The 560887-nt window shown below is 41.8% G+C and overlaps 9 protein-coding genes and 1 non-coding gene across 32 annotated transcripts in view; 7 read left to right on the top strand and 3 right to left on the bottom strand.

The window, feature by feature from the left end:
- Positions 1-6576: 6576 nt before the first annotated feature.
- Positions 6577-6648, bottom strand: TRNAE-UUC (transfer RNA glutamic acid (anticodon UUC)). Its single transcript has one exon. It is a non-coding gene; the product is annotated as a tRNA-Glu (tRNA).
- Positions 6649-11032: 4384 nt separating this feature from the next.
- ANAPC4 (anaphase promoting complex subunit 4) lies at positions 11033-38655 on the top strand. 6 transcript variants are annotated; one of them, XM_073342362.1, is made up of 28 exons: positions 11215-11424; positions 13416-13521; positions 14433-14565; positions 16152-16226; positions 16386-16412; positions 16500-16544; positions 18137-18221; positions 19104-19214; positions 19709-19792; positions 20017-20103; positions 21573-21637; positions 21732-21774; positions 21872-21948; positions 22441-22541; positions 22615-22666; positions 26944-26999; positions 27658-27704; positions 30109-30165; positions 30370-30426; positions 31070-31163; positions 32359-32456; positions 32984-33045; positions 33141-33179; positions 33265-33366; positions 33988-34065; positions 35896-36066; positions 36838-36961; positions 37426-38655. In XM_073342362.1, the coding sequence occupies exons 1-28, from the start codon at positions 11317-11319 to the stop codon at positions 37639-37641; spliced, it is 2400 nt and encodes a 799-aa protein (XP_073198463.1). In that variant the 5' UTR covers positions 11215-11316; the 3' UTR covers positions 37642-38655. The 6 variants fall into 6 exon arrangements, 4 of the variants coding, with proteins under 4 accessions (XP_073198465.1, XP_073198463.1, XP_073198462.1 ...); XM_073342361.1 differs by having other exon boundaries at positions 27658-27707; XR_012158700.1 differs by lacking the exons at positions 36838-36961; positions 37426-38655 and adding an exon at positions 34474-34827 and having other exon boundaries at positions 11033-11424; positions 27658-27707; positions 35957-36007.
- Positions 38656-109611: 70956 nt separating this feature from the next.
- Positions 109612-170006, top strand: SLC34A2 (solute carrier family 34 member 2). Of its 5 annotated transcripts, XM_073342356.1 has the most exons (14): positions 129939-129956; positions 130469-130695; positions 141465-141573; positions 141685-141807; positions 142420-142548; positions 145848-145991; positions 146647-146758; positions 148804-148999; positions 149837-149932; positions 153402-153522; positions 155374-155541; positions 156947-157063; positions 157148-157272; positions 166579-170006. In XM_073342356.1, exons 2-14 carry the CDS (start codon positions 130654-130656, stop codon positions 167158-167160), a joined length of 2064 nt encoding a protein of 687 aa, XP_073198457.1. In that variant the 5' UTR covers positions 129939-129956; positions 130469-130653; the 3' UTR covers positions 167161-170006. The 5 variants fall into 5 exon arrangements, with proteins under 5 accessions (XP_073198456.1, XP_073198459.1, XP_073198460.1 ...); XM_073342355.1 differs by lacking the exons at positions 129939-129956; positions 130469-130695 and adding an exon at positions 109612-109888; XM_073342358.1 differs by lacking the exons at positions 129939-129956; positions 130469-130695 and adding an exon at positions 120257-120350.
- Positions 170007-199122: 29116 nt separating this feature from the next.
- On the bottom strand, positions 199123-259836 carry SEL1L3 (SEL1L family member 3). 2 transcript variants are annotated; one of them, XM_073342340.1, is made up of 24 exons: positions 259604-259836; positions 254019-254586; positions 252485-252611; positions 250500-250621; positions 248912-249027; positions 246378-246433; positions 244956-245088; positions 235926-236058; positions 234923-235069; positions 234108-234319; positions 232216-232395; positions 229818-229937; positions 229040-229180; positions 227488-227550; positions 223762-223938; positions 221624-221751; positions 219106-219189; positions 214875-214965; positions 214685-214769; positions 212520-212629; positions 211097-211224; positions 203240-203342; positions 203073-203145; positions 199123-200297 (listed from the first exon to the last, which is right to left on the bottom strand). In XM_073342340.1, exons 1-24 carry the CDS (start codon positions 259664-259666, stop codon positions 200158-200160), a joined length of 3300 nt encoding a protein of 1099 aa, XP_073198441.1. In that variant the 5' UTR covers positions 259667-259836; the 3' UTR covers positions 199123-200157. The 2 variants fall into 2 exon arrangements, with proteins under 2 accessions (XP_073198441.1, XP_073198442.1); XM_073342341.1 differs by lacking the exon at positions 203240-203342.
- A 5588-nt stretch (positions 259837-265424) lies between these two features.
- Positions 265425-441105, top strand: SMIM20 (small integral membrane protein 20). Of its 5 annotated transcripts, none has more exons than XM_073342349.1 (4): positions 265425-265642; positions 270554-270610; positions 277913-277958; positions 348544-348722. In XM_073342349.1, exons 1-4 carry the CDS (start codon positions 265534-265536, stop codon positions 348713-348715), a joined length of 384 nt encoding a protein of 127 aa, XP_073198450.1. In that variant the 5' UTR covers positions 265425-265533; the 3' UTR covers positions 348716-348722. The 5 variants fall into 5 exon arrangements, with proteins under 5 accessions (XP_073198450.1, XP_073198452.1, XP_073198453.1 ...); XM_073342351.1 differs by lacking the exon at positions 348544-348722 and adding an exon at positions 439991-441105 and having other exon boundaries at positions 265426-265642; XM_073342352.1 differs by lacking the exon at positions 348544-348722 and adding an exon at positions 295448-295586 and having other exon boundaries at positions 265426-265642.
- LOC140910700 (small ribosomal subunit protein uS14-like) lies at positions 265652-270547 on the top strand. The gene has a single exon (XM_073342354.1). The coding sequence runs from the start codon at positions 266492-266494 to the stop codon at positions 266642-266644; it is 153 nt and encodes a 50-aa protein (XP_073198455.1). The 5' UTR covers positions 265652-266491; the 3' UTR covers positions 266645-270547.
- Positions 406207-502356, top strand: RBPJ (recombination signal binding protein for immunoglobulin kappa J region). Of its 6 annotated transcripts, XM_073342344.1 has the most exons (12): positions 406255-406320; positions 460225-460261; positions 464009-464047; positions 467922-468017; positions 477120-477285; positions 478339-478513; positions 481973-482110; positions 482317-482429; positions 485878-486018; positions 495128-495283; positions 496307-496410; positions 496594-502356. In XM_073342344.1, exons 2-12 carry the CDS (start codon positions 460227-460229, stop codon positions 496907-496909), a joined length of 1479 nt encoding a protein of 492 aa, XP_073198445.1. In that variant the 5' UTR covers positions 406255-406320; positions 460225-460226; the 3' UTR covers positions 496910-502356. The 6 variants fall into 6 exon arrangements, with proteins under 6 accessions (XP_073198444.1, XP_073198443.1, XP_073198445.1 ...); XM_073342342.1 differs by lacking the exon at positions 460225-460261 and having other exon boundaries at positions 406209-406320; XM_073342347.1 differs by lacking the exons at positions 406255-406320; positions 460225-460261 and adding an exon at positions 439991-440049.
- A 29005-nt stretch (positions 502357-531361) lies between these two features.
- CCKAR (cholecystokinin A receptor) lies at positions 531362-538505 on the bottom strand. The gene is made up of 5 exons (XM_073340116.1): positions 538385-538505; positions 537474-537725; positions 534605-534866; positions 532549-532676; positions 531362-531888 (listed from the first exon to the last, which is right to left on the bottom strand). The coding sequence occupies exons 1-5, from the start codon at positions 538503-538505 to the stop codon at positions 531362-531364; spliced, it is 1290 nt and encodes a 429-aa protein (XP_073196217.1).
- A 17934-nt stretch (positions 538506-556439) lies between these two features.
- The window catches only part of TBC1D19 (TBC1 domain family member 19), a 112294-nt gene continuing 107846 nt past the window's right edge, over positions 556440-560887 (top strand). For all 4 annotated transcript variants that reach the window (XM_073342334.1, XM_073342335.1, XM_073342333.1 and 1 more), the window contains exon 1: positions 556440-556656. In XM_073342334.1, coding sequence (XP_073198435.1) covers positions 556555-556656 — 102 coding nt within the window. In that variant the 5' untranslated portion in view covers positions 556440-556554. The remainder of the gene's footprint in view (positions 556657-560887) is intronic.
- Positions 560596-560887, top strand: part of LOC140910695 (zinc finger and SCAN domain-containing protein 20-like) — a 2739-nt gene continuing 2447 nt past the window's right edge. The window contains exon 1 of the mRNA XM_073342338.1: positions 560596-560887. This exon is cut by the window's right edge and continues 885 nt beyond it. The gene's annotated coding sequence lies outside the window, so the exon portion shown is untranslated.

Here is a 560887-nt window from a genome sequence, read left to right as displayed (position 1 = left end):
TTGACACGGTCTCCCACAGTATTCTTGCCAGCAAGTTAAAGAAGTATGGGCTGGATGAATGGACTATAAGGTGGATAGAAAGCTGGCTAGATTGTCAGGCTCAGCGGGTAGTGATCAATGGCTCCATGTCTAGTTGGCAGCCGGTATCAAGTGGAGTGCCCCGGGGGTCGGTCCTGGGGCCGGTTTTGTTCAATGTCTTCATAAATGATCTGGAGGATGGTGTGGATTGCACCCTCAGCAAGTTTGCAGATGACAGTAAACTGTGAGGAGTGGTAGGTACGCTGGAGGGTAGGGATAGGATACAGAGGGACCTAGACAAATTGGAGGATTGGGCCAAAAGAAATCTGAGGAGGTTCAACAAGGACAAGTGCAGAGTCCTGCACTTAGGATGGAAGAATCCAATGCACCGCTACAGACTAGGGACTGAATGGCTCGGCAGCAGTTTTGCAGAAAAGGACCTAGGGGTGACAGTGGACGAGAAGCTGGATATGAGTCAACAGTGTGCCCTTGTTGCCAAGAAGGCCAATGGTATTTTGGGATGTATAAGTAGGGGCATTGCCAGCAGATCGAGGGACATGATCATTCCCCTCTATTCGACATTGGTGAGGCCTCATCTGGAGTACTGTGTCCAGTTTTGGGCCCCACACTACAAGAAGGATGTGGAAAAATTGGAAAGAGTCCAGCGGAGGGCAACAAAAATGATTAGGGGACTGGAACACATGACTTATGAGGGGAGGCTGAGGGAACTGGGGATGTTTAGTCTTCAGAAGAGAAGAATGAGGGGGGATTTATAGCTGCTTTCAACTACCTGAAAGGGGGTTCCAAAGAGGATGGCTCTAGACTGTTCTCAGTGGTAGCAAGGAATAATGGTCTCAAGTTGCAGTGGGGGAGATTTAGGTTGGATATTAGGAAAAACTTTTTTACTATGAGGGTGGTGAAACACTGGAATGCGTTACCTGGGGAAGTGGTAGAATCTCCTTCCCTAGAAGTTTTTAAGGTCAGGCTTGACAAAGCCCTGGCTGGGATGATTTAATCGGGGATCGGTCCTGCTTTGAGCAGGGGGTTGGACTAGATGACCTCCTGAGGTCCTTTCCAACCCTGATATTCTATGATCTAGACCGTCCCTGACAGGTGTTTGTCCAACCTGCCCTTAAAAATCTCCAGTGATGGAGATTTCACAACTTCCCTGGGCAATTTATTCCAGTGCTTAACCACCCTGATAAACCACCTTTTCCTAGTGTCCAACCTAAACCACCTTTGCTGCAATTTAAGCCCATTACTTCTTGTCCTATCCTCAGATCTTAAGGAGAATAATTTTTCTCCCTCCTCCTTGTAACAACCTTTTATGCACTTGAAAACTGTTACGTCTCCTCTCAATCTTATCTTCTGCAGACTAAACAAACCCAGTTATTTCATTCTTCCCTCATAGGTCATGTTTTCTAGACCTCTAATCATTTGTGGTGTTCTTCTCTGGATTCTCTTCATTTGTCCACATCTTTCCTGAAATGTGGTGCCCAGAACTGAACACAATACTTGAGTTGAGGCCTAATCAGCATGGAGTAGAGTGGAAGAATTACTTCTTGTGTCTTGCTGACAACACTCCTGCTAAAACATCCCAGAATGATGTTTGCTATATTTTTTTTTTTTGGAAAGTGTTACAAACTGTTGATTTATACTTAACTTGTGATCCACTCTGAGCCCCAGATCCCTTTCTGAAGTACTCCTTCCTAGGCAGTCATTTCCCATTTTTTATGTGTGCAATTGATTTTTCCTTCCTAAGTGGAGTACTTTGCATTTGTCTTGATTGAATTTCATCCTATTTACTTCAGACCATTCCTCCAGTTTGTCCAGATCATTTTTAATTTTAATCCCATCCTCCAAAGCACTTGCAACTCCTCCCAGCTTGGTATTGTCTTCAAACTTTATAAGTGTACTCTATACCATTATCTAAATAATTGATTATGTTTATTATGTAAATCCTTCTAAGCATTTATATTGGCAACACAGTAGTGTAATGAAATTATCTGCCTAAAACTGGCAATTTATCTCTGAGGTCAGGAAGAATTCTGAGTTTGAGAGGCTGTTTCAGTAGAGCAAATAAGCTATTGACATGCATGTTGAAGTGTAGGTCTGAGGTTACAACCATTGATGGTGGGTATCAAAGGCCGAGGAAGTCTGATCCTCCCCAAACAGCTTTGTGTAGCCCTGCCCACGCTCCACATCCCGACCCTTTCCTGCTTCCCATCGCTGTGTTGTAGAGGGCTATTCCCCCATGTGGCCAGGGCCCAGGCTGCGGCTAATGGGGGCTGGCCTGAACTTTGGGGGTGGAGGTACATGCCTCCCATCCGGCACTCTGGGGCTGGGGGAAGCGTGTTGCTCGCCCAACCGTCCAGAACTCGGGCTAGGGGAGGAGGGCCATATTCCCTGCCCACCCACCTGGTGCTCTGAGGCTGTGGGGGGGCTGTGCCACCAGCCTGGGGCTTGGGGTGCTCAGACAGCCGGGGAAGAGGGAAGGCTAGCAGCTGCATGAGGGGACCTCTGCGTTCCGGTGAGAGGGGCAGGGCCCGGCGTTCACCCACCACCCATGGTTACAATCCAGGTTCACTCCACTTTCTTGATTGAAAAACATCAGTTTGCGTTTTATACTACTATTTTTTTTATTGATACATAGGTTTAATTATATCAGATATTCACACCAATTTTGTTTTGTAGCAGTGTAAGGTTCAAAGTTGAATGCTAGGCTGAATTTAAGGTGGTTTTTTTTTTAAAGTTTATAAAGCAGCCAAATACCTTGTTCTGAATGCTCAAACCTTAAAAGGAGAGAGTTATAAAAAAGTAATTTTCCTAGTACAGTGTTTATCGCTCACTCAAATTCCTTCACCTATGTGAACACAGGGAGAATATTATCCTGGGACAGGAAGAAAAAATAGTTTGATAAACAACTAAGCCCTGGTCTACGCTATGGGGTTAGGTTGAATTTAATCGCGTTAAGTAGATTTTTAAAATGACTGCGTCTACACAATCAACCCCATTCCGTCGACCTAAAGGTCTCTGAAAATTGACTTCTGTACTCCTCCCTGGTGAGGGGAATAGCGCTAAAATCGACCTTGCTGGGTCGAATTTGGGGTAGTGCAGACGCAATTCGACGGTATTGGCCTTCAGGAACTATCCCAGAGTGCTCCAATGTGACCAACTTTGAACTCCGATGCACTAGCCAGGTACATAGAAAAAGCCCCAGGAAATTTTGAATTTCATTTCCTGTTTGGTCAGCGTGACGAGCTCAGCAGCACAGGTGACCATGCAGTCCCCCCAGAATCGCAAATGAGCTCCAGCATGGACCAAAAGGGAGACACTGGATCTGATTGCTGTATGGGGAGACGAATCTGTGCAGGCTGAACTCCGATCAAAAAGAAGAAATACTAATATATATACCAAAATCGCACACGGCATGGTGGAGAGAGGCTACAACAGGGACACACAGCAGTGCCGCGTGAAAGTTAAGGAGCTCAGGCAAGCCTACCAAAAGACAAAGGAGGCAAACGGTCACTCCGGGTCAGAGCCCCATACATGCTGCTTCTACAATCAGCTGCATGGCATTCTAGGAGAGGACCCTACCACTACCCCACCATTGTCCATGGACATCTGCAAAGGGGTAGTCTCACTCAACAGGGAGGAGGATTTTGTGGATGAGGAAGAGGAGGAGGAGAATGCGCAGCAGGTGAGCGGTGAATCCATTCTCCCTGGCAGCCAGGACCTTTTCATCACCCTGGAGCCAATACCTCCCAAGGCAGGATCCCCAACCCTGAAGCCGGAGAAGGCAGCTCTGGTGAATGTACATTTGTAAGTACAGTACAGGGTTTAAAAGCAATAGTGTTTCATGTTTGATTTGCCCTGAAGAATTGGGATGCATTCGCGGCCAGTACAGCTACTGGAAAAGTCTGTTAACGTGTCTGGGGATGGGGCGGGAATCCTCCAGGGACATCTCCATTAAGCTCTTCTGGAGGTACTCTGAAAGCCTTTGCAGAAGGTTTCTGGGGAGGGCTGCCTTATTTCGTCCTCCACGGTAGGACACTTTACCACGTCAAGCCAGTAGCAAGTAGTCTGGAATCACTACAGCACAAAGCATGGCAACAAATGGTCCTGGGTTTTGGTCACATTCGAGCAACATTTGGTCTTTATCTTTCTGTGTTAGCCTCAGGAGAATGATATCATTCATGGTCACCTGGTTGAAATAGGGGAATTTTTGTAAGGTAACAGTAAAAGGACCCTGTTAATGCTGGGTTGTTTGTGCTTGGCTAAAAGGGATCATCCCACAGAATAGCCATGTTGTGGGGTGAGGGGAGGTGTGTACTGCACATCCACTCGAAAACCGCAGGCCCTCCTTTTTAAATGTGAAACCCAACCGGCATTGCTTGCTATGGGAAAGGATGGCGCTGCAGTTTGAAACCATTCCGACATATTATGAAGGTGGAAGAAGCCAACCCTGAGTACCAAAAGGCTTACCATGGCTGCTTAGAAACCAAATTCTGTTGCCCAGCCATTTGTGATGTGTCACCATACTGGCAGGTGCTCAATATAAAAGGCAAAATGCAACCTTGTACCTAAAGCACATGTGCTGTGTGCTGTGAATTGCTTGATTCACTGTGAAAGAGTCTCCCTTTTGTTCTCAGAAATGTATCATCTTAAATTTTACTCTCCCTTTTTATCTCCTCCCAGGTGCAAATGTTTCTATGCTCCCCCTATCATCTCCGTCCCTGAGGTTTTCACAGATTAGAAGGTGGGGAAAAAACGCACTCACGATGACATGTTTTCCGAGCTCATGCATTCCTCCTGCCCTGATAGGGCACAGCTTAATGCATGGAGGCATTCAGTGGCAGAGACTGGAAAAGCATTAAGTGAGCATGAGGCAGGAGGTGATGCTGAGGCTAATGGGGGAGCAAACAGACATGATGAAGCATCTGTTGGAGCTGCAGAAAAGCCAGCAAGAGCACAGACCCCCGCTACATCCATTGTATAACTGCCTGCCCTCCTCCCCAGGTTCCATATCCTTCTCACCCAGATGCCCAAGAACGCGGGAGTTAGGCTCCAGGGAACCCAGCTGCTCCACTCCAGAGGATGGCCCAAGCAACAGAAGGCTGTCATTCAAACAGTTTGATTTTTAGTGTGGCTACAATAAGCAATGTGGCCTTGTCCTTCCCTCCTCTCCCATCCCACCCCACCCGGGCTACTTGTCAGTTATCTCACTTTTTAAAAAATTAATAAAGAAAGAATGCATGGTTTCAAAACAATAGTGACTTTATTTCCTTTGCCAGCTGTGATTGAATGGGGGAGGGTGGTTGGCTTACAGGGAATTAAAATAAAAAAAGTTTGCAGCAAGGAGAAACACACACAACTGTCACACCAAAGCCTGGCCAGTCATGAAACTGGTTTTCAAAGCCTCTCTGATGCGCAGCATGCCTAGCTGTGCTCTTCTAATTGCCCTGGTGTCTGGCTGCTCAAAATTGGCCACTAGGCGATTTGCCTCAACCTCCCACCTCGCCATAAACGTCTCCCCATTACTCTCTCAGAGATTATGGAGCACACAGCAAGCAGCAATAATGGGAATGTTGGTTTTGCTGAGGTCTAACCTCATCAGCAGACAGCACCAGCGAGCTTTTAAATGTCCAAAGGCACATTCTACCACCATTCTGCACTTGCTCAGCCTATAGTTGAACTGCCTCTTACTACTGTCCAGGCTGCCTGTGTACGGCTTCATGAGCCATGGGAGCAAGGGGTAGGCTGGGTCCCCAAGAATAACTATTGGCATTTCAACATCCCAACATTTCAACATTTAATGGACTGGGAACCAAGAAACCTATAGTAATGGCTTTGTAAAGTATGTATAATTCCTGTATGGACACATGTATTTAAAGAACATTTTGTTACTACCTTTTGAGTTTTTGGCTAGCTGTTCTTCAAACTCCTTTTTGGCTCTTCTTCTTACATTTTTACACTTAATTTGGCAGTGTTTATGCTCCTTTATATTTACCTCACTAGGATTTGACTTCCACTTTTCAAAAGATGCCTTTTTATCTCTCACTGCTTCTTTTACATGGTTGTTAATCCACGGTGGCTCTTTTTCAGTGTTTTTTAATTTTGGGTATACATTTAAGTTGAGTCTCTATTATGGTGTCTTTGAAAAGTGTCTATGCAGCTTGCAGGGATTTCACTCTAGTCACTGTGCCTTTTAATTTCTGTTTAACTAACCTTCTTGTTTTTACATAGTTCCCCTTTCTGAAATTAAATGCCACAGTGCTGGGCTGTTGTGGTGTTCTTCTCACCACAGGAATGTTAAATGTTATTATATTATGGTCACTATTTCCAAGCAGTCCTGTTATAGTTACCTCTTGGACCAGATCCTGCACTCCACTCAGGACTAAATCGAGAGTTGCCTCTGGATTCAAATGTGCAAGAATTAGTACTTTTCTGCTAAAGTTTTTCAGTCAGATTACACAAGGATTCTTTCTCATTTCATAGAAGATTAGGGTTGGAAGAGACCTCAGGAGGTCATCTAGTCCAACCCCCAAAATTTCACTGTTCTCATACCGGGAGTTGAACCCAGGCCACCTGGGTGAAAACCAGGAATCCTAACCACTAGACCATATGGGAGCTGATATTTGAGGAGTTATATAGTTACATAAGTATATACAATGTAAATGTTTGCTATTACATTGTTTTCACTTATCTGTGTCCTGTTATAATGTATGTAACATTCAGTGGCACAAGTACAGTGGTACAGTCCGATAGGCCATACCAGTAAGATATTTATAGCTGGTACAGCGTACTGGAAAGACAAAGGAGAAGCCCGCCCCCAGCCCCGCTGTGACACTGTATTTCAGGGGAACACCCTGCATCCCCATGTTCATCCTTATGACATGGTTATGTTGGACTAGATTGATAACTGGTATATTTCTGATATGGGCAATGTAAGAAAGAGTGACTCCACAGCAGACCCCAGAATTTGGCCTGACCATTAGAAAGAAATATGTTTCTCAACCACCCTGCTGAGTCTGTGCTAATTGAAATTGCCTGTCAGTTTTACAAGATCAGTGTTAATTGTAGAAGCACATCCAGAGACAAAGAGATTGTTCTAAAAGTAACAAGATAATAGCTGCCTTTATGGCTGGTACAACTTTGTTTTCCTGAACTCTGAATAAGATGTGTGAACCCCTCACTCTTGCATGCTTATCTTGTTCGTTTCCTTTTAGATATAATAAGTGGGATGAATAGACTTATTGAAGTCTGCCATGTCCCACTGATTTTAGAACAGTTTGTTAAAGGATGGGTAGATGATAAAATGCAGATGTGACAGGATATACATTGGAGTGTGATTGTATGCATGTATGTATGATTGAATGAGGAATGAAAGATTAAAGGTTGAGGTGCCAGCCTTAAAATAAGATCGTCTGGCTAAAGAAAGCAGTGGACGAGATGGCACAGGTATGCCCTCAGGGTTATCAGGCTAAGGACAAGAGGGCTGAAGAACAAGATAACAACATACTGTCATTTTGTCATTTCTGTGCCATCTGCATGATTGACTATCACCTCAAACATGAGAACAGTGATTGATTATCATTTCAAACATGAAAACAACATGATGAAGCAAACCCTTTAAACTTGTATGAGAATAAATCCCTATAAGAACAGACCCTGAAGACTGAGGACTTTGGGTCTGATTCTGCAAACCAATCCCCAGCAGCATCGGATGCACATCTGACAAGGCCCTGCTCCACCCTCATGTCCAGGCCACCTGGCCAGTGACTTGGCACGAGCAACTCCTAGGCTGGTAACTATAACAACTTTGCAGAACTTGTGTGTGTGTATGAGTGAATGAGATGTTATAGCTATAACTGATTGCTTACTCTGATTCTTTCTGTATTCAAAATAAATGTGGCATTTTGCCTTATCCCCTTTAATAAGATCCTGCTGGTTTTTATTTTATTGGTATAACAATTGTGTGGTATCCAATGCAAAGTTTGTCATGTCGGGTGTCTTCGGAAGGCTCACAATGCACTGAGCATTGTTGTTATGGTAATATTACAGGTTGTAATTTCATGTATGTAGTTATGAGGCTGAAAATGTGTCGTCATGGCTTAAAACAAGTCCAGGCAAAACTCCAGAAAGAGGGGCAGTTCACACCTCATCAGGGCATGCAAGGGGCAAACCCAGCCCAGCCGCACAGGAACAAAGGACACTGGCCTAGGCAGCAACAAAGGATCTGTTGGACTCTCAAGTGAGTCACCCCCCTTCCCTTGGTCAGTTTGGGACTACGATGAGGTAATGCTCACCTGACCTTGAAGGGAGGGCAAAGCCAAGAGGGAAGAAAGAACATGATAAAAGGGAGAGACGTTTGCCATACTCTTCTTCTCTCTTCCACCTCCATCTACAGACACCACCACCAAACAATTGAAGCACTGATCAAAGGGGAGAGCCTGGCTGAAGGGCAACCAGCCAGCCTGTGGTGAGAAGCATCTAAGTTTGTAAGGGCACTGAAAGTGATAAGATCAGGTTAGAATGCATTTTGCTTTTATTTCATTTGACCAAATCTGACTTGTGCTTTGACTTATAATCACTTAAAATCTATCTTTTGTAGTTAATAAATTTGTTTGTTTATTCTACCTGAAGCAGTGCGTTTGGTTTGAAGTGTGTCAGAGACTCCCCTTGGGATAACAAGCTTGGTACATATCATTTTCTTTGTTAAATTGATGAACTCATATAAGCTTGCTGAATCCAGGGGGAATAATTGGACACTGCAAGACAGAGGTTCCTAGGGTTGTGTCTGGGATTGGAGATACTGGCTAGTGTCATTCAGTTGCACAATCCAAGCAGCAGCTGGCCAAAAGTGCTCACTCATGTAGCTGGGAGCAGCTTTCATGCCAGAGGCTATGTGTGAACAGGAGTGGGGGTTCTCACAGCAGAGTAGGGTAAGGCTAGCTCCCAAAGTTGAGGATTGGAGTGACCTAGCAGATCACTGGTTTAGATAACAACAAGGGAACATCACACCCGCCCCCTGCCCTTCCACGGAGCTGCGTCTCCTCCATCTGTACAGTATCCCCGCCGGAGGACAGGGCTGGGTTGGTTCTGGGGACGGTACAGGCACCAGAGGAGCTGCCAGAAGTCTGCTCCTTTCCCCACTGGGGACTGCAGTGGGGAAAAGGAGTAGAACACCAGCAGCTCCTCCGGCACAGCTGTACTGCTCCCAGCTCCACCCTCCGGCAGGGCTGCTGTACAGACAGAGGAGACACATCTCAGTGAAAGGGCAGGGGGAGGGGCTGGGGGCAGCACAGCTGTGCTCTCCCAGGAACACTATGGGGAAAGGAGCAGAACGTGCGGCTGCTGGGCAGCCCCACGCTGGCAGCTCCTCCAGCGCAGCTGCTGTACCACTCCCAGCCCTGTCCTCTGACCGGGCTGCTGTACAGACCCCAGGCAGGAGGACTCAGGAGATGCAGCTGCATGGAAGGGCTGGGAGTAGGGCTGGGGGCGATACAGCCATGCTGGTGGAGCTGCTGGTGTGGGACTGCCTGGTGGCCCCATGTTCTTGTGCTCCTTTTGCCGCTGCGGTTCCAGAGAGCCCTGATCTCCCGGGAACCGCAGTGGCTAAAGGAGCAGAATGTGGGGCCGCTGGGCAGCCCCATGCTGGCAGCACCTCCGGCGTGGCTGTACTGCCTTCAGCCCTACCCCCAGCCCTTCCACGCAGTGGCATTTCCTGAGTCCTCCTGCCTGGGGTCTCTCTGTACAGCAGCGGAAGGCAGGACAGAGCCCCCCCACCAACCCCTGGTAATTTGGGATGGATATTCATCATGAGAAGACTGCAGGGGCCCCAGGCTGGGGGGCAGGAGGCAGAGGAGTCACGTGGGGAGGTCATGTGCCCACCCCCACTTTGTGTCACTCCCATGAGTGCAGTGTACCAGCAAGAAATGAGTTCTACTTGCACCACTGGTAAAATTCCATTAATTTTCATGAACTTTAAGCACCAAATACACTCTTACACATTTAACAATCACTTTGATCTATACTAACATACAAATGAATTAGCTGGCTTCTAGCTATCCATCTGTAAGTATCCATCTTCTAGCTATCCATCAGTGAGGCCTGGGGGTTTGGCATGAGCTGGCACCTGGTCTGCTAGCATCAAACAGCACACAATCTCTCTACCATAAAAAATGGAAGATCAGAAATGAAAATACTCATTCCTATTTAGCATTACAGCTACAACTCCAATCTGTGAAACCACGGGAGCAAACTACCCCACACAAAAGCAAATGATAATTACACCCCCCACTTACACTAATATTTAAACAAGTGCTTTATTTTAAGCGAGTAGTCTAATTTAAGCCAAAGGGCCTACTCTCATGATTAATGTTAAGCATGTGTACTTGCAGAATAGGGAACTGAGACACTGATTCAAAATCCAAAAATATTGCTGAGAACAAAGTGATCAAAAGCAACTTGGCCTGAAGCAGCTCTCTCCAGTCTCACTGCACTGAAATCTGCAAAATGAGGGCAAACCCTGGGTTATTTTTTGCTGTCTATAGGGGAAAGCTGCATTGGTTTTTAAACGGATACAGTGAAACTGGCACAAACTTCTGTGTGGATGCTCCTGGTGCAGTTTGAGCGGCTTACTTCTGTTCCACTTCTGCTTGTTCCCAGCTGACTCAAACCCACTTACACCGACGGAGGAGCGTCCACACAGGCGGCTGCAGCAATTGCCTAACCCGGTTTACATTCCCCCCTTAGGCTGCTATCCCAAGGCCCTCCCCGAGATAAGGGGCTTTCTATGGCCCGAGTGGCAGCGGAGGGGTCCCCGCTTGGCAGCACGAGTGGGGCCCGCCCCAGGGCCAGGGCCAGCCACCCGCTCGGGCCTAGGCTGGGGCCAGCGAGGGCGTTGGGCCCCAGTCCGAGAGCGGCCCCCGGCGCAGGCCTAGGCGGGAGGCGCCGGCGGGAGCCTGGCTCCCCGGCACGGGCGGCCCCTGAGCGCCGCACGGCCGGCTGGGGAGGCGGAGCCGGAGCCGGCGGCCGCGCAGTGACGAGCGCAGGGCGGCCGGGAACTTGGGAAGGCGGGAGCGCCGGGCGGAGCTGCCTCTCGTGGGGGCTCTCGCTGTGTCCTGTGGGCAGCCGCCCGGTGAAGCCGGGGTCCCTGCTGGCTCCGGGCGCGGAGGGGGGCTGCCGGGGGAGTGGGGAGGGTTTAAGGGGGACGGAGATCGGCGGTGAGAGGAGGGGGCTTCCCAGCAGGCTGGGCCGCGAGCCCCGAGTCTGAGGGTGCCGGAGCCCCCCGCCATGCCGGCGTTCCGGCAGGTCGGGGAGAAGCAGCTTCCCCAGGAAATCATCTTCATGGCCTGGTCTCCCAAGAGGGATCTCATCGCCCTTGCCAACAAAGTGGGGGAGGTAAGGCGGGGCCGGGGGTAACGGGGAGCAGCTGGTCGGCCCGGCTCAGCCAGCTGGAAATGGTGGGTAGAGAAACCGCCCCCGGAGACAGGGCTGTTGTGATCTCTCCTGCTAGGGGGAGCGGGGTTCGCTGGCTGACAGCCCGTCTCCGCTCGCAGCGAGGGGCCTGCTGCCTGCCCCTCCACGAGCAGTTCCCTTAGGGCTCACCACACAGGGCTCCGCTCCATGGATCCAGTCCCGTGCCCTGCCTCTGGCAGGGCCCCGTACCTGGTACTCCAGAGAGAAAGAACTCTAGTCTTCCCCTTGGCAGCTGGGCAGTGCTGTGCCAAGGGGGCTAGCATTGGTTACCCTCAATGGCCATTACTGACATACCCCAAACACGCCTCCTTATTCCTTGTGGCCTCTTCAGCCACATGAATAGTGGTGCTTGGCTGTCTCCAGTGTTAGCGTGGCATGTGTCTTTATGAGTGTTTTGTTTTATTTTAAACCCTTCACATGAGAATGACTTGGTAAGTGCCCTGGGTTTACTATCTTGGCAGTTCCAGGAACTGTGTTCTTTTCATGCTGGCTGTATGGCACAGTTGCCAGCATCAGTGCAGGAGAGACCCAGGTTTACAGTAGCTGCTTGATGTGTTGCAAGGCAGAATTTGGTGGAACAGTGGTGTGAAGAATCTGGCACAATGCCTGAACACGCTGTATCTGAATCTATCTCAAATATTCAGTCTCTGATGACTTTGGGAAGCATCCTGTTTTCCTAAAGTGTATTTAAAAATTGCTTGCTGATTTTCTTCCTGTCTTATGTTCTCTCACAATCCTGATGTTCTTCAGATGTGTTCTGGAAAAGGGGTATCATTTAAATGTTCATCCTGTCACCATAAGATTCTGTACTCATCTTCAAAATGTTCAGGTTAAGATCCCTGGGAGTAAAGAGCAATAGTTGCTGGTGGGGGTGGAGTGGGTATATTGTCTCTCTGTGTTTTTTGCTACATATGTCGTCCTTTGTCCACAATATAATAGTTTTAGAATATATTTTGTGATAGGAGAATTTTTGCCTTACTTTTATCCTTTGTTAAAAAAACAGAATCTAAGTAAATGGTAATTCCCAGCTGAATACCTGGTTTTTTGTGTGTCCCAGCAGAGTGCATGTTTTTGTGTGTGATTTAACAAGTGTAGAAAAATTAATTTATATTTAAAATAATTTTAAAACCAATAGAAGCATCGAAAACTGGTTAGTGGTGCAGAGGCAGACTGTATGTCCTGGAACAACATGTTGTAGATCTCAGTTTATTTCTTGAGGTAACGTAATTCAGAGCTTCCCTTGCCAGTTTGCTACATATTGCTTCTGATCTTACGGCCGTGCTGTCTGCTGATGACAGGGTAGGGGGGTTGCTTCTGTCAGAGAGCATTGTTTTTTTAATGTCTTTTTCTGGTCTCTCTGTCAGTTCCTGTTTTCCTTGTTTCCCTCTATCCCTCCACAGCACATTCTTTTTGCTGTCTACACCAGTGGTTTTCAACCTGTGGTCCACAGACCCATGGGGGTCCGCATACTATGCCTAAGATTTCCAAAAGGGTCTGCACCTTCATTTGAAATTTTTTAGGGTGTCCGCAAATGAAAAAAGATTAAAAACCACTCCTCTGCACTTTGGTCTCCTCATGATGCATCTGGCTATGCATGGGAAGATCAACTGCAATGCTTCCACAATACAGTTGCTATCTACCATATTATTCCGATTAGCCAGGTTGATTGTAAACTTCAGGTCTTAACCTAAAACCTCTTTTCATTGCTTCATAGTAGACAGTATGCCCCAGAACTCTGTGTGTGTATGTAGAATGACTGCTTTCTTGATACAAATAGTTCTAGATCTGACTTTCAGGATGTGGGATTTTCTTAAATCTAATAAAAAGGAGTGATACTTTAGTGGCTGACTTACAAAATATTGTTAAAGGAGAAGATGTTCAAGTTTCCTACATTTAATCTATCTGCTTTTCAGGTTTTACTTCACCGACTTGCAAACTTTCAGCGAGTTTGGAGTTTGCCACCAAATGAAAATACAGGGAAAGAAGTTACAGCCCTTGCTTGGAGACCAGATGGCAAAAGTAATGTTAAATATATGATGTTTTGTGCTGCAATAAAAATGGTGTTGGAAATCAGCAGATACCTTTCGTGAACACAGCACCACCTGTCTCAAAAAGAAAATACTCACTACAAAATATTAATTTTATGTAGCAATACTATTAAAATAATAGTGAAAGGTACCCCTTTGATGTGTGATGTGATGTATAAAGAATGGCCAAATTATAGTGGCACTGAAGTAACAGGTGAAATCTAAAATCTGATTGCAATTATGGGAATATTATTCTTCAAATTGCATGGCACAGCTTTCAACTCTTAATAGTGCAGAGATGTTCCATGTCAATCATCCATCTGCATATGAATGAGCAGAATCTCCAATTATATTGTAACCTGGCATTCTTTGGGAATGAATTAGTTCAAAAAGATGAATATACTCATGTAAGTTCTTATGCAAATGTTGCCCAATGAATATTCGTGTCAGTGTTCTAATCAAGTAGGGATGAGTTCTTGTGAGAATCTTAGCATTATGTTACATTGCAATAAAATATCCTTGCTAATTGAACAGTGTGTCTCAAATGTATTTTTGGCACCAAATATGCTAAGACTTTAATCCATGCTTAGCTTATGTTTTCTCCCATGAGTAACAGAAAGCTAAGCATGGACCTAGGTTAAACATATGTGTAAGTCTTTGCAGGATCAGGTCATTTTGTCAGGTGTGACCCAATATGCCATTTTAAAATAAAAAGGTTGACTTCAAGTGTGCTTTTTAGTAAGATGGTTTAAAATTAGAAGTGACATTAGAAAAAGTTCAAATTGTATGTAGTATTTGGATTTAATGACTGAAGAATCATTACATTTCCTAACTTGTCATATGTTTGAGTAGCTGCAATGTTTTGTGTGTTGATTATTTAACATTATTCTGTTACTTCTCTAGTTTTGGCTTTTGGCCTAGCTGATACCAAGCGTGTTATCCTGTGTGATGTAGAAAAACCTGAAAGTTTACACTCTTTCTCAGTGGATGCTCCTATTACTTACATGCATTGGATGGAAGTAACTGAAGAAAGCAGGTAGCTCTAAAAACTTTACAGTTAAATAGTGGAATATAGTAGTTAAGCAAAAAAAAAAAAAAAGTAACTGTCACATAGGTCAGTCACTTTTCCCACCACTTCATTTAAAAAAATCCCCTTTTTTTTGTTTCTAGTGTAGGTTTTTCATACATTTATTGATAACAGTGCAGTTCTAGTGCTAAAAGTTTGATATTTTTGTTTTCTAGTTATAAGAACAAGAACACTTTTAATAGTATCTTGTGCGTCCATTTATTAATTTATAGTTTATTATAGCTTATTTATTTAGATATATGAGCTAGTATTGACTTGCATAATTGCTGCTCAGTTTACGTAACGGTGTTCTACCAATATCAAATGTATTGCTGTAATCTGCTTCATTGTACCTGGACAATGGAAGGTGATAAATTTAAAATATTATTTTTATCCACATTTTCAAGAATTTTAGTGATTTTGTTTATTTTTAATGCATTGATGGAAAACCCAGAGCTATTGGAAGTGCTGTCTTAATTATGTTTGTATCTCAGGACATAAGAGTACCCCCATTGTCTTGCAAGTTGTGTGCCATTAGTCATAAATTGTGCTTCTGTTCACTCTGACATTCGCACAGATCTGATATGAGCCCTTCATAGTTCCACATGCCATAGGGGAAGTTGGGGGCATCCCCGCCCCCATTTCTGTGTCCTCACAAACCAGTCTACATTGGCTGTATTAAAAAAACAAGAAATTCCATAAACAAAAATTTTGTTTAAAAGGGATTAAGGCTAGGTAAGTGTGACATTCTTCCCCCTCCCCATAAACACAAACCCTGAACCAGCAAGGAAATATTAAGCTAGGGGATATCTTTTAACCGTAGACTAATGCCCTTGTGGCCTGTTTCCACACTCAGCATCTTCATAAGTAATTTCCTGCAGAATATGTTGTGGGCTTCCTTAATCTCTTTTACAGTAATCTCTACATAATTTTAATTGCAACCTCATGCTTCCAGCATAAACATGTAATATGCTGGACACTTAACTTGTGGATATATGTTAACCTGAAATGAGGTTGTAAATAAGGCTTTGCTTTAGACTGACGAGTCTTTTTGTTGACTTCAGTGGGCTTTGGATCAGGCCCATAGACTTATGCTAGGAATTATTTAAAGCTGTTTAGGGCAGGGGAAATCTTTCTTTTTTTGGTGTTTGTACATTGTCTAGCACAGTGGGGTCCCGTGCTCCACGATCAGGGCCTCCCCGCACTGTTATAATGCAAATAATTAATAATAATGGAAGATTTGGGAAGCAAACCACTGAATCAGCAAATATAAACTTGTTCTTCGCCTTTCTATGTGGGAAACACTAAGTCAAAAGAAGAGGATATAAAAACAAAAAGAGAGCTCTTTAGCCATCTTGTATTGATGTGATTGTGTTTTAAAAAGACTTTACTTAGAAAACAAATGATATGCTTGTGAGATTTGTAACTCTTTGAACATACATGATATGTTAAGTCTAAATTACTACCTGGCATTTAATTTAAAAAAAAAATCTTTTACAATTTTTAAAGTCTGGCAGCAAAGGCAAAGAAATTCTTAATGATTCCTTTTTTTTCAGTGTTCTCACTTCATTTTATAATGCTGAGGATGAGTCAAATCTTCTCCTGCCTAAATTACCTGCATTGCCCAAAAAGTAGGTGTTAAATTAAAAAACCTAAATATCTTAATTTGTCATTTGGTGTCATTTTATGGGTTCTTTATGTTTAAAAGTACACAACTGTTCTGAAGTAAATAAGAAGACATCTTTACTAAAGGCACTTATTTCTCAAACTTTATTTTGCCTTCAATTTAGCTACAGTACCTCTGCAAAAATTTTCAGGTAAGAATTGATGACTTCATGTCTTCTTATAATGATGCTTATGGTTGCCTATGGGTTACCATAATCATACCATTTTTATATTTTTAGTGAAGAAAAATCAGATGAGATTATGAAGCTCTTGGGTGATGTAAGGTAAGTATTGTTCTTTGAAATCCATAAAATAACGGCAAGTTTGGATTTAAAATAAATTGTAACTTTTTTTCTTAATGGTGACCTACAAAAGGGGTGGCAGGAAAGTCTCTTGGCTTTTATAAAGTGCAAAGAAGGATTTAATGGACCCAGGTCTCTCTCTTTGCTGGAGGACTTCTTGAAGGAATATAGAACTGAAGTGGGAACTGTATTACCCTTTAATTGAAAGAGAGGGAGAGTTGGTTGAATATTTCAGAGAGCTTTCTTTCAAATTGTCTTAATCTTGAGTTAAATACATGTTAAGCAAAACTAAATCGTTCTGTAGTCGGATAAAGAATCCCTTCATCTCTCAGCTGATCACGTTTAAGTTTTTTGTGATGTCATAGTTCAGCTAATTCTCCATGCTTCCAAAGAATCCACTAGCAAAAAAACCCTAAAGCCCCTGACGTAGTTTATAAGCATTAAGCATACAAATTCTTGTAAAACCACCCTTTGTCTCATTGGCAGTATAATTAGAGTCACTTTAAAACTAGCCTATTTAAAACAAATGGAAGTGATGGGTATTCTTTAAAATCATTTTCCCTTCCTTTGTCTCCCCCATTTGCAGCTTGGATAGGTCCTCTTCTTAGATTAGAGAAATGTGCTATCAAACACACCATAAATGCTTAAAAAATAGCTAACTGCAGCTTCCTCCTCGTCCTCTAATATAATTGGAAAAAAAGATCTCTATTGACCTATTTTTGCAGGGAATGGTTTGTTTGTTACTTCAGCAGGGCCTGAAACCACTTGGAAATATGGTAAATACTTATTCAATTTAAAATTACAATTACAGGGTCAGATTCAGCCCTATCATAGATCACCTACCCCAAAGAGTTTACAATACAAATGGACAGACAAAGGATGGGAGAGGAAACATAGGCACAGAAAGATGAAGTGAGTTGTCCAAGGTTACACAGCAAGTTAGCATTACAGCCAGGAACAAAATGCCACTCTCTCAGGACCAGTCCAGTGCCCTGTCCACTGGATGGGATTCCCTCTTCTGTTGCTGTTGTCATTGGTGCTTGTTCTCAGGTGCTACATTTGTTTTCAGTTTTCATTGCATTTGAAATTGAGTGGGGCAATGCCATTGTGTGACTGCTGGTGATATATTCAGAGTTATATTAGAGTAAAATTAGCTGAATATAAGAGAAGATTTAAAAGAGGAAATATGCTGTTGTCTACTCTTTAGAAAGAAGATTGCTAGTTAGGGTGTATGTATAAATCAAATTTTCTCTCATCATCTATCTATACTAATAACATTGGTGCTAGTAACTTTTTTGTAGAGCTATTAATTTCTCTCTTTAAACAATATTTTAATGTATTTTAAATTTTTGTCTTGTTTTAATGTTGACTATATATTGGTGATAATCTTCACACTACAGACTTTGATTACTTTTAAATATTAAATCCTAAGAATAGGTATTCATGTGGAATAGAAATAGCCAACTAGTGATTTACTGACTAGGTTTGTCATAATCCAGTAAAATTTGATTCCCCCCCGTCCCCTCCCATTTGGACAACTCACTGAGTAATTTCTGAGTCTTATTTGTTATCAGGCTAAATGCCCTTGTTCTTGGAGGCAGTTCTGGATTCATTGAGGTTTATGCTTATGGAATGTACAAGATTGCTACAGTAATAGGGGTAAGTGTTTTTGTTTTGTTTTTATTTTTAACTTCCCTTGTTATTTCTCCTCTTAAAATACACTTTGTTAATTAAACACAGTTTTTAGTTCATCTTTGGGAGTGTAAAGTATTGCAACTTCAACACTTCAGTATTACTATGCTTAAAACCCAGAGAGAGGAATAGTTGTGTGGTTTTTATTTTGTTTTTTAATTAGTATTCCATCTGGAAATCTTCAAATCCTGTATCATTTGAAACAAAGTGCACCTTAATTGTACTTGTGGTACTTGTGGTACCTTGGAGACTAACAAATTTATTAGCCCGCTTCATCAGCTGTAGCCCACGAAAGCTTATGCTCTAATAAATTTGTTAGTCTCTAAGATGCCACAAGTACTCCTCCTGTTCTTTTTGTGGAAACAGACTAACATGGCTGCTACTCTAAAACCTTAATTGATTAGTCTCCTTAGTGTTGGTATGGCAACCCCCATTTTTTCATGGTGTGTGTGTGTGTCTGTCTCTATATATCTTCCTTCTGTATTTTCCGCTGCATGCATCTGATGAAGAGGGTTTTAGCCCACGAAAGCTTATGCCCAAATAAATTCGTTAATCTCTAAGGTGCCACAAGTACTTGTTCTTTTTGCTGATACAGTCTAACATGGCTACCACTCTGTAATTTAATATTGATTATACAAAACAAAACAGTATGCACGCATTTTTGTTTCCCCTCAATAGCTGAGATGTTTATTTCTCTTTTCAGGTGATACTTACACAGAAATAGAATGCAGTTTCTGTTTGAAATAAGGGCATGTGTTCAGTTCATCAGTTAATAGATCAGTGTACTTGTACCTATTGGGCTATTGAGAAAATGAGATACTTTAACCCCTTTACATTGGACTCTTTCAGGTGGCAGGTTCTTGCCTTGGATTATGCTTTTCTAGTGATTTGAAATCACTATCCGTCATTACAGAGGTGCAAGTTTCCCCAGACAGTGTACCGGAGATTACCTATTTCCAGGTGAGTAAAATGCAGACTGCAAACACACAAATAGTGGTGTTTTCTAAATGTTCTGTTAAAATATTTAAACTATTTATTTTTACTACTCATATGAAACAATTCTAATATATTGTCCTCATTTCTATTTACATAACGATAAAAATATTTTTATTCCCACCTTCTCTAAAGTTCATGTAATATTATTTAGGTTTTTTGGCTTCTCCATTTTGACTCAAATTGTTGTAATACGTGATTGACAGTGATGAAGCTCTGAAGTGTTTGCATTTTTCTGAACAGTAGCTGTATTCTAAAGGCTTTTTATGTACTGTCTCCTTTCTGCCAAACTAACAACTAAATAATTTCATTATTCCCTATTATAGTAGGAAATATATTTTAATATTCCCTATTTTAGTGACTGTGGTTTTTGCCTTAATGAACGTGATCGAGGCTATTGTTACAGAAAATAAAAAGACCATCCATCTGATTATAACTGTTGCTTATCTTGCATATTACAGCTGGACACCAGTCTGCTATCGGTTTATTTACCTGAGGTAACTCGAATGGCCAGGAAATTTACTCATATTTCAACTCTCCTACAGGTACATTTTTGTTATGACTTTTTTTTAATTCCACAGTTATTACAGGCATTGGATTTTGTAACCCTATTAGTATAAAACACTTGCTTACTTAGGGATTTAGGTTGATTTTAAGTTAATATAGAGCACCGCTTTAGAAATGTAAAGATAAGAGTCCTCTGAGAACATATGTATGTTTAGTCTCAATTTTAAAAAAGTCACTGCACTAACTTCTCTTTGCATTGCAGTATATAAAGTTATCATTGACATGTATGTGTGAAGCATGGGAAGAAATATTGATGCAGATGGACTCACGTCTAACCAAATTCGTACAGGTATTGTGGTATAAGCAATTATTTGGGGAAGGCAGAGAATGAATAGCTTTCTTATTTATATTAAATTATTTCATATCTCAGTTTTGTTTCTTTCATAGAATCATAGGTCTGGAAGGGACCTTGAGAAGTCATCTAGTCCAGTCCCCTGGACTCCTGGCAGGACCTAGTATTAGACCATCCCTGGCAGGTGTTTGTCTAACCTGCTCTTAAAAATCTCCAATGATGGAGATTCCACAACCTCCCTAGGCAATTTATTTCAGTGCTTAACCATCCTGACAGTTAGGAATTTCTAAACCTCCCTTGCTGCAATTTAAGCCCATTGCTTCTTGTCCTATCCTCCAAGGTGTTAAGAAGAACAATTTTTCTCCCTCCTCCTTGTAACAACTTTTTATGTACTTGAAAACTGTTATCATGTCTCCTCTCAGTCTTCTCTTTTCCAGACTAAACAAACCCAGTTGTTTTCAGTCTTCCCTCAAAGGTCATGTTTTCTAGACCCTTAATCATTTTTGTTGCTCTTCTCTGGACTTTCTCCAATTTGTTTCAGAGTAGCAGCCGTGTTCGTCTGTATCCGTCAAAAGTGCCACAAATACTCCTGTTCTTTTTCCAATTTGTCTATATCGTGTGTAATGAACAGCTATCACAGGATAATGGTCTCTGTAAATTCAGAGGCAAGCTGGAGTCCATTAGTAATTAATGTTTGTCAAGTGCTTTGAAGTTGAAAAAGCATTGTTTGAGAGTTCAGTAGTTTTATCCTGTGACTTTCTAGTCCATTGACAACAGTCAATTGGTATACCATCATCAATCTCATTATTTTAATGGATTCATGTTCATGCAGTAGTGATGGTTGTCCACTAATATAATTATTGGCTGATTGCCTTCTTATTAGATTTGTGTTTTCTAACCCACTGAGTATACTTCTGTTAGTGATTGACCAGCCTGTCCATGAAAGTGTACAACTTGAGCAGTACGTTTACACTCTTAATTTGTGAGTGGCTAAAGTTGAATTTCTTTTTTATAAGCAAATAATTTCCTAGCACAGATTCCAATTATCATAACTATTGAATTGGAGCACCTGCAGCTTGGTTCATCTCACTGGCTCTATGTCAAGTAGGAAAAAGTATAGTAGAATATGTATAAGGGAGCTACCAATGAGGTGCTGTTGGAGTGGCATAAATTTTGTAATCCTTGCTAGTATTTAACAAACAAATTTAAAAAATTGTTTGGTAACATACATTCTGAATTAATAAAAATAATGTTCAAAACTCTTATCGCTAATGGAATAAATGTGAAAGTAGTGAATATTTTTTCCTATTTTAATCATTGAGTTTCCAGTGGTCAAGAATGCATTTTCAGTGTTCAATGATGTATTTTGTTTCTCTGTATTTTAAATGAGGTGTTTGCAATTCTAATGTTGTAAATTGGTAATTTTTAAAAATCATCAGTTTATTTCAGTAATTTTTGATTAACAGGAAAAGAACACAACCACTTCTGTACAGGATGAGTTTATGCAGCTGCTGTTGTGGGGCAAAGCAAGGTAGTTGCTGCTTGGGTTTTTATATTCCTGTTTCAACTTGTAAATGCATATTCAGATTAAAGAAAGAACACTTATTTTAATTTTTGTCACTTAGCCTTGAACTTCAAGCACTTTTAATGAACCAACTAACAGTAAAGGTATGGTAATGTTTACTGTCTTTAAATGGTCTATTTCAGTATCTTTCATAAGTGTCGTATTAATATACTATAATGAAGCATGTCTCTTTTCTATCAGGGCTTAAAAAAGCTTGGTCAGTCCATAGAGTCTTCGTACTCCAGTATACAAAAATTAGTCATAAGTCACTTGCAGAGGTAAGTCATATAACACCTAATGAATTACAGAGATAAATTTATTAGTAAACCTTAGTTTAAAAGAAACTGAGCCCAATGAAAAACATAACCACTTCTTGTCATGATCGTGCAGAGTTTAGTCTGTTATTATTTTGTGACATCAGAAATTAAAATTTAAAATGTAATTTTGAATATTAACTCTTTTCTCCCTAAAGTATTGTAAGGGAAGAAATACTTGATTTATTTAACTGATTAGAGCTAGAAAAGTCTAACACTGTACAGGAAATGTGCTGTAGCTAATGTTTAAGGACTTGGGACTGTGATTCAAAAAAAGTAGGTAATGCTTTTGGACAGAATGCTTGCTCTCTGTAAAATGAGGATAATGATATATTTGAAAGAACTTTACAAAGTAGGGATGAGAAAGTGCTGTATAAGAGTAAGATATTATGTGTAAAATATTTGTCAGTTAAACGAGTCTCCACTTGATTAAGAAATTATGCTTTTCTGTAATAGTGGCTCTGAGGCATTGTTGTACCATTTGAGTGAACTGAAAGGAATGGCATCATGGAAACAAAAATATGAGTCTCTTGGACTAGACGCAGCAGGAATTGAAGGTACAGTAATTGGCTTACTACTCATCACGCTGATGTTCGTTGTGAAAACTAAAAATGGTTGCTCTCTTTGCAGATGCTATTACTGCTGTGGGCTCCTTCATCTTGAAAGCAAACGAGCTTCTTCAGTAAGTATTTATTTGGAGAGTTGCAACACAATTTTATTTTCAATAGGGCTGTCGATTAATCGCAGTTAACTCGTGATTAACTCAGAAAAATTAATCGTGATTTAAAAAATTAATCGCGATTAATCGCACTGTTAAACAATTGAAATTCATTACATATTTTGGATGTTTATCTACATTTTCAAATATATTGATTTCTATTACAACACAGAATACAAAGTGTACAGTGCTCTCTTTATATTATTATTTTTCCTTACAAATATTTGCACAGTAAAAATGATAAAAGAAATAGTATTTTTCAATTCACCTCATACAAGTACTGTAGTGCAATCTCTTTATTGTGAAAGTTGAACTTACAAATGTAGAATTAAGTACAAAATAAAACTGCATTCAAAAACAAACCAATGTAAAACTTTAGAGCCTACAAGTCCACTCAGTCCTACTTCTTGTTCAGCCAGTCTCTAAGACAACAAGTTTGTTTACATTTTATGGGAGATACTGCTGTCTGCTTCTTATTTGAAATGTCACTTTGTACTTAATTCTACATTTGTAAGTTCAACTTTAATGATAAAGAGATTGCGCTACAGCAGTGCTACTCAAAGTGGTGGTCCGCGGACCGGTGCCGGTCCGTGAGCCATCGGCTGCCAGTCCGCGTGCACATTGGGAAAAAAATTGCTGGTCCCCCCACATCAGATAGCTTGAGAAGCACTGCACTACAGTATTTGTAGGAGGTGAATTGAAAAATACTATTTCTTTTGTTTATCATTTTTACAGTATAAATATTGGTAATAAAAAATCATAATATAAAGTGAGCACCATACACTTTGTATTCTGTGTTGTAATTGAAAAAATGTATTTGAAAATGTAGAAAACATCCAAAAATATTCAAATAAATGGTATTCTATTATTGTTTAACAGTGCGATTCATTGTTTTAATTGCGCGACAGTCCTAATTTTCAAATATAAAAATGTAACATATAGCTGAAATGAATGTTTGAAGATTTTTCTATGTCATTTTATGTATTAGAATAATCCCCTCGAGTAACTGTTCTATGACCTCCTTTATTTAAAACATAACTGAAATGATCAAGTGAGATATTGGAATGATGAGTAGGGCAACCAAAATGGATCTTAGGAAAAGAAGAAATATAACTGGTACAATAGAGGCGTTTTATTCTACATTGTGAGTGCCAGTTTTGTAGACACTGGGGTCCTTTGGGAAAAATAGCATGTGATCATGTAATTGGAGACTGTATCATAATGCACAGGCACATGCAAATAATGCAAATGCACTTGACTTTGCAACCTGAATAACGGTTAACGTTAATCTTTTAACCGAGCTAAATTTGTGGGTAATATAAAATTTTTGATATTGTTTAGTCCACAGTTCATATTTCAACAAAATTAGTTCTCTTAATGAGTAATTTCCAATAACCAGAGCAGTTTTAAACTTAAGTATATAGTAACTATCTTAATTTTCCTTTCACATAGTTTATGTATGTGCAATTTCCTAGGTTATTAGAAAAGTAAACTGAAAAAAAATAGAAATTCCATTAGGTGGCATCATCTTGATACTCACATGGGTCATCAGCAGAGTTGGAACCTTTAGATCCTCTGCCATTTGAGGTAATGGAGTAACAGCAGTAGTAAGCTGTTACCCTCTGTATGGACCAGCACTACAAGAAGATGAGAAACACATTTTGCCACTGGGCTTCACAGATATTTACTGATGAGAGGAATGGTGAAACTTAGGAATTCTGAGCTCCATTCCAAGCTCTGGAGGGGAGTGTTGTCTAATGGTTAGACCCTTCTGTCTGTTCTCCCAGCTGTGATCCCTTCTGCCCCATCCCCTCCAACCTGTCTCAGTCCTTTCTCTCCCCTACCCTGTCTCCTTGTCCCAGTACCTTTCTCTTTACTTCCCAATCACCACTCCTCAGACTTTTCATCCTAGTCCATCTCCTTGCCCAGCCAATTCTAGGCTCCCCCTCTGGGCTTGTTTTTGGAATCCCATTCTTCCACTGACTACCAGTTTCTCCACTTCCCCACACCTAGTGCCAGTCTCCTTTCCCAGCCAGTACCTCTCTACCTCACCGTAGCCCCTTGTTCAATCTCTCTCCCCCTTTCTGCCCTCCAGCTGGGTCCCAGTCTGCCTCCTCAGTCTCCTGCCCCCCATTCTGTCCCTGGTTCACTGTCCCAGGCTTTTTGCCCAGCCAGTCCCTGCAACACCTCATCTGATTTGTGTCTTGTTCCTTCCCTGCAATTTGGCTCCCAGCCTCCCAACCCAACCAGTCTCAGTTTTTCCCCACCTCCAAGTCCCAGTTTCTCTCCCCTCTAGACCTAGTCTCACCAAACTCCTTGTCCCAATCTACTCCTTTCCCTCTCTCCTGTCTGGCTTTTATCCCCTCTGCATCTTACTCCTGCGGGCATTCTGCACCAAAAAATTATAAATTCTGTACACAATATTTTTAAATTGACAAATAAAACTTGCAGAATTTTGCACAATAAATCAATGTGGAGGCTCCAGCATGGCAGTGGGAAGCACAGTCCACTGGCTGCACAGAGGTGGGAGATCACCCTGCAGCCTCCCCCTGCCCCCTCCTGGGACACTGATTTGGCAGTGAGGCTGCACCCAACCCTGACACAATGCAAGGGCTGGGCCTGCCCCCAGAAACACCCCAGGGCTCTGCTCCTTCATGCCAGGCACACTAAGGTAGGGGGCAGGCAGGCTCAACCAGGCAGAATCCAAGTTTGGAGAGGCTTAGTGTGGGGGGGATCCAGGTGTGGGGTGAGAGGGTTCTGTGTGGGACAATCTGGATGCAGACAGCTTATTGTCGGGGTCCAGGTGTAGGGGGATCTGGATGCACAGAGGCTTGTTGTGGGGTTGGTTCCAGGAGCAGGAGAAGTGGGACTCTGCAGGGGGTTCCAGGTGAAGGTGGTTGGGGCTCAGGGGGAGGGTTCTGGGTGTACTGGATGAGGCTTGATGGGAGGGGTCTGAGTATGGGGAGGTCCAGATGCAGGGGGTTGGGTGGATGGGGGAGCAGCTTCTCGTACAGTGACCCCTCCTCCCGTGGCTGAAGAGTGATGGGGGTAGGAATCAAGGGAGGATGCTGAGCTTCCTGCAGCTGGGGGAGCTTTCTGGGGATGGGTCTGACCCAGCCCCAGCCGTTCCTTGCAGGGGAAGAGGAAGTCCTGTCCTCCCCCTGCCTCCAGCTCAGCTAGCAGCTGATCCCAGCTCAGGGTAGGAGCCACCAGCTGGGGTGTCCCCAGCCCTGTGGTGATTTACCTCCCCACCGGCTGCTCTGAGTGCCTGAAACAATATACCTGCACTGCTGAGGAAGGGTGAGTGACCATTCTTGCAGCTTCCCTTCTCTTCCCTGTCAGAAAGTAATTTTTCTGTAGGGAAGCAAAGGACTTTGTGATGGATGTGAATTTTGCGCACACACACACCAGGGTGCAGAATTCCCCCAGGAGTAGTATTTGAATCAAATGGCTTCCTCCTCCAGTAGATGTTAGTAGTGGGATGTTTGAGAGCACAGGAGAGAGATTTCCCTGCTCTCAGTTCCAGTGCGTGGCTCAGAGAGCAGCTGGGAGCAGCAATTACAAGAAAACTCTAACTTCACCACTATAGCCCTGGACTGGAGGGAGCATGCTCCACTGCTCTGTGGGGATGGTACATGCACCATCCTGTCATCTATAGGAGTTTTTTGGGGATGGAGCATGCTCAGTGAGGATGGAATCTACAGAGATTTTAGCTGTTAGGGTCTAGCAAGTCTGTACTGAGCATTTGTGAGCCATGATTTCCCCCCTCCCCCTCCGGCTTATAATTTGGCAAAATATTGGGTGAATTCTCATGCAGACAACAAAAGACATACCCCCTGACACAAGTTTCTGCCCTCCTTCCAAATTTCAAGTCCCTATTCCAAAACATGAGGGTGCTACAATGTATCAAAGAAAAGGTCACCAGAATCTTTTAACTGGGAAACATAGTTTTCACTAGCCTCGTTCTCCAAAATGACTGAACCAGTTTGACTGAAATTTTCCAAAACAATTCAGCCTGAGGCAGACATCTAGTATGGGAAAGTCCAGCTCAAAGAGTTAAAGTTTGGCAAAGTTATAAACAACCGAAAGTAGTATTGTAATGGGAAGCGAAAGGCCAACTTAACAAAACGGCATTGCTGCCATCCCCACCTATAATACAGTTAGAACTTCTGCATAAACTTGCAGCTTGTGACCTTTGTTTACATCAAGTCTTCTACCAATTTGCATTTTTTTTTATACAGAGTTATAGACAGTAGTATGAAAAACTTCAAAGCATTTTTCCGATGGTTGTATGTGGGTAAGCTTAATTATATCCTAAGTATTTCATATCTCCTTTATATTTTAATTATTTGCTTTGATATTCTATGACAATTCCAGAATTAGTGTAATAATATTTGCCTATGGGTTAATCTGTGGAATTGACTTCTAACAAATGTAGTTTGATAAGCTCCTTGATAGCTTTTTAAAAAAGAAATTAAATGATGAAAAGAGCCAGTATTGTATTTAAATACTGAAATGTTGGCAAAAAATAGATTGACTGACTAAATCCAGTTGTGGAGCTGCTGTTATGACTTTCTATTTATTGCTATCCTGGAAATTCATACAAGTTAAAGTGACTTTTTTTCCTTTATATAGGTGATTGACGGAGCGGAGGGAATCTTTGGCTATGGTTTAGCTCTGGTATATTAACAGTGGTAGCTCTTGGCCAGTCTAAATGAAGAGCAGTCACTTAATTGAGGAATCATTCCCTCTCCTCATTTCAAAACCTATATTAATACTGAATCATACTAATAAATAAAACCTAAGAATCTTGATTCCTTGTCCCCTGCGCTAGTCAATATTGCATCTAAAGAGTAAACTTTCCTGCTCTGTCATCTGTATCTTAATATTTTACCTTAGGAAAATTTTAAGTGTATTGGAAAAATAGCATTTTCGCTGTTCTTATTTTCCCCCAGCCATGCTGAGGATGTCAGAAGATCATGTTCTTCCAGAGCTAAACAAGGTAGTAGTAACTTCTTCCGATTAGATGCTTTTTTATAATAATGCAATGTAAAATCTAATTCTGAAGGTAGCCAGTGGTTTAGTGCAGTTAGAAACAAAAACCAACCTTTTAAGGTTGTTTCTTTAAAGTAAATTGCATTTAAAGAATAATGCTGTCCTGCTAGCCCTTTGGGATAGTTAGGGCATGAAATGCCCTCAGTTGCACATTATTGGCTGTAATGTGGTCAGCCTTATGTCTATTACTCTTCTGAAACAAATCTCACTTTTCTCTTTGAAATTGAGTAAACTATATGTTGACCATTTTAGTGAGTAGGCTGTATAGTGGATCTTTTCACCTCTTGAAGGAGGCTTACTCTCTGCTCCCCTCTCTAGTGGGCACCTTTGCCCTGACTGGGGTGTCTACTTCCACCACCCCCCCCGCCCCCGTCAGCATTGCTTCTGTTTCTTTGGGTCTAAGTTAATATCACTGCTGTTGCATGATCTTCTCTGCAGCAGTCCTTTAGACACTATATAAAAGCAGTTGCTGCCCATCTAAACTTTTACTAATGTGAAGCTTTGTGTTTGATTTGTTCCGAAGAAAATTGTTGCTTCCCAGTATTCTTCACTAGCAAAACTAGCTCTAACCAGCTCTAACTTTTTACCGTATTATCCTCTAGGTGCTTACAAATTGATTGTTTTAATAATTTTGTTCCAGTATATTTCCAGATATTGAAGTTAAGCTGACTGGTCTGTAATTCCCCAGGTTCTCTTTGTTCCCCTTTAGACAATGATATGTTTGCCCTTTGTCAGTTTTCTGGGACATCACCCATGTTCCATGAGTTCTCAAATATAATTGAGAATGGTTCTGTGATTTTTTTTTTTTTCAACTAGTTTCTTAAATACCCTAAGGTGCATTTCATCAGGTCCTGCTGACTTGAATTTATTTAACTTATCTAAATATTCTTGTTCTTTCCTTATTTTGGCTTGTGTTCTTTTCTCCTGGTTTAATATTATTTGTTTTAGGTATCTGGTCATAGTTTACCTTTTTAGTGAAGACTGAAGCAAAATTTGCATTAAACACCTCAGTCTTCTTGATGATGTCCATTATTAACTATCCTTCCCCACTAAGTAGAGGACATAAACTTTCCTTCCTCTTCTTCCTAATGTACATATAGAACCTCTCTGGATTGCCTTTTATGTCCCTCACAAGGTACAACTCATTTTGTCCTTACATATTTGTGCTGGGTTTTTTTACTTATCCTTAGCAATTTTTCCATGCTTCCACTTTTTGTACGATTCCTTTTTGATTTACAGGTCATTAAAGAGCTCTCAAGGGAGCCATATTGGCTTCTTACTATTCTTTGTATCTTCTTCCTTCACATCAGGATAGTTTGCTGTTGCACCTTTTAATATTGTCCCTTTGAGACAACTTCCAGCTCTCCTGAACTTCTTTTTCCCTCTGATTTTTCTTCTTACAGGACCTTATCTGTTAGATCTCCAAGTTTGTTAATATCTGTGTTTTTGAAGTCAATTTTTTTCTTATTCTGCTGCTCGCTCCTTCCTTTTCTTAGAATCATGAAATCTATCATTTCATGATCACTTTCACGCCAAGTATCTTCAGGTTCGCAACCAATTCCTCCTTGTTAGTCAGAATCAAGTCTAAAAGGGCTGGTTACTTCCTCCACTTACTGAAAGAAAAAGTTTTCCCCAATGCATTCCAAGAACTTATTGGACACTTTGATTTGTCTTATTACTTGTCCAGCAGATGTCTGGGTAGTTGAAATCCCCTATTACTATGATGTCTTATGTTTGGATATTTCTGTGTGTTTTTTTTTGTTTTTTTAGAAATTCCTCACCCACCACCACTTCCTTATTTGTTGGTGTGTAATAGATCACTGTAATGACATTGCCTCTGTTCTTTTCCTCCCTTTTATCTTCCTCACTTTTATCTTTCAATTGGTCTGCCTCTCTCGTCCTCTGGACCTTCATAACAAGTGTGTGTTCTTGACGTACAGTGCAACATCTCCCTTGTTCCTCTGTGGGCCCTTCCTGAGCAAGCTATGCCCCTCTATGCCAGTGCGGTAGTTAAGAGATTTATCCCACCAAGTCTCTGTGATGCCAGTTAAGTAATTTAATTTATGGACTAATACTTTCAGTTCTTCCTGTTTATTCCCAATGCTCTTTGCATTTGTGTGTAGACATCTGAAATGGTAAGCAAAGTCCCCCACTTTGCCCTGTTGTTGCTCTTATGACCGTCTTGTAATTTTCCATTTCTCTCTCCCAACATTTAGCTCTCTGTTAAGGTCACCTTTTTTTTTAATATCTACCTGTAGGCTTTTGTCACATGCCTCCTTGGAACCTATTACATTCTATATTTGTTTGAATTATGGTTATTTTATAGTCTTTCCCCTTTTTATTTCCATTAGATGACTCAAAAAGATATCACATTTGTTGCTGATTTTCTTACTGAACACTTCAATGAGGTAAGGTATTTCAGTTTACTGAGTGCTTTTATGCATGCACCCTAATTCTGTCTTCAGACAACTGAACTGGAAAGGCTGGTTAAACTAAATTGTCTTTTGTTTTTTTTTAAAGTGTCTCACTATGAAAAATCATCTAATTTCCCTTGTCTTAAGTACTGTCAAGTCAGTATTTTGTGTTTAAAATTTGTTTTATATTTGGTTCAGGCACCAGAGCTCTACAATCGTAAAGGAAAATACTTCAATGTCGAGAGAGTTGGTCAGGTAAAGTATCAGGCTGTATATTGAGATAAGAGAGACAAAGTATACGGACAAGCACCAGCTGGGGAAAGAGGGACAGGGGAGCAAGGGCTAGAGTATTAAGATGATGTAGTTACTAAAGAGCACTCCTTCTAACTCCCTTCCTGCTGCTCAACACACACACAGGTGTTATGAGTGGAGGATACTATTTTATCTCCCTGATTATTAGGGAAAATTAATTGGATTCATATCTTATAAATTATTTCCTTCATTTGTGTGGTGTATTTAAAAAAAAAAAAGTGGAACACGGTTGAAACTAATGTTGATGGAATGAAATTGAAATCTGTTTGCTTGATGTCCTTCAAATCCTGGGGCACTAGTATTAGAATCTAAAATTGCAGTTTCAAAGAGAAATGGTTTATAACTATCTCTGATAAGAAGTTCCACAGCATTTTGAGTAACCTGTTATAATCTGATTTAGAATGGACAATAAAACATTTTCTAAAGATGTGGGAAGAAGGCCCAAAAACTGGGTTATTTATTTTTTTAAAAGGCCAATTAAATGAAGATATTATGACACATATTCTTCTCACACAGTCCTTCAGTGAATGTGTCAGAAGTATCTTGTTCTTAAATGTTTACTGCATGGATCTGTCATTTCTTGCAGTACTTGAAAGATGAAGATGACGACCTTGTATCCCCACCTAACACAGAGGGAAATCAGTGGTTTAACTTCCTTCAAAACAGCACACATCTTAAAGGTATTGCATGCTGTGCAATCAAAGATACATGTGCAGATTTGATGATAATAATCATACTTGGGTAGGCATGAGTGCAAGTAAATTATACTGTGTCAGTTGCAAAGAATATCAGTGGTGTAGAAACAAACCTGCAGATCTCATTGCCCTATAAAGATGTTTCCATACAGGCCCCTGCTCAATCTAGAATAAGATCACAGTTTTGCAGACTGTTTTTCCTCAGGCATTATGGAATCCCTCTCCCTTTTATATTCTTCTCTCACTCATGTAAATTAGACATCAAGTAGTTGATGCTCATAGTAATTGTTTTTGATTGTCTTGGTGGTCTAAAACTCTTCCATAGCATGGACCAAATTATAACAGAGAGACTATCTTGTAAACCCTTTCTGCCTATTCACAGTCATGTAGCATCCTTATGGCAACTACAGCAATTGTTTATATGACAAAATATATCTAGAAAGTTATGTAATATAATTTAGGTATCTTTCCATTTGATTTAGTGGCTGGAAATAGCCAACACCGTGTAACTGGAAATAGCCAACACCGTGTAACCAGCCAGTTTTCTGCCACCAGCAGAGAACGCTGCACAGTTTGAGAATGATTGTATACACCAGCTTCTTGTTAGTATCACAAGTCAGCAAGTATTAAGGCATTCACTTGCCTTGTTATCTGCATAGAACTGTAAGCTTGAAGGAGCTAGGAACATAATAAGTGGTTTTGTGACTGATGCTATATTTCCAGTTTTTGGTAGTTTATATTACCTTCTAACTTAGCATATATTTATTATTTTTCCAGTAAAATCTTTGTATTGAAATGAATTAGATATACTTCAGAAGATAATTAGTAACAAATAATCTTAAATGTGTGTGCATCAAATGTATCATGTCTCAAAGCAAGGAAATTCTAGCTGAAAATATTTCCATTTTGCCCAGACAGTAGATTCGCTAAGAAGAAAAAAACATTTTTTGGTATAACAGGATGCTTCATGACACATGTATTGCTAGCTGTTGGCTGGATGCAAGTCTCATGTTTCTACTATTGGAATTAGTTGGTGGGGAAGAGAGCTACAAAGGGCAAACAAGACTCCAGTTCTGATTTCTATATCCAGACCCACACTTCTGCTAGAATGCAAACTCATTTAACTGTATCTTTACAGAAACTGTATTTTTCAGTAAAAACCCTAATTATTTGTTTGCAGAAAGTCCACTGCTGTTTCCCTATTACCCTCAGAAATCACTGCATTTTGTCAAAAGGCGAATGGAGGGTATTATTGATCAGTGTCTACAAAAACCAGCTGTAAGTCCTGTTTGTTACAAACTGTGTGCATTTTGGGCCATCAGTTGCTGCTGTTTTTTGATCTTGTCATTAATTACTCTAAATTGTTTAAAGTGAATTTAGTACTCATTGAAGGTGCCCCATTGCATGCCCTAAGGGCTGAAGTCCCCTAATATACATGGTGTACCACAAGGATGGCTGTAATGTAGCTTCCCCTTCCAGTGTGTCTTGAGCCTGTCATGGGGCTGAGAAGGTGGTTAAATCTCCCTGCCTCTTCAGTTCTTTGCTTCTCACACACACACAACTAGAATCCATTTTTAAATTTAATTCATTTTATTTTCCAAGAAACAGTACAGTGGTTTAAATAAATAATTTTTAAAAGTGTGTCAAGTGATACGAGATTTTGTGATAAGGACATTTATTCAGAAGGAACTGGGCTGAGTCAGTCTGTTTCAGGTAGGTTGTGATTACTTTAAAAAAGTCGGGAGGTGTGTGTGTAACTGAATAATTTTTTCTGCATTTTGGAATGTTTTCATGGTGTGTTTCAGGATGTGATTGGAAAATCAGTACATCAAGCAGTTTGCATGCCTCTATACAAAGGATCTAAAAGGTACATTTTTTTTTCTACATTATGTTTAGTGTTAATGAGCATAGAATTATTGTAATTGTTACCTTCTGACTTTCTTTTTTGGTTTTCTGTTTTAGTGAGGACTCTACCCCTCGATTATTTAAATTACCCTTTATGTAAGTATACTGCTTCTCGTACTGTATTTCATTTACCATGTTTTATGTTTGGGTCTAACTTTTTTGTTTTGTTTTTGTATTTTAGGTGGAATGACAAATCCTCCAACTTACATTATGTTCTCTTCACGATGTTAGAAAGTTCTCTTTCTAAAATTTACATTTTGAGGCGGCACACGGATGTTTCCAGGTAATAAATTGATTGGAAATGGAAAAGTATGCTCTTGGGGCCTGATTTTGCAGCCAGATGTATCTAGATCCAGTTCCAGGCTTAGGACCTTGCTCTTCATTGCTGGATTGAGTTATTTTACTCTTCTGTGATTGTATGCTTTATTGAAAAGGAAATGTGTCAAGTATTCTCTGCTCCTTCCTTTCAGTGAGCAGTAATGGTAATGTTAAGTGGGCTCTTCATCTTACTTCATCAATATTCACCTTGGTCAACACCTCAAACCTTGTGATAGACTTTGTATACTTATTACAAAGCTTATCACAGTCTGTAAAAATGGGAAGATGATCTCAGTGATACGGACAGTTATACTCTTAATTTCTTAATGCCAGTGGTTAGTAGCGCCTGATGCCAAGGTCTACAACACAATTCTGTAACTTCAGTCCTTTCATCCATATTGTCTTTTGCTTTTCTTCTTCCACAGCCCATCCTTCAGAGTGGAAGCAACATATAGCTTGCCTGTCTGTTCTCATCCAAATAGGCTCTGCAGTCTGTTCCAGTAGTTGGTGTAAATCTTTGGATTCTGGTATTTTGGCATGGAACTTCAAGGACGAGTAACACAGCTAGTTTTCTCCCTCCTTTTAGGTCTGCTGCTAATGGACTACTTGCTGTTGATTTTGGAAACTTTTTGAACAACAGTATAAATGAAAGCTCAGATACAAGGTTAGTATATCTGGGAAACAGGGTCTTTAATAATTTGTCAGATTATATTCCTTCAAGGGTTTGCTTATCCTACTTAATGTTTTTTTCAGCTGTTTACACTTAGAGCAACTTGCAGGATCAGGGTCTTTGTGGGCAGACCTGGGCACCTGCTTGCATCCTCATAGATCTTCATGAAGTAACTTACAGGATTTTGGGCAGGTGGCTTACTTTGTACTTGAACTCAAGTTCAAGGAAACTGTCAGAATTTGCTAGATGGAAACAAAATTAGTTTAGTTCTGAAACTGCTCTTGCCTAAACATGGAATACTGACACTTTAAAAACAGTGACACAAATAATAATATGCATGAAGTGTGTAATGGTTGGCCATAATTTTCTCAATGCAGTGTCTTTGGGGAATTCTCTTCCCAGGTTTTCCCTTTTCTCTGCTCTCCACATCTCAGAAAAGCCATGTCAGGCCAACTTCTCCTTCTAGCAAAGGAGGGCTAGATACGACTGCCTTCAGAGCTAACCAGCCAACACCTGTGTCATAAATATAAAGGGAAGGGTAAACCCCTTTGAAATCCCTCCTGGCCAGGGGAAAGCTCCTCTCACCTGTAAAGGGTTAAGAAGCTAAAGGTAACCTCGCTGGCACCTGACCAAAATGACCAATGAGGAGACAAGATACTTTCAAAAGCTGGGAGGAGGGAGAGAAACAAAGGGTCTGTGTCTGTCTGTAGTCGTCTTGGCCAGGGACAGAACAGGAATGGAGTCTTAGAACTTTTAGTAAGTAATCTAGCTAGGTATGTGTTAGATTATGATTTCTTTAAATGGCTGAGAAAAGAATTGTGCTGAATAGAATAACTATTTCTGTCTGTGTATCTTTTTTGTAACTTAAGGTTTTGCCTAGAGGGGTTCTCTATGTTTTTGAATCTAATTACCCTGTAAGATATCTACCATCCTGATTTTACAGGGGGGATTTCTTTATTTCTATTTACTTCTATTTTTTATTAAAAGTCTTCTTGTAAAACACTGAATGCTTTTTCATTGTTCTCAGATCCAAGGGTTTGGGTCTGTGGTCACCTATGCAAATTGGTGAGGCTTTTTATCCAACATTTCCCAGGAAAGGGGGGGTGCAAGTGTTGGGAGGATTGTTCATTGTTCTTAAGATCCAAGGGTCTGGGTCTGTAGTCACCTAGGCAAATTGGTGAGGCTTTTTACCAAACCTTGTCCAGGAAGTGGGGTGCAAGGTTTTGGGAAGTATTTTGTGGGGAAGGACGCGTCCAAACAGCTCTTCTCCAGTAACCAGTATTAGTTTGGTGGTGGTAGCGGCCAGTCCAAGGTGTAATATTTTGTACCTTGGGGAAGTTTTGACCTAAGCTGGTAAAGATAAGCTTAGGAGGTTTTTCATGCAGGTCCCCACATCTGTACCCTAGAGTTCAGAGTGGGGGAGGAACCGTGACAACCTGTTTCAGCAATACCAAATATTTCCTGGGGGCTTGCTTGCTGTCTTTTAGTATTCCCATTCCCTGCCTTTTTGTGTGAAGGATCAGACAAACTTTGGCCCTGAACATCTATCGCCTGCACATGGCATTGCCATAAAAACCATGGACTGCCAAGCTTTCTATAAGCTTAGGTTCATGACTGCGTATTTTTATGACCTTTATGATCATTAGCCCATTAGCAGGTTAAGAACACGTCATTTGTGGGCTGAGGCAAAATTTGGATCTAAAATGTGAAACATAAATACTGATAACTTACTTAAAGATCTTTCAGTATTTATTCATTCAGCTTTTTCATTTACTGTTTGTAAAACTTGATAGAATACAAATAAACATACCTGTTTTGCTATAGCTTCTACAGTTGTATAGATGCACATTTTTATGATGATGAAACTATAACCGTGGTTCTTAAGGAGAATGCGGAACAAGAAGGCAAAGAGAGAATCTTGGCTCAGTTGCCTTTATCTTCAGTGTATGTTGACGAGGACCAAGAAAGGGAATTCAGCTTGAATTCTAGTAAAAGGTATGAAAACATGACCCCCTGAAAATTAAGAGCTGAAAAGCGGATTATACAAGTATCTGATTTGTATACAGTTATACACTTAACACACACGTATTTTAAAGAGGAAAAAAATAACTTTTTCTCTTCCTCTGAGGGGAGATGATTACAATTGATTACAACTTCCAAATCTAATGTTTGTGCATATTTGAGATTGCATGCTATTTCTTATAATAGAACTTCGCATCTCTTTTTTTAATAAATGAGAGAGGCAATTTTGAGAATGTATTGAGGAAGTAGAAACTTTGTCTGCTTCTGTGTAAGAGGTTTTGTGCCTCACCACTCAAAAGAGTACTAGAGACTCAGGAACAGGAGTGAATGCACAAGATCTGCAGTTGCACTGAGAGGGATAGGGTAATAAAAGGTTGAGGGAATATTTCTTCCTCATTCTCCCAGTGGTTGTACCTATGAGTATTATCACTATCTGTTGAAAAAACATAACTAACTTATCTTTGGAACGAAACAGCAGGATCAATGCCTTCCTATACTTATTTATATTGCCATAATGGTTTCAGGGTGAGAAGAGAGATTTTCAGTACACTGTAAAGAAAAATATGTCCAGTAACAGAAATCTAGAGTATATGCAGTAGGAGAATCACAGCATTTATAAACCTGTTGCCTGTGGTACAGTAAAATTTTAATTCTGTCATTTTTGTCTGAGGTTACTCAGGGTAGAGTTGCTGCTTACACAAACACACACACACACAATGAATTTCTGTTTTTTACCAAATGTAGGCTGGATGAGCAATCTGATGATATTCCTACACGTACTATCTTTTTGGAAAGTCAGTGGAGAGTACTGGAGAATATGAAAGCTCAGTATGTTGCAGTGAATGGCATTCGGAAAGTTTCTTGTGTGGTAAGTATCATGTTTACAGTCTAGCATATAAATCGTTAAGGGAAATAGTCTGCTGGTGCAGTGACTGAAGAGATTGATACTCTGCATCAGTTACTCTTAGGGCACTTAATTTGTTTTGTAAAAAAATGTTTTCTATATCCTGTGTTCTACAAGATCCTTAGAAAGAAAGGAGGAGACAACTTGCATCTCCGCTCCAGAGTCGAAAAAATTATAATAATAGAACTTAAATGTTTGCTTGCTTTCTGTGTAGATAGATTGGAACAGGTTAGTTTAGTCATATTTACCTTATTCTTAATCAGCCGTAGCAATGAAATAGGTTTGTCGCTAACTTGTTACTTTACTTCACTCCATTTAAAAGAAAATCAGGGTTTTGGTAAGTGCTGTTTTTAAAGGCATTGGCCAACATTTTCAAATAATTTTTTTCTGTTTATTTTGTTAATGAAAACTTCTAAATATTTCCATAGCTAAGTTCGAATCTCCGTCATGTCAGAGTGTTTGAGATGGATGTAGAAGATGATGGAGAGGCAGAGGAAGAGGAGGAGGAGGAAGAAACCACTCAGATTGTGGGTGGTGAACATGAAGAGCTGAATCTGTCTGCAGTTAACCACAGTAGTGTGTGTGGTGGTTCTGCTGAGCTGGCAGATGAAACAGAAGAACATGAATCAAGCCTGGATTCTTGACCTGATCCTTGATATTTGTGCCTTCACTGTAACAAAAAAAAAAGGAGAAGAGACTAAAAGCTAGCTTCAAATCATTGATACTTTTCTTTGTACTGTACCAAATATTATATTAATGTTGTGGATGTTGTAGAATACTACACAATGCTTCAGACAAAACCATTTCTTTGCTCCAGAGTATGTTTACTGAATGTTCGTTCTGTTACAATTAGTTTGTAACAAACACAACAGTTTCTTCCTGGAGTATTGCAGTATTGAATATATATGGGGAAGGGGTGGTGGAGAGGGCTGCTGGAGTTTTAAAGAGACATAACCAATCTGTGTAGCCCATAAATTTACCTACCTGAGGAGAACGTGTTATAGGGGTCAGATTTTCAGATGTGTGCTTAATGTTTATGTCCAGTTGAGGGGTGCGAACACGCTGTGCCCTTGAAGCCAAGGTTTACATACGTATTTGACTAACACACAGGTTTGCAGACATGCATTGGGTATTTGGCTACCCAAGTTTAGCTAGTGCACATTTCAGAAGTTTGACTCGTGCTTTTGTAATTCTTGCTTGTATTACTGGGAACCCAAAAATTGTTAAAACAAACCCCCCTGACCAACCCATTAAAGTTGTTAGACCCCAGCTATGTCTGTGTTACTTTATATGCAACAGAAATATATTGCAACCCGTGGTGTGGTGCATGAGACAATTCTTGAACATTTTCCCCTGTGTATTTTATGATGGAAAATTTATATTATTACAGAGAATATATTTTTCTATTTTGATATGTTTGTATGTCTCATGTATGCTTTCAATTTTGCCATATTTATCTCCTTTTCTAATTTATGTTTATTGGAATGTTTTGGTGCTCAATGTGAAAGCTAGAAACCTGTTTAAAATCTGAAAATGTTTGCCTGTTGCTGACTAGTTGGTCTCCTTTGTGTTCTGTAACTGCAGCTCAACTCTTTGAATTAACAGTGCTGCTAAATACATAATTCTATAAAACTGTGAGTGAATTTGTGTAACTTGAATTGGGGGAAGTTAGTTCTTATGCATGTGTTCTGGTTCTACACTTTTTTTTAAATTAAAAAAAAACCCATAAAACTTGTACAACTATTCTCTATAAATTGCTTTTCTTTGGTTGTGTTGGTATGTCTAATGCCAATGAGTGATTCTAGAAATTATCATTCCTACCTTATCAATATGTAATTTGATTTTTTTTTAAATGGACCCTTATTGGATGTATAATTTTTTTAACTTCTAAAGAGAGTGTGTGGACTTTTTACTGGCAGAGAGAGCTTTGTAAATGTAAAGTGATTGGTATGCTTTGAGAGGTTTTAGGCTATGAAGCTCCTTAAAAATCAGCTCCCTCCCCTTGCCTGTTGGACTATCTAAAAGTTCAAAGGCTGCTCTCTGCAGAGTGGGCTTGCTTGTTGAAACATTCACTACTGCTGGAGAGCAGGCTCAGTCCAAGTCTTCCTTAGATTTGAATTGTGAAATGGCCTAGTTTGAGTGTTCTGGAAAACAAGTCACCTGGATCTGCCTTCTTTTTAAGTGGCTGTAGTGTGTGGGGTTTGAAGCATTGCTTTCTGCTTTGCCACAGTTCGTTTTTCTAAATCTCTGTAAGAGGTCCTAAGTCCTGCACTACAATATGCTCTTTAGAAATATTCAATTATTACTTCCGTTCATCTTCTCCAGTCTTCCTAACCCAATCTATTCAGCACATACATGTACCTTCACCCACTGAAATCAATCGGAGCTTTGCTGCCGGCTTCATTTGGTACATGACTGGTCCCTAAATCTCTAGTATGCATAATACAAATGATGTGTCAGTTTAGAAGTATTTCTCAGTCTATTTAGGTTGGCAACTCCTTAACTAAAGTAAAACATTTTCCTGACTCCCTTACATTTACCATGGAAGTGGAAGTACAAAAGTACTGTATAATTTGTGTGTGTGTGTGTTTGTTTCGAGACATTGACAGAATACATGGCCTCGAAAGGTTAGAGTGCACAGCAATTGGGGAGCAAAATTTTCTTTGTTTAAAATTTGTAATACATTTTTCAACACCTCACAGCCGCCTTGATCATCTTTTCTGACCCTCCTGGGGGTCACAACCCACTGGTTGAGAAACACTGATTTAGAGCCTTTAGTCTTTCCTGCTGATATTTCTTTGCAGGCAGTCCTCGGACTTACGATACAATTGGTTCCTGAAAATCGCATCTTAAGTTGAAACATTGTAAGTTGGAACTGAGCACGTATGAATGTAGATTGAGCGTCGTAAAGTCAAAACCAACATTGTAAAGTTGAAACAGTGTGTCAATTTATAAACAGCATAAGTGCCCTTCATCATAACTCAAACATCAAGTCGAGGACTGCCTGTACCTCTTAATCTTTGTACTGAATCTGATTGTTGGAGCCCATCACCTTCAGCAGACAGGACTCCAATCAGCCCAGTTGTTGCTATCATATCTTTCATTTTGATGGGTGGTGTGTGGCCAGTCATTTGATCGTATCTTCTCTAGGACTTGCTTGTACTCCTGGGGGAATTCTGTGCCACTGCAGGTGCAGCCTCACCCCTGAGTCCATGTCCCAGGGTGGGGGTGGGGAGGCTGCAGGGCAGTGGTGAGCTGGAGCCGGTTCCCACCGGTTTGCTAGAACTGGTTGTTAAATTTAGAAGCCCTTTCAGAACCAGTTGTTCCATGCGGGGGGGGGGGGGGGAGAAGCAGAGTGGAGCGGCGTGTTCAGGAGCGGAGGTGAGGTGGGCCGGGCGTGGGGCGGGGAGCTGCTGGTGGGTGCTCCAGCCCCAGAGCCCCCACGGAGTCGGTGCCGAAGGCGCCACTTTTGATGTGATCAGTGGAGGGAATGGCTACTCCCCCCCCCCCCAGCTATGCTCCCCCGCCCCTAGGAGCCAGGAGGCACCTGCAGGATGCTTCCTGGGAGCTGCCCCAGGTAAGCACCGCCGGGACTCCCCACCTTGCCCCCCGGCATGTCCTTCTGGCTCTTAGGGGTGGGGTGGGCACCCACTATGGTGGCCCACGAGACCCTCCTGCCCGGTTCTGGGGGCGGACAGGGAAGTGGGGTGGATGGGGAGGGGGGGCCTCAAGGAATGCAGGGGGGTTGGATGGGGCAGGAGTCCCGGGGGGCAGGGGTGGGCAATGACCCCCTCATGGGGTGAGGAGGGAACCAGTTGTTAAGATTTTGGCAGCTCATCACTGCTGCAGGGTGATCTCCCCACCTTCGTACAGCCAGTGGCCTGTGCTCCGCACTGCCATGCTGGAGCCTTTGCATTTATTTATTGACAAATAAAACTTGCAGATTTTTTTGGAATTTTAATATATGCACAGAATTTTAACTTTTTGGTGCAGAATGCCCTCAAGAGTAAAACTGCTTGTTCTCCAGTCACACTAGTGGCATTTCTACTCTGGGTACCATCTTATCTCTTCAACTATCATCCCTCTGCCATGTAGCCCTTCTGTGATTTCACAACTGCTGTTCTGTTCCCACTTTCTTCTTGCTCCACGGTTGACTCAGTTGCTAAATCCCTCTATTCTGCTTTCTCCTAAATTCCTTTGCCTCTCCCTCCCATTTTAAAGTCTGTCTCTTTTACCTCCAACATCTGATTTGTTCCATTCTGTGCCACTGAAGGAAATTCCCTCATTCATGCAGTCTTCCTCTACTACAGATGCGTTCTTTCCTACTTCAGTTTTAATACCTTCTTATTGGTCAGACAAAACCATTTCAGCAACAATCACGTCCAGAATCCCAGTTGCTTAATGGTAACCTTTTATTATAAAAGCTGCCCCCTCCTTTCTTATGTTCTTCTCCCTGCACTTGATCTTTCCAGCTTCTTCCAAAAATTAGACAAGATCTACCATATTTTCCTTCCTCTTATTCTATCACTAAGGGTATGTCTACACTACGGAATAAGGTTGAATTTATAGAAGTTGTTTTTTTAGAAATCGGTTTTATATACTTGAGTGTGTATGTCCCCACAGAAAATGCTCTAAGTGCATTAACTCGGCGGAGTGCTTCCACAGTACCGAGGCTAGAGTCGACTTCCGGAGCGTTGCACTGTGGATAGCTATTCCACAGTTCCCGCAGCCTCCGCTGCCCATTGGAATTCTGGGTTGAGATCCCAATGTCTGATGGGGCTAAAACATTGTCGCACGTGGTTCTGGGTACATATTGTCAGGCCCCCGTTCCCTCCCTCCCCCCGTGAAAGCAAGGGCAGACAATCGTTTCGCGCCTTTTTTCCTGAGTTACCTGTGCAGACACCATACCACGGCAAGCATGGAGCCTGCTCAGGTAACCATCACCGTATGTCTCCTGGGTGCTGGCAGACGCGGTACGGCATTGCTACACAGTAGCAGCAACCCATTGCCTTCTGGCAGCAGACGGTACAGTACGACTGGTAGCCGTCCTCGTCATGTCCGAGGTGCTCCTGGCCACGTCGGCTGAGAGCGCCTGGGCAGACATGGGCGCAGGGACTAAATTTGGAGTGACTTGACCAGGTCATTCTCTTTAGTCCTGCAGTCAGTCCTATTGAACTGTCTTATGGTGAGCAGGCAGGTGATACGGATTGCTAGCAGTCCTATTGTACCATCTTCTGCTGAGCAGCCATGAGATGTGGATGGCATGCAGTCCTTCTGCACCGTCTGCTGCCAGCCAAAGATGTAAAAGATAGATGGAGTGGATCAAAACAAGAAATAGACCAGATTTGTTTTGTACTCATTTGCGTCCTCCCCTGTCTAGGGGACTCATTCCTCTAGGTCACACTGCAGTCACTCACAGAGAAGGTGCAGCGAGGTAAATCTAGCCACGTATCAATCAGAGGCCAGGCTAACCTCCTTGTTCCAATAAGAACAATAACTTAGGTGCACCATTTCTTATTGGAACCCTCCATGAAGTCCTTCCTGAAATACTCCTTGATGTAAAGCCACCCCTTTGTTGATTTTAGCTCCCTGAAGCCAACCCTGAAAGCCGTGTCATCAGTCGCCCCTCCCTCCATCAGAGCAACGGCAGACAATCGTTCCACGCCTTTTTTCTGTGCGGACGCCATACCAAGGCAAGCATGGAGGCCGCTCAGCTCACTTTGGCAATTAGGAGCACATTAAACACCACACACGTTATCCAGCAGTATATGCAGCACCAGAACCTGGCAAAGCGATACCGGGCGAGGAGGCGATGTCAGCGCGGTTACGTGAGTGATCAGGAATGGACACAGATTTCTCTGAAAGCATGGGCCCTGCCAATGCATGCATCATGGTGCTAATGGGGCAGGTTCATGCTGTGGAACTCCAATTCTGGGCTCGGGAAACAAGCACAGACTGGTGGGAATGCATAGTATTGCAGGTCTGGGACAATTCCCAGTGGCTGCGAAACTTTTGCATGCGTAAGGGCACTTTCATGGAACTTTGTGACTTGCTTTCCCCTGCCCTGAGGCACATGAATACCAAGATGAGAGCAGTTCTCACAGCTGAGAAGCGAGTGGCGATAGCCCTGTGGAAGCTTGCAACGCCAGACAGCTACCGGTCAGTTGGGAATCAATTTGGAGTGGGCAAATCTACGGTTGGGGCTGCTGTGATGCAAGTAGCCCACGCAATCAAAGATCTGCTGATATCAAGGGTAGTGACCCTGGGAAATGTGCAGGTCATAGTGGATGGCTTTGCTGCAATGGGATTCCCTAACTGTGGTGGGGCCATAGACGGAACCCATATCCCTATCTTGGCACCGGAGCACCAAGCCGCCGAGTACATAAACCGCAAGGGGTACTTTTCAATAGTGCTGCAAGCTCTGGTGGATCACAAGGGACGTTTCACCAACATCAACGTGGGATGGCCGGGAAAGGCACATGACGCTCGCATCTTCAGGAACTCTGGTCTGTTTCAAAAGCTGCAGGAAGGGACTTTATTCCCAGACCAGAAAATAACTGTTGGGGATGTTGAAATGCCTGTATGTATCCTTAGGGACCCAGCCTACCCCTTAATGCCATGGCTCATGAAGCCGTACACAGGCAGCCTGGACAGTAGTCAGGAGTTGTTCAACTACAGGCTGAGCAAGTGCAGAATGGTGGTAGAATGTGCATTTGGACGTTTAAAGGCGCGCTGGCGCAGTTTACTGACTCGCTTAGACCTCAGCGAAACCAATATTCCCACTGTTATTACTGCTTGCTGTGTGCTCCACAATATCTGTGAGAGTAAGGGGGAGACGTTTATGGCGGGGTGGGAGGTTGAGGCAAATCGCCTGGCTGCTGGTTACGCACAGCCAGACACCAGGGCGGTTAGAAGAGCACAGGAGGGCGTGGTACGCATCAGAGAAGCTTTGAAAACCAGTTTCATGACTGGCCAGGCTACGGTGTGAAAGTTCTCTTTGTTTCTCCTTGATGAAACCCCCCGCCCCTTGGTTCACTCTACTTCCCTGTAAGCTAACCACCCTCCCCTCCTCCCTTCAATCACCGCTTGCAGAGGCAATAAAGTCATTGTTGCTTCACATTCAAGCATTCTTTATTCATTCATCACACAAATAGGGGGATGACTACCAAGGTAGCCCAGGAGGGGTGGTGGAGGAGGGAAGGAAAATGCCACACAGCACTTTAAAAGTTTACAACTTTAAAATTTATTGAATGCCAGCCTTCTTTTTTTTGGGCAATCCTCTGTGGCGGAGTGGCTGGTTGGCTGGTGGCCCCCCACCGCGTTCTTGGGCATCTGGGTGTGGAGGCTATGGAACTTGGGGAGGAGGGCGGTTGGTTACACAGGGGCTGTAGCGGCAGTTTGTGCTCCAGCTGCCTTTGCTTCAGCTCAACCATACACTGGAGCATACTGGTTTGGTCCTCCACCAGCCTCAGCATTGAATCCTGCCTCATCTCATCACACTGCCGCCACATTTGAGTTTCAGACCTGTCTTCAGCCCGCCACTTACTCTCTTCAGCCCGCCATGTCTCCTCCCGGTCATTTTGTGCTTTCCTGCACTCTGACATTATTTGCCTCCACGCATTCGTCTGTGCTCTGTCAGTGTGGGAGGACAGCATGAGCTTGGAGAACATTTAATCTCAAGTGCGTTTTTTTTTCTTTCTAAGCTTCACTAGCCTCTGGGAAGGAGAAGATCCTGTGATCATTGAAACACATGCAGCTGGTGGAGAAAAAAAAAGGGACAGCGGTATTTAAAAAGACACATTTTATAAAACAGTGGCTACGCTCTTTCAGGATAAACCTTGCTGTTAACATTACATACATAGCACATGTGCTTTCATTACAAGGTCGCATTTTGCCCCCCCCCACCATCGCGTGGCTACCCCCTCAACCTTCCCCCCTCCCTGTGGCTAACAGCGGGGAACATTTCTGTTTAGCCACAGGCAAACAGCCCAGCAGGAATGGGCTCCTCTGAGTGTCCCCTGAAGAAAAGCACTCTGTTTCAACCAGGTGACCATGAATTATATCTCACTCTCCTGAGGATAACACAGAGAGATAAAGAACGGATGTTGTTTGAACGCCAGCAAACATACACTGCAATGCTTTGTTCTACAATGATTCCCGAGTACGTGTTACTGGCCTGGAGTGGTAAAGTGTTCTGCCATGAAGGATGCAATAAGGCTGCCCTCCCCAGAAACCTTTTGCAAAGGCTTTGGGAGTACATCCAGGAGAGCCGCGAATGCCAGGGCAAAGTAATCCTTTCACATGCTTGCTTTTAAACCATGTATAGTATTTTAAAAGGTACCCTCACCAGAGGTCCCTTCTCCGCCTGCTGGGTCCAGGAGGCAGCCTTGGGTGGGTTCGGGGGGTACTGGCTCCAGGTCCAGGGTGAGAAACAGTTCCTGGCTGTCAGGAAAACCGGTTTCTCCGCTTGCTTGCTGTGAGCTATCTACAACCTCATCATCATCACCATCTTCTTCGTCCCCAAAACCTGCTTCTGTGTTGCCTCCATCTCCGTTGAAGGAGTCAAACAACACGGCTGACGTAGTGGTGGCTGAACCCCCTAAAATGGCATGCAGCTCATCATAGAAGCGGCATGTTTGGGGCTTTGACCCAGAGCGGCCGTTCGCCTCTCTGGTTTTCTGGTAGGCTTGCCTCACTCCTTCAGTTTCACGCGGCACTGCTTCGGGTCCCTGTTATGGCCTCTGTCCTTCGTGCCCTGGGAGATTTTGACGAAGGTTTTGGCATTTCGAAAACTGGAATGGAGTTCTGATAGCACGGATTCCTCTCCCCATACAGTGATCAGATCCCGTACCTCCCATTTGGTCCATGCTGGAGATCTTTTGCGATTCTGGGACTCCATCATGGTCACCTCTGGTGATGAGCTCTGCATGGTCACCTGCAGCTTGTCACGCTGGCCAAACAGGAAATGAGATTCAAAAGTTCGCGGTTCTTTTCCTGTCTACCTGGCCAGTGCATCTGAGTTGAGAGTGCTGTCCAGAGCGGTCACAATGGAGCACTCTGGGATAGCTCCCGGAGGCCAATACTGTCAAATTGTGTCCACAGTACCCCAAATTCGAGCCGGCAAGGCCGATTTAAGCGCTAATCCACTTGTCAGGGGTGGAGTAAGGAAATCGATTTTAAGAGCCCTTTAAGTCGAAATAAAGGGCTTCATCGTGTGGACGGGTGCAGGTTTACATCGATTTAATGCTGCTAAATTCGACCTAAAGTCCTAGTGTAGACCAGGGCTAATACTGAGGTTCTTCAGCTGCTCATCTCTAACCCCTCATTCTGCCTAACTGTACCTAACCCCCTCCTAATTTTGCTAGCTCCCATGCAGATTATATGACTTCCTTTCCTTTTCAAACCCTTACGGTCCTCTGCTTCCCTTCAGAATACAAGTATGCTATGTATAATTCAGGATCTTATAGGTCTCTTTATTATGGCATCTGATCACCTATGCACTCCCTTCAAAAATCCAACCCTTGACTGTCATACATCATTTGCTTTTGGAGGTGGCGGATCGGGGGAAAGATGGAATCTAACAACTCCCTGAAAAGCTAAGTACTTTTAAACCAGCCCCACAGTCTGGTTTTTTCCATCCTGCTAATAATAACTTTGGAGCGTTTTCCAGGTACATAGACTGTAGAGTTGGGCAGGAAACAGTTTTTCAGCTTGCAAAAATTTGAGATTTTGAAAAACTTTCCTGTTCCACAATGGGACAAAAGTGAGACCTTTTGCAGTCTTTCGCAAAAACCAGAGCAAGAGAGAGTCTGACTCTAGATTAGCCTATAGCATTGGTGCTGATCTTGGATTTGCGAAATCCAGCTTCAATTCCCATCTCTTCCTGACTTGAACTGGGGTCTTCTCCTATCCCAGCTGAGAGCTCTAACCAGTAGGCTATAGAGTCAATTTCCAGCTTACTCAAATTCTCTGGTTGGAGCTGTTCTAAACTCACACTTGGGATACAAAACCAGACCTCACTCTATAGCCAAGTGGTTAGGGAACTCAAGTGGGAGATGGGAGACCCAGATTCAAATCCCTGCTACCAAATTGGGCAGAGCAGGGACTTGAACCTTGATTTCCCCACATTGCAATGGAGTGCCCTGACCAGAGGGCCTTTTGGCTATTGTGAGGTAGGGCTCCCTGTGGTTTTTGATCAGCAGGTCCATCCTGGATCTGAGAAACCATTTTGTTGAAATTGACTCCCAAAGACAAAAAAACCCCAACAACAAAAAAACAACTGACCACACACATTTTGTTGAAAAATACTTGACCAGCTTTACTTATCAGGGATGCAGTTTTAAGGCTCTGAATAATTAAATTTATTTATTTTGACACAGTTTGAGTTTGGAAGTGTGGGAAATGAACCTTTTGCCTGTTTATTTTTTCAGAAATTTTGGAGAGAAGAAAAATGGCTTTTGTAAACTCTACTACTCAAGGATATAGACACATCACTAAGCATTGTGTAATTATATGAACAGTATGTGTTCCTTTGAGTCAGACTCTTATGTATGTTGTTACTGAAGGAAGCCTGTTCTGCTCTCAAAAGTGTCCGTGCTAATCTAATTAAAAAAATTCTAGCCCTTGTCTTGTTTCAGAACAAAATCTGCAAAATATAAACCTAGTGCTTGCTAGGGTTGGATGTTACACTGTGGGTTTTTTTCACTAAAAACCATGCTGCCCAGTCCAAGCCTTTGGCACCCACACATTCTGTGGTAGTAGATCACCTACATTTTGTTGGGACTTCTGGCTGATCTGTGGGTAAAGGAGCTGCTTACGCTTCCCCTGCTGCCTCTTGAGAAGAGCTCGCTTGCAGACTCAAATGGGCCATCTGCATTGCGCTAGCTCCTCTGTTGAGCTGATCTCCAGCCACAAGGACTCACTCACTATCAATGCTGGCTCAGGCATCCTAGTCCTAGGATGCATGGGGGAAGAGGAATGGGGTCTTCACAACCTGCTGTTGGCACCCTCCTTGGAGTCTGAGTAATTAGAAGAGGGATGAACCTCAGTGAGAGGAGACGAAGAAAGGTGTTGCTATATGGAACGTCTCAAAGGGGGAAGTGGAAGAGAATGGAGAAAGGGAAGCTTTAAAGAGGAGAGAGAACAATAAGGAAAAAAAGAGAATGGTGTGGAGGTGGGAGAGGAGAACTGTGACACTCCCTTTAGGACAGCCCAGACCTGAAGAAGAGCTCTGTGTGACTCGAAAGCTAGGCTGTCTCACCAACAGAAGTTGGTCCAATAAAACATATCTCACCCACCTTCACCCTTTAGGTTAGTGACTTGTATTTAATTATATGCTGCTTTAGTATCGCTCTAGCTACCCAGGCAATAGAATACAATTATGTCAGACTGATCACCAGTGAAATCACCCAAGAGACCTTTGGCCCCAGCAAAAGTGCAGGTTTAAAGTAGTTTATGCTATGGTGTCATGAGGACTGCCTTTTTAAGACAGACAGAGCCAGGACTCTTGGCATTCTCCCTGCCTCCAGGGGGCACCATGCACCTACCTCTGTATCTTGGAAGGTTAGTTTAGCAGCTTCTGCCTGCCTTGGGTATTGTGATCCCCAAAGGCCCTGCGATGGTGGGCAGCGCTGTGATCGCCTCAAGAGAGGATCCAATGCTATGGGCCAAAGGCACTTAGGCAGAGGGCAGTAACCACAGCAGCCACCTTCTAGCCTATGCCCTGGCACCGTGTGGCAGACTGGGCTGATAGGCGGCGGCTAGCAGCAGCGGCAACAAGGAACCCGGTCCTGCAGTCCAAGGACGCCGAGGTAGGTGAGAAAGCAGCCTGGGAAGTACCTGCAGGGAGGGGGCATTTCACTTGAATTTGGGGGTTGATTTGATTTGTGGAGGGTCTTTTGGTGGGAGGAGGAAGTGACAAATCAGACTGAGTGGGGAGGATTTATAAGAGAGGCTGTGTTGGAGGTGAGTGGGTCAGTATATGCATAAGGGGAGAAGCAGGATGAGCTATTCCACAAATTTTCTATGTGCTGTACTGAAATGTTTGTAGTGAAAGCACCTAACTAATTTGTAGAAGTCACTGGAGATGGGTAGTGGAGGGACTGGAGGATTTGGCAGCTGAAGAGGCAATAACCAGGGATCTGGCATTTGCGAAAGTACCTATTGACACTCTAGAGGTAGCTGTAGCCTTATGGCGAGTGGGAGGGGCTGGATCTCCTCTCTCCTTATAGGCATGGTCTATGGCAGTGACTCTCACCTTTCCAGACTATGGTATCCCTTTCAAGAGTCTGATTGGCTTGCGTACCCCCAAGTTTCACCTCACTTAAAAACTGCTTGCTTACAAAATCAGGCATAAAAATACACAAGTGTCACAGCACGCTATTACTGAAAAATCACCAGAACAGCTGGGCCTTAGTAGCCACCATCCCTCCTACATAATTGCCTACGTATTAGCAACTGGTGTCTGCATACATAATCCTTAACAGAAGTAGCTGGGCTTCCCTTCTGCTGCAGAGGAGGCTCTGGGGGCCCAAAGATGCCTCCTTCTTGAAAATGAATTGGTTAAATTCAAGAGTTTCCTCAGAGACTTATTTTGCTGGACCTCCCAGACTTCCATAGGTGAGCTCCTTAATAAGAGAGTCTATTAATCAAGCTGTAGACCTTTCCTAGGATGCATTCCACATCCTTCTTTTATCTGGTCAGTATATACAGATAAGCATTCAGGGGCAAAGGTAATGAAATACCTGATGAGATATTTATTTTAAACTAAATTTTTGATGACAGGTTTCAGAGTAGCAGCCATGTTAGTCTGTATCCGCAAAAAGAAAAGGAGTACTTGTGGCACCTTAGAGACTAACAAATGTATTTGAGCATAAGCTTTCATGAGCTACAGCTCACTTCATTGGATGCCTTTTTTTTATGAAGTAACCAACCATTTCCTAAGGGAAGCTCAAAGAGCAGCTGCTTAAAATGTTACTGTGAACTGAAGAACAATAAACTTTATCTCTTGGATGCAGAATTGATTAATTCCTATTTATCAGTTGGTGGGGGGACAGGGATGACTTATTAAAACAAAATGGATAACATTGTTCAGATTTCTCTTTTAGATACATATTTTTTAATTTTTTTATCCTACAGTAATACAACTATATTAGCATCTACGTCTCCATCCTTTAGTCAGTCCTCAGAATATTGGGAGTTAGGTTTGGGATTTTATGATGTGATACTGTTTTTAAATATGGATTTAAATTGTTTTCAAAGTGGGTTCATTTTACATGTTGATCATTTAAATGAAATCAATACTAACTTTTAATTATTTTTTAAAAAGTACTAAGGTAAGAAAAGCTGGTGAAGTAGAGCAGATGAGAGTTGAAATGCTATCATTACAGTACATAAAAATAATCTCCTTTAAATTGGCCCGTTTTCTGGAGCTTATTTCAATATGTATTAATCCTTTGAGAACCTGAAATTATATAATGAGGTAAATGTAAAATCTTATAGGCATTCTGTTTGATTAAACACAATTTAACATTAAAAAGAAAAGGAGTACTTGTGGCACCTTAGAGACTAACAAATTTATTTGAGCATAAGTTTTCGTGAGCTACAGCTCACTTCATTGGATGTATGCAGTAGAAAATACAGTGGAGAGATTTTATATATACAGAGAACATGAAACAATGGGTGTTACTGTACACACTGTAACAAGAGTGATCAGGTAAGGTGAGCTATTAGCAGCAGCAGAGTGTGGGGGGGAAGGAAACCTTTTGCAGTGATAATCAAGGTGGGCCATTGCCACAGCCAGAAGAGTACCAGAAGTTACCTACTACAGGACAGGCCCAACAAAGAAAATAACAGAATGCCACTAGCCATCACCTTCAGCCCCCAACTAAAACCTCTCCAATGCATCATCAAGGATCTACAACCTATCCTGAAGGATGACCCAACACTCTCACAGATCATGGGAGACAGGCCAATCCTTGCATACAGACAGCCCCCCAACCTGAAGCAAATACTCATCAGCAACCACAGAACAAAACCACTAATTCAGGAACCTATCCTTGCAACAAAGCCCGTTGCCAGCTGGTGTCCCCTGAATAGATATGTGGACACACCATAGGGCCTAATCACATCAGCCACACGATCAGAGGCTCGTTCACCTGCACATCTACCAGTGTGATATATGCCATCATGTGCCAGCAATGCCCCACTGCCATGTACATTGGCCAAACTGGACAGTCTCTACGTAAAAGAATAAATGGACACAAATCAGACGTCAAGAATTATAACATTCAAAAACCAGTTGGAGAACACTTCAATCTCTTTGGTCACTCAGTTACAGACCTAAAAGTGGCAATTCTTCAACAAAAAATCTTCAAAACCAGACTCCAACGAGAGACTGCTGAACTGGAATTAATTTGCAAACTGGATACAATTAACTTAGGCTTAAATAGAGACTGGGAGTGGATGCATCATTACACAAAGTAAAACTATTTCCCCATGTTTATTTCCCGCCCCCCACTGTTCCTCAGACGTTGTTGTCAACTGCTGGAAATGGCCCACCTTGATTATCACTAGAAAAGGTCCCTCCCCCACTCCCCCGCTCTCCTGCTGCTAATAGCTCACCTTACCTGATCACTCTTGTTACAGTGTGTACGGTAACACCCATTGTTTCATGTTCTCTGTGTATATAAAATCTCCCCACTGTATTTTCTACTGCATACATCCGATGAAGTGAGCTTTAGCTTACGAAAGCTTATGCTCAAATAAATGTGTTAGTCTCTCAGGTGCCACAAGTACTCCTTTTCTTTTTGCGGAAACAGACTAACACAGCTGCTACTCTAAACCTACAATTTAACATTATCGATGACTAAATTCTAGTTAGTTGCTTTTTTCATTTCTTGCCCTAAATAGTTGTGTAGTTTTGCTGTGTACTGTTAAAAGTTGCTGAGTTTCTCTCCAGATGTGACGGGATTTGCTCATAGAGTCATAGTTTCTAAGACCAGGAGGGACCATTATGATCATCTAGTCTAACTTCCTGTATAACACAGGCCATAGAACTTCCCCAAAATAATTCCTAGAGTAGATCTTTTAGAAAAACAAGCTAAGATATGGTCAGAAAAAGGTCATTTGAAACCTTAGATCACTTTTGGAGAGAATATAAAATGAAACTGGGGAACAGACAACTGAGGCAATGCTTCTTAATGATGTGGTAAGCTTTTAGGGTTTTCTATAGTATCTATGATCTTGGTATCTAAGTGTTGTTGCACTGGTTAAACAGAAACAAAACAGAAATCCTTACAGGCCAAATGCAACCCTCAGGTATACATGTAACATCTCACTGAAAATGGCTGGTTATAACTGAAAACAGACTTTGGCTTTAAATCCCTACTGTCTTTGCAACACCAATCTTTGGTCTCATCTCAGGATTCACAATAAGTGACTGGTTTCAGAGTAGCAGCCGTGTTAGTCTTTATTTGCAAAAAGAAAAGGAGTACTTGTGGCACCTTAGAGACTAACAAATTTATTTGAGCATAAGCTTTTGTGAGCTACAGCTCACTTTGTGTCCATTTATTCTTTTCCATAGAGACTGTCCAGTTTGACCAATGTACATGGCAGAGGGGCATTGCTGGCACATGATGGCATATATCACATTGGTAGATGTGCAGGTGAACGAGTCTCTGATGGCGTGGCTGATGTGATTAGGCCATATGATGGTGTCCCCTGAATAGATATGTGGACACAGCTGGCAACGGGCTTTGTTGCAAAGATAGGTTAGTGGTTCTGGTGTGTGGTGTGTGGTTGCTGGTGAGTGTTTGCTTCAGGTTGGGGAGCTGTCTGTAAGGAAGGACTGGCCTATCTCTCAAGATCTGTGAGAGTGATGGGTCATCCTTCAGGATAGGTTGTAGATCCTTGATGATGCATTGGAGAGGTTTTTGTTGGGGGCTGAAGGTGATGGCTAGTGGCGTTCTGTTATTTTCTTTGTTGGGCCTGTCCTGTAGTAGGTGACTTCTGGGTACTCTTCTGGCTCTGTCAATCTGTTTCTTCACTTCAGCAGGTGGGTATTGTAGTTGTAAGAATGCTTGATAGAGATCTTGTAGGTGTTTGTCTCTGTCTGAGGGGCTGGAGCAAAGGCGTTGTATCGTAGAGCTTGGCTGTAGACAATGGATCGTGTGGTGTGGTCTGGATGAAAGCTTGGAGGCATGTAGGTAGGAATGGTGGTCAGTAGGTTTCCGGTATAAGGTGGTGTTTGTGTGACCATCGCTTATTAGCACCGTAGTGTCCAGGAAGTGGATCTCTTGTGTGGACTGGTCCAGGCTGAGGTTGATGGTGGGATGGAAATTGTTGAAATCATGGTGGAATTCCTCAAGGGCTTCTTTTCCATGGGTGCAGATGATGAAGATGTCATCAATGTAGTGCAAGTAGAGTAGGGGCATTAGGGGACGAGAGCTGAGGAAGCGTTGATCTAAGTCAGCCATAAAAATGTTGGCATACTGTGGGGCCATGCGGGTACCCATAGCAGTGCCGCTGATTTGAAGGTATACATTGTCCCCAAATGTGAAATAGTTATGGGTGAGGACAAAGTCACAAAGTTCAGCCACCAGGATTGCCGTGACATTATCGAGGATACTGTTCCTGACGGCTTGTAGTCCATCTTTGTGTGGAATGTTGGTGTAGAGGGCTTCTACATCCATAGTGGCCAGGATGGTGTTTTCAGGAAGATCACCGATGGATTGTAGTTTCCACAGGAAGTCAGTGGTGTCTCTAAGATAGCTGGGAGTGCTGGTAGTGTAGGGCCTGAGGAGGGAGTCTACATAGCCAGACAATCCTGCTGTAAGGGTGCCAAAGCCTGAGATGATGGGGTGTCCAGGATTTCCAGGTTTATGGATCTTGGGTAGCAGATAGAATACCCCAGGTCGGGGCTCCAGGGGTGTGTCTGTGCGGATTTGTTCTTGTGCTTTTTCAGGGAGTTTCTTGAGCAAATGGTGTAGTTTCTTTTGGTAACCCTCAGTGGGATCAGAGGGTAATGGCTTGTAGAAAGTGGTGTTGGAGAGCTGCCTAGCAGCCTCTTGTTCATATTCCGACCTATTCATGATGACGATAGCACCTCCTTTGTCAGCCTTTTTGATTATGATGACAGAGTTGTTTCTGAGGCTGTGGATGGCATTGTGTTCTGCATGGCTGAGGTTATGGGGCAAGTGATGCTGCTCTTCCACAATTTCAGCCCGTGCACGTCGGCAGAAGCACTCTATGTAGAAGTCCAGTCTGTTGTTTCGACCTTCTGGAGGAGTCCACCCAGAATCCTTCTTTTTGTAGTCTTGGTAGGAAGCTCTCTGTGGGTTAGTATGTTGTTCAGAGGTGAGTTGGAATATGCTGGGCCCAAGTTGTGGAGTGATTTGAACATAAGGACAGAGACCTTGAACTTGATTTGATATTCTGTGGGAAGCCAGTGTAGAGAGCAGAGGGCAGGTCTGGTGTGTTCCTGGTAGCCTGTTTTGCTAAGAAGATGTTCTGCAGCAATCCATACTAGCTGGAGTTCCCTAAATGTTGAAGTCTTCATGCACAGGCATATTGCATTGCTGTATTCCAGCTGAGAGGTGATGAAGGAATGAATAACCAAGGCTGGATCTTTGCCTGGTAGGATGGAATGGCATTTCCTAGCCAAGTGGAGACGGTAGAAGGTCAGAACAGCCTAGCCATCCTCTTCAGACCCGCCCCCCTTCAGGTAGTTGAAGGCTGCTACCAAATCCCCCCTCACTCTTCTCTTCTGCAGACTAAATAAGTCCAGTTCCCTCAGCTTCTCTTCATAAGTCATGTGCTCCAGTCCACTAGCCATTTTCATTGCCCTCTGCTGGACTTTCTCCAATTTGTCCACATCCTTTCTGTAGTGGGGGGCCCAAAACTAGATGCAATATGTTGTTAGCCTTCTTGGCAACAAGGGAACACTGTTGACTCATATCCAGCTTCTCGTCCACTGTCACCCCTAGGTCCTTCTCTGCAGAACTGCTGCCTAGCCATTCGGTCCCTAGTCTGTAGTGGTGCATGGGATTCTTCCATCCTAAGTGCAGGACTCTGCACTTGTCCTTGTTGAACCTCATCAGATTTCTTTTGGCCCAATCCTCCAATTTGTCTAGGTCCCTCTGTATCCTATCCCTACCCTCCAGTGTATCTACCTCTCCTCCCAGTTTAGTGCCATCTGCAAACTTGCTGAGGGGGCAATCCACACCATCCTCCAGATCATTAATGAAGATATTGAACAAAACCGGCCCCAGGACTGACGCTTGGGGCACTCCGCTAGATACCGGCTGCCAACTAGACATGGAGCCATTGATCACTACCCGTTGAGCCCGACAATCTAGCCAACTTTCTACCCACCTTGTAGTGCATCCATCCAGCCCATACTTCTTTAACTTGCTGACAAGAATACTGTGGGAGACCATGTCAAAAGCTTTGCTAAAGTCGAGGAATAACACGTCCACTGCTTTCCCTTCATCCACAGGACCAGTTATCTCATCATAGAAGGCAATTAGATTAGTCAGGCATGACTTTCCCTTGGTGAATCCATGCTGACTGTTCCTGATCACTTTCCTCTTGTCTAAGTGCTTCAGAAGAGAAGAGGTAGATATGCTGGAGGGTAGAGATAGGGTTCAGAGTGACCTAGACAAATTGCAGGATTGGGCCAAAAGAAATCTGATGAGGTTCAACAAGGACAAGTGCAGAGTCCTGCACTTAGGATGGAAGAATCCCATGCACTGCTACTGGCTGGGGACGGACTGGCTAAGTGGCAGTTCTGCAGAAAAAGATCTGGGGATTACAGTGGATGAGAAGTTGGATATGAGTCAACAGTGTTCCCTTATTGCCAAGAAGGCTAACAACATATTGGACTGCATTAGTAGAAGCATTGCCAGCAGATCGAGGGAAGTGATTATTTCCCTCTATTCAGCACTGGTAAGGCCACATCTGGAGTATTGCATCTAGTTTTGGGCCCCCCACTACAGAAAGGATGTGGACAAATTGGAGAAAGTCCAGCAGAGGGCAATGAAAATGGCTAGTGGACTGGGGCACATGACTTATGAGGAGAGGCTGAGGGAACTGGACTTATTTAGTCTGCAGAAGAGAAGAGTGAGGGGGGATTTGGTTGCAACCTTCAACTACCTTGACAAAGCCCTGTCTGGGATGATTTAGTTGGGGTTGGTCCTGCTGTGAGCAAGAGGTTGGACTAGATGACCTCCGGAGGTTCCTTCCAACCCTAATCTTCTATGATTCTATGATATGTGGTGAAGGATGGGCAGAGCTGTGTATCACTTGCATATTGCTGGCATTTTAGTCCTTGTCATCTGGCCCGTTCACCTAGTGGTTGCATATAGATGCTGAAAAGGACCAGAGAGAGTTGATCCTTGTGGAACTCCACAAGTGAGGGGTATAGTGGTGAAGGTGCAGTTTCCCATCACAACTCATTGAGATCATCCTTCCAGGAAGGACTCAAACCGGGTTAGCACATTAACCTGCCACCCCTCTCAAGTGAGACAGCAGAATCTCATAGTCAAAAGTGTCAAATGCTACAGAGAAATCCAGCATGATGAAAATGGATGTTTGTCTTTTATCCATTCACAGGAGATCATCTGTGGTGGGATGTCTGCCCCACACTGGCAGAGAAGGGGTTAATAGAGCCCTAGGGAGGCTGCACTGGAAGCAGCCAATCAGAGGGGGGCTGTGGAGAACAGCCAATCGGGGCCCAGCAGGGCCATATAAAGAGAGCCACTGGGCAGAGCAGGGTCAGTTGCTATTGGGAGTCTGGAGAGCAAGCACTGTGTCCCTGGAGAGCTTAGAACTGTAACCACCTTGGATAGAGCAGTGGCTGGCTCCTGGGAATCAGCAGCTAAGTGCCTTGAGTTGAGGGCAAAGAAGGTTCTGGGGCCATGGGCAAGTGGCCCAGGGAAATAGAACAGCATTGACAGAGGAGTAGTAGAAGGCTGCTATTTAGAGGGTCCCTGGATGGAGCCCAGAGTAGGGGGTGGGCCTGGGTCCCCCCTGCCCCAGTTGCCATTGGGGAAGTGACTGGACTGTTGGACAGAGATGCTCACTCCTGGAAGGGGGAAACACAGATGATGACCTAGCCAGATCGCTGAGTTGAGAAGAGGATGCTGTGGTCCTGGGAGCTGACGGAGGAGCTGTAGGCAGGAGCAGAGACAGAGTGCCAGTGTGCAGACTGTGGATGTGGGTGTCTGCCTTGAGTTAATCCCCAGCATTACCAGGAGGAGGCTCCAGTCTGGTGATGAGGGCTGCATCCTGTGACATCATCCATCAAGGCAACTAAAGCAGTTTGGTTCCATGTCCTGTTATGGATCCAGATTTTGCCTGGGCTAGAATGTTGTCTTCAGTTAAGTGAGCATGTAGTCCATCTTTTGATAACAAGGAGTCTGGTGGCACCTTAAAGACTAACAGATTTATCTGGGCATAAGCTTTTGTGAGTAAAACACCACTTCTTCAGATGCATGGAGTGCCACCAAACTCCTTGTAGTTTTTGTGGATACAGACTAACACAGTTACCCCCTAATACTTGACAGTCTATCAAAAGATGTCTATGACCTTGCTCAGGAATGGGAGGCTTGACACTGGGCAATAGTTAGGTAGGATTTCTAATAGTTAGGGTGGATTTTTACAGTGTTTGAAGGAGGAAGGTAAAATTCTCTTCATGTGTCATTGGCTCTTTAGATAAGGATGGCACCAGTTGTTCATGATGCTCTTTCACAAACCAGGAAGGGAATGGGTGGAGACTCCTTTAGGGTGCCCAGAATTTCTTGATGAGTGTATTTACTGAACTCTATAAATGCATGTGGGCTGTTGGTTGGTGAGTGGAGGTGGAACAGATCATAAGAACGGCCACACTGGGTCAGACCATAGGTCCATCTAGCCCATTATCCTGTCTTCTGACAGTGGCCAATGCCAGGCGCCTCAGAGAGAATGAACAGAACAGGTAATCGTTAAGTCATCCATCCTCTGTCGCCCATTCCCAGCTTTTGGAAAACAGAGGCTAGGGACACCATCCCTGCCCATCCTGGCTAATGGTCATTGATGGACATCTCCTCCATGAATTTATCTAGTTCTTTTTTTAACCCTGTCTTGTCCTTCACAACATCCTCTGGCAAAGAGTTCCACAGGTTGACTGTGCATTGTGTGAAGAAATACTTGCTTTTGTTTGTTTTAAACCTGCTGCCCATTTTCATTTAGTGACACCTAGTTCTTGTGTTATGAGAAGAAATAAATAACACTTCCTTATTTGCTTTCTCCACACCAGTCATGATTTTATATACCTCTAGCATATCCCCCCCTTATTCGTCTCTTTTCCAAGATGAAAAGTCCATTTTATTAATCTCTCCTCATATGAAAGCTGTTCTATGCTCTTAATAACTTTTGTTGCCCTTTTCTGAACCTTTTCAAAGTCCAATATATCTTTTTTGAGATCGGGCGACCACATCTGCATGCAGTATTCAAGATGTTGGTATACCATGGATTCATATAGAGGCACTATGATATTTTCTGTCTTATTATCTATCCCTTTCTTAATGATTCCGAACATTCTGTTAGCTTTTTTGACTGCCACTGCACGTTGAGTGCATGTCTTCAGAGAACTAACCACAGTGACTCCAAGTTCTCTCTCTTGAGTGGTAACAGCTAATTTAGACCTCATCATTTTATATGTTTAGTTGGGATTATGTTTTCCAATGTGCATTATTTTGCATTTATCAACATTGAATTTTATCTGCCATTTTGTTGCCCAGTCACCCAGTTTTGAGATCCTTTTGCAGCTCTTCGCAGTCTGCTTGTGACTTAACTATCTTGAGTAGTTTTCAGAGTAGCAACCGTGTTAGTCTTTATCCATAAAAAGAACGAGTACTTGTGGCACCTTAGACGAACAAATTTATTTGAGCATAAGCTTTCATGAGCTACAACTCACTTCATTGGATGCAGGCAGTGGAAAATACAGTGGGGAGATTTTATATGCACAGAGAGGGTGTTACCATACAGACTGTAACAAGAGTGATCAGATAAGGTGAGCTATTACCAGCAGGAGAGAAAAAATAACCTTTTGTGAGCTGTAGCTCACAAAAGCTTATGCTCAAATAAATTTTTTAGTCTCTAAAGTGCCACAAGTACTCCTTTTCTTTTGTAGTGATAATCAAGGTGGGCCATTTCCCGCTGTTCACAAGAACATGTGAGGAACAGTGTGTGGGGGGGAAATAAACATGGGGAAATAGTTTTACTTTGTGTAATGACACATCCACTCCCAGTCTTTATTCAACAAAAAAAAAACTTCAAAAACAGACTCCAACAAGAGACTGCTGAATTGGAATTAATTTGCAAACTGGACACAATTAACTTAGGCTTGAATAAAGACTGGGAGTGGATGTGTCATTACACAAAGTAAAACTATTTCCCCCCGCCTAATGTTCCTCACACATTCTTGTCAACTGCTGGAAATGGCCCACCTTGATTATCACTACAAAAGGTTCTCTCTCTCTCTCTCTCCTGCTGGTAATAGCTCACCTTACTTGATCACTCTCGTTACAGTGTGTATGGTAACTGTTTCATGTTCTCTGTGTATATAAAATCTCCCCACTGTATTTTCCACTGCACGCATCCGATGAAGTGAGCTGTAGCTCATGAAAGCTTATGCTCAAATAAATTTTAGTCTCTAAGGAGCCACAAGTACTCCTTTTCTTTTTGAGTAGTCTTGTATCATCTGCAAATTTTGCCACCTCCACTGTTTACCCCCTTTTCCAGATCACTTATGAATATGTTGAATAGGACTGGTCCCAGTACAGACCCCTGGGGGACACCACTATTTACCTCTCTCCATTCTGAAAACTGACCATTTATTCCTACCCTTTGTTTCCTATCTTTTAACCAGTTACCAATCCATGAGAAGCCCTTCCCTCTTATCCCATGACCACTTACTTAGCTTAAGAGTCTTTGGTGAGGGACCTTGTCAAAGGCTTTCTGAAAATCTAAGTACACTATCTCCTCTGGATCCCCTTGTCCACATGCTTGTTGACCCCCCCTCAAAGAATTCTAGTAGATTGGTGAGGCATGATTTCCCTTTACAAAAACCATGTTGACTCTTTACCAACATATTATGTTAATCTATGTGTCTGATAACTTTGTTCTTTACTATAGTTTCCTCACACAGCATCGACCAACCAACAAATTGGTTGAGTCTTCTCAAATGTGTGTGGTCTTTTCAGTGAAGTAGTTCTTCACCTTGCCTGGTGCTCAGCTCTAATGTAGGCTGAAGGCATTCAGGACTGATGAAGCAGTTAACCACCTTGGTTAGCTCCTTTGGGCTGGATTTGGCACTTTCAATGGAAGCTGACAGGAAGGCTCTCTCAGCCTGTAATACAGCCTCAATATAGGCTTTGTCACATTCATTATGTTTTGTCCTCTCTGAATCAGCCTTTGTTTTCCAATATTTGCACTAAGTTTCTGGTCCTCTCTTCATCTGGCACACGGCATCAAAAACCAAAGAGATCTGTGTGGGTGATGTGGGGAGGGAGAAGAGGCTGTTTCAGGACCTGCGTGTCAACGGCCAAGACCAGGGTAGACTGGTAATGAGTAAGCAGGTCCTAGACTTCTTGTTCTGTGAGTGTCCCTTAGCAGGGTTTGGAATTTGTTGCACTCCATCAGTCTTTGTGATTGAATCAGGATGGTTTGTCTTGCCTTTTGCCTGCTCATCAGAAGGTCTCTGACCACTGCCCTAATGATGTGATGGGCTGTCCAAGACAGAGGACATCACAACCCAGGCACCATTTTGACATCTAGGCTGAAAATCAGAGACAGGGTGTGACCGACTGTGTGGGTTGGGCCAGAAATGATCTGTGAAGTACTAGGGAGGCAAGTGAGGAGATTAACTGTTTTGGGCTTTTGCATCTCTGGCCTTGTCAATATGCATGTGCCCAGGACAACAAGTCTGGGGTATTTCACCACCATCACCAACAAGGTATTGGTGAGCTCCTTTATGACTTCTTTTGGCTATGGTGGTCTGTAAGTGAGCACAGAATCAATATTAGCTTTGGTTCTGGTTTCTACTGTCAGATGAATCAATTTAAATAAAATTGTGGTACCTGAGACACCTTCTTTGTATTAGGTCTTTGCAGAGAAGATGAATGCAAGGTGGCCTGCCTAACTGTCCTGTCTAGGTGTGTGAAGTACTGAGTATCCTGGGGGGCAGAGGTGTACTAACTCTGGGCTTGCATCATCATCCAGCAGGGTCTCAGTGATGCAGGCTATATTAGATGTTTCATCACTCATAAGGTCCTCTATCATGTTTTTTTTTTACTAGCAACAGAGCTTGTGCGGATCAGCATCAGTTTTACTTTGTGTTGCTTTCTGCTGTCTGCTTTGGGTTTTAATATTCTTTTTAATGGGTCTTAATCTTCAAGGTCCTGTTGTCAGGATCTGATAACGTCATGATCCATCAAGACAGTTGCATTCTTTAGGGACAATTCAAACAGCAAGGCCAAAACAAAGCTTGTGAAAGTCAGATGCAAAGTGTTCTTGGTTGAGAGTGGTCTAGTTTGGAACAAGCTACCAGAAAGGGTAGACTAAATTAAACTCTACCCTTTTTCAGAGGACTCTGCAAAACTCATCTATTTTTCCATAGTCTTTCATGCTATTATCAAAGATAAGGAATTGCTGACACTCATGCATAATCACTAGATTCATTCTCATACATGCCATCTTCTCCCACTCTCCGACCAATAATCCTAAATAAAACCACAAAAAACAAACCAAAAAAAAGAACAAAAGCAAAGATTCTGAAAGTTTAGGAGAGGAAAAAAGCAGGATTCATTATGAAGTCTGTTTTGAACCATGATATGTTAATCTTAGTGTATTTAGTGCATGGATAGTGTGGTGATGGATTTTCTAGAAGTATGTAGAGGTCAAACATCCATCCTAGTAGTTCTATAACTATTTGCTAATTTTGAAACCATCTATTATGCAACACTGCAGATCTGCCAAAGGGACCTAGTTGGTTATATGTAATAATGGAAGAGTGTCAAGCTGGCTTTGCTCTCTTCTCTCATATCCTTCCAACTTGATAGGCGGCTGCTTCTGCTCAGCAAGGGCCCTCATTAGAGAGTTCTGCAGGTCTCAATCTTGTCACTTTTCCTGTTTGACAGACAGTATATGTGAAGCCACTGTGGGAGAGTATAAGGTGCTATGGGTTGCAGTAGCACCAGTATTCTGAAAACACCTACTTCTGTATCCTCTTATAAGCACAAGCAATACTGACTTCTTGCTATCCCAGTATTAGGGATCTGGATCAAGTTCAATCCAGATAAAATGGGGACATGATATCTGTTGGCAATAGGAAACACTTTGGCAAGTTAACAAGTGCTCTGAACATGCCCTCAGTTCATAACAGTTGCTAGAACAGTCTTTCTTTTGTCTGTCTGGCCAGGAGATTGCGCTGTTATCTCATGAATCAGGATTCTACCACATGTTGATGCTGATAATTTTGAGTCAGGTTGAAATGAACTATTGCAATCTAGTCTACTTTTTGTTTGACCTAAAAACCGCTTGGAAACAAGTTATTCAACATGAACAGATAGGAACACATCACACTATAGAATTCTAATTCACTTCCATGCCTACATTAATATCCTTTCCTTATTTCTAAAGCTCTAAATGTACTAGAACCTGGCTACCTCGACAGCCTTTTTTTCTCCTCCTCTATTTTGAAAGTACACTCTACAGGAGTGCTACATATGTGCCCAGCAACTCTCAGGACCCAGGACTTGGTATTCTCAAGTCAAGGACACGCTGCCACAGGAGATCATGTTGAACCGGTGTTGCAGTCTCTACGGCAAGTCTCATCTCTATCTGAGGGCATCTGAATAATCAAATGAGCTGTGGCACGGACCCAAAATTCTGCTCCCCAAGTATCTACCTAAATCCTAACTTCTCAGATACAATAATTTCCATAGAAAGAGAGAGTTTCCTTACAAATTGTATATTGATGACTTGATACTAATCATGAGTAGAAATGCGCATATATATATGTGTGTGTGTGTGTGTGTATAGTGTATTCTCAAAATTTTATGTCTCTGGTGGATATATCAAAAGTGTGCCTTAAATTTTAATTTAGTCAAAAAGGATTTGTGCGATCCATTAAGTTAAACTGAAGTCCAATGTGAAAGTTACTTTTTTTTTCCAGTTCAAAGATCAGCTATAAAAAGGTGGACTTGCTCCAAGTTCTTAAGTTGGCATTTTATCGTATCTGTTAGTGAGTATACTAACATTCACTGTATAGCTCCTCAATAAACTGACAAATCTGCTAGGGGAGAGAAAGCATCATGTAATCAGACATACTGTTTATGAGCCACTGCACAACAGAAGTCCATTCTGTTTGCCAGGAAATATTGGCAAGAAGGACCCAGAAAGTATTGTAGACACAACTCAAGGCTAATTAAATTGTTTTTCTCTCAGCCAAAAGGTGTCAAGGCAGCAATTTTGTGCATCCTTTCGTTATGCTGGCTCTGAGGGAAGGAAATAATATTCTGTTAAATATTCTGAGATGTTAAAGCTGGCTGGAGGGAGTCCATCAATTTGTAAATCACACTTCTGTCTAAAATTTTTTTACCTACTGTTGGTACATGTCTAACCTAAGATTAGAAGAAAATCTATTTTTGCAGTTAGTTTATTTTGTGCATTTGACAGCACTTTGTAGAGTATTCTACTGTTTCCCCTTTATAGTTTGTAAATTTCCTGTTTGTGTGTGTGGATATTTCACATGTTAGCCGGGGAGATAGAAGGGAGAATATTGTAAAACCATTACAATTGGAATCTGAACTTGGGGTCAAAAGTAAAGCCTGGAACTGCTGGGTGACTAATAGATGTTTTGGTTTACTGACAATTCTGAAAAATCCAAAGAAGTTTTGCTTTGGGTTGAACTGCAAATTAACTTTTTCCCCAAAAAATGTTCAGGTATTTGAAAAATAGAAAAATTTCACACTGGGTTGAAACACAACATTTTGATCTAATGTGAATTTTTTCATTTAGATTTCAGGCATCTTAACAAAAGCAAAGAAGGACTAAATGCACAAAATTCCAGGTTACTCACCTGAGATGTGGTAGACCCAAGTCTGTGCCCCTGCTCCAATGACTATTTATTTATAAAAAGTAGAGGCTGAACTCCAGACCAGAATATTCCATAGCCCAGTGGTTAAGGAATGTGCCTGTAATAAAGGAGAGCCCTGTTCAAACCCTTCCCCAAGAAGGTGGGGCAGGAATCGAACCTGAGGCTCCTATGTCCTAGGAGAGTACCCTGATCACTGGGCTAAAGGTTATAAAGGAGCTTATCTTTCTGGCCCCCCAGCGTTTTGTGAATCTAGTCCCCCCCCCTTTGCTTTTGTCAAAATGCCCAAAATTTTAAATGAGAAAATTTGAGTCAGGTTGAAATGAAATGTTTTGTATATTAGTTTCTATTGAGTAAACTTGATACAAACTCTTGAATAGTTTTGTGTTGATCAAAACTGCATTTTTCAGCAAATTTATTATAATTCATTTTTAATAATGGTCTTGTATCTTTAATGAATGCCAGATCAGTGCTGTTCATCCAAAACACATACTGTTTCCATAGCTAAGCTCTGTGTGTGTGTGTGAACTGTAAATCTTTATTATGACTTTATACAGCTGCTACTAAGTACAGTCCTACTAATTTTCCAAGTACAGTAACTGCATTGCTGTATTCTTGATACTGTAAGTTATTTATTTACTAGCATGCAGTAAATTGATTTACCTTAACCAACGTTATGGCTGAGCCTCATGGAATATTTTTATCATTGGGTGCAGCTGTACACTTTCAATAAAATGCTTATTTTTCCCTCTCCTTTGCCTAGATGACTTTCCTTTGCCTCAGAATTATCATTGCTGAGTGCAACTGTCTTGCTCCACCCCTCTGTCTGATTAATCTATTTAACTTGTTTAGTTTATCTATCCTCTACTCATAACATTATAGGAGCATTCTGATGATACTGCTCAGTTTCACAGATTCCAAATGAAGTGCTATTACAAACGAAGTTGGCATGTTCAGTATGAGTCCCTTAGATCTAACTTACTTTTAGGAGTTTATAATGTAGTGTTGTTCTCCAAGCACCCTGATAAGCTATGGTCCATCCTGGGCTCCACAGCCCATTCAACATTGAGGAAATCCCATTACTCCACCATGGAATTGGCCAGAACTTTCTTCACTCCTTCAGAACCCTCTGAAGACAGGATGGAAAAAGCATTGCTGACATGGTGACTGGAGATGTAGATCTCCCTCTCTGACCAGGAGCAGATACAGCCTAGCAAGCAGTCGAAAGCCTAGATCAAGTGCTGATGGTGCCTGAACACTGACAGGTCACTGACCGACCTTTGCACAGTCTCCAGAACAGTGGTGGGCAACCTGCGGCTCATCAAAGTAATCTGCTGGCAGGCTGTGAGGTGGTTTGTTTACATTGACCGTCCACAGGCATGACCACCCGCAGCTCCCAGTGGCTGCCTCTATAGTGCCTACATCTAGAAAAAGCAGGGAGGTGCTATGAAGACCCCTGCAAGGGTTTTGAGGATTTCTTCTACCACCTGACACTGGGCTCTAGTCATAGCCATGTCCAAGAGAAGTCCGCAGATCCCCATAAGCATTTCCAAAGGATAAGGAACAAAACAATGTTGGACCCCTTCTATTCCTCAGTCAGAAGTTGTATTCCTCAGTCAGTCTACAAATGTGCTTTATGAACTACCAAGTACTCCTGGCCAAATATGACTTCCTGAATTGAGACCCTGTTTCTCAATGTGCTGACAGACTCCTGAAAGAAAAACAGACAGGAAATCAAATCTCTGATGCAGGAGGGACAGCTGGATGCACGCACCTCATTGCAGGCCACATTTAACATCTCCAATATGGTGGCCAAGGGTATGGCTCCTGTGATAATGACGGCAGGGTCTCCCGATTACAGTTCTTGGGAACACTGAGGGAGATTCGCATAACAATCAAGGACCTCTTGTTTGAGGGTTGCAACCTTTTCAGTACAAACACTGATTAACATTGAAGGACTTGGGTTACCTTGTGTCATGGCTTCCAGAAAGAGACAGTACAAGCCTCAGCATTATTTGCGGTAGAGGTAACCATCCTCATGCTGCTACAGTAAGCAGATATCACCTGAGAATGGATGAGTCATTACACTAACTAAAAACTATTTCCCAATGCTAATTTTCCCCCTACTGTTACTTACACCTTCTTGTCAACTGTTTGAAATGGGCCATCTTGATTATCACTACAAAAGTGTTTTTTTTCTCCTGCTGATAATAGCCCATCTTAATTGATTGGTGGTGTTAAGAGTTGGTATGGTAACCCCCATTATTTTAATGTTCTCTCTCTCTCTCGTATTTTCCACTGCATGCATCTGATGAAGTGGGCTTTAGCTCATGAAAGCTTATGCTCAAATAAATTTGTTAGGGTCCTCAGATTCAATGAAGCATACTTGTGGCACCTTAGAGACTATCTACCTCTTTCTCCTCCTCTGCTGTACACCTTCCCAGCTACCTCAGAACAGCAGGTTTGATTGTGCTGCTGAGAGCCTTGCAGAGTTAGTGGATCCAATTCCACCTCCTCTCCTGTCCTTTCCTAATCTATGGGAAATGTTTAAGTTTTGTTTTTGGGAGTCATGAAACCAGATTATGTTGTAGAGATTGTGGATAAGGGATACTGTTTCTAGTTTTGAATCCTTCCTGACCCCTTTCCCCTTCAGGCACCCCACTCATGAAATATTGCTCACAGAAGAAGTAGACTCCCTCCTATAACTTGAAGTCATTGAAGAAATGCTTTTGGAATTCCACGGAAGGGAATTCTAGTCTCATTATTTCCTGGTAGCAAAGAAGAAAAGGGGATGGCACCCTATCCTGGACCTCAACCATTTCACCCAATGATTCAAATTCAGGATGGTGACATTGGTATCCATAATCCCTACACTAGATCCTGTAGACCAGTTCACAGGTCTCAATTTATAAGACCAGTACTTTCATATTGCTTTTCAGCTGGCCCACAGGAAATGTCTCAGGTTTCTCATTGAAAAGTGTCACTACCAATCTAGGGTGCTCCATTCAGTCTATCCACGCTCCTGAAGGTATTCACCAAGTGCCTAGCAGTGGTGGCAGTAGCCCTGAGAAGGCCAGGGATCTAAGTCTACCCTCTCGACAACTGGCTAATCTGAGGCCAGTCACTGCAACAGTGAACATCCTAATCTGAGTAATCCTCATCCTTTTAACTGAATTTGGCCTCAGAGTCAACAGAGCAAAGTGTTCATAGGGACCATGATGGACTCCTTAGTGGGAAAAGCTTATCTGCCACATAACATTTCTCACCATTCTAAATCTTGTCAAACAGCTTCAATCTCACCCAAGAACATCAGTCAGAACTTCCCTGAAACCCCAGGGTCACTGGGCCCCTTGCACCAGTATGATGCCATTTGCCAGGCTTCACCTGTGCTCCATACTTAGGTGGTTGAAATAAGTGTGTATGCCAGGCAGCTATCACATAGACATGTTGATCATGATTCCCCAAGAGGTTCTTTCTTGCCTTTCTCCAACTGGTGTCAGGTGTGTCCACAGTATGATGGAGAGCTCATCTGGCCCATCTTGGGACCCAAGTCCCCTGTTCCTCCCAGGAGATGAATTTTCACATAAATATTGTGGACCTGAGAGTCATTGGCATGGTGTGCGTGGCTTTCCTCCTGACACTTTGAGGTGCACAGTACAGGTGCTCATGGATGACACCACAGCAATGTAATACACTAACAAAGAAGGAGGAGTTTGCTCATTGCTGCTTTGCCAGGAGGAAATCTACCTCTGGGAATGGTGCTTTACTCATTGCATCTCTCCATTATGTTATACCAGAGGCCTGCACCTTCCTGACAGTGATTAGATTTCCCAAGGTTTTCTGTTCATATTTTCTCATCAGTCAGAGAACCTCCCTCCTGGGACTTCAACATAGTTTGAACAAGTTTAATGGGATCTCCCTTCAAATGCTTGGCTACCTGCTCCTTTGTTCCACCTCTCCATTAAGACTGTCTTCCTAGTGGCCATAACCTCAACCAGACAGGAGAGATTCGGGCCTTTGTAGTGGGGCCACTGCATACAGTTTTCCATAAGAATAAATGACATTAAAACCTCACCTTTTGCCAATCTGGCACCTGTTTTTAGCAAAGGAGCTGGGCTTTATGACCTAAGCTACAGGAAGCCAGAGACTATGCAGAGTGCATACATCACCCCAATGAACACTGGTGCTCTAAAACATTCTGATCTTATGTCCATGGGTGCATGCGCCCCAGAAATATAATACATGTGGACAACCCATAATAAAGAACAGTTGCTGCAGCATAAATACCCATTCATTTTCATATTAGGTCTATGGACCACCTATCTGTGGATCAGCAACCAGGCAGCTCATCACAATGCTTGTTCTCTTCCCTTTTCTAGCTGTTAGTAAGCATAAAAGATAGCTAAAAATACCTTTCCATATTAACAATTGTTATAACTGCCAAAGAGATTTTAAAGAGTGTGAGATGACCAATGTGATACTGGGTGGAGTAGGATAAACAACCTCTGTATTTAAATGTAATTCATACTCTGAAAAGAGTAGGAGGAATGTGGGATTAAGAGGCCTGTCATAGTTTGTGGAAACGGGAGGGGAGAATTTTGGGGCTGATTGCAGCCTTGGCAATCAATTTTTTTCACAGCATATAACATACTGCAAAGTTTTCTAAGTTACTGAGAACTTCTTGGTCTAAAGCCAAAGAAACAACCTTATCTCTTCATTGAGCGCATTTACAGATTTGCAGATACACAGCACTAACCAAAGTCCTGTGCCAGCATGTCCTGGGGCCCGGTAACACTGAGACATAGTCTCTTTTTAGTTGGTCTAAAGTCCTTGTTGCAACCCTAGTGATGGTATTCTAAGGACCTAACAATCCCTGCCCCCACCTAAATGAAATCTGACTGTTAATCTTTATGGCTGGTAGCTGCACAAGCAAAGTTTATAATAGAAGTGATAATGGACATCCCAGTCTGGTGGAGCTAAAACGATTAAGGAGAACAGGAAGCAGTAATCCTTTAGAGTTAATAATATCCAAAGGAAAAGACGAGAGAGCTCCAATCCATGCGGGAAAGCAACCCGAAAAGCCAATTTTATTTTATTTTTTATTAAAACCCTAAACAAATGTTTTAACAAAAACATGAATTACACTTAGTCTCTAAGGTGCCACTAGTACTCCTTTTCTTCTTGCAAATACAGACTAACACAGCAGCTACTCTGAAACTTTCAAAGAAGTCTATCAGGAAGTCTAATTGCAAAAGCTACCAGCCAATCTCCTTTATCTGTTTTAGTTGTAAGAGCTATGCCAAAGTCCTTGCAGCGAGGTTGGAATCGAGCCAGGATATAAACCATGATCAATTCAGATTTTTTTTCCCCCTTTAAATTTAGAAAATACAAAATTTAGTTTGTGAATTAATTTGATGCAAAAAAATCTAAATATTGCCATCACTGCTGTTTTCCTGGGTGGTGAAGGGGCATTTGATTGTTTGAACAGGATGCTGTATACACGGGAGCAGTGACAAGGCATTGGTTGGGACAGAAAGGATTTAACTTACTGACAAGGATGCCCTTCTTCCCCTCCTCTTTTATATTGGCATTAGCACCTGCCCATAAATCTTCTGTTTGTACACAGGGGGAGGGATAGCTCAGTGGTTTGAGCATTGGCCTGCTAATTGTGAGTTCAATCCTTGAGGGGGCCTGTCCAAGTTCCTTCCTCACTCTGAACTCTAGGGTACAGATGTGGGGACCTGCATGAAAGACCCCCCTAAGCTTATTCTTACCACCTTAGGTTAAAAACTTCCTCAAGGTACAAATTTTGCCTTGTCCTTGAACCATATGCTGCTACTACCAAGCGTTTAAACAAAGAACAGGGAAAGAGCCCACTTGGAGACATCTTCCCCCAAAATATCCCCCCAAGCCCTACACACCCTTTCCTGGGGAGGGCTTGATTAGAATCCTCACCAATTTGTACAGGTGAACACAGACCCAAACCCTTGGATCTTAAGAACAATGAAAAATCAATCAGGTTCTTAAAAGAAGAATTTTAATTAAAGAAAAGGTAAGTCACCTCTGTAAAATCAGGATGGTAAATACCTTACAGGGTAATCAGATTCAAAACATAGAGAATCCCTCTAGGCAAAACCTTCAGTTACAAAAAGACACAAAAACAGGAATATACATTCCATTCAGCACAGCTTATTTTACCAGCCATTAAACAAAAGGAAATCTAACGCATTTCTAGGTAGATTACTTACTAAGTTAACAGGATTTGTGAGGTTGCATTCCTGATCTGTTCCCGGCAAAAGCATCACACAAACAGACCAAACCCTTTATTTCCCCCCCCCCCCCCGCTCCAGATTTGAAAGAATCTTGTCCCCTCATTGGCCATTTTGGGTCAGATGCCAGCAAGGTTAACTTAGCTTCTTAAGCCTTTACTGGTGAAAGGATTTTGCCTCTGGCCAGGAGGGATTTGATAGCACTGTATACAGAAAGGTGGTTACCCTTCCCTTTATATTTATGACAGGGCCATTTAGGGATTTGGGGCAAAAATTGGGGATTGGTCCTGCTTTGAGCCGGCGATTGGACTAGATGATCTCCTGAGGTCCCTTCCAACCCGGATATTCTATGATTCTATGCTTTTGATCCCCCATTAACTTTAGTTTGCTGGACAATTTTTAAAAATGGGTACAAAATAAATTGGAAAAAATCCAAAGTCTGGCCTTTAAACCAACTGTTCAGTAAATCACTGTTCTTTTTTCTGCTTAACTAGCTCCACAGTCACTCTCAGCAAAAATACTTGGTTGCTATCTTGTGCTAATATTGAAGATACCATACTGCATCTCCAAATCAGCTACATTTGGAGTATATTATCTTTGCCATTTAAAACTCTAGAGAAACAGTGAATTAAGATAAAGCAACCTAAAGCCACTTTACTTCTGAATGAAAACATCTACATAGAAGTTTAATGTACTTTAACTAAGGCACTTTAAATTCACACCTCTATTTAATTTGGCTTAACCTCCCTTGTAGTCAAGCCATTTGATTTCCCCCACCTTTAAGCTGCCACTGCTGACTCTATCTATTACTATAAATTAGCCATATTAGAAAGATTAAAAAGACTGACATTTCAGCTTGGAAAAGAGATGGCTAAGAGGGGATATATTACAGAGAACATGAAAAGATGGGGTTGCCATACCAACTCTAATGAGACAAATCAATTAAGATGGGCTATTATCAGCAGAAGAAAAAATACTTTTGTAGTGATAATCAGAATGACCAATTTCAAACAGTTGACAAGAAGGTGCAAGTAACAGTAGGGGGAAAAATTAGCATGGGGAAATAGTTTTTAGTTTGTGTAATGACACATCCACTCCCAGTCTTTATTCAGGCCTAATCTGATGGTGTCCAGTTTGCAAATTTAATTCCAGTTCTGCAGTTTCATGCACCAGGTATGGAAACAACATGCAGCTCAACCAACACAGCTAGGCAAATGGCTCTGTGGCAAGTGGTAAATTTTGTTCTTCCTGATTTGGTCTAGGGAGTACTCACCAATTTGTACAGGTGAACACAGACCCAAACCCTTCGATCTTAAGAACAATGAAAAATCAGTCATGTGAAGACCCATTAGAACAAACTATGACTGTCAATGTCGTCCTTGAAATAGAGGTGACTAGCATCATAGTATTTATGGTGATGTAGACCTGGTGCTGTACTTCCAGCTGCTCAAACATGATTCTCCTCAAAGTTGTGGACACCTACCCCTACAGCAGGGCATCATGTGATACAATCAATTGCCAGTTTCATGTTGGAGTCTGTTTTTGAAGTTTTTGTTGTTGAAGAATTGCCACTTTTAGGTCTGTTACTGAGTGACCAGAGAAACTAAAGTGTTCTCCTCTTGGTTTTTTAATGTTATGATTCCTGATGTCACATTTGTGTCCATTTATTCTTTTGCGTAGAGACTAGAGACGGACGGATATATCTTCCTACTGTATTTTCTACCCCATGCATCTGATGAAGTGGGTTGTAGCCCACAAAAACTTATGCCCAAATAAATTTGTTAGTCTCTAAGGTGCCACAAGGACTCCTCGTTGTTTTTGCTAACACACTTTAGACGATGTATAAGAGTAATAGCACATATCAGGTTCAGATAAGATCTTATTAAACTCAATAGTTACTTAAGTTTCCTTTGGATTCTTAGGGTAGGAATTTCAAAAGCACTTAAGAGAATTATGTGCCCACCCTCTACTGAAAGTCATCTTCTGAATTACCAGTATTTAACTCTCAGCTTGCTGTGATTGTGCTGCCTCCACAGTATACAAAATGTATAAAATAGGATATCTTTAAATATTCAGATGTCAAAAGATTGTGCGTGAATATTTTCAGTGTCGTCATACTCAGCTAGAACAGGCATCTGCTCGTGCAAATGATGTGAGGATTACATATTGTGCAATGTGGACCCTACTAAAACTGAGCAGCTTGGGTTCCTCCAGTGTATGGTGTTCCTGTCACAATCATGTTCATTCACTATTCACCCCTTCAAAAGGTGTAGTGTGTCTAAACCCTTATTCGTCGATGGGACTTTATCTGAGGCGTGGCTACACCTCTGTCCTTTGCTTGAGTGACTCTGAAATCTACTGATTAAAACTGTCTAGAATGGCAAAGGGACCATTGGATCTCTTATTAACTGTTGCTCAAAATGAAATTTTGATCAACTGAAAAGACGCAACATACCTGTCAGTCAATTGTTGAACTGAGATGACCTATTGTGAAAACACAAGAGTGGCTACTAGCAAGAAGCTATCCTCACCATTTCCCTTCTTTGTTCTCCTCCACCCCGTGATCCTCATCTGACTGGAATCCTGAACTTCATTCCTTTGCAGTTCATCAACACCGCTTCCTGAGCTAGCTAGATGGTTCATTGCAGCACCAAGCAAATTCCTCCCTCACTGTAACCTAAGGAACCGAGGTATGCTCTCTCAGAAGTACTCCTACCACCTCAGAGAGGACAGCCTAAGTCTAAACTTTTGATTCAAATAAACAAGACATTAAAAAAGAATTAAGATTAGAGAGGGGTTTAAATCAGATTCTTGTAGCCACCTCCCCCCACTGAACTTTGCAGTTAAAATAAGGTGCAGGTCCAAACCCCATTCTGATCTTGGTTTTGAAGAATCAACACCTGATTGATGATTTGCAAAGCCAAAACAATCACCATTGATTTTTTTGCCCATCTCTAGCTAGGTCCTGGTCTTAACTTTGAATCTCCTGTTTTCATTTAGATGTTGTCAATATTTTGGGATGCATCCAACAGGAAATGGTGGCAACACGATGGTACTGTAATGTGAATGCCAATTCCTTCCTTGTTTTTACTCCTGTCATTTTGATAAGATGTGACTATTACAACTGGTTTCATAATCTAGCTCTATGGATTTTTAGCCAGGATGCACGGCGATTATATTAAATTATTTCATGATAAACCTATTTTGAAATATAATCTTACTGAAGTGAATAACTAACTTCAAATTTGCCAGTCCTTAAATGGTAATTTTTATGGCATTCAGCCAAACTACTGTGGGCTATATCAGATTTAACAAACTAAATATGATTGGGTTGAGTCAGGAGTTGCATGGGAAACCTCCAACGAAAAAAAACATGGGTGCTGAAGGGAGTGGTGCTGGTGATTCAGTAGGTGGCATTCTGCCTTGTGAACCTTCACTAAAATAAGGCTGTAGCATGTTATTAGTGTTATTAGACCCTGTGTTACTGCAGGTGCCTGTTTTTGGGTAAGATGTGAAATTGAGATTGACCATATGTGGTTTTAAAGATCCTATAAAATTTTTTGCAGAGTACAGGTGTTAAACTTGGTGACCTTGTCAAATTCCAGTTCAGGTAATTAATCATAATTTGCACATGTCCATCAACATCTGAGACTCCAAATGCTGTACAGATGCTAATCAGTTTCTTTGCAATACCCTGTGAGGTTGGGAAGTATTATTATCTCAGTTTTACAGGTTGGGAAACAACTGTGCTGTGGCCTGGATAATGGAATATGCAAACTTCCTTGCCCCTACTGTTCCCTCTGCTATTTGGATTATGATGATGGCTTTATCTATACTCCTGATTTGCCACAGTTGCAGCCACCAGTGTGGGTAGCTACCAATATAGCTGCACTGGTGAAATCCCTAGTAACGCCTGCTTAAAACTGGAGTAAGTTCCACTGGTGCAAATGGCCGCTTTTCCTTTACGTCCTAAGGGTTTGCACTCATACAGCCACACCAACGTTTGCAACTAGGGCAAATCCCCAGTGTATGCAAATCTTAGAGGGCCTGCTGAGCAGGCAGGAAAGGTGGCTTCCTAACCTTGTTGATGACTGAAATATGGAGAGATGGGAAATGGTCCTGCAGAATGTTGGACTATCCAAGAACTGTGCTGTTGTTGACCAAGCATCCTGTGCAAACTTCCTCTGAGGGATGGGCTGATACAGAGACTGAGTTAATGTTACTTTAGATCTGAGCTGTCCACTGCCACATGCTTGAAAAATGCTGCAAGATTCCTTTTTCTCCCACCTGAATATTTACCGCTGCAATACCAAGGGACGTCTGCAGCACTGTAAAAAGGATGGTGGTGACGACACTGTAGATGGCAGAAAGCATGAAAGCAGAAGGGATGATGGAGCTCAAAGAATTTGAGGCTTCCAGTAACATGCCAGATTAACAGAATTTCTTAGCATTCAAAGGGATGTCTATGAATAAATCTAAACCACTCACACTGATGGATAAGTAAAAGAAACTAATTGTAATTGCGTGCATTTCTTTCTTACTTGCATTTTGGACTCCCATTGTCAAATTATGTCAAATATTTGAAGAGATACTCTCTCACTGTTATGCCCCATACATGACCTGGCTTAGAAACTCTCCCACATTCTTGCATTTCCAGCAGCATATTGTTTTAGAACTGTTTTCTGTAGCTTTAAATTGAAAACACAAACCACCAAACTTTTTACATGCTTATCTGAACCTATCCAACAGACTTCCTGTTTCTAGCTGGTTGAATAGACTTTCTCTTATTATTTTGATATTTTGTCTTTTGGTTCTGGCTGAAAACAGAAAGTTGAGTAATATATGTAGACTTGAGTGAATAATAATTTTTTTGGTTCGGCTGAACTAAAAAATCTGAAAAAATACCGCCTCCCCCATTTTTTAACCCAAACTATTCCCCGCCTTGAGTTTTTCTATTTGAAATGAAAAACCAAAACAATGTTGCTCAAGTTGAACAAAAAGTTTTAAATGGTGTTTTGAAATGATGTTTTTTGAAATGACATGTTTAGATATATCCAAAACAAAAATCAGAGTGAGTTTGGCCGAAACAATTTTCTGAATTTAACCTGAATTCGTGAATAGTTTTGGTGCCCCCCCAAAAATGCATTTTTGGTAAATTTACTATGTCAATTTGCCCTCCCCCCTCGAACTTTAGACATAGGAGAGGAAAAAATAACCATGCAATTTTTTTCTGATCTTAAAATTTTGATTTAGTTTTGGTTGAAGGTTCAGATCAGCTCTGATTTTGTCCACTTAAGTGTTTTGCCAAGTCAGGATGAAATTACTCATGTGTTTTAATGTGAGCACATGGGTAATTTCATCCTGACTTGGCAAAACACTTAAGCATGCACTTAACTTTAAGCATATGAGTTTTCCCATAGACTAATTATTTTGTTGGAATTGGTGGTTGGTGATTTGAGAGTGATATATAGCAGGCTGCATCTGTGATTGACTAAATCTGTAGTCTTTTAAAAATAAAAAAATTAAGTCACTTTTATTTGGGGAGGGATAGCTCAGTGGTTTGAGCATTGGCCTGCTAAACCCAGGGTTGTGAGTTCAATCCTTGAGGGGGCCATTTAGGGAACTGGGCCAAAAACTGGGGATTGGTCCTGCTTTGAGCAGGGGGTTGGACTAGATGACCTCCTGAGGTCCCTTCCAACCCTGATATTCTATGATTTCCTATATTTTGTTTCTTCTCTTTGTGAGAGTCTGTAGAATAAAATGGGGAAAATGTTTTTTTTCCATAGTACCAATCTGACCAGTGGGAAAATTAGTATGAGCACTGCACTGGGCTCCCCAAACACTGTTTTTGCAGAGTTGAGGGATTCTTGAATTTTTGAAGTTTTATTTTGGCAAAAGCAGAAAGCAACTTTGGAGACTATAGATACCATCCACAGGAAATGAAACTGACAGCCTATGTACAGAATATCTATTGTTAAATGGACATTATCTGTATTATGGTGAAAGAATTTCTGATTCGGATGTTTCAGCCTTTGCTGTGCTGATCATTTCCTGGTGAGACACACTATTGTTGTATTGCTTTCAGTCATTTAAGAAAATAACGTAAGGGAGGCATTATTTTCATTACTGGATATGCAAAGCTGCTCCAGTGTTTGGATGGAAACTAATGTCTTAGTCTATAATGTAAACAATCCAGAAATATCCCCAGCTTCAAGTATCTTAGATTAATATAGATAATAAAGGGAAAATCCATTCTTTCTCAATGCTTTCTAAGCATACCAAGGAACTCAAGGAGCGGTTGTGGCTCCCTGAAACAATTTCTTCCTGAGTTACACTGCCCTCACTGCAGCCAACATACCTTATGTTCAGATGACTGTTTACAGGGTAAGATAAATAAGCTAAATAATTTAGATCCATACCTCAGTTCTTCAGGATATAAGCTGTTCACTTGCAGGGAGACCAGGAAAGAATTGTTCTCCTTACAGTACAAGGGGCACGTGGATAGGTGAGTTTTGGGAGGTGCAAAGTTTTGTGAAGCATAGGTCATAGGCCAATACTGAGACATGAAACCAAAGTAGTCTGGGGAAAAACAAAAATAAAAGTGAATTTTTCTTGAAATTTTTCAAGGTTTCATAAAAACCCCCCACAAAAAATAAAAATGAAAACCAACATATTTTCTGTGGCCAAAAATCTAATTTTTTTTTCAGTTTGGGGGTTTTAATTTTTTGATGAAAACCTGGAAAATGTTGTTGAAAATTGGTACTTCTAGTGAAAATTTCACTTGCAACAAAAAAATGTGATGGGATTTTTTTGACCAGCTCTAAATTCTGTTTTTCATTGGACCTACAAGTCAAAAGGTCATAGAAAAGTTAAAAGGCAGGTTTTTCTGTTTTTGGTGTGCAGGAAGATTAGTCAGTGACAGTGGGCAGCATCTTCATCTGGTTCCAAACCAACTGAATTGTTGAGACTTACACCACAGCCTTAAAGAAGGGAGATAACTGTGTTCAGAGGAGTTTTAAACCTTCTGAAGAAGAATCTGCAGTTTTGGATTTGATAATCCAAGTGAACCCACTGGACAAAACCCTCCTCAAGGCCAAAAGATGGTAGATCTAATCAATCATGTGATGAGTGACTCATTTAGCTGTATTGTTTATTCAATATGAATTCTTATTTAAGATTGTTTATGTAAGAATAAAAAGGGGAGAGGAAAGAGGTAAGGATATATATTGGTTTTTTAATCAATATTCTAACAAAGTGTTAAGAAAACGACACTTTTTATAATGCTTTACCATTGTCCCATGACAATACTGAGGGTTAAATGGTTAAATATATAAGTGTTTCAAAACATGCCTTTGGTAACAAATTCAAAGTGTAATTGTTGGATCATATTAAAGAAGTTCTGTATTAAAATCACAAATGAGTTTGATTCCCCAGAGTTTAAATTCCAGGGTATTACTAATTAAGAGGTCTCTTGGTTTTTGGTACTGTTTCTCTCCCTCTATGTGTGAAACTTGCAAGCTGCTAATTGTGTTAGTACATTCTAAGACAGAGTCTATTCTCAAAGCAATTCACAGAGAGAGAGACTCAAAGCAATACTCTAACAACAGAAACAGCACCCAGAGACTTTCATGCCCTTTTGTTGCATTAACAATTGTGATTAAAATAGAGATAGAGGATGTATGTGGATGGATGCTTGGTGTGGATAATAACTGAATGATCAGGGAGGTGCCAGCCTAAGAATCCAGTGTCCATCGGCTGAAGAAGGCGTCAAGTGGAAATAACCAGAGGACCCCCCCGCCCCCGGAGGGCAGACTGGAATCCACCCAACAGCCTCAAGAATGGGAGAACCAAAGAACAAGATAACATCTTGGAGCTGTCAGGAATGTGCTATCTGCTGATTGATTCAGCAACAGCATGATGAAGCAATTCCCATAGACTGGCATAGGAAGAAATTCCTATAAAAATAGACTCTAAAAAGTGAGAACTTTGGGGTCTGATTCTGCAAACCAACTTCCAGGAGCATCAGATGAGCATCTGACAAGGCCCTGCTCCCTCCTCATGTCCAGGCCACCTGGCCAGTGGCTTGGCATGAGCAACTCTAAGGCTGGTAACTATGATAACAACCTTGCAGAACCTGTGTGTGTTTGTATGAATGAATGTGTGAATAAATATGAGATTGGATGGAATGTTATAACTATAACTAACTGCTTACTATGATTCTTTCTGTATTCACAATAAATGTGGTATTTTGCCTTTTTCCCTTTAATAAGATCCTGCTGGTTTTTATTTTATTGGTATAACATAATTATAATGGACAGACAATGGAGAGGTGTAGAAAATGGAGGAGAGGTGTATGAGAATGTCCGAGTATAATTATTATTTACTGTATATAGTGCCAAACATAGAACAGATTTTACAGTCCAAGGCACAAGCCAGTACAATACAATACAGCGCAAACGCAGAATGGGGTGGGATCTTTAGAGCTAGAATGTTTCATAGAACAGGTGTGTCCTTAGGAGTTTTTAAAGGAAGTGATGGTGCTTGGTGACCAATAATTAGGAGGCTGTTCCTAATGTAATGGGTGGAATAAAAAGAAGCCCAGACTTGGGCGTGGACAAACGTGTCTAAGGGAAAAATAGAGACTAGCTTGGGCAGTGCATATGGAGTGTGTGGTGGGTGTAGAAGGAAATGGAGAAGAGACGTAGGTGGGGGAAGAATTATGCAGAGCCTAGAACGTGCAACCTTGTACCTTGAGAATGGGAGCTAGTGAAGAAACTCAAGAATGACCAAGACTTGACTGATTTGGCAGCAGAGTTTTCTGCACCACAGAGAAATAAATCTTTCTACAGTTTCAATAAAAAATTACACTGAGGCTAGCTGAGCTCTTGGAATTGTTCTCACATGATTCTGGTGATGGACCTTTAACAACACTGATAGACCAGGGATATGTGGATGCATTGCTGTTAGAATTCACAAACCTGTCTTTTTGACTTGATAGAAGTAACTAGAGAGGGAAGGACAAGGCTTACACAAAATAAGAGCATGTGGTGATGTCAACATAGTTAGGCCTCTTGTTTGTTCTGAAGGAATTTGAAGGAGGCATTTTAGGTTGTTAGGAACAATTGATAAGGAAATTCATACCAGGTTCATTTTATTCCAGGCTCAGTTAGAAGCTGCCTTTGGAGATTTAACCTCTTGACCGTTAAGACGAGAGAAGCACCTATGTGTTCTCTTCTGGATTTAGGGCACATTTCAAAAAAACCCAAACATTCTCAAGAGACAGACCAGTAAATGGAAAATTGTTCATGTTAGCTGGTTTCCCAATCCTTTCACGTTTGCCTTCCATGAATATTGAGACTTTGAGCATGGAGTGTGCTATAGGAATTTTTTTCCTGGATTTTTTTTTAAACATGAAATTAACAAAATGTCAATAAAAACGTTAGCCCTTTCCTTACAATAGCCCCATTGGACAGGAGAGTCAAACAAACTTCTGTTCTTAGCCAAGATCGGTATACATTGGTGAGCAACTGTGTGGAATTCAATTGAGGAAACTCTGTGTCTTAGTGTTTGCTGTTTAAAAGATGATGATGATTTACCTCAGTCTGTTGGTAAGATTATCAGTGCCAGAAAATGAAATTAACTCTAAAGTTACCACCAATGCCTGTATTCAGGTGCTAAGAGGAAATTGGCAGTAGGCTTAAGGTCTATTGTTTTTTATTTATGCACTATTTACTGTCTTAGGTAGTTTTAAAGGTGTGTAATGTTTTCCTAGATCCAATAGTAGGTGGCTGCAAATCAACGTAAGAGAATTCTTGTTCAAAGGATATGCAATGCAAATCAAATCTGGACATAATGAAAGATCTGTTCTTTAAAGTGGTATGGGCAAGCACCGGTTTTTAAGGCAGTACTGATCCACTGTCAAATGGATAATCCCTGTTTGTAACAAGCATCTAGAAAAATGTAAACTAGACTAAATCTGACCTCTTTTGGCTTCTCCTAGTGTGGCTGCTGCAGCTTAAAGCTAACAAGTCTCATTAGGAATTATTTTGAGGGAGTTCTATGGCCTGTGTTATACAGGAGGTCAGACTAGATAATCACAATGGTCCCGCCTGGATTTGGAATCTGTTAATCTAACTGTTAGCAACTGTGCACAGAGTGTCTCAGATACTTCTTTCATGAAGACAGGGAAGTACAGTACTCTGAATACTTCCCTGTACCGTCCCATTGAGAAACATAAATAATATTCCTGCTTCTCCCTTTCTGTGTAGCAATTACTACACCAACATCAAGTCTCTTAATTTACTATGGTGAGGAGTGCAGCAAAAAAAATCCTGGACTGATAGCAACAAATTCAGCACAGACCATCTCAGATTATTAAAATCCTAGATGAATAATCTAAGTAACTTTAATTAAAGCAGGTACTTGGTTTGCAGATGAGAGCAAGAAACTGCACCCTCTACTTTATTTGATTTGAGCATCGAGACATAACAACACATGGTGATTATGGGCTTCTAACAAGTTGTGAGTTAATTCATCTGTCCGCAGTTAAGGACAGTGAAGGTTTCAACCCGTCAGATGGGTAGTGCATGTGCATTTTTAGTGAGATTGTTGGACTACTATTGTAATTTAATGCTTTACACTTCTATAGAACAGGGCACTTTGCTAACATGACATTTGGAAGCCTCACAACATCCCATGTGAGGTGGGAAACATTATCACAAATGGGGAAACCAAGACACACAGATTAAGCAAGTTGCCCAAGATCATGCAGAGAGCCCATGGCAGAGACAGGGATGAATGGACAGGACTCTTACCCTCCTACTTCAGCTAACTACTTGGTGCATTTTCCCACTGGCAAAGATTGAAAATAGTCCATATCTCTCCCAACCATCCAGCTTTTTCTAAAATGTGAACTTCCTTCAAGAATCCCAGTGAACTAAGTATGCTGATGGGATAAACCCTCCCCCCGCCCCTCCATCTAGTGCAACCAAACATTCCTCTGTCTGTCAAAGCCAGCTTGCTCCTTCTTTATGAGAATAGTTTGCTCCTCTTCTGTCAGGACCAATTCACATTCCTCCTACCTCACTGATTTCACCTGTTCTACTCCCTCCTACAGCGTGCACAGGTAGTAATGGCTTCCACAGATTTAGAGCTGGACTTAGTTGAATGAGGAGCCCACACAGCTCTTGTTTCTCTACTAGAGATTAATGCCTTCAAAATGGAGTTCAGCCACTACTTTGATGTGGCAGGGATTGCATTTTTTTAAAGTGCTAAAATGTCTGTACTCCTCTGTGGCTGTACCTAGTGCATGAGACAGCACATGCTGGGTACAATGAGTAGCATTCACATACTTTAGTAGTATTATAATTGATTATTTGTTAAGCTCCAACTCGTGTACTTAGCACTGAACAAACATAAAGATACAGTTTGTCATCCAAGGAGACTAACCTAATTCACAAGTGACTGTATCAGCAGGACATACTGTATTTGTTTGTTAAGGCAAAAGATTTCAAAAAGTGATGTCAGAACATGTTATCTCAAACTGTATAGCTTGGAATGTATTATTCCCTCTATTATCAACTTCTGTAGATACTAGTGTGAATGTTTACCTACATTGATGCATATCAAGGTTCCTTCCCCACTCTGAACTCTGGGGTACAGATGTGGGGACCTGCATGAAAGACCCCCTAAGCTTATTCTTACCAGCTTAGGTTAAAAACTTCCTCAAGGTACAAACTTTGCCTTGTCCTTGAACCCTATGCTGCCACCACCAAGCGTGTTAAACAAAGAACAGGGAAAGAGCCCACTTGGAGACGTCTTCCCCCAAAATATCCCCCCAAGCCCTAGACCCTCTTTCCTGGGGAAGGCTTGATAAAAATCCTCATGAATTTGCACAGGTGAACATAGACCCAAACCCTTGGATCTTCAGAACAATGAAAAAAACAATCAGGTTCTTAAAAGAAGAATTTTAATTAAAGAAAAAGTAAAAGAATCACCTCTGTAAAATCAGGATGGTAAATACCTTACAGGGTAATCAGATTCAAAACATAGAGAATCAAGTTGCAGTTGGGGAGGTTTAGATTGGATATTAGGAAAAACTTTTTCACTAAGAGGGTGGTGAAACACTGGAATGCGTTACCTAGGGAGGTGGTAGAATCTCCTTCCTTAGAGGTTTTTAAGGTCAGGCTTGACAAAGCCCTGGCTGGGATGATTTAACTGGGAATTGGTCCTGCTTCAAGCAGGGGGTTGGACTAGATGACCTTCTGGGGTCCCTTCCAACCCTGATATTCTATGATTCTATGAATCCCTCTAGGCAAAACCTTAAGTTACAAAAAGACACAAAAACAGGAATATACATTCCATTCAGCACAGCTATTTTACCAGCCATTTAAACAAAAGGAAATCTAAAGCATTTATAGCTAGATTACTTACTAACTTTTTACAGGAGTTCTGAGTTGCATTCCTGATGTGTTCCCGGCAAGAGCATCACAGACAGACAGACCCTTTGTTCCCCCCCATCCAGCTTTGAAAATATCTTGTCTCCTCATTGGTCATTTTGGTCAGGTACCAGCGAGGTTCTCTTAGCTTCTTAACCCTTTACAGGTGAAAGGGTTTTGCCTCTGCCCAGGAGGGATTTTATAGCACTGTGGACAGAAAGGTGGTTACCCTTCCCTTTATAATTATGACAATGCATCCTACTCACAAAAATTGGAAAATTCTCCCACAACATTTTTTTAATTCACTTGAGTTTAGGTTGTTAATCTGCTTTTCTTATCAACACAAAGGTCAAGAAATTACCAGTTAATACAACATTCACATCCATGCCAACCTCAGTTCACATTAACTATTTTGTCTTGACAAAACCACTAAGAGGCGAGGAGGTGGCATTATTTCCATTTTACAGATGGAGGGCTGAGGCCCAGAAATTAAGGTCAGATGTTTTCACTAATTTTGGGTGCCTAATTTGAGATGATTAGGACCTGATTTTTCAGAGTTCTTAGCATTATATGGTACTTCATATATTCAAGCACAGCTCCTATTAACTTCAGTTGCAGCAGTAAGTGTCCAGCTCTTCTGCAAATCAGACTCCCAGGTCTCAAGTTGAGCACACAGAAAATGAGGAACACACAGTTAATGATCACTTGTGAAAAGTTTGGTTTAAGTGACTTGCCCAGCATCACACAGGAACTCTGGCAGAGTCAGGTCTGTTCAGGCAGTCTGGCTTACTGGGAATAATACAATGTAGGCAGGGTCCAGGGAACTGTATTGTACCAGAAAAAAACCAGTCAGGAGAGAAAGATGTGGGTCTCTGCCCAGGAGAGGTGATAGCTGAGGAACCAGGTGCTTAGAGTGGGTGTTCCTGAGGGACCAAGAAAGCATAAGCTTTCGTGAGCTACAGCTCACTTCATCGGATGCATACTGTGGAAACTGCAGAAGACATTATATACATAGAGACCATGAAACAAATAGCCCACCTTGATTATCATGCACATTGTAGGGAGAGTGGTCACTTTGGATGAACTATTACCAGCAGGAGAGTGAGTTTGTATGTGTGGTTTTTGGAAAAAAAAAAAGGGGGGGGGGTGAGAAAACCTGGATTTGTGCTGGAAATGGCCCAACTTGATTATCATACACATTGTAAGGAGAGTGATCACTTTAGATAAGCTATTACCAGCAGGAGAGTGGGGTGGGAGGTGGTATTGTTTCATGGTCTCTGTGTATATAATATCTTCTGCAGTTTCCACAGTTTGCATCCGATGAAGTGAGTTGTAGCTCACGAAAGCTTATGCTCAAATAAATTGGTTAGTCTCTAAGGTGCCACAAGTACTCCTTTTCTTTCTGTTTAGTTGTAATTGTAAAGAGTTCAGTTCTCCTCTCAGTTATCCAGGCAAAGTTAACAGGAGATGCACCTCTGTTAGAGGGGAGAAACAGATTTATGATCTGTGACCTGGGGATTAGAATTCCTGCATGCTAATATTCCAGACCCTGCCACAGATTTAACTGTGTGACCTAGGTCAAATCATCATAATATTTACCTACCTCACAGGTGTGTTATGACTCTTCATTATGTTACATAGGCATAGATCCTCCTATTGGCACTGTACTTAACACTATTGAGTATTACCACACATCTAGGGATTGCATCATTTTTTCCTAGTGCTCTGTCTTCTATGTCTTTCTTTTATCATATAAATATTTGGGGAAAAGATTGGCTTTATTTTATTTATTGTTGTACAGAGATAAGAAAATAGTTGGTGTTAAAAATAATAAATAATAGTAATGATTATAAGATTAAGGAACACTAAGAGGTAACTTGGGACCTGAGAGATTTGGTTATGTAGTATGTTGAGGGTTGCACGTTACTTAACCATTTGTATTTGCCATTGTTTATTTTTATTTTGTAATAAAATGAACCCTGAATAGATTTCCACCTAGGTGACTTCTCTTGAATCCCCCAAAACTCTGAAAGACTGTTTTATGATTCAGTGTAAACTGAAAAAAAAAGGAAAAAAAAAAGGGAAACACTAGGTGTATTCATTGGGGGTCTATTTAGGAGAATGTTAGACAAGGGGTCTATTTAGGAGAATGTTGCAGGTCATGCTGGAACTAATCTAGCTTTCTGTCAACAGATGATATCATATAAAGCATCTAAGTCTCTTTAACCCCATCTGCGGTTCATTTACTCCCCAGCTTGAGATCAGTTGGTCCCTCATAGCTGTGAACTATAACAAAAATAATAAAATTCAAGTTCTATATGTAAAATAAAAATGTAGTCCTGACTGACCTTATTCAGACTCGTACCCCATTATGTTGCAGAGAGACCATCTGTTACTGCATTGCTTTTGTCTGATTTATATATTTATTGTTAATACTAACTTCTGTAGCACCTACTGCTATGGCAGCTAGGAGCCTTAATTACACAGGATAAAATCCAAATAAGAGCAAAACAAAAACTCTTAGTAAAACACAAATGGATAAAGAATGCATCTTAACTCATGTCCTGACATTCATTACGCTTGGGTTTGATGGAAGGTATTACCTGAGTGTTACAAAGTTATTCTGTGGGACAGAGGAGGTTGGTCAGAATCATGGAAAAGGAAAGGGGTGATCCACAGAACTCTTGTTCAGGAGTGAACACTTGCTGCATTACTTTGAACGGAGGGTTGTATTAATTACAGTCTAGTGTGGGCTGAAAAGTAAACAAGAACATTTGTTTTCTCCACAGCTTTGGTTGGTGCAAAGCCAAGCTATTCAGAGAGAACTGTCGATCCCTTGCTGCAGATTGTTGGTGTTATGAGGGAGAAAGCAAAGGAATATAGAACACAGATGGAGGGATTCTAGATCCCAGTTACAAACATCAACCTTGCCCCAGCGTTCAAGCCTATCTCCATGGAAAACCACACGACTAAAAGCCTACTGAAAACCATGGAGGAAAGCCTTCTGTTGCAGACAAGCTGCATGACTGCAAGGTACAATTCCTGAATCCTTAATCAGCCTCTGTGACTAGAGGAGGTCTTGGGTTATGGGGATGAGGAGTACTGCCTTTGGCTATCATGGGGAAGAAGCTGTTGGGACCTATTTGCAGTGTTGCGTCTCTCTTTTTTTAGAATGTAAGCTCTTTGGTGATGGGATTGTCTTTATCTTGTTTACTGTACAAAGAAAGAAAATTGTTGGTGCTAAAGAAATAAATATGTATAAGATTAACAAACACTAATGATAGGTCTATTCTTGAGGCGGTATATAGAGTACATACACTGCATACCAAGATAACCTGGGTATAAATAGCAGGGTAGGTGGTGAGGCACAGCTTAGGCAAGTGGAGTAAAGCCATGCCATAACCTTTGGGTGTGTACCCTGCACGGCTCTCTGCATGCCCAAGCAGTGCCTCCCATGTCTATGCTGCTCTTTTTGGTAACGTTGGTCCTGCTGTCTCAGCAAAAGACTCTGGCTGTAACACGGGTCTCAAACCCAGGCTCGTGGGTTCCTAGGAAGCCCTCACAACTGGCTGTCACTAGGCAGCTCACCCAGAACCACAAGAAGTGAGGAGCTAGAAGAACTCTGACCTCCCTCCCTGAGGCACTGCCCATGAGGATCCTGTCTGTGGGACAATGAGAAGTCCCTCTACTTGGCCTGACCATGCTATTTAAGCCAGAAGGAGGCACAGGAAGTTGTCTGAGCAACTGAGAGACTTCCTGATTGGCTGCCGAACTGGACCTGACTTGTGTTGATCACTGTCTCTGACCCCTGGCTTGGTTCCTGGATGCTGATTCTGGCTCTGACCACTATGCCTGACTGCCCCTGCTATGACCACTAGTTCAGACTGCGCACATCCTAGTCTGAACATTGGCAGAGGGGAAGCAGCAGGGAAAGGCTCCAGCAGCTCCCTTTGCCAGAGCTTTCCTCATCGTCTTCCCCTTGCTAGAGCCTTTCATTGCAGCCTGTAGCTACACACCACAGTGTGGACGCAGCCTGCCTTTCACTGTGGCATGTAGCTACACGCTGCCGTCAATATAGACAAGGACTAAGTAGTAGCCTGGGACTTAGGAACTTTGAACATGTAGCTCTTCAAGTGTATGTGTTCAAGTGTTACTTGACTGTTTATATTTGCCAGCACAAGAGTGCTCATGGTAGTAAAGTTAAACACATGCGTAAGTATATGCAGGATTGGAGCCTTAGGAGCCTAGGCCTCATTGAAAGTCACTGGGATTTAGGTGTAATTTAGGCATTAAGTGCTTAAGAATGTTAACCTGAATCTTGTGATTCTCCTTAATTCCAAATCCTGCTTGCTTTACTGACAGGACTAATTTCAGTGAAGTCAGTGGGACTATTTATGTGAGTCAGGTGAGCAGGACTTGGCATCTAGTATTATACAGTCTGATCTAAATTAAAGAATTCCTGGTCACTTATTAATATCACAAAGCTAGACACATTATTGACACTTGCATATCTTTCCACATTTGTAGATACAATATCTGTCCTTAATGTTTAGGTTGAATTCTTTGAATTTTGCAATAGCTATGTATAGCCTGTGCATGGTATTTCCTTGTTTAATCACTGTCAACACCTCTAGCTCATAATAACAACCATGACAAGATTTGATTGCATTGTTTGTTATTTCAATGGATCATATAAAGTATAAATTTAACATACATATGACCAAGTATAAATAATGATTATGATGTATGCAGAGTAGGTGTAGCTGTGTTGGTCCCAGGATATTAGAGAGACAAGGTGGGTGAGGTAATATTTTTATTGGACCAACTTCTGTTGGTGAGCGAGACAAACTTTCAAACCACACAGAGCTCTTCTTCAGGTCTGGGAAATATATTCAGTGTCAGAGATAAATGCGCAATGGAACAGATTGTTTAGCATAATATTCTAAGGGACGATTCAAGGTAGAGTGGCCTGTTAATACCTCTGCAGTCACAGGACAAAAAAGGGAGGTTAGTGGGTTACAGATTGTTGTAATAAGTCATAAGACACTGGATTCAAAATGCCTGGATTCTAGGACCCTGTTAGCTAGGAGGGTTTCAGAGCTCAGGCTGCAGCTCAAGCCCGAATCCAAATATCTACACTACAGTTAAATAACCCCTTAGCCTGAGCCCGAGTCAGCTGGCATGGGCCAGCCAGAGGTGTCTAATTGGAGTGTAGACATACCCATAGAGTACTAGTTACAAATGTGACAAATTGAAGGTAAAATAAGGATGACATACCTGCCATGGATGGAGTTTGCCCACTACCAGGCTGCTGCTAATTCATCCCAGCTAGAGATGACTGGTCCCTGATGCTCATAAAAATACTTCTGAAAAGCAGTTGTTTGCCTTTTAAATGGATCGGATTGCATCAGATGGTATGTATTGTTAAAAACAAATCTGAGGGAAAGTTACCCCTAAATCTCTCTACAAGGTCACTTCAAATTATACAAGATGAAACCAGTAACATGTTCAGTAAAGTCAAGAACAGATGTGTACCCCTGTGTCCAGCCATTTCACAGGGTTATGATAAATTGTGTCTAAAGTATGCCTTGTTGAGGTATTGTTTGAAAACTCATAATTTGCTGATCATTACTGTCCTGGCAATATATGTGTGGCAACATTCTATATGAAGTTAGAAGATTCTTCTGTATCATATTACTAAGATGTGTTCCAGTTCCCCAGAGACAAAAGGAATGCTGATACCTCAGCCAGGTGTCCACAAAATCAAATGGACCATCACCAGTATAAGTGGCCACTCTTTGGCAGGAAAAGGGGGGTGGGCAAAAAATCTATAGCTTGGGGTTCCCATCCACAGAGACTTTCTGTCTCCTGAACCTCAGCTGAAGATGCTTCTTGAAGAAGAGAGAGAACTACAAGAAGGGAAAGTGGACACCCCAAATCATCTCTCCTTTTCCCTCTACCTATGGCATTCATGACACCTGAAGAACAAAGGAAGCAGCATTGGAATGGGGGTTGTATCATGACTGAAAGAAGTTCAGCCAGTAAGACTGCTGAAACTTGTGGTGAGAGAGACCTTGGCTTTGAATTCAGTCTAGTTTAAGTTAGGCATTAGTTACATTTTACTTTTATTTTTCGTGTAACCTGTTCTGACTCTTATGTCATTACTTGCATTAATTTAAAATCTATTTCTTTGTAGCTAATAAACTTGTTTTATAGTTTTATCTAAACTAGTGTGTTTGAATTTAAGTGTTTGGGAAACTCAACTTGAGATAACAGGATTTGTGCATATCATTTACTGTGAATAAAATGACAGATTTTTATATGAGCTTCTATTGCCCAGGAGAGAGCTGGGTAGTACAAGGCGTACATTTCTAGGGAAAGTCTGGGACTGGGAGTTTGCTGGTGTCACTCTGCAGTGTAATTCAAAGGTGGCTGGCAGTAGCACTCATATAATATGACAGGGAGTAAATTACATGCTCGAGGCTGTCTGAGGAGACCAGGAGTAGTAGATCTCACAGCAAAGCAGTGTAATAGGTACCCCAGGTTGGAGAATTGAGGGGACACAGCTGCCAATCAGCCCAGATTGTACCTGAGTATGACACAAAAGAGTAAATATTTTAAATTACTACACATTTTACCCTTCTCTGTTACTACTTTAACTTTTAAAAATAGGTTTGTTCTTCATTTATCATGACTTTTGTGTTTGAGTATAAACGTTGTTGACTTTCTAAGCTCCCAGCATGTGTTTTCTTAAGTCATTAGGTTACAATGTTAGTTTACCAGACCTTACTCACATCCTCAGTCCTTTTTTGTATGCAATGCGGTGTCAAGTGCTTTCAATGTGTCAAGCAAATGAACAGACCATAGTTTCCTATAAATTGATACATTCTATATCAGACCTGAAGAAGAGCTCTGTATGGCTTAAAAGCTTGTCTTTCACCAACAGAAACTGGTGCAGTAAAAGTTATTACCTCATCCACCTTGTCTTTTGAATATCCTGGGACTAACATGGGTACACCAACACAACAAACAACAGTCATACAGTACAATTTCCTGAATGTCCAGTGAAGGTGAAGTGAGAATTCTTAATATGATTAGCAATTGCATTCATTGCAATTTCCTCCATAATCCTTCTTCTAATGCGAAAGAACAACTACATGATGCGTGCTACCACTTACGGCACCTTGTAGTATTATAATGCAACAAGACAATGAATCCTACCAGGCCATTTGCCTTCCTAGGCTTTTATGTAAAATTTTAGAAAATTTGGTCTTTAAAAGATGCATACAAACAAACAAACAAAAAAAAACAAATAAGCAAACAAACAAACAAAAACCATGGTGGTGGCTCTAAAGCTGAATTTGCTTTTCTCACATAAAAGCTTTTTGGGTTCTGTATTTCACAAATACAAATAAAGCAGTATTGATCCTCCATATAACCTTTGAAGGCTGTGGAGTTATATTAGGCATGTATTTGGCAGGCCCATAAATCCATTCCAATGTTCTCCACAAAAATGTGGGTTCACTGGAAAGTCAGCAGGGTTCTCTCATTGTTCTAGAAGTCCTCGTCCAAGTCTGTGATACTGGGATTGTCATGTTTTATGTTGCAATCTCTAAAAATGCTCCATTTTCCTTATGGATAAACTGTTTGGTAGTGGTAATAAAGAAGCTGAAGTCATTGGGAATTGTTGTGACTAGACCCCCGAAACCCATACTATTTATTTTGGTACTTAGATTTGGATGTAAGGCCTGGATTGTTTAAAGGTATTGCTGGGTTCAGCATTGCAACCATGTAAGTCTCACTTTCAAAAGGGATTTAGGCACTTAGGAGCCAAAATCCCATTGACTGTCCCTTTTGAAAATATTTAGGCTCCTAAATCAGTTAGACATTGCTATGCTGAAAGCAGCCAACACCTAGATACCTTTAAAAATCTGGACTTAAGTGCCTAGCTATGGCATTCACTTTTGAAAACATTGATCTAAACGTAGACACTTTAGGAACATAGGATAAATAACTTCATAGTTGTTTCTCATGTTTGTCAGGATTTCCACGTATTTCAGGGCTCTCAAATCAAAGCCGACAAATCCTGTCTGAGCCTCAGGCTCCTCTCACCACTAAAAGGAAGAATGCAATACAAATACATTTCCTCCAAAGTGAATTGCTAATAAGGTTGAAGCAGGGTTCTAGATTTCTTATGTGAGAGAGCTGTGCACTGCTTCTTATGCCAACCACTATTGTTTGATTGTTTCCTTGTGCTCCCAGTCTGTATCCATTTGTTGTCTCTTGTCTTTACTTAGATTGTAAGATCCTTTGTTCTGTGTTTGTACAGTGCTTAGCACAGTAGGGTCCTGATTCAGGATGAGGTCTCCTATGTGCTACTGTAATAAAAATAATGTTGCTCAAATGCATATCCCCTGTCTTTACCCACCAATCCTAACACTGACTACATGACAGTTCTTAAAGTGTGCTGCTACTCAAGCCATAATATCCAAGGATCTCCAATAACACGGTATTTTCTTACCTCTCACCTATCCTTTGTAGTATAAGAGCAGCAGTTAAAATAACTCACTATCTCAGTGCTAATAGACCAGTGAAAGCTCTGCTATGTTTTGCTATCTATTCACTGAGGGCTGGTCTGCACACAAATTTGCACTGAAATAACTTTATTGGCTTTAATTCACTCCTTGTGTTAGTTTGGGTTGGTACAAGTTTGTGTGAGGACACTTTATTTCAGAACAAGTCTATTTTATCTACTTAAAAAAAGATACTTATTTTGAAAGATGAGTGTCCATATAGACTTCTATTGAAATAACACAAGGTATTAATTTAATTTAAACTTTTTTTTAGTTATTTTGGTGCAAGTCTGTGTGTGGACAAAGCTTTAAATGTAAATGACATTAGAGGGGAAGCTTGAGGACGTTGTGCCTGATTCTCCCCATATATGCTACACTGGTGTAAATGAGAAGTACCTCCATTGAGTTACACCAGTGTAAAGTTAGCTTAGGTGGGAGAAGGATCGGGTGGTGTTTGTGATCATGACGTTTAGGCATGTGGCTTTTTAAAATGTATTCATATATGCTAAATCTGTGACCTGGGTGTCCTGTTAGCCAGAACGTTAATGGAGCATCTAAGATCCACTGAAGTGCCCTCTAAGGGTACGTCTGTACAGGGACAGAAGACCCACAGTACAGCTGTGGCTGTTCCAGGTCAGCTGACTCAGGCTCATGGAGCTCGCAGGGTCCCCGAGCTCAGGCTCCAGCCAGAGCATCTACACAGCAGTATTTCAGCCATGGAGCCCGAGCCCCGTGAGCCCAAGTCAGCTCACCTGGGGCAGCTGCAGATTTTTTTTATCCCTGTGTAGACATAGCCTAAGCTACTTTGTCGCTAAGATTTTTTTTGTTGGCTACCAAAGGTTATGAGATTACCCGTATCTTCGTCTTGTGTAATCTATCATAGTTCTTCCAGACCCAGAAACCTCCATTTTAAGGACCACCATAGTCCTATTTATCTAGTAAGTGGTGGCCAGAATGTCCCTCGGCCTGCACCGCTTCCAGCAGCTCCCACTGGCCTGGAGCAGCGAACTGCGGCCACTGGGAGCTGCGATCAGCTGAACCTGCAGACGCAGCAGGTAAACAAACTGGCCTGACCCTCCAGGGGCTTTCCCTGCACAAGTGGCGGAACAAGTTGGGGAACCACTGGTCTAATGCTTGAGGACCTTTTTAAAAAAAAAAAAAAAATTCTTGCAACCAAACAGGCCATCTCCTGTTGCATTTTGGAGCACAGAATTATTACAATATGTTTGTGGGAAGATTAAATGGATGAAGGTACTGACATTTGTATTTCATTTCATCACAGTGATCTTAGGCCAGCTTTCAAGAACTCTCACGCTCTTGTAAGTTTCATCCTTGACCGAGTTGACAGTTTCATAGTTCCTGAGGAATGTAACTGTTGTGGGGAGAGATGCTTGGTCAGTGCCATGGAGGGCCTTTTAGATTATAACTGAGACTCTGAATTTGAGCAAGTGTATCAGCAGTAGGCAGTGTACCAGAGTATCTGGAGTGATGTGATCTCAGCAGCTATTTTTGATGAGGAGATGGACTGCTGCATTCAAATTAAATTTCTTTAAAGTCTGTGTGCTTATTCCTAAATTATAATGAATTGCAGTAGTCCATCTTGGGGATTATAGAAGTATGGATCATTTGGGGCCAGGTCATTTTTCTAACATTGTGATGTGCAGCTTCCCGCCTAGCCCCAGACAAAAGAAAGTATTTTTAGCAGCTGTGGCTTCACATGCAGTAATAAGGAGGACACAGCCCAGTGGATTCAATCCAGACAAGGCTGTGGCTACATGGGAAGGGTGTGTGGTGCAATTTACATAGTTTATGTCTGATTAAACAAATTCCAGGGTGGCACATTCCAGAAAGCTAGTGTGAAGTTTCAAAGCTATCGGCTGGCCACCTGGGAACTCCCCTGTTAATAATATACATCAAATTAACATTGAGGGCCGTTTTTTTTTTTAAGCCCCAAACCAAATAGCTTCGTTTAAACAAGAATTAAGGATGTTAATTTATCACCATAATAAAGCCTTTGTTGGAAAAAGTAGTTTTAAAAATCATAAGCATCTGAAATCCAGGAATGTAAAACAAAAATATTGTAAAATATGGAAATTTGGTCTTATAGTAACCCAGACAAACTTAACTTGCCCTCTGATCTGTGACTGCTCTTTACACACAATCATAAAATGACCATACATCTGCCAACCAGACATCTTCAGCATGTTACAAAACTGTATTCCTTCAGGATGGAAGTGCTATATATACATAAGATATGCATTTTCCTTGCAAACTACTTGAAAGATATAGCTTTATGGCTGGGAAGTTCCAGAATAAATTTTGCTTGGTTTAGTACTAACAATACTTATGTAGCACTTTAATCTTCAAAGTGCTGCAAATATTAACTAGTCTTCCCCTGAACCAGGTAAGTATTCTTCCTATTAAAGTTGTGGATTTGATACATTTGCAAAGATAATACAAGTCAGTGCCAGAGCTAGGATTACAAGTTCCTGTACTCAAACACCTAGACCATTCCCCTCTCTTTTAAACTTCACTTATACTTGATGCTTATCTTTACGAATACCAAATACTTCTGTTTCTTCCCTCTCAAGCTAAGCCTTGCTTTGAGGATCCTAGTTCTATCACCTGTAACCTCCATAATATCTGTATCCTTATACTCAGTGTTTTATCTTATCAATGGCATTTTTAATGTACATCTGACTTATTTGGTGTCTAATCACACCTGGTAACAAAGTTCATAAGAACTATCGGGGGTGGGGAGGGGAAAGGGATCTAGAGCAGTGGTTCCCAAAGTTTTATTGGTTCACATACTGTCTTCCTAAAAAGTTGATGTTTGATGAACAACATGCATATTTCTCTCTTTTTGTGCACATTTATTTTAGACCTCAATTGGCTTAATTTAAGTGTTTCTGGACTCTGTAGTAAAATAAATGTCTATGGAAGCCTAAAATGTTTGTTTATAACTAGGGCTGGCTGGAAAGCAAGAGTACTGTTTCACGAAAAATGTTGAGGTTTTGACCTTTGTTTCCTTTTTGATGTGGCACAAAACCAACCATTTCAAAATTTTGAGAGGGAGAGAAAGAGGCACAACACCAACAAGCGTGCCCCAGGCACTCACCTGGGATGTGGGAGAACCAGGTGCAAGTCTCTGATATGAATCCACACTCCTCTATTGGTTTGGATTAAACTTTTATAAGGAAGATTTCTCCAGTCCAGGATGGAACTTCATGGAAGGAGGGGTTGGAAGAGGAAGAGGATAGAGAAATCTATTCTGGGGCTGGGGGAGAGATCTACCCCAGAATGGGAAGGGGGGGGGGGGGGGGAGAAGAGAGAGAAACTTTTAAAACAAGCACAGTAAAAACAAGAAAAAAATATTTGCCCATCCCTACTAGTACAGAATGATTTCCAATAGCCCACAGTTGAATGAATTGATCCAAATAGCTTATAAGAGTATAATATCTAAACTTCAAATCAAAGTGTAAAACCACTAAAAATCTTAAAACACACACACAAAGAACATCGGAAGCCCCAGTACCAAATAATTTACATAGTTTACTTTTTGAAATGGCCATCTTTGCTTTACCCAACATAAACTTTGCAAGGCATCCCACAGATCTATTTATGAACCTATACTTAATTTTTCTGCTGTATTTATTTTTACTGTTGAGACAATAAACAAAAAATACCCTGAAGTAAAACAAATAATGGCTGTAACTTGGAACAAATAAGAAACATATGAAAACAGTCTCCTCCATGTCATAAAAAGGACATGACATGGACACCTTTGGAATCAAATGATGCATAGACACATTCATGGCAATAGCCTCGTGAAGAATTCTCCATTGGAGGCCACCTATCCTCTTTTCAATTGGAAGATTGTATACAGTGTGCCAGACTGGCATCCATCACCAGAAGCTGTTTTCTAATATCGTATTGGGATCATCAACAAGCATTTGAAAATGACAAATTTTTACCACAAGCATATACAATGACTTATGGCCTAAGCTATTAAAAGTAAATTCAGAAGACACACTGAAGGCAAGCAAGGTGCCAGGATTGTCAACATTCCAATCCACAACAGGAAAGAAAATAGAAATGCTAGTGTAATCAGGAATGGCTCGCTCAAGGAGGCAACTGTCTAGCCTGGCAATAGTGCCCCTTGGACGGGCTGATTCCACCTGTGATAAAAACCGAGAACCCCAGCAAACAGAATGAAAACGAAGCTTGACAGCCAAGATATCCTGTGAGACCCATATAAAATCAATTAAATGAACAAGTTTTGTTAAACCTGCTGCAATAAGGGACAAAACTAGAATTCTCTTGGCAGGGTTATAAACAAGGGGATCAGCAAGCAGTCCTGGGAACTCCAGCCACCTATCCTGTAGTAAAAGCTTTAAAAAAAATCTCCAAGCATTAAAAAGGTTTTGATAAGAACTGAGTAACACCTCAAAATTGAGATACCCAGGGTCCAACAAAAACATTCTCAATCAAAACCCAATCCCCCTCCCGACCAAAGAAAAAGGAAAGGCTAGTTGCTTCCAAGGAACAGGCACATACCCAAACAACAGCTGCTGCAGAGACTAACTGAAAAGTAGTGACTCCGCTCAAAAAAAAAAATCAGTGAAACTTTGAACCTCTTCCACAATGAGCAGATACAAAATACTCTGTCTTAGACAATGATGGCCATCCCAGAAAAAGCCTAAAAGAACCCTCTGAACTTTTTCTAAAAAGAGTGGAGGGGAATCCAAAACAATACACTTATGCCACAACACAGAGGCAATTTAATTAATGACTAACATCTGCCCTTGGAAAGAAAGTCAAGGCAAATACTACTTCCACATATGCAACCTCTCCTCCAATTTTTCCATAACTCCCTCTCAATTCTTACCCAAAATATCTTCTGGTCTCAGCATAATTTCCACTGCCTTAAAGCCAGTTTGGCTCCACAATAGCCCCCCAACCCCAGAAAAGTCAGAATGCAGGAGATCACCCAAGCCCCCAGCTGGAGTGTGTCACTCTTCTCCCAATTTATGGGAGTTGAGGAAACCTGCTTAAGAGAGCTGACATTCAGTCAAAACCTGGACATCACAATCATGAGTAATAAACACAGTCCCATTGACAGCATATGCAGACACTTTCACTGGAGTATAAACTGGAACAGGGAGAAAAAGGCCAGAAAGTGCTCACAACACTATTCACCTTAAATAGACTATATATATCATTATAGAGTAACTGAATGTAGGACACAAACCTGGGCTAAAACCAAAAGCAAAAAGGGTACAAAACAAATATCCATGATCTACAGGATCAATAGCCTTTTTGTGGGCAAGGAAAATCAACCCAATGTGCAAATCAAACATTTTTGAGGCTGAAATTACATCCTGCCATAGGAAAAGATTATTAAAAATGGACCTGTTGGGGGCGCAGTAGGTCTGATCAGGCTGTATGACTACACCAGCCATCCTTTCTGCATGTTTCTTTTCCAGGCATCCATTTGAGAAAGGAGCCAATTTCAGGGCCTAACCAGTGCACTCTGAACTTTACTATTCAACAGGTCTCTCAAGAGCTGTTTTCTACATTTCAAGCTCTCATGTGAACCAGCATCATTATTGCCATGAAAGATTTTTTCTTTCTACAGTCCCCAACACTAACTCCTCCATAGTTTGACACAGGCTCAGGGATGTAAACATTTAATATTAAACTCTACCCACTTCCCATCATAGCCTCAAGGAGGGGAAAACATCCATTGAGGCAACCCAGGCTCCCTAAAAATAATTGAGAGAGTCCCAAAAGTGAGTGTCTTGTAAAAGGTGAGTGTTAAAATGCCAATATGGATGACTTTTGTGTACAGAAGGAAGAAACACAAATAAGTCCAAACCATGATCTGAAATCCCAATAGGGTAAAAACATAAAAATGGTCCAAACAAGCCATAGAGAAAGAGCTGGTTTCTCTCACTCAGCCAGGCATACTGCTGCATGTAAGGGTGACAATGTTGTTTTACATCAGTCAGGTCAGAAGCCTGTAAAAGAGTTGCAAGTCACTGAGCAGACAGTGGATGTGGCTCCAAATGATTCCTATCCAATCTCTTATTACGTTTACAATTAAAAATTAAAATATCACTTGTCAAACAATTTGTCAAAAGAGCACCCCAAGCTCTGAACCCCCCAAAAACAACTGGCCCCCAAACCCCCCACACCCTGTCTTTTTCCTACTGTAGGAGCATAGACATTAAATCAAAAAGAGATGATATTGCTCAAAAGTAGCTTGAGCCATCCATAAATGGCCTGGAACAACTTCCTGTACAACCACCGAACTGAATCATGCTTCACCCTATCCCCCCCTCCAAAATTGGAACACCTGGGCTTGCAATGGAACCATGACTCAAAAAAAACCTTTCTTTGTCAATCAGCAAGCCCGTCGGTTTGGTTGCCTGCTTCTGTTTGCGGCTCTTGCAAAATGTAATGTCTACCTTTTTCTGGAACAGGTATTCAAAAAGAGCCGTATTTTTTTTAATGTCCCTGCACCCATTCACATTCAGAGAACCATATATAAAATTATCCATCAGACCAGCACTCATCAGGAAAAATAAGAAAAAGACAGACACAGAACCCCCCCCCCCCCCAAAAAAAAACCCCTCAAACAAAAACACCACATTCTCCTACATCCATTAAACCCCAACATTGCCATTGGCCACAGACACAAACTTTGGTCATCAGTTTTTTTTTTCCCCAGTCTGTACCACTTCTGTTTGTCGAACTCAGACACAGAAACACATCACACAGTATACTAAGCAGATAACGAAAACAGGTTTCCTGATCTTAATCTATCTGCCACCTCTACTCCACATTTTCCATTAGTCTCATCTGGAAGTCTACTAATAGTATCTGGGGGTATCCCCCCTCCGTGAGTTCAGGATCCAAAAGAATCTGAGTTCGTCAGACCCCACACGCTCAGACTCAGAGTCACTACTGACCTTGAGAGGGGAGAGAGAGAGAGAGACAAAAGAGAAACCAGAGGTAGGGGGCTGTTGGGACCAAGGGGGCAGAACTAACACTTGAAAATTCTCTGTGTCCCCAACCAAAGAACCACCCTCAGCAGGACCCTCAACAGTATGCTTCCCTACTGCTCTGACCAAACTAGTCTGCTTTACAGCACCCTCAGAAACTGGAGCTCCCTCTTGTCAGAGTTTATGCTCTTTTCTATTTTCTTCCAACTTCAACGGCCATATTTTACTTTGAAGCTGTCACAGGGTATTCACTCACTGTGGGTGTTGCCTCCTCCTGGCTGTTCTGGAGATTAGCTTTCTTCCAGGTCCAACGCCTCCCCTTGCGGTCTCTCCCCATTGTTGTCTTTTTCGCTCAGCAGCCCCTCTCTCACTCTAGGAGCTGCAGCTTCCTGTTTGTGACTTGACCCTTTGGCCAGATCCCTATGTGATTTCTGCTCCTGGAATATAGAGTCTCACTGGACCCACTGTTCGGGCAATGCCAGTCAATCAGTGGCTGGTAGGGGATCCCAGGCCCAGCCCAGGAACCCTACAACACGCAGCTAAGGTCTGCTCAGTTGCCAATCTTGCTGTTCTCTACCCACCACCCACAGGCTTTCTTCTCCACCATTCTCTCTTCTGGGTATGCCCTTACTCAGAGCCAGGCTCCTACTCTCTCCCTGTGTTCCCTCCTTCTGTCTCTAAAGCAGAGGGCTGCAGAAGACTTTCTCACTGCAGCCATTTCTGTTGCCAGCTTCCTGGCTTTATGCTAGCCCAGCCTATACCTGCTCAGTTGAGCTTCATCTTCTGATCAGGGGTGCTTCTCCAGCCTAATTCCCATATGTGTGATCTGTCTCACTAATTGGCCCTTTCTCAGCTTCCTTAACCCTTCCTGGGCTAGTGTGGGGGTAAATACCCCTTCATAGGGGCTTTGCCAACAAGCCAGAATCCTCAGCCAGAGCCAGTTTCCATAGCAACAGGCTCAACTTCCATTTTGCAATCAAGCTCAGGCCATGAGGCCACTGAGTCAGGAGCCACAGAACCAGTAATACCATCTCTCCCAGAGTGTAAAGGGGGCACTGACCTCCCAGAACCAACATCCCCAGAGACAGCTGGAGCCTGTTGGGACACAGTCTCTGTCACACCCACCCCACCTTGTGCTTTATTCTCAAATCCCAACATTCCCAGGCGCAGGGTCACCAAGCAGCCTTCTTAAGGCACTGATTAACCAAATGTCTCAGACTACCAGTACAAAAACAGGCCCTGGCCTCAGTGGCAATATAGAATCATAGAATATCAGGGTTGGAAGGGACCTCAGGAGGTCATCTAGTCTAACCCCCTGCTCAAAGCAGGACCAATCCTCAACTAAATCATCCCAGCCAGGGCTTTTTCAGGCCTGACCTTAAAAACCTCAAAGGAAGGAGATTCCACCACCTCCCCAGGTAACGCATTCCAGTGCTTCACTACCCTCCTAGTGAAAAAGTTTTTCCTAATATCCAACCTAAACCTCCCCCACTGCAACTTGTTTGACCATTACTCCTTGTTCTGTCATCTGTTACCACTGAGAACAGTCTAGATCCATCCTCTTTGGAACCCCCCTTCAGGTAGTTGAAAGCAGCTATCAAATCCCCCCTCATAGAATCATAGAATCATAGAATATCAGGGTTGGAAGGGAACCCAGAAGGTCATCTAGTCCAACCCCCTGCTTGAAGCAGGACCAATTCCCAGTTAAATCATCCCAGCCAGGGCTTTGTCAAGCCTGACCTTAAAAACCTCTAAGGAAGGAGATTCTACCACCTCCCTAGGTAACGCATTCCAGTGTTTCACCACCCTCTTAGTGAAAAAGTTTTTCCTAATATCCAATCTAAACCTCCCCCACTGCAACTTGAGACCATTACTCCTCGTTCTGTCATCTGCTACCATTGAGAACAGTCTAGAGCCATCCTCTTTGGAACCCCCTTTCAGGTAGTTGAAAGCAGCTATCAAATCCCCCCTCATTCTTCTCTTCTGCAGGCTAAACAATCCCAGCTCCCTCAGCCTCTCCTCATAAGTCATGTGTTCTAGACCCCTAATCATTTTTGTTGCCCTTCGCTGGACTCTCTCCAATTTATCCACATCCTTCTTGTAGTGTGGGGCCCAAAACTGGACACAGTACTCCAGATGAGGCCTCACCAATGTCGAATAGAGGGGAACGATCACGTCCCTCGATCTGCTCGCTATGCCCCTACTTATACATCCCAAAATGCCATTGGCCTTCTTGGCAACAAGGGCACACTGCTGACTCATATCCAGCTTCTCATCCACTGTCACCCCTAGGTCCTTTTCCGCAGAACTGCTGCCTAGCCATTCGGTCCCTAGTCTGTAGCTGTGCATTGGGTTCTTCCGTCCTAAGTGCAGGACCCTGCACTTATCCTTATTGAACCTCATCAGATTTCTTTTGGCCCAATCCTCCAATTTGTCTAGGTCCTTCTGTATCCTATCCCTCCCCTCCAGTGTATCTACCACTCCTCCCAGTTTAGTATCATCTGCAAATTTGCTGAGAGTGCAATCCACACCATCCTCCAGATCATTCTTCTCTTCTGCAGACTAAACAATCCCAGTTCCCTCAGCCTCGCCTCATAAGTAATGTGGTCTAGCCCCCTAATCATTTTTGTAGCCCTCCGCTGGACTCTTTCCAATTTTTCCACATCCTTCTTGTAGTATGGGGCCCAAAACTGGACACAGTACTCCAGATGAGGCCTCACCAATGTCGAATAGAGGGGAACGATCACGTCCCTTGATCTGCTGGCAATGCCCCTACTTATACAGCCCAAAATGCCGTTAGCCTTCTTGGCAACAAGGGCACACTGTTGACTCATATCCAGCTTCTTGTCCACTGTAACCCCTAGGTCCTTTTCTGCAGAACTGCTGCCTAGCCATTCGGTCCCTAGTCTGTAGCGGTGCATGGGATTCTTCCGTCCTAAGTGCAGGACTCTGCACTTGTCCTTGTTGAACCTCATCAGATTTCTTTTGGCCCAATCCTCTAATTTGTCTAGGTCCCTCTGTATCCTATCCCTGCCCTCCAGCATATCTACCACTCCTCCCAGTTTAGTGTCATCTGCAAACTTGCTGTGGGTGCAGTCCACACCATCCTCCAGATCATTAATTAACAAACCCAACATAGTCACACCCCCAAATCCTATACTTCAGGTAAACTTAAACTTTGGAAGCATTGTTTAATAGCATATAAACTTCCCTACGAAAGGGCAAGACATGCCAAATCATCCTAATAGGGCTGGTGATCTAACCATAACTCACCAGGTCTCTAGCCAGTTGCCCATTTTCTAAAATAGGAGGAACGTTAGTGATAGTGACTTTAACAGCAGGTGTTGCGAGGAGCACTACAGGGACAAAAATACCCTGCACAAAATCGCCTCCACAACCACCAGCTCAACAAGGCTAACAAGGCAACAAACACAACAGTCTTGCTCATGCAGGAGGCATACCACACATTGTTAAACCCAGTTACCTTCCCCACAACTGGAACACACTCCTCCGCAGAGGCCGAGTCTGGAAGCAAAACAAGCAGCCCATGGCCACAGGTTAAACCCTCACAATCCACAATAAATGGAGATCGCTCTCATCTTGGCCAGTCCAAAGGGCAGGCAGATAGCCTGCTAAAAAAGTGAAAGCCTGAAATGGAAACGAGCACAAAAGTAAACAAACATACAATAAACTTCAAACCCCATTTCCCTAACAGAAAGAAACACAGAGAACAGCAAAGCACACCACTCTCCATCTCACTCCCACAATCCTCAGAGAGAGAGAGAGAGAGAGAGCAAGCAAGCAAGAGAGAGATCTTCCTCAGAATGGGGAGAGGAAGAGTTGGTGGGGAGAGAGACTAGATGCTTGATAGATTGATATGTACTCACCCCAGAGTGCAGTGGGGTTATAAGAGGCAAAAGCTCAGGCGTTAAGGTACTCACCTCGGATGTAGGAGACTCCAGTTCAAATCCCTGGTTTGAATCATGCAGAGTGCCCTAATCACCGGGCTGTTTGGATTTTTTTTTTCTGTCTCTCATTTTGACTAGAAATTCTACTCTGGACCCAAGAAACCCTCCCAATATCTTTCTGCAAAAAGTTCTGGTTTTGATGATTCAGTATTTTCTGAAAAAAGAAAAGGAGTACTTGTGGCACCTTAGAGACTAACCAATTTATTTGAGCATGAGCTTTCGTGAGCTACAGCTCACTTCATCGGATGAATACTGTGGAAACTGCAGAAGACATTATATACACAGAGAGACCATGAAACAATACTTCCTCCCACCCCACTGTCCTGCTGGTAATAGCTTATCTAAAGTGATCATCAAGTTGGGCCATTTCCAGCACAAATCCAGGTTTTCTCACCCTCCGCCCCCCCCCCCCCACAAACTCACTCTCCTGCTGGTAATAGCCCATCCAAAGTGACAACTCTCTTCACAATGTGTATGATAATCAAGGTGGGCCATTTCCTGCACAAATCCAGGTTCTCTCACTCCCTCACCCCCCTCCAAAAAACACACACACAAACTCACTCTCCTGCTGGTAATAGCTTATCCAAAGTGACCACTCTCCCTACAATGTGCATGATAATCAAGGTGGGCCATTTCCAGCACAAATCCAGGTTTTCTCACCCCCCCCCGACCCCCATACACACACAAACTCACTCTCCTGCTGGTAATAGCTTATCAAAAGTGATCATCAAGTTGGGCCATTTCCAGCATAAATCCAGGTTTTCTCACCCTCTACCCCCCCCCCCAAAACAAACTCACTCTCCTGCTGGTAGTAGCCCATCCAAAGTGACCACTCTCTTCACAATGTGTATGATAATCAAGGTGGGCCATTTCCTGCACAAATCCAGGTTCTCTCACCCCCTCACCCCCCTCCAAAAACCACACACACAAACTCACTCTCCTGCTGGCAATAGCTCATCCAAACTGACCACTCTCCAAGTTTAACCAGAACGTCGGGGGGGGGGGGAGGGGGTAGGAAAAAACAAGGGGAAATAGGCTACCTTGCATAATGACTTAGCCACTCCCAGTCTCTATTTAAGCCTAAATTAATAGTATCCAATTTGCAAATGAATTCCAATTCAGCAGTTTCTCGTTGGAGTCTGGATTTGAAGTTTTTTTGTTTTAAGATAGCGACCTTCATGTCTGTGATTGCGTGACCACAGAGATTGAAGTGTTCTCTGACTGGTTTATGAATGTTATAATTCTTGACATCTGATTTGTGTCCATTTATTCTTTTACGTAGAGACTGCCCTGATAAGTGTTTCCTAGTCAACTTCCCAAGCAGCTCCTATAACATCTTCTTTAAACATTTAAAGTTGTTAGGTTTCAGAATAGCAGCCGTGTTAGTCTGTATTTGCAAAAAGAAAAGGAGTACTTGTGGCATCTTAGAGACTAACAAATTTATTTGAGCATGAGCTTTCATGAGCTACAGCTCACTTCATCGGATGCATTCAGTGGAAAATACAGTGGGGAGATTTATATACATAGAGAACATGAAACAATGGGTGTTACCATACACACTGTAACCAGAGTGATCAGGGAAGGTGAGCTATTACCAGCAGGAGAGCTGGGGGTGGGGGGTGGAACCTTTTGTAGTGATAATCAAGGAGGAACAGTGGGGGGTGGGAAGGGGGAAATAAACATGGGGAAATAGTTTTACTTTGTGTAATGACATATCCACTCCCAGTCTCTATTCAAGCCTAAGTTAATTGTATCCAGTTTGCAAATTAATTTAAATTCAGCAGTCTCTCGTTGGAGTCTGGTTTTGAAGTTTTTTTGTTGAAGAATTGCCACTTTTAGGTCTGTAATCGAGTGACCAAAGGGATTGAAGTGTTCTCCGACTGGTTTTTGAATGTTATAATTCTTGATGTCTGATTTGTGTCCATTTATTCTTTTACGTAGAGACTGTCCAGTTTGACCAATGTACATGACAGAGGGGCATTGCTGGCACATGATGGCATATATCACATTGGTAGACGTGCAGGTGAACGAGCCTCTGATAGTGTGGCTGATGTGATTAGGCCCTATGATGGTGTCCCCTGAATAGATATGTGGACACAGTTGGCAACAGGCTTTGTTGCAAGGATAGGTTCCTGGGTTAGTGTTTTTGTTGTGTAGTGTGTAGTTGCTGGTGAGTATTTGCTTCAGCTTGGGGGGCTGTCTTTAAGCAAGGAATGGCCTGCCTCCCGAGATCTGTGAGAGTGATGGGTCGTCCTTCAGGGTAGGTTGTAGATCCTTGATGATGCGTTGGAGAGGTTTTAGTTGGGGGCTGAAGGTGATGCTAGTGGCATTCTGTTATTTTCTTTGTTGGGCCTGTCCTGTAGTAGGAGACTTCTGGGTACTCTTCTGGCTCTGTCAATCTGTTTCTTCACTTCAGCAGGTGGGTATTGTAGTTGTAAGAATGCTTGTTAGAGATCTTGTAGGTGTTTGTCTCTGTCTGAGGGGTTGGAGCAAATGCGGTTGTATCGTAGAGCTTGGCTGTAGACAATGGATTGTGTGGTGTGGTCTGGGTGAAAGCTGGAGGCATGTAGGTAGGAATAGCGGTCAGTAGGTTTCCAGTATAGGGTGGTGTTTATGTGACCATCGCTTATTAGCACCGTAGTGTCCAGGAAGTGGATCTCTTGTGTGGACTGGTCCAGGCTGAGGTTGATTGTGGGATGGAAATTGTTGAAATCATGGTGGAATTCCTCAAGGGCTTCTTTTCCATGGGTCCAGACAATGAAGATGTCATCAGTATAGCTCAAGTATAGTAGGGGCATTAGGGGACAAGAGCTGAGGAAGTATTGTTCTAAGTCAGCCATAAAAATCTTGGCATACTGTGGGGCCATGTGGTAACCCATAGCAGTGCCGCTGATTTGAAGATATACATTGTCCCCAAATGTGAAATAGTTATGGGTGAGGACAAAGTCACAAAGTTCAGCCACCAGGTTTGCCGTGACATTATCGGGGATATGGTCTTGATGGCTTATAGTCCATCTTTGTGTGGAATGTTGGGGTAGAGGGCTTCTACATCCATATTGGCCAGGATGATGTTTTCAGGAAGATCACTGATGGATTGTAGTTTCCTCAGGAAGTCAGTGGTGTCTCCTGGACAGTCGGAGAACACTTCAATCTCTTTGGTCACTCGATTACAGACCTAAAAGTTGCAATTCTTCAACAAAAAAACTTCAAAAACAGACTCCAAGGAGAGACTGCTGAATTGGAATTAATTTGCAAACTGGATACAATTAACTTAGGCTTGAATAGAGACTGGGAGTGGATGGGTCATTACACAAAGTAAAACTATTTCCCCATGTTTATCCCCTCCCCCGCCCCATTGCTCCTCAGACGTTCTTGTCAACCGCTGGAAATGGCCCACCTTGATTATCACTGCAAAAGGTTTCTTCCCCCTCCCTCTCTCCTGCTGGTAATAGCTCACCTTACCTGATCACTTTTTTTACAGTGTGTATGGTAACACCCATTTTTCATGTTCTCTGTGTATATAAAATCTCCCCACTGTATTTTCCACTGAATGCATCCGATGAAGTGAGCTGTAGCTCATGAAAGCTTATGCTCAAATAAATTTGTTAGTCTCTAAGGTGCCACAGGTACTCCTTCTCTTTTTTCCGGATACAGATTAACACGGCAGCTACTCTGTAAACTGATAGAGGATTTATAAATAGCAGATCAATCAGATAAAGGTTCAGGGATCAAGGACAGTACAGAACATCTTTGTAAATGTGTTTTATATAATTTGACATTAACCTAAAATGGTACAGTTTTGCAGACTCTGTAGGTCCTTAGTTACACATCAGCTGTAACAGACACATCTGTTTAAATCGTAATATATGCTAAAACACACTTGTTGCCTTCAGGTAAAAATTGTCTCGCCAGTGTAAGTTAACAAGTAATTCTTGCCTGCTGAGCTGCATCACTTGATGGGTGATCCATTGCTGTGAAAGTAGTTAAATGACTTTTTTAAGGAACTGTCTTTTTATCTGTGGTCTTTCTAATGTTATGACCACTCTGACAAAACTTTCCAACAACAGATTCTTCTTAAGGTCATAATCCTGCAAACACTTATATAGGCATATAACTTTACTTGCATTGGGGTCATTAGGATTTCTCCTGCAAGTAAATTTATACTGATAGATAAGTGTTTGCAGAATCAGGCCCTAAGTTTGGCTTTTTAAAAGGTTTGGTGATTAGAAATCAGGGCAGACCTTTGTTTAGGAGGTTTGTTGGTTGCTATGTTTTAAGAATGTAAAGATATATTTTCCTGAGCCTGGAAATTATTTTATAATTGTAAGTATCTTACGCCTTACACATTTCACAACGGCAGAGTTGTGTGATGTTTCCCCACAAAGAGTTGTTCTCGCGCTGTGTTTACATTAAGATTTAAATAGATGTCTCCATTACTGCCTGCCAGTGGAAACACAAGCACGTATCTTTTAAAATCAGCTGCTGTCCAATAACAGGAGCTGATTTTCACAACCCAGGATATTATAAGCCTGTATATCTATGGACAAGATTGTGGGTAGGATTTTGCCACAGCAAAATTTTAGTGCTGGATTCTGCCAACCTGTATGCTGAGTGGTATGCAAGGTCCTGATCCAGCAAACATTTATGCACATGAGTAACTTCATTTGCATGGGTAGCATCAGTGTAACTACTAATATGAGCGAATGTACTCATGCATACATGTTTGCAGGACTGGACCCTTACTTTGGAAGGAAGTCCTATTGAAGTTGGTGCCATATTAGATTTTAATAATGGAAAACACTGAAACACTAAGGGCCACATTCTGCTCTTAGGTACACACATGCAACTACTACAAAAGTTAATGGGAGCTCTACTCATGTGTCTGTCAGGGGCAGCATTTCACTTTAAATAGTTTTCAGGAAATTATGAGGGGGGGGGCAGGCTTTAGAATAAGAACAACACTATTATCCCTACGTTCCTTATTTGATATTAGAAGAGAAAACTCTTTCTGGGACTCTTGTCAAGTGACACTTCCTTCCTTCCTTCTTTATGGTAATGAAAAAGTGTTTTTGTTTAAATTGCTAAATAAGTGTATAGATTTACCAGTTCACCCTCTCAGTGAACATATGTATGCTGATTTCACAGGATTTTTCACAGGCTACGTCGGGAAAATATTGTTATTGCCTTGTGTCAAAATATTGACAGTACATTGGGGGATTACCTAAAGGGGAAGTCTTTTAATGTTACCCTACCCTGTCCTGAATGCCATCTATCTAAATTAATCTTTAAAACGGAATATCCTCCCCAGTCTGTAATATGGGTGTGTAATTTAGGAATGGAAGTGGCTGGGTTGATGACATCGAGCAGTATATTGTCAGCACCCAAGGATAATTTGTCTTTTCTGTCTATTTGAGTACTGTGTAATGTTTGGTTGTTCACTATTGGCAAATGTCAATGGATGAGAAACACTCAGGATATTGGTCAACTCTGCCCACATGAAACAACCCCCTGAAGGCTGTTTAGAAGACACATGCTAGGATCTTGCAACTTGTAATAGTTTTCTTAAAGTTCAATGAATCTCTTACCAAAATGGAAATGCATCTGTGATGGTAGTTCATAGTGCACTCCAGACTGATAAGGGGTTGTGTCACCATGTGCCCTGCAATCTGGGTGCCTTGCAATGCTCTGCTGCTGGAGCTCCTAGCCTGGGATCTCACAGCCAGATTTCCAGCATGCAGGTCACGTCCTGAAGGTCTATGTGGTAGACAGCCCTGGTTCAGCAGCTTTGCCCCAGCAACCTGTCTATTGCCCCATAGCCCCAGTGTCACTGACTGTGGACTTCCCAGGCAGAGAGGTACAGTAGCAAGCCATTGGGAAGCACTCAGAGTTACAGTGTAAGAGGTGACACAACCCTTCACCAGTCTGGATTCCACCCCAGAATGTAACAACATCTAAGTGCCAAACATAAAATTTCAATTCACCCTGGCAAATGCTTTCTCTGCTTCTGTGGAGATGAAGAGAGTGGATGTGCTCTAAATTACCCTATTGATAAGAAAAGGAGTACTTGTGGCACCTTAGAGACGAACAAATTTATTTGAGCATAAGCTTTCGTAAGCGACAGCTCACTTCATCGGATGCATCCCCAATGAAGTGAGCTGTAGCTCACGAAAACTTATGCTCAAATAAATTTGTTCGTCGCTAAGGTGCCACAAGTATTCCTTTTCTTTTTGCGAATACAGACTAACACGGCTGCTACTCTAAAACCTATTGATAAGGTTGACTAGTTGTCAGACATCATTGCCAGAAAACTGCTATTAATGTAACCTACCTGGGTAGGAGCAGTTAAAGTGTGAATGACCTGTAGCTGAACAGCTAGGACCTTGTCCCAGATGTTTATATCTTTGTAGATAAGTGATATAGGCTTACAGGAAGCACAAAGCTCAGGATCTTTGCTTTTTTGTGTGAGTGTGTGTGAGAGAGAGTGAACAGAGTCTAACCTTCAGTGTTCCCGCAGGGAAGATTCTTCTCCAAATACTGTGGGAGGGGAAAAAGAGCAAAGATGGGGTGATAACACGTTAACAAAACTGGGGTGATAACGCATAAAATTTCACTTTAGATTATCCAGTTCTGGGCTATATCCACTGCCGTGATCTTGGTTACTTGTTGAAGTTCTTCGCCATCTAAGATGTATTCCACCGCTTATAATTTAGGGAGTTCTGCAGCTACAATGAGATGGATCTAATCTGTGTGATGAAAGTTGTGTCCTATGTGTATGGTTTAAAAGCTTCAGAATCTTTATTGATATCATAATGGGTGAAAATATTGTGCCATTAGACTTAAGGATGGCTCAGATAGTAGTGGGTTCTTCCCTATATTTTACAAAATTGCTCACATAAATATCGTGCTGGAAAAAAACACCACCACATGGAATAAGTCAAAGTGGTCTATTTTTTGTTTTTAAGGTAAGGAGAAGGATATTTTGGTTTTGCACAACCACATTAAATTTCAGAATATGGACCTGTCTGCTCTGGTTAAATGGTTGTAATATTAACTGGATGTGGTGTTCAAAGTAATTCATCTCTTTCCTCTAGATTCAATTGAATAAACAATTGGAATGTCGGTTTCCCTGCCAACTAGGCAATCAGAACCCTATAGGGCATGTCTGCACTTGAAACTTGTTGCAGGTTTTGTGTATCCACATTAAGCGATCCACAACAACTGTTGAGTGAGTGGTTTGTATTCACCATATTCAGAGGGGTAGCTGTGTTAGTCTGTATCCACAAAAACAACAAGGAGTCCGCTGGCACCTTAAAGACTAAGAGATTTATTTGGGCATAAGCTTTCATGGGTAAAAACCCCACTTCTGAAGTGAGATCCGAGGCTGGGAGCTCCAACAGCGGAGCATTGCAACGCACCCAGGATTGCAGGGCATATGGTGACACAACCTCTTATCAGTCTGGATTGCACCAAAAACCACCATCACAGATGCATTTTCATTTTGGTAAGAGATTCATAAACTTTATGAAAACTATCATAAGTTGCAAGATCCTAACATCTGAAGAAGTGGGTTTTTAACCCCTGAAAGCTTATGCCCAAATAAATCTGTTAGTCTTTAAGGTGCTTTGTTAGTCACCGTATTGTTATTTTCCAGTTACCGTACTTTTAGGTTATATTGTTGCGGCCAGATAGCACTGCAAAGTTTTGTAATAAGCATTCAGCTTCTCAGTAGACATCCCCTGGTGCATTACTCCACTGCTGTACTGCGTGCATTCAGGGATTTTTTGCACTGTGCAATGTGAGAACTACTGAAATTCAGGGGGTTGGGATCAAATTAAATAATTCCTATGATTCCTCTCCTTTCATCCCATCATCCGTTTGGTTTTTATGTGTGCAGCTATCAAGGAGGTGCTGCCATCCCAGGTCATATGGCTGGGCAAAATACAGGAGGTTATTAATTGGTTTCCATGGTTGGGGTTCCCCAGTAGTATTGAGGCCAGTGATGGGACACATACCTATTCTTTGCCCTCCCATACAGGGTCTCAGAGTACATGAACAGAAAGGCCATTTCACCATAGTGCTGCAAGGTTTGCTTGATCACAGTGGAAAGGCCCATGATCCAGGATCTTTAGAAAATTTGAACTGTTTTCTCCAGTGACAATAGAAACATTTACTCTGATGGTCATTGCAGACATTGATATTGTTGCATCTTAGAGACTAACAAATTTATTTGAGCATAAGCTTTTGTACGCTACAGCTCACTTCATCGGATGCATTCAGTGGAAAATACAGGAGAGTGATCAGGTAAGGTGAGCTATTACCAGCAGGAGAGCGGCAGGGAAAAAACCATCATAGGGCCTAATCACATCAGCCACACTATCAGAGGCTTGTTCACCTGTACATCTACCAATGTGATATATGCCATCATGTACATTGGTCAAACTGGACAGTCTCTACGTAAAAGAATAAATGGACACAAATCAGACATCAAGAATTATAACATTCAAAAACCAGTCGGAGAACACTTCAATCTCTTTGGTCACTTGATTACAGACCTAAAAGTGGCAATTCTTCAACAAAAATACTTCAAAACCAGACTCCAACGAGAGACTGCTGAATTGGAATTAATTTGGAAACTGGATACAATTAATTTAGGCTTGAATAAAGACTGGGAGTGGATGTGTCGTTACACAAAGTAAAACTATTTCCCCATGTTTATTCTCCCCTCCTCCCTCCCTCCCCCCTCCCCCGCCCCCGCTACTGTTCCTCACACTTTCTTGTCAACTGCGGGAAATGGCCCACCTTGATTATCAGTACAAAAGGTTTTTTCTGCCCCCTCCCCCCACTCTCCTGCTGGTAATAGCTCACCTTCCCTGATCACTCTGGTTACAGTGTGTATGGTAACACCCATTGTTTCATGTTCTCTGTGTATATAAATCTCCCCACTGTATTTTCCACTGAATGCATCCGATGAAATGAGCTGTAGCTCACGAAAGCTTATGCTCAAATAAATTTGTTAGTCTCTAAGGTGCCACAAGTCCTCTTTTTCTTTTTGCAGATACAGGCTAACACGGCTGCTACTCTGAAAATTGATATTGTTGCCATTCTTCCAGTCATCTGGAAGATGCTGCTTACTCTCTGTTTCCCCCAGGGAAGCAGAGCTTTTTACTTAGATGAGAAAAAAGAGCTGTTTAACTATATCCTGAGTGTTTGTAGAATGACATTGGAATGTGCATTAGGGAGATTAAGATGTAGATGAAGGAGCCTGTTGTTGCGGTTGGGGGCTGATGAGATATTTGCCTCTTTATGATACCTGCTTGCTGTGTTTTGCACAACCTTTTGTGAGAGCAAGGGAGAAAGCCTTGCGGCTGGATGGGAGGAGGAAGTGGACAGATTTGCTGAATGTTTTGAATTGCCAGAGAGGCGACCTCTATAGACTGCTGTAACTACTCAGGGGCACAGTTAGCAATGCATTTTGCTACTAACCTGAGTGTTGGGGCTGCATGTGAACAATGTATTGCTTTTGTATAAGGCTTTAATCATGATTATTGCACAGCTTCACGTGTATGTGCAGAGTAGCAGCTGTGTTAGCCTGTATCTGCAAAAAGAAAAAGAGGACTTGTGGCACCTTAGAGACTAACAAATTTATTTGAGCATAAGCTTTCGTGAGCTACAGCTCACTTTATCGGATGCATTCAGTGGAAAATACAGTGGGGAGATTTATATACACAGAGAACATGAAACAATGGGTGTTACCATTACCACGTTACCAAGGATTTTATCATGCTTCATATGTGCATTTTATCACACTTTATGTGAGGATTTAAGTATAGTAAATGTGAGGATTTTATGACAATGAAGCCAGGCATTTCAGTGAATTGTGTAAGACTCAAAACCATAAATGTAAAGATATTTTAAATGATTTCTTAATAAATTACAGTGAACACACGTTTGTGCTTTCAAAGCCCTGCGCTTCAGGTGGATTTTTGTTTTTCCATCATCCCCAGTGGCTGTGATGTGCTAGCAATTTCCCTGTCCTTTAGGAACTCAATTCAGGACCTCTGTCCATGGTTACCGCAACATGCCCGGTGCTTTGGGGAAAAGAGAGAAAAAGGACAGCTAGTTTTTGTCCAATTTATAGTCCTCCATGTCAACAATGATAAAATATTGCTTTTTTCCTAGATTTTTGGAATTCCAGGAGAAGAGATGAAAAGGAAAGGAGGCAGAAAGAGAGTGAGGAATGATGAAGAAGAGAGGAAATATGTTGGGTTATTTTAATCTTTAAAAATACCCCTCTCCACAAAGAATGGCATGGAAAGCAGTAATCTTTTATAGTTTTTATATAAGAAGTTTGGTTGGTAGTTCTTAAATAGCCTGCTTAAGCATTTCAGCTAAAATATAAAAAAATTAAAGCAGCCATGATTAAAAATTATTTAAAACATATAGCCAGACCAGTTATTTTAATCTTCTGCTGACATTGCTGCTGTGAAAAATGAAGCTATTTTATGCAAGTGGATTTGGTGTTTTAAACGTACGCTGTACATACACCCCACTTCCTTTCCTAGAGGGTAGGAAGATACCCAGCCACACTACAGAATTTATACAAAATTCTTTCCACATATCATAGAGAAACTGGAAAAGATCCAGAGGTGAGTGACAAAGTGATCAAAGGGATGGAATAAAAGCCATATGAGCAAAGGCTGAAGGAACTGGGGATGGTTAGTTTGGAAAAGAGGAGATTAAGGTGTGACATAGCAGTCTTCAGATACTTGAAAGGCTGCCATTAAAAAGATGGAGAAAAGTAGTTCTCTTTTGCTACAGAGGGCAAAACAAGAGGCAATGGGTTCAAACTGTAGCATAGCAGATTTAGATTAAATCTCAGGAAAAACTTCCTAACTGTAAGAACAGTAGGACAATGGAACAGACTGCCTCATGAGGCTTGTGGAAGCTCCTTCACTGGTGGTTTTCAAAAGGGGGCTGGATAGCCATCTGTCTTGGATGGTTTAGACACAACAAATCCTGCATCTTGACAGGGGGTTAGACTAGATGACTCTAGCAGTCCCTTCTAACCCTACGATTTTATCTATCCAAATGTCTGTATTCTAGAATTAGTAAATGAATTTATATGTTCCAGTGAACATCAAGAAATGGGTACTGACATGTCTATTAGTTGCAAAATATTTAATACTCAGAATGAAAATCAAATACACCTCGAGTTTATTCAGCATGGTAGAGAGAATTGTCAAACACAGCTTTGATGGAGAAAATAACTTTACACTGAAAACAGAAAAAATACACTAACATTTGGTATCCCATAGATGCATTTGTGCAGTTATGATATAACAAGAATCATATATGATCTCATTACTGAAACAACATTTGTAGATACCATTTTAAACTAGTGTAAACGGATCTTGAGGTCATGCACTGGGCTGATCCTGTGTAAAAATTAAAAAACAAACCAACAAAAAAAACCAAAACAAGTGCTAAAAGCATAAAGCAAAAGAACTCAGTGTTTTACTCTTTCATTGATTCTAATAGCTATTGTATTAATTTAAATATCGTACTCATTGTGTAGTATTTTCTTTGTTTTTTTCTTAAATTACCAATGAAAGAATTTTGTAAAAGAGAAAAGCACTGGCCTTTCAAATGCTTACATTAAATAAGACACATTTAAAACTGCATTTGACACATTTGATCCCCTCCCTCATTTAGAGATCACGTAAAAGGATTTATGAACATTAGGAATGAAACTAATGTAGCCCTAATTATGTCATATTTAAATTGACAGTTTGGGATTGGATGTTCCTAAGTCACTTAGCTGTTTTTGAAAATCTCACCTTTAAAGGCTTACATTTTTCTAATTTAGTTGTTTTTATAGATATCACATCTTTATACCATATGGCAGAACTGTTCTTTTCCTACACTAGAGAGACAAGCTGGATGAGGTAATATTTTTTATTGGACCAATTTCTGTTGGTGAGAAGGACAAGCTTTCAAGCTACACGTAGCTCTTCTTCAGGTCTGGGAAATATACTCAGAGTGTCACAACTAAATACAAGGTGGAACAGATTGTTCAGCATAAGTAGTTAACATACATTTCAAGGGACCATTCAAGGCAAAGTGGCCAGTTAACACCTCTCCAGTGACAGGAGGAGGAAAAAATGCACCACAAAACCAATGATATACCTGAGATACATTGGTGATATTTTCATCCTCTGGACAGATGACCTAAACTCCACATATTTCCATTGCTGTGATGATCAATAACCCTGAGAGCACACCTTTCAAGACCCCTGGGTCCTACCTATGCCTATAACAACATGTGGTATACCTCATCTGGTGCAGTAAATGCCCCAATAACAACTCTGTCAGTGAAATGAGACAATCACTATGCTCTCAGATGAATTCACATAGAAAACTGATACGACAGAAACATTGTATCATCCATAGGCAAACACTTTTCATAAAACATTTACTCCATATCGGACCTCTCAGTCCTCAACCTCAAAGGACACCTACCTAAAACCATCAAAAGATGAGCCTGGGCTGGGACCTTAAATTTATAACTTTGCTGGACACTGAAAATCATGGACTTAACAGAGACTTGGATTTATGGCTTATTACAGTGATCTATAACCACCCCCTCCCCATTTTCCCCTCTCCTATTATTGCAGAAGTCATAACTGGCCACATTGAAGGGTACCTTGAAATATGTGTTAACTACTTATGCTAAACAATCTGTTCCACCTAGTAATTAGCTGTGACACTCTCAGTACATTTCTTAGATCTGAAGAAGAGCTTTGTGTATAAAAATCTTGTCTCTCTCACCAACAGAAGTTGTCCAATAAAAGATTTTACCTCAGCCACTTTGTCTCTCTAACAACCTGGGATCCACATGGCTACAACTTTTCCTAAATTGGCTTTATTTCTCATGAGTATTGTTCTGAATCATTGGATACTGTTTTTGCTTCAGAAAAGAGTTAGAAATAATCTAATTATTGTTTTTGATAGGAATCTTAATAAAAATGTGTAAGATATAAGTTTTCCAGGAGTTCAGCTCTTTTGTGGCTTCCATTTTGGTTATTTTCTCAGCCTGCTATGCTTTTTTCTTCTTCCTCATTACTATTTCAGTACCTTCAGCCTTTTTGTGAGCCTTTTCTAGAGCGAGAACATCATCATCAAATGTACCTTATCTTTTCTAACTTCCTCCTTGACCCAGGCCTTCCATTTCTGAAATTAGTATCCATGCTTTCCTTTCCTCTTGCCTGGACTATTGCATGTCTCTGCCCATTTGACTCTCCAGAGACCAGCACATGCAGACTGCGTCTATTCACTTTCTCATATATACAAAGAAATGCAACATCAACTCCATCCTCAAGCAACTTTATTTCTAACTCCCCATTTATTTTAGGATTCTGTTCAAATTTGTCCTCTCATTATTAAAAGCTATCATGGAGTTGCTAAAAGATCCTCTCTATTTCCCCCTAGTGCTCTGGTTGTCTAACACTGGCCTCCTTTCTGTCCAATCAGAAAATCTTGTTCCATTTGGTGTGAAAGCCTTCTTTCCTCTTATTATCTGGAAAAGCCTTCCTGTGGTTTTTCACTTCATTGACTCTCCCACTCATTTCATATCTCACATTTCCTCCTTGACTATACCTGTCAAATGCTCTCTCTTTCTGACATTATTGAGTACTATATGTGTATTATTTACAATAACTCTGAAGAATTTTTGGATACCATTTATGTGATTAAAAACATTAAACTACAATGCAATTACATTTTGCATAACACATAGGATTGCCAATATTGTATTTCAAAAATAAGATACCGTTTTCTTAGCACCCCAGCCTACCCATTCTACCAAATATTATTATAATAATCATTAATAATAATTAATAAGCTGTACTTACTTACATTTGCCAGGGGTATTTCTTGCTGCTTTTTTGCAGCACTCAGCAACTCTTGATCTTGTTGTACAGAGATGAAACAATAAGGGATGTCGCTTGTAATAAGGGACTGTTGGTAATCCTAGTAACACACTACTCTGTGTAATATGATGCAGATACTTTGTCCACTAGGTTATGTTGCCTTTACATAATTTATATAGTCTTAAATTAGCCTCAGGAAGTCTCCCTTATTATTTTCTGAATACAATAGAAACATACTGGGCCAAATACTACTCTCAGTATATTTTTTCAATCTAACCCAGCTGACAGTAAAGTCATGTGGGAAACTAAAAGTAGAATATTGCCCTGTAAGAATGGTCTCAGAGGCATATATGTACTGAAGTGGAAACCTCAGGTATACTACCAAGGACAGAATTTGGTCTAAATATTATTTCCCAGTTCATACTGAAGCGTATGTGAATGCAGAATTTCATACATATCAACTTTAATTTACTGTGCTTTCCTTTTTGAACAAAAAAATTGTTTAAATATCATCCAAAAAGTAGTCTGTATTTAAATGAAACAGATAATTTGGGGTTAAATTCTACCCTGAAAACTGCACCATGGATGTCAAGAAAGAGCACTATTTCAGGTTGTTTCAAGGCTGACAGTGGCTGGCTCTGCACCAAATAATTTTTATATCATTATCCAAAATGCAATCAGCATGGGGCTCTTTTTTCGTATAGCCAACTGTTTTGTTTAAGATTGGGAGTGTGGGTGGCTAGGGGAAAGAGGAGGAAAGGAAGACATTTTAGGCCAAATATATGCACTTTCCAAACACAGATCAGTGGCCAGAATTTGGCAGAACAAGTTTCAGTGGACACTGTGTCCAGGAACTCTGAATCTTACAATATGCTCAACAGTAGCCACATAGCTATCTGTGAAAGAAAGTGACATCAGCCTTACCTCATTTATGTAATAAATGCATGGCAGTATATTATTCTGATCTGTGGAACATTAAAAGATTAAACTAAATGGTATATTGTATAAGAGGTGATTTTCTTCCTGGTGTGAGAGGGATATCTTGAAGATGCATAATAATTCTATGGGGACTATATCTAGTAATATGACCAGTGTGATCCTGTAATGTTACTAATGACAAAAACAAGCCCTGTGCTGCTGTGGAGTCTTTGTTAGGATTTATGTTAGTCAACTTTTAGATTGATTTAAAAAATTTTATTTTAACTGTATATGATCCACATTTTTCTACTGGAACATATGTGCCCATGCTCAGGAATGAATATTGTCCCTTGGGAACAGATGGATTTATACTTTTCTTGCTCTCACTGCAATCCTGTGTATCGCCAGTTTGTTTGGGGATGTTGTAAGAGAGCTTGTAGCATTCTGTGGTATGTATGCATGTGAGACATATTTCTCGACTGTTTTATAGGCTCCTGATGACAATAACAGTGTCTTGACAGAGTTCATAACTCACATAACTTACTGGCAGCCTGTAAATGAGCCATTGTTTGAGGTGGGGTTTCTACACAAACACGAAAGGACTTCAAATGGTGTTTGTTTCAAGTACCTTGAATTGTGAGTAACCACTTTCTGCAGAATAACTAACAGGACCTTGTGGCAGGTCAAACAAAACAGAAAACCACATCCATGGAGTGAATTTGTTAGTTAACTCTTTCCTTGCCCGAGATGTTTTTCCCCACTCCTCTCAAATAGGGTGATAGAATCATAGATGACTAGGGGTGAGAGAGATGTCAGGAGGTCATCTAGTCCAACCCCTGGCTCAAAGGCTTAAGGTATTGTTTCTGGAACAGCAAAATACTGGTCCAGGAGGGGTCACCCTCCTAAAATCTAAAAAGGTTGGTATACTCTATTAAAAGAATCATTCTGTGTTTGACAGCCAGAACAAAGTATCTTGAGTAAAAACCAACTGTTAAAAAGGTAGGCAACTACCTGGTTGAAAACTGGCCATGTGTTTGAATCTTGAATATCTAATAACTTTCCCAATATCAGAGCCGGTGTTTTACACCTAGAAAACCAAAGGAGGATATATGCATAGTTCACAGAACACATGGGTCTTCCTATTTTAAGTTGTTCTAATATGTATTTTTCTACAAGTGGGGGAATCAATTAAAATTATTTTGTATGTAAAATTAAAGTGCAGTTCTAGTAGGAAAAGTGACTATAAAAATGGCATTATGGATTTCCAGGTGTGGTTTTGTCATTTATTTATTTCCACTTCAAGTGTTTTCAGCTTTCACAAATAAAAAGTGACATGTTTCAGAGTAACAGCCGTGTTAGTCTGTATTCGCAAAAAGAAAAGGAGTACTTGTGGCACCTTAGAGACTAACCAATTTATTTGAGCATGAGCTTTCGTGAGCTACAGCTCACTTCATCGGATCTGATGAAGTGAGCTGTAGCTCACGAAAGCTCATGCTCAAATAAATTGGTTAGTCTTTAAGGTGCCACAAGTACTCCTTTTCTTTTTACAAATGAAAAGGTATTTTTAATAGTCAACTTTGCAAGCGCCATCTGGGATCTGAGATTAAAGCTGGATACTTTGCTCCTAGTGCATCATCATCAGTAATAAAGGTTATTAGACTTTTGGTTACACCTATACAGGTCCCTTGTCTTCAAATTATGTCCTACTCACTCCTGTGCCACCCCAGTGCCTCCATAGCATGGCATGAATTTAACAACTTAGAATTTAGTAAATAATTCTAGTAAATAACTGATAATGTATAAGAAGAATAAGATCCCGCTCACACCTTGTCAGCTGTATTGTCTCTGCAGGCTAACAAGAGTGAAAAGCAACAATAACTTGTTTTGTCACCAAACTATTTTTGTCAGTAGATATGACCTGCATACACAAAGGAAGCAGATCTCTTGGGTAAGACACTGCTTCACGTAGTCACTTTTCCAAGTGAAGGTGCTCTTTAAGAGTGCGTAGGTCTGTAAAGCAAAAAATAATTACAATGTTTGATGTTGCTTGGTCAGTACCCAGATTCCCTACAAACCCAGTCCTGTATAGTAGCTCTTGGTCTAACTTTAGTCATTTGTTTGTATAGTTCATGAATCTTTTATATCGTACTAAGCATCTTCGTATCTGTCCTACTTTCTAGACTTCGGGATACAATTACCAGGAACAGTCTAACATCTTTAAATCTCTGTCAGAATGAGAACCACACCAGCAATGGCCAAAATGCTAATTTCTCTTTAATTGGAAACACTTGAGCACTGATAAGAATGAAAATGACTCCTTTGTTCTGAAAGGGATTCTTACAGGTTTCCCAATGAGACTGTATTTTTTTTTTTTAATCTGATTCTCCTTCACTTCTCTTCTTAGACAGATCAATAGGCAGATGAAACAGACAGATAGATTAATAGGTGGATGAATAGACAAATAATAGTACCATATCCCAATCAGAACCCTTTTGTTAGACTTTTGAAACCACAAAATAGTTTTGGAAAATTCTTATTGGAGAGATTACTGAATGATAAGGTGCCCAGCAATTTGTCAGAGTGGAACAAACCACTTTACAGCATTCACAGGAACATATGAGCAACTCTGTTTTAATGGTGATGAGACATTTCCTAGAATATGACAGGTTTCAGAGTAGCAGCCGTGTTAGTCTGTATTCACAAAAAGAAAAGGAGTACTAGTGGCACCTTGGAGACTAACCAATTTATTTGAGCATAAGCTTTCGTGAGCTGCAGCTCACTTCATCGGATGCATGAAGTGAGCTGTAGCTCACAAAAGCTTATGCTCAAATAAATTGGTTAGTCTCTAAGGTGCCACTAGTACTCCTTTTCTTTTTCCTAGAATATGATGAGCCTGAAACAATTTGAAGTTTAGTACTGTTGGTTACTGCCCTACTGGAAAGAGCTGATTTGAGATCATTAAATTGCAGGTAGGCAGTGCCTCCAGAGTGTAAGGTAGGAATGTGAGTGTGTGGTGATGACAGTAGACTTTGCTCAATACCTGCGTCTATATATATTGTAGGTTTCAGTGGATACCTGGTTGATCCCTTCACTCTATTGTCTGGGAAGGAAGAAGTGGTAAGTAAAAGCCACTCAGACAAACTCTCCTTTTTAAAAAACTTTACCTTAGTTTGCAAGTCAGAATCACCACAGAATTCTTTTGCAGCTCACATGAGATAGCAGCAACTAGAGCTCATAAAGGGAAGTGGAATTGTACAATGCAGTATAATTCAGTTCTTAATTTTTTCAGCTTTTGTCCTTTAATTTGTACTCACAATATTTTAAAACAGAGGATAGAAATGTACACATTGTGGGGAAATGTATACATTGTGGCACAATAAATATTTTTAGAAAGACACTATATTTTTTATTGTCAAATCCTAAAAAGGAACTAAAAGTTATTTTAATAGTGGTAAAGAGTAAGAATTAACTCAGCTATCTATAGCCTGTGGAAAGTATTGTCTGAACCTTTTATTTGGTGAGATTTTAAAATACAGCACAGTGAAGAGTAGTATCCAATAGTGGGGAAAAAAGTCTAGAATGTAATAAATAAAGCATTATTTAAAGATATCCCTTTGCATTTCACTTCGTTAGTATAAATAATAGGGTAATGTCTATGTGCAGCACTGTTGCAGTATCAGGCGATTTGTCAAGGATACATTGTCTTATGCTAATTCAGTTTAATATACTGAGGTAAAAGGAATACATTAGTCTAATATAGTTAGCTGAACTAATGTGACAGGAAACAGAAGTCCACGGATATCAGAAGAACTTTTATTAGCGGCTCTTCTATTAGATCAGTAAGCCTTTTAATATCATTACTTTTTCCTTTCTTGAGATTCTTTACTATGTGCTTCAGGTTAAGTACTGGTAGGTGCCTGTTTTATTTTCATTGTTTATTATTAAGATTTTTTTTTGTTGCCATTTTTAAGAATTGTAACTTGTTTTATTTAAGTATCTTTCTGCCAGGTAGTTCATTGAAGTCTTTTATACGATAGTTGGTGTGGTTATTGCCGTTAGAGAGCAGCATCTCTGTTTGTTTGTGAGTTGATGGGTTATTACTGGGGATTTGCTTTATTTCTGCACTGGCTTAGACATTCATTTTATTTATTATTTCATGTTATCTATGTTTTAGTTTTGACATGCTTTAGATTCTATTTTGTGAGGCAACCAGAGGCCCAAGGGCTCAATATAATTGAAAAAATATATCATTATTTAGCATCCATTCACATCTATGAAGAGATGTTTAGAGGTTTTACATTGTGGCTAGATTCTGATCCCTTTATTCATGCCAATAGTCCTTTGCTAAAGCAAAGAAGAAACTTGTTCCTAGCGAGTTTGAGTCATTGTTTGCATGTATTTAAATTATTACCTGTTCTATCACGCTTATGGGAATGGGGCAGCAAAGTGACAGACTCTTGGACCAGATCCACAGCTAATATAAATGGGTATCGCTTCAATAAAGTTAATGGAGCTACACCGATTTACGCTGTCTGACAATCTGGCCCCCTCTGTCTTTACAAGTCTTAACTTTTATCTCAGATTATAGATTTTAAAGAAATATTCAATATTTATTCAGAGTGTATGCTGACAAGGGTTAATGCATACTTGCTACTAAGATGTTTAGGTGATGAAATAGTATTGATTCACATAGTTAGCACTGAATATCAGACTAGCTGTAAAAAATGCCATTTTTAAAACTAAAAATCTCTACAGCATGGTGAGTGACTATAAAGTATTGTGTATATGTAGAAAAGTTAAAAAAAAGAGGATACTTAGAAGAAAGCGTGAACAGCCTGCATGAAACAGATTTTCCATATCTTGCCTTGGAAACAATATGAAAGACCTGGAAAGAATTTACATGTATGATAGTCTAGCTGTTCATTGTGTTTATTAATAATTGCATATGAAGGTAGTGGTACTTTCTCTACAGAGAAAGCCCCTTTCCCCCCCCTCCACACCAGCATTTCATCTCAATTTTACTTTATCCCGTTCCCCTGTAATTTTGATTTCTCTAAACCTTACTGCTTTCCAGTACTTGTTTCAAGTACAGCTTGCCCTTTCACTGTACTGTCATGGATGGAAAGGTACAAACAATGCTTTGTAGACACATGGCAATTGGTAGTTTATATCTCCTTGTGTTAAGTCCAGCAAAATAAATAGACTTGTGACTGCTTTTACTGTAGAATTGAAAACTACTGAAAGTTTAGCTCTACCACACAGAAAATGTGGAAGCGGTTTAATGAGACACTTGGCAGTGTAATACAGGATAATTCCATGGTGCCTAGTGCTGCTCAAGTTATTCATCAGAGAGTTGAATTTTTGTGATTGTAGCACTGTAAGTTTCCATGCAAACTGTGGGCTCAGCCTTTGCTGGCATATGCCAATGGGCCACTCGTATTTCAATGTTGGTTTAAAATATTCCACTTTTTGTTCTGATGCTCTATAGGGTGACCAGATATCCTGATTTTATAGGGACAGTCCCGATTTTGGGAGTTTTTTCTTATATGGGCACCTATTCCTCCCCACCTCCGTCCTGATTTTTTACATTTGCTATCTGGTCACCCTAATGCTCTATGCTCTTTAAGGAAGGGACTTTGCCTTCGTTTATATTTGGAAAGCAATTAGCACACAGTGGGCACAACCAGAAGCAAGAGTTACAACTATAGGATCATATGCTTATGACTTGTGAGGATATATTGCAAGATTCACTGAGACAGATTGGATCACAGCTTGCATCAGCATTAGATTTCATACCTTGGAAATATTACTTTCATACACTGTGCAAAGAATCTTTTTTGACATATTACTTTAAAAAAGAAATCTTTTCCATTTCAGTGCTTGCATCATTGTAGGTGGGAGCCTCTCAAAGTAGCACTGAAAATCATGACTAAAGTAAATTACTATGTTAAGGACAGTGGAATTGATTCTCCATTCCCTTACCCTTTTTATAGGCATTTGTACCTGTGCAAAACAGATATAAACTGCTACTATTTTGATGTGGTGATGGAGGTGTTCACTGACTTTACACAGGTGTAAATAACATAAGGGCCAAGGAAGTGGACGATGAGGCCCTGCGACACTAGGTTTCAGCTTCTCTGCAGTGTCCACTTTTTCTTTGAAATATTGTTTCCAAAGTTTCAGTGCTTACCCTTGGGGAAGACAGTAAACTCGGAAGTGAATATTGCAGTGATAGTATTTACATTCTGCATCTGAATGAGAAAAGACCTTTATTAAATCAACTTGTGGGTAGCTGTGGGCCAGAATTCTGTTAATCAGCCTGTCTGGTGGCTGAAAGTTACTTGCTCAGATGCTTTCTGTTTCACTTAGCTAGAGGTTAGGGATGGGGGAAGTGTACATCTTTTGGTAACACTTAAGAAGTCCAGCCTCTACATGATTCTATTTTCAGAGACCCTTGATAACATCAGGCAGTCAGAGTTGGCTGCTACTGTAATATTCTTCCTGGAAACAGCTGCTGAGGGCAGTTACTTCAAGGAATTAGGGTATTCAGGTTGTATTCTCCATCTTGGACATTGATCAGACATCAAATTTAATATTTTTATGTATATATTTAGCTATATAGCACCTCTCCTCTGCCACCTTCTCCCTCCTTCACTCCTCCCGACCCCAACTTGCTCAATGTGCTTCAGGATAATGAAATAATAACATAAAAAAGCAATAATAAAAATAAATGATGTACCTGTGGAACTCCAGACACCTTAGTGTTATGAGGCATCCTCATTATGAAAATGTGTTCTGCCAAATTCTTGATCTTAGAAGATTTCTTGTTTAGTGGGATGAAAGAGGTTGTTCACCAAGTAGAGTTTTCAACCCTTCATGCCTCTGGAGATCACCCCAGTCTCATTTTCATGTTACCTCAGTAATAGGGGAGGCCGAATCCTTGAGTTACTCCTTGAATTTGGATATAGCAAAACAGTTTTAAATGTATTTTGTAGGTGATAGAACCTGTGATGGGTGGTGAAAACAAGCTGCCAGTCCAACCCTAAACCTGGATTTTAGACACTTTTTTTAATGTTTGCATTTAAATTTTAGAGGGCTGCTATTGCTAAGCAATTTTGTTGCAAGCTGTTTTAATGCTGAAGTTAACATATACTAATGCAGCTTGTCTAACAGGACTGGGTTGTTCTGACATGCATGGGACTATGAGAATGGCTCCAGGCAAATGAAAACACACTGTTCAAACAAGCAAGAGTGTTTTTTCCAGCTGTGTAAAGACCATTTTCTGTGTGCCCTCCGAGTTGCTATGTCTACACTACTGTTAAAACTTGACTAATAACAAATGTGTAAAGGCACAGTTGTTGCTATCAGGATATTACCATAATTTTCCTGAACAGTGTGGGAGGAGGAGAACGTTTTCCTTATGAATGTCATGATACTATGCTATAGAACGGTTTCAGAGTAACAGCCTTATTAGACTGTATTCGCAAAAAGAAAAGGAGTACTTGTGGCACCTTAGAGACTAACCAAATTTTTTGAGCATAAGCTTTCGTGAGCTACAGCTCACTTCATCGGATGCATACTGTGGAAAATACAGAAGATGTTTGTTTTTATACACACAAATCATGAAAAAATGGGTGTTTATCACTACAAAAGGTTTTCTCTCCCCCCACCCCACTCTGCTGCTGGTAATAGCTTATGTAAAGTGATCACTCTCCTTACAATGTGTATGATAATCAAGGTGGGCCATTTCCAGCACAAATCCAGGTTTTCTCTCCCCCCCTGCACACACACACAAACCCACTCTCCTGTTGGCTATAGAAGGCGGTGACTGTCTGTGACTTTCTCCCTCAGCCAATGTTGAACACAAATAGCCCTTGAAGGAGGGATTGGAAACTGACTCTCCTCCCTCCCACATGAGTGCCCTAGCTACTGGGCTATCAAGACATTCTCATTATCTCTCTGGCCCAATGACCATTTAATTATTTATACAAAGTGAAATAGTTTCAACAGGAGCAATTGCGTGACACCTACCCCTTAGCCCAGTGGTTAGTACACTCCCCAGGGAGACAGGGGAACTGGGGGAACAGGCAGAGTGGGGACTTGAACATGGTTTTCCTGCATCCTTGATGAGTGCTCTAACAACTGGGATATTGAATAGAAGGGGGGAAGAAGCACCACCATCTCCTCCTCTGATGTGGGCCCTGATCTGGACCAGATCTGGCTCTATAGGCAGTATAGGCAGGGGAACATCTAGTTTCAGACTCCAGCCAGGGTTTATATGTGAGCTTGGTGCTGAGCCTCAGGGCAGAGGTGGCTTTACACGTGTCCACCAGCAGAAATTTAGGCACCCAGAGAACTTTGCTGGCACAAATTTAGACAGCTAAAGAATTTAGGCACTTACAGGGTGAGGGGGCAACTCCACAGGGGTTTTGAGGATCTGATTTCTGGATTTAGGCACCTAAATCCCTTTGTAGATCTATCCCTGAGTTGTATAATGGCTCAGAGCAGGTCTATACAATACAGAACTTAAAATTCCAGTGGCCTCCACAGCTTTGTCCATGTTAATAATCTCATTAGTGTTACCACAGTTGGAGATGAATTGATGGTAGCAGCCAACTGATATTTTTAGCAAATATTTCCTACATACATAGCCTTTAGAGAACAACTTTCTGGAATATCCTTACTTTGTAAAGGGCCTGGTCAAAGGAAAGGCTCAAACGTTAACAATATTTAGCCATTTTTTTGCTAGAAGGGCTCTACCATGGTTCTTTTCTTATATCCATGCTATAATTGTAACTGCCCAGTGCTTAATTTGTGTCAGGACCAAGCCCTGGCACCTCTAGGCTTGGCAGTTCATAGCCCTGGCACCTCTGGGCTTGTTCCATCAGTTATTAATGTAAAAAATTGTTGAGTCCCTGCACCTAATTGCTTATGCCCTGGCACCTCTTTCATTACAAATTAAGCGTGGTGGTAACTGTCTGTACAGATGTTTATAACACTGAAGCTTTATTTACATGCAGTAATTTAGCCTTTGTTAAAAACAGCTGTCAGCAACAGATGTGGCTGAACCAATGCTAAAAACAGTTAAACTGCAGGTGAAGACAAGACCCAACCCTGATCAGCACCCAGAGTATAGGAATGTGCCTGAATGGCACAAATGGGCCCTATGATTTGGCTTCTAAAATAAACATCCTGGAAAGATTAATGGAAATGGAGAAAGCAGGGTTGTAATTCTCATATATTCAGCCAACACTAAAAATAGCAGGTCCCTCTTCAGATCCATACATTGGAATACTATTTCAGGACTACAATTACACAGTTAAGCACCAGAAAATAGAGAAAAAGTTACAGCAGTAATTTAAGTTGTTTTCTACAGAAGGCAAAATGAATGAAGAATTAAAACAACCTGTAAACTTAAACTTTAGAAAGTGTGACATTCTTTGCTTCAGTAGCAGCCAAAACTAAATACATTTACAAATAGGGAGAGGAAATCATATTCTCTGCTTCTTTTTCAACCCCAGCTGCTAGTCAAATTTCGGGGTCTTGAGGCTGTTCCAGTTGGACGTAGAAATTGATGGAGTCTGGTATTCTCGTTGTGCAATCTTATTTATTTACAAGGAATGTACAAAGTCCTCCTTTTCTGATTGCAGGAGGAACCAAGGACAAAAGAAGTTCCTTAGCGTACTGCTCCAAGCCTCTTTATCCAACAAACCTGAGGCTTTCTCTCTAGCTTTTCCCAGGTCACACCATACTCACAGGATATTGCTTGGCTTTCTTGCTTTTCACCTCTGCTACTCTTTTTGTTCTTTTGTGTTCTCAGTTTGTATGTGTTGTGCCTTCCTTCAGCTCCCGACCATTTTGCGCGCACACACACCTGGTTACAATACCCCGTGGAATCCCCCGGTCCACATGGTACTTGTTTCTGGGCAGACTTTATTGGCCTTGTTTTAGACTTTGTGGCCCCATAAATGTCTCTACAATGCTCTTAAATGAAGGCTTTGTTCACACATCCATTTGAATGAGGTTTTAACTCAGCCCATAACAAGCATTCACTCAGCTCATAACACCCCTCAGCTCCATTTTACTCATCTTCCCAATGAGGCCTAAAATGGTGCTATCCAATAACCCATTCCAAATAGGAAGAAAACAAACAATTTAACACAAATTATTACAAATGATACAAGCGTAGCTATTTACATAATCCTTGGGATAGACCCTAGACAGGCCTGTCCCAAATAAATGAAGTGGCATACAGAATGCAGTTGGGTCCCAAGACTAAATCCAAGCATAACTATTTACAGTGTCTTTCTGTCAGAGTAGTTTCACTTCACCAACATAAAATTTTATTCCCACCCAAATCTGTTAGGGGGCTTTTTTCTCCATGGATTTCCTTTCAGTGTGCTCCTGAGGTGTGTCATTTGTTTCTGTGGAACTGCTGGCAGTGACAGTCCCTGCCCATTCTGTCTGGGTATGGGACTCATTACTGTCACAACATTCCCAGCCTCAGTATCCACAGTTACATTCTCCAAATTGGAGAGTAACCTTGCTGAAATCCTATCTCCCTTATATTGCCTTCGATGGTCCTTCTGGATAACTTTGGGTTTAGTCCTGGGATCCAACTGTATCCTGTATTCCACTTTGTTTATTTGGGACAGTACTCTATAGGGTCCATCCCAAGGCTTATCCAGTTTAGGGGTCCTACCTTTCTTCTAGGAATGTGGAACCAGACTAGGTCCTTGCTTCTAAAAGATTCTCTATATGCCATGATGCCACAGAAGCTTTTCATTTTATCAGAGGCTATCCTCAAATTTTCTCCAGCAAAAGTGTGAGTTTTTTCAGTTTTGGGTTCCATTCCCTTTGTTCCTTTTCAGGAACTCCATACTAGAGGTTTGCCGGGGTCCATAGATCATGCCCAAACATGGGGAACACTTTTTGTACTCTCATTGCTATTTTGTATGCCATCAAAAGGAATCAGAGTAACAGCCATGTTAGTCTGTATTCACAAAAAGAAAAGGAGTACTTGTGGCACCTTAGAGACTAACCAATTTATTTGAGCACAAGCTTTTGTGAGCTACATCATCATGCATCCGATGAAGTGAGCTGTAGCTCACGAAAACTTATGCTCAGATAAATTGGTTAGTCTCTAAGGTGCCACAAGTACTCCTTTTCTTTTATCAAAAGGAATGGAATATGCTGGGCCCAGTCCCTTTGGTGGTGCTCTACAAATGTAGCCAGCTGAACCTCCAAAGTCCTATTGATCCCTCCACCATCCCATCAGATTGTGGGTTTGCTTTTGTGGATGCCTAGAATCTCACAAACCTGTTGAAACACTTTGGATTCCAAGTTTCTCCCTTGCTCTGTAACTCACTCGGGATCCAAATCTAGTGAATACCTTCACTAAGACCCCTGCTACCATCACAAGCTCTTGATTTCTTATTGGATATACCTCAGGTCATTTTTTGAAATCATCTCTAGCTACCAGCAAATATTGTTTGCCCACCTCTGTCTCAGGTAACAGCATAAGAGCATCAATCGCAATACTCTGGACTGGTGCATCCCACAAGATCCTGCTGCAAAGGGGCTCTCCCAGTTTTAGGGGGACCCTTCTTTGTAAAGCAAGCATCACCTTTCCTGCACCAACTTTTTATGTCCTGCCTTCATTTTACCCCATAGAAATTTTCTCTTGGCTAAGGTTTTGCAAATCCAAAATGTCCAGCAGTATTAAGATCATGACACACTGAAAAAGAAGGTTCTGATGTTATATCTGGTACAAACAGCTGTGTCCATCACCTGCTGTTTTCTCCCACCTTCTAGACAATATTTCGTATTGAAATTCCAGGCTTTCCCCGTGACCAGGAAGCTTTAATGGTGATAATAATATGGGAGGAGACCACATTCCAGGGTGGCTGTGTTTGCCCGTTGATTTTCTAATTACACACTATCATGAGATCAGAATCCTCTCTTTGGGAAGTTTTTAGTTTGTCCTGGGTTCCATTCCTGCAACCCTATCCCCATTGTTCCAGAGGATAAACTGGGAACACTGGGCACTTCTGCAAATTAGAGGAAGAGAGGCAGACCTGTTCCATTGAGCAACTAATTCCTTGCTCTCCTACTTGGGGCAGTGTTTTCAAATTAGTCTCCCAACAAGGCTATCTGGACAAGGCAGGAACATTACTATGCCTATGGCCACATCTGCGTGTGAAATCTTAACACTGCAGTTTTTCCAACCATCTGACAAGCTGTCCCAAAGACTTCCTGGATCTAAAGAGCCATTGCAGGGAAGCATTGGTTGGTCCTGACCATAATCTTCCTCCCATACAAATAGTGAGGAAAACATTGTGTAGATTTAACTGCTGCTGGAGTTCCTTTTGGTTGGTGCAGTAATTTCTCTCTGGGGAACATAGATTTTTGCTATAATAAGTTACCACCCGCTCAAGTCCCTTATGTTCTTGTGTCAATATTTTCCTCAAATCATAAGCACTAGCATCTGTGTCCAATAGAAAGGGGGTTTTGAAACATGAATAGGCCAAGAAAGGCACCATCACAAGAGAAAGGCCAAGAAATAGGCCAAGAAAGGCACCATCACCATCACCTCTGAAAATGCTACATCACACTGCTGACCACTGAAATGGTTTCCTTTTCTCACGCAGTCTATGCAGTGGTTTTGCAATAGTTGGAAACCGACAAATGAACTTTCTGTAATAGGAGCAGATCTCTAGAAAGGTACTGTCTGGGGAGTTGGGTAGCCTTTTTAGCATCTCTGGTCTAATAACCATTATGGCTGAGTCTGTGTTAACTATCCCTATACACAGCACGGATTGTAATATGCACTCGATAGCCAAACTCCTCTTACTGTTGTTTAGATCTGGGCTATGAAGCCAAAACTCTGGTCTGATCTTTGTACCTCCATAAGCTTTGCTCCTTCAACTTGGTGTCACCTGTTTCCTGGTCCAGGAGAGAGGCTTTCACTAGACACTTTAGACACTCTGTCTTGACCTGCCTTAAATTTATAATAGTCCTTCTTTTTGGGCCAGTTTTGTCACAGTACCAGAATTTAACTGACCTATTTTTGGATTATTGGCCATTTCCCCTTTTTTACAAACCACATATGTCATTTGTTCTAATCATTCAATATTGTCATGTACCAGATTTATATTCCCTCTTTCATCATATAGATTGGATTCAGAGCTGTACTTACAGGGCTAATGACAATCAGTTTCCATCTTCCTCACTAGCAGCTGCTTTCTCTTCTGGTGCACCATTGAAAGAAAAGCTTCAAGTTCTATGGGAAAATTTCACAGCCTCTTGGAGGGTCTTTGGTCTCCTTTTGCTGATCTTGATCAGCAAGTCCAAGTCCAGTTGAACATCTACAAATTGGTCCAATGCCAGTGTATCCTGGAAGGCCTCTGTAATATCTGGTATGCCAAGAACACAAGTCTCCACAGATACCCTGCCAGTTCAGGTAAGGGTTCTTTCCCTCTCCTTCCAGCTCCTAGCTGTGCCCTGGCCAGCTAAGATGATGCCTAGATCCAAACAACATGTCAAAAGTTTGGGTAAGTGTGACATTATTGACATAAGCTGGGACTATATAGATCATGGTTGCAACCAAAGTCCTGTAGTGGCTCCAAATCTTGTATGAAGGGAGTCAAATAAGGTGTCTAAGACAAGGTTATGGTTTGCTGGTTATGATTATGCTGTCTATGTGTGTGTATCATTTTTGTAGTTAAAGTTATGAATACTGACTGTATTTCAAACTTACGCTATGCTTCTCGGTGACACCCGGATAAGTTGGTTTCAGAGTAACAGCCGTGTTAGTCTGTATTCGCAAAAAGAAAAGGAGGACTTGTGGCACCTTAGAGACTAACCAATTTATTAGAGCATAAGCTTTCGTGAGCTACAGCTCACTTCCTCAGATGCATATCGTGGAAACTGCAGCAGGCTTTATATATACACAGAGAATATGAAACAATACCTATTCCCACCCCACTGTCCTGCTGGTAATAGCTTATCTAAAGTGATTTCCAGCACAAATCCAGGTTTTCTCACCCTCCACCCCCCCACACAAATTCACTCTCCTGCTGGTGATAGCCCATCCAAAGTGACAACTCTTTACACAATGTGCATGACAATCAAGCTGGGCTATTTCCTGCATAAATCCAGGTTCTCACATCCCCCCCACCCCCATACACACACAAACTCACTCTCCTGCTGGTAATAGCTCATCCAAACTGACCACTCTTCAAGTTAAAATCCAAGTTAAACCAGAACATCTGGGGGGGGGGGGGGGTAGGAAAAAACAAGAGGAAACAGGCTACCTTGCATAATGACTTAGCCACTCCAAGTCTCTATTTAAGCCTAAATTAATAGTATCCAATTTGCAAATGAATTCCAATTCAGCAGTTTCTCGCTGGAGTCTGGATTTGAAGTTTTTTTGTTTTAAGATAGCGACCTTCATGTCTGTGATCGCGTGACCAGAGAGATTGAAGTGTTCTCCGACTGGTTTATGAATGTTATAATTCTTGACATCTGATTTGTGTCCATTTATTCTTTTACGTAGAGACTGTCCAGTTTGACCAATGTACATGGCAGAGGGGCATTGCTGGCACATGATGGCATATATCACATTGGTGGATGTGCAGGTGAACGAGCCTCTGATAGTGTGGCTGATGTTATTAGGCCCTGTGATGGTGTCCCCTGAATAGATATGTGGGCACAGTTGGCAACGGGCTTTGTTGCAAGGATAAGTTCCTGGGTTAGTGGTCCTGTTGTGTGGTATGTGGTTGTTGGTGAGTATTTGCTTCAGGTTGCGGGGCTGTCTGTAGGCAAGGACTGGCCTGTCTCCCAAGATTTGTGAGAGTGTTGGGTCATCCTTTAGGATAGGTTGTAGATCCTTAATAATGCGTTGGAGGGGTTTTAGTTGGGGGCTGAAGGTGACGGCTAGTGGCGTTCTGTTATTTTCTTTGTTAGGCCTGTCCTGTAGTAGGTAACTTCTGGGAACTCTTCTGGCTCTATCAATCTGTTTCTTTACTTCTGCAGGTGGGTATTGTAGTTGTAAGAAAGCTTGACAGAGATCTTGTAGGTGTTTGTCTCTGTCTGAGGGGTTGGAGCAAATGCGGTTGTATCGCAGAGCTTGGCTGTAGACGATGGATCGTGTGGTGTGGTCAGGGTGAAAGCTGGAGGCATGCAGGTAGGAATAGCGGTCAGTAGGTTTCCGGTATAGGGTGGTGTTTATGTGACCATTGTTTATTAGCACTGTAGTGTCCAGGAAGTGGATCTCTTGTGTGGACTGGACCAGGCTGAGGTTGGTGGTGGGATGGAAATTGTTGAAATCATGGTGGAATTCCTCAAGGGCTTCTTTTCCATGGGTCCAGATGATGAAGATGTCATCAATATAGCGCAAGTAGAGTAGGGGCTTTAGGGGACGAGAGCTGAGGAAGCGTTGTTCTAAATCAGCCATAAAAATGTTGGCATACTGTGGGGCCATGCGGGTACCCATAGCAGTGCCGCTGATCTGAAGGTATACATTGTCCCCAAATGTGAAGTAGTTATGGGTAAGGACAAAGTCACAAAGTTCAGCCACCAGGTTAGCCGTGACATTATCGGGGATAGTGTTCTTGACGGCTTGTAGTCCATCTTTGTGTGGAATGTTGGTGTAGAGGGCTTCTACATCCATAGTGGCCAGGATGGTGTTATCAGGAAGATCACCGATGGATTGTAGTTTCCTCAGGAAGTCAGTGGTGTCTCGAAGGTAGCTGGGAGTGCTGGTAGCGTAGGGCCTGAGGAGGGAGTCTACATAGCCAGACAATCCTGCTGTCAGGGTGCCAATGCCTGAGATGATGGGGCGCCCAGGATTTCCAGGTTTATGGATCTTGGGTAGTAGATAGAATATCCCAGGTCGGGGTTCCAGGAAATAGCCCAGCTTGATTGTCATGCACATTGTGTAAAGAGTTGTCACTTTGGATGGGCTATCACCAGCAAGAGAGTGAATTTGTGTGGGGGGGTGGAGGGTGAGAAAACCTGGATTTGTGCTGGAAATCACTTTAGATAAGCTATTACCAGCAGGACAGTGGGGTGGGAATAGGTATTGTTTCATATTCTCTGTGTATATATAAAGCCTGCTGCAGTTTCCACGATATGCATCTGAGGAAGTGAGCTGTAGCTCACGAAAGCTTATGCTCTAATAAATTGGTTAGTCTCTAAGGTGCCACAAGTCCTCCTTTTCTTTTTCCGGATAAGTTGGTGTCAGCTCTGCCTAGCCTGATTGATGACCCATTAAGGACCATCAGCTATACAATTGACCCATTGAGAGAAGGCTTGTGACTCAGCAAGGTATGCAGGGACATGCCTATTGACAGAACTCTGAGGTTCTCACAGGGCATGAGAATATAAAAAGCTGCTGCAGCTCCTCCATCTTGTCTTCAATCCTGCTTCTTACCTCTGGAGAACTTTGCTACACTGAAGTCACTGAACAAAGTACTGATGACCCATCCCAGCACTGGATGTACTCCAGAGACTTGATTTGAACCTGCAGTTTATTCTATCACTGCTGCAAGCCTGAACCAAGAACTTTGCCATTACTGTATATAATTGATTCCATTTAACCAATTCTAGCTCTCATCTGTGTCTTTTTCCTTTTATGAATAAACCTTTAGATTTTAGATTCTAAAGGATTGGCAACAGCGTGATTTGTGGGGTAAGATCTGATTGTATATTGACCTGGGTCTGGGGCTTGGTGCTTTGGGATCAAGAGAACCTTTTTTCTTTTCCTGGGGTATTGGTTTTCATAACCATTTGTTCCCGTAACGAGTGGCACTGGTGGTGATACTGGGAAACTGGAGTGTCTAAGGGAATTGCTTGTGTGACTTGTGGTTAGCCAGTGGGGTAACACCAAAGTCGTCTCTGTTTGGCTGGTTTGGTTTGCCTTGGTGTGCATAGAAACCCCAGCCTTGGGCTGTAACTGCCCTGCTTTTAGCAATTTGTCCTGAATTGGCACTCTCAGTTGGGTCCCGCCAGAAGCAGCATCGTTACAGTGACGTAGTCGTGCTAGGATCCACAGAACCAGGTCAATTAAGCTTTGGGTCAAAACCCAAAGCTATCCAAATTTGAATTTTGGTATTGAGAGTTTTGTTGGTTAAAGAGCAGTTGCAACGGGTGAGCAAACAGCATATGAGGGCCTTGGCAAAAAAGCCCCGGAAAATTTGTGTTCAGAAAAGGGGATAAGCTTTAGAAAGAAAGCTACAAACCAAGAACTGAGAAATCTGTTAATGGCCAGTGATTAGGAGGCAGGAGCACAGCCCTTACCTGATGCTACAGAAGCTGCAGAAGCAAGTGGAATGCAAAAGGCAGCAAACAAATGGCAACTTGAGCATGAACAGAAACTAGAGAAATTCAATGGGTGAGAAAGCAAAGGATTGCTGCTGAGGAGAGGGTTCACCAGCTGCGACAAGAAACTGCCAGAATTCAGTTGGAAGTCAAAAAAGCAATCGAGAAACTGTATCCTCTTGAAATTTCAGTTTATAACAATGTTTGTATGTTATATTGCTCTGACCAGGGGGAGGAGGTGGGAAATAGCTGCTTGTCTGTGGAAAAAAGCAGTTTGTCTGTGAATGAAGTTTCTGAATATCTGTCTAATGTCTCAGAAGTGAATCTGGAATTAGATCAAGCACAGAACTCATTGGTCAGGACAATGTTTCTCAGGAGCACATTAAAGTGGATGGTCAAGTGGAAGCCCAACTGAGGAAGGAAAGGGTAGATTTTTGATGGGTAATGTATTATAGGCTAGTACAGCTTATAAAAGTGAACCTGAAAAGGGTAACTGGACTATAAGGTGGATAGAAAGCTGGCTAGATTGTCGGGCTCAATGGGTAGTGATCAATGGCTCCATGTCTAGTTGGCAGCCGGTATCAAGTGGAGTGCCCCAAGGGTTGGTCCTGGGGCCGGTTTTGTTCAATATCTTCATAAATGATCTGGAGGATGGTGTGGATTGCACCCTCAGCAAGTTTGCCGATGACACTAAACTGGGAGGAGAGATAGATACGCTGGAGGGTAGGGATAGGATACAGAGGGCCCTAGACAAATTGGAGGATTGGGCCAAAAGAAATCTGATGAGGTTCAACAAGGACAAGTGCAGAGTCCTGCACTTAGGACGGAAGAATCCAATGCACCGCTACAGACTAGGGATCGAATGGCTCGGCAGCAGTTCTGCAGAAAAGGACCTAGGGGTCGAGAAGCTGTGGACGAGAAGCTGGATATGAGTCAACAGTGTGCCCTTGTTGCCAAGAAGGCCAATGGCATTTTGGGATGTATAAGGAGGGACGTGATAGTTCCCCTCTATTCGACACTGGTGAGGCCTCATCTGGAGTACTGTGTCCAGTTTTGGGCCCCACACTACAAGAAGGATGTGGAAAAATTGGAAAGAGTCCAGCGGAGGGCAACAAAAATGATTAGGGGACTGGAACACATGACTTATGCGGAGAGGCTGAGGGAACTGGGGATGTTTAGTCTACGTAAGAGAAGAATGAGAGGGGATTTGATAGCTGCTTTTAACTACCTGAAAGGGGGTTCCAAAGAGGATGGCTCTAGACTGTTCTCAGTGGTAGCAGATGACAGAACAAGGAGTAATGGTCTCAAGTTGCAGTGGGGGAGATTTAGGTTGGATATTAGGAAAAACTTTTTCACTAGGAGGGTGGTGAAACACTAGAATGCGTTACCTAGGAAGTCTCCTTCCTTAGAAGTTTTTAAGGTCAGGCTTGACAAAGCCCTGGCTGGGATGATTTAATTGGGGATTGGTCCTGCTTTTGAGCAGGGGGTTGGACTAGATGACCTCCTGAGGTCCCTTCCAACCCTGATATTCTATGATTCTATGTTTCTATGATTCTATGATTTGCTGGAAGTAGCTGAGTGTAGTGAGAAGAGCAGCAGTTTATCTGTTGGGAGTGGCAATGTGCCTGGTAAGGAAAGTTTGGATGAGCCTAGGCAGCCTTGTGAGCTGATGGCTTTGTCCAGTTAGCAGTTTGGGAAGGCAAGGATAGTGGAAGATGAGTGTCCCTATAATTTACCTGTTACCTGTGTGGAGAATTGTGACAGTGAAGGGAAAGTGCCTGTGTCTGTCGGGGTATTGACTTGCTTATGGAGGGAGCTACGCCAGGCTCCAAGCAGTTGTCTGTGAACAGCCCTGTGTGCTGGGACAAGGGAAATGAGATCCCAAGCTGTGTGTCTGGTAAAGGAGAATGTGTCTCTGGCTCTTCTTTGTCTGTGGAGCAGACAGAAGGTGCCTTTCTGCCTGTGATGGCTGAGAATATTGCAGTTGTCTCAGAGTTAGTTCTGGATTCAACTAAAGCCCAGGAAGGGAATGGTCCTAAGTTTGTGTCTGCTAGGGAGAATGGCATGTAACTAGGTCGCATCCAGTTAGTGTCTATGCAAAATCCCAGAGACCAGACAATTCTGGTGCTTGTATTTTGCCTGTTGCTAGTGTGTTGTTGGGAAAGGGTGTAGCAACTCTGTCTAATCACGGTGAGATCCTAGCCAGGGCACAAGGAGAGCAGAAAGGTGATTTGATTGTGTTACCTACTGAGGGTGTGTAGCAAGAAGGAAAAGATTCCTGAGCTTGTGTGTGGCAAAGGGAAGGAGAATGCCTCTAACCTTTTATCTAGGAAGTCTAGAAGTTTGCCTGAAAGGGGATTGTGAAGGAATCCGCCTGATGGGCCAGAGTTGATTCTGGATGTAAGTGAGACCCAGAAAGAGTCTGTTGTTGCTCAGAGAAGTGTTCCTTTAGAGCAAGCCCTAGGTGAAGAGGGTAAAGGCAGAATTGCTGTGAGGGTTGAATTGCTGCTTAGAAAAGCTCCTGGGGAAAGGAATCCTCATGGTAGTCTGTGCAAGCAGTTTACTGCAACTGAAGGGTGTGAAAGTGATGTAATCAAGAAAGTTTCAGTTCCTAACAGCCAGAAATTTTCTGTTGTGAATGGATCCACATGTGTGAATGACTTTCCTTTTGAAAGATCCAGTGTGGATAGCTTTGAGAAGGTCTCAGATGGAGTGAAAGCTGTTAAGAAAGTTGAACAGTCCTATAAGGAAGTGGCTGTGTTTGGCCAGCTTGTTGGGGAGACAAGGTTGTGGAGAGAGGAATGTCTCCATGCTGATTCTGTAAGTGGACAGTCTGTGTCTCAGGTTCAGAGGGAAGACTGGGTAGCTGAGTCTGCAGAGCAGAACAGCTGTGCAGTTAATCTCTCGAGAATGCAGGGGATGGCAGGTAAACTCTCATCTCTAGACACTTTGGATATGACTTGTCGTCTCTCAGTGAACTTAACATCTAATTCCATGTGGAATCAGAGGTTGGTAAGGGAAGGACAACAGAACGTTGAGTCTAGCTTGTCAGTGAAAATGGATGATTTCTCTTTAAGACAGAGTCCAGCCTTGGAATTGGTAGCAGTGAAGGATCTGAACACTGGTGAACAGGCTCCTGTCTGTTTGAATGCAAATTACCTGACTGACTGGGAGAATAAAGACTTGCTAATATTTAGCCCTTAGCAGAGAAAGCGCACCCAATCAGCCAGTGAATTCTGTTAAGCAAGGGAAATCAGGGCTTGATCCTTCAGGTCAAGGAGGAAAGAGAGACATTAATTTTGCAAAGGGAAGCCACAGGCTGACCCTAAAAGGCCCAAACCCCAATGGTATTGAGCCAGAGGTGTGGCAAGTCAAACCTGACTGTAGATGGACTTGAATTTGTTGTTATTGCTTATGGTAATTTTTGTAACTAATGTGTTGCTATTACCAAGAACTGTAAAGATGTACAATGTGCCTAATCTTTTGAAAAAACCCTTGAATACGTTAAAAGTGATACATAAGAACACACTTTATGTTAAAAGGCCTTGTAATACTGATGATGCAAAGTTAATGCCTATAAACCGTCTTGACACTTTTCACAGGGAAAAAGACATTCCAAACCTGATGTGCTGTATGAAAGGGGAAACTGAGGCACAGTACCACATTGCTTTCACGGCTAAATGCCAAGATTCCTGTACTATGGACAACATTAATAGCTACATTGACTCGATGTTAATTGGGTTCCAAACATTTGCCAGAGTTTGTATGAATAAAGACAGGTTTCAGAGTAATAGCCATGTTAGTCTGTATTCGCAAAAAGAAAAGGAGTACTTGTGGCACCTTAGAGACTAACCAACTTATTTGAGCATAAGCTTTTGTGAGCTACAGCTCACTTCATCGGATGCATACTGTGGAAACTGCAGAAACATTATATCTGTCTAATCTAATTATATTTGTGTATATAATGTTTCTGCAGTTTCCACAGTATGCATCCGATGAAGTGAGCTGTAGCTCACGAAAGCTTATGCTCAAATAAATTGGTTAGTCTCTAAGGTGCCACAAGTACTCCTTTTCTTTTTGTATGAATAAAGTAGCTATGTTCTTTAGCTCTTGGCAAGATCACACGAGACTGACAGGAACCATGCTGCAAAAGCAGATCCAATCCACTATTGTTCTAACCAAGTTTTACCTTGAATTTGTAAAGAGATTCAATCATGTTATTGAACATGACTTTGATAAACCACTTCTGTTATACACCAATACTCGCTGTAGTAAGACAGAACCAAGGATAGGAAGCTCTTGGGATGCAGTCAGTGATGTTTGTGTCATCCCTTTCTGAATCAATTTTGCGTTGGGGCTGTGACGTTATTGACATAAGCTGGGACCGTATAGATCATTGTTGCAACCAAAGTCCTGTAGTGGCACCAAAGCTTGTATAAAGGGAGTCAAATAAGGTGTCTAAGACAAGGTTATGGTTTGCTGGTTATGATTATGCTGTCTATATGTGTGTATCATTTTTGTAGGTAAAGATATGAATACTGACTGTATTTCAAACTTACGCTATGCTTCTCGGTGACACCCCAGATAAGTTGGTGTCAGCTCTGCCTAGCCTGATTGATGGCCCATTAAGGACTATCAACTATACAATTGACCCATTGAGAGAAGGCAGACATGCCTTGTAACTCAGCAAGGTATGCAGGGACATGCCTATGGACAGAACTCTGAGGTTTTTCCAGGCCATTTGATGGACTGCTTGTCTTTGGAACAAAGAAAGAAAGACCACACGGCATGAGAATATAAAAAGCTGCTGCAGCTCCTCCATCTTGTCTTCAATCCTGTTTCTTACCTCTGGAGAACTTTGCTACGCTGAAGTCACTGAACAAAGTACTGATGACCCATCCCAGCACTGGATGTACTCCAGAGACTTGATTTGAACCTGCAGTTTATTCTCTCTCTGCTGCAAGCCTGAACCAAGAACTTTGCCATTACTGTATATAATTGATTCCATTTAACCAATTCTAGCTCTCATCTGTATCTTTCTCCTTTTATGAATAAACCTTTAGATTTTAGATTCTAAAGGATTGGCAACAGCGTGATTTGTGGGGTAAGATCTGATTGTATATTGACCTGGGTCTGGGGCTTGGTGCTTTGGGATCAAGAGAACCTTTTTTCTTTTCCTGGGGTATTGGTTTTCATAACCATTTGTTCCCGTAACGAGTGGCACTGGTGGTGATACTGGGAAACTGGAGTGTCTAAGGGAATTGCTTGTGTGACTTGTGGTTAGCCAGTGGGGTAAAATCAAAGTCTTCTCTGTTTGGCTGGTTTGGTTTGCCTTGGTGTGCATAGAAACCCTAGCCTTGGGCTGTAACTGCCCTGCTTTTAGCAATTTGTCCTGAATTGGCACTCTCAGTTGGGTCCTGCTAGAACCAGCATTGTTACAGTAAGTTCTAAAGCACAATCAGAGCTGGGTCTCTCAAGTTTGCTGCTAGTAACCCTCCTTTCTATCCTTCCTCTCAGCCATTCAGCTACAAGGTTGAACTGGGCCAAAAAAGCTTCCCCGGGAGTTTTTTTTCCTCAAAGATTTTGCCTTATTTGAGCTGAGACAGCCTGACCTCTCCCCCTAGGTCTCTGTAGGTTACAAATGGGGTAGAAAGCTGTTGTAAATGTCCAATCTTAACCAAGTGTGCTAGGTAGCTCAATTCTCTCCAGGTTGCTGCCTTCCACTGGTCTGTGACCCTTTGATTTACTTCCAGAGGTGAATTTTTAGCTCCATAAGTCCTTGCTGCAGCTCATCTTGGTTGGCAAATTGAAGCTTGGCTAAAGCTTGCTTAGCCTCCACTATTTCATAGAAGAAATGCTGGTCTATGCCAGTCAGATTGCTGGTCACCTCATCACTATTCCAGCACGGACATGTCCAGACCAATCTGTCTGGATGCTTTGTAGTTGTTGCTCCCACAGAGATTTCATTTCTTTCTGGCAAACCTCCGGGTGCTGCTTCAATTCCATTTGTGAAGCTTCCAGCTCCTGTTTCGGGTCTTGTTTTAAGTTCTTCTGGCTACTTCTGATTTTTGCAAGCATCCTCATTATTTGTTCCATCTTGGTTCAGCAGAAATACCAGCTCACAATCTTTCTCCTTGGAAACTGGATCCCAAGGCGGACACCAGTGTTGCCCCTTTTTGAGCCAAGTGGCTAGTCAAATTTTGGGGCCCTGGGGATTTTCCAGAAATTGATGGAGTCTGATTGTCTCTTTTACCCAATCTTGTTTATTTACAAGTAATGTACTAAGTCCTATTTCTCCAAACACAGGAGGAACCAAGAACAAAAGGAGCAGTTTCTTAGATTACAGCCCCAAGCCTCTTTAGCCAACAGATCCAAAAGCTCTATCTCTAGCTTTACCCAGGGTCACACCATGCTCACAGGCTATTGCTTCGCTTTCTTGCTTTTTGCCTCTGCCTCTCTCCGTTGTTGTGTGTTCTCAGTTTCTGTATGTTCTCCCTTCCCTCATCCTCCCATACCTCCCCCCAGTCACAATACCCAGTGGAACCCCTTGCCCCCATGGTGTTAGTTTCTGGGCAGACTCTGTTAGATCTTGTTTTAGGTGTGACTTCTTAACTGTCTCTTAAAAGTCTCTTAAATGATGGGCATATTCACACATCAGCTTGAATGAGGTTTTAATTCAAATCATAACAAGCTTTTATGCAGCTCATAACGGTATAGCTTGTATTGGCCTAAGTTTCACAAGTAAAGCTACAATATGGGTTCACAAAGAAAATGCATTAATTCAATAAGGTTAATAAAGAACAGAGTTCAAGGATCTGTTGGTTTTAGAGGTAATCCTTTCTCTTGTCATACACCGAAGAGTGTTTTCATCAGACTCTAACATTAATCAATGTATTTTCTTAATGTCAGACCATGGCTCCTTGGCCTGAGTTGGAAAACTCTCAACCCAATAACTATACTGAAGACTCCTCCAAGCAAGACAAGGCCATGTCTGAAAAAGATGGAGAAAATCACAAAGGTAAATTATCTGCTCCCGTATAATTTACATGGCTATAAAAACCTTACATTTGTGCTACGGGGAAAGATGGCAAGTAATCATTTTGGTTTGTTTGTGTTTTTATTTCAACAGGCAATGTTCAAAGTAAAGGTGGACTTCAGCCTGCACATTCCAACATTTCCTTGATAGATGAGCCAGGGCAAGAAGACCCTTGGAGTATGCCAGTGCTTCAGGACACTGGGGTCAAGTGGGCAGGTACAACCTGTCAATACACAACTTATTTACATGTCTTTATTTCTTCTCGTCTTCTGCGCTCTTTATCTTAGGCATTTCTTCTCAAATGTTAGTTTCTGTAGAAATGAACTTAAGATCCTCCTCTTAGGCACACAGGTTTTAAAATGTTGGCATTAACCACTCTGCTTCAGTTTCCCCATTGGTAAAATGGGGCTATAATATTTCCTCAGATCCTGTGGGTGTTGAGATTACAATACGTTTACCCACCATTTTAAAGCACTGTGAGAGCTGTGGATGAAAGCTGTCAAGCAGTATGTTAATTTCAACCTTTCATTAACCCCACTATATGTGGTAAAAACCTAAAAGTGAACAGTTAAAAAAAAAAAAAAGAATGAATTTCAAACTTCCTGAGTCTTTAAAGTTTTTATGAAAAGCTTTTATGTGCAATGATGCTGTAGTTAAAATTTTATTAACAAGAGCATTCCTTTGGGTTTATCATCCACAAAGCTCACAATACTGTCCTTGACTCCATGGACTGTGGATGGGAGACTTGCTAGAAATGCTAAACTGTTCAAAAAGAAATGCCAAACACATCAATATGTGATACATAAAAACTTACCTTATGTTTTGCAGACCTGGATAACAAAGGAAAAATCATCTGTGTACTCACAGGGATAGCGAAGTTTATTGTCTTGCTTGGACTACTCTACTTCTTTGTGTGCTCCTTGGATATACTGAGCTCTGCCTTCCAGTTGGTAGGAGGTATGAAAACTCTTATGAAGTATCAGGTTAGGCTTTGGGTGGGCTGTTGAATCTAGTTCAATTCAAAATAAATTAACTAATCAAAAAATATTAACCTTGAGAACTCCTTTCATTTAAATATACAGAGGGAGGCCTCTGTGATTGAATGTTGATCTCCCTTTGTTTGCAGGATGCCTTTGTTTCCAGAATTCCAGAGTAGTGTTGACATTAGAGATTAGTGACCCCAGTTTATTTTGGAAGTCCCTTTTATTTTAGTGACTGTTAAATACACAGGTGTATTTGTATTTTCTTCAATATGTGAAAATGTTTTTACCGTGGACAGACTTAAAACTGGATGCTTATTGAAAGCTCTCATGATCCCAGGTTTCCTGTGCCCCATGCTCAGGTAACTGCTGCCAACACCAAGCCTTGCAGATAGAAATGTTATATCATGTCACCCTTTGCTCTGCTCCCTTATTTCTAGGATCTAGTCCCCTGGAGCAGGGCTCTTGCTGATAAAAACAGTAGGTGCTATCTCAACGCCAATGCAGGAAAATCCATTCACCACAGCTCCAGACTTGGTTAACAAACTCTTACTTTATTACTTACAAGTAAACCCATGAATGATCTAATTTCCACTTCATCTAGAGGTGCCCTTTACCCTCTCAAGCTTAGGAAAATGTTATTACAGATCCCAATTTTCAGGCTTCTTTCTCAGAAGCTGCTAGGTTCATGTCCTCCTAACCTGGTCTCCATGCCACCTTCCTGGTAGTGTTATAGACTCTGTCTTAGCAGCTTGGTCTCTTGGTTTTTAGTACTGTTTCTCTCCCTCTATGTGTGAAACTTGCAAGCTGCTAATTGTGTTAGTACATTCTAAGACAGAGTCTGTTCTCAAAGCAATTCTTTGTAACAACAACTACTCACACAGAGAAAGACTCAAAGCAATACTCTAACAACAGAAACAGCACCTAGAGACTCCCTGCCTTTTTGTTGTATTCATCTCGCTTTGTTAACAATTGTGATTAAAATAGAGATAGAGGATGTAGTGCCAATCTTTAAAAAAGGGAAGAAGGAAGATCCTGGGAACTACAGGCCAGTCAGCCTCACCTCAGTCCCTGGAAAAATCATGGAGCAGGTCCTCAAAGAATCAATCCTGAAGCACTTGCATGAGAGGAAAGTGATCAGGAACAGCCAGCATGGATTCACCAAGGGAAGGTCATGCCTGACTAATCTAATCGCCTTTTATGATGAGATTACTGGTTCTGTGGATGAAGGGAAAGCAGTGGATGTATTGTTTCTTGACTTTAGCAAAGCTTTTGACACGGTCTCCCATAGTATTCTTGTCAGCAAGTTAAGGAAGTATGGGCTGGATGAATGCACTATAAGGTGGGTAGAAAGCTGGCTAAATTGTCGGGCTCAACGGGTAGTGATCAATGGCTCCATGTCTAGTTGGCAGCCGGTATCAAGTGGAGTGCCCCAAGGGTCGGTCCTGGGGCCGGTTTTATTCAATATCTTCATAAATGATCTGGAGGATGGTGTGGATTGCACTCTCAGCAAATTTGCGGATGATACTAAACTGGGAGGAGTGGTAGATACGCTGGAGGGGAGGGATAGGATACAGAAGGACCTAGACCAATTGGAAGATTGGGCCAAAAGGAATCTGATGAGGTTCAATAAGGATAAGTGCAGGGTCCTGCACTTAGGACGGAAGAACCCAATGCACAGCTACAGACTAGGGACCGAATGGCTAGGCAGCAGTTCTGCAGAAAAGGACCTAGGGGTGACAGTGGACGAGAAGCTGGATATGAGTCAGCAGTGTGCCCTTGTTGCCAAGAAGGCCAATGGCATTTTGGGATGTATAAGTAGGGGCATAGCGAGCAGATCGAGGGACGTGATCGTTCCCCTCTATTCGACATTGGTGAGGCCTCATCTGGAGTACTGTGTCCAGTTTTGGGCCCCACACTTCAAGAAGGATGTGGATAAATTGGAGAGAGTCCAGCGAAGGGCAACAAAAATGATTAGGGGACTGGAACACATGAGTTATGAGGAGAGGCTGAGGGAGCTGGGATTGTTTAGCCTGCAGAAGAGAAGAATGAGGGGGGATTTGATAGCTGCTTTCAACTACCTGAAAGGGGGTTCCAAAGAGGATGGCTCTAGACTGTTCTCAATGGTAGCAGATGACAGAACGAGGAGTAATGGTCTCAAGTTGCAGTGGGGGAGGTTTAGATTGGATATTAGGAAAAACTTTTTCACTAAGAGGGTGGTGAAACACTGGAATGCGTTACCTAGGGAGGTGGTAGAATCTCCTTCCTTAGAGGTTTTTAAGGTCAGGCTTGACAAAGCCCTGGCTGGGATGATTTAACTGGGAATTGGTCCTGCTTTGAGCAGGGGGTTGGACTAGATGACCTTCTGGGGTCCCTTCCAACCCTGATATTCTATGATTCTATGATTCTATGATGTATGTGGATGGACGCTTGGTGTGGCTAATAACTGAATGATCAGGGAGGTGCCAGCCTAAGAATCCAGTGTCCATCGGCCGAAGAAGGCGTCAAGTGGAAATAACCAGAGGACCCCCGGAGAGCAGACTGGAATCCCCCAACAGCCTCAAGGATGGGAAAACCAAAGAACAAGATAACATCTGGCAGCACAGAGCCATCAGGAATGTGCTATCTGCTGACTGATTCAGCAACAGCATGATGAAGCAATGCCCATAGACTGGCATAGGAAGAAATTCCTATAAAAATAGACTCTAGAAAGTGAGAACTTTGGGGTCTGATTCTGCAAACCAACTTCCAGGAGCGTCAGATGAGCATCTGACAAGGCCCTGCTCCCTCCTCATGTCCAGGCCATCTGGCCAGTGGCTTGGCATGAGCAACTCTAAGGCTGGTAACTATGATAACCACCTTGCAGAACCTGTGTGTGTGTGTGAATGAATGTGTGAATAAATATGAAATTGAATGGAATGTTATATCTACAACTAACTGCTTACTATGATTCTTTCTGTATTCACAATAAATGTGTCATTTTGCCTTTTCCCGTTTAATAAGATCCTGCTGGTTTTTATTGTATTGGAATAACACCATCACCCTTGCTGATTTTTCAGTCAACCAAAGGAAAGAGAAAAATGTAAGGTGTTCCCTGATCACTCAGAAGGCTAGAGACTATGTTCGGGATCTGAACTTAGATCCCTTGGTTGTATCACCTTTAGACTGACAGGCATGGCCACATGCATATTGTTTTTATGATCTTTCACAAAATGCTGTCTTATTTACTATTGACTATACAAGGCACTTTCTCACTAAAATAATTCCTTTACATAGGTAAAGCAGCAGGGGACATTTTTCGAGATGGTTCTGTGCTGTCAAATCCTGTTGCTGGTCTGGTGATTGGAGTTCTGGTGACAGTCATGGTGCAGAGCTCTAGCACTTCCTCATCCATTATAGTCAGCATGGTGTCTTCTACATGTAAGTCTGCTTACAATAAGCTAGTGCAGATCACCCTCAGACCCTTTACATTCACCACCTTTTACCTCCAGGTATGGAAACACTGAGAATGAGGAAAGGGATTGCAGGAAAACAACCTCACAGTTATTTCATCCTGGTATAAAACAAGAAATGAACAGCAATTAAAAATGGACACATAGCATAGAAAACCAGCCACCCCCTAACTGTGTGAAATCTGTTTGGTACACTGACACTAGATTTGTTAACTTCAGCCGCACTTGCATACTTCATCCTTCCAACAAAGTTATTGTAACTGATTTGCTTCTGTCGTTGAGTTCTGTGAGAGTTGCATGCAGGATAATGCTTAGTATAAGACAGAATTTCTACTACTTTCACATCTTGTGGCAGTGGCAGAAAACCAGTATGCTTCAGATGCAGACCATGACCTTCAAATAATCAGATTAATCATGTAGCATGTTCTCAAGGTGCTTTGTTAAAATAAACTTGTTTAGATTATAGTGCTTGATTACAGTTACTTACTTAACAGGACAAATCCCAATCCCACTGAAGCCAATGGCAAAGCTCCCATTGATTTCAGTGGGAGGATGATTAGGTCCAATGTAAAATGTGTGCCAAGGATTTGATTTTCTCCTAATACTCCTTTTTTACTTTATAGTGTTGAGTGTAAAGTCTGCTATTCCTATCATAATGGGGGCAAATATTGGTACCTCCGTCACAAACACAATTGTGGCGCTCATGCAAGCTGGAGACAGGAATGAATTTAGAAGGTATTGTGCTTTAATCTTAGCCCTTAAGAGCTATTTTCAACTCCTCTAGCAGGCTTTCTTTTGTGTTCTTATCATCACAGTAGCCACTTTACAGTTTAATTGTCCAAAGGGATGTTTTATCATTTAGAAAGGTGAAAGTCCATTTTCTAAAGCATTTAATGAATTTGTTGTGCATTTTCAGTTATATACTTGGATATAAACTAATTAAAATAAGTCAATGTTTAGTCCACAATCATGAAAAAATATGCAATCCTGTCTCACTTAAATCAAGGGGAATTTTGTGATTGACCTCAATAGGCTCTGTCCTGCTTAGTCATCATACATAATTACATGGCAATTCTGTAGCTTTCTGCTTCATAAAGCTGTCAGCTTTGGTAGTACTGTAAGTACCATGTTGCCTTTGTTCATGAGCTATGTGCCACTATAAAGTACAGTACAACCTAGACTTAATGTAGTATAATTGAAAATACATCTGCAAAGAGGCATAGTGGTTCCATTGAAAAGTTCCACAGTTCTAAGAGATTCTACTCTTGCTTAATAAAATCCTCCTTTTTAAAGATAAGGCATGTCACAGGAGCTAGTGGAATCTTTCTAACCAGTGGAATTTGAAGAGTGTCTGCTTTTCTACCCACATTTCACCATATTTCTATAAAAGGCAAAGAAAAACTTTGTCTGCACAGGAGAGGTTAATGTTACACTAAATAAAGTGTTTTCTACCTATTGTTTATGATTTTTTTCAAGTCTGTCAATTCCACAGTAAGTAAGATATGGTAAGATGAGGAAAGTGAAACGTTCTAACAATTGACTGTCTCCATTACGAGTCGATGGATTACTAACTTGACACTACAAAGGTACACTGCTAGCTTACTGATAGAGAGCAGTAAAAATGGGATGGGAGAGACTTTGGCACCTTGTCATTCAGTACAAATAATAAAGAATATGTGCACATAACCAGGTGCGTGAAATGCATTTACCCAAAACATATCTCAGTGTGTTTGTTGTCCCTCTGAATCTTACCAGTCTTTGTCAATGACATACACATGACCTACCAAATAATTTGTTAGAGCTAAATAATGTATAGAAGGGAGAAACTTTAATTACTAAAGTAAAATGAAAAAGTTGCTTTATAATATAATTATTAATAATAATATCTATCTGTTGTTAACCTGTACTGTTCGCATCGCTCTTGTGGTGGTTGAAATGCATCAATATATTCATATTTCAAAGAAAGAATAAAAAATGACAAGTGCCTGCTAGCAGTCAAAATAATACTGATTATGTGACTGCATCGTCATTTCCATTGTCCAATTCTAATGTTCCAACTTCCACTAATATTCTATCCTCAAGCAATATTGCAAACCTAAGGTATCCAACAGATTAACATTTAGAAAATGTGTTTCCTCGGCTCACAGCATTAGGTTTTTAGTTTTAGGAACTACATTTTAAAACATATATAGATAAATTGGAGAGAATTAAAAGGAGATTAATAAGTGATTAAAGACTTGGAAAAGAAGACCTATGAGGAAACAACTGTGAATGTTCAGTCTGCAGAAAAGAAAGCTGGAAGGGAGATCTACAATAATTGTTTGTAAATATACACAGGATTGCTATAAAGAGGATAGGGATAAATAATTCATGTTAGTCGGTAAGGACAGGGAAAAAAACGGTTTTAGCTACAGCAGGGAAAAGTCAGGCTAAGTATTAGGGGAGAACAGTATAACTACAGTTGAGCGATGGAACAAGCTAATGGAGATTATGCAGTGGCTTTCACTGGAAATAGTTAAGGCAAGACATGACACCCCTCTTTCAGGGAGAATTGCTTCATATGTCTGTTCTTGTTTGACGTTTTAATCCCTCAGGGCCCGTTTTGCCAATTGCATGTAAGATTCTGTGCACTGAGAGACAGGATGGCAGGTTGTGGCCCTAAAAATGAAATCATTCCTGCCTCAGTGCAGGCTCCTTTCTAACCCATATGATTACATCCTTTATCTATGTTATACATGTTATTCAAACAGCAAATCATCTTTTTGAATCTCTTTTTGCAGGGCCTTTGCTGGAGCTACAGTCCATGATTTCTTTAACTGGCTCTCAGTGTTTGTGTTGTTGCCCCTTGAAGTAGTGTCTGGTTATCTTTATCGTCTTACTAATGTTATAGTTGAATCCTTTAATCTCGAGAGTGGCGAAGATGCCCCTGAGCTGCTAAAAGTCATCACAGATCCTTTTACAAAGCTTATCATCCAGGTAAGCTCTCACTTTAATGAGGCCACTTGCTTGATTCATCTTCAGTTAATCAAACTGCTCTCAGGCTGCTGGGCTGCCTGTTAGTATTACTGTACTCATGACAGAAAAGCTCATTTTATTTCATTTTATTTTATTTTATTGTTTCACATTTCCTGAAATCTTATGTATTAGATGCATGTTTCAAATATTTCAAAAAAATTGTCAATTTAATGCTGACACTCCAGCCAGGCGCTTGTGGGAGGGTTGGTTGGGAGTTAGGCGGTTGGTGAAAAATAGAGTGAACAGGGAAATTGATACATGGAGAAGTTGATTTTATATGAAATCAACTATGCGTGTTTGTTTAAATGAGGGATAGGTGATGGCTGATTTGGTCTAGTACATGGGGAAAAGGATGTATGTTTCATTTTTTTATAGATATATAAAAACAAGAAAGGAAGATTATTTTTCCAGGAGTTAAACCCCTGTTTAAATTTCTTGTTGGGCCGGAGATCAGGCCACTTCCAAGATCATGTAAAAGCAGCAAAGAGTCCTGTGGCACCTTATAGACCAACAGACGTATTGGAGCATAAGCTTTCGTGGGTGAATATGAAAGCTTATGCTCCAATACATCTGTTAGTCTATAAGGTGCCACAGGACTCTTAGTCTCGATCTGTAAAAGCAGCAAACACGGCTACCCCTCTGATACTTTCCAAGATCATGTTTGCTTTACTCATGTTAGCAGACCTATTGATTTCAGTGGGACTACTTGGAGGAGTTAGATGAGCAGGCTTGGCTTTAATTTGCAGATGCAAACTACAGACCGGAATGACTGTGTTCTAATTGTTTCTTCTCTTTTAGCTTGATAAATCAGTAATAAATGCAATTGCTACAAATGAGGAAGGAGCAAAAAACAAATCCCTGGTAAAGACTTGGTGCAAAACTAAAACAAATGTGGTGAGTATTGTGTTAAACCGGCTTTTGTGCTCTTAAGGAAAGATATTGCCACCTAACTATCATTCCTTCATATAGAAGGAAATAGTTTGACAGTATTATAAATACATCCACAGCACAAAAAGATATTTTTCTATTACTACTAATTACAGTAGTTAGGCAGGGTATTCTAATATATACAGTTTGTGAGATTATTTTGAGATTAGTTTTATTTGTTGCATAAAATAAATGAACAAAGTGTAACACTCTTGTACCTCTACTGAAGTCAAAGGAGTTGTACCAAGTATGAATTTGGCCTACTGTGTCTGACACTGAACAATGCTGTACATCTTTTGATTTGTCATTTGTCATTTGTCTTGAATCAAAAAGAAAAATCTCCTAAATCCACAATTATTTTAAATTTCTGGTGCTGCTGCAGACTTCCTGAGTGTGGAAAATATCTGCAACTCAGCAATAATAATACCACCTTCCCCCTACCATTTTCCTGTCTTGTCCATTTATATTGTAAGCTCTTCAGGGCATGGTCTGTCTTTTACTGTGTGTTTGTAGAATGCCAAGCACCATAGGTCCCTGTGACTGGGGACTTTTGGTGCTATTACATAAAAATAATTAACAAAAAGAGGTGAAAGTCATCTGCAATGAAGCATGAATTTCAGCAGAACAGAAAAGTGCCCCTGACAGTAGTCTCTGACTGTGACTATAAATGCTGAGGTGAAGGTATAAACAGCAAAGCCAAATATTCAAGCAGGAGACCAATGCAGTATGGCAGCATTCCAGTGAGTTGATCTGACAAACCAAAACAGAACTAGTTTATTCTGATGTGCATTAGTGCAGTCTTTTGGCAGTTGCCTATTTTAGTATTCTTGGAAAACTGCTTTGTGACCAACCTGACTTGGAGCTTAAACTGAATTCATAACTCAGGCAAAACTCCCAATTAAAGGTATTTCTTTCAGTAGTTAACTTCAATATACATTTTGCTAGATTAAAGACTGCAGGATTTGGATCTTGTTCAGTGCTTCATCTAAATAAAAACTGGTTTGTTAAAGATCCCTTGGTGCTCTTAATGAGAATGTTATCATTTCTCATATGTATTACAGTTACGTTCAAAGTCTCCAAGTCAGCGGCCCCAAATGCATAAAAAGATACAATTCCTGCTCTGAAGAATTTAAAATCTAGTGCTCAAATTTTCAGATGAGCCTAATGCAGTTAGTCACTCACCTGCCATTAATATTCAATGAGCTTTGGCCACCCAACTCTCAAACACGTCTTTGAAAATCCCAGCCTAAGAAGATAAGTGATTACATGGAGTGTTTGGGAAGAGGGATATAATCAAATACATACAATTTTATGTGCATGTATACATTTGTTGTTCTAGAACTGCCACTCAAGGAAATAGTTAAATTTAAAAACAACTAAACAAATAGTCTCAGCAGAGAGGCCAAATATTGAATAGCTATGGGAACAAATTTGATAACTCCAGGTCAGGGTTGAGGTATATTAGCAGGCAGTGTGGAAAGCTTGCACTGCCCTTGCCCATATAGTACCTTTTCTGTCGACAAACACAAAATGTTACTCAGCAGGACTATCAACCTACCATCTTTCAGGAGTACAAAATGCACGAAAAATAGTTCTTAAGATAGGAGTCATGTTAGATTCTCTGTAGTCCCTCCTGCACAGCAATGACCCCGTAAAAACCCGTAGGTCATATTTCCCCTTTGATTTTTTGCACTCAAGTCCCATTTATTTAATAGAATACAGCCTGCTACTCTGAAGCCCAATATCAGTTTATGATGGGCTAGATTCTGTCACCCTTACTTCGTTTGAAAACTACCTTACTAGATTTCAGTAAGACTACTTTCAGAGTAAGCTACTGTCAGCATGAATAAGAGGAGCAGGTTCTGGTCCATTAAAAATGTGACCATGCACACCTCTTTAAACGTATATTCTAAAGGCTAGATTCTGATTACTCCTTGAGTAATCTCATTGAAACCAGTGGGATGGGTTGGGAAATAAGGTTCTACTCAATGAAAGTAAGGATATTAGAATCAGGTCCTACAACAACAGCATATTGCTTGGCTCTAATACTAACTGGTTGGCTTTGCTGCTGCTAGTGGCTATTTCAGAAGCTCTGATGAGAGTGGTAATGTTGTAATAATACAGTAAGTAACATTTGGCAATAAATGGGCAGTAATTGCTGCTGAATTTGCAGGAGAGTCATTAAACATTGTAAGATTTCATGATTTACTTACAATAACCCCTGGTTTCAGAGTCTACTATGAATCCTAGACAATCAGTTCTCTTGTGTTTATTAAATTGTATGCTTAGTCCCGTGTCTCTGATGAATAAAAATTCATGTGAAGGAAAGGAAAGGAGAAGAGATGTGTAGAACCCCTACTGTGTTGTCATTCAAAAATATTGTTAAATTGGTGCATTTAAACACACAATATTAGAAAATTGTTTTAATAAGCCCCTTACAAGCGTAGGCACAGACAACCTGTCACTGGCTGTAAGGGCAACAAAGTGAGAGATAACAGAAAAGGAAAAACTTGTCCGTGGACTAGTGACAGTCACAATGTCAATGGCTCAGAGAGTCAGAGTTCAAAGTCTAACTGTCTGGTAACCACTTTCTTGGACTGTACAGTTCAACAAACAATCCATTCCATGCGTTCTTAATCTGGCTAGGATGTCCAGACCTTGTATTATATAACCCTGTTTCTCTGTGAACTGAAGAGTCGGGTCTGTGTGTGTCTGCCACCCTGAATGAAGAATCCTGTTTGCATCCACTAGAGCTGAGTCTGATCTACTCGAGACAACTGCTTTGAAAGAGCAGAACATGACTGGCTTGGCAAATCACAGCCAGCACAGCAAGAGTCTGGACTGGTCACTTCCCTCCTCACGGGTGTGGTTATGGTTGGTGAACAGGTGAAGGGTCCAGTACAGGTCCCCCACTAATAGTAATTAGCTCTTCTATAGAACTTGTTGTCACTAGATCTCAAAGTGCTTTATAAAGGACGTCAGTAGCATTGTCTCCATTCTGCAGATGAGGAAGCTGAGTCATAGAGAGGTCACCCAACAAGAAGAGCTGGCAGTAGAACCAGGTGTCCTGGGTCCTAGTCAAATGCTCTACCCACTAGGAAGTACTGCCTCCACTAATTTCAATTAAGGACCTCAGCGGAGATAAGTTTCTTTGGTTCAAGGAAACAGTGAGGTGGGTAGGGATTGTCAAGGAATTCCACAGCCCTCCCACCCACCATATTACTTTAATTAACTTGAATAAAGTTTCAGCCTTTTTTCAAAATACAAGCAAGTCTGCCTCTTCCTTCGTGGGATGCCATTACTTACAGACTGAGCTTAGCCCTGTTCACCGCTCTTAATTTATTATAGGAATGCTTTGTTGCAGTTCTTGAAAACCCATGCACATTAGTTTTTAATGCAAAGGATTAAATTGTCTGTTTTGCATGGCAATATCTAGACTATGCAGAATGTCACCATTCCGGCCTCAGAAAACTGTACATCCCCTGACCTTTGCTGGACTGACAGAAACATGACATGGACCATCAAAAATGTGTCTGACACAGAAAATATTAAAAAATGTAAGTAGAAATACCACTTATTTGTAAGTTATGGGTTTCAGATACACTTATCTTGACACTTAGCTGGTGTCAAGTGGAGTGCCCCAGGGGTCAGTCCTGGGGCCGGTTTTGTTCAATATCTTCATAAATGATCTGGAGGATGGTGTGGATTGCACTCTCAGCAAATTTGCGGATGATACTAAACTGGGAGGAGTGGTAGATACGCTGGAGGGCAGGGATAGGATACAGAGGGACCTAGACAAATTAGAGGATTGGGCCAAAAGAAATCTGATGAGGTTCAATAAGGATAAGTGCAGGATCCTGCACTTAGGACGGAAGAACCCAATGCACAGCTACAGACTAGGGACCAAATGGCTAGGCAGCAGTTCTGCAGAAAAGGACCTAAGGGTGACAGTGGACGAGAAGCTGGATATGAGTCAGCAGTGTGCCCTTGTTGCCAAGAAGGCCAATGGCATTTTGGGATGTATAAGTAGGGGCATAGCGAGCAGATCGAGGGACGTGATCGTCCCCCTCTATTCGACATTGGTGAGGCCTCATCTGGAGTACTGTGTCCAGTTTTGGGCCCCACACTACAAGAAGGATGTGGATAAATTGGAAAGAGTCCAGCGAAGGGCAACAAAAATGATTAGGGGTCTGGAACACATGAGTTATGAGGAGAGGCTGAGGGAACTGGGATTGTTTAGTCTGCAGAAGAGAAGAATGAGGGGAGATTTGATAGCTGCTTTCAACTACCTGAAAGGTGGTTCCAGAGAGGATGGTTCTAGACTATTCTCAGTGGTAGATGAGGACAGGACAAGGAGTAATGGTCTCAAGTTGCAGTGAGGGAGGTTTAGGTTGGATATTAGGAAAAACTGTTTCACTAGGAGGGTGGTGAAACACTGGAATGCGTTACTTAGGGAGGTGGTGGAATCTCCTTCCTTAGAAGTTTTTAAGGTCAGGCTTGACAAAGCCCTGGCTGGGATGATTTAATTGGGGATTGGTCCTGCTTTTGAGCAGGGGGTTGGACTAGATGACCTCCTGAGGTCCCTTCCAACCCTGATATTCTATGATTCTATGATTATTTTGTGTGAAGTGAACAACAGATCATTATAAAGGGATAGAAGCAAAATGAAGTTTGACTGCTGCATACATTCAGACCAGCTCCTCTGGAGTTATTGACCAATTTACTTTTGGTAGCATCGCATCATTCAGACCCCACGTAGCTCTCTTGCCAGGAGCCCTAAAATCAGCACGGAAGGTCTTCCAGGTCATGTCACCCCTTACTAGTCCAGTGACAGGGTCCTATGGTTATTTTATAAGACTGATTTCTTGGATATTTTGATTGATCATCTTCATTGGCATATGAGTACCAGTTGGCAGAGAAGGGGTGACACACTCATCCTGCCATGGAGAACACACTAAGATTTGCTCCTGCCTTTGCATACCGCTCCCTTGCGCGAAGTTGCCTGGAGATACTCTACCCATGCATGGGCATGTTTCTGTCTGTGTCTGCCCCTTTGTGTGGGGATGCTGTGTATCTTATAGCCCTGTCCATAGAAGATCCGCACCCCCCCACCCCTAAAACACCTATACTGGGCAGCCAGTGAGGTAAGGATTTTTTGCTACCATGCATCCGATGAAGTGAACTGTAGCTCACGAAAGCTTATGCTCAAATAAATTGGTTAGTCTCTAAGGTGCCACAAGTCCTCCTTTTCTTTTTGCGAATACAGACTAACATGGCTGTTACTCTGAAACCTTTGCTACCTTTGACATTGATGCCATCATGCCTATTTATGGAAGAACAGCTGTATGGCCTAGTGACTGAAATAAAATTCTGGCTAGTCTGACTTTGACTTTCTTTTTCCTTTTTAGGCCAGCATCTCTTTGCAGGAACAAATCTTGCTGATCTTGCTGTCGGTCTCATCCTGCTTGCAGGGTCTTTGATAATTTTGTGCATCTGTTTGGTGCTGATAGTTAAGTTACTGAATTCTGTGCTTAAAGGACAAGTGGCCTCAGTTATCAAGAAGACGCTCAATACCGGTAACTATGTGTTGTTTCTGTGTAACTATGAATAACTGTGGCAATAAGCATCTGTACTGACGCTTTGCACTGGCCAATCCAAAGTGATGGCATGAGTAAAGCAATATGAAGCTGAAATTCTAGAATAATATTTCATCTTGTCAGTGTGTTTCTTTTGTTTCTTTTTATAAATTGGTGAGTGAATGTTTCACTTGTGAAGTGTGGCTGATTAAGCTGTAGAAACCAAAGTCCAGACTCTGTTTTTGATGTACTGTATAATCATTAGCTGTTAGAATCCTAGGGGTTAGTAGATATATATCCTCAGTAAATACCACTGAAGTGCTGACTGCTTGCTCTGGCATGGGGCCTGCACCTCATGTTACTGCTAGAGCTAGTTGAAAAAAGGGACAATTTTTTGGTGCTTTCCCTTCCCTCCCCAGTTCCTACCATTCTTTCCCTTGCCCTGCTACACCCCTCTAGCCTTTTCTTAAGTGAGGTATGACAGCCAAAAGAACCACTCTCTCTCCTGACTGAGCAGCCAGTTTCAATCCCTATGACCACCTGTCTCATTAAAAAGCCAGCTGCATTTCTAGCACGGAGTCACCTTGCGCTAGGACATTCGCCCAGGTGCAGCTTTTGCCACCATCCCCTTTTGCTTTCTAGACTGAGGAGCGGGGTGGGCCCCACTAGCAGTGGGACACAGCCCTGGAAGAGGTCTGAGTGAGGAAGAAGAGATGGTGCTCTGCATGGGGAGAAGGTTAAACAAACAGGACTTGCTGCTGGCCCTTCCTTCCTCTGGGGCACAAGGCACCAGTAGCTCAGGAAAAAAATTAGTCAGTTCCCATGTTTACATCTAATTTGGAACTGGTCAGTTTCCTGGGTTTCTTATTTCACCTCTTCACAACTGATGAAGTCCTGATTTCTTAGTCGACTGGCAAAGCTGCAGGCTTCGGGGAAACATGGTGCATCATCTCTCTAATTAGGATCTTTAGGCCTATATTTTCGAAAGTTATTAGTGATTTTTGGGTTTCCAACTTGAGACACATTAAAGAGACCTGATTTTTCACAGAATGGGTTCTCAGTGCTTTTTGAAAAGCTGCCAAAATTGAGGCAACTGAAATTTGGAAACCGTAGGCCTTGTTGTTTCAGTTTATAACTTGAAAGGCACCTATATGTTGTGTTGATCTCCATTGAAATGCTTCTATTATTCTATGCACTGTGGTAGCACCTAGGAGCCCTAGTCAAAGACCACGGCTTTGCTGTCCTAGGTGCTGTACTAACAGAACAAAAAATGGTCCTTGCCCCAAATAGCTCTAACATCTAATAAATAATAAATAATAATAATAATATTTTCACATCTGTATTACATATAGCATCAAATATTTTGTGACTCTAAAAGTCGTGCCCTCCCTTTTTTATTTTTCAGATTTCCCATATCCTTTTTCTTGGGTAACCGGATACCTGGCAATGCTTGTTGGAGCTGGTATGACGTTCATTGTTCAAAGCAGTTCTGTTTTCACATCTGCTATTACGCCACTTGTTGGTAAGTTCTTTGGTCTTTTATTTCGAAAGCCTCATATTTTATGTTTTTCAGTCCAAAATATTCAGTCCTATTTTCTTCTTCTAGGTATTGGTGTTGTAAGCATCGAGCGAGCGTACCCCCTTACGTTGGGGTCTAACATTGGTACGACCACGACGGCTATACTTGCTGCTTTAGCAAGTCCAGGCAGTACATTAAGATATTCATTACAGGTCAGTATAAATCATGCTTATTATTACTTACAGATTGAAGTCAGTGAGAATTTTGCCAGAATAAGGAGGATTAAGGCATAAGGAGGATTTAGCTCTAATGATGCTGGTGTACAAATATCCCATACTAGTAGCAGACTATTGCCTTTCAAACCTGAGCTCTTCAGGTTATTAAGGGTCACTCATCAGTCTCTCATACTGAGGCCAGAGCAAAAAGGTACATTAAATGTTCACAGAATTCTGTTATATAATGGCTTTCCTGAGATTGTCTTGATTCTGTTTATAGATTTTCAGAAATGAAAGTCTGAAGTTAGGTTCCCGAAGTCAGAATGTAGACATCTACACTGATGGCCTATTTTCAAAAATGCAGAACACCACATAGCTCCCATTGACTTCATTGTTGGCTCAGCCCTTGTGAAAAGCACACCGCTGATTTTAGGAGCCTAGGTTTGGAAACCTATATTTTAAAATGGTAAATGATTTTCCAGGTATATGGTGATGTCTGAATTTACCTTTCTACGTCAAGGGGGAAAATGGTAATGAGGTCTTCTCTATAACCAGTATCAATGCATTTCAATAACTCTAATTAATAAACTGACTGGGTTATTGACATACATATAAAACAGGGAAATAACCACAGTAGTCATTTTATTACCTCCACACAAGATTAAGCAGCGGCAATCTCAAGTTGGGCTAAGTCCAGTTAAGTTGATCTCATGTTAATTAATCATTTTATGACAGCCTTTAAAAAACAAAACCATGTGTATGAATTAGGGCTGTCAAGAGATTAAAAAATTAATCGCAATTAATGGTGCAATTAAAAAAATTAATTGTGATTAATCTCACGATTAATCGCACTGGTAAGCAATAATAGAATACCATTTATTTAAATATTTTTGGAAGTTTCTTACATTTTCAAATGTATTGATTTCAACTACCACACAGAATACAAAGTGTACAGTGCTCACTTTATATGCATTATTAATTACAAGTATTTGCACTGTAAAAAAACCAAAAGAAATAGTATTTTTCAGTTCACCTAATACAAGTACTGTAGCACAATCTCTTTATCTTGAAAGTTGAATTTACAAATGTAGAATTATGTATAAAAAACCTGCATTCAAAAATAAAACAATGTCAAATTTTAGAGCCTGCAAATCCACTCAGTCCTACTTCTTGTTCAGCCAATCGCTCAGACAAGTTTATATACATTTTCAGAAGATAATGCTGCCCGCTTCTTGTTTATAATGTCCCCTGAAAGTGAGAATAAGCATTCTCATGGCACTGTGGTAGCCAGCTTCGCAAGATATTTATGTGCCAGATGTGCTAAAGATTCATATGTCCCTTCATGCTTCAACCACCATTCCAGGGGACATGTATCCATGCTGATGACGGTTTCTGCTTGATAACAATCCAAAGCAGTGTGGAGCGACGCATGTTCATTTTCATTAGCTAAATCAGATGCCACCAGCAGAAGGTTGATTTTCTTTTTGGTGGTTCGGGTTCTGTAGTTTCTGCATCAGAGTGTGCTCTTTTAAGACTTCTGAAAGCATGCTCCACACTTCGTCCCGCTCAGATTTTGGAAGGCACTTCAGATTCTTAAACCTTGGCTCGAGTGCTGTAGCTATCTTTGCGTTTTGTCAAATCTGCTGTGAAAGTGTTCTTAAAATGAACAACATGTGTTGGGTGATCATTGGAGACTGCTATAACATGAAATATGTGGCAGAATGCAGGTAAAATAGAACAGGGGACATACAATTCTCCCCCACGGAGTTCAGCAACAAATTTAATTAACGCATTTTTTTTTAATGACCGTCATCAGCATGGAAGCATGTCCTCTGGAAAGGTGGCTGAAACATGAAAGGACATATGAATGTTTAGCATATCTGGCATGTAAATATCTTTTGACACCGGCTACAACAGTGCCATGAAAATGCCTGTTCTCACTTTCAGGTGACATAGTAAACAAGAAGTGGACAGCATTATCTTTTGCAAATATAAACAAACAAGAAGTAGGACTGAATGGACTTGTAGGCTCTGAAGTTTTACATTTTTTTTGTTTTTGAGTGAAGTTATGTAACAAAAAAAATCTACATTTGTAAGTTGCACTTTCACGACAAAGAGATTGCACTACAGTGCTTGTATGAGGTGAATTGAAAAATGCTATTTCTTTTGTTTATCATTTTTACAGTGCAAATACTTGTAATAAACAATATACACTTTGATTTCAATTACAACAGAGAATACTATATGAAAATGTAGAAAAACATCCAAAATATTTAATACATTTCAATTGGTATTCTGTTGTTTAACAGTACAATTAAAACTGATTAATCACAATTAATTTTTTTAGTTAATTGCATGAGTTAACTGTGATTAATCTACAGCCCTAGTTTAAGTGTTAGTTTTAATCAAATAACAATTACTGAAGGGAAATAAGATAAGGGCAGGGATCTACAGATTTGGTCAGCAGACACTGGGCTTATTTTGCCCAAGCCCCTTCTTGAGGCTTTAGAAAGCAGGTCGTAGGGTTTAAGGCCAGAAGGGACCACCAGATCATCTAGGCTATGTCACTCTTAAATTGCTACAGCAGCCGTAGCACTGCAGCATACACACTTGCTGTGGCAATGGGAGGGTTTCTCCCATTGCTGTAGTTAATCTACCTCCCTGAGGGGTATTAATTTGGTTAACAGAAGAATTATTCTGTCAACCTAACACTGTTCACAGGGGGCGGGTAGGCTGACTTACGTGTGGCTTTTTCACACTCCTGAGTGACACAAATGGGTTGACTTAACTTTTTAGTGTAGACCTGGCCCTCGTCGTGTGACTTCCTGTATATCACAGGCCACCAACATCACCCAACACCCCCACGCTAAACCCAACAATCAAAATTAGATGAAAGTTCTGTAGCCCACAAGAAACTAAATTAGTATCTGGCACAGGCAGAGAAGTGGGGAGACTGAGGTGTACCAATGCCGGAAGCCCTTGCCATGGTAGGGATTGATTGAGTGAAACATATTGAGATGATCCCAGCAAGTTAACTGCACTCCATCCTGCAAAGGAAACCCACCCAAAGTCACACTCTAACCTTGGAGAAAATTCCTTCCCAACCCCACGTATGGCAATCAGCTAGAGGCTGAGCACGTGAGCAAGCACCCGAGTGAGAGAATGCTCAGTGCCACCTTAAAGCACCGTCTGTCCAGTGTCCCATCTCTGATGCTTCAGAGGAAGGAGAAACAAAACCCTGAATACGTCGGGGTCACCCCTTCAGGTGACCGACGGAAGACATAAACTGGAAGGGACCCCCAGGGCTGTTGAGTTTGGCCCCCCGCCATCATGAGCAACCCCATCATACAATCCTACTCATAAATGTATCCATCTCTCAAAACTAATTAACTTATTTGCTCCATAACTCCTATTGCGAGGCTGTTTCAGAATTTCACCTCTTTGATAGTTAGAAACCTTCTTTAAATTTCTGGCCTTAATTTGTTCATGGCCAGCTTATACCCGTATGTTCTTGTGCCAGCACTGTCCTTTAAACTTAATAGCTCTTCACCCTCCCTGGTGTTTATGTCCTCTCAGACTTCATTTTGCTAGGCCACGCAAGACAAGCTCTTCCATTCTCCTCTGATAAAATAGACCCTCCATATTCCAGTCATCCTAGTAGCTCTTCTCTGCACCTGTTCCAGTTTGAATTAATTTTTCTTGAACATGGGTGACCAGAGTTTTACACAGTATTCCAGATGAGTTTTTACCAGTACTTTGTACAATGACATTAATACTTCTCTATCTCTACTGGAAAAGTCTTGCCTAATACATCCTAGGATTGCATCTGCCTTTTTCGCAGCCACATACATGGTGGTGGCTCATAGTTATCCTGTGATCAACCAATACACTTAGTCTCTGTTGCTTCTAACTGATAAGCTCTGAATTTATAACAGAAATTCTTATTATTGGACCCTACTTTGCACTTTGTACTATTGAATTCCATCCCACTTCTATCACTCCAGTCTTCAAGGTTTTCCTGCATAATATTCAGATCCTCCTCTGTATTGCCAATACCTCCCACCTTTGTATCAACAGCAAATTTTATTAGCATACTCCTACTTTTTGTGCCAAAGTCATTAATAAAAATATTAAATAATATTGGCCTGAACACCAATCCTTGAGGAACTCCACTAGTAACCTCTCTGCAGTCTGATATTTCACCTTTCAGCACAACCTATTGCCTTCTCCCCTTTAGCCAGTTCCTTGTACTAATCTTCATCTTCTCTAATTTAACTAAAAGAAAAGGAGTATTTGTGGCACCTTAGAGACTAACCAATTTATTTGAGCATGAGCTTTCGTGAGCTACAGCTCACTTCATCGGATGCATCCGATGAAGTGAGCTGTAGCTCACGAAAGCTCATGCTCAAATAAATTGGTTAGTCTCTAAGGTGCCACAAGTACTCCTTTTCTTTTTGCAAAGACAGACTAACACGGCTGTTACTCTGAAACCTCTAATTTAACTAATAATTTTCCATGTGGTACCATGTCAGATGCTTTACTGATGTCCAAGTGTATTAGATCTGTTGCATTTCCCTTACCTAAAAAATCAGTTCTCTTCTCAAAGAAATAAATCAGGTTAGTCTGGCACACTTTATTTTTGGTAAACCCATGTTGCATTACATCCCCTTTTCCATTTACCTCCATGAATTTAATTATTCTTTCCTTCACAGTTTGTTCTAAAACCTTGCATACCATATAGGTCAGACTAATAGCTCTGTAATTTCCTGGATCACTTATTTTCCCTTTCTTAAATATCGGAACAATGCTAGCTATTCTCCAGTCATACGGTACTACTGCCAAATAGATAGATTTATTTAAAATCTTTGCTACTGGACTAGCAATTTCATGTGCCAGTTTTTTCAGTATTCTGGGATAGAAATTATCTTGTCTCCCTAATTTTAGATCATTAAACTCTTAAAGTTTTTCTTTCACCTGCAATGTGACAGTCTCCATTCCATATGCTCATTTCCATCAGCCGTACTGCCTTCATGTCCCTGTTCTGTATTATCATCCTTATTGAAAACTGAGGCAACATATTCATTTAGTTTTTGGGCCATGCCTAGATTTTTAATCTCCCCACCCCCTCCACACCGCATAGTGGCCCAGCCTCATCCTTCCTTTTATTTTCATAACTAAAAAACCCTTTTACTATTTATTTTAATTTTCTTGATGAGCTAATTCAACTTGATTTTTAGCAACTGACACTTTACCCTACATTTTTCTAACCTCAAAAATATAGTTTTCTTTGCTGATAAATCCTTTTTTCCATTCCCTGTAGGCTCTCTGCTTACTCCTTATAAGCTTTTTGAGGTGGTTTTTTATCCAGTTGTGCCTGGAGCCTTTCCCTTGCTTTTTCCCCCTTGCTTGGGATGCAAATTGCAGATAGTTTTTGTCTACTTGATTTAAAGAATACAAAAACTTCCTCCACATTTAAGTCCTTGAGCTCTTCAGTCCAGTTGACTTCTCTAACTAATTCCCTTAATTTCCCAAAGTCTGTCCTTTGACAAATGTCTATGTTGGAAATGTTTATTGGAGACGTCAGAAATCAGCAGATGCACAATTATGTGCTTTGGTCACATTAGGCGTGCAGATGGAAATAACCTTGAAAAAGTTGTTGCGGAAGAAATAGTGGAGGGTCATCATAGTAGGGAACTACCAGTGAGGAGATGAATACATGGTATGTGACAGATCACTGGAAGGTCAGTTTCTGAATGTGCAAAGACAGCAGTGGATGATGAAGGCTTCTAAAAGTTCTGCTATGATGTCACCGATATTCAGACATGAATAAATGGATTTTCTTACTTTACTGTCTTTTTGAAATCATAAACCATAGCTGATTACCTGGTTTTGATTGTCCTTTCTTTTAGTTTAAACCGAATCAACTCATGATCACTCCATCCAAGGTTATTTTCTATGACCAACACTATGACCAAGATGTCCTCACTGCTTACCAAAACCAAGTCTAAAATTGCATCACCTCATGTTATTTCAGTAACTATTTATTGAAGAAAACTGTCGTCTATCACATCCAGCAATAAGTGGATCCTACCAATATTAATAGCATTTATTCTCCAATCTATACCTGGGAACTGAAAGTCTCCCTTTATGACACAATTCTTAGTAATATTTATCTCTTACATTATTCAATATATTGCTGTCCATAACCAAGTCTGAAACAAGGGGTCTATTGCAGACCCATAAAACTATCCCAATAGAACCTCTTTTATAATCCTTCCCCCAAGTGATTTTGACCCAGTTTGTTTTATCCATATTGTCACTTATTCCTTTACAGTTTTCTGCATCATTTATGTACATTACCCCCCTCTCCATTTACCTTTATTTCTCTCTCTCCTAAACAGCACATACCTTTCAATATCTGTATTCCAGGGATGAGTGCTATTCCACCATGTTTTTGTAATCCCTATAATATTCAGTTTGACCTCTTGCACCACTCGTGCCAGTTCCTCCCATTTTATTACCCAGACTCATTGCATTTGTGTAGATGCATCTCAGTTGTTTTCTTCAGACCTTACCCAGTTTTCTGGCTGGATTAGGTATAGTCCTTTAACTAACTGTATCCCCTACCTGACTACTACTCCAATCAACATTTGTACTTTCTTTCTCCTCGCTGTCCCTACTCTTACTTTCTAGTGTTCCTTTAACCCTGACTATATCTTCATTTAGCTGATTTTCCTCGTCCTGTGTATTGAAACCAGGCGTGGAGATTGAATGAGTATCTTCCAACCTTCTCTCCTAGTTGAAAACCCTTCTTATCAGTCATGCCAGTTTTGATCTCAGAATGTTAATATCCCAGGACTCAAGGGGATTTCATCAGTCAAGAAGAGTCTTCTTTCTGTGAATGCCTCTTACTGGTCAGTTATCCCCAAATTTCCTCATAATACCAATCCTTGAGCCATCTGCTGATCTTCATTATTTTTCATGCCTTCACTCGCCTTCTCTAGGGACTGGAAGTATTCCACTGAAGATCACCTGAGTTTCCACTTCATTAAGTGTCTTACTGAGCTGAGCATAATTGTCCTTGATCCATTCCATATAAAATTTATGTCTGGGGATGGATATCTATAGAGACGCAGACTGCTGTGTGGAAGGGACTCCTGTTTGGAAGTGTGTGAGCCGCTAGCACACACTAGCATGATCAGGAACAGCTGCTGGGGAGCCTGGTGCCCACCCCAATGGGCAGGGTTGGGGGTGGTACAGCCATGCTGGAGGAGTTGCCGGGGCTGGGCACTGGCTTCTGTGAGCGGCAGCCTGACATGCTACTGCTTTTGCCGCTGCAGTTCCTGGTAGAGCTCTGCAGCTCTGCGGATATCCGCTTTATATCCGTGGATATCCACATCTGGGGATATAAATTTTGTATCTGCACAGGGCTCTACCAATGTTAGCTAGTGACTGACTTTTAAACCTTGCCCACTAGATCATCACCATCCCTTTGTTAAGGGATATGAATGAGCACTGGCTCACGCCACAAGCCTGGAACAAAACATTCAAAAATCAAGACTACATCTCCAGACCACAAAATTGCCTCCTCTCAGGCCACACTCCCACAAAACCTGCTGCTAACTGTTCACTCAAGAATTTCTTTAACCTTTGTATTTTAGGAAGTTTTTCCTAATGTCCAACCTAAACTGCCCTTGCTGCAATTTAAGCCCATTGCTTCTTGTCTTACCCTCAGAGGTTAAGAGGAACAATTTTTCTCCCTCCTCCTTACAGCAACCTTTTAGGTACTTGAAAACTGTTATCATGTCCCCTCTCAGTCTTCTCTTCTCCAGACTAAACAAACCCAATTTTTTCAATCTTCCCTCGTAGGTCATGTTTTCTAGACCTTGAATCATTTTTGTCGCTCTTCTTGGGACTTTCTCCAATTTGTCCACATCTTTGCTGAAATGTGGTGCCCAGAACTGGACACAATACTCCAGCTGAGGCCTAATCAGCGCGGAGTAGAGCGGAATAATTACTTCTTGGGTCTTGCTTACAGTACTCCTGCTAATACATCCCAGAAGGATGTTTGCTTTTTTTGCAACAGCGTTACACTGTTGACTCATATTTAACTTGTGATCCACGATGACCCCCAGATCCCTTTCTGCAGTACTCCTTCCGAGACAGTCATTTCCCATTTTGTATGTGTGCAACTGATTGTTCCTTCCTAAGTGGAGGACTCTGCATTTGTCCTAATTGACTTATTAGACTGCCGGAGTCTAAAGGCAGCACCTTATTTCCTTATAAGCCACACATTTTTCACATGAAAAAATTAGGCTTGTGTGCCCTTCTCATTGATTTGTACTTGTATCTTTTTTAGTTGAAAAAGAAATTGCTTGTTGTTTGAATTGGCTGGCTTTGTCCCCAGCATGCAGCACTGGGGTGAAGGGCTGCATGGTAGAACTACTCAGCAGAGCTGCGTGGAGGATGAGAGTTCTGTTTTGTGAAGGATTTCGAGATATTGAGTTTTGGCTTTGTTCCAAATCGGAGCAAACACCCAAAATTTCCAAATTCTCCACAATGGGAAATGAAAAATAATATATTGGGTCATTTGAAATGTTTCTTTTTGATTTTAACTTTTTGCATTTTTTATTAAAGTAAAAAAAAATTAGATCTGAAAAGTGGTTTGAAAGCAAAAAATCAAAATGTTTTGTTCCAAAAATGTCAAAATGGGACATTTGTTGAAACCTTTCTCCCCCTCCCCGCAATGATATTCTGGCAAAATGGACCCAGTTTCATTAAGCATTTTGATGCTGATGGAACCACATATTCCAACAGAATCTGGTTCTCTCAGAGCTTCTCTGACCAGCTCTATGTCTCATTGTGCATGTGGATGTGCCGTCCATTGTACACTTGTAATGACCTGACCCCATACTCTTGTTGTAGGTGCCCTGATTTCACTGGGAATTTTGCTAGTGTGAGAGTAAGGAATTAGACCCTTAGGCCAAGTCAGATGTAACTTAGCTGTCTTATGTTGATGACTCATCAAAAACACACAGAAGTCTGGGTATTTTCCAAACATTATCTTGATTTTTAATCATTATTATTAATTATGTAGTACCCACAGTGTGCATAGTGCTTCCCAGAGCATAGACAAGACCTTATAACCTAAATCTAATCATAACTCTAAGTGTGATAATAGAGTAAGAGGGGAGCAAGGGAAGACAGAACACAGACTCTGAGGAAGATCATAGGTTTGTTGATATTTGGGACACAGTATTTAAAGGCACTCTAACTAACTGTTCAAAATATGCTTGCTTTCAGATTGCTTTGTGTCACTTTTTTTTCAATATTTCCGGGATTATTCTGTGGTACCCAATACCTTTTACCCGGGTACCAATCCGCCTCGCAAAGAGCTTGGGGAACATAACAGCCAAGTACAGATGGTTTGCTGTTTTTTATCTAATCCTCTGCTTCTTCCTGATCCCGTTGGCTGTGTTTGGTTTGTCGGTAGCTGGCTGGCAGGTCCTTCTGGGTGTTTGTGGTCCCATCCTACTCGCTTTGATTGTGGTGATTGTGATTAATGTTCTGCAGTCCAAACGGCCAAATATACTGCCTACAAAGCTCCAAAACTGGGATTTCCTTCCCAGGTGGTTACACTCCTTGAAGCCATGGGATAATGTGATAACTTCTGCACTGTCCTTCTGTGGGAGATACTGCTTCTGCAACAAGTGCTGCAAATGCTGCAAAGACAAGACGGAAGATGAGCTGGCCAGAGACAAGCAGGGAAAGGCTATGGCAGTTTATGATAACGCAGTTGAATTGGCTGATGAAGAAAATTGTGTTACAAAGACAGAACCAGCAGCTGGTGATGAGAAAACCTACTCAGACAACACAGCCTTCTAGGAGGGGATCAATCTGTAATAGAAAAGATACAGTATAAGACAGTCAATCTCTTGAAAATCAGCTTGGGCAGTATATTGAGGAATGAATGAAAACTCTGTTAGGTTCTTGTATCCAGTGGTATACTACTCATCAAGGAATGCAGTAGAACAAATTCTACAGGGTTCCCAGAAAGTCTAAGATCAGGTAAAAAGCTAAGGCTGGATTTTTATCTGGAGGATCTACTATATGATACATTAATTCAAGGTCAGCAGTACCAAACAAATAAACATTGCTATGCAGTCCCATTAGCAGAATGGCTCCAATGAGTTGAGAGATATGAACTTAAAAAAAACACTCTGGAATGTGCAGAACATTTTCTCCAAATTACAGGGATATTAAACCACACTCACCCAATGATCCCACAAAGTTTCTGGAAGAGGCAAAAAATCAGAAGAATGAAAATGTTTTCATATATTCATTTCCTGTAATGTTAGAGAGCTGAGATGCTGTATTTTGTGACTTCCAGCTAAAGGCTAACATGTAACAATTTTAAATTGCTGGTGCACTTGCCTTTTGAAAGTATAAATCGGTTAAGGATTGGGTGCCTACTGAAGGGCTTGCTGGAACCTCTTTACTAAACCATAAAACAGCCTTTTAAAATAGCGGTAAAGATTGGATTTAGAGCAATAAAAGTCCAAGGAAATTTGGACTTCAGCATTATGCCTACTGTGGGGTTTATGCTAAGATCACACGTTCTTAAAGAAATCTTTTAACATCTACTGTAGAGAAAATGTGTGTTAACTGTAACCATTTACAGCATGACCTGTGTCAACTTAGTTGGAATCAACATAGTGCCTGATGTGAATTTGTACTATCGGTATTATGCATGTGCATATTAGGAATCCAAATCTCTAATAAAAATCCATAGGTAAAGTAATCATACAGCACATGCTGGGAAGTCCCTTGTCCTCACTCTCTGTGGGTATTAATGTTTTAGTAAATGCCTGTGAAGACTAGTCCACATCATGGACTGACAAACTGCAACATTTCAGAATGAGCCATTCTGAGTACTGCAAAGCCTTCAAAAATCAGTACGCTTTTGTTGGCTTTATGTAATTTAAAAATGACCAAATCATGGGAGATGCAGTGGGTGAGGGTTGGAATGTGTGAAGGTTGACAGTTATGAGGGATGGAAAAATTACAACCCTGGCTCTATGCTAATTTTTAGTTTTTATAGCTGAGTTATAAATGAGACTTATAATGGAAATGCTGACAAGACCCTTTCATTGTAGCATAGCTACTCAGTGCTGCTAAAATAGATTTACTTCTGAAACAAGTTTCCTATTTTCTTAATGTTATGTAATTTAATAGGTGGAACTCAGTTATTATGTAAATATGTACATTTTGAGGGTGAAAATAAGTTCTTCACATTTTTAAATTAACATGTTTACAAGTTGTGTAAAGTCTGCTTTTTCATACTATATTAAATTTTATTCAGGCTGAGCTTTTGATTTTTTCTGTAACTGTGAGCCAATGACAAGATGAAAAGGAGTACTTGTGGCACCTTAGAGACTAACCAATTTATTTGAGCATGAGCTTTCGTGAGCTACAGCTCACTTCATCGGATGCTAAGCATAGTTGCGATTTGTATCTATTAGCCCAGATAGGATTTTCAAAAGGACTCAATGTAGGCCTAACTCTGCTTCTCTGGATCTCAATAGAGAGCTCAGAGTTAGGACCAGCCACCCCTATTCCTTTTTCTGTTTTCTTGATGTTAATGTTTGTTGAACTTTGTTGTCTTTGAACCACTCTTCTCAGATGAACAAGATCTCTATTCTGCCGCTGATATTTCTGATGTGCTCTCACATGTCTTTATCGGCTTATGTGCATTTCCTACTCTCAGCTTTTTGACTCATTAGAATAATATCTAGATGTTCTTGTGAAATTCTGTCAGATTTTTGATTGACTAACTTTAAAATAGAAGAAGTTTCTTGCTTTTCCTTAGTCAGTTAACAGAGTGGCTCTTTGTTTTAAATAAAAGCTTAAACAAGCCCTCTATCAAAACACCAGGGGTAGGTTAGGGAAAGCAGTTGCTACAAAGGAACTGGACGAATTATGTTTAGGCATATGAGCGCTCTAGGCTCCTTTGTTGTAACTATTCTCCTGTCCTACATTCAGTTCTTGTTTATCCTTCTTCACTCTTCATATACGTTGTGTCACATGCCTTTATTTTTAAGCAGAACTCATGGATTTCAGTGGAGACATTTACTTAAAAACTGATAGCACATGTCCCAGCATATTCATTCCCAGACTCTAATAATTGCTATTTACACTTAATTTATAATTGTTCTAGTGTACAGCATTTTCATAAGTTATATCGTAAATGTCTTTATGTGATTGAGTTGTTTACATGCCATATTTGAAAACTATGCAATGTTTATCTATAATGTAAAAAGGACACACTGTATATTTTATAACATAGCTTTTAAAAATTGTATTTGTATCTATGTATACTACATATTGTGGAGCCATGTTAGTGGCTCCATTGTTTAAGTTACATTGTGATTTGCTGCTAATGCAGGAGGTGAGTTCTTAAAATAAAGATTACAGTGTAGCTAAATATCTTCATATTATGTCTATAATACAGAAGGATGTTGAAATCTATTTTTCTAACCAGTTATGAATTTTCTGTGAAGAGTAACTGTTGAGCCACAAGGTTTCTAAAAATCATTTTTTTAAATTAGAGGAAATTATACAACCTTTTGGGATTCTGTACTATTGGCTTTGTAACCTGGGCATGAGTGTTCATCTTGCTCTAGTAGAGTGCAGTGCATTGAATAAAAAAATAAAGAGATGTTTAAAATATATACATTTACTTATATGCAGTGGTTGCCAATGGAAAAATAGTTCTGAGTCAAAGAGCTCTACTTTGAAACAGCAACGTGTAAAGGATATGGGGTTGTGCATCAGCATAGGTACAACAAAGGAAATCTTAGCAGGAATGTGCACCAACACAGATTTTGATAGAAGGGAACATGCTGCGTATGAGGCATGCTGCAAGGGACCATGAGAGGTCATCTAGTCCAGCCCTCAGTGCTGAGGCAGGGCCAAGTTAAATCTAGAATATCCCTGACAGGTGTTTGTGCAACCTGTTCTTAAAAACATCTAATGTGGGGATTCCACAACCTCCCTTGGAAGCCTGTTCCAGAGCTTAACTACCCTTACAGTTTGAAAGTTTTCCCTAATAGCTAACCTAGAGCTCTCTTGCTACAGATTGAGCCTAGTACTTCTTGTTCTACCTTCAGTGGACCTGGAGAACAATTGATCACCATCCCCTTTATAACAGGCCTCAATGTATTTGAATACTGTTAACCAGTACCCCTCTCAGTCTTCTATTCTCAAGACTAAATAGGCCCAGTTCTTTTTAACCTTCCCCCACAGGTCAGGTTTTCTAAACCTTTTATCATTTTTGTTGCTCTCCTCTGGACTCTCTCCAATTTGTCCACTTCTTTCTTAAAGTGTGGTGCCCAGAATTGGACACACTACTCCAACTGAGGCCTCTCCAGTGCCAAGTAGAGTGGGACAATTATCTCCTCTGTCTTACATAAGACACTCCTGTTAATACATCCCAGAACTATATTAGCCTTTTTTTTTTTTTTTTAATGCAACTGCAACACTGTTGACTCTCATTCAATTTATGATCCTACTATGGTAAGCCCCGGATCCTTTTTCATCAGTACTATCACTAGCCAGTTATTCCCTGGTTTGTAGTTGTGCATTTGATTTTTCTTTCCTAAGTAAAGTACTTTGCAGTTGGCTTATGTGGGCATGGGGATTTTCTGGCAAGTTTCTATGGGCTAGCCATAGTGAAAAGTAGATATGGACGAGTAAAGGGAAGATTGTCATAACACTCTTGATGCTTGATGGAGCGTTGGGCCTCTGCTGTCCTTTCCCCTGCACTGTGTGAAGGGGGATACATGCAGAACAGAATGTATTCAAGAAACACTGGCTTCTCTTTTTCCCCAGCTAAGGACCTAAGTGATTGGGCTTTTTAATTGGGCATTTAAAGAGCATATCTGTTTTGCTCTTTCAGATTGAACATGGTGTAAGGAATTTAAAATGTGAAAAGAACCCAGACCTATTTAAGAATTAAAAATTGGTAAATTACAAAATTACAGCGTTCTATCAAATTAAACTACCAGCACAGAAACATTCCTTCTTTGAAAATGGATAAATGTGCAACTGTCATAAATATAAAGGGAAGGGCAAACCCCTTTGAAATCCCTCCTGGCCAGGGGAAATCTCCTCTCACCTGTAAAGGGTTAAGAAGCTAAAGGTAACCTCGCTGGCACCTGACCAAAATGACCAATGAGGAGACAAGATACTTTCAAAAGCTGGGAGGAGGGAGAGAAACAAAGGGTCTGTGTCTGTCTATATTCTGTCTTTGCCGGGGATAGACCAGGAATGGAGTCTTAGAACTTTTAGTAAGTAATCTAGCTAGGTACGTGTTAGATTATGATTTCTTTAAATGGCTGAGAAAAGAACTGTGCTGAATAGAATAACTATTTCTGTCTGTGTATCTTTTTTGTAACTTAAGGTTTTGCCTAGAGGGGTTCTCTATGGTTTGAATCTAATTACCCTGTAAGGTCTCTACCATCCTGATTTTACAGGGGGGATTTCTTTATTTCTATTTACTTCTATTTTTATTAAAAGTCTTCTTGTAAGAAAACTGAATGCTTTTTCATTGTTCTCAGATCCAAGGGTTTGGGTCTGTGGTCACCTATGCAAATTGGTGAGGCTTTTTATCCAATATTTCCCAGGAAAGGGGGGGGTGCAAGTGTTGGGAGGATTGTTCATTGTTCTTAAGATCCAAGGGTCTGGATCTGTAGTCACCTAGGCAAATTGGTGAGGCTTTTTACCAAACCTTGTCCAGGAAGTGAGGTGCAAGGTTTTGGGAAGTATTTTGGGGGGAAGGACGCATCCAAACAGCTCTTCCCCAGTAACCAGTATTAGTTTGGTGGTGGTAGCGGCCAATCCAAGGACAAAGGGTGGAATATTTTGTACCTTGGGGAAGTTTTGACCTAAGCTGGTAAAGATAAGCTTAGGAGGTTTTTCATGCAGGTCCCCACATCTGTACCCTAGAGTTCAGAGTGGGGGAGGAACCTTGACAGCAACACTACATGAACAGCATTCTTTCAGAAATTAAAACAGCGCACGGCTTAGACACTTGGCTTATAATTTTTAACTTCCTCTAGTAAACTAAAAATATTGAAATTCAGTTTGCTGTCGTCATGCCTTATGCCTGACTCCCCGTCCCTCATGAATTAAAGCACATCAGTGAAAACGTGGATAGTGCCTGTAACGGGGTGGTTTGTTTGGTCAGCAGGCCTAGCAGTCTGGGCCTCTAACTCCAGCCTTTCTAGAGTTGCCAGGTGTCAAGTTTTCGACCAGAACACCTGCTCGAAAAGGGACCCTGGCAGCTCTGATCAGCACTGCTGACTAGGCAGCTAAAAGTCCAGTAGGCAACACAGCATGGCTAGGGAAGGCTCCCTGCCTGCCCTGGCTCTGCACAGCTCCCAGAAGCAGCCAGCATGTCTCTGTGCTCTCTAGGTGCAGGGGCAGCCAGGGGGCTTTGCGCGCGGTCCCCACCCAGTGAGCCAGCGCTGCAGCTCCCACTGGCCTGGAACTGCGGCCAATGGGAGCTGTGGGGGCGGAGCCTGTGGACGCAGGCAGCGTGCAGAGCCCCTGTGGCCCCCAGGTGAAAGGGCCAGAGGACATGCCACCAGTTCCATGAGTGCACAGAGCCAGGGCAGTCAGGGAGCCTGCCTTAGCCCCATTGTGCCGCTGACTGGGAGCTGCCTGAGGTAAGCACTGCCTGGCTGGAGCCCACATCCTGCACCCCAGCCCCTTGTCCCAGCCCTGAGCCCCCCCGCACTCCAAGCCCCTCATCCCTGACCCCACCCCAGAGTCCGCACCCCAACCCCCTGCCCCAGCCATGAGCCCCCTCTTGCACCCAAATCTCTCATCGCCAACCCCACCCCAGAGCCTGCACCCCAGCTGGAGCCCTCACCCCCTCCTGCACCCCAATCCCCTGCCCCTGCCCAGTGAAAGTGAGTGAGTGAGGGTGGGGGAGAATGAGCGACAGAGGGAGGGGGGATGTAGTGAGTGGGGAACAGGGCCTCAGAAGGGGTGGGGTAGGGGCGGAGCCTCGGGGAAGAGGAGGAGGAGGGGTGGGGCAAGGGTGTTCGGTTTTGTTCAATTTTAGAAAGTTGGCAACCCTAAGCCTTTCTGCCTGTTCCAGGTATCCCTGGCCATTGGATGAGGTGTTAGCTGGAATGACCTTTGATGGTAACCCCTCGTCCTGTCCTCCTTGAGGCTATAGGCATAGCTCTGGGGTGGGAAAGGGGACCTGAGTCCTCCCCTGCAGCAGATCCATGCCCTGGGCCCTGAAAGTTAAACAGCATGCACTGGCCTAAGTTTGGCCAGCCTGTTTGCTTGCTTTCCCCTGGGCCACTTCCTCCTACCACTGCATCTCAGTCTGGGGCATGGGCACAGTGGCATTAGTCTTTATTTCCAAACCTACACAGTCTAGGGCTGATGCCTGTCGCCTGCTCAAATCCTAGCCCACGGTTCCTCCTCCCTCCTGGAGAGCAGCTGGGGAGGTGGGGGGAGATTCACAGTCAGGTTCACCTAGGAGAACTTTCCTCTCCTGTTGCTGCAGGGCAGTGCTCCTACAGGAAATGGCCCTCCACCTGGGGCTGCTGACGCTCTTTATCCTGGTATTCTCCCTGGAGCATGCTCAACAGTGCCTGAGGAGGAAAGGCCTCCCTGGGCCAGTATTGCTCCATCCCTTCCTTTGTCTCTGCTTTAGCGTGGAGTTTGTAAAGCCCATCCCTGTGCTGTCCACCTTATGTGAACAATTTTCAAATCCATTCTGGAAGTTCACTGAAGCCTCACTTTGGCAAAGCATTTTAGCAAACACTTAACTTCAGGCAGGTGCTGCAGAGGGATCTAAAGACTCTTAGAATGAAGTTTATCAAGGGACTCCTCATTGCTGCTCTTATCTCTGCACATTGCTGTACTCCTCTTTCATCTGTCTCCGCATCTGGACCACAGTGTTCATCATTCATCTCTAAGCTTTTGTCTCCTTTGCTGTCACTTTCAAGTGGACCCTTCATCTCACCAGGATTATTTGGGAGGTTTACCTTCCCTTTCTTCAGTTTCCAGTGTGTCCTGACAATGTATTCATATCTAGAACAGAGCATTAAACTGAGTACATTTTAAAATCCAGGGGAAATTAAACACACTACTATCACTACTGCGGGTTAAACACTCCACTACTTAATTTCTCTCCTCGATTTCCATATTGGCAACCATGGAAGGAAATAGTTAAATGACTGTTTTTAGTCTAATCTAGATCTGTTCTTATACTGCACTCATCACAGTAGTATCAGAGCACTTTCTAGAAGTGCATTAAGCAACGTGACTATCTGTCGCATTCTCATTCATTCTCTTTCTCATCCTTTCCCTGGGGGAAATAGTGCTTGCAGTGCAGTGTTTTGTTTTGGAAGACTTTTTTTGTTTTTAAATATACATGCTTTCTATGTGTTTATTAGAGCTGGTCAAAAAAAATTTTGACTGGAGAGTTTTCTGGAAAATGCAGTTGTGTTGAAATCAAAACATTCATGGGCAGGATTAGCATTTGACAACATTTTTGATGGGGAAGTGTTGAAATGATTCACTTCAGCCATCTCAGTTTGATTAGTTTATATTTTTATTATTAAACATGAATTTAAATGTATAATTTACTATTTTATGTTGTTTTGCCATTATTGAAACTGTGTGTTTTGCCATTTCTGAATTGACTTTTTTCAGAATTTCTGTACCACAGAAAATTTTGAAATGTTGACTTATGCCAATTCAGAACCAAAACAGGTTTTGATAAGTTGAAATTTCCTGAGAAATGGAACTTCTGTTTTTCAGTCAGCTCTAACGTTATATTAGAGAAGGCAAGGCCAAAGAAGTGACCCAAGGTCAAGGTCATTGTTTTCTGTAGGAGGTGCAGCTAGAATACGATTTTAAAACTCCCAAAACACTCACATTAAAAATGTGTAAAGCACCATGCAAGAAATGAATATTTGTAAAAATAAATGTGCATAATACATAGGACCACAGAAGTCAATACAGCTGGGACAATTTATAAAGCAGAAAATTTGACTCTACGTTACTACAAAAAATGAATGGTTAATGAATAATACTGAGAACAAATCCACATGATTTGGTAGGTGTGTAAGCAAAGGGTGCTAAATATGAATATTGCAGATGGCACGGCCAACATTTAAGAGCATAAGGAGACCAGAAGAAAATCTCCATCCACATTTCCATATAGGTACTGTAAGTAAGCAGCAATGCTGTGCTCCATATCATCCTCAATATGTCATGGATAGGGATTTGTTTCTATCAGCGGGCATTTCTAGACATACCAAATGCCAACTGCTATAAATATTTTTGTCCATGTGACTGGCTGGCATTTTACTGTACATATCAACTCATGCAATGTATTTTTATAGGGAATATTCTGTGAATTGTAGCCTTCCCTTCATCACTTTACTCTGAAGGGGAATACATGCTCCATAACCAGGGAAGCTAAGGTGTGTTTTTCTCACATGGATAGTAATTATGCTGATTTTCACTAGAGCAGTGACTAAGTAGTTTTACAATGCAGATCAGACCCCAGTATTACAACACAGCAGAACACCAGAAGGGAGGACAATATTGAAACCATTCCATTTTACTCATGCCCTTGTAAAACTTTCATAATTATCTTTTACACTTCTTGCAGGCACCAATCACTATACACTAGTTAATATATTAGTGCCCTGCACTGTATATAAACAAGCAACTTAATTACAGCAGTAGATAATATTTTGAAAGTAGATGACAGTAGCATGTAACTACTGCTAGTTTACACTATGCAAGAAGCATAAATTACAAGCTGGACAATTTATGGGCCAGATTCTGCCCTTGGTTATGCAATGTGCAACTCCTATAGGCTTTAGCAGGAGCTGTGCACATGTAACTGAGGATAGAATTCAGTCCTCTACTATTTGACTATGACCCAGAGCATCAGTTCTCAAGCTGTTGTCCACGGAGAGCTAGTTGGTCGTAAGGGGCTAGCGCCAGAAAGGTGCTCAATCTCTCCTGTTAAAGTTACTTCGCTTTGTATAAATAATCAAATGACCAGACACAGCTTTATAGCCCAGTAGTTAGAACACTCAGCTAGTACGTGAGAGACTGTGACAGGGTGCTGTTATCAGCTATAAACTGAGCCCTTTGGAAGCACCCTGGTCACTTAGAACAGCCAGGGTACTAGGTGTAGTTAGTGTATGAGGGACTTAGGTAGCTTGGGTCTGGAAAGGCAGAAGGGATCACTTGTAGGGGGCCTGGGGAGCTAATGAAGTAATTAGCTCACTTGCTGGATAGCTCTGAGAAAAAAGCAAGCAGTGTAAAAGGCAGAGCCTGGGAGCAGGCGAGGGAGATTCTACATAACTGCTGCTATGCTGGGCTATGCCTGGCGCATAAACAATAATCAAGACTCTATGTGCTGCTTAATTCACAAAGAGGGCTTACTAGCCAGTGTTTCTAGGAGCTGAAGGGGAAACCTGTTCACAGAGACCCAGGTTCAAGTCTCTGCCCCAGTGAATAGCTGGGAGACCTACCCCAGAATAGCCAATAGCCTGCTCGGTAGGGCACTCACCTCAGATGCGTGGTCAAGTCCATGTTCCAAATCAGGCTTGAAGCCGGGTTTCTCACATCCTGAGTGAGTGGCCTAACTACTGGCCTGCTGGCTATAACAGAGTAGGTGTCTCTTGCTGATTTTCAGTTGCTAGGGCATGGGTTACTTAAGCAGCTGACCTGGCATATGTGTTTAACACCAGGAGATGGTTCATGGCTGAGGATCTCATGGAATCATAGAAGATTAGGGTTGGAAGAGACCTCAGGAGGTCATCTAGTCCTAGACCCTGCTCAAAGCAGGACCAACCCCAACTATCTTGAGCAGAGGGAAGCACCTTCCTCTGCCTGTCAATTTAGTCACCTTGAGGCCCTGATCAATGGAAGTTAGAAGCCTAAATACCATTTGAGTTTGGGCTATAAGCCACTCCCCTTTCCTTTGCATTTCATTCCTGGCTAGCTTTGGCGGCTTCCCTGTTGGATTGCAGGTTTCTAAGGATTCCTTCCTCACAAGCCTAATTTTCTCCATGCATTGTGCAGGGAGCCTGGGAACTTAACTCAGAGCTGAGAATTCTACTCCTTGGTGGGGTGTTGTAACATCTAACTGCCTTTGTGTATCTAGTCCCTGGTGCTGGCTCCTTCTTGTTGCTGGTTGCTACTTTGCATGAAAAGAGGCTAAAAATGCATGAAGTATTTTTCCAGTACTTTTCCATGGAAGAAGTTGCTGTAGTTGCCACAGGAATATTGTATGATCCCAGATGGAAGAGTAGGTGATTTATATGATCATAAGCAATTCCCTCCCTCACCCTTTGCCCCAGCGGTGGTTGTTCCTCAGCACAATTTATAGAACATGAACCAAAAGACAATATAAAAGCATTACTAACCACCATGCTCACAGAGGGAGCAGTCCAAAAAAAATCAGGTCTAGCTTGTTCAGTAAAGCTACTGAGGTTTGTAGGGAAGGCAAGGCCAGATTAAAGCAATCTGGGACCTTGGTCTTGCCCCCTCCCGCACTTGGAATTGTGGTGGCATGGGGATCCCCTTCCAGAGAGGCAGCATGGGGCATCTTCTTCCTCTTAGGAGCAGCAGCAGGGCCACCCTTGCCTCAGGAGCAACGTTCCCAGCCAATGGAAGCTGCGGAGGGCTGTGCCTGCGAACAGTCAAAGTAAACAGAAACAAAGAGGAGTCCGGTGGCACTTTAAAGACTAACAGATTTATTTGGGCATAGGCTTTCGTGGATAAAATAAACACTTCTTCAGATGCATGAAGTGAAAATTACAAATGGAGGCATTATATACTGACACATGAAGAGACACCTCACAAGTGGAGAACCAGTGTTGACAGGGCCAATTTGATCAGGGTGGATGTAGTCCACTCCCAACAATAGATGAGGAGGTGTCAATTCCAGGAGAGACAAAGCTGCTTTTGTAGTGAGCCAGCCACTCCCAGTCCCTATTCAAGCTCAAATTAATGGTGTTAAATTTGCAAATGAATTTTAGTTCTGCAGTTTCTCTTTGAAGTCTGTTTCTGAAGTTTTTTTTGTTCAAGTATAGCTACTTTTTAATCTGTTATAGAATGTCCAGCAAGATTGAAGTATTCTCCTACTGGCTTTTGTATATTACCATTCCTGATGTCCGACTTGTGTCCATTTATTCTTTTACATAGGGACTGTCCTATTTGGACAATGTACATGGCAGAGGGGCATTAGTAGACGTGAAAGTGAATGAGCCCCTGATGGTGTGGCTGATGTGGTTGGGTCCTCAGATGGTGTCGCTAGAGTAGATATGGGGACAGAGTAGGCAACAAGGTTTGCTGCACGGATTGGTTCCTGAGTTAGTGTTTCTGTGGTGTGGTGTGTAGTTGCTGATGAGTATTTGCTTCAGTTTGTGGGGCTGTCTGTAAATGAGGACAGGCCTGCCTCCCAAGGTCTGTGAGAGTGAGGGATCGTTTTCCAGGATAGGTTGTAGATTGTTGATAATGTGCTGGAGAGGTTTTAGCTGGGGGCTGTACATGATGGCCAATGGTGTTCTGTTATTTTCCTTGCTGGGCCTGTCCTGTAGTAGGTGACTTCTGGGTACCCATCTCACTCAATCTAACCCCTGATACTTGACACAATGTAAACAAAATGTCTCACGGCACACCAGCGGATTACCCTGATGGGCAGCGTGCCAAAGGTTGCCAACCCCTGGCCTAGAACCTTCCCCAGCTCCCTCCTGCCTGGCTTCCTGCTACAGTTTACAAAATATATGCATATCTTCACAGTCACCTTACATACATACTACAGTCACTTTTAAGATGAAAAAAAATCTATATTAGTAACATTTTTTTCCTCAGTATGGTATGGATGAAACCCCCACCATACGATGATGATCATTTATTAAACCAAGCAGAACTGGAAGAGAAGTGACACCCTCATCAGTGACATTTAACAGCTGCACATAAGGCCATGTTTTTAAAAAGCAATCACAAACAGCTGTGATTGCTATGAAAAGGAACCACAAGGAAAAGTTAGTTAAATATTCGAATTAGACTTTAAGCTTGGGCCAGGGACTGTCTTTTCATTCTGTTTGCACAGCATCTAGCACGCTGAGATTCCAATATAGTAATAAATAAAAATAAAGACAAAATTTGGCCTAATTTGGCTTCCTTGAGTTCAGAGGCTCTAGAAAGTTTGGGATGGAGAGGGACAGGTTGGGGGAGATTTACAAAGGCACAAATGGTCTCTGGAACTCAACTCTTATTTCAGATAAGTGGGACTTAAGTGCCTAACTGTAATTTGTGCCTTTGAAAATCCCCTCCCATTAACTTTAACTGTGTTTTGAGAATTTCTTAGCCCATGTGGAATTAGCAAATCCTAGCTCCCTTTACCTTATTAGTAAATCATCTCCCTTTCATTTGAGTCCTCTCCCTTTTTCCTTTCCCACCCCATCTCTCTTCACTTCAGTAAAACCTATTAGGGGCATGCTGCTTTCCAAAGCTAACTGCACTTCTGAGTTTCTGGGTAATGCTTGTCTGTGTGGCGTATCTAGCTATGGTACCTGAAATAAAATGTTGTCATTCTCTTTTCTGTGTATTGCTCCTTTAAATGTAGAACGGTCTTCCTGTCTTCTTCAGGGGCAGCTGTGAGGGAGATGCCATTTTGTGTCATCTCAGATGTAGAATGTTAGCGGGTGAGTCATTGTGCTCTCTATCTTGATGAAGTGCATGGCTGTTTTTACTTGTTTTACAGGAAGGTTGAGATCTGTAAATCACACATACTGCAGGTGCTAACTCCATTTTCAGGTTCACTGTTGGCAGTGCTGTACCAAACATCCTAGAGATGTGACAACATAGTCTGAGGCCTGCCCTCTGAAATGGTAATGAGGGGCAAAAATGAATGGAAGCATCTACGCGAACTGTCACAATTAATTGCTATTTGAAAAGTCATTTTTCCAATAGTTATCACTCAGCAAGATCTCCCCATGCTGAGAATAGCACATAATCAAGTATCTCAGATTCCCTGATGTGGTGATTAACAGAGAATGCTGGGTTTTTAACAGGGGCCACTTGTACCTTTGGGCATCACCATCCTTTGTTATAGGTCATTTTATCCAACCATCTGTTATTCATAGTTTTAACCAAGATAGAATTTCCACAGTGGACCTACTGTGAAAGTTCACAACCGCACAAAATATATCGCTTATAAAGGTTTCTTTGACATTGGCACAGCATTAGGTTATTGTATGTAAATTATGGCATGTTCCCTCACAGGATTTAGATCATCCTTACTGGAAAAAGAGGCATGCACACCAGGTGAAGTCCCAGCAGATCTTTCCTCAGAAAGTTATTGTCATATGTGAAACTCTAAAAGCCCAAATCTCCTCTCAGTTCTGCTACTGCAGCTCCCATTAAAATCAGTGGGAGGTGGTGTACGTGCATATCAGAAGACTGAATTAAGTCATCAGTGGATAAACTGCCTGCAATTCAAATTCCTCTACTAGGAAGAATAAAAATCATCGCAATTAAATGGTTGTAAAAGATCCAGTGCGGCCTTTGTTCCATTGCCAGTGAAAGGTGAATTGCATAATAATCACATTTTAGTGCCATCAACAAATAAAAGTGGTGAGTACTACTGTAAATGTGACCATGAACTAAAATAATCTTTCTGTTCAGTAGACAGACAGAACCCTCATAAAATCAAAGCTTTTAAGGCCACTTGCTGAGCTGCGATGTACTAACGGCAAAATTTCCCTCTGAGGGAATGTCAGCACAGCAGAATGTACCCTGGTCTCGGCTCCTGTGCAGGTAGATCAGTGCTTGCCAAGCATGCGTCTGAGCAGCCATGCTGCAGAGCCACAGATGACCATACTGATGTAGCTGCAGTCACACTAGTGCTGCAGTTACATGGGTTTGATCCATGTATGTGTATCCCAGGGCTCTTAGCACTTCACTAGCTTGAGCTGCTTTCGCCATTGGTTAGCGGTGTATTGTGGAGGATTTGTCTGTCCCTCCTGGGCCTCTCTGTGGAAGTCTTCTTAGTCCACCAGCACATCTAGCTGGGGCGCTTGTGGCTCTGTACACTCCTCGCTTCTCTCCATTCCAGCCAGTGCCATGCCGTGGACCCAGAACTGCTTGTGGCTGAACTTTTATTGGAGCAGGGTGCAGCTAGAGGTTCTGTGAGATGGTTGATGACATTACAGCAGCAGTTTTGCCCCTTGGAAGGTGGCGGCAGGTCTCAGAGGGGAGTTCATTCATGGCAGATTGGAGACACCCATTGCATATTGCAATCACTGTGAACTTCCCATATGTAGACCAGCACTTCTGATGCAGGGCCACTGACACAGCATGGTGGGATCAGATCATCATGTGAACTTGGGGTGACCAGCAGTGGCTCCAGAACTTCCACAAGAGGAAGCAGACCTTCATGGAGCTGTGTGAGAAGCTTGCCAAACCATCCAGCAGCAGGACACACAATTGAGGCAGGCCCTTATACTGGACCAGAAGCAGGTTGCTATTGCCATCTGTATTCTGGCTCCCAGACTGCTATAGTTCCATATCCAACCAGTTTGGAGTTGGGTTGGCAAGTCAACTCTTGGGGTTGTGGTGACTGAGATTTGTGAGGCAATTAATACTGTGGTGGACATTGTTAATGTGTCTGGAAAAATATCTGGCTTTGAGAGAATGGGTTTCCCACCCTGTGCTGGAGCCTTCAATGGCACTCACATATCCATAGTTCAACTGTGACAAGGAGCACATGAATATGTCAGATTCAAAGGATGCTACTCGATCATTCTGCAGGCCTTCGTCAGCCACAGAGACAGGTTCATGACCACAAACATAGGATGTACTGGAAAGGGGCCTGAAACCAGGGTGCTGAGAAGATCTGACATTTACTCGTTTGGACAAGAAGGGACGTAATTCCCTCCAAAATATACCCTGACCTCAGGAAACATGACAAAAGAAAGGTCAGTTACATACCGAGCAATTGCAGGATGGTGCTGGGTGTCCATTTGGCAGGCCGAATGCAGGCTGGCACTGCATACAGAACTGTTTGGATGCCAATGCAGCTAGTGCCCTATGTATTATTGTGCTTTGCTCAGCATATGCATGAATAAGGGCAAACATTTTTGCCTGGTGTGGGCTCAGGACACTGTCATTTTGCAGGCCTGGTACAGGCAACCAGAAAGTGCACCTATCATCTCTGGGTCTCGGTCCAGGTCAGCAAGTGAATCTAGGGACACACTGAGCACCTGTACCTTTAATTTTGGGGTGACATTGGTGAGGAAATGTGATGCTGTGGTGGGGGGATGCAAAGCTATGTATTTTTGTCTTACGCATATCAATGTATTTGTTATTTTCCTGATTTGCTATTGTTTTTGGTATTGGTTTTATGTGATTGTCGGAGAGTTTGATCCTCTATTAAAAGCTTTGGCTACAACTGCCTTCTTTTCCAAGCACTCAGACACAACTGTATTGTACAGCCAAACCAATTTATAAACAAAAGTATTAAAATAACCCAAAGTATTCTGATGACCATTGCAGGCATCCCAGCTGCCTGTCCACAAATAATGATGTAAACGGGTAAGAAAGTGCAACAGAGTGCAAAACTGTGCCACTAGCTATAGTGCAAACTGTGCAGTCTCCCTGGCAGTGGAACTGGATGTCAAAAGAGTATGTCTTCTTCTTCCCCCTGCTGAATGGGTTAGACAGGGTGGAGGGAAGAGGGTACCTCTGCCCATTCCAGTTCACGGAGTTGTTCATAGCCCACCCCAAGCCACAGGGCTCTCAAGTGGCTGTACTGGCTGCAAGGTGGATGTAGTAGCATGGAGGAGAGCCCATGGGCACTGCTTATGGGGTTGGAGCTGCGGGCTGGGAAGTGGTGGCCAACAGGGTGAGCAGCTGCTCAAACAGCCCCCTGTGCTGCACTCTGTCCTGATCCCTTACTCATGCTTAGGCGGAACACGAGCAGCCATGCTCTCCCTCCTGCTTCCTGTTTTGCTCCTCCTTTCCTCGGGCACTCCAGGTGTTTGTCTGACCTGCGCCCAATGTCATCTGTGAGCCTCTTCCTTTTTCCACTTTGTTGGATGAACGTGCCTCAAGAGTCCTGGTGCCTCATTCCCACTGAGCTGGAAGTTCCTGCAAAGGAAATGAAAGTGTGTGTTATGTTTTGTCCATTGGGCATGGTGGAAGAAAAGAATCTCACCATCCTGGCAAAGCCATAGTTTCTATGTTTATCGGTTTGGTGTGCTTTTATTTAGTCCATCTTTACTGACCTGTTCAGAAGCTCCTTCTAGCCACATACCCAGCCTAAAGACACACTCTGGTCAGAATTTCTGATTTATTTCCATTTTTAAAAAATGGGGCTGGGGGTGATTTAGGGCAGGGGCCTGTCACCAGTAGTAGTTTTATCATTATTTCAGGCCAGGGAAGCCTTAGAGGATATTAATTGATTGGAAGTCCCAAAGTGGAGGAGGGAGCAGCTTTTCCAGGCTAGTGGTTGTATTCCATCTATTTGTGCAAAGGAGATTTTTCATTGTTCACTTACTGAACAGCATAGCGAGGTCTGGAGAGGGCTAGTAAGTTATAGGGGTGGCTATGAGAAGTTTGCCCTGCCCAGGGATAACACTGACCGTCTTGAGTTTCTCCTGTATAAATAATTCTCAAGAATTACCTGCCAGAGGGGGTAAAATTTGGGCAAATATTAACAGTATGCTGAACTAGAAGGCAGACCAGGTTCCCCCTCCTTCCTCTCCTCAGCCTGGACATCAGGACCAGGAGAAGTACTGATTTCCCAAGGGATTTCACTTGATACGTCCATTTGTTCTTTTAATTCAGACTATCTGGGACACTGCTGTAATGCTAGCATTGGTATAACTCTGTATGAGTCTACAGGGGTGGCAGAGTTACACAGAGAGCGGGATATGCACTCTTGCTTGCTAAGAATGTAATCCTGATTATCCTGAGTTTTTTAATAAGTGCAATTTTTTAATATTAAGTGCTAATTGCATGTTTAAATCCTGCCTCTCCCACACTTGGAATCCACCTTGGATCACATGTGGTATGGGAAGTGAGTGGGTAGAAGGACCAGAACAAACAGGCCTGGGAATTGTGGGTCAGCACTGGAGGATTAACTGAACATGACGTCAGCAACACATGCTTTAGCTACATCTTCACTGCAAAATGGACAGTTTGGAACATGCCTTAATATGAAACACAGGCTTTACTCCAGACCCGCAGCTGTACAAGAGTGCCCAAGTTTAAAACATATACAAGCATGAGTTTAAGGGTTTTATGTGTGGATGATAATGTGGTTAGGACTAAACCATGCGTAACAACATGGGTTAAGCCTGCAACTTAGACACATGGTTATTGGGACAGAAGATTTCAACTCTGATATCACACTCATATGCTGCTGTTTAAGAACAAATTCATTGGCTAATCAGAGCCCTCTCCTCTGATGGGCTTCCCCTGTCCACAGTATAAAAAGAAAGGGAAAACAGGCCTACAATTGTTGACTGATTGGTTTTCTTTTATCCTGCTCAAAAGCTCTTCAATTCTGGTCTGAAATAAAGCCATTTTGAAGAAGGGGAAGCTGAATGTTTCTGTTGTAACCTGCTGAGTTCATGCTCTGCCCTGGCTTGTTGCATCATTCTAGGGAGGAGCGGAAAGGTGTCTTTATAGAAAGAATGTGAAATGACACATACAGTAGGCAGCATGGCCTAGTGGTTAGAACACAGGTGCGGGAATCAGGAACTCTGATCTGATACTGGTTTCTATCACTAACTTGCTGCACGCTTGGCCAAGTCACTCAAGGTTGGTTTTTCTGAGAGGTGGACCATGCTAGCTCTGGCTGAGTTCAGTGGGAGTTGTGGGTGGCTAGTAACTCAACGAACCAGGTCCTTCACATCTCTGAGTCCCAGCTTCCCATCTACAAAAGGGAGATAGCACTTACCTACAGAGTGCTTTGAGGTTTGTTATAATACTGTGCACCATCCTCCGATGACAAGTTCTATCGTTAGGTAAAATATCATCCTTATATCACTCTCCACCTTCTCTGTGTTCAGTATTTTTGGGTCAGTTTAGTATCAATCTTCCCCTGTCACTCAGGCCCTGCCCCACCAATGAGCTTCAAGTAGAACTCATTTGTAGCTTTGACTCTTGTGAATTAACACAGCTAATCCAAATCCCTGCTGAGAAAGGACCTGATCCAAAGCCCACTGCAGTCAATTTCCAATGAAATAAGCTGTAGCTCATGAAAGCTTATGCTCTAATAATTCTGTTAGTCTCTAAGGTGCCACAAGTACTCCTGTTCTTTTTACTGAAGTCAATGGCAGCCCAAAGCCTTTATTCACAGAACAAGGTCACTCTGTCTCTGTGGATGTATTAGCCACTTGTAGCCTTCCAGTTCAGCAAATTAATGCAGTTCTGGTTAACTATAGCACATTCTGGGCCATCTGCCAGCTCATTCATTGAAAGTTCTGCCATGGACTGAAGGTATATATGGATATAACTTCCCAAGTTTTCGTCAAGAGCTGCTCGAAATCAAACAGGTATGTCATAGCAAGATTGTATTTTCACAGTTCTGAAGATTGGGCCTTATATAGGGGAGAATGTTTTCCTCATACCAGCATGGTAGAGCTGCTTCCTTTCATGAAAATGAGGTTTCTGGTCATGTATAACAAATGCTATATCAGCTGAGATCTGCTATGAAGATCAGGAAGGAGAATTTCAGCCATGAATCAGTGTATGTATTTCATCCCTGCATTTCAAGAAGAGAATGAGCCCCTTTGCTTTAGATGAACCAGTCTTAAATTGAATAGCACTGTGATGGGGGAATACAAATGCCCAGGAGAGGGCTAACAAGCTGCTGAGGTCTTAATCAGCTCTGACTCACTACACTGGCAGTAGGCAGCGGGCTGGAGGGAGGAGTTAATAGGGGACAGCTTAGCTCATTTGGGATCTGGCTGAGAGGGAAAGCAAAAGAGAAGAAGCCTAGCTGGCAGCAATTAGGGTTGGGGTGGGGAGTGAGTCCCCCCAAGGTTTTTGCTCAAAGTTTCAGGCTGTGGAGTAGGGGGGAGGGGGCATTGCCCCAACGCTTTTAAGCAGTGGACCTGCATGACATCAGTACTAGGGTTGCCAGTTTTGGTTGGGAGTATTCCTGGAGGTTTCATCACATGACATAATGCTTAATTAAAAAGTATTCTTTAATTCCTGGAGACTCCCGGACAATCCTGGAGGGTTGGCAACCCTAATCAGTACAGCTGCTGCCAGAGCAGTATGAAGGGTCGCTTCCACTGTACGGTCACAACACTAGTTAAATTTGACCCAGCCACCCCTCCATACAGACTTTGCCTCCTCCCAGAACTATCTGAAGTGATGTCGCTGCTGTCTGTGGCCAGGAACTAACTAGAGACTGCTGCCTGCCAGAGCCCCCCCTGAAAGAAGGTAGGCCTGATGCAGGACTCTGGGTGTGATGTGCTACCCGTGACTTGCCCCTTGCTGCTGCGTAAGACTGCTGCAGGTGGTGGCCTGCCTGAAGGGGGAGACGGCCCAATAAACCCTGTTTTGTGACTGAATGGGGCTACAGCAGTGGGTTGCTGCAGATCCAGGAGTAACACTGCCACAATCACTAAAATAAAAACAGCCTGTATCATGACTTGGCCCCAACAATATTGATACAAAATCATATATTAATTTATAGAACAGATTTTTTTCTCCCGTTGGCATCTTAAAAAGTTTTTAATCTCCCCAGGTCCTTCAATAATCCTGATAAAAAGTGGAATTACTGGTGGCCCTGACCTATTTGTTTCCTATCATATTAATCCTGAGCTACTTATACAGCACAATGGACCAAATTCCACTCACTCGCACCAGGGCCAGCCCAGACTATTGACCTTAGCGGCAGGATCAAGGTTTCACACTGCTTTTCCCTTGAACTCCTGTGGAGCTGATTCATCAGTTTATCCTAGAAATAATCTTATCCAACTAATGAACAATTAATGATGAGAAAATAACTCAGGAGAATCGTGCGGTGGCATGTGCTGAAAGATACACTGAAATGACTGTATTTTGCTCTGCAGGGGGAGAGTGTTTCTTCTCCAGAACAATCACAACACAGAAAGGGGAAAACAAAGCAGGTAAGTGTCACATATTCGTTCATTTCAAGTTGATTTTTTTGGGTCCTGTAGAAATGTCTGATGGGTGGCTCTGTAAGCTGCCCGGCCTTTCACCCTCACATTCTAACGATTTTGATGGTCTGGATTGAAATCTTAGCAGCATCTGTCCCATTTATTATTATTACAGACAAAACCACAGCATCTAAGGAAGGTGGGGCAGTGGAATTCCTTCAGTGTATATATTGCACCTTAGCCCAAGCCCATTGTCAATAAATGGAAAGACTCCCAGTGATTACAATGGGCTTTGGAGCTGGCAATCACTGAAATGCCCTGACAGTTGTTCTAGGAGAATCCACAGGAGATTGCTGAGTGTCGCCTCTTTTGCAACCAGCTGCAGCACTGCATGCTGCAGGAATTAGCAAAAGGGTGTCCATGGACAGGGCCGGCTCCAGCTTTCTTGCTGCCCCAAGCGGTGAAGGGAAAAAAAACCACCAAAAACCCGATTGAGCTTCCGCCGAAGAGGAAGGGAGGGAATGAAGGCCCGGATGTGCCCCCCAATAACGGACGGAGTGCTGCCCCTTTCTATTGGCTGCCCCAGGCACCTCCTTCCTTCGTTGGTGCCTGGAGCGGGCCCTGTCCATAGGGCTGTATGGGGCACATTTTCAGAAGTGTGCCTGTATCTGAGTTTTGCACAATGGGTTTTTGGGATGCAAACAAGAAATCTTAAGCAAAACTTGGCCAGCTTGCACAATTAGTGGTGCTTTAACTGCAAAATATTCAGAATTGTGTACTTTCTCCTCTCGGCTCCGGCACCCCACCCCTTCTCTTTATTACCTTGAAATGAATTCTTCTTAGCATGTGCACAACATGCCTCGGGTGGTACGTGACTAGGATTCATCACCAAATTTGTTTTGCTGGTTGGATCATTAGCTTTCCTGGCTCGGGCCAGGTACTGATGGGGAGTGCGACGTGAATGCTGATCTCTGCCCCCTTTAAAACCAATTTAAGACACACATATAAACTTAAGACTCTCTTCTTGCCTTTCCCTCCCCTCTCCAGTCTGCCCCCAGCATTGCCAACTTAGCTATGAGTTCACATATGATTTTCTAAACAAAAGATTAATTTTTCTTACTCTTTCTTGAAGGTGCAGATTCTTACCCTGACCCTAGCTTCCTGTTGAAGGGCCTGATCCAAAGTCCGTTGAAATTAATAGAAAGATTCACATTAACTTCTATGGGATTTGGAACAAGCCCAAAATTCACAGGAATCTCACTTGTCCCAGTGCTTTTTCTAAGCTATCTGTATGTGTTGATTTTAAACTTCCTGAGATTGGATCACAGCAAAGAGAGAGAATGTTATCAGATAAACCTAGCACAAAAGAGCAAAGGCCTGTGGCTGAAGACATAATGGTTAGTTAAATAGAGAGATAAGCCTTTTCTTTTTACATATGACTATAGGTTCTGGTAGCCAGTCTGAATCTGTTTGACTGGAGCTGCAAGGAGCATTGTTTTTGTCCTTTTCTAAGATACGAATATTTTTCTTTTGAAGCAGATGTATTTGAGAAATTTGAGCCCCCCAACCTTATATATTGGGGGCTGCAGGAGACCTTTGCTCTGGCAAATGGTAAGATAAGAATTCCAGAAGACAAGTGTATGTTTGACTTTTCCCTTGTTGGTTTTATTGCAGATTTTTCCCCTGGGGTATGTTTCATAAAACACTATCTAGAAAGGTATATGACTAAATCCATAAAGTTTTATAAAGGGCCGGCTCTACTGTTTTTGCCACCCCAAGCAGTGAAAAAAACTGTCCCTGCCGAATTGCTGCTGTGGCTGGCAGGAGAGAGAGAAGCTGCTGCCGAATTGCCGCCGCCAGAGAAACTCTGCCGCCCCTTTCTGACTGCCGCCCCAAGCACCTGCTTGGAGCGCTGGTGCCTGGAGCAGGCCCTGGTTTTATAGTCTGCCACTGAAAACCTTGTGAGCAAAGCAAATGGTCACTAGACCAAGATGCATCACCTGCCCTTGTAAATCAGGGAAGTGTGTGAGAGAGGAAACTTAATGAGGAAATCCACAGCAAAACTGTCCAAAAATATTATGCTGATACTGGCACAGACTGATTCCTGAGCCCTGGTCTACATCATAAACTGACCCTGGTATAAATACATCGCTCAGTGGTGTAGAAATTCCACACCCGTGAGCAGCGCAGTTATACCAGCATAACCCTTGGTGTAGACAGTGCTATGTTAACGGGAGGGTTTCTCTCATTGACATAGCTACTGCCTCTTGGGGAGGTGGATTACCTACGCTGACAGGAGAAGCTCTTCCGTCGGCGTAGGTACCGTCTTCACTAAGCGCTACCATGGCACAGCCGCACCAGCGCAGTACTGTAAGTGTAGACAAGCCCTTAGTTACTTAAGTGCTGTGTGTGCTCATAAAAGGCTCAAGTCCGAATACTAATGTTCCAGTCTCCTCAGCAACAAGATTCCCCTTCCAGTAATCCACGCCCCCCCCCCCCGCCCCGGTATGGGCTGTGCTACCCTTGTCTTCTGCTATTCTATAGGTTACGATGAAAGAAGCACTCAAATCAACTACTGAGGTGATCTTCCTTAGCAATTTCTGTTGTCCCAGGGAGGGCTATCAGATGAGTCTGAGAGGCACGATAGAGCTGCTGCTGAGCCTGGTGGTTATGAAGGCCAGACATGAAGTCCTACATAATGAGGAGGTTCAGTGACAGTCATTGTCTTCCCCTATAGCAGATTCAGTGTGTCTGGTTGTGATGTAGCTAACAGAAGCCAGTTTGAATTAGAATGACCGCTTACGAGACTATGTTACACACGGATCTCCTTTTGGATCTGGTAAAATAAGATACTAAAGACAAGTAGATCTTGGATGTCAAATTTTACATTGCATACAGATATCACTATGAAACTGTTAGATACCAATTTTAACTGGACATGTCACAGGGTGCAGTCCCAGCGTGTAACCCCCACAGGGCAATGCAGCCACCCTGCCTCAATTTCCCCTCCTGGAGCTCTCACTAATTCTTCCAGTCGTCAGCTCAGTTCAGTTGCTGAGGTGACTTAGCCCCTCCAGCTAAGTCACAAGAGTCCACTCCTTCTGAAGTATCAAAGTCTAATAAAACAGACAACCAACCAGTCTTTTGCCCTAGGCTTAAGCTGTGCACAGCCCATCCTGCTCCAAAGGTTTGTCTTCCGCTCACCTTTACCCCCTCTTCAGCCTGTCCTCTGGGCTCAAAATTCTTTCCCTCTTGGGATAGGGACTCCACAACTCTCCTTCTTGGGGCTGTATAGTGGGACCTACCCTTGTGCTCTTTGATGGGCCCAGCCTGGGAACCTTAACCAATGGGGCTGCCTGGCCACAATAGCCAGGGCCCAGTTGTAGGGGTGAGTGGGCAGGCAGGGCAGTCATCGTGGGCACCAGACTGATATGCTGCTCAAGATTTTTTTTTTAATCCACTCCAATTGGTCAGATTGATTTTTGATTATTTTTTTTTTATTGCTTAGCAGCTAGGGGCGGGTGGGCTGGAAACATTTTCCACCCTGGCCAGCAAAACAGCTAGGGCTGCTCTGCTTACGGCCACATGCTGCTCTGCTTCTTTCCCCAGGGCTTCTTCCTACACTTGCTGCCTGCCTGCTCTTCTCTTGCATACTAACTCCCAGGCTCCTCTCTCTTCCCTCCTGGTGTCACTTTCAAGTCTCTTTTTAGCGCTCTATGCTATGCTCAAACCTCTCCCTTGGGATAAGGCATCAGACAGCAGTCTCCTGCTACTTGGCTCTCCCATTTCCCTGGCCCACATGCTGCCTTTTTATCTGGCTCAACTCACCCGACTTTGTCACATGGTTTACTCATTTCCTCCATCTGGGAAAGTGGACTAAATCTGGGGCAGGCACAGCTGACCCCAACCCCTTAATACAGTACAGGTGATGCTTTAGCCATCTAGCATAACCCCTAAGGATCCCTTACTGTATGTAAGGGAGCAGTATGACTGCTCAGAGCTCCGGTACGAAACTGTAGAAAAACCTGAGTGTCTCTGGATTAAGTTTAGAAGTGTGTGCAACAAGAGTGATGTAGTGGTGGGAGTCTGCTATAGACCACCGGACCAGGGGGATGAGGTAGATGAGGCTTTCTTCCGGCAGCTCACGGAAGCTACTAGATCGCATGCCTTGATTCTCATGGGTGACTTTAATTTTCCTGATATCTGCTGGGAGAGCAATACAGCAGTGCATAGACAATCCAGGAAGTTTTTGGAAAGCGTAGGGGACAATTTCCTGGTGCAAGTGCTAGAGGAGCCAACTAGGGGGGGCGCTTTTCTTGACCTGCTGCTCACAAACCGGGTAGAATTAGTGGGGGAAGCAAAAGTGGATGGGAATCTGGGAGGCAGTGACCATGAGTTGGTTGAGTTCAGGATCCTGACGCAGGGAAGAAAGGTAAGCAGCAGGATACGGACCCTGGACTTCAGGAAAGCAGACTTCGACTCCCTCAGGGAACGGATGGCCAGGATCCCCTGGGGGACTAACTTGAAGGGGAAAGGAGTCCAGGAGAGCTGGCTGTATTTCAAGGAATCCCTGTTGAGGTTACAGGGACAAACCATCCCGATGAGTCGAAAGAATAGTAAATATGGCAGGCGACCAGCTTGGCTTAATGGTGAAATCCTAGCGGATCTTAAACATAAAAAAGAAGCTTACAAGAAGTGGAAGGTTGGACATATGACCAGGGAAGAGTATAAAAATATTGCTCGGGCATGTAGGAATGATATCAGGAGGGCCAAATCGCACCTGGAGCTGCAGCTAGCAAGAGATGTCAAGAGTAACAATAAGGGTTTCTTCAGGTATGTTGGCAACAAGAAGAAAGCCAAGGAAAGTGTGGGCCCCTTACTGAATGAGGGAGGCAACCTAGTGACAGAGGATGTGGAAAAAGCTAATGTACTCAATGCTTTTTTTGCCTCTGTCTTCGCTAACAAGGTCAGCTCCCAGACTGCTGCGCTGGGCATCACAAAATGGGGAAGAGATGGCCAGCCCTCTGTGGAGATAGAGGTGGTTAGGGACTATTTAGAAAAGCTGGACATGCACAAGTCCATGGGGCCGGACGAGTTGCATCCGAGAGTGCTGAAGGAATTGGCGGCTGTGATTGCAGAGCCATTGGCCATTATCTTTGAAAACTCGTGGCGAACGGGGGAAGTCCTGGATGACTGGAAAAAGGCTAATGTAGTGCCAATCTTTAAAAAAGGGAAGAAGGAGGATCCTGGGAACTACAGGCCAGTCAGCCTCACCTCAGTCCCTGGAAAAACCTGAGCTCTAGCGTCTACTACAGCCAGGCCAGCCAGCCTAGGTTTGAAACACTACCAGACTTGGGTGAGAGGATTTTGTGTGTGGATGGGAGGGGGGGTTAACACAATGCTTCCATTAACTCCGCAGTGAAGCCATACCCTATCCATTTGACACAGTTACTAAATGTATTTGGTTTGGATGTCCCAGGGCTGCAATTCTTAACTCTAGCACAGTTTTTAGATGTATAAAATCCAGCATTGTAAGCCAAAGCATTGAAGGAATTCTGCTGTGATTTGCCAGTAAATGCAGTCAAAGGGCAGTTTGTGCAGATCTCTTCAGCTTTGTTATTTGGACCTAATTTTTCAATATAGTCTCACATTTTGCACATTCAAATAATTGTGGGATTAACTAATGTGGATATCTATGAGGGCAATTAGATGCCTAAATACCTGTTTTTAACCTACAAGTCATTTATGACCACACGTGGCTGCAAAAATTGCAGCTGCAAGAGGGAGGCTGTTTTTTAACAAAACAGACCCTTTAACATTAGTCTAATATATGACAAGAGAGTCGAACACATCATAATTGAATGATAATGATTAGTTTGGACGACCGAAATGGTTTAGTATTGCTCGTAAATCAAGCTGTATATCTCCCCTGCTAACTAGGTTTAAGCATAGGATGGATAATAAAGCATTTAGTTTATTGGCCTCATAATTATGCACACTTATTTTTATTACTGCATTCCGTTAAACAGTATGCTGTGCAAAGCATTTTCCATCTCTAGTATCTATGCATGTACGTCAAACATTGTCATAACTTGATCTTCTGACATGTATAGACATTTATTACAGTAATTTCTATGTGCTTGCTTCTTGCTGTTTTGTTTGAGTTTATATCTGCTCCAAATACTGGTGCAATAAAGTTTTGACCCTTTCTAGTGCAAACAATATTTGATAAAGTTACAAGAAAGGCCACATAAAAATTATGGGCACAATAAAAGGACGGATTATGCAGCTTTTCTGTTTGCTGGGTCTCTTCCCTGCTCTCTCAAGCTGCCATTCAAGGGTGGCAATGGGCCCCCGTTCACCTCAGAGGAAATGGCGAGAAGCACTGGCAGCTCGGATGTTCCTTCGTGATGGATGAGCGATAAAGGTAGATGAGCGATAAAGAGCGATAACGGACACAGCTAGACATGAACAAATCAGAGAAGGGAACGGGAAGAGGAAAGTTGGGGACAAGAGCAGGGATAGAAGAGAGCCTGGAGAGTTGAGGCGTTTTGACTAAACAATGAAGATTAAGTGATAAAAGAGCCAAATTTATAAAGGTGCAGACAGACACCTAGTGGGCTTTACAAAGTGCTTTTACAGCATAAGAACCTAGGTCCCACTGAAAGGCCAGGAGAGTTAGGCACCTAATTCACCAATGTGCTTTTGAAAATCCTAATAGATTTACTTGGGGGACTTATTATGGTGTGTGTACAGCACCTGATTAGGCACCTTGCCATTAAGTGGAATTCACAACCTCGAGATAGATGCCTTGGCTCCCCATCCAAGGAGAGTTAGGTGCCTAACAAAGCAATTCACAGACGCAAGCACACTAAATGGAGAGCCACTTAAGCTAGCAAATAGGAAATGCTGAGCAGAAGGGTACAGCCTAAGGCACACCCAACTCTCAAAGGGAGTTAGGCCACCAACTTTGGGCTGCAGGGAGATTCCTTCCTCCATTGGGGATTCGCAGCCGTTATCCCTTTCCTGGCATTAGGTGCCTAAATCAGGTCACTCTTTTCTCAAGTGAAAGCAAAGAGGAGGTGGGGTGCCCAATTTTACCCAAGAGCCCAGTGGTTAGCACATTCACCCCAGGATGTGGGAGACCTGGGCAGGGGTGTCAGAATAGGGGGAGCCAAGAGGAGATGGCACATTCACTTTTCGCCACAGGCCCAGCCCCCTGCCCCTCCTGTGCCTCCTTCCCCCGAGGTCCCACCCCCTGGCCAGTCCCAAAGCCGGAGCCCGGCCTGGGTAAGACCAGTCCAGGGAGCCTGGGCAGTTGAGGGGAGCTGCAGACCCTCCACCTGTGGACTCTCCACCTGCCCAGGGTGGGGAGGTCCCAAGAGCAGCCCCTGAACTGTGTCCCCGCCCCCTGTGTCCACTGCCCAGGGCAGATGGATGGTCTGCAGCTTCCCACAACTGCCTGGGTGGCTCTTACCTATGGCCTGGCAGTGGGTCTTTGGCCCCCGAGACCCTGCTTCCAGGCCAGGCTGGAAGCCAAAGCCAGGTCGGGGTAAGAGCCACACGGGCAGCTGTGGGGAGCCCCAGACCTACCACCTTCCCTGGAGGGGGGTGCCCTGGGCGTGGGAACACAGGCTGGGGGCTGCTTTTGGGACACCCCTCCCCGACCAGCTCTGGCTTGACCAGGGGGACAGGGCCTCCACGAGAAGAGGAGGGGAGGGGGCAGGGCCTCATCCTCCCCCACTTTTAGAAAGAATCCATCACCCCTGGGCTTGAGTTCCAGTCCCTGCTCCTTTGAATACTGGAGGCTAAAGCAGCTGCTGAAGATGTCTACCAGATCGGGCCCTCCAAGCAAGCCAGAGCGGGGGATACTTAGCCTGTGAATCTGCTGCGGCTTAAGTGTGAGTTAGGCACAGAGTTGCTCAGTGATCTCAGGATTGAGGGTGTGGGCATGTGCACCAGCAGACATGGAGGTGCCCTGGGAACTTTACTGGCAGAAACATAGACTGGGTAATTTAGGCACCTACAGCATTAGGCAGAAGCTGCGCGGGAGTATTGAGGATCTAAATTTTGGATTCAGGTACCAAAAGTGGCATTTAGGTGCCTATGTTCCCCCTTGTGAATCTGGTCCAAGGTGCCACAATCTGCATCTTTAGGCCTCTAAATATCTTTGTAATTCTGCTCCAAAATGACCATGAATGTAATATGGGATTTTCATAAGTGCTCAACTGGTGAAGGAACACAATGCCCTTTGAAAATCAATAGGATTTACATGCTACTGAAAACCATATGCCTAGCAATATCTGCAATAAAATACTTGAACTGCATTATTTATATCCTTGTCATCAATATTTATTTTGATATCCTATACATCATACTACTTCCTGCATGAAAGCCAAGTGTGGTGTAAATGTCTAACAAAAGCAGGCTTATGGGAGTGCAATCACTACTTGACATGAGTTCTGTGCAAGGCATATACTGTAAATGCACAGAGGCTGGAAGTACGGAAGATATGCTGTTTTATTCTGCATCAGGTTCAGACACGTTGCTCCCGATTCACATTTTCACTAAAATCCCTTAACACTGCAGCATACAAAGGGCCTTAAAGTTTATTTGTGCCTAGAGTGGTATAAAGGGGCCTTAGAGCATCTAGATGGGTCAGGAATTAGGTTGCCTGGGGCTGCTTTAATGCACTCTAACTTGCAAGTGTAGCCAAGCCCTACGACTCAGGCCCTTGGTCTTCACTCCCAAGATTTTGCATAGTCCCAGTCCTGTTTACATATCTGTCCTACTACACTCTTGCTCATGTACTACGTTCAGTCTACTCTTCCAGGACTGCATAGCCTTTAGGCACCTTCTCTCACTCAGGATTTGGGGCTATTTTCCATGCTGTTCTCTGTCTGGGCCATCTCCTTCTGCCCAGCGCACTAAATAGTCTTGCTCTCATCCAAGATCCCCTTTAAAAACTCGTACTTGCCTGCTTGTAAAATGGCATGGATCTCAATGGTGCCATACAAGTATTAAGAAATGTTTCATATGTATGAAATTTATTTAATTTCAAATATAAATATACAAAAGTGTTAGCATCGCTGGGCCTAATTTTCATGTATGCTTATGTGTAACTACACACTCCAAAACACACACAGAATTGTATGCTTAAAGTTCATCCCCACGCAAATTAGGAGATAGCATAGTCCAGTGGCTAGGGCCACTGAGAACACCTGAATTCTGGGTCTACTCTGCCACTAACTCACCCTGTGACCCTAGGTAATTCACATGAGTGAATTTTCAGCATGTCCTTTAATTTTTGGGTGTCTGATTTGAGGCACCTGTGGCCTATTTTGCAGAAGTGGGGAGCACCTGCAATATACATTGATTATAACTGACTTTATTTGTGTAAATCTAGGTCTTAATTTCTCTGTATTTCAATTAAACCATCTGTAAATTGGATATAATTGTCCATGTTTCTGCTAATAATAGGAATTCCTATCTCTTATTTAGCACTTTTCATCCATAGAGCTCAAAGGTCTTTACAAAGAAGGTCAGTATCATTATCTCCATGTTTCAGCTGGGGAAACTAAGGCACACAGCAGTGACGTGACTTACCCAAGGTCATACAGCTGGCAAGCAGCCGAGCTGGGAATTGAAACCACATCTCCTCAGTTATAGCCCTGTGCCCTATTCATTAGGCAACACTCCCTTTTATCAAAGTTCTTTGACATTATTGTTATCATTAGCTATGGCTAACTGGCCATTTGCAGATACAGACACCCATTTGCCTACTCCTTTGTTGTAACTGTGCACAAATTAGATGCACAATTGTGCACCCATTTTGGAAAAATCAGGTCTCTAATACCTTGCCATGTTTTCATTTTTATTTTGCTGCAGGTGATGTTAAGTTGAAACCAATAGAAAGATAGGAAAGAAACCTCAGACCTGGTTATGCATGTTACTATTTGAGTGATAGAACATTGCTAGAAGCAGCTATGTTTGTGATGGATTATTGTTCTCTCTCTCACACACACACACTTTATTTTCTAGTATGAAATGAAGTTAGGTTAGTAACTTGTTTTTGGTGCTATATTTCTGAGCTCTTTCAGCACTCTTTATCCAACTTAAATCTTAAAAATGGGTTATACAAAATATAAACTTGAAGAATTCTATTCTCTGCTCTAATTTGGGAAAACTGCTTTTAAATATAACTCAATCGATAATTTTCCATTTCAGACTTAATATTTTCTGCAACTACTCAGTTTTCTCTCTTTAAAAAAATCCCCCAACTGCTGGTTGTCTAGGTTTTATAATAGTAATAACTTTCCAAAAATCAGTTATTATCACAAGTAAAGGACAATAACTTAATTAAATCGCTGTTATTTCAGCATTAATTAATTCCATCTTATTGTAAAGTAGTATTTATCTTCACATTACTTGATCATTAATTACTCTTCACATGGCTTCCGCTGTAATCATAGAATAGTAGGACTGGTAGGGACCTCGAGAAAACAGGTGCTGACTTTTATTTTTTGCAGTGGTTGCTCCATCCCTGCTCTACCCTGAGGCCCCATGCCTCCTCCGCCCGCCCTCCTGAGGCCCTGCCTTTGCTCCACCTCTTCCTTCCCCCACTCCACTCCCTCCCCTGAGGGCTGCTGCTCACTGCTCTCTGTCCTCCCACGAGCATCTGCCACCAGCAGCCCAACAGCCGATCGGTGGCCCCCGCCCAATAGCTGTGGCTGGTGGGTGCTGAGCACCCCTTATTTTTTCCCGTGCTTGAGCCCCTGAGCACTCACAGAGTCAGTGCCTATTCCTTGAGAGGTCATCTAGTCCAGTCCCCTACACTCATGGCAGGACTAAGTATTATCTGGACCATCCCTGATAGGTGTTTGTCTAATCCGCTTTTAAAAATCTCCAGTGATGGAGATTCCACAATTCCCAGGACAATTTATTCCAGTGCTTAACCTCCCTGACAGGAAGTTTTTCCTAATGTCCAACCTAAACCACAATTTAAGCCCATTGCTTCTTGTCCTATCCTCAGAGGTTAAGAAGAACAATTTTCCTCCCTGTAACAACCTTTTATGTACTTGAAAACTGTTATCATGTCCCCTCTCAGTCTTCTTTTCCAGACTAAACAAACTCAGTTTTTTCAATCTTCCCTCACAGGTCATGTTTTCTAGATCTTTAATCATTTATGTTGCTCTTCTCTGTATTCTCTCCAGTTTGTCCACATCTTTTCTGAAATGTGACACCCATATCTGACGCAATACTTCAGTTGAGGCCTAATCAGCAGAGTGGAGTGGAAGAATTCCTTCTCATGTCTTGCTTACAACACTCCTACTAATACATTCCAGAATGATGTTTGCTTTTTTTGTAACAGTGTTACGCTGTTGGCTCATCAAACTCAAAGGTCTGAAAATGTTTTGCCTTTTGGCTTTTTGTTTTTTCAATGAAAAGTCAAGATTTTCCATAGGGGGAAAACCCCATTTACTGATGAGCTTTTCTGAAAAGGCTACAAATAGTGGAGCACTGCATGATGAGATTACCTGAACAGATTATATCCTCTAAAGCTAATTTGTGGCTACAACATTTGTGTAGAGCTATCCTATCTGTAACTCAAGACAAAAAGACAAATAAGCCAGTTACCATACAGTCAGCAATAGAAAAATAATTTTATTTACTCTTGTAAATAAAGCAGTGCAAAGAGAGTAGTTTTAACTGACAAAAATGCATAGATGGATACAATTACATACGATTTTTATGTGTACACACACCCGCTGAACACAGTCACTCCTTTCCTACATCCACTCACTTTGCATAGCTTTAAAATCAGACAGATGAGATCTATGCTCTGTATGATTACTTCCTGTACATTCTGTTATCCTGACTGTCCTAACTAGCATTTTTATTATTTATCATCATTTGTATTACTGTAGCCTATTGGACCTCTAGACATGGAATCAAAGACCCCATTACACTAGGTGCTGTATAAACATATTAATTAATGAAAACGACACCTGATCAATAATTTAGTTCAAGGACAATCTAAGATCTACTGTAAGACTGGAGAGAAATCCCTTCCTATATTACCCATATAAGAATTTGAGAAGAAACTGTTCACTGATTTACTGTGACACTTCCATTTTTTTTGTATTTTTTCGTAAAGGGAGCTGCTCCCTATAATCAGTCGCTCTTGTTCAGCTACCCAATACATTCAAAGCAAACAAAGACTGGCGCCAAACCTCCAGGAACAGGGCTACAGGAAATTTAACCTTGCGTCTAAGTGTGGGCAAAGACTGTTTAGTAAAATATCAGATACCGTGGGTGAAATCTTAGCCGTACTGAAGTCAATGGGAGTTTTGCCACTGACTTCAAAGTGTGGTCAGGATTTCACCCCTGTTTTTCTATTCCCATCAAAAACAAGACCATACAATGCATTCAGATGTATAATCTAATGAGATAATCAACATGTATTCTTGGTTTGGGTTTTTAAAATTTCCTTCTCCTTTATAAAATAGATAGATTAGATCACTGGGTTTGCCCAGCTGTAACTAAGAGCAGGATTTAGCCCATGAAGTATATAGTTAATACCATTCTATACAGTTGTGAACTCTTAGTATTGTAACTGCTCAAGACCATGCCTTCCTAATGTTTGCTTTGGAATTCCAATCTTTCAGAGAATTACACCTCAGCTGATCAAATGGGGATGCTGAGCTAAATTGTTCGTAAGAGTAGATTCCTCTTGCTCTGATCTAGTGTCACTGGTGTTTTCAGTGGAAGAATGTACATCTGGAGATTGTTCTGGCCTTGGTGTCTGAGAATCATTGGCTGTAGAAAAAACACAAATACAGAATAAATATTGAAATGTAGTACTATATATAAAGTATACACGTACATATCTGGCTTCCACACAATCATATAAATAAAACTACATGGAAGAAAAATCAAGTATTCAAAAATTAAGAAATGTCAAAATAAGTAGCCCAATGTAACTTTAACTGTGTCCCTTTGTATGTATGCATTACGATGGCCCCTAAATTATATCAATTGCAGCTGGTAATAAAGGACAGGGCTTTCAAAATGAAGTTTATAATGCATCTGTGAACAATTCATATATGTTGTAAGTCTTATTTCTTAATAATTCAGTATACTTTATATTAATAAAGGAATATTTGTGATTATAAGGGATTATTTTCCAAAACTTAACAACGGGGTGTGTGAACTGCAGAACACACCCAAGTATTGAGCGCTAACTGCCTCGTGTGGTCACTGCTAGTGCAAAGTAAAAGGTAGCTTTAGAGAGAAGACTACACTAATGTGAACTAGTATCTTTTAGTTTGCACTAGCAGTGTCCACACAGGGCAGTTCGTGTGCAACATTTTGCTGTAACGCTGCAATTCACAACCCCATCGTCCACACAGTGGCACAGTGTAGACATAGCCCTGATTTTACTTTATTTTGTTACAGTAATAAGCCTGTCACCATATACCCATTCTATGAAGATTAGACGATAACATTTTTAAGTTTGCAAGAAAATACAATATAATGGAAACCCTCTTTCCATAATTTGTCCATATTTCTTCCACAGTTTGCTGATCAAAAACTGTCTTGTCCTTAGATACGTGCCTGCCTTTGCTCTCTTCTTTAATTTGTGGCTGATCATGCTCTTCAGCTTTGTTGACCAGTGATTTACTATCTATTGCACATCATGAGCACTTTTCCCCCTAGACAATGTTTTTTTGTCTGTAATATTCCTTTGAACTGAAAAAAAATTTCTAGGAGACTGAGGGCTGATATGTGGCCCCAACATTGATTCTCTACTTCCTCCCTATCAGAAAAGAAAGCAATGGACAGGATTTTCCAGTCTGTTAGATCCATTTTGACCCACTCTTGCTCTTCTGTGACTGATTCTTTACGGGTGTAAAGTATGAGCTTCCATCCACTGGTATAAGTCAGAGTTGCTCTCCAGTAACTATTACACTGGGACCTAGTGGCATGGGATGAGGGAAGCCCAACTGGCTCCACTGCCCACGCATTAGGTGGAGCTCAGTCAGGGTGCAGAATACAGCCCACTGAATCTAATAGCAACAATCACCTGAAGTCATAAACTCATTAGTCTGACTATTCACAAGGTGATAGGTATAAGGACTATAAAAGGAAATGATCTATTCCTTCCAGTTACTATTTCTTAAAGTTAATGCTATACTAGGAATCTTCATAACCACTGCCTTAACAACAGGTTTAAATTAGTCATCAGTGCTAGGTTTCATTCAGACTTCAGTAACTAATGTGATGGTCAAAGCATCAGAAAGGCTTAACACAAATGGTAACAAACAACAACAACAAAAAGTGGTAATAAGCATAACCTCTCCTGTGATACTAATTATGTCTCTGAACCTTTATTTCAAGGATAGGTTAAAAATCCTCTTACTGCTGCTTAACCCAACTCTAGTTATAGAAAAATATTTTACTAGAATAGGACACATGAAATTGACATTACTGAACTGTCTGTTTGTTATTTTTTGTTTGTTTTATTCCCATTATTCTAGTTAACTGTACTTCAAGAAGAGATGAGGAAAAGAGATGTGCATGGGGCTGGAAGGAGTGATTTGTAATGTAGATTCAGAGAGCGAAGTATGTATTACTTGGAGAAGTGATGACTACGAAGGGCCATGATAACAAATATCTGATGGGTGTGAACATCTGAAAGGGAGAGGAATTACACAATTAGGACGGTACACTGGGTATGACTAAGAGTATGAAAATTCAGAATGCATTAGGCAGATAAAATTCCTAAAACGAAAGTTTAGGCTGGATATCAGGGAAAACAGCTTAATAGTGAGGTGTATTGTGGAATACTCTCCCAAGGGTAGTGATAGAAGACAGATCAATTGGAGCATGTGAAATCTTGCTGGGAAAAAAACACACTAGAAAAAGTATAGTAGGGGGTAGTCCTGCACTGGCAGAGAGATGGGCGCTCTAATTACTAGATCTTTTCCCATTTCTGTGACTATCATTTCAAATAGAAGGAAGCTGCAGTTTTCAAGCTACAATAATTATGTTAAAAACAGCCAAGGCCTTAGTAACAAAAGCCCTTAATTCACTTATACATCCATTAATAGCTTTTTGGAGGATGAAAAACTAAAAACAGTATCTTACTTAGGATGCTGAAATAAAACAGAGCGCTACAATGCTATACAACATAATAAGAATGATTTTCAGATCCTCTAATCAAATTGCGTTTGGTTAAAATTGGTGAAAGAATGGTGAAATTGTTCCGGGGAGTGGGGGGAGGATGGCAAATATCAATACACAGTTCCAAATTACTGATCTGGTGCAAAATTATTGTTCTGCGCTTAAGGCCTGAGTCTGCACACCCTTACTCATGCTGATGCTCTGAAGGCAGTAGGACTACTTGTGTGAGTCAGATCTACTCCTGCAATTAAGAGACTGAATTTGTAGGACATTACTTGCTTTAAATTATATATGAACTGCATGCTGGCACCAAATCTTGAAGTCTGTTCTATCTTTAAAGTTCCCTGTTTTATGTATAGAATTATTTTTTTTCTAGATTATTTCAGCCTGACCATGGCAAATACTTACCAGACAGAGACTGAAAATATTGCATTGCAAATGCAACCAGTATTGACACAAGAAAGGTTCCCATGAAGTAGATCTGCAATAAGTTTAGAAATGTGTGTTAGATCAATACAAAGGTAGGGCGCTGGCTGTAACTGTACTGATGAATGTGACAATGGAATAATACATACCAGAGTAGAATGCAAAATGTTATTCCAGAAAACTCTTAAGTAAAAATAAAGCAAAGCTAATGAGCATGGATTAATTAATTCTTGATTGCTATGAATCCAGCACCTATAAACAAAAATAAAAAATGGTGTTGAATCTTTAATATTACTGTTTGGTACTTCTATAGCAGTGGGACTACAAGAAGTAAGAATGGTAGCATTGGGCCCTAAGTGACTTATCCAAAGTTGCACAGCTACTCGATAGCAAAACTGGGAATAGAGCTCTCATCACTGACTCACAGCTCTATGCATTAACCACTAGGTCATCCTTCCTCATTTATCTATAAGGTGATTCTACAATGTTACAAATTACTGAGTGAACTTTCAGTACATACTGTACTTCACTTACAGGGTAGAATGGGAATTGCTTTATGTGGTATCAAGGAAACCAGCTCTCTGTAAGTAAATGGAACTGATATAATGGTTACGTATCCGTAACTGGAGTTCTTAGAGATGGAATCTGCGTAGTCCTACTCACGCGACGCACCAGCGGATGCAGCTGAGGCGGTGAAACCTTCTTGTAGCAGTGCCCCTAAGTGTCCCCTCCTTACCTTTCTCTTCTGCATTCCTGCAAGTTCTGAAGGTGAGGCTATAAAAGAGGGTGAGGCTGCCTCCCTGCTGCCTCAGTTCTTTCCAACCTTGCCTTCTCAAGTCAAAATTCTATTAGGATTCCCAGGAATGTGGGTGAATATGCAGAGTCCATCCCCGCAAAACCTCCAGTTACACGTAAGTAACCTCCATTTCTTCTTCACGTGTTTGCTGCGCAGTCCCACTCACAGGATAGTTTGGCGAGCAGTACCCCATAATGGAAGGTGGGACTCAGAGTCCCAATCGAATAGGGATTATAGTACTGCTCCACCAAACTACTCCATCAAACAGTAGACCCAATCCAGATGCTAGGTCTAGGGAGAAGTTTTGTAAAAAGTATGTGTGGAGCTCCAAGTAGCAGCCCTACAGAGCTCTGCAACTGGGACGTGTCTAAGGCAAGCGATGGAGGTAGCAATTGCTCTGATAGTATGACCTAACCCCAAGAAGGGGTGGAATGAATACTAGTTATAGATTTCCCCTATGCTCGATCTAACCCCACTAGATAAAGTCTGAAGAGAGTGTGTGTCTTTTATGGTTGTCTGCATATGAAATAGAGACTGGAGGATTTCTGAAATTCCTTCATTCTATTAATAAAGTAAGCCAGAGCTCTTTTAGCATCTAACATATGCAGCTTTGACTCCTCTATGAGAGTGTGAACCCTCGGGGGAAAAAATCTGATTGACATGAAAGTCAGGTACCACCTTGGGAAGCAATCTAGGATTAGGGCACAGGCCACCTTATCCTTGTGGAAGATACCTGATGAGCCATGTGGTGGTAGTTTACTCATTCACCTAGCTGAGGCTGTGGCTACTATGAAAGCAGTTTTTATAGATAGATGGTACAGACAGCAGTCTTCCATAAGCTCAAAGGGAAGTGTCATTAGCTGTTTTAGGAGTAAATTGAGATCCCATGATGGTATTGGATCTTTTATTTGTGGATATATATTGGCAAGTGTGACCCAGGGACCTCTGGGTTCCCACTGGCAGAGGGCACAGTGGGGCATAGGGCTACATGGACCCCCTGGATCTGGTCTCTACATGATCGTTCATCAAAGGGTCTCATATAAGGTCTCTACTGAAAGCCTGTGTCACACGGATCATCATATCCATTGCGAAATGTATGGATGCATAATATGTAATGAGTTATGTATATATACACTGAAGATAATGCTCTTAAGGTTTGTGAATTGGGGTTGGTCACCAAGAGGTGATAAAACAAGTTTCTTTCAGGTGGGAGATGCTCTAGATGTCTGTCTGTACGTAAATTGAGTATTGGATACTTCACAATGGATGTCTATTTACAGACTGAGTAAAATGCTAATCAAGAGACTGCAAAGTCTACAGAGGAGTTTTTCTGCAGGAAAAACAACCAGCAGGGGATATACTGTTTGCAGTGAAGAAAATGGATGGTTCAAATTATTTTGAGGTTGCACAGGTACACCTAAACCTAGGGGACAAGCTGCCAGTGTGTTTGTTTTATGAATGGAGGATCACAGCCAATCTGGCTGTTTAACCCTGGGGGTGAGTCTTGGAGTGGGCTAACGTTTAGGAGGCAGGAGATTGTCTTGTTAGTTAAATTTAGGCTACAGAAAGCATGTTACTACTTTATTTTATATGTAAATATTTATTTCCATTAAGTCTACTTGCTTCTTCTTGAAGTTCTATTATTTGTTAAATAAACTTTTACCTGATTTCAGTATAACCATATCTAAGTGCTATAAATTGAGGTGAGCAGTGATCCTGAGATGTAACTGGTAAACTGAGGGGTACTGTTCCTTTGGGAATAGCAGATCTGTGAATTCTGTGAGTGTCCAGGGACAGGACAATCCAGGGGTATGACCCTTGACAGGCAAAGACAAGGTTTCCTCACACTAAAGGCAGGTGGTGGTGAGGTGCCTCACAACCCTGGGACCCCCCAGGAAGCATCACAGCAAGTCCCTTCATAATTTTTCTAACTGTATTATGTGCAAAGACAGGTTTGCAACCCTGCAAGGTGTGGATCTCATCTATAGATTTCTTTAACGACAATTCATGAAGTTCTGTTACATCTCTGTTCAGCTGATCTACCAGGCTGTTGTCCTTGCCTGCTAGGTGTAGAGCTATGGGATAAATGTTGTGCTGGATATGTCAATCCCATAATGCAACTGCTTCTTTGCACAATTGGGAAGCGTGAGACCCTCCCTGTTTGTTGATATAATCTAGTCATTGTGTTGTCTGTGACAATTGCATTACCTGTTCTGGCTGTGAGGGAGACATAATTTGAGAGCCCAATGGATTGCTCTCATTTCCAGGTTATTTATATGCAGTGTCTTTTTCTGAGAACTCCAATGACCTTGACCTGTCAATTTGCTGAAATGTACTTCCCATCCCTGTTGGAGGCATCTGAGGTGACTATTTCAGATGGAGCTGGAGAGTTGAAAGCTACCCCTCTCAGAACATTGTAACGTTGAGTCCACCATGTCAAGGATAGCAGTATCTTACTTGGAATGGTCAACTATATGCACGTGCCATCTGTGCTTGGTCCGTAACTTAACATCAGCGAAAACTGAAGACTTTTCATCCTGAACTGAGCATAATTTGTGACATAAGTGGCTAAACCCATGAAGCCTAGAAAGAACATGACTCTAAGTGGGATCTTGATGAAGCACTCTGTAGTGGATTGATGCTTCAGGTATCTTTCTTCTAATAGAAAGGCTCTGCCCTCCAGGGAACTGAGACCTGCTCCTATAAAAGGAATCCTTTGTGTAGGTAGCAAAAGAGATTTTTTTTTCTTGCTTATCACAAGTCCTAACCTCTTGAAGAGGGAGCTTGTGTAAAGTTTGCAACCATGGAAAGGTACTTTGTAAATAGCCATGAGACAGTAGATGGGTAAGATTTAGTACTGGGACTGGTCTTGTCTAACCAGGAAATGAAGATATTTTTGATGCCTGGATCTGATGTAGATATGGAAGTACACATCTTTCAGACTGAGAGCTGTAAACCAGTCTAAGGTGGTCAGGAAGGCTATGATGGATGCTTGTGTCAACATGGGGAAATGGATTTTTTTATAAAGGAGACAGGCCTTCCATAGATCTAACATTGCACAAAGCCCTCAGTCTGTCTTTTGGTATCAGAAAATATCTGGAGTAGGAACCTTGTCCCTTGAATTCCCTTGGCACCTTCTCTGTGGCTCTTGATTCCGACAAAGAATGGAACTCTGATCTTCACACACTCTCTTTTGAGAGGGTCCTTGAATAGGGATAGAAGTGGCACACCAGCCAGGTGGAGGAAAGGAATCGAGTCGATGGCATAATCACTCAGTAATATCTCCAGAATTCATTTTGGATGTGATGTCATTGCGAGCACTGACATAATAGAAAAGTCTGGAAAGATGGCAGGGATTGGAAAGAGGTTACAGGTTGGTCTGAAGCTTCTGATCATCATGTCAAACTTGAGGTCTGATGTTTGAATTTGATGTTGCAACTGATGGTTGTTTTCCCTTCGTTTGGGGCTTAAAAGGCTTTCTCTTTTATGGCTGTGTAGAAGAAGGCTTCTGACGCTGAAAATGACATATTTCTGAATAATAAGATGATGAGGAAGGGGGATAGAATTTTCCATGATACCTGAAGACAGGTCTCAAACTCCTTCTCCTCTGAGCTAGGTAGACACCTAAAGGTCTTGCAGTAGACCTCATGACCTTCATCTTCTCCAGTATCTCCTTGGCCTTATTACTAAATAACCACAAGACCTCTGAAGAGAAGATCTTCTACCTTTGATTTGGTTTCAGGTTGGAGAAAGAAGATCTGAGCCAAGCATGTCTGTACAGTGTGATAGCTGAAGCAATCACTCTCACTGCTAAAACTACAGCATGAAAAGAAGCTCTAACCATATTTAGCCATTGCCTGCCCCTGTGTTTTCAAGGTGTTGGCCAGATTCCTTAGCTCTTTGGGAAGTGCTTTGGCAAACATGAACATCTTTTTCCCGTAACTGATATTGATAATTCAACATCACTGCCTGGTAACTTGCTACTCTAATTCTGAGCTATGCAGATAAAAATACCTGTCTACCAGCTGCATCCATCTTCTTATACACCCTGTCAGAAGGTGTGGAATGTGATTGCCCTCTTCTGGATCTTTGTTCCACCCCCGCCACCACTAGAGACTTAGAGGTATGGTGTGCCTGAAAGAATGGAAACTTCTATACCAATAGATAGAATTTGTGAGCTTTTTTCAATATAGCCTAATAAAGTGACGGAGTAGACCAACTGTCTTCCCAGGCTGCAATAGTTTATCTAATATTGGAAAGATAATCTTATTTTAAAACAGGATGGAGGTTTCTTCCAGTGTGACTGATGGAATTGCAGTGCCATTGCCATTCTGTCCACAAGTTTGTGGAACTGTAAAGCATCATCAGAAGGAGAGGAAACTGAAGCAACTCCAATATTTTCATCCAGGAAAGATTCATCATCCAAGTTCTGGCTCCAATTCTTGACAGTCCACCTGAGCTGTAGGCTCCTCTTTTTCTTCTGAAAGAGTATCAGAAATTATGGTAGGAGAATGAACCTTGAAAGCAGGAGAAGTCAACTGATCTGGGAATCTCGGAGATGAGGAGTGAGCCATTTTCTGACCCCTCGTGGGTGAGGGGTTCTGACAAGAATTCAGAATATTCCTATACTGTCTATGTGAAGGCCAGTGGGGTCACCTAGCCCACAGTGGTATCTGCCAATCATGCCACTAACTAAACTCAGGCTTCAGGTCATATCTAGGAGGACTTGTTGTTTTCTAGACACCAAACCTAGAAGTCAGAGTAACAGTCGTGTTAGTCTGTATTCGCAAAAAGAAAAGGAGTACTTGTGGCACCTTAGAGACTAACCAAACCTAGAAGTGTGTTCTTTCTCATAAGCATGGAAACTGGGTGGTATGCTGGTATGCCTAATGTGAGACAATCCCTACTCAGACTGTGGATACAACCTCAGATCCAATTGGATCAGACACAGATTATTGGAGAAACTACAGGACCTGGCATGTGTAAAACTGAGAAGGGGAAACAAATTTATTGGTAAAGCCACAGGGTGTGTTGGGGAAGAAAGGGAAGTGTCTTATTGTCTGTGAAAACTTATCCAATGTCTTCCTTTTCTCTTTCTGGGAGATCTGAGGAGGATAACTAGTGGGAGCTTTCCTATTATCTCCCTTAGGGGAACAAATCATTTTTGTCCTTTGTAGATCTGACTTTGCATTTTATGGTGCTCTTGTGATATCACTGTAGAGACTGGGGCAGTTTGGATGGGTGATGTAGAAACAACTGTGGGCTCTGGAATGATCTTCAGATCCGATGTGAACTTCAGGAGTGGTGGATGGCTCTTAAGCAGGGATTTATCCTGAGCTAGAATCTATCTTAGACTTTGATTTAGGATCCAATGTTCTCTGGTCTGGATCTGATGGATACAAGAAATGTCCTGATTGTGGTTTGGCCCTACTAATGGGAGCCTTCTTGTCTCACACAGTTTCCGAGACCAGCACCGATGAAGTCTGAGCGTGTTGAGGTCAGATCCAATCATCTGCGAACTTACTGCACTGAGGTCTTGGATCCTGATTCTGGGCAGATACTGGAAACTTTTGAATAGTGCTCTTCATCTTCTTAGTCCCCGATGGGTCAGGAGCTGACACTGGCCTTTTCAACTTAGATACGGACTCTTTAGATGAGCTGGATTTGGGAGGTTTTGCAGCCAGAGCATCTTGCAGCAATAAGGCTTGCAGCCTGTTCTAGCGCTCCTTGTAAGTTCTTGGGTAAATGTTCTGCAGATGGAGCACCTTGAAAGAGAGTGCCTTCTCTGAGGCATGCTGTGTATCTGGTATGGGCATCAGACACCGCGAAGACTGCTGGACAAGACATGCATCCTTTGAAGCTAGGTCTCTTAGCTTTTGGATCCGCCATAGCACTGATAGTCAGAACTGAAGGCTTAACTAACTATCCTAAGAATAAAAATCTAACCACTAACACTGACACTACACTAAGCTAAGGCACTGAGTTCTTTTAGAGAGACAGATCCGGGAGAAGTTCACATCTGTCTGCTGCTGCAGCTGAAAAGAACTGAGGGAGCACCATGCCCCCTTTTTATAGCCCTGCCCTCAGAATGTTCAGGAACGCAGAGGGGAGGAGCAGGAGGGGCGTGTGTGCACTCTAACCGGCACTGCTACGAGAAGATTCCACTGTCTGAGCTGCACACACTAGTGCAGGGGTGGGCAAACTATGGCCCGCGGGCCAGATCCGGCCCTCAGGGCTTTGGATATGGCCTGTGGATTTGCCACCCCTGTGCTGGCGTGGGCCCCGTGCCGCTCCGGGAAGTGGCCGGAACCATGTCCCTGCAGCCCTTGTGGGAGGGGGGAACAGAGGGCTCGGCGCGCTGCTGTTGCCTGTGGGTACCTCCCCCGAAGCTCCCATTGGCCAGGAACGGTGAACCACAGCCAATGGGAGCTTCAGGGGAGGTACCCACAGGCGCGCGGAGTCCTCTGTGCCCCCTCCCCCAGAGGCCACAGGGACATGGTGCTGGCCGCTTCCCAGAGCGGCGCAGAGCTGGGGCTGGGCCCAGGGCAGGCAGGCAGGCAGGGAGTCTACCTGCCCTTGGTGCATGCCGTTGCCACCCCAGAGCCGCTCCAGGTAAGTGGCGCCAGGCCGGAGCCTGCACCCCAAACCTCTCCTGCACCCTTCACCCAATCCCCTGCCCTGAGCCCCCTGCTGCACCTTGCACCCCACCTGCACCCTAACCCCCTGCCCTGTGCCCCCTCCCGCACTGTGCACCCCCTCCTGCACCCCTGCCCCAGCCCTACATTCATGGCCCAGCAAGCAATTTCCCCACCCTGATGTGGCCCTTGGGCCAAAAAGTTTGCCCACCCCTGCACTAGCACATCGCGTGAGTGGGAACATGCAAAAGTCACTTGAAGAAAAACCAGAATTTCCAAAGTGAAAGCAGATAAATGTCAGCATGTCGTAGCAAAGCAAGCAGATAAATAGATAGAAGCTGTTCCTAATTCAGTACTCTATATTATTTCTCATATTTGTATTTAAAAGGCTATGTTAGGCATTTTACAAATGGAACAGGTACAAATTGCTAGAACCTAGTTTGGCAGTAAAATTTAAGGCTACATTGTAGGATCAGAGTACTCAACTAGTCCCAGTGACATTTGCAACAAGTAATAATGTGAGTAAAGATAAGAATTCTAGCTCTTGGTATTGAAAGATGAATATATAAACTCACCTTTGATAAAGTTCCTCAAGGATGGAAATATTACTAGAATGGAGAGTCCTGTTGATCTCTAAGTGATCTAAAATGTAGGGAGGAATGGAATTACCCTCTTCCATGAGAAGGGCCAAATTAAAGAATCCCTAAAAATACATAAAATATACAATTATATAGAAGAAGATACATGAAACTAAGGCCTGATCCTGCACCACTGAGCTCAATGAAAGTTTTATCACTGACTTCAGTGAGAGATGGATTGGGCTACTGATCAGCATGTCAATAATTACAATTACTTTTTTTTTTACCTTTTTCACTTTAATATCATATGGTTCTGTGATCTTCACTGAATAAATGTGAGCACCTTATTTCTCCAAGATATGCTCATGTGAACGATACATTTACAAGAACATCATAAACAAGAAAACATTCCCCAGGCTAATTCTAATTCATCTTAGTGTAATGATGAGCTCCATTTTCTCAAACTAGCTCACTAAGGATCTAAGCTTTTCATCCCTAGATCCTGTCTAACTACAGCAACAATTGAAGAGCGCATCATGCCGACATATTTTATACAAAGCCTGAAAGCAGAAATGGACCATGTTCTATTCCCAATTAGTCCCCTCCCATGTAACCCTACTGACTTCAATGGACGTTGCAATTGTGTATCTGCAAGGAGAATTTAGCTGGAAATGGCTTGGGCTCTGATCCTGCAACAGCATCTGCTTGGACAGACCTCTGACTTCAGTGGGACACTTCAGAGGTACAAGGGTCTGTCTGTGTGAATGCAGTTGCAGGATGGAGCTTTGATGTGTCTTTCCCATTTAAAACTGAAGACACTTGTTTCTCTTTGCTTTCCATTTTAGCTGCTGTTGCAGACACTGGCAGCTTTTTGTTTCAAGATCCTTGGGGTGGGTCCCAACTCTGGTAACTGCTCAAATCACGTGCAAGAATTTTTCTGGTGTCAATGAGAGTTCCATATGCCTAGGAGAGCAGAATACGGAAGAATATCTGCTATGAAGATCTGAGAACAAAATGCTGCCCAGTGTTAAATTACTCATGTTTTTGGTACAATGTCTTGGAATAACTTGGCATTATGAGAGCATATATGCTGAAGTTTTTTGTTCATGGGAACATACTGGGCCAAGTTCATCCCAGGAGTAGCTCTTGGCTTTAAGGGAAGTGCATCATTATTATTAATTTGTATTACAGTAGCACCGAAAAGAGTAACGATGAACTAGGCTCTTCACCTTTAGCCCTAAAAACATCCCACAGGCTAATTCTAGTTCATCTTAGTGTGAAAGAGCAAACTCGTGACACAGATCATACTTTAAAATAAATGATACATTTATACCAGTAGGTGTGTTTGCTGCATGTGTGTATCATGGTTTGTTCCTAGAAATGTTATTTCAAGAAGATATTTTTATAACAGTGAAGATACCTGTGAATCTCCCTCTAATGCAGCTTGTGAATACATCTGCGCTGACAGCTCAAGGTCTTTAGAGTGGTTCTGGTAACCATAGTAATAGAAGTCTCCCATCTTCAAGTAAGCTGTGGAAGGTAACAGTAACAGGGCATTACAAAATATTTGTATAGAAAGAATTGAACTATTAATATATTTGAAGAATTTACTGAATTTTCCATTCAGAGCATTGTATTATGGATAATCATAGTTTCTCTCTGCTTAAGATTGTGACCTTCTTTCTATGCCAAGCCCATAGGGTCTCTAATCTCTGAAAAAAACACATTTGGAATGAAATTTCTCATGGTTCTTCTTCTGTCAGGGAATAGTCTTAGGAGGACATTTCAGGTTAATCAGGCACGGCGTTTTGAAGAGACAAGTTTAATTAATAAATGGTTTTCCTGCTCTTGAAAAAATTTCTAAGAAGACTGTGCAGCGTAATCTCTACCACAAAACTAACAATAACCTCCAAAAACCCCAGACCTAGAAACCCTACACCTTCAAATTGTTTTATTCATTCGGCTTCCTAAAGAGACCAGCTGTGAAATCCTGACTCCATTTAAGTCAAGGGATGTTTTGCAATTAATTTCAGAAATCTGATGAACTTTAGATGCTTCTCTGGCATAAGACTGTGCTCATGAAGTCTGTAAGTTCTGGGAGCCATATCACAAGATGTTACAAGCTCCATTAGAAAACCCTGTGGTGTTCGTAAGTTCCAATGGGTGAATCACTCTGGACTGAGTTGGATACAGGCACCACCAGTGTGGTACTGGATTCAAATACGTTATTGTTTTTCTGTTTCATTGAATAGCTTGCATTATTTTTATACTACACTTATAATAACAACAACAAAACATTGTTACAGAATGAAATCTACAATTGTATCAGTGTTTTTAAATACAGGGTAAAATTTTCTAAAGTATCTAATTGACCTAGGAGACTAAGCGTCACTGAAAGTCACAGATAGATTGATTGTAAGGCCAGAAGCAACCAATAGCTCATCTATTCTGAACTCCTGCATAACACAGGCCATAGAATTTCTCCCAGCTACCCTGTATTAGGCCCAATAACTTGTGTTTGACTAAAGCATAATTTCCAGAAAGGCATCCAGTCTTGATTTATAGACCTCAAGAGATGAAGAATCCACCACCCTCCTAGGTAGTTTGTTCCCATGGTCAGTCACCCTCACTATTACAAATGTGTTCCTTATTTCTAATTTGAATTTGTCTGACTTTTAACTTCCAGCCATTTGTTCTTGTTATGCCTTTCTGGGCTAGATTAAAAAGCCCTTTAGTACCCACATATTCTCCCTGTGAAAATACACACCATAATTAAGTCTTGATCTTCTTTTTGATAAGCTAAACAGCCTAAGCTCTTTAAGTGTCTCACTGTAAAGCACTTTCATTTAAGGGCATTTTTTCCAGCACGCAAATCAGTGACTTAGTCACTTCTGAAAATAAGACTTAAGTCACTCAGGTGCTTTTGAAAATGTTATTCACTATCTTAAAAAAAGTAGGAAATTCTCTGACAAACTGCATTAAGATATAGGTAAGCCTGCCAAGAGATATACATTTCTACTACTGAAATTCCGGTTGAAACACTGCAGTTATAAAAGAAAAAGGTGTGAATGGCAGGAGTTTCTAATTTAAAGTTTCCTTTCTGAAAAGGCTTCTCTGCATATTTCTGGGGGACCAATCCTGGGTCCGGTGGTCCAAAAACCAAGGAAGGGCAAAGGTAGCTTACAGCCATTTTGCAGTCCCCACTCCTCCACACTCAGTTTGTGTCATGTGCAAAAAGCGAGACCCCTCCCCCATAATCCATCCCCTTTCTTTCCTTAATTTGCTCATTAGCATAAAAACTTCACACTGTATACACACTTTTACATTTTCATTGTAACCAACAATGAAAACTGAAATCCTATTAAGATCTGAATTAATAAAAAGTATAGGAGTACTTGTGGCACCTTAGAGACTAACCCATTTATTTGAGCATAAGCTTTTGTGAGCTACAGCTCACTTCATCGAAAGCTTATGCTCAAATAAATGGGTTAGTCTCTAAGGTGCCACAAGTACTCCTTTTCTTTTTGCGAATACAGACTAACACGGCTGTTACTCTGAAACCAATAAAAAGTATGCTATACATACCAAATGAGGGAGCATTGATTTGAGATATGGAGAAATTATAGTATCGCCAAACACAATTAGTAGCTAAGTATCTTCTTGCTAGTTCCTGGAAAGAAAAAGAGTGGATCCATTTATATCACAGGAAAGTTATTAGTATTACAGTATCACTAATGATTTTAAAGGACCATGTATTATGAATAAATGTACTTACTGGTTTCTCTTCACAGATATGTGCTAAGTTTGTCTGTGACACTTCAGTCCCAGCCTCTGCTGCTAAAACATAATACAGCAGAGCTTCATGCCTAAAACAGAGGACAGAAATAAAAAAAAAACTGAAATCACCAGGATTTAGCTATAGTTAGAACTACCAAATAAATTCTGAAACATCCATTGGGCAAGCAGAATTTGTGAGCATGGTTTAGAAAGAAATGAATGGCTATTCCATGCAAGGGCTACATCTACTGGCCACATTTGGTATAACAGAAAAGAATTTGGTTTTGGGTGGTTTCAGCATCTTCTCTTCTGCTTTGAGGCAGAATCAGCTCCATGTAAGGTTCTACTCTTTTAAAGTACACCTGAAAGAATGTTTGGTGTGTAAGGCTGGATTATGACACTTAAGTGAGATGGAGTGGCCTGTTTCAAGATATAACCCTGAAACAAACAAACAAAAACACGTTTCAGAGTAACAGCCGTGTTAGTCTGTATTCGCAAAAAGAAAAGGAGTACTTGTGGCACCTTAGAGACTAACCAATTTATTTGAGCATAAGCTTTCGTGAGCTACAGTTCACTTCATCGGATGCATCCGATGAAGTGAGCTGTAGCTCACGAAAGCTTATGCTCAAATAAATTGGTTAGTCTCTAAGGTGCCACAAACAAAAACACACCACACACATATACATCACCATCATCACAACATGGACCTAACATTACATTTCCCAAATTTCACTTCTGCTTGTATGCTCCATCTCTTTTTCCTACACTTTGTCTATCTAGCTTGTAAACTCTTTGGAACAGTGGTGTTTGTGTGTGCATGTACACATGAACAGCATCTAGCACAATGGCACCTCAGTCCTGGCTGTGGCTTCCAGGCACTATTGCAATACAACTAATAAAAGTCAACATCACATTTTCAGTAACTGGCAGTCTACTGGGGACTCTGATCCTGACGGGAGCTCCTGTTTCCTCTTCTCCTTCACTCATGAAGGCCAAGCCCCACCCAAAAAATCACGACTGGCTTTTAAAAATGAGGGTGATTTTTGTTTGCTTTCTGGTTTTAGAGCCTCTAGGAGTCACATTTTCAAGCTGTTCTCTGCAAACATTAAGGCTAGAAACAGGTTTGTGGTCTTTTAAAAGAAAACAAAGTTTCTCATATAATTGCATGACTTCAGAGGCTTAAGCAAAGAGACCCAAAATAATAATAATTAATGTTTTTCATCAGCAGGTCTCAAAAGTGCTTTACAAAGGAGGTCAGTATCATTATTCCCATTTTACAGATGGCGAAACTGAGGCACAGAGGAAAAAGTGAGAGTTGGCAGCACTGTATACCAGCTGCCCCATGCAAATAAGCAGGCTTTGCTCCTGTTTTCCTGCTTATTTGCATGGGGCAGATTCCTAAAGTATCCTTTTTCAGTGAAGAGTCTAAAGCCCTGTAGAAACAGCTGGGACAAGGAAAGTCAGCACCAAATGACTAGTCAGCTCTCCGTGCATGACCCGCAAGTATTTTGAGGATTACCAGTGGCCACCGGATCAGTTAGGGACCTCTAGTATATGCAAAACATTTTGGTCAGCAAAACAGTATTTTAAGATTGGGACCCAATGTGTCTAGCAGCAAACTGTAGCAAACTCCCTGACCTCTGCAGCAATGTCAACACTAAATTCTCCAACAAATTGAAATTTCCACCTCTGTGTGAGATATATATGGAGACAAATTCAAAACCAGAGGTTTTTCATATGAGCTAAAGATCAGAACGATTAACACATTGAACAACGCAAAACTTCCATAACTAACACCAGTCTTTGCAAATGACTGTCTAAATATTCTGTGCTGTCTCAAATCTAAATGAATAGTGGTAGGAAATCAAGAGCCAGGTGGCCCACCTGCAGAAACCAGCTTACAACTCCTAGCTTTTGAGGGACTGCAATTATAGTTTCCCATCCTCAGTTATCTGCACAGAACTCCAATTGACTTCAGTGGGAATGGCCTAGGGTAATTGAGGACAGAATTGGGTCAACAGGGCCTATTTCACACAGGCATCTTTTCTAGCACCCTGTAAAATAATGGGACTAAAATAGGGCATTATTTAAAATAAACGATTAGAGCTGATTAAAGGTTTGCACATGATAAAGTGCCACATAAAACTAAATGGAAGAGTGCTTCCAATTTGCAGAACACAGAGGTCAAGTTGTCTGATTTGCATGAACATGCATTAGGAATATAAACCCTCATATTTTAGGATATAAACCTTCTTCTAGGACTAACCACTGCTAGGGGCAGGATACTAGATAGCCACTGGCCTCATCCAGTATGACACGCCTTATGCTCTGGTGCCTGCATGCAGAAACTAAGATGCTTATGTCTGCAAATGAGCACGCATGCAAAAGTGGACCGCAAAAGTGGACCACAAAAGTGGGCTGCATGGAGACTCCGTTGGCTGGCTTGTTGGACATTGTAACCTATTTAATTTTGGGGGGAACATAACCAAAGCTCTTCATAATGAAGAACACAGCTAAGGTAATAACATGTGTTTCTATGTTTTGGAAGAAGCTTTGCTGTCAGTGTCAGCTTGTGCTACCAATGCCTGGGACAGAATAATGTGTAAAACAATGTGCCTAGGACTAGAGATACCAAGGTCTACAGTGCCGTGCATGACAAGGACCATCTCAGCTCAGCAGTATGTGTTTGTCTTCCCTGCAGCCCACTGTAAGTTCTGGCTGCCTCCAGCCTTAGGTCTCTAGAGGAAATTTTAGACAAACTAAAAAAAAAAAAAAAAAGTGCTAACTGAAAAAACACACGATGAAGAGAGAATAAAATATGACAGTTTTGGCTGTTTGTTTTTTCCTAAGATTACTCTCACAAAGCCCTAGAAAGGCGTCAGGGCAAAAGCAACCATTTTGCTGTCATTGTGCCGATGCAGCATAAACGTTGTTTCTCAGTTATTTACTTTCATAAACCTCAGAATGACCTCCCAAAATACCAGCTCATCACAGCTACATGAATATTTTGGAAAGAATGTGCCAGACAAATACACAGGGACTGATTAAAAAAGTATCTAATATGAAATCACAAAATTATACAACAGAAAGAAAGCAAAATTAAAAGAAAGCAAAATATTGTTTGTGGAGAAGGAGAGAATGTTAAGGTTAAATGCCACAGGAAGTGCCATAAAATCCACCTGGAAACCATTAGGGAAACATGTGGGCTGTTGACATAAGTTAAATATCATAGAGATTCTAGGAGACTTAGGTTCCTGAGTGGCTAAGTCACTTCTGATATTTTCAAAAGCAGCTAAGTATGTCTTGACTTTTTGATTCTGGGCTTTTTGTGACAGGCATTGCATTTTCCTGTGTCTTTACACTGCCTTGCACAATGGCCCATGGGATCCCAATTCTGATTGCTTTACCCCCTTTAATATAATACTAATTTTTAATAATGTTTAGTGGGAACAGTTTTGACATCAATCTGTCTGTCTGCACGAGTATCTCCATTTATAGATCCATTTCACCTGATTCCAGCAGTGCTGTTGAATGCCTAGCCCAGTGTCTGATGGAGACTGGGTCATGGATGAGAACTAAGTGCCTGAAGCTCAATCCAGAAAAGACTGAGGTGATGCTGGGTTGTTTGGGGAAAGCAGACAGATGATATGGCAAGGCTAATATCTGCCCCTTTGAAAGAGGGTGTTCACCCACCATTTGTGATGGTGTTTGCACAATTTGGGGGTTGTGTTGGATTGCCACCTGCTGTTGGATGATCACATAGCAGCAGTGATGAGGTTGGTGGTTTGCAATGTATGTCAAGGGTGCTTTGAATAAGTGCTCCTTGACTTAGAGTTTGTGTAAGACTGAAATACAAAATCAATTACATCAATTGCACCTACAATTTTTTTGCACACAAAAAAATTCTAAAATGAAGGAGGCCAGGTTTGAAAAAAAGCTACCCATAATTGTGCTTTGTCTACAGTTCAGTGAAAGACAACCTTTCTGTATGGTCCTGGTTTTGATGTGTTTCATTTCAGTTGTATTTATTCTCATGTCAAAGACTTCCTGGGTGAAATTCCAGCTTCATTAAAGTAAACAGAAGTTTTGCTATTGACTTCAAGGGGTCATAATTTCACCCTGGGTGTGTGTTGGGGAGATGTTGCATCGTTTTACCACAAAAGTTTATAAAAATAAATCACATACATAACAACCAATTAGTTTTCAGACACAGTGCAGATCAAACTTACCAGGACAATTCCAAATAGGCATTGAGAGCTTTTCTGATTACGTGTCCCAAGTACCCATTTTTTTCTGCAATATGTTTTGCCCAGCTGTAAAAGAAGAAACATGACAATAAATGAACATTTCACACATCATAGTCCAGTGCTATTCTCACTGGGGCCAATAGGACTTTTGTCACTGATTTAAGCAGGTGCAGGATCAGCCTCTTTGTCATTAAAGGCATACATTTCTATGATATATTTAGCCCCTGATGTGGTATTAACGTTGAAATGTCCGAAGGTAACATTTTATTTCTGTAACATTTTACATGTAAATTTTGGTACAGCATCAAAACAAAACTCCAGGTTGTTGCCGGCACCCAGTGCCGAGAGGCTGAACAACAGCTTGAGTGGTTCGTTACCCGGTGTGCTACACCCAATAATCACAACGGGGTGGAGAAGCAGAAAAGTTTATTTGCAGCTGCAAAAAGGTACAGGGAGAATAAAATCTCAAATCCTGCACAACAGAGCAGGAAGTTACACAGGCTTTTATACATCCTTTTTCCCAGCATACTTATCCAATAGCAAGCTGCTCCAAGTATCCATATAGCCAGCCAATCCAGTTCCCAGCTAGTTCCCTGATTCTCTGTATCATTTGTTAAACTATACATAAAGCTGCTTTCTTCAGCATTGTTCTTCCATATCTCCCCTGTTTGGCCTTGCTTAGTTTCAGGCAGTCTGACTCTGCAACATACTGTTGCAGATTCTCAGCATAACTGCTGTGTGTGCCTCCAGGCGGGGGGGCCAAGGACACTTGGGCCTAGCACACAGAGCTGCTGCGAGTGCCTCCAGGCAGGAGGGGGAGGGGCAAGGACACAGGGGCCTAGTGCGAGGGGGCTTCATTGACACTCGTGGTCTTCCATCCCCTCGAGTTACCTAGTGGCCATGCCCCAGTGTTCCCAACAAGGTCAAATTCAACATATCAAAAGGTGGCAATTTATACGCTGGTTATGAATGGGTCTCTGTGTAGGTATAAGTGGCAAAGTAGCCTAACTTATACTAATTCATAGATTTTTAAGGTCAAAAGGGGCCATTAGATTACAGTGGTTCTCAACCTTTCCAGACTACTGTACCCCTTTGATGAGTCTGATTTGTCTTGCATACCCTCACTTAAAGACTACTTGCTTACAAAATCAGACAAAAATACAAATGTTGCAGCATACTATTGCTGAAAAATAGTTTACTTTCTCATTTTTACCATATCATTATAAAATAAATCAATTGGAATAAAAATATTGTACTTACATTTCAGTGTATAGTATACACAGCAGTATAAACAAGTCATTGTCTGTATGTAATTTTAGTTTGTATTGACTTTGCTAGTGTGTTGTAAAACTAGGCAAATATCTAGATGGGTTGATGTACCCCCTGGAAGACCTCTGCATACCCCCAGGGATATACATACCCCAGGTTGAGAACCACTGCATTAGAACATCTAGTCTGACCTCCTGTATATCACAGGCTATAGAATTTAACGCAGTAATTTCTGCATCAAGACCACAGCTTCTGGTAGAACTAGTGCAGTGGTTCTCAAACTGTGGGTCGGGACCCCAAAGTGGGTCACAACCTCATTTTAATAGGGCCGCCAGGGCTGGCATTAGATTTGCTGGGGCCCAGGGCCAAAGCCCAAGCCCCGCTTCCCAGGGTCAAAACCCAAGCCAAAGCCCCTAAGCCTGAGGACTTCAACCCTTGGTGGTGGGGCTCAGGGTTACAGGCCCCCAGCCTGGAGCTAAAGCTCTTGGGCTATGGTTTTGGCCCCCACACCTGGAGTGGTGGGGCTTGGGCTTTGGCCCCCACACCCACGGAGGGCTCAGGCTTCAATCCCCTCTCCTAGAGTCATGTTGTAATTTTTGTTGTCAGAAAGGGGTTGCAGTGCAATGAAGTTTGAGAACCCCTGAACTAGTGCATATCTTTGCATGGAATTCCCATTAGTATCCTTGGAAGTTCCCTGCATAGATTAAGGACAGCATATGGTCCTATAGTTTTGCTGATAAAATTACTTTTTCTTTTTGGAGAAAACGATACATTTGTTCCAGGTGCTAAGAAACCACAAGGCCACTGTGGTATTGGAAAATGCAGGTCCCACCTCTTCTTACAAAGCTGTGAATTAGATATCCTTTGACAAACCAGTAGACGTAAATTTCGTGTGAATAGTTTCATCAACCAAAAGACCTTTTGGGATAATGGGCAGCAGTAACTTGATTTTCAGATATGCTAAGCACCTGCAGTTCTAGGAGGTAGCTGAAGGTGCTCAGCACCTCTGAAAATGAAGGCTTAACTATTTCCTAAACATTAAGATATGCAAACATTCAAGAGGAGCAAGTATTATTGCCATGGAACAGTTTCTCAAGAAGAAAGATGCACATTTTTAGATTGAGGAATCGAGAACCTGCTGTAATTGAAATTATTTTTTCATGATTTGAATCATCACTGGTTTAAAAATGAGATTTTCCTTATTAAAAAAAAAAAGGGTTTCATTCCTTACATGACAGCTTTTTCTGGATCTCTAGCAAAGTTTTCCATATTTCCTGTGATGTAATACAGAGAACATCGTATGGTCCCTTCTACGTGTCCACCTTGGGCAGCTTTATAGAAGTACTCAGCAGCTAGGGTCTGCAAAGAAACAAGATAAAAATGGCAACCTCCTGGGGAATTACTATTTCCCTATAATTGCTTCATTTAAAAAATAAATAAATAATGGCAGCCTGGCTAATGAAACCAGTCAGTTTAATCACTTTCTGTGCAGATGGGTGAAATCAGTTTCTTTCTTCTACCACCTTACCAGGTTAGGTTGGAAGTTCTTTAAAGCTGAAATTGTGGTAGCATTTTTATCAGGTAGGTGAATATATAAAATATACAACTGGCCTCTGGTGCCATACAGTGTGGCTTTGTTGACACTGACAAAAATGGGACCAGTAAGTCACTGTCAGTAATAGCAGCAGTGGAAGCTGGAGTGTAGAGAGAGGATACAGGCATTTTAACCTCCAGGCTATCTAACCCTACATTCACAGCTAGTGATAAAAACACTGCAGTCCTGACTACACTACAGCTTCCAGTGTTGCTACAACTGGTGGTGAATTAGGGGAGCTGTTTTTGCCAGTGTCACAGCCTGCTGGAGCAAAGCTTGCTCTCTAGCATCTGAGAAATCATTTGCATGAATGACAAGAACAGAGGGTCCAATCCTGGAGACCTTTACTGTGTGAGTAGTCCCAGTGCTTTCATGAACTACACACATGAGTATGGGTTCCAGGATCAGGTTCATAATTTCTCAAGCATATGAAGATAGTTTGTATAAGGCAATACAGGCTCAGCAGGACAGGACAGAACTGCAGAAGGAAGGGGAACTGAGAGAGTATCCAGTTCTCATAATCAACAAGTTTTCTACAGTAATCATAGTAAAGCAACAGCAATCACAACTAAACAATTTCTTTAATCCAGGAACGTCTAACTAGCAACCTCTGCTGTAAAATGGAGACCCGGTATTTTTGTCAATGGTCCTGGACTCTGTAACTAGCTCCCTCATTTGATCCAACAGAGCCTGGTTTTATTAACTTTCAGAGCACACAGCAGCATATCTCTTTTCTCAGGCTTTTGGTGATGAAGGAATACAGGTCCATAGAGTGCTTTTGTAGGGGCTGTTATTAACTTGGAATTGTATTATTATGGGCAGGTCATTATTATGTAATTTTTGTCCCCAGGTAGGAGAAATATGCTTGCCACCATTTGCTGGGCAGCTCTTGCTGCTGTTTGCAGCATATATGCTCACTGACTGAGGCACTAGACATGCTCTCGAATGCCTACACCACATTTTCCAGCCTCCTTTGGCCTGAAGCATGAGGTTTGATAACTTTTATTTTCGCATTCTGAACTATAAATGTGATTGTAAAATTATCAATCAAAATAATGATATCCTCTGTTGGAAAAAGAACATTATTTTTTCTTGATATATATATATAAAATTAAGGTCCTGTCTTAGGAAGACAAAAATAAAATATGTAGGTCTATGAGGGCTGCATTTAAATTGCAAATCAGACTTTGAAAGGGAAATTTCATTTAAAATCTGTCTTGAACTGTTTTTTTTCCCCACAACAATAGCAGCTTCGATATGAGTGCAGTGCAACAGCTCAAAAGTTCTCCTGCAGATTCTGCAGCCCTTAATCACACTGGATAGTGCTCTGCTCCATGTAAAGTACCGTGGAATTCAATGGGGCTACTACTGAAGTAGAGAGCTATTCTACAGGAGTAATGATGGCAGAATCTGGCCCTCAAGAAGGTATAAAACAACTCCAAACTTGATTTTGTATGACATTTTTAATGGGACTTGTGTTTTACTCTTAAAGGGACAGTGGTACTCTTGAGGTAGAACTACACAGGTCAGAGGAATGCAAACACATCTTTAGCAGGCATGAAGCAGATTGTGATGCCATTACGCTAAGTAGTGCCTCGCTCCAGAAGCAGTGCCCCTGACTTCAATGGGACTTCATACAGGAAAAGACTCGATTCACTGTGATGAAGGGTAGCAGAATATGCCCCTCCTAAGTAAACACAGAATCTTAAAGAATAAAGCCAATATTTGTAAACCAGACCCTTTAATAAGAAATCACACACTGACTATTTACTTACTCGATTTCTGCCAGGCACTCCTGGGTAAATCCCATCTAAATGCAGGGCACCCAAGTTATAGGACGCATCTGAATTGCCCATTTCTTCAGCTTTCAACCAGTATTTTGCTGCTTTTACGTAGTCTCTTTTAAAATTATGGTAATACCATCCCAAACCATTCATTGCCTGATGTAATCCCTGTGGGTAAAGAAAAAAAAATGTCCTCAACCACTCAGGTTCAGCTGTGCTTTGCGACATCTTCTGATGCCAACTTATTGTCTAGTGTCAGGAGTTCTAGAAAGTTAATCTTTGTAGCTCTTTGGAGCATGTTATCTAGACAGTGTTCTACCAAGCAGTAACCAAGAGGTTTGTGACTGCTGGAATCGTTAGGGTCCCCTTATTTTTCTCTGCTTTTTTCTCTAAGGCCCTGTGTTCAATGAACCTCCAACGATGGGGATTCAACAACCTCCTGTGGAAATCTGTTTAACTTTGGAAGCTTAACTACTTTCCTAGTTAAAAAGTTTTTCCTAACCTAAGGGCATGGCTACACTTGCAGATGTAGAGCACTTTGAGTTAAACCAGCCTTCCTTCGCAGAGCGCAGTAGGGAAAGCGCTGCAATCTGTCCACACTGACAGCTACAAGTGCACTGGCATAGCCACATGAGCAGCTCTTGCAACAGCCACAGAGAGCAGTGCATTGTGGTAGCTATCCCAGCATACAAGTGGCTGCAACATGCTTTTCAAATGGGGGGGGGGTGGAGTGTGACAGGGAATGTGTTGGGTGTATGTGGGGGGAGACAGAGTAGGTTTTAGGGGGGGCTGAGAGCATGTCAGCATGCTGTCTTGTAAGTTCAGACAGCAGCACGCCCCCCCCCCCGCCAGCATTCCACAGTAATGGTTGCTTTGTCTCGGAAAAGATAAGCAGCTGTCTGTCAGAAACAGAGCTTTCAAAGGGCATATCTGCATTCCTACAGCAAGTACAAAACAATGAGAAGAGTGGCCACTTGACTTAAGGGGGTTATGGGACATTTCCAGAGGCTGATCAGAGCGCAGTAATGCAACACCTCATTCACACTGACGCTCAGGCATTTCAGCCAAGGCGCACAAGCGTTAATCATCTCTCTGAGGTAGAACACCAGGAACGCTGTAGCTGTGGAGTCAGAGCGCACTACGTGCCTTGCCAGCGTGGACAGATAGTGAGCTAGGGTGTCCGGGGCTGCTTTAATGCACTCTAACTCGCAAGTGTAGCCATCCCTTAATCTCCTTTGCTGCAGATTAAGCTCATTACTTCTTGTCCTACCTTCAGTGGACATGGAGAAGAATTGATCACCATCCTCTTCATAATAGCCCTCAACATAGTTGAAGACTGCTATCAGTCTTCATCCTTCTTTTCTCAAGACTAAACATACCCAGTTTTTTTCACCTTTCCTCATAGGTCAGGTTTTCTAAACCTTTATCATTTTTATTGATCTCCTCTGGACCTTCTCCAGTGTGACCCCATCTTTCCTAAAGTGTGGTGCCCACAATTGCACACAGTGCTTCAGCTGAGTACAATGACCTCCCGTGTCTTACATATGACACTCTTGTTAGTACACCCAGAATGATATTAGCCTTTTTTGCAACTGCACCACATTGTTGACTCATATTAAATTTGTAATCCACTATAACCCTCAGATCCTTTCCAGTAGTACTACTATCTAGACAGTTATTTCCCATTTTATAGTTGTCCATTTTATTTTTCCTTCCTAAGTGAAGGAATTTGCATTTCCCAACTTTGCATTTGCCTTTGTTGAATTTCATCTTATTGATTTCAGACCAACTCTCTAATTTGTCCAGGTCATTTTGAGTTCTAATCCTGTCCTCCGAAGTGCGTGCAACCCCTCTCAGCTTGGTGTCATCTGCAAATTTTATAAGCGTACTCTCCACTTCATTATCCAAGGAATTAATGAAAATACTGAATAGTACCAGACCCGGGACAGACCACTATGGAGCCCCGCTAGATATGTCCCCCCATTAGATAGCAAACCATTGACAACTGCTCTTTGAGTATGGTCTTTCAAATAGTTGTGCACCCATTTTACAGTGGTTTCATCTAGACATTTCCCTAGTTTGTGAATGTCGTATGGGACTGTGCCAAAAGCCTTACTAAAATCAAGATATATCACATCTAATGCTTCCTCACTATCCACTAAGTCAGTAACCTTGTCAAAGAAGGAAATTAGGTTGATTTGGCATGATTTGTTCTTGACAAATCCGTTCTGGCTATTCCTTAAAACCTTATTATCCTCCAGGCCCTTTCAAATTAGTTGTTTAATAATTTGTTCCACTATCTTTCAGATATCAAGATTAGGCTGACTGGTCTATAATTCCCTGGGTCCTCTTTGTTCCCCTTTTTAAAGATAGGTACTATGTTTGCCCTTCTCCAGTCTCCTGGGACCTCACCCATTCACCAGCAGTGATAATCAAGATAATTGATAGTGATTCTCGGATTGCTTCAGCTAGTTCCTTAAGTATGCTAGGATTAATTTAATCAGGCCCTGCAGACTTGAATATGTCTATATATTCTTTAACCTGTTCTTTTGATATTCTGGCTTGCATTCCTTACATTTGCTCTGAAAATAAATGGGAGGCCATTAACATGGAACTTCAATATGCTGTTTTTACAGAGTAGAAACAGTCGGCCAGTGCCATACAGGTCAGTTTTAGGAAACACCGTGTATGCCTCCCACAGTGGAGTGGTTTGAGTGGTTTGAATAGTTATGGTTTTCAAGATATAAATTTACCAGAGGCCTGGGCTTTATAAATAAGGACATAAATATATATGAAGATGTGGAAATCACTAAGGGCCAGATCATGGCTGCACATGGCCATTATGCCCCCATGTGAGTTCCCTGGTCCAGTCACAGAGGAGTATGTAACCTCTGCACACCCACTACTTCCCCCTGAGATGAGATGCAGAAGGGCAGGGAGAGGGTGGAGTCTGGTCTCAGCTGCTCAGCTAGTGGAGTTGAGCTGGTGCAGGAGGTAATGATCTGCAGATGGCAAGAGACGGTAACAGCTTACTACCCACCAGATGTAATGGGTATGAGGGAATGAATCCTGACTTTGAGTTACCATTTAGTCCTGGTGCAGCTACCCACCACCAATTACACAGAGCACATTGCAAAAGCACAGTCTGGCTCTCAACCCTTCTTTATTCTTCTCCTTTATACTATATTACTATGAAGTTTGTTGGCCTGATTTTTCAAAGGTGATGATCACCCCTATCTCCCATCGCCCTCAGTGAGATTAGTGGGCACATAACATCTCCAAACATCAGACCAGGTGGGGATTTCTGTTTGACAATTTAACATGAAACTCGGTCTAGAAATACAAGCACAGGAACTGGATGTAAGAACACCTGAGTTCTAATCCTACAGCAGCCACTAACTCCTTGTGTGACCTTGTATAAGTCACTAGGAGGAAAAATCAGCTTTTGTGTATGCAGGCACAATTCCGTTTACTTCCGTGGAGTTGCACCTGCTTACTCCAGAGCTCAATTAGATTTTGTGGGATTCAGTTTCTCCATTCAGGATAATAATGCTTTCCTAATTTATGATCAGGATGTTGGAAGGACTGATTAATGTTCATACAGCATTAGGGTGATGTAAAGTGCCACATAATCATTATAAATTATAATCATATCAGTAATAATACATCTTACTTAGATAGCACAGCAATAAATATTTACTATTATGAATATTTTACCTTGGATGCTGCTTTTTTCATCAGTTCTAAAGCAAGTCTTGTGTTCTTTTTCACACCATGACCCTAAGTAACAAACATAATAAAATAAGTATATATAAGCAACCACTATTTTGAAACACATAATACATGCTAATGAACATTCCTAGCTAATAATTTTAAAAGCAAATTTAAAATTTTTGGATATTATAGTTATTTTTTAATCTTAATATGTTAAAATGGGGACTGGGTAGCAAAGCTGTGTGGCTCTGTAGGGCTCATTCACATTTAATATCCTAGTTTAACCTAATCTTAATTGAGCCTCGGAAAATTCCATTTTTCCAATTAACCTGGGTGAGTAACTTTTCTGATGGGCAAGTGAAATACCTTTCCCCCCCCATTACTGTCAGTTACTTTGGAAAAAAGAATAGTGAATAGCTTTTGTGCTTGGGCTGGTGCACACATTTTTGCCTGGGTGTCTCCTGCTGGTGTTAGCTCATCTTAAGTGATCACTCTCCTTACAGTGTGTATGGTAACACCCATTGTTTCATGTTCTCTGTGTATATAAATCTCCCCACTGTATTTTCCACTGAATGCATCCGATGAAGTGAGCTGCAGCTCACGAAAGCTCATGCTCAAATAAATTGGTTAGTCTCTAAGGTGCCACAAGTACTCCTTTTCTTTTTGCGAATACAGACTAACATGGCTGTTACTCTGAAACCTCAGATGGTTTTAATTCACCCCTTTTGTTATTTCAGTGCAAGTCTGGGTGTGGGCTTCATAGTGTCCTTTTTCAATTTACCTCAAGTTGGTAAAAAGTGGAGTTATTTAGGTGGCGTAAAATGGTGTATCTAAGGCTATGTCTACACAACAGACCTTACAGTGGCACAGCTGCAGTGGTACAGCTGTGCCACTGTAAGGTCTCCCATGTAGCCACTCTACACCGGCGGGAGAGAGCTCTCCCACTGGCATAATTAAACCACCACCAACAAGCAATGGTAGCTATGTCAGAGGAGAGCATCTCTTGCCAATATAGCATTGTCCACACCGGTGCTTTTGTTGGTGAAACTTTTGTTGGGTAGGGGTGTGTGGTTTTTTTCACACCCCGGGCTGAGAAATGTGATAGATAGACATAGCCTCACAGTACATCTACACAGCAAATCCCCCCTCCACCAAGGCAGCAAGTCTCAGAGCCCAGGTCAACTGACTTGGGCTCACACTACAGGGCTAAAAATAGCAATGTTGCCATTCAGGCGTGGAGTGGAGCCTGGGCTCTGAAACCTGGCAATGGGGGAGTATCTCGGTCCCCAGGTTCCAGCACCTGCCTGAACTTGTACATTGCTATTTTTAGCCCTGCAGCATGAGCCTGAGTCAGTTGACCTGGACTCTGAGATTTGCTGTCATGGGTCTGTTTTGCTGTGTAGACATACCCTAAGAGCATTACGATGATCACATAATATGTCACTGTAGAAAATGCACAAAGTTCTCTCCATTATCTAAATTCTGAAGCATCTACACCCAAAAGGAAACTACTCTACAAGTCTGAAATGAACTGAGAATTGGAAGCATGTCTTACCTTGAATAAAACAATGGCATAATCATATATTAATATTGGATCTTCAGTTTCCAGTGCACCCTTTGAGTACCACTCTATTGCTGCTTCTGGATTTTTTGCCACCCCTTGCTGGCCCCAGAACAGCATCTGTGCCAATCGTTGCTAAAAACAAAACACAACTATCATAATAATAAATCTTAAATTTAAACTGTAATTGGAGTTACAGGGATGGATTATTTTCCAGATTTACACTGGTGATAAATGTGTCAAGAAGACAGTTAAGTGTGCTAAGCATTCTGAAAACAGGTTGCCTTATGTAATTTTCAGAGAGGGCTTCCTATCAGTAACGTTTACAGATAACGGACCGAGTTCAGATATGGCATATGTAGATGCAACTACCATGAGAGTCTCTGGATTGAATTCAGTGGTGAATAAATAGTGATATAAGTGCACGGGAAAATGTGTGCAGATGGCTCAGTAGAGCAACTTGCACGGAGTTGGCATTCTGCAGTTGTACAAAACAAGTGTCAAATACACACCAAGGGAATTGAAAGGATAGTTATAGCAAGTAAAGCAATGAGCACGTGAGATGAAGTCCCCTTATGTGCCCTTCTCTTTGCCTTACGTCATCTTTTTAGTGGTTTTCACACTCAGGTTGAAGCACTGGAAAAGTTTAAAGATCAGACAAGAAATAAGTTTGAGGGAGCAACATGACAGCACTACCAGCGATTTTATGGTTTAGTCCGAACTGTATGAACAAGCAAAATGATGAAACGATGTGCTATGATATAGACTATACCTGTGCAGCTGCATTTCCTCTTGTTGCTTCATATTTTAACCACATAAAGACATCACCATTTTCTTTAGTTTGGGCTTTTAATAGTTCATCATCCCTCAGCCTTATAGTTTCTACAAATGCCTGAAAAGAGGGTGAACAGAGAAAACATTAAACAGCATATTAATCAACCTGCCCACCTAAATGAAAACGTTAGATGTTTCCTGATATCTTGAACAATTCCTTCTCTATTCTGGGCTTTCAAAGTTCTGTTATTTTCTTCACTGGTCAATTTATTAATCCTGAAACCATAAGCTCATTGTCATTTCCTTTCATTCACTCAGGCCCTCCTATTCTCTGACAGGTCTGTCTGACAGAATGGAACAAACAGAGACCCTGACTACCCTAGATTTATTTTTCTAAAGCTCCCCACCATTGGTACTATTCAGTGCAGCTCCATTAGTGGTAACAAATGTAACAGGTGGTAACAAAGCGGCAGCTGGCACCTTAACCACCATGTTGTCTACACCAGCGGTTCTCAACCAGGATGGGACCCCCTGGGGGGGGGGCGCAAGCAGGTTTCAGGAGGTTTCCGCCAAAATAAACCAGAGAGCAGGGCGAGTGTTAGACTCACTGGGGCTCAGGGCAGAAAGTTGAAGCCTGAGCTCTGCTTCCTGGGACTTAAGCCGAAGTCTGAGCAACTTAACTTCGCAGGGCCCCCGGTGGTGTGGGGCCCGGAGCAATTGCCCTGTTTGCTACCCCTTGATGCTGGACCTGGCTTTTAATCTACTGCATATGCAGAAGTACAGTTGTTGTGGCGCAGGTGGGCCATGGAATTTTTATAGTATGTTAGGGGGGTGGGGCTCAGAAAGAAAAGGGTTGAGAACCCCTGGTTTAGATCTCCAGTGAGCAGACTGAGATGACAAGGTGGTAAAAGCACTGGCAGCTAGTCTCTGTTAAAGCTCCCACCTTTGGTAGTACTGGGGGTTGTAAAGATGGGATAGTTTGGAAGTAAAAGATAGTTTAGACAGCTGCAGACTCACCAGGCATCAACTATTATTCACTGCCACACCAATATGGGACCATGGGGTGGGGAAGGGTGTGGATAAGAGGAGGAGAATGATCAAAGCAGAAGAGAAAGGAAAAGGAATGTTTGAGGGAGAAAACAAGAACATGACTGGAGAAATTGCTTGGCACATTTTTTAAGAGAAAGCGGATCTATAAAAATGGGTCTTATTTAAGATCTGGAACTTGCAACTTCCACACTCCATCACGTAATGGAACAGCTGGGAGAAACCTATGCCAAGCAGAGATTTCTTATAGCCTGGAAATGGTGAAAATCCAGAGACCCCGTGAAGTCCAACAAAGTGAGAGATTGCTATTGCCAATATAATTAATGTAGGAGGCACTCAGATATGACAGCAATAGGTGACAGCACAAAAGCATAAAGCCTAGTCTGCACTAAAAGGTTTACTGGTGTAGCTATATGGACAAAACTCTCCTAGGATAGACCCAGTTTATACTGGCAAGTAAGTGCTTTTACTGATATAGCTTATACCAGTTCCCTGAACAAAATAAGCTATACCACCAAAAGCATTCCTTTGCCAATATAACTGTACCTACCATATGGTTTTGCTAGTATAGTTATGTTGCAAAAAAAAAAAAAATTAAATAAAAAATATCACATCTTAACTGACATTGGTATGCTTGCATAAGTTTCTAATGTGGACTTGGCCTATGATAAGTAATTAAAAATCAATTTGCAGTCTGTATGTTTTGATTTTGCAATGTTCAAAATCCCTCAGTTATCCTTCCTTTTGTGATAAGTCTCAGTCCTAAGCAGACAATGTTGTCCAAGTGTTTTTTCAGGCCAAGATCCTAGCACTCATTTAAGGTTGTTAAATATTTTTTCATCTAAAACTATATTGTTTCCTATTCACAAGCCATTTCTGAAATAAGTTTACTTGGGTTTTCATACAGATATTAAACACAACTAAACATTTTACATTTGATTATGGAACAGACATAGATACGGAGAGTACAGGTGGCCTTTTTCCTGAATTTAATAAAGTCTGGGTATTAAAGAACAAAAAGAACAGATACTTAACAGTCCTTAATATAGATTGATATGATCTAGTGAACTAAGCATGAGGCTACGAACAAGGTACACCAGCCTTCTTTCCCAGCTCTGACACTGACTTCGTATGGTCGCAGTCAAAACAGTTAAACTCTCTGTGACTTAGTTTTCCCCAACTGTGAAATGGGGTAATAATACTTACTGTTTCATGAGGTGTTGTGATTATTAGGTAAGGTAATGTTTATAAAGTACTTTGAAGATACAAAGCTCTGTATATATAAGTATTAATTTATTATAAACTGCTATCATGGCAAATAAATTCAAATACACCTATAACTCTTTTACCTGATCTCCTTTAGTAGCATGTTGATCAAGAGATGTCTTTAGTGCAATATTGTTGTAATAAGCATATGATAACTCCAAGTCTAGTGGATAATTGTTAATGCCTTGGTAATGTTTATACCCAAGATTCATCACAGCAAGTCTCTCACTCCTCTGAGCACCAACCAAACTGTATAACAGCCCCTGGGAAAAATCAACAAACATAAACAATTAATTGGACCGCTAACAAGTTTGCCTACTATAAACCATTTTGGTGCTGTCTCACAGACTTCACAGAATGAGCAACGTGCATCTGCAGTATTGGCTGATACACCAACTATATCAGGTGAAACACCTGAACAATAAAGTGGTTAGGATTTCTTTTATAAAGAAAGGTATAAAAGAAACCCTATGACACTTCTACTGAACACACACGATGAGCATTACTGCCTATCATCTTGCTACCACTAGATAACCTTGCTGTTTAGTGCAGATGCTACTCCTGGGACAACCAAAAGGCATCAGCTCATAACTGGGGTGCTAAGGGTGGGATTTTTGCAGGCTCTCAAAACTCTGCTCTCATTGAAAAGTCTCACCGTGAGGGTCTGCCTGCACTAATGACTTATGGCTGACAAAGGTTATCAGCAGTCGATTCCCCAGGCTGCACTTCAGCTGGGACTGACAACAGCACTGCTAGTGCAGATTGGACACAACCATTCTTAGTACTCCGCTGGTCTCAAGGGTGCCTCTGTAACGGTGCTGAAATCAGTTTTGTCCCACCTGCACTAGCTATTTAAACTAGTTTTAACAATATTTGAAGGGGACCCAGGAACTTATTGTTAGCACTGGGCATATCTGTAGTTTAGACAAGACCTAAGTCTCAGTTTCTCTTCCCTGAACAGGATGTGGTAAACTTTGCCTCAGATTAATGTCTTGGGAGCACCATTTAACTCCACCTCCTAATATACTGACACATTCTACAGTGACATTAGGCAGCCCCACCATTCTTGAGTATTTTATATTATTGTACCATTTCGTAATTAAATGGCTATCGGCAAGTTCATTATAAAACAGCCTCCAGTTTCACACATATATCTTTCTCCTTCTCAGATCCTCCTCCTCTTTTATTTGACACTGTGAAATTACAAGGATATTTCTGACCTTATGATTAATTTGAAAAATTTTGGAGTTCAGATGCTTTTCTAAAACTTTTGTGGCGTTTTCCCTCTCAGCCCAGTCTCAGTATCATGTCTTGTGCACAACAGACCACAGGATTTCTTTCCCTTCTAGTCCTATACAACTTTGTTCCTCCAGGAGACCCCCCGCTATGCCCCACCTAGTGCCAAGATTTCTTGAATGGGGAATCCCTGTGACTTGCTGTCCCCATCAGCTCAAGGATATTTTCTTCATCACAGGTTTCGGGGGCCGACTAACAGATCCACTTCCTCCAGTCTACTTTTCTGGGGGCAGCAAGCTGGCCCGCACTCCCATCTGGAGTTAAATGTGGATGACAAGTAGGCCCGCATCATATCTCTTCAGTGGCCTGCAGGACTGTCCCTCTATCCCAGCTCACTTTGTCACCCTCTTTTAGGAGTGACCAATCAATGCATTTCTCCATTCTGTAGCAGTGGGACAGAGAAGTTCCTCCATTAGGCTCCACTGCTTTTAGCCCCATAGTGTATCAGGGAATTCAGAAATATCTGTGGCCAGCTGCCCAGTAAAGGGGTAAGGTAGAGGGAGCCTATTGGCCATGCCATTGAAAAGGAGACCAGATTTGAGATGGGGAAAGCTACCAAAATTTCTTTCCTGTATTTTTTCTTCAAACGGCCAAGTTTCACTCTGGCAACCTACTGTGTAAATTGCTTTTGAAGGTAACTAATTTCATCTGAGATGATCAGACACATTGAATACATTACCTGCACAGGGTCTACGGGCACAGCTAGTCCCGTTTCAAAAATAACTGCAAGGAAAAAGGAAGCTTTGTGGTATCCACAGCAGCTGGAATCCATCAGAAAAGGGATGGAGGAGCTCATGTAGTATAGACCATCAGCCCTGGAAAGATTTTTTGCAACCTTCTCAAATATTCTCCGGCCAACTTCTAAAACTGTATTGTTTTGGTCTTCTGACACTAAAAATACATCACAAAGTAGATGCACAATTGTTATATGTGAAAACAGTTTAAATCAAAATGTAGACGGTGCAACTCTGTGATTTATTTTTACTGGGACAAACTCTGCTATCCTTACTCATGCTCAAAAATACTTTACTTCTCAGGAGTACCACTGAAATAAAAGAAATTCCTAGAAGAGTAAGGTACTACCCAACATGAATAAGGTTAAATCACAACCTGGCCCAGTAGGAATAAGTCAGACAATTTCACAATGTAAATCAATAGGACTTGTTGAAGAGTAAGGTTCTAGTCAACATTAATAATGGCGGCTGAAGCTGGCCCATAGTCATTACCACTCCATAACTGAGCATTTAAACAAATTGCCCACATTTTGGCCAAGGACACTAAAACCCTGCGTGTTTCTGTATTTCCATCTTTTACATTGTGTCCATTCCTCATTTGCAATGTGATACAGACAAATTACAGGTTAACCTTGACACTCCATCCTTAACTTAAGTGATGTGAAAAAAACTTCTGCAACATGAGGTAAAGTCAAAGTGTGCCAGCTTCTAAGGGACACTGTATAGTAATTTCAGAAAGACAAGATAAAGGCATGATTACCATCAGATGGACTGAAGTCCATCTCTCGCAGCAGGTTGAACAAGCTGTGGTATTTCTCCCTTAGCTCTTTGCCCCAGATGAAGGCATCACACTTGTTCTTGGCCCCATACTTGTAGTTCAGCTCTGAATAATAGTTTTCACGGATACCTGAACAAAGTGAGAAATCAAGGAAATGATCTGAGCTGGGAAATGAGCTGGTCTTTGGAGGAAGCTTATATTTAAAAGATGTCCCTGTGGTGGATGAGAACGTGGTATGTAGGATGGGAAGAGGAAAGAGGCAGGAAACAGAGTGAAAAACTGATAATGTCAGTACAGCTCATTTAAAACAAATATAAATGATTTATTATAACCTCTTCCATATCTTGCAGGACATATAATAATGTTGTTCATACTTGATGTCCAATATGTGTTCTTGAGTGCTATAATAATTAATGTTGTGTTACTCCACCAGTATGGAACAGAATAGATGCTTTGATATGAATTTTGTCTCTCAGCTGCTTCACATTGAGTAACTATGGAACAGATCTTCCAGCATAACACAAAAGTTGTTGGGAATTTTAAAAATATGTATGTAGTTGAAGCTATTTGCTTTCTTGTACTGTAAAACATCATGAATTTGATGTAATACTGAGAACAAATTTGTATAACCAGCCAAAAGAAACTTACATAGATATAGAACAGAAGAGAGGGATTTGAGTGGCATATCATATTAGCCTGGAATCATTTTATTGTTCTTTTTATTTGTCTTTCTTCTTAAGGGAAAAAAAATCAAAAACTATATTGGAAGGAAGGCTTTCCAGCACTGAGCAATACAGTTTTACCTTCCAGCAAGCATGCTGCAGAAGACAAATTAATTTTCTTCTTATTAAGCACATGGTGGAATTTATATTTCTTTTTTTTATTAAAATCATCATCTAGTCACACTCTGTTTGTGATAAAAGCAAAGCAGGAGACCTCAAGAACAAGGCACACTAATAATCAGATCATGAAGTTCAGTACTTACAATCTTTTTGCACTGCTTGGCCTTGCTTTACAAGGTGTCCATACCCAGATACTATTTTATGGATGTCTGCACATCTCTCATAGTAGAGTTCAATCTGTTCCATAATTTCTTTGTCATAAAGAGGATTAGAAATCTAGACAAAGGCAAATGACATGCTGGTAACTACAATAGTTGTGACTTTCTGCATTCTTCTAAAAAGAAAAGGAATACTTGTGGCACCTTAGAGACTAACAAATTTATTATAGCATAAGCTTTTGTGAGCTACAGCTTACTTCATCGGATGCATACAGTGGAAAATATAGTGGGGAGATTTTATATACACAGAGAACATGAAACAATGGGTGTTATCATACACAGTGTAACAAGAGTGATCAGGAAAGGTGAGCTATTTCCAGCAGGAGAGTGGGGTGGGGTGGGGGGCGAACCTTTTGTAGTGATAATCAAGGTGGGCCATTTCCAGCAGTTGACAAGAACAGTGGGGCGGGAGGGGGAGGGGAATAAACAAGGGGAAATAGTTTTACTTTGTGTAATGACACATCCACTCCCAGTCTTTATTCAAGCCTAAGTTAATAGTATCCAGCTTGCAAAGTAATTCCAATTCAGCAGTCTCTCGTTGGAGTCTGTTTTTGAAGTTTTTTTGTTGAAGAATTGCAACTTTTAGGTCTGTAATCGAGTGACCAAAGAGATTGAAGCATTCTCCGACTGGTTTTTGAATGTTATAATTCTTGACGTCTGATTTGTGTCCATTTATTCTTTTACGTAGAGACTGTCCAGTTTGGCCAATGTACATGGCAGAGGGGCATTGCTGGCACATGATGGCTTATATCACATTGATAGATGTGCAGGTGAATGAGCCTCTGATAGCGTGGCTGATGTGATTAGGCCCTATGATGGTGTCCCCTGAATAGATATGTGGACACAGCTGGCAACGGGCTTTGTTGCAAGAATAGGTTCCTGGGTTAGTGTTTTTGTTGTGTGGTGTGTGGTTGCTGGTGAGTATTTGCTTCAGGTTGGGGGGCTGTCTGTAAGCAAGGACTGGCCTGTCTCCCAAGATCTGTGAGAGTGATGGGTCGTCCTTCATGATAGGTTATAGATCCTTGATGATGCATTGGAGAGGTTTTAGTTGGGGGCTGAAGGTGATGGCTAGTGGCGTTCTGTTATTTTCTTTGTTGGGCCTGTCCTGTAGTAGGTAATTTCTGGTACTCTTCTGGCTCTGTCAATCTGTTTCTTCACTTCAGCAGGTGGGTATGGTAGTTGTAAGAACGCTTGATAGAGATCTTGTAGGTGTTTGCCTCTGTCTGAGGGGTTGGAGCAAATGTGGTTGTATCATAGAGCTTGGCTGTAGACAATGGATCATGTGGTGTGGTCTGGATGAAAGCTGGAGGCATGTCGGTAAGTATACCGGTCAGTAGGTTTGCGGTATAGGGTGGTGTTTATGTGACCATCGCTTATTAGCACCGTAGTGTCCGGGAAGTGGATCTCTTGTGTGGACTGGTCCAGGCTGAGGTTGATGGTGGGATGGAAATTGTTGAAATCATGGTGGAATTCCTCAAGGGCTTCTTTTCCATGGGTCCAGATGATGAAAATGTCATCAATGTAGCGCAAGTAGAGTAGGGGCATTACGGGGACGAGAGCTGAGGAAGCGTTGTTCTAAGTCAGCCATAAAAATGTTGGCATACTGTGGGGCCATGCGGGTACCCATAGTAGTGCCGCTGATTTGAAGGTATACATTGTCCCCAAATGTGAAATAGTTATGGGTGAGGACAAAGTCACAAAGTTCAGCCACCAGGTTTGCTGTGACATTATCGGGGATATTGTTCCTGACGGCTTGTAGTCCATCTTTGTGTGGAATGTTAATGTAGAGGGCTTCTACATCCATAGTAGCTAGGAAGGTGTTTTCAGGAAGATCACCGATGGATTGTAGTTTCCTCAGGAAGTCAGTGGTGTCTCTAAGATAGCTGGGAGTGCTGGTAGCGTAGGGCCTGAGGAGGGAGTCTACATAGCCAGACAATCCTGCTGTCAAGGTGCCAATGCCTGAGATGATGGGGCGTCCAGGATTTCCAGGTTTATGGATATTGGGTAGCTAATAGAATACCCCTGGTCGGCGTTTTAGGGGTGTGTCTGTGCGGATTTGTTCTTGTGCTTTTTCAGGGAGTTTCTTGAGCAGATGGCATAGTTTCTTTTGGTAACCCTCAGTGGGATCAGAGGGTAATGGCTTGTAGAAAGTGGTGTTGGAGAGCTGCCTAGCAGCCTCTGGTTCATATTCCGACCTATTCATGATGATGACAGACAAATTTATTAGAGCATATGCTTTCGTGAGCTACAGCTCACTTCATTGGCTGCATAGAGTGGAAAATATAGTGGGGAGATTTTATATACACAAAGAACATGAAACAATGGGTGCTGCCATACAGACTGTAACAAGAGGGATCAGGAAAGGTGAGCTAGAGTCGGGGGATGGGACGGGACGGGATGGGGGACACGGACCTTTTGTAGTGATAATCAAGGTGGGCCATTTCCAGCAGTTGACAAGAACGGGGGGGGGGGGGGGGAATAAACAAGGGGAAATACTAACATGGCTGCTTCTAAAAAGAGATATCATTGAGTCTGAGTTTAAGGTCAGAAAGGACCACCAGATCCATTGAATCTGACATCCTGTATATCACAGGCCAGAACCAGCCCACTAACCCCAGAAACCAAAATTAGACCAAAGTAGTACAGCCCACAGATTTTACAGACTTGATGACAAAATAAATCCCGGTTACTAACCTTTCTATAACTGTTATTCTTCAAGATGTATTGCACATGTCCATTCCAATGTAGGTGTGTGCTTGCTCCAAGCACAGCCGTTGGAAAGTTTTCCCTCAGTGGTATCCATCGGGTCGGCTCTGGTGCCCCCTGGAGTCGCACCTCATAGCACTGGTATAAAGGGTCCTGCTGATCCACAGCCCCCTCAGTTCCTTCTTGCTGGCCGACTCTGACAGAGAGGTAGGAAGGAAGGTCTTGGAATGGACATGTGCAACGCATCTCAAAGAACAACAGTGACAGAAAGTTTAGTAACCATTTTTTCTTCGAGTGCTTGCACATGTCCATTCCAATGTAGGTGACTCCCAAGTAGTTGTGCAGGCGGGGGGGTTCAGAGTTTATTGACATGCTGATTACTACACCACTCGGCTAAATCCAGCTTAATCTCTGGCCTGTTGGTTGATGGCGTAGTGAGACCCAAAAGGGTGAACTGATGATGATGTTGCCACTCTACAAGTGTTCTGGATAGGAACTTGTGCTATGAATGCTGCCGAAGAGGCTTGGGCCCTTGTGGAATATGCTGTCAGGGCAGGTGGGGGCAGGGACCTTTGCCAGGTCGTAGCATGTGTGGATGCAGGAAGTGATCCATGGTGAAATTCTCTGAGCTGAGACAGGAAGACCTTTCCTCCTCTCTGCAATGGCTATGAACAGTTGAGTAGTTTTCTGAAATGGCTTAGTCCTTTCTATGTGGCAGGCCAGTGTGTGTCTGACATCTAGTGAGTGGAGCCTCTGCTTTTCCCTGTTGGAAGGTGGTTTTGGATAAAAGACTGGTAGAAAGATATCCCATGGATACTATGGAACTGTGAAACCACCTTTGGAAGGAAAGCTGGATGAGGACACAATTGGACCTTGTCCTTGAAGAATACAGTGTTTGGTGGTTCTCAAGTGAGGGCCTGGATCTCTGACACTCTTCTGGCAGAAGTAATGGCCACTAGGAAGGTCACCTTCCAGGACATGTAGAGCAGAAAGCACGTTGCCAGTGGCTCAAATGGGGGTCCTGTCAATTTCAACAATACCAGGTTGAGGTCCCAGGGAGGGATTGGTTGATATATCGGGGGGTGCAATATAACAAGGTCTTTAAGAAACCAATTACAGATGCTGTTTGAAAACATGGAATGGCCATTGGTGAAAAGCTAAGATTGTGGCCAGATGGACCCTAATAGATGATATGGTTAGATCTTGTTGCTTCAGGTGTAGTAAGTAGTCCACAATGAATGGTATTGCTGATTGCGTAGGCAAGACCTGGTCGAGAACCTCTTCCACTTTGCCAGGTAAGTAGCTCTGATGGACAGCTTCCTGCTCTCTAGTAGACCTCGTGCACCTGCCCTGACCATGCTAGGTCTGTGGGGTTCAGCCATGGAGCATCCAGGCTATCAGATGAAGGGACTCGAGGTTCAGGTGATGCAGGAGGCTGTGGTCCTGGGAGATCAGGTCTGGATACAGAGGTAGAAGGATTGGTATCTCCATTGAGAGTTCTAGGACTGTGGCAAACCAGTGCTGGCAGGGCCAGGCAGGGGCTATCAGGGTGACTCATGCTCTGTCCATTCTGATTCTCAGCAAGACCTTGTGAATGAGAGGAATGGGAGGAAATGCATAGAAGAGATGCCCCATCCAAGGAAGGAGGAAGGCGTCTGCGAGAGATCTGGGGCTGTGACCCAAGAGGGAGCAGAATTAGAGACACTTCCTGTTGTGCCTTGTCGCGAACAGATCTATCTGGGGGGTTTGGAAAATGGTGTTCATAATATCTAAATGAATGGACCACTCGTGGTGGTTTGGAGAAGGATCTGCTGAGGTGATCTGTTAGCTCATTCTGCAATCCCAGCAGATAGGAGGCCTTGTGGTAGATCAAGTGGGCTATGTAAAACTCCCACAAGTGAAGTGCTTCCTGGCACAGGTGAGAGAAGCACCCTCCTCCCTGCCTGTTGATACAAAACATCGCCGTTGTGTTGTCTGTGAGAGCTGACATGTTCTTGCCTGCCACATGGGGCTGGAATGCCTGGCAAATGTGCGAACTGCCCTGAGCAATCTGATATTGATGTGCAGCAAGAGCTCTTCCAGAGACCAGAGGCCCTGAGTTCTGAGGGAACTCAAGCAAACACCCCACCATCGCTGAAGCATCTGTAATGAGAGACACTGATGATTGGGGTCTTGAGAATGGGACTCTTGCATGCACCGCCAATGGGTCTAGCACCAATTGAGGGAGGCGATCACCGACAAGGGAACTGTAATAACTGTGGCTAAATGGTGTTGGTTTGGCAAGTATATGGATGCCAGTCACACCTGGAGAGGTCTGAGTTGAAGTCTTGCATGCTGCACTACACAGGTGCATGAGGCCATGTGGCCCAGGAGCTTCAAGCAGTTCCTTGCTGTCGTGATGGGTGATCTCTGAGGCTCTCTATAAGCATCACTATTGCTTGGAACCATGCTTCTGGGAGAAAGGCTCTGGCTTGGACAGAGTCGAGGATCACTCCAATAAACTCTGTCCTTTGAGTGGGAAGAGGGTAGAGTTCTGCGTGTTTATAAGCAGACCTAAGCCGTGGAATACTGACTGGTTTAACTTTATATTGGACGCCACCTGGCTCTTGGTGTGACCTCTGACCAGCCAGTTGTCGAGGTAAGAGTAGACCTGAATCCCTTGCCTCCTCAGGAAGGCTGTGACTGCCATGCACTTTGTGAACACCTGAAGGGCCGCTGTCAGGTCAAACGGCAAAGCCGCAAATTGGTAGTGCATGTGGCTCTTGATGAACCTGAGGAACCTTCTGTGTTCCTGAAAAATCAAGATATGGAAGTAAGTGTCCTTCAGATTGGACATACCAGTCCCCTGGATCCAGGAAGGGAATGATGGAAGCCAAGGAGACCATGTGGAACTTTAGCTTCTTCATGTATCTGTTGAGCTTTTGCAGGTCCAGAATTGGTCTGAAACTGTCATTGGCTTTTGGGATTAGGAAATATTGGGTGTGGAACCCTTGGCCCCTTAACTCTGGTGGAACCTCTTCCATGGTTCACACACTTAGGAGCGACTACACCTCTTGGGCTAGAAGATGCTCCTGAGACGAGTCCCTGAAGAGAAGCAGGGTGGTGGGGGAGAAGAAGTGAACTGAAGGGTATATCCTAATGCTATCATGCTTAGCACCTAGTGGTTTGTTGTATTATGGGCCCATGCCTCATAGAAATGGAATACACAGTCCACAGAAATACTGGGGAGGTTGGATCCAAGTTCTATCCTGGTACGTCGTCCCCGAGTGACCCATCAAAAGGGCTGCTTGGACCTACCAGTGTGTCTGGATGGGAGCAGGCATGGATGCGGATGAGGACTGTGGAGGATGTCTTCTCCTAAAGCCCCTGCTCCTCTTCCTGTGAGAGTCCTGCAGGGCAGGTGGCGGGAAGAATTGAGAGGCTGGTTGAGGCTTATTTATGTTTCCTTGTGGGTGCTGGTGTATAAAGACCTAGGGACTTCAGGGTGTCCCTGCCGTCCTTTAGGCTATGCAGCTTGGAGTCTATCTGCTTGGAAAAAAGCAACATGCCCTCAAAAGGAAGGTGTTGCAGAGTCTGTTGAATCTCATGTGGTAGGCCTGAGGACTGAAGCCATGAGCTTCCACACATTGCCGCTGCTGAGGCCATAGATCTGGCTGCAGAGTCAGCTGCATCCAAGGCTGCTTGAAGGGACGCCTCTGCCACTGATTTGTCTTCTTCCATGAGAGCTGAAAACTCTTATCGGGATTCCTAGGGTAACAACTCCTTCAATCTCAGCACAGAGTCTCCAGGAATTAAAATCATATCTGCTCAGCAGTGGTTACTGGTTCACGATCCTGACCTGAAGGTCACCTGTTGAATAGACTTTCTGCCAAAAAAGTCTAATTTTTTGTCATCTTTGGCCTTGGGTGATGGCCCTTGTACCTTGTTGCTCCCACTCATTGGCTGCTGACAGAACCAAATAGCCCGGTTGTGGATGTATATATAAGAATTCATAACCCTTAGCTGGGAAAAAGTACTTCTTTTCAGTCTTCTTTGCTGTCGCTGAATGGACGCTGGGGTCTGCCACAATGCTTTGATGGGGTCCATAATGGCCTCATTAAGAGGCAGTATCACTCTTGATGGGCCCGTTGGCATTAGAATACCTGCCAAAGCATGGGAGGATTCCCTGACCTTCTCTACCTGGATCCCCAGGTTTTGGGCCTCTCTCTTAAGGAGCTCCTAATGAGCCCTACAGTCAACCTGAGAGGGCACTATATCTGCTTCCACCACTGCCTCATCAGAAGAGGAGGAAGAAATGGTAGGAGGTACTGTTCTTCACCTTCGGCACTGGATAGGTCTCCAGGTGCTGGCTCTTGGTACTGGATCCTGCTCTGAGTGGCACGGTGGTAGTGCTCTGGACTCAGATGCCACAGAGTATGACCTTCTGGACCGGGGCCCCTGCATTGGTGGGAAAGCCCACGGGTTCCAGAATGACCATTGTGCTGGCATCTGCCACCACTCCTGTGGCCACGCCATGGGAGGGATGCCTTGGCCCGGGTCCATAGGAGGATAGTGCCAACTGGAGTGATGGTGTCGGCTTTGGCAAGAGACTGCCTCCAAGTCCAACTCCGAAGACTTCTTTCCTGGAGACCAGGGATGTATGGTGCTGATCGGTGTCAGTGACCAGTGCTAAGAGGGAGGAGATTGGGGTTGGGCCATAATGGTTTCCCTTTGAAAGGCACCTGAGACCTAGGTGCCACAGAGGTCCCTTCATTTGGTGCTGTTGCTGTCAGCTCCTGAACAGCCGGAGACGCCGGTACAAGCAGTGAGAGGAAGTCTCTTCCTGCAGCGAATGCCTCTGGTATTGACTGTACTGCCAAGGTACCAGAACTCTGGTGGCGCTCCTGCATTGTTGAGTCCATAATGGTACCCGCTCTGGGGCTGGAGTCCATGGCACCACATGGCTGACGTGGGTCACACTCTACTCTCCCTGCCCCGCCGACCTCGGGGTTGGGGATAGACCTCTGTCAGTCTTCTGATAGAGGTCTGATAGAGGAATGGCAAACGGTGCCGAGGTTCTTTTGCAGGAGCACTTTTCTTCTGCACTGGACATGGCTCTTGAGATGTGGAAGGAGCTTCTCTCCTTGGTACTGTTGATGAAGAACAGCGCCAAGGGTCCCGAACAGCAGCCGGGGAGCTCCTTACTGAGGCTGAAGTGCTCGGTGCCAAGTCCGAGTGACCCAGCTCCAAGGGATGTCTTAGCGCTGCTTCCATGAGGGTAAATTTCAGTCTGGTGTCTCTACCCTTTCTGGTGCGGGTTCTGAAGTCTTTACAGATCTTACAAAGTTCCTGCATGTGATCCTCCACCAGGCACTCAAGGCAGCTGGAATGGGGATCACTTACAGACATAGGCTTTGTGGCACAGGGCTTAAAGCTCAGAGACCAAGTTCCAATAACCTAATAATCTAATAACAGAAACAAATTGCAAGGACGAGGTAGTTTCAGCAACCATCATAGGTGGAAAGAAGGAACTGAGGGGGCTGTGGGTTGGCAGGACCCTTTATACCAGTACTATGAATGCAAAACCCTAGGGGCCACCAGAGCCGACCTGACGGACACCACTGAGGGAAGATTTTCCAGCGGCTGTTCTCGGAGTGAGCACACCCCTACATTGGAATGGACATGTGCAAAAATAAAGGATTATTGTCAACAAAACTGTATCATGTTTTGATGCATTTGTTTTGAGTCAGATGACATGATGCAGACCATGCCAAGCAGTCAGTGTAGACCAGGACACAACGGGATGAGTTCTTGACCCCACTGAAGTCAATGGGACATTTTCCATTAAGTTTAAGGGAGCCAGAATTTCATCCATTGTGTTCAATATCATGTCAGCTATACCTAAATAGCACTCGGCATTTTTCAATATCGAGACACTTATTTGGGCCCTTATATATGGGATAAGGAGCCTATCTTTAGGTACCCATTCATGAAAATCTGTTAGCTGGTGTACACGTTTTGTGGGCATCTAAAGTAACTAGATCTTAACAGAACCCATGATCGCATACTGATGAAACCCTCAAATTCAATAATGGTTGATGACGGGCTTATCATTTGCTGTGGCTTTAGTAAATACCAAGGATCTGATCTTGTCATCAGTCTGCACTCAGAACTCTGAGTGACATCCATAGGTGGAACTTCCATAGATAAAATGATGGGAGAACTGGGCCTCAGTAGTTTGACACAGTATGTCACTCTGTATACATTTACCTGTTTTGTTTCCAGAATATTAAGACGGTAGTATTTCACAGGTCCAAAGAACCCTTCAATGCCAGGTGTGTACCCACAGCCTCCAAGAACAAAGTATCCAGCCGTGTCGTCATAATAGAAATCTTCCCTAAAACTAGAAAACAAGACGCATAAATACTCTGAGTATTTGGAGGTATTATGAAGCAAACAAGAACCCTGTGTCTCATACTTTGGTAGAGACTACCTTTAATTCATCCCAAACATCTATTTCTGTTCCCTATCCTTTTACTCTCTCTTTGGAAGTCAAGGCAGTTAAACTGAATTAAAACCACTTTAGTTCTGAATGAGCTTGTCTACACAGGGGTTTAATATGATTTAACTAATCCACTTTTAAATCACACTTGTAGGTAATTCAGAATAATTTTCGTGAGTGTCCCTGTGTAGACAAATCCATAAAAAAGATTTAACAAACATTTTGTTTCACAAACATTTTAGAACCGCTGATTTTTTATCTGTTGACATGATTTGCACATTTGAGGTGTCTTTCTTCCTGATTTTTTGTGTCAATAAAACCCAGACAAAGATCTTTATTTTTATTTTTTATATTTATTATGAATCCATTGTTACAATGAATATCTGCAAATGCACCTTACACAGTTCACATTTTGTAAACAAGAATGGAGAGGAAAAAGAGTAAACAGCAAAGCTTACAATATAATGTATTAGTACATAATCTCCTTTATTAAAGGAATCCTAAAATTCTTTGCATAAGAGAGTCAGTTGTATGCTAGAGGGAAAATGAATAATTTAACATGAGATTTTAAGAAGAAAAATGGTCCAATAGCTTGGAGCCAGGGATGGAGAAAGAGCAATAAGTCAGTGGGACAGTACAAATACACGAGCCACCCCCAACCGTGGACATGAGAGGCATGATCCTCATGCCACTGAAGTTGATGGAAATTTTGTCATCTACTTAAGGGGACCAAATCTAGACCCTCGGGTGAAATCCTGGCTCCTTGAAGTCAATGTCAGTTTTGCCATTGATTTCAGTGAGGCCAAGATTTCACCTTAAGAGCCTGATTCAAAGCCCACTGAAGTAAATTTTACTCTATTAGTTTCAGTGGTCTTTGATCAGACCCTATGAATTAGACGGCAATACCTTTACTTATGTTGAGTAGTAACTTACTTCTCAAATAGTCCCATTGACATCAGAATGACCACTCATGATGTATTCAACATGTGTACAGGTAACGTAATCTAGCCCATGACTGCTGTAGTGACATGAGTGGGTGAAGAATAGTGTCAGAGAGGCAGGGTAGAAAGTTTTGGAAAATCAGTTTTGGAATTTCAGTTACACCCCTCTTCCCTGCCCTCCCCTCCCCACCCATCCCCCACAACCAAACACAGACCACATTAGTATGCAAAGGGGAATGCTTCTCTTACTTAAAAGACTGATGCTGGTGCCTTTTCAGATTCTTCCCAACACTGGTTATTTCTATCTAAAAGGATGGAAAATATTAAATGTCAGTTGTGATAGACTGCAAATTGCAAACTAACTGCCATAATATTATTTGATATACAGTAACTCTTAGTTTTGAAAATTGTCGTTTGTGTCCTGCTGCATCTTTTGGTATGTTAAGAGGGACACTGTCAAATAGCTTAATGGGATTTTCGAAAACACCTAGTTGCTTTGGAAAATCCCGCTAAGTGGCTATCTACATCTTTAAATGCCTAAATACCTTTAAAAAACTGGCCTCTAATCTCTTGATGCCTCGTTTCCCCATCTATAAAATGGGGATAATAATCCCTGCCTAATTGGTTAATGTTTCTGTGATACTCAGATACTACAGTGATGTGAGCCCTAGAAAAACTAAGAAATAAATAGCTACTCAATAGGGATTGCGGAAGGAGTGAGAGAAGGAGAGCAGTGTATAGAGTTTCTATTACTCTAAGATGATTTTTACACATACAAAAAAGCCATATTGTACTTCCTTGTGGTAAAACCTTGGGAAATGCCACAAAAGTTTACTGTGTGGTGTTTCCTCCTGATATTACCTCTGTAGGAAGATATGTGGAGCTTGGCCTGTACACTCTATAGCGAAAGGGGGCTCCAGCCAACACAGAAACTGAGAGCTGTCCATCCATGCTTCTCTCCAATCTCCATTTCCCTAATGGCCCTAAGGCTCCCTTAGGAATCTGGCCTGACTTCACAGGTATTGGGCAGGGCACCACAAGGAACCCTGTCTTGGAGGGAAGGGGAGGAGTGTGCCTTGTAAAGCAGATGTAGTGGTTTTGTGGAGAGACTTCTGCAGGGCTAGACCATGTCACACTGCTTCCATCCATCTTAGGTACTTATTGGCCCCCACAACAGTGTAATATCTGAATGCCTCACATAATATGTATTTACCCTCCCAACACCCCTGTGAGACAGGTGCTATTATTACAGATGAGCAATTGAAGCACAGCAAGACTAAGCAACTTGACTCTGGCTGAGCTGGGAATAGAGCCTGAATCTTCTGTGTCCCAGGTTACCACTCTAAGCATTTGACTGTCTTCCCATCTGGCTTTGTTCCTCCTGCCTCAGGAGGAGCTCTGATGAACCTTTTTATGCTCCCTTCATATCAACCGATAGAGAAAAGCATGAGATTTTACTTCAAGTCTATGTGAACTCACTCTGCCCTAAGATTGCAGAATAATGTCTTGATTTAGCTATCCAAGTGACCAATAGGCAACCCTCTTCAACAGGAAATGACTTATTCACCTTATGCTAATATTGATAATAACATTCACATCTGCACCTGAACTGGACTTCAGGCCAGGTCCATGCCTGCTTCCAGAAGTGGAGGCCTGAACTACACCGTGCAGTTTAAACATTTTTAAAAAGTCACCTAAAATGATTCAGAAACAAATGTTTTTTTTTAATTTCCTATTAAAAAAAGTAGGTTGGAGACAGAACACATGTTAAAATGAGGTAGCCATTTAAAAATAAATATACATTTCTATCTGATTTTTTTTTGGCAAGAAAATCAGGCTACTTTGTGGAACCCTGACCTTTTCCTCCATTTATATATTTATATTATAGATGTCTGGCGTTAAGGTTGTACAAATGTTTTCATTTTAAAGTGTCATTTTCTGCCTTGTCAGTTTTTTACCGTTGGATCTAAACTGGTCAGTGTGGCTCTTTTAATCCATGAATTAGTGGGCTTTTTAAAACTTCGAGCAAAATCAATTCAGTCCTTTTCAAGAATGAAGAGGAAGAAAAAGATTTACACATTTAAACAAAAGATGCAAACATTTTTAAAGTGCTCTAGTGCCTTAGTGGTTCATGGTAGAGACTAGAAATGGGGCAGGGAGAATGACCCAGATGTGCCTTTTAGTGGTCTGTTGAAAACTGGTTGTGATTTGTTAAAATTATAAGGGTTTAAAATATGTGTTTTGTCTGTTGGCAGTGGATTTTGTAATGTGATCTCTTAACAGCATTCTACTGGTTCTCTGTATGGAAGCAAAGCTTAGAAAATTGCATAGGAGGTGGAATATTTTTTCTTTAGGCGTGAAAGAGGCTGGGAGACGTGCTTCTGGGAAGGGTAGTTTTTAGATTACTGAGAGATGCAGGAGCTAGAGGAGGAGGGGGAAGTATACTTAATAGATGGGAAAACTGAGCCACAGAAAATCAGTCCTTCCTTGCACTGGAAAATGTTCTCTTTTCTAGCAGCAGCACAGCTACACTAGAGCTAGCAATGACTAATGTGTGTGGATTTGTGATAGACATTGGCCTCTAAATCAAAAGACCTAGTTTCAAATCTCCGGTCTCCCATTCTTTTGCTGTGTGAAAACGTGCAAAGCATATAATCTCTCTTTGCCCAGTCTGTAAAAAGGGATAGTGGTGGCATAACCAAATATAAATAGCCCTCTGCAAACTCCAAACACTGTTACCCTTGTCTTAAACTACAAGATGGCAGCTGTGACACCACACATACCTGTCCTCCATTAAAGGAGAGATCTAGTCGAAACCACTGTTTCAGAGGAAGGCTGAAGCTAGTTTTCACTGCAAGGTCTTCTCCTTTGACAAGACGCATCTGTATATGAACATAACCTGACAAACACAGCAACAAATGAAAACAAAGAAATAGTTAAAAACCACAAAATTATGAAAGCTAAGAACTGGCTTCCTAAATGTTGTTCACAATAACCCTGTCCTGTGAAGCAATACAATGGTAATTTGACGGCACTACTTAGAATCACAGAAGTTAGATTCACAGAGTCAGAAATTTTAAGATCAGAATGGAGTATTATGATCATCTAGTCTGATGCCACCCGAGAGAGGCTGACACCCTGCGTAACACAGGCCATAGAATTTCACCAAGTAATCCTTGCATGAAGCCTGCTCTAGTTGAGCTATCGCATATTTTTAAACAAAACCATCTAGTCTTGACTTCAAAAGAAGTCAAAAGAATCCACCAGATTCTTAAGTAAATTGTCCTAATGGTTAATTACCCTCACTGTTAAAAAATTTGCATTTTATGTCCAGGCTGAACTTGTCTAGCTTCAGCTCTGAGCCACTGGATCTTGTGATGCCTTTTTTCCAATTAAAGAGTCCTCAACTTTCAGAAATCTTCTTCCATCATATGTACTTGTAGATGATGATCAAGTCACCCCACAACCTTCTTTCGGATAAGATAAATAGACTGAGCTTCTTCCATCTCTCACTGTAAAACAGAACTTGAATCATTCTAGTACCACTTTTCTGAGCCCTTTCCAATTTTTCAACATTCTGTTTGACGTGTGGACACCAGAACGGGACACAGTATTTTAGTTCCAGTCTCATTAATTTCACATACAGAAGTAATACCATTTCCTTCCTTCCTCATTCTCTTGTTTACCCATGCAAAGACTATGGGCTTGACTACACTTACATTTTATAGCGCTCTAACTTGCTGGCTCAGGGGTATGAAAAATCACACACCCCACCCCCGAGCGCAGCAAGTCAGAGTGCTTTAAAGCGCTAGTGTAAATAGGCTCCCAGCTGTGCTCCCAGCGCTCGGAGCTAATCCCCTCATGGAAGTGGATTACCAGGAGCGCTGGGAGAGCTCTCTCCCAGTGCTTGCACGCGACCACACTCACACTTCAAAGCGCTTCCCCGGGAGCACTCCTGCGACAGCACTTGGAAGTTTCCAGTGTAGCCATGCCCTTAGTTTGCTCTCATAGTCACAGCATGATGCCAGCAGCTGTGGAAAAGACCTATAATATTTCGTTCATCCTCCTGAGAGTGTGGGATTGTTCTTGAAAATAAAATCAGAAAAGAAAACTGACACTTTCTGAGATAGCCCAGGCTGGATGCAAAGATTTCTATGGAAATACCGTGGCCAAATTTAATTCTTCTTAATCTTACTCTAATAATATACTGGATATTTTTTGTTTCCAAACACACAGGGCCAAAATGGAGCATTCTGCCAGGCATGAGTTTAGTACAATAGGCCTGACAAAAATGTTTGTAAATGTTGTTCTTTGTTACGGGTCAGGGATGATAACACTATTTCTCCTCTGAAGGCTTCATGGTATTATTACCTTCTTCATTTAGAAATACAGCAGGGGTACTATACATTTCTCCTGGGTCAATAAAGTAGAATATTCCACACAGATTCTTTTCGCAGTGACGGAGTAAATAAAGCCAAACTGAAATAGTGAACCTGCATGAGTAAAAAGAAACAAACAACCCACTCTGAGGATATAGATCATATCAATTTTTAAAATCTACATATTTTTAAAGGCACGTTTTCCACTTTAGTTTACCAAAGCTCATTTACTCTTGTGATCTTCAAAACAGAACACAGAGCAGTTACAACTGCTTGGGACAAAACAAGCCATTTCAGAGTCTTGCTGCTGAGATCTCCTCTTGGATACTCAGGTTTGCATTGATGTAGCACTGAGAAGTCAGGTACAGTGCTTGATTTTTCCAAGTTATACAGTTATTAGAGAGGAGGAAAAAGTCTTTAGGGCAAGATTGTGACCAGCCCTTCTGCTGGTGCACAAGGGAAGGACACACTAGCCTGTCTTCTACTCTTGTGCTCCTGTGCAGGGGCCAATTATTGTGTGGCTAAGGAGCATAGTCCCGTCTCTCTCCTAGACCTCCCCTGGGTACCAGCCGTCTGAAAGGAGGGGTGGGCTGAGACAGATGTCAACGGACAGCAAATCTTCACAACCGGGGGCCAAAAGGAAAGATGTATTCACCTGCCAACCTAAGATTTGATAGTTGGGGGGATCTCTACAAGTGGGGAGAGGAGAGCACACATCCCTTCTGATGGCTGTCACAAGGCACACAGTGCAGGACAATGCTGACTGAGCCAGCACCCCCATCACTGTAAATCTCACTGTAAAATATAATTCTCTGGCAGGGAAAAATTCTGTGGCCAGTAGATGCTCCAGGATTCCTGCTTCCCCTTGGTGCCCAGTGCCTAGAGGCAGCTGCCCCATGCAATAGCTGAATTTCTCCAGCCCTCTCTCACTATATTATGCTCATCTGCTTTTCTGCTCATCCTTACAGAGATTTCTGCACTCAAAGAAATCCCTGATTAAGACTGAAAGCTTCAGACTGTTGAATTTGGCCTGTTTGCTCCCCTCGAAGGTGTGGAGAGGAGCAAAAATTCACATGTAAATTGGGCTGTGGAGAAAAAGCTGTGAGGTAGCATGCTTCCTCTCCCACTCAGTGTGTAGCTATCAGCAGCTGGTTTGCCACCACAAAATACACGAGTGGTGTTCCATGTAAAAGAGGGGATGAGGCCTGGTGGCAGGGCAGTTAATAGTGCATATTCCCATCCACAGATTCTTAGAGGGGAAGTTGAATTCAGCTGCAGTGGATAGCCACTGATAGCATGGCACATGAGCCAGCCATGCTACCAATTCTAAAGGGGCAAGGAGCTAGAAAGTGCATCAAAATAGAACTTCTACACATGGATGATTTAAGAGGCCTGTGTCTAGGGCTTCTAATTCCCGCAGATCCTCAGTATCAGCAAGTTTGGCAGTCACACCTCCTGTCCTTTAGTACATAAGGGTAATATATAAATCTAGTGATCATTTTCCATTTCCATGACATGTTGCACTGAGGGGAGGTCAGGGAGCAACAGGAGCCCAGGGAAGGGTAGGGATCCTCCTCGTTTCCCCTCAGATCCCTATGTGGAACCAAAGAGCAATGGGAGCCTAGGAAAGCTGCAGGAGGGGAGTTCTTCATGAAATACGACTTCTCTGCATATCTTGGAAAGGAGTTTAGAAGCTGGGAGCCTTACTTCCAGTGCTGCTGGAATGTTTAGAGGGAGCGGAGGATGGAAGAGGAGTGAGCCCAAGTTTATTTGGTGTTGCAAATCTCAGTCCCGTCGTCTCTCCTCTGCTGAAGAAAACCCTTATAAACACCAGCAGGGAAGCTGCCCTATCACTTGCTTGAATTAGTGGAGACTGTGCCTTTAACTTGTGATTTTCTGTACAAGGGTGGCTCTGAGGACAGATTTTAGCAATTAGGAATTAAATATACTCATCTTCCATGATTTGCATTTGCTTACTTTGGGTAATCGATCTGATGCTGCCTGATTGTCTCAAGTTCTCTGTTGTGAAATCTCTTGAACTTCTTCACAATTCCTGTTTTCTCTCCGCTTGATGCATATGGAAAACTGAGGATCTCGACAGCATCTGCCAAATGTAATCATTCTTAGTCTGCCAAGAAATGTCAATTCACATTGACACCCCGCAATCATACACTGTTAAATGTTTAAATGAAATATCTTGTAACATAGAACAAATGCTATGATCTAGTCAGCCCACAAATACACAACAAATCCCTAATGTTAGGTCAACTCTCCTTTATACAATACACTGCAGCCCAGGAAGAGCTTACTCATAGGAGGGAAAGAAGCATGGGGTCCATTTCTCATGGCTATTCTGAGGCTAGGATTAGTGGTAATGAGGTCACAAAATGTGGCAAAAATTCCAGTTGTTAGACACAGATCTGCCCAATAGGATCCTGAGGCACTTCTGACAGATTGTAGGTTTCCCTAGACATACTGAGACAGGTGGGTCAACTAGATTTCTACAGAGATATCCTGCATCCTGCAAGCTGTGTTTGTGGAACAATCATGGCTAAACCAAATCATGAGATGTCATCATGTTGCATCCCAGTGTGATGGCATACTTATCCAATGCCACACTGGATCACAACATACGTTGGCTGTACCAAGGAACACACTGAAAAAGAAGCAACTCTCGGGTCCCACACCCTTTGAATACATTATAGCAAATGCCCAGTTATAGTGGAGACAAACTTTTTGGTCACTATAATGGCCTCAAAACAGTTATAGACTATAATGTAAGTAAGAGCATACTAAACTACATAGGGACAAATTCTATCTTTAGGTACATGAGTGCACTCCCATTGATTTCACTGGCAGAAGTACCCATGTAATTGAGGGCAGAACTGGGCCATAAAGGCCTAAGATGGCAAAAACTGTTCAGTTTCTGCGATAATAGACTTTTTTCTGAGATAGTGGGTCACCTTCTGTATTTACTTCTGTACTCACACACAGTCTTCAATAGGGGCGGATGGGTGTAAATGAAAGCATAATCTGACTCAACATATGTTTTAACTCATTTCTGTTCCTTTCTAGGAAATTTAGAGGGATGCTTCAGATTTTATTTATAAATAAAGTGTAGCACAGCAAAACTACAGTTGCAGCTGAGATGGACATTGCATTCTAAACCCTATTTTCAGTTGTTTCTGTATCATAAAATGTTTCCTTCTGGGTTGAAATTTCACATACTCACTCTTAATCCAAAGGCTAGTCTTCTGTGTGGGGGGAGGAAGGGAGATCCATTTTAGGGCCCGATCCTATCATTCTTGTATCCATTGAAGCAGAGTGCATTGATTTAAATCAAGGCTATTTAAATCGCTGATTTTAATCATTTTGCTACCAAAAACAAATCCCTCTGGCAAAATATTTTTGCTAATAACTATAAATATACACTTTTATAGCAACTTATACAATGTGCCATTTTGGTCCCATCTTCGTTCTCTGAAAAAAGGAAACATATAATTGTACCTACCAGTCTCATGTGGGCACTGAGGTATCCTGTTTGCCTGGAGCCTCCACATGTGCTCAGAGCTCCACTTAAAACATACTTTGTGATCTTTGTATGGACGCTCACAAGGTGGAACTGTTTCCAACAAAGTATAATTCCTGGCAACTGCCTGTAGGTAGCTTTCATCCTGCTTGGCATCATAGCCCTCAACAGGTTTGTGACTGATCCATGCATATAGTATCACAGTAGGCACTATTATAGAGCGTCTGATGAAATAATCATCTCTGTAAACCATGATGTTTGGAAATTTCAAATGCACTGTTTGAGTTCTACTTATACGAAGATGCTTCTCATTCTTCCATCTCTTCTTATACACTAACACACCAGTTCTGAACTCCGATGAGGCTACTGCTTCCAAAGTGACCGTGCAAGGCTTAGAACATAAATACTGAACTGAGACCTCAGAATCGTTAAGAACTCTTCTTTCTAAAATGTTTAAATGAATAAAATCTTCATAAGCTATGCTGTGGTCAGACTGTGGGATAACTGACGTTGTCAGGAGTGTCTCCCTTCCAAATGATGGCACAAAATTCTGGAAAAAAATTTTTTTAAACGTTATATCCACCTGCCTGAGTTAAACTTTATGATTAATATATTTACAATAATGATTCATTGCATGTGTTTCTTCTCATTTTAAAACGTAAAATACAGTATTAGACACCCAAAATGTGAAGGCCCTTTCATACAGGAACTAGCTATGAATTATTAGAATTTTTAGGCTAATATTTGACCAGTTTAAATTCTTATAACTACATACACCAACAAACATACATATAGATATATCCTGCAAATCTTACTCAGGTAAGATCCTATCCACCAAAGAAATGACTTACTCTATGAGCCACTAAGCACATTTTAGGATCAGACCATCAAAACTTCTATTGTGATTTATAGGATTTGGACCCTTGTTTTGTTTTTGTTTAGTTGTGTTTTTGTCAGCTTCTTATAATACAATTGTAAAAATAAATTTTCCTACCACAGAAACATTTAAATTAGTCATCTGTAAAGTGGGGATAATACCTAATCCACTTCCCAATCACAGTTTTGTTAGGATTAATTAACATTTGTAAAGTATTCAAAAGTGCATTGCAAGAATGAAATACAGAATGGCAGTGTATTTACTAGTTGGAAATCTAGTTGGAAAGCACAGTAGTCATTATTTGCAGCAGTGTAGACTTAGGTGCTAATGTGTCAGTTCCCCTGCTCTGGTCAGACGGAACTGTTGCACAGAGTTTGCTCAGTCTGGAGGGGGGGTCAGTCGGCCTTTCCTGTCTGAGTCTCTATAATAGTCCTGTTCTGGACTATGAAAGTCTTTGTTTCTGTACCTCTGGGGTGTACAAGTTTCCCCTTATAGTTGGCCAGGCTAGCTGGTCTGGAGACCCCTTTTGGTGCTTAAGTCTCCATTGAGGGATCAGTAGGAGAACCTATGCCAACCTACTCCACTGGGTTCCAGCTCAGGGTTCTTAAACCAGGCAGGCACAATCAATTCTCTCCAATTTCTCCTGTTGTACCCAGAACTCCTTCCTACTTTACTTGGCTTTGTGGGCTTCTTCAGCCCATAGTTACAGTCATCCCTTGTCTGGGGTTTTGTGCCTGGGCAGCTTGTCACCAATTTTCTGGCAGGACTTCCCTTCTCTAGCCTGCTAGCTCCTCTGGCAGTCTCCCCGCTCCTTTGCTTCACAGCTCCTTTATTCTTCCAGCTGCTGTGAGGCTGCCAGTCAGCACTGGCTATGGAATCTGCCAATATCCCTTGGTGTGATCGAAGGTCATTATATAATATGTGCTTGTCCTAGATGTTCGATGAGGTTATCCACTCAAGAACCTGGGTAAGCATGGAACAGCAATAGTAAAACAGAACAGTGTCCTGCTAATTTCACATGCTAACACTACACAGACTCAGGAAGACAACACTGTATTAGTTTACAGCTGATTCACATAGTTATTTTAACATCCACAAGGGCTACAAACTTTTTATTAATTGGAAGGGAGTTAGATTCCACTGAATTTGATGGCATTGGTTCTATTGCCATGCCAGATTTCAGGGGAAGCTTCCTGTTCACCAGTGATGAGCAAGGAAGTTGATTTTCAACCTATGAAACATCATTGATACTAGGCAAGAAAAAAGGCTGAATAGGCATTATTATAAATCATTCCATTAGTATCAGGGATGATGAGCGTGTCATTGGGGACCAAATTCAGCTCTGGAGAAACTCCACTGACCTCAATAAAATTGCATCTGTTTACACAAGATCTGAATATGGCCCATAGTCCTCTACTGTGCCATGCTGAATTTTAAGATATGTGCAAAAGCCCCAATATGAGAAATTCAGCACAAAGGGCCCAGTCCTGCTCCCATTCAGTATCAATAGCAAAACAATCCCCACTGACTTAAATTGGAGGCCAAAAGAGCAAAAGCAGAGTCCTGAAATTATGCCACTTTAAGTTAATTTGTATAGTGGGTGCCATTAAAAACTCATTATTTACCACCACCTGGGTACCTACAGTAAAGATAGTATAGTCTTACATGTAAAAGAAGATACCACAGTACCACAATCCCTCTGGAATGGAAAACGTTGAGTTTTTAATGGCATCTACTGTACAAAGTTTTCTAATGCATTAACGGTATGACTCATCACTTCTTAGATCAATAATGTACACTGAGAAATAGTGAGTAACCCCTAGTTTCTATAAGAGGAAATAAATATGTCTGGCCAAAATGAAGAGGATCCTCTTCAAAGGGTTACATTTTAAAGATCAGTATTGCCACAGAGTTAATCAATGTGACATTTCCCGCTTCACAATTTGTAACTCTTTTGTTGTCAGAGACAAAGATGGTAATCTAAAGCCTGACCTAAGACTATGCTGCAGAGGTAAACACAGCCCTTTCTGTATGGGTGATGCAGGCAGAAAATATGTAATAATCTGAATATAATATAAGAGAAGAAACCAGGAGAAGTTTCTTTCCTTTTTTATGTGTAAAAAAATAATTACATACAATCATTTTAAAATGACGTCAATAAGAGTTATGTATGTTGCTTACATAAGGACACAAGAATTTAGAAATCTGAGGCTAAATTTTTTAAAAAGGTATGGTCCAGATGTTCAGGTGCTTGAACCCACAATTGGGGCCAGATTTGGAAAGCTCCTATTTAGGCACCTACATAAAGGCAGATTTTCAAAAGCACTCAGGATACAGCAGCTTCCAGAGTGATGCTGATGTTTTTCCAACACTGATCTATTTGAAAATGTGGCTTTGACTGTAGGTGCGGAAAATCTTGTGAAAATCTTGCCCATGTAGTCTTCGTTAAGTATATATTACCAGATTAATGGCCCAGTTATCAACTCTCCAACTTTTACTCTCACACACTATCCTTAATCAAAATAGGAGAACCGGTTAAAGAAGATTCAGATAAGTTAGATGTATTCGAAGTTGGCAGGGCCTGATGAAATCCATCCTAGGGTACTTAAGGAACTAGCTGAAGCAGTCTCAGAACCCTTAGTAATTATCTTCAAGAACTCCTAGAGAATTGGGTGAAGTCCCAGAGGACTGGAGAGTGGCAAACAAAGTAACTATCTTTAAAAAGGGGAACAAAGAGGACCTGGGAATTATAGACTAGTCAACCTAACTTTGATACTTGGAAAGATACTGCAACAAATTATTAAACAGTCACTTTATAAGCACCTAGAGAAATGGTTCTCAAACTGTGGATCGGGACCCCAAAGTGGGTCGCGACCCCCTTTGAATGGGGTCATCAGGTTGGCTTAGACTTGTTGGGGCCTGGGACTGAAGCCTGAGCCCCACTCCTCAGGGCCGAAGCCAAAGTGCTAGGGCTTCAGCCCTGGGCAGCAGGGCTCAGGTTGCAGGCCCCCTGACTAGGGGCTGAAGCCCTTGAGCTTCAGCTTTGGTCCCCCTGCCTGGAGCAATAGGGTTCAGGCTTCCTCTCTCCCTCCGCCCCCTCCCAGGGAAGTGGGGCTTGGGCAGGCTCAGGCTTCAGTTCCCCCGCTCCTGGGGTCGTGAAGTAATTTTTGTTGTTAGAAGGGGGTCGTGGTGGAAGGAAGTCTGAGAACCCCTGTCCCAGAGGATAAACAGGGTTTTAAGCAATGGTCAACAGGGATTTGTCAAGAACAAATCATGTCAACTGAAAAATGGGGAATAACTGTCTAGATAGTAGCAGAGCTGAAAAGGATCTGAGGGTTATAGTGAATCACAAACTGAAAATGAGTTAACAATATGAGGCAGTTGCAAAAAAGACTAATATCATTCTGGGGTGTATTAACAGGAGTGTTGTATGCAAGACTACTCTACTAGGCACAGCTGAACTACTGTGTCCAATTCTGGACAACACACTTTAAGAAAGATGTGGACAAACAGCAGAGAGTCCAGAGAAGAGCAACAAAAATGATAAAAGGTTTAGAAAACCTGATTTATAAGGAAAGATTAAAACAACTGGGCATATTTAGCCTTGAGAAACACTCAGAGGAGGGACTGGTAACAGTCTTCAAATATGTTGAGGGATGTTATAAAGAAGATTGTGATCAATTGTTCTTCATGTCCACTGAAGTAGGACAAGAAGTAATGGGTTTAATCTGCAGCAAGGAAGTTTTAGATTAGATATTAGGAAAAACTTTCTAACTATAAGGATAGTCAATCTCTGAAATGGTCTTCTACGGGAGGTTGTAGAATCCTCATTTTTGGAGGCTTTTATGAACAGGTTGCACAAACACCTGTCACAGATGGTCTAGGTTTACTTGGTCCTGCCTCTATGCTGGGGACTGGACTTGATGACTTCTTGAGGTCCCTTCCAGCCTTATATTTCTATGATTCAGGTTAATATAGTCCCATGGAAAATAGTGGGATTCTTCTTGTTTGGTGTTGTCCTGGAAGTGTGATGGAGTGGATGGATGGATGGATGTACGGGGATGGGGGGTTACACGGGAAGTGTGCTGGGGTGGACAGAGGGGGTACTAGGGTGCAGGAGTGCATTAGCAATGGGTTGGAGTGGGTAGAGGGATGGAGGTATTGGAACTGCGTTGAGGTGGATTGAGGCATGTATTGGATCAGAGGACTGTACTAGGAGCATATTAAGGTGGACAGAGGTGTGTACTGGGTGTGTGCTGGGGTGGATGGAGAAGTGTGGAAGGGTGTATTAGCAACATATTGGGGTGGGTGGAGAGGTGTATGGGAATGGACAAGTATATAGGGAGTGTTGTGGTGGATGGAGGGTGTATTGGGATGGAGAGATGTATTGGGAGTGTGCTGGGGTGGATGGAGAGGTGTGCTGGGGTGGATGGAGGCATAGAGGGCGTGTGCTGGGGGGAGCATTGGGAGTGCGCTGAGGGGTGCACCGAGGGGTGTGCTGGGAGGAACGGGGCATACTGCAGAGCACAGCGGGGTCCTGCATAGCTTCCGGGGCTGGCAGCGGAGGATGTGCCTGCTGCGGGGCAAAGGAGCTGGCAGCCCCTCCCAGGGTGCTCCCGGCGGCAGGTCCTGGCCAGCGCCGCAGCGGGGTGGCGGCCGGTGTCCGGGGAGTGGGGGGAGGCGGGCTCACCAGCAGCCAGAGCAGGAGGAGGCCCCCGTGGGGCACGGCCCGGGGCTCCGCTGGGTACCACATGGTTCCGATGGGGCTCAGGCGCCAGCTGCTCCCATGGGCGTCGCGGATGCCGCCGGTGACGGCGCGCGGCGGCTCGGTGCCGAGAGCGGAACTTGCTGCGGCGGGTCGGTGCCCAGGGCAGGGCAGGGCAGCCCGAGCGCGCGGCCGCCTGGGGAATCCGGCCACGGGGACTAGGTAGATCCTGCTTCCTGGAGGAGCTCAGCCTCCGCGGGGGGAGGAGGAGCCGCCCGGGCGGGGCTGGAGCCTTCAGGTTTTCTGGATTTTATTCTTCTGTAGACTTCCCATGTCAAGTCTGGCACATCACTTAACTTTGCTGTGCCCCAGGAACCCATCAGTCAAACTGGAATAAGTTGTAAAGCTTCATTAATTAATTCTAGTAAAGTGTTTTGAGAACATTTGTCACATCTCTATAGAAGTGCACATTATCATGTTATTAGTTATTAACCATAATCACAGAATCATAGAAATTACAATAAAAAAGACATTGCATGGGCTGAAATCCTTGGTACATTTTATTACTATTAATTATTACATATCTGCACTATGCTCAAGCATATAGTATGTTAGGCATAGACACATAGGAAGACATAGTAGCTGCCTTGAACAGCTCACATAAAGCATATTATTGTTTTTACTTATGCTTTCAAACCTGAACTTGAATAAAACATATGGCAGGACAGTACCAATTTAATTGCCATTGCCATTTTTAATAATGGAGTTAAAATGATTGTTTAATATATGTTTCTATCGCATTGTAATTAAGAGTTGTATTAGATAATGGCGTTCAATGTTATCTGTCATGTATGTAGACCAATAGAAATGCATGACACTTTACAGTGGGCTTCCTGCCCTAATCAGACTACAGTCTAAGGCCTTGGTCCCCAATTAGTAGACTTTGGCAGACCTCTTGCACATATGTGGAGCCCTTGATGCAAGACTGAAGGGACCATAAGTAGTATGTAGGGCCATGTGTGGTTCCTCTACATTTTGTTGAATTTTAGCCTTGCAGAATATGGCTCCTATCCTGCTCTCATCCAAGCAAATTCCCACTGGCTTCAATATTAGCAGGATTTGGCAAATACTGCTTCCCAACGTCCGAAGTATTGTACTACATACCAGTTCTGTCCTTGAAAACATTTGTATCTGGTTGAGAAGGACACAATGTTTAGGATGACAACTATGTCTTCTTCACATACCACAAATGCTTGTCCTTTTAAATATCCAAAATTGAAAATTCAGCTTATTCCATTATTTTGCTTTGTAATGATGCAAAACAAAAGTCTGAATGGGTTGGTTTGTTTTTTTCCTCAAAAAAGGGCATTCGGAGAGGAGGGCTGCTTGTTACATAGAGCAGGGGTTCTCAAACTTCATTGCACCGCGACCCCCTTCTGACAACAAAAATTACTTCAGGACCCCAGGAGGGAGGACTGAAGCCTGAGCCAACCCCTGATCCCCGCTACCCTGAGCAGGAAGGCCAAAGACGAAGCCCAAGGGCTTCAACCCCAGCAGGGAGCCTGTAACCCAGGGGTCGGCAACCTTTCAGAAGTTGTGTGCTGAGTCTTCATTTATTCACTCTAACTTACGGTTTCGTGCACCGGTAATACATTTTAACATTTTTAGAAGGTCTCTCTCTGTAAGTCTATATTATAGAACTAAACTATTGTTGTATGTAAGGTAAACAAGGTTTTAAAAATGTTTAAGAAGCTTCATTTAAAATTAAATTAAAATGCAGATCTTATCACTTTAGTGCAGTGGTTCTTAACCTAGGGTGCACGCACCCCTGGGGGTGCGAGACATGTGAGATTTTTTTAGAAGGTAAATCATCGAAAACACAAATTAAGCACAGGCACATAAGTACAACCACTTTGTTTCATCAAACCTATGTATTTATTAACATTATACATTTTTTAACGATTACTGTAATATACATTTTTAAGTTTTCAAGTTTTTAAGCTAATTGTAGTGTAATTTTTGATAAGGGCTGCAGAGCGCTCGGCTGGCTGCTGGTACCCCAAACCGGCAGGAGGGCTGAGCAAGGCCAGAGGCTTGGACCTCGGCTGGCAGGGTGCCGGGCGGCTGGAACCCCAGACCAGCAGTGAGGTGAGCGGGGCTGGTGGCTGGTATCCCAGGCCAGCAGCAGGCTGAGCGGGGCAGATGGCCGGGACCCCAGCTGGCAAGGGGCTGGCGGCCAGAACCCCAGACTGCCAGCGGACTGAGCTGGGTGGCGGACAGGACCCCAGACCAGCAGCGGCTCACCCGCTGTCAGTCTGGGGTTCTGTTGACTCCTGCCAGCCGGGGTCCCGGCTGCCGGCCCCGCTCAGTCCGCTGCTGGCCAAGGGTTCTGTTCACTCAGGCCGGCAGCGCGCTGAGCGGGGCCAGCGGCTGGGACCCCGGCTGGCAAGGGGCTGGCGGCCAGAACTCTAGACCGTCAGCGGGCTGAGTGAGGCCAGTGGACAGAAACCCAGACCGGCGGCAGGCTGAGCGGCTCAGCCCGCCGCCCGTCTGGGGTTCCATCCACCTGCTCCTGCCAGCCGGGGTCCTGGCCGCCGGCCCCGCTCAGCCTGCTGCCTGCCAGCAGCGTGCCAGTAAAAATCGACTTGTGTGCCACCTTGGCACGCATGCCGCAGGTTGCTGACCCCTGCTGTAACCTGAGCCCCGCTGCCCAGGGCTGAGGTGGTGCTATACGGTGGTGCTCAGGCTTCAGCTTCAGCCCTGGGCAGCGGGGAATGGGCTTTGGCTCTGGCCCGGGCCCCAGCAAGTCTAAGCCAGCCCTAGCAACCCCATTAAAATGGGGTCCCGACCCACAGTTTGAGAACCACTGCATTGGAGATTCTGATTGTGTCCAATGTGCTTATCCTGAAAGACTCTCTGGACAACAGGAGAAATTGTAGATATATGATAGAGTTATCATGCAAATGAAAGCTGATTAACTGAGAGAGGCAGTGACTCTGATTCAGGCTTTTTAAAACTTTGGTTTTGCTAATACATTCAACTCTAACACCTAACAATATACTTGGGGCAGAAAAAAGTATCCGTTAAATATTCAAAGACTGAGAAATCTCTTGGTCCACAATCTGGTATGCCCAAGAAGCCCTCAGCAAAACTAGAAAAGATTGACCATGACATCCTTAACTGATATTTGTAATGTAAAAAAACAAGCAGAACATGACCCTTTTTGAAACAAATCTTCCAGGCAGAAGAAGATGATTGATTATGCTCTTACAAGCAATTTCTTTCTCGTTGCAGGTTACATTCAAAGCACCTAAGGAACTGGATTCTGCTAGAATCAATATCAGGCTGGTTATCTACGGAAAATGAAAGTTTGGCATCTTTGCTTAATGTAATAAAAAACGCACATACTTGTTTATTGTGCTGTGTTTGAAGTCACAGGCATTCGTCTTTCTGCATGATGATGTTATAGCTACATAAAGACTGACTGGTGTTAGAATGTACTAGTAGCTTCGATTGAATATATTATTATTCACTTCATGGGTTGCCAAGTGGTGTTAAACAGCTTTTCTATTCCGCTCAGGAGGTGACTACATATCTGTGATGGGTGACCCGATTCATGTCCACGTTTGTAATTCACTTTAGGATCAATCATGATGAAAGGCACAATGTAGATGTATTGTTATTAAACTATATACACCATTACATACTCCTGGGGGAATTCTGTGCCAAAAAATTAAAAATTCTATGCACAATATTTTAAAATTCTGCATATTTTAATTGTCAAAATAATGCAATATAATCATGCTGGTTTCAATTATTTAGGTAATTTATTTAAACTACAATATAATGGGTGGAGAATGGGAGTGGAGAACATTGGAGGAAATCCCCCAACCCCCTTGCCTAATAGTAATGTAGCTAAGTTTGATTCTTTATTTCTAGTTATTAGTCAACAAATATATGCAGCCATATGCTCAGTATTACATCATAGGTAAGGCTACGTTTTAGTCATGGGTATTTTTAGTAAAAGTCATGGACAGGTCATGGGCAGTAAACAAAAATTCATGGCCCATGACCTGTTCATGACTTGTACTATATACCTCTGACTAAATCTTGGGGGTACTCGGGGCAGCAGCACAGGGGCGCTGTGGCCGCTGGCACGGGGGTGGCCCGGAGTTGCGTAGCCCAGGACCACCGCTGGGGAGGTGGCACAGCTGGCAGGCTCCCTACCTGGCTCCGTGCCTCCCTGGAAGCAGCAACAGCCCCCTCCTTCAGCTCCTCAGTGGAGGCATGGCCAGGCAGCTCTGCACGCTGTCTCCGCCCTGAGCACTGCCTCCACAGCTCTTATTGGTTGGGAGGAGGATGTTGCTGCTTCAGGGTAAGTGCTACCCAGATCCCTCACCCTGTCTCATGACCCAACCCCCTACTCTCTCCTACACCCAAACTCCTGCTGCTGGGGAGCACGGTGACCCGAGACTACCCCAGCAGCAGCCTGTGCAACTTGCCCAGGGGCTGCCCCAGGGCCAAGCTCACCAGCTGCTGCAGAAGTCACAGAAAGTCCCAGAATCTGTGACCTCCATGACAAACTCACAGCCTTAATCATAGGAAACTGAGCAATAAGGGAGCTGGGGAATCAACTCATAATTTATATTGGCTACTGACCATCTCCAGAATGGTTAGTAGCAAACAGTTCATGGAGCATATTTTGATAGGAAACTTTTTCAGTCCAAAAATGTAGACCAGTTCAAATCATTAAAGCACCATAAGAATTTATAAGGTCATACTGTCCTTTACACCACTCTGGTAATGTAAAGGAGCCTTAAAACTTTGACACCTGTTTTATACTCCTGGGGGAATTCACAAAGACAATGGGAACAACTGACTAAGAAGACAGGCTGCTACGTTCTGCTCTGCCTGAGGGGACAGAGCCTGCCCCATGCCTAACTCCTCAGAAACACCCTGAAACTCTGTCCCTCCATGCCAAATGTGCCGCAATAGCGAGCGAGAGGGAGAGAATGTCTCTCTGACACGCATGACTGCTCAGCTGCTCTTCCCCCACTTCAGGAGCCCAAACCGACCTGCCTATGCTGCCAGGGAGGAGTGCATGACTGCTCTTGCAGCTTCCCTGTGCTTCTCCATCAGAAGTCATTTTTCTGTGGGGAAGCATAGAAATCTGCAGAGAACATGAATTCTGCGCACGTGCAGTGACACAAATTTCCCCCAGGAGTACATTGCACTGTGGCTGCATGGAGTGTAACAGAGGCTTTTAAATGACAATGAGATGCTCAGTGGAGGACTGAGGAGAGACTAAAAAGGTGGCAAATGAAGGGTACTGAGATATAAATGGACTATACGTTGTATTTTCCAGACGTAGGCAGTTATACAAAGGTAACACCCCGCCTACAACCCAAACCCCTCAGGAATCATGGGTGTACCCCTCTTTCCCCTGAGTCTGTCTCTCTGTCTGTCCGCACAGAGAGGCGTTTGTACCAGGCCCGCCATTCGACCACGTGCTTGTCCAAAGCCCGGCATACTCCGAGCTCGCGGACGCTCGTGACCAACGGCGGCGGGATTTCCAAGGTCGCGGCCGTGACCCCGCCAGGGAGGCCCGCCCAAGCCGGCGCCTCCCGGGGCTCGGAGCACTGAGGTGAGGCGACAGGCTCCGCCCTCCGGAGCGCGCTCGAGGACGCAGAACGGGGCGCTCTGCGCAGGCCGCGCTGTGACAGCGGGGAAGCGGGCGCCTGTGAGAGGGGGCGTGGCTTAGCTCTCGCCCAGGCCGGAGCACCCACGTGATCCAGGCTGCTTCCCAGCAGCCCCTGCATTTGCCCCGGAAGCGGAAGTGTGCAAAGGGGGAGCGGGGGAGGCAGGGAGCGCAGGTGTTGATCGCGCGCAGGTTTGCGCCCTGCCCTCTGCAGGCCATGGCGCGGATCTCCCGCACGCTGCTCATCTTCGGCGGGTTCGCGGCCGTGGTGGGGGCGGCGTTTTATCCCATCTACTTCCGGCCGCTGCTGCAGGTGGAGCAATACAGTGAGTGCGGGACCCCCCCCCACCCCAACGAGCCTCACGTGATCCCCCCTGGGGTGGGCAGTGCCTCGGGTGATGCGGTCCCCGCCCCCCTCTGCCGATCCTCCCCTGTACGCCGCCGCTTCCTGTGCATCACTCTGGCGGCCCCTTCCTCCAGCCTGTGCCCCTCACCCTGCGCGGCTGAGCCCGCGGACGTTTCTCCTGTAGGGTGCCCGGTGCCCACCTGCGTGTCCCCTGTCCTCCCGGGCATGCCCCGGGCCCCAGTGAGCAACCTCCCCTTCGGGCATGCCCCGCCCCGGTCCCCTCCCTGTGTAACCCCTAGGACTCCTCCTCTCGCCCCTCACGATATCCTCTCTGTGCCGTACAGCAAGCGCTTCATTTACCCTTTGGGTTGTCCCTCCCTGAGCCTCCTGATCACATGCATCCCATGAAGTGAGCTGTAGCTCAGGAAAGCTCATGCTCAAATAAATTTGTTAGTCTCTAAGGTGCCACAAGTCCTCCTTTTCTTTTTGCTGATCACATGAGTTATTTTCCCCCATGGTCCCCTCCTGTGTTCCCCTCATCCTCTTGGCTGTCTCAGGGATTCAGATTTTCCTTGTTTTTTTTAGCCAGCCTATATATATATCCTGACAGAGCACCATTACTGCCTCCCACAATAAACGTCCGTAACCAGACAAGTGACACCTCCCTGCTGTCATCTGTTCTATATTTTCAGTAACTACTTAGCAAGAAACCTCCAGGAGAGGAGTTCTCTTCTTTCAAATGAAGTGCTTTGAAGAAAAGGCTTTGTGGTGATAGGTTCCATGGGTGGTTGTTGTGGCTGTATTCAGTTAGCTTGACAGTTCGGGCAGGATGGGTCACCAGCAGCTCTACTGGAGCCACGGCTGCCGCTCGTGCTGCCTGTGCTCGAACCGCCACGGCCTGATCCGCAAGTGCAGGCTGAACATGTGCAGGCAGTGTTTCTGCCAGTGTGCCAAGGACATCGGCTTCATCAAGTTGGACTAAACACTTCTTAAGTAGATGAGCTGTCACAAGAAGACTTCTGGACATAATTCTCTGCCTAATTTGGATAACTGGGAATGCTAAATTTACCAAGTCTTTGACATGCTATTTTGTGTATAAAATAAAATGGCTTAACAGTCTTTCTCTCCTTCCCCCTCACCTCCCCCACAAAAAAGAATCATGATGGAGATAGGATTAATGGTGCTAAGACATTCTAGCATCATCCCCCCCAAAGAACTCTGTCCATGCTGCATACTGAATGGTTTCTTGGAAAAACTGTTCTTTAAGACATGTGACTTTAGCAGTTGAATGGTGGGGTTTTTTCACCTTACTTTTATGTTGTAAACTGTAGAGTGAGCATGGGTTTTGTATCCATAACATTTGCTAGTTTGCTTTCAAGAGCGTCCCTTGGTGTCTGGAATACATTTTTTGCAACAAACTCACTTAACACAAGCTAATATTTTCACTATTCTTCCCTATTTCTCCCCTCTATTTCAGATAAAGATAACTTGTTGCAGATTAGGGAATAAATGCTCCTAATGTATACTACTTGTTGTTTCACATCATATAAAACGACCAATCTTTGCTATAGAAATATTTTTGAATAATCCCTCCTTTATTATTTGCTTGTAATATCCCATTGTTATAGAAAAGGGAGTTGAGGCAGACCTTTTACAGTGGAAAATAAAATCATATTAAACAACTGGAAACTCACCAAAATAGGCTTTTCAATGATCCATTACATAATATATGTGTGTATATGTACAATATAGGAGGCAGTGTGGACTGATGGCCTGAGCACAGCTGGAATCCAGAAACTCTAAATTTTGAATTCTGGCTGTATCACTGTGTTCCATTTTCTATTGTGAACATTAATAAGGCACGGGAGGACACAGGAACACTTGTTGTACCTCCAGGGTCTAAAATGCCTTTATTTTAAAAGATACCTAAACTTCAAGTTAATGTCCCATTACTTAAATCTCTCACATCCATGGAGTTGTAATTACTTTTTCAAGCTCCCAAAATGTGCTGTTCCCTCACAGAAAAAATTACGGATGTGGACCTATCCCAAAAGAGTCTGAGTTTGATGTGACAATGTATGGGGGAATCAAGAGAAGGGGAAAGAAAAGGACAATGATGACAATAAGAGCATACAGTTATGTGAATCAGTGAGGCATGAACACATTTTTAAACTCGTATTTTAAAACAAATATTTTCTACCTTCCCCTCAGTTCTGATAAATATTGCAGAAGAAGTGAGTTTTAGAGAGTAATTTGAATTGAAGCAGAAGAGAACATTCCAGCTTAAGGGGTGCATAAAGCTTCCCATAAATATACCACATATATAACCTGTATATAGTGTGAATTTAAGAGCTACCTTAGTCGCTAGTCATGATAACTTGAGTGACTAGAACGTCGTGAACATTGCCTTGAATGCTAGTCTAAACTATATTCTCTTTTTTCTTTGTTTTTCACGGTTAACTGTCTAGAATATGGTACTTTTCTAATCTACTGTTTGTTTGGCTCTTAAATTTTTAAACTTGCTGTTGTATTCTGTAAACAAATTTTTAAAAATCAAATGCTTTTTATGCAAGACCTAGATGAGTCAGTGTTTAGTGTTTTGCTGATGCAGAGCCAGCAGGGGGAGCATAAATTAACTTTCAGTTGATGCCAGAGTTTATTGTTGCTCCATTGTGCACAAAGAGCCATAAAACAATTCAGATGGAAACAGAAAAGAAAAAAAAATTGAAAAATACAGGAGATCAAATTTCTGCACAGAAATTTTATATCAAGCTTTTAAGGGGGACAACTAATAATGGAGAACAAAGGAGCTAATCTCTTATAATTTGTATCTCCATTTTAACACAAACTTTATTGTGATTCATCTATTGAAAGAGTTTGAAAATATTTTTGAATTGTAAAAGAGAAAGTGAAACAAATTTTATGGCCACCTCAGAGGGACTTTCATTTTATTTCAGTTTAAATGCCATGCTAATTGGTAAGCACCTACAGTCTGTTAGGAAAGCTCCACTTACTCAGACTGGAGCTTCCCACCAAGATACACTTTCTGTTCCATTTCCCATCAAAAACTGATCACTCTTCTCTGTATCCTGTTCCTCCTCATAATGCAGTTTAAATATAAATTACACACAAAACACTATGATAAAAGAACATCATTAAGGTTACAAAGTCAAGCACCCAAAAGTCTGGAAATTCCAGTATTAAGGTTGCCTGTGCAATCTTAATTCACTCCCCCTTGTCGATAGACTGTATCAAAATGTATATCTCCCAACTCCTCATCTGATACTCGTGACATTTCCCTCCCCTCTCTGCCCCACAGCTCCCAGTCCCAGCCTGCTCCTTCCAAAGGTCTGTCTCATTAGCTCCAATTTCCAGTCTCTTTGGCCAACAAGTGCCAGTCTCCTCCTCCAATTCTGTCACAGTTACTCTCTCTCTCTCCCTCCTCCCCGGGGGAGAGCGGGGGAAAGCTTGAGGCAGACTCCTGGCAGGGAAATTTTCAACCCAAATGGTTAAAGTTAAAAGCTATTGCAAACAGGTTCTTCTATTGGGAAGTGTCAGGGAAACTTGAAGATGTTTAGTGCGACCAGTCCTGTCTATAAGAAGATACATTATTATGATATCATATTATAAGAGCACCCAAAATGTTCTAACCACCCTTCTTCCATTTTGTAAAAATGGCCATACCAGGTCAGACCAATGTTCCATCTAGGCTAGTATCTTGTCTTACAACAGTGACCAGTGCCAGATGCTTCAGAGAGAGTGAACAAAACAGGGCAATTATTGAGTTATCCATCCCATTGTCTAGTCCCAGCTTCTGGCATTTGGACGTTTAGAGACATTCGGAGTATGGGGTTGTGTCCAGGTCATCTTGGCTAACCGCCATTGATGGACCCATCCTTCATGAGAATATTGGATTCTTTTTTTAACGCAGTTATACTTCACAAGATCCCATGGCAATGAGTTCCACAGGTTGACTGTGTGTTGTGTGAACAAGTACTTCCTTCTTGTTTTAAACCTCTCCGCCTATTAATTTCATTGGGTGACCCCTGGTTCTTGTGTTATTGAAGGGGTAAATAACACTTCCATATTCATTTTCTCCACACCATTCATGATTTTATAGACCTCTATCATATTCTCACTTTAGTAGTCTCTTTTCTAAGGTGAACAGTTTCAGTCTTTTTTAATCTCACCTCGTATGGAAGTTGTTCCATACACCTAATCATTTTTGTTGCCCTTTTCTGTACCATTTACAATTCTAACATCTTTTGTGAGATGGGACGACCAGATCTGCAGGCAGTATTCAAAGTTTGGGTGTACCATGGATTTACATAGTGGCATTATGATATTTTCTGTTTTATAATCTATCCCTTTTCTGGTGGCGTCTAACATTCTATTAGCTTTTTTGACTGCTGCTGCACATTGAACGGATGTTTTCAGAAAACTATCCACAATTACTCCAAGATCACTCCTTGAGCTAATTTAGATCACATCATTTTGTATGTATAGTTTTTCCAATGTGCATTATTTTTCACTCATCAGTGTTGCATTTTATCTGTCACTAAGGTGTTGTGTTCCCTAATATCACCTTTTGGCAATAGCTGACACTATATTATAGAAACACTATATCAAAGAAACTAATCCTTTCACATTATCTCTTTTTGGTTTGGTTATATATCCAAAAATTTTCTTGCTGTTTATTGGTCTGAGATGCAAGCTTTCATCCTGTGTGATTTATTATATTTTTGCTGAGCAGACTGCTGTTCACCAGCGTGTCAGACTATCACATGCAGATTTTTTTTGCTGCCTTTCTGATTCATAACATTTTGTTCGCTACTGTAAGAATATATGGTGTTTCTGTCTGTGTGATTTTACTGTTTGTTGTGTTTACCAGGGAAGGAACAGGCAACAAATCGATCTGGTATTGTTCAAGAGGATGTTCAGCCTCCAGGTAATAAAACACTCATTGAATACTATAATTTCAGCATTTAAATAGACTTTAAAAGCAAGTATGTTAAATTAAATAGTCTGTCCATTTAATTATTCAGTGTTCTTTTAGAAAAACTAACAAACAACTTGTAATACGTGACTTAGTGCTAAACAGTTTTCTCAGGCATCATCTGTGACAGGATTCCAGAGGTGCAGCTGGGACTTTGGGACCGCTGTGCCCCCTTAACTTTCCACCCTGGGGTTGTCTCTCACAATGCCTTGCTAGTTACAAGCAGCAAACCCCTCCAGGCGCTGTTATCACTCAGCACAACTGCACGTGGAGCTCCACACCCAGCTAGATTGCATGAATGCTCCCAGAGCCGCTCATGAATCACACAGAGAAAGGCATCAGCCGAATCTCCGCAGCTCCCAGCCTTGTACCTCAGGAATATAGTATCTTGCACTGCTCAAGACAAGCAGTTCACTAATTGGTTCACCACTTAATCAATGGAAGGTGGATATACACCAGCCTTTGTGAACCTGAGCAGATTTACCAAACGCTTCAGGCAAATTCACTGATAAAGATAAACAGTAAAACAAGTTTATTGATTACAAAAAGTCAGAATGGTTACCAAAAGAAAAGAAAATATAAGCATGCAGTCTAAACTCTCAACCCTATTAGACTTGGCAACATCTAGATTAAACAGTTTTTCTCACCCCACTGGATATTGCAGATCATAGTACGCAGGTTTCACCTTTGAAACCTGGGCCAGTCTCCTCTGTTGGAGTCTTCAGTCTTCGGAGTGTTCTTGTTGCTTGCAGCATAGGTGTAGGGAGGAGCAAAGGCAAAGCATGGGGCCCCTGTGCTCTATTTTATACTCTAAGCCCTGGTCTACACTGTGTGGGGAGATTAATCTAAGTTACGCGACTTCAGCTATGTGAATAATGTAGCTGAAGTCGACGTACTTAGACCGACTTACTGTGGTGTCTTCGCTACGGTGAGTCGACTGCTGCCACTCTCCTGTCGACTCTGCCTGCGCCTCTTGTGGCGCTGGAGTACAGGAGTCGACGGGAGAGCTCTCAGGGGTCGATTTAGCGTGCCTAGGCTAGACGCGATAAATCGATCCCCGCTGGATTGATCACTGCCTGCCAATGTGGCAGGTAGCGAAGACATACCCTTAGTCCATCCATGTGTTTGGAGAACATAATTCAAGGCATGTCTGGTGGGCATTGCTGAGTCTCCACCAGGCAAGGTTGAGCAATTCCCCTAGTGTGGCCTTGTGCAAGTGGGTCACTGAATTGTAACTCCCTTGCAGGATAATGGCTGTTGATGATTGTTTGACACCCGCCTAGGCTGTGGTTAGCTCCCTTGTCCTTGTCTGCAGGGATCTAATATCTGGGCAATTCCCCAATTCACAGCGTATTTTAGTGACAACCATACAACACAACTGCATAACTTTATATGCACTAATGATATACATATTTAGATAGGGTCATGATCTGCTGAAAGCCATTGTTCTTTCCCCTGATACCTCACATGTCATGCTTTATATGCAATATCACAGTTATAAACAAATGATGAATATTGGGGCTACAGGGCACTCCCCTGGGATGTAGAGTGTCACATCGTCGTTGCACAGAAATTTCACCAATTTAACTAACTTGGTTTAGAAATTGATTTAGTTAAATTGGTGCAACCCCTCTGTGTGGAGATATGTCACTTTTAAACCAGTTTCAGAGCATTCATGCAGAGGGGTTGTACAGATTAAACAACAGATTTCTAAACCAATTAAAAGCTTCTATGTGTAGGCTGGGCTTTACTGTAAAAATGTACATTTGCACTCTGCATTGCTGAATAGAAGCTCTAACCAAGAAACTATGTAGAACTGAGCTGCCTGAGCATGTATTGTTTCCATTGTCAGAAATATTTTGTTGATAATTACTGTTATAATTTCCAGCTAGCTTCTTTGGCTTGCTGTGCCAGTGAAAGAGATTCTTGTTGATAGGCAAAGTAAATGTAAGGGCTCTGGGAGGATTAAAGTACTAGCTGTTAGCCATTCAAGGTTGGCTATTTGTTGCTGCAGACAAGAGGCTATTTGTGTTTCTGTAATAGGTATTACAGGATTATTTGTTTCAATTTTTTTATAAAAGTCCAAATCAACTTCAGGGGAATATCGAGTAGAGAGGTGGTATTACTTCTGTATATAACATCAGTGAAACCATTACTTCAATATTGTATCCAGTGTATCCACACTTCAAATAGGATGTTAAAAAATTGGATAAGGTTCAGAAAAGAACTACAGGAATGAGTTGAGGTCTGGAAGATGTGCCTTATGGATTTAGACTAAAGAAGCTCAGTCTGTTTATCCAAAAGAAGGTTAAGCAGTGACTTGATCACTGTCTACAAGTGCCTACATGAGAGAGAGAGAGATGTCTGATAATAGACAGCTCTATAATCTAGTCGAAAAAGACATAGCAGATGGAAGCTAGATAAATTCAGACTAAAAATAAGATGCAGTTTTTTAACACTGAGAGTAATTAACCATTGGAACAACTTACCTAGAGTCTCCATGACTTGAATTCTTTAAATCAAGACTAGATGTCTTTCTAAATGATATGCATAGGTCAAACAGAAGTTACGGGCTTGATTCAGAAATTACAGTGTGCAGTTCTTTGACCTATTATGCAGGAGGTCAGACGATAATTATAATTGTCCTTTTGGCCTATAAAAATCTATAAACTCTTGATAGTGTTTTTTTTCTTGATTTATAGGGTTAAAAGTATGGTCTGATCCATTTGGAAGGAAATAACATCGTCTTTGTACATCACAAGGTGTGATTGAAGATGGATATGTTCAAAGCAACTATTTTGACTCATACACTGAGTGTATTGTTCGGGTGTTGCTGGAGAAGGATTCTTAATATGGTGGTTTAGGTAGTCACTTCAGTGAATGCTGCTGATTCTGAAGATTAATACTAATTTTTTCTTTAGAGTTCCGTAGCTTCTGGAACAAAATGGACTGACTGAGATGGCTGAATTATTTTTGAGTTTAGAGCTGAAACACTTTTTCATACGTTTGAGGGAAGAAAAGAGAACTTGCTATTTGGTTCAATCTTTAGCCATTTATAGAATAAATATGATTAGAATAAATTATGCAGATCATTGTAGTTTACTCCACTGTTTGATTATTCCTTTTTGAGTTTATAAATACAGATGAAAGACAGTATATGCAAGATGGGTGAACAATGCAGAAAGACTGTAGTGTGATACAGCTGTAAATCTGTAAACAATATTAAAATCATGTTTTTATTTAAACTGGCAGACATTTTCTCCATTTCATTATGTTTATTTTGTAAATAGGAAACAGCACTGGCAATGTCAGTGGGAGTAGAATGTATCTTGTAGGGTCTTTCTGTAAAGTCATGTTTTTTACAGTGAACATAATTAACCACTGGAACAATTTAACAAAAAATGTGGCAGATTCCCCATCATTGGAATCCATCAAAATTGGATGCTCTTCTAAAATGTGGTGTAGTTCAGCCACCTGTCCCTGGTCTTGATACAGTAATTACTGAGTGAAATTCTGTGGCACTTTATGCAGGAGTGATAACAAAGGTTCCTTCTGGCTTTACAATCTATTAATCTATAAATGGCCATCATATTTAATGTTACTGTAGCAACTTCCTTCTTGGAGGGGAACAGCATGAGGTCCAACAATGCTCTTAGGCCATAGAACAATATCAACAAGTGTGTTTCCCGCTGTTTATTTAGATTCTGTGTATATATGAAGCAAGATTTGTGCCATATTTTCCAATTAAAAAGTAGAGAATCAATCTGCTTGTCCCTATTTTCTTAAAAAGAAGCAACCTCTATAACAAAGCTAAGATGGATTAATTAACATACGCAGCAATTCAGGTTCAGACCACTCACAACTCCCAGTTAAATATCACAGATGAGATTCTGTGCTGTGTCTCTAAGCTCACAGCTCAGTGGTCGGAGGGGGCATCTTTAGAATCATAGAACTGGACGGGACCTCGAGAGGTCATCTAGTCCAGTCTCCTGCACTCAAGGCAAGACTAAGTATTATCTAAACCATCCCTGACAGGTGTTTGTCCAACCTGCTCTTAAAAATCCCCAATGATGGAAATTGCCTCCCTAGGCAATTTATTCCAGTGCTTAACCACTCTGACAGTTAAGAAGTTTATCCTAATGTCCAACCTAAACTGCCCTTGCTGCAATTTAAGTCCATTGCTTCTTGTCCTAGCCTCAGAGGTTAAGAAGAACAATTTTCCTCCCTCCTCCTTGTAACAACTGTTTATGTATTTGAAAACTGTTACCATGTCCCCTCTGTCTTCTCTTTTCCAGACTAAACAAACCCAGTTTTTTTCAATCTTCCCGCATAGGTCATGTTTTCTAGACCTTGAATCATTTTTGTTGCTCTTAATTGGACTTTTTCCAATTTATCCACATCTTTGCTGAAATGTGGCGCCCAGAACTGGACACAATACTCCCGTGCGGAGTAGAGTGGAAGGATTCTCGTGTCTTGCTTACAATACTCCTGCTAATACATCCCAGAAGGATGTTCACTTCTTTTGCAACAGTGTTACACTGCTGACTCATATTTAGCTTGTGATCCACTATGTTCCCCAGATCCCTTTCCTCAGTACTCCTTCCTAGGCAGTCATTTCCCATTTTGTATCTGTGCAACTGATTGTTCCTTCCTAAGTGGAATACTTTGCATTTGTCCTTATTGAATTTCCTCCTTACTAAAGTCAAGAGATACCATATCTACCGCTTCCCCCCCATCCACCAGGCTTGTTACCCTGTCAAAGAAAGCTATCAGGTTGGTTTGACACTGTTTGTTCTTGACAAATCCATGCTGACTTATTTATCACCTCATTATCTTCTAGGTGTTTGCAAATTGATTGCTTAATTATTTGCTGCATTATCTTTCCGGGTACAGAAGCTAAACTGACTGGTCTGTAATTCCCCGGGTTGTCCTTATTTCCCTTTTTATAGCTGGGCACTATATTTGCCCTTTTTCAGTCTTCTGGAATGTCTCCCGTCTTCCATGACTTTTGAAAGATAATCGCTAATGGCTCAGATATCTCCTCAGTCAGCTCCTTGAGTATTCTAGGATGCATTTCATCAGGCCCTGGTGATTTGAAGACATCTAACTTGTCTAAGTAATTTTTGACTCATTCTTTCCCTATTTTAGACTCTGATTCTACCTCAGTTTCATTGACATTCACTATGTTAGACGTCCAATCGTTACCAACCACCTTGGTGAAAACCGAAACAAAGAAGTCATTAAGCACCTCTGCTATTTCCACGTTTTCTGTTCTTGTTTCCCCCTCCCTTTATTGAGTAACAGGACTACCATGTCCTTGGTCTTCCTCTTGTATCTAATATATTTGTAAAAGGTTTTCTTGTTACCCTTTTTGTCTCTAGCTAGTTTAATCTAATTTTGTGCCTTGGCCTTTCAAATTTTGTCCCTACATACTTGTGTTATTTGTTTATATTCATCTTTTGTAATTTGACTAGTTTCCGCTCTTCGTAGGACTCTTTTTTTGAATTTCAGATCATTGAAGATCGCCTGGGTAAGCCAGAGTGGTCTCTTGCCATACTGCCCATCTTTCCTACTCTTGGGATAGTTCACTCTTGTGCCCTTAATAATGTCTCTTTGAAAAACTGCCAACTCTTGAACTGTTTTTCCCTTTAGACTTGCTTCCCATGGGATCTTACCTACCAGCTCCCTGAGTTTGCTAAAGTCTGCCTTCTTGAAATCCGTTATCCTTATTTTGCTGTTTTCCCTCCTACCATTCCTTAGAATCATGAACTCTACTATTTCATGATCACTGTCACCCAAGTTGCCTTCCACTTTCAAATTCTCAACCAGCACACTCCTAAGTCTGGATTTGCTCTGAAGCCCCTGGCATAACCTAGTCCTTGGAGGCCTGTCACTGATTGCATCACTGCCAAGGTTACATGTTAAAAGTTTACTTGCTGTGAGTCTGAGGCCTGACATGCCCTATCTCTTGTACCGGGACTTGTGAGGTGGTCCTCAGAAAGCAGCCTTACGGTTGTCTTCCCCAGTTCCTGTTCTGGGGGAATCCTCTGGTCAAATCGGGCTTTTAGAGCTCCTGAATGCTGCTCTGGCGGTCTTATTCATGTACAGGAGCTAGGCTTTCACCTCACATCTGAATCAGTGTTGCTGACAGCACCTTTGCTGTATTACATGGCACTGTCACTATGCTCCTATTTGAGCCTTGGGTAGAAAACCAAGAATCTAGTTTAATAAACTTGAGGTTGGAAAATTTCACACCAATTCAGGCATGTTTCTCAACAAAGTAAGATTGAGATGTTTGTGTTTGGGCGGGGTGGCTGGGTTGGTTCTACCTCATACAAAAGTCATATTGATCTATTTAAAGAAACAGTTCCAATCACTTTGCTTCTGTTTAAAAACTGAACTGAAATACTTCTTAGCTATACCTATGGTTCATAGCTTTAATCACTCACCGAGTAAATGTGTAGATTTAAACATGGATGCATGCACTGTAGAACAAATATTTGGAAACCATTTCTGAAGGACAGCATTTGTTCTGCAAGTGCTGACATTATAAACAGGGTAAAGAATGCCGTATTTCCACCTGTTACGTGGTTATTAAATCACTAACCCATATAGGATAAATGGTGTGTGGGGAAGAGAGTTATGTAAAACTGTGAAAGACCTGATTGAATTACATGATCTGTAGTTGAGAGACACAGGTTCTAGTTCTGGCTCTGGCAGCGATCTAGTTTGTGGTGATGGGCTGCTCCCTTATGTCCTGATCAGATCTGGAAGTCCATGAGTTCAGATTCCAACACTTGTGGGGCTAAGGTGTCTATGCTAGCGTACGCTGATGCAAAATCTGAGTCTTTTACTTCCATTTTCCTGTGAAAATTGGTTAAGGAACATTTTGAACATGTACAAGGTTTTATAAATGCTGTTTATAAATTTAAGATTCCATATCCATTGTTTTTGACTTCGAAGATCTGAAACAGTTATTGATAGCCTTTAAAACAAACAAACAACAACTTCAGCTCATGTGTAAGTTAACAAGCAGAATATACAAATAGGAAACGGTGAGATTTTGTATTTACTTTGTATGTTAAGTTTGCCCTGATGTATAGTCTTCATTTTCTACTGGGATTAATTTCAACTCATGCATGTAGATTTGTATGATCAACGTACAGCATTGGACACGTCATGGAAGATGTTGGTGATCTAATATACTTCATATGCATACTTTTGTTAAGAAAGAACTAACGTTTCTTCTTCCAGGGTTTGCCGATACTTTTGAGTGGTCTCCAAAGGAGGGTTACAGCAGGTAAGTCTGCCTGTTAGAATCAGTTGTAAGGAACATGTTACGCTACTTCTCCAGGAGGTGCTACTCTACCTTCCTATTGCTGTTATGTGCAATTTAGTGTTGACTTTTTATCAGTGTAGTGCTATATGTTGCTTGGTTTCTTCCTTTAAGAGTGCCTCCCGAATAGCTGAGATCAGCAGGGTGCTTAGCAAGCAATGCCTATCTCATAGGAAGCTCCTCAAGCCTGGTTTTAGCTTTCCTTACTTGGTTTCCCTGGCCATTGGGGCACCATGCAAAGCCCATCTCTCCCCTAATCGTTTGCCTGAGGGTGGAGTTAGATGAATGGGAGAATGTGAGGCTCCAACCCTTTTTGCTGCTCAGAAGCAAAATTGCATATTTTCATTAGGTCTGGTACATGCACCTCAAGACATTAGAAGATGCATTAAGAAAATATTAAAAATCTCAAATTAACAAAACAATTCAATCGGTATTATATTGAGGTAACCCTGACTGTAGCTTGCATTTAGAGGAAGAAGGATGGCCTTGATTGTTTAGGCCACGTTTTTCTTGTCTTCTGAATCATTCCCATAGGGCAGTGGTCCCCTATTGCTTGCTATTCCCAGAAGACTGTGGCGGGCGCCCGACACCCCGCTGCCGAAATGCCTTCTCGGCGGCATTTCGGTGGCGGGGTATCCTGTGAGCACACAAAAATGCCCTGGCAGGCGCCATGGTGCCCGTGGGGACCGCGTTGGGGACCCCTGCCATAAGGGAACTGGAGAGAACCTTTCACTAGAAATTCCTTTTTAAATCAGTTTTTTAAAATAATAGATAACATTTACCTTGGTTACTTTAGACAGTCAATATTTTTTCTATAGCTGTTGTAAAAACAGTTACAGAGTAAATTTAACTTCAGACCTAGGCTCATGGGACTAACCTTAATTTTGGATAGTGTCTTAACTGAAACAATTGGCAGTGTAAAGTTGGTTCACGAACATAAGTAAGCAGCTTTTATTGAATGTTGGCTGTCTTTTTATGAGCTTATTTGAAATAGACAAGGTGGGTGAGGTAATATGCTTTATTGGACCAACAAAACTTGATCCAGTAAAATATATTTTCTCACCCACCTTGTCTTCTAATATCCTGAGACCAACAGTGCTACAACGACCCTGCATACTACTTTGAAACAGGCAGTTTGGATTGAATCCAGCAGATTTATGAAGAGTCATAGATTTTTACAACGTGCTGAAACAATCAAACCTGAACTTCTGAACAGGAATGAACCTGGCAACTGCTACCAGTCAATTGATCAGACTATACAAATAGACAAGAAGGCTTTGACCCATTGTGACATCATGCAGATAATTTCACTGATGTCAATGGAGCTATTCAAGTTGGTAAGGTTAATGTGACTTTTTTAGGAGTACTCTTTACTTGTCAATTTTTATTTTAAAAGCCAAAAAAGAGCAATCCTTATGACTTGGCTGTTTTTCTACACCAACATAAATCAGGTGAGCTTTACCTTGTTGCATTCTAGTAATGATTGACTACTAGTTTTCCCAGAACTGTTTACAGTTTTACTGACCTCAATTATGCTACTACGCAGGCACAAATGTAAACAAAGATCATTCGTAGACGTCTGCACTGCAACGTGTTTGCTAAATGGAGGTCACGTTTGATGGGGGGGAAAATTGTTTTGAAGCTTCTGAAAAAGTACTGTAAACATTCTGTGTATATGTGTGTAAAACATAACTGGTGGGTAAAAACAAACTTACAGCCAAAAGCCTAAATCATTCCAGTTTTCACAATTGGAATCTTAAATTCATAGGCTGAGATTGCATGGTCCTGGCCCTGAAGCTTGAATTCTCTTTCTACCTTTGACAGCAGCTTGCTGTGTGACTTTGGATAAGTCACTTAACTTTGCTGTTTTTCAGTTTACCCATCTATAAATGGAAATAGCAGCTACTATACTTCATAAGTGTGGAATGAACTCAAGTCCATAATCCGACTGATATGAATGGGAAGTTTGCACAAAGATCCAGGGTAGATCATAACTTTATTGTTACTCAAGACCTTTTGTTGCATTTAATGGGAAAATACGTTCACCTTAGAAACACTGATATTTCTGACCTTTGTTTCTTTCCACGTCCTCCATTTTCTGTTTTTCTCTTTCTTTGTAAATCTGTTCTTTCCCTTCTGTACTTGCTTTTCTTCAGCAACCCCCAATTCCTGCCTGTTCCCAGTGGCTTCCCTCCCACACCTTTCTTTATTCTACCTGCAACTAAGGTCAGCAATGAAACAGGTAATGTTGCCATTGGTGTGATGACTTTTTATAGAGCACTTGTTACAGGCGTTCTGGAGATTCTAGAAGACAGCACTGTTAATTGCACTCAGTACATGTCTCGAAAGCATTCTTCACAACCAGGAGGGTTGGAAACAGCTATATGGGAACTGGATTTTATCTTTGGTTTTGGGGGAGTCTTGTGATTTTAAAACTTTCCACAAACTGAAGTTCCCCAAACATTGTTTGTTTGATCAAAACATTTATCTTACACTAACTGTGGTTCTTTGACCTGTGTTGTCCTTCTATAATATATTCCATGACCTGCCCTCCTTCCTTGCTACTACAGTCTCATAAGACTTGGATTCTGTATCAGTGAAGGAACTGAGGGATGGTTGGGGTCACACTGCCCTTTATGCCCTCCAGTAGGAGACATGTGGACACTCTGGGTGCATGTAGAGCCCCCTCCACCAAGGGACACTGCTGGTCAAAGTAATTTGAACTTGAGTACAAGAACAGGGCAAGCACACCAGCAGCGGAATGTATGTGGACAACACATCTGGAAGAATCACTGTAATCATTGTAAAGTAAGTAACCCTTTCTTTTTATTCCATAAAATGTCATGATGCCTGGCAACCTCACCAAAGCTTACTGAGCAAGGCTTCATATTTTTTTTCCAGATGTGCCTCTTAGGTTCTTTAAGATATATTATAGCATGAAGTCATTTTAACCCATTTTAGTGTAAAAGTAAAATATATATATTTAACTTCTCAATTTCCCATTGAAAACAATTTAATATTACTTTAGTATCCCATGATTTCCTTTTTAAATGAAACTTACACTTTTTGCCATAAATAAGCCATGACTGTTCCCCACGCCTGTAATGATGAACAATCTACCTCAGGTTCCAATTTGGTAAAGCATGTAAGCACATATTGAAGTCCCATCGAAGTCAATGAGATTTAAGCACACGCTCATAGTCAGAAATGTGCTTCAGTGCTTTGCTGAATCTGGGGCTTTAATGATGTATTTCGTTTTTAGCACTGCTGAGGTAAATTCTCTGTTTGACCACCAGATAGTGCAAGTGAGCCTCTGTATGCTCATGTTCCTTTCTTGAGCAAGCTACATTTTCTCAAAGGTTTTGGGGGGGGGGGGGGGGTTGCTTTTGTACTGCAGCCTGGGATTTTTTTTTTTTTTTTTTTTTGACATAACTGGAGATAATGTCTAGAAGTTTACGGACTAACATAGCTCATGTTTGGAAAGAACTTATGTGGTTAAAATGGAGATTATCTCGCAAAGTACCAACTAGACCAAAGTTACACCTTTGTAAACCTAGTGCAGCTTCTCTGCAGACAGTGAAGTTACCCTGGCTGTACAGTGGTGTAAATTAGTAGGATCTGGTCCAATGTTTCCAAAGGCACAAGTTCATCCCTCTGGGGGAGCAGTTTATACTCGCCTGACCTTCATGTCACTCAAGAGTTGCTTTGACCCAGGTCATTACTCAGACCCAGGCTATCACCAAGTCTTGTTGCTTCTCCCTCTCTATGCACTTTAAAACAACCACCCTTTATTTCCATCCACTGTCAAAACCTTGGTTTGTGCCATTATTCTCTCACCTAGATTCCTGTAACCTCTTTCTGTCCAGATTCCCTGACTTTCCCCCTCAATCTAGTCACCATCCAACACTTAAATACTTTTGTTCCTGCCATAAGACCATACTGCCCACTCCCCATATATCTCATGTCTCTTTACTAGCTCCCTATATTCAGCATGAAGTTCAAACACTTCGGTGCTGCCCAGCTCTGCCAGCATTTTCATTTCATTCATTGTCTATTTATTCACTAGCTCAACCCACCGACTTCACTGGTCTCACCTTCTTGATCCTCCCCCTTTTTTTTTCCTTCCCACTCCTGCCTTTTCCCACACTATTCCCTATTCCTACATAGCAGTGTGGACACTGAGGCTGGGGTGGAAGCTTGGGCTCTGAAGTCAACCCAACCCTCTGGGTCTGCGCTTGGTGGCTAGCCTGAGTCTCCACTGGAGCCACAATGTCCACACTGCTATTTATAATGCACTAGCTCGAATGCCATTCGCCTGAGTCTGTCTGCCTGGGCTGGGAACCTCTCTCCCAGTTGCACTGTAGACATACCCTCTGTACCTCAGTTCCCCACCTGTAAAATGCCTATAAATATCATTTCCCTTCGTCACAGGGATGTTGTTAGGATAAATACTTCGAAGAGTGGGATTATGACATTCTGGGGTGTAATCCAGACCACTGAGGGGCTGTGTCATCACCTGCCGTGCAACCTTGGGTGCCTCATAATGCTTTGATGTTGTTACTCCCAGCCTGGACCCCTCACAAACAGCTAAACAGCAAGCAGATCATACCCAAGTGTCTGTGTATAACTGCAGCTTGCCAACACTCTCCAATCACACTCTGGCTTCCACCACTCTTAGTTACCACTGGCAGGGTGGCCCCAACACACTCCCAGTCATGGATTTCACCCTAAAATGTGTGTTCTGCATTGTCCAGCCCTCTCCTGGACAGTCCAGATATTAGAGGTCCATTGCCCCATGACGGGTCAATATTCAACAGTTTGCTACTTTAATTGGAGTTACTAAACAATTCAATTTAAACGCAACACTGGATTAGTTTTGATTAAAGAATGAAACAAGTTTATTTAACTTCAAAGGGATAGATTTTAAGTGAGTATAAGTATTAAAGTCAGAAATGGTTACAAGAGAAATAAAGATAAAATGCTTCCTGGTAACTAAATTTAAACAGGTTTCAGAGTAACAGCCGTGTTAGTCTGTATTCGCAAAACTAGATTTGGTTCAAGGTAAATGTTCCCAGCAACCGGGCTGACCAAATTCTCAGGTCAGAGCCCTCCCAAAATCTAAAGGCTACTTCCTTTGTCTTCTTGGGTGAAAGGGCAATTGAGAGAGATATAAAGAGAATGTTCCTGGGGTGTTTCTGCCACTCACTTTTAGAGTCCAGTCACCCTTTGAATGTTTTTTTCCTGAAGGTTACCTCTACATAAAGTTTCTTCCAGCTGTGAGGATGGAGGCATGGAGTTATGTGGCGAGAAAGGTTACATGTTGTTTACTAAAATGCAAATCAATACGTTCCTGCCCTGCCCTTCTTCATCATCAGAATCATAGGACTGGAAAGGACCTTGAGAGGTCATCTAATCCAGTCCTCTGCACTCATGGCAGGACTAAGTCTAGCCTGCTCTTAAAAATATCCTATGGTGGAGATTCCACAACCTCTCTAGGCAATTTATTCCAATGCTTAACCACCTTGACAGTTAGGAAGTTTTTCCTAATGTCCAACCTAAACTGCCCTTCCTGAAATTTAGGCCCATTGCTTCTTGTCCTATCTTCAGAGGTTAAAGAGAACATTGTTTTCCCCTCCTCCTTGTAACAGTTTTCAAGTACATAAAAGGTAATGTCCCCTTTCAGTCTTTTCTTCTCCAGATTAAACAACCCCAACTTTTTCTATCTTCCCACAAAGGGCATGTTTTCAAGACCTTGAATCATTTTTGTTTCTTTTCTCTGGATTTTCTCCAATTTGGCCACATCTTTCCTAAAATGTGGCGCTCAGAACTGGACAAAATACTCTAGTTGAGGCTTAATCAGAGCTAAGTAGAGCAGAAGTATTACTTCCTGTGTCTTGCTAACACTTCTGCTAATACATTCCAGAATGATGAGGGGGCGTTTTTGTTTTTTGTTTTTTTGCCACAGCGTTACACTGTTGACTCATATTTGGCTTATGATCCACTATGATCCCTTTCTGCAGTACTCCTTCCTAGACAGTAATTTCCTATTTTGTATGCGTGCAACTGATTGTTCCTTCCTAAGTGGAGTACTTTGCATTTGTCCTTATTGAATTTCCTCCTATTTACTTCAGACCATTTTTCCAGTTTGTCCAGATCGTTTTGAATTTTAATCCTAAGCACGTACACCCCCCCCCCCCCCAGCTTGGTATCGTCCTCAAACTTTATAAGTGTACTCTCTGTGCCATTATCTAAATCATTGATGAAGATATTGAACAGAACCAGATCCAGAACTGATCCCTGTGGGACCCCACTCGATATGCCCTTCCAGCTTGACTGTGAACCACTGATTACTTTCTGGGAATGATTTTCCAATCAGTTATGCACCTACCTTATAGTAACGCCATCTAGGTTGTATTTCCCTAGTTTGTTTATGAGAAGGTCATGCAAGACCGTATCAAAATCCTTACAAAAGACAAGATATACCCCATCTACTGCTTCCCCCCCATCCACAAGGCTTTTTACCCTGTCAAAGAAAGCTATCAGGTTGGTTTGACACAATTTGTTCTTGACAAATCCATGCTGACTTATTTATCACCTCATTATCTTCTAGGTGTTTGCAAATTGATTGCTTAATTATTTGCTGCATTATCTTTCCGGGTACAGAAGTTAAACTGACTGGTCTGTAATTCCCCGGGTTGTCTTTATTTCCCTTTTTATAGCTGGGCACTATATTTGCCCTTTTCCAGTCTTCTGGAATGTCTCCCGTCTTCCATGACTTTTGAAAGATAATCGCTAATGGCTCAGATATCTCCTCAGTCAGCTCCTTGAGTGTTCTAGGATGTATTTCATCAGGCCCTGGTGACTTGTAGACTTCTAGGCATCTAACTTGTCTAAGTAATTTTTAACTTGTTCTTTCCCTATTTTAGTTTCTGATCCTACCTCATTTTCACTGGCATTCAGTGTTAGATGTCCAATTGCTATTAACCTTTGTGGTGAAAACTGAAACAAAGTCATTTAGCACTTCTGCCATTTCCACATTTTCTGTTCTTGTTTCCCCCTCCCTTTATTGAGTAACAGGCCTACCATGTCCTTGGTCTTCCTCTTGCATCTAATGTATTTGTAGACGGTTTTCTCGTTACCCTTTATGTCTCTGGTTAGTTTAATCTAATTTTGTGCTTTGGCCTTTCAAATTTTGTCCCTACATACTTGTGTTATTTGTTTATATTCATCTTTTGTAATTTGACTAGTTTCCGCTCTTTGTAGGACTCTTTTTTTGAATTTCAGATAATTGAAGATCGCCTGGGTAAGCCAGAGTGGTCTCTTGCCATACTGCCCACCTTTCCTACGCAGTGGGATAGTTTACTCTTGTGCCCTTAATAATGTCTCTTTGAAAAACTGCCAACTCTTGAACTGTTTTTCCCTTTAGACTTGCTTCCCATGGGATCTTACCTACCAGCTCCCTGAGTTTGCTGAAGTCTGCCTTCTTGAAATCCGTTATCCTTATTTTGCTGTTGTCCCTCCTACCATTCCTTAGAATCATGAACTCTACTATTTCATGATCACTTTCACCCAAGTTGCCTTCCACTTTCAAATTCTCAACCAGTTCCTCCCCATTTGTCATAATCAAATCTAGAACAGCCTCTCCCCTAATAGCTTTCTCCACCTTCGAAAATAAAAAATTGTCTCCAATACATTCCAAGAACTTGTTGGATAATATGTTGACTGAATTGTTGAAAGTCTCTGGGTAAGGATAAAAGGGGTAGAAAACAAGGGTGATGTCGTGGTAGAGGTCTACTACAGACCACTTAACCAGGCAGAAGTGGTGGACGAGGCTTTTTTTAAACAACTAACAAAATTATCCAAAGCACAGGCCTTGGTGATAATAGGGGACTTCAACTACCCAGACATCTCTTGGAAAAATGACACAGCAGGGCACTGTGCATTGTGTGGAAAAAATACTTCCTTTTGTTTGTTTTAAACCTGCTGCCTATTAATTTCATTTGGTGATCCTTAATTCTTGTGTTATGAGAAGGAATAAATAACACTTCCTTATTTACTTTCTCCACACCAGTCATGATTCTATAGACTTCTGTCATATCTCCCCACTTAGACGTCTCTCTTCCAAGATGAAAAATCCCGGTCTTATTAATCTCTCCTCATATGGCAGCTGTTCCATACCCCTAATAATTTTTGTTGCCCTTTTCTGAACCTTTTCCAATTCCAATAATTACAACTGTGTGTGTATTTGGGAGATACGCACCAGACAACTGGCCATCACAGCCTTGATGGGCCATTAGGAAGAAACAATAAGACACTGAAGATACTAATCTCTCTCCTTCCTGAGAGGTGTCCTGGGACATAGCTGTGACACTACTAGGCCAGGTGATCCTGTCACCTGATACAAAATACCACCTTGGACACTGCTGGTACTTTTCTGGGGGATGGGGCTCAAACAAAGATTTCCCGCCTTAGGTAAATCCTTTTTAAGGCTGGGGAGGGGGTTAAACTGGACTCTCCTCCATTGCCTACCCAAGAAGAAAGCCTGCTGAAAATACCTGAAGAGACAAAGGAACTAACCTGAAGGGAAAGGCAGGGGTGAGTCCAGACTGAGACAGGCATCCAGCCTGTAAGACAGAATAACTGGAATCTAAGTGACCGAAACTCTGCAACTTGCCGAAAATAACATTTAGGATGACAAATTACTTCTTGAAACAAGGCTTTTTAAGATCTTAAGCTTAGTATGCGTGTTTTGTTTTATTTGCTTAGTAATCTGCTTTATTTTGTTTGCTATCCCTTATAATCACTTAAAATCTGCCTTTTATAGTTAATAAATTTGTCTTGTTTATTATTAAACAGGGCTGTCAATTAACTGCCATTAACGTGTGTGATTAACGCACAGCACAATTAACATGTTAATTTTTTTAATGTGCGTTAATCGCCTCAGGGCAGCATCAACTGCTCCAGAGAACTTACCTCAGGCCAGGTGCAGTAACGCAAGCCGCCACCAGAGGGCAGGCAGAAAGAGAGGAGACAACAGAAAGAAGTGGTACTCAGACTGGCTCCAGCGGAGAAGTATTTTTTAAATGTAAAAACAGGACGGCCAGGGGCTCGCCTGAGCTCTCTCCTTCCTCCCCTGGCAGGGCACTCCAACCACCCTCCCCATGCCTCCCAGGGCTGGGGCTGACCCCACTCAACATTGTAAATGACAGAGGGCTAAGAGATATTATTCAAATTACATCTTCCAATCGATCAGACACCTTTCCTTCCCGAGGAAGCATTGCATCACAAATAAATTACTTATATGACAACGAGAAGACTACGAAGTTGGAGGGTCTGAAAAATGCACTGGCTGTTGCTTTGACTGGTGATCACTGGACATCCTTGAACAATCATAGCGATCTTGGTGTCACAGCACACCTTTATTGATGCCTGCAGTTGTTTGCTGTAACAGTGACTCATACTGAAGCATGTGCGGAGTGTTTCATGGATGTTGCGAAAGAATGGAATATTCAAGAAAAGTTGACAACAATTAGTACTGACAGTGCACGTAACATGGTAGCAGGAGCCAGTTGCTTGCCTTTTGAACACATGATGTGCACTGCCCACGGTTTGCAGCGATCCATTACAGTAGCACTCAGTGATGGTGGTTTTGAAAACGTGCTCGCTAAATGTAGAAAACCTGTGGGCCATTTCAAACACAGTACAGAGCTAGGAATACAGCAAGCTGCAAATGGACAGAAACAAGAACCTCTTGTACAAGATATTTCAACCAGATGGAACTCCACATTGGCTATGATTCTGCGCCTGCTTTGCAATAAAGCCACTTTCACATCCATATTAGCTCTCCAAAAGCACCATCTATCAGTGCCGACAGACAAGAATTTTGAAAACCTGCAAAAGCTAGAAACACTACTTGAGCCCTGCAGGTTTGTGACTGAACTCCTTGGGGGGAGGGAATTGTATATCTCCTGGTCTGTGGTTTTATCAGCCTTCTGTCATATATTCCACGTTATGGCAGTCTCTGGTGATGACCCAACATATGTTGTTTGATTGAAGAATACTTTCACAACAGATTTTACAAAATGCAAAGAAGATACCAATCTGAGATTTCTAAAAATAGGTACAGCACTAGACCCAAGATTTAAGAATCTGAAGTGCCATCCAAAATCTAAGAGGGGTGAGGTGTGGAGCATTCTGTCAGAGGTCTTAAAAGAGCAACACTCTGATGCGGAAACTACAGAACCTGAACCACCAAAAAATAAAATCAACCTTCTGCTGGTGGCATCTGACTCAGATCAGATGATGAAAGTGAACATGCATTGGCCCCGACTGCTTTGGATAGTTATCAAGCAGAATCCGTCATCTGCATGGATGTATGTCCTCTGCATTGGTGGTTGAAGCATGAAGGGGCATATGAATCTTTACCACATCTGGCACGTAAATATCATGCTACGCTGGCTACAATTGGGTAACAATGTAAACAAGAAGAGGGCAGCATTATCTCTCACAAATGTAAATAAGCTTGTTTGTCTGAGTGATTGGCTGAAAAAGAAGTAGAACTGAGTGGACTTGTAGGCTTTAAATTTTACATTGTTTTACTGTTAAGTCCAGTTATTCTACGTTTGTATGTTCAACTTTCATGATAAAGAGCTTGCACTACAGTACTTCAATGAGGTGAATTGAAGTTTCTTTTTTATAGTGCAAATGTTTGTAATAAATAAATGTGAAGTGACCACTGTACACTTTGTATTCTATGTTGTAATTGAAATCAAAATATCTGAAAACGTAGAAAACATCCAAAATATTTAAATAAATGGTATTCTATTATTGTTTAACAGCACGATTAATCACGATTAATTTTTTAATCACATGACAGCCCTATTATTAAACCCATATCGGGGGGAAAGAAGCTGTGTATATCTCTCTTAACACTGAGGGAGACGGCGAATTTTTATGAGCTTGCACTGTGCAGAGCTTTCTATACAGCACAAGACAATATACCTTTGGGTTTGCACTCCAAGGGAGGTGGGCACCTGAGTGCTGGGGAAAGTCCCTTAAGCTGAGTCTTCCCAGAGCTGATCTCAGTGTCTGTGTCTTTTTGCAGCTGGGTGTGGCCCTGCTTATGTGTGTGCTAGAGGAGGCTTAAGAGCCTGGCTCAGCAAGACAGGGTAAAGGGGCCCAGGCTGGCAGAACAGGTGTGCTCAGTAGTATCACAGTACATCAGGTAGCAACTTAAAGGGGGATAACCCGTCACATCCCCATTGAACCTGTGTCATGCCTGCAATCCAATTCAACATTGCCATCGACTGGGTAATACAGCATACAACAGAAGACATGCCAAGAGGCATTAAATGGACACCCTTCTCATCCTTTGAGGACCGGGATTTCACAGGTGATATTGCTCTCCTATCACATACCCAACACCATATACAAGATAAAACAACCCAACTCAACACATTCAGCCAGAAAATTGGACTGAAAATCAACTGCACGAAGACAGATATCATGACCTTTAATATTGCCTCATCATCACCAGTACGGATAGAGGATCATATTCTCACTAATGCAGAAACATTTACATACTTGGGCAGCACTATGAACCAAGATGGTGGAACAAGCCAGGACATCTGGAACAGAATCAATAAAGCCAGGAACACCTTCAGGAGCTCAAATAGTCTGAAAATCATCAAAATATAACACTAAAACCAAACTTAAGATTTATCTGAGCTGTGTACTTTCAACACTACTTTATAGTACAGAATGCTAGGGAATGACAAAGTACAACATGTTCATATTGTCTTCATTCCATACAACCTGCCTCAGAAAAATCTTCCGTATCTTTTGGCCTAGAACAATCTCAAACCAAGACTTGTTCACACCGTGCAGCCAAGAAGATCTGAACACCGTCATTACCAGGAGGCGTTGGAGGTGGATTGGCCATGTGCTTCGGATGGAAACTGATTCCATCACCAGAATGGCAATATGATGGACACCTGAAGGCAAGCGAAAATGAGGCTGCCTGAAAACAACATGGCGAAGAGCTGTGGAAGCTGAGCTGAAAAACCTGGGGCACAGCTGGGGAACCATTGAAAGACTTGCCAGAAACAGACAGGAGTGGAAGAGCTTTGTTGCTGCCCTAAATGCCAGAGGCATAATGGGTACTAACTAATCAACCCACTCCACTGAACCTAGTTTAAAGCCCTCCTTATTAGATTAGCCAGAGTGTATCCAAATATGCTCTTCCTTGATGGATGGACCCCATCTCTGCTTAGCAGTCCTTCTTCCCGGAACAGCATCCCATGGCCAAGGAAGCCCTCCTGGTGACACCTTCCTCGCAGCCAGGCATTCACCTCCAGGATGCATCTGTCTCTGCCTGGGCTCCTACCAGGAGGATTGAAGAGAGCACACCTGCACCCCCAACTCCTTCACCCTTACTCCCGGAGCTCTGTGGTCACTTCTGATCTGCTCAGGATCGGACCTTGAAGAATAGCCGCTTAACTTGTGACTCCAATCAGTTTTGATGATACCTGGCTGGAGGTGTCATCTTGTCTTTTGTCTTCAGTAAACTGATTTACCCACTCCCCAGACTTGTCTGGTAAACACATTTCAGTCATAATGTCAGCTTATGTTCAAAACTTTACATATGTTGCTACATACACTTCACCATGATATTGACAAGTGAGTTGTTTGTACAAAAGATGTCTTGTGAGGTATCATTTGAAAACTAAGTTTATTACAATAGTGTGTAGGGTCTGACTACAGGGGTGCATTTCATCACAATGAAGTACTCGGATATTATGGTAGTGGGGTCCATATAAGTACCTTTCATAGACAGACAGAACAACCTCCTCCTTCCAGTAAACTAAACATCCTTACTCTCCTTCAATCTCTCTTTGAAACCCCCTACTTTTGCATTCCACTGTTGACCTCCCCTCCGGTGCCAGTGATTCCTTTGTTCTACCTCATTGCTAATTAAAATGTCAAATTTTAAGGAACATACTATTCCCATCATAGATATAAAATATAGTTTAGACTGCACAGGTGCCTCAGGAATCCCAGTTATGAAATAAACATGGGTGCTGTTTTGATTCGGGAAATCAAAAGTTGACAAATGTTGTGACTGGCTGGAGTACTTCCAAAATGGTTAAAAAAAATTGTTTAGGCTAAATGGGTCAATGACTAGCAGACCTCTGAGAAAAGTTACATAAACAGTAATATCACAGGAGGACTTTGTTTGTCTGGATGTTTGTTACTGAGCTCATCAAAGGGTTAAGCATTGACAGCAAATTCTCCACTCATGAGAATGTGTCATGAACAATAATAACTTTATTTGCCTGAAGCAAATGGGTACCCTAGAAAATGCAAAGGTACAGCTAAATATATATATTACTACAACTCCCTCTGCATAGTATCTTTCATCCAAAAATCTCAAAACACATAGCAAACATGCAGAGCCCCGCACAGATACGAATTTCTATCTGTGGCGATCCGCTAATGTAAGTTGGTATCTGTGGAGCTGCAGGGCTGTACCAGGTACCATAGTGGCAAAAGGAGCAGTATGTGGGGTCGCCGCTATGGTACCGGGTACAGCCCTGGTATAGCTCTGCCTCCAGCCCCGTCTGCTGCACTAGTGCGAACAGGGACACCTGCTGGTGAGCCTGGTGCCCACCGCAGTGGGCGGGGGTGAGGCGGTACAGCCATGCCGGAAGAGTTGCCGGCACAGGGCCTTGGCTCCAGGGAGTGGCAGCCACACTTGCTGCTCCTTTCACCGCTGCGGTTCCTGATAGAGTCCTGCAGCTCCGCGGATACCGGTTTATATCTGCGGATATCTGCAGCCAAGGGTAGACATTTGTATCCGCGCAGGGCTCTGCAAAACATGAGTAAGCAGCACTATTCCCTTTTTAGAAGTAGGGAATCTGAGACGCATGATTGAAGTGACTTGTCCCAGGTCACGCAGTTGAACTTCGTATGAGCTGTCTCTCTTTTTCACTCTTTCTTCTTAAAAAGTTGTTTATTTTTTTAAAAAGAAAATGGTGCAATTGGCCTTTTGAGTGAAAAAGCTAGTTTCAGGTTCACAACAAATGCAAGACAACATCAAGTGATCAAAAGGGCAGGGGAAATGTTCTCTTAAAATGTTTCCATTTTTGGTTCTATTTGACTCACTTGTGTTTTCTTATGAGCCATCAGATACCTCTTTGGACACTTAGCCCAAGATACAGAGGGTGAGGTGACTTTGTTACTTTCTATTCTTCATAGGCGTGGACAGTATTTTGTTTGGGTCCAGGTCAAGAGAATTAACCCAAAGATTCTTAACCTTTTTCTGGTGGAGTGCCCCTTGTGACAGTTTGGTGGCCTTTGGCTGTGCTGTTCTACAAAACACAAAGCTGGGGCACAGTCTGAAAAGGAGAAGGGATTCCTGGGCTTGAAGCAGAAACTTCTGCTCTTCCTACTTACATTTTTTTTGGTGAGAAACACAAGTTGTTCCCCTGCCCTTTGCCCCCACTAGGGGCTTGTACACACTACCACTTACGTCAGTGTAACTTGTCGCCAAGTGTGAATAAGCCACCCCCTTGAGCAACGTATATTACACCAACCTAAGCACCAGCGTGGACAGCTAACGTCTCTTGCAGAGGTGGTTTTATCATGCCGACGGGAGAGCTCTCTCCCGTCAGCATAATGCTCTTCACCAGATACACTACAGTGGTGCAGCTGTGCCACTGTACAGCTTCTAGTATAGACTAGCTCTAATTTCCTGCTGCTTTTCAGCAGACACTGCCTCCAGCTGATCTCACTTCAAACAGAACAAAGCAAAGGGTGCATGTCCTGCCCTGATTCCTTAACAACAAGAGTGATGTAGTGGTGGGAGTCTGCTATAGACCACCGGACCAGGGGGATGAGGTGGATGACGCTTTCTTCCGGCAGCTCGCAGAAGCTACTAGATCGCATGCCCTGGTTCTCATGGGTGACTTCAGTTTTCCTGATATCTGCTGGGAGAGCAATACAGCGGTGCATAGACAATCCAGGAAGTTTTTGGAAAGCGTAGGGGACAATTTCCTGGTGCAAGTGCTAGAGGAGCCAACTAGGGGGGGAGCTTTTCTTGACCTGCTGCTCACAAACCAGGAAGAATTAGTGGGGGAAGCAAAAGTGGATGGGAATCTGGGAGGCAGTGGCCATGAGTTGGTTGAGTTCAGGATCCTGACACAGGGAAGAAAGGTAAGCAGCAGGATACGGACCCTGGCCTTCAGGAAAGCAGACTTCGACTCCCTCAGGGAACGGATGGGTAGGATCCCCTGGGGGACTAACATGAAGGGGAAAGGAATCCAGGAGAGCTGGCTGTATTTCAAGGAATACCTCAACCCTGTTGAGGTTACAGGGACAAACCATCCCGATGTGTCGAAAGAATAGTAAATATGGCAGGCGACCAGCTTGGCTTAACGGTGAAATCCTAGCGGATCTTAAACATAAAAAAGAAGCTTACAAGAAGTGGAAGGTTGGACATATGACCAGGGAAGAGTATAAAAATATTGCTCGGGCATGTAGGAATGAAATCAGGAGGGCCAAATCGCACCTGGAGTTGCAGCTAGCGAGAGACATCAAGAGTAACAAGAAGGGTTTCTTCAGGTATGTTGGCAACAAGAAGAAAGCCAAGGAAAGTGTGGGCCCCTTAATGAATGAGGGAGGCAACCTAGTGACAGAGGATGTGGAAAAAGCTAATGTACTCAATGCTTTTTTTGCCTCTGTCTTCACGAACAAGGTCAGCTCCCAGACTGCTGCGCTGGGCATCACAACGTGGGGAATAGATGGCCAGCCCTCTGTGGAGAAAGAGGTGGTTAGGGACTATTTAGAAAAGCTGGACGTGCACAAGTCCATGGGGCCGGATGAGTTGCATCCAAGAGTGCTAAAGGAATTGGCGGCTGTGATTGCAGAGCCATTGGCCATTATCTTTGAAAACTCGTGGCGAATGGGGGAGTCCCGGATGACTGGAAAAAGGCTAATGTAATGCCAGTCTTTAAAAAAGGGAAGGAGGAGGATCCTGGGAACTACAGGCCAGTCAGCCTCACTTCAGTCCCCGGAAAAATCATGGAGCAGGTCCTCAAAGAATCAATCCTGAAGCACTTACATGAGAGGAAAGTGATCAGGAACAGTCAGCATGGATTCACCAAGGGAAGGTCATGCCTGACTAATCTAATCACCTTCTATGATGAGATTACTGGTTCTGTGGATGAAGGGAAAGCAGTGGATGTATTGTTTCTTGACTTTAGCAAAGCTTTTGACACGGTCTCCCACAGTCTTCTTGTCAGCAAGTTAAAGAAGTATGGGCTGGATGAATGCACTATAAGGTGGGTAGAAAGTTGGCTAGATTGTCGGGCTCAACAGGTAATGATCAATGGCTCCATGTCTAGTTGGCAGCTGGTGTCAAGTGGAGTGCCCCAGGGGTCGGTCCTGGGGCCGGTTTTGTTCAATATCTTCATAAATGATCTGGAGGATGGTGTGGTTTGCACTCTCAGCAAATTTGCGGATTCGATACTAAACTAGGAGGAGTGGTAGATATGCTGGAGGGCAGGGATAGGATACAGAGGGACCTAGACAAATTGGAGGATTGGGCCAAAAGAAATCTGATGAGGTTCAATAAGGATAAGTGCAGGGTCCTGCACTTAGGACGGAAGAACCCAATGCACAGCTACAGACTAGGGACCGAATGGCTAGGCAACAGTTCTGCGGAAAAGGACCTAGGGGTGACAGTGGACGAGAAGCTGGATATGAATCAGCAGTGTGCCCTTGTTGCCAAAAAGGCCAATGGCATTTTAGGATGTATAAGTAGGGGCATAGCGAGCAGATCGAGGGACGTGATCGTCCCCCTCTATTCGACATTGGTGAGGCCTCATCTGGAGTACTGTGTCCAGTTTTGGGCCCCACACTACAAGAAGGATGTGGAGAAATTGGAGAGAGTCCAGTGAAGGGCAACAAAAATGATTAGGGGTCTGGAACACATGACTTATGAGGAGAGGCTGAGGGAACTGGGATTGTTTAGTCTGCAGAAGAGAAGAATGAGGGGGGATTTGATAGCTGCTTTCAACTACCTGAGAGGTGGTTCCAGAGAGGATGGTTCTAGAATATTTTCAGTGGTAGAAGAGGACAGGACAAGGAGTAATGGTCTCAAGTTGCAGTGGGGGAGGTTTAGGTTGGATATTAGGAAAAACTTTTTCACTAGGAGGGTGGTGAAACTCTGGAATGCATTACCTAGGGATGTGGTAGAATCTCCTTCCTTAGAAGTTTTTAAGGTCAGGCTTGACAAAGCCCTGGCTGGGATGATTTAATTGGGGATGGGTCCTGCTTTGAGCAGGGGGTTGGACTAGATGACCTCCTGAGGTCCCTTCCAACCCTGATATTCTATGATTCTATTAAAATACTTAACTATATGGAAAGCTTTTGTTTTCTTCTCATCCTCACAGCTGCCTGGCTGAGTGTTGTGGGGGATGCTGCATCACATAATGGCAGCACTATATATTTGATTGAAGGGGAACCTTGAAATGTGCTCCCTTTGGTGCTCCGCTCCTTTAAGCCTTTCACAGAAGCAGGTAAATAAGCCTCACTGTTAAATGCTTTCACATTTTATGTCTCAGTTGCTGCCAATGGTGCCTTGCCCTGCTTTTGAAACTGACTTATTTTACCCCCTTTTTTTAGATATGACAAAATTGTGGGGTTTAATGGACAGAGGTTGTGAGGGTTAAGCTCTTTCCTTTTTTGGCTGCCATTAACAATTTATCTTTATGTTGTGCCCCAAGTGTTTTTACAAACCAGAATTAAACAGCAGCTGCCGTCCTGCAGATAATGGGAAGTTTGGGCCGAGGACAAGGGATAAGACTCTCCCCTGTATGAAAAGTGTCATGAGGCATGCTGAACAGACATGAACGCTTCTGAAGGGCACTTCCCTCTCCATAATACATTGTATGGAGCTCAGTGGGTCAAATTCAGTCCCAGTGTAAGCAGGGGTAATTCTATTGCTTTCAGTGGTATTTGCTCCCACTCATTTGCACCCACACCTGATGTGGCCCAGTGTTTCTCATCTGGGATGGAGAAGAGTTTATTTGATCGTGGTGGCATTAGAAACTGTGGTTCGAGGAATTCCAAGTCTCATGGTTAGGCCACTGTCTTCTCTATGGATATGGCTGTATGTGCATTTTACCATGGGGAGAGGAGCAACAAAACGAACGAATGAAGTCAGTGGGATGATGATTTTGCCTGATTCTTGAAAACTGGTATTTAAGTATTATCCTTTCAGGTATCCATAGAAACTACTCTGCCATTTTAGACAACCTAGTCCTTTCTGTAAATTTTTGAACAATCCTATTGCAGGGATAGAATTCTTGGTTAAATTTTAAAGGATGTTTCAAAAACCTATAGAACAGTCACCATTTCTTCTTTGTGCCTATTAGACTTTTCCAGACAAACTCAAAGAAATAAATCTCCCTACACAACATGGCAGAAATAAAGGGAAACCAGTCCTTTGCAGTTACACACATCTGTATTGAAAGAAATGACTTAGAGGAAGGAAAATTTGTCACTTCAGTGTTGCAAATGGTGTGAAATCAGAATGTCCTCCCACCATGGCATGTATTTGTGAGGGGTGGGTGGGGATGATGCAGAGAAGAGGTGATGGTATATAAATACCTTGTAAAACAAATGTTTGGCTGGGGGAGAGAGTCTGTCACTTCAGCCAGAATAGATGGGGAAAACCAGACAGCTCAGGGGAGGAGAGGAACTTATGTCATTTCGGTGATGTATATAACTTGCTGAGGAATCTCAGAAGTAGTAGGTCATAGCTAACTAGCACAGGAAGCTCAGCTACTAAAGTAATAGATGCCCTAGAAAGACCTAAGAGAGAGAGTGATACAAGCTAATGAAATAAGACAATAAAAAAGAGAAAAAAGCATGTAAATATGTTACTAACATCTAACAGAATCAGTGCATAAAGAATCCTCTGAATGCAGTACATGAAACTGCAACTAACCTCCATTTACATGAACTATGACAAGTGTGCATTTTCTCATCTATCTGTAAAATAATACAGAAGGTTCAAGAAAACACACACCAATGGCTCTATGTACAGATATTAAATAACAATACTACTAAATACAGCATTATAAGCACAAGGCTCTCAGTGTGATGTTTTCCTTACCATACTATATGGAACATTTTGTACAGTTTAAAATGTACAGTACTTTGCAAATGACAAGACAGTAATGTGACCACCCAGAGGAAAAGAACAGTTTGCCTTGTTACACTCAGAAAGAGCTTAGATCCCACAGTGATAGATGCTGTATAAAAATTTAGGGCCAGATCCTGACAACCTTCACTCTCCCTGAGTAGACAAACCAACGTTACTATTTGCAGAAAAAAGTGCCATTCAATGTGACTATGGAGAATCACAATCTGGCCCTTCAAAGTCTGGGCCCAGCTGTCTCAGACATCCTGGCAGCAGTTATAGTTGAGGAAGCAGTTTCCTTCTTAAGCCCCTATTTTAGGGGCTTATAGCTTTTTAGAAAATTTGTCGTTGGGTTGAAATGTCTCTCATGTGTGGAATGGGGATGGTGAAATTCTCTTTGGCTGTTATTCTGTTATCCAAACATGATGTCTTGCCCCACTTTATGGTCCGCTTCAGATACATTTTTTTCTTTTTGCACTTGGCTAACTCCTCCCTCTTGATTTAATCTTGAAAGTTCAGAGTTGGCTTTAATGACGCTCTTCATGAGGAAAAGGCTCTTTGCTAAATCAGACACAAACTGATTGGAGAGTAAACAAGTTCCCAATGAGATAAGAGAGAGCATCGCATGGTACGTCATTCCCCTATGCACCAAAGGGCAAATCCCGACCTTTCTGTGGTGCCTGCAGAGGGGTTTGCAGGGCATTTGTGTTGTGAAGGCCAGAATTTCAGCAACCCATACCAAGGGGTCTGCACCTCTTGCAGGAGTTCATTGCAACCTGTTGCCCAAGGGGAACGGGCATTGGTGGGGTTTAAGAAAATACAAATCCAATGGCCCCTTCTCCCTACAGGCAGGCTAGGTAGTAAGTGTTGAATATGCTACTGAAGCTGCAATACAGAACCAACCTATCTAGGTTGGAAAGAAATTCAACTCTTCTCCTCTCTCTGCCCCTGAGCTAAAGCAGGTTACTCTTGACTTTGCACAAGATGGGAGTTTACTGAAGTAGGGTACATATAAGTATGGCTGTAGCTTGATACCTGTATATGGAACTGTGCAGGCATTTCAAACTCCCATCACACAGGAAAACAACTGGTTTCCCTTTTTTTAAAAAGGTGATGAATTGCAAAGAAAATATACTTATGAGAGATTATTGTGGAGATTTTGCATGTACCAAAGTCAGCAAGTTCAAACCTATGGTGCCTATACGAATCCTAGCCATGTAGCAGCATTATCACTCTGAACATATATGCTTGAGGGCTGGATTATAATTACTGTAGGGATTAGAATTTTGAATTTCCTGATTTTGGTGCATGTAAGATTTCTATTAAAATGTTGCATTAATGTAGCTTTTTGCATTTGAGATTAGTTTCCCTTTGTCAGTTGGTGGATTTGAACTGCAATTGCGGCAGTTGTCAAAATATCATCTAACATGACATGCCTTGATGGGTGAGCTACCATGGGTTGTCATATTTCACGATTTTCCCACAGCATGGACACTGCCTAGCATTCTGGGTTTTATGCAGGTCCAGATCTAGTGACACAGTGTGTTTTTCTTTCCTACAGGATCACAGGTCCCACTGTCCCTCCATTATGGCTTCCACTGATTTAATGCTCCATTCTTCTTTGTGTAGTGCTCAGACACTGTGGTGATGAATGTAGTACATAAATGCCTTTGGAGATATGTCTGCATTAATATCCTGACCCACATTTCAAATGCTCCCTGAGTTCCACATGTGGAAAAATTGCAAGATCAAGCTCTAAATCTGTGAAGAACACTAATGCAGCGGCAGAAGAGTGGAGGGTTAAAATAGCTGACGTTATGATGATGGTCATGTCTTGTGATTCTAAGGGAGAGAAGAAGAAACTTTGTTATATTGGTTCTGTACAAACCTATGCTTTTGTTTGATTAAAAATCAAGCGCAAAGCCATCCTACCTCACTCACTAATTTCTTCTCCTTTGGCTCACAGCAAATCCAGATTTGATAAGTCATCCCTCTTCCATGTGGACCATAAAGAATTCAGATGAACTGGATCAGCATCTATTCTTTCTTTATGATTAATTGCTCCTGGATCGAAAGAGAATGAGATTTTTATTTTGAGATGACTGCCTCTCCAGGGGAAAAAATTAGTGACAAAATTTTAATGGTAGAAATGTTACAGTTTCAGAGTGCAGCTTGATTTTCTCACTTTTCACCATTACATTTCTCTTTTGGTCAGTCCAACCACCAAAAGCAGATTAAAAAAGACTCAAATTAGGAACAAATCCTGATGCAGTGGACTGAAAATGCGACAACGGCCCTGGATCCAGTGCAAATATGTGAAATACAGTTTGAAAGTTTGGATTTGATTTCAGCTAAGTTTCTAGATGAAAAATAAAGTCCCAGTGGATAGCAATCATAAATATCTTAAATCAGCATAATTGCTATGTTGACAATACACTCTATAGAAAGTTCCTGAAACTGGCCCTGATCCCACAAGGTTGTGAAATTTGTCCAGTGCAGAAGGTGCTTAGAAACACCACTTCATCTTCTTGACAGGCACCTAAGAAAAAAAAAACACATTTGGCAATTTGTTGTCAATGTTTGTATAACTCCTGATGCCACTAAAACTGCATGTGTTGGCTTTAAACTAACAAAAACAGAACATTAGCCAAGCTGAAGAGCTGGATATGTTTCCATGCACAATTAGGTTTATTTGTTTAGGTCTCATTTTATTTGCTTTCAGATGATTCAGATAGGAGTATTGCAATCCTTTCAGAGTGAAGTAGTGTTCTGTGTATTTTGGGTATCACGTTTAGCCAAATGTGGAAAGCATTGGCTGCTCAATAGTATTTTCCTATCAAGGGGTTTGTCAAAATTTCAAGAGGAACTGAAGGAATGTCCTTTCCAAGCCAGACTGTTTTTCTAAGCAGCCTTTCTCCACATTATTGTAAAAGAGCACAGGAATTTTAAAACACTACATTAGGCAATGGCTAAAAATTGTTGCAATTAATTGCTTTACCATTTTGTTACATTCTTAAATTCTCACCGGTATTATCCATAATGTGCTGCCGTGAGCCCCCTGTAACTTGTTCCAATAAGAGTGTACAGTAGATATATTGTAATGTGAAAAGTTTGGAATCTCCCACACCAGCAAACCAGCTCTGGTTTGCTAAAAACAATTTCCTGCATAGACACAAGGATATTTACATTTTGGCAAGTTCCCAAGTTTCCTACCAAGAGTTAGTCACAAAAGACAGATTGCTTCCAAATGGACATGCTCGCACACTATTTGTGTTCAGTTCAATTTCTAGTGTTTCAGTCATCACAGTGTGACTCTTCTCAAGCAAAAAGAAAAGGAGTACTTCTTCTCAAGCAATACATATATAAATAAACACAGGTTTTCTCTTTTAAAACCACCAAAAGGATTTGGAGACAAAGATTTGTTACCATTTTTTAGGCACGTGCGTGGGCACATGCGCACACTCATATTTCCTTTTGGTAATTCTGCTTCTGTAAATGTCTCCATGGATGATACTTCAGAACACTTTGACAGCCCCAATAAATCCAAGTTGTTCTAAAAAGGGTTCTGAAATGTGAAGATTAATATATTTAAAGGAGTTCCTGCCCTCACCAAAAGTATGCATCTGATTCATGGCTTTCTTGATTGTGCTTCCCACTTGCCCTCAGAAAAGAAATATAATAGCATAGGCTAATAGATGATCCGCTTAAAAGTTTGATTTGATCAGGCTAAGCTATATTTTAGTTCAGTCTTAAATCTCAAGCCTGAAATTAGGAATGTTTTTCAAATCAGGAATAAGAGGAATGCGTGAAGTGTCTCAATGGAACAGAGCCATAGCCCAGCACCCTGCCTCAGATGGTGGTTAGTGCCAGAGCTTCAGAGAAATGTGTAGTCCTCACATGATGCACAGTGAGTTGAAATAGCTTATCTTGGGGGGGGGAAGCTCATAGCCTGAAACACAACAAGACACAGAGAAAAGTAAAACAACAAAAAGATTTGCTCTGAGGTTCTAAGCCTCCTAGAAAATGTGCTCCAGCCCCTCAGCACTGAGAGCTGATGAGTAGGAGTAGGTGAAACACAGCATAATGCCATTTTAATTTAATGCAGTATCAATTTACAATACATTCAGGCCATTTCATTCTCTGCACCCACAATACCCACCATTACCTTCGAAACACTGTCTGGAGAAAAGGCAGCATGTCTCTCTCTCTCTCCCTCCATGACTAGTATGTACACACACCTCTGTATTATCTGCCTCACTGTGGGTAGGATTCAAAGCTCAGTAAAGTCTATGAGAAGGCTTCCACTGACTTCAATGGGTCTTGGATCAGGCCCAGTTCTTTTTGAGAGTATTTTCCCTAGTATAACAGATCTACTTCATATTTGATGAAACAAATTGTGTTTGAATTTATAGCTTAGTAAACAGGAAATCAGATATATTCAAACACTGACAGGATTCACATAGAAACATTCTGCTCTCTACACTCCAGTAACGTAGGAAAGAATATAAAAGCATTAATATTACCTTGTAACTCCCATTCTGGATAATATGCTCCTTCACGCTCGGCTACTTTCGTAGCATCTCAGAGCCACTTCAATATTGTATAAAGTTTGCCATGTATGAAGAATGTGGGAATATAATGGATTATTTTATGTATTATTTTATTTTATATTTTCTGAATATTTCTTTACTATCATGCTATCTGCTATGTGGGTGCAAAGAATTAATGGTATGCTCTGGCAAAGGAAGGGAGGAAACTGGAACAAAGGACTTGGAAACTGTTAAAAGATATCAACCCTGAAGCTGAGGGAGAGAGAAAAGGTCTTGAGCAAAGTAGATTGGACTCCATTCCTAGATGCTGGGAAAACTTGGGCCTACCAAAATCTTGAGGGGAAATGCTAAGTGTAGGTAAGATGATATGTATGTTGCTCCTTTTGTTGTTTTAATCATTTTATTTCTGTTCTATTTCTATAGATAAATAATTGTTCTGAAGAGGCTATTCTGTGGCTTTTTACACTGATAATAGGCTCCTAAAGGGAAGCATAACAGAGGCTAAACTTCAGTTGGCGCTGCTAAGAAAACATGGTTGTTGAACAGGGATGTGGTAACTAGGAGACCCAGTCATAGAATCATAGAATCCTAGAATATCAGGGTTGGAAGGGACCTCAGGAGGTCATCTAGTCCAACCCCCTGCTCAAAGCAGGACCAATCCCCAATTAAATCATCCCAGCCAGGGCTTTGTCAAGCCTGACCTTAAAAACTTCTAAGGAAGGAGATTCTACCACCTCCCTCGGTAACGCATTCCAGTGTTTCACCACCCTCCTAGTGAAAAAGTTTTTCCTAATATCCAACCTAAACCTCCCCCACTGCAACTTGAGACCATTACTCCTTGTCCTGTCCTCTTCCACCACTGAGAATAGTCTAGAACCATCCTCTCTGGAACCACCTCTCAGGTAGTTGAAAGCAGCTATCAAATCCTGAGAGTGCAATCCACACCATCCTCCAGATCATTTATGAAGATATTGAAAGATATTGGCTCCTCTAGCACTTGCACCAGGAAATTGTCCCCTATGCTTTCCAAAAACTTCCTGGATTGTCTATGCACCGCTGTATTGCTCTCCCAGCAGATATCAGGAAAATTAAAGTCACCCATGAGAACCAGGGCATGCGATCTAGTAGCTTCCGCGAGCTGCCGGAAGAAAGCCTCATCCACCTCATCCCCCTGGTCCGGTGGTCTATAGCAGACTCCCACCACTACATCACTCCTGTAGCTCACACTTCTAAACTTAATCCAGAGACACTCAGGTTTTTCTGCAGTTTCGTACCGGAGCTCTGAGCAGTCATACTGCTCCCTTACATACAGTGCTACTCCCCCACCTTTTCTGCCCTGCCTGTCTTTCCTGAACAGTTTATAAGCATCCATGACAGTACTCCAGTCATGTGAGTTATCCCACCAAGTCTCTGTTATTCCAATCACGTCATAATTCCTTGACATTACCAGGACCTCCAGTTCTCCCTGCTTGTTTCCAAGGCTTTGTGCATTCGTTTATAAGCACTTGAGATAACCTGCTGATCGCCCCTCATTCTCAGTATGAGGCAGGAGCCCTCCCCTCACAGACATTCCTGCCTGTGCTTCCTCCCGGTATCCCGCTTTCCCAGTCTGACAGTAGGATGAATTGTGGGATGTCACTCTGAGAGAAATACAGGGGCTGGGCATGTCACTTGAAAGGAGTGCCAAGAGATGAACTGAGTGAGGGCTTAAAAGTGCAGTTTACCCTGAACCCTTCAAGACCACACATAGCTCAGCTCAGTCCCCTAAAATGGATTCTAATCTCTCCTTCCTAATATGATCTTCAGGTATTACAGCTGAAAGATTGTTTTCTTATTATTTGTAATCACATATCATCTCATCAACAACATTGATCGCTTTGATCATGTATTTGGTTGCCTTTCTACAATGTCTTTATTTGCACAGAGCCTCAAATCATCATATCACTTTCAAACAGGGCCTTTCTAGGAATGAATTATAGCCTTATTGTGATGGAGTGTCTACCCAACAGGAGAGGTGTTGAAAGGTTAATGTGAGCTTGTGATGCCAATTAACTCATCTGGTTGTACCTGGAGGGTGGGCCAGACCTAATCAAAGATGAAGCCTGGGGAGGAGCTGCTGGTGCTATAAAGAGAGGCATTCTGGTGGCAAAGTGGGTTGTAGGGAACGAATGTTTTAGTGTCTCTTTCGGTAGTAGTGAGCAGAAGAACAGGATGCAGTAGCAGGAACAGAAAAGCTTGCAACACAACACTATTCTGTTAAGTAGAAAGCTATGTGGGGCTCTGAGGTAAAAGGGAAGGAACCAACTCAGTCAGGGAGAGGCTGAACCCAAGAGCAGGAGACTGATTCTGGAGGAACTCAGAAGGGATAACCTTGTAGGCAGAGGGCTGTGGATGTGGAACACTACACGGAGCCTACTTGTAGGAGTCCTGTTGTGGTTGATTGGGAACATGACTAAGGCCAGGCATCTGATCTCCAAGGAGAAGCCTTGGGAGGTGTTGCTCATTACAAATCCCCAGAAAGGGGCTGAAGAGAAGGCCTGAAGAAAGGCTAATAGTAAGAAGGTGTCTAGGGAGGTGGTGGCAAGATGCCTGACGGAGCAGTTCTTGGTTGCTTGTTTTAGGGTCCCTGGAGTGTAGTTCATGGGCCTGGGTTCCCCTGCCAGTCACTGGGAAAGTGGTCTGAAGCCCTCAGATGTAAGGGGATGTAGATGACTTAAAACCCTGAGTGAAAGGATTAAATCATAGAATCATAGAATCCTAGAATATCAGGGTTGGAAGGGACCTCAGGAGGTCATCTAGTCCAACCCCCTGCTCAAAGCAGGACCCATCCCCAATTAAATCATCCCAGCCAGGGCTTTGTCAAGCCTGACCTTAAAAACTTCTAAGGAAGGAGATTCTACCACCTCCCTCGGTAACGCATTCCAGTGTTTCACCACCCTCCTAGTGAAAAAGTTTTTCCTAATATCCAACCTAAACCTCCCCCACTGCAACTTGAGACCATTACTCCTTGTCCTGTCCTCTTCCACCACTGAGAATAGTCTAGAACCATCCTCTCTGGAACCACCTCTCAGGTAGTTGAAAGCAGCTATCAAATCCCCCCTCATTCTTCTCTTCTGCAGACTAAACAATCCCAGTTCCCTCAGCCTCTCCTCATAAGTCATGTGTTCCAGACCCCTAATCATTTTTGTTGCCCTTCGCTGGACTTTCTCCAATTTCTCCACATCCTTCTTGTAGTGTGGGGCCCAAAACTGGACACAATACTCCAGATGAGGCCTCACCAATGTCGAATAGAGGGGAACGATCACGTCCCTCGATCTGCTCGCTATGCCCCTACTTATACATCCCAAAATGCCATTGGCCTTCTTGGCAACAAGGGCACACTGCTGACTCATATCCAGCTTCTCGTCCACTGTCACCCCTAGGTCCTTTTCCGCAGAACTGCTGCCTAGCCTTTCGGTCCCTAGTTTGTAGCTGTGCATTGGGTTCTTCCATCCTAAGTGCAGGACCCTGAAAGAGTAACACTTCATTTCCTTTTGTGTGTGACCACTTCCACTAAGAAGCCCAGGAGGATTACCAAAGGATCACTTGGTAATAAATATCCAACATTTCTGATATTTGGTTACGGATTGCATCCCAATACTCCCTAATGACTGGACACGTCCACCGTATATGCCTAAAATATCGTCTTTCACCACAGTTTCTCCAACACTTATTCCCATTCAATCTCTCGTTTTATTTTTTTAACCTGACTGGTGTGAGATACTATTGAAATGGTATCTTAAAGAAATTTGCTGGTCCTCTTTTCTAGATCAAATCCCATTCTTCTGGGGTTATTTGTCTATCCACATCCTTTTCCCAGCACATCATATATGGACAATTTTTTGTGAGGAAAGCTATCAGCAAAGATTGATATAAATTAGTTATTTTTTGTTTCCTAATTGACCAGATGCCATCGCTTCTGTTAAAGTTAACTTTCTGTATAAAGCAGGTTTTCTAATAAGTTGAGAGACAAAGTGCCTGACTTGAAAGTACTGATACCAGGGGAGAATGGGCCAGTTTAAGTTAGTTTTGGTCTCTAAATAAGTTAGAAAAGTTTCTTTACAGGATAGCTGGCCAACTGTGTGTATTCCATTAGCTCTCTGAGTCTTTGAAGCTCTCTGGTTCACAATTGGGGTTAAGATCTGGCTTATTTGCAATGAGTGTCATTGATTAGGGAACAGAACTGATCTTATCTCTCATTCCATCCCAAACCCATAGAGTAGCCTTTGCTAAAGGTTGTGTGTAAATTTCTGGTGGGTGTGATTTTTAAAAAAAAAATATTATTAATCCATGGTAGCCTAGCAATGTTTACATTCCTGCAATTTTCTTGTTCAATAGAGACCCAGTGTTTGGCTGGGTTAGAGTGCCCCCAATCCACTACTACTTTAAACTGTCTGGGTTAGTGGTACCTCAGAATATTTGAAACACTTAGTGCTCCCTGTCTAATGGGTCTGTACATGGTATCTGCTCTGATGCCCTCTGCTCGGGTTTTATCTGGGATACTCACAGAAGGATTTTGATATAAGAAAGATATCTTGGCAGAATATTCATTTTGACTGTGGCTACTGTTCCCAACCAAGAAATTACATACTCTCCCTCCCTCCCCCCAACTTCTTTCATTTACTGAAGTAGTGGTTTGACATCTGAATCATAGAGCTCTTCTAGATTGTTTGAGATTTGAATTCCCAGGTATCTTATAGAATTTGTTGCCCATTTGTGCCCATATGTTTTCTGGAGGAGTGACTTTTCAAACTCTGGAAAATTTATAGAAAAAAATCCTATAGATTTAGGATAATTTACTTTTAAATCCAGATGCTTCCACAAGGTCCTGGGTTTCTTTAAAAACTAATTTTAGGGAAATATTTGGTTTAGATAGCATTGTAAGCAGCGGATGGAATATTATTTCTATTTTCTGATGTGTTCCTGCAAGTTTTTATTGTGAGGGATCCATTATTCCTTATCCTCTGTACAAAAGGCTCCACAGCCAGTGCAAAAAGTAAAGCAGACACTGGATATCCCCACCTAGTCCCTCTGTGTAATTCAGAAAGGGGATATTTAACCCTATTAACTTGGACAACTGCTTTTTAAACCAGTCCAAAAAACAGCTGTACATGTAAGGAACTTGGGGAGGGGGGATGTCAAAGTACACATGGAACAGGACTTGAAACATGAAGTTCCACTCTATTCTATCAATGGCTTTCTCTGCACCTAGCGATGACAAGTGAAATTGATCTTTTTTTTTTTAATCTGCCATTACGGATTATTCCAAGTAATCTCTGGGTATTGTCTGACATTTGTCTATCCTTAATGAATTGAGTTTGATCTGGGCTCATATAAACTCAGAGCATAGATTCTAATTGTCTAGCTAGTATTTTTGCTAAAATCTTTGTCTTGATTCAACAGAGATACGGGCTTACAGGAACTGCATAAACTAAGATCTTTTCCATATTTAGGGAGAACAACCACAGTACCTTCTTTCATCGGTTATGGAAGTTCCCCATCTAATAGAATAGTATTGGAGGTACCTCCCAAAGGACCCACCAATACCTCCTTAAATATTTTGTAAAATTCAGCTGGAAAGCAACCAGGTCCTGGAGTCCTGCCATGTTTCATACTTGCTGTTGCCTCTAGGATTTCATCTTCTGTTATTTCTTTATCCAAAGTTTCTTTATCAATTTTGCTTACCTTTGGCAACCCTTCTACTTCCAGAAACTTCTGAATAACCTCAGATTATATGAGGTACAGAGATGTTTATAATAAGCAGTAAAAGTAGCACATTTCATTACAGTAATTTTACGGATTGTTCTTAATTGGTGGAATAGTACATAGCTCTTGAATCCATTTAAGCTTTTGATCCAATAGCTCATCACTTTTTTCCCTTTTTCACAAAACATCTTCTTGGTATTAAGGGCCTTTTCAGTGGCATCTGTCGTCAATGTATTCAACTTCCCTCTTGGTTAATTGTTGCTATGGGGTTTTTTTAATTTCGTGTTCCAGTTCTATTTTTTTCTTGAGCTCTTTCTTTTTTTTCAGTTGAAGCTCTGCTTATCAACTGACACCTAAATACTGCTTTTCACATGCCTCCCAGAGAAGGCCTTTCTTTATATTGTCAGTATCATTTATTTAGAAGTAGTGAACAATGTCCTCTTTAATTGCTGCAACCTGATCTCTTGCTTGGCGAAACAAGCCATTCATTTTCCAGTAAAGTGATCTTTCTAACCCAACCCAGCTATCAAATATTACTTCCACTGGTGCATGATTTGATGATGTAAAGTTGACATTTTTTGCAGATCAGGTCTGCTTCGTTGAAGATTTAGAGATTAACATTAAATCTATTCTAGTATGTAACTGATGAGAATGTGGATAAAATGTGTAATCTCTTTCCCCAGGTGCAATTCTCTTCAGCAATCTGAAAGACGGAATCATTGGCACAGAGAAGTCAATGCTGTGCCTACTTCCATGTTCCCCATGTCTCTCTTTTTCAGATCTGTCCCAGTGTGCAACTGAAGTCTCCTCCCACTATAATTGGCCCTTGTCCAAAGTATTTCAGTGTTGTAAAGAAGTCCTTCTTATAGAAAACATTTTTTTTTTTTTGCTTTTGCATGGGAGCACAGGCGCCGGCTTATTCCTTGCACTGGGGGTGCTCAACCCCCACTTCATCCTAGGCCCTGTCCCCACTCCACCCCTAATTTTTTTTTGCAGGTTCTCCATCATCCCTCCTTATCCTTAAATTGATATTTAGTCTGAAAAGGTACATGTTTAGCAAATGCTATGCCCACTCCTCTTGTCTTGTCTTTCCTTTAACTGAAGCAAAATATGTCTGTTGAAACCAGTGACCTTTCATGCCCATAATTCGCCCCTCCTGAAAATGAGTTTCTTGAAGTGGAATAATCTGAGAGTGGGGTATGTTTGTTTTTTTCAGTTCTATGAGGGCTTTTTCCCTTTTAATGGCACCATTTAACCCTTTGACATTGAAAGATTTTACTTTAAAAGGATGAGACATTGAGAGTAACTATTTAGCTTATTGAAAAACCTGTAATTACTGTGATTATCATAGAATCATAGAATATCAGGGTTGAAAGGGACCTCAGGAGGTCATCTAGTCCAACCCCCTGCTCAAAAGCAGGACCCATCCCCAATTAAATCATCCCAGCCAGGGCTTTGTCAAGCCTGACCTTAAAAACTTCTAAGGAAGGAGATTCCACCACCTCCCTAGGCAATGCATTCCAGTGTTTCACCACCCTCCTAGTGAAAAAGTTTTTCCTAATATCCAACCTAAACCTCCCCCACTGCAACTTGAGACCATTACTCCTTGTCCTGTCCTCTTCCACCACTGAGAATAGTCTAGAACCATCCTCTCTGGAACCACCTCTCAGGTAGTTGAAAGCAGCTATCAAATCCCCCCTCATTCTTCTCTTCTGCAGACTAAACAATCCCAGTTCCCTCAGCCTCTCCTCATAAGCCATGTGTTCCAGACCCCTAATCATTTTTGTTGCCCTTCGCTGGACTCTCTCCAATTTCTCCACATCCTTCTTGTAGTGTGGGGCCCAAAACTGGACACAGTACTCCAGATGAGGCCTCACCAATGTCGAATAGAGGGGAACGATCACGTCCCTCGATCTGCTCGCTATGCCCCTACTTATACATCCCAAAATGCCATTGGCCTTTTTGGCAACAAGGGCACACTGGTGACTCATATCCAGCTTCTCGTCCACTGTCGCCCCTAGGTCCTTTTCCGCAGAACTGCTGCCTAGCCATTCGGTCCCTAGTCTGTAGCTGTGCATTGGGTTCTTCCGTCCTAAGTGCAGGACCCTGCGCTTATCCTTATTGAACCTCATCAGATTTCTTTTGGCCCAATCCTCCAATTTGTCTAGGTCTCTCTGTATCCTATCCCTGCCCTCCAGCGTATCTACCACTCCTCCCAGTTTAGTATCATCCGCAAATTTGCTGAGAGTGCAATCCACACCATCCTCCAGATCATTTATGAAGATATTGAAAGATATTGGCTCCTCTAGCACTTGCACCAGGAAATTGTCCCCTATGCTTTCCAAAAACTTCCTGGATTGTCTATGCACCGCTGTATTGCTCTCCCAGCAGATATCAGGAAAATTAAAGTCACCCATGAGAACCAGGGCATGCGATCTAGTAGCTTCCGCGAGCTGCCGGAAGAAAGCCTCATCCACCTCATCCCCCTGGTCCGGTGGTCTATAGCAGACTCCCACCACTACATCACTCCTGTAGCTCACACTTCTAAACTTAATCCAGAGACACTCAGGTTTTTCTGCAGTTTCGTACCGGAGCTCTGAGCAGTCATACTGCTCCCTTACATACAGTGCTACTCCCCCACCTTTTCTGCTCTGCCTGTCCTTCCTGAACAGTTTATAACCGTCCATGACAGTACTCCAGTCATGTGAGTTATCCCACCAAGTCTCTGTTATTCCAATCACGTCATAATTCCTTGACATCACCAGGACCTCCAGTTCTCCCTGCTTGTTTCCAAGGCTTTGTGCATTCGTATATAAGCACTTGAGATAACCTGCTGATCGCCCCTCATTCTCAGTATGAGGCAGGAGCCCTCCCCTCACAGACATTCCTGCCTGTGCTTCCTCCCAGTATCCCGCTTTCCCACTTACCTCAGGGCTTTGGTCTCCTTCCCCTGATGAACCTAGTTTAAAGCCCTCCTCACTAGGTTACCCAGCCTGCTCGCAAAGATGCTCTTCCCTTTCTTCGTAAGGTGGAGCCCGTCTCTGCCCAGCACTCCTCCTTCATGGAACACCATCCCATGGTCAAAGAATCCAAAGCCTTCTCTCCGACACCACCTGCGTAGCCATTCGTTGACTTCCACGATTCGACGGTCCCTACCCAGGCCTTTTCCTTCCACGGGGAGGATGGACGAGAATACCACTTGCGCCTCAAACTCCTTTATCCTTCTTCCCAGAGCCATGTAGTCCGCAGTGATCCGCTCAAGGTCATTCTTGGCAGTATCATTGGTGCCCACGTGGAGAAGCAGGAAGGGGTAGCAATCCTGAGGGCTTGATGAGTCTCGGCAGTTTCTCCGTCACATCGCGAATCTTAGCCCCCGGCAAGCAGCAGACTTCTCGGTTTTCCCGGTCAGGGCGGCAGATAGATGACTCAGTCCCCCGGAGTAGAGAGTCCCCACCACCACCACCCGCCTCCTTCTCTTGGGACTGGTGGTCATGGAACCCCCCATCTCAGGACAGTGCATCTCATGCCTTCCAACCAGCGGAGTCTCCTTCTGCTTTCTCCCCCAGACATATCATTTGGTCCACTCTCCGCAATGGTACCTGTGGAGAGAACATGAAAGCGGTTAGTTACCTGTGTCCGCGTTGCTGGAACCCGGACATTCCCCCTTCTTCTTCTGGAGGTCACATGTTGCCAAGCTTCTTCACTGGCCTCTTGGCTTCGCTGTGCAACCTGCTCTAAATCTTTAGAGCTTTGTGCCCGTTGAAGCATATCCTGACTTTTGTCCAGAACATCCTCCGTTTCTCATATGCAATGCAGGGTCATTATCTGTTGCTCCAGACCTTCAATTCTCTAGCTGTTTGATGACATGAACCCTTGCGTTGCCAATATCTCTGGTTTCTAATTATGTTGCATTCACTATTGTATGCCTAAATATATCTTGCTTTCTGTTTGTAAACTTGCATGTCAACTTCTTGTATTAATTCCCCCCAGCCTTCCCAGTCCCTCCCTTCTCCTGCATTCCCCTTACTCTAAATCCTCAAATGAAATACCAACATAACATGTAACACAGTTCCCAAATGACTGTGCTTTGCTGAAACCTAAGTCTTGGTACTCTCCTGAGGAGCACTTGGACTGCTTCTCTTGCAATCAAAGGTAGGTACATTTTCCACTTATAGGGCCTTGACCCTAGGGGTTGATTTGCCATCTGATCATTTGAGTATGGGAAGTGTTTGTACAGAACCCCTAAAGGTGCCTTCCTTTCCCCTTTCTATTTTTCTACAGTCCCCTGCAACCTTGAAATACTCCCCTCCTATTGGCCTTTATTTCCTCTGTTTTAGAGTTATTATTGTTATTACTGATCACCCCAATTTAAGTAAACTTCATATTATTCTCTTTATAACACGAACACGATTACTGTCCAACTGCTCGTTCCTGGTGACTCCCAAGAAGTCCTGTTCTAATTGGATTACTACTCCGGTATTCTCTTGCTCAACTTCACTTCTGACATTGCCAGTTTGGTCTCTAGACTCTTTTGTCTTTTATTTTACGGTCTTCTATTTCCTGAATTTCACCACTTACCAAGAGTTTTTCAGCAGTTTATCTGTAGTTACTACCTCTGGAGAGTCATCTTGTACATCTGAAATTTGGCTTTCTACCCCATGTTCCTGGAGTGTATTTTTTTCTTTGTTTACAGTATTGCATAATACTGATTTTTTTGGAAGCTGAATGAGAGTTTAAATGGGAATCCCCATCTGTAGTGGATATGTGCTCTCCTGAGTGCTGCTGTAAATTCCCCCACTTCTCTTCTCTTTTTTTTAAAGTTAGGGAAGAGAGGTCATGGAAAATTTGCAGCTTGTGGCTTTTCAGTATGAACTCTGCATGCTCTCTGGCTTCTTTTATAATTAAATTTTTCTGCTGATAATTAATAGAGTCTCTGGGTTTATTATTATTGAGGCCCAGGTCGGGGGAGCAGCTCTTTGTATGCTCTCTCCACTTTTACCCCTTTCAGAGACCTCAGATGTAAAAACTCCACAATTACAATTTTTACATACTGGATTGGGTTTCCTCCTTCAGCACTTTCAGGCAGTCCCTTAATTCTGATGTTGTTCCTTCTTGATCTATTTTCTATATCATCCAATTTTAAACTGCATCTCTCTCTCTCTGCTCCATCACTGCCATGAGGCTCTGCAGCTCTGTTTCTCTCTCACTTGCTTCTCTAAAGCCAGTCTCTAGCACTGTGACTCTTCCAAGTCAGCAACTTCCTTCTGTGAAAAGCTTGTTCATCAAACCATCTCTCATGACCTTAAACTGACAGATCAGCTCCAGAATATCTGCTGTTGATAGCCATTTTTTTAGGGTTACCAACTTTCTGACAAACAAAACCGAACACGCTTCTCTCAGCCCCCACCCCACTCACTCCATTCCCCTCTTCCTCTGTCGCTTGCTCTCCCCCACCCCCACTCACTCGCTCATTTTCACTGGGCTGGAGGGAGGGTCCCTTTTTGACTGAGTGTTCAGTTGAAAACTGGACATCTGGCAACCCTATTTTCAGCTCTGGCATTTCTGCCATATCTGCTGTGTTCATTTGGAATTGGAGAGATTTCTACACTCTGTAAGTCTAAAACATTCTTTTTAGTGAGGTATCTTTTTAAAATTTTCAGATTTCCTTAGAGAATCCATCCTCTGGAACGCTATGCTTATTTTGCAGGGGGAAGTTTAGCAGGGTTTGGGGCTCGATGGAGGCAGATTGCTTTGCTATCTGCTCAGGCTTCAGGCAGCCATGTTATTCTGGCCCCCTGCTGGTCCCCATTATTTCTATATGCTTGGATAAATTGCCCACTGTGATCAGGTAATGATGTCCTCTAAATTTGCATGAATCTACAGTTAGTCTCTTCCAAGGGCTGTCTGGTAGAGGTGTTTGTATCACTTTTCAAAAGTCCAATTTGATCAAATCCTCTGAGTTCTTCCACCTTTCTCACTAGGCCCATCATGGCAGCCATGCTGCGGCTGAGAAGTTTGTTGGTCTTTGATCCTCTCATCACATGCACTTTTGTCTTTGTAAGTTGTTTCTGTGATGAATTGACACCTTCAATTCAGAATACCTCCAGTACTAATCAAGGCTGTATCAGGTGATTTCAGTTCTGGGAGGGCATGAAGATAATTTCAAGTCCCTTCAGTGATGATGGTCATATCTGCTCCTGAGTCAATTTTAAAGTCAATAGTCTATCCATGAATAGTCAGTTTCACTCTCCAGACAGGCTGTGTGCAATCATATGTGATAAATTCCAGAAACAATGTCTCTTCATTGTCTGTCTGTCTAATGGTAGTTAGCTCTTTCACTGCCTTAATGTTGCAAACAGCCGCAAAATGTCTATACTTTGTGCATTTCTTACATATTTCACCTTTAGCTGGGCACATGTCTTGAGCTGTGAAATTTTCCACATCTTGTACACTTATTCTGAAAGGCTTTGCAGTCTGATTGGAATTTCCTCATAGCCTCAGGCTTTTATGGTAATGACTTTTTGCACTCAAGTGCCTGTTTACAGTTTCTAAGCCAGAACCCTTTCATAGTCATCTTTGTGACTATCTTCCTTAAAGTCAAAAGTCAAAAGATTTAAAGATATGCTCTGCCTGCTTCTGCATAGAATAAATTAAAGGGCACACCTGAATGTCTCCAGTTTCCCTGTGGAGTTTGTTTGCAATGCAAAATCTTGGAAAATGTTTCCAGTTCATCCATTCTGTAGGTCTAGCAAAAGGGAAATTGTCTGAAGCATTGAAGAGTGACATGTTGATGAGATTGATCCTGCAACCTTTGCTGCTTTCCTTCTGTTTCTGTTCTCCTCTGACACTAGTTTACTTCTGACACCATGTCATGTACTTCTTGTACACAGTAGGCTGCAGGCCTCTCCTAGCAGGTCAGGCTTCTTTACCAGATACGGACTGGCTACAGAGCTTCTTTCACCAAGAGATACACCAGAGATGTGTTCATTATAAGATCCTTTACTGTAGTGGCTGGCTCTGTCTATGACCAGCTCAGATAAGGTATGCTATGATGCCATGTAGTGGCTGAACAATATAATACAGTTTAGCATTCCATTACAGACTCCAGCATAAGTTCTGCTGTGGGCTGCTCCCTAGTGCCATCCCCAAATAGGACCTCTGAGAAGGACCATGGGTGTGGTGTAGCTGCTCCAGTGGCATAGCTCCTTCAGTTACTGACTTGAATTCCAAGGTCACTTCTTGCTCTTCATCAGGCAGCTAGCTCTCCTCTGGTAGTTCCTGTGACTGGGGGGGTTATAAGGTCACTCTCCCAGCTCAGCAGCATCATGCACCACTAGAAGCTCTGTGCAGTTCCCATTACCTGGTCAAATTCCTTGTAAAAGATTCAGGAAGATGGGTAGTTACCAGAGGTACCACTAGCATCCTTGACTCTGCAGTATTCTGTCTTCTGCCCTTGATCCACTTTCTGCATTGATGTGCTCTCCAGATCCCCAATGCTGCCAGCTGTTCAGATATAATTTTATACATATGATAAATAATCCCTCAAAGAATTTTGAGGGTGTCCACTAACATGTAGACAAAGGTGATCCAGTGGATATAGTATACTCGGAGACTCAGCCTTTCACAAGGTCCCTCACCAAAGGCTCTTAAGCAAAGTAAGCAGTCACGGGATAAGAGGGAAGGTCTTCTCATGGATCAGTAACTGGTTAAAAGATAGGAAACAAAGGGTAGGAATGGGGGGAGAGGTGAATAACAGGGTCCCCCAAGTATCAGTATTGGTACCAGTGCTGCTTAACACACTAATGAATGAGCTAGAAAAAGGGGTAAACAGGGAGGTGGCAACGCTTGCAGATGATAGAAAACTACTCAAGGTAGCTAAGCCCAAAGCAGAGTGCAAAGATTTAAAAAGGGACCTCACTAAACTGGGTGACTGGGCAACAAAATGGCAGATGAAATTCAGTGTGGATAAATGCAAAGTGATGCACATTGAAAAACATAACCACAACTATACATACACAATGATGGGGTATAAATTAGTGGTTACTTCTCAAGAGAGAGATCTTGGAGTCGTTGTGGATGGTTCTCTGAAAACATCCACTCAATGTGCAGTGGCAGTCAAAAAAGTGAACAGAATGCTGGGATTAATTAAGAAAGGGATAGATAATACATAGAAAATATCATGTTGCCTCTATATAAATCCCTGTTAGGCAATACCTTGAATACTGCCTGCAGTTCTGGTCACCCCATCTCAAAAATATATATATTAGAATTGGAAAAAGTGCAGAGAAGGACAACAAAAATGATTAGGGGAATGGAACAGTTTCCATATGGGGAGAGATTAAAAAGACTGGGACTGTTCAGTTTAGAAAAGAGGTGACTAAAGGTGGATATGATTGAGGTCTATAAAATCATGAATTGTGTGGAGAAAGTAAATGTATTTTACCCTTCACAAGAATCAGGGGTCATCCAATGAAATTAATAGGCAGCAGGTTTAAAACAAACAAAAGGAAGTACTTCTTTACACAATGAGCAGTCAACCTGTGGAACTAGTTGTCAGAGGATGCTGTGAAGGCCAAAAGTATAACTGGGTTCAAAAAAGAATTAGAGAAGTTCATGGGGGATAGGTCCATTAATGGCTATTAGCCAAGATTGTCAGGGACACAACCCCACGCTCTGGCAGTCCTTCTGACTGCCAGATACTGGGACTGGATGATGAGATGGATCATTCAAAATTGCCCTGTTCTTTTCATTCCCTCTGAAGCATCTGGCATCAGCCACTGTTAGAAGACAGGATACTGGGCTAAAAGGATCATTGATCTTACCCAGTATGGCCATTCTTATATTCCTATGATCATTTCTCATGCTCTTCCTGAAGTCTAATGTCTTGCTCACCTCACACCAGAGGTGAATTAAAATCTGGCTGGTTTCAGCGTAGCAGCCGTGTTAGTCTGTATTTGCAAAAAGAAAAGGAGTACTTGTGGCACCTTAGAGACTAACAGCCTGCTCTCAAGCCACATGCTACTAACGAGGAGCAAGCGCAGAACGGCAAAGCCAAAGACTTCATCAGCTTCGGCCTGAGTGATGGACCCCTGGGGTTCAGTTACCAGCTGGGCAGCGGCGAAGCCAGCATAGTCTCTGAGGACCCAATCAACGATGGAGAGTGGCACAGAGTGGCGGCCGTTCGGGAAGGCAGGTGGGGCTCCAACTACTGGAAATGGCCCACCTTGATTATCACTACAAAAGGTCCCTCCCCCACTCCCCCGCTCTCCTGCTGGTAATAGCTCACCTTAAGTGATCACTCTGGTTACAGTGTGTACGGTAACACCCATTGTTTCATGTTCTCTATGTATATAGATCTCCACACTGTATTTTCCACTGAATGCATCCGATGAAGTGAGCTGTAGCTCACGAAAGCTCATGCTCAAATAAATGTGTTAGTCTCGAAGGTGCCACAAGTACTCCTTTTCTTTTTGCGGATACAGACTAACACGGTTGCTACTCTGAAACCTGTCACTATGCAAGGCACTGAATATAGCCGTATGAAGTGGAAATCTATCAACTTCATGAAAAAACTCATACAGATACAGACAGACATCATCTTCCTTTCCAAATGCAAACAGATGGACATCGTACCAAAAGGACTGAAGGTAAAAAATCCATTACAATCTACATACCACACAGACTATGCTGACAGCTTGTGCCACACACTCTCAAAGAAACTACGGAATCACCTGATCAACATCCTCTACAGCAAACAGGGAAAGATTAAGAATGAGCTCTCAAAACTGGATACTCTCATAAAAAACCAACCTTCCACACAAACTTCCTCGTGGCTGAACTTTACTGAAACTAGACAAGGCATTTACAACACACGCTTTGCTTCTCTACAAAAGAAAAAGGACACTAAACTATCTAAACTACTGCATGCCACAAGAGGCCACAGCAATGGTTCCCTTAATCCACCCAGCAATATTGTTAATCTAGCCAACTATACTCTTAGCCCAGCAGAAGAATCTGTCCTATCTCGGGGCCTCTCCTTCTGCCCTTCCATCCCCACAAACATGATACAGTTCTGTGGTGACCTAGAATCCTATTTTTAATGTCTCTGACTCAAGGAATATTTCCAACACACCTCTGAACAACATACTAATCCACAGAGAGCTTCCTACCAAGACTACAAAAAGAAGGATTCTGGGTGGACTCCTCCTGAAGGTTGAAACAACAGACTAGACTTCGACATAGAGTACTTCTGCCCATGTGCACGGGCTGAAATTGTGGAAAAGCAGCAGCACTTGCCCCATAACCTCAGCCGTGCAGAACACAATGCCATCCACAGCTTCAGAAACAACTCTGACATCATAATCAAAAAGGCTGACAAAGGAGGTGCTGTCATCATCATGAATAGGTCAGAATATGAACAAGAGGCTGCTAGGCAGTTCTCCAACACCACTTTCTACAAGCCATTACCCTCTGATCCCACTGAGGGTTACCAAAAGAAACTACACCATTTGCTCAAGAAACTCCCTGAAAAAGCACAAGCTCAAATCCGCACAGACACACCCCTGGAACCCCGACCTGGGGTATTCTATCTGCTACCCAAGATCCATAAACCTGGAAATCCTGGACGCCCCATCATCTCAGACACTGGCACCCTGACAGCAGGATTGTCTGGCTATGTAGATTCCCTGCTCAGGCCCTACGCTACCAGCACTCCCAGCTATCTTAGAGACACCACTGACTTCCTAAGGAAACAACAATCCATCGGTGATCTTCCTGAAAACACCACCCTGGCCACTATGGATGTAGAAGCCCTCAACACCAACATTCCACCCAAAGATGGACTACAAGCCGTCAGGAACAGTATCCCCAATAATGTCACGGCAAACCTGGTGGCTGAACTTTGTGACTTTGTCCTCACCCATAACTATTTCACATTTGGGGACAATGTATACCTTCAAATCAGCGGCACTGCTATGGGTACCCGCATGGCCCCACAGTATGCCAACATTTTTATGGCTGACTTAGAACAACGCGTCCTCAGCTCTCATCCCCCTAATGCCCCTACTCTACTTGCGCTACATTGATGACATTTTCATCATCTGGACCCATGGAAAAGAAGCCCTTGAGGAATTCCACCATGATTTCAACAATTTCCATCCCACCATCAACCTCAGCCTGGACTAGTCCATACAAGAGATCCACTTCCTGGACACTACGGTGCTAATAAGTGATGGTCTATACTATACACCCTATACTGGAAACGTACTGACTGCTTCGTCTACCAGAACGCCACTAGCCATCACCTTCAGCCCCGAACTAAAACCTCTCCAACGCATCATCAAGGATCCACAACCTATCCTGAAGGACGACCCAACACTCTCACAGATCTTGGGAGACAGGCCAGTCCTTGCTTACAGACAGCCCCCCAACCTGAAGCCAATACTCACCAGCAACCACACACCAGAACCACTAACCCAGGAACCTATCCTTGCAACAAAGCCCATTGCCAACTGTGTCCACATGTCTATTCAGGGGACACCATCATAGCCACACTATCAGAGGCTCGTTCACCTGCGCATCTATCAATGTGATATATGCCATGATGTGCCAGCAATGCCCCTCTGCCATGTACATTGGTCAAACTGGACAGTCTCTACGTAAAAGAATAAATGGACACAAATCAGACATCAAGAATTATAACATTCAAAAACCAGTTGGAGAACACTTCAATCTCTATTTCAGACCTAAAAGTTGCAATTCTTCAACAAAAAAACTTCAAAAACAGACTCCAAGGAGAGACTGCTGAATTGGAATTAATTTGCAAACTGGATACAGTTAACTTAGGCTTGAATAGAGACTGGGAGTGGATGGGTCATTACACAAAGTAAAACTATTTCCCCATGTTTATTCCCTCCCCCACCCCCCACTGTTCCTCAGACGTTCTTGTCAACTGCTGGAAATGGCCCACCTTGATTACCACTACAAAAGGTTTGCCCTCCCCGCCCCCCACTCTCCTGCTGGTAATAGCTCACCTTACCTGATCACTCTGGTTACAGTGTGTATGGTAACACCCATTGTTTCATGTTCTCTATGTATATAAATCTCCCCACAGTATTTTCCGCTGAATGCATCCGATGAAGTGAGCTGTAGCTCACGAAAGCTTATACTCAAATAAATTTGTTAGTCTCTAAGGTGCCACAAGTACTCCTTTTCTTTTTGTAAAATCTGGCTGTGTTCCTCTGACCAGCTAGCAGTGTGCTTGAGGCTTCCTCTTACTGCTGGCCATAGCTAATATGTGTTAGAATTGACTGTGGTTTCCAGTTGAGCCGCCTATGTGAAATGAAGGGTTAAACATTGAACATCTGCATTTGAACCAGGAGGCTGCTTCCTGTTCCTGGGAAGTGAGTGGCAAGTTTTGGAGTTGAAGTGCTGGGAAGCACAGTCTCAGGAGATTATGGGATAGCGTTAGTGGACTCTCCAGATCTGAGTTTGGCAACCTGGACTTGAATTGCCTCCACAATACAAAATGCCTGAAATCTGACCCACTCCCACCCTCACCCGGGTCCATTGGCCTGAGTCAAGAGGGGTTTCTGGCCTGAGACAGACTAACTTCTGTGTGGACAGAAGAGGGCTTGGGCTTGGGCTTGAACCTGAATCAGAGCCTGGGCTTAGTGTGCTGTGTAGATATGCCTACACACAAGGACAGACACAGGCCTTGGTTCACCTCCTGAGTCCCTTGTCATACTAGAACATCCAGCCAGAGAGGGTAGTAAATCAAGATACCTGATTGACACCTCTTGCAGTCAGTGGCACTGGAACAGGGGGTCCAGGGCCCTCCCACATTCTGAAAGTGGACAGGCTTGGCCCCTCCACTTTTTGCCGGGATGGACCCCTCACCCTTCCCCTCCTCTTCTCCTAAAGCCCCACTCCCCACCCAGGCCAACTTGAAGCCCAGACGGGAAGCCCTGGGCAGTTTTGGGAGCCGTGCACATCCTCCACCTGCCCGCAGTGCCAGGAGTATGAGAGCATCCCCCAGTCTGTGTACCCATCCCCCAGGCTCTCTGCCCGGCCCAGGGCAGGTGGATATGGAGGGTCTGCGCCGGCTCCACATAGCCATCACGCGGCTCTCCATGACCCAACTCCAGCTTGTGGGGAGGGCTTGGAGCCGCAGCCTGGCCATGGTAAGAACCATGCCGTAGGCAGCTGTGGGCACGGCCAGGGGCTGCTCTCCTCAGACCCACCGCACCGCAGGCAGGTGGAGGGTCCATTGTGGCTCCCACAGCTGCTCTCGCAGCTCTTATTGTGGTTGGGCTGTAGCTCTGAGGCCCTCCCCTGGCTGGAGCCAGGTTGGGGAGAGCCGCAAGGGGAGCCGGGGAGCCTGGGTCCCTCCACCTGCCCTGGGCAGGTGTCCCAGGGAGCAGGGACACAAGCAGCGGGTTGCAGGGGGAGGGGCTCCCTGGTCCTGCTCTGGCTTCCAGCTTGGCTGGGGGCAGGGCATTGGGGGGCAGAGGCCCCTGCCCCCCCCCCCACTTTTGGGAAGGCTCCAGTGCCCTTGCCCCCAGTAACTGGCAGAGGAGGAAGTGAGCCCCATGCCCATCTCCTCATTAAACTAGCTATATTCATCTACACAGGCATTTGGGAACTCATATATTTACACACATACAGAACCATCCATGTTGAAGTCACAAAGAAAACAAACAGTTGATTGTAGACATTGCCTAAAGCATTGGTTTTCAACCTGTGGTCCGTGGACCCCTGTGGGTCTGCAAACTATGTCTAAGAATTCCAAAGGGGTCCGCACCTCCATTTGAAATTTTGTCGGGATAGTCAAATGAAAAAAGGTTGAAAACCACTGGCCTAGAGGTCGTGTGCCCCAAGACACTACAACATAAGTTGGCAGCTTGCTTAACAGACAAACTAGTCCCTCTGTGCCTGATCCTAAACTACAGGAAAATATAGTCATGTTCCTCGCACCAGACATGTCCATAACTTGTTTCTCAACATGGAGGTACTAACAAAGAGATGAAAGAAAAGGAGTACTTGTGGCACCTTAGAGACTAACCAATTTATTTGAGCATGAGCTTTCGTGAGCTGCAGCTCACTTCATCGGATGCATCGTGTAGCTCACGAAAGCTTATGCTCAAATAAATTGGTAAGTCTCTAAGGTGCCACAAGTCCTCCTTTTCTTTTTGCAAATACAGACTAACATGGCTGCTACTCTGAAAAGAGATGAAAATCACTGTGGCTCCCTGGACGTGTGGCCATTTTAGACATGGATGCAAAGGACAAACTTTATCTGTGAGCCTGAGTCAGTGCTAGTTTTCTTTCCTCTCTCCCCATTCCTCCTAGAAGAAGTTAAAGAAATACAGTTCTTCAGCCTCCTTCCTCCATGCATATGAGTGAACTGTCCTTAAGCATGTAATTGTTGTGAATGTCGGGAGTCAGAGGGTTAATCCTCAGTCAATGCTTCACTTTACTGGGATTCCTGCTCACTTTACTCATGCTAGGATTCCCGCTGCCATTATGTGTACTCCTAGTATTGAATTTAAACCCTTGCTGTTAGTGACTTGTATTGGAGGGAGCTGCTGGTCTGGGCCCTGTTATTTAAGCACATCCGTAACTGCGATAGTGAGTTTGTTTCAGGCAGGATGGCTTTGTGAACAGTTAGATGAGGGAGGAGAGGAACTAAGGAGCAAGGTCTGTCTGCCATCCAAAACACAGCATCTGAAATGGATATCAACATGCTTGCAAATATACAGTTATTAGTTTGGGCTGAGGTTGTTGGGCACATGTTGAAAATTATTTCTTTGTTTTCACAGGTTCAAAACATCTTTACCTGCAGCTGACTAGCACTAGACTTTAACAGCTTGTAGTGGTGCTAATTATTAGCCCATTATCATTTGATTGAACTGTCTTGGCACCAATAAACCTTGCAGTACTTTCTCTGTCCCATCTGAGCCACAAATTAAAACTGCCTGGATCAATCCTGATCCAGGCATTGACACATTTGGAAAAAGTTTGGATTTTGTTCTATTTTTTGTTTTGTTTGTTTAACTGTAGGCACAGAAAGAGGGAATTGCCTGTTTTTATTAGCTGATTCCCTTTCCTTCCTTGGCTCGCATGCCTCTCTGGTGAGTAATGGAGAGGTTGCTTCTCAGGAACACAAGGGCGAAGTTTCAGTAAATTACAAAAGCATGTTTGTTACTTAGAAATCTTTTTGCACATTTTTGAGCAAAGTTCATGGAAATCTCAGTTATTCAGAAGAGGCATTTAAGGGATGCATTATCAAAAATGAGCATGTGGGGTCCAGGGGTCTGTTTGCAGAGTTCATTGCAGGATTGGAGCTCTAAACTCTGTGCACGTGAACATGTGACTGTGCAAAAAATATACATTTGCACCTGCAGATTAGGTAATTTTCCTATGTTGTTTAACATTTTTATCAATGACCTGGAAGAAAACATCAGATCATCACTAACAAAGTTTGCAGATGACCCAAAAATTGCAGGCATGGTAAATAATGAAGAGGCAGATAGCTGTCTCAGAACAATCTGGCTTCCTTGGTAAACTGGATTCAAGCAAACAATATGCATTTTAATATGGCTAAATGTAGCTGTATAGAGCCAGGAATAAAGAATGTAGGTCAGACTTATGGGATAGGGGGTTCTATCCTAGGAAGCAGTAACTCTGCAAAAGGCATGGAGGTTGTGGTGGATAATCACCTGAACACGAGCTCCCAGTGTGATGCTATGGCCAAAATGGCTAACACAATCCTGGGATGCATAAATAGGGGAATCTCAAATGGGAGCAGAGAGGTTATTTTACCTCTATATTTGACACCGATGTAACCACTGCTGGAATACTTTGTCCATTTCTGGTGCCCACAATTCAAGGTGGATGTTTATAAATTGGAGACGGTTCAGAGAAGAGACATGAGAATGATTAAAGAATTAGAAAACCTGCCTTTTAGTGTTAACCGTCTCTTTGGTAAGCTAAATAGATTGAGGTCCTTGAGGCTAAGGGTGACTTGATTACAGTCAGTAAGTACGTACATGTGGAAAAATATTTTATAATGAACTCTTCAGTTTAGCAGAGAAAGGTATAACATGATCCAATGGCTGGAAGTTGAAGTTAGACAAGTTCAGATGGGAAATAAGGTGTAATTTTTTAATTGTGAGAGTAATTAATGATTGGAATAATTTAGCAAGAACCACGATGGAATCTCTAATTTTTAAATCAAGACTGGATATTTTTCTAAAAGATATGCTGTAGGATTTATTTGAGGGAAGTTCTTTGGCTTGTCCTATTCAGGTGATCAAACTAGATGATCACAATGGTCCCTCCTGACCGAAGAATCTATGAAACTTTAATTGAGGCTTTATTTTATTATCCAGAACAAAAGCCAGAGTTGAGGGATGTGGAAAAGGGAACAGATTTGGTATGAAGGCATGATAGAGGATTCAACGGGGTGAGGGCAGAGGGAGGGGCAGAGAGAGAGAAGGATAGATGTCGTTTGGCAGCTCTGGAGGGACTAGGAAGAGGTGCTTATAGTAGGTCTTTCGGAGGGTTGGATTGCAGATGCTGATGAGCTGCCCACTGTAAGCATCCGCAGTAGTGCTCAAAAACCCAATAACTTGTTCATTTCTGAAATGCTTTGTGAAGTGAATGTAGCAGTTGTGACAGGCTCTAAAAAGGCATGTGGAGACAGAATCAAGACAGATCCCACCTGGATAGTGCAGTCTCTCCCTGCTACGCTGCCAGGGTATCTCTAACATGACCTGAAGTTTCCACAACCGAAAGCAAGAGGGTGGCTCACACTCCATTCTCATTCAGTCTTTGGCCTCTCCACAGAGACTGTTGACAAGGCTGTCAAATCAGTCACTTCTGATGATGGTTTATGTGATGCAGACAGTGGTAAACTGGACTGAGACCACAAATTTTGCATAACGCAGTAAATACTAGATAATGACTTTTGATTATTATTGACCTGTCAAGATTTGACCTGGGGATGTAGGCATAAAATAAAGCTTGTATCGCAGTGTCAATCTCCTGAACCATCCATATTTCTTTGAAATCTACACTTGCATATTTTCACCAGCTCTGTACCCATTTTAAAGCAGTTTGGGATGAGTGTACTGGGCTTAAAATATCTTGTACATGTGTTTCTGTTCTTAGCAACTTGCAACACTTTTATTTGCTCAGTTCTACTTCTTGTACATGTAATTACCCTGCAACATTCTGGAAACCATTTAATTCATTTATAATTTACCTATAATTCATTCTCTTGGCTTTTACTGAAGTCATGTCTGGCATGTTAGTATGAGTTCAGCAACATGCTCATGTAAAAAAGAAAGAAAAGTGATTTAAAATGTCCTGGTTTGGGAGACCAGGGGAAAAAAAACCCTATAATCCATCATCCAAAATAAAATTATAAAATGAGAATAAGGGTCAGAGGTGTTTTAAAGCAATCTGCCTATACAGGGCATTAATGATCTAGAAATGCTCTATATGTACCGACCATAACTGTCTAACCCATAAGAACATCCATACATATTTTAAACAACAATCAATAAGAATAATGATGTTGGCTCAGGGCGTTTCCTGAGGATTGACTGGTTGGGATTAATGGCCCACAATGGTGCTTTGAGTCATCAACAACTCCCAGTGAGACTTTAACCCCCATGAACAGCCCAGAGCATCCTTTGTTTTTGATTAGCCATTTGTAGTCTGACAAGCTGAAAACACATTTATTTAAACCGACACAGAAAAGATTATACCAGTATAGATCTGTAGTATCTTCACTGGTTGCTCCAGTTATACAGATGCAAATGCATGTAGAATTTGTTCCTAAATTATTTTTTTACATGCCTTTTGATTCACAGGCTTATACTTCAAAGTAACTTCTTACAACAATGCAGGGCCATAGAAAGGCAGTGCTTCCAGGTGCTGTGCTAATGACTCACATTTAAGGAATGTGCGACTAATAACTGCAAGAATGTGCAACTAAAATGGCAAATAAATCATGTAGATCACAGGTGTGACTGCACTTTCGGTGCATGTATGATCACAGGTAACACTGCATGCAAATGAGAGGCTCTGCAATAATCATTGCACAATTCTTATAACCTCTGAAAACAAAGGGCTTGGTCCTGCAGTCCTTATGCCTAATCCAGGACTTGGGGTTAGGTCTCCAAATGTGGTCCTATGCTTCCAAAATGCCACCTTTAACTCACAAGATCTTCTCTGTATGTGTAAGCAGATGGGAGTCTGGGTACCTTGGAGACAAAAATCTTGAGCTGAAAGAGACAGAGCACAGGGTGGGAGTGCAGACCACATGGGAGTAGGCTGCATAGTTACTTGTTAGGGGACTAAGTACACAAATGGGTGGTAACTTGAAGATTAAAACATGGTCAAGCTAGTATTTGATCCTAGGACCCAGAGCTAGAACCCTATATCCAATAAAGGTAGAAAACCACCCAGCTTATTGGACAGACTGCAGAATATATTTACTTGGATTCTATTACGGTGGACATCTATTACGGTGGACATCATAATGGTGCCTGAGAATGTACAGGTTTCAGAGGAACAGCCGTGTTAGTCTGTATTCGCAAAAAGAAAAGGAGTACTTGTGGCACCTTAGAGACTAACCAACCTGGAGAATGGTCAGTTTAGATGAGCTATTACCAGCAGGAGAGTGAGTTTGTGTGTGTATGGGGGTGGGGGGGATGTGAGAAAACCTTGATCTATGCAGGAAATAGCCCGACTTGATTATGTAAAGAGTTGTCACTTTGGATGGGCTAGCACCAGCAGGAGAGTGAATTTGTGTGGGGGGGTGGAGGGTGAGAAAACCTGGATTTGTGCTGGAAATGGCCCACCTGTTGATCACTTTAGATAAGCTATTACCAGCAGGACAGTGGGGTGGGAGGAGGTATTGTTTCATGATTTCTGTGTGTATATAAAGTCTGCTGCAGTTTCCACGGTAAACATCTGATGAAGTGAGCTGTAGCTCACGAAAGCTCATGCTCAAATAAATTGGTTAGTCTCTAAGGTGCCACAAGTACTCCTTTTCTTTTTGAGAATGTACAGCTACTTATCTTGTGGCCAACCTCTATGTCTACTAATAAGGGTCAGAAAGAAATTTCCCCTGGAGCAGTTCATCCCATAATTGCCTACCTCATAGTTTCTTGTATTTTCCTCTGAAGCAGCTGTCATTGGGCACTGTTAGGCAGGGTATTAGACAAGACAGACCACTGTTCTGATCCTGTATGGCAATTCTTATGTTCTTATTGTGCTAGCAGCTTGTGGCCCTCAGGACCTAAAGAGATCAGCTAAGGCCAGAGCAGCTGAAATGGAGGAGTAGAAAGAGACAGACAGGAAGAACAACTCAGGCCAGTTGTCCTGGTTCTTCAGTAATTGAAATTTATAGTTGTAAGGGACTAAGCTGTTTTATATGTGTGCCAACTTCCAGCAGAGGTAGATAGCTAATGCACAGAGATGGTCCCTCCAGGACAAGGAGCGGGGAGCACTTCTGAGATACAAACAGATTGCAATAATAGTAGACCTAGAAATAGCAGTAGCTGGGTATGTGGTGGCCCTAAGAAGCATTCAGTGTGGCAGACTTCATGAGACGTCTTGACAAACTTCCAGTGAGTGCTGGGGAGAGGAGCCCGGGTCATAGTACCAATAATAAAGAGAGCTGTAAGAGAGAAGTCCTGAAGCTAAACTTGGGCTATTAGGAAAAGATTTAAATCGCGGTCTTTCTCTGAATGACTTCAGGTTTCATGAGCAAGGTCAGTCAGGCATTGGGAAACTTCAAGGTATCAATGCAAGGATGAGGAGGCCGGGTTCTGTATTAGGCATAGGGAATATTTGGGAGAGGTGGGGAGACTGCTTTGAGGGAATGAGCTCTACCTTAGCCAAAGGAAAGCAGACGGCTGGCACAGAAAACAAACTTGATTTTGGAGGATTATTTAAATTAAGAGCAGGGGAACGATTATGGGTACTGAAGAACACTCAGGTGGAAAAAATACCTCTGTTAGAGCTGTCAGTAATATAAAGGTAGTAAGAGGTTAGACAGAAATGGCGGCTTATCTGGAGGAGAGTCACTGAGATCAGAGTTACATTCTGCAGAAGCACCAGGGTGTCACACAAAGATGTTAAACATAAGCACACAGCCATAATTAAACCATAAATGTCATTTGTGTGAATTTTGAGTGCAAAAATAGGGGACCTGGAATACCTGGCAATAGAAGATAAACTTAACATAGTGGGTTCTTCTGAAATATGTTAGAATGATAAAAATCAATGGGCTATTTTAACCTGGGTATAAATGATACAGAAAGGACCGATTCGGTCAAAGAAGTGGGAGAGGAGCATTGTGCTTAAAAGATTCCATAGAGACTGAGAGAAAACTTCTGAGTGGAGAAGACCACACAAAAGAATATGGATTGATAAAAATCCCAAAGGTTAAGAATACAAATACACAAGCAGAATTGTACAATTGGTTTCCATATTGGGTAAAAAGATCATGAATGCACAACATTAAAGGAGATGAAAGAGGCAATGAAATATAATAGTGGGTGTCATCAGTTACCCACACAAACTGATTAAATATCACAGTGGGATGGATAAAAAAAAATTTCTGTAAAAATTCTGCTGTGGGTTAGAAACTAGCTAAGAGACAAATCATAGTAGGAACAGGTGACTGAGTTCCTTTTCAAGATGAGAAAAGGAGAAGAGTGAGTTGCTGCAAGGATTTGTTTGTTGAGCTGAAAAAGGATTTTAATTGTTGTGCTAGGGAAATTGGGCATAGCTGTAAACAGCTCTTTCTGTTATTGTATTTATTAACTTTACAAAGTCAAATACAATTAGTTTTTGTTTGCAACTGTTTATATGTCAGATGCTAAACAAAATAGTCTATTGCATTGGACTGCAAGAAGACTGATCTTCATGTAATTTCAATTAAATAGATCAGTTTTCTTGCTCTCCTAGGTGGAACAAGATTAAATGGAGCTGATATCCCCCAAGATCTCAGGCCATATACCATTGCAAAAAAGAAACCACCTGCATTTTCTTCTGCCATGTCCCTATCCCCATCAGATTCTTTCTTCTCCATCCATCGTCCCTACTAATGGACTTCTTAGAATCATAGAATTATAGAATATCAGGGTTGGAAGGGACCTCAGGAGGTCATCTAGTCCAACCCCCTGCTCAAAGCAGGACCAATCCCCAACTAAATCATCCCAGCCAGGGCTTTGTCAAGCCTGACCTTAAAAACTTCTAAGGAAGGAGAATCCACCACCTCCTGAGGTAACGCATTCCAGTGTTTCACCACCCTCCTAGTGAAAAAGTTTTTCCTAATATCCAACCTAAACCTCCCCCACTGCAACTTGAGACCATTACTCCTTGTTCTGTCATCAGCTACCACCGAGAACAGTCTAGATCCACCCTCTTTGGAACCACCTCTCAGGTAGTTGAAAGCAGCTATCAAATCCCCCCTCATTCTTCTCTTCCGCAGACTAAACAATCCCAGTTCCCTCAGCCTCTCCTCATAAATCATGTGTTCAAGTCCCCTAATCATTTTTGTTGCCCTCCGCTGGACTCTTTCCAATTTTTCCACATCCTTCTTGTAGTGTGGGCCCCATAACTGGACACAATACTCCAGATGAGACCTCACCAAAGTCGAATAGAGGGGAACAATCACGTCCCTTCATCTGCTGGCAATGCCCCTATTTATACAGCCCAAAATGCCATTGGCTTTCTTGGCAACAAGGGCACACTGTTGACTCATATCCAGCTTCTCATCCACTGTAACCCCTAGGTCCTTTTCTGCAGAACTGCTGCCGAGCCATTCAGTCCCTAGTCTGTAGCGGTGCATGGGATTCTTCCGTCCTAAGTGCAGGACTCTGCACTTGTCCTTGTTGAACCTCATCAGATTTCTTTTGGCCCAATCCTCCAATTTGTCTAGGTCCCTCTGTATCCTATCCCTCCCCTCCAGCGTATCTACCTCTCCTCCCAGTTTAGTGTCATCTACAAACTTGCTGAGGGTGCAATCCACACCATCCTCCAGATCATTTATGAAGATATTGAACAAAACCGGCCCAAGGACCGACCCTGGGGGCACTCCACTTGATACTGGCTGCCAACTAGATATGGAGCCATTGATCACTACCCGTTGAGCCTTACATTCTAGCCATCTTTCTATCCACCTTATAGTCCATTCATCCAGCCCATACTTCTTTAACTTGCTGGCAAGAATACTGTGGGAGACCGTGTCAAAAGCTTTGCTTAAGTCAAGGAACAACACGTCCACTGCTTTCCCCTCATCCACAGAGCCAGTTATCTTGTCATAGAAGGCAATTAGATTAGTCCGGCATGACTTGCCCTTGGTGAATCCATGCTGACTGTTCCTGATCACTTTCCTCTCCTCTAAGTGCTTCAGAATTGATTCCTTGAGGACCTGCTCCATGATTTTTCCAAGGACTGAGGTGAGGCTGACTGATCTCTTCGTCTCTTCTAACTCATTGCACCTTCTGGTTTTCTCTTTGATTCCCTGCCACCAAGACCCTCAGACCTCTAAGTTTCTGCCTTCATATGCCCATGGTTATTTATAGAATACATACTTGGAATCTTATTCATAGAAATGTAGAGCTGGAAAGGACCTCAGAGGCTATCTAGTCCAGCCCCTGTTCTGAGGTAGAACCAGGTGTATGTAGACTATTCTTGACAGATGTTTGTCTAACCTGTTCCTAAAAACCTCGAATGACAAGGATTTCACAACTTGCCTTGGAAGCCTATTCCAGAGCTTAACTATCTTATAGTCACAAATTTTTAGCAATACCTAACCTGATTCTCACTTGCTGCAAATGAAGATGATTACTTCAGTGGACATGGAGAACAATTGATCACCATCCTCTATATAAAAGCCCTTAACATAACTGAAGATTGTTATCAGGTTCCACTCAGTCTTCTTTTCTCAAGACTAGACATGCCCAGTTTTTTTAACCTTTCCTCATAGGTCAGTTTTCTAAAATCTTTTATCATTTTCGTTGCTCTCCTCTCAACATTCTCCAATTTGTACACGTCTTTCCCAAAGTGTGTTGCCCAGAACTGGACAGTAATCCAGGTGAGGCCTCACCAGCGCTGAGAAGAGTGGGACAATTACCTTCTATATTTTACATATAACACTCCTGTTAATACATCCCAGAATTATATTACCCTTTTAAGCCACTACATTGCATTGTTGACTCCTATTCAACTTGTATCCACTCTTACCCCTAGATCATTTTCAGCAGTACTACTACCTAGCCAGTTATTCCCCATTTTGTATATGTGCATTTGACTGTTTTTTCCTTCTAAAGTGTAGTAGTCTGCATTGGTCTCTATTGAATTTCTTCTTGTAGATTTCAGACCAAATCTCTCATTTATCAAGGTCTTTTTGAACTGTAGTCCTGCCTTTTAAAACGCTTGTATCCCTTTGCTGCTTGGTGTCATCTGCAGAGTTTAAGCATGCTCTCCACTCCATCATCTAAGTTATTGATATGTATTCCTCTAGCCTCTTTAATCCAGTGTCAGTGCTTTACAAACATTCATGAATTAGAGCTCGTGTGGGAGGTGAGCTAAGTAGCACCATCCCCATTTTACAGACAGGGGAATCAGAAACAGAGAGAAGTAAAGTGACATGCCCAAGGTTGCAGTGTGTTAGCAGCAGAGCTGGGAAGAGAATACTGGCACCATGATTCCCAATCTTCAACTCTACCCACTAGAAAATGGAAAAATGTTGCTTTGCAGTGGTGTGGTTGCCTGTTTACTGATGTCTGTACATCAGCGTTACCATAGTATTCACAAAAAGTATAGGGGATACTACAGATGTGTTAATTAGGCAAAAGGCAGAATTCTAAAGATCTAAATGACAACCAATGTGCATATTGGGGGGGGGGGGGGAATTGTTCGTATCAAGCAAAAAGTAACTGGGAACTTAATTTTCAAAAATCTAAATGACTCATCAGTCAGCTCAGCTGAATTCCTTCACAGCAAGAGGCTAGGATGAATGCTGCAAGATTTGTTTATGATAGCACTGTATGCCAAAGTGAAATAACTGGCAGGATCACTCAGCAAAGAGTCAGTCAGTGTTTATTAACAGTAATTCCAATTGATCCATCGTCCACTTTAATTTAAACAAGAAGACTGAGATCCAGCATCCAAAATATTTTAAAGCATCTGCTACTCTTTAGGGACTTTCATTCCTCTAATGTTACCTTTTGGTGTGATTAACATGGTTTCATTTGGATGGAAATAGTTGTGATCCTCCCAACAAATTATTTGATTGATAAAAAGAATAATAAACTTTCAAAGTGACATTAAAAGCCTTGGGTCTTGAAGTTTTAAGTGTAAGTAATAAAACTTGACAAGGAGACTACATAGCGTAAAAGGGCAGACTCTACAGAGTCATACCAAATTTTTCAAACCTGATTTCCTAAAGTCAGTTACCTGAACAGAAATGACCCCATTTTCCCCATGCCCCACCATACCCCCACTCATGGTTGCTCAGCACCTGCAGCTCCCATTGACTTATTTTATTTATTTGTATTAGGGTAGCACCTAGAGCAGTGGTTCTCAGCCAGGGGTACACAGAGGTCTTCCTCAACTCATCTAAATCAGCATTTCTCAACCTGGGATGGTTATGGGGGATTGCAAGTGCAGAGCTGGCATCAGGGGATGGCAAGCAGGGCAATTACCCTGGGCCCTATGCCATAAGGGCCCCCACAAAGCTAAGTTACATGCTTCAGCCCCGCCACCTGCGGCTTGGGCTTTAGACAAGGCTCACAACTGAAAAACAGGCTCAACTATTACACTGAAATGTAAGTACAATATTTATATTCCAATCTATTTATTTTATAATTATACAGTGAAAATGAGAAAGTAAGCAATGTTTCAGTAATAGTGTGCCGTGACACTTGTGTATTTCATTCTCTGCAGTCCTATTTTATGACCCATATCACCCCTGTATCAGTGTCACACAATCATTCATGTATTTGTTTTTTCCATAGTCCTGTGATATAGGGAACTAATTCCATTTCATGGATGGAGAGCTGAGTAATGGCGATTAAGCAATTTACCCAAAGTCACACAGGAAGCTTGTGGCTAAGCCAGGAAATGAATTTAGAACTCCTAAGTTCCAGTCCAGTGCCTTAACCACAACACCAGCCTTCCTCTTGTTAATAAAGGCAAATCAGCATTGCAGTACTGATACTGATATATTGTGCATCAAATTGGCCATGGAGTTTTCTTGGCAGTCACATGGATGGGGTATATAGTACCACAGTCACTTAGCAGTCATTAGTACCTGATTTATTAGAGGACTACCAATTACTTTATTGCAAAATACTTCTAAGCAGATCACATCAAACTGAACATTTGGAACAAGCTGTACAGTGATTTATTTCAGATGCTACTCAGCATAGCTGCAACAAGTCACCATGTTATTCATTTTATTTTCTCTCATTATACTTGATTGTGGTATGCCTCTCCACATTCATCAGGCTATACAGGGAGGAGCAATTCCATGGGAAATTAAATTAAAAAGAGCTTGCTGCTAGCTACAGATGAGGGTTAATGCATGCTTTTTGACGGCACCCTTGCTACGTGCAAGTGGCCAGATTATCTTGTTGAGAATATCTGCTGTTAACCATAACACCCATGAATGTGTTTCAGAAATATACTGATCGGTCACAGATGGTGACAGCTATTAAAAGATTAGTTTCAACAGCTGTGGGCAGAACGTGTTGCTGGATTCAACCACACAGAGTTGCTCAGTTGGTTTTTTTTAGATGCTGGCATGTACCGTAGATTTTTCAAAACCTCCGATGAAAAAGCAGTGCACTTGGCCCTGTAATGAAGCCATTGGGGCTCCCTACTGCCTGTTCCACCAAGCAGAAAGTTGTTTAGAGGCTCACAGGTAGGGCATGAATTGTTAAATGCCTACTAGCTCTAGCCTACAGCCCCCAAACCAGCAGAAAAGCAGTTCAGAATGTCCTTTCAAATACAAAATGGGAGTTGGCTTTGTCAGAATTCATGACCCCTTTCACTTTTTTTGTTAGTGAACATTCATACAAATAAAATTCTGTACACAAGCATGGTTGTGGACAGGGCAACTGTCCCAAATGTAGAAGTGGGATTTTATATTTGTATTATGCTTTGTATGAGCATAACACAAATATTGATCCAAATGTGAATCAGTTTGGACTGACATACTGTCATAAATATAAAGGGAAGGCTAAACACCTTTAAAATTCCTCCCGGCCAGAGGAAAATTCCTTTCACCTGTAAAGGGTTAAGAAGCTAGGATAACCTCGCTGGCACCTGACCAAAATGACCAATGAGGAGACAAGATACTTTCAAAGCTGGAGGGGGGAGAAAAAGGGTCTGGGTCTGTCTGTGTGATGCTTTTGCCAGGGACAGAATGCATGAAAACCTCCTAAGTTTACTTTTACCAGCTTAGGTTAAAACTTCCCCAAGGTACAAACTATTTTACCCTGTGCCCTTGGACTTTATCACTGCCACCACCAAACGCTTAACCGATTACTGGGAAAGAGTTGTTTGGAAACATCTTTCCCCCCAAAATCCTCACCAAAACCTTGCACCCCCCTTCCTGGGGAAGGTTTGATAAAAATCCTCACCAATTTGCATAGGTGACCACAAACCCAAACCCTTGGATCTTAAGAACAATGAAAAAGCTTTCAGTTTCTCAAAAGAAGAATTTTAATAGAAGAAAAAATAAAAAGGATCACCTCTGTAAAATCAGGATGGTAAGTACCTTACAGGGTAATCCGATTCAAAACATAGAGAATCCCTCTAGGCAAAACCTTAAGTTACAAAAAGACACAAAAACAGGAATATCCATTCCATTCAGAACAGCTTATTTTCTAAGCCATTTAAAGAAATCATAATCTAACGCATATCTAGCTAGATTACTTACTAAGGTTTAAGACTCCATTCCTGTTCTGTCCCCAGCAAAAGCCCACACAGACAGACCCAGACCCTTTGTTTCTCCCCCCCTCCAGCTTTGAAAGTATCTTGTCTCCTCATTGGTCATTTTGGTCAGGTGCCAGCGAGGTTATCCTAGCTTCTTAACCCTTTACAGGTGAAAGGGCTTTTCCTCTGGCCGGGAGGGATTTTAAAGGTGTTTACCCTTCCCTTTATATTTATGATACATACTTTCATGGCCACTCTTGTTATTTATTAGTTGGCTGCACCTAATCAGGATCAGGGCCTTATCCTACACTTATGCAGAGAGACCCGTCTCCTGTCCCATACAGCTTAAAATCTAAAAGATAAACAAAGTGTGTGCAGGGGGCACGGAGCTTAGGGATAAGGAATCCAGTATACAAGCAAAGCAATCAGGACCATGATGGCACATGGCTCTGTCATTCCATCTCGGTCATCTTTTACCCATTTGTGGTATTTTTATTAGGGCAGTTGAGTAAACAGGAACAATAGAGCAGCGAAAAAGAGGGAAGGATTAGAAAGAAGCCTGGAGGGCAAGAATGGTGAGGCTGACAGTGAAGGGACAGGAAGGGAGAAAGGGACAGGAGGAATTTGGAACAAACATCCAATCAACAGAAAAGAAAGTGTCCAGACAGAGCTTAAATTGTGAACAGTAGTATGAGTGCACTAGCAGCTGTGACCTCAGGGACAGAAAGAAACATGGATAGCGGCTGGGCCCCTCCTTGCCTGGCTGCTGCTGCTGTAGGCCATTGCTGGGGGAGTCTCTGTGGCTGTCAAGGCTTGTTGGGCACTGAATAATAAAGATCAAACATACGTTACACTGGCAAAACAGAAGTGAAATTAGAACTCCTAAAATATCAATGTATTTCACGAGCTTTAGCATGAGAGCGGAGTTTAACTTTCATGAGCATCTGACCCTGCCTTATTGAAGTCTGAGAGTTTAGCCAATGACAACAGAATCTGGCCTTTAGTCAAGAGCCCAATCCTGAGACGTGTTGAGCACCTACAACTTCCATTGACATAATTAAGCATAGAAGGTGCTGAGCACCTTCTTCAATGTACATGCAAGAATGAATGGCCACTCCCACTGACATCTTTTACTCTTAAGGAACTGCTGAAGACTTCAGTGAAGTTTCCATCAGTAACTCCTTCAGAATTGCTATTAAGGAAAATGAGGAGGCATGAATGACATCAAGGGCCCTGTTCCTGTATAAGATGATGGGGAAATGTCCATTTGGGCAGTGGAAACAGGATTAAGTCCTGTGATTGTAAACTCCAAGGGGCAAGTTCTATGTTTGTACAATGCCAAGCACAATGGGATCCTTGTCCATATATAGGACTCCTAGATGCTACTGCAATATAAATAATAATTATAAGTCTCAGAAATATGTTGTTTTCTTCTATCCAGAATTCCCATCTCTCTGGCTCGTCTAAGACCCACCCTTTGGGTGTTCACTAGAAGAGACGATGCAATCTTAACTTGAGTTAGTGAACACAGGTAACTAACCAAAGGGTGGGTGTGTGGGAGTGAGAAATATTATATACATATCATAGTTTATTCAAACAGAAGCCTTTTCTAAATGTATCAATTAGTTTAGCTCAGTGCATCAATCAACATTTCAGCTTATGCTGACTTCAGTTTTTGTGGTATCCTCTCCTTTGCAACAGCTGTTGCTCTTAAAAGAAATTTTTTTCTGTGGTCCGTTTTTAGAGTTCCAAGCTCTGAAACATCCAGATTCTTCTAGTATTGGACATTTTGGGTAGTTAGGGATGTCATTTCCAAAACCACATTTTATTTGTTTATTACCTCATCCCAGAATTTACAACCAAAACATGTGTAACTAATTACTTTGAGAATGTCCACAGCTCCAGTAAGTATCATTCCCTTTAATCCAGCTATTTTTCATTCTGTCTGGTGTCCAATAAATCCTACAGAGAATTTTCTGCTGGATCAATTTGATTTTGTGCTCATGTGCAAATGCATTTATGTAGCAGAATATACTGTTCCATCTCCTGTTATTAATGTGGTATTAGAGATTCCAGTTCCAAGAATTCCTCCGACTCTCTGTCAAGCATTTCAAGGGTGTTAAAAGGAAGGTTATAAAATGAAGACACCAAGTCTCTGGTCTTGGTAAATAGTGTTGGAGATTGCCAAAAGAGGAAGCTGATTTAAAACACACTATGCCTGATACTTATTCAATTGTAAATAATTCCACTATATTTTAAATAGTTCTTTCAAAAGGATCATCTAAATAATAAATATAATACACCTATTGCTCTGCAGTAGAGTCACAAGGTAGATAATGCTGGCTCATTTTGCCTAGAATATTTTAAGTTTCTGCTGTATTTGGATAACTAAGTTAGTCAGGATCATCATATTGATATGGACAATTTTTAGAAAGTTTAGCCTAAATTTTCAGGCAGTTGGGTGTCAAAAATCCCACATGCATAAATCAGTGTTGCATACGCACATCATAGGAACAGACACTTTCAAGTAAAGTTTATGAATAGGATTATCTCACTAGGTTGCTTGCAACTGCAGGGGACTGGACTTGATGGCCTGGGAGGTTCCTTCCAGTCCGAGATTCCTAACCACTTTTGCTCACATGAATTGGAAAAATTGGACATTTAAGTTAGATATGTACAAAAGTGCCCACTCAGTTATCAACATACCTGTTTAAATTTGTGACTGAATTGCCAGAGTTGTGGCTGCATTATAAATCCATATGCCACATGTATATTGAAGAAAGTGCTCAGCACCCTCTATTTATTTAATTCATTGGAGGTTGTAGGTGCTCAGTACCTCTCAGGATTGGACTTTTGACTAGAAGTCAGATCCTACTGTCCTTGAAGTCCATGGCTAAATTCTCTGACTTCAGTCAGATGCTAATGAAGGTTAAATTTTACTCTCACACTTGTGACTTCAGTGGATTTGCACCACTGTAGCTATCAGCAGATTTTGGTTGTAAGTATGAACTATTATTTCTAGTAGGATTGGTTTCCACAAAAATGGGGTTTAATCACCTGGGTTCTAATTTAAGAACATAAGAATGGTCAGACCAATGGTACATCCAGCCCCATATCCTGTCGTCCATCATTGGCTGTTGCCAGATGCTTCAGAGGGAATGAACAGAACAGGGCAATTCTTGAGTGATCCATTCCCAGTTGTCCAGTCCCAGCTTCTGGCAGTCAGAGGTTTAGAGATGCCCAGAGCATGGGATTGCATCCTAGACTATCTTGGCTAATAGCCATTGATGGAGCTATCCTCCATGAACGTGTTTAATTCTTTTTTTAACCCAGTTATGCTTTTGGCCTTCACAGCATCCCCTGGTAACTTGTTCCACAGGTTGACTTTGTGTTGTATGAAGAAATACTTCCTTTTGTTTGTTTTAAACCTGCTGTCTTTTACTTTCATTGGGTGTCTAAACTGACCAGTCCCAGGCCTGGTCTACACTGGGGGGGGAGGGGGGGATGGGTTGATCTAAGTTATGTGAATAACGTAGCTGAAGTTGACGAACTTAGACCTACTCACCTCGGTGTCTTCACTATGATGAGTTGACTGCTGCAGCTCCCCAGTCGACTAGATGCGATAAATCGACCCCCGCTGGATCAATTGCTGCTTGCCGATCCGGTGGGTGGTATAGACATACCCCCAGTCTTTTTAATCTCTCCTCATATGGCAGCTGTTCCATCCCCCTAATAATTTTTGTTGCCCTTCACAGTACTTTTTCCAATTCTAATATCTTTTTTAAGATGGCCAGCAGAACTGTAGGCAGTATTCAAGGTGTGGCATTTATATAGTGGCATTCTGACATGTTCTATTATCTATCCCTTTCTTAATGGTTCCTAGTATTCTGTTTGCTTTTTTGACTGCCGCTGCACATTGAGTGGATGTTTTCAGAGAACTATCCACAATAACTCCAAGATTTCTTTCTTGAGTGGTAATGGCTAATTTAGACCCCATCATTTTGTATGAATTTGAAATGTCTGTGAATAATCTCGTGAATAAGGGAATTTTAATACCTGCAAATCTATACATGTAAACTTTCATCCTAATCTTTCTCTTAGTAGTACATCATTATTTTAAGCACAGTTCCAATTTTTGTTAAAAGGCATAATTAAGGTTATTAAATGTTATCTTTTATTTTGTCAGATGTCAGCAATATGTCTGGTGCTGTCTAAGACACTCTTCCCCAACAATATTACAGCCTAGAAAGACTAGACTCCTTGGGAGACCTAGGAAAAGGACTCACTTCAGATTTTCTTTTCCTCTGTCTCATTTTGATAATTTTCCATTTATTATGCATATGGAACTTGGAGGATAAGTTAGTCTTTAGGATAATAGACTGTATATATGCATGATATTATATGCAGAGTCCAACCCTGCAAACACTTACATGCAAATAAGTAATACAAATTATTACTGCTTGTAGTCCCATTGACCTTAATGAGCCTATGCACAAGAGTAAATGTGTGTGATGGTAGGAACTTCCAGGATCAGACCATAAAAATCAGATCTTAACATATGTAATGTGACCAAATGTACTACATTCCATTCAGAAGTCCAGATGATCTCATGCAAGGTAATTCATTGTGTCCCCATCTGTTTCAGATTTGAAGAAAACTATTTAGTTGGAAGAACACATTTTGTATCATCCTACTGTTGAATAGATTTAGTAGCATACTTGCTTTTCGTAATCAACAGGACTGGAAAGTCCTATAAACTGAGTAAGATACACATCTCAGATCAGATTCTGGTCTAAGATTTATCAGTGAAACCCCATGGACTTAAATGAGGTTGCACCATTGTAAATGAGAGCAAAATTTCTCTTATAGGGGAAACATGTGCCCAGATAATCTGAATATAGTTACATTAAATGACTGGAAATTATTTAAGAGTCCATCTGTTGCATATTTTCCAATTCTGACAATGCTGTCCTTTTGAATAATTAGTCTATTTTTCCATAGAGTAGAGAATTTAGGCATGTAATTCACATTAATGCTAATTAGACAGAGGATAGACCTAGAATCATGGAACTGGAAGGGACCTCGAGAGGTCATCTAGTCCAGTCCCCTATACTCAAGGCAAGACTAAGTATTATCTAGAACATCCCTGACAGGTGTTTGTCCAACCTGCTTTTAAAAATTCCCAATGATGGAGATTCCACCACCTCCCTAGGCAATTCATTCCAGTGCTTAACCACTCTGACAGTTAGGAAGTTCTTCATACTGTCCAACCTAAGTCGCCCTTGCTGCAGTTTAAGCCCTTTGCTTCTTGTCCTATCCTCAGAGGTTAAGAACAACAGTTTTTCTCCCTCCTCCTTGTAACAACCTTTTATGTACTTGAAAACTGTTATCATATCCCCTCTCAGTCTTTTCTTCTCCAGACTAAACAAACCCAATTTTTTCAATCTTCCTTCATAGGTCATGTTTTCTAGACCTGGAATCATTTTTGTTGCTCTTCTCTGGACTTCCTCCAAATCTTTCCTGAAATGTGGCGCCCAGAACTGAACACAATACTCCAGTTGAGGCCTAATTAGCACGGCGTAGAGTAAAAGAATTACTTCTCTTGTCTTGCTTACAATACTCCTGCTAATACATCCCAGAATGATGTTTGCTTTTTTTTGCGCGACAGCGTTACATGTTGACTCATTATTAGTTTGTGACCACTAAGACCTCCAGATCCTTTTCTGCAGTACTCCTTCCTAGGCAGTCATTTCCCATTTTGTTTGCGTGCAACCTCTCCCAGCTTGGTATCGTCCACAAACTTTATAAGTGTACTCTCTCTGCCATTTTCTAAATCACTGATGAAGATATTGAACATATAAATCCCCCACATTCTTATGTTAGTACATATACCACCTATGTATGCCATATAGTGATAGTGTATGTACTTTGATATTCAAGGGTCATTTTTGATCATATAGGATCTTGTCCTATGAGATACTGAGCATCAGCCTTCAGCTAAATCTCAGGGAAATTTGCTTTCTCAGGACATTCCCGATACACTCTCTTTCCATTGGGGAGGAGCTGCCAAAAGGCTTAACTCTCTGACCGCCCAATTTTGTCACTTAAAGTCTACATGGCTGCTAGTGATTTTATCTCGAGCAACCACCAAGCACTTGAGGGTAGATTTGTTTTTGGACCTAAAAGGCAGCTAGCTTCTTTGCTGATCCAGCTACAGCAAACCGCTCATTGCACTGCCTCTGGCTACAGTAAGATCTATAGTTCAGCTATTAGAAACTACTCCTTTCTCCTTCCTGACCCACTCCACCCAGTACAGAGAAATGTGGGTGATATAATGTAGCTGACTCTAAAGGAAATAGTTAAGGTTCAGAAAAAGCTGTTCTAGTTTTCCTCAGCATGTTTGGTTCCTTTATTATTATATATATTTTTATATGGTGCATATTTCTTTAAATGTTGTGCAGTCAGTTCATTCCTTAAATGGTTGTGTATTGTGGGTTCTTAACACCCCTAAGTGAAAGTGGTCTGATTTTCAGGTGCCTGAATATGGGATAGAGGAGCCCAGTTTTAAACACCCAGGTTTGAACGGGTTGGCCTAAATGTATTTGAGGGGAGATGAAAATATTGGGGCTATTTGTTTAGGGAGAAGAGACAGATGTAAAAACGTAATGAACAATGTAGAGAATATTATTAGGACATGCATATTTACTAGAGCTGGTCAGGAATCTTGACAAAAACTGCATTCTTCCAGAAAAAAAAAAAAAGTTGTTGAAACTGGACCTCTTCTTGGAAAATTTTGTTTTGACTAAATAGCTTGCCAGGCCTGAGGGGAAGTGGAGGGGAGAAGAGAGTGCATGTGACCCTAGCATAGCCAATAGGCTGGTGTTTAGGGCACTCAGCTAGGATGTGGGACCAAGTTCAAGTCCCTACTCCAAATCAGGCAGAGCAGGTACTTGAACTAGGGTCTCCTTCCTCCCAAGGGAGTACCATGACTACCTCCTTTTGGCCATTCTAGGAGCTCTCTCACATTTTTTCACAAAAAAAAACTTCAAGAAGTCTCTTTTTCATTGTGAGGCAGAACAAAAACAAATCTTTAACCTCAACTTTTTGTGAAATGGAATTCCAGTTTTCCTGTCAGGCCTACTACTTATATTTTGTCATGAGTCAAACGAGAGATGATTTAAAGATAACACACTTGACATTGATCAAAGGAAATAGTTTAAACTCAACATGTAGCTAACATGTAGTTGTCATTGCTACAGGATATTCCATAGTGAGGCCCCCACCTAAAGCCCAGTTCTGGAACCACTTCCGTGTTCAAAACTCCCACTAAAACCCTGTAGGTGCCTAAACTCACTTGGTACCTAAAATTGAAGTAAAAATTCCCTAGATGCCTATGTTTCTGCCTCTGAGTACGCATTCTGCTTCCTCCCTATGGGCATCCAGACACCTGTATCCAGAGTGATTCACAAACCTAGGGAAGACGGGCATTCAGCCACTTAACTCACCTGAGGGGGTCCAATCTGGTAAGCATGCTCAGCGACTGCCTATCAGATTGAGCCCCTATAGGTGAGTTTAATAGAAAAACTGTGGGAGAGAGAGGGAGGAGGTGGATCACCTTCCTCATAACTTTTAGCCTAGTAGTTAGGGCACTCACCTGGGAGATGGGAGACTCCCAGTTCGAGTCCCCGCTCCACCTAAGGGGGAGAAGGGATTTGAATAGGGATCTGCCACTTCTCAGGTCAGTGCTCTAACCACTGGAATATTGAATACTCTGATGTGGAGATATCTGGGCCAAAATTACTCTAAGAGAGAGTAAGAGTACACACAAGCATGAGACTGATTCTACAGCCAGTGGTTAAAGCACTCAACTAGGATGCGAGTGACCCGTGATCCAGTCTCCCTGCTCTACTGAGGCTGTCATTATTTATTCACAGAGTGACAGCTTCAACTGGAGAGACTGAGGGACTCCCTAGCTCAGACTATTCCTTAGCCCAATGGTTAGAGCACTCACCTGAGAGGATACCAAGATCAAATCCTTTCTCCCCTTTAGGTGGAGGTGGGACTCAAACTGGGAGTCTCCCATCTCCCAGATGAGTGCCCTAACCGTTAGGCTAAAAGTCATGAGGGAAGTGATCCTCCTTCCCATCCTCACCTCCCCACCCCCTTCTTGCTAAAATGACATAGATGCCCTAACTCAAAAGAGAGTTCCCAGCCAAGAACAGAAAGCAGAGATAGGCGCCTCCCTGCACCTATCTCAGAGAGAGGTGGGGCTTAGCCTTCTGGTTGTCGTCTCCCATTGACTACCTTAGGAGGCTCCCCACCTAGCATGCTGGCTTTCATGGATTCAATTCTCAGGTACCTGTCTCTCCCCATTCAGTATGTGGAGAGCCTACATGCCTAACTCAGTGATTTTTTCCTTTTGAGCATTTAGCTCATAGTCTCTCACTGTGATAGAAAGTCCATCTCTGGGTATAATTTATTCACATACCTCCATGCAGTAGTTCCCTCAAACCTCATAATAAACTCCACTTTCAAATTTCTATAATAAACATAAAGGAACAGCAGGTTTTTCCCATTCCTCTCTCCCAGGACATCACCAGCAAGTCACTCACCTGAGAGTCAATAGCAGCACTTTGTTCTCAGTTCCTTTTTCCACTGAGCCAGAGCCCCACTCTCCAGGCCTCCCTGCCTGAGATTGACCAGTCTTCCTGCAGCTCTTCACCCAGTTCTTCACCCTGAGGGCGCCGCAGCCTGCAGTGCTCCTCTCCTCCAAGCTGCCATGCTCCCTCATGATCCACCCTCCCTCAACAACCCTCTTGCTTCTCAGATAGCTTCTCCTGACCATGCTGGATCTTCTCCTTTTTCTAGGGCCACTGCCTGAGCTTTTCGCTTCTCAGGGGTCCTCAACTTTGATCAGTTCTCCCCAACAGCTTTCCTCCAAACTGCTCACTGGCAGCTCATGATTACTGCTCTTCTTCCAAGCAACTCCTCCTTACTACTTCTTTATCCTCTGGGTGTCAAGCATCTCTCAGCTGCCCCTTTCTGCATCACTGGGTTCTGACTCACCTGGTGTGCTTCTCTCTAGGACGCAGGTGCCCTCTCTTAAACCTAATTGGGGGCAAACTGACCAGTCCAGGTGCACTAGGGCTCTTCCCTCTTAAAGGGCCTGTGTCACCCTGTGACAATATATCTGAGTCAAAGAGCTTCATAGGATTCAAACAGACATTAGACACCCTGGGGCATAGAAGAATGTATGCTGTGATACTAGCTAGCCTCGTCATTGGACAGAATCCTACCACGAACTATCGATAGTAAGGAAGAAACTTTGCTTATGGGCATTTTACTGCTTTTATTAATATTACTGTAGTGCCTAAAGTGTGTTAGGTGCCATACAGGCACACGGCAGGAAGTCACAATCCAGGCCTTGAGAGTTTACAATCTGAAAACACAAAACTAAGACGAAAGGGGGAGGGGAAGTATACAACATAAAAACATACAAACTAAGTGAGCAGTGTGGGGATGAGTACACATTGTGTAAATTACAGGTTTGGGCCCTTGGTCCAGGTACTTATTTACTATTAGTTCATTTTTGAAAAATTCCAGAACTGTCAATTACAGGGACTCTTGAATCTTCCTTTGAAGCTTCTGGTATTAGTCACTGTCAGAAACAAGACATTGGATTTTGATGGACCAGTGGTCTGATATAGGATGGCAGTTCCTATGTTTCAGGTACTGATCTACGTCACAGGGGTTTTAGAAAAATTGATTTGCAAAGTGCCTTGTGATCGCTGATGGAAGTAATTATAGAAGTATCATCATTGTTACACATGGTTGACTTGTAAGAGTAGCACATTAACCAGATGCAGTTTTCAATTGACATGTCTGTTAACAACAGGGTAAGAAACAATAAAATAATGCAAGGACGATTGCCGGAAAAACTGAGCAACAATTCTTTTACCAGTGTAAAATGTAGCCATCAAATTTCTCATTTTTCCTTTCTTTAAATTTCAGCATTCAAGAAAAGCAGCCAAAAATCTGTTTTGAAGTTTGATTCTTTGAGACTCTGCTTTTCATCAAAATTTAATGTTCTGTTTCATTATACTATTTGCCATTCTCAGTAACACAGTCAGCTATTAGAAGGAAATCTTCACCCTCCAGTGTACATTTCCTCTATGTGGTGTAGAGTGCTATGTCGCCATGGGTATATAGGATCCATTCCGTTCCAACAGGAACAGATGTGCGTATTCATAAGTCTCATCTTTTCTTTTCTAATCTGATCTTCCATCTGACTGATGGAACTAATGCAATAAAAAGGGAGCCAAAAGAAGCGCAAAATAGGGAAAAGAGGTTCTCTTTTCAGTATGTTTATTTCTCTTCTAGCTCAAGCTGTCTGGAACTGCTCTCCTTACACTCAATGAATCATTTAAAATCACATCTCAAAACTTCTCCCTTTTCCTCCTCTTAATACTTCCATTGGTACCACTCAAATGGTTATTTATTGCACTGTGATATTTACCACTCAACCATGGTACATCCGGTTTGATAGCACCCGCCGTGCCTGCTCTTGTGCACTGACACTCCCGTTCTTTTTTTATAGCCCAACATAATAGTTGTATTGCTATAACCAGTCTACCTTAGATTTTTCTATAGGCGTTATCACTGTAGTGTCTGAGTAGAAGTTGGCCATGTCAGTAGGGTTGCCAACTTTCCACTCGCACAAAACTGAACACCCTTGCCCCTCCGCCGAGGCCCCGTGTCCACTCACTCCATTTCCCGCCCCCCCATCGCTTGCTCTCTCCACCTTCACACTCTCACTCATTTCACCTGGCTGGTTCAGGGGGTTGGGGCTCGGGAAGGGGTTCAGGCTCTAGCTGGGGTTGCAGGCTCTGGAGTGGGGCCAGAGATGAGGAGTTCAGGGTGCAGGAGGGGACTCCATGCTGAGGCAGTGTGCTGGGATGTGGGAGAGGGTGAGGGCTCTGGCTGGGGGTGCAGGCTCTGGGGTGGGGCCAGGGATGAGGGATTTGGAGTGTAAGAGGGGGCTCTGGGCTGGGGGGTGGAGCTGAGGTGTTCGGCTTATGGGAAGGGGCTCTGGAATGAGTCAGGGAGTTGGGGTTTGGGATGGGGTATGGGCTCTGGGCTTGGGGTGTGGGTTCCGGGATGGGGCCAGAAATGATGGGTTCAGGGTGCAGGAGGGGGCTCTTGGTTGGGGCAGGGGGTTGAGGTGCAGGGAGGTGAGGGTTCCAGCTGGCTGTGCGGGCTCTGGTGTGGGGCCATGGATAAGGGATTTGGGGTGTAGGAGGGGGCTCTGGGCTGGGGTTGGGGTGTGGGGAGAGTGTGAGGGCTACAGCTGTGTGTGCAGACTCTGGGGTGAGGCTGGGAATGAGGGATTTGGGGTGCAGGAGGATGCTCCGGGCTGGGATCAAGGTGGTGTGGAGGGCGGGAGGGGGATCAGGGCTGGGGCAGGAGGCTGGGGTGTGTGTGTGTTAGGGCTCCAGGCTCCAGGCAGTGCTTACCTCAATAACTGTTCTTATTTTTTATAAGAAACCAGCTTCAATACATGTGCTTTTATGGCAATTGATCATGAAAATTAATTAACTGCAATTCTTTACTGGTTTTAAAATATATGTTCCACAAAGCAGTAGCTATTACTTTTAGACTTGACCTGACATAATTTAGATAAGTCATAAATGCATTTTGAGTAATATGTTGGTAAAAACCTGTTGACCTATGTTTTAGTTTTTGCCAGTCTAGTCAAGAAGTCTTCAGTTCCTCTACATGACTAAAACTGAGACAAGGACCAAGGAACTATTGTAGAGAATGGGACTTAAAATATCTTTTGTTGACGGAGAGATTGCAAGTTGTGTAACAGTCTGCCTGAAATATGGAAACGATACTAAAAGTTGCTAGACAAAGAAAATTATGCAGGCTACCGTATCTGTTCAGCTTTGATTAACCTTGCTGAGATGCCATATGTATATTTTTTCCATATTGTGATGTTAAATATGAGGAAATTAGAAACACTTGTAGACCTACTTTTAGTTACTTTGTCTGACACTAAATATTAATTGACTAATACATGACTATGTTCTGCAAATATTATTTCTATTCTACTGTCTGAAAAAGTTTGAAGCCTTTTGAGTGAGCATAAACTGCAAATGACTTTAGAAAGAATAACTTATATTCTTGAATCTTCTCAAATGAACATTCAAGAGGGAATTATCTGACTGCATGTTCTCACACTTACTTTTCGATTTAATCAAAGATCCATTTGCAAATCTAGAACTTAAGGATTTGTGATAGTTGGAGTACCTGAAGGGATTTGGATTCATAAACCAACTGAGGAATTAAGCTTCGCCATTTATATTGCTTTTTTCCATCTGTGAAAGATGTAGCTTTGAGCTTTTTCATATTAATAGGAAATAATTTTTGTTACTGAATGCATTCCACCACACAATCACTATGTAACAGTTCAGGTTGCTCAATGCAACAACCACCAACTCAACATGAGAAAAATCAACAGCTAACTTGTGTTAAATACACTACACGTGAGCAATGATTTTATAGAAATCTGGCCCCATTCTACATGTGCACATCTCCCTACACATTCAAAAGCAAGTGTCTTCCCAAAACAACCTTGGAGCTGTCACTGGAGTGATAAGTGCATAACATTTTAAGAAATCTGAGGCAATCTTTAACAGCCATAGATGGTGATGCTAAATTTAAGAAAGGGAGAAAAGCTTTAAAAATTGAAGGGGCTAGTCAAAAAGTGAGGCAATTAAAATCCCTCGACTCAGCCTGAAGGGAACTCAAGCATGCCATAAGAGTCACAGAAGGCATTCTTGCCCACTAACTACAGAGGAAACAAGAAAGCAAGAAACTCAAATAGGATTGAATGTCAAATTTCAAAAGATTAGTCATGTCAAACAGGTAAATAAAAGTTAGAAATCCAGCCCTAGACAATTGTCAAGAACATAAACTATGGCAGGTAAAATGTAACTCGGCTCAGAGGGATTTTAAAGAGCAAATATCCAAATATATCAAAGCAGATAAGAAATTAGTTCAGCAAATCAGTATTAGGAAGCCTGTGAGAGAATCAGTTGGCGTACTAAAGCAGCGGTTTTCAGCTGTGGATCGGGGCCCCAAAGGGGGTCACGACTCTGTTTTAATGGGGTCGCCAAGGCTGGTATTAGACTTGCTGGGGCCTGGGGCTGGGTCTGAAGCCAAAGCCAAGCCAAATAATCAACAAGTTACAAGCCAAAAACTAGCCAACAAGCAACTCACAAGTCAATTAAGCCAAAAACAAGCCCAATTTCTGTGTTTTTTCCGCGGGTTTGGCATGTGTGGCTGATTGGCACCTGTTAACTTCTTCTATTATAACAATGTTCCCTCTCATCTCTGCTCATCCTCCCTATAGAGTTTAACATGAATGACTTACCTCCAAGACAGAAACAAGAATGATGTTGGGGGTTGAGGAGGAAGAAGGAAAGAAGGGTTATAGGGGGAAAGAGGTCATGTGAGGCATGTACATAGCCCTTCGCAAGGAGGGAAGAACGGAGACCCTGGTATGGCAGAGGGGGAAGTGGAGCACATAGAGTCCCTGACCTGAGAGGGAAGGGAGTAATAAGGGTGAACATAATGCTGCTGGTATGGTGAGAAGGCTGGGGGGAGCTGGTGCTGGAGGAGGGAAGAATGGGAGTCACACTGAACCCCTGGTAATGGGAGATTGGGAAGAGTTGCAGTGAGACCCTGCAAAATAGGGGGATGGGCACTGGCCTATACTAGTTAGAGAGTGTGTCACTATATACAGAGACAAGTCATGTTCAACATCCCATCAGCTGGTCATGTGAAAATTCTGGTCCTTAATGACTGCAGAGGAGACACAGTTTAAGTGTCACAAAAATGACAGCGGTAATTCGAGTTGGTTGAAAATTTTCATACAAAAGTTTTTTGAACAAAAAATGAGCTTTTTTAAAAAATGAAGAATTTTACAAAATCCATTTTGTGGTTATTTTATAGTTTTTGATTAAACAATTTGTTTTTTTCCCCTTCGTCTCTTCCCTTGTTTCTCTTTTTGCAGTGACAAAAAGGAGGAAAGGAGAGAGGAAAGGAAAACGGGAGGTGGCGGGGGGAGGTGGGCTGAAGTCAAACCGAACCAAAGCATCATTTCAAGAACTTCTGAAAAACCAAACATTTTCAGTAAAAACTTTCACCAAAATATAAAAAATGAAAACAAAATATTGTTCCTCTGAAAATCCTGCAGAATTAAAATTAATTTGAAATCTTCCACAAAAATGTATTGGCATTTTTCACCTAGCTCTTGCGGTAAAGCACAACAGCCACACTTCATTCTTCTGCTTCATATTTCCCTCTGAAAAGTGAGCTATGACACCCTATGCCTCTCCTGCTATGTGGTGATCACATTTCAACCCATTATTTCCATTATATTTGTACCCAAACCAAATCTGAATGTTCTTAGACATTTCCTATTAAAAATAAATCTGAGTCTGGACACTGGCCTCGTCACTCATCCCTACCCTTCAAAATTGTTAAGGAAATAGGAATTCCAGGGAAGGAAGTAGCACCTATAGGTGCACTCTGTGTATACAGAGGATGAGAGAAACCTTTGAAGGAACTGAGTGCTTGTGAAGTCCAGTAGAGGATCTGCTAACTCTTACATCTGTGAAGACCCATTCTTTTACAAACCCTGATTTTCCCTTAGCTGCAGGGCTTAATTTGTGCCAGGACTTGCCAGAGCTGAGCCCCAGCACTTTTAAGCATTGCAGTTCATAGTCCTGGCACCTCTGGATTTTCTGCATCAGTTTTGAATGTAAAAAAATTGCTTGAGCCCTGGCACCTAATTGCTTGAGCTCCAGCACCTCTTTCATTACAAATTAAGCACTGCTTAAAGCCCCCTTGCTGACAGTATCTGACCTCCATTTTCTCAGTATATTGCCTTTTGAGTTAAAAACCACTAAAAGCTGAGTCTCTTTGCCTATGGTTGAGTCCTGTGGTTCTACATTCCTATCCTAGAAGGGGATGCTAAAAGCCCAGTTGGAATCTCTTATGTGCAGTGTTGTTATGTGAACACAATATGAAATTCTGTTAACTCACCACTGCTGTATGATCTCCATAACCCTTGCCATAAAGAAAGGAGATTGATTATATGGGCTAGATCACAGCACTCAGAAAAGACTTCCGAATCTAAGCAGAACATATCTTGTTTAATTAAGAAACATCCCCTCTTCCCAAGTACCACTCTGAACTCATAAAATGAAGTAGATTTATAGCAGCACTTTACATGTGGACAGACTTAAAAATACATCAGGATAGAATATTTTTGTTGCTTCTTCCGAGGAGAAATTTAGTAGCAATTTTTAAGGCCAAATACTGAAGCCAGTAGGATTTTCCCTGAGTCAACTCAGTAAATAAACTGAGTTGTTGACTGCAGGACATCAGAACTTTACAAGGGAAAACAGGAAAGAACACTGATGAATTCTGGAATAATAGTGCCAAACCACAGTACTCCATTTAAGTCTCTTCTAAAATCCAGCTTCTTCCAAAGTGCCCACATTAAATGAATAACTTACAATTACAGCAAAATAATTTGAATGGAACCATCAACATGGCCAACAGCCTGATCCAAAGCTTAGTGCTTCAGTGGGAAGAAAGCTCATCCAGTGGTTAAGAAACTACTCTGCCAATTAGAAACTCCCAGTTCGATTCCCTGCCTCTGTGATCTTAGGCAAGTCACTTAGAGTGTGTCTCCACTGCAGTTAAAAACTTGCAGCCAGATGACCCAGGCTAGGGGGCTGTTTAATTGCATTGTAGATGTACAGGCCTGGACTATCATACTCTGCAAGGTGGGAGGGTCCCAGAGCTTCAGTCTGAGCGCACATGGCTCCACCACAATTAAATAGCCCCTTAGCCTGAGTGAGCTGGAATGGGCCAGCAGTGGGTGTCTAACTGCAGTGTGGACATACGCTTAGATGGGCTCCAGCCCACATCGGAATATGTACACTGCTATTTTTAGCCTTGCAGCCCAAGTCCAAGTCAATTGACCCTGGCTTTGAGACTTGGTGCTGTGGGGTTTTCATTGCACTGTAGACCAACCCTTAGTCTTGCTGTACCTGAGTCTACCACCTATAAACTGGCAATAATAATAGTACTTTCCTGCCTTGAGGGGTGGTATGAGGATAAATGCAGGAAAAGATTCTGATTCTATGTGCAACAGTTTCAGGGTAACTGCACCTGTATTCCCCCTCCATGATCACTTGAGGGCACCCATTTAAAGTTTCCAGTCCCCAGCTGTCACCTCTCTTGCGTGAAGACCTGCATCTCTCTCCCTCCTGATCAGGGTTTTAAGGCTGCACAGGCCCCTCCATTACAATATGATATCCCCTGTAAGCCCGTCTGCCTAAAGACCACTGCCTGTGCTTTTCTTTTTCTCCAAGGGCTATATGAACAGTGAATTGCTAGCAGTTACAAGGTACCACAGAGTTCTTTCTAAGCAACCATGTGTATTCTTAATGTAAAGCATTATAAAGAAAACATATACAAATAAAAAGATTTAAACTCATACTAAACATACCAAAAATTGCCTGTCTTCACTGTTGATAGGCCAGCGTCCCTTCCAACCCTTCCACAAGGGTTGGGGCCTCCCTTTGGACACAGTCATAACCATTTGCTAGTTCAGAAAGAAGGCCCCGAGCTAGTTTAAACCCCACCTTTTAATAGCAAAAGCCCTTTCTGTATTGGTTTCTGGAAAACCCAGTTTGAGCCAGTATATGCAAGTCTCCCCAGGGGGTAGTACCTCTCTGGAGGTGTTTACAACCTAAGAGATTCACCACCATACTCACACTGGTTTTTGATTCCTGGAGGCGCTGTGATAACTCTCACCTGGGAGTTGCATACAATCCCTGGCCCACAGTGATTTGTTGACTTAATATAATATGGCCTCCCAAAATATTTAATGGGGTTGCTACCTCTGTTACACTGTGGTAATGGGGGGCATATAGGTATCTTAGATAGTCTTTCCATTGACTTCTATGGACTTAGGAGCAGATCCTTGTTAAGTAATAATGTGCTCTTTTAATTTTTTTCTGTTGTGCTTCCTCTCTCCTTTCTGTACCCTTTTGTTGTCTCACTTGTGTCAAACTACATTCTTTGGGTCAGAGAACATGAGGGCTGCTCTAATTTATGTCAGAGCTACAGGGGGCTGAAAATGCAGCTGAAAATTTGCAGGGCTTGAGGCATTCCAGCCACTTCCCTTTTCTTCTGCTAACTTCAGCAGGGTATGTGGTGTAAGAGACCCTATGCTGGACCTATGCCACTGGAATATCACTTTACACTGGGGTGATTCTCTCTTGCATAGTGAAGCTTAAAACAGCCATGCTGCACTGGAAGATCTGGCCCAGAGTCTTTTAAATGGATTGTCTTCTAGATATTATATATGGGGTGGCAGAGAAACTGTGTGTGTGCCTATGCCTATAATACTGGGGTGACAAAGTCTTTTGGATGATATTTTTAGAAGCATAGGCAAAACTCATCTCTATATTCCCCCACACCCCCGCCTTTTGTGGTTAAGATGTTTTATGCCTACAGCAACTTCCACAAATTACTGACTCATTTTTCTCTTCTTACTAAGATCACTCTTTCAAACCAAAATCATCCTGTAATAAAGCACGTTAATAGCTGGTCCCTGGCATTGTATGTTTAATGAAAGTAAATGAATTCTTTAAAGTTGGTCTGGATTTCTCAGCAGTAGCTTTGTAAAAGGTTACTTTACAGATGTGACAGTCATAGTGAAAGAGGAATATAACCTACTCAAGACATGAACCAGGAAGTCTAAACCTTTTTGTAGACCTAGTGAGTTTCATTTAGCCTTTCAAATGGAACATGTAAATTGCCTCTGATTTCCCACTTTAAACTAGTAACAACATATCCCAACCAATGATGCCAGCCTCCGTCGGGTGTGTTTGGGAAGGGGGATGTAGGAGAAACACAGACTTCGTGGCTCAGATGGTCTGCAAACTGCTTGAACATCTATACTTCAACACTTTAACCCAAACCTACCAAAACTCTCATCTCCAAGTCATTTCCTTCTGCTCAGCTAATAATAATACTTGCATTCTTGAAACTGTTTCCCTTGCGAATGATGTTTCCCCCATATGCGCGCACACACACTTTATATTGGCTTCACTGTAAAAGAAGACATTTTCCCTAAAAAGAAGGCCAGACATAAGAAACAGTTTGATCATTAGACCATCTGCTCCTGATGTCACAGCAAGTACAGATATGTAATTTCCATTGAAGTCAATTACAGATTTCTGTGCCACCAAGGCCCAGTTTGGAGGAGGAGGTACTCCAGAAGGCACTATACATTGATTTCCCTCAGGAGAAAATGCATCAAATTAATCTAAGGAGGAAGTGTATTAACTTATGTGAATAATATTTTTATGGACTTAACCATTACTTTTCAGCAGTACTAGATGAAGAAGTGATTAGATAAAAATCACAGGATTGACCATTCTTTCAATCTGAAGACTCCTGAAATTCTTAGGGTATATTACAGTAGCTGCAGTCTCTTCATCAAGTACTGCCAGTAGACTTGAATGTTCCACAGAAAAATCACTTAGCTGTGTTCATTGTGATAATAAACACAGAAATATTTACATTTTAATTCCACTTCAACTATGGGATGCTTCAGAAAGTACAGGGTTTGTTCCGAAATCAGGTGTGTAGATGACCCTCTGATCCATATGATGGGGTAAATTATCAAAGCAAAGCATGGGGATACATACACAGATCAAATGGTTTTAGAAGGCTTTTGCTTTAAATTATGGCAGGCATCACAGCATTCAAAAGAATAATGGAGAAAATTAGAAAAATACACATTGTTTGTGGCCCAAACAACATATTGTATCCTTATGTGGTAGGACTGGATAATTCTTTCCATACAAATCCTATTTCTGGTTCTTCATTAACATGCAAAGTTCTTCAGTTGTTTTCTCTACAGTGCCTTATTTCCTGATGTTTTCAATACATAGTATTTAAATATTTTTTTCTTTAATACAGTGGGACTACTTATATAGTGAATTAGTTAAATTCTTTAGAGAATTGGAAGAACAGCCCAAAATAGCATCGGTGCAGTGCAATGTGCACAATGATATTTGGGTTAGAGTGAACATCTGCTTATAGGGAAGTGCTTCTGTTACAAAAAATAGTCCATTATGGACAAACAGGAGAGGCAAACAGGGGAGTTTTACGGGGCATAGTTATGTACTTGTGCTTGGAGGTAATGGGACTTGATGAGTGGCGTGATTGGCCCACCTGTTCATTGTTTGTCTCTAAGTGGCTTGGGTTTCAGGCCCCTGAAGAGGACCAGTAAGAGAGTTCTGTTTGTTTGTGCCTCTGTGAGGAGTGTGTGGTTTCAACCCTTGGGTCTTTGAACAGACCTAGTTTTTGAAGTCTCTGAATGACTGATCCCTCCTTTACAGCAAGGGGGTGCTGCCTAGCATCAAGATTTAGAATACAAATCAGTCACCACGCAACATCATGAGTGGGCAAACAGGAATAGCAAACAGGGTTATTTCTATATTTGGTCCCAATGCAACCTCCATTGAAATAGTATGTCCACTTCTGGTGTCCACAATTCAAAAGGGATATTGATAAATTGGGAAGGGTGCAGAAAAGAACCACAAAAATGAATAAAGGATTGGAAAACATGCCATATAGCAACAGACTCAAGGAATTCAATCTGTTTAGCTTATCAAAGAGAAGGTAAAGGAGTTACTAGATCAGACTATAAGTACCTACGTGGGGAGAAGAAATATGATAACAGAGGGCTCTTCAACCTCGCAGACAAAGGATAACATGATCCAACAGCTGGAAACTGAAGCTAGAGAAATTCAGACTCAAAATAAGGTACACTTTTTGTATCAGTGACGGTAATTAACCTTTGGAACAGTATATCAAGGGTTGTATGGATTCTCCATCTTTGGAAACTTTAAATCAAGATTGGACAGTGTCCTTAAAGATACACCCTAATCCAGCAGTTCTCAAACTGTGGGTTGGGACACCAAAGTGGGTCATGACCACATTTTAATGGGTTACCAGGGCTGGCTTAGACTTCCTGGGACACAAAGCCAAAGCTCGAGTCCCACCGCCCAGGACCAAAACCGAAGCTTGAGCCCCACCGCCTGGGGTCGAAGCTGAAGCCTGAGGGCTTCAGCCCGGGTTGGTGGGGCTCACATTACAGGCCCCCTTTCTGGGGCTGAAGCCCTTGGGCTCTGGCCCCCCAGTTCAGGGCAGTGGGGCTCAGGCTTTGCCCCCCCCCGGGGTGGCAGGGCTCGGGTGGGCTCAGGCTTCCGTCCCTCCTCCTGGAGTCGTGTAGTAATTTTTGTTGTTAGAAGTGGGTCATGATGCAATGAAGTTTGAGAACCCCTGCCCTAGTTCAACCACAGCTATTGGACTTCACCCAGCAATAAATTTAGGGAAGTTCTATGGCCTGTGTTATGCTGGAGTTCAGACTAGATGATCACAATGGTACCTTCTGGCCTTAAAATATATGAATATATATTTACACTTTAAGGCCCTTTTAGACTGCCAGAGTGGTTTAAATCCATGGTTTAAATTAGTATAAATGAGAATCAGGCCCTATGCTTTTAACACTTCTGTTACATAGAGGTCAGTTATATTACGAAGTCTCCTTGATTATCTTCCTTCTCATACTGTTTGATTTCATATGTGATAACATCGTGAAAACAGGCAGAGTAAAGGCTGCTGCTAGTTCACAATAGTAGATTACATTCCATTATTTGATGTGAACTTCCTTTGCTGAGGAGGACTCTAGGTTAACTTTCAGAAGTAACTTTGGAAACTTTCAGGCATAGCTCCAAGAAAAAGAGGCACAAGTTGAGGAACTGACATAATTTTTTGACACCACAACCTGCATATTTTTGCAGGCAAACACAGCCAAAGCCAGTTGCCAAAACCAATATTGATCTAGTCCTTCATCCAATCAACAAATGCCATTGTTTAGGAGATATAACTTTTCTTGGTTAAAGTTCAAAGCTAAACTCCAAGGATTTTCAAAACTATAAAAAAGAAAGGTTTTAGGTTTCCAAAAAAACCTGGCTTGCTTTCAGTCTCAGGGGGTATTGTAAATCATTAGAAAAAGTGTCTAAATAACCTCAATAGTTTTTAGATCTAAACCAAGCCCAGAACAGCAGCAAAGCATATATATATAAAATAATAATATATATAAATGTAATGTGTTCTACAAAGTTTGTGTCCCAAAAAGCTACTAAAGCTTTCTGGATCAATGGGATTCCTTTTGAATCTAAGGAAAGAGAGTTGTACGGTAGGATTAAATGAAATTTGCAGGATCTCTGAGATACTGATAATTGTCTGCTGTTCCACTCCAGCAGAATAATTCATTATTGGATACAGAATTCCATGATCTTCTATATATATATATATAGTAGTTGTAAATCTGTGGAATCACTTCCTAAGCATGAGATTTATATAACCTTTTCCTGTACGTGTGTGTCCAAAGTAACAGGTGTGTGTCACGATAACAATACACAGCCAGAAATAGACAAACCCACAAGATTAAACACAGAGATGTCGATGGTTTTATTCACTTAAAGGATCTAAAGAATCTTCCCATTTCAAACCAAGCATAGGATTCTGTATTCAGCCTCCATTTAGGTCAGTGTCAGATGCTAAACAAGCTTTGGACACCACATCACCATTTAGGCTGTGTGGCAAATTGCCAATGCATTTATTAATCTTCTGGGGCATGAGTAGGGATTTAGGGGGAACTGCTGCTAAAAACAGTTTTGAATGATATTCTATATTCCTAACAGCATTAAGAGAAAGTTTCTTTAGAAAACAGCCATTTCTATTGTCCTGTCTTGGAAGAGCATTACATAGTTAGGATGTATCTTGCCCACCCATTTGGTGCTACAATTGGATCATTTTTTATTGCCTGTTCAACTGCTGGACATGAGATGCACCATGATGCCAGGAAGTTCAATTTATAACTGATATACGGGGCACCTCATTTAAAGACTTCAGCTTTGCTGCTGTTCTAGGATTTGGGATTTTGCATTGCCAGCTTTATGATGAAGTGTTTGGAATCAGCCATCACTTCCAGTGTTAATACCAGACACCAGCCTAAATACACAGTTGATGAAGAATCTCTCTACTACTGGCTGCTTACTGTATTGAGTAGGGATAGTATTTCCATCCACCCTCCATTCTCCTGTTTCAGGCCCAAGACAGTCCCTACAGAACTGAAGCACTTTTTCCTCTTTGTGTGTGTGCGTGCATCCACATGTGACTAGAGGTGGTGGTGGGGCGGGGGCGTTCCATTTAGTCCATCTACAGAACAATAGTTGGGATTATCCCGCAACAGTACAGGAATCCTAGAGCTAACTGGTTGCTTGGATCAAGATGAAACACTCCATGATGTGACCTATAGTCTCTGTGGGATGCACAGTCTGATTAAAAGTATTCAAATCTAATCTATTTTCAGTAAAGTAGATGTTGCCCTTGCTGTGGCAGTGTGAGCCCCACTGCATTAGATTCACTCCTAACTTCAACCAGGTCCAGTTTTCGTGCTTTAAAGACACTTGACTGACCTACAGTACTTAGTAACTAGGATGAAAATATGAAAAATCTAGTGTATTACTGAATGGAGATCTGGTACAAAGTGTGAAAAGGGTGTTTGCCTTTTAAAAATATGTTGGAGTCCCTAGGGCCTCTTTTAAGTGGAAAAATGAGAACTTGTGCTGTTTACTGCTGAACACACACACAAAATAGCCCTTCATTTTTCCATAAATTAATCATTATTGTGGTCATGCAGTACGCTGGATTTTAACTTTGGGGTTTTAATAGTTCCAGCATGGAATCTGTGAGACATACATTTCATGCAGTTATTTTTATTATTTATACAACAGAGAACTGATTTCCCTTTAAGTGAGTCTCCAGTCTCTTTGAGGCTCCTGCTGTGTAGCTAAAATCCATCATTTTAGAGTTAAAGGACAATTTCAGGAGCATAATCCTGTGAATGTGCACCCAAAATGTGAGTGGACACAGAGTAATTTGTGCCTATCCCGTATTATGGATTATCTTTCCTTTGTTAGAGGTGACTTGTATTTTATTCACTACAAAACCAGAGCAAGGGCTGCTCAGTGCTTGTGATCCCTCCTCCTCCACTCCAATTCTACTCTGGGTGTTAGCCCTTTCCAAAGGAATGGGGAGGACATGGGGCTATTGACCCAACCTCCTCCACCCATTGATTCACAATTGCTTAAAGCAGTGTTTCCCAAACTTGGGACACTACTTGTTCAGGGAAAGGCCCTGGCGGGCCCAGCGAGTTTGTTTACCTGATGCGTCCACAGGTTTGGCTGATCACGGCTCCCACCGGCCGCGGTTCGCCGCTGCAGGCCAATGGGGGCTGCAGGAAGCAGCGTGGGCCGACGGACTTACCGGCTGCCACTTCCCACAGCCCCCATTGTTGGCCTGCAGCAGCGAACCACGGCCAGTGGGAGCTGCGATAGGCCAAATCTGCGGACGCGGCAGGTAAACAAACCAGCCGGGCCCGCTAGGGGCTTTCCCTGAACAAGCGGCGTCCCAAGTTTGGGAAACAGTGGCTTAAAGGACTGTTCCTGTACTTCCAAAATTGAAATACCTTGTTTTCTTGCAGTCTTCGATTTCTTGCAAACGTCAAGATTTTTTTAAAATTAAAAGTGGGTGCGCCTTCAGATTTGTCTCTCCTCAGATGTAACAAAACATTCTGGAGTAGTTATTCTATTGTGTGATTTATTCCAATCTCTCTTCCAGGGAGAGATTTCACAATATTTGGAATAATAATCTATTGCCAGTAAATACTCATTCTCGTCCCTGTGGAAAGTTTGTTCCCAGAGTTTGCCACAGGTGACATGGAAATTTGTGAATGATAAATGTTTCTTTTTGTTGTGATTTTCACATTTTCTTTTTGGTGTTGGCATTTAGACAATTTTTTCTGCTGACATTAGGTGACAATTTCTTCTCTCTGTCCAGACATTCCTGGACAAAACATAACTTTTTGTGCTTGCTTTTACATTGTTCAGTTCCCAGTTTTCCTAGATTAATTCTTTGTTATTGATCTAATGATCACTAGTTTTAAATTATACTTGGTCAGTCTTTCACTCTTATGTCTTATTTCTGTAGTTCCAGCATTCTTGTGTGAGATGAATGAAATGTCACTTTTTTTGAAGGTCAGCTGTTTTGTTTTAGTATTTTTAATATGTTATTGCCTCAAAGATTCAGAGAAATATAGGACTGGAAGGGACCTTGATAGGTCATCAAGTCCAGCCCCCTGCGCTGAGGCAGGACCAAGTAAACCTAGACCATCCCTGACAGGTGTTTGTCCAAGCTGTTCTTAAAAACCTCCAAAGATGCGGATTCCACAACCTCCCTTGGAAGCTTTTTCCAGAACTTAAGTATCCTTATAATTACAAAGTTTTTCTAATATCTAATCTAAATCTCACTTCCTGTAGATTAAACCCATTACCCCTTGCCCCACCTTTAGTGGATGTGGAGAACAATTGATCATCATCCTCTTTATAACAACCCTTAACATATTTGAAGACTGGTATCATGGCCCCCCCTTCAATCTTCTGTTCTCAGGACTAAACATACCCATTTTTTTTAACCTTTCTTCATGAGTCAGATTTTATAAACCTTATATCATTTTTGTTGCTCTCCTCTGGACTTTCTCCAATTTATCAACATCTTTCCTAAGTGCGGTGCCCAGAATTGGATACAGTACTTCAACTGAGGCCTGACTAGCTGAGGAGAGTGGGACAGTTACCTCCTTGCATACAACACTCCTGTTAATATACCCCAAAATGATATTAGCCCTATTTTTGCAACTACTTCACATTGTTGACTTATATTCACTTTCTGATCCACTATTACCCCCAGATACTGCCTAGCCAATTATTTCCCATTTTGTGGCTTTTGATCTTTTTGTTCCTAAGTGAAGTACTTTGCACTTGTTAATACTGAATTTCATCTTGTGGATTTCAAACCAATTCTCTAATTTGTCAAAGTTGTTTTGAAATTAATTCCGTCCTCCAAAGAATTTGCAATCCCTTCCAAGTTGATGTCATCTGCAAATTGTATAAATGTACTCTACCTTCTATTGTCAAAGTCATTCATGAAAATATTGGTCCAGGACTGATGCCTGTAGAACCCCACTAGATATGTCCTCCCAGTTGACAATGAACAACTGGCAACTGCTCTTTGAGTAAGATCTCTCCATCAGTTGTGCACTCCTCTGATAGTAATTTCATCGACACCAATTTCCCTAGTTTTGAGAATGTCACGTGGGCTTGTCAAAAGCCTTAATAAAAACAAGATGTGTCACATATACTGGTTCCTCTCTATCCATCAGGCCAGTAACCCTGTCAAAAGAGGAAATTAGGTTGGTCTGGCAAGATTTGTTCTAGATAAATACATGCTGGTTATCTCTTATAACCCTATTGTCCTATAGGTGCTTACAAATGGATTGTTTAATCACTTGTTCCAGTATCTTTCCAGGTATCAAAGTCAGGCTGACTGGTCTATCATTCCCTGGGTCCTCCTTGTCCCCTTTTAAAAAAAATCTTTAGTATAATGTAATATGATATTGGTTTAACTGGTTTTTGTTCACTCAGTGTCAGGTTGCTGCTGATTAACAATTTCCTTTTCCCTTTTGGAAACTGAATCTATAATATTTTTCATTCAGGTATGCTTGAAAGTGGATCTGCCCCATGCATTTGTTGCCATTGTTTACATGTTGTTCTGAGACAATAAATTTCATTAACAGATCATTGGTTTTTCTACTTTAGTAATCACTCTAGCTTTTTCTATCCTCCTCAGTTCTGGTTAGGTATCTCTCTTAACATCACAGTCTGACCGGGTTTGACATCTCCTGTTTGTAGCCCTGACATGCTGAATATCTACAGGTTTGAAGGTGTCTTGCCTTCCATTAAGGCTCTGCCTGAGATAAAGTACAGAAAGCTGAAAGGATGTACAATATGTGGAAGCCACATAGGTAACAAAAGGATTGTGCTGTTGTGGAGGCAGAGGACACCTTCCAAAGGAATTTTGGCGCTCTGTGGAAAAAAATAAGAGAGCCCGTTCCAAAAAATAGTCATCCAATGGGTCTAATTTTGCTCTCTGTTATGCCTCTGCAGCCCCTGATGAGGTCAATGGCGTTGCACAGGTGTAACTGAGAGCAGAACTGGTGCAGTAGGGTTTGTGAAACACAATTTTTATATAAACTTGAAAATATGACACCTTCACATTAGGTAGCAAAGAGTGCTACATGAATAACAGGATGTTTCCTGCTGAGGCAGGAAACTATTTTAAAAAACTGTCAAAGCCCACTGCACAATTGTAATTACAAAATAGTGATGGTTTACTCTTTTTTTTTTCTGGTGGTCTGGCATAGCATACTGACTACAGGGACTTCCTGTTTTTGAACTCCAGAGAGCCCAAGACTCAAAGATTCTAAAAATATATGTTTTTTTTTAAAATGCAAGGTGTCAGAAACACAAAGCAGCATTAACAAATACAAGCTTGATGAGAGGGCCAAATGTTAGCTTTGCAGAATTTGATATTTCTAAAACTACACTTGGGCAGCCTGGCATATTCTCAAGCTATAGAGTAATCCCTAACTCAGACAGGTACCAGTGGGAGCGTTCTTTCCTTCTCAACACAATTCTATATTGTTCAGCTATACAAGCACAGGAAGTTTAAGAATCAGGAAGCTGTGGATTTTTATTTTTGATTATAGATTGATAGGGTACTTATTGATGTAGCACTTAATTACACACCTAAAAAGCATATGACTACCCTCCCCCACCCCATGGATAGTATTAAAAATTACTGTGGCTGCCCCCAGAAATGTCTGCAACCATGTCACCATTTTGTCCATGAGAGAGGGCCAGGATCTGAGCGGCTGGAAAGAAAGCTCTGCTCTTTCACAGGAGGTCCTAGTTAAACAGAAGAGTCTCTGAGTTTCCAGTTTATTTACAAGGTCCTTGTTCAGCTAAACTAACACAAACCAGCAAAGTCTCATGTAACTTAACTATCCATAAACTTCAAACATTAAAAAAGCGGGAGTCTTTGGAGCACTATGTTCTGACTTCTGGTCAGCAAAGCTCTGTCTATCAGTCTATAAGAGGAACCCTTAGTTACAGCCCAGGGAGATGTCCTCAGCTGGGACTCTGAAACTTCTGTTGGGATTTTACTCAAGACCTATGCCACTCTTTGGCTTGATGGGCCTATTCCTAGGGGCATCACTGGGACAGGCTATATACCAGGACTATGGTGCCCTAGTTTGTACATCCCATCGCAATCAGGAATAAAAACACGCAGCCCAAATCAGACATATAATACAGCTTACTTCCTGTCTTGAAGCTTACTAGGCTTTAGAATTTGCATCCCTCTATGGCCTTTCAGAGCAGGGAGCTCAACTATGAAAGCCCTGACATCAATCCTACTGACTCGAATCCCAGGAAGTGGAAGCGAAACCTGCCCAGTTGATCTTAATTGTCATTTTAGGGTAGAGATTGAGATGTCGTTGCTCAGATAATCCTGTCCCAGCATTAACAGAGTATTAACAGAGCATTAACACGTACCCTGAGCTGATAAAAAGAGACATGATATGACCAAACTCAGACTGTGCAAGGAAGTGTGAAATCCTGGCCTCACTGAAATCAAAGAGAGTTTTGCCACTGACTTCATTGGGGACAGGATTTCACCTGAGGTAAAAATATGTTGATTTCAGTGAATAAGTGTCCAAATAAATCAGGACTGAATTTTGACCAAAGAGCTGAGCATCATCTGAATAATGACTAGATTGATCAGTGATACCAGCAAACTAGAGAAGACCTGAAGAAGAGCTCTGTGTAAGCTCAAAGTTTATCTCTCAAACCAATAGAAGCTGATCCAATAAAAGATATTACCTCACCCTCCTTGTTTCTCCAGCAAACTAGGCTGGCATGCAAGAAACATCTCAATTACTAAACTGAGGTAGTTGTACACATTGTGATTACTAAATGTTATAGCACAATAAACATTGTATGTAGGTATTATAATACTAGAACAGACTGGTTCAATTTAACACTATTTATTTATGAGCATTTTTGTAATGCTTATCTCTGTAGTATCTAAGTGCCAGGTCCATCTAGTCCAGTATCTTATCCCTGAAAGAAGTCAAAACCAGATTCTTTGACGGTATTGTCACTAAGTTTATATTACTATAACATTAGAAGGAATTTTGTCCCAACTCCAAAGCTAACAGGTAATCATTCTATTTCTGAAGCACACTGGTAGTCCTGTGATCTTTTTTGGCTAGTGCAACTGCAGATTCAAATGTAAAGAATTTCAGAATCGAACATCCCTCACGTTAGTGAATCAACTCTGTCCCTTTGGTACTATATATGAATGTGGGGGGAAGAGCATGGGGCTGGCTGTGGAGCAGCAGAAGGGGTGTATGTGTGGAGAGTCGGGGGCTGGATACAGGTGCAGCATGAGAGAGCTCAAGACTTGGGAGCAGCAGGGGATGAGTTCAGGACAGGTTGTAGGGCAATGTGGGTGGGGAGCATGGGGCTGGGTGTGGGGCGAGGAGACTGCAGGGTTGGGTGCAGTGGGAGAACTCAAAGCTGGGTGCAGAGGCAGTGGGTGGGGTGCAGGCTGGGTGCAAGGCAAGAGTGAAGGGGAGAGAGCTTGGAGCTGGAAGGGGAGGGGAACTTTGACCCCTTCCTTAGGAAAATTCTGTTTGTGGCCCTGGTGAGAGTCATGTGTGGAATGAAGGTCAGAGATGGCTTTTCTGAGAAATAATTAACTACACTGGTCCCATTTGCCTCCTCTCATAGGGTATGTCTACACTACGAAATTAGATCAAATTTATAGAAGTCGTTTTTTTAGAAATCAATTTTACATAGTCGATTGTGTGTGTCCCCACACAAAATGCTTTAAGTACATTAACTCGGCAGAGTGCTTCCACAGTACCGAGGCTAGCATCGACTTCCAGAGCGTTGCACAGTGGGTAGCAAGTTCCCGCAATCTCCACCACCCATTGGAATTCTGGGTTGAGATCCTAATGCCTAGTGAGGCAAAAACATTGTCGCGGGTGGTTCTGGGTACATGTCATCTGGCCCTCCCTCCCTCCCTTCTTGAAAGCAACGGCAGACAATCGTTTCACACCTTTTTTCCTGAGTTACCTGTGCAGACGCCATACCACGGCAAGCATGGAGCCCGCTCAGCTCACTGTCACTGTATGTCTTCTGGGTGCTGGCAGACGTGGTACTGCATTGCTACACAGCAGCAACCCATTGCCTTGTGGCAGCAGACGGTGCAATATGCCTGAAACCATTGTCATCATGTCCGAGGTGCTCCTGGCTGCCTCAGTAAGGTCGGTCAGGAGCGCCTGGGCAGACATGGGCACAGGGACTAAAATAGGAGTGACTCGACCAGGTCATTCTCTTTAGTCCTGCCGGCAGTCCTGTTGTACCGTCTTCTGGCTAGCAGGCAGGAGATGAGGATGGCTAGCAGTCCTACTGCACCGTCTGCTGCCAGCCAAAGATGTAAAAATAGATGGAGTGGATCAAAACAAGAAATACACCAGATTTGCTCACCCCTCCCTCCCTTCGTGAAATCAACGGCCGACAATCGTTTCGGTGAGGTCTGTCAGGGGCACCTTGAAAAGTTTCATGGAGATTCAGTCCTGCCTGAAATACCGGGGGGAGGGATAGCTCAGTGGGTTGAGCATTGGGTTGAGCATTGGCCTGCTAAACCCAGGGTTTTGAGTTCAATCTTTGAGGGGACCTTTCTGTGTGACAGTTGTTTTTGTTTCTCCTTGATGTAAAGCCACCCCCTTTGTTGATTTTAATTCCCTGTAAGCCAACCCTGTAAGCCATGTCATCAGTCGCCCCTCCCTCCGTCAGGGCAATGGCAGACAATCGTGCCACGCCTTTTTTCTGTGCAGACGCCATACCACGGCAAGCATGGAGCCCACTCAGATCATTTTGGCAATTAGGGGCACATTAAAATCACGCGCATTATCCAGCAGTATATGCAATACCAGAACCTGGCAAAGCGAAACGGAGTGAGTAGGCAACGTCAGCGTGGTGATGAGAGTGATGAGGACATGGACACAGACTTCTCTCAAAGCACGGGCCCTGGCAATGTGGGCATCATGGTGCTAATGGGGCAGGTTCATGTGGTGGAACACTGATTCTGGGCCTGGGAAACAAGCACAGACTGGTAGGACCGCATAGTGTTGCAGGTCTGGGATGATTCCCAGTGGCTGCGAAACTTTCGCATGCGTAAGGGCACTTTCATGGAACTTTGTGACTTGCTTTCCCCTGCCCTGAAGCACAAGAATACCAAGATGAGAGCAGCCCTCACAGCTGAGAAGCGAGTGGCGATAGCCCTGTGGACGCTTGCAGTGCCAGACAGCTACCAGTCAGTCGGGAATCAATTTGGAGTGGGCAAATCTACGGTTGGGGCTGCTGTGATGCAAGTAGCCCACGCAATCAAAGATCTGCTGATATCAAGGGTAGTGACCCTGGGAAATGTGCAGGTCATAGTGGATGGCTTTGCTGCAATGGGATTCCCTAACTGTGGTGGGGCCATAGACGGAACCCATATCCCTATCTTGGCACCGGAGCACCAAGCCGGCGAGTACATAAACCGCAAGGGGTACTTTTCGATAGTGCTGCAAGCTCTGGTGGATCACAAGGGACGTTTCACCAACATCAACGTGGGATGGCCGGGAAAGGTTCATGACACTCGCATCTTCAGGAACTCTGGTCTGTTTCAAAAGCTGCAGGAAGGGACTTTCTTCCCAGACCAGAAAATAACTGTTGGGGATGTTGAAATGCCTATATGTATCCTTGGGGACCCAGCCTACCCCTTAATGCCCTGGCTAATGAAGCCGTACACAGGCAGCCTGGGCAGTAGTCAGGAGCTGTTCAACTACAGGCTGAGCAAGTGCAGAATGGTGTGTGACGGGGCAAGGCCAGATGGCGATAGAAAAGTAGTGGGAGATAGATATATTAGCTCCAGGCTAAACAAATCCCTGGTACCAGGTTAAGTGAAATGGAAGCTGCTCCAGGTCAGTTAAGACACCTGGGGCCAATTAAGAACTTTCCAGAAGGCAGGGAGAATGCTAGGTTGATTGGGACACCTGAAGCCAGTCAGGGGCTGGCTGAAACTAGTTAAAAGCCTCCCAGTCAGTCAGGTGGCTGTGCATGTCAGGAGCTGTGGAAGGAAGTTGTGCTGTTGGAGAGGCTGAGTAGTACACAACATATCAGGCACAAGGAAGGAGGCCCTGAGGTAAGGGTGAAGTGGAGCTTGAGGAATTGAGGGCTGCTGTGGGGGAAGTAGCCCAGGGAATTGTACATGTCATGTTTCTAAAAGGTCAGCTACCATCGCTGATACTATTTGGGTCCCTGGGCTGGAGCCCGGAGTAGAGGGTGGGCTCCCCCCCCCCCCACCTTTGCCCCCTGATTAATCACTGAGACTGGGAGACAACAGAGACTGTGCAAGGAAGGATAACTTCTCCTCACCTCCCTTACTGGCTTATAATGAAAATGGCTCAGTAGACTGTGACCCTTGTCTCTAGAGAAAGAAGTGTTACATGGAGGGTAACAGTGAGCCTCTGAGGCTAGCGAAATCCACCAGGAAATGCGGGACCCACGGAGGCAAGGACAGAGCTTTGTCACAGGTGGTAGAATGTGCATTTGGATGTTTAAAAGTGTGCTGGCACAGTTTACTGACTTGGTGAGACCTCAGCAAAACCAATATTCCCACTGTTATTACTGCTTGCTTTGCGCTCCACAGTATCTGTGAGAGTAAGGGGGAGATGTTTATGGCGGGGTGGGAGGTTGAGGCAAAACGCCTGGCTGCTGGTTACGCGCAGCCAGATACCAGGGCGGTTAGAAGAGCACAGGAGGGCATGGTGCACATCAGAGAAGCTTTGAAAACCAGTTTCATGACTGGCCAGGCTACGGTGTGAAAGTTCTGTTTGTTTCTCCTTGATGAAACCCCTTGCCCCTTGGTTCACTCTACTTCCCTGTAAGGTAACCACCCTCCCCTCCTCCCTTCGATCACTGCTTGCAGAAGCAATAAAGTCATTGTTGCTTCACATTCATGCGTTCTTTATTAATTCATCACACAAACAGGGGGATGAGTGCCAAGGTAGCCCAGGAGGGGTGGTAGAGGAGGGAAGGACAAGGCCACACAGCACTTTAAAAGTTTAAAACTTTAAAACTTATTGAATGCCAACCTTCTGTTGCATGGGTAATCCTCTGGGGTGGAGTGGCTGGGTGGCTGGAGGCCCCCCCACCGTGTTCTTGGGCGTCTGGGTGAGGAGGCTATGGAACTTGGGGAGGAGGGCGGTTGGTTACACAGGGGCTGTAGCAGTGGTCTGTGCTCCTGCTGCCTTTCCTGCACCTCAACCATACGCTGGAGCATATTAGTTTGATCCTCCAGGAGCCTCAGCATTGAATCCTGCCTCCTCTCATCATGCTGCCACCACCTTTCAGCTTCAGCCCTCTCTTCAGCTCGCCACCTCTCCTCCTGGTCATTTTGTGCTTTCCTGCACTCTGATATTGTCTGCCTCCATGCATTCGTCTGTGCTCTGTCAGTGTGGGAGGACAGCATGAGCTCAGAGAACATTTCATCATGAGTGCGGTTTTTTTCACCTTCTAATCTTCGCTAGCCTCTGGGAAGGAGAAGATCCCGTGATCCTTGAAACACATGCAGCTGGTGGAGGAAAAAAAAAGGGACAGTGGTATTTAAAAAGACACATTTTATAGAACAATGGGTACACTCTTTCATGTTCAACCTTGCTGTTAACATTACATACATAGCACATGTGCTTTTGTTACAAGGTCCCGTTTTGCCTCCCACCACCATGTGGCTAACCCCTCACCTCTCCCCGTGGCTGAGAGCGGGGAACATTTCTGTTCAGCCACAGGCAAACAGCCCAGCAGGAATGGCCACCTCTGAATGTCCCCTTAAGAAAAGCACCCTATTTCAACCAGGTGACCATGAATGATATCACTGTCCTGAGGATAACACAGAGAGATAAAGAATGGATGTTTGAACGCCGGAAAACATACACTGCAATGCTTTGTTCTGCAATGATTCCTGACTATGTGCTACTGGCCTGGCGTGGTAAAGTGTCCTACCATGGTGGATGGAATAAGGCTGCCCTCCCCAGAAACCTTTTGCAAAGGAGTACATTGGGAGTACATTCAGGAGAGCTTTATGGAGATGTCCCCTGGAGGATTTCCACTCCATCCCCAGACACGTTAACAGACTTTTCCAGTAGCTGTACTGGCCGCGAATGCCAGGGCAAATTAATCATTAAACACGCTTGCTTTTAAACCATGTATACTATTTAAAAAGGTACACTCACCAGAGGTCCCTTCTCTGCCTGGAGGGTCTGGGAGGCAGTCTTGGGTGGGACTGGGGGGTACAGGCTCCACATCCAGGGTGAGAAACAGTTCCTAGCTGTCGGGAAAACCAGTTCTCCGCTTGGTTGCTGTGAGCTATCTACAACCTCATCATCATCATCTTCCTTGTCCCCAAAATCTGCTTCCCTGTTGACTCCTTCAGTGGAGATGGAAGCAGACAACATGGTTGGGGCAGTGGTGGGCTGAACCCCCTAAAGTGGCATGCAGTTAATCATAGAAGCGGCATGTTTTGGGCTGTGACCTGGAGTGGCTGTTTGCCTCTCTGGTTTTCTGGTAGGCTAGCCTCAGCTCCTTAAGTTTCATGTGGCACTGCTTCGGGTCCCTGTTATGGCCTCTGTCCTTCATGCCCTGGGAGATTTTGATAAATGTTTTGGCATTTCAAAAACTGGAACGGAGTTCTGATAGCATGGATTCCTCTCCCCATACAGCAATCAGATCCCATACCTCCCGTTCAGTCCATGCTGGAGCTCTTTTGCGATTCTGGGACTCCATCATGGTCACCTCTGCTGATGAGCTCTGCATGGTCACCTCTGGTGATGAGCTCTGCACTCACCTGCAGCTTGCCACGCTGGCCAAACAGGAAATGAAATTCAAAAGTTCATGGGCCTTTTCCTGTCTACCTGGCCAGTGCATCTGAGTTAAGAGTGCTGTCCAGAGTGGTCACAATGGAGCACTCTATCTAATTGCATCCACAGTACCCCAAATTTGACCCAGCAAGGCCAATTTCAGAGCTAATCCCCTTGTCGGGAGTGGAGTAAGGAAATCGATTTTAAGAGCCCTTTAAGTTGAAAAAAAGGGCTTCGTCATGTGGACGGGTGCAAGGTTAAATCGATTTAACGCTGCTAAATTCGAACTCAACTCCTAGTGTAGACCAGGGCATAGAAATACCCTGGGAGGAGAGAGAACCTCAGATGTTCCTAATATCTTGCACTGGTAAATGACCAGGTAATGAGGACACCCCTCATCCAGTGTTAGCTCATCTGACCCCTTACTTATATTCCTGGTCTGTAAACTCTTATGTCTTGGTGTCTCCATGGATCCAGGTGACCTGAATAGGTGCTGCCATCTGCAGCAGCTCAGATTTGATTAAACTTTCCTCTACTGGTAGTTGGGCACACTCTGAATCCATTTATCCAGACACTGTCTCTCATTCCAGATGCTCAGACACAGTATACTCTCTGGGAGCCCCAGATGCCATAACTGTAGGAATAGCACATTCCGCCATTGTCATGTTCCATACAGTGTAGAATTTCTTTGTCCATCTGACATCAAGAAAAACAGAGAATAGAAAAAGCCGGTTTTCTCCTCCCCATCATATTCTGTCTGAGCATCCTTATTCCTTTTGACTTCCCTTTGCAGTCTTTGAATCCCTTCCTTTGATTTTTCTTTGATTGTTCCTCTGTCTGTCGCATGGAATGTCCCTGGCTGTGGTGGCCTCTCTGGCAGCTCCGCCGATAGGTATTCTCCTGTTTGTTGTCCAGCTTTGAGCACTTTTGACAGCTAGTCCCAGCACACCCAAGTCTGCAGGCTCCTAGCCAGAGTTTCTAAATTGACTTCCAATACGATGATGTCCCTTAGATTCCCTATTGTCCAGAATTTCAGAAGAGCTGGATTTTTAATTTTTAATTTTGGAAAATGGCCTTTAAAAATTGTGCTTTTGTTTGTTAGTTTTATTGCTTTCTAAGATTATATGGACTCTGTTAAGTAAAGATCCATAATTCTTCTGTCTAAACTTCTGATTCTTGAAACACCAACAAAGTGAATTATCTTAAAAAACGGCTTTTCTTGTGCCCACAATGACAGAAGATAAATCTGTATTTTAGATTTTCATATGGAAACTGACATTGCAACAGAATTCAATGTGAAGTAAATTTGTCATAGCCCCATTTCTACTGTAGCATTACAACTGCTTTATTTGCACTTGCTGATGACCGTTTCGTTTAATGGAATGCTGATATTAATGTCTGTGACTAAGATTTTGCATCTGTTGTACTTTCTGGGACAGAGTTAATGTTGTGGTTGTTCTCAGACTGTGAGTCCTTGTCTCTGAGAATCTTAGATCCCAGTTCAGCCAGATGCTTAAGCACATGCATATTCTGAGACTTGAAGTCAATTTATGTATTCCAAATTGTATGTGTGCTTAAGTAATTTAGTGAGTCAGGGCTTTAGCTCTGTACATAGCTGGATTTCTAGCATTTGAGATTTTATGTAACTCCATCCTTGTACTCAGACCACTGATATGTGTCTGCAACTTCGCCTTAATGATTTGTTTGTGAGTGACAGAATAGATACTGTCTAGTTGATACAGCACAGACTTTACTATAACAGGTCTTGGTCACATGATACAATTTGGGCTGGATCCTGGCCCCTCCTATCACTTTGGCTTCAGTGATGCAAAACAGCCATAATGCTGACTTAATAGGCCAGTGGAGGATAACCCCTGCCAGGGGGAATTCCTGGGTGCTAGAGAACTGCTGTGATGACTCTACATTATCTGCTGTCTTAGTCCCAAAGCAGTGGACCTTACCTGGAAACAAGGGGCATCTCTACACCCCAGCAATACTCAGCTACTGGGAAAACTCCTTGAGGTCATAGGTGTTACTGGATTAAATACTTAAAATCCTGGTTTCAAAATACTTAAATTCATAATCAGGGGAAAATGGGATGTGTGGGATAAAAACTGAAGAACATTCCTGCAGCCTGATTACAAAAAGGTGTTTCCAACACCATGTTATCTAGCAACCAAAGTACAAAATTCAGAGTCGTGATAAATGTATTCATAAAGGAAGAGATCTTTATTCAAGCTACAGACTATATGCAAGTCTTAAGAAGCAAACTTTGGTTCCAGAAAAGACTTTTCTACTCAAACCCCAATTCCAATTGGCCTTCATCACATTTTAAATAGACACTTCCCTTCTTATTTTGGGATTGGCTGCGGCTTGCATCACTAGTCCTCACATGTCATACTTGGTAAAGGGCTATTCCAACGCTGAACTGTCATTACAACCACATACAGTATCATTTACTTTACACTTGTACAAAGAACTCCACCCAGACACACTTCTTATGCCAAGCCACCCCTTCCATGTTCTGTCTGAAAGTGTGTCACAATATATCTCGCTTTGGTTCTACGTTCAAGAGACATTACATACATTCCGCAGGAATGATTAATAGAGAAAAGTGACAATACCTCTAGCAAAATTGATTTCAACTTTCTAGAGTGTTCATTATGCAATTAAAAACAAAGCCTATTCACTGGAAATGATCATAATGTGACTCCTGCCCCTACCAGATGTCTTGGCTGTTGGGGCAACCTGTTTTTCCTTTCCTGGCTCTTTCTCTGGCAAGGTGTATAAACAATTAGTAGAACACTTCAGAAGGTCTCTCTCGTATGCTTAAGTAGGGCCACCAGCCTAGAGACAGGTACCATTTAGGATCACATGACTCATTCTGCCTATCATATTGACTTGCATTTGTGTGGTGGTGAAGCTGATTGGTGATACACAGAACTAGTTGCAATAGAGGAGGAAGTGAGGTGCTGAGCACAGAGCTTGATTAAGGCAATCTGGTGTCCTAGGCACACCATGACATGTGGGGCCACGTGGCTCCATCCTGTGATCTGACCCTCTGCCATAGCTCCTTCAGCCTCCTTCCTCATCGTGTGGTTGAGGCAGCAGTGGCAGCAATGGGCCCCCCAATGACTACCTCACCAGCCAGGTTTATCTGGGTGGGCCAGGTCCTTTTCACTCTTCTGCTCTTGCCACATGGACTTCTCTGATGGATGGTGTTGGTGGGACCTTCAGAGCAGTGGGACTAGGACTTCACACATCATTGACATGCACTGTACAGTTCACACCTCTCAGAGCTATTGTTTCAAACTGTCTACTGACTCAGCAGGTATCACTGCTTCAGTTACACTGATCATGCTTCCAAACATCTCTTCACCAAGACTTTCTTTTTATTTTTAAATGAAAACTGAGATGTGATGTAATCACATGACTCCAGGAGCCATAGTCTGCCTTAGGAGGTAATGGCTTCCAGTCTTGTGCTCAGTCTGTTAATAGAAGTGATGAGTAAGATGGCATGTTAGCCTCCTCCCCATCCTCCAACCTCCTTTCAGTATCATACACATGGTTAGACTCCTTTCGACCTTCTTGCCCTTGCCACTGTCCCAATGTGTATAAGGGACCCTAATTTACATCACATCTGAATTTGGCCCAATAACTAGAGAGGACAATATGGTCTACAGAGACAAAATAGGCATATGGAGATAGTAGAAACTACTGGTGAAAAACAGAGTGCACAGTAAGAGACAGAAAATCCGTTCCTTCTAAAATACCTCATCAACCACAGCACATTGTAACCTAAGGGATACAAGGTAATTACTATGCCTGCTAGTGGTCAACTGTAAATGTATTAATTATTATTAATTACTATTATTATGATTGTAAAGTATTATGTCCAAATATTTGTAGGCTTTGGACATCGAAAGTGTTAATTGACAACACGGGATGTTATACAATATAGTGTCTACCAGCTTTCTCTTTTCTCCAACAATGTCAGTGATGGAGAAATGTGTCTAATTTGCACATAGCCTGATTACTCACTGCATTGGACCTTGTATAAAGGAGAAGTTAATGCTTCCATTCTCATTTGGTAGAAGTTAATCTTTATCCAGAGAATGTTATCAAATGAGTAAATTAAACAGAAAGAAGTCCCTACTCTGAAATCTGTTGGGGTTTAAACAACATTTGTTTACCGTGTAAGTTGTTTGGAGGGTGGAGTGGATAAATGGCAGAATACTGTGCAACTGCCATGACAGATAGGCAATATTGCTTATCACCTCTGTATCTACAAAGCACTGTTCAGCCATTCACTAATTCTTACATATTATTCCCTCTCCCTCTCCATACAACAGATGGAGAAGATGGGATATAGAAAGATTGACTGAGGTTTTAAAAACCGCCTAAGGCAGAGGTGGGCAAACTATGGCCCGTGGGCCACATCCAGCCCGCGGCACTGTCCTGCCTGGCTCCTGAGTTCCTGGCCAAGGAGGCTAGCTCCAGGCACCTCCCCTTATGTTCCCCCTCCCCTGCAGCCTCAGTGCGATGTGACGCCAGCTCTCTGGCCCGCCGCTCCTGCTGGGCAGCGGGATGGTGCGGCTGCAAGCTCCTGCTGCTCTGAGTGGCATGGTAAGGGGGCAGGGAGTGGGGGGGTTGGATAAGGGGCAGAGGGTCCCAGAGGGCAGTCAGGGGACAAGGGGGATTGGATAGGGGGTGGGGTCCCGGGGGGTCTGTAAGGGGGCGGGGGTGTGGATAGGGTTTGGGGCAGCCAGAGGACAGGGAGCAGGGGGCAGTTGGATGGGGCGGAGATCCTGGGAGGGGGACAGGGAGCAGGGGGGGTTGGATGGGTTGGGGGTTCTGAGGGGGGCAGTCAGGGGGCAGGAAGTGGGAGGGGGTGGATACAGGGCAGAGGCCAGGCTGTTTGGGGAGGAACAGCCTTCCCTACTCGGCCCTCCATACAGTTTTGCAATCCCGATATGGCCCTCGGGCCAAAAAGTTTGCCCACCCCGACCTAAGGGATATGGGTGTTGTGTCCATATCTTCTAGGCCTGTGGTTCTCGGGTACTCAGAGGTCTTCCAGGGGGTACATCAACTCATCTAGATATTTGCTTAGCTTTACAACAGGCTACATAAAAAGCACTAGTGAAGTCATTACAAACTAAAATTTCATAGACAATTATTTGTTGCTCTGTATACTATACAATGAAAAGTAATTACAATAGTTATATTCCAGTTGATTTATTTATAATGATATGGTAAAAATGAGAAAGTAAGCGATTTTTCAGTAACAGTGTGCTGTGACCCTGGTGTATTTTTATGTCTGATTTTGTAAGTTTTTAAGTGAGGAGAAACTTGGGGGTACACAAGACAAATCAAACTCTTGAAAGGCTTACAGTAGTATGGAAAGGTTGAGAGCCACTGTTCTAGGCAGCTTGAAAAAATATTTCATCCAAAGCCACATGGAACATCAGCCATGGACAGTATTTAAGACCTCCTGGCTCTCAGGCCCGGGCACATTCCACAGGTCATGCTGCCCCATGTACGGATAAGATTTTCCCATTTGCTGTCTCTTTACATAACCCTCATCACAAAACCATGCTTTTTACATTTTCACTTTTCACTTATTTTTAAAGCTAGCATGCTATAAGATGTTTCTGTAAAAGCCTTAAAACAGCCTGCATTATTCCATAAGGTAAGAGTAGAGAAAAGTCAGTAAAGTTAGCTTGTTTTCATTTAATTTCTGCAGACTGACTCATACTCTCCAATCCCTTGCCCTTAGGGAAGATACAAGGAAATGATGTAATTCTTTTTGGATTTTTCATGCCTTGAACTTTTTCTTTTGGCATAAGCAGTACGGGGCCTGTTTTGTAATTAGTCTGTGCTAAACTAAAATTCAGTCCTTTCTCTCCCCCTCTGTACACACACACACACAACGAAGCACATAATGTTTGTAATTAAAAAGCATTGATTTTAGTGACTTATTGGGTCACCCATTCATTGTATGCCCACTTTACAAATATAACTTTAATAAACTGGCTGAGGCCTACATGTGATATACGGCTATTGTAGGTCTTCCAATTGTGAAATGATTCTTGCAGTTAGAGACATTTTACCCTTTTGTGTTTTGTTGACTAGAGAGAAGCACAAATCAAACTACGGATCCAAACACTCACCTGGATTGCAGGTATTCCAGATCTGCATCTGAATTTTGCTAACAGCCCCCTTGTCTTTTATTGGGTTGAAGTGAAACTGCAGATCTGAACTGTGAACTATCTGAAATCCAGATCCAAAGTGTGGCTTGAGGCTGTATCTGGTGTTTGATTCTGGATGCATGTCAGTGGGTATGAACTTTTCTCAATGTTTTTGGACTAGAAATTGGGCTGGGAATGTCAGAACAGATTTTGGCAGGGAAAGAAATATTATTCTCTCCCGATACCTAGGTAATAATAATAGGTAATAAAAGCACATTGGTTCCAATCCTGCTCACAGTGGGGTACGTGGCCAAGCTCTCAGTGTCTTCAATGGGAGCATGTGACTGGGTGCTATCAGCAGCACCCTGATCACTGACATTGCTGCAGCCAGTCAAAGGCAATTATACGCTCTGTTGTGGGGTCTGGGATTGTGAGCATGTGGGTGACAATCACAGGGCTAACAAGGTTGTTGGAGAGAATATAAGGGGAGGAAACAAGAAGTAAGGGGGCAGTTCAAGAGGTGCTCACAGGGTGAGCTGTGAGTGAGGACTGCAGGGAAGCCAATCCTTGCTATAAGCCTGTGTTGTTATGTAAGAGAGAAATAAATGCACATCTTGGTGAAGGATAAACAGTCCAGTGTGCATTTGTGACTGTGAAACCATTTGAACTGGCCAGCAGTGAGGTCACCGAGTAGCGACAGAGGCGCACTGTGACATGTGGGGGCTTGTCCAGGATCAGTAAGTCCCTCAGCAGAAGAGGATACGTGATGGGGGACCTGCAACAATGAATACTGCAGGAATTCTTCGAAGGGCAGGCCCAGGTACAGCAACAGCTTCTGCAGGGGCTGGTGAATGCCAGTGAGGGGACTGGGAAGTGAACAGTGGGCCTGGAACTATGTAAAACTATGTAAAATGGTGCCAGGGGATGACCCTGATGCCTTTTTATTAACTTTTGAGCAGCGGTGACTAGCACCAGATGGCACAAGGGTGCATAGGCACTTTGGCTGGCGAGGCTCAGGCAGCCTATATGGCCCTGAGCAAACATCAGGCGAAAGACTATGATACACCAAAAGCTGCTATTTTGGGCAAGGGAAAGCTGAGAAAGCTGTCAGCTGAGAAATACCGCAAAAAGATCGGGTGGCCAGATGGGATGGCGGGATATGCCCCAGGGCCTCTGTGCAGAAATTGTTGGACTGGGCAACTCAATGGTTTCAGCCAAATAGAGAGCATATTGAAGCCCTAATGGACTCCATTATTCTGGAGCAGCTTATACAGAGTATTCTGAAGACTACAAGGATCTGGGTTTGGAGGCAGCAGGCAGAATCACTTGGCGCGGCCATGAAATTAATGGAGTACGTGGAGGCGGACTTTCCACGAAAAGAGCTCTGTCCCCTGATGACTAAGTGTGGGGGGAGAGGGCTGAAGAATCGCAGACAGCAAAGCCCAGGAAGGAGATGCAGGGGGCAAAAGAGGGTGCCCCAGCTGCCCAAGTGGTACCAGGCAAAGGACACATAAGGCGGGACTGTCCCTGCCTAGACTGTGAGTTTGTGGAGTTCTGAGGGTGGACAGGTGTAAAAGGGGTGCTAGGGAGAAAAATGATTACGATCTTTAGGGACCCCGACTGGTGGGACTGCGTGAAGGATCCATGAGTACAGACAGAGCAGTATCAAACTCTTTAACGAATCCTTACATCACCTTTGTGAGAACGTTAAGTATGAGTAGCTATAGGAGCTGAGGAAATACTGCAAAACTACTTTTTGTAAACTTGTTTGAATTTTTAAACAAATTCATTTTGGCTGAGTTTTTGCACCCTTTTTGTGTTTTCTGTGTGCAAACATGTGGGCACTCGAGCTTTAAAACCACAAATACTTGTGGAAAGCAAATGTGATGGCCACACCCTCAAGTATTCACTGAAACTGAATTTTAAACTTCTTTCTATGAGCAATTGCACTAGAAACCTGTTTGAGTTATGGTGATTCAGCCAGGGAACTGAAATGGCACTTCCTGACTTGTGTGACCAATCACAATAAAGCCACTCAATTCAAAGAGTAAGCCATCGGGAAGATGAAATTCAGGACAAATTTTTAATAAATTAAAGAAAATTATTGAAATACATTCCATGGATGGAAAGAGGCAAAATGAGTTAAATTGTTAATTATTCTCTGCCTTCCTGGAAGCATTAATATTGCTGTTTCTCAGATGTGGGGGACTGAGACATAGAAAATTGAAGTAACTTATCCAAGGCCACACAGCAAGCCATGGGCAAAGTGAGAATTGGCACTTGGGCAATCCTGATTTCTAGACCCATGGTCAATGACTGTACTTTCTCTGCCCTGTGCTGTGCTCCCACAGACTGTCACCTCAGTTTCACTCCTTATCAGCCCCTCTTCTCCCCAGCCCTGCCCTCCTTGCCTCCTGCTTTACCCTTTTCTTTCCATTTTAATTAATCCTCTGCTCACTAAACCAACCTCCCAATTCGTAAATACATTTTAAAAAATTGTAGAACTAACATGATGTTTGCTTCCATACTACTGATTGCTCTGCTTCTGTGTTCTACCCTTCCACCCCACCTTGTGCCTGTCCTAGTTACATGGTAGCTCTTCAGGGCTGTGACTGGCTGCTATTGTGTGTTTGTACAGTGCCTAGTACAATGGGGCCCCGCTTTTGGTTGGGCCTTAGGCACTACCATAATAAACATATTAAAAAATAATTTATTAGTGCACTCTTTCCCAAGTATATGGTACCTGCATTTCTAATAGTACCTGAAATTGCCACTGGTAGAGATGAGTAAAAACAAATGACGAGTTAACCACACTTTTTTTTTTTCCCTGACTTCAAATTCTGATTTTGAATGATGGCTCTGGCTAATTAATATTTTTCTGAACCCTTTTGTTGACACATGACACATTTTACACTGTTTAACTTATGTTCTTCATGATCTTTAGAATACCTCAACTTGCTTTTCAGAATCAAACACCAGGCTAAGCTGGTGTATTACAGGAAACGCCCTGTTTTGTTCAGCTTCTAAAATTTGTTTACATGGTGTTTTCATTACTTAAAACCATAAATAAAACCAGAAGCCTGTGATAAAATCTAAGATGTGAAACAGAAACCTTGATCCACGCAACAAAAAGAGAACGCTTCATGCAGTTGAATTTTTAAATGTCAACCTCTTATAAAATCCAAGTATTATCATTATTAGATATACTGGTGCAGATTTTTTCTGAAATTGCCCTTAATATAGTATTAGGTGCAGATTTTCAGCTGATGCAAATTGTCATAACTCCATTGAAATCAATAAGGTAACTGTGGATCTCCCCATAATCTTTGCTTCTAAAACTGGCCAAATCAAATTCTATATTTCCCTGAAGAAATAAAGGAAACATCAGACTGAGAGGGGCAAGTGTGTGGTAATTACTTCATTTAACTATCCTTTACTTGAATACTGAAGGTTTTTCATGCAAATTGTTTTCATTAAGTTTTCTGTGACAGGGTCGGGCCAGATGGCTATAGGAGAGTAATAGAAGGCAGATATATTAGCCCCAGACTAAGTAGGTCCCTTTCCCTGGGTAAGGTAACAGAGAACAATCAGGAACCTTCTGGAGACAATTAAAACAGGCTGATTAGAACACCTGCAGCCAATCAAGAAGCTGCTAGAATCAATTAAGGCAGGCTAATCAGGGCACCTGGGTTTTAAAAAGGAGCTCACTTCAGTTTGTGGTGAGCGTGTGAGGAGCTGGGAGCAAGAGGCACTAGGAGCTAAAAGTGAGAACACGGACTGTTGGAGGACTGAGGTGTACAAGCATTATCAGACACCAGAAGGAAGGTCCTATGGTGAGGATAAAGAAGGTGTTGGGAGGAGGCCATGGGGAAGTAGCCCATTGGGTTGTAACTGTCACACAGCTGTTCCAGAAGGCACTCTAGACAGCTGTATTCCACAGGGTCCTGGGCTGGAACCTGGAGTAGAGGGTGGGCCCGGGTTCCCCCCAAATCCTCCCAACTCCTGGCCAGACACAGAAGGAGTCGACCTGGACTGTGGGTTCAGGAAAACGGCCAAGCTGAGGGCTGCCGTGAAGCTCCAAGGCCAGCAACTCCGCCAATAAGCACAAGGCCCACCAAGGTAGAGCAGAAACTTTGTCACATTACATAATATTAGATTTTTTCTTCTCCTCTCCCTCTGTCTCTTTGAAATCTTATTCTCTGATGAAAGACAGTTATTCACATTTCCTGATTGGCAAACCTTTATTTTTTTTTTTAATTTGATAAAACTTCCTCAGTCAACAGTGCAGTTTCCTCACCAAACAGCTTGATAGGAAAATAGCTTTTTATATTTAATTATATAAGGACCCCACTATATAAAGTACAAGCTACTTTTTAAAACTGTCCATTCAAGTACATGTTTAGGACCTCCATGACTGTGTGATGATTCAGTGTAGATGGTCTAGTTGGGCCGTGGCAGTCATTAAGTATGAAAAACTTTCCAGAGTTTGCTGGCCAGTAAGGAATAAAAGTCAAAAAAATTAATGAAAAATTATTTTGCAATTTGGAAAAATCAAGACACAAATGAGGATGATGACTGGGTCACCACGGGAGGCCGCGAGGGATCATCCCCTCGGCGGCGGGGAGGGAGAGGGTTTCGGGGATGCGTGCCTGCTCCTCTGCCCTGGCCTCTGAGTGCACCACATGCACTGAGTTCAGTGTCACCGATGCTGTTGGTTGCTGCTCTGAAGTGGCGGCCAAGGAATGGACTGACTGAGACATTGGCGTCACAGGCATGCCCGACGAGCTCCAGTAGGGCCATTTCACCACAGTGGCATTGTGGAGTCAACATGGCTTCAGGTGCCCCATTGCGCCAGTGCTGTCGCCGTGAAGGGCTGAATTCTCTTTCCAAACTGGAGGAAACACCTTCTGGTGACCACGGGGGAGCCGTTGAAGCTTGCGTCTCATGGCTAACCACGGTGCCAGCGAGGTAGGATGTCCCGCAGAAGACAGAGACCTGGGGTGTGGAGATGGAGAGTGCTGTCTCGTCTCTGGTGACTGCCATCATTCTCCCATCATCTGGGGGGTCTTTACGGCTGGCTTGCCCTCACCGGGAGCTTTTGCCATGATCTGCGATACACACGCTGCCGGTGGTGCTGGTAGAGGCCTCTGCTTTCTGGGTGCCAGGAGAGCCTGGGAAGGCATTGGCACTCCCACCAGTCTGGGACCCCTACCACTCCCTGGAGTTGGTGACGGATCCCTCGGAGGGCTAGGAGGCCCCCATAGGAGAGGCATCCACATGTGGCTCTGATGTGGGATGTCTGCTTGAACTGTGTCCTTTGCCATTCTTGCTCGGTGCCGGGGAGTCACTCTTCTTCGACCTCTTCTTAGGCACCCATGATGGGAAGCAGTGATGGGTGTAGCCCATTGATAGGGATGTGCTGCTTACCAAGGCTGAGGTTCTCGGGCAGAGTCTGGCTGGGAAGGCTTGAATGCCAGGCGGAGAGCAGGCTCCATTAGGAGGGCCCTCAGACAGACGTCTCACTTTTTCTGAGTTCCAGGATGAAAGTTCTTACAGATGCAACACTTCTCCTTGTGATTCCCCTAAGCATTTGAGGCAGCTGCTATGGGGGTCGCTAACAGTGATAGGCCTGTTACAGTCAGAGCAGTGTTTAAAACCCGGAGACGGGGCATACTTACTGACTAACTACTGTAAACAAACTATTTACAAGACCTTAAGGCTCAAAGACTGAAGTAGAAGAATCGCTAGCCCTTGCAAGGCAAGGGAAAGGTGCTCCAACTAACCATCATGGGTGGTAAGGAGGAACTGAGAGGGTGTAGGGCCGGTGGCACCTAATATACCGATACATGCGAGCGGCACTCAAAAGGGCGCTACAGCCAACCCTATGGATACCGCTATGGCAAAAAAATCTCCAATGGCCTCACATGCATGTGCGCGCACACCTAGAATGGAATCAACATGAACAAGCACTCAAAGAAGAAGAAATATATGCTAAAAGTATACTAGTAAAATTTTCAGGTGGCACAAAATGAGGAAAATGGTAAACTGGTAAATAATTAGGACAGGTTAGTTATACAGATCACCCTGGATTGCTTAGTAAAGTAAGCTCATTGAACATGTGTTTTAACACAGCCAAATGCAAGGTCATATATCTAGGAACAAAGTGTCTACATAGATATCATACTTAGAAGACAGGGGCTATACCCTGCAAAGCAGAAAGCAGTTATTCTGAAGAGGACTTGAGGGATCATGGTGGGTAACCAACTGAACATGGACTCCCAGTGTGATGCTACAGCTAAGAGGATGAATGTGATCCTTGGATGTATATGTGGGGCATATCAAATAGGAGAGAGGAGGTGGTATTACCTCTTTATGGGTATGCCTACACTGCAGCTGGGAGCAAGCCTACTAGTGCAGGTAGACAGACTGTCGATAGTGAGGCTTGAGCTAGTGTGCTAAAAATAGCAGCATGGGCAATATGGCTCAGGCTCTTAAGCCCACTCAACCCCCTGAGTCCGAGCTCTGGTAGCTAGCTTGATTGTCCACCAGAGCCTAGATGTCCTCACTGCTATTTTCAGTGCCCTAGCTCAAGCCTCACTAATATGAGTGTAGACCAGAGGTCCCCAAATTGTGGGGTGTGCTCCCCTAGGGGGGCATGGAGAAACATTTGGGGGGGCACGGAGGGCTCAGGCCAGCTCCCAAGGGGGGGCATGGATGGAGCACCAGCCAGCCCCACCCTGCCCCCAGCTCTGCTCCTGCCCCACCCTCAGCTGCGGCCCTAGCTCCCGGTCCTACGCCCGGCCCCAGCCTTGGCGCGGATCCTCACCTGGTCATGGGCCCAGCTGCCAGCCCCCCAGCCCTGGCCCCTGGCTGCAGCTCCATTCCCGAGCCCAGACCCATCCCCAGCTGTGGCCCAAGCCTCAGTCCCCTTACTCTGGCCATGTTCCCCGCTCCCCCTGGAGCTGCAGCCCCAGTTCCAGGGTGGGGTGTGCAGGGGCACAGACAGGGGTAAGGGGGGTGCAAACCTCAAAAGTTTGTGGACCTCTGGTGTAGACCCTCCCAGCTGCAGTGTAGACATATCCTATATGGCCCTACTGAGACAATTTCTTGAATATTGATTCCAGCTGTAGTAGCCATACTTCATGGCAAAAAATTGTAGAGGGTTCAGGAAAGAATTACAAGCATGATTTGAGGTCTGGAAAATGTGCCATATAGTAAAGAAGCTCAATCTGTTTAATTTATCTGATAGAAGGCTAAGGGCCGACTTGATCACCATCTGCAAGTATCTTCATGGTGAAAAGATTTTTGACAGTAGGTGGCTCTTTAATCTAGCTGAAAAAGGCATAACAAGATCGATTGGCTGAAGTTAGATAAATTCAGGCTAAAAATAAGGTGAAATTTTTTTACAGTGAAGGTAATTATCCATTGAAACAACTTACATAGGGATATGGTGGAGTCACCATCCCTTGAAATCTTTAAATCAAGCTGGATATCTTCTTAAAAGATACATAGTTTAAACAGAAGTTGTGGGCTTTATGCAGAAATTATTAGGTGATGTTCTTCATCCTGTGTTATGTAGGAGGTCAGATTAGATGATCAGAATGGCCCCTGTGATTGTAAAGTCTATGAAGTCTTACACTTGTATGTAACATAACACCCACCAGAAGAACTCTGCATCTACAGGTTTCACTGCTGATCGGAACCAGCCCCAAACTGATATTCAATTTACAGGTTTACATAGCTCTCAACAGCATTTTATTGGAGTGCCTCAGAATTAATTTTAATCTCCTTGGGAATTAGGAAAGTATTATCCCCAATATACAGATGAACAGAGACACTGTAAAACTTGCTCAAAGAAACCTATAGCAGAGCCAGGAATTGAACATAAATGTCCTGAATACCCATCCATTGCCTTAACCCTTTCTCCAAGTGGTTCCCTGCTTCACCAGGCCATTTCTTTATTTGCTATATTATCATGGTAGGAGCATGTGGCAGAATATACCTCTGTGTTCACACCCTGCACACTATTGTAGTAATTTTTGTATAAGGCATGTCTTGTAAGGTATCATTTGAAAACTCATAATTTTCAGGTCCATATTGTCCTGATAAAATGTGTGGGAACATTGTATGTAATGTTATAGGATTTCCCTGAATCATATTAACACATGTTCAAACCCCACAGTACTGCCCAAACAGAATTCGGAAAACAGATCTGTCCTAAAGAAAGGAATGTGTGCTTGCCATAATTTGTATTTAAACAGCAAATAGTCATGAAACAGGGAGGGAAACAAAGACAGCTCAAACAGGTGAGGAAAAAGGCAGCAGGGAACATCCTTCCATGTAGAATCTTTGTCCCCTCATACCCTGCTAGAAATGTTTTTCAAGCGGGAGACTGAAACTATAAAAAGGAGGGACAAACATCCCAAGGCACATACCTCCCCTCCCCGCCTCTAGCATTCACTACATCTGAAGAGACACAGGAAGTAAGTGTTGGACTGTGAGGGAGGAGTCCTGACCTGAGAGTTTGGTAAACTGCTGGAGTACACAGTAAGAAACTTTGATGGAATCTAACATAGTTTGTTAGGCATTAGTAAATATCTCATCTTTATTTTTCTTGTAACTGTTTTCTGTCTTTTATACCTCATTACTTGTACTCACTTTAATATCTAACTCGCTGTAGTTAAACTTCTTTTACTGTTTTATCTAATCCAGTGTCTTTTAAACTGGTGTGTCTGAATAACTATTTGAGATAATAAACTGGCATATTATTTCCTTAAAGGAATAATGGACTTTAAATATCTGAACTGTCCACAGGAGGGCTGGGCAACACAGGACATACATTTCTGGGGGGAAATCTAAGACTGGGGGTGTGTTGGGGTCGTCCTTCAGTATAACCAAGGCTGGTGAGAGCCAGAGTGTAACCCAAGTGTGGCTGGCAGATTGCAGTAACACACAGACACTCAGGGCTTGGCTACACTTACATTTTATAGCGCTCTAACTTGCTGGCTCAGGGGTGTGAAAAATCACCCCCCTGAGTGCAGCAAGTCAGAGCGCTTTAAAGCAGTAGTGTAAACAGGCTCTGAGCACTGGGAGCCATGCTCCCAGTGCTCGGAGATAATCCCCTTGTGGAGGTGGATTACCAGGAGTGCTGGGAGAGCTCTCTTCCAGCGCTCGCACACGACCACACTTGCACTTCAAAGCGCTGTCGCGGGAGCGCTCCTGTGACAGTGCTTTGATGTTTCCAGTGTAGCAATGCCCTTAGAGTGTGGCTTGTATGCTGGAAGGCTGTTCATGAGTAGTCCACATGGGAGCTCCTTCTGCAAGGCATCATGAGGCACCCAAGGTTGCAGGGCAGGGATGACACAGTCCCCCACTGGTCTGCACTGTAACCTGGTATGTCACAAAGGGTGGGTCTATTTTGAATGCCTCAAAGCTGTTTGTGATGCTTTGGGGTTCAACCCAGACCAGTAAGGTGTTCTCACCACCTGCCTTGCAACTCTGGGTGCCTTAATTGGTATGCTGTGGCTCACAGCCTTGACACCAACAGCCAGCCTTCAAGGATGCAGGTCATACCCTAACTTCCACCTCCCAGTTGCTTTTTGCAGGGTGACCCTGACCTCCACAAAACTATATCCCTACAGCATCTAACCCCCTTACTGCACACTTATAGAAATTGTAAACTTTGTTGATCCTTTAAATAGATGATACACTGAGCCTGTTAACTTAAATGGAATTAACACACACTTTCCTTTAGTTAGTGCACTGAACTGGCTTACAGTAAAAGTAAAACAAGTTTAATTAACAAAAGGACATAGGATTAAGTGATACCAAGGATAAGGAATAAAGATAGAAAGGGTTACAAGCAAACAAAAGTAAAAATACACTTCTAAAACCAAAACCTGATTTTAACAAATTAGACACTCTTGTTCACCAAGTCTCCTTTACAGTATGGCTGACCAAACTCTCTGGCCATGACCCTTCATAGATCTCAAAGTGCTTGGTTCCTTTCTCTCTTTAGGTGAAGGATGCCAAAATGCCTTTTTCTCTCTGCTTACATCTTCCCAAAGTTCATAGACCCTGCTTGAAGAGGCAGCAAGGCCTCCTGGGGTTGCAATCTCCATCCCCTATTGAGATTAGGTGGTCACTTTCCCCCACTTGCTCTTCTGATGGCTTTATTTACCTCACATGTAAATGTGCTTTTCTTTGTCTTTGGGTGAGACCTTGCTTAACATACATTGGAGATGGCAGACAGCTGCATTAATTGCTGTCTGGGAGAGAAACTGTTTCTCCCTTTGTTTGGTCACAGACTTTAACACATAATATCAGTGAATATCCATAATGTCTCCTGTAATATTAATATATACATTTCACAGTGATATTAATCACCAGTGTGTCATCAGTTTTCAAATGATATATTATATGCCACCTTTTAGATACAGATAATAACAACAGTGTGTTAGGTGTAGTGAGTAAGTCAAGCCTGACAAGAGTTGCAGACACAGAGTTGTGAATAACCAGTGGGCTTCTGTGTCATAGAAGCAGACTCCATTTTGTCTTAATAGCCAATAGTTCTTAATAGCTTAATAGTTCTCCTTTCAACTGCACCCGTGCAGCCGCATTGATTTTAAAAGAGCTTTACTAATGTAACTCAGAGGAGAATTTGGCCTTTATCATACGTGGAAAAATAATCCAACTAAACAGCTGAAACTTGTGGAAAACTTGGCATGCCAATTGTTATGATTATAATTTAAAATTCTCAACCGTGTGCTCTGGCATTACACAGCAGCAGTCTCTGGGGAGTGTTGGGAGGTGGAAAGTTTGCTTCTACATATTCAGCCAATTCAGACTTGGATAGGTATGCTCAGCTCCCATTGAAGTAAATGGTGCATTTCTACTTCTATCTGTTTCTGATTTTTGTTGCATCTCTTGACCCCTCCAAGAAGTGTTGAAGGACCCTGTAAAAACTGTAGAAATACCACAATGTATCAAGCAGTATTAACTCCTCTGTGTGCTCTGATCCCATCTTAGAACGCTCACAGACCACCCAGTGGCAATACAGCTACTTATCTAGCCATGCTGCTGTAGTTGGTAGAGGAGATGGAGTCCCTCTGAATGGCTTTGCAATGTTGGGGCTTGGTCCACCTGGGTTCCCTGGCCTCTCCTGCTTTTGCTCACCCTGTTGACATCCTGGTCTCCCTTCCTATTGATCCCATGACTGGGGAGGGAAGGCGAGAACAAGCCAATTCCATGGCTTTGTTTTCTGTTAGTTCATCTCTGCACATTTCTATGCAGATGGGGCATATATTGGTCTTTACATTTCTTAGATATCTTCAATTATTTTTGCTTCTCTCTGGAACTAGACAATGTGCGCAGCATGCGGCTAGAAGCTGGGAATTCCTACCTTCTATTCCTAGCTCTGTCACTGACTCACTGTGTGGCCTGGGGTAAGTCACTTAATTGCTTTGTGTTCCTTATCCCCATGTGTAAAATGGTGATTATAATACATACTCGTCTATGTCGCAGAGGTGCAGTGAGGATGACCATCTGTAAAGCATTGCATAAAAGGTGAACTTCCTTATTATTATTATTTAATTTTATTAAGTTTAGGGCAATTCTTTTTCTTCTGACTGTGCTCTTTTACTTTGTTTGCTCCTACACTCCCATTTAATCTTCCCCCTCTATTCTTTTCTCTGCCTCTCTCTGGTCTCTTTCATTGTCACATTCTGCTCCCTCAAATTCAGCACACACTTTGTCAACGGTGCTTCTGTTATGGCTTGAAACTAACAAGACAATGAACTGCTGCTTTCCTGGCAATAAGAGACCAGCTTTTTTTTGTCAGTTTTCAGCTGCTCTGGAGACAGTGTCCGTTAGTTTATTTCTGCTACAGAAAAGACTGGCAAATGGGGGGTAACAAATTCAGCATGTCCTTCTGGTCTGTTATCAGAGCAGAGACTGGGAGCAATTTAATGCTGTCTCCTCAGCCAACCCCTGTATTGTTTATTGCAGTGACAGTCTCTCACTCTACCTTTCCACCTCCTTTTCTTTCCTGTCTCTCCATTTCTCTCCTATAACATGTCTTCCCTCTCACTAGATTGTCACCCCTTCCATCACTGCTACTCCAGAATAGCCACTGTTTTTGTAGGAGTTCCTTCCCCACTCTGACCTCTAGGGTACAGATGTGGGGATCCGCATGAAAGACCCCCTAAGCTTATTCTCACCAGCTTAGGTTAAAAACTTCCCCAAGGTACAAACTTTGCTTTGTCCTTGAACAGTATGCTGCCACCACCAAGCGTTTTAAACAAAGAACAGGGAAAGAGACCACTTGGAGATGTCTTCCCCCCCGAAATATCCCCCCAACCCCAACACACCCCCTTTCCTGGGGAGGCTTGAGAATAATATCCTAACCAATTGGTTACAAAATCAAAGACCCAAACCCCTGGATCTTGGAACAATGGAAAAATCAGTCAGGTTATTAAAAGAAGGGTTCTATTAAAATAAAGGTAAAAATCATCTCTGTAAAATCAGGATGGAAAATACTTTACAGGGTATTCAGATTCAAAACACAGAGGATCCCCGTCTGGACAAAACCTTAAAGTCACAGAAAACAGGAATAACACAGGGAAAATTCACATAAAACAAAAGATAAACTAATCCGCCTTGCCTGGCTTACCTATACTGGTTGCAATATTGGAGACTTGGATTAGGATGGGTTGGAGAAGATGGATTTCTGCCTGACCTCTCTCAGTTCCAAGAGAGAACAACCACGTAAGCAAAGAGCACAAACAAAAGCCTCTCCCCCCAGATTTGAAAGTGTCTTGTCCCCTTATTGGTCCTTGGGGTCAGGTGCCAGCCAGGTTAGCTGAGCTTCTTAACCCTTTACAGGTAACAGGATGTTGCCTCTGGCCAGGAGGGATTTTATAGTACAGTATACAGAAAGGTGATTACCCTTCCCTTTATATTTATGACAGCTTCTTTTCCATTTTTACATAAAGGGAAAAAGCAAATGTTACAAAACTGATCAAAACAAAACAGCTGGAGTTTTTTCCCAAAAGGATTCTATAAACAATGAAGAATAAAAAAATATGGAAAATAAGAGAATAAAGCTATTTCAAGGTGTTGACTAAGGACTGGCTGTTTAACGTATTTAATACTCTGCAACCTTTTTTTCCTCCCAGAGTTTATATAGGTATATCTAAAAAATGAGTTTTCATGTAACCCCATGGTTAATTATGTTTTCCACATGATTTTCCTTGTTAAGAAGCTGAGTGGAAGTCACTGGCAGATCAAGAAAGACAAGCTTTGCTGGTTCTATTAAGCCACTTGTAGTAACTTAGGAAATGAACAAAAGTATATATGACCTTCTGATCTGCCTGCAACAGCTTGTGAAGATTTATCCAGGAAAAAAATTCTGCATAAATATAACCCACAGGGCTTTGGTGGCAAGTTCTAAAGCTGCCTATTTATTTATTTTTATTTTTAGTATCCTGAAACCCCAGTCACAATGGGGGACTCTTTCGGCCAAGGGCTGTGCAGACACACAAAATAAGAGGCGGTACCTGTCCTGAAAAGCTTTCCATTTAATTAAGACAAGATGCAACAAGTGGGTGTAATACTCAGTTGGAAAGAACAAGCGATAGTAGCACATGATTACATATTATACACAAAGTGTGCTCTTAGCTGGTCTTGAATCATTCAGAATTGTCTGTTTTTAAAATTACAAGATATCCATTTGACTTTTGTTTTGTTATTTCAGTATTCCCTATTGGCCATTTATCAAGCCATTACCAGATAGCATTCTTCTGTAGGCATTGTGGTAGAAGTGGGTCTTGACAAGGGATTTGAAGGACAGGGTAGTGAAATTTTGAATTAGTTCAGGGCGGGTGAAGAAGTATTGGCATCAGAGTGTCAGAAGGTGGTTGGCGAGAGAATGTGGGATCAAGGCTGATGCTGGCAAAACAATGCGGCAATACAAATATTTATTCTGGGCCAGATTTTCACAAATGCACGACATGCACCCTTTATGCTGGATTTTTTTTAAACAGCTCAGCTCCCATTTAGGTGCCCAAATGAATTGTTTTCAATGGGACTCCTGGGAACTGAGCTCTTTTGAAAATCTGGCCACTTCATTTAGGTGCCTATGTGGGAGCTCTTCTGAAAATCTATCCCTACATTTATAAAATGGAGCCCTATCATATGGTTCATCCTCAACATGAAACTTTGTAAGTGATTTTTATTTAGATTAGTTTTAAGAGCAGACAAAGATGGAAGAGAACTTCACTGAAAACCTCCTAAAAGAAAAATATAGCACAGTTTAGCAGCAGTGCACACAAACATCCCCACACACATCTGTGCATAAGTGCGCACACATACTTTGTTTACTGTTTGGAGACAACTGAATTTTTATATGTAAAATTATTTTATGAAGCCAGAATGCATTCTTGCTTTAGCTTGTTTTGTTAGTTAATTTAGCACTCATGAAATAGTCCTGGATTGTTAAGTCCTACATTTATCTGAAGAACAGGTAACAGTAGTCCTTGTTTCCCACAACATTGTCTGTCTGACAAATGTGCCTGAACTCTGTTCAGGAGGCACCACTTACGGGGGTGAGAATGTGATCTGTTCTCCACTCTCATTCAGTCCTTGGCCTCTCTGCTGAGGCTGCCAATAAGAGTGAAAGTGAGTGCCAAATGGGATGACTTCCATGATGTGGACACCTGTCCTCTAGGAACTAGACTGAGAGAACAACAAATAATGTCTCATAGGCTGCTGGACAGTTATCAGATGGTCATGACTTTCAGTCTCTCACACTTCGACCAGATTAGATCACTGACCTAGAGGTGAAAGGCTCCCTTTATCCCATTAGTAGTCCCCTGAAACATCCAGTCTGTCAGCTTTTTTTGTTCGTTTGTTTTAATTTAAGGGGCCCGCAAATTATTTACACTTTAAATGTTCAGCACTATCATATACAATCTATAAATGAACTACTGTTCTGACTCCACATAGCTTTTCTTTTTAAAATCAGTCCTTATAACATTGATTTTTTTTTTTAAACAAATCCTGTCTTTAGCTCTGGCTATTCACGTAAAAGCTATCTGAATAGAACATGAACTTTGTAGAGCCCAATTCAGGACTGAGATATGCAGGTGCTTCATCGGTGCATCTCCTGAGCTAGTGCCAATGTGCACTGCTTCCGGTGAAATTTTTGCAGAGTGGAGTAAATGCTTCTCCACATTCAGCAAAAGGCTGCAGAACCAGCTTCAGAGCTCCTGCACAATCTGGTGCGTACTACTGCATGTTAGGCCAAGTGGGTGGAGTTTGGCAGGAAAGCAGGTGCAACCAGCCCGAAGGTCTACTGCTACTTATTATGTACCAGGCAAAAACAGTGCATGGTGGAAGCAGCAGGTACCAGCCTTATAGCTGTTGCATAGGTGTAACAGATATATACGGACTTACCTCTGCCAGGGCTCAGGCAGGTGTTAGTAAGGACATGCTAGAGCAGTTAAGGAGGACTCCATCAGTATCTGGCCTGCGTGGGTCCAGGCTAACGATTTGCTAACAAGACCATGCAGCTCAGATGAAATGTCAAGGTGGGAGGTGAAAAACACTGTGTAGCAACATAAGACAGACTACAACCATTCCCATAGGCATGACGGTATATTCTCAAGGGCTGGCTAAGTGGGTGTTATCATTTTTGTGCAGGAGCACTGGAAAGCCCTGTGTGTGTGTTTTGCAACAATCTCCACTATGCTATCAAGTGAGCCATGTTACCACTCTTGCATCAGAGAGGTTTTTTTACGTGAGAGTCAGTTTCTCACTGTTTGCCTTTGGGGCTGAAGAAGGGCTTAGGCTATGGCTACATTAGAGAGCTTATAGCGACATAGCTGCTCGGATGCAGGTGCACTGCTGTAAGCTCTTTAATGTAGCCATTTTAAGCCAAAGGGGGGGAGAACTCTCCTGTTGGCTTAATTACTTCAGCCCCCATGAGCGGCAGTAGCTATGTCGGCGGGTGAAACTGTCCTGCTACGTTGGTGGTTAAATCAGCATAAGTTATGTCTCTCGGGGGGTGGCTAACTTATGTCAACTTAAGCTATCGTGTAGCCTTAGCCTTAGGTCCCTCAGAAGTACCCTGATTGAAAAGCCTGACATGAAAAGCAGAGACACCTGGCCAGACTGAGGCGCCTCACTCTAACACAAGAGAAGAAGTTATTTGTTTTCCCCCTCAGCCATCTCTGCTTTATGAAACATTTATTACGCTCCCTACTGGAAACTTAACTAAACTCAGCTTGGAAAGCTAGGTGAAAGAAAATTGTTAATGAGAGCTAAACTCTGAGTTCACTCTGCGCAAAGCAGATTGTAAATTGGGAAGCTCAAAGGATCCTCCAGAGAACATGCATTGCCACACAAAAATGCTGTTACTCCATTAGTTACTGGAGCTTGTTAAAGTGTGAAATTATCAAAGATCCATCTAGTTAGAGACTCTTTGTGCACTTAAAGAAGGACAGAGTCATAGACTGAACTATACATACATACATGCCGATCGATGCACAGAAAGATACAGAGATCCATGAAAAGGTCTCATTCTTTGTTTCAATTATGGAGAGCTTGCTGCCCGAGGCATCTTTTTCAAGTTCTCATGTCTCTGAATCCGTTACTATGTCTGACACAAATACAGTGCTACAATCACTATTTTTTCAGCTGACTGGTGACAGTTTCACCCTACCCCCATTTGTGTTAGCAGCCTGAAATTACAAAGATGAGATCCCCAGTACGTCTTTTGTGATGCATATCAACTTTTGTTGTGTTCCTTTGTTTGGAATGTGACAGAGTATTGTGTTGCCTGTGTCTAGGGAGCAGGTTTGCTTTATTGTTCTTGTAAATATGTACTGCCGAGTGCAACTCAGTGGTAAGCATTCAGTTTGTGCATGACTGACGCCGACCCGGACAACTGCTCTGACCCCAAGCAGATGGTGGTGCAGGGACTCCAGTGATCTGGAACTAATAGCATGTGCCATTTCTTTTTGTTTTGAGCAGACAGCCAGGCCTTACATTTCCCTCCCCTATGCAGCAACAGCTGTATATACAGTACAAGCTGGCAAAACCCTAACTGTCTCTTCAGTGCTCCTCCTCTGTCATTAATCATAGGTCCTAGGGTGATGAGACTTCATCAAAATGAACACTGCATGTACACAGCATGGCTCTTTCCACCATTAATAAAAATGATGTGGGCTAGAGGATAATTCAGACCTCTAGCTGCCCAATTCAATTGAAATTTTCCTGGAAAAGGAAGTAAAATGGGTAATAAATACAAAAATCCTCCATAGGAAATAACACTTTGGTATATATCCTTAAAAGGACAGAGAAGTGGGTCAGGATTAATTATACCATTTTTTTTTCCAGCATGCAAACAAGAGACACTATGATTTCATTAATTTTTCATCTCCATTTATTGTTGTTTTTGTCAATGGGTCAAAATGAAGGACTGTTTTGAAAATGATACATAGAACTGATGAAAGTCTCCAAACTGAAGTTTCTTTCCAGGGCCACAGAGGATTTATTTCTTCCGAATGACAGCAAAGCTGTGGTGTCTATTTTTATAAATGAGGAGCTGCATTTTATATAAACTAGTGTCATTCATAGTGTGCGGGGCATCTTGTAGGCATGCAAACAACCTCCCTTCCTCTCCTTCCCCCTCCCTGACAGGTTTATAGCTCATTCAAGGCTTGATAGACAGGGTCCAATTTATGTTTGCCCTATGGTGTAAAGGGGTAATAGTTCTGGTGTAACAGGACACCAGGGAATTCCTCTGGTGTGGGAGGACTCCTGCCTCAGTGTAGGGGTCTGGGCTAGATGACCTCTCAAGGTCCCTTCCATCCCTACATTTTTATAATTCTATGACTACCTGGATCATAGAAAGACAGAGTAACCGTTCCCTGCTACTCCCCTTCTAGCTCCAATGTAAGCAAGTATTTCAGAGAAAGGGTTTATGGCTGAAGTGCAGCTGCACTCTAAATATTCCTGGCTGCCGCAATGTCTCCCTGGGGTGCTTGACAGCCAGGCAGAGGTAAAGCAGATCCTCAAGCTGATCTAATTTTGCTAGTGGTCTATATAAATATTGTCTAGCCCCAGAATTTGGGAGATGCAAAGGTGATGTAAAGTTATCTTTACACCCCGTCACGTTGGAGCCAGCCTCAGCTCAGGCAATACTGATGAACTGGGCCCTATGGATGACAAAATTTAAAAATAAAAAAACCTGTTCCATACTCATAAACAGGGGAAGAAGGTAGCACAGCTGAAAAGCAGGCTAAAGTTAAATTCAAATGATAATGCCCATTTGTAAGGAACTGTAGGCCTGATCCTTAAAGACGCTGAGCATGTGCAACTCCCATTGGAACTGAAGGTGCTCACCATCAATCAGGATTAGGCCCAAGAGAAATTGTGCAAACGTATCTACATGTGAACGGCAAAGAAAATGATTCTGCTCAGTCTTAACTCCTTCCAGGAAAGGTTTCACAATCTTGACAAAATAAAGGTCGCCAGTGATACCGGGCCCAAACCTGCAGACACTTAAGTAGCTTTACCACGGAGACTAGTCCCATTAGTTTCAATGGGTCTACTCACATGAGTAACATGATGCATGTAACTTAACTGCTAGCAGGATCAGGGCCAGAAATGAGCAGAAAAGCAAATTGACAATTAAGCAATGAGTAATATGGGTGGCAGTCTACAAGTGCTGTAGAAAGGGCTTTAGCTGGCTAGGCCATTTAAAAACTGAAAAGCCAGAATTAAGTGTAAAGAGCAAATAATGTTAGGTTAATTCTGAAACAAATATTGAGATAAACATTCACTAGAATTTCATTTAAAACTAATCAAAATTAATGATGTTTCCACTCACTTCAGCAATAAATATAAAGTCAGTATCTCAGCCATGACTTCTCTGTTCGACCATTCATTTATAAAATGCCCATCACCATTTTATCCAGCACTAATGGGCTAGACAGCTACGAATCATATTTAAGTCATTCCCCGAAGGGTTATTTTAATCCATGAATATCATATACAGTGCATAAAAGCAGTAAGACATTCCTATTTGTTTTTGAATTTACTTCCACTTTATAGCTATGTCAGAGTCCAGTGGATTACCATTGATACACATTTTGTCAGGATGCAAAAGCGATACAGAAAAATAGAGGTTCAAAATGAAAAAGTTATTGCATAAAAGTTAGAGTAGGCCCTGGAAAGTCAAATTCGTACAACTATCCCTTTCACTACAAATAAACCAAAAATGACATTGACTTGGCAATATCACACACTCATTTTCTTCAGGATGAAGTTTCCTCAACAATGTCTTCAATTTATTCCCTTCTGTTTTGAAAAAAAAATCTTCATTCGGCATGTATAACTTTCCTATTTATTTTTGTTTGAACTATAGAACCAAACTAATAAAAACTGTCCTCCTAGACTGTGGACAAGGACAGTTTCTCCTATGTCACCGAGCACATCAGGTTAAATTTGCCCCAGTGCAGAGGACCAGCACGATGCCTATACATCACATGTGTGAATCAAAGTAGGATTTAAGTGGGATTAAAGTGATACCTCTGCCTTGTCCTGACTCCCTGCAAAGGGGTGAATGTCCTAGTTCTGCTCTGAAATCATAGTAAAATTCCTGTGTGCACATGTAAGCCACACACCTTCTGGGTGTGGTGTTCTGTCCCATCTAGTGGCACCAAGACCACTTAGAGAGAGAGAGAAAATAAGTCTGCTCTACAGCCTTAGCTAAGTGCATGTCTACACTATGAAATTAGGTTGATTTTATAGAAGTCAATCTTTAGTAACCGATTTTATAGTCGATCGTGCATGTCCCCACTAAGTGCATTAGGTCGGCAGAGTGCGTCTTCAATACTGTGGCTAGCATCGACTCACGGAGTGGTGCACTGTGGGTAGCTATCTCATAGTCCCCGCTGCCCATTGGAATTCTGGGTTAAGCGCCCAATGCCTGATGGGGCAAAAATATTGTCGTGGGTCGTTTTGGGTACGTCATCAGTCTCCCCTCCCTTCTTCCCTCCTTGAAAGCAATGGCAAACAATCATTTCACGCCTTTTTTCCTGGGTTATCCATGCAGATGCCATAGCACAGCAAGCACGGAGCCCACTCAGCTGCACACTGCTTTTGTGAGCATTGCAAACACCTTGTGCATTATCCTGCACTATGTGCAGAGCCTAGCTAGGCGCCGCCAGCACGAGGAAGATAGTGAGGAGGACATTGACACAGACGTTCCTGAAAGCACAGGATGTGGCAATTGGGACATCATGGTGGCAGTGGGGCTGGCTGATACAGTGGAATGCTGATTCTGGGCCCAGCAAACAAGCACAGACTGGTGGGACCGCACAGTGTCGCAGATACAGGATGATTCCCAGTGGCTGTGAAACTTTCGCATGCGTAAGGCTACTTTCCTTGAACTTTGTGAGTTGCTCTTCTCCACCCTGAACCACAGGAATACCAAGATGAGACCTGCCCTGATAGTTGAGAAGCGAGTAGCAATAGCCCTGTGGAAGCTTACAACGCCTGACTGCTACCAGTCAGTTGGGGAATCAATTTGGGCAAATCTACCATGGGGGTTGCTGTGATCCAAGTAGCCAGGGCAATCAATACCCTTCTGCTAAGTAGGGTAATGACTCTGGGAAATGTGCAGGTCATAGTGGATGGCTTTGCTGCAATGGGGTTTCCTAACTGTGGTAGGGCAACAGATGGAACGCATATCCCTATCTTGGCACTGGACCACCTTGCCAAAGAGTACATAAACCGCAAGGGGTACTTCTCAATGTTGTTGCAAGCACTGGTGGATCATCATGGGATGGTCGGGAAAGGTGCATGACGCTTGCATCTTTTGGAACACCGGGCTGTTTGGAAAGCTGCAAGAAGGTACTTTCTTTCCAGACCAGAAAATTACCATTGGGGATGTTGAAATGCCAATAGTTATGTTTGGGGGCCCAGCCTACCCCTCGCTCCCATGGCTCGTGAAGCCGTACACAGGCAGCCTGGACAGCAGTAAGGAGTAGTTCAACCATAGGCTGAGCAAGTGAAGAATGGTGGTAGAATGTGCCTTTGGATGTTTAAAAGGGCGCTGGCGCAGTTTGCTGAGTAGGTTAGACCTCAGCAAAAGCAATATCCCCATCGTTATTGCTGCTTGCTGTGTGATCCATAATATCTGTGAGAGTAAGGGGGAGATGTTTATGGCAGGGTGGGAGGTTAAGGCAGATCACCTGGCGGCCAATTTTGAATAGCCAGACACCAGGGCAATTAGAAGAGCATACCGACGCATGGTCTGCATCAGAGAGGCTTTGAAAAACAGTTTAATGACTGACCAGGCTATGGTGTGACAGTTGTGTGTGTTTGTCCTTGATGCAAAGCCGCCCCCTTTGGTGAATGTACTTCCCTGTAAGCTAATCCCCCTCCTGCCTTCGACAACAGCTGGCACAGGAAATAAAGTCCCTATTGTTCTGAATACATTCATTCTTTATTTATTTAAAAAAACTTCAGATCACTGACAATGCTGGCTAGTAAAAGGAAGCCCAGGTGTACAAAAAGTTTGATAATAGGGTGCGGTTGGGGAGGAGGGAAGGACAAAGCCACATTGCTTATTGTAGCCACACTACAAATCAAAGCTGTTTGAATGACAGCCTTCTGTTGCTTGGGCCATACCCTGGAGTTAAGTGACAGGGTGCCCGGAGCCTCCCCCCTCCGCGTTCTTGGGTGTCTGGGTAAGGAGGATATGGAACTTGGCGAGGAGGGCAGGCGGTTACACAATGGCTGCAGTGGTGGTCTGTACTCTAGTTGCCTTTCCTGCAGCTCTACCAGACGCCTCATCACGTCCGTTTGCTCCCCCATTAGCCTCAGCATCTCCTCCTGCATGTTCCAATCATGCTCACTGTATGCTTTCCTGTCCTCTGCCACTGAATGTCTCCATGCATTCAGCTGTACCCTATCAGAGTGGGAGGACTGCATGAGCTCTGAACACGTCATTGCAAGTGCATTTTTTTCACCTTCTAATCTGCGATAACCTCAGGGACGGAGTTGATGCTGGGAGCACAGAAGCATTTGCAGCTGCAGGGGGGAAAAAAGGGAGAATAGACTTTTAAGAATATATATTTCTGAGAACAAAAAGGAGACTCTTTCACAGCGAATCAAGCAATTCACAGCAGACAGCAGACGTGTTTTAAGTACAAAGTCACATTTTGCCTTTTATATTGAGCGCCTGCTGGTATGGTGACACCTCACACATGGCTGACCAACAGGAGTGTACGGGGAGATGTCAGCAAACCAGTAAAGTGCCTGAAACCACTATGGCTTATTGCTAAAAGCAGCCAAGTCAGCAGGCCGTAAAGTGCCCATGTATCAAACTTAGCTTTACCAAGGCAGGAGAGGAGGGGGTTTTGGGTGCCACAGAAAGGGCAGCTTGACCCCGCATCCTCCCTAAAGAGAATTGTGTTGAAGTTGCTGATACATGCATTTTGGAAGAGCAGAATGTGCCCCAGGAATGCCTATTGGGGCCTCAAGGCTGCAAACTCTGGAAAATCAATCCTGGTTAATCAATAATCGGAAGGAACCTCTTGCTTGACTTACTTAAGTTTTCTTTAAGGGACATGTCATTCTATTACTAATGTATAAATAAGGGGGAAAACTTTGAGGTAGCTGAACTCTTTTTGGACTCTCCCTCTGGATATATTTTACAGTCCCCACCGGCAGACAGAAGATTTGGTCACCAGAAGCCTGCTGCTGTGTCACTTGAGAGCTACACTTAGCTTTAGTAATTATCAAGGGTTGGGGGTGTTTTACTAACCTGTTGCGGACATGTGTAAGTGCTTGAGACTAAGTAAAGTTTAGCTTCAAGTGAAAGCACTCTTGTGTTGTCCTGTTTGTGCCAGCCATCCAGACGGCCATGTCTCCCCTGATTTATTTCCTGACACCACCTTGCACAGAGTAAAAGTTACCAAGAGCTTTGGGTTGCAAGAACCCCGGGTAACAGGAGGAGCTGCGGTTTTGGGGTGGATGTGCAGCAAACCCCTTTCCCCCCACGTGGCTATTCTCCAGGATGATCACTTTTAGCCAAGCGCAACTAGCCCAGCATGCCTGGGGTCTAATAATAGAATATCAGGGTTGGAAGGGACCCTCAGGAGGTCATCTAGTTCAACCCCCTGCTCAAAGCAGGACCAATCCCCAATTTTTGGCCCAGATCCCTAAATGACTGAACTTACAACCCTGGGTTTAGCAAGCCAGTGCTCAAACCACTGAGCTATCCTAATGTGTCAGTGATCACCAAACAGAGGGGATTACTGTTCCCTTACAAAACTTCCCCTATTTCAACCAGGTGACCATGAATGATATCACTCTCCAGAGGGTGACACAGAAAGATAAAGACCGAATGTTGCATGAATGCAACCAAAATCCAGGACCATTCACTGCCACACTTTGTGCTGCAATGATTCCAGACCTCTTGCTGCTGGCTTGGGATGGTAAAGTGTCCTACCATGGAGGATGAAATAAGGGAACTCTCCCCAGAAACCTTCTGCAAAGGCTTTCAGAGTACCTCCAGGAGAGCTTCATGGAGATGTCCCTGGAGGATTCCCGCTCCATCCCCAGACACGATAACAGACCTTTCCTTTAGCTGTACTGGCTGCGAATGCATCCCAATTGTTCAGGGCAAATCAAATATTAAACACAATTGCTTTTAACCCTTGTAGTGTCCTTACAAATGTTCTCTCATCAGAGGTGCCTTCTCTGCCTTTAGGATCCAGGAACAATATGCCCTGGGAGGGTATTGGCTCCAGAGTGAGGAAAAGGTCCTGGCTGCCATGGAGAACAGATTTTCCGCTTGCCTGCTGCGCATTCTCCTCCTCTTCCTCCACAAAATCCTCATCTGTGTTGCATGAGGCTGCCACCTTGCAGGCATCCACAGAGAGTTTTGGGGTACTGATAGGGTCCCCCCCTAGAATGGCATGCAAGAAGCAGCATGTCTGGGACTCTGACCCAGAGTGAACATTTGCCTCCTTTGTCTTTTGGTCGGCTTGCCTGAGCTCCTTAATTTTCACGCAGCGCTGCTGTGCATCCCTGGTGTAGCCTCTCTCCACCATGCCCTGTGCAATTTTAGCATATATATCAGCATTTCTTTTGCTGGATCCGAGTTCTGCCTGCACAGATTCTTCTCCCCATACTGCAATCAGATCCAGTGTCTCGTTTGCTCCATGCTGGAGCTCATTTGCGATTCTAGGACTGCATGGTCACCTGTTCTGCTGAGCTCGCCACGCTGACCAAACAGGAAATGAAATTCAAAAGTTCCTGGTGCTTTTTCTGTGTACCTGGCTAGCGCAACGGAGTTGAAAGTGCGGTCCAGAGCGGTCACATTGAAGCACTCTGCAATAGCTCCCGGAGACCAATACCATCGAATTGCACAGTGCTGCGTCTACACTACCCCAAATTTGACCCAGGAACATTGATTTTAGCGCTAATCCCCTCATCAGGGAGGAGTAGAGAAGTCAATTTTAAGAGCCCTTTAGGTTGGCAGAACGGGGTTGGTTGTGTAGACACATTCATTACAAAATTGACCTAACACAGCTAAATTCAACCTAACCTCATAGTGTAGACCAGGCCTGAGAGGTAATTGGCTTTTAGCTCATGCAACAGAGGCTCCTGCACTAAGCTCCACAGGTCCCTGGTTCAATCCCTCCCGGTGAGGACCGGCGTCTCTCAGCATTACACACATACAGTGGTACTGGTTTGTAGAATTGCAGGTTAAGGATTTCTGTTGGTATTTTATCACATTCTACATAGTTGTGGTTGGGGCCCAGACTTTGCTACTATATGGTAAAATGGGTTAAATTATGTCAAAGAGTTTCAGCAGTTTTATCAAGGGATTGTATGTGTCTAGTGACGTTTTTATGGGGTAGGTCTGCTGACGTCTTCACTGTAATATTTTTATAGCTAGTTTGAAACTCCCTCATGCACTAACTATGAGACCAAAGTATGCACAGTCAAGGGTGTGGTCTGCTTTTGCATCTGTAAAAATCAAATTTGAGTTTTGGTTATTTCATGGCTTTTCCTAGAAAATCATGATTTTGATGTTTTCCATATTGGCCTGCAGAGTTCATGTGCTGATATATGGAAACATGCATTATTTCAAAGGATGTCTTTAATAGCAAGCATGTAAACTCACTTATTTAGTGACAGTCCTGGGTGTGAGATTTGCACCAGCATGTAGGTAGGTCACTATTGTACATGATGAAAAGATTAGAGCTGAGGCAGCACCTCTGGTTAACTACTTTTTCCTGCAGGAAGGCATCTGTTTTAAGTGTAGTTTATTTTTACCTTATAGGTCATAGATTGGTACATAGATTTAATTGTCATCTATTTTCACATCAGTTCAAAATTGTGGCTGTCACAGATCAATCCAGAGTGCAATTTTAATTATAGATAAACAGGCAAATGTCTTTTCTCTGAGATGTACTTTTCGATACTTATTATTAAGCATCCATAAAGATGTAATTCCATTAAAAATAAAATAAAAATGGACCAGTTTAATTCCTGTTGTAACTCTGTTGATTTCAGTAAGGTTTAATCAAAAATGAATTTGCTCCTATTAAGCTATTCTTATCATCTCAGAAGCAATCCTAAATGTAGAATAAAGAATGGCAAGAAGGGACATATCATCTCACTTTTCTCTAGCATATTTTGAAAGATTGGGGGAGATGCTTACGGAATAAAATTCCAGAGGATATTCGTTATTTCTCTTTTTATTAAATTATTTTGTAATCATATCTAGTGTTTGCTTAATTCCAGAACAGGTTTGGTGTGTATTACGCATTTACCACTGCACGAAGCAAGTACTCTAGGAGCCACAGCCCCAATAGCTCTCTTAACGCACACTAACACCAGGGCAGGGTCCGGTGCAAAATCTTAAGAGCCCTGAAAATGTCAGCAGTTCTGAACTTTGACTGTTGGGTGTGTGAGAGAGGTAATGGGCACCCCATAGTTGCACCTTCACAGTATTGGAATTCAATGAATATGTCTACACTGCAATTAAATGCTTGTAGCTAGGTGGTGGTGTGTAGGGGACAAATGGTAATACTGTATGAGGGATTGTGGTTTGATAGGGAATTTTTAAAATGATGCTAAAAAAATTAAATGATTCAGAGCCATCAGTGCACACTGTTAACCTACATAACCACGATATTAATACTGTTAACCTCATCCTCCCTCCCCCTCTTCCTTCCTATTGTTTGTTATGCTCACTTGTTGCACTTTGTCTTTAGATTATAAACTCTTTGGGCTGGGACTATCAACCTCGGGTTTTTTTGCAGTGTGTAGCACAATGCAGCCCCAACCTGACTCTAGCTTTTGGGAGCTTTCATAATAATAGTAAAATAATACATAGTAAGATATAACCTATTAGCATTAAGATTTAGACAGATTAGAGTTTTTCTTTTCTTTTGTCCCAGTGGCCTACTTGAGAATACAACACACAAGTGTAAACTGTTTAATTTCAAAATCATACCTTTTTGAGATTGCTAGTAATAACTATTCTTATTGATCAAAAGGAGATACTGTAATATTGCCTTCTTTTCTTTCAGCTATGCCGAATAAGAACTTCCATTTTAAACAGCAAAGTCACTTCTGAGATCTAGGTCTTATTCAGTTAGCAGTTTAAGCGATAACTTTTGTTGGTGTATACACACAAGCTTAGATGTAAGATATACTCTGTGGGCAACTGTATTTATTTTCTTTCCTAGAAACGTGGTTAAACCATATTGCACATCCTGTGCTTATAAAATTCCAGAAAGGTTATATCATAATAAGTACTAGTAGTTTATGTGATTTACATCCAGAAATGTAAACTGAAACATCGTGAGATGAAATGTATTATTTATAATGAACTAAGATATGGATAGTCTGTGAGGTACTGGCATATATGTTGCTTATTAGTGTCAGTATCTTTTATAAAGCAGCTAGGGGTTAAAAATACAATTATTAACGACTCTTACGTTTATTAAAACAGTGCCTAAGGATCAACCAAGAATGGGGCCCCATTGTACTAGGCACTGTACAAACTGTAGTAGTAGCAGCCAGTAGTTGCCACAAAGAGTTTATAAACTAGGTTAAAAAACAGTACTTCCTTAGTCACTTTTGAAAATTTTAATCCTACTGTTTTCGGATGCCCAAACTGACACCTTGAAAGGGGACTAAATTTTAAAGGACAGGTGCTCAGCACTTTCTGAAATCAGTCCCCTTTGTGTTTCAAGTTGGGCTCCCAAAATTGCTAGTCACTTTTGAAAATGTAGTCCCTAATACCTGATTTAGAACTCTTTCCATTGAGTTCAATAGGGGCTGGGTTAGATACAAGACTGTATACTGGATTGGCACAGACTGCCTTGTATAACAAATAAATCCAAAGTCCTTACTGCCCTATACTGTATCTAAAGTTGTTCTTATTCCTCAGATCTGGTACTGTCTTCCATTAAGGATCAGATGTTAGGGCCCTGTCTCATGAGGTGGTGGGTGCTCTCAACTCCCATTGAAATCATTAGGAATTAAATACTCAGCACTTTGTGAAATAACAAAAAACAGTCAGTACTAGCAATACTTTAAAAAAGTCCATCCAAAAATTTAAATTTGCCTGAAGTTTATTTTCTTTCCAGATTTCAGAGTAGCAGCTGTGTTAGTTTGTATCTGGAAAAAGAACAGGAGTACTTGTGGCACCTTAGAGACTAACAAATTTATTAGAGCATAAGCTTTCGTGGGCTTCAGCCCACTTCATCAGATGCATAGAAAGGAACATATAGTAAGAAGATATATATCTACATACAGAGAAGGTGGAAGTCGCCATACAAACTGTAACAGGCTATCAGCAGGAGAAAAAAACTTTTGTAGTGATAATCAAGATGGTCCATTTAGACAGTTGACAAGAAGGTGTGAGGATACTTAACATGGGGAAATAGATTCAATATGTGTAATGACCCAGTCACTCCCAGTCTCTATTCAAACCCAAGTTAATGGTATCTAGTTTGCATATTAATTCAAGCTCAGCAGTTTCTCGCTGGAGTCTGTTTTTGAAGCTTTTCTGTTGCAAAACTGCCACCCTTAACTCTTTTACTGAGAGGCCAGAGAGGTTGAAGTGTTCTCCTACCGGTTTTTGAATGTTATGATTCCTGATGTCAGATTTGTGTCCATTTATTCTTTTGAGTAGAGACTGTCCGGTTTGGCCAACGTACATGGCAGAGAGGCATTGCTGGCACATGATGGCATATATCACATTGGTAGCCCTGTCTCTGATTTTATGGTTTGTGTTCCTGATTTTTAATTCTGGACTGTTAGGGTGAGTGACCTTTTAGGCTACTATAGAATACTTATAATTTTTTAAAAATAGTTTAATATGTATCCTGGGGTTTTTAAAAATGCATCTGAATCAGTGATAGAAAGCACTTTTCTCAAATTATTAATGATTAATCCTTGGAAACAATATACCTTTCTGGGATCCAATTTTTTAAATCAAAATATGTCCTCTTTGGAAAATATTAAAGTCTTGACATATGGTACACAAGAATATTTTTAGATTTTCCAGTTTGATTCAAAACACACACAAAAAGAAGAGGCCCCACAAAATAACCATTTACAGACAAACTAGGGCAAAAATCCAGAAACCATTCTTACTGCAATGGAACTAGCATGAACTGAGATCATTCATCAGTCTTGGAAAAAAAAGATGTTTTCAGGAAGAGCTTTTTAAAGGGGGATTGTGAGTTACTGCTCCACAAACAATACAGAGGATTTGCAGTACGCATTGTGCTTCAGATGAGGAGTGTACCTGTAAGGAACCAATCAAAATCCTTTTGCAACTAATGAGGAGGGAGAAATTATGGTGGGAAAAGAGTATTCGTAATGATAACTAACACTAGTTGTTTGTACAACTACAGCAAACTCTGTGGCAAAGCAGTCTTTTAAAATGCACAAGTTTACTGTAGTTTGTCTAGGAAGCTGTTTTCCATTGCATTATATTAGCAGTAGAGAATAAGCTGAAGAAGCAGACCAAAAATCATATAGATGATAGAGCCAGACCTGCCAAAGTAGAGTGATAAGAATGAAGTAAACTTTAGAATCTCATTCTCATATTGCATTTTTTTTTATTAATATGGAGGATCTGAGTGTTAAGCTAGATGGTTTCTGATACTACAGAAGCAGCAAGAGGAAGCTGAAGGGGTGAAGGAAGAGCTAGTAGTGATCTTGCACATCAGTAGTCTACTTTTCAAATGTAGTCCACATCTGATATACATTCAGACCCTGAACTGGAAAGTCCTAGTGCACGTTTAGTTATGCAAATAATCTTTTAGGCTCCTAAATGCCAATTTTAGGGCCCCAAATCAGGATTTCCCACTTCCTCTTAAATCCCTGCTGCCAAGACTATATTAGACTCTAAGGTGGATAGAAAGCTGGCTAGATTGTTGGGCTCAACTGGTAGTGATCTACGGCTCGATGTCTAGTTAGCAGCCAGTATCAAGGGGAGTGCCCCACGGGTCGGTCCTGGGGCCGGTTTTGTTCAACATCTTTATTAATGATCTGGATGATGGGATTAATTGACCCTCAGCAAGTTTGCAGATGACACTAAGCTGGGGGGAGAGGTAGATATGACGGAGGATAGGGATAAGATCCAGAGTGACTTAGACAAATTGGAGGATTGGGCCAAAAGAAATCTGATGAGGTTCAACAAGGACAAGTGCAGAGTTCTGCACTTAGGAAGGAAGAATCCCATGCACCACTACAGGCTGGGGACCAACTAGCTAAACAGCAGTTCTGCAGAAAAGGACCCGGGGATTACAGTGGAAGAGAAGCTGGATATGAGTCAGCAGTGTGCCCTTGTTGCCAAGAAGGCCAACAGCATATTGGGCTGTATTAGTAGGGGCATTGTCAGCAGACCGAGGGAGTGACCATTCTGCTCTGTTCGGCACTGGTGAGGCCATACCTGGAGTACTGCATCCAGTTTTGGTCCCCCTACAGAATGGATGTGGATGAATTGGAGAGAGTCCAGCGGAGGGCAATGAAAATGATTAGGGGACTGGAGCACATAACTTACAAGGAGAGGCTGAGGGAACTGGGGTTATTTAGTCTGAAGAAGAGTAAGATGGCGATTTGATAACAGTCTTCAGTTACCTGAAGGGAGGTACCAAAAAGGATGGAGCTCGGCTGTTCTCAGTGATGGCAGATGATAAAATCAAGAAGCAATGGTCTCAAGTTGCAGTGTGGGAGGTCTAGGTTGGATATTAGGAACAACTATTTCACTAGGAGGGTGGTGAAGCACTGGAATGGGTTACCTAGGGAGGTGGTGGAATCTCCATTGTTAAAGGTTTTTAAGGCCCAGCTTCATAAAGCTCTGGCTGGGATGATTTAATTGGGGATTGGTCCTGCTTTGAGCAGGGGGTTGGACTAGATGACCTCCTGAGGTCCCTTCCAACTCTGATATTCTATGATTCTAAGAAGTTTGTCCATGTGTAGATCATTTAATAGCCTGGTTACTGACATTGTTTCTCTTGCCTGCTCATTCTCCCCTCTACCTTTCCAGTGCAGCCAAAAGGCAGTTGCCAAGTTAATTGTGTTGAAGAAAGTGAGGCCCATGCTCACCACCACGGCAGTTCTCTACTTATCTGTCTGTAACCGAGCAGGGGAAAGGGGGATGCACGCAGAGCCCCTGGCCAGTTGGGGTGCCCTGGTAACCTAGCATGGGGGCTGTCCCAGGGAGGCCCGCGTGGGAGAGTGGGGGAGCCTAGTGAGGAAGGGAGAAAGGACGCACCGCCCCTGGAAAAGAGTGGGTTTCAGAGAGTCCCTAAAATAGAGGGGGATGGAGGGTGGCGGGCAGGGGAGACGAATGGGCCGCAAGGAGCTAGAACATCAGCGGTTACCCAGCGTGCAACCTCCTACCGCGGGCGGCTGCCCGAGCCGGGCTGGGCCGTCCCGCCCCGCGGGGAGGGCGGCGCTGGAGCGAAGGCCGGGGCGGCTCCACGCCCCGCCGGAGCGCTGCCAGCCCCGCGGCCGGGCACGTTGCGTGCCGGCAAGAGGCAGAGGCGCGCGAGGGAACCGCTCCGCTCCCTGCCTGTGGGACAGGGCCTGACTGCCCCACGCAAATGGTCCCTACCGCACCTCTCCCCCGAATGGTTTAGTCCTCGCCCGCCGCCGGCTCAGGGAGATTCAGAGAAACAAGGACCACAAACGCGCAGCGCGGCAGCGAGGGAATCCCCCACCCCCTCCCCTTCACTCTGTTCTCGCGATACGAGTCTGGCTTAGCGCCGGGCAGGCCGCTGCTGGAGTTCTCGCGAGCCTTGGGCAGGTTCCCACGCCTGCTGCTGCTGTTGTGTCTGAGGGGAGAACCCGGGATGAGGGGGCGGCGCGCCTCCCCACTCTCTCCCTTCCGCGACCGCGTGTCTGTCTCACGGGCCCGCGCACGCGCGCACTCGGCCTGGGGAGGAGGAGGCAGGTCTCGCGAGAGTAGGAGTTTTGGCGAGAGTTTGTGGAAGATGGCGCCTGTTGTGACAGGGTAAGTGCGGGGGGTTCGCAGCGCCGGGCCGGGAGCGATCCCTTTCCGCGGGCACTGGGGTTCACCCACCGTCGTCCTCTGGCCCTGCTGCTTCCCCGTCGCCAGTCTGGGGAGGCGGGAGCTCCTAGCCGGGCGATCCGGGGGAGGCCACGAGACACAGACCCTCGGGGGCTGGGACCCCCCAGGTGGCTGCACCGGAGAAGGCCCCCGGGTGATAGGCCGGGATCCCCAGGTGGATAGTCTGGGGGCGGGTCCAGGGAGGGCCGAGATTCCCAAATCCCAGGCGGGACGGGGGAGCGGGCTCGGTGCCGGGCACACTCTTCTCTCCCCCACCCCCACGGTGGGTACCTGTTCGTGGGGCTTCCCAGCCCGGGTCCGGGCTGAGGCCCCCTCAGCCACCGGCCCTGGGGCACCAGACAAAGGCTCCTGTCTTGCTGTGGGAAAGCCGCCTGGTGCCTTCCTCCTTTCTAGCAGGGCGCGCTGAGAGGGGGCAGAGCACTCCTTCCCCGCGCGCCGGGGTGCGCTGAATTCATCAGGCTCTAGGTCCCATTCAGTAGGAACAGTCTCTTCCCAAGCAAGACCCCCTGCTGTCTTGCAGAAGTGGGTGGAAGTTCCCCTTTCCTTGCCTGTTCACCATTCTCTGGGTTACAAGTGAATATTCTTAGCTGCCTCCCTCCCAACAGAAGAATAGCAGCCTTCCCACTCCATCTGCTCCTAATTGACTCCGCATGAAAACTACTTGCCATCCCCATTAAGGCCACTGGGTCATACTGAATAATGGCCTTCCACCTGTAAACTGTGTCATGGTAATCGGTGGCATACTCCTAGTCAGCTGCTGTTAGGTAATAATGGTAGATTCACTGTAGTGGTAGGGTGCATCAGCAGCTGTTTTGCACACCTCTGCCACATCTTGAGTTACACTGCACAAAGCAGGCACCATACCCCCAGTCTTGGGTCACACTGTGTAGTTGCGTCCACTCCACTGAACACACACTGACTCTTGAGGGATGGGGCTCCAAGTACAATAGCGGGCCTTGTCTGCTCACCACCTGTTTGTTCATAACAAAATCCTGGTTCGTAAGAATATTGCTGGGTATCTTTACATTGTGGACTTAGTTTGATATTTTCACAGTGAATGTCACAAACACACAAAAGTACTCTTTTCCCCATGAGATTACATTATCTCCAGCTATGGCTATGTGGTTAGAGAGGCCAGCAGCCTGTTTGGGGTGGGGTTGGTGGTTGCTTTTGTTCTCTTGGCAAAAGTGGCATTATGGTATTTTTCTTGTTTCATTTTGGCCTCAATGGTTGTTCCATTTTTAATCTTGATTGTTGAAAACAAGATCTAAGCTGCTGCCTGGATGTTGCCTTGTTTCTTTCGTGTTCAAATGGAGCTTGCTGCTGTTGCTCATTTTTCCTATTTAATATTCTTTAAGGCAGCAGGTGTTTGTTACAGTTTCTGGATGGCACTATTTAGAGTTCTAAGGGTTGTGGGGAACAAGACAAAAAAGTGCTTTAAAATGTTTGTTTTAAATGTTGCTGTGGGGTTAGTTATGGATGAATTGTATTCCAGTTTATGTTCATTTCATTTAATTGTCTGATCATTTGACAGTTATTTTCTTTGCTTGTTGATTAGCAAACTGCTATCAATAATGCTCTCAGGTCTGTATCATCCTGTCTCTTCTTAGGAGATATGTACTACCTTTTGACTAATTCATAATCCTAGAAAATTTCTTAGAAATGATTATACCAGGCTAACAGTAGGAGAGAAGAAAATACATTGTGCTTTAACATGAGAACAGAAAAGACTGTGTGTGTTTGAGGATTCTAAAATTGGTTGTATTGATCAAAACCTGTATAAATTTACTAATTCCTATTAAAGGAAGGAGTTCATTGTTACTCCCTGAAACCGTGAATCATAATACTGTACTTATTAAAGGTGGGAGATCATTTGTTACTACCTGAGACCCTGAATCATTTTTTATTATTATTATGGCTAATCACTTCAAGCATATGTCTATCACACAGGTAGACTTTAAAAGACATGCTAAAATTTATTAACAGGTGTGGCTTTATTGTGTTGAGGAGTGTATGTTAGTATACTGAATGATGGTCTCAGGACCTGCTATCTGGTAGAACCTTGCTAAATGCAGATGACTAAATTTTGACAGGAGTAGTTTAGTTTGCCATGATTTATAATATTTCATATTATAAAGTGGAATGAGTTGATGTTTTTTGCGAGAATTACTAGGTTTGTGGATTAGCAGTATTAAACTCTAGTTTTGAATTAGCAATGTTATACTAATGTTATGCAATGTTATATCCTGTTTTCATTGTGGCTATGTTAAAATTAAAATCTGATGTGTCCTTTAGTAAGTGAAAATTTTTCAGTGGTGGCTTGCAATTTTATTGACACTGAGATTGCTAGACAAAGCATGTAAGTGATTGTTTTCTAGTCAATGCAAGTTGAATGTCTTTCTATAAAAACAATCTTTCTATGAAAACTGTGAATGCTAAAACTTAAATTACAGTAAATAAACCTGCATACATCTATTCACTTGTGCCAGTAACCTGTTCATGAAATAGCGAGGTTAGCGCTTCACCACATAAGTTGTTTTTCCGGTATGACCAAAACCTACCTGCTTTCTTATCTACACGAAGTTATAGACTGTAACCATTTTATTTCAAATACATTTTTATCGGAATAGTGAAGTATACAGTCATTATTATGATTGAACCTAAGTTACTCACTTCAGGGGCAGAGAGAGAGATAATGAAAAATGTGTTAGAAATGTAGCAGACAAGTAACTGAAAATGTCTTATTCTCAAAAATATTTTACTAATGGAAATGGATAACTTATGGACAGAATATCATAAGCTTTTCTGCAGAATGTAAATGATTGGGAAAACGTTAATCACTTTAAGGCTATGAAGTATTAATGAAAATATCAGCTATTAGAGATGCATAGATTCAATAAGAAACCTTCATTCTGAGCAATTTTGTGTTATGGAAGTACCTAAAGGCCCCAATTAGGTCAGGAACCCATTGTGATAAGCCTCATACAAATATATGACATAGTGAAAGACAATTTCTGCACCAAAGATCTTAGTTTTGTTTAAAACAAGATGGGTGATATAAGCAAACAGAGGTGGATGGGGTAACAATAATATGAGCTTGTTTTTTCGTAGACTTAGCTGTGTGAATAATGTATGGTTATACAGTTTTTAATTATAGGTGTAATATTATCAGATTTATTATTATTTATTTGTTACTGTAGTGCTTAGGAGCCCTAGTTATGGACCAGGACGCCATTGTACTTGGGTGCTGTACAAACACAGAACAAAGAAACGGTCCAGGCTTCAAAGAGCTTACATTTTAAGTGCGAGACAAGATGGCTATAAACAGACAGATGGGGGGAGTACAAGGAAACAATGAGACAGTATTGGTCAGCACGATAGGCAGTGGTATTAGTATACCAGCAGCATTTCCATTGTCAAGTTTTTTGTAGGTATCACAAAAAGGATATGACACAAACACACACACACTATATGTATTTACAGAGGGAGAGTATGCACATGACTGCATGTGAGCAAGACAAGCTTTTAAAAAACAAACCAATGCCAAAACAGCTAAATGGTCTTGAGCCGGTAAGTGGCCATTGAGTCAGCAGTGTTCACTATGGGAAGACCTCTGGGGAATCCAACACAAAAAGTGCAGCCATCCCGCATGTATGCAGCTTCCTGCACAGCATTAAAGGTGCACAGAGGGCTGTCCTTGATGCCCTAGACATGGTCTGTCTTGGCATAGCAAACCCTGCCACACCTGGACCTATTGAACTGTCTCCAAAGGTGGCATAGTTGCCCAAAGTCAGGTTGCTGTTCATCCAGCCTGGTGGTGATGTGAGAGTTACAGGCGGTGGGAGAGGTTCTCTCTCAATTCTGATCACCATGGTGAGCGGAGGATGATATCAGTTGCACAGAGTGTGTGCAGCACTGTCCAGATAAGATTTCTGCTGTGCAGTTGGTGATGGGGTACATCCCATATATTCATTTGCTATATCTTGGTGTCTTGATAAAGGTACTTTGCACCCTGATCAGTTTATTCGCTATATTGTGATGCTAGCTGTTAGGTTGAGGATTTTTGGCTAGGATTGGTAAACATACAAGTTTTATTGTCTTGAGGGTGCCTGGTAATAATTCTCATGGTATGATTGAGTTGTTTGTCTGCTAGTGTAGCATGTGCAGAGCTTAATCAAATGGGCACAACATTCTCCCTCTCAGTAGCATATGGTGAGCCCCAAACCACATAGCGCATTGACTCCCCAAGAGGAAACTACTAGTTTGTTCAGAAGACAGTTTCTGCTCTTGATTTTTTGAACTACTTTAGTGAGGTGGCATTTGTGTATAAGTGTGTGATTTAGAGTAACCCCTTGATACATTGGTTTTAGAACATATGCCAACTTCTGACCGTTCAAAAACATATTTAAGCTCAAGTTGGCTCTCCTCATGATGTAAGAGGAAGCATGCTGATGCAGTGTTTCATGTACTTGGTTTGTCTCCATTTCTTACAGTAGTCACCTTTGGCAGCAATATCACTGTTCAGGTTCTCTTCAGTCTTTTGGAAGTTAGAGTCCCTTGAGGCCAAGCAGGTATCATGGGACTACATGAATCTCCTTGAGATGATGTATGTCAGTTCATTGGTGAATGCATAAAATAAATTTGGTTCCAGCATCAAGCCTTTCTAGAGTCTGTTCTTCTGGAATCTTCAAGTGCTGGTTTTATGGTCTAGAGCCACTTGCACATGTCTACCTTGGAGCAATAGCACAGTTGCCATGGCAACCCATCTAGGAAAAATTTTTGACATCTTTACAGCAGCCCTGTGTGCCACATGGTGTCATAGGCTGCTGACCAAAAGAGAGTGTAGAGGAGAATGAGTGAGTTTTTGGAGATGTTTACAGGGAGTTCCTCACAAGCATGAGGGACAGCATATGAGGAAGCATCAAAGGTGTTTAAAAAATGTAACAAGTGGGTGGTAGTGGCTGGCATCATGGGTTGTTTGGAGGTAGGAGTTGATGTCTCTGTGGCATATATGAGTTAATAGGTAGTGTGGAGACAGACCATGAACGGCCTTTGTCAAGGTTCCTCCCCCACTCTGAACTCTAGGGTACAGATGTGGGGACCTACATGAAAACCTCCTTAGCTTACTTTTACCAGCTTAGGTTAAAACTTCCCCAAGGTACAAATTAAATTTTACCCTTTGCCCTTGGAATTTCCACTGCCACCACCAAACTTTAACTGGGTTTACTGGGAAACGTAGTTTGGCCATGTCTTTCCCCCAAAAATCCTCCCAACCCTTGCACCCCACTTCCTGGGGAAGGTTTGGTAAAAATCCTCACCAATTTACATAGGTGACCACAGACCCAAACCCTTGGATCTGAGAACAATGAAAAAGCATTCAGTTTTCTTACAAGAAGACTTTTAATAGAAGTAAAGGAATCACCTCTGTAAAATCAGGATGGTAAATACCTTACAGGGTAATTAGATTCAAAACATAGAGAATCCCTCTAGGCAAAACCTTAAGTTACAAAAAAGACACACAGACAGGGATAGTCATTCTTTTCTCAGACATTTAAAGAAATCATAATCTAACACATACCTAGCTAGATTACTTACTAAAAGTTCTAAGACTCCATGCCTGTTCTGTCCCCGGCAAAAGCAGCATACAGACAGACCCAGACCCTTTGTTTTTCTCCCTCCTCCCAGCTTTTGAAAGTATCTTGTCTCCTCATTGGTCATTTTGGTCAGGTGCCAGCGAGGTTACCTTTAGCTTCTTAACCCTTTACAGGTGAGAGGATTTTTCCTTTGGCCAGGAGGGATTTTAAAGGGGTTTACCCTTCCCTTCATATTTATGACAGCCTTGAAAGTGAAGACAAGCAGCTAATGTTTGATTCAGTAGAGAAGAAGAGAGCCTATTGAGGAATGAAGAGAGAGGGGTGACATGGTCGAAGTGCCATGCTAGGAAAATGTCTTTGTAGCAACATTCTGAATTAATATGAGTGGAGCAAAATTGCATTTTTCAAGGCCAGAGAGTAGGATAATGCAGTAATTGGGATGCTGGGTGAAAGTTTTGGCTCTGTGGATGAATAGAATAGATTATATCTTAGGATCTTATGGAGAAGCACTCAGCAAGATTTAGACATAACCTGGCGGTCCAGCTCAAAGGTGGCACTGAGGTTATGAGCCTGAGTGACAGGCAGAATGGTGGTGTTGTCCATAGGAAAGAAGCAGGAAGGACTGTGGTGGGGGAGACTAGAAGCTTTGTTTTAGCCATGTTGAGGATGCAGAGATGTCAGCGAGAGAGTCTGAGATTTTAGTGTAGACAAAAGGCATTTAGAGGAGAAAGAGGAATAGAGAAGAAGCTGTGTGAATTGTCAGCATAGAAATGGTAGTGAATTTGTGGTTGTGAATGAGATTACCCAGAGAAAAGATGTAGAAGGAAAAGAGAAGGGGGGACCGAGAACAGAGCTCTGGGGAACTGCCATTGAAAGTTGGAGGGTGGATAAGGATATGCAAAAGGAGCAATTAGAGAAGTAGCAGAGCCAGAAGAGGACAGTCATGGAAACCAAGGGATAACAATATTTCAATTAAGAGCATGTCAAAGGCAGCTGAAAGGTCAAGGAGTACTGGTTCTGAGCTTAAGCTAGGAAGAGGTCATTAGAGACTTTGGCAAGAGGAATTTCAGTGGAGTGCAAGGCACAGAAGATGGACTGAAGAGGGTCTAGGGTGGAATTGGAGGAAAGCAACTCCAGACAGCAATTGTAAACAGCTGTGCAATGAGCTTAGCAATGAAAGGGAGAAGGGAGATGTGCCTATCACTCTAGGTTTAAACTTTATGGTTAAGATTTGAGAATAGTAAAACTATGGATGTTTATACTGTATGCACACACATACATAGTCTAGAAGGTTGTTTTTATAAGATCATTTATGGTCAAATGAATAAAAGTCACACAAGAAGGAAGTATTAACATATGAATCATTAGCATTACTGTTCTAAATTTCGCTATTGAGAAACCTTTGGGGAATCCTTGAAAATCTTTGAGATAGCTCTAAACACATTTTTTTTTCATGGTTTTATTAAGGATTGTTGTATGAAAATATTATCTTTGATTTTTAGTGTGTTTGCATTTGCTGCTTGTTCATTACCCTAAATCCTCTATGACAATTATTTAATTGCCACAAAAAGGACTGCAGTGTCCAATGCAGGAGTAAAGACTGACTTAAAAACAAATATCTTGTTTTTATTCAGATTATGGTAGTATGTAGAACTTCACTAATCTGTACGTCTTTTATTTGACATGCACCAAATAGACTGAGGGAAGACATCAGAATTACGTAGTTTTTTGTCTTGTTCAGTGCAGAACAATATGGAAAGAGAAACCAAAAGGGAGTAATCATTTGCATGGTTAATCAGTTTTAATAGCTTTAATTGCTACTAGTGTGAACCTACAGTGGCAACAGAAGGGATGCTACTCCCTTCATGTAAGTTCTTAAGGTGCAGAACAATCAGACAGATATGGTGTCAAGAAGAGTGCAGTTGTAGAGCTCTTAGCAGAACAGGCATGAAACCTTCAGGGGCCATCTCTTTATTTCTTAGCAAAAAATTCTATAATATAATAATGAAGTCTTAGAGATATAACACTTTTATTTTTACAAAATATACTGTAGTACATTATGAAGTGTAATAAATTATTTAAAGAAAATTGCACTTGTCAAAATAAGAGAACAGAGTACTTTTTTCAAATTAGCAATAGAACAATTCACTATAGTGTTCTTCGACATTAGTAAAAATTAACAGGATGCTGTTGTACTAAAAGAAGAGAAATATGGAAAGAAGGAGAAATGTCTCTAGCTGGAGTGGCTTACAAAGATATTAGGTCTTCATGGTCAGAGTTTTAGTACTAAACTATATAGTCAATAATAATTAACGTTTGCTCTGCTTTGGTGGAGAGCAGTGGTTGAAGGGGGAAGAAAGAAAGAAAAGCTGTGCTTTTAGATGTCCTAAGATGTAAATTATATAAACATCATAAATATTTAGGACTATGAAATACATTCTTATATCTCTTGAAGTGTAATTTACGCAGTACATAATTTGATTTCATCTTTAGAAGAAAACTGTGCAAAGCAGAAATTTATGTAGGCTTTTATCAGTAAATGTTAGTAAAAGTCAATTTCATTGTACACACACACAGAAACTGATGAAAAAATATTTCCATTGATGAGAATCAAAATTTACATATAGGCAAAGTAAGAAAAATGCTGCTTGAGAACTTATTAAACTTTGATTTAAGGATATTTTCTCTGTATATTTTGACATGTAATGTTGACAATTTGTTTTTAATGTTTGTAAAGCTTTAGCTTTTTTAATCTGTGTCTACAGTCACTAAATAATTGTCTGCCCCCAAATAATTTCCCACAACTTTGAAAATTTAAATAGATTAAAAATAGAAAAAAATGCTTAAAAATAAACATTGATATTATCTGTCTTAAAAAAAATAATCAACATTTCCAAGCCTAACTCTGTGGTTGCAGTATGCTCTTGCTCTCTTACAGTACTCTTCATCCCAAGTCCTTTGAAATTAATTATAAGCACTTCATTAATTGATCTACATGTTACTATAATATACTAAATTGTTGGCTCCCAAGAAGCATTTTACAGGAAAGGCATAGTTGAACATGCAAGTGGGTTTTTAATTAAAAAAAAAATACTTTGATTAAATTAGCTGAAAGGAACAGTTGTAATGTTCATTAACTTAAATATAACCAGTGCTCATCTGTTCCCACTACTTAGGTTAACAGTAAAAAATGTCACCTACTTCAGGGTGAATGCGTAAATCTGTCAACAAATTTTTATGTAAATTTTAAGTGTTTATATTCTAATAAAGCTGTACATTTTTCCAACATAAAATTGACCTCCTACTTGAATTTGCTGAGTGATTGATGTTCCACTGTGGAAGGTCATCATACAATATTAAGAAATTCACAATAAGCTTTCATATGTGTACCAAGACATGGGTAATACTGATTCTTACACATAATTTCAATAAGCAAGTTTATATGATGCAGAGGAATAGGCTATGAAATAGGCAAGCAACAAAAGAGCACCTGTCCAACAGCTGATCCGTTTATTTAAGGAGGAAATTATTGAGAGTAACCGTTCAAAAATCATTATACTGTTATTGAATCTAAGAACAGTAAATTTCAAACCCATATTTGTAAATTTCAAACCCGGTTTTGTCAAAAAATAAGCAGAAAGGGATTAAAATACACACAAGATGGCATATTTGTAATGATCATACCATTTCATACAAACACACTTTAAAATGTTTCTCTTACACGTTGTTATCCTTCTTGGTAATGCTGTGTCCTGTTTTATATTTTCTTGGGGCTTTTCTTCACTACATAACTTTAGAATATGAAATCTTTACTGCAAAGTTTTACTGGTGTGAAGAATCAAATTAGCTGACATGAAACCAACCATGACTGTGGTCAGTGTAGCAAGGATAGATTGTGTTCAACATCTTGTCAGCTAGTCATCATTTAATCATGATTAGCTGACATAATACTGGACATAATTTGTCCTAGACTACACTGACTGCAGAATTGTGGTCAGCAGCATTTTAGTTAACTTCATTCTTCGGTACCTTTATCAAACATTTTTTGAATAACAGTTTTTGTAGCGTAGACTAGGATTTAATGTTTCTCCCTGTTAACTTAAACATCTGGCTTCTTCAACAATATATGGTTAAATCAAATAAAAACATTTGTCTTTCTTTGGCCTTTCATGCAGGGGGTAAACTCCCTTTCCCCTGCTCTCCCTTCCCCTGCCCCACTCTGTAATGTGATGGTATGGGTGGTTTGTAAGAAACCACATTTAAACAGTATCTTCAAACTTGAGAACGCTGGTTAATCAAGATATAAAACACCCACAGAATTATTGTAGCTTTACAATGTTCAACATAATGCCAATTCACAATGCTACTTTGAAAACTTGTTGCTTGTGGTCTTAAGTTAATCAAAACTAATGTGTAAATAATACTAAGAGTTGGGGGGATAATATTGAGTAGCTCTAGTTAACAAACTCATTTATTAATATGTATCATTTATTTATTTGTATTATTATAGTATGCAAGAGTTCCAGTCATGAACTAGGACCCTGTTGTGCTAAGTGCTGTACAAACAGAACAAAAAGACAGTCCCTACCCCAAAGAGTTTACAAGTGAAGTACAAGACAAGAGACAACAGATGGATATAGATAGATGGAATAGGCAGTGGTGTCAGCACGCTAGCCGCCTAATCACTATCAAGTTTTGTAGAGGCCTCACAGCAGAGTGGTTGGCAAACAGTCATGTTTAAATACACTGCATGAGATGATACATCTGTGTGTTCATTTCATTTTTATGTATCTCAGAGGAGGTATTCAGAAGTGTGTGTAGGAGGGGTTTTATGCCAGAGTGTGTTCACTGTTAGTCCAATTATTTATAATTGTTAATAAGTCACCAAAATAAATCCATTTGCAATCTTAACCCTCAGTGGTTCATCTTTTTTCTATGTGCCACCTTTAAAGCAACCCTTTCTGAGAATCCTTTGGATAACCCTGTCTGGTATATAGAAGATTTTGGCCTCCCTTTCCTCGTCTAAGAGCGTGTCCACTCAGAGACTTAGTGCATGGCAAACCAAGGCGTGCATTAACAGTAAACTAGCTTGCCGTATACTAAGTGCACTAAAAGTTCCATAGTGTACTTTGACCTCCTGCTATTTGGAACGAAAGTTCTACTAAATTTTTAGTGAAAGGCAGTAGGTCGACTTGGTGCACAGAAGGCTAGTGTGATGAACTGTCACAATTTGGCTTGACTTTTGCTAAGTCTCTCTGTAGACAAGCCCTGAGTTTACACCTGTGCCGCAACTCCTGTGTGCAGCAATTTTGCAGACCAAGAACCTCAAACTCAGACTGAAATTTGACAAAAGCCTAGTCAGTTTCATATACCCACCTTAAGTTCGGGAAAAGGCACTGCATAGAATGGGGATGAGTAACTGGCAACCTGGGGGACAGATTTGGCTTGCCCAAATCATTTTATTTGGTCTGCCCAGAGGCAGCTGGTGAAAATATTCTCATGTGTGGGAGGCTGAGCAGGGTTGAGCCCCAGCCTACCCAATTAGCTCCTAGGCCCACCCAATCTGAGCACCAGACACAGTGCTTAAAGTGTGGGGTGTGGGGGAGCAGAGCCTAGAACTGGGAGCAGAAGCCCAGGGACTCGGTCACAATGCCACTCGTTGGCCCAACCACCCTAGTTTCATGCATGCAGGGAAGGGGCTTCTCTCCAAGCCACCTGGCTCTAACTGCGTTCTCACTGGCTCCCGGCTCTCACAGCTAGTCTGATTGGGGCCAGCCTATCTCCCCCTACTCTCCAGGCTGTGGATGAATCGGGGCATATGTCTGCCAGTGGGGAGGCAGTAACCAGAATTGGGTAGTGTAACAGCAAATATCCTTCCCTGTTGGTATGTTGGAGGGGTGTTTGGGCTAGATTTAAATGGTGTGACCTGACACATGGCATTCTGCTTCACTCTGCTGCCCCATGCTACACAGTTCTGGTTACTTCCTTCCCATTGATGGGTGGATAGGGGAAATGTGGTTTTCATTTCCTAACAGTCAGCCAATGGGGCAGTAACTGGAACTGGATGGCATGGGGTAGAGTCGGAGCCTGTGCTGTTGAGGAAGTGAAGCCTAGCGATATGAGACAACAGCAGCTTTTCTAAAAGACTGAGCCCCTTAGCAACCTGGCGCAATCTTTTTGAAAAACAAACAAACAAAAAACCCTATGTGGCTGCTAAAGGGGTTTAGTGGATTTTGTGCTCTAGTCTACCTTAATGTTGCTCATCTCTGGCATAGAAAAAGGTGTTTTGCTCAGCAAGGCACTGTGTGATACTTACTAAACATGTTAGTTTCTCTCTGGTGGGCAGCTGCTTCTACTTTTGGGCAGTTCTGATATGTACTAATTTTGTTATCTGCAGGGAACTTTAAAATGGGGGTTGGAGAATGGAGGGGATATTTTCAAGCCCACTGTGAATTTATGCCATTGTATGTAAGCTCCAATATCTGCACTAACAGAATATATAATACTTGGAGCTTATTCAGTGATTCTCAGCCATAGATCTGAAAGCACTTTTGATAAATGGGGAAACTGAGGCAGAAAGAAGTTGAAAATTCCCCAAGGTCATGCAGAGTCAATGGGAGAGGTGGGACTGGAGCCCTGATTCTCTGAACTGTGTTCTAGCTGCTGGGCCATGCTCCCTTTTGGTGTGCTGTTATTGGCAAGTGGAAGCAGTGTTTTTTCTCACCTACCAGAAATGTAGAATCAGAAGACTGAGGGAAGACATCAGAATTACGTAGTTTTTTGTCTTGTTCAGTGCAGAACAATATGGAAAGAGAAACCAAAAGGGAGTAATCATTTGCATGGTTAATCAGTTTTAATAGCTTTAATTGCTACTAGTGTGGACCTACAGTGGCAACAGAAGGGATGCTACTCCCTTCATGTAAGTTCTTAAGGTGCAGAACAATCAGACAGATATGGTGTCAAGAAGAGTGCAGTTGTAGAGCTCTCAGCAGAACAGGCATGAAACCTTCAGGGGCCATCTCTTTATTTCTCTATACAAGTTAATCTGCATAGATGATTTGGTTTTTCTTTTATGTAACACCTCTTTCCAGCTTCCCAAACAAAAGTAAGACAGAACTGTAGTGAGCTGCAGGAATGAAAATAGGGCAAAATCAGTTATATCGGAGGGACGGATTTTTTTCTCCTTCTACTTTTTCATGGAGAAATCAACGAGTCAATTCTTTGTATATGTTGTGATGTCTTCCAATGATCAGTTCTGGTACTTCTTCTTCCTTTGACCAAATCTCCTGTGGCCAACTGCTTTCTGAGCCAACGTTTTTTTTTTCTTTCCATGTTGTTGAGCACTTCTGCCAACATTTAGTCTTTTTGCATTCAAGATTTTTTCTAACATTCCATGGTTGGTGGAGGTGAACTGGGAATTCTCCAGCTAACTTTTTTGTGTGTGTACTGAAAATAACTTTCCTAATCACAACTCTGCTTTTAAAACCTAATTGTATTTTATCTCAGGACAGTAGAGAGGTAGTAGAGTAGTTAACCAAAATAATTAGTTGGGACCATGACTCCCTGTGTGTGAAATTAATTTACAGATATTTTCCAGCCATTTCATATGAATGATTAAGATATCAACCAGCTATTTCTCTCCCTGCCCTCCCCGCCACCTCTTCTGGAGTTTCACAGTCACTGCTGATAGCTACCTAGCAAAGCAGATATTGAAGCGTTAGACAGGTACACATTCTTTAGAATACAGATCTTTCTCAGCTTTTAGTTCTAAACACAACTGATGAGATTTTCCCCATTACACCAGCTCTTAAACAATTGTAACTTTTTTATAGAATACAAAGGAAATAATTACATCCCTGCCTTGTTTGAGTATTTATGATGTTGACAAGTTCAATATATGTTTAAGGCCATGTGTAGTCTATGATTCTGTAGGTGAAAAGTTGCACTGCAGAACTTAATCTTCTGGCCTTTGTGGGGTGGAAGAAAATAATCTAAATGTGAATCTGTCCTGATACTACAGGAGCCTGTGACAAGTTTGAGACATGAACTGTCTCAGTTCAGCTCAAGCAATCATATCTTTACATCCCAGTGACTTAACTAATATTTAGCTTTATAGAGCACCTCCAGAAATTAAATACACTTTACAAAGGAGGCCATAAATGCCAATATTAACACTATCATTGCTGATTGTTAACAGAAACTTATAGCTTACTATGCTGATCTTACTGGATGCAATGAAAAATATACTTGGGATAGGTGACAGTGGAACAGCTGGTTACTGTAAATTACTCTTGGAGATGGTGTGATCAGGCCCGGGGTCTGCTGCCTAGTGGTTACAGTCTTTGGCGGTTCCCCCATCCCCAGTGATTTCGGTCTATAGCAGTCCCCCCCGCCTAATGATTACAGTTGAAAGACTAGAGGAATGTGGGCCCTCCCGCTCCACCGGGTTCTGACCTATGTCCCCGTGAGGCCTGCTTACCAGCCTTCCCCTAAATTGCCTCGAGTCAGCCTCCCTGGGCCATTTCCTACCTCCATCTTGTCTTTTGCAGTCTGTTCTGGTGGTTGTCTACCCCCACCCTCTGTCCCTCAAGGGCTGCTGCTCTCCAGCATATCTTCACTCAGTTTGTATGTGGCTGCCTTCTGCTCTGGAGCTTCCAGAGTCGATCCTCCTCCCTGCTCTGTCCACCCTTAATTGAGCGTCTCCCTTGTAGATTGCACCTCCAAGTGGAGCATGCTCGGCATGGGTCCTCCTCTGTGCAGATCTGCTCTTTGCTGTCCAGTGAGGGGTTCATATACCCTGTCACAGATGGGAAGCTAGGAATTTAATTTCAAGTAACCTTTGACCATGCCCCTAAGGATCTTCAAAATGGGAAAATTTAAAAACTCTATAGAATGTTGTAATGTAAAAATATTGTACTGACTAAATTAAATATGTAAGGGACTAATACGATAAAATCTCCACTGGAGACTTGCTGCAGAGACATGTTTGCTGCGCTCTTCTTGAGACAGAGAACGGCACTTGATTAACACTGACAACCATTAGTTAAAACAAATGTCAGAGTTGCTCTGCAACCCAAGTCTCCTATGTTTTGCCTATTAAACTATGGTGATGAGCAAGTTCTTTGCTGACAGGAGAGTGCTCTTCCGTTGGCATAATTAAACCAGCCCCAACGAGTGGCAATAGCTATGTTGGTGGGAGAGGATCTCCAGCAGACGTAGCGCTGTCCACACTGGTGCTTTTGTCAGTGAAACTTATGGCAGTCAGAGGTGTGGGTTTTCTCACACCCCTGACCACAAAAAGTTTTACTGACAAAAGTGCTAGTGTGGACATAGCCTAAGAAACACCGATTGCAATCTGAAGGAAGAAAACAGTTCTGTGTTGTTTTTTGTTCTCTGTATTTAATTATAGCATTGTTGATCAGCTCTCTATTTAATTTAAAATGTTATACTCTTGCTTGTGATTTTGATTATGCGTCCTTTCTTTCTGGCTTCATTGCACACTTTTTCTGCTTTTCTGTCATAGGTCATGGCTAAGGCTACTTACTTTTTGTCATGACTAAAAAAATTTAAAAATGAAGAAAAGGGTTAGTCTCAGAAAAATGCAGAACTCACAAATTTATAGAGAAGTGCAAAAGTAATGGTCCACGTTTTTTAGAAGATTAGCCCTTTTACAATAAGTATTTTAAAATTATTTATTTAATAAATAGCATTTAAACATTCTCATTCTGCTATACTGGACCTAGAGATACATTTGAAAAAAACAATGGAAGACTATTGGTGAGTAATAGGTAGATTTGAGTGACAAACACAAGCTTTCTATTTCAGAGTAACAGCCGTGTTAGTCTGTATTCATAAAAAGAATAGTACTTGTGGCACCTTAGAGACTAACCAGTTTATTTGAGCATAAGCTTTCGTGAGCTACAGCTCACTTCATCGGATGCATACTGTGGAAAGTGTAGAAGATCTTTTTATACACACAAAGCATGAAAAAATACCTCCCCCCACCCCACTCTCCTGCTGGTAATAGCTTATCTAAAGTGACCACTCTCCTTACAATGTGTATGATAATCACGGTGGGCCATTTGTAACTCGTATGGAAACTGCCTCCACATAAGGTACAATAGGCTGCTGGAAAGTAGAGGATGAATCTTGGGTTATGGCTACACCACAGCTTAAGTCAATATAAGTTGTCACTCAGGGGTGTGAATTAGCCCTACATAATTACGGCAACATAAGTGTCATTGTGGACAGTGCTATGTGGGCAGGAAAAGCTTTCCTACCAACATAGCTACCACCACTAACGGGGACTGGAGTAATTAAATGAACAGGAGAGCTCTTACTCCTTGGCTTACAGCAGCTTACTGCACCGCTGTAAGCTCTCTAATGTAGCCATAGGCTTTGTTTTCTTTTTTTGGAAGGGTCATCCTTCCTTGCTGAATAGCTCCAGTGTCTGTCTCTAGTGCCTTGTGAAGCTACTCACTAAGGCCCAATTCAGGGAAGCATCTGTATTCAGGATAGCACTTCAGCATGTGTGTAAGTGCTCCCATGAATTGTAGCCTGAATTCTTACTAGCAGTAGTGAAATTTAGTAAAGTCTTGTTAATTTCAAACTATAGCAATTTAACAGTTAGGTGTAGCAGCAGAGGGGCTATGACCATCAATCTGCAGACTCAGGAAGATGACACTGTGTCATCAGATTTGAAAGCTTATCTTTTCAATTGTAATACTTACACTTTTTTAAAAAATTAAAGCTTTCTACAGAAATTGATAGTTGATACACATGAAGTATCTAAAGAAGGAGGCTCTTCCACTCACAAGGGAAAGCTTCCAACTTGCTTCTGGTGTTTGAAATTTTCAAGCCCAAAATTTTATTATTCTAAGCCTTTTCTGCACACAAATTACACTACTTGAACGAAATCATATTCCCATCCCATCGCCATTGCTCACAATCCTGTTTTCCCTTTCTTTTCTACTGAACCTCTCACTTTTCTCCCTCTCCTTCACCTCACAATACTACCATGTTTTAGTCTCTTCCATCTTAAAAAAACAACCAAACAAAAAGTGAGAAACACTTGTTTCTCTAGCTACTGCCCTGTCTCCCTTTTCCTTTATTGCTAAACTCATTGAATGCATCATTTATGACTGCTGTCTGGAGTTCCTTTCCTCTAATTCCATCCAGTTCCGCTTCCGCCCTTGCACTCCACTTAAATGGCTCTGAAAGTCTCCAATAACATCTTGGCCAAAAATTTTAACCAGTTATACTCATTCTTCTTGATCCTGCCTTAAACACAGTTGACCATGATCATCTTCTTGAAACCTTGTCCTCTCTTGGATTTTGTAACTTTGTTCTTTCTTTGCTCTCCTTCTGCCTCTCTAATTGTTCATTCAGGATATGTCTACAAAGCAAAGAAAAACCCATGGCTGGCCCATCCCAGCTGACTTGGGGTTGTGGGGCTTGGACTGTAGGGCTCTTTCATTTTTTTGTAGACTTCTGGGCTGGAGTCTGAGCTCTGGGACCCTGAGAGGTGTGTGGGTCCCAGAGCTTGAGCTCCAGCCCAAGTCCAGAATGAAAACACAACAATGAAACAGCACAAGCCCAGTGAGCCTGAGTCAGCTCATAGTTTTTGTTTGCTGTGTAGACATACCCTCAGTATTTCACTTGGAGGAGCCTTCTAATCCCATGTCCAGCTTGCTGTGTGGTTTCCACAAGGCTCTGTCCTCTTCCTCTGTCCTATATATTTTGTCTCTGGACAGTCTAGTTTGCAAATACATGTTCAGCTATCCTCTGTGTGGATCGCTCACAGATTTCCTTCCCTACTCCACAGAGCCAATGTGTCAGTCAAGCAACAGCATATTGCAATTCAAGCCCAAATGTGGATCTTTGCTTCTGGGACTAGGAGCTTTGATAAGCCAGTCCACTTGGTCCTTGGAAGAGAGTACATATCAGAAACACTAGAGAAAGCCATTCCTATTGCTCAGCCAAGAAGTGAGTTGCCGTAGTCCACATCATCACATAGGGCAGGGTGGATTGATTTAAATCTCCAAGTGGAAAGCCTTCATTTAAATCATCAATTTTAATCAACTCTTTCATTTGTATTTCAATTATTTTCGAAAGAAAGATGTATTCTCACTGGTAGATGTAAATCAGCATGTTCTAAGGGCTTGTCTACACCTACCGGAGGATTGATGCTGTGGCGATCGATGCATCAGCGGTAGATTTAGCAAGTCTCGTGAAGACCCACTAAATCCACTGCCGATCGCTCTCCCGTTGACTCCTGTATTCCACCTGATGGAGAAGAATAAGGGAAGTCGACGGGAGAGCGTCTCCCATCAAGTAGTGTGGACCCCGCGGTAAGTAGATTTAAGCTATGTCGATTTGAGTTATGCCATTCAGCTATGTGTAGCTTAGATATTTTTCCGTTTAGTGTAGATAAGGCCTAATGATTATGACTAAGTGTAGCCTTTAAATAGATTTAGTACATCTTTTTGCTGCTTATGTGGGTACACTAAAACTATACACATTTATTTAAGCAATTATATAGCATAATATTTTTAGCTTCTTATTAATTGTACATTTTTTGTATGTTAGAAAACATAGAATCATAGAATATCAGGGTTGGAAGGGACCTCAGGAGGTCATCTAGTCCACCCCCTGCTCAAAGCAGGACCGATCCCCGACTAAATCATCCCAGCCAGGGCTTTGTCAAGCCTGACCTTAAAAACTTCTAAGGAAGGAGATTCCATCACCTCCCTAGGTAACGCATTCCAGTGTTTCACCACCCTCCTAGTGAAAAAGTTTTTCCTAATATCCAACCTAAATCTCCCCCACTGCAACTTGAGAGCATTACTCCTTGTTCTGTCATCAGCTACCACCGAGAACAGTCTAGAGCCATCCTCTTTGGAACCCCCTTTCAGGTAGTTGAAAGCAGCTATCAAATCCCCCCTCATTCTTCTCTTCTGCAGACTAAACAATCCCAGTTCCCTCAGCCTCTCCTCATAAGTCATGTGTTCAAGTCCCCTAATAATTTTTGTTGCCCTCCGCTGGACTCTTTCCAATTTTTCCACATCCTTCTTGTAGTGTGGGCCCCAAAACTGGAAACGGTACTCCAGATGAGGCCTCACCAATGTTGAATAGAGGGGAACGATCACGTCCCTCGATCTGCTGGCAATGCCCCTACTTATACATCCCAAAATGCCATTGGCCTTCTTGGCAACAAGGGCACACTGGTGACTCATATCCAACTTCTCGTCCACTGTAACCCCTAGGTCCTTTTCTGCAGAACTGCTGCCGAGCCATTCGGTCCCTAGTCTGTAGCGGTGCATTGGATTCTTCCGTCCTAAGTGCAGGACTCTGCACTTGTCCTTGTTGAACCTCATCAGATTTCTTTTGGCCCAATCCTCCAATTTGTCTAGGTCCCTCTGTATCCTATCCCTGCCCTCCAGCGTATCTACCACTCCTCCCAGTTTAGTGTCATCTGCAAACTTGCTGAGGGTGCAATCCACACCATCCTCCAGATCATTTATGAAGATATTGAACAAAACCGGCCCCAGGACCGACCCCGGGGCACTCCACTTGATACCGGCTGCCAACTAGACATGGAGCCATTGATCACTACCCGTTGAGCCCGACAATCTAGCCAGCTTTCTATCCACCTTATAGTCCATTCATCCAGCCCATACTTCTTTAACTTGCTGGTAAGAATACTGTGGGAGACCGTGTCAAAAGCTTTGCTAAAGTCAAGGAACAACACGTCCACTGCTTTCCCTTCATCCACAGAGCCAGTTATCTCATCATAGAAGGCAATTAGATTAGTCAGGCATGACTTGCCCTTGGTGAATCCATGCTGACTGTTCCTGATCACTTTCCTCTCATGTAAGTGCTTCAGAATTGATTCCTTGAGGACCTGCTCCATGATTTTTCCAGGGACTGAGGTGAAGCTGACTGGCCTGTAGTTCCAGTGATCCTCCTCCTTCTCTTTTTTAAAGATGGGCACTACATTAGCCTTTTTCCAATCATCTGGGACCTCCCCCGATCGCCATGAGTTTTCAAAGATATGGCCAATGGCTCTGCAATCACATCCGCCAACTCCTTTAGCACTCTCGGATGCAACGCATCCGGCTCCATGGACTTGTGCTCATCCAGCTTTTCGAAATAGTCCCGAATCACTTCTTTCTCCACAGAGGGCTGGTCACCTTCTCCCCATGCTGTGCTGCTCAGTGCAGTAGTCTGGGAGCTGACCTTGTTCGTGAAGACAGAGGCAAAAAATGCATTGAGTACATTAGCTTTTTCCACGTCCTCTGTCAGTAGGTTGCCTCCCTCATTCAGTAAGGGGCCCACACTTTCCTTGACTTTGTTCTTGTTGCTAACATACCTGAAGAAACCCTTCTTGTTACTCTTAACATCTCTTGCTAGCTGCAACTCCAGGTGTGATTTGGCCTTCTTAATTTCACTCCGGCATGCCTGAACAATATTTTTATATTCCTCCCTGGTCATTTGTCCAATCTTCCACTTCTTGTAAGCTTCTTTTTTGTATTTAAGATCAGCAAGGATTTCACTGTTAAGCCAAGCTGGTCGCCTGCCATATTTACTATTCTTTCTACACATCGGGATGGTTTGTCCCTGTAACCTCAATAAGGATTCTTTAAAATACAACCAGCTCTCCTGGACTCCTTTCCTCCTCATGTAATTCTCCCAGAGGATCTTGCCCATCAGTTCCCTGAGGGAGTCAAAGTCTGCTTTTCTGAAGTCCAGGATCTGTATTCTACTGCTCTCCTTCCTTCCTTGTGTTAGGATCCTGAATTTGACCATTTCATGGTCACTGCCTCCCAGGTTCCCATCCACTTTTGCTTCCCCTACTAATTCTTCCCGGTTTGTGAGCAGCAGGTCAAGAAGAGCTCTGCCCCTAGTTGGTTCCTCCAGCACTTGCACCAGGAAATTGTCCCCTACATTTTCCAAAAACTTCCTGGATTGTCTGTGCACCGCTGTATTGCTCTCCCAGCAGATATCAGGGTGATTGAAGTCTCCCGTGAGAACCAGGGCCAGAACAAGCACACACAATCTGTAAAATTTATTTTTATGAAACAAAACAACTTTAAATGTTTTGGGTACCTAAACTTTTCTTATCAAAATGTTTCACATTTACAACTAAGTGATTTATTAAACAGAAGGATTAACTGTAGTCAGTGGATTAAGCTGATTATTTCAGATCAGACTGGGAAAAATATGCCTAAATGAAAGTGACTGGAGCTTAATTCCCGACTTGCCTAAATCCCTTGAAAATGAGACACGAGTTTCCTTGGGGTATGTGTACACTGCCACACTGCCGTTAAAAACCTGAGTTTGGTCTGTGCCAGCTGACTTGGGCTCACGGGGCTCGGGCTGTGAGGCTGTGTTATTGCAGGTTGTGTAATTGTGTAATCGGCCTGGAGTCTGAGCTCTGGGATCCTACCATCTTACATGGTCCTAGAGCCTGGATACCAGCCTGAGCCCAAAAGTCTACACACCAGTTAAACAGCCCAGCAGCCTGAGCCCTGTGAGCCTGAGTCAGCTGGCACAGGGCAGCCATGGGTTTTTAACTGCAGTGTAGACTTACCCTCAGTTACTTAAGCTGTCCTTCAGACTTTTAAAACTAGTTGATGTCATCCCCTCCCTCCTTGTTTTTATTCATAGGCTGGAAAAGAAAGTCAAGTTTTCCTGCTTTTTCAGGTCCCAGTCGATTTCTCAGCTTTGAGTGATTTAGTCCAAATGAAGTAAATATTCTTTCTGTATCTGCAGAAGAGGCTACTGCTGTCAAAAGCTGATTAGCACTTCAACAAACTCTGGTTGCAGGTGCTTAGCCAGTGACTTCTACTGGTTCACTGATGTGACTTTTTCTAAAACATCAGCAAACATGTACTGCTTGAATGATTCGCCTCCAGCTGTGAAATTTATTATGGTTGGCACGATTTATGGGTGACTATTAGTTGCCCATGTGATAGCAGCATCTTCTGAAGCAGTTAGGCATCTAGCCTGGTACTTTGGGATGAGAATATTGCCAAGAAAATGAGGTGGAGTCAGTGCTTGATCCATCTGCCTGCAATTTAACTTTGTTGTTGGCTACTTCTTTCTTCAGTGTCTCTTGGTGGTCTTTCCAAATTTCAACAGCATTAGCAATACAGCTGCAATATTCTGCAGTTTGTCCAAGACTATGGAAATAGGCTTCAGTATATTCAGCATATCTTCTACATTTCTGTTTAGTCTGATGTTGACTACTTTGGCTGTGAAAGTTCCATCTCTTTTGTCTTTAGCTAAAAGATGCTCAAATGAGCACTGGACCCATATGTTACAAGTTAGAGTTTCCCTTCATTATCTTCTTCTAGATTTTTTTTTCATCTTTGCTCCATTGTCTGTGACATAGCTATGCGCGTAACATTTGAATTTCTGTTCAGAGTTTGTAATAGCTTTTATTGCTGCTACTTTTAAGTATTTTGCTGTATGGGCATTTTCTGATGTCTGTTTTTGCAGAAACAATTGATACAACCCCATCTTTTGCTGTCACAAAAGCAGATATTACTGGATTATTGTGTACTTTACTCCATCCATATCTTGCCAATGTTTTTTGCACATTGTGGAATTTGGTTTTCATATACTCCATCCTGCAACTTTCTAGTGATGTCTGTTCTGCTGGGTGGAGGATAGCCTGATCATAATGATTGAACCGTGTCATTGAAATGTTTGTTCTGAACGACGTGAAAGGGAGAATTTTGTTTCATAAATGAAATGAGCAATCTTTTTATCTTGCTGGAATTTACTGGTCCTGATTGTGAACTCAGACATGGCTTTATTGGATGATGAAAGTTCTTTTTTGATACAGGTAATTCACTATTTAAAGTATGTATGTTTAATTGCAGAATTGGTGGTATCAGTAAGTGACTGAAGTTGTAGACGCTGTAGATGATGGACATTCATAACCCTTTATATCTAAAGTGTCAAATTAATAGGTAGCAGGCTTAAAAGAAACAAAAGGAAGAATATCTTCACACAATGCACAGTCAGCCTGTGGAACTCTTTGCCAGAGGATGTTGTGAAGGCCAAGACTGTAACAGGGTTCAAAGAACTGGATAAGTTCATGGAAGATAGGTCCATAAATGAATGTTAACCAGGATGGGGAAGGACGGTGTCCCTCGTCTGTTTGCCAGACTCTGGGAATGGGTGACAGGATGGATCACTTGATGATTACCTATTCTGTTCATTCCCTCTGGGACACCTGGCACTGGCCACTGTTGGAAGACAGGATACTGGGCTCGATGAACCTTTGGTCTGATCCAGTATGGCCATTCTTATGTTCTAAACCCAGTTTCATAAGGAAAATAATAAACCATATGGTTATCTAAATTAGTTTAAATCATGATCTCTAGGAATATACCAAACATTTTGGGGAAAAAATTAAATGTTAAAATGAATAATGCCTAATAAAATTTTACTTTTTAAACAGGAAATCCTCACCTAGTCTGATTGTATTGGGCAATAAAAAAATCATTTCAGAAGTCCAGCAGTAACAGTACAATGTAATTGATAAATACTGCAACAACAAACTAACAAAGCAATTAAATTATGAACACACACATCTTGAAATTCATAAGTAATCCACATAGTAGGCAGTCTGTAAGAATGGTGCAAAAAAAAATTATTAACTGGTTGATCCAGATTGTTCAGGCGTGTGTCCACATCATCTTCCAAGTCATTGACTTCTGAGGAAGATTTTTCATAACGTTTCATTTTGACAACCAGGTTTTGCATCTTTGTTGCCCTGTTTACACTGGGATGTGTTCCTTTTTTACCTAAGGTACAGAAATTTCTTGAAAATCCTCCCAAAGAGAGTCTCTTTTGTAACCTGCAGCCACAGTAGGATTTTTTTCTCCAGTTCCCAAGTGTTAAAGTCATCAGTGGAGACTGCTCTCTGAAGAATGTTGTCCCTTCTTCCAAGTGTCTTGCTTTGACACCAGAGTTGCTTCTTTCTGGTTGCACACTCTGCTCCTTCTCCCTTGTAACGTAACTCCATTGCCACACCCCACTCCCACCACTACCCCCAGAAAACCAAAAACTAACAGAATTAGATAAGTTTAATTGCATGTGTAACCCACATGCCTTTTGCACTGTAATATTTTTTTTTGAGACAGAAGGAGGTTGAGAAATTAATGGATTTCTGTTTGTATCTCTATGTACATATGCAAGAAAAATAGAGCAAGACCATTTACTTGAAGTGCCCAGGACCATCCAGAAACAGGCTGGTAGTTACTCGGCAGATAAGTGTTTTCCTGTGAGCTGCAGAGTATGTTTGTATGGTGGGTGGAGTCATAAATAGTCATTATTTGACAACTGAGCCAACTGGAGCTCAGGTATTGACAAGCTGTAAAATAGGAGTAAAATACGCCCAGGAGGTCTTAATGAATGATCCTGATGAGATAAGTAATGGTGTCTCTTGGAGTCAGGGACCTTGTTCCAACATTTGTGATGACTGTTAGCCTTTTGCACCCAGTAGCAGAACCCCTGGGTCCCCCACAGTAGCAAACCCTCAATACAGTACATGACCTACTGTGCCATATTTATAAAGCTTGACCTCAGAAGTTAGATCTTTCTCCCCAATTGTTTCTTTATATAGAAAAGTAGCCTTTAACTCAGTTTTTGATAGAGACTCATGGATTTAGCACATTTATTTTTTATTTAAGTGTTTTAAGACAGTGGTTCTCAACCTTTCTAGACTACTGTACCACTTTCAGGAGGCTGATTTGTCTTGCATACCCCCAAGTTTCACCTCTCTTAAAAACTACTAACTTACAAAATCAGACCTAAAAATACAAAAGTTTCACAGCACACTGTTACTGAAAAATTGCTTACTTTCTCATTTTTACCATGTAATTATAAATCATGACCCCCAGGTTGAGAAACACTGATATAGTATATAGAGCTATATAAAGAAGTCATTGTATGAACTTTTAGTTTGTACTGAAACTAGTTAGTTCACTAGTGCTTTTCATGTAAACTGTTGTGAAACTAGGGAAATATCTAGATGAGTTGATGTACCACCTGGAAGACCTCTGCATAACCCAGTGGTATGCGTACCCCTGGTTGAGAACCACAGCTTTAAGAGATTATTATAAGGTTAGGCCAATAACATATTTTGTATTCAATTCAGATTTCATTGTAAACAGGTTTCATTTTTAAAAGAAAATCTTGTTGTTAAAATAAAATCAAAGATCTATTTAAGTGCAAAAAAATAAATAAATCCAATTTAAATGACAACAGTCTGATCCCCCCCCCCCCCCCCCCGCCCCATAAATCATTGACTTTTATCTATTCTGGTTTAGGGTAAATCAGGTTAGAGTGGTGGGAGAATCCAAATACCCCTTGGGGGGGAAAAAGTGAGGATGAGACTAAAATAAAGAGAAGGGAATGAAAGAAAGCTAAAAATTCAGGGTGTAGCTAGTTGAGGGAAGGCAATGGGCTGGAGAGGAACAGAGGGTAAGAGCTTCATTGTTGGGGAATTTTTCTTTTAGTTTCTTTTTGCTTTCTCTCTCCCCTCAAACTTTGCTGTTCTTTCATAGTTTTAGAAGTGTGTGGGAAGCTATGTCTGTCTTCTCTTCCTCCTCCTACCCCAAGAGAGATAACTGAAATTGAACTTGTGAATGAGCAGAAGAGAGGTATTTCTGATACCTGCTAGGAATAGTTCTTGTAAACATAATAGGGGAGCATTTCATAGGCACAAACGAAACCATTAGGCACCCGACTCTCAATGACTTTTAATGAGTTGAGTGCTTAACTGTCATTTGTGACTTTGAAACACCCCCCACGCTGATACCTTGTTTGTTTTTAGTCCACTGAGTTTGTGAACCAGCTAGGAAGAACTTATTTTCACTTTTTAAAATGTATGTAAAATAGAATTCTTTACAGTATATAAATAAGTGTAGTGTGACTGACTGGTACCATAAACTATTTTAAAAAAATATATTTTCACTAAATTTTCTACTCTGCAGGATACTAACTACTAGGTTAGGACACAGTTGCATAGCTGTTGTAGGTCTTCTGTTGCGCAAGCATTCACAGTAAATGCTTGTGGTTTTATAGAGACCCTATTTGAATAAAGACTAAAAAAACAGCAGGACATCTTCTTAAACTTTTATGATAGTGCTACATTTACAAGGCAATGAAACTTTTCTGGAGGAGGCAGGATTAAGATAGTGTTTTGACCTGCTGAAAATAAAAAAAACATCATTTCTAAATGTTGAAATTTACAGCTAATTAGTGCCTAAAATAAAATGCCTGACTTAAATTTTAAAATTATTTACTATGCAGAAGGAGTTTTCTTGTGACTGTATCTGTGGTTAGGACAGCACTGAAAACCTGCTACGTAAAACCATAATGGTTCTTTTGTGTGTAGTGGAATTATTGCATTCTTGTTACATTGTCTTTTTGAACAAGTCATATTCCAGCCACAATATGAAAAAATATTGCATTCTTGTGACATTAACTTTTTGAACATAAGCTATTCTAGCCACAGTATGAAAGAATTAATCTGTTGGCAGTGCTTTGATATGATATCTTCTCTTTTTGATAGAATCCACTTCCATTATTGTAAGTGTCATATGTTTGTCATGTATGACACTTATTTCTAAAGGATAACTCCAGGGAGATATTCCTATAAGAGTGTGAAACAATAGTGTTACTTCCCCCTTGATTTAAATTAGGAAAATTCACCTTCTGTGGTATACAAAAATCCAAAACAAACAATAGCTCCAAAAAGAAGCCAGTCTTTGTCCTCTTTGGGTCATAATGGTTTTTCAAGGGTCTGACCAATCTTACTCACACCCAGTATTGGAAGCCCAGATCCTGGGCCCTGTAAAAGAAAGCTAGCACTTAGTTTACATCACCAGTTCTTTGTGCTCCCTTTGTCCATAGCCTTTTTCTTTACTCTGTTAGTCTCAATTGTGCTCCTGGGACTTGGGTGCTTCTGGCTATTTAGATAAAAATCATTTCTGTCCTCCCCAGTTCCCCTACCTTCCCCTCCTATCCCCACCCACCCCCTCCCATTCCCAAGGTCTGTAACAGAGTCCCTAGAACTTTCTTCTCCCTGGGGTTCCTTACTCTTTTGTCCAACTGCCTCCTAGACTAGCTTCCCAGACCTGTCATCTCCTTAGCCCTTCTAGGTTTTCTCCACAGGAGGACCTCTTCCCTCAGGTGTCTCCAAAGAACATGAGGATGACCATACTGGGTCAGACCAGTAGTCCATCTAGACCAGGATCTTATCTCTGACAAAGACCAGTGCCAGAAACGTCAGAGGGAATGAATAGAAGAGGTCAGTTTTGAGTGATCCATCCTCTGTCATCCAGGCCCAGCTTCTGGCAGTTGGAAGTTTAGGGACACATGGAGCATGGGATTGCATTCCTGACCATCTCAGCTAATAGTTATTTATGGACCTGTGTTCCACTGACTTATCTAATTCTTTTTTGAACCCAGTTATATTTTTGGCTTTCACACAGTCCTCTGGCAACAAGTTCCACAGGTCGACTTTACATTGTGTGAAGTACTTCTTTTTGTTGGTTTTAAACTTGGTGCCTATTAATTTCAGCAGTGACCTCCAGTTCTCATGTTATGTGAAGGGGTAAATAACATTTCCTTATTACTTTCTCCATATCATTCATGATTTTATAGAGCTCTATCATACCCTTCCATTCGTTGTCTCTTTTTTATAAGCTGAACAGTCCCCGTCAGTTAAATCTCTTCTCATATGGAAGCTATTCCATCCCCCAGTTATTTTCATGGCCATTCTCTGTGCCTTTTCCAATTCTAATGTATCTTTTTTGAGATGGGATGACCAGAACTTAAGGCAGTTCAAGGTGTGGGTGTACCATGGATTTGTACAATGGCACTGTTATTTTCTGTCTTATCTATCCCTTTTCTAAAGGTTCCCAACATTCTGTCATTGCACATTGAGTGGATGTTTTCAGAGAACTATCCATGACGACTCCAAGATCTTTCTTGACTGGTAACAGCTAAAATTTAGATGCCATCATTTTGAATATACAGGAGGGATTAATCTTTCCAATGTGCCTTACTTTGCACTTATCAGCATTGAATTTCATCTGCCATTTTGTCACCCAGCTTATGGAGATCCCTTTATAACTCTTCTCAGTCAGGTTTGGACTTAACTATCTGAATTAAGTAATTTTATATGCAAATTATGTCTCTTCACTCCCTTTACCAGAGCATTAATAAATGTTGAATAGCACCGGTTCTAGTACAGCTCCTTGGGGTACACCTCTATTTACCTGTCTCCGTTGTGAAAACTGACCATTTATTTCTCATGCTTTGTTTCCTTTCTTTTAACCAGTTACTGATCCATTAGAGGACCTCTTACTGGTTCCTATCTCCTTTCCCAGCATGCAGTGCTGCCCAGCCAATAATTCCCGGTGTCCATCTGGAAACTCCTCGTTTCTGAGGGTGAAAGTTGGAACAGGCAGAGATGGTCCTGTAGCCTACCTTACAGGGCCAGCTCACCCTGTTGCAGAAACTTAAGGTGTTTAGCTGCCATTGTTTTCAGTGGTGGATAGCAGGCTTTGTTGGTACTCTAATTTTTACTTAGTTCCTGTTTGAAAAACAAAGCCAAAGCCAGTGTAGCTCCATTATGTTTTCCTTTTTGGTTACAAGAGGCAATTAAGGCTGGTGCTTCATCGAATCATAGAATATCAGGGTTGGAAGGGACCCCTGAAGGTCATCTAGTCCAACCCCCTGCTCGAAGCAGGACCAATTCCAAGTTAAATCATCCCAGCCAGGGCTTTGTCAAGCCTGACCTTAAAAACCTCTAAGGAAGGAGATTCTACCACCTCCCTAGGTAACGCATTCCAGTGTTTCACCATCCTCTTAGTGAAAAAGTTTTTCCTAATATCCAATCTAAACCTACCCCACTGCAACTTGAGACCATTACTCCTCGTTCTGTCATCTGCTACCATTGAGAACAGTCTAGATCCATCCTCTTTGGAACCCCCTTTCAGGTAGTTGAAAGCAGCTATCAAATCCCCCCTCATTCTTCTCTTCTGCAGGCTAAACAATCCCAGCTCCCTCAGCCTCTCCTCATAAGTCATGTGTTCTCGTCCCCTAATCATTTTTGTTGCCCTTCGCTGGACTCTCTCCAATTTATCCACATCCTTCTTGTAGTGTGGGGCCCAAAACTGGACACAGTACTCCAGATGAGGCCTCACCAATGTCGAATAGAGGGGAACGATCACGTCCCTCGATCTGCTCGCTGTGTCCCTACTTATACATCCCAAAATGCCATTGGCCTTCTTGGCAACAAGGGCACACTGGTGACTCATATCCAGCTTCTCGTCCACTGTCACCCCTAGGTCCTTTTCCGCAGAACTGCTGCCTAGCCATTCGGTCCCTAGTCTGTAGCGGTGCATTAGATTCTTCCATCCTAAGTGCAGGACCCTGCACTTATCCTTATTGAACCTCATCAGATTTCTTTTGGCCCAATCCTCCAATTTGTCTAGGTCCTTCTGTATCCTATCCCTCCCCTCCAGCGTATCTACCACTCCTCCCAGTTTAGTATCATCCGCAAATTTGCTGAGAGTGCAATCCACACCATCCACCAGATCATTTATGAAGATATTGAACAAAACCGGCCCCAGGACCGACCCTTGGGGCACTCCACTTGATACCGGCTGCCAAGTAGACATGGAGCCATTGATCACTACCTGTTGAGCCCGACAATCTAGCCAGCTTTCTACCCACCTTATAGTGCATTCATCCAGCCCATACTTCCTTAACTTGCTGACAAGAATACTGTGGGAGACCGTGTCAAAAGCTTTGCTAAAGTCAAGAAACAATACATCCACTGCTTTCCCTTCATCCACAGAACCAGTAATCTCATCATAAAAGGCAATTAGATTAGTCAGGCATGACCTTCCCTTGGTGAATCCATGCTGGCTGTTCCTGATCACTTTCCTCTCATGCAAGTGCTTCAGGATTGATTCTTTGAGGGACCTGCTCCATGATTTTTCCAGGGACTGAGGTGAGGCTGACTGGCCTGTAGTTCCCTGGATCCTCCTTCTTCCCTTTTTTAAAGATTGGCACTACATTAGCCTTTTTCCAGTCATCCGGGACTTCCCCCGTTCGCCACGAGTTTTCAAAGATAATGGCCAATGGCTCTGCAGTCACAGCCGCCAATTACTTCAGCACTCTCTGATGCAACTCATCATTATCGGTACTACAGAATTGGCAGATGGCCAGGTGTGGAAACCTGGAAAATTTTTAACTCTCTTCTTTATTTAAATTCTCATTTTTACGTTTGCATTGGGAAGTTGGTCTTCCCTCCCACAGAGGGAATTTCCTGTGTACATGAAAAAGTACAAAACAGAAGTGAAAAGTACCTCAAGCTTCCGAACCTGTCCCCCACCCCTCACTTCCCCCATCACAGACAGTCTTGCAGTTCTTTCTACACCCCCAGACAGTGACATCATCTACTCAAAGAGTAGTACCTATAAATTAATAACAGCATCCTGAACATCACTAGAGAAAGACAAAATTAAATCACACAGGGAAATATTTTGTGTATCTTTAAATTGCCAGTTTTCTATTAGACATTCTCCAGACTAGTGTGCAGTTGGTCCCTGCTCTAAGAAACTTTAAGATAAAGTTAGTATTCATCCCATAATTTTTTTCCCTTCAATTTATATGAATCCATTTAAGTCAGGGACTCTAGAATTATGTGTAATTTTAGAATTAAGTTGTGATATATACGTAATAACCTAGAATTCTGGAAAACCTTCTATTTATAACCCTACAGTTGGACAAGGAATTGCCCTTAGTTAGGCTTGGGTGAACAGCACATCTTCATATTATGGGAGGGATACCATGTGTATCATGGCAAACTGAAAAGCCATGTAAGATGAAGCCTTGATGTTATATCCAACTACATATCCTTGTTTTCCTACAAAAGGGGTTTAAAATTACCAAGATTCACCTAAATAAAGAAAATCAGAGGGATAAATACGAGAGAAAGAGAGAGAGATATTTAAATTCAGCACCAGTGTGGACACAAGAACAAGTGTCTATAAACTGGCCATCAGTAAGCGTAGGCCAGTGAAATTAGGCAGAGGTTTCTAACCATCAGAGAAGTAAAGTTCTGGAACAGACTTCCAAGAGGACTAGTGGGGCTAAAAAACCTAACTGGCTGAGCTTGATAAGTTTATGGAAGGGATGGTATGATAAGATCGCCTACATAAATCTCCAGCTTCTGGACACAGGACACTAGATGGGGAGGTCTCTGAGTTACTACAGAGAATCTTTCCCAGGTATCTCCCTGGTGGGTCTTGCCCACATGCTCAGGGTATAACTGATCATAAAAATGGCCCTACTGGGTCAGACCAAAGGTCCATCTAGCCCAGTATCCTGTCTTCCGACAGTGGCCAGTGCCAGGTGCCCCAGAGGGAATGAACAGAACAGGTAATTATCAAGTGATCCATCCTCCGTTGCTCATTCCCAGCTTCTGGCAAACAGAGGCTAGGGACACCATTCCTGCCCATCATGACTAATAGCCATTGATGGAGCTATCCTCCATGAATTTATCTAGTTCTTTTTTGAACCCTGTTATGGTCTTGACCTTCATAACATCCTCTGGCAAGGAGTCCCACAGGTTGACTGTGCATTGTGTGAAGAAATACTTCCTTTTATTTCATCTCCATATTTGGGGTCAGGAAGGAATTTTCCCCAGGGACAGATTGGCAGAGATCCTGGCGGGGTTTTGCCTTCCTTTGTAGCATGGGACACGAGTCACTTGCAGGTTTAAACTAGTGTAAATGATGAATTCTTTGTAACTTTCAGAGTAGCAGCCCTGTTAGTCTGTATTCGCAAAAAAGAAAAGGAGTACTTGTGGCACATTAGAGACTAACAAACTTATTTGAGCATAAGCTTTCGTGAGCTACAGCATCCGATGAAGTGAGCTGTAGCTCACAAAAGCTTATGCTCAAATAAGTTTGTTAGTCTCTAATGTGCCACAAGTACTCCTTTTCTTTTTTCTTTGTAACTTGACGTCCTTAAATCATTATTTGTTTTGAGGTTAGGGGTCTGTTTGAGGAGTGGATGAGGTTCTGTGGCCGGCAATCTGCAGGAGGCCAGACTAGATCACAGTGATCCCTTCTGACTTTAAAGTGTATGAGTCTAATTAAAACAGTTCAAATGAGACATTCTGAATTTTTTTCATCATCAATCTAGAAAGTAATTTGTCAGCATTACTTGTTGGCTATAGAGGGTTTCCCTTGTGATTTAGATAAGACAGTCTTTTCTTGGTGTAACCTTGGCCCTTCTTCATGCCATTGTCACAGTGGAATGCTGACAGACCCTGGTCGTCAGTGGGTGGGATCGAACCTGGGACCTCTGGAGTTCAGTGCATGAGCTAAAAGTCAGCTAGCTCTTAGCTAATGCTGTAGAGCAGACTCATTCTATTTCTCTCTCTAAGTGGACTTGGTGCCACTAGATGGGACAGAACACCACACACAAAAGGTGTGTGGGTTACATACTTCCCCTAGCTGAGGAAGAGCGTCCCAAGCTTCAGAGCCTTCCCAGTTGATATCCCAGATGAGCCCCCACTTGTAACGCTGACAGACCCCGGTCATCGGTGGGCGGAATTGAACCTGGGACCTCTGGAGTTTAGTGCATGAGCCTCTACCACATGAGGTAAAAGCCAACTGCCTGTTAGCTGAGGCTGTAGAGCAAACTCATTTTATCTTTCTCTCTAAGTGGTCTCGGTGCCACTAGATGAGATGGAACAACACATCCAGAAGGTGTGTGAGTTACAATTGCACACATCACATTATTCATATTTCCAGTGAAAGAGGGATACCCTGAAGGAAGACACTGGGAATCTAATATCTGAACTTTAATTTCTCAGATAAACAGATTATCCCCTGATGTTTAGATTATGACTATTTCTGTCCATCTATCTTAGCTATAGAAGAATCTTTGCTGCAACTCCACACTTTTTTCATGGACAATCTAAGGTCTCCCACCTGGTAAGCTGTGGTGGTGGCTCCAGTTCAGTGAATCTGTTGAAGACCCAGTGCCTTCTTCAATGCTGCTTCTTAGAGAGACCATCTACCTCTCTATCATCAAGTGGGAAGTGTCAATTCCAGAATTCTTTCCCAATGAATCATTGTTTCAGCCATGTACCAAAGCTGCTTCTGACCCTGTATGTTCAGCAATCTCCAAGTGTTTCAAAATGGTACCAGACTAGGTCCTCAAGGTGGTGTTGGTATTGGGGCAGCTGACAAAAGGCCTGCTCAGTTCTTTGGCGTTTCAAAACAGTTCTTACAAATTTACCGTGCTTTCTGGATGAGAATATTCTTTAGAAGCTGAGACAATTTAAAAAGAGGTTGGGTGCAGAACTGAGAAATTGGTGTCCTTACAACACTGCTTATGTGCTCTTAATTTTATCTTGCAGTATAATCATAATGCTAAGTTGGTGATATCATGATTGTCATTATGGGAACACAGTATTGTAATAAACACAGATTATGACCATTACGCTTAAGCAGAAGTAGTTAAGCTCTGTGAGGTAGAATTTTCATTTAAAACACTAGTTTTGTAGTGATATCAAAGGGAGCTCAAAAATTCTAGCCAAGAAAAATTATAATTTAAAGCATTCTTTTTTTCCAGTTTGCTTTGTAATATGCAGTATACTTCACTGTGGTGCATGGAGAAGCTTTAACTGTAATTTGCCTGTATGTGGAGTTTAAATGTGATAAACCTGAAAAACAAGGCTCCTGACACTAGTGTGGAATACATTTGGACAACAATTATTTGTGTTTTGAAAAATATATTTTGTACAATAATGACTTTGCATTTGTTCATTGGAGATCTCCTTCATGTGAAGATCCCCCATAGAAAACATGTGTTTCTCCTCTGTGGATGAAATAATTTGATTCTTTTTAATGTCTTTTTAAAAGTAATAAAATTTTTTTTTCAAGGCAGCATTACATTTTGATGAGTACACTTGGAGAAAGAAGACATTAAAAAACACAACAAGGTACATAGCTGAGATATTTATAAATGTGCTGTTTTATGCACCCATATTTTATACTGAGATTTTGTATGAGACGCTACAATTCAAATGGAGCAAAAAGAACGGAGCATGAGACACTGATTGAGATGTCAGTGTACCTGACACACATGATATATTATAGAAATACTATGACATGAATTAAAAAGCATATTTCAGAAATTTGCAGGTAACCTTCTTATTCCTATGTCACTGACCCAGTTAACTATAATAATATATTAGATGTACATAGCATCTGCTAATGGAGCTTTATTCTATGGATTATGTCACAAAAAAAGTAATTAATTATGCAATCATAAATACTGGGAGTCCTAAGAACTGGTTAATAAAATATCTAGCATCAGATATTCAACTTTAAAAAATCTTTTTGCTGTTTAGAAAATGTAAATGTCTGATTTTTTTTCTCCACAAAAATAGTTGATAACACAAATTATATGTCAGTTGTAGCTAACCCTTTTCTGCAGAGGGCAGACTCAATTCTGTGAAGTGATTTCACTTAGGAAATAGCCAGATTAGAAAGCAATGGCTTAGTTTGCATGGAGATTAATTTAATAAAATAATGAAACTTTTAAGCCATTTTAAATTATTTTAATTTTTCATAAAATTATGACATTTTAAAACGTAAAAATTACTTGGCTGCCATAATACACAGGAAAAAGTTGGTAACTTTCATAAATTTTCAACATTATCATCTTTTTTCCAACATGTGTGTGCATTGCTGATGTTTGTATATTCATGGGATGGTGTGTTGTTGGGTATATTGTCACATAGTACAGCTTATTAAGATTAATTCTAGGCCACGACACTCAATTGAATGTTCTGTAACCAAGTATGTCTTGGGTGATATAATTGGTCACTTTGAAATCTAAGAAACCCTATAATTTTGTAAAACTTACTGTTACTAAATATGATTTCATTAAAACACACAGAAAGCAGACTGGCAAAACTTGTGCATTCACAAATTTCCTCTCATTGCTTTTGTCAAGTGAAGAAGAAAATGCTTTTTGGGAAGTTAGGAAATGGCCCCACTAAACTACTACCAACAAATTTATTATGGCTTGATTTTCATCCTCTGCCTAAATACTGTTGATGGTTATGATCTGTCATTTTCTGGATTCAGGGCCAACAGGTGGAGCACTCTCTCCCATGCAACATCTTTTATCACTCTAGCGATACTTTCTTACTGCATTAATGGCCTTAATAGGTGGTAGAGGTAGCTGCAACCATTCCTTGATGGAAGGGCAGATTAATGTGATGCCCTTGAAGGGGGAGACAGGAAATAAAAGGGAGTGGGAGATATAAACATTGTACACCCCCTTGTATCAAAAAGGTTCTCAAACACAAAATGAAGAGTCTGACTGTCTTGCCCAAAAAGAGTGTGTGGAGTAGGGAGTAGAGGGGTTACAAACAGAATTGAAAGAAAACAAATTTTTTGAATGTCCTCTTCCCCTGTGTTGTTGGTTATGCATACAGCCTCATGTGATACACAGAAGCTTTCTTTTGTAATAGAGCTTTCCTGACTGGTATCTGATTATTTTACTACATGATTTCAAGGACCCGCATAGTACCAGACAGGTTGATATTGGAGCGTCAGGTCTTTTTTGTGTGTCAGGGAAGTAGAAAAGATTGGGATAAGGCTGAAATCTGTCTTCAGGATCATTTTCTGAGTAAACCCACTCCCCCCATGTTGGTTATCAAAGATAGTAACATTTTTATCTCTGCTGGGAAGTGGTTTTTCTGTTTTACGTCCCTACCTGCAGCATGGTAGGGGAGGAAAAAGAGGATTCCAAGAGTTACACAGGGCAATGATTCTAAAATGGTCATAATATCCTTCCCCAACAGAGTCTTCTTGGGCCTTCCACTGAAACTTTAGAAAATTATATGTAAATAGAGTTGCCTGTTCAAATTTCATTTTTTTAATTTTTATTTTTAAAGAGGTGTTTTGGTCCTAGCTATTTGGATTTGGAAAGAGCAGAATTATTGATTGACTATTACATTGAAGTTAATTATTTATTAAATGGTTCTACTTTTGAAGAATTCTAGGTAGGAAGAATGTCATGTCCCTCTTGCTTTCACTTGCAGAGGGTTTGGTGTCCTTTCACATATGGTTATAGTCAGAAGAGTGACAGTGTATGAAAATGACAGCTTCATACTCAACAGTTCTGTTCTCTCAGCGTAGTCAGTCTCACTATCTACCTTACCTTAGTTTCAAATATTTTTGTCACCATTTCTCACACCTTTAAGCACTGCAGAAACACATCTATAGGAGAATGATCTAGATTCTGCTTTGGCTCATGCATCATAAACAGAATTAAATTAATTAAATTCCAGCTGCAAGATCTTTATTAGACTTAATGATGGATGAGCCAGAAGGAACACAGCTTGTCTTTGAAATTTCAGTTGAGTTTGCAGTACTGGCTTTTGCAAGGGGTTGGGGAGGAACTCTCTCAGGAAGTTACTATACAAAATAGAATTGTATTTCCACCTTGATAGTTTAATTTTACCTCCGTCACAGAGAGAATTTAAGACTTCGCTATACTTGCAAGGGTAATCAATTATGTAATATTTTCACACATTCTCACGTTTTCTAGATATTATACCTGGGATGCCGCTGCCCTTTTTTGAGGTCGTCTTTAGTAGACTAGTTCTGCCTTCGTTAAAGTGCAGAACTTTGTTATTGTTTTAGTATTTTAATACAAATGCAAGACAAATTATAGCTTAGAGCTAAAGTATCCTCAAACAATATAAAGTTTTTACACTATGTGTAAAGATCACAAGGGTTAACACATTTCACTGCCATATAGCTTTGTGTGCTGTAATCCCCATATATTTTAAATGTCTGTCTGTCTGTCTGTCCAAATTTGGGAGGAAAGCAGCAAAACAGAGTCTAGTCAGGCGAGTCACCAACACACTGAAACAATACAGCTAAAGTACTCCTAACTTCTAGTAGAATAAAACTTTATTATCCAGAGTTTACTCCTACAAGACACTTGCTTCAAAAGCTGCAGATTCATTGTTGTTGTTTATCTTAGGCCTGGTCTACACTTACTGTTTGGGTGACCATAGCTACAGCACTCAAATGTGAAAAATTCACATGTTCAGCTGACCTAACTCCTGATGTGTTCTTCCATTGACCTAGTTACTGCCTCATGGGGAGGTTCATTACCTAAATCTGTGGAAAACCCCCTTCCATTGCTATAGCAAGTATCTGCACGACAGTGCTACAGCAACATAGCTGTAGATGTTAGGGGGCTGAATATCTGAATACCTGAATATCTATATCCTAACATGCCATAGCTGTGCTGCTGAAGCACCCATAGAAATGGCCTAACATTTAACCATTGATTTTTTGTTTGTTTGTTTTTTTGCAACACCAGTCTAAGATTTATAGCAAACTTGTAGCTACAATCATTTCTTCTTGGAAAGCTCTCCCTCAGCTTCTCCAGCTCTGTTGGGAGAGACTGTGAGGAAACTTTGAACAATTTCTTTGTTTCCTTCAAACATTAAGTCTCTCTTTTGAGCTGCTGCTAAGATTCTCTGTCTTCTCCTTCTTTTGAAATCGTAGCAATAACTGTATTTTATTTTGTTTGCTGTAACTGATCCGTTGGTAGGGAAGTAGTGGTTCCAGTGGTGGTGATGAAATTCCCTGTTGTGGGGCATAGGTAAGCATAAGAGCACAAAAGAATGATCACCTTTTCCTACTTAGTTGAGCAGTGGGTAGAAGTCACTCAAAAGTGGATTGTGAGCATCCTGATCCACAGCCTAAAAGATTGTTTAAGAAGGTCAGAAATGCTCAGGGAAAAGAAAAATCCTTTTAAGGTTAGCAAGATTGGTTTAGTTTTGTAAGAGCCTTCCTCCTTGGTAATGACACTATTGCAAGCTCAATTTAGTCCTTTACCACTTCCTTGTTGGGTCATTCATAGTTTCTCTTTATAGTATGTAGTACTGGCATTGTATGGAATGATGGCAGTTAAAAGAAATTCATTATGGCTCCGGATTTTATGTGATTCGTACGAGACACCTTTCATGTGAGTATAAGATTAAAGTTTATTACTGTCTTCCACTTCAGGGATGGAAGGTGTAGTTAAGAACAGGAACCTCTGTTCTTTGAAAACTGGAGAGGTTCGGACATTGAAAACAAGATAGAACAAAACCTCATATTACACTGTAGAGAACAATCAATCCCGCACTGGCATGAAAGTTGCCTAAATAGTCTAATAGTAGGTCTCTTTCATTTCTAACTTCTGTCAGTTAGACTCTTAAGTAGTCTAGCAACAAAAGCAAACACATTATATTGAGAAGGTTTATTTAATTTAAATTAACTCCTACTGCAGTTTAGAAATTGCTGTTGTCTGAACTCCACTATGCAGTTATGGTCAGAAAACAACTGTAAAAAGTGGTCCTTCTGACTCAATCGCTCTGCTTCTTCTTTATATTCACAGTAAAAAGTGGTCCTTCTGACTCAATTGCTCTGCTTCTTCTTTATATTCACAATTTCATCAGCTGACAAATAAGTTTTTACTCCAACTTGCACTATAGAGCTAGTACAGCTTTGGGAGGGTGAGGATTATTTTCTGAGAAATAACTAAATTCAGTTGCAAAATCTCTTACTGATTGTGGTATGTGGATCAGGCCACATCTACATTATAGGTGCTACAGCGGCACTGTTATGCCACTGTAGCTATGCCACTTAGATGCTGTAGTGCAGAGCAGTGGTTCTCAAAGCCAGTCCGCTGCTTGTTCAGGGAAAGCCCCTGGTGCACCGGACCAGTTTGTTTACCTGTCGCGTCTGCAGGTTCGGCCGATCACGGCTCCCACTGGACACGGTTCGCCACTCCAGGTCAATGGGGGCTGCGGGAAGCGGCGCGGGCCAAGGGAGGTGCTGGCCGCCCTTCCCGCAGCCCCCATTGGCCTGGAGCAGCGAACCGCAGCCAGTGGGAGCAGACGTGGCAGGTAAACAAACCAGCCCGGCCCACATTTTACATCTTGCTATCTCTATTTCTTACCTTTTTTGGTGGATAAAGATATTTCAGACTAGAGCCTTACATTGAACATTCCCAATGTAATCACAATAGCTGAGCCAAATTATATTGTGTTTTAGGGACTGAGATTCTGTTGGCATGCTGATTTTTTCAAGCTGATATCTCTTTCAGTTGCTGAGGTAAGTGTCTGAAAGTCTGCAGTTTGCACTGAGCTTTTCAGTCAGCCTTATTCATTCATGAGGGGTTAATACAAAATGTAGTAGCATATCTGATAAAAGGTATCTTTCAAAATTACATCCGATGAAGTGAGCTGTAGCTCACAAAAGCTTATGCTCAAATAAATTGGTTAGTCTCTAAGGTGCCACAAGTACGCCTTTCCTTTTATAGTGTGTTAGAATAAACATGTTAAATTCTGGTTTTCACTGCAAGTGCCGCTTTCTGTATTTCTATTAATTGTATATTAACCTTTCATAGATTTGAAAGATCATTGGAATAATGCAGCCTGTAACAGCAGATAACTATGGTAACATTTGAATACATGAAAAGTATCTTCAGATTTATGGTCAGGCACATTGTTGGCCTTAGACGAGGTATCATATTGGCTTTCTTGGTTTATTTATTTATCCTTGTGGCAGAATTGCATGAGTTTTAGTTGGATTAAAATGCGAACCACTTTAGGTTGGACTGTAGCTTGTGTTCCTTGGAATTAGGTAGCGAAGTTGTGATAACTTACTAGCTGAGTTTTTCCTCCAAATGCAAAATGACACTTTTGTAGAAGTGAGCTTGTTTACTCTTGTAAACTGTTTAAAAGTTAACCTACTTATTAAAACAGAACAACGACGCAGCATTGCAACTGTGCTGCCTCTGTTTTCTTTCTTTGGGGATTGGAAAAGAGAGAAGACAGTGATGAAAGAACTGTGGGAGGATGAAAGAGGGTAAGAAAAGGGAGAGGGAGTTTCTTATTGAACAAGTGATTTCAGTGAGAGGGCGTGACTAAGAGAACCAGCGCTCTTCTCCTGTATTTATGTGAGCTTTATTTGGTATAGTGCCAAAAGTGTGTATAGTGCTGTACAATAGGAGACTTGTTTCAAACAAGTAGCACGTTCTCTGTTTTGGAGGACTTGCTGTCTGTGAACGTAGTCTGGTGTAGTACAGGACCATGCCGTACAAAGATATAATGGTGCATGGTCAGTGGAATTCATCATGGAACAGGTGGGTTTTTAAGAAAGTTTTGAATGACAGTTAAGGAATTTTCTGTGTATTGACTGGGGGTGGGGGGGAGACTGTGTTATTCTTTCACTTCTGGACTCCCCAAAGAACCATGGTGGAGTTAGGCCATCTAGCACTCCCCCTCCAAATGGGGAAGAGCAGCTGAAGTGACATTGGAGCACATGAGTAGGAGAAGTCATGCCTTTATTCACTTTCGGTTACGCAGATACCATTAGGTTGGTGCAGTTTTTTAATTCTTGTATCTGTTTCTGTAGCTTGGGCAGCAAAGAGTGCATATTGGGTCAGCAGCGATGAAGCAAGTTAGCTGCAGTATGAGCATGGGTGCAGATGTTGCAGCTTATTTTAAATGTGGCTGAGGCTAACTAATGACATACCTTTGACATTGTCTGTATTTGTGTATTGTTTGTCTTGACTGTTTATAAATGTGTTTATATGACTACTAGAGCAGTGGGGCCCCAATCCAGATCGCAGCCTCTAAGTGCTTGTAGCATATAAATAATAAATGTCTGCAATGTCATGGTGGCTGAAAGCGATTTTATCAGTGTATACACATACCTTGCATGGGCTAAGGCATGAGGGGTGACCTTGTGAACTCTTAGATTTGTGTTGACTGACAGACCCTAAGGCAGGGGTGCGCAAACTTTTTGGCCCAAGGGCCACATCGGGGTTGCGAAACCGTATGGAGGGCCGGGTAGGGAAGGCTGTGCCTCCCCAAACAGCCTGGCCCCTGCCCCCTATCCTCCCCCTCCCACTTCCTGCCCCCTGACTGCCCCCCTCAGAACCCCCAACCCATCCAACTCCCCCCGCTCCTTGTCCCCTGATCCCCAGGACCTCACCCCCTATCCAACCACTCCCTGTCCCCCTCCCAGGATCTCGGCCCCATCCAACTGCCCCCTGCTTCCTGTCCCCTGGCTGCCCCGACCCCTATCCACACCCCTGCCCCCTTACAGGCCACCTGGGACCCACCCCCTATCCAACCCTCCCTGTCCCCTGACTGACCCCCGGGACCCCCTGCCCTCTATCCAACCCCCCCCATTCACCATGCCACTCAGAGCAGCAGGAGCTTGCAGCCATGCCACCGCGCTGCCCAGGAGCGGCGGACCAGAGCACTGGCAGCGCGACACGGCGTGCTCAGACTGCAGGGGAGGGGGAACATCAGGGGAGGTGCCCAGGGCTAGCCTCCCTGGCCGGGAACTCAGGGGCTGGGCAGAACGGTCCCACAGGTTGGATGTGGCCTGTGGGCCGTAGTTTGCCCACCTCTGCCCTAAAGGCTGTCCTTATTATAGAATTGTACTGGCCGGGGCGGGGGCAGCTAGCTCATTTTTTCCAAGAACAGTGCCTGTTTCTTCAGATGCAAAGTACCTTTGCAACACCGTTTATTTTATCAGGCTGTCAGCATAACCAGGCATTTTGTAAAAAGAAAACTTTTCATGTTGCAGAGACTCTACCGAGTATTTTAAACAAATGAGCCCTTTTTAAAATGTTCATTACTGTGGTACAGTGGATCTGCATAACTTTCTGTGGTTTCTGCATAGAACTGAGCTGCTGCTCCAGAGCATTTTTATTAAGGAAATGACAGAGACAACTTTCATGGCCATATTTAAGTGAGAGGAAGCAGCAAAGGGCATCTAAAATGTTTAGGATGTGAGCAAGCTGAGGAATTTTAAGATTCCTTTCCCTCAGAGGTTACCCGGACTAATCATTAGGAGTTGGAACCTTTCACAGCTTGTATTAACTTAGACTGCAGTGGCCTCTAATGTTCTGATAATCAGTAAAAGTTAACTTAAGAGGAAAGGTTGGGGATGAGAACAGCTAGTGCACTTAAAAATTCTGAAGACTTTATTTATGGAATCACAGAAATTAGAGAGAAAAGACCCATCAAATCAACTAGTCTATCTCTTTCTCAGTGCAGGATTGTTCCCTGCAGTAATACATGTTTCTGGTATTTTGTCCAGTTTAGTATCAGATGTCCCTACTGATGTAGCTTCCACCATACCCCTTAGGGAAGCTACTCTACAGTATAATGATATTAACATTTTCCTGGTTATTCAACCTATATTTTCCTTTTTAGAAACTAGGATTTTTCTGTTGAAGGTGCCTTTCGTCTCTGAATATTAGAAAATTCTAACAAATCGTAATACCAATGAACATTTAATTGAATGTCAAGGCACTTGATTGTCAATTATCCTTTTGCTCCATGCCTCATACAACATTTGGAAGAATAAAGTATGAAATGCCTTAATAGTTCAATAAAAAAAATCAAAATATGCATATTGAAGTATATGGCATCTTAAAATGCAAATAAACAAAACCTATTAAGTGATAACAAATATCAAATGGCTCCCGAGTTCCTGGGCAGCCTCTAAAAAATAACCTGCTTCCATTTTTTTAACTGGTTTGAGGGCACGATTGGTTTGTTTGTTTTTAAGCCTGAAGAGCATGGCTTTTGGGTGTTACCGATTTTTAGCTTTGGGAAGACACAGAACGCCACCTGCTCAAATACAGATCTCAAATCAGGGTCTCAACAGCACATTGCATGTTATTTAACATTTCCTGTGTCAGCTGTCAGAAAACCAAAAATCTTGGTTAAGGTTGTCTAGTACAAATCAAATACCCAATTCAATCAACAACATCTGACAAACAAATATTGAAAACTGTGAATCAACAACTAAGGTTACATACACAATTGTGACACTGAGTTTAATAGAAGTTATTATTGTATTGTTATACAAGAGGTCAGACTTGATAATCACAGTGGTTCCTCTGGCTTTAAATCCATGAAAATCATTCATGAATATGCACCCACAGAATGGGAAAAAATCATATAAATGGATAAGGTTGTCTCTTAGGAGATTTTGTTTTTGTTTCTTAAGACATCACTACATGGGGGGATTACCGTTGTTTTGGTGATGTGCAGACAGCAATCTTATCAGTGTTTGTGGTCACTTAGATCTTCACAGCCATAAACAACATAGGAAAATACATATTTTACAAATTATTAATTAAATTACAGCATAGAGAAATTCCAGATGCTTAAGATTCATGTATCTATCTTTGGTTCCTGTCACCAGGATTCCCTAGCACCGAAGTCACTGATGTGTTAAGTATATGCACATCTGTAAATACAGAACTAGTGGGTCTATAGATATTAAGCTTCTAAGTCTGGATCATACTCCATATTTAAGGTTTTAACATACTGTTTACAAGTTCTTATGAAAAGTATAACCACGGGAAAATAGGAGAATGGCAGGGTTATGGTCATTACACCACACATTGGCATTCACAAATTTAAGATGTCGACAACTATACATGCAAACTTCCTAGAGCCCTTGAAGTCCTTGATCCAAAATGAAACAACTTAGGGGGCCTCATCTTGCATACCATTAACCATGCAAACTTCTGCAGTATCAGGCCCTAATTGTGAACTAGAGTAAAAAAGGAAAGATGTTGAGGCTGATGTCTCTATAGGGTTAGAGTTAAGGTTATTTTAGTTTTGCAGACAGTTTTTTTCACTCAGGATATATGTAACGTTTGATTTAATTAAATGTCTTGTTAAGCAGAAATTGGTTTTTAATTTTGCTTTTTCAGTGATGCATGTTGAGTGGTGTTTGGTGTGGAATGGCACACAGAAAAACTTGACTACAAGTTAAACTTCTTCTGCATGATACCATCTATTTGTCCCCACTAGTGTTTGCAACTCCTCCCAATTTTGTATCACTATGAATTTAATGAGTATACTCCTATTTTCAAAAGTATTAATATTTTAATAACTAGCTCAATTCTGATGGCAAAAGATAGTCCCTTCTCTAACACCTCTACAGTTCGATTCATTGTGCTTTATTATTAGCCAATTTTAATTCCACATGATGTTGTCACAGCCAGACTAATTTGAATACATTTTCAGGATTTCATGGGACTGTATCCTTTATTAAAATCCATATATATTACATCTGTTGCATTCCTATATTCAGTAATTCTAATTATATATTTTTATAAAAAAGCCTGGCACGCCTCTTACCAAGTGATGATTAAATTTTACCTGAGAGAGATCAGAAAAAAGACAAAACATGTAAAGGAGAAGTAGAGTCCCAATATGTTTGAAAAATAAAGATTCCATCAGATGCAGCTTTTGCTCAAGCCAATTAATTGCTGAAAAAAATGTTAGTTCCCATACAAGTTTCATAAATATATTACTGACTAGGCAACTGTGAATTTCATTCTCCGCATTTCTTTTTAATTGAACCTTGTGCCAGTAGCAATACCTTAAGCAAAATTTATAAAAATACTATTAGTAAAGTGAATTCTACTATTGCAGATGTGAATATGTAGGGTACAAGGGTCATCAGTAGACAAGACTAGGACTCAGAACAACATAGCAACACACTATATACTTTAAAAAAAAATGCTTTGTTTATATTGTGGTAATGCTGGTAGGTCCAAGTCAGGATCAAGGCCTCATTGTGCTAGGTGCTGTACAAACATATAAGAAGACATGATGCCTGTACAAAGATCTTGCAATCTAAAAAAAACCCATAAGTGACTTACAAAGAGTTGTGGGGAGAGAGAAAACATGAAAGTACAGTGGTCAGAATGATTTTGTTAGTTCCTTTAAAAAAGTAATAGAAACTTTCCTTCAACTGCTCCTCAACCAAGCTAAAGTTATTTATTATTTTTTCACTTTTTCAAATTTAACTGTTACTGTGACAATGTTTGTGTCATATGGTTACTTGTAAATGTGTTTATAAAATAATCACATCTGCCAGCTGAGAAACGTGGTTTTTAAATGAAGGATTAAAAGTCCTCTTGTATGCTAAAGCACTAACCAGAATGTCACCCAAAGTTCATTGGAATGCCAGTCCCCATAGTTTCCCTTTAAGGACCCTCAGTGCACTACCCATTTACAGAAATGAGCAAAAAATGCTCTATTGTCATGTTCCCAAGTCTGCGAAGTTTCCTTCCTGCCTACTCTTGCTGCTCTGGAGAAGCCAGAAATTCTCTTACTTCCTTCTTGTTGATCCCCATAGAGTGTATCAAAACTCCTCCACCGATTTTATGAAAATCTGGAGTCCCATTCAAGGTTCTCTGTCTTTCAAGCGTTACTCTCCTCTAGCAGTTAAAACCAAAACCTTCTTTATCCCTATGTCCTCCATGTATGGTCTAGTTCCTTTAGCTGCCTTGCTCCGGTAATGAGCACACACTTCACATGGCTCACCTTCCGTAACTCCTGAGTAGAGTGGAATCAGTCCCCTACTTCGCGCACTAGATTGAGATCTATCTAAAAGAGAGAGAATCCTCACTTGATAAACACATTTAGGAATTGTCATATTGGATCATCTAAGTCTAGTATCTTATTTTTGACAGTCGCCAGTGCCAAAAGCTTCAGAAGAAGGTGCAAGAAACCTTGCACTAGGCAACAGGATAACCTTTCTCAAGGGAAGTTTCCTCCTAACCCCAAATCTGGAGGTTAATGCCGTCTCTAAGCATCCATCTGAAATATTGCAAAAATCTCTCTTCTGGCTCATGAAAAGTTGTCTGAACCCTCTAAAGATGTTCTGTAGTATAGACAATCTCTCCCTGCAATACTAGCCACATTTTAATGTGTAGGTGGTTTGAGATTTTTACAATTAAAACAAGATACAGTTCATTTCACTATTTAGTTGCTTTTATAATAAAGTGAAACATGCTTTTGATTGACCTAATTTGTCCCTAATTTGACCTGATTTGTGCCTGAAGTTTAATTGCTTGTGCAAAATGTTCTGCTGTTCAATTTTGTGGGTGAAAATTTTGTGGGCAGAAATTGTTTCAGTCATATTCTGTGCCTTTTTGAACATCTGCTTCATGCTTTCTGTGTAGAGCTGATTGCGCATTTTTCATCAGCATGTTTTTTCTTACAAAAAATGCCATTTTTGCTAAACTGAAATTTTCCATGAGAAAATTTAAATTTGGCTAAAGATTTCTTTTTTTTCTCATTGGGGAAAATCAAAATTACTGCCTGCCTGCCTGGAAGGCTCTTGTCAATTTCACATTCTGCAAGTGAAATTGATAAAAGCTGTACCTGAGGGCTCCTATAGCACACCCATGTGCTCTGCCTCCACCCATGAAATTGATGAGAGCACACACACACCCTTGTTAAGACAGTTGAATTTTCCAGGCGGGTGGCCAATAACATTAGTTTTGGTTCTCCTAGAATGGAGTTTAAAAAAAAACATTTCCATTGAGTAATTCTGCTTTTTTGACATTTTGTATTAGTTTAGGGCAATCTTTTTCTTTCAAAAAAATCCAAATTTTTCATGGGAAGGGATTTTCATGTTTTGGCCAGCTCTCCCTCTGGGAAGGAAGCAGGGCTTTTTCCTTTTGAATTCTCTTCACAAGGATATTCAGAGATTTTTATGGCCAGAAGAAAATATTTGCATAATCCAGTCTAATCTCTTTTATAACACAGGCCAAAGAAGTTAGTAACCTACATCAAGACCTTAACTTTGTTTGACCTACAGCATATCTTTTAGAAAGAGGTCTAGATATTTGCTGTAATATGTTTCTGGCTCCTTTGAGGGAAGACTGAAGACATTTTGTTCTTATTTTACTTCAGTGTTTCTGCATTGTTATATTTTGTGTTTGTTTTCAGTAAGATGGGCTGTTTTCTGACTTTTAACTGTGCCTGTATCAGACATTTATTGGGGCTTATTAGCTTAGTAGGCTGCATGTGTGAATTTTGTTTTGTGGTTTACGACCTCCCATATATTATAATATTTTAAAATATAAAGTGACAGTATATTTCGGCCCCTGTTCATCAGCCAGGAAACTTTATGGGAGTAATTCTTGCTGTCTTGAACTGGGAAGACATAGCCAGTTGTTTGTTCAAGATTTGTCTTAGTCTCTCAGGAAGTCTTACTGTATCTATGTATCGGAGAACTTGGACTTGTACATGTGAGGGTGTGACGGTGCTGCCTGTGGGAGCCAGCTAAGGTCACTCAATCAGGTTGAACTGCAAACAAAACGGGGCAAACAAACCCCAAATGCTGGTGGATATTCCAATACTTAGATTTACCAAGCCAGCACAAAACAGCGTCTATAGTACCTCACTGGTTACTCAGAAGTCCAAATAATGCAGTTCCCTTAAAGTACCCAGCCTCAGGCCTCCATCCAGACACATGTCAAACATATGATGATAAATTCTGAAAATCTTATTTCATCATATAAAAGAAAAGGTTCTCCTGACCCCAAAGGACCAAGCCCCAGACCCAGGTCAAATAATAACTTCGATCTTACCCCAAAATACACGCTATAGTCAATTCTTGTTAACTAAACTAAAATTTATTAAAAAAAAAAAAGAGAGCATGTTGGTTAAAAGATCAATATACATACAGACTTGAGTTGAATTCTTGAGGTTCAGTTACATAGCAGAGATGAGCTTGTAGTTGCCAAAAGTCCTTTTAGAAATAGTCCATAGGTTATAGACCAATGTCCATATTCAGGGTGACTCCAGTCAGTGACTGGGGATCTCAATCCTTATGGCTTAAGGTTTCCCCCTCTTGAAACCCAAAGCAGATCTGAGATGAAGAAGGATCATATCCCAAGGTTTTTATACATTTCCTGCAGCCTTTTGGCCTGAGAAAACAATAGGCTTAACTTTCCTTCTTCCAAGCATCATGGCAATTAGCACAGGATAATTTGTCCATTAAACAGTTCAGATACAGGTTATTACAACCTTCAAAGAGACATAGACAATAGTACTATTTCACTCAAGTATCTTCCTAAATGTTAATTTTCCTTTTTTGATCTTTGAATCAAAGCTATAGCCATAGACAAGACTTATTTGCTTACATCACAAGACCTGAGCAAACATTTATTCTTCTATCTCTAACAATAGAGGTTTGCACTTCAAAGCTCTTTTCATTTACATATCTTCCTAACCAGTCTCTAAAGTTCGGCCATGGGTCAGGTCAGTCTGTGAGTTAATTAACTCTTTCTGGCCCAGTCACCTTTCAATGAGATATTATATTACACTCATAATGTCACAGAGGGTCCAGGGAATTCTGGATATGCTAAAACAAATGAAAATAGACGTTGGTAATGGTATCTCATTGCTGGGGTACTGTTCCAGCTCTGTGACGTGAAAGTGAGTATGAACCATAAAGAATAGCAAGAATGGGAGCAAAAAAAGCAATTGAGCATTGGTGTTCACGTTTTTGTTACATCCATGCTCTCGATAAGCTACTAATTTGTGGTACCATTATAATTAGGAATCTTGTTGGAATTCATACATGTGGCATAATTTATTTTCTTTAGTATATCAAAGTTACATGGGGCAATGTAATCACAACATACCCATTTAATTTTTTACATATTTTAATCCTTAAACCTGGAGCAGTATAAATGAATAAATTAAATATTGATTTAAGGACAATTAATATTGCACTTTGAAGAAGATAAGATGTTTACAGTAACATTTCAAATCCCTGAAATCCTCATTTTAGTATAGTTTAAGGAAAAGTGTAAATATACTGGGGTTATTTCACTACTGAGCGAACTTTCATAGCAGAATAGATTGGATATCTTAAACTAGGGTCTACACAATTTAGAATGAAATAGCTGCTGAAATTAATGTAAATTGTGGATTCCATGAAGGGACTTATCTGATACCATTGAAATCAGGACACTTAATGAAATTTTAAAATTCATTTTTTATTTTAGCAGTCAATATAGAGATATAGCAGGAACTAATATAAAAATTGTTCATTTTTACTTAAAATAACTTTCTCAAGGTTTTAGTTCATTTATAACTAAATATGGGGACGTATGCCTTTGTGTTGGTTGCTCTAAACAATTGTTGATGTCTAACAAACTGTTTCTCATCTTCTGAAGGGAGCTATTCTGCTCCTACAATTTCCGCTTGATATTGCTACAATAACATTGTACAGTCAGATCATCTTGGTATCTGATTATCTTCTCTTTTCTTCTATTGGGACTCTCAAATGGTAGTTTAAAAACCCAGATTGACAGGCTTTAGCTACTATGAAACAAAATTTAAAAATAGTTTTGAAAACCATGCCTTATGGTAAATGTGATATCATACAATGCAGAGCTTGGTAAACCTCCTTGCCCAACACTAGTGTAGGGAAAGCTCAGGCATTGTTATCCCCATCATCTAACGCTGTTCAGAAGGTAATATGACATGTAAGTAAAAAATGTTTGGGCCTTGTCTATTCTAGTGTTTCCACAAATGATAGCACTGAAGGAGTGCTACTTGGTGGTAATAACAAGGAAGTTTGTATAGCAAGCACAAACTCATAGTGGCTATTTCCTGTCCATCAAGCAGGTTTTTTTCTCCCTTTGTTTACTTCACCTGAGCCATGTAGATACATGGTAACTTTTTAACCTTCTTTTCTTATCTTCAGTTACCTGACCTAGAAGTCAGGCTAAGAATCCATCTGCTCTAGCTACTTATCATCTGCTCTAGCTACTTATTACCATACTCATCACCATTATGTCTGAGGATGTCACTGAATTACACACTTCTTTGCCCAGTTTTCTGTTGAGGAATCAAGTGCAAGTGTCTGCTCTTGAGCTGTTTAGGATCTGTTTTCTCTTTGACACAAACACTGTTGCACTCATTCATACATGGCACCTCAGTGGAACTTAATCTTTCTGTATTTCATGGTGGTTAAAAGATTGGGCCTGAGGAATCCCACTAATATATTGGGTGCCCAACTTGAGACCCTTGGGACCTGATTTTTCAGCATACTTAGCATTATATGTAGGCTTGGAAGAATTCGTTTTTTATCAGTAAATGTTTATTTCACCATACACATGCAAACTGAAGAAATATTTTTCTCAATAATAATCAAAAATTACAAATAGACAAAGTAAGAAAAATGCTGCTTGAGAACTTTAGTCAAAATTCAGTCATACAGACTTTTGAATTAGGCTTGTTATGAATAGAGTAGTGAATTAATAGTAAAAACAGGTATGATTTGTTGATTTAAGGATTTTGCACAGGCAGTCTTAATTCTGGCATTTCCTAATTTTGGAATGCTTGACATTGCAACCTTAATGTGTTTTACATAGTTCTTGTGTGTAATTTCGTAGATTTTTTTAAATGCAAACTGAAAAAATAGACATTCAGTCACATGGCATCATATTGATACCCACATGGGTCCTGAGCATGGGTGAAACCTTTAGATCCAACACACAGACCTCTATCCTTTGTGCTAACAGAGTAACTGATGCAGAAGAAGGTTGTCATCCTCTCTGGCTAGAGCAGTGGTCTCCAAACTGTGAGGCACAGCTCCCTAGGGGGGTGCAGAGGAATGTCCAGGGGACATGGCTGGGCGTGAGCCAGAGCGCCACCCAGCCCCACTCTGCTGCCTGCTCCTCTCCGGCCACAGCTGCGGTCCCGGCTCTGCTCCTAGCCCCTGACCCTGGCTGCAGCTTGGCTCCTGCTCTCAGCCGCCAGCTGTGGCTCAGCTGCTGGCTCCACCCCTGGCTGCGGCCACCAGCCCAGCTGTGACTCAGCTCCCGGCCCTGTGTGTGTGTGTGTGTGTGTGTGTGTGGACACATGCCATTACTGGTCACAAGGCTGGGGTGGGCATGGGGGGAATATTTGGGGTACCGCTGGTCTAAAGGGGGTGGGGCACTTTGCCAGTAGGTTTCACAGATAGTTGCGGAAAGCAGAGGGGGGAAAGGTGAGAATCAGGAATCTTGGGGTTCCATTCCAGGCTCTGGAGACAAGTGTATTTTAGTGTGCATGGTCTTTTCTGCCCATTCCCCCCAAGCATTACCCCATCTGTCGTGTCCCCTTCAACCTGACCCTGTCCCAGTTCTGCCTTCTCCTAGTTCCATTCATGTTCTCCTCACCTAGCCAGTCCTGGTCATCACTCCTCAGGCTTCTGATCCCAGACTTAGTGTCCTTGTTCAGCAAGTCCTAGTCTTACCCCTCCAGATTCCCAGTCCCAGTTTTCTTGCCCACGAATCCCAGTCTTACCCTTCAACCACCCAGTTCCTTCTTCCTCCCCCTTACTCACAAGTTCCTCATCCCTAGTGGTGCCCAGTCCCAATCTCCCTCCATGGATGGCTTGTCCAATCTCAGTGTCTTGCCTCTCCCCACTTCTTCGCTAAAATTGGGCATTTTTCACATGGATGGTGAAAGACACATCCTTGGCACAAATGTTAACCCCTGCCAAATTTCAAGGTCCCTGTTCTAAAACATTGGGGTGCGAGGGCTGTTAAAAGAAAGGGTTGCCAGAATTTAACAGGAGCAAAACATTATTTTTTTTCCAGGCTTGTTCTCAGAAATGGCTGGACCATTTTGGCTGAAGTTTTCCCAGAAAAGACAGCCTGAGTCCGACACCCAGCATGGAGAATTTTTTGTGTTCACAAGAACACAATTTTTTGTGTTCACAGTGAATTACCTAAACAGCACATTGTCCCACCTTGCTGCCATAAAAGCAGGAGCCAGCATGTGATACAACAGCTGTCCTGCCTTGTCAAGACCACCCTTGCCCAACATTGAAGGTGTATGCCCTAGGGAGAGAATGTGGTATGCAGAGGTTTTGAAAATGAGCCACTTGCACTGGGCAGAACTCTGTCCCACCAAGGATGCAAAGTATGCAGTGGAGGTGCAGAAACTGCGGAGGAAGGGTTGTGGCAGCCAAGGGCCAAAGCTGATGAACTGCTACTGTTGGTCGGAGCTCTGTCTGGCCAAGGTAGAGATGTGGCAGCAGCTCGGGACCATAAAGGGTGGAGCTTTACCCAGCTACCATATACTGTCTCCAGAAACTGAGTGTTGTTTGTATAGGGATTCTCAACATTCAGCCTTACTGGGAAACTTTTGCCCTCATCTAGAGATCCCATAGAAGATGTTACTTCACATCAACTACACATTATGTTAATTTTCTGATTTTTCATAATTAATATTGCAGTGCATTTATGGGCTACCTGCTGTGGAATTTGGGTCCATTGTGCTGCTGAGTGTGTGGAGCCCTTTGTTGTTCATTGAACACCAACAGTCTGCTAAGCACCTTATGTAAAAGAGACTTCTGTCCTTGCTACCAGTTAGATACAAACAATATCTATTCACATTGCTTTCCATGCATAAGGCATCCCAAAAGACATTACAAACAGTAAATTATATATTAATATTGCTGTGACTGTGGCCATTTGTGCATACAAAGCTTTGGACTTTAGAACCTGTTTGTAGTGAGAAAAGAAATGCCGAGAACATAGAGGGTAGCATGCTCGTTTTCATTTGAAAAATGCCATGATATGACATTCACCTCTCCATGGACTTCAGCTTAAGGGGACTGAGATAATACAGTTGTAGAAAAGGCAGCTTGATTTAATAGAGGCAGTCACAATTTGGGCTTACAGTAAACAAACATGGACCTACAATCCCCAAAAGTATTTGTATTTTAAAAAGATAGCAGCTTAGAGAGTTAATAGTTTGTTCTCTCAGGCTTGATTTTAGCTTTATGTGCTTAGAAAAAGTTCCTTTAAGTAGAGGCAGTACCTATCCAAGATCACACATCCATTTCAACAAAATCTGTAACTTTCATCTGGAAGTGTACAAAGTGAGGATGGTTTTGGAATTTACTCGGGATATCGGGGTTCAATTCCTGGCTCTACCACAGACCTGTGTGACCTTGGGCAACTCACTTAATCTCTCTATGCTTCAGTTCGCTATCTGTAAAATGTGGATGATAATACTTTTTGTCTTGTCTAATTAGGCCCTATCTAGACAAGAAAATGGTACCAATTTAAATAGGTTGAGAAACTTGGTTAAATCAGGGGAACTACCTGGTCTGGACACTCCAATATAAGGTGTGTCGTGGAAAGTTCTTCCCCATATTATTATATCATCTATGTACACTTGTGTGCCATATATATATATTTTCAAAAATCTTTTGTATTGCTTTGTGAAATATCTCTGGAGCTGAACATAATCCAAAAGGTGATCTTTTAAAACAATAACATCCAAAAGATGTATTACATGTGCATAGCAATTGACTTTCTTACTCCAGTACTATTAGCCTAAATCTATTCAAAGCATCTAAAGAAGAGAAGTATTTTGTTCCTGATATTTGTCCAAATATTTCTTCCCTGGTAGATATTTTTAAAATGTTCCATTTTAACATACTCATTGGGATCTAAACATAACCATAAGAATCCATCTTTGTTTTCTACGATTACTAATGAATTCACCCACTCAGCTGGCTCTCACACTCTTTTAATTATATTTAAATTAACTAACCTTTCCAGTTCCTTGTGTACCCTGTTTCTTAAAGCTAAGGGTATTTTTCTAGTTGCATGTATTATTGGTTTCTTTGTTTCATTTAACTCTATTTTATGCATTGTATCTAATTTACTAATTCTAGTGAATAACTCTCTGTAAATTGATACTATATTTCCAATGTTTCAGAATCCTGAATAGTTTGAATTCTACCAATTAGATTTAGTGCTAAACATGTTTATAAACCTAAAATAAAAATTAATAGTCCCTTAACTACTACAAAAACGTACGTTTTCTAAATTATCTTTAACTATGACTTGTAATTCACAAATACCCATAACAGGATTTTTTTCACCAGTGTAAGTTTGCAAATTAATATTTAGTTCTCCTAATACAGGTTTTTACTTTAGATATTTTATAATTTCTTCTGAAGTTATATTAGCTTGTGCACCTGTATCTATTACATATGAAATAAATGTTCCATTAGTAGATAGTGTACTGTCGTATCCTTCTTGTAGTTCACAGAATGACTGTTTCAAAATACCCAGAAACAGATTGTTTTCATGTGTACTATAAGCTCTGTATTCCTTATTCAGCATCTTCTCCGAGACTTTTTTTTGAATTTTGAACTAAGTGTATATTTCTAATTTTACTTGACTTTTACGTTTTCAAAGTTTTGCAAAATAATTTTGTTTCTTGCAGATATGACAGGTTTGCCCATATGCTGGACGTTGTTTAGGTTGGTGTCTTCTTCCATATCTAGAACATTCTTTCATATGCTCATATTTTTCAACTTTAATATTTTCACTGTTTTCCTCAATAGACTTTTTCTTATTAAGTGTATATTCGCATCAGTTTGTTTTCTTTCTAAAATATGAAATCATTGTTGATTTAGTTCAGTAGTTTGGCAAATTCTCACTGCTTTTTCCAGATTTAGATCTGGTTCTTCTAACAGTCTTTTTCTTACACTGATATCTGTTAGACCCATCACAGTTTGACTGCTTATCATTTACTCAGATAGATTCTTGGAAATTACATTTCTGATTTCTTATCTTTACATCTGTTAAGACTGATGCAGAAGTCTCTTCCTACTTTTGATTTCTTGAGTGAAATTTGAAATCTTTCAAATGTTTCATTTTTTTGGTAAACAGTATTTCTGACGTTTTTTTAAGACAAACTCATAGTGAGCTCGTTCTCCAACAGTAAGCTCAAATAAATTATATAATGAAATTCCTTCAGTACCTGCAATATTCAAAAAGATGGCAGTCTTTTGTTCATCTTCTTTATGATTAGATCCCAGTGTCCTCAAAAATCAATCAAATATTTGTTGAAACATTTTCCAGTTTTCCATAGCATTTCTCGACATTTTTAGAAATGTGGGAATTCTTAATTGATCCATCTTAGTTTGATCAAACTTTTTTCACTTCTCAGTAACTTTTACTATAGGTGGTTTTTTAACTTCTTTCACTGCCAGCACCTTAACTAGACTCTTTATTAGCTACATAGTTAACATATATACAGAGCATCTTAACTCAGGTCCATCTATCAGTCTAACCTAAAACCAACTTCTTCCTCCCACTGTCTGCTCCAACACGCTGGAGATTCTCTTAAAGCCACAGTAACACCACATAAGACTCTCTTAAACTGAAATAAGAGAGTCTCTGCAAGGGAGTTGCACTGATTTAACTCAAAAAACCGTGTATATGTGTGTGTGTGTAGAGAAGGCCTTAGATTGTGATTAGTTAGGGGCAGGAACTTTTCCTTTCTTTGAATAATACAGCTGCTTGTAGAATAAGATCCTAATCTAGATTGTGGCCTGCAAGTGCTACCGTAATATAAATAAGTAAATGAAAGTTTAATAACTGATCTGGTCAGAATATAAATAAATATAAAAAATCGAAATCCACTTTTCTCGCACAGCATTGGACCCTAATCAGGTGATCTTAGTGAGCTACACTACATAGGTAGCACTGCAACAGAGAATGCACTTCTCCACAAAGTCATACTACTTACTCAACTTTCAGGTTCTGCTTCAGTTGGTCAGGTGGCATTGGTTAGAGATAGTTCACTGCCTGGTCAGTGAGAGTCTCAGGAAAGTGAATCTTCAGGTTTTTTTTCACCCTATTTATTCCTTAAATATAACTATTGTCGTAAGTCTCCAAAGGAGAACAGTGACTAAATAGATGTTAGTGCAGCATATATTCTTGTTTAAAATCTCACACACACAGACACACACACTTACTTTTACATTCCAAATAGAATCATATAAGTTCTTATAACATTCAAAGGCCAAACAGTTCAGCATTGCACTAACACACAAGAAATAAAGTGAAAGCAGCTATATACTGATCATAAAAATAAGTTTCAGAGTAACAGCCGTGTTAGTCTGTATTCGCAAAAAGAAAAGGAGTACTTGTGGCACCTTAGAGACTAACCAATTTATGCTCAAATAAATTGGTTAGTCTCTCAGGTGCCACAAGTACATAAAAATAAGTGAAATTGAGCAATCTGCATTCATTATTCAAGCTGAGACTAATGTAAAAAAGAAACAAAGCATAAATAATAAGTAAAATCAATTTTTATAACTTTTTAGGTTTTAGGTCAACACTCAGAAAAATGACTAGTGATGTTGGGTACTTCAATTTTGGGGTGCCCAAATTGAGATACTTTAAAGAGACCTGATTTTCAGAGAGTGGATGGTTGTCATCTGCTCAGAGCTAAATGCAAAATCCTTCACTCAAGCTTGCAAATTCATTTAAAACAGACATGTCTTCCAAAACACTCCGGTCTGGTCTACACAGAAAGTTGAACTGGTTTAATAGTTCAGGTGTGTTTTTAAATGGATTTAATCACCTTAAATTAATGCTGCTGCCTGTCCCTTATAGTTTTTCTCTTTTGGTGGTCTCCTAAGCAGGATGGTATTCCTCTGTTACAATGCAAATTAAATTATATGCATTAATTATATATTTTCACTTTGTGGTGCATTTCTGGAATTACTTAAATAAAATTTAGGTGTATTGAATAATTGCATAATCAATTAACATTACTGTGTTGTACTTGCTTTGCTACAAAGTTTAGTGCAGATCTGCTCCATAAATTAGGGGATCTCTTGTCATGTAATAGGGAGCCTCAAATGTTGTAGAGCACTATTATAGATGGATTTGTTTCATTGTTCATGAAGCATAAAGGGAAAGATATATCTGTTTATGATATACTGAACCAAGAACATTGCCATTCTGGTGTATTTACCAGTAATGGCTGTGTATTCATTGCATGGTTGACTTCCTTGTCTCATATCATTTATTTTTAGGTAGAAGGGTGTTGAGCTAGCTGCTACACGTTTCTTGTTCTCATTTTAGCTTGTGATTGTACTTCCTTTAAGAGATTGAACATAGGAACAGACGTGTTTTGAGGCAGGGGAGCAATATTCTTGCCTTCCTTTTCTCAAATCTTCTTGACAATTCTGACTTAAACTTTTTGGTTTGCTTTGTATTACTGAAGAGAATGTTTCCATACAACTCATGTATGCATCTTCTTACATACTTTAATATTTTTAGGAAGATTTAGCTTAAAGTTTGTGGTGAGGTAGTATAGCCTCACAATGCTATTGGATTATTAGATGTTTTTGAATCACCCTATCTATACCTACGTGTTAGCGGAGAACCTAACTTTTCTTGAGTCTCTAAACCATTGTATATAATAAACTTTGTCAACCCTACTGTAAGAAGTTACTGGGCGGGGGAAACCCAGTTTCTTAGAAAAGTGATTCTAATGTGAAGTATTTATAGTGCAGTGTATTTGCCAGCTCAGAATCAGACAACTGATGATCACAATATTAGTAATGTTGTTGTCATTGTGTTGATTAGTAACAGTTCTTACTGGCACTTCTAGTAGGTGGTAATAGCAGATACCTGATTTTTGATGTAGTTAAGAAACTTGGACTTTTAAAGTAAACTTCAGAAAAATGAGGCAAATATAACTTTTTGCAGAAGGCATAGTAAACAAGGACATTAGTAGGAATTGTACTACATTTCCCCCTTCCCCCCCCCCCCCAACTGGACAATAATGGATGATTTCATTTGCCAGGCCTTTTGGTGCATAAAGAACAATTTCACAGTGAAGGGCTTTTTTTCATTTTAGTTAAAATGTGAATAACATATAATTTTTCTGATTTTTTTGAAATAGAAATGTCTTTAGTATTACAGAAAAACTCTGTAAAGAGGCTGGTTTGCTTTAAACAAAAATAGAAATGGAACATACTCAATTTAAAACATTCTGAATCATAAATGAGTTATCAGTACTTGTACTGTGTTTTTAAATATATCAGTGTGTGTGTATATATACTTTATTATGTCAGCATAAAAAAAGAAAGAAAAATAATCAAGGAAATAAGAAGATACAGCAATATAGCAAATTCTAATATTTAAGTGTAAAAATCTATCACAGAATGTTTGTTTTAAATTACTGGCTTCTTGTTTGTTTACAGGAAATTTGGTGAGCGACCTCAACCTAAACGTCTTACCAGGTGAGCATAGAATAGTTTATCATTTTATCTAAACTTATTTTTTCCTTTCAAAGATATATAACAAATTTTAGCTTGTCAGCCTTTAATTTCAGTGCTGAAGGATAATCATTCGGCAGAGAGTCAGAGTACATTTCAAAATGTTGGTTTAAAATCTTTCCCCCAAAATGGAAAGCTTTAACAAACAAATTATCAACCAGAAATAGTACTCTGAACATTGATTGCCTTCCTTTCATTTCTCTGTTTAATCTGAAATTCAAAATTCTTTGCAGAAATCACTTGGCTTTTATGTAGTCAAATATTTATTATTTGTAGAGCATTGTAGTAGGTGTTAATCTGCTCAGGTCTAAGTTTCCAGAGATGACTTCAAACCTCTCCTCATTGACAAGTACATATACATTCTATCCCTATATTCATTGATAAGTGTGGCTAATGAAATCACATCAAATGCCAAAACTCTCTTACTGGCAGAATTTAAATATTGTATTTGACGGCTTTTGCGCAGCAATGTACATCACAATCAAGAATGCTGTCAGGGAACGATCTTAACCTAAAAGTTTTGTGAAGTGTGACCAGTGATAAGTAGTACCACATTCTCAAGGGAACCTGTTCATGAAAGGCTGTGAGAAGGGCTGTGAAGTATTCTATCTGAGTTATTCCTGTTCTGTCTAGGAGTAACTTACTGTAGAAGCCATAAAATAGTCACCATTTTCCAATTGTTACCAAACAGTTACTATAAATACTGATTAATCTGTGGAGAGGGGAAAACTATAGTAATCTTGGCTACTACTGTGTGGCAACTGTAGGTAAATGTTTACTTCATGCTGGCGACTGCGTTTGCCTGATTTGCACAAAACCTGCACTTTTGTTTATAGCTCTGTGTGTGAACAATAGTGTTTGGGGGCATAACACACCCACTGTACCCTGGCCTACTTCCTTTTATGTGAGGTAGCAGGATGCCTTATGCAAAACAAGAAGAAACATGTTTTGTGTCATGTCAGGTTTGGGGTACATTTCATCAGGAATGCATTTCCAGATACACTCTAGCTTTGTGCTCAACTTGCTTCATATTTAGGCTGTAAGTACTTATAACTCAAACCAGAGTTTATCCCATAATAGTTTTAAATAAGATCAACAGGTGATTTTCTCTTTTCCCATATGAGTTATACAGTTATCTATATCTATTTGTGGATTTTTTTAAACAGGTTAGGTTTAAAATCATGAAGTATTTTCTCCCCTTGAAGGTTAATCACTTTTGGAATTTTCTGCTTCCAAATTTGTTGGTAGGATCCACCTTCCTGGGATTAATTAAAAATGGAAAATTGAATGAACATCCTGTAGGATATCAGGGCATAAACTGTATTGTATGCTTAACTTTGATGAATCTAGGGTTCAGCTACTTGGTTAGAAAAGTATCTTCAACCTGGGAACCATTTCCCATGTGAGAGTGGGTGGTTCTAATTTTTTTTACATACCAAGACCCCATGTTCTGAAAATGTAGTAAAATGTTGAGGAACTTCCATCCTATAAAATCTGAACAAAGAAGTGCCCTCCCCTATCCTCTACTAAGACCTCCCAATGCCTCTTGTGGTCTTGACCTCTTCGTTGAGAATCTGTGCTTAAAGAATTGAGTAGAGAACATCTTTTAGGATCTGGGTAGACGTGTCCCAGAAGATAGATTTCTTGTGAGTACAAGAGGGCAAAGAAGGTGGAAACTGGTGAATTGGAGTCCTTTCTTGTATCTCTTTTCCCTTTGAATTAGCAATCCTATACTTAATACATAATAGAAAATATAAGTAAGAATATGATACATTTAGATAGTCTGAAGAATATACCATTATGTTAAAATTCAAATGCTCTTTTAACTAAATTATTTTCTATTTATCAAAAGTCCTATATGACTAATAGAATATGTTGCACCTACTTGCCATCTCCAGTTGGAAAATAACTTTTTTTTCTGATACATGTTCTTCAGCAATTCTGAAACATTCTTTTTCTCTTCATTGCTTAAGTTCCTTGAAGGAATAAAAAGATCTCTAAGCAACTTCTGTTCTATTGTGCTATTTGCTTTTGCAGTCATATATAAAATTACATATTTAGTAATGATGAGTAATGGTGCTTACCTCCTTAAAGTGCTTTGAGATCTACTGATGAAAATAGCTATGTAAGAGGTAGGTATTCTTATTCTTATTGAACATTTTCTTGATAAGCGGTAGAGAAAGGAGGATAGTCTTTCCATTCTTAGGGGGTTAGGTCTATGTGGCAACAGTGATTTTATGAATACAGCTTTTAGAGCAGAAGAAAGGGGTAGAGATAATTTGCTCCCAACACAATGCTTAATATACACTAGAATTGACAGCACATGGGCATTCTTTACTATATTTGTTTCAGTTTCTTTGAACAATTGTTTAACATGAGTACTGTAGATATTCATGGATATTGCATAATTCACTCTGCAATTTGAACATATGTTTATGATTAAGTTAAATGAAGCTAAAATGGAGAATTTTGTGTCAGTACTGAAATATGTAAATATAATTCATTGAGAAGATATTAATCTTTGGTTTCGTAGTTACAAAGTACTGAACATCTGAATACCTATGTAAATAGTCTCAGATAGTATATGTAAATATACTTGAGAGAAACAGTTTTTTATTGTCTATACTTTATGGCTGTATGCAGCATAGTATCGATGTTACTAGTTATTAGCCAAATTTCGCGAGATCAAGGTAATCCACATTTAAAATTGTGATTTGGCCCATATTTCTGTATCGATGCATCATCCACTTATATACATATTTCTGGTGCACCAGTTACCATGGTATCTATGTGACAAGTACAAGAATTTAAGCTGAAATGTCATCCCAGTTGGATTACGTTCTGTCCCCCACTGTCCTGGGTGAGTTTGTATTCCATAGGCTCTCTTTATCTGAGGGGTCTTTCTAGTGGAAACAGATCTTGTCAACTAAGAATATTGTTTCCTTGGTTGAGTAAAGTTCTCGGTCAACAAATGTTTTGGTGCCATTAAAGAACTATCCAAACATTGGTTGAGTTTGATCTCCTGCGTGGCTGCCTTTAGGTGGATGCCCTTCACCAAAAATGTCCTGAAACCCCTTCCACGGAGTTTTATCTCTACTTCTGTCAGTTTCAGTAGGTAGCTTCAGTATTTGCACTTACCTAGTTAAGGGCTTTGAAGGTAAGGACCAGGGGACCTTGAATTGGTTATAGTGCTTAATGGAGGGTTGGTGTAATATGCAGAAGACTAGTAAAATGTCATCATCTACCTATTCAACTGAAGAGATGGTTGTCTTTGTTTTTAAGCCGAACAGCTTCTGTCTGGCTTCTGTTGTCATTGTGTGGATGAATGTTAGAAAACCAACATGGACCGTGTATGTCATGTAGGCACATCAGTGCACATCAGATAAAACTAACAAAGGAGACCTTGGATTTGTTCAATGTTTTTGAACAAATATGGGTAGCAAGTTATTGTAAATAGTAACAACAAGACCTCAAAACATCCCTGTTGGTGTGAATGGACGTATTGAAATAAACACTGTCCTTCTACAGCACCCCAAGGTTTCCCTGTAGTGGAAAACTTTGAGATGGTAGTAGATGTTGAAAACCCACTGAAAAGTATTGCAGTATAACTTACAGTTGTGAGGTGCAAATTGAATACTGTTTTTTTTGTCCCCAAAATTATCTTTTAAAACATCTGGTTTAAACCCAACTCTGTATTGTTAGTGTGCTGCATGTGCCCCCGGTTTTGCTTCTTTCCACCTCAGCTGCACTTTTTTCTTAAAGTTCTATTTGAATTATTATAACTACAAAACTAAAAAAAACTTCCAAAACTTATTTTCACTTTAAATTTAATTTTTAGGGAAGCTATGCGGAATTATCTAAAGGAGCGGGGTGATCAAACAGTACTAATCCTCCATGCAAAAGTTGCACAGAAGTCCTATGGAAATGAAAAAAGGTAAGGAAGAGTCAGTCTCTCTCTCTCTCCCATCGAGTCAAAAAAACTGATTATCTGGCGTGTCGTTAATTTTAGCATAGTACCTAACAAAATTGCCTTAAATTAAAAACACCTTAATCTGATTCTAAATAAATGTATTAATGAAATATATCAAGTGTATTGCCAAAATCTAGACAGATGTTTGTATAGTGAATGTTGGAAAACTGCTGCTTTTAGTACATAGACGTTTGTGTCTGTTTCTGCTGGCAGTCTCAGTCCCCAGGTTCACTTCACCCTGGGATTTCTTTCTTTTATCTAGTTCACATGGTTGGGAGAGCAGTGAGGTTCTGTAGATCCTCATATCCTTTGCAGGGGTTCTTCCCTGCACAGTTTGATTTCTGTGGGGAGAAGGATATCCTTAGCCTGGGCCTCACTTCTCTTCTTCACCCCAATAACAATGTTGTATCTGTTGCAGGTGCTTCTGTGTCTGTTCATGCCAGCTGAGTTAACTAGTACTCCAGTTACTTGTGGAGCATTCTGAGGTAGACAATATCTCAGTGTTTAATTTAAAAAAAAACAAAACAAAAAAACAATAGAATGAGAACCTTTACCAAAATAAAAAGTGACACACACCCTCTTTTTTGGTCACTTTTAAGGGGATCAGCGTATTCAGATTATAGTTAAACTTAGCTCTAGAAAAATGGGAGAAAGTCTTAGTAAGACTTTCCTATTAGTATAAACTATTTTTTCATGGTAAAGTGTCTGTTTAAAGTATTTTGTTTGGAAGAAGTGGTGGGAAGGTCAGCTTTTTTCTTTCAGTAATTTTAAATAAAGATATACATGGCCTCAATTCAGGACAGCATTTAAGCACGTGCTGTCCTGAATCAGGCCTGTAATTGCAATAAGACACATCGAGATGTATCATTAAAATTAGTATAAAGTATGTCTTGTTATAACAACTTCTTGCCAAATATAGATCAATATATAAGTAGTAAGATGCTGTCTATCTGAGTCTATTTGTGTAGATTTTTATACTGCAGCTGTCAACAACATATCTGATCACTGCATTTCCAGGCAATTGTAGTACGCTTCAGGTAGTTTTTAAGGCAAGAAGCTGCAGAAGAAGCATTTTGGGAAGGCTTGTTAGTGAATGTGCTTTATGGATAAGTTGTGTGCAGACTCTTCGGCACTGTTCTGCCGGTGCACTTAAATTCTGACTTGGAGCATCAATCAGAAAAAGCTCCCTTATGTCTAGATTTCTAATTATCTTATAATGCACAATGACTGACTGTTACTGTAAGTGTCCATAACAAATTTCAAAAGTTAAATTGCTGAGCTAAAAATATTGGACTAGAGCAGATGAGGTTTCAGACACAGATGTTATCTATGTGCAATAGCCACAAAACAGCCACACGTGCTGCATGTACTGTTACCTTTGATGCTTAATCTTTCTTTCTCCACCTTGGTCCACATCCTGTTGTATCATATTGCTTGTAAAATTTCCTGAGGGTTGAGATATTAAACATCTCAATGTACAAAAACAATTGAAAATCAGAATCCATCAGAAAATTGCCTGCAGAGTACTGAGATGTAATACCACTAGTACAAATGGATTCATTTCCGACCGTTGGGCCTCTGTTGTTCATGAAAAGGCCACTGTTGGCTGTTCTTCACACTTCTGTGCCTAGTTACTGGTACATCAGTGTATTTCCACTCTCCTGATAAGACCTTCACAGCTTGCAGTCTTCACTAAGCTTCTCTTCTAGGCAGTTTCCAGGTTCAGCAGTTCCATTTAATTGTTAATGATATTTTAGATCTCTTTAGAGCCTTGCATTTCATCTTGAGAATCAAATAGGAAACTCAATGAGGGGGAAAAAAAGGACACAAGTGAACAAGTGCACCGTGTGTATGCGACTATGCAGCCCTCTGTTGCTGACTGCAGTGTTTTTGGGCACATAGCAAGGGAGTTACAATTCAAGGCAGAATAGCAGTAAGCAGTACCTGCTGCTTCACAAAAGAGGATTTTACAGCCATCAAGATTCATGATGACTGAACAGCAGGAATACATGGTTAACTTCCCAGATTGCATCCTATTCCAAAATAGCATGGTTAAGGAGTACAGCATACTGAATTCTTTTAACCCCTGAAAAAGCTTTGTACGCTTCCATCAATAGGAAAACGCTTTTCTAAAGAGCTTTCCTCTGTCAGACAGAAATCTGTTCCTTCTCTTGGGCCCAAAGTACTTCAGGAGCAGGAGTCGTCCACCATCCAACCCTTTTAGGGATAGATTTACTCTTTTCCTGTTTGGATTGCAGTAAAGGAAGTGGGGGGAGGGCTCATTTTATTTGAAGTTTTAAAACTCACCATTTGTGTTAGGAAAATGTGTAAAGTCCCCATCCCTCTCCTTCTCCAAAATGACTCTTAAGAAATATGAGGTGATACTTCCAAGGTGGGTCTTTGTTCCTAGCAATTTCTAAATATTCCCATGTGCCTTTGACAGGTAATATTTCCCTAAACAATTCCATGGATAAAATACAGAGTAGAGCTTCAGGCATTCTTGATGTGGATTGCTGGTTATCATAAGTATATATTGTTAATGTTAGTAAAACCACTATGGCATGCATACAAGTATGCTTTCCCAACTCCTGAGAATTGCTGTCCTCATGCCAACTAGTAATCACAAGATGCAATCAGAACGACATTAATATTACATAAATACAAAATGCCAAATGTTAAAATGCCAAAGCTCTTCTGAGGGGGAACTGTATTGTAGTGTTTGATACTGGATCCTCATGATCTGGTACGAAAAATTTTACATCACTTATCAGGGGTGTCATGGCCACCATTAGTGGCTCAGAAACTGAACTGTAATCAGATATTGATTAAAATAGATACATAAAATATTTTTGCATAGCATGTTCCTCCATCACTCTGTGGACATTGTGGAGGTAGGTCCATCCACTATTTAGTATAGCTGGAGTTTTTATTCACACCAGGTATTTTGAATTATTTTCCTAGTAATAGACTTACCAAATGAGTATAGATTTCTTTTTAGACCTTCAGAGTTTCAGGAAGAGAGAGCTCCACGGTGACAGTGGCTGGCAGTTCAGTATAAGATTATAGCATCATTGCCAAACTGATTTAATACTGATTTAAAGTTATTAAAAGAAAAATTGGAATATTTAGAACTATACATTTTGTTTAAATATTAAACATTCTAATTTTTATTCTCCTTCTCAAACCAGTGTTTAAACCAGTTAAGAAGATACCTTAGAGTATTACACTAGGCTCCCAAACTTCTGGCATCACAAATGATGTCTCATTATTAACTAAATTGCCGGTATCAACAGAAGGCTCAGAAGTGCCAGTTGTAATTAAATCTTTGGATTCACTTCTGCCTCCAGATACTTTGTGCAAATGAGTGCAGATTTAGGTCCTTGATTTTCAAATTCATTTTACTTTACTCATAGCGAGACATGCCTTATTCCTTTCTTATTGCTGGGCTAAACAAAATTAGCAAAGGTTTTAAGGACATTTTATTCTAATGATTAATCATGTTCATGGAACATTAGTTTTTATCCATTTTTTTTCCTTGCATTTCCAAAGAGAGAGGTTATTAATTGAACCATTACTGATTGTGCCTATGGTTACATTGTATTTTAAGCTTCATAGAAGGATCTCTCCATGTTTTTTGGTCCTGGACTTTAATGTGATAAGGTAGTATCTTGGCTCACTTTTGACGTGTAATGAATAATCTATCTTTACTTGACAGGCTTCTAAATTTTCAGAAGTTGGGGCTCCTTTTGTAATTCCAGTTTCCAGTCATAGAGATAGTGTAATCACGAGGCTATAGAAACTCCTCATTTCTGTTCCAGTTCTGCATTTGGTTTGCTATGAGGCCTTGGAAAAACCTTTTAACCTTTCTGTGTGCAGTTTATCTATCTGTAAATGAGGGTAATAACTACCTTGCAGGTGTTTTGATGAGGCTTAATCAATAGTATGACATTCTTGGTGGAAAGGAACCATACGATGTGCAAATGTTGTGTAGTGTGATTTTGTTTAAAAACCTTAGGAAGAGGTACTTCCAGACTTAGTCCCCAAGTTCTTGGCAACTTCTTTACTTGTCTATTCATTGCCTAGCACACTGATCTTTGATTAGGGTTCCTAGATGTTAATGTAATAGAAATAATAATAGACAGGTCCTTCACTCTTCTAAGATGAGAGCATATTTCTCTTTAGTAATAATAGCCTTTGGAATGGCAAGGGTGATAGAAATTTAACAGAAGAAATTTGCAGGTGAACCATATGGCAATGACATGTGTACATTAGTTATTGTTTATGTTCTCAGATGTTACATTCAGCATAGTTGTCTGGATTCCTTCTGGGGGCTTTGATTCTAGATTAGAATTGTGCTAGTTATGTTTCTGTAAAGATACCATCCACCATTTCACTCCTGGTTCTCAGCTTCCTGGCATGCGACAGATCCCCAAACTATTGAAGTTTTTACGGTCTCAAAAGGCAGTCACTAATGGGACTTTGAGCCAGCCCTTCTACCAGTGGTCACATACTACTGTCTGAGTTTGTTTAGTACGCTTGGAATATTCTAGTTAGCAATTTCTTGACAGCTGTTAGTGAAAGAACTCCTTGCAGAAGCTGTACCTTGTAGTTATTGTTCAGTTTTTCTCTGCAATGCATTGTTGAGTATGCTTTACCGTGTGCCTACCTTCCAGTTAGGTCCTGGTTGTTATTGCTAAGATTGTTTTGTCATTGAGTGCTTTGCCTTGTTCAAGGCTTGCCAAGTGGCTCCGATGCCTATTTTTAGCACTCTGGCACCTAATTATTTTTCATGTTTTTTTTTTTTCTTGTTGCATTGTATTCTTCAGTGGATGTTGTCAGTTTCTTCAGCCCCTAAGAAGGAAAGAAGACTGCTGAGTGGTTTCATGCTCAGAACAATGTGGGTAATTGACAAACATATCTTCTGCCTTGACTGTCTCCAAGTCGACCACCAGGTACAAGGGGAAATATTGTCATGCAAATGTCACCTCCAACAGTGGTGTATTTCTCCAACCCCACATCAAGGGAACCTATGAAGACTACTTTGAGACCAGCACAGGGCTAGGCCAGAGTGTTTCAAAAGGTAAATCCTTGAAGCAGAAGCCAGAGTTGAACAAGAGTGCTGAGTGCCAGGACTCAGTAGCGTTGGCCTAAACCCATTGTTCCCTGGTAAGCCTAGTTAGGGTAGTTTCACCACTGAAGCACCATGTTTTCCCAAATTCATGGCTTTAGTGGTGCCATACTAGAGGGGCTGGGAGTGCACATGTACCCTTACTTGGGGAATTGGCTGGTCAAGAACACCACTATGGAGGGAGTCAAAAGAGCAGTCTGTTCACTTTTCCATGTCATCACGAGGGTTTTGGAGTCAGTAGGATTCAAAGTCTCTACTTTTCCCCAGCAGACATTTGGAGTACATGTGAGCTATGCTAGGCATGTATCCGCTTGGTCTTCCTGCTGCAGAACAGGATTCAACACATGACCAATCTGATGGAGAGGATTTGTCAGATCAGATGGATGATAGCATGGGCCATACTATGAATGCATTTGAGTTTTGGTGGCCTCAACTGAATTAGGAGTACCTTGGCTTTTCTTCTCATGAGACCAACTCAGTGGATCTTGAGATCACAGTGGAAGCAAGCATTATAGGGGGACTCACATCTCTTCTGGATGATGGACAGCCTCTGGGCTTTTCTGGCTAAATGCCAGTCCCAAAGATGAGCTTCAATTAGGGATTTAGTTCAAACTCCAGGCATTCAAATTGTAGTGACCACAGATTCGTCCAACATGACATGAGGAACATACAAAGAAAGTGCCCCCCACCCCACTCAAGGAATTTAGTCTGTCTATAGGAGCAACAACAGAACATTTTATGTACAGCAGATGAGTGGTTCTGAATACATGAAGTACCTTCAGAGACCTGATATGCCAAAAGGTGGCCCTGGTTCAGACATACAATAGGGTCACTGTGCTTTACATCAAGAAGCAGGAAGGGACCAAATTTTGCATCTTACGTCGCAAAGCTTGGCAGATGTGGGAATGAGTTTTTACCCAGAAGACACTTCTGATCACCATATATTTAGCAGGGAAGAAGAACATAACAGAAAGAGCTGATCCATGACAGATCTTCACAAGTGGTCTCTGGAGCAAGTAGTGGCCTACCTACTTCACAGAGGAACAGTGGAGGTAAATTTCTCCATCCCTTACTTGAAAAAGAAGCTACCAATCTTCTGCTCATGGCATGGCAGAAAAAAATTAACAAGGGAATACCTTATCTATCCAATGGATAAGGGGACTCCTGTATGCCTTTTTACTAGTACCTCTTGTAGTCAGGGTTCTGGCAAAGGTTTGGAGAATCAGAGGCAATAGGTTTTTAATCATTTTCTTTTTTTTGTTGGTCAGATTACTTCTTTGGGAACTTCCACCTCCCACTCAAGAAGAAGCTTATGGTCTTGTGGTTAATGTAGAGGACTAGAAGTCCCTATAAATTGAAGATGAAAGGGAAAGCAGTTTTCTTTGTTCCATAGCACCTAGTCCCACTCTGTTTCTAATTCTGAACTCTGGAAATTGTTTCAAACTAAAAATAGTTGAAGGAATTTTTTTTCTCTTTCCTCTCTTCATATGTAGTTGAAAATCAGCCCATGACCAAAACTTAGATATTCTCATTTATTATCTTAACCCATTTCTTCCAATTCCTTTTTCTCCAAGTTATTTTAAACTAATCAAAGATGGGGGCTTCTTTTGTCCCATGTTAAATGAGAAATAACTGCATCAGTGCTGTACATGCACACGTTACTGTACATACAATAGAACCTCAAAGTTACGAACACCAGAGTTGCAAACGGACCAGTCAACCACACACCTCATTTGGAACTGGAAGTATGCAATCAGGCAGCAGCAGAGACCTAAAAATCCAACAACCCCAAATACAGTACAGTGCTGTGTTAAACATAAACTACTAAAAAAATAGAGGGAAAGCAGCGTTTTTCTTCTACATAGTAAAGTTTCAAAGCTGTATTAAGTCAATGTTCAGTTGTAAACTTTTGCAAGAACAACCATAACGTTTTGTTCAGAGTTACGAACAACCTCTATTCCCGAGGTGTTCATAACTTTGAAGTTATACTGTATTTTACACAATATAATTGAACTCTTCTTTACAGGAGATACTAGGATTCTCTGTATAAAGTTAGAAATTGAAAAACCAATACTTGCCTCCATCTGGAGGTAGAGTAAGAGAGATTAACCCTTAAGGCTAGACCAATAAGGGAACCAATCAAGCAGGTCTAATAATTATGACTGTTTCTCTTTTACTTGTTTGCAGTGTTGTAGCCTTGTTGGTCCCACGAAATGAGAGAGACAAGGTGGGTCAGGTAATAGGTATTGCCGTTTGCTGGACCAACTTCTTTTTGTGACACGCTTTTGAGCTTCACAGAGCTCGCACCTGAGAATAGCTCTGTAAAGCTCAAAAACTTCTCTCTTTCACCAACAAAAGTTGGTCCAGTAAAAGATATTACTTCACCCACCTTGTCTCTCTCTCTCTTTGATTTGGCAGTTTAAAATCAGTTTTTTAAAACTTAGTAAGCCACGAGTCTGTATATGATTTTGTTTTGCAATATAATTCAGTATTTTTGATGCCCTTATTGTAAGTTTTAGTTTAAAAGAAAGTTGAAGTGTTGCAGCCAGTTTGTTCTTAAAATGGGTTTTAACTTGTTTTCTGGTGGTCTTTATCGCCTCCTAGTGTCCTTTGGCAAAAGCTTTTCTGTACAACATAAACTGAAAGTACTTGCATTTGGCAATATGTAAACACCCGCATTTGCTCAGTTGTAAAGACTGAAAATAATATAGATACGTAATACAGTACATGACATTGTAACATATTTTCAAAGCTTGAATTGACCTCAAAAGTTAAAGATGCTTTCCCCCTTTTTCTGTAGATAATTTAGAAAGCAATACTCTTTTAAGTCATTACAATTTGAGGGCTCACTGGCGCAGCATATTATTTGTATTTATTTAAATTATTTTAATAGAATATAGTAAGTTTTGTCCTTACCATAGTTTTGTCATAATTTCAAATTTAATTTTACAGAGGTTTATTTTAAAAAAGAAAGTATTTAATTTAGATTTTAAAAAATCTGATTTAAAAATATTTTTAAAGAAAATCAGAGTTTTATCCACATTGTCAGAAAACAAGTCTTGTTTTCATTTGTCATTGATGAAAGGATGTAAATATAACAATAAATACTAAGTGAATATTTTAGAGTGGTTTTTCTGAAAGGCTTATGTTTTTATTATTTTATCTGTCAATCAAAGCTCTTAATATCTCTACACCAACTTTACGGTCCTTAGAGTAGTAGTGGGCAACCTGCGGCCAAAATGCAGCCCATCAGGGTAATCTGAGTGCGGTCTGCGAGACATTTTGCCGACTTTCACTGTCTGCAGACACGGCCCCACCGCAGCTCCTGGTGGCCGCGGTTCGCCATTCCCAGGAAGCTACACACACAAAGATGAGAGTTGCCAGAATAAATTGCATAAAGGAATCACGTTTGTTTAATTTTAATTCATAAACTAATTAATAGATTCATTTGAGAAAATCCTCAAAATTCAGTTTAGTCATAGATTATATGCTGTAAATTTGGAGGAAGATACAATATACTTTTTATGCAAAACAGAATTTGCATCCTGGCTTAAAGTGAAACTCTCAGCCCGACCGTAATTGAGGGGTTGCAATTGTGTGTGTGTGTATATATGTGTATGTGTGTGTGTGTGTGTGTAACCTACAAATACCCACTCAGTGTCATTTTAAGACCCAATACTTACCAGGGCTCTATTTAAAAGCTCTGAATATCTCCCTTCCAAGAGTATAAAGCTCCTGATTTTGCTCTGTACAGTTGCAAGATGCCATATCTTTAATCTGTCTCCCCCTTTATGCTGTGATGGAGGGCTTTTGTTCAAATATCAAATGCTAATTTGGCTAGGAATGTTTTGTATTGCCGGGACAAGACTCAATTTTGTCACTTGTGTGCAAAGATTTTTATAAAAGCTGTATGTAATCTGTAAATTGTTCATCTTCAGGTTTTTTTGCCCCCCACCATGTGTGTACCTTATGGGCAGTGGATGGAAGAAAAAAAAAGAACAAATGGAACGGGATGGTTGCTCTGAACAAGAGTCACAACCATGTGCTTTCATTGGAATAGGAAACAGCGACCAAGAAATGCAACAGCTGAATTTGGAAGGAAAGGTAGAGCCCGTATGATAATTACTCCTGCAGATTACAGCATGGGACATTCTAACCACTACTGTCTCCTTTCAGCAAATGCTTTCATGTTGTGTTTATTTTCTGATCACTAACTAGTTATTGTGGCCCATAAGACATTAGGGTGGGGAAGGTTTGTCAATTGGTAAAGAGAATGAAATTATTAAGTTTCTAAGCAGGTATAACAAATATTTAAAAGGAGGGAATAAAAATACTTTTAAAAGAATTGATATAGTATTTTGCTAAATGAAGAGAGATGTTTTACAATAATGCAAATTACTATGGGATGTTTTCTTGTGCCATCAATGAACTAAGATAGCTAGAATAAAACTAAACAATTTATTTGAGCATAAGCTTTCGTGAGCTACAGCTCACTTCATCGGATGCATACCGTGGAAACTGCAGCAGACTTTATATATACACAGAGAATATGAACCAATACCTCCTCCCAGCCCACTGTCCTGCTGGTAATAGCTTATCTTATAAGCTTATCTTATCTTATAAGCTATTACCAGCAGGACAGTGGGGTGGGAGGAGGTATTGTTTCATATTCTCTGTGTATATATAAAGTCTGCTGCAGTTTCCACGGTATGCATCCGATGAAGTGAGCTGTAGCTCACGAAAGCTTATGCTCAAATAAATTGGTTAGTCTCTAAGGTGCCACAAGTCCTCCTTTTCTTTTTGCGAAGACAGACTAACACGGCTGTTACTCTGAAACTAGAATAAAACTGACTGTGCATAGGTTTATGTTGTTTGTAGGTGTTGCAAGCACTATTTCAGTTACCTTGTATTTGCAATGTAGTTCCTTCACTGATGCTGTAAATGTCTATTTTACAGTGCTCTTCATGATGTACGCTTTAAATAATTGGAGCAGGATTTTGTGATTTCAGGGAATGTGGTAAAGAAAAACATTTGGGTAGGCGTTTTTAAAGATGAATTCCGCCCATATTTTCTGATTATTTAGTGTGGTAAGTGTTTCTGCTATCTTGAACTAAAAGTTTATCTGAAAAAGAAACAATAGTTTATTCTAATCTACAGAACTATTGCACAGCCAAAACATTATACATCTCTGACTCAGACAAGAGAAAGCACTTCATGTTATCAGTAAAAATGTTCTATGGCAATAGTGACGACATCGGTGTGTTCCTCAGTAAACGGATCAAAGTCATCTCCAAACCTTCTAAAAAGAAGCAGTCACTGAAAAATGCAGACCGTAAGTATTTAGTGTGCAGGTCTTTACTTTATGTGGTGATATGTTTGACCTCACATGACTTTCTTCTTGTATGTTTGAGGCTTGATTGGAACTAAAAATAAATACAGTGGAATTTTTCAGATTTACTGTAATGTATTTAAGACCTCTGCACACTGGTGTATTTTACAATATTCCCCTTTATTTACCTGGCTGTGCTGTAAATGAATTGAATATGGCTAGCATTCGCAATATAGATTAATAGTCTTAAAAAAAGTCCTTCAGCAGATTTCCAATCATGGATCTGAATACCTATACACAGGCTTGTCAAGAACTTCCTTATCTCAAAGTTCTAAGTTGTTGATTCGAGCAGGTCAGGACCCTTCCTGCTGAGGTACTTAAGCTACCTCCAGTAGTCAACAGCAAAGGCGTTGCTTTAGGAACATTAGTGATTAGCTCCATATCACCCCAATCAACTCTGCACTTCTCTGCATCGCTCTCAGTCTCTCACTATCTTTCCTCTCATTGATGTCAATTTTATTTATAAATGTATTTTGTGTGATTATCTTCAAAGTATTGACTTTTATTGGCGTTTGGGACTCTTCATGTTGTTGATTCTCTAGACTTTAAACCCAATTTTCTTGCTCATTCTGGAACGCCTGTTTTTTGTTTTGTAGCTCTAGAATTCTTGGGTACTGATGCATAACTGAAGCACTCCAAGCTATAATCTCCCTTGCTTTTTTCCCCTCAGAGTTTTCCTTGTCCACAATTGATGCATATCAGACACTGTGTATTCCCTTTTTCTTGATCCGTCAGATTCTCTAGTATTCAAATATTGTCGTCTAATCTTCTCCAATCTCAGAATCCTGCATTGGGATTTCCAGACTAGTTCATTGGGGTGCAAGGCTCAGGAGAGGGAATCGGTGTAAGTGGGGAAAGCTGAAAGACCCCAGTCCCCCAAACCAACTTGCAAATGTGCAGTTAAAGTAGCAGATGACTTCTTGAAAACTCCCTACCTTCCCTCTTGCCTGTCTTTGTGGCCGAATGTAGTTGGAGGAGCAGTTCATAAGTAGAGATCTGCAGATGAAGGCAGTTGTCTGCCAGCCTAAGTGTCTCTTCTCTGCTCATGTGGAACTCATCTTAGCCTTAGATGCACCGGTGGACATCCTTCAATACTAAAAGCATTCACTTTTCTGATAAGTGGGGGAATATGGAGAAGGTTAATTGTGCTGCCAGAAAGGAAAACAAAAGAGGGTGCTGGATGAGAGGAAAAGTGCAAAAAAAATACAGAAGAACAAAAAAAAGGAATGAGAGAGGGGAGGAGAAAAGAACAAAATATACAGAAAAGGGAAAGTAAGGAAAAGAAATGAAGAGAAGTAAGGGGAAAGGGAGAAATCGTAGAAACTCTGTCAGAGCGTTGTGGAAAGGAGCACGCAGATGGAAGGTGCCCACTGCTCCCAACAACACAAATGGGTCTACAACAACCAAAATGACTGGAAGTCACGACGATAACCATTTCTCAGCACATAAGTCAACACATGAGGTTGCACTGTGTTTTTCTTTTTTCCCTTCTCTTTTTTGCTCAAACATGCTCTGAAATGCAATTTGATTGCTCCACTAATGGGGAGTCACAGCTACTGTTTTGTGCCTTGGAAGGGCTGTGATTTATGCCTCCAGAGACCATCACAAGCCGTGAGGTACCAGAATGTTTACCTTAAAGCCCTCCTGATCCTTTCCAACAGTTCTGTTGTGAAACTGGGCTAGGAAGCCTTAACGGGTATGTCTACCTTGCAACTAAAAACCTGCAGCTGGCCCATGCCATTTGCCTTGGGCTTGTGGGGGTTGGGCTAAGGGGCTGTTTAATTGTGAGGCAGATGTTTGGGCTTGGGTGGGAGCCCAGGCTCTAGGACCCTTCAAGGTGGGCCTACCCTGCAATTAAACATCCCCAAGCCCAAGCCAGCAGGCACGGGACAACTGCAGGTGTCTAATTGCAGTGTAGACATATCCAAAGACTTCAGCCCCAAGAGCCAGGGTTAACATCGGTCTTGGGTCAAGGTCCTATAGTTCAACCTGCACTCACTCTAACAAAACATTCATCTAGATCAGCTGTGTTGTTCTGGTGCCCATTACACTGTTGAGTTGGGACCCATGGTCCAGAGCCGCAAGTGCAACTAGAAATAGTCTTGTTGCTGTGTGAGTCTCACCAGTGGGCCAACATTATGCATTGTTGACTTATGTTCTTATAGCCAGTCTTGCAATTCTGGTGGCTTGTATTGAGCTTTCTTTGAAGGCAAATACCACGTAGAACAGGGGTGGGCAAACTATGGCCTGTGGGCCGAGCCGTTTTAAGCCAGTCCACGAACTACACCATGTGGCTCAGGCCCACTCTGGCTGGGGTGCTGGGTTGGGGGCCTCACCACATGGCTCGGCCCTGCTCCTGCTGGGGTGGAGGGTCGGGGCCTCACCACGCAGCTCCTGGAAGCTGCGGCATGGCCCAGTTCCAGTTCCAGTGCACTCCAATGCCACTGCTTCCAGGAGCTGCTTGAGGTAAGTGCCAGTCGGAGCCTGCACACCCTGAGCCTCTTCCCAGGCCCCAACCCCCTGCCCCAGCCCTGATCCCCCTCCCACTCTCCAAACCCCTTGATCCCAGCCCGAAACAGCCTCTTGCACCCCAAACCTCTCATCCCCAGCCCCACCCCAGAGCCTGTACCCCCAGCCAGAAACTGCACCCTTCCTGAACCACTGCCGCAGCCCTGATCTCCCTCCCGCCCTCCGAACCCCTCGGCCCCACCTCAGAGCACCCCAACCCCAATTTTGTGAGCATTCATGGCCTGCCATACAATTTCTATTCCCTGATAGGGCCCTCGGGCCAAAAAGTTTGTCCACTCCTGGTGTAGAAGAAAGATTGCACTTAGGTGGACTCTGTCCTCAAAGAAATCTGAAGCATTCAGTAAGCAGGTTTGTGAGGGATTATACTCTGCCAGACTCGCTGAACCTTTTGTACTTTCAAGAGAGAGAGATCTGAGCAAATCAGAGAGTTGAAAGTTTCTGTAATTTTGTACAGTTTTCTTCCTTTTTTTAACTGGTCATCATCATTTTCCTTATGCTTGAAAGGAGCTGGGCACTCAGAATAGCCTAAGTATTTCAGTAGGGTGGGGCAATGCAACCTCTGAGTCCAGTGGTTTAGAACTATGAGCTAAGGGGCTTCCCACAGTGACAGATGCACTGGTCCAAGAGTGGCAAACTACCAAGAATTTATAGTATCCTCAAAGAACAGCAATTATAGCTAAACAATTGACTTTTATAATTGTGACTGTTTTCCAGAGTGTCACAAATGTGTTCAATTTACAAAACGTAATTACAGATTGGTGAGGGAATTACTGTCTGAACCAGTCTATTATGCATCTGTTTGTTGTTTTTATTAGTGTTGCATTATTAAAAACATTTTTACAATATTAAGTAAGTCTTTATTTTTTCTTGCAGTATGTATTGCGTCAGGAACAAAAGTGGCACTATTTAATAGACTTCGATCCCAAACAGTTAGCACCAGATACTTGCACGTAGAAGGAGGTAATTTCCATGCCAGTTCACAACAGTGGGGAGCATTTTACATTCATCTCTGTAAGTAAAAATAGCAAACAAACAAAAAACACCCCCCAGAATACAAACCTCCAGTTTTATTCCCTTTTAATCAATTTTCAAAGTAAAGATTCAGTCTTTGTGTGTGTGTATATATTTGTGTGTAATATAGTAACATTTTATGCCCTTGACATCAAGAGAGAAATTAGTTAAACCATTTAACATAGAACTTTGTCTGCTTTATGCAGTGGATGATGATGAATCTGAGGGAGAGGAATTCACAGTGCGAGATGGCTACATTCATTATGGACAGACTGTCAAACTTGTGTGTTCAGTTACTGGCATGGCACTCCCAAGACTGGTACAGTTTAACTTCTCCAATGCTATAGCTAATTTGTAATATACTAATTAGAGTACCTAGATGCAAGTTCATGTGCTGATTAGCACATATTTATTTTTAGAAGAAATGCCAAATTGGCTTTGACTTTTAAAAGCTCTTTTTTGCTATTGTTTTATTTTAAAAATGTTCATTTTAATATGATATTTTATCTTTATTTCTGTTTTGCTGTAGAATTATTTTCTTAGTTAAGGATAAGGTGTAAAAGCATAAACTAAACAGAAGGCATGATAGACAGATCAATCAAAATGCTAAATGTAGGTTACCCTGTGAGCTTTTCAAAAAGATAGATCTAGCTTAGCAATGACAACAAAGGTGCCAGGGAATTAAAGCAAGTGAGCTTGTGATTAACTTTAAGCATGTGAGTAGTCTCATTCAAGCCAATGGCACTTCTCTTGTGCTTAAAGCTGAGTGGTTTATGTGCTTTACTAGATTCAGATCTAAAATCACTCTGTATATTTATGTGCCCTGTTACAGGCAAGTAGAATATCATGGAATCATAGAATATCAGGGTTGGAAGGGACCTCAGGAGGTCATCTAGTCCAATCTCCTGCTCAAAGCAGGACCGATCCCCAATTAAATCATCCCAGCCAGGGCTTTGTCAAGCCTGACCTTAAAAACTTCTAAGGAAGGAGATTCCACCACCTCCCTAGGTAACGCATTCCAGTATTTCACCACCCTCCTAGTGAAAAAGTATTTCCTAATATCCAACCTAAATCTTCCCCCCTGCAACTTGAGACCATTACTCCTTGTTCTGTCATCTGCTACCACTGAGAACAGTCTAGAGCCATCCTCTTTGGAACCCCCTTTCAGGTAGTTGAAAGCAGCTATCAAATCCCCCCTCATTCTTCTCTTCTGAAGACTAAACATCCCCAGTTCCCTCAGCCTCTCCTCATAAGTCATGTGTTGCAGTCCCCTAATCATTTTTGTTGCCCTCCGCTGGACTCTTTCCAATTTTTCCCCATCCTTCTTGTAGTGTGGGCCCCAAAACTGGACACAGTACTCCAGATGAGGCCTCATCAGTGTTGAATAGAGGGGAACGATCACGTCCCTCGATCTGCTGGCAATGCCCCCACTTATACATCCCAAAATGCCATTGGCCTTCTTGGCAACAAGGGCACACTGGTGACTCAGATCCAGCTTCTCGTCCACTGTAACCCCTAGGTCCTTTTCCGCAGAACTGCTGCCAAGCCATTCGGTCCCTAGTCTGTAGCGGTGCATGGGATTCTTCCGTCCTAAGTGCAGGACTATGCACTTGTCCTTGTTGAACCTCATCAAATTTCTTTTGGCCCAATCCTCCAATTTGTCTAGGTCCCTCTGTATCCTATCCCTACCCTCCAGCGTATCTACTTCTCCTCCCAGTTTAGTGTCATCTGCAAACTTGTTGAGGGTGCAGTCCACACCATCCTCTAGATCATTAATGAAGATATTGAACAAAACCGGCCCCAGGACCGACCCTTGGGGCACTCCACTTGATACCGGCTGCCAACTAGACATGGAGCCGTTGATCACTACCCATTGAGCCCAACAATCTAGCCAGCTTTCTATCCACCTTGTATCAGTATACTATGCAAAGTAATTTTAGATGATTACTGGCACTGAACTTATTTAACCATATATAACAATAAGAATACATATATTAAAAAATTGCACATCATCATTACTTTGTGCCTATGAGCAAAAGAAAAATTGTGTTTTGGTTCTGTAAGCTTAAATGATAGTAATCAATTCTGCCTCAATGATTGAGAAAGGGCTGTTTAGGGCTTTTTTAACAAGCTAATTATAGATATAGGAGCACTGAATGCCCACAAATAGCCAGCCTGGGAGGCATTAGTACATAACTGATTATAAACCTTCCCTTTATTTAAGTTTCCTAAAACCATTGATCATTAGCCCATTAGGGACTTCACTATTATCAGTCTTTTTTATGTGTAATCTACTCAAATATGATGATGGTGACAGAATAAAACTCTGACAGATTTAGTTCCAGCTCTATAAGATATCCCAGCATGAATATGTTGAGAATTTGTCTCTACAACAAAATTCAGTTGGAGAATGGAAATGGTCTGCTGAGGGCAAAACTTTTGTTTGTTTTATCTACTGAAATGGTATAAAATAATAAAACCTCACTTTGTTAAGCTGTTATAGCAATAGAAAATTCCATCATTTACCCAGTTTCTAGTTTGATTCAGTATACATGAAAATCAGGGAAAGATTCTCTTTGACCGTAATAGGTTCCATATTGCGATATGACATCATGATTAGCGTGATTGCTGGGCCAGCCACCAGTTGGAAAGGCGCCATCATCTGCAATTCCAGAGACCTCTAATGGGGAAGGGGAAGTAAATTTGCATTTACCATGACATTTTACTTTTTACCCTTGCAGTTGGGAACATTCAGCACACACCCTTACAATTCTTTTTATAAAGTATGTTTGCAGGTCACCTTTAATTTTATTATATTGGCTATAGGGTTTTAGGCGAGAAACTAAATTTTTTTCATAAAATTTCTGAAGAAAAATGTAAACCTTGAAAATAATGTTGCTAATAATTCCATTTATCGTCGTTAGAAATCCCAGAGGACATGGTTGGCTTTCTGATTAGCGGCTTAGAAATCTTCAAGCACTATGGCTGCTGCTTCTGCTGCTGATGCATAAAATGAAGTACTAAACTTTTTTTCTAGAAGTTGAGTTAAAATTCCAAGCTTCAGATTCCGTCGTCTGTAAGGGAATAATTATATTTTAAAATCAAATACTATAACTTTTTAGAATTACAACAGTAGGTATTTTTATGCTGGATTGTCAAATATAGGAAACAGCCATCCTTTACAGGTGTACTGTACAGTCATGTCTTAACTAATATTTATCATGACCAGCTGTCAAGAGATACACTATTATAGTGTTGCATTTGCAAAACTATAGATAATGATGTGTTAATACTTTTACCATAAATCCCTATTTTGAAAGGTTTAAATTCAATAAGTGGCCTTTTATGCTGCAGTTGGCTATATCAGTTGTCAATCCTGGAGGCATTTGCTTCTGTAAAATTGTGTATTGATATTTGACCAGCTGCTCTTCTGCATCAGGAGACCAAACAAAAGAAATTAGATTTTGCTGGTTTCTGATGCTTTTTTCCTCTCTTCTAGCAAAAAAGTTAAAATATATGCATGCAGCACAAACTCACTTAGGACTCTGAAAAGCAGAGAAGCCTTCATATCTGTCCTTGTTTTAGAAATTGCAGGGAGTTTTTGATCAAATGTTTAAAATTAAACTTGCAAATGTATGTGTTAAAATGTCTCTTGTTACCGTACCATTGATGTAAAATTGCCAGACGTAAATGTATAATCTCTGATGTAAATAAAACATAGATTGCATGGTTCTAACTGTATTTCTTTGTGTATTTTTTACCAACAGATCATTCGAAAAGTGGATAAACAGACAGCATTACTGGATGCAGATGATCCAGTATCGCAGCTCCATAAATGTGCATTCTACCTTAAAGATACTGAAAGAATGTACTTGTGCCTTTCCCAGGAGAGAATAATCCAGTTTCAAGTGAGTTATTTAAACAGATTGTGCTAAATGAGAAATGTAATCAAGTTTGTTTCAAAAATATCTGGGAAGAACATTTTTGGTCTCAGCAGTCTTTGTTTTTAATAGAAATTGGTATAGGAAGTACCAAACTTTATTCTTCCTGTTAACTCTGTTAAATTTTCTTTTCTTTCTCCAGTCTTCTGTATCAGACTAGACTCTTGAGTTTTATAGTTCCTCCCAGTCAATAAATGGAAACAGAACATTAAAGCTGTAGATTATGTCATTCTCTCACATATAAGTGTCTTCAGTTATTCTGTTCTCCAGTAGGTGGAGAAAATTATTCCTAGCAAGCTGCTGCATCACGAGTGAAAAAGCAGACATTGGAGGCCTAACAGGAGCCTTGTTACATAGGATGTCTGCAGCTGATCAGGCAGCACAAATGACACACTGACATGATCCCTCAATCTCATCTGATATGGTGAACCACTCTTAGCAGGCGTTTAGTGTGGCTGTCCCCTACAAGGGAACAAGATTAGGGCCAAATTTTGACTCAGCTGAGCAAGACCTGCCTCTACCAGGCCTTGGACAAAAACTTCCTTCCAGTATAAGGAGGGAGCAAGAAGACTCAGTCCTGGCTTTGCCTCAGAAGGCTTGATCCTTGCCCTGAAGAGAGACAGCGGTACCAGGAAAGAATCTTAAGTAGCTGGGAGAAGCCCCCTCGAGTGTCTGGAGGCGTCCCCAGCACGAACTATCGCTCAACCTTAAAGTGTGTCTTCTAGGCAGGAACAGTTGTAACATCAGATCTTATCCATTAGGAAAACACATCCTCCATCAGGAAACAGAAAGCCAAGAAACACCAGGAATGCTTAGAATCAGCTCCCTGATTATACCTCCCCTCACAGAGCAGCCGGGGGAGTCAAGAGAAAAAGCAGCTCCTGCTGCTGTGGAAAGTTGCTTTAGAGTGCAGTACATTCAGCCTCCCTGGAAAATGCTTGTGGGGACTCAGAGACACCCTACCACTGTAACTATTCTTGCGGCACTCATCAAGCTCAGTCAGATCAGAGCCAGCTCTTCTCAGGGGTAGGAACAAGATTAAAGAACAAAACCATCAACTCTTCTAATTTCTCTCTTGAGAATGGAGGGGGAGAACAAAGGAAAGGCTACCATCTGCTTCCCCTCCCCACTGATTAAACCCTGCTCAGGCTGCACATGGGCCTCTTCCCACTTTCATAAGAACATAAAGGCTGTCATACTGGGTCAAACCATGGTCCAATTTGCCCAGTATCCTGTCTTTGACAGTGGCCTGTACCAGAGCTTCAGGGGGAATGTACAGAACAGGGCAGTTATGGAGTGTTCCTCCCTTGTCTTTCACTCCCAGCTTCTGATGATCAGAGGTATGGGTTGTGTCCCTGCCAGTTATACTTGTGGCCATCACAACATATGGTGGCAATGAGTTCTGCAGGTGTTAGGTGTATGGAAAAAGTACATTCACTTGTTTGTATTAAGCCTGCTGCCTGTTAATTTCATTAAGTCACCCCTGGTTTTTGTACTATCTGAAAGGGTCAATAACATTTATCTATTTACTTTCGCCACACTATTCGTGATTTTGCAGACCTCTATCAGATCCCCCTTCTCCCCCGCCCTTAGTCATCTCTTTTTCTAATCTGAACAGCCCTAATCTTTTTAGTCTCTCCTCATATGGAAGCCATTCCATACCCTTGATCGTCTTTGTTGCCTTTCTCTTAACCTTTTCCAGTTCCACTATATCCCTTCTGAGATGCGACCAGAACTGGACTCAGGATTCATGGTGTGGGCACACCATGTCTTTATATGGTGGTACTATGATACAGTACAGACCCATTTATGCGCGAATTTGCTTAACGGGTGGTAGCACCATGCCTGCCAGTGCTATCTATTTAACACGCGAGAGTCGTTAACACGCGGTGCAGGAACTTGCTATGTAGCTCTACAGATTTGTTCACTAACTCATTGACGTAGAAATCGACAAAGTGCGGAGTGGAAACGTGTTGTACGTCTTTACCGATATTGGTAAAGACGTATCACGCACGCTTAGTCATTGTCACTCTAGAGAGATATATAATCTATAGTAGTTATATAGTAATTACATTAGAAAATTTTAACCATAGGCCTAATATAATCGCAGAGGGCAAGCGTCAGCGTTCCTACACCATAGAAGAAAAGCTAGCTGAAATAAATCGAGTAAATAGCGGAGAAACCCAGGCCAAAGTTTCAAAAGATATTGGGATTACCAAATCTACTCTCCGAGGATGGCTAAAAAAAACTAATTTAAACTGAATGGCTTTGTACAAAATATCGATTCTGCCGCAGGGCTTAAGCGAAAACCTGTGTGCTATTCAGCAAAACCCACACTAGATAAAGCCATGCGCATGTGGTTTGCTCAGGAAAGGCTGAAAGGAATGCCACTAAGTGGGCCAATTCTTCAAGCCCAAGTGACAAAATTTGGAAATTTAATGGGGGATGAATCATTCCAAGCCAGCAAGGGGGTATAAGTAGTTTTAAAAAACATCATGGCATAGCACAGGTATTGATTTCTGGAGAAAACCAATCAGCCGCGAACGTGTTTACCACCGAGTTAAAATCAGTTTTACAAAATGAAGAGTACCACAAACAACAACTTTATAATTGTGATGAAACAGCTTTATTTTCAAAACTGCTACCTGATAAGACTTTAGCCTTTAATTATAAGACACAGAAAACAGCTGGATTTAAAAAGATAAAAGATTGTGTGACTCATAGATTCATAGATATTGAGGTCAGAAGGGACCATTATGATCATCTAGTCTGACCTCCTGCACAACGCAGGCCACAGAATTTCACCCACCACTCCTGCAAAAAACCTCACACCTATATCTGTGCTATTGAAGTCCTCAAATCATAGTTTAAAGACTTCAAGGAGCAGAGAATCCTCCAGCAAATGACCCGTGCCCCATGCTACAGAGGAAGGCAAAAAACCTCCAGGGCCTCTTCCAATCTGCCTGGAGGAAAATTCCTTCCCGACCCCAAATATGGCGATCAGCTAAACCCTGAGCATATGGGCAAGATTCATCAGCCAGATACTACAGAAAATTCTTTCCTGGGTAACTGAGATCCCACCCCATCTGATATCCCATCAAAGGCCATTGGGCCTATTTACCATGAATATTTAATTACCAAAAGCATGTTATCCCATCATACCATCTCCTCCATAAACTTATCGAGTTTAATCTTAAAGCCAGATAGATCTTTTGCCCCCACTGCTTCCTTTGGAAGGCTATTCCAAAACTTCACTCCTCTGATGGTTAGAAACCTTCGTCTAATTTCTAGTCTAAATTTCCTGGTGGCCAGTTTATATCCATTTGTTCTTGTGTCCACATTGGTACTGAGCTTAAATAATTCCTCTCCCTCTCTGATATTTATCCCTCTGATATATTTATAGAGAGCAATCATATATTACTTTTTTGTAGTAATAAGTAGTAATAAGACTGGCAGCCATAAGCTTGCCCCTCTTCTCGTTGGCTGCTTTCATAACCCTCACTGCTTTAATCACCTCAGTAGAGCCGAAACTGCCAGTAATATACACTAACAGCAAAAATGCTTGGATGATGAGACACATTGTCGATGACTGGTTGCACAACAGCTTTGTTCCAGCTCTTTGTAAGCATCTGCGGTCGAAGAAACTCAAAGCCAAAGCACTTTTGCTAATTGACAGTTGTACAACCCATCCTCCAGCCGAATCACTGGTATCGAGCGATGGAGAAATTCAGGTGCTACACCTACCATTCAACACAACATCAAAAATTCAACCTTTAGGCCAGAGCATTGTTCAGATTTTTAAAAACAGTTATCGATGGGAGCTTATTTCGGCGATCGTGTCTTATATGTCTTCAGGCATTTCCGAATTCCTGAAACAGTTAAACATGAAGGAAATTATTTATTTAGTTAAAAAAGCTTGGGACGGAGTAAAACAAAAGTCCATTGAAAACTGCTGGATGAAGGCTCTCAGTGATGCCTTTTCTGTCAAAGATGGCTCAGACTCGGAAAACTCCAGCAGTGGCACTGATTCAGAGCCAGACTTTGAAGGATTTTTGGAAGAAGATGTCCTACAAACATGCACGCAGACAAAAGAGGATAAAGGTAAACTTCTCTTTCAAATTATAAAGGATTTTAGTTTGGATACATCGCTGGAAATCATTACTGAGTGGCTGGAGATGGATGAAGATTGCCCGACTTCAGAATTTCTGTCCGACGAAGAAATATTAATGGGCTGTGAGGCTACATCGGACCACGAAAGTGATGGCGAGAATGTCGTTGAAAAGGTCAAAATTTCGCCCAGAGAAGCCCTTAGTGCTGTAGAAACTGTTGTAAGATTTATGGAAGAGCAAAATGCAGAAAATATTGAAATCATTCATCTGCAGCAAATGACAGACTTCATAAGAGAGAAAAAATGCGAGCCAGAAAGAGCAGAAAATAACTGTGTTTTTTTCCTAAGTGAATCATAGACACTTTTTTCAGCCTGGCCCTCTTAACCCACAGTCCATTAACACGCGGTTGTGACTGCTTGACTCCCGACATCCGTGCGTAAATGGGTCTGTACTGTACTTTCTGAATTATTTTCTATCCCTTGCCTAATAGATCTTAACATACCGTTAGACATTTTGACTGCTGCTGTGAATTGAGTGGAAGTTTTCAGAGAACTATCTACAGTCACTCTCAGATCTGTTTCCTAGGTGGTAACAGCTAATTTAGAACCCATCATCTGGCATTTTGTTGTTTAGTCACCCAATTTAGTGAGACCCCTTGATTACTCTTTGCAGTCTGCTCTGGGCTTAACTATCTTGAATAATTTTGTATCATCTGCAAACTTTGTCACTTCACTTGCCCATCCCCTTTTCCAGATTATTTGTGGAACAGCACACTCTCTTCTTGCGGGCAAAGGCTCTGTGGAAAAGAAGCCTCTGCATTTACAGAGTCTCATCTTCACCTGCTTCTTCCTACCCAATCAAACGTGAGCACCAGGCTTCTTATTCCAGAACTACAGCCCAGATTCTATGGAGTCTTTCGAACTCTACCTTCTATAGTTTAAGAACAAGCAGAAATGAAGGGAGCATCTTAGCCAGCTCCTTCTACCTGCCCATTACAGAGAGGAAATCACTGAGCATGTCCACTTAGTGGACATAGTGGAGTGGCGTGAAAATAGCCAGGGAGAGAGAGAGAGGACAAAGCAAAGGAAAGGAGACTGGAAAATCAGCAGGTCCATCTGGATCCCTAAGATCAAGAGAAAGGTGAACTTTGCATATTTAAGCAGGACCTGCCAATGCTCTTTATGAGGATGGCACATATTTTGGAGCTGCAGGAACTGTTGGCCAGAAGCTGTGCCAGGGAGCTTTCCTAATCTGATAGGACCCTGCAGCTGCTGACCATCCGCTCCTATGTCAGAAAGAAGACTGACCATCAGCAGACCCTAAGCATGGCGTTAAAGGCTCTCTGTCCTCTCAGAGTGTCAGATGTGGAGATGATCATTGAGAATCAAAAGGGCAGACAGTGCCAAATGGGGGGTAGCAAAGAGGACAATAATTCCTGTGGAAGAAGGATTAGCTATTAGGGCTCTCCGTGACAGAAGTAAGGCATCCCTTAAAAAAGATCTTGTCAGATCTCAGGCCTGTCACTGCAAGCTCCAATTTATGCAGCGTGTCTCTCCCAGGCAAGGGCAAGGTGGCTACAGAGGTAAAGCAGGTATGCAGAGGCCAAAGATGAGGATGCTGAACTGATCTTGACCTTCCCATTTCTGGACCTCATACTCTCATTCATGTGTGAAACCAGATATGACAGTCTATTCATCTTCTAGAGCCGTGGCCACCTTAGTGGCAGGCAGAAGAATTCTGTGACTCAAACCATGGGTAATGGGCTCTTCCTCTAATGTCAGACTACCACCTGTGCACTTCAAAGGCAAATTTCTTTTCAAGGAGAAAAGAGAAGATGTAACAGTCCTTAGCTGCTTCAAAGTAGTGAGTCCTACCCCAGCTGAGGCCCTATGGCAGGGGTTCTCAAACTTCATTGCACCATGACCCCCTTCTGACAACAAAAACTACTGCACGACCCCAGAAGAGGGCACCGAAGCCTGAGCCCGCCCAAGCCCCGCCACCGGGGGGGCAAAACCAAAGCCCCACCTCCCCAGGCAGGGGGCCTATAACCTGAGCCCTGCTGCCCAGGGCTGAAGCTCTCGGGCTTGGGACCCAGCAAGTCTAAGGCAGCCCTGGTGACCCCATTAAAATGGGGTCGCAACCCACTTTGGGGTCCCGATCTACAGTTTGAGAACCACTGCCCTATGGGCTCTAGGATTACAGTCCAACAGGAACAAATCCAGCACAACTAATACCCTATAATTAGGGCCCTACCAAATTCATGGTCCATTTTCGTCAATTTCACAGTCCTAGGATTTTAAAAATTGTAAATGTCATGATTTCAGCTATTTAAATCTGAAATGTCACAGTGTGATAATTGTAGGGGTCTTGACTCAAAAAGGAGTTGGCGGGGGAGGGGTTGTGGTACTGCTATCCTTACTTCTGAGCTTCTGCTGGTGGTGGCGCTGTCTTCAGAGCTGGGCTCCTGGTCAGCAGCTGCCACTCTCTAGCTGCCCAGCTCTGAAGTAAGGATGGCATGGTATAGTATTGCCACCCTTACTTTTACCCTGCTGCCTGCAGAGCTGGGTCCTCAGTCAGCAGCCGCCACTCTCCGGCCATCCAGCACTGAAGGCAACAGCGCAGAAGTAGGGGTGGCATGGTCTGGTACTTCTGTGCTGCTGCTGGCATGGCGCTGCCTTCAGAATTGGGTGCCCAGCCAATAGCCATCGCTCTCAGGCCGCCCCACTCTGAAGGCAGTGCAGAAGTAAGGGTGGCAATACCACAATCCCCCTAAAATAATCTTGTGACCCTTCTGCAACTCCCTTTTGGGTCAGGACCCCCGATTTGAGAAACACTGGTCTCCCCTGTGAAAACTGAATAGTATAGGGTAAAAGCATACAAAACACCAGATTTCAAGGTGGGAGACCAGATTTCACAGTCCGTGACGTGTTTTTCATAGCCGTGAATTTGGTAGGGCCCTTCCTATAATTCAGGAAAAGGGAGGCAGAATCACATTAAAAAGATAGGCTTGAACCAGAGAAGAGGTAACAAACATCAAGGGTAGGCCCTTCAGGTTTTGAACAGTCAGGCTGAAGGTGCAAGTACCAGGCAAGAATCCCAGGGGAGAAAGCTGAGAAACTACTTCTATGCCTGGAAACCAATGTTTCTAGGTTCTTGAAGGCAGCAGATAAAGTGAGATTAGCCTCGTGGTTCTTAGCTAAAACTTGAAACTGGTGCTAACTCACCATTTTGAACCTTCTGAGGAGTATTTTGATGAGACGTGTGTTTTCAAGTCCTGTTCCTGATAAAAGCATGGTTATATCATACCTTGCACAATGGGGCTCTGATCTGGTTAAGACTCTGGACGCTAACCTTATTAATAATAATAGGAGCAAGAGGAGTTGTGGAGTTCCAGGAGTGGAGTTTTCTGAAAGCAGTCATGTGATTTTTCACCTGGTTGTGGTCATGCTGACAACTCTGCCTGAATTCAGGCTCAAGACATCATCAGTCTTTCACCTGAACTGGGAAATCACTCTAACCACATTTGGCCCTAGAATCATACAGGGGGAAGGCTACATTGCCTGGGCTCTATGGACTCAATAGAAAGAATAACAAAATTTAAGCAGTCTTAAAAGTATTTCATCCCACACCAAAATGTAAAGGTTGTCATGTGCCTCTGAACTCCTCATCAAATGATGGATTAGGGAATTAGTCAGAGTGTCTTTATGTTACAGCAGGAAAAAAAACACTAGAATCTTTTAAAGCTCTCTTTATCTGGTCAGTAGGATCTTCATGGGCAGAAAGAGCAGAAGTCTCTTTAATAGAGATTTGCAAGACTGCCTCAGGGCTTCTGCCCACATCTTTGCGAAAACATTGGAGAATAAGATTGCATTCACAACCTTTGTAGAAGGTTGTTACTGGCACTAGTAGTTTAATGGTAGTCCCATCCATACTAAAATGTTGAACTGCTTTGGAAAGTTCCAAGCACCTGGACTGGTACAGAAGATCATAGAAGGGGAAATTTTATTATCTTTTTGGAATCTTCTAGATCAGTTCACCTCCCATCTCCCTTGCTTGGCCATCTACCTCATTACTGAGAGTTTTAATGCCATTATTGAGTCAATCCCATGTTAAGATTTCTTCTTTTACTTACTGAACTTATTTGTTAATGATTATTGAATAGCATCAATCCAATTTTTTTGTTTGGTACGGATTTCAATGAATTCAACAGAAGGTTGACAAACTGCCAAATCTTTGTATATCATGGGTGTGATATCAAAAGTCTTAATGTTCTGTCTCCATCTGTTGGGTGGGAGAAACTATAACCCAAGGATCTAAAGTGGGTCAAATAAAGTAAATGTACAGATAAGTAAAATTTCTCCTTTTGTCACCTCTTTTGGATGTCTGACACTGAACCTGGACACTGCAGTGCAGCCACCTTCCCCCCACTCCCCTCCCAAATTAACAAAGCATTAACACAGAACCACTTAAGCATATGAAGTGACTTTTTCAGCTCTGTATTTCATTCAGTAATTGTACTTGTTCTAGTGCAATGGTTATCAACCTTTTCCATGCCATGACCCCATCTCATAACAGGAAAAAAAATCAAGATTTTCCCTCCTATTCAATCATTAAAAATAGTGAAGGGTGTTCCTCCTGGACCTGTTCACATTTCCCAAGTAGAACCCCTCTTTCGGTGTGAATATTTTTGTTGCTTATTTTGTGTCTTGTATGCTTTGTAAGGCTCTTGATGACTATTTTAGCACAGGAGGATGTGTTGCAAATTGCAATGCATTCCGCATTGTACAAGGGGTTGTTCTTTGACTACATTCTGTTATAGGAAGAGACACAGGGAAACTAAGTTGCATAACTTTGAAATGAGACATTGTGACCCACTTCCTCTTACCAATTCAGATTCTTCATTATTAGTTCTGGTGTGAATATCAAACTAATATACAGACCAAACTTCTAACTATTCTTTCTTAAAGGCCACTCCATGCCCCAAAGAACCAAATAAAGAGATGATTAATGATGGAGCTTCTTGGACAATCATTAGTACAGATAAGGCAGAATATACATTTTATGAGGGGATGGGACCAGTCCATGCTCCAGTAACACCTGTGCCTGTTGTAGAAAGTCTTCAAGTAAGTCAGTTGTTTACTTTTTCTGCTCTTGTTAATAAACTTTGCATTTACTATAGGGCTTCTCATCTGAGCATCTTTAAATACTTCACAGTCTTTAATTAAACTTCATGGTGCTCCTGTGAGATGCTGTAGGTAAGTATTATGTAACCAGTTTTATAGATGGGTAAACTGAGTCAAAGAGAACTTTAATAATTTGCCCAAGGTCACTTGTGAGTCAGTGGCAGAGTTGGGAGTAAAAGCAGAGTTCAGATTCCCAGTCTCTCCCTCTCTAATCACTAGACTGCATTTTCACACTTAGAAAGCGTCTTACAAACTCTCTTAAGCAGAACAATTCTAAACTAGTCCTACATTATATATCTGCATCCACAAGAGAGTGTTTTGTAATGTTAAGTAAAAATACTGTTTATAGTTCCATCAACTTTTAGCTATGTTTTTTCAACTCTGTTATGCAAGACAAGAACACATGCTTGATAAAGAGAACATCGACTTTGTCTATTTCTTAAGAATTGCTGCACTTCTTAAAATTGCCCTCTTTAATAAATCCTCAAAGATCTTTATTTTTGTTTATTTAAAAATTTATGTTGACTCCTTATCAATAACAACTAATTACCAATTAACACACTATGACTGAACCCTTCCTTGTTAACAACAAACCTCATTCTGTTTGAGAGAGGACTCAAAAGGTCAGCTACACAAAAGGTCATATCCTGTGTCCTGAAGTTCTTCCTACTTGAGCTTTGATGAACTACCAGGTGGTGAAGACGGTGCAGGCACTTGACACATAGATGCTTGCTGGCTATTTATATTTTGTGATTGAAATGGTCTTCCTTCAAGCGTTGCCATTCACTTCCGAACACCAAACCATTTGGAGCTATTTATCATGTGATTTCTCTTAACTGAGTTAAATTTGTTTGCTGCTTTTCTTAATTGGAAAAGAAGGAATAAACCAATGTTTATGGTACTCATATGTACTACAAGAGTAATTCCTTCTGATTTTGTATGTCTGGTTTATTTTCTCTCTAGTTAAATGGTGGTGGAGATGTAGCAATGCTGGAACTTACAGGTCAGAATTTCACTCCAAATTTACGTGTCTGGTTTGGGGACGTGGAAGCTGAAACCATGTACAGGTGCAGTATTATTTTCTACTACTATTTTTGGTGGGTGGAGTTCTGATTACAGTCGGTGTTGAAGTTCTGGCGAGTGTATATTGATTTTTGTTGTTTGCTCCATATCTCTTCATTTTCTGAGCCACTACCTTTTTTACTGAATACCTGCGTGGCAGCTAATATGTTGCCTTTTTCTCTTGTCAGATGTGCAGAAAGTATGCTGTGTGTTGTTCCAGACATTTCTGCATTCCGAGAGGGTTGGAGGTGGGTCCGTCAGCCAGTCCAGGTTCCAGTAACTTTGGTCCGTAATGATGGCATAATCTACTCCACTAGCCTTACCTTTACATATACACCGGAGCCAGGCCCACGACCACACTGCAGTGCTGCTGGAGCAATTCTCAGAGCCAACTCAAGCCTCATGGCTTCCAGTGAAACAAATACAAACAGCGAGGGAAGTTACACAAATGTCAGCACAAATCCAACCAATGTCACATCATCTACAGCAACAGTAGTTTCCTAACTACAGTGTTTGCTTGGACTTTAACAGACTTGCAAGTGCTACAGACAAGACAACTGAACAATTTTGTGGTTTCATGGGAAAACACCTTTCCATTCTGAGTGATATTATTTGAACTTTGTTACCTGCAAGTGCTGATCTGAAAAATAGAAGCCACAATAAAAAAAAAAAATCTGAAATGTATAAACTTTATTAAAATCTATTTTTCAGCTGTTTTTTTTTAAATGGGCAAGAAATTGAAATGTGGCTGGGATACAAGTTAAACAAACTAGAAAACATGAACATGACATAATTTTTACGGACCAAGGAACTTGTATAAGCTTTAGTATAAAAGGTACATTTTCACCATACCTTTTTTGTATCACAACATATAGTACACTTTTGTTACCAAATAGTTTATATTTTTTTTTCCTCTGAGCTTTTGCTCTGAAGTATATTCAGGTTCCAAGCCTGACCATGCTTGTATAATCTAATTACCATACTCTTCCAGTTTTAAAAAATAGATATATTTTTGGTCTGTGGCTGGAACTGTTCCTTTTTTTAAACTGAAGTCTTGTGACTTTTTATGAACTGAAATGGTTTTTATTTCAGCAAGTGGAACCTTGGAAAGGCCAGCATATTTTTTTTTAAGATTATATGAAGTCTGTGCAAAAGCTTTAAATAAAATGCCTCTGCCTTGCCTGCAATACATGCAATGTATGTTAACGTTAGTGCTCTGGTTTCAGTCGTTAATCGTTATTTCTGTGTTTTCCTTTTTTTAAAATATGTATTTATAGTGCTAATTCATGAGGGTCTAACATTACAGGAGTTCAAAATATGTGACATTTCAAACAGTCATGTTTATGATTGGTCACGTCACAGGAATACGTTGGTGTTTTGAAGGGTGGTTTTTGCCCCCTTCCCTCCTAAAAGTCAGAAATGTATCATAAAGTGTGTTAGGATCCATTCAGGTTTTTTCTAATCTTGTACATAATTTGTATGAAGTGTAACTTAAACATTTTATTTCAAAAGTGGAATGTTCCCAATGACTTCATTTGGCAGCATGTCTTCTGTCTTGTTGGCATGTGACTAATATCATGAGAAGTATTTGCTACAAATGGGATTGGTAGGTGATGCCCTTCATCATTATACAATGAGAGAAATCACAAAAAGCATGGTTTTTCTTCCTACTGTTCAGTAAATTAGGCCAAACGTTGGTGTAATCCTTGTATTGACGTGCTTTCATTGTGAAGTGATCATACCATAATAGTTAAAAATAAATTTTAGTACTTAGAAATGGGCAATTATAAGATTACAAAAGCACTGTCGTGAAGTCAGCTCCCATCTCTATTTCCAGGGGGTTTTCTCTTTCCCTGCGAACAATTAGTGCAATATTCGAGCCTTCTCTCCACCATAAATTTAAGGCTCAGTTTGACTCAGTTGATTTGTGTGACTCTCATTCTGAATTTGCCTTTTTTTATCCCTCTCTATGTAATTGATCGCTTCAACTGTATTTGAAAATATATCCCAGTGGCTCATTTGCAATCCCAGAACCAGGCATAGGCTTATAGGATGTAGTGTAACCTTTCCCTTCCAGGACAAGAATATAAACTCTATGAATTGCTCAACCTTTACCATCCCATGAAACAAGAGCCACAACTACTGTGTCCATGTGAACCTGTGGTTTACTACAGAGTATGGCCTGCAGGCTTACCCATTGACTATTTGAATAGATTTCCATTGACCACTTTAAGAGTTTCCAATTTCAGCACCAGCACCATTTTAAAGCACTGCTTCTCTGCAATATGTTTGTCTTCTCTGACGCTCTGTGCTACGTGTTTGCCTCAGCTGCTCGATGAACGTGTTGGTTTTGCATTCATTGAAAACTGAAGATAATGTGGTTAAGGGAAGAAATCCGTTGTAAAACATATTCAGTTAGTTGTTAAATCAGTGCCACTGTCCTTCTAAAATGTGCTTGTATTCTACCACAGGCCTTCTTATTAGCCATTTTATACTATGTAACCTTCCCTTGAACATTGTTACAAATACTGCCTCATCTCGATTTCAGTGGCCAAGGGCAGACTTCATTGTGGCCTTATCTCTGTTTTAAGCTGTTTACTGGCATTTATTTGCAAATCTGTTTACTTGTCTGTGTGCTATTTAATTTTATCTTGGTTGTGTTGACAGAAATCATTTCACAAGTTTTTGCTAGAAGTATGTTTGTTTTATACAGTACTGTTTAACTTATGGGCCTCAGGTTTTCTTCATTTATTAGCTTGAGGATTAAAGGAAGTGGTTAGTAATGAATTTAGTATAATATTAAAGAACAAACCATTACATACACAGCAGATAAAACCATAACAAGCTTTTTAACTTTCAAGGAATATTTTTAAATAGCTATTCAAACCATAAGAGGCACCTGCTTTTATATTACATTATTTTAAAATGTTTTTACATGTAAATGCAATAGACTTTTGTATTCAGTTTCTTTCCTTGCAATAAGTTTGCCCAATGGAGTATACACAATCTTCCTGGACTTTTAAAGAATCTAACAAACATGATGCATTTGGCCTAATTTTTGCCACTCTACATACCACAGGCTAGTGGGTGGAAAAGTACATTAAATTCCATTTCAGCAGTATCTGCTTATGTATAATTTTTAAAGCTCTTTTTGTTGGCTTTTTCCTGGACTTGTGGCTCCATTGTTTTTAGTAGCTAGTTAGTAACACAGGAATTGTCTTCCAGATCCACACTGTCACTAAGAAAGATGCTCAGTTGTAATTTAAGTTCAAATAACTTATTTTCTTGAACTCTTTCCTGTGAGTGGCTTTGTTACTTTTAATGGCATCAAGAGCTGTTGATCATCTTTCATGATATTCACAATATTCCAAGAATGCTAAAAATTTCTGTTAAACTACTTATAGAATGTTTCAATATGAAACTATAGAACTGTTCTACTGTAGCTGTTAAGTCTTGTCTTGTCTTATTATTTCTAAAAGTATACATAGAAATTGAGTCTGTTCAGAATGTTTTTATAGTTCCAACTTATTGGATGAGAAAGCAAGTTAAATGCTCAAAGCTACCTATGTTCTGTTTTTGTTTAGAACTGCACTTCAGAATTCAACACTAGTATGATATAACCTGCTGCTGACAATTTTCCTAATTTTATCTGAAGGCTCTCCGCATCTGTCTTTTTGTTAATGCTGATATACACTATTTCACTTCTGTCTTCATTGCACAGACTTATAAGTTACGTGAAAAGACATGAACCTAAAGAAATAAAACCATAAATACCCCTAATACAAATCTGACAAAAATGAAACAAGTGAGTTACCCACTTCAGACCAAGTAACTGTAGAGGTGTCAATTTTGGAACAAAATGCTCTGTAATTATTAACCATGTTATTTACTTTTTACTTTCAAAAGCAGCTGTGTGTATGATGAGTACTGAAAAAATGTGTACTTTCCTGTGCCAGGCGGTTGACTTTGTTTTCAAGCACTGTACTGTGGGGTTGAGTGGCAGCTTTGTTAGAAACAGTAATATATTGGGGTTTCTACCTAACCCTTTTAGGACTGAACTGTTTCCTCCCTTCATAAAGTGACAAAATGGATGAACAGTTCCAATTTTGTACACATTTGCCTACAGTCCGTACTGCATTTGTCCAGCTGTAGGCGCTATGCTTAGTTTTAGTTTGTTTCTTGAACCTTGCAGCAAGTGTATGCATTCAGTCCTTTAAGGGTTATATTTTACAAACTGTGCACCTGTAAAATTTCTTAGCAATAAGGTAGAAAATTGAGCAAGTTTTTACCATAATTTTGTAGAAAATTTGAATTGCTCAGTTCCATATTTCATCAAAACAATCTGCAATACGGGCAGTTTCAAGGAATAAATAAAAGTGAAATGTAAACTACGTGTTTTGTCCAGTGTGTGTAAGCGCATATAATATTTTATTTCAATTTTTTTTCTATAAGGTTTCAGTCACGATGAAATGTCATGTTACTGCTCCTGTGACAAACTTATTTTAACAGCTGTATGATGTTACTATATAGGGAGTAATATAATACGATCACATTTGTTGAAAATTGCTACATTTTTGCTGACATAATGTTAAACAAGAAATCAGGTTTGGTTTTTTTTTTGGCTTGTGAACAGTGAGGTCATCTGTGGAACCAGAGCAGCAGAAGACCAAGCCCAGGAGAGGAAAAGTCATCAATAGATGTGAGGCAGGCATCCTGGCTCCACGTAAACTGGATACGGAATGTCCACATAAAAAACTGGTTTCAAATCTAAACCTGTTTCTCTACAGCTTGTATAATTGCTGAAGTTAGACAAGTGACTGTTGTTTTTCCAGTAATGTACAAAAAGAACCGGTTCACTTTTTTGATATTATTTATTAAATAAGAAAAAAATGAACTGTGTTTATTTATTTAAATGTAGCAGCCTCACTACTACAACTACTTAACCTGTTTTATATTTCATCCTAGTCTGTAGTTGCGTTCTGTTTGGATGAGCATTTTTCAGATGTTGGTTAATAGCTAGGCTCATCCTTGAATATGTAACAAAGCTAGTTTGTGCCTTGGTTTTAGGGAGAACATGAACCAGCAAGTCCAAATGCTACAGCTGATTGAGGTTATCTCCTGTTTGGGCTGCAGACACATAGGATTAAGTCCATTATATACATAAAGATACAAAACTCTTGAAAGGAGATGAGGAATAGATGTGGCTTATGCACCAGAAAAAGGTTAGGAATGGCAGGCAGACACTGCACTCATTAACCGTGATGAGATTGTGGGAGGGACGGGAAAGAGGAGGCTATTGCTAGATAAGCAAAGCACTGCTAGGACAAAGACATAAACTGGAGTAAATTGGTAGAGGATTTTAACCATAGGAAATATTTTGACCTTTGGGATAGGTACAATTGAGTATTATCCATGTGAAAATGCTAGTTCAAAGTATAAGGTGAACAAACTGGAGAAAGTAGATACAAAGACTTGAACTTTGCTGGTCCTTACAGATAATGGGCCCACCACTTGAAACAGGGTTTCCCTTATTAAGGTAGAAGAAGACTCATGATGTGAAGGAATCATGTCTGCATAAATTGAGGAATGATTCCTGGTATATTGCAGCTGCACAGAGATGAAGGAGAAGGAAGAGAGAGGGGGAGAATGTGGCCTTAAGAATAGTCAAAGTAAGTGGCCCTCTTAAGGCACCACATCTCATGTAGTGTGGTTGGAACTACACTCGAACCACTGACTGCTCATCAAGGGTCTGATTCTCATTTATGTTAAAGTCCTTTAGGAAGGTCTGGAAGAATAAATAGACTCCAAAATGGATGTAAATTACACTTAAATCCACTTTAAAGCCCCTTTCCACTTCCATTGCTCCATTGCAGTTGATGATGGGGCGATTTGGAGACTGCAGAAATGCGGAAATTCTTTTGGACGAGGCATTAACAGAGATAAGACTGGTGGCACAGTAGGAAAAAAAGAACGGTGGGAGGAAATAGTCTAATACTTGTTTCAACTAGGGCCAGCGCTGTGGAAGAATACATAGTAGAAAGTTGGCAATGAACTACACAGATAAGAGGTTTAGATGTTGCTATAAAGAATATTATGCAAATATTTGGCTGGAGAAGCAGCATAGGAGTTAGAAATCGGATGCACTGTACTTGGTTAGACCAAGAGTCTTTCCAGTCCAGTGTCCTCTCACAAGCTTGACTAGTACCAGATACTTCAGAGAATGGTAAAAGAAACCCTAAAGTTGGTAGTTGTGGGAAAACCTGCCCCCAAGGAAGGTTTATTCGTAACCCCAAAAGTTACAGGTTCAGTTTAACCCTGAAGCATAGGATTTATATCCCTTCCAAAATTCTTTTTAATATTTACTATTATAAATCTGGTTATCCATGTTTTTTGTATGAGAGTCCACAGCCTTTTTAATCCTACTAAGGTCTTGGTCTCGATGAAATCCCATGGCAAAAAGTTTCACAGGCTAATCTGGGCACTATTCTATTGACATACAATACGAAAATAATAGCTGAAATATATTTTTTTTCTTTTTTTAAAGAACAACTGCTACTTAATACTAATTGAAAGATTTTGTCATTGTCTCCTTTTTGTCTTTTAATGAAACAGTTTGACTTTTGATCTAAAAGAGGTGTTCCAATCAGTACTAAAGTAGCAGCTGCCCTTAATAATTTTTAAAATAAATCAGAATTTGAACTATGATGTCATAATATGACATGTCAGTAATAGTGGAATACTACATATGTGAACTCCTGCCATTGACATGTAATGAAATGCTGTAAAATATTTTTAAAAATGTGAAAACCCATCAAATAAAACACTTAAAACATTTCAAAATTCCAATATGTAATTCAGAGTTTTCCAAAAGATGTAAATTTTCCAAGATGTAAATTTTTATTTTTATTCTTTTTTCTGCAGGATTTTTTGGTGAAATCTAAATGATTTCATGAAAAAAATGGTGACTCTGTCAAAACAGCTTTTTCACTGAAAATGTTTTGATGAAAATTTTCTGAACAGTTCTACTTTTATAGATCTAAGATTTAAAAATCAACCCAAGTCAGAAGATCTGTATATTCTCTACTATAATTTATATGTAAGGTTTTATAAAGTTCTATTTGATGTTATGTATTGAATTAGTTGACAAATCACTTATGCTGGCATACAGATAAATATGAGAGACAGACATAACAATAGGGGGCCAGAGTTAATGCTGAGCTTTCAAACGTAAGGTTTCACTGCCTACTAAGTGCTTCATTTTTCAGTAGAACATTTTTTGTTTAGCATTAATCTCTACCAGGGAAAAAACAGGAAAAAAATTGTCAATGCAGCTTGTAAATTCTTTTTGGGGGTGCCATTTGCCTTTCCATTTGAACAGTCTTGACTAACTGAGCTATCCTAAACAGACATCCGTAATCTTAAGACTTCTGAACCAGGCTCCCTTAAAGCCTGGGCCATTTAAAAATTCTAAAGTTTAGATAGATCAATAAAAGTTGGTAGCAAACATCTAGATTGGTGCAAAACTTTCTGTGCTCTCAGTTTATAGGTGATTTAAAACAAAAAACCTTGAACTAATTGAAGTGGGTTTTTTTTGACATAAGTACATGTTAAAAAAAACAATCCTTCAAATGAGAAATTTTGTGCATACACAATTTGAACATCTAAAAGCTTCAAACTTGCCTGGTTTGTAGATTATACTGAGACCTAAAGAACAATTTTTTTGAACCTCCCCACATTCAAATCCTGAAAAGAACAAAAGGAATGAACTTAATTAAGTATCTTTATATATCTTATAAAGAAACATAATAAATAATAACTTAATTTTTACGACATAACATGGCTATTTTATAATCCACAGACATTATCTTCACAGTTATACATAAACAAACGTAAAGAAAACAAATTAAATCTAACCAGGTCAGTTCCCATAGAAACACAGTGAGAAGAAACTCAGGGGTCCCAAAAGCTTAGGTTGAGTTTACCTAGGAGCTATCTGTTAAATGAAAGCTTAGCCCTGGTCTACACTACAGGGTTAGGTTGAATTTAGCCGCATTAGGTCTATTTTATAATGAATGCGTCTACACAAGCAACCCCGTTCCGTTGACCTAAAGGGCTCTTAAAATCAACTTCTGTACTCCTCCCCGGCGAGGGGAGTAGCGCTAAAATCAACCTTGCTGGGTTGAATTTGGGGTAGTGCGGATGCAAATCGATGGTATTGGTCTTTGGGAACTATCCCAGAGTGCTCCATTGTGACTGCTCTGGACAGCACTTTGAACTCCGATGCACTAGCCGGGTACACAGGAAAAGCCCTGGGAACTTTTGATTTCATTTCCTGTTTGGCCAGCATGGTGAGCTTAGCAGCACAGGTGACCATGCAGTCCGCCCAGAATCGCAAACGAGCTCCAGCATGGACTGAAAGGGAAACGTTGGATCTGATTGCTGTATGGGGAGAAGAATCTATGCAGGCAGAACTCCGCTGAAAAAGAAGAAATGCAAATATATTTGCCAAAATCTCATAGGGCGTGTTGGAGAGAGGCTACAACAGGGACACACAGCAGTGCCGCGTGAAAGTTAAGGAGCTCAGGCAAGCCTCCCAAAAGACAAAGGAGGCAAATGGTCGCTCCAGGTCAGAGCCCCATACATGCCGCTTCTGTGATCAGCTGCATGCCATTCTAGGGGGGACCCTACCACTACCCCACCACTGTCCATGGACACCTGCGAGACTATGTGGTCCCACCAGTCTGTGCTTGTTTGCTGAGCCCAGAATTGGCATTCCGTTGTATCAACCAGCCCCACAGCCTCCATGATGTCCCAATTGCCACATCCTGTGCTTTTAGGAATGTTTGTGTCCATGTCCTCACAATTGTCCTCGCGCTGCCGTCTCTTAGCCAGTTTCTGCACATACTGCAGTATAGTGCGTGAGCTGTTTACAATGCTTGCAATAGCAGTGGTGAGCTGAGCGGGCTGCATGGGTAACCCAGGAAAAAAGGCACGAAACGATTGTCTGCAGTTGCTTTCACAGAGGGAGGGGAGACTGACGACATGTACCCAAAATCACCCGTGACAATGTTTTTGCCCCATCAAGCATTGGGAGCTTAACCCAGAATTCCAATGGGCAGCGGAGACTGTGGGATAGCTTCCCACAGTGCACCACTCCAGGAGTCGATGCTAGCCATGGTAGTGAGGACGCACTCCGCCGACTTAATGCGCTTAGTGGGGACATACACGATTGACTGTATAAAATCTATTTCTAAAAATCTACTTCTATAAAATCAACCTAATTTCATAGTGTAGACATACCCTTAGACTCTGGAGTAGAATTATGCAGCAAAGGGTGGATTCTGAAGCTGCAGAATCATAGAATACATAAATTTTTGCTGATCACTGATGGAAACCCTGTTTTTTTTCCTTATCCATATCTAATTCTCTCCTGCCAGCATGTGGTCTTTTGGGCCATTCTAATCCTGTTTATTCTGCAATCCATACACATGCAACATCGTCATTGGTGATGTGAGTTTTGCTTGAGTGTGGATTGTGGAATGAAGCTGTAAATTTGCTGTAGTTGCTTTTACTGGGAGCGGGGAAGAGGGAGCAAAAGTTACAGGGTCTTTGGATATTGCAGATGAGTGTTTGTATAGTGGTCTTGATTTACTTTCTCATTTGATTGGGAATAGTACCAAGTCTGTTCTTTGGCTTGTATTTTAATAAAAATTGTTTAAAGATTAGCTTTGGAAATGGGTCTAACAGGCTGCTCATACAGTATGTGGTTCAGTCTTATCTGGTACAGTTTATGATGAATGATCTTTCTTTACTTTTTTCTAGATTGTCTCCAGCCAAGAGAGACCAAGTTATCATCCATATCAGCTGATTGTCTCACAATGGGTATGAGCATAAATTTGAACAAGCTGGTATTATGGAAACCTGATGATTCCCATTACTGGAATGTTAAAATAAATGGTTATAACCAATGATGAGCTGCCAAAATCTTAACAGCCGGTTCCCTCCTCACCCCGCAAGGGGGTTGTGGCCCACCCCCACTCCCCGGGACTTCTGTCCCATCCAACCCCCCGCGTTCCTTGACGCTCCCCCCCCCAGGACCCCTGCCCCATCTACCTCCCTCCCCTGTCCCCTGACTGCCCCCAGAACTGGGCAGGGTCTCGTGGGCCACTGTAGTGGGTGCCCACCCCGCCCCTAAGAGCCAGAGGGACCTGCCAGGGCGAGGTGGGGAGTCCTGGTGGTGCTTACCTGAGGCAGCTCCTGGGAAGCATCCAGCAGGTCCCTCTGGCTCCTAGGGGTGGGGGGAGCGTAACTTGGGGGGGGAGCGGCTGCTCCCCCCACTGATCATGTCAAAAGTGGCTCCTTAGGCACCGACTCCATGGATGTTCCATCAGCTGTTCGCGCGGGAAGCCTGGGAGGGCTGAGAAGCAGGTGGCAGCTTCGCGCTCAGGCCCAGGGAGGCGGAGGTGAGGTGGGGCCAGGAGTGGTTCCCCTGCGCGGCCCCCCGGGTTACTTGCTGCAACATGGGCGGCCCTCCTTCCCCCTTCCCCCCGCCCCAGCTCACCTCCGCCTCTCTGGGCCTGAGCGCGAAGCCGCCGCTTACTTCTCAGCCCTCCCCAGCTTCCCGTGCGAACAGCTGATTCACGGAAAGCTGGGGGAGGGGGCGGAGAAGCAGAGTGGGGTGGCGCATTCAGGGGAGGAGGCAGAGGTGAGCTGGGGTCGGGCGCGGGGCGGGGAGCTGCCGGTGGGTGCTCTGCACCCACCAAATTTTCCCCATGGGTGTTCCAGCCCCGGAGCCCCCACGGAGTTGGCGCCTAAGGCGCCACTTTTGGCCGGTGGTTAAATTGAGAAGCCCTTTTAGAACCAGTTCTCCCTCACTGGACAACTGGTTCTAAAAGAGCTTCTAAATTTAACAACCAGTTCTAGCAAACCGGTTATAACCTATTTTGAAAGGATCGAGTGAGCAAAAGGGGAGAGAAGTGGCACTCCAGCAAAAATGGCATCACCTAATGAATCCCTGATAACTCAGAAGAAAATTATCCTGAATGCATATGGATCAATGTCCTATCAGATAAAGCAACAAGGTGGGGTGTTAGTTGGTGTCTGCTACAGATAATAAAATGGCATTAGGGAACAGGATGATCAGCTCCTTACACACCTATCTATAAAGGGTTGAGGGGAAAAAGTTGTGAGATCATGGGGGCTTCAATTTGAGTGACATATGCTGGAGGGCTCATGTTGCCAGTACTAAAACGTCCTTGGAATTACAAAATATCATAGATGACAATTTCCTAATTCAAAGTGTTGAAGTCAACAAGAGGGAATTCTGTATTAGACCATGTCTTGACAGATAAAAAGGAATTGATTACAGAACTAAATAATAATGGTAGCTTAGGTACAAGTGATCATGACTTGATCACATCTATAATGTGCAAATAGAATAAAGCCAGAACCAATAATACATATTACTTGATGATTTAGAAGGACCAATTTCACAAATCTGAAAACAATTATGAGCAAAATCTACTAGGAGGAAGAATTTAATCAGAAAAAAATGTAAATGATAATTGGGAATTGTTAAAGAATTCTTTATTAGATGCCCAAAAAACTACAATCAAGGAAGAAGGAAGGCTGTATGGGTTAAAAAACTGACCTGGGGAAGTAAAGGCAGCTATAAAAAAAATAAAAAGGGAAAGGTGATACTAATGAATATAAATCAGAAGCTAGGAATTGTAGAAAATTGATATGGAAAACAAAGGGACACGAGGAAAAATCTATGGCCAGCAGAATTAAGGACAATAAGAAGGAATTTAGGTATTAGGAACAAAAAGAATCCTAACAATTGTATAGGTCCATCATTAGATGGAAATGGTAGAATTATCAATAAAGACACAGAAAAGGCAGAAGTGTTCAATAAATATTTCTGTTCTGTGTTTGGAGAAGGAACAGATGATGCAGTCATAGCATGTGGTAACACTTTTTCCAGTTCATTAGTATCTCAGGAGGATGTTAAATAGCAGTTACTAAAGTTAGACACTTTTAAATCAGCATACCTTGCATCCAAGAGTTTTAAAAGAGCTGGCAGAGGAGCTTGCTGGACAGTTAATTCTGATTTTCAGTAGGTCTTGGAATACCAGGGAAGTTCCAGAAGACTAGAAAAAAGCTAATGTGCCAATATTTTTAAAAGCTTAATGGGGTGCCCTGGATAATTATATGCCTCTCAATCTGACACAAATCCTGGTGAAGACAATGGAGCAGCTTATCGGGGATTCAATTAATAGAGAATTAAAGAAAACAATATAATTAATGCCAACCAAAATGGGTTCATGGAAAATAAACCATATCAAACTAACCTGACATCTTTTTTTGATGAGATTAAAAGTTTGGTTAATAAAGGCAATAGTGTTGTTATTGTAAACTTAGACTTCTGTAACGCATTTGACTTGGTGCCACACAACATTTGATGAAAAAAACTAGAATGATATAAAATGAACATGGCACATATTAAATGGATTAAAAGTTGGCTAACAGATAAGTCTCAAAATGTAATTGTAAATGGGGAATCATCACTGAACAGATGTGTTTCTACTGGCAACCCTCATGGAAAGTTCTTGGCCCTACACTATTTGATGTTTTTATTAATGACTTGGAAGAAAACATAAAATCATGACTGATGGAGTTTACAGATGACACACAAATTGGGGGATGTTTAATAATGAAGAGGACAGGTCGCTGATGCAGAGCGATCTGGATTGTTTGATAAGCTGGGCATGAGCAAACAATTTGTTTTAATATGGTTAAATGTAAATACATTCATCTAGGAACAAAAAATATAAGTCATATTTACATGCTGGGGGATTCTATCCTGGGAAGTAGTGACTCTGAAAAAGCTTTGGGAGTCATGATGGACAATCCACTGAACATGAACTCCCAGTGCAATGTTGTGGCCAAAAGTGCTAATGTGATCCTTGGATGCATAAAGAGGAATAGAGGGGTTATATTACCTCTGTATTTAGCATTGGTTTGACTACTGCTAGAATCCTAGTCCAGTTGTAGTGTCCATTATTCAAGAAGGACTCAGAGAAGAGCAATGAGAATGAGGATTAGAAAATCTTCTTTATAATGATAGACTTGGGCTCAATCTATCTTATGGCCTTGGACTCTATGAATCTATGAGTTTGTGAAATTATAAATATAGAACAATTGGGCTTCATGGTAAGAGAGAAGTGTTAGTACCATTATGCAAAGCACTGGTGAGACCTCTTCTGGAATACAATGTGCAATTCTGGTGTCCCATGTTTAAAAAAGATGAATTCAAACAGGAACAGCTGCAGAAAAGGGCTACTAGGATAATCAGAGGAATGGAAAACCTTATGAAAGGAGACTTAAGGAGCTTGCTTTGATTAGCCTAACCGAATGAAGGCTGAGGGGGGATATGATTGCTCTCTATAAACACATCAGAGGGATAAATACCAGGGCGGGAGAGGCGTTATTTAAGTTAAGCGCCAATGTAGACCCAAGAACAAATGGATATAAACTGGCCGTCAACAATTAATTGAAGGTTTCTAACTATCAGAGGAGTGAAGTTCTGGAACAACCTTCCAAGGGCAGCAGTGGGGGCAAAAAACCTAATCGGCTTCAAGACTGAGCTTGATAAGTTTATGGAGGAGATAGTATGATGAGACTGCCTACAGTGGCATGTAGCTGATCTGTGACTGCTAGCAGCAAATATCCCCAATGGCTGGTGATGGGACAGTAGATGAGGAGGGGTCTGAGTTACTATACAGAATTCTTTCCCAGGTGTCTGGCTGGTGGGTTTTGCTCATATGATCAGGGTCTAACTGATCGCCATATTTGGGGTTGGGAAGGAATTTTCCCCTGGGTCAGATTGGCAGAGACCCTGGGGTTTTTCGCCTTCCACAGCAGCATGGGGTACGGGTCACATGCAGGTTTAAACTAGTGTAAATGATGGATTGTCTGTAACTTTAAATCTTTAAACCATGATTTGAGCACTTCAGTAACTTATCCGGAGTCTATGGGTCTATTACAGAAGTGGATGAGTGAGGTTCTGTTGCCTGCTATGGCGGTCAGACTAGATGATCATGATAGTCTCTTCTGATCTTGAAGTTTATGAATATGTGAATCAATTCTCTCTCGAATAAGTCAACCCAGATATACTTAGCATTTCTTTGCCATCCAGTCACAGATTCAGAAACCTGCAGTCAGTTTGCAGGTATAAGCCCTAATTTGAATTTGTCATTTCAGATTCAAAAGCAGGGGGAGAGAAACTAAATGATTATATCTGAATCTGTGAAGATAAAAATTCCAGAATGAATACCACTTACCACTTTTAGGGAGCGGGGGAAAGAGAGACTTTTGGAGAAGGTAAGATGCAGAAACAGAGACAAATCCTTCACTCACAACTTTCCATTTGGGAAGAGATGTTTTATTTGTTCCTTTTGAAACTTTCCCGATTGTGAAATCAGGAACCCATTCTTTTGAATTCCAGTTACTTTTTATTCCCTCTCTTCTTTATTTATTACATGCTGACAATGCACTTTTGATCTCTGTGAAACAAAAGACAGTCCTTGCCTGAAGTCTATAGTATTGCGAACCTCCAATGTTCAAAAATCACGAGCCAGGCCCCAAAAGAGTCATGATGATGAAAAATAAGTTGGTTTATTTTTATTTGCTTTTTAGTTTTTAGGCTTCGCCCCGGTCACATTTTCAAGCTTTTCCCTGCAGCTGATTGCTCGCAACTTTTTTTAAAAAGTAAAAGCTGAGATTCCTTTGGAGCAGGAGCCTGGGGCATTAAGTAAAGTATCAACTATTGCAAGACTCATGATCAAATTACAAGAGTTGGCAACACCGTGTTTCCAATCTAATGTCCTGATCTTGCACGTTATGTACATGCCTAACTTTAAATAGGTGAGTAATCCCATTGATTTCAGCTGTACTATTAATGGTATTAAAATTGAAGCATGTGTAGGAGTTTGCAAGACTGGGTCGAACAAGTGCGATACAGAGGAAGTCCAGAGAAGTTTCTTCTTCAGTTATTGAAATTTAATTAACCTCCTTCTTGTGGGCACTATGGAAGAAATGAGTTTTTAGAAGGGACTTGACTGAGGAGAGAAATGGTTCTGTTGTGAATTTATTCCTACTGTGGGTATGGAGCCTCTCCAGAATGATAGCGGTAGATTTACTGACTCCATTCACTGCAGAATAATACAAAGTTGGTGGAGCTCAGGGTTCCTGTTGCAAGTAACTGATTTTACAGTAGTTTTGTTCTGAAAACATTTTTGGAAGCCTTAGAAAAGAGTATCCATCTTGCTAACAAACCTCAGCTGCAATGGAAATCCAGACATGGCAGTAAGGCCGGGTTGAGACTTTCTGACCAAAAAAGGCACAGGAAGTAAGTAAAACAGTAATTGTTTTAGTTAGGTAAACTTGCTGAAACTAGAGTTCTGTTTCTATACAGCAAGGCCCTTGAGTCATATATGGTAAGATTAAACATTTTGCCTTATTTAATGTACTGTGTATGGAAAAGGAGAGAAATCCAAATAAGAGATGCCTTGAGTTATTATATGCTAAATACAATGAGTAACTTTAGAGGCAAGAGACAGAGTAAAGAAAATGTAAGGCTGCTATGAAATATCTAATATCTAAGGTAGGCAAGCAGCTACTTAGTTGTATTAAAAAGCAGGTGTTTCCAAATGAGCAGGTGAAGAAATGTATCATTTACTAGCCTGATACTGTCTTCAAAAACCCACCCGACTTTTATCTGAGATAATGGGTCTCACAGGTGGAGAGAATCTCACAGATGCTGAAAGGTCTTGAAAAAGCACACACACAAATATGCCTCTCTACTGAGGACAAGGACAAATGTCAGCAATTAAGAACAATTTTTGGCTCAGACTGAAGTAAAACAGTCTTTTTTGAGCCAATAAGCAGATGGAAGCAAATACTGGAGTTCTTCATTTTCTTTTCTATAGTGAGAGATGAGACAAAATTGTTCAAGATTAATTCAGAGTAATTGCAGGTATATTACATAGTCAGTCAGTGCCTATGTCTAGCCAGATAGTGTAGTTAAAGGCAGAGACTGCAACTTTATTAAAACCTTTAACCAACTGGGACTGTTCCTTTGTAAAGTACCCAGCAGGGCTGTGCAGATTTCAACTGGGCATCAATGGCCACAGGTTGTACAATGTCGTCTCTACACCCTCAGGCCTGCCCAGAGTCCCAACCTGCTCCCCTCCTCGGTGCAGGAGGTAGGAGAGGTGAAGGGAGTTCCATGCTATGCGAGACATGAAGACATATCCACTCACCAGGCAATGTGGTGCTCAGAGTGTGGCCCACTGGGTTACAGAGACCTCACCTAAGGCCCCTTTTAATCCACAAATTGCACTGGAACCTGTCAAGGTTGCAAGAGCGTAATTTAAGTGCCCCAAACCAGACCTCGGAGATGCTCGATGGAAGGTGAAAAAACCCTCTCAGCAATTTTGCCAAGTGGGAAAAAATCCCTTTTAGACTCCAAATAAAGTTTGGCATATAAAAACAAGTAGAAGCCACATGCACCCTTCCACCTGCCCCAGCAGGTGAGAGCCAATCAGCCAGCCTGTAATGGCTCCACTATACAATGGCAGTGGATTAGGTCAGGCTCTCTTATCAGGCAGCCATGTGGGAAGTCCCCATTGCCAGGGGAGGGAGAAAGGGAAGGAAGAACAACACCATTCCCATACGTTCATGCTGCAGGGATGGGGAACCAGGAAGAACATAGGCAAACCTGCTCCAGCACTCCTGCTTGGATCTCTACCTTCCTCCCAAAACAAGGGTATGTGTGGAAGGGGGTGTTCCCATTGCCTCCCAACGTATCAAAGTTGCACCCCTGCTAGCTAAGTGAATACTGTCTCCAGAGGCAACTCTCAGCAGGTGAGCATCTGTTGAGACAGAAAGAGAAACTGCTCTGTTTGACTAGGGGCTTAGGCCTTGTCTACATTATCCCATATAGCTATACCAGCAAACCCTAATTCGTTCAGGGAGCTGGTGTAAATTATACTGGCAACAGAATTATTTTGCCAGATTAAGCTGAGTCTACCTTCTGAATGCATCCACATAGCTCTGCACTTTTTCAAAATAACCGCCCAGCATCCTTGGTAGACATCCCAGGATGCAATGTTCTGCCACTAGGCTCTATACACGGTGGGTTGCCTACCTGAACCTGCTAGAATTCTGGGATTTGAGGTGTAACTAAACTCCTTCCATAATTCCTCTCCTGGCATCCCACAATTCATCTGTGTTTTGCAAGTCAGTGCCATTTTCTAAGTGCTGTCAGGTGCTGAGAAAACACTGCTGAGTGCTGCAATCCGGACCATCACTTAATATGGACAGGCTGCTCCATATGCCTGGGCAGTCACTGAGCCAGATGACTTTGGATGAGTTGTGAGACAGCCCTGGCAATACCACAGCAATGTCAAGATGAGAAGGGGAGAAGCGTGAAACCAAGTAGTTATTTCTCCAGGGTGCATTCCTGGACTATCTTCACTCGGTGTAGTGCGACTGCCAGAAACACACACTAGAAATGACCAGGAGGACAGGCTAATGCTGCAGCCGTGGGACGATCAGCAGTGACAGCAGAACTTCAGTCTGGCACAGGCCACTTTCCTAGCGATCTGTACAGAGCTCACTTCACAGCCGCAGCTGCAGAACACCTACATGAGAGTTCCCTTCAGTATGAAGAAATCATGTGGCCATTGCTATCTGGAAGCGCCCCGTTCCTGATCGCTGCCAGTCAGTAGCTAACCCATGTGGTGTAGGTAGGGGTAGATCAGCTGTTGGGGCTGTTCTCACGGATATGTGCACTGCTACTGTCAGCATGCTACTGGGCCAGGTCATAAAGCCAGGCAATGCACAGGTGGGCATTGATGGACTTGTGTGGTTGGGTTTCACTAATTGTACTGAGGCTATCGATGGGACCAGTGTGCCTATTCTTTGCTCCTCATCCCAGGCCCTCAGAGTACATTAACAGAAAGGGGTATTTCTCCATGGTGCTGCAAGGGCTGGTTGATCACCATGCAAGGTTCATCAACATTAATGTGGGGTGGTTTGGAAAGGTCTGTGATGCCAGGATCTTTAAAAACCCTGATCTCTTTACTGCAATGAGAAAGGGAACTTTTGCTCCCAAGACCGCATGTTAATGGTGTTGCAACTCCTGACATCCTGGGAGACACAATTCATCCTCTCCTTCCCTGGCTTATGAATCCTTTTACTGCATACTTGGACAGGAGAAAGGCGCTCTTTATGCCCTGAGCAGCTGCAGAATGTCAGTGGAATGTGCGTTAACAATGTCTGCCTCACGTGATAGGTGCTGTGAGAGCAAGGCGGGGAGATCCTCTCCCATGGCTGGGAGTTAGAGGCGGAGAAACTTTGTTGGTGTTATGACCAGCAAGATAGGGTGCCTCTACAAACTAAGTGCCCCAAGCAGTCAGGGAAGCAGGGTCAGGGATGTGTTGTGCTGCTACTTTAAGGCCAGAGTGCAGAGGACAGAAAATGAATATGCTGTAACCAAGGAAATGTGCTTGTGTAAATATTGTATGATTTATTGGTGTTCCTGGGGGCAGGGAGCTGAACCTCAACGAAATTTCTCAGCCAAGTTTTTCGTGATAAAAACCTCTCTGCTGAAATGCACTGGGGAAAGGTCAGCAAGCAGCTCCTCCCATGTCCTCTTTTGCTTCACTTGGAGATTTTTCAGATGCTCAGCAACTGATAAGGCCCTGTTCATCAGGATCGTGGCATTTCAGACGCATGGGGAAGAGAAAAACTGCACAAGTAGGTATTATCCCAAGAGTGGTCTCCATGCCAACAATGATCATAGAATATCAGGGTTGGAAGGGACCCCAGAAGGTCATCTAGTCCAACCCCCTGCTCGAAGCAGGACCAATTCCCAGTTAAATCATCCCAGCCAGGGCTTTGTCAAGCCTGACCTTAAATACCTCTAAGGAAGGAGATTTTACCACCTCCCTAGGTAACGCATTCCAGTGTTTCACCACCCTCTTAGTGAAAAAGTTTTTCCTAATATCCAATCTAAACCTCCCCCACTGCAACTTGAGACCATTACTCCTCGTTCTGTCATCTGCTACCATTGAGAACAGTCTAGAGCCATCCTCTTTGGAACCACCTTTCAGGTAGTTGAAAGCAGCTATCAAATCCCCCCTCATTCTTCTCTTCTGCAGGCTAAACAATCCCAGTTCCCTCAGCCTCTCCTCATAACTCATGTGTTCCAGTCCCCTAATCATTTTTGTTGCCCTTCGCTGGACTCTCTCCAATTTATCCACATCCTTCTTGAAGTGTGGGGCCCAAAACTGGACACAGTACTCCAGATGAGGCCTCACCAATGTCGAATAGAGGGGAACGATCACGTCCCTCGATCTGCTCGCTATGCCCCTACTTATACATCCCAAAATGCCATTGGCCTTCTTGGCAACAAGGGCACACTGCTGACTCATATCCAGCTTCTCGTCCACTGTCACCCCTAGGTCCTTTTCCGCAGAACTGCTGCCTAGCCATTCGGTCCCTAGTCTGTAGCTGTGCATTGGGTTCTTCCGTCCTAAGTGCAGGACCCTGCACTTATCCTTATTGAACCTCATCAAATTTCTTTTGGCCCAATCCTCCAATTTGTCTAGGTCCTTCTGTATCCTATCCCTCCCCTCCAGCGTATCTACCACTCCTCCCAGTTTAGTATCATCCGCAAATTTGCTGAGAGTGCAATCCACACCATCCTCCAGATCATTTATGAAGATATTGAACAAAACCGGCCCCAGGACCGACCCTTGGGGCACTCCACTTGATACCAGCTGCCAACTAGACATGGAACCATTGATCACTACCCGTTGAGCCCGACAATCTAGCCAGCTTTCTACCCACCTTATAGTCCATTCATCCAGCCCATACTTCCTTAACTTGCTGACAAGAATACTGTGGGACACCGTGTCAAAAGCTTTGCTAAAGTCCAGAAACAATACATCCACTGCTTTCCCTTCATCCACAGAACCAGTAATCTCATCATAGAAGGCGATTAGATTAGTCAGGCATGACCTTCCCTTGGTGAATCCATGCTGGCTGTTCCTGACCACTTTCCTCTCATGCAAGTGCTTCAGGATTGATTCTTTGAGGACCTGCTCCATGATTTTTCCAGGGACTGAGGTGAGGCTGACTGGCCTGTAGTTCCCAGGATCCTCCTCCTTCCCTTTTTTAAAGATTGGCACTACATTAGCCTTTTTCCAGTCATCCGGGACTTCCCCGGTTCGCCACGAGTTTTCAAAGATAATGGCCAATGGCTCTGCAATCACAGCCGCCAATTCCTTCAGCACTCTCGGATGCAACTTGTCCGGCCCCATGGACTTGTGCACGTCCAGCTTTTCTAAATAGTCCCTAACCACCTCTATCTCCACAGAGGTTTGGCCATCTCTTCCCCATTTTGTGATGCCCAGCGCAGCAGTCTGGGAGCTGACCTTGTTAGTGAAAACAGAGGCAAAAAAAGCATTGAGTACATTAGCTTTTTCCACATCCTCTGTCACTAGATGAAAAGATGCTTTCTTTTTCTCAATTTTGGAATGCCATTGCTATCAGTTCTTCCCAGAATGCAGTGGGCTCAGAGATAGTAAGGTTTTTCTCCACCTTACTTCCCCTTTCTATAGGCCGCTTGTACCAATGCTGGCTGGAGGTGGGAGACGTAACCTGAGCAGGATAGTGGCTGCATGTTCATCTCTGTCCTATATTGGAGGATGTTACCCTCGGGTGTGTCCCCATGCATCAGAGAAGGGCCTTGGTCAAAAAGGCAAGGGGCAAACTAGGAAGATATGCAGCACTGCTGTTTACCAGGGTGGTGTTCCCTACAGCTGGTGCAGGTGTGGAAGGGGAAACACCACCCATCTTGGCAGCCTAGCAATGTGTATGCTAAAATAGAGCACTATTTTTTTTGCCTTAAATTATTTTATAATTCCTGTAGATCAGCACAAAGTGCATTACAAAATATAGTCTTTTGCAACAATTGGTTTGAACCCAAGAAGGTCTGATTAAACATAACCACGAATGCTGTATAATCGCTGTAGACAGCACAGCCATCAGTCAGGCTCTCAATGTGCAGCCTTGTCTTTCTCAATCTTCCAGTGTATCCAGGCTGGGATCAATTCTTTCTCAATACCGTATTAAACACCCAAACTTAATTTCTTCCTGCTAGTTAATAAAATGCTTGTCTGCCGCTGCTCATCTCCTGCCATTACTAGTGTGACCATCTCCTCTCTGGCCTCCCTGATTCTTACATTGATCCCAACCAGGCTGTCCACAATGCAGCAGCTGAAAGGATCTTCTCTAGCCACAGTTCAGACCATGTTGTAGTTTCCTCTTTCAGTCAGTCTCCTGGTTCTTTCTTGTCTGCTACAGAAAGTTTAAACTTCTCATGCTCACCTGCAAGGTCCTGCACAATTGTACCCTCATCTATATCTCACTGCCTTCCACGCTGCCCCAGGGAACTGCCTTTAATCCCTGTGCACCGAGCCCCACGCTTTCCTCCTTCATAACCCTCCTAAAGACTCACATTCTCCACCAGGCTCAGAAATGGTAATCCCTCTGCCATCCCCTTTCCAATTTCTCATAATAAGGAAGGGAGAAAAACCTCAGTCACTATTTTCCTCTGGGTTTCCCAGTGCATCTTGTCTGATCTGTGTCCATTTTTCTCTTGCTCCTTGTCTTTATTGGTGACTCGTACAGCACTGAGGGCATTGTCAGTTCTTACAAAAGAATAAGGTATTAGTGGGCCAGAGGAATCAAAATGTGTTTGGCTGCTAGTGAAGCAGATGACAGCATCTTAACCAAGTCTCTGAATCGTTTGAGTGTCATCCACTCCAGATTTTTTTTTTAACCACACTGAAGGAAGGAAGGCGAATAATGCCAGGCAATTCATAGTTAAGGTTGACATTCTCTCCTGGATTGAGTTGTTTTGTTTCAAGCCCCTTGACACTATTTAAACAGTTTTATGTATTTAATAAACACAAGGGTACTGAGAAATGTTCCCTGGAGCCCATCTCTCACTTGTGTCATCTCACTAAAACCATAACTATAAAATTGGCCAGAACTTTCTCTCTGCAAAAAGGAAAAGCTGTCTCATGGTTGAAAATATTCCCCCTACTTGCTCCTCTGCTTAAGAAGGGCTTATTTTTGTGAATTTCAGCAGTTTGATCGCGTCTTGATCTTGAAATAAAGCGCGCTCTTTCTGCAAGAGGCAGCACAGCTTCAGAAAAGAGCCTTGTACTGTGATCTTGTCTGATCTCATTAGATAAACAGGTTTGGGCTGGGTTAGTCCTTCGAAGGGAAACTTTCAAAAACTGTAGGTGATGCTGGAAGTAGCGCTGGTTATCCAGTGTGTTGGCTCTGAGCCTGTTCTGATCTAATCCCCCAGTATAATACCAGAGGGCACTGTGCTGCTGAAGCGACCCTCTTCAGGTGAGAGATGAACCTGAGCACCTGGGATCATTAAAGATCCAACTACAGTTACAAATATGCCTGGTCTGGTGACCAAAATCCACCCCGGGTATTGCCTTCTGCTTATCCTAATTACCCTGCAGTACCAAATACATACAATATCCTTCACTTCCTGTCACTGACCAGGCCTCTTATCAATTGTTAAACATGTCTTACACTAAGGAACTCAAAGCTGTCATCTTTGGGGTGTTTTGCTATGAGAGAAATCTAAGCAGCATGAACAGGCCCCCATCCTCTCCTGTGTTTTAAATTCTGCTCATTTTATTGATTTGCATGCTTGTGTTTGAATACCAATATGACTACCACATTCGCAGGAGCCAGACTGGAACTTCTGCACTGTTTTAAATCAAACCCCAAAAAAATAACATTTCTCCATTTCTGTTCAGGGTTTGTTTTTTATTTTAATAACTGCTGAATGAGCAGGAAATCAATTAAAGTCAGTATTTACTCAGCAGGAGATGATTTCCCCCCTGATGTTTGCTACCTGCTGGCTATAATGAGTATGTCTTGCTATTGTGTCTCGGTGCAGAATGGACAGCTGATACTTCACTAGATCAAAATTAGTGCTTTTGGGCATGGCCGGAAGTTGAAACCGAAGGAAATTGTTCATGCAGTAATTGATCTCCAGAGACCACAATAAGTCCTCCTAGCAGGGATCCTTTGCCATTAGCCAGACAAGGTAGCAGCTTTACAATCCAGGAATATTTCCTTTAAATTGTTTTCTTCCAGTTGGAGCCCTGTGCACCTTAACAACATGGAACAAAACAAGCATCATTTTAGTGATCTGTCCTGTTTGCCAACAGTTTACACAGAGACATTCTAACACATTCAAAACACACAGCAACTTTCGGAGACTGCTAAGTGAAAAGGCACACTGGGATTCTGTAAATAATATAAAGAACCAAGTCTGTCCAAGCAATGTAAATATTGCATGGAGGGAAGTGAGTAGGAAGGGTATGTAAGGCTGCTGAATTTAGATGCATGTTTGCAGTAAAGTGAAGTATGATTGGGGTGGCTAGAGTCATGTTTAAATGGTATCCAAGATGCTTTGCACAGTTAATATATTTCAGCTCTTTCTATGGTGTCTATCATACTGTACCATACTGTGTTCAAGAGGAGAGGGCAGTCTTTGCTTTGCATGTAATCCTGCATCCAGGCAACCACCTTCACCTTTTCTGCCTCCCTCAAGGACAGGTTCTGTTTTCTTCAAGAGTGTCAGAAATTTATATCTCCAGGATTAGTCAAAACCCAGTTGGGTTGAGATTAAATCAAAATAACTATTTATTGAAATTCTATGGAATAGAGAGAAAATAAATAAAGTTCTTAAATATTAAACAGATGATGAACTCTGGTAAATCTTAGTTTGGATAGGAAAGACTGACTTATGGGAAATGGATACCTCATGAAATAGTTGGCATAGAATCATCTTTTTATCTCTCTTAGCCCTTTTGAAAACAGTATGTCTCCACCCTGGGAATGGAAACAGACTCGGCCACCCAACTTCATCATGTGGGGGAACTTCTGGTGTCCACCCTTTAAAATATGAAAAAAAAAAATTGGGGAGGATTCAGAGAAGAACTACAAGATTGTTTAATTGTCTGGAAAATACATCTTACCAGGAGAGATCTAAAAGTTAGTTATTCTCTAGTTCAACTGCAAGTTATTGGCCTTGATGCAAAAAACACTGAGTAAAATGCTGTGTGCTGTATTATGCAGGGGGTCATGCATGATCCTTTCTTGTCCCTTTAAAAACTATGAATGAGGCCTTCAGTTCTCTCCCGAATCCCAAAAATTCTAGCAAAAAATGAAGAGCAAAGACTCTCTCTCTCTCTCTCTCTCGTTTGTAGCAAACATTATGAGAGGTGTGTGTGTAAGGGGAAAGAGGGGGAGGCTAGACTGTGTTTGTAAATGTTTGTTATATTTATTAATTCTTCTGCAGTGTCCATTGCTGCAGGATCTTGGCATTGTAACAGTGTGAACCACCACAACATAGGTTTCAGAGGGGTAGCCGTGTTAGTCTGTATCAGCAAAAACAACTAGGAGTCTTTGTGGCATCTTAGAGACTAACAAATGTATTTGGGCATAAGCGTTTGTGGGCTAGAGCCCACTTCATCCAATGTATGGAGTGGAAAATACAGGAGCAGGTATAAATACATGAAAAGATGTGAGTTGCTTTACCAAGTGTGAGTCAGTCTAACGAGACATCCAATTGACAGCAGGATACCAAGGGAGAAAAAATAACTTTTGAAGTGGTAATGAGAGTGGCCCATTTCAGACAGTTGACAAGAAGGTGTTAGTAACAGTAGGGGGAAATTAGTATTGGGGAATATGATGGCACTGTGTGCTAGCCACCAAACCTGGGTTTGAGAACCTATTGGAGACATTAAGTTCAACCTTGTGGGGGCACTTGGCTGAAAATATCCTGCTGGGTTTCTTGGACAAAAATGTTACAGACACCATCAGTGAGCACAGTCCAGCAGCTCTTGATCCCTGTGACAGCATCACTCACATAACGGGGCTAAACCATTCAGGTCTTTACAGATTTTAGGATAGGCAACACATTGAACTGCACTCAAAAATATATGGTATTGTATGCTCTGCCCTGGCTAAATGGTGAAATAAACTCTTAGCAACCTATCCCACTTAGGAAGTGAGCGACTGCATCCTGCATTAGCTACAGCTTCAGAATCTCTTTAAAGGTAGCTCCAAATAAAGCCCATTGTAATAGTCTAGACATAAAGCAGTGGGGTATGTGTGTGCAGGGGGATTATGAGAAGATTTTGTGCAGGGTTTTGTGTATATAGGGGAATTATTATGAGAGAGGATTTGGGGGTGTGCGCTCAGGGAATTGATTGTAAGAGGAAATAATGTGAGAGTTCATGCATGTGGGATTATGAGAAGTGATTGTGGAAGGTGCAATTATAAGAAGATTCTGCATAGGTAGTGGAATTAGGAGAGGATAATGTAGATCAGGGTAGTGTTGGAGCAGGAGAGAAGACAGACCAAAGAGGGGGAGAGGAAGAAAGAGAGAGTGATAGGTGAAAGGAAAACAGAGCTGGCAGGAGGGAGGGAGGGAAAGGAGGGCAGTGAGAGCAAAAGGGAGATGATAGAGCCTGGCAGTCATTAGGAAAGAGGAATAGGAGCTCTCTCAAATCCAGGGAACATTAGGGTCTAGAGCAGTGATACTCAGTGGTTCAGGAGCCAAATTAGCAATCAACATTACCCAAAAGAGCCACAATAGTGTGAATTAATTGTTTCATTTACTATAGTACTATAAAAAGAACAGGAGTACTTGTGGCACCTTAGAGACTAACAAATTTATTAGAGCATAAACTTTCATGGGCTACAGCCCACTTCATCGGATGCATAGAATGGAACATATAGTAAGAAGATATATATCTACATACAGAGAAGGTGGAAGTTACCTTACAAACTGTGAGAGGCTAATTAATTAAGATGAGCTATTATCAGCAGGAGAAAAAAACGTTTGTAGTGCTAATCAAGATGGCCCATTTAGACAGTTGACAAGAAGGTGTGAGGATACTTAACATACGGAAATAGATTCAATATGTGTAATGACCCAGCCACTTCCAGTCTCTATTCAAACCCAAGTTAATGGTATCCAGTTTGCATATTAGTTCAAGCGCAGCAGTTTCTCGTTGGGTTGAATTAATATGCAAACTAGATACCATTAATATTTTTTTCTCCTGCTGATAATAGCTCATCCTAACTAATTAGCCTCTTACAGTTTGTATGGCAACTTCCACCTTCTGTATGTATATACATATATATATATCTTCTTACTATATGTTCCATTCTATGCATCCGATGAAGTGGGCTGTAGCCCACGAAAGCTTATGCTCTAATAAATTTGTTAGTCTCTAAGAAAAGGAGTACTTGTGGCATCCTTCTGCATCCGATGAAGTGAGCTCTAGCTCACGAAAGCTTATGCTCAAATAAATTTGTTAGTCTCTAAGGTGCCACAAGTAATCCTTTTCTTTTTGTGAATACAGACTAACACGGCTGCTACTCTGAAACCTGTCATTATAGTACTATAGTACATATTCATATTTAAACAGTATGATGGAAAATATGTAGTGTGTATATGTGTGTGTATATATATATCATAATATAATTAATATCATATATATTATTCTAACAGCAAAATGACTGACCAAGTATTATTATTTTATCAATTACAATTGGTTAATAACCTAGTAAAAGCATCCTGATTGGTTACTAGTGTAGATTGGTTAATAATTAAATCCCACCGCTTTTTAATATCGTGCTGCAAAGAGCCGCAGGAGACAATTAAAGACCCACTTGTGGATCTCGAGTCTCAGTATCACTGGTCTAGAGAAAAAAATGAGGTTCCTCAGGTGAGAGGAAGTTACGAGAAGTGTGGAAAAGGGACAGAAAGTAAGAGGGAATAAGAAAAATAAATGAGAGAGAAAACACCAGGAAGCAAGTGGGACACGGGAGGAGAGAAACAAAGATGAAAAGTTTCAGAGGAACAGCCGTGTTAGTCTGTATTCGCAAAAAGAAAAGGAGTACTTGTGGCACCTTAGAGACTAACCAATTTATTTGAGCATGAGCTTTCGTGAGCTACAGCTCACTTCATCAGATGTTTACCGTGGAAACTGCAGCAGACTTTATATACACACAGAAATCATGAAACAATACCTCCTCCCACCCCACTGTCCTGCTGGTAATAGCTTATCTAAAGTGATCAACAGGTGGGCCATTTCCAGCACAAATCCAGGTTTTCTCACCCTCCACCCCCCCACACAAATTTACTCTCCTGTTGGTGCTAGCCCATCCAAAGTGACAACGCTTTACATAATCAAGTCGGGCTATTTCCTGCATAGATCAAGGTTTTCTCACATCCCCCCCACCCCCATACACACACAAACTCACTCTCCTGCTGGTAATAGCTCATCTAAACTGACCATTCTCCAGGTTTAAATCCAAGTTAAACCAGAACATCTGGGGGGGGGGGTAGGAAAAAACAAGAGGAAACAGGCTACCTTGCATAATGACTTAGCCACTCCCAGTCTCTATTTAAGCCTAAATTAATAGTATCCAATTTGCAACTGAATTCCAATTCAGCAGTTTCTCGCTGGAGTCTGGATTTGAAGTTTTTTTGTTTTAAGATAGCGACCTTCATGTCTGTGATTGCGTGACCAGAGAGATTGAAGTGTTCTCCGACTGGTTTATGAATGTTATAATTCTTGACATCTGATTTGTGTCCATTTATTCTTTTACGTAGAGACTGTCCAGTTTGACCAATGTACATGGCAGAGGGGCATTGCTGGCACATGATGGCATAGATCACATTGGTGGATGTGCAGGTAGTGTGGCTGATGTTATTAGGCCCTGTGATGGTGTCCCCTGAATAGATATGTGGGCACAATTGGCAACGGGCTTTGTTGCAAGGATAAGTTCCTGGGTTAGTGGTTCTGTTGTGTGGTATGTGGTTGTTGGTGAGTATTTGCTTCAGGTTGCGGGGCTGTCTGTAGGCAAGGACTGGCCTGTCTCCCAAGACTTGTGAGAGTGTTGGGTCATCCTTTAGGATAGGTTGTAGATCCTTAATAATGCGTTGGAGGGGTTTTAGTTGGGGGCTGAAGGTGACGGCTAGTGGCGTTCTGTTATTTTCTTTGTTAGGCCTGTCCTGTAGTAGGTAACTTCTGGGAACTCTTCTGGCTCTATCAATCTGTTTCTTTACTTCTGCAGGTGGGTATTGTAGTTGTAAGAAAGCTTGACAGAGATCTTGTAGGTGTTTGTCTCTGTCTGAGGGGTTGGAGCAAATGCGGTTGTATCGCAGAGCTTGGCTGTAGACGATGGATCGTGTGGTGTGGTCAGGGTGAAAGCTGGAGGCATGCAGGTAGGAATAGCGGTCAGTAGGTTTACGGTATAGGGTGGTGTTTATGTGGCCATTGTTTATTAGCACTGTAGTGTCCAGGAAGTGGATCTCTTGTGTGGACTGGACCAGGCTGAGGTTGGTGGTGGGATGGAAATTGTTGAAATCATGGTGGAATTCCTCAAGGGCTTCTTTTCCATGGGTCCAGATGATGAAGATGTCATCAATATAGCGCAAGTAGAGTAGGGGCTTTAGGGGACGAGAGCTGAGGAAGCGTTGTTCTAAATCAGCCATAAAAATGTTGGCATACTGTGGGGCCATGCGGGTACCCATAGCAGTGCCGCTGATCTGAAGGTATACATTGTCCCCAAATGTGAAATAGTTATGGGTAAGGACAAAGTCACAAAGTTCAGCCACCAGGTTAGCCGTGACATTATCGGGGATAGTGTTCTTGACGGCTTGTAGTCCATCTTTGTGTGGAATGTTGGTGTAGAGGGCTTCTACATCCATAGTAGCCAGGATGGTGTTATCAGGAAGATCACCGATGGATTGAAGTTTCCTCAGGAAGTCAGTGGTGTCTCGAAGGTAGCTGGGAGTGCTGGTAGCGTAGGGCCTGAGGAGGGAGTCTACATAGCCAGACAATCCTGCTGTCAGGGTGCCAATGCCTGAGATGATGGGGCGCCCAGGATTTCCAGGTTTATGGATCTTGGGTAGTAGATAGAATATCCCAGGTCGGGGTTCCAGGGGTGTGTCTGTGCGGATTTGATCTTGTGCTTTTTCAGGAAGTTTCTTGAGCAAATGCTGTAGTTGCTTTTGGTAACTCTCAGTGGGATCATAGGGTAATGGCTTGTAGAAACTCGTGTTGGAGAGCTGCCGAGCAGCCTCTTGTTCATATTCCGACCTATTCATGATGACAACAGCACCTCCTTTGTCAGCCTTTTTGATTATGATGTCAGAGTTGTTTCTGAGGCTGTGGATGGCATTGCGTTCCGCATGGCTGAGGTTATGGGGCAAGTGATGCTGCTTTTCCACAATTTCAGCCCGTGCACGTCGGCGGAAGCACTCTATGTAGAAGTCCAGTCTGCTGTTTCGACCTTCAGGAGGAGTCCATCTAGAATCCCTCTTTCTGTAGTGTTGGCAGGGAGACCTCTGTGGATTAGTATGTTGTTCAGAGGTATTTTGGAAATATTCCTTGAGACGGAGACGTCGAAAATAGGATTCTAGGTCACCACAGAACTGTATCATGTTCGTGGGGGTGGAGGGGCAGAAGGAGAGGCCCCGAGATAGAACAGCTGCTTCTGCTGGGCTGAGAGTATAGTTGGATAGGTTAACAATATTGCTAGGTGGGGTGAGGGAACCATTGCTGTGGCCCCTTGTAGCATGTAGTAGTTTAGAAAGTTTAGTGTCTTTTTTCTTTTGTAGAGAAGCAAAGTGTGCGTTGTAAATGGCTTGTCTAGTTTTAGTAAAATCCAGCCACGAGGAAGTTTGTGTGGAAGGTTGGTTCTTTATGAGAGTATCCATTTTTGAGAGCTCATTCTTAATCTTTCCCTGTTTGCTGTAGAGGATCTTGATCAGGTGATTCCGCAGTTTCTTTGAGAGCGTGAGGCACAAGCTGTCAGCATAGTCTGTGTGGTATGTAGATTGTAATGGATTTTTGACCTTCAGTCCTTTTGGTACAATGTCCATCTGTTTGCATTTGGAAAGGAAGATGATGTCTGTCTGTATCTGTACAAGTTTCTTCATGCAGTTGATAGATTTCCACTCCATACGGCTAAATGCAGTGCCTTGCATAATGACAGGTTTCAGAGGAACAGCCGTGTTAGTCTGTATTCGCAAAAAGAAAAGGAGTACTTGTGGCACCTTAGAGACTAACCAATTTATTTGAGCATGAGCTTTCGTGAGCTACAGCTCACTTCATCAGATGTTTACCGTGGAAACTGCAGCAGACTTTATATACACACAGAAATCATGAAACAATACCTCCTCCCACCCCACTGTCCTGCTGGTAATAGCTTATCTAAAGTGATCAACAGGTGGGCCATTTCCAGCACAAATCCAGGTTTTCTCACCCTCCACCCCCCCACACAAATTTACTCTCCTGTTGGTGCTAGCCCATCCAAAGTGACAACTCTTTACATAATCAAGTCGGGCTATTTCCTGCATAGATCAAGGTTTTCTCACATCCCCCCCACCCCCATACACACACAAACTCACTCTCCTGCTGGTAATAGCTCATCTAAACTGACCATTCTCCAGGTTTAAATCCAAGTTAAACCAGAACATCTGGGGGGGGGGGTAGGAAAAAACAAGAGGAAACAGGCTACCTTGCATAATGACTTAGCCACTCCCAGTCTCTATTTAAGCCTAAATTAATAGTATCCAATTTGCAACTGAATTCCAATTCAGCAGTTTCTCGCTGGAGTCTGGATTTGAAGTTTTTTTGTTTTAAGATAGCGACCTTCATGTCTGTGATTGCGTGACCAGAGAGATTGAAGTGTTCTCCGACTGGTTTATGAATGTTATAATTCTTGACATCTGATTTGTGTCCATTTATTCTTTTACGTAGAGACTGTCCAGTTTGACCAATGTACATGGCAGAGGGGCATTGCTGGCACATGATGGCATAGATCACATTGGTGGATGTGCAGGTGAACGAGCCTCTGATAGTGTGGCTGATGTTATTAGGCCCTGTGATGGTGTCCCCTGAATAGATATGTGGGCACAATTGGCAACGGGCTTTGTTGCAAGGATAAGTTCCTGGGTTAGTGGTTCTGTTGTGTGGTATGTGGTTGTTGGTGAGTATTTGCTTCAGGTTGCGGGGCTGTCTGTGCAAGAAAACTTACACTAAATATAAAATGTAAAGTTTATGTATTCATTATTCTGTACATTTTTGGCTGCATCTGGAAAGAGCTTTATCTACTAACTGTAGTAGTAGATTTTTAGGAGATGGGTCCCCTGCAACTGGCCAAAAAGATGTCAAAATAATAAGACTCAATTTATTCCTTTTTTAAAATATCATTTTATTCAGCCCATATTTACTCTCTAACAAGTCACATCTCCACTAATAACAACAGGGTCTGAATGGAAGGTGTTGGGGAAGGATTGCATTGACTGTGGTGAGGGATCCTGCTGTATCATCATGCCAGGGATATCTTTTATCCGTTAGTGATTTTTGGTTTGCCTTTGGGACACACAAGATGTGCCTTTGGGACACAGATGGCATGTGTGGTGTAACAACAAAAAACTCCAAGCCCGGGGGGGGGAAATCCCTGAGGCTTTATCAGCCAGGAGATTGGGAAGGAGAGGGCAACACAATGGGCAGCTAAGAGATATATAGATGTATCCCTACATATAGCTTAATTTAAGGCTAATTAGATTCAGGCACAGGCACTCATGTAATGGTGTCACTGAGATTTCATGGAAGGATAAGCTCCTATTTTAAAAAAGCAAATACATGCACATGCTGAGCGAATATATGATTTTTTTGATTCCATGGCAGAACCACAAAAATCGGGGAGGGGGGGAATGGTTAGGGTTGATCTGAAAGTGAAATTTTTCACTTTTTCTCACTGAAACAAAAAATTGTTTCGGGTTGAACACCACATTTTAACCCAATATGATTTATCTTTCATTTTTTTTCCTTTTGTTATGTTTGTCATGTGTGTTTACCCTTTTTAAATGTGTGGCAATAAATCTATCTAAATTTTCAAACAAAATGTTACAAAAACAAAAAGTCAAAACTCTGTTTCAAAAATGTTGAAATGATTTTTTTAAAACAGTTGTCATTTTTTTATTCAGTCTAAATTATTTGCTGAATTCAGCCTGATTTTGTGAATAGTTTTGTGACCATGAAATACATTTTTCAGTGAATAAACAGTTTGCTGACTTTTTTTCCCTAGCTTTAGCATGTACCCTCCAGACAGAAATAGGCACATTTCACTCCCATTCCCTGATTGCTCCTTATTCCTTGACTGTAGCCATCCCACCACTACCATGCCTTATGCCTTGGTATATTTCCTCTGATTCTTTCTTTTTGTCCCCTCCGCCCACTACCTCATTCCTACGTCATCTCCTCCCTCCACTGATGTGCAGTCACAACAATCAGAAGCTCCCTACGTTCATGTTCTGGCCACTAGTGCTGCAAGCCACATGGGCCCAATGATCAAAATAAGCCTTTTTTTTTTTTTTTTGTTACATCACACTTTTCATCTGTAGACCTGAAACTAGCACAGCGCCCCCCTACCCCTCTGCAAAAAAATAAGCATTATGCCAAGTAAATCAGTGTGGTGGGATGGTGTGCATGCAAGTCAACATATTCTGACTGTACCAGAAAAATTACATTGTAAGAGGAATATTTTCTTACATTGGACATAGAATTCCAAACTACATCTTGTGTCTAAACTGAATATAGTCAGGAATATTCACATCAATTATAAAAATGTGATTTCTTTACATAAACATCTATAAACTACACTTTATAATTGATTTAAATATCTGAAGGGTACAGAATCATATTGACTTTATGAGACATTAAAAAGACACTGTCAAGTATGTTTTTAAATAGAAAATTATTTGATTTTTTTCCTATGTCTATGGAATGAAATATATTTCCAACTTGAAATTATTAATTTTTCCCTACTCACTGTGCTTTCCAATTTCAAAAAAAATTGTTTCTCTACCCAGTGGATACTGGAGCTAAAATTAACATAGCTGGTTTTGTTTAACAATTTCAACTTGCGGCATCGCTATAAATTATACAGTGCCCTACACACCAGGCTGCGGTTTATCCTCCACCCTTACTTAGATAAAACTTTCATAATTAATTCAATAGGAGTTATGCCTGATAAGGACAGAGGGTCAGATCAATGTCAAGAATGTTAGCACAAGTGCGGGAAGAGTGCGACTTCAATTTAAAATCTATCTGGAAGAGGTCCAATTTTAAGATTAAAAACCTTGACAGTGCTTGCCTTTAACATCCACATCTACTTTCCATTTACTACCAAAGTCTAATTTCTATCTAATACCAATTTTTAAAAATTACATTTTCTAAACTAGAAGATAGAAGAATCTTCAACAAGAAGCATTCACAAAACAAAATAAAATGCAGTATAAACTATGTAAGACTGACTGTCCTGTTCTGGAGAGCTATGTGTATTGGCGGAATACCCAAGCTCACCCAAATATTGAACAATTAAGAGGAGATTGGATTCCTTACATAACAAAACACAGATGAAGTACACAATTCGTAACTCTTTCTAGTCTATGCCGTATTTATACACTTATATGTATATCAGGAGAGAGAAATCCTTCCATCGTCTACACATAAATCCATAGACATTTTTGATGTCATGCCCAATCCTTCAGTCCTTGCTTTTTATTGTTGTTTACTTCCTTTGTCCATTTAACCATTTCTACTTTCATGTGTGGGCAATACCACAGTGTGATTGTGGATATGCTGTAAAAGTTGTTGTTGCAACAATTTACGTTCAATATCTCAGGCCTGATTTTTCCAAAGGAGTTCACCCCAGTATCCTTTTCATATATGCAAAGTTGTGTGTGCTAACACCTCTGTGTGCACTTTTCCATCACTCGCACCTGTGTGTGCTGGTAATAGCATCTCTACACACTCAACTGGGCTGGTGTTAAACTCTGTCACTTGCATGCATGGGTGCTGAAAAGTGTGTGCACCAGTACATGCATGTGCACAGAAGAAAGTCAGGCCTTTCGACATTCCGCTTGCTATTTAAAGCTAAAATATGTAAAACTGTCAGAATATTTATAACACTTCAAAAGCTGACATAGGCTGCTGTCTGGAAGAAGTGTATTTCATCTGCCTTTAAAGTTGCTAGCCTTTATTTCCTTGGTTAACTTTAAAAAAAAAATGAAATAAATCTAGTTTAAAAGTGTCCTGGACCCATTGCTTTGGATCAATAGCCCTTCCTTTTCTCCAGGAATATCCTCTTTTTAACTGACCATTAAACCAAGAATTTCAAAGGATGATAGCTCAGCTAAAATAAGGATGACAAAGTTCTATGAAAATAGCCAATATATTTTGATTTCATGGAATGGGTATTTAACCATAAAATATAAAAATAGAAATTTGTAATCAGGACTGATAAGGAACCCCAATCTATCAGTGTCTTGGAAATATCAAGAGATACTCTGAGCTATATCTAAAAACTGCAATTTTGCATGAAAAGAGTGAGCCAAACTTCCGGTGGAAAGGACACCTTCAAGTTATAGAATATGTTTACAGGAGGCTTTAGTACAAATGCACCATGCTGGAGAGCTGGTTTCAAAATCCTTTACCTCCACAGAGCCTAAAAGCTCCAGTCTCTTTTTAGAAATGGAGGTGACACAAAGCACAGACCCTAGCAGTGTCCCTGGCCCATACAATTCCCCCGGCATTTCCTACCAGCTAATTGCTTAACTGTGGTGTTTTCATCTCTTCAGAACTAAGTCATGTTATAAATCAAACCTTAGTCGCCTTTCCAAGACGAGACAAGAAGATAAGGGTTTGAATTTCTCTTGGCCATGTGTAACCTTTCCTTTTCTATAGCAGTTCATGGGGGAGCAGACATGCTCATGTGTGTGTAAGAGTACCTGGAGAGAGATGCCCCTGTTGTCTTCCCCTCTTCCTCATCTCCAATCTCTCCTTTTACTACTGGAGGCTTCTGCTTGGGACAGCAGGTGAAAGTGGCCAGAAAGCCCATGCGGAAGCGCTTGTTCATGAAGCAGTAGATGATGGGGTTCACACAGGCAGAAGTGTAGGAGAGCAAATGAATAAAGGAGATAGGAGCTCCTGAGAGAAGTTGGTCTGCTGATGTGGTGTCAAATGCACGCCAGGCATTTACACTGAAGATGGGAGTCCAGCAAAGGAAAAACAAAATCACAATCACCATCAGCATGCGGATGACAAGTTTCTTGGCCATCAAGTTGGCAGTTGAGCTGTTGCTTCTGACCCTGTCTATTTTGATGCTGCTGGTGGCAGAAAGCTGTTGCAGTGGCATTTTTCTCTTCTTTTTGGTTTTCTGCAGGTAGCATCCATCTCCATCCTCATATTTGTTGCTACTGGTGCTGGCTTTCCTTTCTGTATGTACAAATCAGCAGCACTCACATAAATATGTAACACAGAACATTTCTGAATAGTGATTCAAAATATAAACAGATTAGTGGAGTCTAAATTTTGAAGTAAACAAAATCCTTCATGGATGATGAGCAACTAGTGGTAAAAACTGTCATTCCAATTCTAAAGTGAATTTTGATTCAGTCATTTTTGTGAACATCTGGTGTTCCCTTTCTATGAACATCTAAATGTCTCTACTACTGTGAAAACTGGCAAAAAAGGAACATTAAGATTGAATGCTCAAATTTCTGCTGGAAGTAATTTTTGAATTGTATTTTTTAGGTTAAATTTACAATTCCTGTCACATTGCTTAATAGCCAAAATAATCTAACCTGTGACCAGAAACAATATCCATTTAGTTTATGTAACTAAAACATTGGGAATTACAAATAGCCTGTCTGAACTCTTTGCAAATAATCTGCAGATGATGGATTATTCACTGAAGAAATTTGCCAATAATTTTGGTTAACAAATACATGCAATAGTTCTGCAATCTGCTCATAGATGTTTTGTAAACAAAAAAGAGATGGCATTTATATGATAAATTATTGACTCAGCTCTACTATTCACATCTTCAAAGATAAACTTAAAACAAAACAAAAACAAATGCAAACATGCTGTTACCTCGTGAAGATTTTCTCTGGCTGACATCAAACTTTATTCCCCTGTATAGTTCCAAAGAGATTAAGCCATATGCAATCATCATTACAATACCAGGTATAAGAAAGAGGATGAGCAACAGGAAAATGTACCTGAGGAAGCCGCAAAAGAGACTGAGATTAGGGAACAGCAGAAATACAGGGAAGCAGCTGTATATTTTTGTTTCTTTTCTAAAGATCTGGGTGAAATGTTTTTAGGGCTGATAAGAGGTACTCTATTGGCAGCCCTGGAAGCTGGAATCCTCTTTTTCTCCACAGAAATAGTACAGTGCGAACAACAGCAGAGCTGGCTTCTCCACACTGTCCACCCAATGTATCTCACCCTCAGAGGCACATAGGGCTAAAAAGATGCTTCAATCTCTGTGCCCATTCAATACCTGTCCTCTACCGAGACCAGAATCATGTTGGTGGTGGTGGTGGTGGTTTTTATGATATAAAAGCTTGTCCAGTGGAACTTCAAATGAGCAGCTACCTGTGCTTAAGTGAGATGCTGATATTAGCCATTAACTTTCAAGAGAAATTTTGGGCCCCAGTTCGTCATGTTTGCTAGGTCCCCAGCCTCTCCCATTTCACTTTATTACAGATGTTTCAGACTTCCGGGGAGGAGGGAGTGATGATCTTGGGACCCTGGTACAACTGTTTCCCCTTTCCTCTCCCTCGTCAACCTGGATCATTACATCCATGGAGTGGGATTGTGCCCCTTCCTGCTTCCCCCTCCCCGCCCCGAGGAGTGTGCCCCCCCCCCCCAGAGGCAGGCACTGGGAGGGAGATGCACGTTATTCCCCTGTAGCCTCATACAGATTCTGAAGGAAAGATGGTACAGTTTGGGCTTTTATTTTTCTGCTGAACCCCTTCCATAGGAGAGATTCCACTTTAAAGAAAATCCTTGAATATTTGATTGCATATGGGTAAATATACTACATAACAAAACATAAGCAGTTTCTCTAATGGTACCACACCCAGGGAAATTATTTTGCTTTAAGGTACTTTATTAACAAATCAATCATATATTTTGAGCCTAAACATTTGCTCCTTGCAGGAACATTGCTACAAATTCACTGGACTTGCTCTGGATTCACATTGGTGTAACTGAGTGCAGAATTTGGCCTTTTAGCTTTTCTCTTCAGACATCCTCATTATGGCAAGTACCTTAAACTACTGAAAAGGTTAACATCAAATAAATATTTATATGCATGCGCCATATTTAGGTGGTGCAAACTATAGACCTGTTCTGCCTCCCACTAAGACAGTAGGAAAAATCCTATATCTTCCCTGCACCAACTAAAGTGCTTGGTTACAGGAAAAAGAAATATTAGGAAAGTATTAAAGAGTGAAAAATGAGCTTGCTTTAATGCAACGGTGCAGCTCCTTGATTATGTCCCTATGTTATTTCTGTGCCGTTTATTCACTCTCCTTGAGCGTGGACATTTATTAACACTGACTGTCCCCTAAAAGCCTGCTGCCCCCTCTTCACTAATCTCTCTAGTCACTAGGTTGGTTCTGTTCTGAGGTACATTTGCTACTTCTCCAGTTTTCATGTCATCATATTTGTTCTCAATTGAAACTGCATCAAAGAAATGTAGACAACGAAGTGAATCAGTCCTGGAAGGGGCACAGAGATACATGTGGCTTTTAAAAAGATTAATTGTTAAAAATAAACAAATCCTCTGGATATACAAAAAATAAAACAGTCCGAGCTATACTGACAAGAAGCATCACTGCTGGAAGTCTGAAAGATGCCTTCATTTCAGTGACAGTGGCAGCTTCATAGACTACAGTTTGAGAATCACTGGCCCTTTACATATATCACCCAGATGTGAAGCAAAAGTAATAAATGTATTTAAATACAAAAAAGAGCAGCAATTAAAAATAGAAATTCTTGTGACTTTTTAAACAAGCATAAAAGAATTATAAACAGTCACTAATGGTTAATAATTGATTTTCAACAGGCTTAAGGCTACCATGTAATCCTATTTTCTGCCAGATAATTATATGTTGTTTAATAGTCAATTATATCTTACCACGACTGCTGAATGACATCACTTGGCCAAAGGAGGCGACACATGTTAGCTGTGCTGTTGTTATATTTTGTAAAAGGCACCAGTTTGCTGTAAATTGGGTATGGTGACATGATGGTAAAGGAGAGACACCAGGTAGCAGCAATCACCTTCAAGGCATGAGATTTTGTCTGCCATACCCTGGACTGCAAGGGTTTGCAAATAGCACTGTATCTCTCCAAAGATATGGCAACCAGGTTGAACGTAGATACACTTACTGAAACACCTAAATATATAAAACAAAGAAATGGGTTCTTGTTTTAAAAGGCTGATGGCTCTTTGTAGATAAACTTGCTAAATTTCCATGCACATATGCAAACAATGAAAATATAGCATTAGTCATATTTTCACAACTCATTAAGTTAACAGAGGTGGACCTGATTTACCTTTATGATGCTCCAGATTTATGCTTGTGTAACTACTGATGTGTATGAAAAAACAATTGACGTCTTTTGACTTAGTTCCATCAACGCAGGAAGCTGTTATCAATCAAAGTGCTTTGGTCCTGATTCATCTCTGTATTACTCCAGTTTTTACACTAGTATATCTTCATGGAAACATAACCAGTGGAATCAGTGGGGTTACACTAGTGTGCATCGGGAGGAACAAAGCAGTGAATCAGGTATGATTTTAATTTTAATTAAAAAAAGCAAGTATCTTGTTTGATTGACAACCTAACTTCCTGTTTTGATAAAATTCAGTAAAAAAAAGTTACATTTTCGTAGATTTTAGTGGAGTCACAATGGCATAAAACTGGAATAATCCAGTAGGAATCAGACCCATTTTCTATAAAAATGTTCGTTAATTTCTTTTCCTCATCGTATACAATACTTCAAACTTTCAATGATATGTGCAATTTTTCTTTCACTGTGGACCTCTGATGTGTTTACTGTATGACTAGAAATATTCCTGATCCTCAGATTTATGTCACACAAGAATTTTATGTTATGAAATTACCTTTTCTAGGGTAAATATTTGGGGTAAAAATATAAAATATGAACATTTTTACATCAGTTTCCTTTGCAAAAATCATCTGTAGTTTACACTGATTCATATTCACAATCTTTCTACATCAAAAAATGACAGCTAAAGTGCCTGGATGATATAATTATTTTAAATATCTGTTCATCATTACAGTTCCTCTGTTAACCCAGATCGCTTATGGGACAATTCACCTTCTGAGTCTTAAAATACAATTAACTTTGTAATTGTAAAACTTCATATTAGAATATATTCCCTTTGTGTGTACACACACACACACAAAGGGAATATATTCTAATATGAAGTTTTAGAATATATTCCCTTTGTGTGTGTGTGTACACACACACACACAAAGGGAATATATTCTAATATGAAGTTTTACAATTTAAGTGTTACCAATTACACACACACGCGCGTGTGTGTGTAATGTGTGTGTGTATATATATGTGTGTGTGTGTGTAACTGGTAATACTTAAATTGAAATATAAAAAATACAATGCTTCAGTAATTTTTATTTTTATGTCAGTAATTCATTACATGTTTAAATACAACCTTTACTTTTATTGATTATATCTAAGCAAAGATGTTGAGTTCCCATTCCCACACTTCCAAAATGTATTCTCACATTACATCATAGTTTTCAAGGGCACAGGTTAAACAGAAATTCTGAGGTTCTTGTAATTAATTGCTAAGTCTCATTTTGAGATAACATAAACTTTTCAGAATTCCCTCTTTTCTTTTTACATTTTTAAAAATTAAATCTAAAAAGTTGAGACAGTATCACTTATCAGATAATTTATAAACCAGGCAGTTCATGGATCCACTTCTCTAGTGGGAGGCAGATGAAGCCAAAGCATATTGAAAGTGATGGTGGTCTTTTAAATATGACTCCATAAAAATAGTATCATTAGGCTCCATATTTGTCTCTCAGTGACTCCTGATCATATTTGATCAGTTAAAAAAATGAAAGGATATTTGTTCTGACAGCCCTGCAAATTCCACCTGGGATTGCAAAATCAGAATGTTTCCTTCTCATTTGTCAGCAGTAGTAGAAATTCTGTGGGCCAAATTCTGCCCTTGGTAATGGTTACCCTTGTACAATCCTATTTTATTTGCCCTGTAATTAGAACAATAACGATTCTGTTGGTGATATGCAAGAAGGAATAGAAAGCAGTTCCTCTCCAGGGCTTGACCCTGCAAGGTGCTGAGCCTGATCCAGCAGAACACTTAAGGATGTGCCTAATGTAAGCATATGCTTCAGTGTTATGTTAGATGAGACTAGAGAGCTCAGCATCTTGCAGGATTACGCCCCAGAGCTGTGCAGAGCTGTCTCTTCAGCTCTAATAAGAGTATTAACTTTTGTTATCAAGGTTATCAGATATGACTCTGCATACAGTACACAGGGAGAATTTTTGCTGATTACAGGGGGGTGACACTTTTACTAATATCTTTTCACATAGGTGCTGGAAGTAGGAGTACTGGGGTTTGCTGCTGCACCCCCTGGCTTGAAGTGGATTCCATTATACACGGTTTACAGTTTGGTTCGATGGCTCTCAGAACCCCCACTATAAAAATTGTCCCAGCACTCCTGTGTTCTTGTAGCACTTTAAGTCAAATTTTAATGAAAGAAAAAGGGTTTTATAGAATATGCTTTTTTCCCATCTTCATGTGACTGCCCGGGCTAATTTTGTTCCTTAGTGCTGATCTTTCCAATAAGGTGTTAATGCCCAATCAGTCCTGCTTAGCAGGTGTTGAGAGTGCTTGGCACTTTAAAGGATCTGGCCCTTGTTTAGTATCTCACAAACTTAATGGGTTATTTACTTTAAAGTAGGTATAAAATTCAGAGACTTACCCATGAAGTAGGTGGCAGTTTTACAAACAGCACTACCAAATATAAAATCCTTCAGCAGGTTGGGAATGAGGGTGAAAGGCATGCAGAAAAGGCAAAGCATTAGGTCGCTGACAGCCAGCGACAGCAAAAATATATTAGTGACGGTCCTCATTCTTTTGTTTCTTATCAACACTGTAATTACCAGTGTGTTCCCCACGACACTGAGCAAAAATATCAACGAATATAGCAGAATTCGAACTGTCTGATGTAAATCTGAAAATTGCCACAATAAAGAATCAGTTATGAAATATGAAAATCATAAAACTAATTAATTTTTATTACAGGGGTTTCATTCGTTAACCAAAAGGTGAAGACTGCTCATCATTCAAGGCAGTAGACTTGATTTTTATCTTACTTATGCAAATCTACTGAAGTCATATCATTACACCAAAGTAAAACTGGTGGAAGTTAGAAGTCCTGGGCCTGATTCTGACCTATCTGAACTGTTCTTTGAGACAGTAAGAAACATTATGACAATCTATATTATTTTAATACATGAGAAAATTTTCTTTAGCAGCTACAAACAGTGTTATAATTTCACGTTAGTTGCTTCCACATACTGTATTAGATCGGATAACTTCGTTGTTATATAATTATTCAAGAGCAATATAAAATTGTTTCATTAAACAATTATCAGTACGGTTTACATTCCATTCTAACTGAGTATTACTCTCTAGATGTATTTATAATCTGGAAAAACAGGACATACAAAGTTCTTGCTGGTCTGTTTCTTACCCTAATTTAGCAACAAATGGTTATTTTCACACTGCCTCACCTACAAACCTTTGTGTACCTGTTTTTCTTGAAATATCCATGAGTTTGCCTTCAGCTGGAACTGGTGATGTCTGAAAAATCTATTTTCCTCCACATACCTTTAGCAGGATGAGGTGAGTCATCCACACAGAAAAACGTATCATTTTCCATGACAATATCACACAGGAAAGCAGAAATATTGGTTCCATTCTCAAGAAGGCTGTCATCAACTATTTCCATTCTTCAGTCTCCACAGGTTAGCTTATATGTGATGAAGGTGGATTTGCAACTATCTGCCCATTCTTTCTATGAGCAAAAATATTCCGGAATGAAGTCTGCAGTGAAAAGATGTTACAAAGGTTTTCCAAGTAAGTCTTTTTTCAGCTAGCCATAAGGAATATCCAGTACAAGGAACTCTGTTCAGAATGAAAAAGATTTATTCCAGTAGCATATAAAGCAGTTGAGATGCATGAGAGAAAAGCATGAACACACACGTCTTCTCCTGTACCTTCTAGATCCGCCCCCCCCTTCTATTACTGGGTTAGTGTTGGGATTATAAACATACTAGATAGCGATTACAAAATTAACCCCTTGCAAGATTGTTTCAGCTCACATATCTACAATACCTCTCTATGTGAATCTGTTATTGCCACAGATAATAAATCATGAGCAATAAAATGATATAACAAATCACTCTTCCAGCTAACAATATTTAACATGGTAATAGGAAATACTTGAACAAAAGGATGCAGAAAAGAAGAAACATGGTTAGAGCTTTGTATGTCTACAGTTTTATTTCTTTATATAAAAACAATTTGGTTTCTTTTAAGTTTGGAAAAAATGCAGTAACATCTCTAGGTACAACTGGAAGACTGGCTAAGTAACAGATGGAGTAATTTATCACTCAGGTTCCTGTAAAATGGGGATAATGATACTTATATTCCTTTGGAAAGCACTTTGGGATCCTCATATGGAAAGCACTATAGGGGCCTGAGCCAAAGTCCACTGAAATCATTGGGAGTCTTTCCATCCATTTCAATGGGCTTTGGATCAGGCCGTATAAAAGTGCAATATGAATATTGTTTGTTAATATAAGAAGAATCCTGTGGATTTTCTCTGAGTATGGGCTTAGACGAAAGTTTCATAAATTCCATTGCACTTGCATTATCTGTAATTAGACTACAAGATAGCAACAATGAATAAACAACATCTACTTCTGATTATGTTTTTCTCCAAACACTGTCTTCATTCTCCTATTTCCACAAAGTGTGTAAACCTAAAGCTGCGTGTAAGCCAAGGAAAAATTAATAGACATAATTCACTACAAGAAATTACTGAATAATAATGGAATAAATTCATCCCTGCTGTTACTCCATTGAAGTCAAATTTATTTTTAAAAAGGGAGAGCACTAACAGGATTATGTCCTTCAGACCCCTTCTTTACCTAATATAACAAGATTGGAGGGCCTGGATTTATTTTCCAGCTCCTCCAAACTCTGATGCACAGCCACATTTTCTGGAACATTTATGGGTTTGTGTGTGTGTGTGGGGGGGAGGGGTATACAGCAACACTGCAGATCAAGTCTAAATTGCTCTCATGCCTTGAAAGGGTTTATTATGATCCTTATCAATTTGTTGTACAGACTCTTGTAAATTTTCTAATCTGAGGTAAAACAGTCAAATTTTTGATCAATGTATATAATGTATTTAATGTAACTCCATCAGAATGAAATAAACTAAGTTCAGCAGGCAACACTCCTTTCCTCTTTCCAGGAATATGTCATATATGATACAAACCTAGGAGCCTTTTTCTATCTGTGACATTATAGAATTATACATTCTGGGATATTTTTTTAATTTAGAATTTTACCTGAGAGAAATAGCTTTAAATACAACTTGTTTCAATATTTACAGCAGGTTAATTTGAACATTAGGTACATCAATCTTTGAATAACTGAGTTTGAGGTCTAGCTTGCCAGTTCATCTTTAAATTCTTATTTTACAAAATAAATCACAGAGATGGTACTAACCAACTCTTACATGAAATGGCAGAGAGATTGTTATTTAAATGCAGGAGTGAATTTTGGGTTATTTCAGTATTTACTGAACACTTTCACTGCCAATTTCAGATGGGCCAAGTGGGAATTACAGCTGATTCCAAGCTCCTGCATATATTTAAAAGGGCAACTTGCAGATGTGCTGATTCAATGCATAGGATGCACAAGAAAAACAAAAAAACTGATTTGAAAGGATCACTACACTTTTTGTTTTTTTCTTTTCCTGATGGGTGATAATATTGGAAAGACAGTGAGGGTATGTCTACACTGCCCACCAGACCGGTGGGCAGCCATCGATCCCTCAGCGCTCTCCCGTCGACTCCTGTACTCCACCGCCACGAGAGGCGCAGGCAGAGTCAACGGGGGAGCGACAGCAGTCAATTCACCGTAGTGAAGACACTGCGGTGAGTAGATCTAAGTACGTCGACTTCAGCTATAAGAAAAGGAGTACTTGTGGCACCTTAGAGACTAACCAATTTATTTGAGAATAAATTGGTTAGTCTCTAAGGTGCCACAAGTACTCCTTTTCTTTTTGCGAATACAGACTAACACGGCTGTTACTCTGAAACCTGACTTCAGCTATGTTATTCACATAACTGATGTTGCATAACTTAGATCGATCTCCCCCCAAGTGTAGACCAGGACTAAGATGAAGCAGGAAACATGCTGAGCTGCCAAACACTACTATTAAGCATTTACTTTGCTGTAAGTGATCCAAGAGTCATCAGACCAAAATAAAACAGCATTTTACAACTTTCCTCTAAGTCTTACTACAGTGTTTGCACTCCTCCAGTCAAGATTCTGATCCTGCACTCTTTATTTGCATTCCACTCACTTCAGTGAGAGCTTCTTTGGTTTTAGGCTCCTTTCTGCTGTGAAAAATTAGTATGCAAAATGGGTGCTTAGGATCTGCAGATTCATAACTTTAATAGATTTAGGACCATTATGATCATCTAGTCTGACCTCCTTCATAATACAGACCATAGAATTTTGTCAAGTAATTCTTACATCCAATAACTTGTGGTAGAATTAGAGCTTTGCTTTTAGAAAGATTTCAGACTGTTGCTCTAGCTAGTCACATCTTGATGAAGGAGGGGCTCTCCTCTATGCTACACACTCCACCAGAAAATATTTTCCTGCTTGGCAAAGACTTGTAGTAGTGGAATGATTTGCTGTGTTTTCAGTTCCAGTTGCATTGGTTGGCTGGTGTTAGCAATAAATCATTTGTTGTTTTTTTACTCTGTATATATTGCTACTTGAGGTTGGATTTTCTCTCAGATTCTTTTCTCCTGCAGCTTTGATATTGCTTATATCAGGAGTGGCCAACCTGAGCCTGAGAAGCAGCCAGAATTTACCAATGTACATTGTCAAAGAGCCACAGTAATACGTCAGCAGCACCCCATCAGCTCCCCCCACCCCCACTCCCAGCATCTCCCGCCCACCGGCAGCCCTGCCAATCTGCGCCTCCCCCTCTGGCCCTGCACCTCCTGATCAGCTGTTTTGTGGCATGCAGGAGGCTCTGGGGTGGGAGGGGAGGGAGTGAGAGTACAGCAGGCTCAGGGGAGGGGGCAGGAAGGAGTGGAGTGGGGGCAGGGCCTGTGGCAAAGCCAAAGGTTGAGCAGTGAGCACCCCCCCGGCATATTGGAAAGTTGATGCCTGTAGCTCTAGCCCCGGAGTCGGTGCCTATACAAGGAGCTGCATGTGGCTCCGGAGCCACAGGTTAGCCACCCCTGGCTTATATCTTAATATTTGTTTCTGGGTTAGTAGCTAGTGTCCTGATGTGTGTATCGTGTCCTTGCCATTAATATAACATGAAAAGGTAAGCAGACCATGTTATAATGAATACAAAGGCAACTTTTATTGAGACTGCTGGACACAGTCTGAGTGCCGGTCTTGTCTCTGGCTCCCTAGCTCCCAGATTTACCAATATAACCTGGGCTGAGCAGTCTCTCCCTCCCCACCCCCCCGCATGACGTCCCCATAAGTTCTGATCTAAAATAAAAGCAGTGGAATGGAGTAAGTAGCCAGGTGGGTAGATGTCTCTTCCTCTTCTCTCTCAATGAGCAGCCTGAGTGGGGATGTGGGTGGAGCTTCAGAGATACCCTTCCCCTTAGTCAATGAGGGAATGGCTTTAGGGCAGGAGGGAAGAGAGTCAGTTGGGGACCATTTGGGACCGCTCCAAAAAATGAAGTGCTGTCTAGCAGATGGTGTTGGGGTCACTCAGACAGGACTCTGTAATCCTGAAGCAGCCAGGGAATCACAAGAGACAGGGCAAAGATATAGGCTTCTCAAGGAAGAATTGGCAAAAAATTGGTGCTAGCAAAGGGTTTGAGGTTTTTTTGAGGGGGGATGAATGGAGGATGAATTGTGTGTTTTTACTACTTAAAGTTAATTTTTAGTTTTGACATCTGTAGAACAAGCTGACTGAATAGCTGAGTTAAAACTTACAAAGAACCCTTACCTTCCCATTTTGAAAAATACTACCTAGGTTTTTATATTGAATGCTGCAAGGGCTAGGCATTTTATATACCTCTGAAAATGTTTGTTGCTAAAATTTAATATCTGATGGTCTGTAATACAGAGCCAGTAACCATGCTCTGTTTGGTAAGGTTTGAACATCTGCTCTTTTAAGTTGTTTCGCTCTTTATTGTATACATAACTGACTAATTTCATAATAGACCACTACCTATTACACTGAGAAGTACTGTCTCCTTGTTTCCTTGTGCTCCTCTGTCTGTCAGTTTGCATCCACATGCTGTGTCTCTTTTCTTTTACTTAGATTGTAAACTCTTTGAAGTAGGGACTGTCTTTTTGTTGTGTGTACAGCACCTAGCACAATGGGGTTTTGGTCTATGACTCTCCTAAATGCTACCACCATACAAATACATAATAATTAAAATTATATAGTCTGAGTATCAAAATTCATAAGCATATTTTTAAATGTGCTTGTGCTTTAGGCCTGCTACTTACTATAAAATAGCAGGCCTAAAGCACAATCCAGTACCCATTGAGGTCAATAGGAGTAATTCCATTGACTTTACTAGTTGTTGGATCAGGTCCAATACTTGAAATTGTACAGAAAATCACACAGCATATGGCACATGTTGTACAGTATCAAATTAAACACATAGACACAGACAACAAGTGCTTCCTGATACTTGAGGGACATAATGTAAAGGGGAGGACACGTGACCGCCCCCTGTGTCTCCTCAGGAAGGAACTTCCAGCCCCACCTCCCTGAGCCAGGGCAGCCAATCCCCCCAGGTCCTGCGGGGTTGGGGCAGGTCAAGCAGAAATCTGGGTGGGAGGCACTCTTTCCCTACGTGTCGTGTATGTGTAGACAATGTAGAATGAGTGGATAATATGATAATTTGACACTGATTTAAAGAGAAATACACACACAAGGGTCATTTACCTTATGATTTAATGGAAAAAAGAAAAGACTTCTTTATGAAGCTTTTGAGTGTCATAGTTCCCACAGTATGTTCCCATGGTTTAAGAGAAATAACAATTTGAATATCTCTCTTCCACCTGGATTTAATTAATGTTACCATCAGTATGCCCTAGTTGGGAATGGACTTTGTAAGCTTCAGTCAAGAATCATTCTTGAGTATCTCTATTCTTATTAACAACATAAAAAAACAATAATAATTGAAATATGTTTCTTCGTGGCCTTAATTGTGTTAAAGCTGAAGAATTTAGACAATGTTATGGCTTTTCAAATATTTTAAATAAATGCATATAGTAATACCTCTTACTTGAGCAGAATGTGCTGTTAAAATAAAGATAATATATTATTAACCTTAATCCCTTTTCTCTCCAGTTGATGTCATTCCAGTGCTGCTGTCAAACATGGGAAACACTAGTTTAACAGCAGAAATAATTGCTACAATTTATCATTTCGTGTCAGTATTCTAGACTACAAAATAAAGAGAATTATGCTTGTCTAATAAAAAGTCATATATGTTTATGCTTGCCTAATCATTTTTTCTTAAGAGTGAGGCTCTATTGTGTTTATTTTTTCAGTAATTCACTAGTCTGAAACCAGTGCTCAAAGATCCCATTCCTTATATAAATTTAAATAGCAACTCCACTTTGAGAGTAATAAGTCTGGAAAAGTAATTGCTTCTTTCAATGTGAAAATATAAGTTTGGCTTTAGGTTTTTTGTTATACCAAATAAAATAAGAGAGCTTATTTAAAGGATGTTTGTATCAAAATACAGAACTGGGCCCGGATCTGATTCCACTTATATGCCAGTTTCACACTGGTGTAACTGCTCTGACACTTTGGTGTGTGATCTAAATCAGACTCATGGATTTGTAAAATGCATGATATTTTGGGAAACAAAATTATTTTGAAAACAGCATTGATTTCAATGAGAGTGAGGTGCCTCTATATCTTTTGAGGATCTGAGCTGATGTTCTTTACTCAAAATAAGAATCTAAGAACATTATAAAGAAAAAAAACTTCATCAGAACTTATGTCACCTAGGCCCATCCCATTTGATTAAATGCTCATTCTTCATTAGGTAACCCAGTCCATGATTCCCAGGAAAATGGGCTCACACCGTATAAAACCAAGCAGGCTTCTGAAGTGTGAAGCAGATCTACCAAGAATGAAACATGTCCGGAAATGAAACATGCAACAGAAATCACCACATATGTCATTTGGTTTGCTAAAATGTTTGTGAAAATGTTTATGGCCTCATTTAAGTGACACTGGTCAGTAAGAAGAATAGATAACAACAATACCTCGTTCTTCTGTAGTGCTTTTTATCAGTAGATCTCAAAGAGTTTTACAAAAGGGGTCACTATCATTATGAATATCCATTTACAGGTGAGAAAACTGAGTAACAGGGAGATAAAGTGACATGCCAAAGATCACCTAATATGCCCATGGCCAAGCTAGGAAAAGAACCAGGTCTCCTGAGTCCTAGTCTGTGATCTATTCGCTTGGGCAAGCCACACTGCTCTGAAGAGAAGCAGAGTCAGATCAAGCCCAGATCAAGTGGGCATTAATTTTTCTATAGAATTAGAAATTATTTGAATTTTATGATGTAAGTCTGAAGCATCAAAGAAATATTAATTTGCATAAAAGATAACTAGTTCCTTCAAAATTCTACTGTTTTTATTAGCTAGGCTACCAGTTGAATTCCTAAATATAAGTATAACCCTTGGTTGAGGAGAACCAACTGTGAAGTAGCTAGAAAAGTATTGGCTCTGGTAGAAGAATTTACAGAGGTGCACATTTTAATCCATATTAGTATTTATTAAAAGGTTCACTTCCACTATCAGTCTTAAACTTTCATCTGACTGTCAGGGTTATGTTATTTGTTGTAAGTTGTCCATATAAGAAACTGAACATTCTAGTTGTCTTTACTTTTGGAGATTCTCTTGTTAGCCTAAAAGTGAGAGTATGTCCCATCACATAACTACCTCAGTTTCTCATGGCACTGTGGGTTCCATATCAAACTTGTGGTGTCATCTAAAAAAGTTAACCATGAGACCTCCAGAAATGTAATGAACCCTTGTCATGTAGAGGATGAGCAGAAAATGCCCATTTTCCTTTTGAGGCCTTGAGGTACTCAAGGTATGCCTAAGCTTAAGCACATGAATAGTCCTGTCAGGCCCATGCTCAAATCCCTACCTAGGGTCCCAGTCAGCTTTCAATGTCAGTTTAAAACCCTGGGCCCAGATTCTCAAAGGCATTTAGAGGCCTAACTCCCATTGATTTCAATGGCAATTAGGCCCCCAAATAATTTTGACGACCTGGGCCTTGGTCTTCATTTTTAAAACAATTAATGGATCAAGCCCCAGGTCCATCAAAGACTGAATTTTGATCCTCTGAGACAATGCTGATCATGAAGCCCAGCATGAAGCACATGAGAGCTGGGGCAAAGCTTTCTCAATCCAGGGGCTCTGGATCTGGAATAACCTTCCCAAAGAGATCAAGTGAACACAGTCTGACTACTTTTAGAAAACATCGCAAAACTTTCTGTGACACTGGATGACCAGGATCATCTTAGAGTATATTCAGGTCAATGCACTTGTGTAAACCAAAGTAATGGTTAGATGTATGAGTGTGTATTCAGATATTTAAACTTCATGAAAACTAGTGGAATGTTACTTGTATTGTTTTTGATTATCTGTTCCTACCATAATGTAATAGCAAACATTTACATGATAAATACCCTTGTAACTAAATTACCCATCAAAAAATCTTGCGAAATGCTAATGAAGGATTTAAGGATTTGAACAGAAAATTATAATTTCAAAACAAGTGGCCGTTATGTATATGGTCGGTGGTCAAAAGTCTTAGTGCATTCCTCACCCACCATCATCAAAGGAAAAAGCCCAGGTGGGCAGGAACACGGTCTACTTGCTTTCTATGTGAAAATTCTAAAAAGAAAGATCCTTTATCTCTGGACTGTTTGGATTCTAACAGGGCAGAATAACTGAATGAGAAGACAAAGATTCCCCAGAATTATTCTGGGTAGCTCTGAAAGAACTTTTGGGAAACTGGCAGTTTATTACATTACTGCTACCATTTGGAGTTACAAACTGTGATTTACCTGTACATATATTTTACCTGATTTAACATCTCAATAACGCTCATTCTTTTTTCTTAGTTAATAACTTTTTAGTTAATTTACTACAGAATTGGCTCCCAACGTCATTTTTGGTGTAAGCTCTGGAGTGACAATTGATCTGGGGTATGTGACTGGTCCCTTAGGACTGGAAGAAACCTGATGTGATGTGATTTTTGGTGTAAGTAACCATGATCACAAATTCAGTTTGTCTGGGTGGTAAGATAGGTTGGAGAATCTAAGAATACTGTCTGTGTGTGACTCCATGGTAAGGCTGATATAGTGGTCCAGGAGTTCACATTTGTAACTGGCTTGGTGAAATCTACTTATAGATCCCAGTTTGGGATGTCTGCCCTTGTTTTCTGACAGTCTACTCTGAGACAGGCACTCACAGTTGGAAACCACTCCAGACAGCGTGACACTTTCCTCTTTCAGAAAGCCTTTCCAGCATAAGTGAATTTTTACAGTCAACACTGTTTTCTATTCCCTGCCAGTCCCACCACTCCCAAAAGCCAACCCTCCTCCTAAAAAACAAATAAAAAACCCTAACACAAGCCAAGTTTTGATCCCCAAAAAAGAGAAGCGCCAGAGACTCCAATGCATCTGCTAACAACTTTGTTATTGCTACTGATTTTAGCTGCAAAACACGCAGATGCTACAGTAATGGATGGCAGTATAGAACCCTAAGGTAGATAGTCACATTTTGTGCCTGGTGCCCTAGACTTCATAGGGACTATTCAGATGCTTAAAGTTAGACACATTATTAAGAACCTTGCTGGACTGGGGCCTGAGTCTTGTTCTTTTTTAATCACAGTCTGAGGGCAATATTCTGATATTTAGTTACACCACTGTAAATCTGGACTAATTATTGAACTAACTGAAATCAGAATATGGAGCAAAACTTCAGCTGGTGTAAATTGTCATAGCTCCATTGACTTCGGGAGGTGTGACAATTTACACCACCTGAAGATCTGCCCCCTAGCCCACTGTTTTTGGAAATTTTGATGGGCTGTGCCTAAGCTGTTTATTTCCTTGTCGAACTGGACAAAATTCCTTGTATTTGGTTCTTACGGACTTCCTTGATAAACCTTATGGTCTCCAGTCATTTGGATGTCAAAATGGAGGGCAATTATAGTCAACGGGATTACTTTTGTGACTAAGAGAGACAAGGTCAGGCCCATAGACAGTGTTACCAATACTGAATATCACCATCTAATGACCACACAGTCACAATAAATTTAAACTTCAAATAATTTCCGTATAAAGTCATTCCAAAATATTATCCAAACACTGACAAAGAGTAAGAATTTCCAGAGTTTTACCATGGATAGGCTTTTAAAAGCTATTACTATGAGTCTTAGGGGTGATACTTTTGTCTAGATTATCATTAAGAAAATGCATTCTGAGGAAGAATTACTGTAGGTAGTTTTGGACTGTTTGCCAGTGTTTATATAATATTATATAGTGCAGGTAGTTAATGTGATTGAAAGGATGTAAGATATAAATTCATTTTCATTATTCAGTCTTTGTTTATATCACAGAATTTTTTAAAGCTGCCAAGGAGAACACTCAACATATTGAAAAAAAGAGACAGGCAAAATCCAGGAACAAAGTGCTTTGTAATTCACTTCTTATTATAGCAGTTCTCATTAGGGCTGTTAAATTAGGGTTCTCTAAATATTTCTTTATAACAATATTTTAATGGGTTTATAAGTAAGTCATAAAAACATTTTTGAAACATGTTATATAAAGTCCTGTGGCTGCCAATTGTTCTTTAACAAGCATTTGACAAAAACAGATATTTTTCTAGATTTCTCTTTCCTTATTTATTTTTTGAACTGGGAAACATCTACACTAAAATTTTTAGCCCCGCAGTCTGAGCCCCATGAGCCTGAGTCAACTGACCCAGACTCTGAGACTCAGTGCTGCAGGTCTTTTATTGAAGTGTAGATGTATCTTGAAAAACGTTTTCCTTTTTAATGTCCTTCTTCTTTCATCCTGTCAGATGCTTATTTTGCAGTCCTGACAACTGGGAAAAGTGACATAAACTTAAGTTCGTGTAGTACTTCCCTTACTACTGTTGAACCTTGTTACCTTCAGGGCTTAAATGATCATAATTTCCTGGAGGGCTCTCCCACTCATTTGGGGCATCAGCTGTGGCTGGTCTCGTGGCTTCTGTCCCACGGGGGAGGGAGGTAGGGCACCAGGGCTTCGGGCTTCAGCCCCATGGGGAGGGGAGAGAGGGAGGTGTTTGCCAGGGCTCCAGGCTCTGCTGCAGTGCTGTCTCAGTAAACATGGCCTTAGTAAGTTTGCCCTTAGCCCTGTATCTCTTGAAGTCAATTAGAGTTTTGGGTAGCCAAGATATGCAGAAACCATGCTATCAACATATTTTCCATCTCATCTGTGATAGGGGAACCGGGGGGCCACGCTGAGATTGCTTAATTAGGGCAAACTGCAAAGAATGGGCCAGACAATCCCCCAAACTGATAGTTATTCTAATACTTAGCTTCACCAAGGTAGCAACAAAACAGCTTCTACAATATATTACTGGTTAGTAATATATTGTAGAAGACTCCTACAATAGACAGCTCCCATAAAGCAACCCAGCTTTAGGCGCCCACTTAGACAGCCTAGTCAAATATGATGAGGATTACTGAAAATCTTGTTCATCATATTAAAAGTTCTACCAATCTCCAAGGATCAGACACATTACCCTCCATGTTAATGAATATTTCAGCTCTTATCCAAATACACACTTACAGCCATTTCTTATTAACTAAACTAAAATTTATTAAAAAAGAAAAGAGAGAGTATTGGTTAAAAGATCATTACCCATACAGACTTGAATAAAATTCTTAGGTCCATTTCATAGTAGTGATGGTAAGCTTTAGAGCTGCAAAAAGTTCTTTTAGAATTACTCCATAGGTTCAGGATAATGTCCAATATCAGAGTGATCCTAAATGGAACTGGAGACCTCAATCTGTGATTTACCACAAACTTCAAAGAGAAATTAAGACAGTGATATCATTACATTTATAATTGATTTACATGTTGATATCTTCTTTTGATATCTGAATTAACAGAATACAGCGATAGACAGTAACTGTTTGGTTACATTGTTAACCTCTAACAATATATATGTAAACACACAAAAACACAAACATTATTGACTAATATATCTCTAAAGGTTGAATCTGGGCCAATTAGCCTGATAGTTGTGCAACCTTTTCTGGCCCCATGTCACATCATCATTTCATTTTCATGTTAATAAATATATTGAACTACAACTATGCTATCTTGGATTTCTGGAGCATCCCACTGTTATGAACCTCTTTCCACAGTAAGAATTGTCTATGTATTCCTACTCTGTTTATATCTTAAGTGGTTTAATCTATCATAGGACTTTTTACAATATATATGTAAACACACAAAAACACAAACATTATCGACTAATATATCTCTAAAGGTTGAATCTGGGCCAATTAGCATGATAGTTGTGCAACCTTTTCTGGCCCCATGTCACATCATCATTTCATTTTCATGTTAATAAATATATTGAACTACTTACTATATTGGCATTCTTTTCATGCCAATTGACACTAATGTGTATGTTTATAAACTATTTGTTTAGAATGGGGAAAGTGTGTCAAAAATTAGAACTCAGTTTTGCAGTTTCTTCTTGAGTTAATTTGTGCTGGACTAATGTAGACAGTGATTTTCAGTTTCAGTCAGAATTCTTTAAGATGCTGTCAAGGTTCCTTCCCCACTCTGAACTCTAAGGGTACAGATGTGGGGACCTGCATGAAAAACCCCCTAAGCTTATTTTTACCAGCTTAGGTTAAAACTTCCCCAATGTACAAACTATTTTATCTTTTGTCCCTGGATTTTATTGCTGCCATCACCAAGCGCCTAACAAATATAACCGGGAAAGAGCCCACTTGGAAACATCTTTTCCCCCAAAATCCCCCCAAGCCCTACACCCCCTTTCCTGGGGAAGGCTTGATAAAAATCCTCACCAATTTGCATAGGTGAACACAGACCCAAACTCTTGGATCTTAAGAACAATGAAAAAGCAATCAGATTCTTAAAAGAAGAATTTTAATTGAAGAAAAAGTAAAAGAATCACCTCTGTAAAATCAGGATGGTAAATACCTTACAGGGTAATCAGATTCAAAACATAGAGAATCCCTCTAGGCAAAACCTTAAGTTACAAAAAGACACAAAAACAGGAATATACATTCCATTCAGCACAACTTATTTTATCAGCCATTTAAACAAAACAGAATCTAACGCATATCTAACTAGATTGCTGATTAACCCTTTACAGGAGTTCTGATCTGCATTCCTGCTCTGGTCCCAGCAAAAACAACACACAGACAAAGAGAACCCTTTGTTTCCCCTCCCCCCCCTTCCAGCTTTGAAAGTATCTTGTCTCCTCATTGGTCATTTTGGTCAGGTGCCAGCGAGGTTGTCTTAGCTTCTTAACCCTTTACAGGTGAAAGGGTTTTTCCTCTGGCCAGGAGGGATTTAAAGGTGTTTACCCTTCCCTTTATATTTATGACAGATGCTGTGCCACTGAGCGAGAGCTATAAGATAAGATGCTAGTCCATAGTTGGTTCAGATTTTCAGTCAGTGCCCTGTGCCTTCTTTAGGTGATATAAAAGTATTCATTCCTACAACGAGAGGAAAGCTCTATCACAGAAGATAAAACTAAGAGAAACTTATGAAAGCTCTTCTGTTCTGCTCATTTAGTGTTTCCATTTTGTAGCTAATTTTTCAAATGCTTCTTGTTGTCCTTTTTTTTAAGGGAGCAAATGTTAAATTCAAGATTAAAGGTAGAGGATGTCTCAAGAATCTTGATAACAGAAGCAAAACTAGATGTTCTCCCTTTGATAGTCATTGAAGTTATCCTCTGAGCTCATAACCATCAGGAAAGGACCCCAAATCCCTAAGAGATTGTGTAGCTCTCCTTGGATCATTCTTTAATTTGTAATCTTTATTTGAAAATATTTTAATAAACAAATTTACCAACTGAAATGTCTGGTAAACTTTTGGTAAATAATTCAGCTGCATCTGTCATATGTCAGAATGCCTGCCAATTCCTCATAAAATAATGAAATATACTTTCATGCAGGGAGAAGACTGGTTCTCTTTAACTATGATTATCACCAAAGCCCTGATATAGGAATGACAGAAATTCTGGAACTAACATGACAGATCCTGCAGTCCTTCCTTACTCCTGGGGGGAATTCTGTGCCACTGCACACATGCAGAATTCATGTCTGGTGCAGAATTTTGTTTCCTGCAGAAAATACATTCTGCCCAAGAAGTGCTTCAGTTCTGCCTTTAACCCATCAGAGGTCACTGAGGCTCCAGAACTGGCTGCATTCGTTATAGCAGTCTGCCAGTGGAGCTAGGTTAGGAGACAGAATGGGGCACACGATGCTGCTGGGGTGGGTCACAGACTAGGGTTCAGAAGGACTAGTGGGGGGACAGACTGGAGCAGGGGCTCAGGAGCTAGTGGGGTGACAGCATTGAGCCAGGGGCTGAATGGGAGGGGGTGCCCTGGAGCACATGGGCATGGGGGGTAGGAGGGCTCCAAGGTCACAGGGGGATAGGGGTTCCAAGGCTACATGGGGGTGGGAGTCTCCAAGGCCAGATGGGGATGTGGGGGTGCAGGGGCACAGGGGCAGATGTGCCTGACTGAATGGGAGAGGCTCAGGATCAGCCAGGGTTTGAATGGAGGAGGCTCCCCAACTCCCTAACAATCCTGGCCCCTCCCCGAAACTTCCATACTTCTTCTACCCACACCCAACAATCCTCCAGGTTCACTCCCAAGCTCCTTCCCTCTCCCTCAGCTCCTCCATTATGCCTGACTCCCCCAAGCCTTTACACTGCTTCTAAGGGGTGCGGATATATGTTTCTGTATTGTAGTTTAAATGAATTACTCAAAGTTCTGTATTAACATGCATAGTAAGGAATCTTTTTTTGTGTCTGTATTATTACAGACATACTTGCTGACAAGTATTTTGAAATAAATTACCAAAATAATTGAAACTGGCATGTTTATATTGTGTTAGTTTGACAAATAAAATATGCAGAATTTTGCAGAATTTTAAAATGTGTGCAGAATTTTTAATTTTTTGGTGTAGAATTCCCCTCGGAGTACTTACTCTATCAGATTCCCATTAAAGTCAATGACCGAACTGAAGTCAAAGAGAATTTTGATTAACGAGCACAGGGCCCTGCATAAGGACTATTGTAGCTGAAGGTTTGACGCTCACTCTGATACTGCTTTATAATGGAATATATGTATTCCAGGCACTGAACAAATATATACCAGATTATTTTAAACTTTGATTAAATATTCCATAAAAGAACCTGCCCCTATCTTAGACAGAGAATACACTACTGATGTTAGTCGAGTATGTTTATAAAACTAACATGACTGGAGAATCAGGACCTCTGTGCACATACCTGTTTTACAAACTTGGTAACTCAAAATTGCTACATGCTATTTAAAATGAATATGAAAAAGTAGTTGACATTATTTCCCAAGCCACATCTTCTCAATATAAAAATAAGTTATTGTCAACAGAAGGCTTCAATTTATGTAAAGCCAAGATCTGTGAAGACAAATAATATATCTAAAATCAAGAACAGAAGCATTGTCAAATTCTCTAAACTAGAGTATTAAGCCTTGTAGTTATTCGTAGGGAAATCTAGCTTTCATGTTCAGACATCTATTAGATAAAATATATTACTTTTCATAAAGAATAGTCTTTGCAATAAGAGATCTTTTCTGCCTTAATAATTCAAAATATATGATGCAATCTTTCCTATATTCTGCAGACTGCATCTATGGTATTAGCAAAAAAAATTTCATTACACAACAGGAATTGGTTATTTAAAATAAAATATGAAAACTTGTCAAGATATGGTGCCATGTTTCTTTGCAGTGATTTTAATATTTCTTAAAGTTGATGAAGGTGAATCATTGACAGAAATTGCCCTTTTTTCTATTTTGTAATTTTTGTAAGACCTGATATGTTGTCAGCTTCATCAAAACATTGTGGGCCTCATCAATCCTTACTCACACATGTAGTCCTATTGGAGAAAATAACAACAATGATATACTTGCATGATTGGGCCATAAATGAGATTGTTAGAAATAATTTTTCTATAGTGTACTGTGAAATGTTGAACACCTCTGAAGACAGGTTGAGTATACTCCACTTCCATTAAGCTCTATGGTAGTAGAAGGTGCTCAAGCATCATCTCATTGAATCAAACATCTATTTTCTAAAGGAAACCTTCTTTCAAACAGTATTTCCACCAATATTTGAGACTTCATCTTGACACTTCATATGTTACCTTTGCCTCTGTCTTCTAAAGATGTTCACATCCATTTTTAATGGACCGGCAAGCTGTACACAGCAGTGACAAATGTCTGGGGTAAAAAATAAGTGCCACTTTGCTTGACAAACATTTTATTTTTAAGACAGTTAGGGAGGATTCAGCCTGGTTGGACCATTGTTCCCACTGATCACTTTATAATCTATCAGATTATCTCACTTGAAAACAACATTTGGTAGCAGTGGTGAGACATGCTCTCACTGTGCAGAGATGGGGACACATCTAATTCCAAAAGAGAGAGAGAGAGACTGTGACAAAGTAATGAAAAAACTTGTTCATAAGATTAGAGCTCATAGGAAAACAGGATAACTATCCCATTTAGACTGCTTGTTAACGATTCTGGGTAGTGCTGATTGTTGTCTTTTTTAAGTCAAATTTTGGTTTGTTAAAGATTATTCAATTTCATTCTTCAAGCCACCTCCCCTGGCTTTCCCAACACCTACTTCTGATTTCTTATATTGTGTGATACTTTGTCAAGTTTTAGAAGGAAACTGAGGTACAGAATGGCTAAGGCTATGTCTACATTACAAGAACAACAAACGCAGAGCTACAGCTTGGCAGGCCTGTATTAAACCAGACAGTCCTGCTTTTCTAGCGTTTGTCCCCTATCTGATACTCAGACAAAAACAGATGGGGTCCAGTATCAGCTGGGGGACATTCTTTTGAAGTGCGTGCTGCTCCCCTCCATGCTGGTGTGACCTTGCATGCAAAGTCATGCGGGGTTGGGGCGGGGGGCAGGGGTGCAGTGGCATGCTTTTAAAAATGATGTTCCCTGTGCAGCATGATTGCAGATGTATCAAGTGGAGGGTTACCTTACATCCAGATTTTCCCAGATATGGCCTCCTTTTTGGTCCTCTGTTCTCTGTCTGAGCAGATTTTTGAAATATGAAGAAAGGTCCATGATTTTTTCTTGCTTGTCCTTTTTCCAACATTGTTTCTGGTAGAATTGCAATTCCTGGCATGTCCTAATTACGGTGTGTATGTTTACTGGTTTGCTACCCTTACGTCTGCACTGCTGCTGCTAGCAGCGCCGCTTTCAGAGCTGGATGGCTGGAAGTGGCGGCTGCTGACCAGCCGCCCAGCTCCGAAAGCAGCACCACTGCCAGCAGCAGCGCAGACGTAAGGGTGGCATGGTATGATATTGCCATAAAAATTGAACCCTCCTTCCCCCTCCAACGCTCCCCGGTAGTGTTCTCTATTTGGGAACTTGAAATATGGTAACCCTAACTGAATGTCTAAGGTCAGGCCAGCGGGGGCCATTCCCAGAAGTACTGGAATGTCCCGTATACCAGGAATATGTGGGAGGTCACTGTAGCTGCATCTATGCTGCTGTGGTGTAGACACGTCCTTTTTCAATGGGTGGAGGTTTTCCAGCAATAGGCTGTAGCTACAGTGATAGAATAATTCTTCCTAGGCCTGGCACTTGGGGCATAAAATTTTTCACAGCCCTGACTGCCATAGCTAGGTCAATCTCATTTTTTATGCCAGGCCTAAAAGTCTTGCCAAAGACTCAGAGGAAGTCAGTGGCAGAGCTAAGAGTACAGAGTAGGCCTCCCAATTCTAAGCACCCCAATGCTTTAATTACCGTGTGGTCCCAGCCCAGGATGGCATGCAAAGCCCAGGGATGATACGTCATGGCTTTGCCATGGGGTGCTGTGGTGAGGCAGTAGGCTTGTAGGGCTCAGGAAAGTGTAACACAAGACATAGGAACAGTGTGTGAGGCAGGTGGGGGGGAGAGCACCCTGTCATGGTGACTGGATCCATAGGTGGAACACATTGGTGGTGACACTCGTGAATGCTGCCAGCCGTGCTGGGGGAGCGGGGTGTCTCTTATTCTGGACAGCAGGTGGGGCTGGGAGCCTGTCCCCTGCTCAGGGGCTGAGGGTGAAATACTGGCCTTTTGCAGTAGAGTCTAGTTTTGCCTTTGGTATCGCCAGGGCCAGCAGTCATGTCACCCTGTCTTTATGGTGGCCTGGGCTAGAGCAGAACAACGCGGGGGAAGGCCCGGAGACCGGAACTCTGCTCTGGGGAGCCAGTTTCCAGCCGGAATCCGCAGCCGAGCGCCGCTTTCCGCTCCCTTAGTTGCCTGGTAACGCCGTCAGTGAAGTAGCGGGAGAGGGGCAGGAGGGAGCGAGGGTGTCTCCCTGAAATTGGTCCCGCTACTACGGCTCCCCCGCTGCGGCGGCGAGGCGTGTTGGCCGGGCACAAATCCCTCCGGTGTGCGCCGGGATGATGCTGGAGCCGGACACTGGGCTCTCCTTGGCCATCGCTCAGATCGTGCAGCGGCTGAAGGGCTCCAGCCTCCACTCCCAGCTGGAGCGGCAGGCACGGGTGAGCCCAGTCCCCGGCCCTTGGCTGTCCTCCCCTCGCTGCCTGCCTGACCCGCTCCACCCCCACCCCGTCCTTCCATGCGTCTGTCTCCGTTTCTGCTTCCTTCCCCCACGGCCTTTCTCTGTGTCCCTCTCTCCGTCCCGCCCCTCACCCCAGCCGCTTGTCCTCCCTTCCCCCCTTGGCTGGACGCACACGGCCGGCACTCGCCCCTGACACTGCTGGGCGGATGCCGCAGGGCGGCATGAGCGTGGGAAGCCTGTGTGTGCCCAGAGGAGAGGGAGTCAGACCTGCCCTAAACCTTTCACTCTTCTGCAGGGCCGGGAGACTCGCTGCTTAACTGTCAGGGTAGTAGTTATATCCACTCCCTCTGGGCAGGGAGGATTTTGCTGTGTGTATTAATAATATGGTTAAAGTCGCACTCATTCAAATTGCTCCACCAAATGAATTGGGTCGTTTTTTAATCCTTAATTTGAGATGCAAGTTTTTTATAACTCCCTCTCCTCCTGCGGTTTCCCCTCAGAACATAAGGATTTGGTGAAAAGGAAGGAAAATAAATGAAATATGCACCAGAAAATGATGCTGTAATAATTGTGATCCTTTGTTCTCACTGATTTCAGAGAAACAGCCGTATTAGTCTGTATTCGCAAACAGAAAAGGAGTACTTGTGGCACCTTAGAGACTAACCAGTTTATCTGAGCATAAGGTTTCTCACTGCACTCTACATCTAATACGTATCTCCTTAGTGGACATCCTGTCCTGTGGATTGTTTGAGGTGGAACAGCCACAAACATTATGGCCTGAACTGAATTTGTACATTTGTAACCTAAAACTCTGTCTTCATGTATTCCCCCCTCCACGTCTTTTTCTTGTGGATGACCTCTTGTCTTATTGTTCATGGCAATATCTGTTTTCATGATCCTATTCTCTGTAGTTTCTTTTGAGAACTTTTATTTACTTTACATTGCTTGTTAATGTCTTGATTGTTTTCTTGTGGGCCTTTCTGTTTGATTTTTTTTTTTAAATAGGCTTTTTAGAAAATCTCGTTTAAAGTAAGCAAGCTACATTTCTGGTTTCTTTATAGCAGCTTACTTTACAACTGTTCATTTCTGAAGTGCATTATTCTGAGTTAGGGCCCTGATCCTGCAAACACTTACACACATGCTTAACATTTTGAAGGACTGTGTTTGGTCATTCCTTCAGGTTAATAATTTGCATTGCCTATATTAGTCTGGATTTATTTTAGAGATGGTTATTTAATAGGACTGGCTATATAAATAAATGCTGTCAACCTGAAGATATTGTAAACAAACAACTTTTTTATGTTTCTAACAGCCCTTAGATTGTTAATACAGAAATAATTTTAAAACTCCAGTTTTTGTTACTATCTTTTTTTCTTTATACCTTTCTCATGGCTTGGTAATAAAATCAATAAAGTCAATTTTTAACTTTTTTCTAGTTTATCAGTTTTATTTTCAGGTTCTTAGTTCTGGGTTTCAAACTTTAAACACATTATGAAAACATTTATTTTGGTATTATGTTTTATAATTTTTTTTTAACAAAATTTAAATTGTGGACAATATTTTAAATTTACAGTGTCCCTATTGTTGTACAAATGATGTTTTAGTGGATAAAACAAATGGTTATTTGCCTTACTTTAGTTAGTATTCCTGTATTAGACAAGTCTATGTTCCGTGGCTGTCCACTTTTGACTTCCATGATTCAGTGCTCTATTGATTTAATTTATAGCTCTCAAATTTTTGGGTTCTGCATGGGATCATGCCATTTCACTTTTATGTCAGTGTAGGCTTCCGACAGGATTATGCGTTGGACCCTGTATTATTTTCTTTATGTCTATTAGTGCTGTTCCTGAGTTTCATTGTTATTAAATAGTCTTGAAAGGATTAGATTTTTATTGATAAATGTCCATTTTGATGTACACACACAAACTGACAAAAAAAAAATTTCCATCAATGATAAAGGTAATTTACAGATAGCCAAACTAAGAAAAATGCTGCTTGCAAACTTGTTAGAATTTGATTTAATTATATTTACTTTGTATATTTTGACATATGATGCTGACAATTTGTGTATTATAAAGTTTGAACTTTTTGAATCTTAACATTTTCTGTCATTAAGTAGTTGTCTGACTGGCCATTGTCTAGCCTCCTCCATAATTTCCCACAATTTTGAAATTTAAATAGATAAAAATAAAAAACTTAAACATAAAAACCTGTATTAGCAATCATAATTATATAAAATTGTTAAATATAATTTGTCTGCTATTTCAGATCTGTATCTTCTGCTCTCTTGTTTATATAGATAAGTAAATGAATATAGTGTTGTAAGTGCTATGTAGGTCACTACCAAACACAAAAGAAGATTTATAATCTAGATATATAAGTGAAAACCAACAGTACAAACAGAACAGAACATAATGGCCACAGCCCGGTTTCTCTTAAAAACTTCACAGAACAGGTGGATTTTAGAAGTTTGTGGAAGGAGCTTGGTATATATTAGTAGAGAGATTATTCCAATCATATGGAGAAGGTAAAGGAGACAAATTGGGCAAGAAGAAGGCAGATTGGCCAGAGTTTAAATATTGCGAGTACTTAGGAGATGAGGATAGAGAGATGTAGAGTAGGATGAAGCTTTGTAAAGGTGAAGAGAGCAGCTTGAACTTGACATTATTTGATGTCTACCTACAAAAACATTTCTAAATGTGATTAGCTGGTTTTGGGGATTTGTAGTTTAAATTAATACAGACAAAGTTGAGGTAGTGTTTCTTGGCTCTGATTGCTATTGTTCTGTCATTTATTCTTGCTTTTTAAGAGGTTACCTTTGGATCCTGGGTTTTTCCAGGAATATGTGCATTCTGTTTGATCCTGAGTTAATTTATGAACCTCACAATTATCCTCCCCTTACAAACACTATAGATCTCACTTGTTTTATCTTTTCTGCCAAAACTCTGATCTGTGTTCAAGTTTTCTCTGTAGTGGTTGGTTGTAATGGTTGTTTTTTTGTAGGGGCCGGGGGGAGGCATCCAGGCCTTCTCTGTTTTGTTTTTGTGATTTGTTGAATTTTGTTATTGTTATCTCAAATTACTGCCTAATCAGACCATTATATTGGCTAACTTTGAAGCCGCAGATCGTGTACAAAATCTTGCTATTCTTATGCAAGGCACCTCAACTCCTATTTATCTCTGGAACATGATCTATGTTCTGGTCTGCTTGTTAGTTACATTCTGTTTCTGACCTGAACATTGCAGTATAAATAAATCTGTACTAACTGCAGAATTGAACATCTCTACATGAAACCAATTTTAGATAAATCTCAACGATATTGAGATCCGTTGTGTTGCTGATCTAAATTCTTCCAAGAGAAAACTTAACTTTATTTTAGTTACTTTTAGCTCTTATTTGTTTTTAAAAAATATAAAAAATCACTTTGGGAGTTCTCTGTAAATAACATTGTAAACCCTCAAATCATTCAAAATTTTGTATGCATGTGCATGTACAATATCAGACAAATGTCAGGGTGTAAATCAAGATTTGTGTCCACATAGTGCCCCCTTAAAATTAGTGTCCAGAGTTTTTTTAGAGTTAGTGATATTTACTGAGCCTAATTAAAACATTGAGGAACTAATATTTAAAATAACAACAAAATTCTTGCTATACTCATTAATGTTTTTACTTTTTTTTTTTAGTTCTAGCAGGCAGAGCTCAAAAAGAACGGTTTCTATTGTCAACTTACAGAACTTTTGAAAAAACTGGGTTTCTTAAGAATGATGTTTATGAATGTTGAGTCTTTGGACTCTGAGTAGAGATACCAGTCGGTTACGTTTTGGGTACAAGAAGGAAAAGGGGACTGTAAAGAAGAGAAGACTTCTCCTTTATTTCTTGAATTTTCATGTATGATATATTATTTATACCATTTAGGATAATTAAGTTGTCAAGCACACAGTGGAAACAGCAACTTGTTTTACTGGACTCTTCAGCATCAAGTTGATGTGAGAAGCTAGAGACCTGCATAAAGATTCAGAGTTATCTTTGATAATTCACTCTGATCGCAGATTAACTTTAACCCAAGAGTATTAAAAAGGTTTGAATATACCTCTGAGCCACAGTAACTAGAGGGTAGGGACCGAAGGCTAGATTCACAAAGGAGACTTAAATTAACTCCTAAGTGCCCCTCCTGCCCACTGGAATTCACAGCCCACAGTTTGGCACCTAGC

This window comes from Lepidochelys kempii, chromosome 4 (genome assembly GCF_965140265.1).
Source record: "Lepidochelys kempii isolate rLepKem1 chromosome 4, rLepKem1.hap2, whole genome shotgun sequence".
In the NCBI taxonomy this organism is placed as follows: domain Eukaryota; kingdom Metazoa; phylum Chordata; order Testudines; family Cheloniidae; genus Lepidochelys; species Lepidochelys kempii.
Note: the sequence above shows the minus strand (reverse complement) of the source record. Positions and strands in the feature narration are given on the sequence as shown.

Coding starts and splice junctions, on each gene's coding strand:
- SEL1L3 (XM_073342340.1), bottom strand. CDS start 259,666: ATGTGGTACCCAGCGGAGCCCCGGGCCGTGCCCCACGGGGGCCTCCTC. Junction 254,587..259,603: donor TCCTCCTGCTCTGGCTGCTG/GTGAGCCCGCCT, acceptor ATTTTTTTCCAG/AATTTTGTGCCATCATTTGG. Junction 252,612..254,018: donor TCAGTGCCCACATGAGACTG/GTAGGTACAATT, acceptor TACATTTGGCAG/ATGCTGTCGAGATCCTCAGT.
- ANAPC4 (XM_073342361.1), top strand. CDS start 11,317: ATGCCGGCGTTCCGGCAGGTCGGGGAGAAGCAGCTTCCCCAGGAAATC. Junction 27,000..27,657: donor TTTCCGATGGTTGTATGTGG/GTAAGCTTAATT, acceptor ATTTTCCCCCAG/CCATGCTGAGGATGTCAGAA. Junction 36,067..36,837: donor AGCTTGAATTCTAGTAAAAG/GTATGAAAACAT, acceptor TACCAAATGTAG/GCTGGATGAGCAATCTGATG.
- SLC34A2 (XM_073342355.1), top strand. CDS start 109,820: ATGGTGACACAACCTCTTATCAGTCTGGATTGCACCAAAAACCACCAT. Junction 109,889..141,464: donor ACAGATGCATTTTCATTTTG/GTAAGAGATTCA, acceptor TCTTAATGTCAG/ACCATGGCTCCTTGGCCTGA. Junction 142,549..145,847: donor TGCCTTCCAGTTGGTAGGAG/GTATGAAAACTC, acceptor TCCTTTACATAG/GTAAAGCAGCAGGGGACATT.
- SMIM20 (XM_073342349.1), top strand. CDS start 265,534: ATGGCGCGGATCTCCCGCACGCTGCTCATCTTCGGCGGGTTCGCGGCC. Junction 270,611..277,912: donor AGAGGATGTTCAGCCTCCAG/GTAATAAAACAC, acceptor TTCTTCTTCCAG/GGTTTGCCGATACTTTTGAG. Junction 277,959..348,543: donor CCAAAGGAGGGTTACAGCAG/GTAAGTCTGCCT, acceptor CTCTTTTTGCAG/TGACAAAAAGGAGGAAAGGA.
- LOC140910700 (XM_073342354.1), top strand. CDS start 266,492: ATGGGTCACCAGCAGCTCTACTGGAGCCACGGCTGCCGCTCGTGCTGC.
- RBPJ (XM_073342344.1), top strand. CDS start 460,227: ATGACAGGTTTGCCCATATGCTGGACGTTGTTTAG. Junction 468,018..477,119: donor TCCTATGGAAATGAAAAAAG/GTAAGGAAGAGT, acceptor GTTCATCTTCAG/GTTTTTTTGCCCCCCACCAT. Junction 496,411..496,593: donor GAAGCTGAAACCATGTACAG/GTGCAGTATTAT, acceptor TTCTCTTGTCAG/ATGTGCAGAAAGTATGCTGT.
- CCKAR (XM_073340116.1), bottom strand. CDS start 538,505: ATGGAAATAGTTGATGACAGCCTTCTTGAGAATGGAACCAATATTTCT. Junction 532,677..534,604: donor GATGTCATTCAGCAGTCGTG/GTAAGATATAAT, acceptor CGGCTTCCTCAG/GTACATTTTCCTGTTGCTCA. Junction 531,889..532,548: donor CCAGAGAAAATCTTCACGAG/GTAACAGCATGT, acceptor TTGTACATACAG/AAAGGAAAGCCAGCACCAGT.